The 576,716-nt window shown below is 43.8% G+C and overlaps 2 protein-coding genes and 1 pseudogene across 2 annotated transcripts; all 3 read right to left on the reverse strand.

Moving 5' to 3' along the window:
* Nucleotides 1-3,051: 3,051 nt before the first annotated feature.
* On the reverse strand, nucleotides 3,052-289,090 carry CHRM1 (cholinergic receptor muscarinic 1). The gene is made up of 4 exons (XM_088480140.1): nucleotides 288,981-289,090; nucleotides 110,222-110,506; nucleotides 3,880-5,525; nucleotides 3,052-3,515 (listed from the first exon to the last, which is right to left on the reverse strand). Exon 3 carries the CDS (start codon nucleotides 5,447-5,449, stop codon nucleotides 3,884-3,886), a length of 1,566 nt encoding a protein of 521 aa, XP_088336266.1. The 5' UTR covers nucleotides 5,450-5,525; nucleotides 110,222-110,506; nucleotides 288,981-289,090; the 3' UTR covers nucleotides 3,052-3,515; nucleotides 3,880-3,883.
* Nucleotides 289,091-407,911: 118,821 nt separating this feature from the next.
* LOC148515340 (solute carrier family 22 member 6-B-like) lies at nucleotides 407,912-453,199 on the reverse strand (annotated as a pseudogene).
* A 17,317-nt stretch (nucleotides 453,200-470,516) lies between these two features.
* On the reverse strand, nucleotides 470,517-509,936 carry LOC148515341 (solute carrier family 22 member 6-B-like). The gene is made up of 10 exons (XM_088480141.1): nucleotides 509,487-509,936; nucleotides 497,909-498,012; nucleotides 495,501-495,655; nucleotides 495,116-495,284; nucleotides 489,978-490,101; nucleotides 489,312-489,430; nucleotides 488,467-488,681; nucleotides 485,063-485,171; nucleotides 484,780-484,980; nucleotides 470,517-470,812 (listed from the first exon to the last, which is right to left on the reverse strand). The coding sequence occupies exons 1-10, from the start codon at nucleotides 509,859-509,861 to the stop codon at nucleotides 470,743-470,745; spliced, it is 1,641 nt and encodes a 546-aa protein (XP_088336267.1). The 5' UTR covers nucleotides 509,862-509,936; the 3' UTR covers nucleotides 470,517-470,742.
* Between the last annotated feature and the right edge of the window lie 66,780 nt (nucleotides 509,937-576,716).

A 576,716-nucleotide genomic window follows, 5' to 3' on the forward strand; every position in this document is an offset into this window, starting at 1 on the left:
TATTAGCAGTTGCGATCCTTGCTAAATCAGGCCCACTGTTTGCAGTCCACTGTATATGATATTGATACTGGAGTCAAACAGTAAGTCTCATTGTCATTGTGCTGTAACTCTCTGTGAGAGACAGATATAATTGTTTTTTTATTCTTTTAAAACAATGGTAATATTAAATAATTAGCTGAATAAAGCGGTTGGTGCCATTGTGATACTAGAATGACAGATAGACAGGCCATGATCTATAAATGGACATGGTGAGCCTCAAACCATATGATGTGATAATGTTGTATTAGAGGTGTGCCAAAACACTTGGAGGCAGGTCTAGCACTACAGAAGAGTTCCTCCACTGAAAACACATTGCAACTGCTGCATGCACCAGAAGCAGGTACTGTGCCACCTGTTCTTTACGGTGAACTTGGGCTACTTACCTCCTAACTTAATCTCTGTCAGGACAGACGCACCAATTGTTTGCACAGCAGGACAGCCCCACAAATCAGAACTGGCTAACCTATATTACAAAAATGTTGAGGTATGCTTTCTGCATGCTATGTATTTGGCATATAGTGGGCCTTTAATGGCTTACTCCAGTGTTTCCCAACTCCAGTCCTCGGGGGCCCCTAACAGAACATGTTTTGCAGATCTCCTTTGTATCACAAGTGAAATCATTAGCACCACCTGTGGATCTTTTAAAATGTCAGCCAGTAAGAATACACCTGTCCACCAACTAGGAGATCTGAGAAAAATATGCACTGTAATGCTGGGTACACATTTTCAGATATATTGGCAGTGTGTACCAGCGATGTGTCTGTGAACGACGTCGCGTCAACTGTGCTGCACAGCTGATGCCCAATATATCTGCAGACACATTGGGCCGACCTCCCCCCCGCCTGCGGGACCCGCGGCCAGATGACAGATGATGGTATATACAGTCAGGTGCATAAATATTGGGACATTGACAGAATTTTCATATTTTGGCCTCTATTCACCACCACAATGGCTTTGAAATTAAACAAACAAGATGTGCTTTAACTGCACACTTTCAGATTTAATTTGAGGGTAATTACATCCAAATCAGGTGAACGGTGTAGGAATTACAATGGTTCTCTATGTGCCTCCCACTTTTTAAGGGGCCAAAACTAATGGGACTATCAACTCAAAAGCTATTTCATGGACAGGTGTGGGCTATTCCCTCGTTATTTCATTATCAATTAAGCAGGTAAAAGGTCTGGAGTTGATTCTAGGTGTGACATTTGCATTTGGAATCAGTTGCTGTCGACTCTCTATGATATCCAAAGAGCTGTCACTATCAGTGAAGCTAGCCATCATTAGGCTGAAAAATCAAAACAAACCCATCATAGAGATAGCAAAAACATTAGGTGTGGCCAACTGTTTGGAACATTCTTAAAAAGTAAGAATGCACCGGAGAGCTCAGCAACACCAAAAGACCCGGAACACCACGGAAAACAACTGTGGTGGATGACAGAAGAATTATTTCCCTGGTGAAGAAAAACCCCTTCACAACAGTTGGCCAAATCAAGAAAACACTCCAGGAGGTAGGTGTATATGTGTCAGTCAACAATCAAGAGAAGACTTCACAAGAGTGAATATAGAGGGTTCACCACAAGATGTAAACCATTGGTGAGCCACAAAAACAGGAAGACCAGATTAGAGTTTGCCAAACAACATCTAAAAAAGCCATTACAGTTCTGGAACAACATCCTATGGACAGATGAGACAAAGATCAACTTGTACCAGAGTGATGGGAAGAGAAGGAAAGGAACTGCTCATGATCCAAAACATACCATCTCATCAGTGAAGCATGGTGGTGGTAGTGTCATGGCGTGGGCATGTATGGCTGCCAATGGAACTGGTTCCCTTGTGTGACTATGTGAGACTGATGTTCCCTTGTGTGACTGATGATGTGACTACTGACAGAAGCAGTAGAATGAATTCTGAAGTGTTTCGGGCAATATTATATGCTCATATTCAGTCAAATGCTTCAGAACTCATTGGACGGCACTTCACAGTGCAGATGGACAATGACCCGAAGCATACTGCAAAGCAACCAAAGAGTTTTTTAGGGCTAAAAAGTGGAATGTTATGCAATGGCCAAGTCAATCCCCTGACGTGAATCCGATTGAGCATGCATTTCACTTAATGAAGACAAAACTGAAGGGAAAATGCCCCAAGAACAAGCAGGAACTGAAGACATTTGCAGTAGAGGCATGGCAGAGCATCACCAGGGATGAAACCCAGCGTCTGGTGATGTCTATGCGTTCCAGACTTCAGGCTGTAATTGCCTGCAAAGGATTTGCAACAAAGTATTAAAAAGTGAAAGTTAGAGTTAGGATTGTTTAGTTTGTCCCATTACTTTTGGCCCCTTAAAAAGTGAGAGGCACATATAGAAACCGTTGTCATTCCTACACCGTTCACCTGATTTGGATGTAATTACCCTCAAATTAAATCTGAAAGTCTGCAGTTAAAGCACATCTTGTTTGTTTCATTTCAAAGCCATTGTGGTGGTGAATAGAGGCCAAAATATGAAAATTCTGTCAATGTCCCAATATTTATGCACCTGACTGTATGTTAGGTATGTTCCCAGCGTTAGAGGTCCCTGAAATACTGGCCTACTCTGACAAAAGTTGGTTGTTTTTGTACAGGAATAAATTGTCACTGTGATGTGTGTGTGTGTTATCCTGGAAAGCTGCATGTGTCATTGTAACAAAGAACCAGTATGACCGATAAATGCCTGCACATTTGTAAAGAAAGCAGTGATAGTTGTCTTTCCTACTGCAATAAAATAAGCAACAATGTCAACTGTAATAGAGAAAACAGAATAGCTGTATTTTTACAGTGGTGTTGAATTAGGTGATGACTGTATTTTTATTACAGCAGTAAATGATTTAAGTGACTGCTTTTTCACATCAGTATTCTGACGGTTGTCATATAATGATATAATAAATTATAGCAACTTCAGTGTAGACATTAATAGCAACTTCAGTGTAGACATTCATATGCATTATAGTAGACTGAAGGAATGGCAGAGGCCATCTTGGATTCTTTTGTAATATACACTCTTTATTTATTTGCAGTCAGAATAAATACACAGCCCTTCCCACTTAAAGTCTTTTTGTAAACAATAGAAACCTTGTCATGTTCTTTGGCCTGCCTTTGTTTGGTTTGGCACATCTGGGATACCCCTTCATTATGATTAGGGATTGTCATCCCTAGAAGGGTTAGACCAGCCTTCCTTAAATTCCCTTCCCTACTTTAGTCCGGAATAACATGTACATGACGTGCTAAAGCCCAAGACAGCCATATTTCAGCTAGGAAAATGTCAAATGGATCATTTATAGTGTAGTGTCTCTTAAAAAAGGCCTTACTCCATTGCTCTTCCATTCTTGGTCCCCATTTTTGTTTTTAGGGATAGTGCATTCCTTGTAGTCCCACTCAGCCAGATATGCAGGAGACCCCATGTCATCTTAGGTCCTATTAATAGAACTTGTGTCCTCTTGCGTAATCTGTCCATAGGAAGACAAATGTTGAAAATAATTATAACAATGGCAAAACACATCTCAGAGAATCTTTATTACAGTATAAGAGGGTGTTCCTTTCCTTATGTATGATACTGTATTGTAGGGTATCTTAACCTAATGCAGCATTTACTAACATATTATTCTAACTTCTTTATAAATATATTGAGTCGTTAAACTCGCTCTCTCCTCAAAAAACGACTTGTTATATTAACATTAGCACTTTCCATCAAGAAGACCAAATAATAGGTATATACTGTAGAGTAGACCTACCATGACTTATTCTGTAAGCATAATGTGAGAAGAAACTGGATTATGAAGACTATAGCTTTAATTTTATTAAGTCACCCACCCGATCACTGTGATGGGGTCCTGAAGAAAGCTGCTGGGTGTCGGTGTGTTCTCCATTTGCGTTTGTCCCACCGACAGAGTAGGAGCATTTTGAAGGTACGTCTGAATGAGCGATTGCAGAGTGCATAACACATTGGGTTTACAGTACTGTTTACATAGCATAGCCAGTACCCCAGCTCCCACAGTGTGTCTGGAATACAGTCCTTGCAGAACGTAGACACTAGCACCATGATATTATAAGGAGTCCATGTCAAAATAAATGCAAGCAATATAGCACTTAATGTCCTTGCTGCCTTTTTTTCTTTGATGAGTGAATTGCTTTTCCTCTTCCCATGACGGCTTTTTTCCACCTTAGCTTTAATAACCGTTGATGGTAGAGCTGAGGTTTGGGATTTGGATGATTTCCTGGATACCTCCCGCTTTCCCCCATTGGCTTCATTCTCTACTTCCCCCCGCCCTAGGGTATCATTGGACCCACGAGATCCTGTGGGTGTCCCAACTACAGAGCTAACCATAGGTAATCGTATCACGGCTGAACAAATGCTTTTCATCTCATATGGGTGCTCGTCTCCATCAGAGGAAGAGGAGAGAGAGTCTGCAGAGGCAGCATCTTCCATGGTATTCCAGCTTCCATTGCTTCGATTCTGAGGGTAGCCTCTGAGAGATGGACTGGCAGCAAGTCTACCAGGAAAACAACATGCTTGCTTGGCTCTTGGTACTACAGTTTGTGATTTGGACAATCGCTCCGACTCTCCCATTCCGCAACTGCTGCCACTTCTGACACTCCCCAAGGGGCGTACAATGTTTTCTGTCCCTGAACCCTGCAATCCAGCCAATTCTCTGCTTCTGTTTTCTGTTTCTCTGTAAATCCTCCAATACAGTATAATCATGATGGTGACTGGCAAGTAGAAGGCAGCAATGGCGGTGCCAAATGTGATAATAGGTTGGGATAGGAACTGAATGTAGCATTTATCGGATTCCACCGTCCTCTCACCTACGATATATTGCCAGCACAATATGGCAGGGGCCCACAGGATTAAAGAGATTACCCATGCCAATCCAATCATAATTGCTGCTCTCTTTGGTGTTCTCTTAGCCCTGTATGTCAATGGCCGAGTAATCGAAAAATAGCGATCAAAGCTAATGATGAGCAGGTTCATTACAGAAGCATTGCTTGTGACATAATCTAGTGCCAGCCACAGGTCACATGAAATACTGCCAAGTGCCCAGCGACCCATTACAATGTAAGTGGTATATAAATTCATGGACAATGCACCAATGACAACATCAGCACACGCTAAACTAAGTAGGAAATAGTTGTTGACAGTCTTTAGGTCACTGTTGACTTTGAAGGCCAAAAGAACCAGGATATTTCCAACCACAGTGATTAGAGAAAGAACTCCTGTTGTGAGAACAATAAGCACCACCTCCCACACTGCATGACCTCCAAAGGGGTCACGGTATGGCTGCTGTGTAGCATTAAGGGTCAGCGGATCAATAGTAGTATTGTTCATGATTGGTGGCCAGTTAGTCATCGATTCTTGTCCAGCATTCTGATGCAGGTCTAACATGAAATTTTCAATGGAAGCAGGGAGAAGGTTCTCTTTGTTTCAAGTCTTTAAAGTCTTTATCCACTGCAGCAAAAGCCTGCAAGTACAAAAAAAAAATCAATGTGATATGGAGTACAGGGATTACCAATAAAAATCTAAGCTTGAAAGACCATGGCAGTGGTTAGTAAACTTAAGCTGTTAATAGAAATATGAAATTAAAGGATAATCGTGACATAGTATGTGTGTATATATATATATATATTTCTCCTACACCTCTGCTGTAGTCATGCCAAACAGCCCCTCTTCGCGCCAGGGCCTGTGCGTCTGCCAGCACCGGGCATATTTTTCGCAGAAAATGCGTCTTCGTCGCTATGCGATGAGAACAGGAGACTGTGCTCATTAATTTGATATGCGACAGTTTTATATCTGTGTGCGGCTGAGTCTTAGTCTGGATACAAAATGCTATGATGCAGTGGTTGCTGCTTTTGTCCACGCCAAGTTCCATTGTGCTTTGTATACAGAATCGATCACATAAAGTGTCATATATAAAATTAATCAGTACAGTCTCCTGATGCGTCCTAGTCACATGATCGGACAAAAAAGACACTTGGCGCTAGCATAGGGGAATGGGACCTGGCTACTCATGCCAGTTGCACCGAATGGCATATTGAGGCCATATATATATATATATATATATATATAGTCACATATGTATGTATAGATATATCTGTAACCATCTAGTATCACTATCTATTACACTAGTTAAGTCTATGCAGACATCTGTTTTCACCTGCACTTCTGTCTGACATCCTTTCCCTTTTCTTACTACTGTGCTACTGCTAGATTTCACTCTTGTTCCTCCATTCTGTGTTGCTCACCCGCCTCTCTCTCTCTGCTATGTGTGTATCTGTAATCTGTAGCCAAACAAAGCTGGATTTAAGATCTGTGGTGTTTGATTGTTGGAGGAAGGAGTTGTGTTGGTGAAGGAGGGATTCCCCCCCCCACCCTCATCCCGTGCCAAAAAAGAAGAGAGAAGTGGTTGGACAGGTTTAGTTTTCACATGAAAAATTATTCAAATAAGAAGGAAGTGAAAAGAACAGAGAGAACAAAATGAAGCCGAATTGTAGAAAGTAAGCCATATGTTACCCAAACACCAGCTTGTCCTGTGCTACCACCATTCCTGCAGATATTCCATCATTCCTCATGTGTATCCTGGTATTGCTGTATTTGTCCTCTCCTGTAATTCAGTTCATATCTATATGTTCTTGCTTACTTCCTCTCCTTAACTCCTCCTATCATACTTTCCTCCATTCATCCAATACTTATCTAAAGGCTAAACTTTTCTCGGCCCTATGCTTTTTAAATTCTAAGCAGTTTTCCCTATTGTTGGGTGTCATTGTATAGACATCTAAGTGCTGACTGTGGGTTGTTTGAATTGGCTGTGAGAGATGCTGTCACATCTGGTATAACATATTACTGAAACGCGTGCCAAGGAATGCTTATAAATATTGTGGTTCTGACATCCAGAAACGCGTTGATTGATTCTCTCTACATTCCTTGCCATACCTTTGAGTATATTGTTATATAGACCATGAATCTCATACGTAGCTACTGATACAAACAGTGATTTGAACAAATCCTATAAAAAATTTTATTTATTGTTTTTCAGACATATGTTCTTGTTCACCGTCAGTCTGAGATGGGTGCTAATTATAATTTTTCCTAATGTATCCATTTCAAACAATGCCACTCTTTGTGCGCTGTCTTCTTTGATTTCATATTTACATTGCGCTGTTGAGTGGGTGAGTATTGGCATCCCATACACATTGATATATCTATAGGTTGCTGCCCCACACATCCTCATGTACAAAACATAACTGAAGTGGAATGGGCAGCCTCAGAATTTAGTACCTCCTGGCAACCTTGTTTGTGAGTTTATAGATCTATAATTAATGTTGTTCTCTCTACACATATATTATCATTGTCTAAAGTGCCCCAGTTCTAGTCTGTTTCATGGCTGCCAAACACCTAGACATTTGAGCTGCAGTGTTTCCATTGGACATGTGTTTTGCGTTCATAAGTTTAGTAAGACTTTTAAAAACATCCAAAAAAGCAAATTCACACTATTTATGTACAACCTGTTACACACTGTAATTAGTACTAAAGCAGAGAACTCAAGAGGGTCAGGGGAAGACTAGCTAAATATCACCAGGTGCACAGTTCTAAAAAATGGCGGATACTCTATGCAGCACAAGCAAAAGTCTCTTCTAGAGCCAGAAGAGAAAAGAGACATTCGAATTGTCTACACCAGTGGTTCTCAATCTCGGTCCTCAGGACCACACACAGGTCACGTTTTCCAGGTCACCCAGCAGGAGCACAGGTGCAGGCAGTTATTACTCACTGACACATTTTAAAAGATCCACAGATGGAGCTAATTATTTCACTTGTGGTTCTGTGAGGAGACCTGGAAATTTGGGGTCCTGAGGACCGAGTTTGAGAACGTGTGGTCTACACCACAGGTTCTCAAACTCGGTCCTCAGGACCCCAAACAGTGCATGTTTTGCAGGTCTCTTCACATAATTACTAGTGAAACTGTTAGCTGCACCTGTGGATCTTTTAAAAATGTCAGTGACTAATGAATACACCTGTGCACCTGTTGGGTGATCTGCAAAAAGTGAACTGTGTGGGGTCCTGAGGACCGGTTTGAGAACCACTGGTCTACACCATGATATCAGCATGGTCTGAATCTTGGCATGAACAGAATGTCATCATTCACAATGTTAACACTGTATTAATGTCAACATTGTGATTGCTGACACACTATTTTACAATTAGATTAGGGTTAGGCTGTGGTTACACTCGGTTATAAAGAAAAGATCCCACCATCGGCATGCTGTCTGAAAGAGATCGACAGCCAGATTGAAGGGAATCTATGAGGGAGTGGGAGGAGAGGAAGGAGGTGATGCTACTTATGAACTTTTCAGAACAAATAAGTATATCGAGGACAAGGGGTCATCAGCTGTGAATGGAAGAAAGGAGGTTTCATCACCGTAAGAAATTGGTCTTTATTGTAAGGGTGGTTAAGCTGTGGAACTCCTTCCCATGTGACAGAGGTTCCCAAACACCGCCATTACAGTCCGTGTTTTAAGGATATCCATGCTTGAGCACAGGTGACTTAATTAGTACCTCAGTCAATTTGATTTGGACTCAAGCATGGATATCCTTAAAACCTGGCCTGTAATGGCGGAGTTTGGGCATCTCTGCCATGTGAGGTAGTGATGAGACATATTAAAATTGATTATAAGTATTTCTTACAAAAAATAGTATATGCAGCTTAGTAGATAACATCCTTATTATCTAACTACACAATTTGTACATATTATGTATGACATCGTGATTTTACAAGTTACAGAATAAATATAATAATCAGATTATGTTTATCCCAATATTCTACGGGGAAAAAAAAGCACAATTTGCCTAGAAAAATAAACAAAAATCACTTAAGTAGATTACAAAATAACATAGTTTTTAGTTACCAATATAGGTAGCAAAAAAAAAGGTCTGGTAAAACAAGCTGAAGCTGATGGGGTCCTGAAGGCGTAAAACTAACTGGCTCATACTGCCTGAGAGGCTATAAGACCTGTCTCTCTCTGCAGGAAGTGCTGACATTCGTCCTGTTATTTGGTGATCCCATCCAAACTGTAAAAATATGTCAGCAGTTCCTCTGAAAGACATGTCACCTCTTTCTTCCCTGATGCTGTAATCACCACATATGCGGTGTATAACTGAAAATGCTCTCTATATCCATAATGTATACCATTTGCATAATCCCATTTCAAAGAGGTGAGGTGTCCACTTTAGTGCATAAGCGTTTTGGTCAGGGCTTCCTATTGCTGTGCATAAAGTATCTGCTTCGTATTATTGTTCCGAGTACCTTGCTCAAACAACTCCTCCTCTTCAGGGAAACCAGAGGTTAGTTAAAGTGAGAAAAACGTGTTATGTTCCGAAGGTGCCTGGCAAGGAAGGAGTTACAAAGTGCCTCACAATGTTCTACTCCCCATCCTCCCCCTTCACCACTGTGGGTGAACAGGTGATCTTGGGGCAAACAGCGATAGGAGACAGGTGTACACAAGACAGGCACGCAAACAGCCTGTAACTACAACACTTAAATCCATAGAGCATTTCATCGCTTAACACGTGTTTAGCCACAGGCCTGGTCAGCATCAGTTAACCCTTATTATATCAAAAGACCAACATAGCATTTCATAGCTTATTACTTACAGCAGTTAACTTTGTTTTTCTTAGCTGAATTTCAAACAACCTCCCACAGTTTGACCTATCAATACCTGATCTTATTAAAATAATATCATGTAATACTGGGGTCTATTTATTAAGCAGTGTTAGGAGACAGAGTGAAAAGTGATAAGGTGCCAACCAATCAACTCCCAACTGTCATCTCACAGGCTGTGTTTGAAAAATGAAAGTTGGGAGCTGATTGGCTGGCACCTTATCACTTTCTTATCACTTTTCACTCTGTCTCCTAACACTGCTTAGTAAATAGACCCCACTGTACATTTGCTACAAAAGAACGGCACTAACTGAGCCATCTACTACAGCAGCTTTGCAGCCATAAATTTGTCTCCCTGTTAAATGTGTTTCATGTAACCATTCTCTATGATAGTAAGAAGCTCAGTTTCTGTTTCATATAATTCTGCATTTGTGAGTTGTAAAACCTATTAGAGGCATTGGTAGTTAAATTATTCATTCTTCATCACAGAAACAGGGTCAGTCTTTTAAAGCTAGTTTGGAGGTTTTAAATGACACATTTAAACACAGGGGTTAATGGCAGGCTTACTTGTTGCTGAGAATGGTTTATGTGACAGTTTGCAAATCAATTATAGTCTAGTAAATGGATGCTCTGCAACAAACATATTGAGGGTAAGGATGCCGCGCAGAGGTGTTTAATTAAAGCGGGGGTTCTCAACTTTTTTTTTTTTTTTTTAACTGTGTCCCCTAATTATATTAAATATTTGCCATGTACCCCTTAATATGTATACATTTATACTACATACCTCCTCTTTAAATGCTTAAAAATACCTTTCTTACATCAGTGGAGCACTCGCCACCCAGCGGTTAAGTGCTGTATTACATGCCGTAGCGTATCCTTAGTTGAAGAATACCATGGTACGCCACAAGTCCAGCCTTCACGTAACGTTCCATGGCACGACTCAGAGCCCTGAATGGCGTGGCATGAACAACAAACTAGTTGGGCACATCTGTAGGCGTATTTATATATAGTTTTATACTGATACCAGAAACTGTGCTTTATAAATACAGTAAATGTTCCTGATAAAATTAATAACTTTTATGAGTTAAATTGACAAGTATAAGTACCCCATACGTGGCATTTTGGAATCTGACCGTGCTAACCAGCTCCTTCTTGGACACTGGCAGAATAAGAGCTACTTGGCATTCTGGCCGGCTTTAATAAAAGGTTAGATAAAGAAAAGGGTTAAGTGACGCTCTGTTTCACCAAATGACACAATTCTGCCAGAGCATATCTTGTTTTACATGACGACCCATGTCAGCGCCAATAAGAGATACAAACACGGGAAGAGGGGACAGAAACTGTGTCACACAGCAGCAGGAGGAATATTGCCGTCTCTTCACACCTTACCATTAATATTGAAAGTATGGTCTCTTCTCACTTTTACCTGTATTTCAAGGGACTGACACCGATTAGAGGGATCAACTTTCAATGCTCTCTACTGTCTGTGTTGCCTTGCGGTGGGAATGGTTTTGTCAATTAAACCCTGCCTTGTAACAGACATATTCTTATTCCTGTTCTCTCTAAATGTCATGGTATATCTCTAGTCAACACCAAAAGAGTTAATATATTCCTCTTACCATACAAACCCTATCTATAACTTATTAATGAAGATTTCAGTTCATATCAGCCTTCGCTCAGCTGCACTGTGTAATAACTTCGTACTTTGCAGACGTTGTACGCTAAGCAGGGGCTTAACAGGCTTATCAGCGCTCTCTGAGGCCACTCGGCCATGCAACGGCTAACCCAGCATCCTAATGGTTCTTTCATAATTCAGGGCCAAGCAGCTCACAACAAGGTTTTGCAAATAACTGTACTGAAAATGCACATTTGTCTTACATCTCAACCAAATCTGTGTGTGTAGCTTGTGGAAACAGTGGTTATTTGTACTAAGGTGGATATTCACTACACAATGCAATAGATTGGCCGTTCTTGCAATTTGCAACAGATCACAATAACCATCATATAGTGTGTACCCCCAAATCCACCCATTTGGGTGGTCGCATTCATCTCATTTGATGTTTTGCGCATCAGATGGGACAATGCCACGAACGACATAGTGTTACATTAAGCAGAGCTATATATTGTGTTGTCGTGGTTAAATCGCATCGCTGGATCGGTCTAGTGCGTGACCAGATTTAGATTCTTGGCCTTTGCTATTTTAGGAGATCAACACACAGGTTCTACATCCACATAGAAAATTGATAAAGAACCTCGGACAGAAGAAGGTGATGCATGCACTACTTTCCTATGTACATGGCCGGCTATATAGTTTCTGATGTTTTCCCTTTAGTTATACAACCCTTTCTCCATAGGGATCACAACCTGTATTTTCATTTTTGTTAGGGCGCTTTTTGCTGTGTGGTGATGAACGCAAATTGAGCGATACAGGGATGGAAGTTCTACAGTGTCTAGACCAGTGTTTCCCAACCTCGGTCCTCAAGGCACACTAACAGTCCAGGTTTTAGTGATATCCATGCTTGAACACAGATGTTCGAATCAAAATAACTGCAGTACTGATTAAGACACTTGGGCTCAAGTGTCTTAATCAGTTGGTGTGCCAACCTGGACTGTTGGTGTGCCTTGAGGACTGTGGTTGGGAACCCCTGTTCTAGATAGACAGTGGAAAAATCAAAACCATATGGTCAAATGGTCAATACAGAAAAGGTCAACACATGGTTTTTCCTGATTTTAGGGTTAGGCACTTGGCAGAGGGTTAGGGTGAGGAGTACCCTACTTTTAGTCCAAGTTAACCATTTGACCCTGTCGATCTATTGCCTGTCTAACATGGTGTTGATCTTTAGACGGTCTATCTAAATAGTGTAGATCTTTCAATCCACACCCAAATGGAGCTTTGGTCAGATGCAAAGACTTTGCTGCTCAGATGCCAATGAAAAGCCTATATTATTTCCAATGTAACACTACATTGTTCAAGTATGTAAGATAGTCATACTAATATGTCTTGATTCGATATAATGTCCAAAAAGTTTAATTACTATAGTGATATATTCTTTGCTTGCAAATACTACCTAGAATCAGGCTAGCTATAATTTATTTGTAGCCTGGTTGGAAAACTTTAGCAGTCCTGACAATGGGAAAAATAATGTTAGTCATCATGTGTCAAAAGCATTTCCATGTGTCTCTAATGCATACAGCTGTATACAATTTAATTACCACAATTAAAATAGTCATTTTAACTGCTCAATGGGCCTCTGGACATCATGGGGCCTTTCCTACTCCAGCAGCGATACCTAATATGGAAGTATGTACTATCACCCTTGCCATAGTCCTTTTATACATCTCTGGTTTAGATTTGTGTGGCTTCAGTAAAATATTACAGGTTTTATGAATAAATACAGGTTGAGTCTCCCATATCCGTTATTCCAAAAACCGAAATATTCCAAAAACCGGAATATTTAGGTGTATATGTGACGTCATGACGTCACTAGTATCAGCGGCCAATGACTAGCGGCGTGGGCGTGGTCCACACGCCAAGCCACCCCCCGCATCACCCACCGGACCCCCAGCGGCAGCCGCCGGACCACTCGTTACAGCCGCAGCACCCGCCGGACCCTTCCGCCTTACCTGCCGGACCCTTCCGCCTCAGTCGCCGGACCCCTCACGACACCCGCCGGATCCCTGTAGCACCCACCGGACCACCGCAACAACCCCGCCGGACCCCTGTATCACCCGCTGGACCACCGCAACACATTCCGGACTCACCCACAGCACACGCCGGGGCCTCCAGTGATACCCGCCGGGCCCCCCCCCCAGGTATTCCGAAAACCGGATTAATCCAAAATCCAAAATGCTCGTGGTCCCGAGCATTTCGGATATGGGAGACTCAACCTGTACTCTTTGTAAGATAACCTGACATTGTGAGATAAGTGCTGGGTTCTACAGTTGCAGAAACAATACAAAGAAAATATTACTTCATTTGATTGAATGGGTATTGGAACTCCTCTGCCACGGGCAGGAAATCTGCATCGGAAGACGCATACCCTGGCCTTGGCGATCCTACAAAATGGAGGTGACAGGCCTATGTTTTGGGGAACGGTCCCCGTTGCCAGCCATTTCCACGCCCTCAAACTGCCACATCCCTCAAACAGGCTGCGGTGTCCCGGGCACTGCGTCTGGCATTGCAGCATGTGCACTGTGGCCATGGCGCATGCGCAGTCCATCCACAATCAGACTTGTACACAAACTATCGGGTTTGTGCACAAGTATTAATAAGGCCCTTTGTTAGCAAATTAGACTGCACATCCTTGTAAAAGAATGGACATAGTGTATTCTAATAAGATGTAGAAACAAGAAAGGTTAAGAAAAAGGTCACAGTAAAGGCACTGAAAAAAAAAAAATTACAAGCAGCCAATGTATATTTAATGAAGACTGGAATGGCTAGATCAAGGTAGATGCCTCATCCAATTAGAAAACAATAAATAGACATACTTGGTCATCAGTATGCAGTGGCGTAACTAGGGCAAGGGGAGCGGGACACGTGCCCTGGGCGACGTAGGACAGGCAGCGCGTGGGGGCCACGGTCCGGCCCATCCTAGTTAGGCAGTGTAGCGCCGACCGCAGTGTGTGTGGTCAGTGCTACACATTTACGAAGGACCAGCACTAGGCTTCCCTGCGCCCAGTGCCGGTCCTATGCTGCACAGCCGAGGCCCTTCCCTCCCCCTGAGCGCTTACCCAATAGCACCAGGAGGAGGGTGGGAGGCAGGATCATGTTGTGCAGTTTAGCACATCACCGCCTGCGCGGCGACGATGTGTGTGTGTTAACCAGCAGCCAATGAGAGTCAGACTGACTCTCATTGACTGCTGCAGCGCCCACTGCAAGAGCCGGGCCGGAGCTCACTCATGACCTCCGCCTTCCGGCTCCTGCAGTGGGTAATGGGAGAGACATCATGACTTCTCTCCCATAATGCAGAGCATGCCAGCCCGGGAGGACTGACCTGCGGTGGCGGGAGCAGTGGCTGGAGCTGGAGCGTGGATTCCGGTAAGTGTATCTTTTTTAATTTTTTTTTCAACTTGTGTGTCTGCACTATGGGGGGCTACTACTGGCGGCACCATTACTGGGGGGGGACCTCTACTGGGGGTGGGGCACTACTGGGGACTACAACTGGGGGGGTGCTACTACTAGGGGCACTGCATCGGGGGGGGGAACCTCTACTGGGGACTACTACTGGGGGGGGGACTACTAATGGGGGCACTATATAAGAGGCTTAACACTAGGGGCATAACGGAAACTACTACTGGGGGCACTATATAAGGGGCTTAACACTAGGAGCACAAGGGAAACTACTACTGGGGGCACTATATAAGGGGCTTAACACTAGGAGCACAAGGGAAACTACTACTGGGGACACTATGTAAGGGGCTTACTACTAGGGGACCACTACTAGGGGCACTAAATAGGGAGGACCACTACAGGCACTGTATAAGGACACTGGATAGGGGGGATCACTGCTGGGGGCCTGCATAAGGGGGACCACTACTGGGGGCACTGCATAGGGGGGACTACTTCTGGGGGTACTATATAAAGGGCACTGCATAAGGGGGTACCACTACTGGGGGACTGCATAGGGGGGACCACTACTGGGGGCACTGAATAAGGGGAACTAATGAGGGGCTGCATAAGGGGGACAACTACTGGGGGCCTGCATAAGAGGGACCACAACTGGGGACATTGCATACTGGGGTTAAGGTGCATATGGAAAGGAATGTTCAGAGTGACGATAAAGGGATGTTTGACACACCCCATTTTTAAGTGACCATGCCCATTTTTTGCCACACGCGCACATAAGGGGGGTGGGGGCTCCATTTTTACATTTGCCCTGGGCTCCAAATACCCTAGTTACGCCACTGGTAGTATGATTCCAAAGAAACCGAATCTGACAAAGACATGATCATGAATTGAATAGTGTAAACAGTGAAACGTAGAAATACAGTGTTAAATTAGGTGTGTCTAAGTGAGATAAACAATTCGTTTTAAGCGAGGCCATCACTTCCCTGAGGCGAGACATGAGCCTTCTCTCAGGTAGCATCAGCCTTGGCATGACAGAGATGAGGTTCTGACTTTGGTCATCCCACATACCCCCAGTCCGCTGACTGCAAAATGACTGACACAAGTCTCCTGTACTTCTTCTTGCAGGCACTGTAGAATAATGACTGGCTGCTTGAGAGTAGGCACTGCAGAGTGTCATATTCTTTCTCTCCTGGCCCTACTATTCTTACCAGGCCAGCTACAGAATTTGCATTTAAGTGGCTAGTGATGGAGGAGAGCAATGTGCCAGCATGTTTTCTCTGTTTCAGGCAGCAGAAGGATGTAGAATGAGCCTATTTTAGCTATAAAGGAGGAGTACACAGGGCATTGCTAGTCAATACTTTTCGTTACTTACTGGAGTGCTAGAGTTTCCCTATGGCATGGTGTAGAGTTTAACGTGCAAAAGTATTCACCCCCCCCTTGGCTTTTTACCTTTTTGTTACATTACAACCTGTAATTTATTTATTTATTTTTATCTGAATTTTATGTGATGGATCTGCACAAAATTGTCTAATTTGGTGAAGTGAAATGAGGAAAATATATATAAAAAAGAATCTTTATAAATTCTGAAAATTGGCATGTGCATATGTAATCACCCCCTTTGCTATGAAGCCCCTCAAAAGTCCTGGTGCAACCAATTACCTTCAGAAGTCACTATTAGTGAAATGAAGTCCACCTGTGTGAAATCTAAGTGTCACATGATCTGTCAGTATAAACACACCTTTTCTGAAAGGCCCCAGAGGCTGCAACACCACTAAGCAAGAGGCATCACAGCATGAAGACCAAGGAGCTCTCCAAACAAGTCAGGGACAAAGTTGTTGAGAAGTACAATTCTGGGTTGGGTTATAAAAAAATATCCTTATCTTTGATGATCCCCCGGAGCATCATCAAATCCATCATCATCAAATGGATAGAACATGGTACCACAACAAACCTGCCAAGAGAGGGCCGCCCACCAAACCTCACAGACCGGGCAAGGAGGGCATTAATCAGAGAGGCAGCACAGAAACCAAAGGAACCCTGAAGGAGCTGCAGAGTTCCACAGCAGAGACTGGTGTATCTGTGCATGTGACCACAATAAGCCGTACACTCCATGGAGCTGGGCTTTGTGGAAGAGTGGCCAGAAAAAAGCCATTACTTAGTGATAAAAATAAGAAGACACAATTTGAGTTTGCCAAAAGGCATGTGGGCGACTCCCCAAATGTATGGAAGAAGGTGCTCTGGTCAGATGAGACTAAAATTTAACTTTTCGGCCACCAAGGAAAACGCTATTGTCACGGCTTGGCGTGCGCTTGGACCCGGAGTGGAGTCAGATGAGGAATGAGGACTTGTTTGCTGGTACTTGAAGGCAGCCGGCCTTAGGGGAGTATGACTCATGAAGCAGTGGCACGCGACGGGATCAGAACCAGGCTGCGAGGCACTGGCGGAACTTAGAGACCCGGGGTAGGCTGGGTATAGCAGGTAGACGGGATCAGGAGACCGGTAGTAACAGGAGCAAACTGCACCAAGGCTGAGAGGGGAGTCTGCAAAAACACACTGGTACTGACACTTTAAATGAGCAAAGGAGCACAGAGAACTAGCTCACAGCATACGCTGTGATAGACGTTGCACTGGCAACTAAAGAGCCTCTGGACAGCCCTTTAGTACCCTCAGGTAGTGCAGGATTGGTTGCTAGCCTCCCCAGCCCAGACTGAACCTGATTGGCCAGAAACGACATGTGACCCAAATCCAAGATGGCCGCGCCCAGTGGTCACAGCATGGAAGCTCTGCCAGTCTCAGCCCCTCTCACCTGCCTACCACAGCGCCCGGAGCGGTAAGCGCCGCGATCTCAGCAGCCTGTCACCCCTGGTCGTGACAGTACCCCCTCCTTTAGGAGTGGCCTCTGGACACTTCTTCGGTTTACCAGGATTCTCAGAGTGAAACTTAAGCACTAGGCGAGGAGCGTAGACATCCTCAGCTTTCACCCAGCAACGTTCTTCGGGACCGTAACCTTTCCAATCCAGTAGATATTGGAGTTGCCCACAACGAAAACGAGAGTCCAGGACCTGTTTGATCTCGAACTCTACACCCCTCTCAGTCAAGACTTTGGGGGAGCGTGGCAGAGTCTTGCGAAAGCGATTCAGGATGAGAGGTTTCAGCAGGGAAATATGAAAGGAATTTGGTATTTTGAGGTAGGACGGAAGTTTTAATTTATAGGCTACTGGATTGATCACTTGAACGATGGGAAAAGTACCGATGAAACGAGAAGCAAATTTCATAGACAGCACTTTAAGGCGAAGATTACGAGTGGATAGCCATACTAAGTCACCTGTTTTTAGGTTGGGCACCGCTCTCCTTTTTTTGTCCGCTGTTAATTTATATCGAAGAGAGGCTTTTTGTAAGGAGGAATGGACCTGAGTCCAAATCTGAGAGAATTTCTGTAGGGTGGAGGTCACTGCTGGTACATCGAAGACTGGCAATTCTTGAAACTCTGGTACTCTGGGATACAGTCCAAAAACTATAAAGAATGGGGTTTGCCCCGTAGATGAATGATAGGAGCTGTTATGGGCAAATTCGGCCCAGGGTAAGGTGTCCGCCCAGTTGTCTTGTGATGAAGACATGTGAATTCTTAAGAAAGTCTCAAGGTCTTGATTGACCCTCTCTGTAGACCTGTTAGACTGAGGATGGTAAGCTGTTGAAAAATTCAGTTTGATTTGAAAGATAGAACATATAGCTCTCCAAAATCTGGCTACGAACTGTACCCCTCTATCAGAAACAATCTCAGTTGGAAGTCCATGGAGACGGAAGATGTTGTCGACGAATAACTGAGCCAACTCTGGAGCAGACGGCAACTTCTTGAGGGGAACGAAATGAACCATTTTGGAGAAACGATCCACTACTACCCAGATGGTGGTAAACCCATTAGAAACAGGTAGATCCGTTACAAAGTCCATGGAAAGGTGTGTCCAAGGATGGGTTGGTACTGACAGAGGTAGGAGTGTGCCGGCAGGAACCTGTCTGGATGTTTTATGTTGAGCACACTGTGGACAGGAGGCGATAAAAGCTTCAATTTCCGACTTCATAGCAGGCCACCAGTATGATCGTTGCAGGAATTCCAAGGTCTTGCGTATGCCCGGGTGTCCGGCAAAATGAGAGGTATGAGCCCACTTCAAAAGCTGCTTGCGCATATCTGAGGCCACAAATGTCTTCCCGGGAGGAGGTTGAATGCAAGTGGTAGCGAATACTCTGGAGTCTAGAACTGGAGTTTCCTTATGACTTTTGGAAGATGTGTCGGAGGAGAGTGATCGAGAGAGGGCATCTGCTTTTTGATTTAGTGAGCCTGGGCGAAAAGTTAAAGTAAAATTGAAACGAGAAAAGAATATTGACCATCGAGCCAGGCGGGAACTCAGACACTGAATATTTTTTAGGTATAGGAGATTCCGATGATCTGTATAAACGGTGATGGGATACATCGCGCCCTCAAGAAGTTAACGCCACTCTTCAAAAGCTAGTTTCACAGCCAATAATTCCTGCTCTCCAATGGGATAATTCTTTTCTGCTTGGGAAAATTTCTTTGAGAAGAAGCCACAGGGATGAAACTTGTTATCCTCGAATTTCTGGGATAGTACTGCCCCTACCGCTTCAGAAGAGGCGTCTACCTCAAGAAAGAATGGGTAGTTAATGTTGGGTTGTCTCAGCACGGGGGCGGAAATGAAGGCTTGCTTTAAGAGTTGAAAGGCAGTTTCAGCCTCTGGAGGCCATCCGGATGGATTTGCCCCCTTGCAAGTTAGGGCGGAAATGGGTGCCATGAGAGTGGAAAATCCTTTGATAAACCTTCGATAATAATTTGCGAAGCCCAAAAATCTTTGTACTGCCTTCAAAGAATTCGGACGAGACCAGTCCAATATTGCCTGAACTTTCTGGGGATCCATTTCAAGGCCGGCACCTGAAACGATGTAACCTAAAAAGGGAACTGAGGGAACTTCAAATACGCATTTTTCAGCTTTGCAGTACAGGTGGTTCTTTCGTAGGCGAGTTAACACCTCCTTGACTTGTGATCGATGTCTGACAATGTTGGAGAATATCAGAATATCGTCGAGATATACTACCACAGAGATATATAGTAAGTCCCGAAAGATCTCATTCACAAAGTTTTGGAACACAGCAGGAGCGTTACAGAGACCAAAAGGCATTACCAGGTATTCAAAATGCCCGTCTCGAGTATTGAATGCTGTTTTCCATTCGTCCCCGGCTCGTATCCTAATGAGATTGTAGGCCCCTCTTAAATCCAGCTTGGTAAAAATAGTAGCACCTTTTACTCGATCGAAAAGTTCGGTAATGAGGGGTATCGGGTAGCGATTTTTGATGGTTATATCATTTAAGCCCCTGTAATCGATGCAAGGACGCAGGCCTCCATCCTTCTTAGACACAAAAAAGAATCCTGCCCCTGCCGGTGAGGAGGATGGTCGAATGAACCCCTTTTGCAGGTTCTCCTGGATGTATGCTGACATGGCTTCAGTCTCGGGTAGGGAGAGTGGGTAAGTACGACCTCGCGGAGGAGTTTTGCCAGGAATCAACTCAATAGGACAGTCCCACTCCCAATGAGGAGGCAGAATATCGGCTCCGGTCTTACAGAAGACATCGGAGAAGGAGCGATACTGGTAGGGGATTGGAGTAGTGGTTGCAATGTAACTACCTTTGACGGGTTTGATTTGAGGAAGGCAGGATACTTGACAAGTTTCTCCCCAGGACAAGATCTGCATGGTGCCCCAATCAATATTGGGGGAGTGCTTGCGTAACCAGGGGTATCCAAGGATGACCTCATGGGAGGCTTTGGGAATTACTAGGAATCGGATAGTTTCAGTGTGGAGAGCTCCGATACGAACTGGCACAGGAAGGGTACGTTGAGAGACGATTCCGTTGGTAATCTGAGTGCCATCTACAGCAGATAGAGTGATGGTGTGGTCGAGAGAGGAGACAGGAAGCCGGAGCCTCTGGACAAGTTCAGCGGTGATAAAATTTTCAGCGGCCCCTGAATCGAGGAGAGAAAGAACAGTTTTAGAACCAGTGGAGATCTCAAAAGTAATGGAGAGGGTAGATTCATTTTTTGACGGAGACGGAGACATCACTCCTAACCTGGTGTCTTCGGCACAGATTAGGATCGGGAGTTTCCCGGACGACGTGGGCAGGCTGCAACCATATGACTGGTCTCCCCGCAGTACATGCATAGATTTTCTCGTCGGCGTCTTTGCCGTTCTTCTACCGTGAGGCGGGCCCGGTTAATCTGCATGGGTTCGTCACCCGCAGGTTCAGACGGAGGGAGGGTTGGAGTAGTGGTCGGCCGGAACCTAAAGCGATCTCCCCTAGTTTTTTCACTCTGGCGTTCTCTGTACCGCAAATCCACTTTATTGCAAAGGGAGATAAGATCATTGAGGGTAGCCGGCGGATCACGAGTGGCGAGGTCATCTTTTATGCGATCTGTCAATCCATTCCAAAAGGTGGAAGTCAGGGCTTCTTCATTCCATTTTAGTTCCGAAGCCAGCGTTTGAAATTGAATGATATACTGACTGACTGGTCGGTTCCCGTCAAACTTATTGGGAGTCGGAAGGTGCAAATGAGATGGTGCAGGTGGAACAGGGACAGCTGGAGCTGCTGGCTGGTTGGTGGCGGCAGGCAAATTAACAGTAACCAGGGAAGCTTGCAGCGTATCCTGACGAAGAGACATTTCCTGCAGGAACTGAGCCATTTGGCGCTGAGACGCCTCTAGTCCCTCTAGGCGACTGGCGATACCCTGGAGCAAGTCGGCCCTCAGATCCTGTCCACTGGCCGAATCCATCTGGCCAGTGCAAACTGTCACGGCTTGGCGTGTGCTTGGACCCGGAGTGGAGTCGGATGAGGAATGAGGACTTGTTTGCTGGTACTTGAAGGCAGCCGGCCTTAGGGGAGTATGACTCATGAAGCAGTGGCACGCGACGGGATCAGAACCAGGCTGCGAGACACTGGCGGAACTTAGAGACCCGGGGTAGGCTGGGTATAGCAGGTAGACGGGATCAGGAGACAGGTAGTAACAAGAGCAAACTGCACCAAGGCTGAGAGGGGAGTCTGCAGAAACACACTGGTACTGACACTTTAAATGAGCAAAGGAGCACAGAGAACTAGCTCACAGCATACGCTGTGATAGACGTTGCACTGGCAACTAAAGAGCCTCTGGACAGCCCTTTAGTACCCTCAGGTAGTGCAGGATTGGTTGCTAGCCTCCCCAGACCAGACTGAACCTGATTGGCCAGAAACGACATGTGACCCAAATCCAAGATGGCCGCGCCCAGTGGTCACAGCATGGAAGCTCTGCCAGTCTCAGCCCCTCTCACCTGCCTCCAGATGGAAGCCCTTGGTCTGCGGAGACTCACAGCACCCAGCGCTATTCTCCAGGAACCTGCACCTCTGCTGGAAACACCATGCCACAGCGCCCGGAGCGGTAAGCGCCGCGATCTCAGCAGCCTGTCACCCCTGGTTGTGACAGCTATGTCAGGCTTAAACCCAACACATCCCATCACCCCAAGAACACCATCCCCACAGTGAAACATGGTGGTGGCAGCATCATGCTGTGGGGATGTTTATCAGCAGCAGGGACTGGGAAACTGATTTGAGTTGAGGGAATCATGGATGGTGCTAAATACAGGGATATTCTTGAGCAAAACCTGTTTCTGTCTGCCTGTGATTTGAGACTGGGACGGATGTTCACCTTCCAGAAGGACAATGTCACCCGAAGTATACTGCTAAAGCAACACTCGAGTGGTTTAAGGGGAAACATTTAAATGTGTTGGAATGGCCTAACCTCAGTGTGTTACGAACACAGTTGTCTGAAGGAGCAACAAAAATAATAATATAAAAAATGAATGTAGTACATTACTAAAGGTCAGTACATTGCTAAATTTCTGCAATTACTTAAAGCTGGTTGTGGTATAAATAAATTGTGTACAACGGACAATTGGTAATGTGGCAAATTATATAATGATTGCAAATGGCATTTGAGAATATATGGCAAATAAGTATTATCTACGGCAATATACAGTACATAACCGACAGCGTTACAGCATGTAACATCCCATCTAGACAAACAGAAATAGAATGCAGGGTTTGGAAGATTAGAATCCAAAACAATCCCAACTACATGTGCATCTCTGAGAGATTGTTCTACCAGCCCCATTCATTATTCAGAATTGCATAATCAAATGCTTTTACATCATGCTGCAAAATGTCAGTTGTTTTCTTTGTTATGTTCACCATGCTGCAGCAGTGGATTTAATTGCTACTGACATCCTTCATCGGCTGTGGCTTACATTTATCGAGAAGATTGGGGACCACAAATCATTGTGGACTTGGTGGAATTTAATAGTAATGGGGCGATCATGTGAAATATTGATCACATGTGGAGATCTTCTTTAACTGTACAAACATATGGCACAGTAATGATGATATCAGAAATGTACCACTCCAACCCCGCTACGTGCATTGCAACCACACACCCGCTGCTTCTTAGCTTAGCAGGAGCAAGGTGGGGGCAGGATCCTCTGCTGCTCAGTGGGAGTATGGCACATGGTTGTGATATGCCAACGCCAAATTCCCAGCCCACCCCAGTCCTTGTGGTTGGCAGTTTCATAGGTAAGACGTCCCCTCCAGCTTGTACTCTGTCAGTGCCCGGCACTCCATGTTGGGTCATTCCATTTCTTGGGATTGAAAACACTGTTACTAATTCATTGTTTTAGGTGCCCCTAATTATTGGTGTTTTTAGACCACTGCCTAAGTAAATTGTAATAAATATGGAATTAATTAGAATTTGTACTATTATGCTGTAACTAAAACACCGTAACATGTATTACGAGAAAATAAATGCTATGCTATGTTATTTAGTGTAAGAGTGGAGTGAGGGAAAAATGAAATTATTTATTATTGTTGTCTTTTGTTTATATGGTGTTGTGGAGGGTCTAGTGCTGTTCCATTCAAAATTACAATAATACACAGAATCAAAACAATACAATATAAAAAAGGTAAACTAAACAGGGAAATCATACCACAATATTTTACGACAGCTAAGTGAGTTATAGTTTCCAACAGTGGCACTTAATGACCCAGTGCCCTGGGAAGAGAGCACAGAAAGGATCAGTGTTGCTGACTGTTACTGGGGACACATTGGAGGCCAGTATAATGCAGGGTGAGAGCCAAGATGGTGGCGAGCCCTGCTCAGGAGAGCTTATAGTCTAGGGAAGTAAGGGAGGGATGTAACTGTAAGGTGAACTGAGTAGAGATGAGGAGGATTGGTTGGCTTTACAGGTGTGTCTTCAAGGCACATAGGGAACAATGCAGCCAGGTCGACCGTTTCACATGGTGGAAAAGTGAGTTCCAGAAGGAGGGGGGTAGCACAGGAGAAGTCTTGGATGTGGGAGTGGTAGGAGGTAATCAGCGAGTAGGCAGGGTGACAATCGGAGGAAGTGTGGACTGAGTTGAGGTCGGCGATGTATGAGGGGTAGGATTGATTGTGCTATAAAAGTTAGGCTGAGGAGTTCAAGCATTTAAAATGGGAATAGGTTAAAGCAATGAGATAGGAATATGATATGAGAATCTGCAGTGAGCATAGATAGGAGAGGTGGGAGAAAGGAAGCCCAGAGTGTGGGAGGTTGCTGTAGTCCAGGTATGAATAAAAAAATTGTTAGCCTTCACAGTGAGGATCATGGAGAAGTTGCATATGTGAAACCACCCAGATTGGGAACTAGCAAGAATTTGTAGGGTGAAAGAGAAGGATCAATCTTGGATGACACCCAAGCAGGGAACTTGAGGAACAGAAATGAGGATAGTGTTAGCAGCCAAATTAAAGATTTGGAAAGGAAAAAGGACCCTGGAGGAAGGAAATACAATAAGCTCACCCTTCAACATGTAAGAAAGTGGTGGGATATCCAAGAGAAACAGTTGGAGATATGAGAGAGGGTGGAAGAGGAGAAGTCATGGGGGGGGGGGGGGGGAGGAGAGACAGCGGCAACATCATGTAATATTCTGCTAGGGAGAATTTAAAACTGATGGGAAATTGTCAGTGAATGAGATCCTAGTAAGAATGATCTAAGTTGTGGTGGCCAAGCTTTATTCAGCAATGAGGACTTCCCAGTTCCACCTGCTATCACTTCAGTGCTAACTCTGTTACCTCCCTGCTGATGAATTAAGCTGCAACGCTCATATAACCAGTGTGTGTACTCCACATACTGGTGTAATGCATATTTCAGTTGTTTCACCTATCAGTCCAATTCTTTGCCTACTTGTGTGTTAGGGCTACTATGTCAGACTGCACCTGCCAATGTTGTGACTCTGCTACCATTGCTAGAGATAAAGGACCTGATTCTGAATCGGACGCAAACCTAACGCAATGCCGTTGTTCACTTAGTTGAGTGATTATTTGTTACTGCTCAAAATTCTGAAAACCCAGATGTCACATGTATTACCCTGAGTGTACGTACAAAGGTTCCATTGCCATTGACTCAGATGGTATCAGAGATCGAGCAGCAAAGTGATAGCTCTTCCTGGGCGGTGACTGGGGAGATGGCCTGAAGTGAACACAATACAAGCCTGTTTCGTGGCCATATTATGGGAGTGTCGCAGGCGTGTCAGTGATTGCAGCTGCGTTCTCAGACACACAGCTGCTTTCATAGCAGCCATATTTAAATAGAGAAATTGCACCTGCCATAGGGCTTGTGCAAGTGTCGATGGTGCGCCGATGGTGGCATGTCACGAATCATCGGAGGTGTAAAAGCGAGCAGAGATGCTGAAAGCGGGCATCTCAGTGCTTGCATACACTAGTACACAAAGGGAAGGCTGAAACTAGCATTTGCATATTGTAGCTCCTGCGACTCCGGCAACAGACGCAAAAGCGGACGCAGCAGTGTCCACCTCTGAATCAACCACAAAGTCACAGCAGATTATTGGAGGAGAAGACACAAGTGACTACAAAGATCCAGGAAGCTGTGGGAGATGCCAGTGATGGCTGAAGAAGCTGTGACAGACCCAAACTGAAGGCACCCAGAGCACAGCACTGCATGAAAGAGTCTATCCCAATTAGGCGACAGTGACCAATAATATCATCCAACCATTCAGTAATATCACCACATACAGATTTAGACCAAGTTAAAAATCAGAAGCCCGGCCGTCCGAAGGGTGTGGGGGTTCTACTGCCTAGGGTCTATGGCTCCTATTGGGCTGGACTGTGATTGTGCCGATAACTACAGTATATAATAAAGTGTGTGAACATTACTTCTTTGTGTACCTGCCAATAGCATAAGGACAGTGAAATTGGTCTCTGTCCCATTGAAAGGGGAGTGAAATTATGGGGCTCGGTGGCCGAGACAGTGCTTCAGAAAAACTGATTATTGTCCCTTTAGGGTTAAGTTGTCCAATAGATTTTCTGTGCAGTGAAAACTCTGTCCTGTCTTTATTTAATATGCTTTTACCTGTTTAATTTGTCACTACATATATGTCTACATTCCTGATGAAAATCTTAATTGATTGAAACGTTGACTAAGAAATCAGTCTGCTGATAACATTGGTTTCTGCATGATTTCTTTGGAGGGCACCCATTTATTTGTAAAGGTGGGAGAGTGCCGAGCTAATGCTATTTGCATGCATATATATATTGTGATAGGATCACTGGTAAAGTGGTCTGTGGCAGGTACATTTGTCCCAGATTCCTGTCTTTTGTGTTTTAAACCCCCAGGAGAAAGTCTGCAGTGTAGCAGGCTTGAGTTTCGGCTTTTTGAAAAGCCGGTTTGGGACCTGGGGGTTGTGGGTGAGAGGAGAGGGAGGGCTCCACCCACGGCCACTCCAGGTTTTGGTTCTCGCAGCCTGGTAACAGGCTTGTTAGTTTTCCACCTGAGAGTGGCCAATATAAGCCTAGTTTGGATAAGGCTGAGTGTCTCACCTGGGAGAGCAGACAGGGAGTTTGCTCAGAGACACTTGAAAACCTATCCGTGAGTGTTGTGCTGTGCTGTTGTTGCTGGCGAGGGCATTAGGCCCTGCCAGGTTCTGGTAGTGAGGGAACTACCTGTGAAGTTAGTGCCCCGACAGGCTTGTAGTTACATCCAGACTGGTGTGCTGCTTCCCTGCTGCTGTGTGTGTGTGTAAGGAAGGAGTCCTCTACCCAGGAGAGGGACCCCCTAACCTAACTGTGTCACAATATGGTGGAGAATGCGGGCACCCACACACACTGAAGTTGCAGCGAGAGGAAAACTTTCCATTTAAAAATTAAAGGGACAGACACCCAATTTGTAAGTGTGGAAATAACGCTGTGTCCTTGGAGTCCCATAGAGGAGGCGTCAGCCAATGCTCAGAGAGGCAAGGTTCAGCTTCCAACCTATACCCCAGGACAAAATGGAGGACATAATTAAGGCCTTGCTCCAAGCTACAGCAGCTCAGCAGGAAGCTACCAGGGCTCTGCAGGACTCCACCAGGGTGCAACTGTTGGCCTTGGAGACAGCCCAGGGGCAACAACAGGTTGCCATCGAGGAAACCCGCCAGGCCTTAGCGGAAAACAGCCAGGCCATAAAAGAGGTGGTACAGCACCTGGTCGCCCGGCCCAGAGATGTTATTACTTGTCCTCCCACCACCACTCACTCCGTACGAGCCAGTCACTTCCTCCAAAAGATGACTTCGGGCGATGATGTGGAGGCCTATCTCGCCGCATTTGAAAGAACGGCCGAAAGGGAGAGTTGGCCCAAGGAGCAGTGGGCAAGTCTGGTGGCACCTTTTTTGTCTGGGGAGCCACAAAAGGCCTATTTCGACTTATGCCTGGCTGATGCCAAGGACTATAAAAAACTAAAACAGGAGATCCTAACTCGCTTGGGAGTCACCACCTTTGTTCGTGCCCAACGGGTCCACCGCTGGGAGTTCCATAGGGACAAGCCTCCACGTTCACAGATGCATGACCTTGTCCATCTGTCCTCAAAATGGCTACAGCCCGAGATGCTGACGGGACCACAGATCGTGGAAAGGGTCGTGATGGACCGGTACCTGCGATCGTTACCTGCGACTCTGCGCAAGTGGGTGAGCCATGCAGACCCTAAGTCCACGGACCAGTTGGTCGAGCTGGTGGAGAGGTACATGGCGGCTGAGGAGCTGATGAGTATGCCCCACCGAGCCCCGATGGCAAACCGGCGAACTCCCACAGACACTGGTAAGACTGTTCCAGGGGAGAAGGGTGCTGGGTGGTGGAATGTACATAAGACTAAGGGTGTAGAACCTGGAGACAGGCCTGCCAGGCCGGAAAGGTTCTTGCCCCGGAAAACGACTAGACATTAATATGACTCAGTGTTTCCGATGTGGTGGCTTCGGCCATATTGCCGCTAATTGCTCACTCAACTGAACCTATGCAATGTGATACTGCTCATGTCTACCGCAGGGGGTCTTTCTTTGCACAGATAGCCTGTATGGCTGACCGGCATGCTGAGACTGATAAGCACATGTGTGTACTCATTGTAGATGGCAACCGAGTAGAGGCACTGTTAGACTCTGGTAGCTTGGTGACACTTATAAAAGCTGAGCTGGTGAACCCCTTGCGGCGTGAGGGGAAAACTGTTGGTGTGACCTGCATACATGGGGATACTCAATATTATGTTACTGCCGAGGTGAACATCGAGACACCATGTGGTTCTGCTATAGTTTCTGTGGGTTTGGTGCATGGTCTGATGTACGATGCAATATTGGGGAGAGACTTTGCTCACTTCTGGAAGTTGTGGGAAAGCCGTTTTGTTCCAGAGGTGAACAACCCCGATCCATTTGAGAAGGTTGTCAATGTAGTGGAGGAGGGAGTTTCTTCTGAGTCAGAGTTATTCCCTTTTTCTACTATGATTGGCGAACTAGAGAATGCGGAGCGTGACGGTGGCCGCCAACTGATGTGCCTCCCATTGAGGTGGGAAGTGTTGTTGGGCCAGGTGATCGTCTGCCTGACTTAGAGGTAAGAAAAGAGGGGTCTTTGCCGTGGAGCAGTTGAATGACCCTACTTTGGTAAAAGCCAGGGAGATTGTAAAAGTAGTTGATGGTAAACCTGTAGACCCTGATAGTCCTTTGTCCTATCCCCACATGGCAATGTGGCAGGATTTGTTATATCAGGTGACTAAGAAGGGGGAAGATGTTGTGGAACAACTAATAGTTCCCAAAGCCTACAGAAGAACAGTGTTGGATCTGGCCCATGGTCATATAACGGCAGGCCATCTAGGGGTAGAGAAGACCACTGAGCGAATAATGCAGAGGTTTTTCTGGCCCGGGCTGCATAAAGAGGTATCTGACTTTTGCGCATCCTGCCCTGAGTGTCAGTATCATGCTCCCAGGCCACATTTTAAGGGTCCACTAGTTCCATTGCCAGAGAGCTAGTTCATGTCTTTAGCAGGCTGGGTATACCTAAGGAGATACTAACTGACCAGGGTACACCGTTTATGTCAAAAGTCATGAAAGAGTTATGTCGCCTGTTCAAAATTGAACAGTTAAGAACTTCGGTTTATCACCCCCAAACCGATGGGCTGGTCGAGAGGTTTAACAAGATGTTAAAACACATGCTTAGGAAAGTGGTCGACAAGGATGGTAGGGATTGGGATTACTTATTGCCGTATTTATTGTTGGCCATAAGAGAAGCCCAGTCCTCCACTGGGTTTTCACCCTTCGACTTGTTGTATGGGAGACACCCAAGGGGGTTACTAGACATTGCCAAAGAGACATGGGAGGGGCAGTCTAGTCCTTACAAAACGGTGATTGAGTATGTTTCTCAAATACAGGAGAGAATTGCTGCGGTAGTGCCGATAGTGAGAGAGCACCTGGAACAGGCTCAACAGGCACAGCAGAGGGTATACAACCGCAATGCTCGGTTACGCAGCTTTGCTCCTGGGGACAGAGTGTTAGTATTGGTTCGCACTGTGGAAAATAAACTTTTGGCTAAATGGCAAGGGCCCTTTGAAATCTTAGAAAGAATGGGGCAGATCAATTACAAAGTTTACCAGCTGGGGAAAAGAAAGCCGGAACAGATATACCATATAAATCTGTTACAGCCCTGGAAAGATAGAACGGTACTGTCGGCCGACCGAGCCCCTCCAGTAAATCCAGGGCCCTTAGTTCCCGAAGTGAGCGTGGCAAAAACCCTGTCGGCAATTCAACAACAAGAGGTCAAGGAGTTTCTGATTAGAAATAGGGTGCTGTTCTCTGACGTACCTGGGAAAACCTCGGTCATTAAACATGACATCATCACTGACCCAGGGGTTAAAGTTAATCTAAAGCCCTATAGGTTACCAGAAGCACAAAGAGAAATTAAAAATATGCTAGAGTTAGGGGTTATTGAAGAATCACATAGTGAATGGTCAAGTCCCATTGTGTTGATTCCAAAACCCGACGGGAGTGTGCGTTTCTGCAATGACTTCCGAAAGTTGAACAGCGTTTCAAAATTCGATGCCTACCCGATGCCAAGAGTGGATGAACTGATTGAGAGACTAGGGACGGCAAAGTATTTAACCACTCTTGACCTAACCAAAGGGTATTGGCAAGTACCGTTAACCGAGAGCGCCAAACAAAAGACAGCTTTTTCAGCGCCAGAGGGCTTGTTTCAGTACAAGATGTTGCCCTTCGGGCTACATGGGGCACCTGCTACCTTCCAAAAAAGGATGGACAGGATTCTAAGGCCCCATAGACGGTATGCGGCTGCTTATCTGGATGACGTGGTCATTCATAGTCCTGATTGGCAGTCTCACTTACCCAGGGTACAAGCAGTATTGGACTCCATCTATAAGGCAGGTTTGACAGCCAACCCAAAAAAGTGTTGTCTAGGTATGGAGGAAGTAAAATATCTGGGATACACGATTGGCAGAGGCCTGATAAAGCCTCAGCTCAATAAGGTTGATACCATACAAAACTGGCCACGGCCTCTGAATAAGAAGCAGGTGAGAGCCTTCTTGGGAATTACGGGGTACTACAGGAGGTTTATACCCAACTTTGCCACCATGGCAGTCCCACTGACTGACCTGACCAAAGGCAAACAAAAAGTCATGGTAGAATGGAGTCCTGAGGCAGAGAAAGCTTTTCAGGAGTTGAAAGTAGCGTTGTGTTCCCAACCAGTCCTGATGACTCCTAATTTTGAAAGGGAATTCATAGTACAAACCGATGCATCAGAAGTAGGTATAGGAGCGGTCCTGTCTCAGAACAAGGAAGGTGAGGAACACCCTATTTTCTATCTTAGCAGAAAGTTGAATGTACATGAGAGAAACTATGCCACAGTGGAGAAGGAGGCGTTGGCCATAAAGTGGCGTTAGTGGCTCTCAGGTACTACTTGGTTGGAAGAAAGTTCAAATTGATCACTGACCATGCCCCTCTGAAGTGGATGTCTGAAAATAAGGACAGTAATGCGAGAATTACAAGATGCTTCTTGGCGTTACAAACTTTTAAATTTTCAGTGGAACACAGGCCAGGAAGCCAGCTGGCCAATGCTGACGCGTTGTCACGTGTTCCTTGTTTGGGGGCTTCAGTAGTTCCGCCCCACAGGTCGAAACAAAGGGAGGGGATATGTGAAAGGATCACTGGTAAAGTGGTCTGTGGCAGGTACATTTGTCCCAGATTCCTGTCTTTTGTGTTTTAAACCCCCAGGAGAAAGTCTGCAGTGTAGCAGGCTTGAGTTTCGGCTTTTTGAAAAGCCGGTTTGGGACCTGGGGGTTGTGGGTGAGAGGAGAGGGAGGGCTCCACCCACGGCCACTCCAGGTTTTGGTTCTCGCAGCCTGGTAACAGGCTTGTTAGTTTTCCACCTGAGAGTGGCCAATATAAGCCTAGTGTGTTTAGGTCTGATTGTCTCACCTGGGAGAGCAGACAGGGAGTTTGCTCAGAGACACTTGAAAACCTATCCCTGCCAGGTTCTGGTAGTGAGGGAACTACCTGTGAAGTTAGTGCCCCGACAGGGCTAGGATTTATGTTTATGTTTTCTTTATGTTATTTCTGACATTGTACAATAAAGACTGGTGCCGACCAGCTTGTACTTACATCCAGACTGGTGTGCTGTTTCCCTGCTGCTGTGTGTGTGTGTAAGGAAGGAGTCCTCTACCCAGGAGAGGGACCCCCTAACCTAACTGTGTCACTATATATATATATATATATATATATATATATATTAGCTGGAGTACACGGCGTTGCCAGGGATTTTAAGAATGTTTGTTTACACATCATCCTCCAACTCCAACCTCTCCTTAGGCTGGCCTCACGAAAAGTGTGACAAACTTCCCCATCCACAGTCCTAAAATCTTCGAAGGAAGTAGAACCTGTAACAGTGTAAAGCAAACCTCGGAGATAGAAGCATTCAAAAGTTGTAGGATGTACAGTGTAAACACGACCAAGAGCTTCTGTTGCTCTGATACCAGGATGACCATCTACAGCAACTCCCTGTTTTCTGCGCAGAAAAACTTTGGGAGAAGCATTCCATGTGTAATATTTTGGCAGCTCACAGTACAGGAGGGTCCTTGCAAAGTCATAATTTTGACACAGTTGGAAGAAAGAAGTAAATGTTGCATAATTTGGTATAGTCAGACACCTGAGAATGCTGGCAAAGCCTGATGAAGCTCTCTTCGTTAATCAACATTAAGATCATGACAAAAAATTACAACACAAAACATTTGCTCCAAGGCCCTAACCATATGCCGTGAGGCCCCACAATGAGCGTCCAGAAAAAATTGTGGTTTTAAATGAATTAAAAATTAACAGTAATTCATTTCAATGTAAAAAAATTTTAGTTGCCTCCGCTGTGTTTTAATACGCTGGTATGTAAAATGTCACAATCTTCACTTGTAAACTGTGGATTTGTATAGAAAGACAGAAGTATAGAGGAACAAATTTTCGCTTTGATATAGTAGAGAAGATAGAAAAGAAAAAATAGTAGATAAGCTAAATCCTTTTGTAATTCTGTACCAGACCTTTAGAGGGAGAATGCTATATAAAAATTGTGTTTTTTAATTAAAAAGTAATAGTAATTAATTTCGATTTAGTAGAGAAGATAGAAAATAAAAAATAGTAGATAAGCTAAATCCTTTTGTAATTCCGTACCTGAATGCTAGGTCGAATGCTAGGCAAAAATTGTGGTTTTTCATTTATTAAAAATTAACAGTAATTAATTTTAATTGAAATTGTTTTAGTTGCCTCCGCCATGTTTTAGTACGCTCATATGTAAAATTTCACGATCGTGGCTTGTAAACTGTGGATTTGTATAGAAAGACAGAAGGACAAATGTTTACTGTTATATATATATATATACATATATATATATATATATGTAGAAATAACGCCGGCACTCCACAGTATAGTCAGTACCTGCCTGGGTGCCTTCTAACGGTGTATGAACCAAATGTATAGGGAAAAACAGCGGCACTCTCAGGACTTTAAAAAATAAATGAGACTCACGACTCCAAGGGATCAGCGTCCAACGTTTCAGTCGGTGTGACTTTTATCAAAAACAGTGTGTTCTTGATAAAAGTCACACTGACTGAAACGTTGGACGCTGATCCCTTGGAGTCGTGTCTCATTTATTTTTTAAAGTCCTGAGAGTGCCGCTGTTTTTCCCTATATATATATATATATATATATATATATATATATATAGTACATAGCATATAGGCGGCACTCTGTCTGTAAAAAACGCTGACACAGGTAGTAGTGAATCAATCACCGACGTTTCGGAGCGTTTAATATAGCTCCTTCATCAAGGTACAAACAAATAATATGATCATAATACCAACATTTATACTCACATATCTCCACGTGCAGACCGGACTGTGCGCCAACCAGGGACGGGTCTCCCGCTGATGACGTCATCAACACACGCACCACACCAGCGCTACCGACGCACCGGTCATGTGACTGTGGAGACGCCCACCACACAGGTCTCCGTTACCCTGGAAACACACAACATCACGGACATGCAACAACATTAATAAGTGAAGAAAAACAGCAAAGACATAGACAAAACGACAACTCCATTACTAAATACATATATCTGATATAGACTAATAACCATGAGACTAAAGATGAAGAGGAGCATGAGACCATTGCATATATGTAGACATAGGACATAAAATGGGAGATCTAGTCATTATGCGGTGATCATTATAATCCCATACACATTACATAAATACTCCACACCCATATACAGATGGTATCAACAAAATGACATAAAAAAATGACATAAAAAAAATTACAATAGGATGCACCCACTAGATAATCACACTGCTCTATAAAAAACAATGGAGACCCCGATTTTCATTAAGGCCCCGTGGGGCTAATGCATCAAGTTTATAAATCCAACGTGACTCGCACTGCAGTAGTTTGCGGGATCTATCACCACCTCTAACACATTTGGGTATATGATCAATGATCATGTATCGCAATGCAGCCACATTATGACCATACTGGGCAAAGTGTCGAGCCTCTGGCTGATCACTACCTCCCGCAGTGATAGCCGCCCGGATGGCCGACCGATGAAGAGCCATCCGCTCCCTAAGTGTCCTATCTGTCTTTCCGACATAAATCAAGCCACAAGGGCATGTAATCACATATACAACAAACTTGGTTGTGCACGTTACTCGATGGTAAATCTTATATCTAAAACCACTATAGGGATGGCAAAAACTATTGCCCACCGTCAACAAACGACACGTTAGGCAATCAAGACATCTAAAACATCCCAACTTAGGGCGTAGGAACCCACAAGAGCCAACAGGCTTCATCCTGCTAATATCAGTCTTCACTAACCAGTTACTTAAATTACGCCCCCTGGTATAACAGGGCATTATCTTGGTCATATAAATTAAGGTCAGGATCCGTGCCAACAATTGGCCACAATCTCTTGGAGGAATGACTGATAGTATTACTCTGCGTATGAAAGTGATTAACCCATGGTATCCTCAGCTCATCCTTTTGTTTAATCTTGTCAGACATAAGTAAATCAGACCTGGATATCGACATGGCTCTAATCTTAGCTTGTTCCAAAACATTGGCAGGGTAACCCCTTGTCCGGAATTTAGAACTCATAAGGTCTATTTATTTTAAAGCCAAATTCTCATCACTACATATTCTACGGGCACGTAGAAATTGTGAGAAAGGCAAGCCATATTTTAGTGGTCTAGGATGGCAACTATTAAAGTGCAGGAATGTATTCCTATCTGTAGGTATACTAAACAACTCTGTAATCAATGTGTCACCCTCCAGCCTTAATTTAACATCGAAATAATTCACACTGATCCTATCGATGTTGAATGTGAATTTAATCGGACTAGCCGAGTTATTGTGTTTCTCAATAAATTCAGTAAATTGTAGTTCCGTACCAGTCCAAATTAAAAAGATATCGTCTATGTATCTGGTATAGAGAAAAATATTACCAGACACACAGACGTCCTGAAAAAAAATCCCCTGTTCAGCCAAAAACATAAACGCATTGGCGTAGGATGGGCCACATTCGACCCCATCGCTACGCCAATCAATTGTAAAAATATTACTTCATTGTACATAAAGAAATTTTTAGTCAGGATCATATCCAACAGGTCAATAACTAGATTGACATCAGGACCACAATAAACAGCACTAGCATTGATAAGTTTCCTCACTGCTATTAATCCAGCATCATTGGGAATTACGGTATACAGACTCGTGATATCGATACTACATAAATAGCTGCCCACAGGTATTTTAGGCAGCTCATGTAATTTCCTCAAAAATGTAGTAGTATCCAAAAGAAATCTCGGATGACTCTTGATACACGGCTGTAATAAACCATCCAAGTATACAGAAAGCGCCTGAAACAACGAACCCCTGGCCGATATAATAGGCCAACCAGGGGGGTTGTCCAGGCTCTTGTGTATCTTGGGTAGCGTATATAACAAAGCAACAATGGGAAACTTTGGAATCAAAGACTCAGCTAGACTATCAGAAACGCTCGGAAACGTTGGTGATTGATTCACTACTACCTGTGTCAGCGTTTTTTACAGACAGAGTGCCGCCTATATGCTATGTACTATTATGGTCAGTACCATTGACTGATCTTGGAGGGCACCTGCACGTTACCTTGTTATTGGGAGTGCCACCCTTGTGGACTATCTATATATATATATATATATATATATATATATTTTATAAAATAAAGGTACTTTCTAATTGCTAATTGATTGTCTAAGGCAGGGGTGGCCAAACTCGGTCCTCGAACGCTACCAACAGTTCACGTTTTCCAGGTCACCCAGCAGGTGCACAGGTGTAGTTATTATTCACTGACACATTTTGAAAGATCCACAGGTGGAGCTAATTATTTCACTTATGATTCTGTGAGGAGACCTGGAAAACATGAACTGTTGGTAGCTCTCGAGGACTGAGTTTGGCCACCCCTGGTCTAAGGGATTCTGAACTCACAGAGGTACCAGGTACTCTCACCTAGCACATAATGCTTCCTCTTACCTAAGACAATACACACATAGGACCTGATTCAGACCCACAGTGCGTTTGCGCAAGCCATTCGTTGCGATCTGATTTTGGTTGCTCGAAAGCCACTATCAGGTCGCTGCTTTGAGTGACAGTGCCGTTTGTGGGAGGTAACAGGGGAAGGTGCTTGTGAACGGGGGAGTGAATGTGCAAACGCAGGCGTGCCAAAACGCAGTTTAAAGGGTGTGCATAATTAGCAAAGTAGCGTAATTGTACACGTCACCTGCATGTATTTCAGCCAGCACTAATCACTGTGCTTGTAGCAGGTTAAGGCAACCCCAAGGGCTGCAAGCAGCTCCAATGGCTCACGATGGTCCTGATTAATTCTTCATTTCCCGGAGATGACGTGTGTTGCGAGTGGCAAGGGGCGTCTTCATATACTTGCGAGCGCACTTTGCCGTAGCTCGCTAAAACATAGTGGACGTCCTTACATGACGCAGTGCGAGCACTTCATTTAAATAACTGGCCCCTTTTTGCCAGCGAGCGACCGCAACTTGTGAGTGGGTCTGAATGAGCTCCACAAACCCTCTGGTGTAGCAGCTAGGCTGAGTGGGCAAAAACTGCTAAACACTAGCCCTGTATCCTCAAAGAGATAACCCAAGTTATTCCTATTTTACAAGGGTCTAAGACTAGGTAATGTCTATTTAACACACAGGACTTACTGCTGAGAGGATACATAACAAGCTCATGCTAATTAATACATTGCTTCACCAAATTGTTTTTATATCTGTATTCTGCAAAGGTATATATTGGACATTCAGTTATCCTGTACTGAATTTTGAACTATAACAATAGCTGTTGCTATTAAAGTTACCGATTAGCAGAACTTCATGGGCCTGATACAGAGGTGCATGACAACCTCACGCAACGCTGATCTGTACACAGTTGGCCGATGTTAGAAGTACTGAGCATGAGTTCGAGTTGCATTGCGCATGCTTCCCAATGGTTACCGCACCAAGATGAAGAACAAATGTGGATGCAAGAGCTTTGGATTTCAAGGGGCGTTCCTGGGAGCTGGTGCAAATTTCAATGTTGCGACCGATGGCGTGTCTAAAGACTCATCAAAAGCGTCTCAGTAAGAATATAATCGGTCGCCGCATTAGCATAAAGATGCGGCGGCACCTCTGAATCAGGCCCAACGTGTTGTTTCATCATATTTTTAATTAAGTTCTTTGATCTAACAAATACAGGAAGAATGAATATTTAATTGTTCTGGTAAAGTAAAGCTAAACCTTATTTGTTATAATAGTAAAATTTCAAGATTAATGAGAATACCATTGCAGTAGACTGGTACATTAATTACCTGGCATTACCTGACTTTTTAGTAATTACGTTAAAGCCCAACCACAAGACTGATTGAATTCTGTTAATATTTAATTTTCCCCTACTCTGCCATCTAAACCTTCCCAGAATAATTTTCCTAATAAACACTTTCACTCAGGAATCTTGTCCTACTTCCTTGGGTTCTGTTCTGTCTGGAGACTTGACTAGCTCTGTGTTGGGATTGGTGACTGTCTCTCAGCAAAGAACAGAAGCTGTTATTTATATGGACTTGATACATTTTTACACATACATTAAATTTGAATCAGCCAATTACCTAGGGGAGTGTAAAAATCCTTTTTTGAAAATAAGTTATAAATGTAGGGTCTAATTTCTGTAAAACTAAAATGCAGACAAAACCTGGCATAGTGTAACAAAGAACATCAATCAGTACTTAATGTTCTTTTTCAATTGCTGACGTCCATGCTGCTTTACTATGGGGAGAACATCACATTACAAATTAAAGTGTGTCAAATACTAGTATTATAGTAAAAAGAGAAAAAAAATAAGTTTCAAAAACTGTAATTAAGAAAATAATAAAGTAATAGAGTCGTATAAAATGACATGGTTTATTTTTTTGCAAATGCTGAAGTACATATTTCCTTCGCATAAACACAAATTGGGCCGAATTCAATTCAGTGCGATGTTGAATAGCCGTAGGAGGGAGCTCCCGCAGCTATTCAATACACCGCGCTGTTTAGGCGGCTAAAGAATTTCTTCTCGCACCCCCCTGGGGATGTGAGGAGAAATCCGTCCAAAGTGCCGGGCGCACAGCAGTTTGCCGGCTTAGCGCGGCGCTAACAGCCACGCGCCCGGCACTTTAGTCAGAGAATGCCAGTTACCACTCCTTAACACCCTGGTTAAGTCGCGAGAACCGGCTTTCTCTTGACTTACCCAATTCTCGACAATGCAAACAGCATGGTGTATTGAATAGCTGCTATATTCATCATCGCACTGAATTGAATTTGGCTCATTCTTACATACTGCAAGTCCTGAGACCTTTGTATAAGCACTTTTTTAAATATTTAAACACTGGGTGCAGATGTAATATATCCTGTACATTCGACAAAGAATATGGCCTTTAGGTGGGAGCTTGCATTATAGCTCCAACACAAGTACTGGAGACAAATTTTAGAGATAATTCCCTGAGACGTTATAATAACATATCACAGAAACATATTTTCCTTCTAATTTCTAGATCTTTTTTTCCTTTTAAACTAAGAGAAAAAAAATATACCTGTAATTCATTAATAAAACTAAAATTAGATTTTAAGTTTATCTACAAACCGGCCCATAGATAGCGACAGGTTGGTTGCTGTTTTCAGACAAGTGAAGCCTATTGCTACTCTTATAGACAGTGAAATAGTTAATATCTGTAGCTCTTAATTGTGATTTTCAGATCTCACTATGCAGGAAGAGACCTACACAGATGTCATAGCTATCTATATATGATTGCATTACAGGCACTAAAAGAGCAGACAAGCCTGCTGTAAAATGTTAGATATCGGTGCCTTTCTGTGCAAATATAAAAAAAAGAAGGTGCCAGGCAGCTTGTCACTGTGCCCATTTTCAGAGCAATATTTCCCAGGAAGTGCCAAGCTAGGAATTTCGCTGCCTCTTTCAATAGGTGTTTATCCCTCGAGGCGCCTTACTCAGTATCTCTAAGCCATAAAGTATAGCTACGGACCATTAAGACCCATGCCACACTGGCAACAGTGTAGCTGAGAAAATGAAGTATCTTTGATTTCTGCAAAGCATGTCGCGAGTTACTTTTATCTCCTCCACAGAATGGATACATTTTTATGCCAAAATGTCTCCCAACATTACAGTCACCAAGATAATTTTCGGAAAATGATGCACATGTTCATAAAACACTGTTACAGCACATAGACAATAAGTTAATGTGTTATGTACACTATACTACTGTGTAACCCACATTGTTCTGTTTGCTGTCTTAATAAATTAAAAAAACAAAAACAAAAAAGACCCCTGTGCTCAGAACATGCTCCTAAGCCTTGATACAAATAAAGAGTTCAATACGATTCTCTGGCTCCATTTGTTAGAGGTTTTATACCGTAGAAAATTTACCCCAGACTTTTATCAGACTGCTATGTTTTTTTTCTATCATTCTCCATCTACGTCATTGTTGATTAATGGACTGCGTGGCACGCCCATCAAGGATACCCTCTCTCCCCTCTCCTCTTCAGTTTTGCTATAGACCCTCTTCTCTGTCATCTAGTTTCCGGGGAGTTCTTACGATATATGCAGACGACATCCTTTTATACATTGCAGACCCCCAACACACACTTTGATTGTGCATAAGTTTGGGTAGTTTGGCAACAATTCTGGTCTAAAAATGGATGCTGACAAAACAAGGGCGATGTTTCTCCATCCCACCATTGCCACTCCTTCCTGGTGCTCATCCTTTCCATTTTCCTGGGCTTCTTCACACTTAGGCTGGGTACATATTAGACCATGTGTACCCAGCCTGATATCTGCAGCGTCAGGACCCGGCATCGGATAGTGCATACAAACTTGCTGATGCGGGCAGCGACGGCTGGGGGCTTGCTAACGACATGCCCCCTGCAGGTAGGGCCAATGAAGGATGTCGCTGATGACCTGCGGGAGTGCGCATCGTCAGCAACATAATGGGAACACGCTAGACAATGTGCCCGATATGTCGGTCCGATCCGTCAGACGGCATATCATCTAGTGTGTACCCAGCCTTAGAATATCTAGGTATTTTGTTACCTAAGCGCCCTGCTCTAGCTACACCAGGAAGTGCAGTCTGAGCGAAGAGATGGGAGACGCCCGGCATCCACACCGCAGCACAGCGTGCTAGCTTCTTCCAGACACTGGCCCTGTCGGAAGGCTGTCAGAGCGTGACAACAGTACCGTGAGTCGATGTACATTTAGTCCTCCATTAGACGGACATTGAGGGGACATTTAAATCGCTGAAGGTCCATTCTTTTAGGCTGCCTGGGACGCCGGTTACAGTCTATATTGGACTTTGACGCTAATCAAGAGAGCTACAGTATATCACAGCAACATCTAAAGAGATCTAAGCAGCTATACTGTTTTTCTGCCTGACTTGTCACGCTTCACTGCTATTATCATTTCCAACTACTAACAAATCTATGGATGCTTGAGCATTATAACAACCTGCTATACTTTACTGCTGAACCCTAACAGTGGAACTTTTAAGCCACCATACTGATTTTTTTATTTTTGTAACCTTTTTTCACTGTTACAATCAACTAACAAATATAACACTACTATAGGAGACCAATGTTTATGCTGGTTGCTACTAACAACGACCGGATTGTTTCCCTATTAACACGACCATTCAGCCACTTTTGTGAGTTGGTTTTACGTAATCTGTGTGCAGACAGATTTATTATTAAGAATTTCTGATTGTGTAATTTTTTTAACTGATCCTGGTGTATGCCATTTTTATTATACAGTAACTATCATTGTATTGTTTGGATAATACATTTTCTATGTAATGTTCTTCAGCGCTTCCTTCAGCTAGTCCTTCTATTCTGTTCTATTGTTTGAAATGAATGTATCTCGGATGACTCGAATTATTACTGAGGAGCAAAGGAGCTGAAAACTCTTGACCCTTTCATATCTTGGTAGGGCTGCTCTTATCAAGATAATAACTTTTCCCCGTCTCCTCTAGATGCTTACAGGCACTACCCATTCTCCTCACTACAAAGGATATTCAACTAATTAATAAGATGTTTCGGTCATTTCTATGGCAGGTAGATAGGGCTTGTATTAGCCTTAGGAAACTATATCAACCTAAATCTAATGGGGGGGATAACATTTCCCAATATTTTTGCTTACAACCATGTCTCTTTGATGAGGTTCTTGACCGATTGGTTACAAGACCAAGAAGTTTACGCTACTACACCTCTTGAATCGCAGTTCCTACTCACAATGGCCCTAAAATACTTTCTTCATATCCATGAGCAAGAAGTTCCACTAGAGGTTTGCTGCAACCCTTTACTAATAACAACCAGACACCTCTGGCACATTCTGCTTCACAAATTTTGCCTTAATGCTCATAAATCGATCCACCTCCCATTTTTGCGTAATCTAGACTTCCAAGAGGGAGAGGTGGCGTATCCTTTTACGGTGTGTTTGTGGGTGGGTGGTTCACACTTTAAGTCACCTACTTGACTTTAATGTGAGGCAACCCCTGAAATTGCTCGAGGCAACTGTGAAATTCAAGACTCTGCGGGCTTATCCCCTAGTTTACTTTTGTAAAGGTCTGTGTTTGTTGTGGTCCCGGGGTGGTGACAGGAGCAGACACAAAAGCAGATTTAAATAAAAAGGTGGAGTTTTTAATAAGTGATATAGCAGACATGGAAATGGCAAAAGAAAAAGTCCAGGTTTAGCACTAAAGTGCACTTGATAACTGTGGTGAAGCAAATGGGAGAATGTCCAGATAGTGACGCTCCCAGAGTGGGGAGGCCCAATCCAAAGCTGAGCCAGACAACAAAGACACAATATATGCCACTTTAGTTCTAGCAGTGGTAAAGTTATCAGGCTGTAAGGTAAAGTGTATGTCACACTGATTTAAGAAACCACGGCAGAGTTTAGGATTGCCGTCAGATTTGCTTGGCATAGGTAGGTGTAAACGAGGGGATACCCTGGTCCCTGTATTACCAGGCACAGGAGGAGGTGTAGTTGCTGATACCCCAGGGGTGGTTAACGAGGTTTGCAGATAATCTTGTCGCTTAGACATCTCTTGTAAAAACTGAGCCATTTGATGCTGCATAGTTTCCAGGTTTTCTAAACAACCAGCAATACAGCGAAATAAATCCACTCCATGCTCCTGTTCCGTGGCCGGATCCATGGGGCCAGTGCAAACTGTGAAGATCTGGGTTTGTTGTGGAACCGGGGTGGTGACAGGAGCAGACACAGAAGCAGATTTAAATAAAAAGGTGGAGTTTTTAATAAGTGATTTAGCAGACATGGGAATGGCAAAAGAAACAGTCCAGGTTTAGCACTAAAGTGCACTTGATAACTGTGGTGAAGCAAATGGGAGAATGTCCAGATAGTGACAGGCAGGAAATGTCCAGTATGAAGGTTTGGTGAGCTGTAACGAAGTGCAGGCAGAGGTAATGAAGTCCAGCTGGGAGTTAGAGTGTGAGGCAAGGTGCAGGGAAACAGCAGGTTCAGGTACTCAGGCAGGGGAAAGGTAAATGGAGGGTGCAGGGCGAGTCCAGCAGTTTGGAGCAGGCAAGGTAACAGGCTAGTAGCGCTTCCAGGCAGACAGGTAAGGCACAGGTACTCTCTCTCAGCCGCAGCTGAGAAACACGTTGCACTGGCAATTAATGAAGGCTCTGGACCTTCCTAAATACCAGGTGCCGCGCTGTTACAGGCTGGAAAGAGCACACGACCCACCAGGATTGGACAGCTTGAATCACATGACCTGAGGCAAGATGGCGGCGCCCATGCCAAATGGAACGGAAACACCACCAGGCCTCACTGACAATGTGCCCGCACAGAACCACACGCAGCCAATGCCCCTCGCCAAACACCAGCACCACTGCCAGAGACCCCTCGCCACAATGACCTCACAGGTAACACCCAGTGACCACCATGCCGAGAAACTCTGGCCGTGACAACTTTCAGGCACAACGTTACCTAACCTCTGTGGTGCTGGCATCCTCGGCTATCGATTGGCATAATCCTTTAGACCAACGTCTTTCTGGACCACTATCCTCACGTATGGCCATCTCTATCTAATATAAATTCCTAAGCAGGCTGGAGAACAAACTAAAATGTTTTATTTTTGTTTACACCAGTGTTTTTGGTTTAAATCCCTTTTATTTTTGCATTAACGTTTTAATGAACAAAAAAGTATCCCTGCTTATTATATTAATATTGTGAAACATTGCTATGTATTAGAAACCTTGATCAACCATGTTTTAATGTTTTTTAACCAGGGTTGGAAAAGTTGATTGGTTTTTTTTAAAAACCCTTTTCTTTTCAAACCCTGTTACCAAGTAAGGACTTAGATCTTGATTTGGTCAGTCAGGGGATGCGCCAATGGCTGACACAATTCCCAACTCTTTATTTTAGTGACCTAGTACGAGGGCTGCTGAGGTCACGCACACTGCTGACTGCTCGTACATACAATTCATACAATTAGCTTTTCTTAAATGTGTATCATAGGATTTATTTGTCCCCCCCACCAATGGTATAGAATGGGTTTATCTGATTCTCATACTTTTCCTAGATGTGCCAGGGAGGAGGCCGACCTTTATCACTGCCTTTGGGAGTGTCCAGTCGTCCATGGCTTCTAGAGGTGGGTGTGGTGGGAGGCTTAGACCAGAATGGGTATTAAGTCCTGGCGGTTCACATGCACGAAGGGAGAAGATCCCGACAGGGCAGGTAATACTCTATCCCTACCCCTCTCCCCCCCTAACCCTCCCTTAGTGGTGCCTAACCCTAAGCTCCGCACGGGGGTACCTAACCCTAACTCCCCCTTACCGCTCTCTAAACCCAACCCTCCCGGGGGGGGGGTGCCTCACACAAACCTCCCCCCAGGGGTGCCTCACTGTAACCCCCCCACCCCTAACCCCGCTACGCTTCCTAAACCTTACCCTCACCCCCGTGGCTAGTGCTAAGGGTGTCCCAGACTTACCTCGTTCAAGCTGGTGTCCTTCGGCGTTACGGCATCGGAATTAAGATAGGCGTTGGTATTTCGACACCTATGTTAAGTCCCTTGTCGGGATTCCGATGTCGAACCTGGTCAACTATGTACCTTTTACTCCTGAGTGGGCCGTTATGGTCATTTTTCCGAAGAGCCAGATACTTACCCTGGGTAGTAGGAAATTGTTTCTTAAGTGTTGCGCCAAAAAAGACCATTTTACAAGAGTGGATACACCCAACCCCTATTCATTTTCAACTTTATAGGGAGAAATTAACCTTCATTTTTTGAATGGACTGGGTGAAGACGATGTTTAATAAAGAGCAGAAGACCTCTTCCTTTTTTGATACATGGGAAAGTTAACTTTGCCAACCTCAACGCAATTCCAGATCCACCACGCGGCTGACCCAGTGGTACGAAACTCAAATCCTTCTGGGTGATCCTCCCATTGCGTTCCCCAACAGGTGAGTGCCAGACGCCTTTTTCTTTTACTTTAGTTTGTAAGTGTCTCTCATTTATGTTTATATCCAAGCATTGTGTATATGTCTGTATCAGTGCCATTATTGGCAATAGGAAGGAGGTGATGGTGAAAGTGAGGGAAGGAAAAAACATGAGGGAAGAGGGCCCTGATCCTGAGAGCTTACAATCTAAAGGGGAGGGACAGATACACATCTTACAGTACAAAGCAATGTATAACATGGGACACAAGCTACATAACCATGCAGACATAATACCCACAATAGCAGTGCCGGTTGAACCCAAGGCTTCACACAGGGTGAGACAGTGAGCAAGTTTGCCAAGCTGTTAGTCAACCTGTGTCTGCTGTGTACAGATTCATAAAGAAGCAAATTAGTAAGCATCGATAAATGTCACAAATCTATAACCTCATAAAAAGAACACACAATCCCTCTGCATTAAATCATTTTATTTTTCTATTTTTTAACAATTTGTATCTATTTATTAATCTTTATTGAATCTGCTATTGAAGCCTGAGGCTGGCCTTCCATTGCAGTGTGCATTTATAGCCTCGGAGAGGCGTGCGTATAGGGGACCTGGACTGGCAAGGTTTTTGTTTGTTAAATTTCAGCAATAGATTATGTTTTATTGCTGCAATAAGCGGCAATAGGAACTCTTTTCTATTAGTGCATATTAGTAAATGTACCCTTTCATACTTAGGCAAGACATCTTGATGTCAGTGTATATTTGTATATTTTAGAAGGCATTGCCCAAAACCCACAATTTTTTTTGTTACCATGCATTGACTGATAGAGGGACTGTAAGATGCCAAAAAACAGAGGAGCAAATTTCCGATTTGCACTGGCGAATCATCATTTTTATTTATTAGCCTTTGTTTATATGGCGCTAAAAGGGGTCCATGGCACCTTAAACAAATTCAGTACAAACATAAACAGTACAAACGTTAAAAAAAAATAGTGCAAAACAACTTACAGTTCAAAAACAATGCAGGCCATAGGAGGATACAAGCCACAGGAGACCATAGGAGGATACATGCCACAGGAGGCCATAGGAGGATACAAGCCACAGGAGGCCATAGGAGGATACATGCCACAGGAGGCCATAGGAGGATACATGCCACAGGAGGCCATAGGAGGATACAAGCCACAGGAGGCCATAGGAGGATACAAGCCACAGGAGGCCATAGGAGGATACATGCCACAGGAGGCCATAGGAGGATACAAGCCACAGGAGGCCATATGAGGATACATGCCACAGGAGGCCATAGGAGGATACAAGCCACAGGAGGCCATAGGAGGATACATGCCACAGGAGACCATAGGAGGATACAAGCCACAGGAGGCCATAGGAGGATACAAGCCACAGGAGGCCATAGGAGGATACAAGCCACAGGAGGCCATAGGAGTATACAAACCACAGGAGGCCATAGGAGGATACATGCCACAGGAGGCCATAGGTGGATACAAGCCATAGGAGGCCATAGGAGGATACAAGCCACAGGAGGCCATAGGAGGATACAAGCCATAGGAGGCCATAGGAGGATACAAGCCACAGGAGGCCATAGGAGGATACAAGCCACAGGAGGCCATAGGAGGATACATGCCACAGGAGGCCATAGGAGGATACAAGCCACAGGAGGCCATAGGAGGATACAAGCCACAGGAGGCCATAGGAGGATACAAGCCACAGGAGGCCATAGGAGGATACAAGCCACAGGAGGCCATAGGAGGATACAAGCCATATATATATTACAACATACTGTACAAGTACAGTCATAATACTACAAAAAGCAGTGTCGGCAAACAGGAGGAGATGAGGGTATGAGTGAGGTAGGGAAGAGTACATGAGGGCAGGATTGTCTTAGCAGTGTGGGCCCTGGGCAAAGCAATGCACTCTGGCCCATACCCACCCATTCACGGGAAAAAATGTAAATGGTCAATAAAATGAAACACTCCTGCATGCCCATCAAACCTCCCACACATGCAGAGAGACTCTGGGCCTGATTCAGACCCGGTCGCAAGCGCTGTGCGCTCGCAACCGGGTTGATAGTGGGCCAGTGCGCATGTCGTCGCTCCGGGTCTCGCAACAAAGGGGGCATGCTGTCGATGTTGAGTGACAGCACGCCCCTTTGGTGGGCGGGCCGGGGGAGTGGCTGCCCAAATGGAGGCATTCCCATGTGAATGCCTCCGTCTGGGGACGGCCCCACTGACATCACTTGTCTGTTAGAGCCGAAATCTCTCTGGGGCTTGCGGCAATGAGACCCTACCACAAGGGTCTCGTCGCAAACACCCGATGGTCGCGATGGTCTTGACCATCGCGACCATCTTCCTGGCCGCTCGCTATAGCTGTGGGTGGTCACCCACAGCTATGCGAGCGGCCAGGAGGCTGTTCAAAACAAAAAATAGCCCAGCCCTGAGTCAGAACGAGCAGCTCTGAATCATGGCCTCTGTCTGACTGGTCCGAAGCCGGCGGATGAAATTTAACTGGGAATGAGGTGAGTATCGTCACCGGGAAGGGGGGAGGATGGGTTGGGGGAGGTTGGATCAGAATACAGTGCACCGGCAGCCGGCTTATAAAAATATCACAAATTTACCAACTGGCCGCAGCTGCTGGGGGGTGGGCTGGCGGGCCCCTACAAGCTGAGGGCCCTTGGGCAACTGCCCAACAAGCCCAATGGAAGAGATGGCCCTGCATGAGGGTAGAGGGCCTGCTCGTGAGACCTTACAATTTATAGGAGAGGGGCAGAAAGACAAGGTTTGCACAGAGGGGAGAGACAGTGAGTGATGAACACAGAGTGTTGGGTTAGGATGAAGTCTGACAGACTTTAATAAAGAAATGGGTGTTTAGAACTTGTTTGAAGCATTGGAGAGAAGTGGAGATACTACAAAAATAAAGCATTGGTCTTACAGTGGCTCACATGCATAGAGAGTAAATTTACACCAGTAAAATATAACTTTTATTAATTACACTAAAAGGGCTATTACTGTGATATATTAAAAACAAATAAGGCACACTTGCCAACTCTCCGTGATTGTCAGGGAGACTCCCTGAAATAGTAGCAATCTCCCTGTCTCCCTGAAGAGCCGAGTAATCTCCCTGATTGCAAGTTTCCCCCTTTATGAAGCTGTTATATTAAAAAAAAAACAGAGATATACACATTGGTTATAGGGCACAATGAGTAGATCTTACTAACTCCTTTGGGGCTTGATTACAATTGGATGTAAGTGAATTTTATGACACGCCTCTCAGATGTAGCAGTACACGCCCACTTTACCTCCACACTCATAGGTGCTGCTTTCACAGTCTCCCAGACATACTTTTTTAAAAGTAGGCAAGTATGAAATAAGGTGAGAATCGTGAATGGAAATTATAATTACCAATAATAAAATAATTTGAAAAAGGACATTGCATACACACTATGATACATGTATTTCTTTTTAATATCACTTTTTTGTCACTATTTTTTCTTTAACAATTCTCACCTTATTTGTTTTTAATATTTCACAGTAATAGCCCTTAAGTTATATTTTACTGGTGTATATTTACTCTCTATGCATGTGCGTTACTGTAAGACCAATCCTTTCTTGTTGGAGTATGTTCTAGTTTATATTGGCAACAATACAATTTTTGGCAGCACCCCCAGATGTGATTGAATTCTACGTGATAATAATATGGGGTTCTAAAAACAATATTTCAGGTAGTGACTCGTACAGTAACTTTTTCACATTTTCCCTTTTCCTTTGTATTATGAGAGAGGTGGAGAGCCTGATGGGAAGAGGGAGAGAGTTCCAGCTGTGGGGAGTAACAGGTGTGCAATCTTAGAGCCAGTAGTGGAGAGGTAATCAGTTGGGAAGAATCATACCAAAACTTGGAAAGATAGGTTCTCATTTAGGGTTGGACATAAATTAATTTATGATGGATAAATATATACATTTTCAAACTACATATGCCTAGCAAAATGCTTTCGAATTTAGAGAGGAGCGCATTTCAGACTTGCGGCCCCTTGTATCTGGAGAGGCTGAACAAGAGTAAGTGAGCTTATGATGAGTGCAATAAGTGTATGTTCTTCGTAACTGTAGCACATTCCGTGTAGATGAGAAACCTAGGGGTCTAGATACTAATCTGTGTTAGGAGATAAAGTGAACGGTGATAAGGTACCAGCCAATCAGCTCCTAACTGCCATTTTTCAAACACAGCCTGTGACATGGCAGTTAGGAATTGATTGGCTGGAACCTTATCACTGTTCACTTTATCTCCTAACACAGCTTAGTAAATAGACTCCCTAATAAAAGTTGGATGCATCCTCAGAAACGCTTCTTAGGACGTATATTTTGTGGCACTGAGAGACTGGTGTAAAGTTTCTTTGCTGAAGATAATGATGATGACAAGTGCAACTGCTTCTGACTGACTGTTTGAGTATTAACCCCTCCAACTAAATACTTCATTAGCGTTGCTGCTATATAGTCAAGTTGTAATTGTCTTTTGAGATTTCTTATTTGTATTTTTTTTCTATTTTAGCTAAAGAAGATTCCCATAAGATTTATAAGGCTGTAAACAATGGATGAGGGGGTGTTTCTCTTTTATTGCATTTTATATGGAAAATGTGACTTTCACATTGATTCATAACAATGTTAAGACACTACTCTCTCTAGTGTACACTTCACTACATTGCATTATATTGTGTAGAGTTCCATAAGGTAACATTTGCATTTTTTAACTGTCACATTTAACTGTCACATTTGTACACTTGACGATTACAGATATGTGCCAATCAACATACACATGTAAAGCCTCCGTTATTATGATAGATATTTTACACCTACATTCTCTGTCATTGTCTGTGAGTTTTCTTGGTTATAAAGAATTGATATGAACATTAATGAGGAGTTGAGGAACAAAGATGCAGGGTAATTAGGGAATAATATAATAAACATATTAAAGCAGTTATTTAGGAACTTATATGCTGTCTTTTTTTTAATAAAGGGGGAATTACTCTAAGCCAGAGTACGGACAATTGCTATGCAACTTAAGCCGAGTATATACTAGGTCAATGACGGCCGACTGGCCATCACGCCGACGGAACGGCCGATTTAAGCAAGTCTACAAACTTATCAATTGGCCGCTCGTCAGTCCCTGCAGCAAGTGTACGGGAGGTCGGTGGACCGCCTATACAGCCAGATGCGCCGATATATCTGCAGATATATCCGCCATTGGCTGTGCTGCACAACTGACACGATATGTGTGTGAACGACATGTCGTGGGTACACACCTGCCAACGCGCTCGTGATATATTGGACATTCGATTTGAACGGCCAATGCAGTATATCGCCCAGTGTGTACCCAGCATTAGGCTCTTGCCTAGGGCTCAGTGGGCCCATGTTAACCTAGCTGATTTTTATATTTTAGGAGGCTCCATCTTAATCAGACAATGCTCTGGCTACACCAGGACAAGGCCCAGCATTAAATATCTGGGTTTAAAAGATTTGATTTCAGCACCCTAGGGTCTTATGGAGACCAGAGTATCAAAGGGCAGAGGTTACTCTTTCATGTGAAAAGTAAAGTTACGAAGTTAAAGTAAAAAATTAACCTTATAATTCAAATACCAACACCTACCCTGTCCAAATTCTGAACCTACATCACATTTTAACCTAACCTTAAACTCAATGGGGCTCATGTATAGTTGAAAGGAAACACATTTTGCCTTTTTTGTCTTGCTAATTGCGCTTTTCTTTTTAACTGCACATCCTTACCAAAATTGTGATAAATCCATTCCCCCGCCAACTGAGACACATTTTACATATTCAATCCCTTGAGTTAAAGGAGCTGGCACCGGGTTGTTGGGGGCGCGTCATCATATGGAAGTGTCGCACAGCAGGCATCCCATGCTGATCACAAGGCAGACACATATCTGCCTGTTTTCAGGTGGATTACAGCTGGGTAGTCAGCTGGGTGTACTGATGATTCGGCAGCCCCCTCTGATTGGCTGAATGTACATGATTCCCTCCCTCTTATGATATTGCTTTATTAGTATTGCCTTATTACAGTGACATTTGCTATTTGTCCACTGCAGTAATATATATTTCCATTTGATCTTTTAAAGGGGAAGGTGACAGATTTGTGGATTGATTTTAAATTAATACTTTTATTTTGTCTTTATGTCTTGTTTTAATTTCCTTTTACATAGTGAATGCGACTTTAATAGTTATTAATTACATTACCCACACTTGAACTATATTGTGTACAAATCGTGGGGGGGGACTCATAGCTGTGCGCTGGTTACATCGCTGGTGCATCTTTGGACGCAGTAGCGATATGAAAATTTGACAATGTCGCAGGAGGCATCTGAAGAAAAAAGATGCCTCCTGCCAGCATCGCAGATCCGAGGCTGCATCCGAAGATGCAGCGTCGGATCGCCATCGCAACCATCGGTCATCTGTGTAAGCCTAAGCCAGAGAGCAGAGAGAAAAAAAGGCAGTTTTCTGCTATAGTAACTCTTCATGCAGTTTATTATAGAGTTAATGCTGGAGAAATCAGAGATTTCTGATGATTACGGAGGTTCATATAGACCGCTATGGAGAGCGAAAGATGTTTGCTGCAGATTAATGCCAGCTAAGGATGGCTTTACACATGTTTAACATGGGAAAAACTATATATATCTATATCTATATCTATATATATATATATATATATATATATATATACACTTACATATGGTATTTAGAAAATGAGACACTCAAAAGGAACTTTAAAATAAAACTTATCTTATGGAAAATACATTTGGGCCCAGAACAGTACGTCATATTTAATGAGAGGTTCAGGAACTGAGCTCCTGCTTGTTCCTGCTGAAAAATAGTACTGGATATAGCATAATAAAAATATAGTATAATAAGGATGTGAATGCTCACTTTATGCTATAATTTGCAGCATTAGATTGCCAGTGACAGAAATAATCATTGCAGAGGATGTAGATTTCTGCTGGGTATTGCAGAGCATCGCAGAGCAGTAAAAAGCAGCGGTTCTTCATTATGTAGCGTTGCGATGTGAAGTGATTCACAATTATAGTAACTGCTGCTAATGATACATAGACCATTAACCCTAGAAAGCTAGCCACAGGGTAAATTTACTAAAGGTCGATTTGGCATATAGAGTGATCTGAGGTGCGATTTTCATACGATTTGGATTCGATTTTGCTTTTTGGTATTTACTAAAGGCCAAATCGAATGAAAAATCGGACTTCAAATCAAATTTTGAGTCAAATCGGCCTCAAATTGACCATCGGAAAAACATTGGTACTTTTATATAGCCCAATACACAAAACCCTTATTTACTATCATTCGATTTGAAATCGACCTCAAAATTGGACCTCAAATCGAATTTCAAATCCCCAATACAATAGACCTGCTTCATGCTTTCGATTTCAGCATGAGCTGGTTGGATTGACACCGATACATGCAGACATTAGTGAGATGCCTGCATGTATCTGACTGAATAAATTATTTATACAGTTAAAATTAGGATAAAAATTGACGTGAGGTCCCCCCCCTAATCAGAACCAGCTCCGGACTGCTGAAACCCAGGTGTGGTTGACTAAGTTGAGTACCGGTGCTATATAGAGTTGTCGTGTACAATTAAAACACGGATGTGTGTTCAATTAATATCACATTTATTTCATGACAATAAGATCAATAGTTGGTTATATACTGAATATTACCAATAAATATAACATGTAAAATCCATTGGCGATAGGAGCATGTAAACGAATGTCCAATGAAGTCGCTACTAGGGGATTTATGGATCCAATTTGTAAGACACTGGTTATAGGACAATTGTTATTCCATGTATAGGGGTGATACCAAAAACAGCTCGAGGAGGAGACAGGTATAATAGACTATGCCGACAGGAAGTCTTTTGGACATTACAGTTTGATTCATTATATCCAAATGGGCTAAATGAAACTATCGAATTGAATTCTGTATTATGATATGTTTCATATGTCCATTTATATAAGATCTGTACTAATATCTTCTTCCAGTGTGAATCAGAACATATGATATATTATCAGCTAGGGTAGATACACTAAGACACTATAAGGTCATAGGTATATTGCTATTAATACCATTATCCAATACAAACCTCTGTAGGTAGATTACAATGAACGGCTCCTCCATTTTACTCAATGGTGGGAGCCGCAGATTAAACTTTAGTTACCCTGCGGCTCCCACCATTGAGTACAATGGAGGAGCCGTTCATTGGCTGAGAGGCGGGGCATGACCTCTCTCAGCCAATGAATGCACAGACACGGAGCTTCAAAGGAGGAAGCCGCGTCTGTGCGCTTCATTCGGGAAGGAGTTTTCATTCTGGTTAGAATGATTATTCCTTAATGCGATGGCCGGGTTTTTCATTTTCTTATTTTAACCCATGGATGCCTACTGGACAAGGGGACCACTGGAGGTAATATAGGTGAGTATGTGTGCGTTTGTATGTATTAAACTTATACTGTGTAAGGTGTGTGTGTGTGTGTTTCTTTTAACATTTCTTTACAGGTCCCAGTGGGCTCTTAATGTCCCGCATGCTGGCACTTGTCATTCCAGGGCTGGTTCCATGTCCAGGGCTGGTTCTGTAATTTACAGGGAGATCCTATGCAAATTGTAAATCCAGAACCAGCCCTACTTCCCATAGCCCAGTGCTGGTTGTACTGAATATAGTGGAGAACCACTACGTCATTTTTCCCTGTACTTAGTCAACCAGACCTGGGTTTCAGCAGTCCGGGGCTGGTTCTATTTTGAGGGGTGACCTCACGTTTTTTTTTTATTTTATTTTAACTCTTTAAACACTTTTTCAAGGCAGATACATGCAGGCATCTCACTGATGTATGCATGTATCTGTGTGAGAACGAACTGCTCATGCTGAAAGTGAAAGCATGAAGCAGTTCTAACGTGTCAGGGATTTGCAGTTCGTTTCGAAGGGTGATTTGCCATTCGATTTGGACATGAACATGCTAAAACGAACAGCAAATCACTGTTCAAAACTGACTCAAATCGAATTTGTTTTGCAAATCGCAAAACAAATCGGATAACAGTATATGCAGTGAAAAAACGGTTTTCACTGCATTCGATTTGAGTCGATTTGAGAAAAGGTAAATCACTTCTCAAATCTACCTGCAAATCGACCTTTAGTAAATTTACCCCCATGTGTCTGATGCACCCAGTCATTTCTAACCTTCCAATGAAGAACATAGTAACAATTGGGCAATGATTTGTTTTGATTGTATTTGAATAATAAAAAAAAAAATTGTTGTAATTTTTTGTTTAGAACATATAAGGGGGAGGGGAATCAATTAGCCATGGTAATCGATCCCCTGGGGCTATTCAATTATCCCCTAAAGCAGGCTGCACTTGACGGGGATTTTTTTTTTTCGTGTCTGATCAGACCCGAAAAGAAATCCGCGTTAAAGAGCGTGTTAACGGATAGGTCCATGAACTTATCATGGATTCTATGGGGTAAATTTACTAAGAATCGAGTTTGGTCGAGTTTTTTAGTTTGTAAACTAACTTTGCTTCACCAAAACTCAGGTGAGTTTTTCCTTTAACAACTCGCAAATTTACTAAGAAGTGAGTTTAGGTGAAAGTGAGTTTTTTGATGGTGAAGCAGATCGAGTTTTTTCGTCCAAATTGCGAGTTTAGAGGAGAGTTTAAGGAGAGTTTAGATACTCACCCGAGATTGCTGAGTTTTTGTAAAAAATGGGTTAAATAATATAAAAAACATTGCATCATTGATGTAACCACAAGGTTATTAAACTTGTGGTTACATTAATGATACAATGTAGCGGCTCCCAGCATAGACTTCAATGGAGATTTCTCACCATTGAAGTCTATGGGGAGACACGCTGACCGCATACAGCCAATCAGCGAGCTACTCCGATGGAGATGCCTGCTGATTGGCTGGCGGCTCCTTCAATGACAGGGCACACGTGTGCCCCGGTCATTTGCGTGGAGTAAAGGTATGTGTACACACATATACCTATGCTCAGTCCGCTTGGAATCGGGTACTCATTTTTATTTGAGTCTTTGGATGCCTACTTGGAGAAGAGGACATGACCTACGCATAGGAGAGGCGAGTATGGATTTTTTTTATTGGTACCCCTATGGATTACTTCGGATACTAGGTGAGTATGTGTGATAGTGAGTGTGCATGTATGTTATAATAAAATTTTACTTTCACGGTGTATGTTGTGTTTATTCACGTATTGCTTTGGTTGTGGAACTACAAGTGCCAGCGGGCCCGTAATGCCCTGCATGCTTGTATTTGTGGTTCTCCAAATACCAGCATACGGGGGAGGCTTGCTGGGACGTGTAGTTCCACAACTAAAAACAATATTTAACCATTTATTCTACACACACTAACACTATCAACCCGGCACCCACCGCCCAGGGGTGCTGGTGATAGCCCCAGGCTATCAGCCCAAGACAGGGGTCCCCAACTCCCCAGGGATCCCTGGCCTGGGCTGACTAGCGGTCAGGGCTGATGTTGCAGCTGGGGGACCCGGTGAAAAGGCTCCCCTGGCTGTGGTATCAGTCCCCCGCTAGAAAGGGTCTGGAGCTGGTTTTAAATACAGGGTGAACCTCACGTAATTTTTTTTAACCCTATATTTAAAACCAGGTCTGGCCCTGCTGCCTGGTGCTGGTTCTTAAATTATGGTGGAACCCTATTCATTTTGTTCCCCATAATTTTAGGAACCAGGACTGGCTGGCAAGTCTGGGGCTGGTTATGCTTTAGGGGGGACCCCATGTCATTTTTTTTTTAATAAAAACACTTTATATTCGGTATACAGGCAGAAACATACACAAATCACACTGCTATGTGTATGTTTCTGCCAAACTCGTAGCTCAGGAGGTGAGTGTTTAAAACTTCTATTTCACAGTGAGTTTGCTACAAGCTCACATGAGATTGGAAATTCGAATCTTAGTAAATTTGCGAGTTGCATCCTTTTCATCTAAAGTACTTCCTAGTTTGGCCGATGGTGAGTTTTTTCGAGTTTGCAAACTCACATGAGTTTTAACAGTGAAAAAAGAGAACTCACTTCAAACTCATTCGAGTTTGTCTTTAGTAAATTTGCGAGATTAAAAGAAATGCCTAAACTCACGTGAGTTTACAAATTCACACAAACTCACAAAAACTCGACCCTTAGTAAATTTACCCCTATGTGTTAATGCCTGTTGACACTTTAATTTAATGGGCGTTAAAAAGGGCCTGGGTGAAAAAGGGTCTGGAATTGAATAGCCTCAGGCGTTAAAGCCCAAGGCCACCACCCTTTCTCACCCACGCTAAATTAAAGAGGTTAATTGAATTCGGCCAGTAGTAGCCATGTATTGCACCATTGTTCAATGAACGTTATTTTCTGGATGCTACAATCTTACAGCTATCACAGACCCTGGTTATCGGCTATGACAATTTTTATAGGGTAAGCTTTCTAGGGTTACGTTTACACAATTCAGTTTTATGTATCTCTTCTTTATCATTATGCCATATGAAGAATGGGTCTGAAAGCTAAATCAATTTATTTAAATGTTGGTGTCTGTGACGTTTTATAGGAATACCTGGCCTGTCGCTGGCTTCGAAGGGATGAATTGTTACAACAGTATGTGACAATGCAGAGTTATAACAAGATGTAAAATGATGAGCCAGAGGGTGGGGTTATACGCAGTCAGAAATGAATGATGAAGTAATAGGAAGCTCAGCAAGGCCTTGGAGATCCTCCCTACAGCTCCGCTGTTTATTAACTCTGCTTTGTGAGCAGTGACGTCCTTATAAAGTCAGCACTGGCAGTATCTGTTTTATGAGCCTGCATCGTTCAGTACAGAAGGGAGGTCTTATGGGTATCGGCCAAAATACCACCAGGGTACTAGTAGCGAAGGAAGCCAGTGTCTTTAACCATTTAATTTAGTTTAACAATTGGCAATGTAGACTAACTCTGACAGCTGCTATGCCATGACACATTGTAAAAGATACGCTCATATTTCTTATATAAACTTACTAGCATATTTGTTTATGACTCCATTCTTAAATGACTAATTCATAATAAAAATCAGCACATTTTCCATGAACATTTTTATTGTAGCATTTTATGTATGTCTATAACATGCAAACATTGCTTATTTTAATCATTTATACATGTACAACTCTTTGTATTGTTATTTCATAACAGTGCTACTCAATTGGAGATCAGCACTCAGTTCTCCTTACCTACCCACTCCAGCCTGAAATACCAACGCTGGCAGGCCGGCACATGAAGATCCCGAAAGAGGAAAGTAAGACCCCTAACCCTCCCTTAGGGGTGCCTAACCTCCCCCCTAGTGCCTAAACCTAACCCACCCTCCCCGCACCATAAATCTAACCTTCCCGGGGGGGTGCCTAACCTTAACCTCCCCCCGGGGGTGCCTGACGCTAACCTCCTCCTACCCCTAGCCTGACCCTAAGACCCTCCGGGAGTCTCTAAACCTAATCCCCCCTCCCCCGCGACTATCACCTCCCAACGCCCGGCTTACCTACCGGGCGTCGGTATTTCAGCGTGGGGCTAATGATAGGCTTCGGTATTTAGACGCCTATCATTAGTCACATGCCGGGATTTCACTGGCGGGAAGCCGGCGGGCTGCCTTTCGGCTTCCTGACTACGTCCCCTCCAGCCTTATGTATGGCATTTTGATATGAAATACTATACACATAACTACATAGACAGCATGCTAATTACTAGTTCCAGAATAGCTTACAGTATGTCTCTTTCTCCTTTCCAAGGATGCAAATGAGAGGGGGGAAGAGACAGCCATTGAATGACTATTTAGATGACCGTGTTTTCCACATGTGGAGACTTCCACTAACTGACCACATGTTGGGCCTGATTCAGAGATATATGTTATTCCGATATTTACGCAGTTGAGCGATTACACAGGTCTGCAATGAAAAAGCTTTTGTAACTAATTTACGTGATACTTAAAGAATTTTGGCTTCTGAATATGAAATGACTCCCGATTTTGCAAATCACATCTTGTTTTTCTGCAAAACGTGTATTTATGAAGAAGTTATTTTTTTCATATTCTTTAAAGTAATAAATGTATTCTGCCTACATTTATTATAAAACATTGTCTTAAATTAATTCAGTCGGTTGTATAGAACGTTGCAATTCAGCTTTCATCATAAAACTTCCCCCCGCCCAGTGCCAGATTAAGGTCCACATGGGCCTGGAGCTGAAATTTACAAAGGGCCTAAACCCCATACTGTCTAAAGAAACATTGCACACACACACACACAACAACTACAACTACAAGGTGAGCTGGCGAAGGTGGAACCAAATACAACAGATGCAACACAGTTTTGCCCTGTGCCGGCTCATTTTAACCCCTGCCTACCACCACATACATACATGGGCGCCGAGAGGGGGGGGAGCGGCGGGTACAGTTTACCCAGGCTGGGCTGCAGTGTGAGACTGCTCGCGGTTGCTGCAGCAGCCGGAGCAGTCTCCTATGGCTGTGGGGGGGAGCGATCACACTGATCGCGCCCCCCCCTACTTAGCGCCGGGCTGGAGGGCTCACAGCGCCCCCTCCCTGGCACGCGGCGCTGAAAAGTTATATATATATATATTTTTTTTCAAGAGGGCGTGGCCACACCTCCCACAATTAGGCCACGCCCTCTCCTTTACCTGGGCCCGGCCAGGCTCTCTACGGCCCTGTTTCCCGAATAATCTCTGAGACTACAGTGAAGAATAGGGTGAACGGTTCCACCAAGATGTTACAGATGTAGAAAGAAGATACCAGGGTCATTGGGACGTCAGCATGATGGCTGACTACTGCTGGATGATACACAGAGACGACAGAAAAAGCTTATAAGCGTAAAGCGACAAAAGAAGTTTGAAGACAAAAAAAAACAAGATATTAACGATTTTTTCAATAATTATGGTTTTGTTTCTATTACTGTTTGAATATATTGTTATTTTATTATGTAATTAAGACAAAAACACAGTGATATCATCTACACTTCTTCGTATTTCACAATAAATATGTCAAAAACAATTAAACTTCTTGTGTTTTCTTAAACATGTATGTAACCCCCTTATAGGTAAATGTGATGTGGTCATTTTTTTTTAATAAACTATTTCTTGATGTACACAGGAGTATAATTAAGAATATAAAAGTATTATTAAAAAAGCTTTCAATGCCTTAAATTTCGCAGACCTGTGTTATGAGTCGACTGTGCATGTGTCACGTTCATTTGCATTATGCTTGCGCCAAGCTACCTTTGCGATTGAAAGTCAGGGACTGTTTGGGGGAGGTAACAGGGAGTGGCGGCAAAACATGCTGACATAATCGGGTCAATTTCCGGGCCTGCATCTGTGATCCCGTATGCAGATAGTGATTCTGATGTCTCAGTTCCGGCGGCCATTCTGCGTGACCACAGGGCTACTCAGATGGCCGATATCACATAATCTGTGGCTATATATTTGTACAGACTTGCTTGGATCTGCAAAGCCGCCGGTGGGCGGCTAAATACATTTACAGCAGCTACACCATTAGTATATTATCGCACAGCAGCTACACCATTAGCATATTATCGCACAGCAGCTACACCATTAGTATATTATCGCACAGCAGCTACACCATTAGCATATTATCGCACAGCAGCTACACCATTAGTATATTATCGCACAGCAGCTACACCATCAGCATATTATCGCACAGCAGCTACACCATTAGTATATTATCGCACAGCAGCTACACCATTAGTATATTATCGCACAGCAGCTACACCATTAGCATATTATCGCACAGCAGCTACACCATTAGTATATTATCGCACAGCAGCTACACCATTAGCATATTATCGCACAGCAGCTACACCATTAGCATATTATTGCACAGCAGCTACACCATTAGCATATTATCGTACAGCAGCTACACCATTAGTATATTATCGCACAGCAGCTACACCATTAGCATATTATCGCACAGCAGCTACACCATTAGTATATTATCGCACAGCAGCTACACCATTAAGCATATTATCGCACAGCAGCTACACCATTAGCATATTATCGCACAGCAGCTACACCATTAGCATATTATTGCACAGCAGCTACACCATTAGTATATTATCGCACACAAGGACGGTTCCAGGGGCGGGCTAACCGGGCCGTCGCCCGGAGCGCCAACCCCTGGAGGGCGCCACTGAGTCCCCATATAAATCTAAAAAGAAAAAGAAGAGGTCTCCGTCTTTAGTTATTGCCGGGCAGCGCTGAGGCCTGAGTGCTCAGCTCAGATGCTGCCCGGCGCCGCTGCGTGACATCAGAGGTCGCGCAGTGAAGCCCAACGCCGCCCGTCCTCCTTCAGCCACACCCGCGGCAATTAAGCGGAGGAGGACGGAGTGCAGTAGCGTGGCTGTGGGGGCTAGTGTTGTGACAGGCAGCCAGCCGGGCCCCTGTGGAAATAAGCCTTGCTGCTGCAAGCCTGCACCCCCACACAGAGACTGACAGTCTGGCTGACTGTGCCTGCTGGAGCACCCCTTGCTGCTGGTTGGAGGAGACTGGTCTGCAGTACTGGCCTGGGTGAGTCTCCTCTCTGAGGATGCTGTACATTCTATTTTGGTATGGTGTTGGGGGGGGGCCTTGGCTGAAAGTGATTTTATTCCTGCGGGGGGCTGGGGCCAGGGTTGGCCATAAATGTTTATTGTTTTATGCTGCTGACTGTTGGGGCCCAGCTATGAAAGATTTATTTTTTTCCTGTGGGCCTGTGCTGGGCCATGAATGGTATTTATTTTATAGTACCTGTGGTGTTTGGGGGCTCTGGCTGAGCCCTAGCACCACAGAAATAGAAACACATTCATGGCCCAGCAACAGCCCACAAGAAAAAAATATATTAAATGACCAACTCAATGCCGGGAATCCCGGGATTTAGCATTTTTCAATCCCGAATGCCGGGATTGAAAAAACGGCCGGGAATTGGCATCCCTAGTGGAGGCCATGGCAGCTGGTCTTATCAGCTGCAGCCGCTGCCCCCTACCCCACTGTGGAGGATCATCTTTACAGCTTCCTGGCTGTCTGTCACGGACCTCCGCTGTAATACCAGCACGGGCGCCGTTCTTATCTCTCCTCCCCTGCTCTAAAAGCTAGCTGCCAGGCTGCCTGTGACTGACCTCCGCTGTAATATCAGTGCAGGCGCCTGTTCTCAGCTTTCCTCCCCTGTCCTGTGAGTTTCTCTTTCTGAAACTTGAACTATGGACGGGATATACTAACCTTGCGGAGTACATCCCGCCATGCTTCGCATACCTACTGAGCGCATGTGCATTAACATATACAATCAGTAGCACAAAGGACAGCTCTTCCGAGCTGTCGTTTGCAATCTGCGCTGTGTAGTGGGCTTCCGGGTTTATGACCCAGGAGTCCATCAGCACATGCGCAGAGTGAGGCGGCGGCCACGGGGCATGCTGAGAGAGATCCAATTGGATCCCTCATAGCAGCACGATGCGGTAGAAGCCCAAAGGCTTCCCCTCCGCATTGGAGCCCTGGCGGCTGGGTGATGATACATACGGAAAATGTGGTAAAACCCCGAAAACTTGCTTCTCGGCCTATGTCTATTTGAACAAGCTGCCGGGCTGCCAGTCTATGACCTCCGCTGTGCTACAAGTGCGACCATTCCCAGCTCTCCTCCCCTGCTCTCTCCTCCCGTCCTCTGGGGGCCAGCTGCTGGGCATTCGGAGACTGTGGTATGTTTTTTAATGCAAATGTGTAACTGTATATGAATATATGTATACCTATTGATATGAGTGTATGTGTGTATATATTTAGTTATGTATATGTGTATTTGGTATCTGTATATGAGTATGTGTCTCTGTATGTACCAACAGTATGTATGTGTATCTTGTTTTCGTTTCTAGATATTTGTGTACCTGTGATGAATTGGGGGTGTTCCAAATGGATACACCCCCTCACTGATTGGTCGCGCCCCCTTTCCGGAAGCGCGCATGCATAGGAAGGCCATCTCTAAAAACTTTTTCTTTTGGGGGGGGGGGGGGAGAGAGGAGGCGCAGCTAAGAACTTTCACCCTGGGCTCCACAATGTCTAGAACCGGCCCTGATCGCACAGCAGCTACACCATTAGTATATTATCGCACAGCAGCTACACCATTAGCATATTATCGCAGAGCAGCTACACCATTAGTATATTGTCGCACAGCAGCTACACCATTAATATATTATCGCACAGCAGCTACACCATTAGTATATTATCACACAGCAGCTACACCATTAGCATATTATCGCACAGCAGCTACACCATTAGTATATTATCACACAGCAGCTACACCATTAACATATTATCGCACAGCAGCTACACCATTAGCATATTATCGCACAGCAGCTACACCATTAACATATTATCGTAAAGCAGCTACACCATTAGTATATTATCGCACAGCAGCTACACCATTAGTATATTATCGCACAGCAGCTACACCATTAGCATATTATCGCAGAGCAGCTACACCATTAGTATATTGTCGCACAGCAGCTACACCATTAACATATTATCGCACAGCAGCTACACCATTAGCATATTATCGCACAGCAGCTACACCATTAACATATTATCGTAAAGCAGCTACACCATTAGTATATTATCGCACAGCAGCTACACCATTAGCATATTATCGCACAGCAGCTACACCATTAGTATATTATCACACAGCAGCTACACCATTAACATATTATCGCACAGCAGCTACACCATTAGCATATTATCGCACAGCAGCTACACCATTAACATATTATCGTAAAGCAGCTACACCATTAGTATATTATCGCACAGCAGCTACACCATTAGTATATTATCGCACAGCAGCTACACCATTAGTATATTATCGCACAGCAGCTACACCATTAGTATATTATCGCACAGCAGCTGCGCGCGGGATTGCAGCTGTGAACGCATTAGTAAATATCTCTCTATCAGGCCCGTTGTCCTGGCTGAGGATCTGTATGTACATGCAGCCATTGGCCAACCACAGGGATTGGGACTCATTGGTCATTTGTTTGTAACCAGCTTTACACGTTTAATATAGACATCTCTATCACAGTTAGGGAGGAATACAACCATTATAAATACATTACCTGTTTCTGACCCACAGACCCCTTGGCTATGCCTGTAATCTGTCCCACTTTTAAAGGAACCGTCCCTCTTGGTGGGCTTAAATCCACCCGACCGTCTTTCCTTCCATGTCTGCTTGGTTCATATATTTATACAGTAACACCACTCCTACGTGTTATTATTATATGATTGTGCTTTGTGTCTGCCTCTGTGTTGTGATCATTTACTGATTCAGAGGTGGACACAGTGTACAGAGCAGCTGCGTCTTTGAATGCAGCTATTGAGGGTAAATAGACTCCTACCAGCTTCTGTGATTCGCTACTCTCAGGTGACTCAGGACGGCGGGTGTTTTCACTCTGCTGGGGCAGGAACTCTGTGTTGGAAGACACAGACCCTGGCTCCGGCACACCTTCAAAACGGGGACGTCATGCCCCCATTTTGTAAAATGCTCACCGTTGCCAACCCTGTCCCAACCCTGTTGGGACAGGGTTGCCAACCCTGTTGGGGGCATGGCGGGCAATCGTGCAGGAGACCAGCACATGAGCAGTACTGATCTCACTATCCGTGTTGTACGCAAAGCACCGTGTTTGCGTACAACACTGAATCGGGCCCACAGTTCCCTAAATTTGACAACAACCTGTGCAGATGGATAAACTAAGGGTTCATTTAGGTGAGCATGACAGGTTCACTTTAAAGAAAAGATATACTGTACTTACTTCACAAAAATATACATTAATGTAAGAAAGCATCTGATTGTGTAGATAATCTATATTATATCAATATTTGTAGTTATTATTTATAATATGTTCCCCACACCTTAGATTGCAAGCTCCTTTGGGCAGGACCCACTTTACTTGCTGTTTCGCTGATTTTATAATCTAAAGTAAACAATATTAAACTGATTGCAATCTACCACATGCCTTACTGACATTGGAACGCATGGAGCATGCCTAGTGCTTCTGAAGTGTAAAGCTAGGTACACACTACCAGTGACGGCTGTAACGAAGGGGCTGCAGCGAGGTCTAAAACTAGCAGAGAGTGCAGGATAACTCAAGCCCCTAACTGTACCTGTAAACTCTTATTCATATTCCCAGGAGTCTGCAGGAACAGTAACATCACCAGTGAGGATTAGAGCTGTGTATCACCGGACAGAGCAATCAGCGGTCTCCCTGGTGTTTCTGCCCACTCCCCAGACTCCTATGTCAACTAGCTATTGGGAGTCTTGGGGGCAAGCAGATACACCAGGGAGACTGTTACTGTTCCTGCCGTCTCCTGGTAATATGAAGAAGCTTTTACAGGCAGTTAGTGAGTTATCCTGCTCCCATCTGCTAGTTTTGGATTGCGCTGAAGCCTCGCCGTTACAACCGCCACTGCACTCTACACAATATATTGGACAGTCATCCGATCCTCAACCAACCTGCATGACCATCATATAGTGTGTATACCCAATTAATTGTGTAAACACTGCTCGGGTCGAACCGCCCCATTGGATGTGCTGCTCGTCCTTCACACCCAAACACCCATTCATTGCCACTCGCATCAATGGCAGGTGCGCACAGCAACCGTACACCTATACTGTGCAAAGCAACAGTGAATGGACGTACCTCACAACATTCTGACCAGCAGGACATAGCTTTCCCTGAAATCATGGCCTTCAAGCCTAAATCAGGACTGTTGGGAGTCGTACACATAGCATGCTCTTTGGAACTAAAGTGCCTAATCAACTCAAATAGTGCATGCTATTATTAGTATTGTTCAATTTGAAACAGTCCAGCGCTGACAGTTTATGCATGGCTGTACAATTAGTAAGGCATGAACAGACATTACATATTTTCACAATCTGAAAGAAATTACATTTTATGGTAAAAAAAAGTAAAAGGAGAATGAAAACTGTAAAAAAAAAAAATCATGGGTGTCAAAGTGGTATGGTGCATATACACGGTTAGATTTTGCTTCAGATCCGTAGAATAACGATTTAAAAAATCGTTCATATCTGACATGTTTGTTAGCTGAATGATGCACGTTCCCTCTTGTCAGATAACGATATGTGACATCTGATGTGTTTGCAGTCAGATTTGGACGATTCCATTCATTTAAATTTTAATGCAGTCAGAAATCGTTCAAATCGTTGGTCAAATCGTTCAAATCGTTAGTAAATCGTTCAAATCATTCAATCATTCATCTGACATATCTGACCGTGTGTATGCACCAGTAGGGAGATTACTAAGAAAGCTTATGAAAATATTTATGATCTCCTTATGGATGAAATGCTGGAGGAGAATCAAATGTGACAAGGTAGCGTTCCTGAGAAAAGGCACAGCTCTAGACAGGGATGTTGTTGGCATCCCGGCGTGTGGGACAGGTCGGGATCCCGCCACCAGTATCCCGACCATCGGCATCCCGAAGGTAAGTATTGGGGTGTTAGGGGGGAGGGTATGGTGCGGGGTTAAGGTTAGGCACTAAGGGGAGGGTTAAGGTTAGGCACCGGGGAGGGAGTGTTAGGATTAGGGTGCGGGGAGGGGGAGGGTAGGCTTAGGCACTAAGGTGGGGGGTCAGGGTTAGGGTAGGGGTTAGGAAAACACTTACCCTTCATTCCTATTGGTGTCGGGATTGAGGCTGTCGGGATGCCACTGTTGGTATTCTGATCAGCGGTATCCCGACAGCCGGGATTTCATACCCAACCCCTCTAGAGAAAACCAGGAGGTGTGTGAGTAGCTGTGATAAATTAGAGCTAAGCAGGGCTGGCCCCAGGTCTACTCACACCCTGTGCGAGAAATTGTTTGCCAGACGTTAGTTTATAGGCACTGCGAAGCGTGATACGGTGTAGCCAGTCATCAGTCCTTGGTCCGTCCTAACGGCCACCGTCCGGCCACCTCCATGCGTCCTCTCTACTCACACTGGCCTGGGACTATGTACAATAGGTAGATTTTCTAGTCACTTGGCCACACACGTGATAAACAAATTGGATGTAATACGTTTGCAAGTGGTACATAGATGTCGGCAGTTTCAATTGACATTATGCTACTGATGTTGTTTTGAGCCCACACACACAGCACGTAAGCTACATCAGCCATCCAAATTGCTGCATGGTTGATAAATGGTCAACATGGTTAAGGTCAACAGGGTCAAATGGTTGACACAGAAAAGGTAGACACATGTTTTTATTATTTTTTATTTTAACCCTAATCCTCGTCCTAACACTCTGCCTAGTGCTAACCCTAACCTTAACCCGAGTTTTAGTGCCTAACGCTAACCGTTCCCTCCACAGCCTAACCCTAAATCTCCACCAAGTGCCTACTTTGACCTTGTCGACCACCTAGTGTCGATCTTTTGACTGTCTATCTAGACACTGTAGATCTTCCATCTCTGTACCGTCACCGCTAAGGGAAATGTGGAGACTGAACTGTGGAGCTGCTGCTGGTCATGAGCTACCCTTTGATGGTCTACTATGCAAAGCCCAAAGAACTCTGACTGTCCTTGTCAGAGGTCGCTCATGTGCATTACAGTCATGTCCTGATTTACACATAACGTATCTCGAATCCCGGGATTATGAGATAGCCAGTGGGTTGCTTCCACGCACTTGTAGTGAATTTGGGGGACCAACAGCAATGAGGCTCACCTGAAAATCTTCTACTAAGCTGGGCTGGTGTCACCATAACATGAAAGCCCGCAGAATCATCTTCCCCTGTTGTAATGTCACTCAGCCCTAGCCTATGCGGCACAAGGCTGTATTTCCTAAGGAAATCGGATAAATAAAACAAATGTGTGCCTCCATAAGAGAATAAACAGTGCCGTGCGGAAAACACTTTATTTGGGGGAGCACCAGTCATAGTGTTTTTTTTTATTTATTTTTGTATTATTATTATTTATATATTGCTTTGTTTTAACTATATTAAAATACCAGTTATCGTCATCAAGACGATGCTCATGACTGATGTCTTAGTAGCGTTGCAGGCTTAATAGTACTTAAATGTGGGCCTGATTCATTATGGTACGCAATATAGCGCACGCATGCAGTTCAGTGCGATAGTATGCTAATCTATAGCGATCGCAATGCCACCACGGCACTACATAAGGACGCCCACTTTACTTTACATGCACATCTGTAATGGTTAGCAAGACTGTGAAAACATCGGTACAATCGAGTACCACCGGACCCATACACACAGATAAGGCAGGTCAGACCTCACTCAGGAATTGCTTCTGCCCACGCTATGAAGCCTCTGGCTGTGTATGGTGTAGCAGTGGATAATTTATGCACACCCATGCAACGGCGTTCAAACGCACTGGCACGCCAGCATTCGGCCGACCACCTCCCTGTCACCACCCAAAAACGGCGCTTCCTGTCAATCACTGTACGATGGGTCTGCGTAGTCACTGCAGTCCCGATCGCAGTCCTGATCGCAATGACTGGTTCATGCACGTGCACTGCGATGCATGCGCTGAACGCATCAATCAGCCAAATGCGTGCATATAAACTACTGCGTTCCTTGCTGAATGAGGCCCTGTATATGCTAATTTGCATACATTTTATTTTTAGAGGAGCTATGTCATTGACGAGGACATTAATAATTAACTGCAATAATAATACCTGTGATAGAGCTCTTGATCACATATTTAGAAAAGTCAAAAATGCTATTTTACTAACTTATTTGCCACACAGACAGCCTGAATCTAGGTCACACACAAAAGCACACGCAGCAGCGTCTATTGCTGGTCGCCCGAGTTTATGCAAATGGCCTACCAACTCCGGGTCTGATTCAGACCCGCTCGGGAACGCTGAGCGCTCTCAAGCGGGTCGATGTTGGGCCAGTGCGAATGCGCACGACGGACCCGGCTCCGTCGTGCGCATGTGCGAGACCTGGATAGCAACGGGCAAGCCGTCGCTATGGGTCTTGCTACAAAGGGGGCGTGCTGTCGATGGTGAGTGACAGCACGCCCCCTTTGGTGGGTGTGCCGGGGGCATGGCTGGCCAGACGGAGGCGTTCCCATGGGAACGCCTACCGTCTGGGGCCGGGCCCACTGACATCACAAGTGATGTCAGTGAGAGTGCTTTTGGCTCTGGTAGAGCCAAAAGCACTCCAGGGCTTGCAGCAGGCGAGACCCTATCACAAGGGTCTCATCGCAAGCCCGATCGGTGGTCAAGACCATTGCGACCATCTTTTTGGCCGCTCGCTATAGCTGTGGGTGGTCATCCACAGCTATGCGAGCGGCCATGAGGCCGCTCTAAAAAAGGAGAGGGAGGGCACTAATTCAGAGCGAGCGCTCTGAAAGAGCGTCCGACTCTGAATCAGGGCCTCCTTCCCTTGTGTACATCCGTGCGACAAAATGTGCAAGGACTGAGGTCCTGATTCATTACAGATCGCAATATTGTGTGCGCACGCAGTTCAACTGCAATAGTATGCTAATCCATTGCGATCGCAATGCAGACTCAGCACTACATAAGGACGCTCTCTTTACACTGCAGACACCCGTAATGCTAAGCAGAATAGCGAAACCATTGGTACAATCGAGTACCATGCAAGCCCCATGCACACTTGCACAACTCTGCCCTTACTCAGAAATTGCTAACAACAACGCATGCTATGAGACCTCACACTGCTTATGGCATCGCAGTGGATAATATATGCCATACTTGCCTACTTTTGAAAAAGCATTTCAGGGAGATTGTGAAAGCCACACCTATGAGCGCGTCTTACAGTGGGCGTGTACTGATAAATCTGAGAGGCGTGTCCTAAACCTGACTTACATCCAAATGTAAACCAGCCCAAAAGCAGTTAGTAAGATCTGTTTGTTGATGAAAACACACGAATACTTTTCAGAAATTCATAGGGATCATTGTGCCTTATAATAACCAATGCAAGGAAATGACACTAATGATCCCATTTGAATGTATTTATCTCTATTTTTTTATATAACAGCTTCATAATGGGGGTAAGGATGAAATGAGGGAGATTGCTAGACTCTTCAGGGAGACAGGGAGATTGCTACTATTTCAGGGAGTCTCCCTGACAATGAGGGAGAGTTGGCAAGTATGATATATGCACGCCCCTGCAACGGCGTGTGAACACACTGGCCTGCCTGCGTTCAGCCGACCCCCCCCCCCCTGTTACCACCCACAAATGGCACTTCCTGTCAATCACTCTGTGATGGGTCTGCATAGCCCCTGTGATCGCAGTCCCTATCGCAGCGTCCGGTTCACGCACGTGCACGCAATGTGTATGCATGCACAGTGCTAAGCAATTGGCGGATTGCGTGCGTATTTGCAGTTGCGTACGGTAGTGGATCAGGCCCTGAGACGGCCACTTTAAGCACCCGTGCACGCTGTAATAGGGTGTGGATTGAAAGATCTACAGTAAAAAGGTCGACAATGTCTACATAGACACCAGATGTTAGACAGTCAATAGGTCGACAGGGACAAAATGTTGACATGGACAAAAGGTCGACACACTAACTGTCGGCGTGTAAACATGGTTGACAGAGTCAAAAGGTTGATACAGAAATGGTCGACACGTGTTTTTTTTTCTAACCCTAATCTTCACCCTAACCCTCCCCTTGGTGCCTAACCCTCCCTCCTGGTGCCTAACCCTAACCGTCGGGGTAGGTGCCTGACCCTAACTGTCCCTTCTAGTGCCTAAGCCTAACCCTCCGGTAAGTGCCTAACCCTCCCTCCTGGTGCCAAACCCTAACCTTCTGGGTAAGTGGCTAACCTTAAAAAAACAAAAAACAAAATTGTGTTGACCATTTTTGTGTTGACCATTTTTGTGTCTGCCTTTTGACCATGTTGACCATTTGTACCTGTCGACCTTCTTACATGTCGGCCTTCAGTGTGTCGACATTCCACGTTGGCCTTTAGTGTGGCGACCCTTTGCCCCTGTCGACCTATTGACGGTCAAACATCTGGTGCCTGTCTAGACTTTGTCGACCTTTTTACTGTAGATCTATAAACCGGATCCCGCTGTAATACCGATTGGTGCGTCCTTATACGACACTATCGGTTGCACCATCGAAACTTCGAAACTTGCACCAGCTCAATGGCAGTTTCTATGTGTGACAATGGCCTCCTTTGCCTGCGGCTGTGTGTCTGTGTACGCAGCCACTTGCATTGACACTCCCACAACGCTTACATAATACACTCACTGAACGGACCATTTTTGTGTGCACTACTAGCCACCGCTCAGGAACGCCCATCACTTTTCCATCACCTTTCTGATGCCGTCTGAATCAATCGCCACATCACCTTTGCGCGTACATTCTGTGTAACGCATGCGCCGTATGGGTTTTCCAAAATTTTCGTGCCAGTGCAGCTGCAAAAAAACCCGCTCAACTGCGTGAATATCTGCATTGCGTGTAGATTGTATGAGACTCGGGGGTAAATTTACTAAAGTGAGAATTTTTAGAAGTGGCCATAGCAACCAATCAGAATCTAGCTATTATATTCTAGAAGGTGCTAGATAAATGATGAGTAGAATCTGATTGGTTGCTATGGGCAACATCTCCACTTCTAAAAACTCTCACTTTATTAAATATACCTCTCAGAATCAGGCCAAGAGTACACTATTTCTGTCATTTCATTTTTTGGGGGTGAACCATACCATACCAATGACTGGAATTGAATGAAGCACCCATGATAGGCAGCACACTGCCTGAGCTGGTTACTTTGTGTTGGCTGTGTCCATAGTGGTCACGCCTACGAGAGGACCTTTTTTTAAATGTCTGCTTGTATCACTTTAAGTTTTCATTCCGTCCCTGTCACCCGTTGTCCTCATGCTGTATCAGTGCAGCGTGCGCTGTTTACAAGGCCAAATACCATTATCTATATGCAGTCAGAGCAGTGTTTGCTTGACCAGCGCATGTGAGGACCAGGGCTTTGTTTGGCGATAACATTTTAATGTCAGGGACACAATGGGGCCTCCACAAATGTAAATCCTGCACTGGGAATGCAGAAATGACACAATGGCAGCATGATAAATGACCAGCAACCACTGCTAATGTACATCTGTTTTGAAATATACCTCATAATTGCTAAGTAACCATATTACATGAGGTGGAAAATTCAAACAATAATACTAATATCCTTATAGGTTTTCGGGAAGGCCAAGTCTCACACCTTTTCAAACAACAAGTAGCCAAAAGATATTATATAACAAGTGTTGACTTAGGTTTCTGCTGTTGATATATTTATTGTTACACTCAGCGGGAAATACTATTTGTAAAACTTTTCCTATAAATGCAATTATTATGCACATGATCAGTGATTCACATATTCTTCTGATCTCCTAGTCATATTATGCGTGCGCTCACTTCGTTATCACAGTTACTCCGCTGCCTAAAGCGAATATTGAAATGGCGCCACTTACCCAGACCAAGACAATGAAATGAAATGCTTTTTTGTTAGTGCAGTGCAGGCTGCCAGGAACTAATAATGTTCATGCAAGATTAGGCAGGACAGGAAGCCCAGTTTCAGGATTATCCTATTGGCCCTAAAGCTTACTTTTTTATTTGCAAATTTTGCCCTTACTTATATTGCATAAAGTTCCACTGATGCAAGATGTTGACTTCCCTTTTTTATTATAGGTACTGTAAGTTGGTAGGTACATATCTACAGTAATTGGCTGCAAACAGAATATGCATGCATAGTTCTCTAGCAAAATACCGGTAATCATTGTAATAATGTTTACTTCTTTTAATTGACACAATCACCTTGCTTTGTGACAGAACAGTTTTGGTGTTGTGGTACACCTGGCAATTCATCCTCTATATATTTTGTCCTTTCCTACACATAAAATAGGGGGTAAGGATCAATCAGATTCCATTTGCTGGTATAAGGTCCACTCCATATAAAACACAGGTATACCTTGACAAAGGCTATTGAGCTGAAATGCGTTGGTCATCTGTGGGAGCTACCACAATCTGGAACCTCTGAAGGGACCTGTTGTTTAACAGGGAAGGTGAACTGCTTTTGCGGTAGCAATATCACCCCTAATGCTTTACACTGTGCCTTTCTTAAAAGGTTCAATTTGGTATGCTGCCATATTTACTTGTGATACTTTTATGATATGCACCTTATATGCTGAATGAGAAATAAATCTGACAATACTTCACTGTGGGAAAATCCTTGCTGTAAATTTTTGAGGTGCTGTCTGACACTGAAGGGGTATGCACTAGTGTGTTGAAAAAGGATTATTGTGTATTTGTTTGGAGGAAATTTACTAAGAAAATATTCAACGTAAAGCACGAATATTATCAAGAACTGTGGACTATGGCCCTCATTCAGAGCCGTACGCTCTGAGCAGAGCGCACGCTCTGAATGAGGGCCGGGCTCCATTTTCATGGAGCGTCCTCCTGGACGCTCGTATAGCTGTGGGTCACCACCCACAGGCTATACGAGCGTGCTTTGTGATGGCCGCGATGGTCGAGACCATCGCGACCATCGAAATTGCGAGCCGGAGCCTGCGGTTGAGGTTTTCAACCGCAAGCTCCGGAGTGATTTTGGCTCTATCAGAGCCAAAATCACTCCCACTGACATCACTAGTGATGTCAGTGGGCCGGCTTCTGACGGGAGGCGTTCCCGTGGGAACGCCCCCGTCAGGGAGGCACGCCCCTGGCACGCCCACCAAAGGGGGCGTGCTGTCAATCAACATTGACAGCACGCCCCCTTTGATCGGACACAACGAGCGAAGGACTTTCCTTCGCTCGTCGCGTCTGGCGCATGCGCACGACGGAGCTCCCTCCGTCGTGCGCATGCTCAGTGCATAACATCGACCCACTTGCGAGCGGACAGCCGCTCGCGAGTGGGTCTGAATCAGGCCCAATATTTTAAGTGACTATTTTATTTGCCTCAGAAGAGGGGCGCTCAATTTTGTATTTTGTTTTGATGATTGTCTGGTGACTTGTGTAGGTCACATATTTTTGAGCTGCACTTCTTATTTACTGGAGGGCAGGTGTCATATATATTTATCTTTTTATCCTCTATTGTTAGAAACTAGCTGGGATACCCGTCGATGCCCGGGTTGAAGAATGGACCTTGAAGTACATCTGCAGCTTTAGTTTTTTCATTGCAGACCAGTATTGGAGACTATTGGTGGGTACACACTGGGCGATTTTAATGAAAGATCAAGCGATTACGATATCGTAATCGCTTGATCGTTCATAAATCGTGCAAATATCGTTCAACACAATGTCAGAAACGACCAGCGAGCCGCTGGTCGTTTTCGACATTGATCAACGCAGCTACTTGCAGCACGATTAGGACGATATCGTTATCGTTTAATCGCTCGGCATGTAGTACATGTTTTTTACCAAACGATCAAACGATAACGATAAAGATAACGATTTGGCGCCGTGCGGAAAAGCCAGACACAGCCATTACTGCTAAAGAAGAAGGAAGTTTGCTGCGCATGGTCCTGCCTTAAAAAACGGTAAGTAAAGTCCCCCACTGTCCACCAATGTTTTTGGGGTCATTATTAGAGAGGCATAAGGGGCAGCATAAGTACTGGGGGCATTGCAGCAGCAAAGGGGACTCTGCATAAGGGGCTTCAAAACTTTTGGGGGCATTGCACAGCATGTGGGGTGGGGCAGCATTAGTACTGGGGCCATTGCACAGCATGTGCGGGGGGGGGGCTGCAGTAATACTGGGGGCATTGCACAGCATGTGGGGGGGGCAGCATTACTACTGGGCCATTGCACAACATGTGCTGGGGGGGGACTGCAGTAATACTGGGGCCATTGCACAACATGTGCTGGGGGGGGACTGCAGTAATACTGGGGGCATTGCACAGCAGTGGGGGGGAGGGGGGGCAGCATTACTACTGGGGCCATTGCACAGCATGTGCTGGGGGGGACTGCAGTAATACTGGGGGCATTGCACAGCATGGGAGGGTGGAGGAGGGGGCAGCATTACTACTGGGGCCATTGCACAGCATGTGCTGGGGGGGACTGCAGTAATACTGGGGGCATTGCACAGCATGTGCTGGGGGGGACTGCAGTAATACTGAGGGCATTGCACAGCATGTGCTGGGGGGGGACTGCAGTAATACTGAGGGCATTGCACAGCATGGGAGGGTGGAGGAGGGGGCAGCATTACTACTGGGGCCATCGCACAGCATGTGCTGGGGGGGGACTGCAGTAATACTGGGGGCATTGCACAGCATGTGGGGGGGAGGGGGGGCAGCATTACTATGGGGGCATATCTTTATTTTGTGTTAAAAAAAATAAAATATATTTTTTTTATTCTTATATATTTTCAGATATGCCTTCTTCAAAAGACACAGTTTTTTGGACAGGATTCATTGAGCTATATCAAGCTAATGAGTGCCTCTGGAGACTGAAGAGTAAAGACTACATGAATAGAGTGATGAAAAATTAGGCATTTGAGAAACTACGCCAATACAGTATAGATTATAAGCCTGATGTGACCATTGAATGGGTCAAGAACAGAATCCAGGGTCTGAGAACCGTGTTTTTGAAGGAACACAAAAAATACTTGGAATCGCAAAGATCAGGAGCAGGGGCAGCTGAGGTGCGAAAGCCATCGCTATGGTACTACGACCTGCTGCTGTTTACCTTGGATAAAGAGCCAAGTCAAAGTTCCCGGAGCTCGCTGGTGCCACAGTCACCAGATGTGGTGCCACAGGCCCCCGTGAGTCAGGATGCTGTAAGTTTTTTATTAAAATTTATTTTTTAAAAATGTAAATTTTTTAAATAAATCTAAATTTATTCACATTTTTTAAATAGAAATCAGTTGGGAAGCCTTTCCAATTGTTTAAACCCTGCAGTGGATAAAAGCCAGGCGTCGTAATCCCGATGCCTGACCTACGCATGAGTCCAGACGCATGGTATCCCGGTCACTGCTAAGCCGGACAGGGATAGTTGTGGGGGGGAATGATTGTTTAAGGGTTCCTGGGGGGAGGGGGGTTGGGCTCTTAGAGCACCGCCCTGGGAGGTATAGGGTAAGGCTGGGGAAAGGGGGAGCTTCAGGTTAGGCACCCTAAAGGAATGGTAAGGTGGGGTAATTGTAAAGGGTTTCTTACAACTACAAACATTTGACTTTTTAATCCCTGTTTTTTTGGATTTTTTATTGTTTATGGCACCAGAAATGCGGGAGTGGGTCATTTATGTTTGAATATAATTTAAGCATGTGTTAACCATAACATTAATTATGTAATATTTTTTATTGCCATTTATTCGCGTTTTTTTGGACCAGAAAGTTTTATATTTTGCAGGTTTGTGAGTTTTTATTGGTAAAAAATTTTTTTTTTTTAAATAAACCTTGCCTTTTTATTACAGCTTTTTTTTTTTAATGTTTAAATAGTTGATATAATTTTTTTTTTATCATTTCTTTTAAGTTACTGCTGGCGGTAGAGGATCCTGACCCAGTGTCCTGCGAGCCCCAACAAGTGGAAGTCCCTGTGCGTGTGGCCGAGACGCCATCCAAGGCTCCCGCTAAGAAGCGGAAAGGGACACAAGCATCCACTTCGGGAACGTCAAGGAGTGATAAGTTTCTAAAACATGCGGAGGAGGTTCTTTCCAAACCCCCGGATGAAAATCAAATATTTGGCCTAAATCTCGCCAATGAAATGCTGACCATTCCTCCGGAACAGGTCAAGCCTTTCAAGCGTCTGGTTTACATTTACAAGGCATTGGTACATGCTATTGAGGGGGACTTGAGTATGGCAAGAACCATTATTTTAAATAACAGACAGCCGCCCACCCCAACGGCCACATCAGGCAACCTCACCATCCCAGAAGAAACTTACGTGGATCCACAACATGAAAACCCTTCTCCGTTACAGTCCCACCCCTTTTCTTTGTCGCATACCCCCTCGCCCCCTTCTGCCTTTCCCAGTACTTCATCCAGTGGTGTTCACGCAGCACTGGGCAGTGCTCGCACCACTGTATTTGGCGAAGATGAAGTTTTAAATATGTAAATTGTTATAAATTTGGCAGTTGTTTTTTTCCATTTTTTAAAAACTTATCACTCCTTGTATTGATTTGGGTCTTTGTTTCATGGTGGACTGTAGCATGGTTGTAGTACAATAGCGATGGCTACTCCACCTCATGTGCCCCTGGTTTCTTGTTCTTTGTGATTCTAAAGTATTTTTTGTGTTCCTTCAAAACCGGGGCCCAGATCCTGGATTCTGATCTTAAACCTGTTGCAATGTTCACATCAGGAATATTGGGCCTGATTCAGAGCCGTTCGCTATTTGTGGTCGTTCGTTCAAAAACAAGGGGTGGCTATTCAAATGATCCGTTCGCAAATTGCAGTCTGTTCCCACCTCTAAGTCTGAACGAGCGAGCAAAACATACGCTCGTTTTTTTGTTAAAAACGCCCCCTGGCCGCACGCACCATACGTCATGTCCGCTATTTATTAGATTAATCGAGAACATCGTACAGCGTATGAACTGCTCGCTATTCTTGTGGTTGGTGTTTTCAACCTCTATTTTGCGAGCAGTTCTGAGTTAAAAAAAACCAAGTGACGTGGTCAATGACGCTGCTGTATTAATTATGCACTCCCTTAAAACGCCCGTTTTGACCTTTAAGCACGCCTGCGTTCGGATCTCCACTCCCCGTTTTCAAGCACCTTCCCCTGTTACCACCCACATACGCCTCATTCTGTCACTCAAAATAGCAGGCATTCGCTATATTGCGTACCAACAATTTTCGGCCGCACTGACTGGTTCGCGCATGCGTACTAAAAACCGTACGCATGCGCAGATGTGCGAACATCGCTCGGAACGAGCGTACTGCCGCTAGCGAGTGGCTCTGAATTAGGGGTGAGCGGGTTCGGATTTCTGAAATCCGAACCCCCCCGAGCCCCCCCGATCCGAGTCCGATCCGAATCAGGCTCGACTTTTCCCGCCTGACTCGGATCTGAAATCGAGGCAAAACGTCATCATCCCGCCTTCCGAGTCTCGCGGGTTTTGGATCCTATATAAGGTACCCACGTCGGCGCCATTTTCTCACTCGGCTGTGGACAGTGAAGAGGGAGGGTGGGAGTTAGGGCTGTGTAGTGTAGTGTAGTGTAGTGCTGCTGTTGTCCACTACTTCAAAGTCCATAGGGGCTGGCTGTGTTGTGCTGTGCTGCTGTTGTTAATAGGGGCTGTGTCCACTACTTCAAAGTCCATAGGGGCTGGCTGGACTGTGTTGTGCAGTCAGTTCTCCATAGGGGCTGTGTCCACTCCAAAGTCCTGTGCAGTGTCCCAGTCCTAAAGGAGTGCTGTAGTGTTGTCCAGGGGGTGCTCTGTCCATCAGGGGTGCTCCCCCCAAGTGCTAAAAAAATAATATATTTTCTGTGTTTGTGAATTGTGTGCGCAGTAGCCGCACGTGCATCAACAAAGTAGTGCCAAGCGTGCGCCTGTGTCATAAGTAAAGGGCCGGCTGGCTTGACCGTTAAAGGGTGCTGTAACCCCCGAAAGTACACTCCAGTCCAAACCAAAAAAAAATTATTTTCTGTGTTTGTGAATTGTGTGCGCAGTAGCCGCACGTGCATCAACAAAGTAGTGCCAAGCGTGCGCCTGTGTCATAAGTAAAGGGCCGGCTGGCTTGACCGTTAAGGGTGCTGTAACCCCCGAAAGTACACTCCAGTCCAAACCAAAAAAAAAATTATTTTCTGTGTTTGTGAATTGTGTGCGCAGTAGCCGCACGTGCATCAACAAAGTAGTGCCAAGCGTGCGCCTGTGTCATAAGTAAAGGGCCGGCTGGCTTGACCGTTAAAGGGTGCTGTAACCCCCGAAAGTACACTCCAGTCCAAACCAAAAAAAAATTATTTTCTGTGTTTGTGAATTGTGTGCGCAGTAGCCGCACGTGCATCAACAAAGTAGTGCCAAGCGTGCGCCTGTGTCATAAGTAAAGGGCCGGCTGGCTTGACCGTTAAAGGGTGCTGTAACCCCCAAAGTACACTCCAGTCCAAACCAAAAAAAAAATTATTTTCTGTGTTTGTGAATTGTGTGCGCAGTAGCCGCACGTGCATCAACAAAGTAGTGCCAAGCGTGCGCCTGTGTCATAAGTAAAGGGCCGGCTGGCTTGACCGTTAAAGGGTGCTGTAACCCCCGAAAGTACACTCCAGTCCAAACCAAAAAAAAATTATTTTCTGTGTTTGTGAATTGTGTGCGCAGTAGCCGCACGTGCATCAACAAAGTAGTGCCAAGCGTGCGCCTGTGTCATAAGTAAAGGGCCGGCTGGCTTGACCGTTAAAGGGTGCTGTAACCCCCGAAAGTACACTCCAGTCCAAACCAAAAAAAAAATATTTTCTGTGTTTGTGAATTGTGTGCGCAGTAGCCGCACGTGCATCAACAAAGTAGTGCCAAGCGTGCACCTGTGTCATAAGTAAAGGGCCGGCTGGCTTGACCGTTAAGGGTGCTGTAACCCCCGAAAGTACACTCCAGTCCAAACCAAAAAAAAAAATATTTTCTGTGTTTGTGAATTGTGTGCGCAGTAGCCGCACGTGCATCAACAAAGTAGTGCCAAGCGTGCACCTGTGTCATAAGTAAAGGGCCGGCTGGCTTGACCGTTAAGGGTGCTGTAACCCCCGAAAGTACACTCCAGTCCAAACCAAAAAAAAAATTATTTTCTGTGTTTGTGAATTGTGTGCGCAGTAGCCGCACGTGCATCAACAAAGTAGTGCCAAGCGTGCGCCTGTGTCATAAGTAAAGGGTCGGCTGGCTTGACCGTTAAAGGGTGCTGTAACCCCCGAAAGTACACTCCAGTCCAAACCAAAAAAAAATTATTTTCTGTGTTTGTGAATTGTGTGCGCAGTAGCCGCACGTGCATCAACAAAGTAGTGCCAAGCGTGCGCCTGTGTCATAAGTAAAGGGCCGGCTGGCTTGACCGTTAAAGGGTGCTGTAACCCCCAAAGTACACTCCAGTCCAAACCAAAAAAAAAATTATTTTCTGTGTTTGTGAATTGTGTGCGCAGTAGCCGCACGTGCATCAACAAAGTAGTGCCAAGCGTGCGCCTGTGTCATAAGTAAAGGGCCGGCTGGCTTGACCGTTAAAGGGTGCTGTAACCCCCGAAAGTACACTCCAGTCCAAACCAAAAAAAAATTATTTTCTGTGTTTGTGAATTGTGTGCGCAGTAGCCGCACGTGCATCAACAAAGTAGTGCCAAGCGTGCGCCTGTGTCATAAGTAAAGGGCCGGCTGGCTTGACCGTTAAGGGTGCTGTAACCCCCGAAAGTACACTCCAGTCCAAACCAAAAAAAAAATTATTTTCTGTGTTTGTGAATTGTGTGCGCAGTAGCCGCACGTGCATCAACAAAGTAGTGCCAAGCGTGCGCCTGTGTCATAAGTAAAGGGCCGGCTGGCTTGACCGTTAAAGGGTGCTGTAACCCCCGAAAGTACACTCCAGTCCAAACAAAAAAAAAATTATTTTCTGTGTTTGTGAATTGTGTGCGCAGTAGCCGCACGTGCATCAACAAAGTAGTGCCAAGCGTGCGCCTGTGTCATAAGTAAAGGGCCGGCTGGCTTGACCGTTAAGGGTGCTGTAACCCCCGAAAGTACACTCCAGTCCAAACCAAAAAAAAAATTATTTTCTGTGTTTGTGAATTGTGTGCGCAGTAGCCGCACGTGCATCAACAAAGTAGTGCCAAGCGTGCACCTGTGTCATAAGTAAAGGGCCGGCTGGCTAGACCGTTAAGGGTGCTGTAACCCCCGAAAGTACACTCCAGTCCAAACCAAAAAAAAAATTACTTTCTGTGTTTGTGAATTGTGTGCGCAGTAGCCGCACGTGCATCAACAAAGTAGTGCCAAGCGTGCGCCTGTGTCATAAGTAAAGGGCCGGCTGGCTTGACCGTTAAAGGGTGCTGTAACCCCCAAAGTACACTCCAGTCCAAACCAAAAAAAAAATTATTTTCTGTGTTTGTGAATTGTGTGCGCAGTAGCCGCACGTGCATCAACAAAGTAGTGCCAAGCGTGCGCCTGTGTCATAAGTAAAGGGCCGGCTGGCTAGACCGTTAAAGGGTGCTGTAACCCCCGAAAGTACACTCCAGTCCAAACCAAAAAAAAAAATTATTTTCTGTGTTTGTGAATTGTGTGCGCAGTAGCCGCACGTGCATCAACAAAGTAGTGCCAAGCGTGCGCCTGTGTCATAAGTAAAGGGCCGGCTGGCTTGACCGTTAAAGGGTTCTGTAACCCCCAAAGTACACTCCAAACCAAAAAAATATATATTTTCTGTGTTTGTGACTTGTGTGCACTGTGGCTGCACGTGCATCAACAAAGGAGCAGCGCCAAGCGTGCGCCTGTGTCCCATAAGTAAAGAGCTGGCTGGCTCATTTCTTAAAGGGTGGTGTAACCCACAAAGTGCACTACTCTCCAGCAAAAATAAAAAAATATTTTCTGTGTTTGTGTGCGCTTTAGCCGCACGTATATATATCAATATAACATAAATGGAGGACCAAACTTTCTCCGATAAAAATAAAATAGGGAAAGATCAAGAACCACTTCCTCCTAGTGCTGTTGCTGCTGCTGGGAGTTGTTCATCATCCCAGAGAGGAAGTAGGAACATCACTACTTTTACTAAACAATTGACCCTCCAACAGTCCCTAGCGATGAGGATGAAGTACGACAGCAGTCATCCTGAAGCAAAACGTATAACTGAGGCCTTGACTGCTATGTTGGTGTTAGACGTGCGTCCGGTATCCGCCATTAGTGCAGTGGGATTTAGACAATTGATGGAGGTAGTGTGTCCTCAGTTCCAAATCCCGTCTAGATTCCACCTGCATCCTCAAAGCAGCAGCGACAAGCGTGCGTCTGTCTGTTAAAGGGTGGTGACACCCTCAAAGTGTGCTACACAAACAATTAAAATATTGTTCTTTTTTTTCTGTCTTTGTGAAATGTGTGGGCTGTAGCCGCACCTGCATCCTTAAAGCAGCAGCGACAAGCGTGCGTCTGTCTGTTAAAGGGTGGTGACACCCTTAAAGTGTGCTACACAAACAATTAAAATATTGTTCTTTTTTTTCTGTCTTTGTGAATTGTGTGGGCTGTAGCCGCACTTGCATCCTCAAAGCAGCAGCGACAAGCGTGCGTCTGTCTGTTAAAGGGTGTTGTAACTCTCAAAGTGCTCCAAAAAATAAAAAACTATTTTTTTAATGTGTTTGTGACTTGTGTGCGATGTAGCCGCACTTGCATCCTCAAAGCAGCAGCGACAAGCGTGCATCTGTCTGTTAAAGGGTGGTGACACCCTCAAAGTGTGCTACACAAACAATAAAAATATTCTTCTTTTTTCTGTCTTTGTGAATTGTGTGGGCTGTAGCCGCACCTGCATTCTTAAAGCAGCAGCGACAAGCGTGCGTCTGTCTGTTAAAGGGTGGTGACACCCTCAAAGTGTGCTACACAAACAATTAAAATATTGTTCTTTTTTCTGTCTTTGTGAATTGTGTGGGCTGTAGCCGCACCTGCATCCTTAAAGCAGCAGCGACAAGCGTGCGTCTGTCTGTTAAAGGGTGGTGACACCCTCAAGGTGTGCTACACAAACAATTAAAATATTGTTCTTTTTTTTTCGGTCTTTGTGAAATGTGTGGGCTGTAGCCGCACCTGCATCCTTAAAGCAGCAGCGACAAGCGTGCGTCTGTCTGTTAAAGGGTGGTGACACCCTCAAAGTGTGCTACACAAACAATAAAAATATTCTTCTTTTTTCTGTCTTTGTGAATTGTGTGGGCTGTAGCCGCACTTGCATCCTCAAAGCAGCAGCGACAAGCGTGCGTCTGTCTGTTAAAAGGTGGTGTAACCCTCAAAGTGTGCTCCACAAACAATAAAAATATTCTTTTTTTTTTTCTGTCTTTGTGAATTGTGTGGGCTGTAGCCACACTTGAATCCTCAAAGCAGCAGCGACAAGCGTGCGTCTGTCTGTTAAAGGATTACATCGGTGACAGCATCCAAGTAGGCATGTCAGACAGTCCGTACCTGTACTGGCAGGAAAAAGAAGTAATTTGGAGGTCCCTGTACAAACTGGCTCTATTTTACCTGAGTTGCCCCCCCTCCAGTGTGTACTCCGAAAGAGTGTTTAGTGCAGCCGGGAACCTTGTCAGCGAAAGGCGTAGGAGGTTGCTTCCACAAAATGTGGAGAAGATGATGTTCATAAAATGAATTATCAACTCTTCCAGGGAGACCAGCCTCCAGAACGTACAGAGGGACCCGTGGTTCCAGCAGGGACGAATTAATACTCTGTGAGGATGAGGATGTACACACTGAAGAGGGTGAGGAATCGGTGGATGAGGAGGATGAGGATGACATCTTGCCTCCGTAGAGCCAGTTTGTGCAGGGACAGATTAATTGCCAGCTTGTTTTGTGGGGGCCCAAACGAACCAATCATTTCAGCCACAGTTGTGTGGCAGACCCTGGCGCTGAAATGATTGGTTTGTTAAAGTGTGCATGTCCTGTTTATACAACATAAGGGTGGGTGGGAGGGCCCAAGGACAATTCCATCTTGCACCTCTTTTTTTTCTTTGCATTATGTACAGTTTGGGGCCTAGTTTTTCAATGCCATCCTGTCTGCCACTGCAGTTTCACGCCTAGATGGGTCACGTGTTTGTGCCGCCCACTCGTGTCGCTTAGCATAGTCATCCAGCTACCTCGGTGCAACCTTTTGGACATAAAAACACTATTGTGAGGTGTGAGGTATTCAGAATAGACTGGAAATGAGTGGAAATTAAGGTTATTGAGGTTAATAATAGCATAGGAGCAGAAAAACCTACAAATTCTGTGATTTTAGCTGTTTTTATGCTTTTTTTCAAAAAAATACAGATCCAAAACACAAAACCCAGAACCCAAAACACGGAAGGGTGGTTTTGGCAAAACCAATCCAGATCCAAAACACGAAGAAAGATCCAGATCCAAAACCAAAACACAAAACACGAAAAGTGGCCGGTGCACACCCCTACTCTGAATGAGGGCCATTGTTCTGTACTGTATTGGTCTACTGTTCAAATGCCTTATTTTTTCACACTCTATTTGTGTAATCTTGTCTCCAGAGGCACTTAAAGTCTTGATTACACTCAATGAATCCTGTCCAAAAAGTAAAAAATTTTTTTTTACTAAAGTTAAAAATTTGTGTGGTCTCTTATTTAACGGCTTATTAAAATTGTAATTTAATAATGTGTTATTTAGGGTACTTAGGCTTATTGAACACATAGATATTTTTATATTACCTAAGTGTATGATTAGGTGTATTTTTGGTTTTTCCTTTGACATTTAACAACTGTGTACTCAAGAAGTTAAACCTGCCAGTAGTTTTTTTTATTTTTTACTTGACTGGTAAAGAATTTTAAATTTACATGAATTTTTACACAGACACAATTAGATTACCTATATAATATAATGTAGATTTGTTAGCACCTTACAGTCCCAAATCTCCCATCTACTGTGTAACTCACACCCTTCACTTTATACTTTAATGGGCCCATTTATCAAACTGCTTTTGAGGTAAATTCCCCGAAAGCACCTGTTTTCGGGGGTTTATCTGAAATACCTGCTGCGATCCCTCCATTGCCGCCAGCAGCCGCCTCCTCCATAGGTTTCTATGGGGGATGCGATGCTTCGCATTCCCGATATTGGCACCAGCAGCTACCGCCATCTGAAGATGGCGTTAGCCGCTGTGTCCTATGGGCACTTACCCGCATTTCAGCCGACGGAGGGATCTTCCAGATTCCTCCGCCGGCAATGGGCGCCGCTCATGTGCAGTCCGCGGGACTGCGCATGTGCAGCAGCCTGGAATGCGCTCCGGCCACATCGCAGGGACGGGCTCTTTTCGGAGCCCGTCTCCCTGCACGTGCCGGGTCATACACTCGGGTGGTTTGATCGCATTTAGCAGTGAGATCATGGGCGGTACTGCATGCCCTGATCGCATTCCAAAATGCGATCCTTAATAAATGGGCCCCTATGCCTCTTAATGGAGCTTGATCACACCCGGTCATTAGCTCTACAAAAGGAGCCGGCTCCGTCATGCACATGCCCGTGACCTGGCTAACAACGGGTGATCCGTCGTTAGGGGTCTCCTAGCTGACGGGGCAAGCTGTCGATGTTGAGTGACAGCTTGCTCCGTTTGTTCGGTGGTACGGGGGCGTGCCTGGCCAAACGGCAGCGTTCCTGCCTGAACGCTTGCAGTTTGGGGGCGGCCCCACTGACATCATCAGTAATGTCACTGGGGAGCTTCCTGCTCTGGGGCTTAAGGTTGATGAGACCCTACCTTAGGGTGTTGTCATTAGCCCCAATGGTCGCGATGGTCTTGACCATTGCAACCATCACCAATAGCGGCCGTTACAGCGGTGGGTGTTGACCCACAGCCTAACCGGCGACATGGAGGCAGCCGCTCGGGATGCAAGCGGCCGTCCTGTTTCAGAATGAAAGCTTGCATCCTACGACCGCCTCTGAATTTGGCCCTAAAACTGAATACTTAACTTTCATGATTAAAATTCGGTTTAATGGCCACTATAGTATTTCTTATTCTAAATTTGCAAAAAAGTTATGTTACAAAATTAACACGCAAAAAAAAACACAAGGTGAATTTTTTTTTATTAGTTTTCAGTTTTTAAAAACATCAAGAAACATAATTCCAGATTATATTTAAACCTGCCATGAAACGGCACCTTCTCCACTGAAATAATTCCAGTATTTCTCTCTGACCTCTTTTGCCCGGGCAGAGGCCGCAGCGGGAAATCTTGGGGGATTTAGAGATGTTAGGACAATATTTTCCTCACTATGGTCAATATTTTCAGGCAATGAGTCTGTGGCAGGCGGTTGTCCAATTTTTTTGGCATGAAGCAAATTATGTAGGGCACAACATGCCAAGACAAGCCACTCGATTTTGTCTAGCCTGAAATTTATACAAGTATGGAAAATGCGAAACCTATTCGCCATTATGCCAAAGGCATTCTCAACAGTGTGCCTCGCACGTGATAGTCTGTAGTTAAAAATTCTCTTTTCAGGTGTTAATGTCCTTTGAGGAAATGGCCTCATTAAATTTTCATTAAGGCCAAATGCCTCATCGGCAACGAAAACAAAATTCAAACCATATTTGGTTTGCGACCCAGAAGGTATGTTTAACTGATTGTTCATTAATCTCTCAAAAAAGACGGTCTCTCGGAAAGAGCCACCGTCTGAAGACCTTCCATTTTTGCCAACGTCAACAAAAATTAAAAATTGATAATTGGCATCCACGACCGCCATCATTACCATACTAAAGAATCCTTTGTAATTGAAGTACAAAGATCCAGTGTTTGCTGGTTGTGTTATTCGGATGTGTTTCCCGTCTATGGTGCCGCCACAATTTGGGAAGTTCCACCGGGTCTCAAAATAGTTGGCAATAGCTTGCCATTCCTCGACAGTCGAAGGGAACTAGAAATAGAAAAAAAAAATCATAACATATTTTAAACATTACATTTATACATTTACAGGGGTATTCATTTTGGTGCGAAAAGTTCTCTTATGTTAAAATTTTGAATCGAAGACATCTTTTTCGCTAGTTCTGCTATAACACCGTATTCAGGCCCTGATTCAGAGCCGGACGCTCTGACCAGAGCGCTCGTTCTGAATCAGGGCCGTCCTACCTAAAAATGGAGCGGCCTCTTGGACGCTCGCATAGCTGTGGGTTACCACCCACAGCTTATGCTAGCGTCCATGATGATGGTCGCAATGGTCAAGACCATCGCGACCATCGGGCTTGCGATGAGACCCTTGTGGTAGGGTCTCGTTGCCGCAAGCCCAGGAGTGCTTTTGGCTCTATCAGAGCCAAAATCACTCCCACTGACATCACTACTGATGTCAGTGGGGCCGGCTTCAGACGGTAGGCGTTCCCATTGGAACGCCTCCGTCTGGCAGCCTGGCCCCGGGCACGCCCACCATTGGGGTGTGCTGTCACTCAACATCGACAGCACGCCCCCTTTGGTGCGAGACCCGGAGCGACAGCTTTGCTGTCGCTATCCGGGTCTCGTGCATGCGTACGACGGAGGTCCCTCCGTCGTGCGCATGCGCATTTGGGTACCATCGACCCGCTTGCAAGCGTCCTGCGCTCGCAAGAGGTCTGAATGAGACCCTCAATTCAATAGATTTTTCTCAGGTTACAAAAGTATTTGAAAAAAAACAGGGATAAATTTTCACCATTGAATATGTGATGAAGATTATTTCACAATTTGGGTTAAGGGGTGCAGGTTTAAAAAAATTAGCCTGCACCCTTTTGAATGACCCCTTGAAACCATCTGTGTCAAAAAGAATTAAAAAAAATAGGGATACCACAAACAAATCAGTTTAAATTTGAGGGGACTTAAATAAAACTTTTTGAGGGACAAAATTTCTTAAATTTACTGTGGGGGGGTTCCTAAGTTTGTTTTTTTTCATTGCAGGTGCTTGTGTCAGGTTTTTTTTTTACTAAATTTTTTAAAAGTAGTTTAACATATTTTTATAATATACTCAACTCCATTTTCAAGTAGCCCTAATTTGATGAGCATAGTAGTTTTTGTCTAAAAAGAATTCTAAATGCTCTTGTGCTTGACCTTAGTAAAAGCTGAATTTATGCAGCTGCCGTGGCTATTAGAAACCACAACTTCCTTCAGTAGTTTAAATTTGGGGGTCCCCATAGTGATCCCCTTTGTCTACACGTCTTGACGGGGGTCCCATAGAATATTTACCTCAAATTCACTTTTTTTAAACCTGTTAAATAAAAACTTAAAATATGGTACTAAAAAAATTACTAAGGTCCCCACCCAAAAGACAAACCAGACCCAGGCCTGCCAGCCAGTGGTGGTTTATAAAAATACGGGGAAAAAAATGTGTAGGGTTCCACCGTATTTTTTAAACCACCACCAGGCTGCAGGGACTAGTGCTGATTTTAAATATAGGGGGCAAAAAAGATGTGGGGTACCCCCTATATTTAAGACCAGCACCAGACCCAAACGACTGGGGTTTAATGCCACAGGCCGAAGACCCAATCACCAGAGCTCCAGGTCCAAAACATTACACCCCAAGTCGGTCAGCGCAAGCCGGTGAGCTCGGGGGAGTCGTGGACCCCCCAAAAAAGGGTCCGCCCTCTCAGGGTCCTGGGCAAGTCACACCATGTTGGAACTGTCAGTTGCCGTAGACAATCAGCGGGCGCTCTACAGTCAGCGCTGGCGCTGATTGGCTCACGGGACTGCTATGCCCCGTTAAGTGACAGTAGCTGCCATTTGGGAGGTTTCTGTATGTGTGGCAACTGGCAACACACATACAGATAGCTGTGTTCCGTGGGTCGTGTAAGGTTTTTTTTTTTGTTTTAACAAAACCAAGGGTTACTGCGGAGACCAGCGCTGGATGTAGGTGAGTATGAAATCTTTCTTGCAGGGCCATGGTTTTGGGAAATCCTACGTGGACAAGGGTACCAAACATCTGGTATAGGTAAGTATGTGTGAATGGGTAGGTGTGTGTAATAAAATTTAAGTGTGTTTTTTTACTTTTTTTAACTATTGTACTTGTGTGTTTTTTTACTTTTTTTAACTATTGTACTTTACAGTGAAGTTACAGGTGCCACATGTCTGCTTGCACTTGTAGTTCCACAAGTGCAAAATGGCCGGCATGCTGCACTTGTAGCTCCACTGTAAAGTACAATAGTGTGACATTATTTTGGCCCCCCTATTACCGCCATACCCACCACTCCAGGGGTATGGGGATGAGCCCCAGGCTTCAGCGTAAGCTTGTGGTGCTCGGGAGAGGGGGGACCCTTTTTTGGGGGGTATATAATCGGGATATAATTTGGGAGCAGCAGCAGCAAAGGCAGAGGATGGATAAACAGCTATTTATATAGATTTGGGAGTAGATATAGTCAGGGCCGGATTAACGGGGGGGCGACAGGGGCGGTCGTCCCTGGGCCCCCACACGTAAAGGGCCCCCACACGAGGTTAACGTGCGCCGGAGGAGACCTAACCAGTTCCGCCTCCTCCGGGCCACCTCAGCCCGGCGCCGCAGGGAGGGTCAATTTACCGGGCGCCAGCTGGTAATAAGCGTGCACGCAGCTCTCTCCCCTCAGCAGCAGCCGGAGTCAGAGCTCACTCGAGAGCTCCGACTTCCGGCTCACGCAGTGTGCACTATGGGAGAGACATCATGACGTCTCTCCCATAGTGCGGAGGAGCAGCCGAGCGGACCGGACGGCAGCAGCAGACGTGGGAGCGGGGTTTAAGGTAAGTGCTAGTTGTTTTTTTTTGTGTGTGTGTGCAGGCAGCTTTATTACAATATGCGGGGGACATTAATACAGGGGGCAATGCTCGGGAGCCATTACCACTAGAGGCAATGCTCGGGGGGCATTACTACTGAGGGCAATGCTTGGGGGGTATTACTACTGGGGGCAATACTCAGGGGGACATTACTACTGGGGGAAATACTCAGGGCAGGCATTACTATTGGGGGCTCTACTTGGGTGCGGTGCATTACTACTTGGGCACTACTACAGGGGGCACTATTACAGAAGAGCATTACTATTGGGGGCACTAATACAGGGCCATTACTACTGGGGGTATTTATACAGAGGGCTCCACTATAGGGGGCATTACTATTGGTGGCACTACCACAAGGGGCATTACTATTCGAGGCTCTACTACTGGGGGCATTTATAAAGGGGACATTACTATTTTGGGCTCTACTACTGGGGGCATTTATAAAGGGGGCATTACTATTCGGGGCACTACAATAGGGGGCATAACTACTGGGGACATGACTACAGGTGGCACTACTAATGGGGGTATTGAATAGGCACTGCATAAGGGGCACCACTCCTGGGGGCACTACTACTCTGGGCTCTGCATATAGGACACTACAACTGTGAGCACTGACATTACTGGGGGCACTGCATAAGCGGCACCACTACTGTGGCCTCTGCATAAGGTCCCCATTGTGCATGCCCCTAGTTTGTCCACATTTAATAGGAGCCCCCACATGTTTGTTGCCCAGGGGCCCCCACAGACCTTAATCCGGCCCTGGATATAGTAGGGAGCAGTAGCAGGGATATACGACTGACATGCACCTATTTAAACACATTTTAGAAGACATATAGAAAGAAGTAACAGATTTAGGAGATTTGTGACAGGGTTATTAAAATTTAAATACCTTGAAGTACTTCGGCTTGAGGACGTAAAAAGATGGCTTTGCAGGTCTCCGGAATAATAAGACCCAAAGCCTGCGGTGAGATGAGTGTCCCGAATTTCAGGTCGGCCAAAGATCTCCCTGTAGCCAGGAAACGCAGTGTCGCAATGAGCCTCTCCTCTGCAGGAATGGCTCTACGCAACCTGGTGTCCTGCCTTTGTATGTACAGAGTCACCAAGGCCAGTAATTCTTGAAATGTTGAATCGTCCATTCGCAAGAAGTTCCGGAAGTCATCCGGGTTGTTCTCGCGAATCTGCATGAGCAGCGGCATATGAGAGAACGAATCCCTCTGCTGCAACCACTCCTTCGTCCAGCATGAACGAAGCCTTCTCCTCTTCCCATTCCTCTCCTGGTCACTTATCACCACCACTCCTGCATAAGCAACCATCAATCGATAACGGTACGTATCCATCACGACAGATAGTACAGACAGTTTGTTTAAAGCCAAAACAATAACAAACCACAGCAATTAGCTAAGCAACAGCGTTCAGCAAGGAATACACCAAACCAAACTAGCCACAGAGCATAAATGCAGTGATTTAAAATGGCCGACACAATTTTATCACCTCATGATAGCCCTGCCCACATTTTTTTACATTAAAAATAATAAAGCCTCATAAATACAACCAAAGAGACCATAATATTATTAATCTGAATGATATCGTTGATCGTTTGTAAAATCGTTTGAAAATCGTTTATAAAATCGTTTGAAAATCGTTTGCATAAAGTCGTTTAACGATCAAAGAAAGATCATCCAAATCGTTCAGCGATATCATTCAGGCTGAAAATCGTTCAATGTGTACCCACCTTTAGGCATATGAAAATTAATAACTGTCACTGCAGGTGCAGTGTGACAGTTGATCCTCTGACTCACTGCTCTTCCGTTGGAGCTCTGCCTGGCATCCCTCCCGCCACTGGTACATATCAGCATTTGCCTGCAGATCATGCCAAATTTGGTGGAGCTAGGTACAAAACTGTCCATGCATAAAGGACAAACAGATAAACACACACACAGTTTCTCGCTTATTATATAGATTAACATTTGTAAATGTAGGTACAGTTTAAAAAACAAGGCAAATGTTGCCTTATTATTTGGTATTCCATAGATGAACATTTCTGGGCCTGTGTCAGAGATGGATGCAGATCACACATCAGCTGTATCTTTGTACGCAACGGCTCTGCGATAATATACTAATAACGGTGGAGATGCAACAGTCGCCTCCTGCCGGCTTCTCTGATCTGCTGATGCGTCTGAGAAGGCAACATCAGATCATCTGCATGAACATCGGACATCTGGCCACAGGTTACTCAGGATGGCCCGGAAATCTATGCTGCAGAAGCCAGTGAAGCATGCTGCTGAAGGCAGTGGCTGTGTTCAAGGATGCAGCCACTACCTTCAGCACGACCACAAAACGGGGGTCGACACGCCCCGTTTTCTATAACACTGCCTGTCGTCTCATCAAACGCCAGCATTTGGGGCACTGTGAGCGACATCACAGCCGTGGATTTGCACATGTGCAGATCTAAGAACATCGGAGATGTGCGTACACATACATCTCTGAATTAGGCCCTCTGTGACACATACAACCTGCTGCCAAAGTAAAACAACAAAGAATGTTAAGTTGAACGCTACTTACCCTTGCAGCCCTGTGACCCTGAAGAGGTGTGTGGGGGAGGGGGCATACTAGAGCAAGTTACTTACAGTTGGTGTGTGCCCACTTTAGTGTAGCATGTTAACTAGAGATGTGGCATATTTAAATTAGGCAGAATCTCCAAATACACCTCTTCAGAAGCGTATTTTTGGTGATGGCTAATGGCTAATACTGTATCATGGTTTTGTTCGACTGAGGTGAGCTTGTAGGAACGCTGGACACATGCTAGTGGCTAGTACATGGTGTCCTGCAGAAAAATCTGAAGCATCTACTGCGACAAAATACCATGGATAGGCATTATGATGCTGGATATTAGATGCCGTGGTGAGGACTAGCGCGAGCTGCTGGGCAGTGGCACAAAACAATGCTGTGATGCAGGTGTTGAGTTTAGAAAATATGAATTAACAATAGATGGTAAATGTAATAAATCTATTGCTGCTAAAACGTTCACTGTGTCTGTTTGCAACTTTTGAGGGTTGTGAATATTAAATGTCTATGTCGTAGCCTTGTGCTGTATTTAGACATTACATATAATTACTAATTTCTGCATAAGGTACAGACAGGTGCATAAATATTGGGACATTGACAGAATTTTCATATTTTGGCCTCTATTCTCCACCACAATGGCTTTGAAATGAAACAAACAAGATGTGCTTTAACTGCAGACTTTCAGATTTAATTTGAGGGTAATTACATCCAAATCAGGTGAACGGTGTAGGAATTACAACGGTTTCTATATGTGCCTCCCACTTTTTAAGGGCCCAAAAGTAATGGGACAAACTAAACAATCCTAAATCTAACTTTCACTTTTTAATACTTTGTTGCAAATCCTTTGCAGGCAATTACAGCCTGAAGTCTGGAACACATAGACATCACCAGACGCTGGGTTTCATCCCTGGTGATGCTCTGCCAGGCCTCTACTGCAAATGTCTTCAGTTCCTGCTTGTTCTTGGGGCATTTTCCCTTCAGTTTTGTCTTCATCAAGTGAAATGCATGCTCAATCGGATTCAGTCAATCGGATTCAGGTCAGGGGATTGACTTGGCCATTGCATAACATTCCACATTTTTGCCTTAAAAAAATCTTTGGTTGCTTTTGCAGTATGCTTCGGGTCATTGTCCATCTGCACTGTGAAGCGCCGTCCAATGAGTTCTGAAGCATTTGACTGAATATGAGCATATAATATTGCCCGAAACACTTCAGAATTCATTCTGTTGCTTTTGTCAGCAGTCATATCAGCAATAAATACAAGGGAACCAGTTCCATTGGCAGCCATACATGCCCACACCATGACACTACCACCACCATGCTTCACTGATGAGGTGGTATGTTTTGGATCATGAGCAGTTCCTTTCCTTCTCCATACTCTTCTCTTCCCATCACTCTGGTACAAGTTGATCTTTGTCTCATCTGTCCATAGGATGTTGTTCCAGAACTGTAATGGCTTTTTTAGATGTTGTTTGGCAAACTTTAATCTGGTCTTCCTGTTTTTGTGGCTCACCAATGGTTTACAACTTGTGGTGAACCCTCTATATTCACTCTTGTGAAGTCTTCTCTTGATTGTTGACTTTGACACATATACACCTACCTCCTGGAGAGTGTTCTTAATTTGGCCAACTGTTGTGAAGGGGCTTTTCTTCACCAGGGAAATAATTCTTCTGTCATCCACCACAGTTGTTTTCCATGGTCTTTCGGGTCTGTTGGTGTTGCTGAGCTCTCCGGTGCGTTCTTTCTTTTTAAGAATGTTCCAAACAGTTGATTTGGCCACACCTAATGTTTTTGCTATCTCTCTCGCCATGACACTACCACCACCATGCTTCACTGATGAGGTGGTATGTTTTGGATCATGAGCAGTTCCTTTCCTTCTCCATACTCTTCTCTTCCCATCACTCTGGTACAAGTTGATCTTTGTCTCATCTGTCCATAGGATGTTGTTGTTTTTGCTATCTCTCTGATGGGTTTGTTTTGATTTTTCAGCGTAATGATGGCTTGCTTCACTGACAGTGACAGCTCTTTGGATCTCATACTGAGAGTCGACAGCAACTGATTCCAAATGAAAATGTCACACCTAGAATCTACTCCAGACCTTTTACCTGCTTAATTGATAATGAAATAACGAGGAAGTAGCCCATACCTGTCCATGAAATAGCTTTTGAGTTGATAGTCCCATTACTTTTGGCCCCTTAAAAAGTGGGAGGCACATATAGAAACCGTTGTAAATCCTACACCGTTCACCTGATTTGGATGTAATTACCCTCAAATTAAATCTGAAAGTCTGCAGTTAAAGCACATCTTGTTTGTTTCATTTCAAAGCCATTGTGGTGGTGAATACAGGCCAAAATATGAGAATTCTGTTAAAGTTGCAGTATTTATGCACCTGACTGTATATCATGAAATGTCTATTTTCATCATGAGGCTATATGTGTCTAGTTTAGCAAACAATTTATGCCCTCAAAGTCGCTGTAAAATAGATGCACGTAGGTCTACTGCTTTGAGATGTGTAGAGTAAAATGTGGTTGAGGTGCATGTAATGATCCAGGATTTACCAGATGATTGGATTACAAAGTTTGGAAGACAGTGGGGACATTGGACTAGGTATTCATAGTGTCTGTCTCTGGTTTTGCATACTACTTTCCATTCATTGTCTTGGTAATAGGTCAAATTACAGGAACCACTAAGATCCTACTTGGTGAAGGCATTCAAACCCCTAATATGATCAAATCAATCTGTGATGAAGCAAAATAATATTGATTCTTCACTGTAATCTTTTCTAGTTCTCTATAATCAGACACAAATTTCCATCCTTCTTGCCAGCAAAGAAGAAGCTGGTACCTGCCCATGAGGTAGAAGCTCAAATTAAGCTTTTCTTGTAGTTCCGCTATGATGTACTCTTCTTTCGCTCAGGTCCCTTTAGAGAATAGGCCCTATTGTGATACTGTCCAGAACATAAGCCTGTATCACAATATTAGGGTTTGTTTGCTGGCAACTAATCATTAGACTGTTAGGTGAAGACATCTTAGATATCCAGATAAGAGGAATGTTGGCTAATTGTTAACACAAAGGGTGTATGAAGGTAATGAAAGATTTTTACAGGATTCACTTGTGGACACTACTGTACTTCTCTGTTTTTTTATGGTGATTGAGCCATGATAACCGCAGTGATTAAACTTGAAGGTGAGTAGATCAAATGGAAGGACGTATCTAGTGCACAAACTGGCAAAGCATGGCATCTGGAAGAAGTTAAATAATTCTAGAATCAAACTGAGGTTGAAGAAATAGAAAAAGATTGTGAAGATGGTGGAGCTGTTAGCAGCTCACCTAAGTCAGTCTTCACGAGAACACCTAAGCATTACAATTTTCTAAGATATAGGAGAGGTAATTAGCTCCTTTTCCTCTGCAGTACATGCCTTTGGCGTTTCCTCCAACATGAGATTAGTAACACTCAAGGAGAGTTATAAATATTCCTAGAGAGGGTGTTCTTTCTGGCCTTTCCCTTCTGCTGATCTGGCTAATATCAAAATAGAATTGACTTGAAATAATTATTTTCAGCACAGCACCTCCCTTGAAAAAGAGCAGGGGTGGGCAATTATTTCAGCTGGGTGGCTACTTGGCAGGTCTTGGTGAATGGTCAATGGCCGCAAATAGTGGACCAGTCTTGAATGCCAGGAGGGTCACATTTCTCCACCTATGTATGTATTGACAAGAAGACTGAAAAGAGGATATGAGTGCCTACTGTGATCCTGAGCCTGCAGAACCAGCTTGCCAAGTACGACAGACTAGATGGACTTCTTATTTTGCTGCCAAATTATATGTTTCTATGTAACAACCCCCTTTCCCTAAACTGCTATTGTTTGCTGATACTCTATTGCCATCAGGACTTAAACTCTAAGTAGTGCAGGCTTTAGCTCACAGACACATATATATAAATGGAACAAGACACTCGCTAAATCTACAATTTAACATGATGGCACTAGGAACTAAATGCACTAGCTAAATATGCCGACTAAATAGGAATAACTAGATGATACTAAAACTATATATAGAAAACAGCTAACCATATCTTCAGAACTGGTAATTACACTAAATAATATAATAACATATTTTCCAAATAGCACAGATAATTGCACCACAGGAGAATGCTGGGCAGATCTTTCAAATAGAACAGGTAATTGCACAGTAGAGAAATGCTGGACAGATACTCCAAGTCACACAAGTAATTTCCACAGTAGAGAATTGCTAACAGCAGGTAGAGAAATGTTGACCAGTTCTTCCAAATAGCACAGATGATTTGCACAGTTAGGAGGTGCTGGGCAGATCTTCTGAATAGACCAGATTGGTTGCACTGTAGAGACATACAGAAAGGGCTCCGTGCTCCTAAATAGAATAGATCAGTGGTTCCCAAACTGGGTTCCATGACACCATGGGGTACCTCAGGGCACTTGCAGTGGTGCCTCGGGTTGGTAGTCCAGTACCAAATAAAATAATTTTAGTCATGTGATAGGCAAAACCAGTGCTAGTGACTGCCAATCAAAAAATATGTGGATAAAAAGTGCAGCCCTGTCAACCACCACATAACTCAACCTAAGAATGACATATAAGCTCAGTTTGCTTCATTTAATTATTGCTTATTCTCAATAAGAAACTTATGGCCCAGGGCTGCCATGGAAAAAAATGCTGATTCTCTAGGGTGCCATAATTCAAAAAAGTTTGGGAACCACTGGTATAGATAATTAACCTGTAAGGAGATGCTGGGTAGAACTTCTGAATAACCCAGCTTGATTGCACTGTGAAGAAATGTTTGTAGGTCTTCCAAATAGCAAAGATAAATGAACTCCACTAAGCAGCACAGAGCAGGTATCCAAGTAAATGCCAGGACTGACAGGATCAGACTGATTGCAACCCACAAATGAGTGTCAGAGGGAAATCCCTTAAAAGGCTGAACAGTCAATCATCACAAATCCAGAAACCAACAAGGCTGCAGAAATCAAAATTCAGAACAAAGACCAGCATGATAACTACTGGTCTGCACAGCTGATTGGTTGCCAGGAGACTGGTTAAAGCCACTATAGCTAACCTCATCAGGAGCTGCTGAACTGTGCCTTTTCCGGATTCTAACAAAATGTTGTCAAGGGGAGCTATATGTGCCCCAGGATTTTAGCTGCTGTCTGGTAGCAGCCTTAATTGCCAGGCCACCTGTGAGAGGCTGATAAAGGGTCAGTCTCTCACTTACTTGGTAATAGGTCAGAGGTCTGTTCAAAGACACTGTGATTACTGAATGTAAGAGCTGTTCTAAAGACTTTTGTGAGAAGGATTTTAGATCTAAGAGAGAAAATAATTTTGTTTAGTTAGAGTGGGACAGACCAGGATTGTTTGTTTTTGTGCTGCTAATAAAACTAGCTGCGGTTTCTTGCACCAAGCCCCTAGACTGGTGTACTCCTACTTGGCTGCTGCATCACTTGTACAACTGTTTAATCCAAGGTACGCCACCCTTTTTCTCAGCGTGGACCACTACTTTATGACTTTCACATAAAGACCATCTCGTGCAATGTTCTAAAAAGTGTTGACAGATTACCATTTTCTTATCTCAAAGCCATTAACCTTTGTAACTTGTTGAAAGTAACATTTGTCCTGGCAGTAACTTCTCTGATAAATACCCTATTTTGTCCTGTAAACTAGAATACTAATTTTAATTTGACGTGGCGCTCAATACTTTGTGGATCAGTTCCCAAAAAATTCTACTCCATTATACAGTATTTCAAGTTCTGAATCTGTGCGACACATTGTGAAAAATATGTTGTGTTTGAAAACTTTTTCTAGGGACTGTGAACCTCATTCAAAGTCGGTCGTTGCGGCCGCACGGTCGTACGCCACCGATGTTCACTATACTGCGCATGCGTAAAGTTCGCAATGCGCGTGTGCAAACTAGCCGCTACGATCACAAATTTCTCTCTCCTTGAACACAGCCAGGTCGGTAGTTTGAGTGACAGATGGAGGCGTTTGTGGGTGGTAACAGGGGAAGGTGCTTGAAAACGGGGGAGTGGAGATCCGAATGCAGGCGTGCCTCATTATGCGAACGGCGTTTTATGGGAGTGCATACGGATTATGGGAGTGCATAATTAACAAAGTAGCGTCATGGCACATGTGACATGGGAGGTTTTTACACTGACATGATCGTAGAGCTTAAGAGAGGGTATGGTCAACCTTAAGCTCTACGACCAGTTCCGATGGTTCCCGATGGTCTCGATTAATCCTTATATGCCCGGAGATGACGTGCAATGCGTACGAGAAGGGGGTCTAATTTTTTGTCTTCCGACCGCTTCCTCCCCTTGGTCGGCAAACTACCGATCCGAACTTAGGGACGCAACTTGCGAGGGAATCATTTGAATATCCGTCCCCTTTTCCCGTACGACCGTGCGGCCGCTTCGACCGACTCTGAATGAAGTCCTGTATCTCTTAACTTAAAAAACAGACACAGCTCTGCATACATTGTGTTAGGTAAGGATTTTTACAGCTATATATAGGCAATGAAGATCTCTGCACATCTACTAACAGGTGCATATTTTCTGTGTATATATAGCTTGGGTTCTGCTCTCTGTATTCACTTTCTATGACCCAGTCACAGAGATAACAATCTTAAAAACTCATCTTGTTACAGAGCGTCCGGATAATAATAAGGAGATTATTTCCAGCAGATGGAGACAGATGAAATAGAGATGTAAATCGCTACCGTGCATAGCGCCGATATAAATCACTGCCAATAACAATGAAAGCATTCACTTTCATTGATATGCAGATTCCAGGCTCTCAGAAGATGATAAACAGACATTAGCCTCCAATTGCAAAATAGCGGAGGTCATTTATGAATGAGTTGGGCAACACAAATGCCTCTGTGATGTCAGGAATCAGCGTTTGTTGTGGGATTAGAAAACATTTGCTCATTATGGTAGACAGAAAGGATCAGATGGAGGTGTTACTTATGAGCAGGGGCACAGCGAGGAGAATGGACCAGGTACTATTTACCCGGGTCATTTGGAGGGGCCCAGCTCACCAGGGCCCCATCCAAGCCCCTCCATCTGGTGCAAGGTCAGCTGCTAAGGGGAACATTGGGCCTGATTCCAATGTACACACAACTGCAAATGCATTTGCAATTTCACTCAGTCCACAATTGCGAATATATGCTAATATCTCAGAAGTTTAACTGAGCATAGGGAGGCCCACTGCTGCCTTCTCATATTTGTCTGGCGTCTGGCAATAATGTAAACATCGAAACAGATCTGGCACCCATCAACCTTCTGAGTAAGTCTGACCCTTCTCAAACAGACCATCTTTCCGGACACACATAGGGCTCTCCAGTTGTGAGCAAGATCGCAGTGGCTAATACATGCATGCCCAGAAAACAGTATTTAAACGGGCCCGACAAGCCTGGTTTTCTGTAGCCACTCCCTGTTACCTCCCCCAAATGCCGACTACCTGTCAATCACTTTGCGAGTAAATCATCTTTGTGACTAAAAGCACAATCATTCACTGTGCGTGCGCAGTGCGGCATATACGCATTTGCAATGATGGACAATCGCTCAATCTACGTAAAACATCGACTTTGCGTCCGGATAGGAATCAGGCCCATTCTCCCCTTGTACAGCTCTAAGACAGGGGTGGATCCAGGAGGGGGTAATCGGTGCAATTGCCCCACCTGTAAAACTTCTCTACCCACTACCGCTGGCTGCTGTATAGCTGTGCAGAGGCACAACAGGCAGTGACAGATAGCAGCCTCCCTCCCTCCCCAGCCCAGCATATGCTCTTGTGTCTGCCGCTGCACAGCAATACAGTGGCCAGTGGTAATGGGGGCTATCGCACTTGTCACACCCCCCTTCCCAGTATCTTGGGGCCTCTCTGAGTTCTCGATGGCCCTGCTTATGAGACAGAAAGTAAAAATGTCACTTTAAAACTGAGCCTAGTACTATAACTTTAGATCCAACCACTAGATTAATACTAACTTTCATTGTACTTAGACCACTTGTCGGACTCTATTTTTATGTCATACATAATTAAAGGAGGCAAGGGGACATCATGTCTTTACTGCGTGTGTCTGACAATTGAATGTGGTTTCCAGTATAAAAGGCTCCTGGATGGTTAAGACATGCTCCCAGTGTAAATATAGGCAGATAACCCATCCACTCAGGTTTGGATGATGTATAAAAATGAGTTTGATTAGTGGAAAAAAGAGGTATCCAGGTAGTTTACTATAGTGGAAGCATCCCTAAATGGACAATCTCCACTCCCATCGGGTCTTTATGACAAATGTATCTCGTTTTACAAATAAACTCAAGGTTTTGTATAACCGGCGGACAAAGGAGGGGGAATTGTGATATTGGATAAGATACAATATATAGAAGAATCGTTAATACTACTAGGAGATAGAAAAAACCTATAAAACACTAAAAGGCGACCCCACAAAGGATTTTCAGACACAACTAAATATACTCCTCAAATATGGGTCAGACACTGGCATATTACACAAAAAAGAATTTCACTGGCATATTATACAAAAACCCTATCATACCTGTCTTCTACTACTTGCCAAAAATTCACAAAGATCAGGACGCCCCATAAATTCATTACCAGCAAATCTAGCGCAATATACAGACTAATTTCTCCAAGATTTAGTAAAGAACCAGCTAGCATATATCAAAGACATCATTAACACTCTAAAATTGATTACATGCAAATCGGACTATTGGCTTATTACATCTGATGTCACTTCTCTATACATCATAATAGAACATCAACAAGGACTGGACAGCACTAAACATTTTCTACAAAAAGATACCTCCTTACCTCAAAAACAGATCGACTTTCTTGTTTCCACCATTGAATTCATACTACACCACAATTATGTATGGTTTGAAAACACGTTTTATCTACAGACGACTGGTACTGCCATGAGATCGAGGGTGGCACCGAGTTATGCCAACCTATTCATGTGCAAATGGGAGGAGGAATGCATATGGGGTGGGCATGACTTGGGGCAACACCTCATCCTATGGCGGCGCTTTATAGATGACATCATTTTCATTTGGCAGGGCACGCATGAATCATTGCAAAATTTCATCAAATACTTCACCACAAATGACTGCAACCTCCAATTCACGTTGTACATCAGCCGACAAGCAGTACAATTTTTAGATCTGGAACTCTACATTCAGGATAACACTATCCATACAAAGACATACAGAAAATATGTAGACGTCAATCGTTTTATATTGTCAACAAGCAGACACCATAGAGCATGGTTGGAGAATATACACAAGGGTCAGTTTAGTCTTATCAAAAGTAACTGCTCAAAACATGAGGAATATCTAACACAAAGGGAACTCCTTAAAAAACAGTTCATAGATAAACAATACAAAACACAGTTGGTTGAAAGAGCCTTCACAGGAGTAGCAGGGATAGATAGACAAAAACTACTACAGGGTAAACACAACCCAAAAACAGAGATTGAGGGAAAGGTCCAGTTCATTACACAATACAATGAAGCATCCAAGAACATCCAACAGATCCTCATAAAACACTGGGACCTACTGTTGCAAGATAATGACCTAAAAGGGTCACTCACTGAGATACCAAATGTCTTTTACAGGAAAGCCCCCGACCTAAAGAAAAAACATACAAAAAATCACATTAAACCGAACTCACTGAAACAATCCACTCTGGTTGAAAAACACACAAAAGGTTTCCACTACTGTGGAAAATGCATAGGCTGCAAAACGACGGGATCAAATCAACCATACAAAAAAATAATGACATTCACATCTACCACAAATAATATGACTTATAAGATCAAACAAGACATGACATGTGACACAAAAGGGACAGTATACCTATTAAGATGCAAGTGTGGTTAGAAATACATTGGGAGGATCATCAGACCCCTTAAAAATAGGATTTACGAACATATAAGAAATATAAGGATAGGGTATACTAATCATAGTGTGTCAAATCACTTTAAAGAACACCACAGATCGGACCCATCGGAATTATTCTTTATGGGATTAGGACAACCATCCAAAAACTGGTGAAGAGGCGACCATATCAGCGTGCTAGACAGAACAGAAATGAAATGGGTATTCACACTGAAAACTATGACACCAAGGGGATTAAACATAGAGTTCAATATAAATGCACTGATTCGATGTCTGAGCAGGTAGAAATAGGTGACACTTCGCATAGGACCATTCTAATGTTTCCAGCGAGTTATATCACGGACTAATATACATAATAAAATACACAGTCTACAGCATACTTGAATACCTACAGCAGACTGTATTATCTGAACATTATTTTCATCCTTTTCATACATACGGTACACTTGTACCCACAAGAGGAAATACTTATTAATGCAAAGTACGTCGTATATGAACATATTCCGCACAGGCTACATGTTTCCCCGTTAACTGGTTAATTTAAATTACCAATAATATTTCTACTAAGACAATAGGGTAAGAAATGGTCTGCAGTTACAGACAGCAAGATTTCTGCTCATATTTGTGCATATTCACTAATACCTATCTCATTAGCCTCATGTAGGATAAAAACATATCTATATGATGTATAATTTCAGAGGTCTATACATGACTGACAATAGGTCAAAACACAGGAGTAATTAACTGTTCCATGACAGAAAATTCTTAGTTAACATCACAACGTGGGTTTACAGCCCACTAGCTAACCACACCCAATGTATCCTGATTGGACACAAGCAAAATATAGGACTCCTCCTCAAGCAAATCGTCATCCTTGACAGGCCGAAACATGTGTGATACAGACGTCACCACATAAGATTCACACCAACCAGCAGCCCTGAAATGGAATCCAAAGTCTCCTCGGCAGCAGACCGATTAGAACCACTCCCACGAATGCTGAGCCCGGGCGCTGCGTGATCTTGCGAGATCGCTACACCCGGAAGTCTCGTGGCTAAGCAGTGTGTACTGCACCCCAGTCAGCGCAGCAGAGGAAGCACTGACACGAAAAGAGTACACACTTTATAGCACTTTATCTTAATTTAAAATAGATTTAACCATGTAATAATATCTTTGTCATGGTCCTCAATACACCCTTCCGCCACACACCAATTCTAACTATAGTCAGCAACAGTGTTCGCAGTGGCGGAACTAGAGAGTGGTGGACCCAGTTGCTAGAATATGCTTTGGGCCCCCCTATGTAGTGCCCCCAGTAGTGGTCCCCCTATGCAGTGCCCCCAGTAGTGCCCCTTATACGGTGCCCCCAGAAGTGGTCCCCCTTTCGCATTGCCTCCAGTAGTAGTCCCCCTATGCATTGCCCCCAGTAGTGGTCCCCCTATGCAGTGCCCCCAGTAGTGCCCCTTATATGGTGCCCCCAGAAGTGGTCCCCCTTTCGCATTGCCTCCAGTAGTAGTCCCTCTATGTAGTGCCCCCAGTAGTGGTCCCCCTATGCAGTGCCCCCAGTAGTGCCCCTTATACGGTGCCCCCAGAAGTGGTCCCCCTTTCGCATTGCCCCCAGTAGTAGTCCCCCTATGCATTGTCCCCAGTAGTAGTTCCTCCTAAGCATTGCCTCCAGTAGTAGTCCCCCTGTGCATTAACCCCAGTAGTAGTCCCCCCTATGCATTGCCCCCAGTAGTAGTCCCCCCTATACAGTGCCCTAGTAGTGGCCACCACTTCTATACAGTGCCCCCAGTAGCACGCAGTATGAGTGCCCGTGCCCCTTACACAAAAAAACCCCACACAACTTACCTGAATCCCCGTTCCTGCCGCGACTGCCACTGTCTGCTCCTCCCGGCCCGCTCTGCACTATGGGAGAGATGTCATGACGTCTCTCCCATCACCCGCTGCAGGGGGGAGCTGGAAGGCGGAGCTCATGAGTGAGCTCCAGCCGGATCCCTCCATGGACTCAGCAGCCAATGAGAGTCTGTCTGACTGCCATTGGCTGCTATAACAAACACACAGCCACAGCTGGCGGCATCTGTTTGCTACTGTGTACTGCGGACCACTCTCACTGCGGTCTGCAGTACACTAAATACTGTGGGGCCCCTGCACCACAGCGGGCCCCGGTGCAAGCCACCGGCTGCACTGCCGCTAGTTCCGCCACTGATAATACGTCTTTTTATCCCCATATGGCTGCAAAAGAAAAGGAGGACCTGGGTCTCTCAGTATGCACTTTGCCAAACAGGCTACAGTCACATAGGCTTATTTTGAATTGGACACAAGTATCAGAACGTCTATGCGAGTATCCGTCAGGCTGCCCACTGCTTTTCCGTCAACAGCCATCATCGTTATGGCGCCCGGAACACTCATGTTTATTGGGGCCCCCCATCCCTCCCTGGTCTGTCATTGGCTCATCCTCCTTATGTCAATTTCCAGCCTCATCCTCGCATGTGTCTCTCCTGCCTCTCCCCCATGTCTCATAGCTTCATCCCCTCCCTGTGTCTCTAAGCATCATCCTCCCATGTCTCTCCAGAACATTCTCCTATGCCTATCCAGCCCCGTACCTGCACCACCATCCACCTGCATTTCTCTGCATGCATTTTTTAAATCAATTTATGTATGTTATTCCTTGTAACGTCTAAGATGTTGGGATATAAAGTTGGGTATATTCTTATAACATAGGGGTGCCGTGAAAAAACTGGCCCCTTGGGGAGCCTTGAAGTGAAAAAGTTTGGGGACCACTGCACTAAACAGGTATATCTGCAGATGATGGTTGTTCGTACACATTGAACAACCATCATCTGTGTTCAGTGTGTAGGACGGGGCGGTCCCGCTAGCCTGGAGGGGTTGTCTGCCCCCCTCTCCGCGTCTGCCGCTGCATGTGTACGGCCGGCCTGCAGACCACCCATACACACTTGCCATGGACTCACAGATCTATCCCGGGTACACACTGGCTGATGGGCAGCAGATATATTGGCTGATCAACTGATTGGCTAATATATCTGTCATTGTGTACCCAGTTTTAGAATATGAATATGAAACTGTATACGAAGTGGTACAATGCAGCGGCAGCAGCTTGTTTTCACCCCTATTTATGTTATGCTTCATCTGCAACTTTATACATATTTAAAACTAAATTCTGTGTGGTTCAACCTGGCGTCTCTGGTATAGACCTAGTAGTGTTTTGCTGCTTCTGAGTGCGAGTAAGATGCAAATTTAAAGAAAAAGTCACTACGCTGCTTAGCGCAGGTCACTCTCACGGCGGATGGCGTCTAGGTGTATGAGGACACATCTGTACCTGCAAAAATAGGTGAACTAGCTTAAAAACAGATGCATTATATCACAGGTTTAATTTTCCTGACTGTACTCATCCACAAAATAATAATGTGTCCTTATGGAAAGGAATATTAAATTCAGTAGGAAGAGATAGAGATTGTGCATAGTTGAAGGTAATCCTGTAGAATGCAAATAGACAGATACTGTCAAAGCATTGGAAGTAGAGTGACTCACTGCTTATCCGCTGCTTGCAGTGGGACTCCATTAACTCAGTCAAGGTGCCTTTTCCAATATAAGTAAATTAACTTGCACTGGTAATCTAACAGCTAAAATGCTGGAATCACAGAAAAAGAGCCACAAAAATGATTCCTGATATCTACTCAACTTAATGGTTGGGTAACGGTTAAATAAACATTATTTATGGAGAAGAAGAAAAAAAAGAAAGGTTTGCTTTAATTAATGCACATCTTAGTAGAGGAAATCATCTGCAAATATCTGAGAAATGAACCATGAAATTGCTGAATTGAGGCATGCACCTATGTAAGTCCTATCACATAAAATAGGCATATATTACCCATATACTGATGCAATGTGCATTGAAGGATTTACAGTATGAAAATAACTGATGTCATTCAACTTCAATCCTGTGATCAGGGCTGGTTTATATTTGGGCCTCACAACATTTGGTGCCCAAAACTCAACCCTTCCACCAGACACTGCTACAGTGTGTTGTGTCTACAGTTGCCGAGTCACTGACACTACACTGCAAAATTCATACCTTCCTCAGTTACATCATGTTCCTCAGGTTATGTCAAGACCATTTAATTCATAGGGGGAATGTCCACTTTCCTTTTATTGCTAGTAAATGAGTCAATGGATGTTATGAGTTTTTTCTTAGGAGAGCTCATAAAAACATTTACTATAAACAGCCTGTACAATCACCTACCAAACACACTATTTGCTTTATAATTCCCAGCCAGGCATCAATTTGATATTGAATCCCTCCAAGGCAGTCTGCAATGGATAAGTGCCTGCCCCCATAGCATATGTATTACATACTATCTTTAGGGGAAACATTTATCAAAGCTTCTAAAAAGGCGTAGTGGAGTTGTTGCCCATAGCAACCAATCAGATTGTAGCTATCATTTATCTTGTACATACTATAAAATGAAAACTAGTATATAATTGGTTTCCATTTATTTATTAACAGTTTCTTATATAGCGCAGCATATTCCGTTGTGCTTTACAATTGGAAACATTAACAGAACGAAACTGGGTAATAACAGACAGATATATAGGTAGGAAGGCCCTGCTCGCAAGTTTACAATCTATAGGTTTCCATAGGCAACACCTCCAGGTGCTCTCTTTAGAAAGTTTGATAAATCTCTCTCTTATGGAGCGTACACACGGTCAGATTTGTCAGACTTGTCAGATTTGTCAGATGAACGATTGAACGATTAAACGATCTGAACGATTTGAACGATTTGACCAAAGTTTTGAACGATTTGAACGATTGAACGATTTTTGACTGCATTAAAATGAATGGAATCGTCCAAGTCTGACTGCAAACCCATCAGATGTCAGATATCGTTATCTGACAAACGGGAACGCGCATCGTTGATCGTCCATCGTTCAGGCATGTCAGATATGAACGATTTTCCTTCAGATATGAACGACTGAACGATTTTTAAATCGTTATCGTCCATATCTGAAGAAAAAATCTGATCGTGTGTATGCACCATTAATCCCAGTAAGAAAGTAATAAATTAGGAAGCTTTATTAAAGGCTATTTTAGCCATTTTTCAGTGCATATTGGTGCAGATTCAGTTAGCTGCAAGACTTTTACTATGCCATTTCCAAGTGATGTAAACCCGTGGCTACCGCACATTAACTCATAGCTCCCGGATTAAGTGCCAGAGCAAAGGAATTACCCCACACTGTAAACCCTAGAGGTTGCATTTAGCTCCTGAGGCTGCAAGGAAAAATCTGCGTTAAGTGCTCCCTCTGGGGCTTACCGCACGGGGTACCAGCAGTAATTGATAGCTCAGGGCAGAGCCGCATGGTAAGTCCTGCGGCTAATTGAATTTGCCCCATTGAGTGCATATTTTGGATATCCCTTTCCTTAACTACTTGAATTGTGGAGAAGTTTGGATGTCCTCACATATTGTCCTACAGCTCATCAGAAACATGTTCCCAACTAACATAAGGCTTTGACTGCATGTCCAAGTTATTGTAATAGTCAAGTTCTAAATAAAGCATAGGACACAATTTTTGCTTATTGCTTAATTACCAGGGAAACAAGAAGAACATTGTCTATTGTTGGTTGCCATGGAAGCTGGTTACAATGGACAAAGAAAGTTCAAGATATTTTCCGCAACATTCCCTCATGAGCCACCTCCATTTAGCTAGTGTGAGGAACAAATATAGATTATGTACACAGAGGTATGGAAATTTAATTAAGAGCCTGCGATCAAAATTGGTTTTTACTCTTATTCCTCTTTATGGGACTAATTTAGTGTTGGCCATGTAAGACGCCCTTTTATGTGCACACTTATATGCATACTGGCGTTCTATCTAAGTAAGACACATGTTATGATAAATGCAAGCAAAAGTCTACCATAGTAATTTGGGGGGCAGCTGGTATCATAGCTGGAGGAAGGGGTCTTTTCAAGGCCCCCAATTATATTTGTGTCTTCACACTTGGGCTGTACATGAGGGCCCTAAAACAATGTTGCGATGGGGCCGACAAATGTCGAGTTGCACTCTGACATTCAACCTTAACTTAAGTTCCAAGGCACATACCTTTTTCTTGTCATGTTTGTTAATTACGCATTGTAATTAGGTTTTCCAAACATTATGTAGAAACCGTAACCCGACACAGCTGCAAGGGCATATCTACAGTGATTTTCCACACCCATACTTTACTCCTATAACATGTGAACATCCTTAATCTGCCTCTCGAGTCGCTGGTGTCAGGTCTGAAATTACTGGCGCAAATTGTGCAGCCTGATTAATTTTGCATGAATCCCATGACTACAATGCACGAGAGCACTTGTGTCCAGCACTAAATCAGCCGCTATATCTTTGTCTTCCTCTCTCCTCTGTTTCTCCAAACTCCACTAATACCCTCAGATAATATAAACAAGTCCCATATATTAGTGGCAGGAGTATCACTTCTCTCTCACTGTCTATGGCCTGAAGTGTCTCTTTGAAACCTCTCAGGTCCTGCTCAGAGCTGGGTTCCACTTTCACACTTGTGAGAATTGGATTGGATCCAGAGAAAACAAACAACTTAACACAAACTTACAGCTTAGTGCTGTATAACTTTTGAAGTACACAAGTCTACTTTGCGCACTGTGCTAGAACAAATCATAATATTTCCAAGGCGCTACAATTACAGTGTAGACTCTTAAGGGAATTGTAATATGCTACAGACTTGGATGTAAGCAGTTTCAACGTCATACTGTTAGTGCAATGCTTTTAAGTATATTTACAAGATCTCTCTGAAGATATTCCACACAAGATTTATCTGATACAGCCTCAAGTAAACCAGACATTTTTTGCTACACTAATCTTGATTTAATAATGGCCTTTCCACTATGAGTCTGTTTTGTTCATATTACAGAAGGAAGTAAATCTTTTCTCAACACTGCTGTTTAACTGTACAGATGAAGACAATACAAAGGTAAATGTAAATTTGCTGGAATTGTAGCCTACTCCCAATCTAATACAGTTACAATACATTGAACAGTAATTTAAACATGGCTTATTCTGTGGGAGTAGTCGGGGGTGCGCAATACCTGCACCTTTTTTATGTAACCTTTAAGTCTTATAACTAGTTCCAGATATAGGAAGTAATCACTGAAATCATTATAGCAATGAATACAATAAACATCTGCACAATTATCCAGAGCGAGGTTCTAGAAATCGTCTATCAACTTGTGACTTTTTCCTGAGTAGCGGTAGATTTTTTCTGAGTACCGGTACCTTTTTTCTGAGTACTGGTATCTTTTCTCTGAGCATCGGTACCTTTTCTCTGAGTACGGGTACCCTGTGTCTGAGTACCGGTACCTTTGCTCTGAGTACAGTTACCTTTGAGTACCGGTACCTTTTCTCTGAGCACCGGTACCTTTCTCTGAGTATCGGCACCTTTTTCCATAAGAAAAAAAAAATGAATTTACATATTGGCTACTTTTATCCCTCTGTGCTAAATCCTGTACAGTACCCAGAGCCGTAACTAGGGGTGTGAGCGGTGCTGCAACACATAGCCCTGTGGTCAGCATCGTCGCTGCCCCATGGCCCCTGCATCTGGCTAGACGGGTGCCTGGAACAGCAACCTGCAGCCAGAATCTTTGCTCCAATGCCACCTGATGTCACCGCAGACTATATAGCCCCCTGAGCATACTGAGGATGCTCTGGGCACTGCTGTTCTTCCGGGTGCTGACAGCCCCTCCACCCTCGTGCATGACGTCATGTGCTCAGGGGGCGTGGCTGGCACAGGGCGCCGTAACACACAATTACAATGCTGGCAGTACCAAACAGGCAATAATAGTGAAAATAAACTGTTTGGTTGACAGTTATGGAAATGATCCACTGGGTCTACAGTAGAGCAGGAAAGGACTCATTAGAAACGATGAGTGCCAAGGTAGCAAGTAAGAGTATAGGGAAGATAAACAAGTAACCACTAGGTAGAGAGTAAGGAAAGTGGTTAATCTACATGACTCCTTTCTCTCCCACATTGGAATTAGTGACTGTGTGTTGAGATTCTCGGTTAGTTACTTCCTTCTGTGGTAGTTCTGCCCAGTACAAGTGTCTAGGGCTTTACCAATAAAAATAACTGAAAGCAAACCCAATATTCCATTGTTCTTGGGGTTAGGACATACACTGACCAGGCCCTAACGCACCATGTGAAATTTGGGTATGTAGTCAGCATCCCGGCGTATGGGATACCGACAGTCTAAATACCGGTGGCTCCAGTATCCCGACCACCAGCATCCCAAACGTAAGTATCTGGGGTTAGGGGAGGGTTAGGGTTAGGCTCTAGGGGGAGGGTTAGGCACTAAAGGTGAAGGGTTAGGTTTATGGTGCGGGGTGGGAGAGGTTAGGTTTATGCATTAGGGGGAGGTTAGTTTTGGCACCGGGGAGGGATGGTTAGGGTTAGTGGTTATATACTTACCTATGGGTGTTGGGATTCTGACTGTCGGGATGGCGCTATCGGTATTCTGATTGGTGGTATCCTGACTGCTGGGAACCCGTACCCAACCCGAAATTTGGTACAGTTAAGCATACTTGCCAACAATTTACTATAGCCATCCAGGAGAAGCTGGAGGTGAGAGATCAGGTTGGAAGGTGCAGGGGGACTTGTTACAGCGACTTGCATCACAATGGGTCTACTCAATGTTGCGATTGTGCCACTGATCAGTGGGGGGCAGCGATAATGATGAGGTGATTCAATACAAGTCTCAGTGAGCTCAAGCCCCCTAAGCACCTACCTTACTGAGAAGGTGGGCAGGATCCGGGACGCTGCTCTACGCTTCCGGGAGTCCAGTAATGCTGCCTGATATTCAACAGGCTCCTGGACATTGCCCGGAGAGTAGGCAAATATGCAGTTAAGGGTTGTTAGAAACAGTATGTTTCCTAAAATATGAATCATTAACAAATTGGACAACATATCAGTTCAGTGCTGATTGTTCATGAAAAGTAAATTAGTGCATGATGACCATCTCGTATAACCTTTTCTCCTATCTGATATGCACAAGCTCATTGATGCTAGACCAGGAAAAGTGTGAACCACTACTTTGAGCCGCACTTAATATAAAAAAAACCCTGAACATTTATATAGGTGCATATTCCAATGTTTATTGTCTGACTTTGTCTTCTGCAACAGATATTCACTAGAGGAGATATCTGGCACCCCACCAGAAGCGTTAGGATCCACAATCCAAAGGGAAATAAAGCATGTATTAGTTATACTATGCATTGTATCTATAAAACGGACTTTATCCTACCTAGATGCACATGTTATTTGCCAAGATGGTGTCATAAAACAAGATTCCACTAACTGTTTGGCCAGTTCTAGTTATACAGCGCTGTGTCTGTTTGGACAGCTTTTCATTTACTATAAAAAGTAGGTGCCAGTATGAAAATGCTGCTTGGCACTAGGAAAATGTGCTTCAGTTCAGCTTGTTCTGTATGTTTGCTTGCAGGAATTTTTATATTACATCTTTGTAACCTTCTGCAGAGACCCTAATAAAATAATTGTCATGAAGCTTCATCCTTCTGAGTGCAAATAAGGATGATGTAATAACGTAAAACACCTAGAGGTAAATAATGAAAAAACATATATTAAAGAGCACTAACCTTTTCTGTATATCAGCTTTCTGTCAGGAGACTGTTAATTTCTCTTGTTCCTCTCACTTCATGTTTCCTTTGTAGCTTTGCCCATCAGGTGAGAGCTTGTAGAGGAGAATTTCACAGGGGACATGTTCATCAGTGTTCTGCAAGACTCATGTATGAACCTTTCTTCTATTTGCGGATATGCATTTATTCTCCTAGCACATTTCAAGGTGGACGTCTACTTCTCAGGCCTTGGACATGTCCTTGAGAAACCGATCTGCGTTTAGCTTTGCCAGTTGGAAGGTCCACCTAAAAATAAGCATTGTGGAGAGAGTGAAACAACATTTTAAAGGTCAACCTGTCAACAGTTTAAGACCATACCCCTCTACCTTTATTGCCTTAAATTTATCATGGGCATCATGGGGCATTATAACATTCATTATTAAATGTGTCCCTTGTGTGTATATAAATGTGTCTGTTACATTGGTTGAAGTCTGCTAAGAAAAGCAGATATTGATTAGGGGAAAAGTCCTGTGAGGCACACTGTACCGAGCCAAGTACTAAGCTGTGCTCTATGACCCAATTTTCAGTGAACGCCATATTCTGGTCCTCGCCAAGGCTATCATCAGAATTACCAAGAAATAGAATGAAACTGAAGCCCCAAAGTTGGATTCATGCAGATTTTCTGAGGCTTCCATGAGCTATTAATTACAATTGTGAGTAATGACCCTATCACTCATTATAAAATAGTGAACAATAACAGCCATCCCTTCAGTGTGAGAATTTAACGTGATACCAGTTACAGACAATAGTTGGTGCTGCACCTCCAACACTGGGAGCTGCATGTTCCTTTATCACTTACTCCAATCAGCACATTGCAAAAGGTCAAGCCTGTACGCAGCCTTATAAGGCCCATCCTGCCAATCTTTGCAAGTGCAAGGCTGGTATTTGGTTTCTCTGATGGTGCTTTGAGTCTTGTTTTGTTTGTCTGTTTATCTACGTCATTTTTGTCCCTCGTTGTTCTAAATTTTCCAGCCCATTTGTTTGTCCCTTACAATTCTGCCCTCTCCAACCCATTTACTTCAGCTTTGTACCCCACTACCAATCCTCTGACGAAGAAGTGGCTTGGTTGGTCGTAGTGAGTCTCTGATAGATACCCCAGACAAGTGGATCTCTAATGAGGTTAAACATGACTGTAACAAATAGTAAGTAAGCTTAAATACATAAGAACAAAATAGCAAGGCATTGTCCCAACCACCACTTCCAGAAACACCCATTAAAGACAGCCTATTTATGAAGAATATCCGCAGTACATGTACGCCACTATCCTCTTATTCTTATAGCCATTTCAGGATCGTCATATCAGGGGATGCCACCAGAAAAATATGCTTTATTTATTTAAATATTTTTTTCTGAAAAAATATTATGGGTTTATTTATTTATTCTCTATTATTTAAAGTTGAATTGGAACCTCAAGTCGGGCTTCCAGACCACTGTGCATGTGTTAAAAGGCTAAATTTTGCGTTGATATTGTTTTATATCCGTAGATTATTCAATTGACCCTCAGGAGGTAAAGCTTAGTAGGCAGAAGCAATCGGAAGACATCACCATACCAAGAATAAGGAAAAGGTGAAGGACACTATAAGATACTGTATATGAGAAAAATAATAAATGGATTAATAAAAGGCTGGGGAAGAGGTTATTGCTGCTGGAGAGAAGAGTTTAGGAAATCATAATAATTATTTCGTTTTGCGGGGGCGTGGCCTGGAGTAGCATGGCGTAGGTCGCATTCAGCCAGCTCTCCTGTGGAAAATCCTGCTTTTCATCCTGTTCTCTTGGAAGTTCCTACCTGGGTGTGACTGCTTTGATGGGGTGATCCTCTCCTGTGTCCCTGGAGTCCAGCGTTGGGTCATTTGTTAGCTGTCTCCCCATTGTTTCCTTGTCTGATTGCGTTGCTGGGTCCTCAGCCTCTTTGCTCCCTGAAGTTCCGGCCTCCTCCCCCAGCTCCCGTGGCTGTGTGCTGAAAGTGCTCTTACCTACAGTTCCTGATCGGGTTGCTAATTATAGTCTCCGCTGTCCTGGGCGTGAATTCCGCTACCTGTCTTCTCTTCAACTCCTGCTGGTGGGCTGGGGTGAGCAGTGTGCTAGCCGCCACCATCTTGCTGCTGGGCTCCTGTTACAACTTACCGGCTGAGCTGGATTTCCCGGACTGCGGAGTTCGTCTTGTTACCTCCTGTGGTGATCCTATCAGTGTTGGTATTTGCTGTTAATGAAGGTGACTGTTTTGCTGAGGGGAAGTGCTGTGCATTCCAGCTCTCTGTCCCCTCCGGCTCCTGTGGTGTGCTTCCTGCATTGCCCTTTCACACGCACAGCTTCCCATTCTGTGATCTCTTCGTCCCTGGCTGTTCGTTGCTGTGATGACTCCTCTTCAACAGATCTTTTTGGCTAGTGGTGCCTCTACCCAGAGGCTTGTGAACAGAATCGGAGAGTTGCAGATGGAGTCTTGTCCTCCCTGTTACGTGGAGGAGCCTCTGCTCCCCGAATCCGTAGTCCCTACTTCTCTTTCTCAAGTCCAGTTCTCTGTTTCAGTGGTCCTGGTACAATCCAAGATTGACTACCATTTTGTTTCCAGCTACCGAGATTCTGCTCTAACATGCCTAAATATCCTTTTTCCGTTGCTGACATTTATGGTGAAGCTTTGGCATATTTTTTGCATATGTTTTATACCTTTTTGCTCTAAGCTGGGAAGTGGCGGGATGATTTATTTTGTTTTTTCTCTACAGGAGGTTGAGGCCTGGCCCAACTGAACCTCTGGGGCCTACATATATATTTGTCTCACTGTTATGTTGATTTATATGCAATTTCAGATGTTTTCTAAACTGATGTGATTATTGTATATCCTGTTTCATGTTCACTATGTGTTGGGTTATTATTCCAGATTTGTCTATTGAAAGCTTTATATTTTTATATGGGCGGAGCTCTATATTCCTTTTGAATGGGGGAGCTGGTCTGAGCCATGCTCACTGGTCATTTAGTTGTCAGCCCCAGTCATTTATTCAGTGTTTAGATCCTTTATTTGGGTGGGGGGGTGGGGTTGGGGTTGTTAAATGGGTAGTGTAGTTAGGATTGGGGTAATATGGGGATCTAGACATACCTAAGTTGGGGATAGGCTATACAGGGTGGGGGGTTTAAGGGAGGTTTGTTTTGGGTGTAATTATTATTTCTGTATGTTAGGAATAGGGGATGTAGGTGGGAGATTTGGATATAGGTTTTGATATTATGGCAGATGTGCATTTTTTTCTTGTTTTCCATATTTTCAATTATTGTAGATTATCTATGCCCTTTTCTCCCCTTTTTCTTTAATTCTCTTTTGATGTGCACCCGATTGGCACCTTCGGGTGTTGCATTAGATATCCGTGATAATTGTGGGGTGTTCTATTTCTTTTTCATATCCTTATATTGTCATTTTCATATCTGCCTTTATGTCTATATGTCTGTTTCCCTATGTGGGTATTTTTTTCTTTGAAAAATTCAATAAAAATGACATGATTGAAAAAATAAATAATAAAATATTTATTTTTGCTCATTATTCACAAAAGAAAAATTAGATTGACCACAATTATGTAATATTATTAAATAGGAGATAGATTTATTTACAGAGGGAAATCAGAACATAAGTCTCAAAACTGAAAGAGCCTAAAGGGATGCTTTTAGTACCATTATCAGAATGATTAAACTATTCATTATTAACAATAGACACACATAGGGGACTCTAAAGGAACGACTGTAGACCTGCTGCACACAAGAAAGAGACTAGCATCTACAGTGCGCTGAGTAGTCTTCTTGATATAAGAGAAGCCTTCAACGCTATCCTGCACTGATGACTGCTAAATAAATTGCCATGTGGATTTAAAGATGGCTGAATGCATAAGATATTGGTTGAAGGACACGCAGTACAGAGTTGTAGTAAATACAGTGAACTCAGAGGAGGTTGCCAGTTTAATACCCTGGGAATGGATCTATACTTGTACCTGTGCTTTTAAATATCTTTCTACTTCACTAACAAGTTTGTCTATTTACAGCTGCCATGAGGTAGACACAGCAGGGACATGTAACAAAATGACTGATGATGTAATTAGATGAGAAGAATGGTAACTAGTTTAACGCCCAAAAAGAATTCTTAAGAGACCCAAAGTCTGAGTATATACTGTAATGGCACTAAGGTATCTAGACTCACAATTGAGGTGACTCAAAGATAATTAATCAAGTAAGAAAGTAATAAGGAAGTTCAATAAGGTGCTAGGTTGCACAGTGAGAGGAATTAGTAACAGAAAGAGAAAGTAAGTAATGCCACAATCTAGGTCAATACTTCAACCTCACCCAGAATACAGCTTTGGAGTCCATAGCAAGGACATAAATAGTAGTAGTTATATTGGGCCTTAGTCAGAGATGGACGCAGATTACGCACAGCTGTGACCTCTCACTGATTCACAATTGCGAATACATGCAAATGTCAGCTTCAGCATTTCTCATGTCTACTTCCGTGCAACGGACTGAACACACCCTGCGGCGCCCACTTTGCTTATCTGAGCAATGCTCAACTGTGCTGGTGGATCCAATCACTCCACCATTGATGCACCATCGGTCGCAACATAGCCCCTGCCTGGCACACAGCTTCCCTTATAACATTCTTAATCTATGACCACTGTGGCTGCGGTACTGCGAACGAGAACACAGCTGCATGCTGAAACACACCCTTGATGTTCCCATAACATGCCTACGTGATCACTTTAGGTCACCTCCCACCAGAAATGCTCATGGATCGCAGACGCTGTCTCATTGCACGCATTTTTTCATGTGTGCGCAGTAAGGGTCTTTTAGAGTGCGCACAAGCAGTAGCACACAATCGCTCAACTGCGCAAATATTGGTACTAAGTGCACCTCTGTATCTGGCCTGTTGTGCCAAGAAGACCACTAAAATGCTGCCATGTAGATCACAAATCCTACAGGCGTAAAGCTTGGAGCAGATAAGTTAGACGGGGTATAACAGCTTATCAAATATATAATGGGCTTGTGAAAGTAAGTCCTAGTAGCCACATATTCATGAGCTACAGGGAAATCTGTGCTCTCATAACATTAGCACTTCTTTCTTTTATTTATTTATTTTCAAAACCTTTTTGTTTTATTGAAGAAAAATAGCAAGACAATTGTGGAATGCATTACTTCAAAAGCACAAAGATCGAAGATATTTGACAATCTATGTAGATTCATTTTTTAACATCTATTTATATAGTGCACACATAATACAGAGATTATTCAGTCATTCAAATCAGTCCCTGCCCTATGGAGCTTACAATCTAAATTGGCCACCATATGTATGCACATACATACTAATTTTTTTTCAGAAGCCAATTAACCCACCAGTATGTTTTTGGATTGTAGGAGATAACCAGAGCAGACTGAGAGGGAGTACATAAAAACTCCACATTGACTGGTGGTAATTGAACCCATGACCCCAGTACTGTGAGGCAGCTAAGCTAACAACATTAATAGGAGAGGGCAGACAGGCAGGGTTGGCTCTAGGGGTGTTCGAACATTGCGGTCGAACAGGGGTGCCACCCATAGAGGGCGCACCCCTCCACAACATTCCGATTTCAGCGGGACAGTACTGTCCTACTGTTCCACCCATGGGCCGAAGCGGCTCGCGGGTGGTGAAATCGGGAGGTTGAGGACCCCCACCACCGCAGCTGTGCAGCAGTGCCGGACCCTGGAGTCTGAATGGATGTTGCGCACATGTGTGTGGCATCCATTCAGTGACGGGAGAGGGCTGGGGGAAGCCCAGCTAGTGAGGCTTCCCCCAGCCGGACGTTATTTGGAGGCACGCCTCCAAATAACGTCACATAGAGAGCGTGGCCTATGGTAATTAGGTCACGCCACCATTTTTGGTCGCCGCGCGCGATGTGAGGGCGAACTTTGTAGAGCTGGCACAGGGTGTCGAACCCTGGAGCCGGCCCTGCAGACAGGACTTGGGGGAGAGAGAAAAAATAAATTTTAATTACACAAGACTAAGATGTAGAGTTATTTCTGTAAGATGTATTGTGACACAATAATATTTAGAGAAAATCTAGGTCTATTATACTGAAGATGGTTAAATTAATTTCAACACCTGATACATAAGACATGTGTCATTACTAATAGGAAAGGAATGTGTGGTGATAATAGAACGGTTCATCATATAAGTCTTTGTCTACCATATGTTACAGTTTTATCCTTATTCAATTATTCAATCTATAATTGCAAGTGTAATTCCGCAGGGTGGGGCAGGGGAGCCGAGAGAGTTCCGCACTTGTTGGAGGGGCCTGGATCAGCTGCTGAGGAGGACATTGTCCTCCTTTGCAGCGCGCTGCACATAGTATTTTTTCAAACATTTATTGGAGGGGGTGTGGCCGTGCCTCATGTATTTGGCCAAGCCCCCCTATCAGGGCCCTTGTCAGCTCTCGACTACCCTAGGGTGGAGAGAGTGCCCTGTAATTTGTGTGGTTAATCTAAGATAGTGTGACTACTCTCCTCGCAATCAAGCTGATTTTCAAATAAAAATTACTCTTATCATTCTCACATTATAGAAGCCTATGGATCATTTATGTTGATGCAGATAGCTAGAGATGCTGGGATAAGTAGAGCTGGATTGTTGTTGTGTGTAGCTCTGAGGGCACAAGAGGTAATGGTAGGATATGTATCAAACCTTCAAAAAAGGACAAGTGGAGAAGTTGACAGTAGCAACCAGTCAGCTTCTAGCTATCATTTATGTAGTACATTTTGTAAAACGATAGATAGAGGCTGACTGGTTGCTATGGGAAATTTCTCCATGTGTCCTCGTTAGAAGGTCTGATGCACCTCCCCTATTACCCTCATAGATGAAGTCTAGTGTGTACAACCTCGTTATCAACGGGAACCGGCGGGGGTGCCGGCAGTGACAGAGCGACTGTGGGGGACATGCTGCATTCGGCAGCATGGCCCAAACGAATGATATTGGTTGTCGGACCTGCAGGGCCGATGGAGGATGTCGCTGACGACGCGTGGGAGCACACATTGGCAGCGACATGGCGAGTACACACTAGACAATGTGTCCGATATGTTGCTCCGATCTGCCAAATAGGACAACATATCGTCTAGTGTGTACCCAACTTTAGAACTCTATTGTACTGGCTGAGCTAAATTAATTTAATCTTACTAATGTCAAAGTAATAATTTATTATTTTACTCTTAAATTGTATTACTAGTATGTAATCTCAATGTACTTGTATTGAATACTATTGTTATACACAACACTGTGGTACTATAAAATACAAATAATTACAAATGAGAAGCAAATGATTGGCTGTATGAACTGAGAGAAGACCTTGGCCCTCATTCAGAGCCGGACGCTCTGAGCAGAGCGCACACTCTGAATGAGGGCCGTCCTCCATAAATATGGAGCGTCCTCCTGGACGCTCGTATAGCTGTGGGTCACCACCCACAGTCTATACGAGCGTGCAGGTTGATGGCCGCGATGGTCTTGACCATCACGACCATCGCCACTGCGAGCCGGAGCCTGCGGTTGAGTTTCTCAACCGTAAGGCCTGGAGTGATTTTGGCTCTATCAGAGCCAAAATCACTCCCACTGACATCACTAGTGATGTCAGTGGGCCGGCTTCTGACGGTAGGCGTTCCCTTGGGAACGCCCCCGTCTGGGAGGCACGCCCCCGGCACGCCCACCAAAGGGGGCATGCTGTCAATCAACATCGACAGCACGCCCCCTTTGATCAGACACAACGAGCGAAGGAAAGTCCTTTGCTCGTCACGTCTGGCGCATGCGCACGACGGAGCTCCCGCCGTCGTGCGCATGCGCAGTGCACACCATCGACCCACTTGCGAGCGGACAGCCGCTCGCGAGTGGGTCTGAATCAGGCCCCTTGAACGCTCTCAGTGAAAGAAATGTTCTTCCAGACCAAGGGGTCACCAATTTGGTGCGAATTGTGAGGTGCGAGTTGCTGCTTTCTCTTCAAATTTGCATAGCGAATTCATTTAGCAATCCAATTAGCAACTCACACTGAACCAGTCAGAGTAAATTCCCATTTTTCCAGAGATGGAAAGGAAAATCTTTATTTTATGGTTAAAATGTTGGAAGCTGTGCTGAACCGCTTGGATCAGCCCTAATGATTAATTAGGCAATGGGACGTTTCCAATTAGCTTAATTAGTCCAATAATTACATGTCATTTTTTGGGGGTAAAAAAAAGGCCTCAAATTACCCCAAAATCAACTTTTTCATTAGTTTAGGCAACCCAAATACAATTTCAGTATTTTTTTAATTGAAAAGTGCCCTCAAAGTACCACATTATTTTGCTTTTTTCATTTGATTCGTTTGACATTAAACAAATAAAGTTTGCTTTTTATAATTTTATTTGGATTTTTTTAAAAAAAATCACAAATCAGCCATTTGAAAACTTCAGTACTTTCCTAAGGCCCATAAACTGCCTTCTATACGGTCCTGCTAACAAAATTATCAATTTTGGGGGGTCCAGGAGGGTCTCCCCACTTTTTCATGCACATCTATCACATCGCATTTGGCAGTCATTTCTCAAACCACCACAAATAGGTATTTTCAATTGGATTGGAGAATTATCGGGAGCGCGCATTCATGCACAGTCGACGAGTTTCATGAAATAAACTCGCAATTCGCACCTAATTGGATTGACCCCCGAGTCTTAGAAAAATCTGTGGAACTCCGTGATTTTTACACCCCTAGAAATTTTTTTTTCCTTTATTTAAAAGGATCAAAAAGCACGGATCTCAATTGCGATCAAACGCAATGCAGCAGTGAAAATATGCTAATGCCTGCCACAGCTCAGCCATAGAGACGCCCACTACTGCTCTCTCACATCCAGAATACCTCGCAGTCCTGCATATAAATAGGTAACATCGAAGCACATTGACCCGTCACGCACAATTACAGCAGCTCTGACCCGTCGCAGAAATTGAAAATCTCGTCGCACGCAGAAGGCTCTCAAGCTTCATATGCAATCGCAGTGAATAATTTATGCACGCCATGCAACGGCATTCAAATGGACAGGCACACCTGCGTTTCTGGAACCACTCCCATCACCACCCCCAAACTCTCACAGCCTTTCACTCACTCTGCGATGACTTCCTGTCTGCGCGCATAATCGCAGTGCGATCTCCGTCCACGTGCAGTACGGCGCATGCGCGATGGCTAACAATCGCTCGATCTGCGTACATAGTTGCAATTGCGATCACTGCTGAATCAGGCCCAGTGTTCTTATATCAAGAACCTGTGTTTATTAAGTGCACGAATTTGAAATTGTAGCTGTACTGAAACAATTACACTTATTCTCATTATGCATTTGGTGCAGTATGTGATTATGGGCATTTATCTTTATTAATAATATTTTAATACTATTATTATTTTTTTTATTTCTTTTTTTTAAATGAAGCACTTTTACTGAAGGTTAAACATAATTTCCAAAATATATAACAACTATTATATCAACAATATAAAGATGATTTTTAATTTTTAAGAATTTTAATAGAATATATACATATATATATAATGGATTGTTGATCTGCGTGTCTGCAGTTTATAGCCCACACCTGTCCATGAAATAGCTTTTGAGTTGATAGTCCCATTACTTTTGGCCCCTTAAAAAGTGGGAGGCACATATAGAAACCGTTGTAATTCCTACACCGTTCACCTGATTTGGATGTAATTACCCTCAAATTAAATCTGAAAGTCTGCAGTTAAAGCACATCTTTAACAATAACATCCACAACCTCTCGCCATAACAAACATTCAGACAAAACCAACAAATATATTTATATCTCGCTCCTGTTACTTCTATTAGCTGGTGACATATCTCCAAATCCAGGCCCAACCCACATGCCACACCCACAACGAACTATAAATCCAGCTAACCTCATAAACATTGCATGCCTCCCTTCACCATCCAAGTCACTAAAATGTGCCTTATGGAATGCACGCTCTGTCTGCAACAAACTAACATCCATCCATGATCTCTTTATTTCAACTAACCTCAACCTTCTGGCAATAACAGAAACATGGCTAACACAATCAGACACTGTCTCCCCTGCTGCACTTTCACATGGTAACCTACACTTCTCACACACCTCCAGGCCTAGCAATTGTAAAGGAGGTGGGGTAGGAATATTACTCTCCCAATCTTTCACATTCACAGTTCTCCCACAGGTACCTTCACTCACATTTACATCATTTGAAGTACATTCTATCAGGACTTTCACCCCTTTCTCTCTGCGAGTTGCTGCTATCTATCGCCCGCCTGGGCCACCGCAACAATTTCTGGAACATTTTTCAGCCTGGCTCCCTCACTTCCTATCCTCAGACATCTCCACCATCATTATGGGTGATTTCAATATCCCCATTGACAGTCCACAATCTCCTCATGCCTCCAAACTACTCTCTCTAACCTCCTCTCTTGGCCTCTCCCAATGGACTGACTCCTCTACTCATAAGGAGGGCCACTGCCTTGATCTTGTATTTACCAGACTATGCTCAGTTTCTGATTTCACTAATGCTCCTTTCCCTCTCTCAGATCACAATCTTATCACCTGCACACTCTCCTCCATTACATCAACCTCAATGTCAGTGAAATCAACCAAACCTCCTAAAACCCGCAGAAATATTAATGTGATTAACTTTCAACAACTATCTACCTCTCTACAACAACGACTCTCACCAATTTCTGCACTCACTTCTCCTGAGACTGCTGCATCACACCTAAACCAGATTCTAGTAAAAGCCCTCGATGAAGTAGCTCCAGCTACCCATCACACTCCGCGTAGACTTAGACGTCAACCGTGGCATTCTAACTTAACAAGGCATCTACAAAAACTCTCACGTAAAGTAGAACGTCAGTGGCGAAAGTCTCGCACTCCAAGTGACTTCCTCACATATAAGTCTATCTACAACTCTTATCGTACTGCTCTGGACACTGCCAAGCAAATATATTTCCAATCTCTTATCTCTGCTAAAGCCTCTAACCCCAAACGACTTTTTAATACATTTAAACTGCTTCTTACCCCTCCCTCACCCAAGCCACCTGCTACTATCTGTGCACAAGATCTTGCTTCCTATTTCAAGGACAAGATTGATAATATCCGAAATGAAATGTTATTCTCTTCCTCAGCTAGTGACCTTCTCAATTCCCTACCTGAACCCTCTGGCACATTCTCTTCATTTGACCCCACAAATGAAGATGAAGTATCTACACTCTTCTCATCCTCCTACTCTACTACCTCTCCTCTAGATCCTATACCCTCACAAATCAGTAAAGCTCTGTCTCCTGTGCTCATCCCAACCCTAACTAAAATCTGTAATCTCTCTCTTTCTACTGGCATCTTTCCATCACTGTTCAAGCATGCAGTGATTACTCCCATTCTGAAAAAACAAAATTCTGACCCTAACACTCTCTCTAATTACCGTCCTATCTCCCAGCTCCCATGCCCCTCCAAGCTACTGGAGAGACTTGTCTACACCCGCCTCACACACTTTCTTAACACCCACAACTTATTGGATCCACTTCAGTCTGGCTTCTGTTCCCAGCACTCCACAGAGACAGCACTGACTAAGGTAGTGAATGATTTGGTCACTGCCAAGGCTAAAGGCCATTACTCACTCCTAATTCTTCTAGATCTCTCTGCTGCTTTTGACACTGTTGACCACTCTCTTCTCGTACAAACATTACAATCCCTAGGTCTTAAGGACACAGCTCTTTCTTGGTTCTCTTCCTACCTATCTGATCGCTCTTTTTCTGTTCGTTTTTCTGATTCTGCCTCCTCTTCGCTACCTCTATCAGTTGGAGTACCGCAAGGCTCTGTCTTAGGTCCTTTGCTATTCTCAATCTATACCACCTCTCTTGGTAAACTAATCCGCTCTTTTGGATTTCAGTACCATCTGTATGCGGATGATACTCAAATCTACCTATCCTCTCCAGATTTATCACCATCTGTATTGGTCCGTGTCACTGAATGTATTTCTGCCATTTCATCTTGGATGTCAACTCGCTACCTGAAACTTAATATTTCTAAAACAGAATTAATTATATTTCCACCGGCCAATAACAGTTACCAATCTGATCTCTTTATCACTGTTGATAACTCAACAATCCACCCCACCCCACAAGCTCGCTGCCTTGGTGTCATCCTTGATTCTGAACTGTCCTTTGTTCCCCACATTCAATCTGTCTCAAAATCATGTTACATACATCTAAAAAACATATACAAAATTCGACCATATCTCACACAAGACACTGCAAAAACTCTAATCCATGCACTCATTATTTCCCGCATTGACTATTGCAATAGTCTCCTTACTGGTCTTCCCAAAAACAGGCTATCGCCATTACAATCCATTATGAATGCAGCTGCGAGGCTTATCTTCCTTGCCAAACGTTCATCGTCTGCTGCCCCGCTCTGTCAGTCCCTCCATTGGTTGCCGGTTTTCTACTGTATTCAATACAAAATACTGTTACTTACACATAAGGCCATTAACCGAATTACACCAACATACATCTCTTCACTCATCTCAAAATATCTCCCAACCCGACCTCTCCGCTCAGCACAAGATCTGCGTCTCTCATCCCCGCGCATTACTTGCTCCCATTTACGGTTACAGGACTTTCTTCGGGCTGCACCCACTCTATGGAATGCCTTACCACACACAATAAGACTTACCTCTACTCTTCAATCCTTCAAGCGTTCCCTGAAAACTCACCTCTTCAGACAAGCTTATCAGATTCCAGAACTGACCACATAGCTTCCATGTCTTATTACAGTCCACACATAACCTCATATATTGTCTTTCTTTCAAATACTCCTGACATTTTGCCGACATTCCTGTGTGACTGGATCATGCAGCCAACCAAGGAACTCTGCATTGTGGCCGGACCAAATTGCAATATATATAGCACCTATCATTGTGTATCAATGCCTATTTCCCTATAGATTGTAAGCTTGCAAGCAGGGCCCTCTTACCTCTATGTCTGTCAGTTATTACCCTGTTTTGTTCTATCAATGTTTCCAATTGTAAAGCGCAACGGAATATGCTGCGCTATATAAGAAACTGTTAATAAATAAATAAATAAATCTTGTTTGTTTCATTTCAAAGCCATTGTGATGATGAATAGAGGCCAAAATATGAAAATTCTGTCTATGTCCCAATATTTATGCACCTGACTGTATATATTTATCAACAGTACTAAATATCAACATCAACACCACATAAAAATACCTATAATATAGTGTTATTATCAACAGGAATGTAGTTCAAGGTCAGACCCCTATTATATTTTATTTTAAAGGAACCACATAGTTCCTGCAGCACCATAAAATGAATATATGAAGCAACAGTGTAACTTGACATTAATACAACATACTGTACTAAGGGGGGCGAGGGTCTGGACTGCACACCCTAATATTAAACATAATAAGAGGTGCTGCCATGCTGAGATTTGTAGTGTTATGCAGAAAAAAGAACTGCATAAGTACAACATAGCTTAAATTGACATAGCTAGGAACAACAAAGAAGAGTAAACTGATAGACTAAGTAAGGCAAGGACATGGGGTGAGGGTGAACGCTATCTTGTAGGGCAAGCAGTGGAAAGGAAGGGGAGGCAGTTTGGCACTTGATGAGCCTGTACACAAGATACAGTATTAGAGTCAATGAATGCGCTTGGAGACAACAGGCAGAGTTGGCATGGATAGTGCTAAGGGCAGCGCCAGTATGTGCTGCTATGACATACTTCCAACTGCATTCGAGCATAAGATAACAGATAATGCTGCCTAAGCAGCAAGTAGTCAGTTAACCACCGTACAGCATGTGGGGACGGGTATGGGATGCCGGCGGACAGAATCCAGACGCCGGCATCCCAACAGGGTTATAATAACGACACTTGTTGGTCAGTATTCTAACCCTCCCCCTCTCCCTACCCTGACCCTAATCCTCCCTCTCTGGTGCTTATCCCTAACCTCCTCCCCTAGTACTTAAACCTAACCCTCCCCCTTAGTGCCTAACCCTCCCCCTAGTGCCTAACGCTAACCTCCCCCCCCCAACCCGCTACTTACCATCGGGATTCCGGAGGTCGGGATTCTGGCAAGTGCTGGGATTCTGAAGCCGGAATCCCCGCGGTTGGGATATTTACCATATTCTGTGGCCTTGGATCTCTCTTCCTCTGTATGTCTCCTCTGATCTGTCCCCCGCTGTGCATCTCCTGTAATCTCTCCCCTGCTGTGCATCTCCTGTAATCTCTCCCCTGCTGTGCATATACTGTGATCTCTCCCCCACTGTGTAACTCCTGTGATCTTTGTCCAGATATCAAGGATCTGCAGGGGGATCCGGGCTGTGATGGACGCTGTATCTTCCATCACAGCCCGGATTCCCCCGCTGCTTTGAACAGACAGGCACAGCACACTAGGGGGTTTATTTACTAAAGTGCGGGTTTTTAGAAGTGGAGATGTTGCCCATAGCAACAAATCAGATTCTACTTAACATTTATCTAGCACCTTCTAGAAGATAATAGCTAGAATCTGACTGGTTGCTATGGGCAATATCTCCAAGTATAAAAACCTGCACTTTAGTAAATATACTCCTTGGAGCTCTAAGTTTACTTTCCCAGACTGGACCCACTGTAGTGGGGAATTGAGGGGATCTATAAGGCAGGCAAGAAAGGCTGACAGAGATGGAGCTGGGTGAGTGCTTATTCTACCCCCAGCTATCAATTTCCCGGCTGTACATTATAGACAGAGCTGCAACATATTAGCAGAAGCTCTATACTACCATAAATAGGCTCCTGCACTAGCACAGATTATTTTGGACATCATGTTATACATAGAATCTTAATATGGTTAGTTGGAACAGCACTATCTGGGATACAATTTATATAACACTACTATTGTCTGGATCACAGACCAAAGAGACTTATCAAATGTACTACTTTGATCGACATTCTGGATTTTACATTCATTTATGATTTTTTAATAGTATATTGTGATATTATTTATCATCATTACTAGCGTTTGAAAGTACATGTGTACTACAAGATATGTGTTTTTTAAATGTTATATTCTGAATTCAATTATTTTACCTGATTCTTAGTCCACACACTTTTTTGTTTTACATTTTAGAAATTTAGTGCAAAGTTATCCTATTTTATTAAGCTTTTAGTTTGCTCTCTGTTAAGCTGCTACTGGATTGTCAGCTCTATTTTAGTTTCAGTTCACTGTAATATGGCCATGTACAACCTATTCAATCTATAGAAATATGGATCATGTAAATGCTTGAATACTTTTTTTCACTTTAAAAATATAAGTTTAAAGATGTGGTGTTTAATAGGCTATAGTAATGATTTTGTTGAGAAATTAAAATCTGAGAAGTACATACAAAATTAGTGAGAGGAAAAATAGGAACCGAAGCAGAGGGCAAGGGATGGAGGGAGTGAGATGCAGGAGATAAGAGGTGTAGGTGGGGAGGGAGACAGGGGGCTACCTGTGAGAACTATAGTGGTACATGGGACAGTAAAAGGAAACAGATAAGGGACACATGGAAGACATAAGTAACTGGTGAATAAGCACAGGGGAAACATTAGAGAGATGTGGAAATAAGGGAGACATTAAGGTAACACAGGTGACATAGGGAAGAGGTAAGGGACACATGAGAGGTGTGGATAGCCTTACATCATGTTATAGGTCTCATACTATATGGTGCTAAAAAGCATCCAAAATTAATTCACACTATTGAAATCCCTGAAGCGTTTTATGGCCTAGTCTCTTCAAATTTCTATACCTAAATTTACATCTCGATCACTTGCTAAAGGAGGATGAAGTGGAAAGAGGGCCCTGCCCATGAGAGCGTACTAACTTATGCTGGGTACACACTAGATGACATGTCGTCAGATCAAGCGGATCGGACCAACATATCGGGCACACCGTCTAATGAGTACCTGCTATATCGCTGACGAATCGCACTTCCGCGGGCTGTTAGCGTCATCCTCCATCGGCCCTACATACAGGGTGGACAGGGGATGTAATTAGCGAGGGCCATGCTGCCGAATGCAGCATGGCCCTATGCCGCTGCTCCGTCGCTGCCCGCATCAACAAGTGTGTATGCACTTGCCGATGCCGCCTCCCCCGCCGTGTCTTGTCGCTGCCGAGGTCGGGCTGGGTACACATCGTCTACTGTGTACCCAGCCTATGGTGAGAGGTGAAACTATGGAGGCAGCCTGTGTTCCTCAGTTCAGGTGGGCTACAAATCAAACTTTGTACACATGTTGCTCATCTTCTGGATGTATAACTATTACCTTATGCTGTTACTATTATTAGATGCACTGAACGCCACAGAGCATGTTATGATGTCTCCAAAGGAAATGCCTCAGCTATCTTCACTCCCAAAAATACAGCTCTGTCATGCTTGCCCTGTTGTTTAGGCATATATAATTTGATCTAGGTACGTAGACAGAGAAACAATCCTGTTTATGATTTTTTGTAAATATTCAAATTGTTTTTTTGTCAAAAAAAAAGAAGCCAGCTTATATATAAAATGTATTGGTCTGTTTGTTTGACTGTCCAGTTATGCATTCGAACACCCCTGCACCGATTGAGATGAAACCAATGTGAGGTGGTCCAGTTGAATCGTGGCCAAGATTTAGGGGGTTAGGGTCCCAGTCAGACCTTCCGTTGGTGTAGTGTATGCTGGGCAGAACTTTCACCCGGGAAGCCTATTCTGAGCCTTCCACTGGGTGGATTTGGACGAAAACTTCACAGAGTGGTAACATTGGATGCCAGAAGACATACTAGTGGATTGAGGGCCCGGTCGGACCTCTCATTGGTGTATCCTGGGCAGAACCTTGACCCGGGGAGCCTGTACTGAGCCTGCCACTGGATGGATTTGGATGACAGCTTCACCAAAGGGTGGCAATTGGTCTGGGATGCCTAACTTAATAACTTGAGGATTAGGTCCTGGTTAGACCTCCTGTTGATGTATGCTGGGCAGAACTTTGACCCGACAAGCCTGTTCTGGGCCTTCCACTTGATGGATTTGCATGAAAACTTCACAGAGAGGTGGCAATTGGCCTGGGATGCCTAACTTAATAGCTTTAAGATATAAACCTGGGCAATGCCAGGTACTTTATCTAGTTTTAAATATGTACTTATAATTGTTTTCCTGGTGTTTGGATTGGTTGAAATTTACCCATGTGCAAAAGAAGATGTAGAGTCTGTTAGCAAAACGTTGATTAATGATTATATTCCAAGGTTTGTAGGCACCCACTTTACTTGCCAAGTTACAAAATAAATGTGTAAGGTGTTAGAGATAAGATAGTAAGGGCATTGTGCTTACTATCAACAGGTTACTTATCATGTAGGGGAAAAGAATGCTATTTGAAAAACAACTTTTCTAATCTTTTTGCAGGGTCTTAAATAACCCATTGCACTTACATTTACACTTATGAGCATGAGATTCACCATCAACAGAAAGTTCTGACATGGCCAATATGAAAGGATTAAGGGGCCTATTCATCAACACTAAAATAACGTTTTTAAAGACATTTTCCTTAAATAACGTTATTTTGGTATTCATGTAGCCACTTAGCACAGGAGATATCACAGATATCTCCTTGCTAAGTTCCCCTGCGTTAATTTCCACACTCCTCATACATTAGTATGGGGATGTGGAAATTGTGGTATTCATCAAATTCCGAAAATTATCAATTTTCAGAATTTGATGCAGTTACTATTCGCCACTGTAAGGTGGCGAATAGCAGGTGAAACTTAACTGTATCCGCGTGTGCAGGTCCCCCGACGAGTCCCTCCGGCGCTCTGCTCCGTCCTCAGGCTTCGGAGGCTGGTCGGACATGTGTGCTCCCCAGCAGAGCACAAGAAAGTTTAAACAAAAAAAAAAAAAGTTTTTTTTTTTCTAATCTGTCATGTGGTCTGCTGGGAAACCACATGACAGACCAGCAGGACGGAGCCGGAGGCTGCTGCGCGGACAGGTAAGTCGGGGAGGGGGGAGGTGAGCGGAGGGGGGAGGGGGATGGGGGGGTACACAAACTTAACGCATCTGTAGGCAGTGCTGCGCATGCGCTGGTTTTACAGATGTAACAGCGCATGCGCAGCACTGTTTCCAGATGCGATAAGGTAGTGTAGGCAGGGAAAAGTATCTATTTCCCGAAAAGCTGTCATCGCAAAAATGACAGCTTTTCGGAATAGATACTTATGGAGATGTGGAATGATGAATTCCACCTATAATTAGCTAGAACTCCATGAGAGTTCTAAAGCTAATTATCTCCATTGAATTTTTATGTTTAATGAATAGGCCCCTATATGTATTAAAGTTTTCAATTCACAGCTCCAATCTGTATTGCATAAAATAACTTAACCAACACTTTCATTCGGTCTAGCCAGATGATGAGTTATTTGTTTCCTATAGAAACTGCTTTTTAGTATAGGTAGGATTAAGTATGTGAGAGATATTTCTGAAACTGATATTTTGCTATCTTTTTACCTTGTATGGAGTTAGAAGAACTATCAAAATGTTAGCAATGAAACTGTGAGCACATTACAAAAGTTCAAAGTGGATGTTTGCCATTAGAACTGTGACCCTGCAGAACAGAATGGCACTAAGGTTTATGCTGGCCAACTTTATGCTGGGAGTGTGTGCTGTAATTGGAAAGGAACACTAAGTACAATTCACAAGAGATATTTGATCATGCCGAATACATTAGAACAGAAGACGAAGAAAAACTGCATCAAGATGAATCACAGAGTTTGGTTGTTAGGAGCTCCAGGGACACAACTATTTAATGAGATTTTGATATTTGTGTTTTGTCTTTTCTCAAGTATTTGGTAAAATGCTGATTTATTTCTATGTGTAGAAAAATGATTGAGATTTCTGTACAACTTAATTCCGTGCAAATAAAGCAGGTTAAAACTATTTACTTTTATTTTAAAACATAAGGACAAAGGCAGTGACACATTTTTGGATTGACTCATGAGTATTAGTAATAATGATCAGTTGAGACTGAAAAGGCTCAAAATATGGGAATATGGAAGTAGGTCTTAGTATCCAAACATTCATGACTTAGAGGGATTTCTGCAAATGTGATGTTAACATTGGTACTTGTGTCTGTAAGAAATTATTCAGCTGCCAAAGGGATTATCTTTAATCAGAAATGTTATTTTATATTTGGAAACTAAAGAATAGGTCTACTATATTCCATATGGTTATGTTCAGAATATATGGTTAAGTTCAGTTCAACTCCTGATATATGAGATTTGTATAAAACAAGAAAAAAGTAATGTGTATAATAACAGTTTTCTTAGCAAAATCTTCTTGTATACTGCAAATGTACCATATGTAAAAAAATATTTATTACTGTCATTGTTTCAAGTTTAAATACATGTGTAATTTCATAAGTGAGAGTGTGTACTGTAAATTGTATTGCAAATCTATGCTAGTGTGAATATTCTCTCTGGTGCATACCTGTTTTATAAATACACATGGCTCTGGTCATTCTCACTCTATAGAAGCCTATGGGTATTGGTTTATTCCACAGAGGTAGACAAAGGAATAATTCTACAAGAAAAGTATAAGAAGAAGAGGAGAGTCACGGAAAGTGACATTATATGTTGATAGGTGGAATAGCTTCCCAATAGATGTTGTAGGGACTAATACATTGGGAATTTAAATATGTATTAGATCTAAATCTAAAAAGCAAAGGATCATATAAAGTATGAGGTTATTAGAGATAAAAATGAGGCAGGCTCTAAAATTCTATATTTATTTTATATACAGTCCAGTAAATGTGGTACATTGAGCAAACAACTAGTTTTATTTTTCAGGATGTAGCATCTAGTGTTGTTGGCAATCAATCTATTAACTGACACTGGGGCTGTAAAACTGGGAACCAGCTTTTGTAAAAAGAAAAGATAAAATTTCTTAGAGTTTAGACAAAAAATCTCAGGTAAAAATAAATAAAATAAAATTGCAATTTAGTTCTATTAGCTTAACACTTGGTTGGCTTTAGCCTCATGTCACTACTTTATACTGTTGGGCCAACCCTGCTGTTTCCACTGTATAACATTTAGTCCATGGTTTCCCAGTTATCCTTATATATATGACATTTTATGCAGTCCTGTCCTCACTTATACTCCTTTTCCACTGCCGCAATAACCTGGGTTTTTGCTGGGTTTACCCAGGTAGCGGCTCAGTGTAAAATAAGGCGACGGGTAACGGTCCAGTGTAAATGGCATGACCCGGGTCACTATGACCTGGGTCAGGCCTCAAACCAGCGGACTGGCTTATTTCAGTAGAGCTTGGAGATGATGTCATGTCCAAGCGTCCACTGTAACACCTGAAGACCCAGATCACAGAAGAACGGCTGAACCCTGGAGTAACCCGGGTCCAGCCGCCAGTGTAAAAGGGTTAAAACCCGGCTCTGACCTGTGTTCAGTCCGTAGTCAGTGTCCCAGGTTGCAGACGGCTTTTTGGTGGAAAAGGGGTATTAGACCCAATAACAAGACAATCCTCTCCTGAAATAATCTGGGCTGCTGTGAATATTGTTTGGATACGTATTGCCCTATCCAATTAGATATGAAGGCTGAAAACAAAAAGCTGCTCTCTGTAAAAATTAAATATGGCATGTCATTATAAGGGTGTTAGTTCCATGTTAGGTTAAATTATTATTACCCAATAAACACTTTTTCCTGCTAGAATATTTTGTGTCTGTGCTCATTTTCAGTTCCCTTAGATAAAGTGCAGGGAACAGTCATTTTGGAAACAGGCCTCCTTCCAGGTTGTTAGCTTTTAAATAGTTTCCATGCGTTACTGTATCTGTCATTTATCTTACTATACAATACTTTTACAAGCTTCATAATTTGAGTTCTCAATAAATGTCTGCTTCCAACCACTGTATTCAATTAATTTCCTCAATAAATATCAGAAACTTGTGGTTAGAATCTAAATTTACATTAGTGAAAGTTTTTTAAATAATGAATAATAAGCCATGCTCCATATTTTTATCCAGCCCCAACACTGGAAAGCCTGGGCTGTTTTCATTCAAAGCATGAAGACTTCAAGGGGTAAATTTACTAAGATTCGATTTGGTCCCGATTTGTATTGTTTTTCAACTCGGATAGGATCAATCAAAATCGGCCGTTTTTTTCACTTAAAAAATAAGTTTTGATTGATGGTGTATTTGGTTGATCCTGTCCGTTTTGAACTCCCGATTTAACTGCCCGAATTTCTCTCCCAAACAAGCAGGCTGCACATATGAGTGAAATATGTGTGGACTGTTTTTTTTTTTAGGGTTAATTTTTTGTTAAAAAAATGGCGTGAGGTCCCCCCAAAAAGGCTAACCAGCCCTGGACTTGCCAGACTGTCCTTGCACCTAATATTACGGGGAACGAGTAGGGTTCCACCGTAATCTAGGTCACATCACCAGGCTGCAGGGCCCGGACCCTTTCTAGCGGGGGGCTGATGCCACAGTCAGGGGAGCCCTTTCACCGGTCCCCCAGCCACAGTATCAGTCCTGACCGCTAGTCAGCCCAGGCCAGGGATCCCTGGGGAGTTGGGGACCTCTCCAGGGCACCCCTGGCCTAGGCTGAGAGCCCGGGGCTATCCCCGCCACCCCTGGGCATTGGGTGGCGGGTTGATAGTGTATGTGGTGTGTAAAAATATAATTAACAACATTATCTTTACAGTCGAACTGCAAGTCCCAGCAAGCCTCCCCCACATGCTGGTACTTGGAGAACCACAAGTACCAGCATGCGGGCCATTGAACCTGTCGTTTACCTGTAAAAAAATGTGTAAAAAAGCACAAAACACACACACTGTGAAAGTACAGTTTTATTACATACATACACACACACATACTCACCTACATTACCAGGAGTAGTCCCCTTGTCCAAAGTAGGCATACAAGGTCTTCTTAAAACAAAAAATCGAAAATCGCAATCCACGCAACAGATACCAACCAGGATGGTTGATATCTCCTGAATGAAAGGCTCAGCGCGGCTTCTGCCTTTATAGAGCCGTATCTGAGCGTTCATTGGCTGAGAGAGGTGAGTCAATGGTGGGAACCGCAGAATGAACTTTAGTAACCTGCGGCTCTCCATTGACTTCAATGGAGGAGCCGTTCATTGGCTGAGAGAAGCAGGGGCTTACATCTCTCAGCCAATGAACGCTCAGATACTGTGGAACCCTACTCGTTTTGTTCCCCATAATTTTAGGTACCAGGACTGGCTGGCAAGTCCTGGGCTGGTTAGCCTTTTGGGGGGGGGGGACCTCTCGTCATTTTTTTGTTTAAATTAACCATTACTACACACTTGCCATTCAGAAACATACACAAATCACACTAATTTGTGTATGTTGAATGACAACTCGCATCTCAGGAGGTGGTGCATTTAAAACTTCTATTGAGTCCCCGATTTGAGTGTAAAGCGGGCGACTTTAGCAAAACGAATAATGGTAAATTCCCGATTTGTATGAAATAAGTAAAAAGTACTTCCAAATTGAGCCGATGGTGATAGCATTTCTATTGTTCAAAACGGCCGAATTTGCGGCATTAAACCACCCGATTTCAACCTGAAAAAATAAATAAATCACCCGACTTTAATGATAGTATATTCCCGATTTGCAAAAAAGTGATATTATCACTTGAAAATGCAAATTGGCACCAAAACGGATCTTAGTAAATTTACCCCCAAGTGTGAGGTCGTCTTACTATAGTGAAAACTAGCTCCAGGCTGGCCAGTGCAGGCCTGGTACCCTCTATGACATAGAACAGCATGAACCCCTTCCCAGACATTTGCAAAATTTGCAATGCAGCAGCCACCATATAATAAACATAAGGCTTGATTCAGAAGTGGACAGTGATGAAAGTTACGACTGTGTCTTTATGCTAATGCCACAGCTGATGGGATTGGTACAGAGATGCCCACCCACCGTCTGCAACCCAAATCCGCCACTTTATGTAATAAGTTGCACCATCGGATGCACATCGGTCGCACAATTAGCCCTATGGTTGCTCAGATTGTCTGTTGGAACATGGCCACTGGCGCCAGTGCAACTGCGAAAAAAGCAGTCGCTGGCCACGACACTCCCATGTCTGACTAGCAACTCCCCCTGTTACCACTCAGAAATGCCCACTGAAATTGTCTCTCTCTGTGGCCAAGTTTGTACTGCGTCCCCAGCGGTAACCAGCAGGATGCATGCGTAGTGCGACTCGAATGCAGGTGCAGACTGAAAACATCAGCCGCTTGCGTCTGAAATGGACACTGCGTTCACCTCCGAACCAGGCCCATAATCAGGGAAAAAGAAACACATAACACATATACAGACTTTTTAGATAAACTTTGAATGAATAAACAACATCCCAGAAACCTAATTCACCACTTTACTAAGGACTAGAAACTAATAATATATTTTCTTTTCGTGAGCCTTTGTAGTCCTAATGGGATTGAATATCTAATGTTCTTTTTTATTTTTTTTCTTGCTTGATCCATTATTGTCAAGATGATCAGCTAAAGGTCCACGTAACATTCAAGAAATGACTGAAATGATGGAAGCAAAAACATGACAGCTAATCAGAATCATGATTGGCTGGCAGTGAGGGACAGTCTCAGGTCTCCCATCTTTGGTTACTTTCCTTCGCTCATTCATAGTGGATAAGTCTTTTTTTATGGGATTTTTCAGAATGTATTTTTAAGCTCCCATTTGGACAACGACGGAGAATTAGATACAATTTGATTTTATATTTAATAAAATGGTGAACAAGGGGTTTGAAGATTCCTTTATTCCATTACATTTTATTTGAAAATGGTGCATTTTGGTTTATTTGTTTTACTCTTGGTATAAAGCGCAGTGGTCTTAGGGCACCTGCAATTTCACTATAACAGAGGGAATCCACACTTGTAGCCTCTCTGTCATGGTGAAAAAAAAAACCAGTCCAAGCTGTCAAATACTGTTTGTGGTCTGCCTGTTATAGTGAGACCCAGCCAGGCAATCTAGCCCACCGGATTTGAACAACACAGACAATATCATAAATAGCTTTAAACATATAAAAGTAACTCATGAAATGAAGACATTCCTAACATACTCACATGCTTTATTATGGGATGCCGGTGCTCGGGATCCCGGCGGTCAAAATCCCGACACTGGCATCCCGACAGGCTTAGGATACCACCTGTCGATAGGTATCCTGATTCCCAACCTCCCCCTCTCCCTACCCTAACCCTCCCTCCACGGTGCTCGAACCTAACCTCCCCCCTAGTGCCTAAACCTACCCTCCACCTCCCCGCACCCAACCCCTCCCCCCGCCCCAGTACCTAACCCCCCCCAACCAGCTACTTATCTCTGGGATGCCGGCAGTTGGGATGCTGGCGGTGGTATTCTGGCAGGTGTCGGGATTCTGGTGCTGGTATTCCCCGGGATACTGAACGTATCTCATTTATTATAGTCATATTCCAGTAGGAAAACTGAAAACTTTATTCAGTTGAAATGAGTTATACTAAAGGACACATATATATACTAAAGTTATACATAAAGACACAGTCTCCCCGGAGTCTTGTACTACATACAAATGCTTCCTATTTGAGTCCCTCCATCTTTTTTTAGGGAACTTCAGAAGTTGGTGCAAGGCTTTATTTGGTTTGGCAGGAAACCAAGGTTTCGCCATGAGACTCTCTATAGAACAAAGGTTTAATGGAGGCCTGCAGCTTCCAAATTTCTTGGTATAGTGTGGGAGATCTAGGATACCCTTTTTTCCCCCTCTCCCCCCCTCTTTTCCCACTCCTCATCTGTTTTTGCAGTGTCTTTTGTATTTGTTGTTATTTTTTACAATTATTGATATATTTGTATATGGAGTATTGGTGATTTTATATTTTCACTGTATGGTTAATTAATTTTTTCTGCATCTTTAAATAATAGAATACATAAAAAAAATCAGTCAAATGTGGATACAATTTCTCTGGAGATACGGATCTGCAAATCAAAATTATTATGTAGATTGGTGTCTTGGGATGAATAAATTCACATAAACCATATTTATAAGGCAGTAACAAAAAAATAAAAGTGCTAATATTAACTGTGTTTAACTATGTATAATAAAATATATGCTAAAATCTATTAAAAAAAATATACACATAAAAGTATGCATAATTACCTAAATGTACAGTAGGTTACATACAGGCTAAAGTTATATTGCTTTAGGAAATACAGTTTCCGATTGGCAATATATGTAATTTGTAATTGTGTTAAACAATATTATTCAAATCAATGGTGAGGCTCTCTATTCTCAGCCCTCATTGAGTAGTAAATCTGTACTGAATTAATTATTTCTTTGTGTATAGGAAATATGTCCACTTAATAGGAATATTGTGTGTAAGAGTACTGCAGCTCTAGGAATTTAAGGATGCATTTTGCTGTGGCTGCAGTTTGGTCAGAGGCAACATACATCTCTTCACTTATATCCAGATACCTCCCAACTTGACCCCTTCACTCTGCCCAAAGATCTGCATCTCTCATCTACACACATTACCTGCTCCCAGTCATGGCTACCGGTCTTTGTTCGGGCCGCACCCACTCTGTGGAATTCCCTCCCCTGCACAACAAGACTTCAAGTAATACTTGAAAACTCAGTTCTTCAGGCAAGCTTATCAAATTTCAGAACCACCCACCTCCACAGACTATTTTATCCAACTAGCTCCCCTTTATACAGTCCACATATAACTCTACATACGGTATGTTTTCATTCTACCCTCACCCCAGGCCACCATCGCTGTGTGGCTAGAACATGTATCCCAAAAAGAACCTTTGTAATCTGTCTGGACAATTTGCAATATGTAGCACTTATCCTCTTTGTCTGTCTGCTCTTACCACTCTTGTTTTATTAGTATTTTGTTCCCAATTGTAAAGCACAACAGAATATACTGGTACTATATACATAAATGTTACTAAATAAATAGGGCACTCCTTAGGGAGTAGTATTCAAATCATGATTATCCAATCAAAATGCATAATTAATTAGTCTCCACTTGGCATTAGAAATATCGGGCTTCTTTAGTTTACAGATTTCATTAACATTATTTTGACATGTTCTGCTAATTTTAAATACAGCATAAAACATATTGCATTTCATAAATATATAAGATCACTTTGGCTCAATGTTAAATAAATTGCTGTTAAGTATAAAAAGAAAATAAATGTTTTATATATATATATAGTAAATATATATATATATATATATATATATATATAGTATATACAGTCAGGTGCATAAATATTGGGACATTGACAGAATTTTCATATTTTGGCCTCTATTCACCACCACAATGGCTTGAAAATTAAACAAGCAAGATGTGCTTTAACTGCAGACTTTCAGATTTAATTTGAGGGTAATTACATCCAAATCAGGTGAACGGTGTAGGAATTACAACGGTTTCTATATGTGCCTCCCACTTTTTACGGGGCCAAAAGTAATGGGACTATCAACTCAAAAGCTATTTCATGGACAGGTGTGGGCTATTCCCTCAGTATTTCATTATCATTTAAGCAGGTAAAAAGTCTGGAGTTGATTATAGGTGTGACATTTGCATTTGGAATCAGTTGCTGTCGACTCTCAATATAAGATCCAAAGAGCTGTCACTATCAGTGAAGCAAGCCATCATTAGGCTGAAAAATCAAAACAAACCCATCAGAGAGATAGCAAAAACATTAGGTGTGGCCAAATCAACTGTTTGGAACATTCTTAAAAAGAAAGAACGCACCGGAGAGCTCAGCAACACCAACAGACCCGAAAGACCATGGAAAACAACTGTGGTGGATGACAGAAGAATTATTTCCCTGGTGAAGAAAAGCCCCTTCACAACAGTTGGCCAAATTAAGAACACTCTCCAGGAGGTAGGTGTATATGTGTCAAAGTCAACAATCAAGAGAAGACTTCACAAGAGTGAATATAGAGGGTTCACCACAAGTTGTAAACCATTGGTGAGCCACAAAAACAGGAAGACCAGATTAAAGTTTGCCAAACAACATCTAAAAAAGCCATTACAGTTCTGGAACAACATCCTATGGACAGATGAGACAAAGATCAACTTGTACCAGAGTGATGGGAAGAGAAGAGTATGGAGAAGGAAAGGAACTGCTCATGATCCAAAACATACCACCTCATCAGTGAAGCATGGTGGTGGTAGTGTCATGGTGTGGGCATGTATGGCTGCCAATGGAATGGGTCCCTTGTATTTATTGATGATGTGACTGCTGACAAAAGCAGCAGAATGAATTCTGAAGTGTTTCGGGCAATATTATATGCTCATATTCAGTCAAATGCTTCAGAACTCATTGGACCGCGCTTCACAGTGCCGATGGACAATGACCCGAAGCATACTGCAAAAGCAACCAAAGAGTTTTTTAAGGCTAAAAAGTGGAATGTTATGCAATGGCAAAGCCAATCCCTTGACCTGAATCCGATTGAGCATGCATTTCACTTGATGAAGACAAAACTGAAGGGAAAATGCCCCAAAAACAAGCAGGAACGGAAGACATTTACAGTAGAGGCCTGGCAGAGCATCACCAGGGATGAAACCCAGCGTCTGGTGATGTCTACGCGTTCCAGACTTCAGGCTGTAATTGTCTGCAAAGGATTTGCAACAAAGTATTAAAAAGTGAAAGTTAGATTTAGGATTGTTTAGTTTGTCCCATTACTTTTGGCCCCTTAAAATGTGGGAGGCACATATAGAAACCGTTGTCATTCCTACACCGTTCACCTGATTTTGGATGTAATTACCCTCAAATTTAATCTGAAAGTCTGCAGTTAAAGCACATCTTGTTTGTTTCATTTCAAAGCCATTGTGGTGGTGAATAGAGGCCAAAATATAAAAATTCTGTCAATGTCCCAATATTTATGCACCTGACTGTATATATGCGAGAACTATGTATGGAACAGCGCCAGTTAAGATATACCTCAAGTGTATAAAAAGTGCTAACATTTATACATATACAAAACATTCATTCTCTCTTCAGATTTATAGGTATCAGCTAAACCAATGGGATTATAGCATCAGGTTATATGCTAAATAATTTGATAAGGAAAATAAAACTGGTTCAAGCAACTGGCGTATTTTTATATATAACCATATGTAATCACCTTATCTGTGTGTAAAGTGCAAAAAAATTTGCAAAAGTGCTTAAATAGGAGCAGTAATACAAATTAATCTTTCCAACCTCTATTCATGAAATTAATCACAGTGACTTATGTGTATTACTTCTGTATATTCATACAGGAATTCTCTGTAACCATATGTATAAACCAACGTGTTTCATCCACCTAGGACTTCATCAAGTCTTAGGTGAATGAAACGCGTTGGAAAGCTGCTCCTCTTGCCTCATTAACTATTTGCATTCTACTCAGATAAGCATTTGATTTTATTAATTTTTTAAAAATAAATTTTATATTTTTTGTTCTTTTAAAAGAACGTCTATGTTTTTAGTCTGTTCTTTCTATGAATTGGTTTTTACTCATTATAAGTTTATTGACTACCTGAAAAATACCATTGTATGCGTTATTGCACGGCACATTGCACTTTTATATATTTCAATGGATATCAAAAGGTGACCAATGAAGAGTTAACTGGACATAACTGAAAATTATATATGTATACATACTTTCTTCTTTTTACTTTTGTTTATCATGTGTAGAAATAAATTATTTTAATTTATGGTGGTACATGAATTATTGATTATATGTATATTGATGCACTAAAAGCACTTTACACACACTATATTGGTTTATACATATGATTACAGAGAATTCCTGTATGAATTTATCACTGTGATTAATTTCATGAATAGAGGTTGGAAAGATTAATTTGTATTACTGCTCCTAATTAAGCATTTTTACACAATTTGCACTTTACACACAGATAAGGTGATTACATACAGTTATATATAAAAATACGCCAGCCGCTTCAACTAGTTTTATTTTCCATGTATATATATATATATATATATATATATATATATGCAGCTGAAGGGTATTTGGCTGATTTGCAAACTTTAATAGGAACAATCAGTAATCACACCACCACACTTCTAGTTGTAAAGAAGAAAAATGTAATGAAATTTATGTAGAGAAAAGATTCTGAAGAATTTATTAACATGCTAACCTAGTGTAATGGTCTGGAGCCAGGATTGGACTCCAATGGCTTGATAGACAGTCAGACCAATAAAAGTTTGCTAAAATAAAAAATGACTGAAGACACTGGGGTTCAGTAAACAAGTAAGTAGTCAATGTAAAGTCTTGAGACAGAAGCAAGCTGAAAACAAGTCACTGAGGGTACTCAAGTTGATGCTTTCTGAAAGCAAAAACAAAGCAGCTTCTTGATTACTGGCAGGAGCAAATTATTGGACAAGGAGGAAGTGAAAAGGCCTGGGTTACAAGAAAACAGAGGGTATAGCTAGAACGTATTAGTATTGTCTACCATTGACATACTTGTGAATGTTTTTGATATGTACATGCTCAAATAAAAGAATATATATCAAAAAAGTAAATCAAAAATAGGTGGATGAGCTTAGACAAAGAATAAAGATCAACAGTTTTCCAACAGCCTGAATAACTCACTTTTCAAAGTAGCAGTCTTCTGAAACAGTGGCCCTGAGTTCAAATCCTGACAGAATTCCCTTCCTTTTAGAACATCGCTTAGACAATTCAGGAGCTGGCTTATCAGAAGCCTAAAGTAAAATGCCCTAGTCAATCTAGAGGAATGGGTACGGGATGCCAGCATTTGGAATCCCGGTGGTCAGAATCCTGATGCCAGCACCTTGACAGGGTTACAATATTGACACTTTGTTATTCGGTATCCTAACCCTCTCCCTACCCTAATCCTCCCTGGTGCCTAAACCTAACCTCCCCCTCCCTCACCTTAAACTTAACCCTCCCCACTTAATACCTAACCCTCCTCCTAGTCCCTAACCCTCCCCCTATCCGGTCGGGATGCAGGTGTCAGGATTCTGGTGCCGGCATTCTGACCTCTGGAATCCCCTCTGTCTGTATATTAACCGCATTCATCTGGGAGCATTACTTTTTTTTCCCATTAATTTTCTTCTGAATTGTTTCCTTTCCATTTTACCAGATAATATCTATTTCTGCAGATTCTAGAGTCCATCTTTTTCTCAACAGTTAATTCTCCTTCCACTATAACAATGAGTGATGGTGGAGGCAAATTGCAACCTGGAAAGGTGTCCTTGTGAAATGGTTTAAGTAGAGAAACATGAAAAACCTGGGTATTTTCATGGAGGCTTAAAGTTTTAAGTGGAAAACAATTGTTTAGTTTGAACTAAAAATCTTAAAATGGTCCAATAAAGTTTACCTAGTTTGAGAGAAGCTATTGGCTCTTTGAGGTTTTTAGCAGACAGCCAGCCTTTGAGAGGAATGTATTTATTGGTGATTTGGTGAAGTCGTGTTTTTGGCATGACTTTGTTTCTTTTACAAATGCCATTTTCATACCTGACATACCACAAATCTCCATCCCGGTTTCTTACATGAAAGAAATGTAAAACATGATATTTATTAACCTGTGGTTACATAAACCACAGGAAAATTCACAAAAAAACACATATGATTTATGGGTTTGAAATTGATGTACATCACCGTCCTTTGACGGCAATTTCAATTTTAGTAATCTAAATAAATCCAGCACTTTCAAGCGGAATATCACCAGCTATGGGAAACGTGGTGATCTCAAACTTACCAGAAAGATACAGCATTTTGATAAATTAATTGCCCTGGCTCAAAGAGGATAAGCTCTCAACATGACATCTCTGGGGTAATGAATGCTGCGGGACTGTATAACTGATGCATCCGATTGGCCACTCTATAAGGTTCCCATCTGTCTTTCATTCGGCAGTCTGAATTGGCTGGTTTATCCTTCATTTGCTCAATGGTGTACAGTATATAACTATAATTAGATGCCCAGACAAATTAATTATGAGGAAGTTTTTCATGCAGTCATTAATTAACTGCTTTTTGCAATTGAAAGCAATTGCGGCACTAATTTGGGAAAGCCCTGCATAGGTTATGACCTCTACTGAACTTTGAAGGCACTGGTGGATGTGAGAATTGTGCAGCAGCACTCAGGTTTCCTGCAAATTTAATGTTTGTACTTGATGAGAGTGAAGAAGTTACCTGATCTTATTTTGATAAATGGGAAGGGGGAGGGGCTTGGACTGCACACCTAGGGTCCCATTCAGACCCGCTCGCAAGCACTGATGCGCTCGCAAGCGGGTTGATGTAGAGGCCCTGCGTACGCGCAGCTGCCGCACTGCACGTGCGCAAGCCCCGGAGCGAGAGAGAAATTCTCTCGCTCTGGGGCTTACTACAAAAGGGGCGGCTCGCACCGTTTTGTAGGCCGGGCGGTTGGCTTGCCAAACAGAGGCGTTCCCGATGGAACGCTTGCCGTTTGGGGGCGGCCCCACTGACATCACTCGTGATGTCAGTGGTGAGCTTGCAGCTCTAATAGAGCTGAAAGCTCACTGGGGCTTGCGGCAGACGAGACCCTACCACAAGGGTCTCGTTGCAAGCCCCGAATGTCGCGATGGTCTTGAACATCGCGACCGTCAACCTGGCCACTTGTTAAAGCTGTGGGTGGTCACCCACAACCTAGCGAGTGGCCAGGAGGCCGGGCCAGAAAATAGATGCGGCCGCCCTCAGAGCGAGCGCTCGCATTTTGCGAGCGCCTCTGAATGAGGTCCCTCATTCAGAGGGAGGGGAGAAAGAACAGGGGAGAAAGATGCAGGGGAGAAAGAACAATGCAGGGGATAGGCAAACAGATTTGGACACATTTGTACTAAGAACCTCACTTATACTCCATTTTAATTGTAGAGTTTATCAGGATTATTTGACTATCATTGTTCTTAGTACTCCGAGGGCCTGATTCAGAGCCGCTCGTAAGCGGCCGCTCGTTCGCTCTGAGCAAAGTTCGCACATCTGCGCATGCATACGGGTCGTAATGCGCATGCGCCAACCAGTCAGTGCGATCGGAAATCGAGCTCTCGCCAAATAGCGAGTGCCTGCTAATTTGAGTGACAGGATGAGGCGTTTGTGGGTGGTAACAGGGGAAGGTGCTTGAAAACGGGGAGTGGAGATCCGAACACAGGCGTGCCAAACGGTCAAAACGGGCATTTTAAGGGTGTGCATAATTAACAAAGCAGCGTCATCGACCACGTCACTTGGTTGTCTCTTAGCCTGAACTGCTCGCTTGATTGCGGTAGGAAAATCCTACCACAAGCACTCTATTTATTTGATTATTCGATGTACTCGATTAATCAAATAAATAGCGGAGATGACGTATGATGCGAGCGGCCAGGGAGCGTCTTTACAAAATAGCGAGCGCATGTTTCGTTCGCTCGCTCAGACATAGAGGCGTCAACAGACCGCAAAGAGCGAGCCCTCAATTTAAATAGCCGGCCCCTTTTTCTGAACGAGCGAGCGCAAATAGCGTCCGGCTCTGAATCAGGCCCTGAGTGTGCACCTGTGTTCTTTCTCCTAATTTTTTGATAAGCACAAGCAGACTTCTTCTCGCAGACACCATATAAGGGTCTATTCACTTTGTGCATCCTATTCACATTGCTTTGCGAATAAGATGCATTTGAATGTAAAAAGTTGCACGAATAGATGCTCAGTGTTACCAGGGGCGTGGCCTTACCTGAAGAGGGTGTGGCTTTGCTGCCCAAACCCCCATTCTTATCACTAGGGTCCCAAGGGGGGGAAAGGGGAGTGCCCTGTATGCAGGGCCAGCTCCCTCACTGTTTCAGGAGCCGAGTGCTGCACTTAATGCTACAATGCAGCACCCAGCACCTGTCACTGAGGGGGAGTCGGCACCTTGGTGGCACCCCCCTTGTGATGCCACATCTGTATTATGAGTACCTGTGCAGACAAATTCAACACATATACATATAATCAAATAGCAAGATAGTGGCATCCGGTGGTCAATAAACTGTCCTACGGTTTGCCTTTATTCATGTGTAAGAATAAAATGAAGGTAATACCCTTAATGTTCCGGGGTCCATGCGTTGGGCCTTTTGGGTGAAATATTTATAAATCGATCATAACAGTAGAAATTTGTTTATAATTCCTGTCTATGAAATGTATCACAATAGGTAGCGCCCTTGGGGCCTGATTCAGTAGCTTACGCTAGTGCGATTACGGACGCACATTGTTTATTATCACGCATGCGTATAAGCTGCACTGCACATGCGCAGCAATCGCACTGCAACTACGGACAGACGCACAGAGGAATCCATCACAAATGAGTGACAGGCTGTCAGTGTTTGGGGAGTGGTCGGAAGAACGCAGGCGTGTCTGTCTATTTGAACGCGGTTTCATGGGCGTGCATAAATTAGCCCCTGCATTTGCATAAGCAGCATGAGAGCTCTCTTCATGCGTGTAGACTTGCAGTGTCTGTGGCTGGTCAAACCGGTTGTAAATGCGTGAGTGGCCGATGTGCGTCGATGGTACCAATGTTCAGAGCCGTAACTAGACTCTTGGTGCCCTGTGTCAGAAAGAGCATTGGCGCCCCCCTCATTTTTCAAAGGGACATAATGCACCCAAAAAAGGGTCATGGCTTCAGGTGGAAGGGCCAGGGACGAGATAGGGGAGGCCAGGAGATGCTGGGGATGAAATAAGTGGAAGCTACAAGCAAGAATGAGAATAAACAGAATTTTGACAGGCCCAAACAGCGCCCCCTGACCTGTGGTGCCCTGTGCGATGACACCGGCCGCACTACCCTAGCTACGGCCCTGCTGATGTTTACACAGAAGAGCAGCATTGGACAGATGTGCGAAAGCAGCAGCGGGCATCTTTATACCAGCTGAGCTTTGGCAGGCATTAGCATATTTTCGCAGCTGCATTCCTTGCGAATTCGTAGCTGCGATCGCAATTGAGATCGGTACTGAATCAGGCCCTTGGTTAATTATATAAGCACTGTGGTATCTTATTATATAGGAAAGTTATGAATTGTCACTAATTAAGAGAATGAATTTAGGTATCTGTCTCTTATTTATGTGAATCTGTCTATTTAGGTCGTGCAAGTTCAAAAAATTTTATGTTGCATACATTTGTCTAACATCCAATATTTAGTAGGTAAGCAGTATAATCACATTGAAAGAGAGCAAAAAATGAATACGCAATTTCCACCAAAGGGGAAGTTTTCTCAGTCTGCCAGATTCATAGGGGCATGAGTGTATATATGTTGTATTTTCTGCACAGATACTCATAAAACCTTACTAAACGTAACCCAGTAACATTTGGAAACATCATTAAACTGTTCTCCAGATGAAACATTCTATCTTTTAAATATATTATCTCAAAAATGTATCAGTATATTAAAATCATATAACTTATAGTATTGATTGATTCTTAAGGGAATCGGTTTGAATTACCGCTGGACCCCTGGCCGGCGGTTCAAATCCCAACAGCGGCTGGCCGACAGAGGAGGAAATCCCGATTGTCCCTAGGTAGGTATAAACTAACCTATTTTTCCCTCTAACCCTAACCCACCTTTAGGGTGCCTAACCCTAACCTCCCCCCCTGTGCCTATCCCTAATCCCCCCTCTAAGTACCTAAACCTAATCCCCTTCCCCGCCACCTACCTAAGGGGGGGTACCTAACCCTAACCTCCCCCCGAGGGTGCCTAACCCTCCCCCCCCTAGCCTAACCCTAACCTCACGGCGGGTGCCTGACCCTAAGTCCCCCCCGGGAGCCCTAAACCTAACCCTCCACCCCCCGCGGCTGTCCGCTGCAGCGCCCGGCATCCGCTCGATCGGGATGCCAGGCGCCGGTCTCCCGACATCGGTAAAATGACAGGCGTCTAGATTTAGACGCCTGTCACTCGTCCCTCATCGGGATTAAATTGTCTGGAAGCTGGCGGTCGGCATTCCGTCCGCCGGCTTCGTAAACGTATACCTTCTTAAGGGGCCTATCCATTAGACAACTTTTTGAACGATCCGACCAAAACCAGGAGGTTTTGGTCGGAACGTTCAGAAAGTTGTCTAATGGATAGCCGGCATGGACCAGCGATGCGCGTGCACGCTGGGTCCTTGCCGACCCCGACTATCTGTGGAATATGCTCATCAACCTGACGACGATCGTCAGGTTCCACATGTTCGCAGATAGGAGGTCGGTCTCCTGCACTGGATGACGTTCAGTTAACGCCATTCAGTGCGGGTACCGCATCTAGGCAACCTGAAGGACTGAACGCTAGACGTTCAGTTTTTCAGGTCGCCTAATGGAAAGGCCCCTTAAGAGACTGAATATTGTATAGTACAAACTTAATAAATCTAATCATACCATAATATAGGTAAAACATAATTTAAACTATCTAATGAAATATGACAGTGGGAAAATCCAGCTGGTAATTTCATAGAAATATCAATAAATCAAATGCTAATTTAGGACCTGATTCAATACAGATTACCACTGCGATCACGGCTGCGGCTTACGCACGCTGTCTCCCTGCAGTGATATGCTAATCCATTGCGATTACTATGCCATACACAGCCTAACATAAGGACACTCACCTTACCTTACACACATCCGTAATGTTTACCAAGACTGCAAAACCATTAGTAACATTGAGTATCGCAGCGTCACACACACTTGTACAAGCTCTGACCTTACTCAGGAATTGCTAACCTCATCGCACGCAGTGAGTACACAAGCTGCGTATGGCATTGCAGTGCCTAATTTGTGCACGCCCCAGCGTTGGCGTTGAAACGCACTGGCACGCCTGCGTTTCGCTGACCACTCCCAGTCACCTCCAACAAACGGCACTTATACACATGCGCAGAACGTAACAATCCACCAACTGCGTGTGTAATCGCAGTTGCGATCCTTACTGAATCAGGCCCTTAGATCACTAAGGTCAGCGGTCTCACTGAGGTGCTCTGGAGGAAAGCTCCTAAGTATACTGTATGCATTCAGAAGCCCTCCCAGAGATATGAAGGTCTATGGGCCTGATTCAGCATCGGGCACAGGGCCTGATTCAGAGCCGCTCGAAAGCGGCCGCTCGTTCGTTCCGAGCGATGTTTGCTCCACTGCGCATGAGTACGGATCGTAATACGCATGCGTGAACCAGTCAATGCGGCCTGAAAATCGTTTGTTCACTAATTAGCGAATGCCTGCTATTTTGAGTGACAGGAGGAGGTGTATGTGGGTGGTAACAGGGGAAGGTGCTTGTAAACGGGGAGTGGAGATCAGAACGCAGGCGTGCTTAAAGGTCAAAACGGGCGTTTTATGGGTGTGCATAATTAATACAGCAGCGTCATTGACCAGTCAGAACTGCTCGCAAGATTGTGGTAGGAAAAACCAACCACAAGAATAGCGAGCAGTTCATACGCTGGTCGATGTACTCGATTAATCTAATAAATAGCGGACATGATGTAGGATGCGAGCGGCCAGGGGGCGTAGTTTTCAAAAAAACGACCGCAAGTTTTGTTCGCTCGTTCAGACCTAGAGTGAACAGACCGCAAAGAGCGAACGGTTCATTTGAATAGCCACCCCTATTTTCTGAACGAGCGAGCACAAATAGCGTCCAGCTCTGAATCAGGCCCACAGCACCGATGTTTACGCAATTCAAGCAATTATTTGCCATTGCGCATGCATGTAAGTCAGACTGCGCACAATTCACGATTGCATTGCGATTACGTACACACAGAGGATCCATTCGCAAAGTGAGTGTCATGTGGTCAGTGTTTGTGGGTGGTAACAAGGGGGTGGTTCAGTAAATGCAGGCATGTCTGACCGTTTCAACGCAGTTTCATGGGCGTGCATAAATTAGCCATAGCAATTGCATTTGCGGCATGAGCCATCTCTGCGTGTGAGGAGAGCTGCAGTGTTTGTGGCTGGTCAGAACTGCCGTAAATGCGTGACAGTTTGATGTGCGCTGTTTATGCAGGGGTGCGACATTGGACGGATATGAGAAGACAGCAGTGGGCATCTTATGTCGGCTGTGCTTTGGCAAGCATTAGCATATTTTAGCTACAACGATCCGTAAGTGATTGCATTTGTGTCTGCTGCTGATTTAGGCCCTATATACTAAGCCTTGGAGAGAAATAAAGTGACAGTTAAGAGCTGATTGGTTGGCACTTTATCTCCATCCACTTTATCTCTCTCCAAGGCTAAGTACATAGACCCCTTTATTAGTAGCAGGAGAGATAGGACTTTATTACAGGAGAGACAGAGCAAGACTGTACAGTTTTCTGAACTGGCCTCCACCTCTTGTTGCAGAGAACACGATCCATGTGACCCTAATATCTAATGGATTCCCCTGATGGAAGTGATAAAAGTATACAGGAAGGTTGTGTCACTGAATTTTGTTTGGACTATTCCTCACTTTCAAGGGACATGATTTGCAGGAGGCCATATTTTCAAGGGTGTATGTTTTGTCACTAGCCTGACAGTTAATTAATTTCTAAGGTTTAAAGGTATTTTTATCATTGGATCTAAATTTGTTAGTTTTATGTATAATTTCATATCTCTAGCATTCATATGATTTTGCAGGATGACATATAGGGCTTTATTCAGAGGCGGCCGTACGGTCTACGACCGCACGGCCGCCTCGATGTTTGTCTACTGCGCATGCGCACGAGGGAGCCGGCTCCTTTGTGCGCATGCGTGAGACCCGCTATGACCAACAGCGCCGGTCGTAGCGGGTCTCTTTCCAAAGGGGGCGAGCTGTCGATGTTGATTGACAGCTCGCCCCGTTTGGAAGGCGGGCCGGGGGGTTGGCAGCCCAAACGGAGGCGTTCCCATGGGAACGCCTGCCGTGTGGGGAAGGCCCCACTGACATCACTAGTGATGTCAGTGGAGAGCTTCCGGCTCTGACAGAGCCAGAAGCTCTCCGGAGCTTACGACAAGTGAGACCCTACCCTAGGGTCTCGTCGTAAGCCCCGATGGTCGCGATGGTCAATGACCATCGCGACCATCACCCTAGCGGCCGTTAGAGCTGTGGGTGTTAACCCACAGCCTAACGACCGAAACAGAGGCGGCCGGTAAGGATGCAAGCGGCCACCCAGTTTCTGAGCGACCGCTTGCATCCTCCGACTGCCTCTGAATGAGGGCCAATGGCCCAGAAGCAGACTTACTGTAATTGTTGGACTTTTTTAAGAGCTTGGGGCTAAAATATTCTTTAAATTATTTCCTCTCTTAAAGATAACAGGTCTGTAAAGGATTTATTAATGAGGCAAATGATAATATAGGAAAATTATTATTTTATAATTTGTTCCATATGAGAACATTATATAACAATATTTATAATAAGTATCTATCATATTTTGGTCTCTTCTTCAATTTAGATCTCCATGATGGTAAAGTCGTCTTCTCTAAGGGCTTAAGCATATTTTTTGCTTGTTGATCAAAAGTTCATATACTGTACTAGAATATTTCTTCTAAGCCTACAATGTTGTCTCTTGGTGATATCCCTGCCCCATCTATATGGGCCAAACCCACCTTCGCATACATAGCAGACCATGAATGTAGCCATGCATATATTATTAAAATTAGGAGAAAGCCATCTATCTGTCCATGGATGTACCTGAAGATTCAAAAAAATATTTTTTGGGGTCGAACCAAAATCTTTATATGATGTATATACTGTATTAGTTTACAATGCTTGTATATTACAGGTAAATAAATGATGTGTGTTTCCTTCTTATGTATTTTACTTGATGAGCATCAAAACTAAATTTTTGCATGCTACCCATCCCAAGCTTCCCGTGCTTGCTAAATTTACTTACAAAGTTCCAGCAGCTATCACCACTACTACTAATTTTCAGCCTGCTAGGGCTGATGCTTGAGATTACTTTTGCCATAGAAAAAGAAAACAATTTACATGTACATGTTGCAAAGCTTGCCTCTCTTATGTCCTGGAGACAGAGCATCTCACTCCATCAGTCTCATAGAATCATTGTTTCAAGGTAATGCTTGATTTATATATCAATATAGAATCCTTTCACCCTCAAATCTCTGGTATATGTTTTTCTCATTATTCTATATAAAACCCCATGTTATGCAGCTCATCAATTTTTAACACTAATGTGTTCCCGGCCTCAGCTGTGGGTCTAGTGGATCCTCGGTTCCCTAAGATAAGGTGGATTTGTCATGAATATGAACCCTAGATCTGAATTGAGACCTGGATTTCCTTGACAGTTTGGCTGCTTCCAGAAAGCCTGGAACACAGTGCTTTCCTATTTAGGGACAGCTGAATGGTTTATTAAGTATGTATAATTTAGCCTGGAGGTGGTGAGTAAGGCACATACTCTAGAGAAAAGCAGGATGGTACAAAGAAGATTTTTCCATTTCTGACACTACCAGGGATGTAGCCCATAGTACATACCCCAGAGTTGGCTACAAGATGACTTGTATAAATTGTATCTTACTATTCTTGTGTTCCATATGTGTTATATTGCAATGCTATTGTGTAATTGTTTCAACCTTGTCATAAAAGTGTATAGCTCTATTAGTTGTTTGTGTTAAAATAACAAACATTTTCCTCATTCTCCCCTCTCACGGTGTCTGCCTCCCCCCTCTACACCTTGTTTTAGTATAAAATCCTTACTTCAGTAATAAAGGCCTAAACCCCTCCCACACACACTAACCTCTCTAACCTCATCTCTGTGTACACTTCCCTCCTGCCCTTTCAGCTCATCCTCTGACTGCCATCTCACTTCCACCCTGGTCTCTTCCCTTCACGTTTGCCTACAGAGATCTCACTTAAGGGGCATACACGATATCTCTGAAGGGCCAATTTGGACGATATCGTCAAGAATTGCCTGTTCAGAGATGTGGCAGGATGACTTCACTGAAAGATATCTATAATAGATATCTTTCAGTGTGTACACCCAATATCGTTTGTCCTGCACTACAGAAAGTTCAAGGGATGTCGTTCAGCGATATCATTGATGCAGTACATCGTTCCGTGTGTACCCTGCTTAAGTGTACCCTCACTCAATTGACAAGTCAACTATTCTCCCAAGATTCAAAAGCTCCCTACAAATGCACTTTTATACTAAAGCTTGCAGCCATCCTCATTTCTCATCTCTGCTACCTATCCACCATGTATACTTCTCAGTTTACCCTCCAACTGTTCATCCCTTCCGCTTAGAATGCAAGCTCTTATGGGCAGTGCCTTCTTCCTCTTGTCCTCTCTCTAGTTCTATCTATGTCAACAGTGTTCAGTGTTCCACTTCCTTGTCCCTTACTCCCCTTCAGTGACTCTGACACAGTTTGTTCCACCATAACTTGGGTACCGGTTCAGTGAGTACTGATTTGACACCCCATCCACGACTCACCACTGCACAGCGAGTTGCCCTACCCTACCTCCTGTTACTTATCCTACCCAGTCTGTTATTTTATAGTCATGTTTCTTCTATGCTATTTACTTATGTACAGATCGATCGATTGTTTGCAAATGTTAATGCGTGAAAGTCGCACTGGCCATGCGCAGCAATTGCTTTGTGATTACTCTCACACATAGGAACCACTCACAAAGTGAGTGACAGGTAGTCAGCGTTTCGAGTTGGTAATGGTTGGTTGTTACAATAACGCAGGCGTGTTGGAGCATTTAGATGCCATTTCATATGCGTGCATAAATTAGCCAGTGCGATCGCCTTCGCAGCATGAGAACTCTGTGTGTCAGTACAGCTGCAGTATTTGTGGCTGGTCAGACTTGACTTACATGCTGCGTGACTGCGCGATGTGCGTCAATGTTACCGATGTTTACGCTGTCGTGGAACAGATGTGAGAAGACAGCAGTGGGCGTCGCTATGCTCAGGTATGCTTTAGAAGGCATTAGCATATTTTAGCAACTGTGATCCGCATTAGCATACATCTCTGAATCAGACTGTTCACTCCATGTATGGTGTGGCAGATACTTTGAGGCAGTGTAGGACTGGATCATGAAGAATGTAGTGGTAGGGGCCCAAGCTTAAGTGGTGTGACCACCCTCCAGAGGGGACTTTTCCAGCCACCACAGAGGGACTTGACCAACCATTAGAAAGGACATGCATAGATTTGGGTCCCTTTATAAAGGAGGGGATGGGTATGTCAGGATCACCCTCTTTGATTGGCAGGAGGGCTAATCTTGGTATAGCAACAAACCAAGCACCTAAATTCATCCTTGATCCTGATCCACCAAGCTACTGACTCCTAGAGGAGGGGCTGGGGCTCTCAGGCAGCAGGGCCCACCGGGGATTTCCCCTGTACACCTGTGGGCCAGTCCATCCCTGCTTTAAGGCATCATAAATAAAAGACAAAAATAATATAATAAAATGTTTGCCCCGTGAGTGAAAATATCTTCCCACATTCACAGTACTAGAGACGATTAATAGACTGAAAGTAGCCTGCAAAGTGCTGCCTTGGCATGGGAGTCTTTGCTGTGTAGCATCCTGTGCACTCTCTGGCGGTTGGTGTGGTCAAATAGCCTGTGGATGTCCCACTGTGGTGACAGCATCTGCCTTGTCTGTAGCTGCTGGCTTATGCAGCTTTCAATGTCTTTTATAATGGCACTGTTCTGGGCACATTTCGTAATATGGAAGATACATTTGAGTTGCTGTCATCCATGTTTACTATTTAAGCCAGTTTCTCCTGTTACTCTATTCTTGAACAACAGGTTATCTTAAGCCTTGTTCCTAGTATTGTGGCAAAGACTCCTTTACTATGGATATTTTTTGTTTAAAATAACACAGTCCTTCAGGCACAGGTGAATTTAAATGTCTTCAGTCCTGCTCCTTACCCAAACTGTAAGGAGCAAAGCTTGCAGCACAAAAACAAAATAATAAAACAAAGTCCTGGTTCTTCAAAGTACTAATACATTGTAAACACATTAAACTGTCAGCCTGGCTACTAGGCTGCTGGCCAGCATAAATATGTTGAACACATGGGTTTCTTACCTTATGTTTATCTTGCATCAGAGACCTTACTGATCATTCACAGAGCTCAGTTTCCCTTACAAAGTGTAAGGATGTGAATCTTTCAGGTTTAAATATGAGTTTTTCCATTTCTTATTGATTAGATGAGATACGACTTGGGGGGTCATTTAACAAAAAGCGTTTTTCTTGACAGGTTGAATATCCTGAAAGGGGTCACGCACTACATTTATTATTATAGTAAAGGACACACATTTGTTTTATTACACTAAAGGTGCCATATTTTTTATTTGTTGACCTAGTACCAGCCAGGGATTGGCCTAGGCATTGTGTCCTGTTTTAAAATGGCAGTTTGCATCGATTTTTCAGGACTGTTCTTTGATAAATCTGGTGACTTGTAAATCATCCAAAATGATGACAAACAGCATTGACTAACTGAAATTATAAATGCCTTAATGGGAAGGAGTATTAGCCTACCCTTCACTCCAAATACTCCACCCCAAGGTCTCATAATAGCACTGTTAAATACAATGAATATTAGGAAATCTTTTGCCAACATACTGGGTCTTTTAATAATCAATAATGGTAACTGCTATGCAAGGGAAGAATAGCTATATGCTTACCGGGATTTCTAATGGTGGACCGGATGCCTAATAGGACCACCTGATATATTTGTTTACATATTTTGTCTCTTCCACAATTTTTAACATAAATGTTTTGTATATTTTTCACATCGCGGGAATGTCGCATGGGAGGTCAGCTGCACGGCTCATAGGGATGGACATCGTAAGCTGATGGTTAGCAACCATCTATGTTCCCAATTCAATGGAAGGACTTTTTCCATCGAATTGTGCATATTAGATGGATGCAGCTGAGTGATGCCCATCCAAAGGCTAGCTGCATCTAAGCACCTGAGGGCATCTGGAAATGGTGTCCGCAGCTCAGCTAATGTGCTCATGCGCAAAGGTTTGAAAGCTTTTGTGTATGCGCATAATAAAACCATTGATGGTAATGCCATCAATGGTTGCAATGCGGTTTTGATGTCGGAAGCCCAGCAACCATTCATTTCTACAGGTTCTTTATGTCTGGCCACGATATTACTTGCTGATGGCTTGTCTATCCCCATGGACTTGCCACTTTATTACAGAGAATGCTTCAGTCCTGAGCTGATTCCCCACCCATCTTCAATATGCAACAACCTGACACCATTGGAGAGAACAAGGGAGCGGCTGTTCCGTGAGCTTCTTCTATGCAATGTAACTATATTGACCAGAGAAAAGGAACCTCTGAAGATTAGAAAGGTGAGGACTCTCCAGCTTCAGTCACTGTCCCACATTGGCAGGTAAAGCTAACAGCATCCTGAGACAGCGTTATCTTGTGCCACTTGGTAAACTGATTAAGGTTGCTGCCCCTAGACATACTATGGCGATAGCAGTAAGCGGCAGAAAATGGGGTCTTGTAGATAAATCAGTGATTTCTCAGTGGTTAACTTCTTGTAATGTGTGTGAAGTGGTGACATAGCTGTTCTCTGGCATTCTTAGATTTGGTTTCTCAACACTTCATAACTAGTGGCTGGTAAGTAGCCTAACCCTTCCCCCTATCCCTCCCCCTGTGGTGCCTAACCCTAACTTCCCCCAGTGGTGCCTAACCCTAATACCACCTCCCAGCAGCCTAACCCACCCTGGGAGGTCCCTAAACCTAACCCACCCATCCCTGGCCTACCATTGGGATGCTGGCTCTCGGGATGCCAACGTCGGTATCTTGATCTCTTCGGGATGCTGGCTATCGGGATGCCGACGTTGGTATCTTGATCTCTTCGAGATGCTGGCTATCGGGATGCCGACGTCGGTATCTTGATCTCCACGGGATGCTGGCTATCGGGATGCCGACGTTGGTATATTGATCTCTTCGGGATGGTGGTGTCGGCATTCTCATGGCTGCCGGCATCCTGACTGCATCCCGTGGGGGGGGGGGGGGGGGGGAGAGTGAGATGGTAAGGCAGGGGAAGAGAGATGGGAAGGTAGGGGAAGATAAATGGAAAGGTGGGAAAAGAGAGATGGGAAGTTGTACAAAAGAGATGGGAAGGGTAGAAAAGAGTTGGGGAGGTGAGGAAGAGATGAGAATGTGGGGGAGAGAGTTGCGAAGGTGGGGGAAGAGATATATGAAAGTGGGGAAAAGAGATAGGAAGGTGTATAAAAGAGATGGGAAGGTGGGGAAAGAGAGATGGGAAGGTGGGGAAAGGGAGATGGGAAAGTGAGGAAAAAACCTCCAATACTCCAATAGCTAGCAACTCGGCAAATGATTAGTCCAAAATATATGTGTGTGTGTAATGGTAACAAAAAGACTGCACAGATGGGCAATAAGTTTGCTGTTTAACTCATTAACAGACTAATGCAAAATGTTATACCATAGATGTGACTGTGCATTAAAAATATGCTGCAATCTATTATTTTTTAGCACCTGAAATGACCCCGTCTAACACTCTCCCTTCCACTAGGTTCACGCTATTCATCACACAGCCCATGTAATGAAGCACACATTCCTGAACACAGGAAAAACACACACAATGAAAAACACACACACATACACCCTGTAATGCAGCACACACCCCATGTAATGAAACACACACACACACACACACACACACACACACACACACACACACACACACACACACACACACACACACACACACACACACACACCCTGTAATGCAGCACACATGTGACCTTATACAGTTTACTCTGTCTAGGCATATTGGACCTGATTCAGACCCGCTTGCTAAGGCGCGATCGCTTGCTGTGAGCAATTTTCGCCCATCTGCGCATGCGTATGATTCGCAGTGCGTGTGCGCAAGCCATTCATTGCAATCTGATTTTGGTAGCTGGTAAGCCACTATCAGGTCGCTGCTTTGAGTGATGATAGTGCCGTTTGTGGGTGGTAACAGGGGAAGGTGCTTGTGAACGGGGGAGTGGTTTTGCGAACACAGGTGTGTCAGGCAGGCAAACCGCTGTTTAAAGGGCGTGCATAATTAACAAAGTAGCGTCATTGAACACGTCACCTGCATGTATTTCAGCCCGCACTGATCGCAGTGCTTGTGGCGGGGAAAGGCAACCCCAAGGGCTGCGAGCAGCTCCGATGGCTCACGATGGTCCCGATTAATCCTTAATTTCCCGGAGGTGACGTGTGTTGCGAGTGGTAAGGGGGCGTCTTCAGACACTTGCGAGTGCACTTTGCCGTAGCTTGCTAACACACAGTGGGCGTCCTTACGCGACGCAGTGCGAGCGCTTAATTTACATATCCGTGCCTTTTTGCCAGCGAGCGATCGCATCTTGCGAGCGGGTCTGAATTGAGCTCCCTTATACGGTGATTGAGTGTTTCCTATTTTTTTTTTAATCGTTCCCACTTGAGACCCAGTGGCAAGATCACCAAAATGGTTATTTGCTTCTAGGGAATCGGTATGAAATCGATTCCCGGTAGTAGAAGCCCACAGCAGAGTTCCCGGCAGCAGAAGCCTGACAGCGCTGGAAATCCTGATCGTCGATAGGTAAGTATGTTCTAACCTAACCTAACCCTAACCCTCCTTAGGGGTGCCTAACCCTAACCTCCCCCCAAGTGCCTAACCCTAATCCCCCCTCTAAGTGCCTAACCCTAACCCCCCCTTCCCCGGTGCCTAACCCTAAGTCCCCCCCGGGGTGCCTAACCCTAACCCTCCCTCCCCCTAGCCTAACCCTAACCCTCCTGGGGGGGTGCCTAACCCTAAGTCCCCTAAGGGTGCCCTAAACCTAACCCTCCCCCCCCGCGGCTGTACGCTCGCGACGCCCAGCATCCCTTCGATCGGGATGCCGGGCGCCTGTCTCCCGGCGTCGTGGAAATGTCAGGCGTCTACATCTAGACGCCCGGCATTTCACCCTCGCCGGGATATGACAGTCGGGAAGCCGGCTGCCGGTATTAAGGCAGCCGGCTTCCCGATTGTATACCGCTTCTAGGTGTGACAGACCCGAAATCTGCATGTGCAATATCCAGTGCTGTGTCCAGGTCAAATATACTGAAATAAAATGCTTTGTTCAGCCCTATGTAAAATTGTATGCATTATGTTAACATTAATAATACATAATAATGCATTATGCAGTGGGTTACTAGTTGCACTGAGCTTTTCTACACCATTAGCTGAACCGTGAGTCACCCAAGCTTTCCTACACAGGGTAAAATCATTCTCCACATTTATTCAGATGTCTTGGGAGATTTACACTGTTAAAATTCATTCCAAAAATACTGCACTAGCATAGATAATTTTATGCAAATGTCATTTCGATAGTAGAAAATACAATGTGCTAAATATTTCACAATGTACTGGTAACTTTACTTTAAGCTTTCTTTTCTAATACCATCCAAATAAGAGTCCTATTTAAGCACCTGCGGATTTCTTTAGAATTAAAACGCTCATGTCCTATATAATAACTCTAGTTAGGAAGTCACCTTTATTTTCCATATTAATGTCTTCATTTATCTCTTTTAGTGGAATGTATTATCCCTAATTAACATAGTTTTTCCTATTTGAAACTTTATAAATGTGTTTTATTTTCATTGCTGAGTTCCTATTTCTGATAAAAAGGGCTGTATTGTATTGCATGAGAAAAAAATGTATCATTGTTTTTCCACATCCACAATCTTCATTGTAGTCAGGCGATACAACAATATGATAACCCGTTCCCTGGCAGCAGAATGCAGCCCAAATACTATGTGTTTTTTTCCCAGAATTAGGGGTGTGTAGATCATAGTGCAACATATAACTTATCTCGCCATGTGCGGCATTGTGTTTGCATGTGAAAGTGATCTTTGGGAGTGTGGAACCCCTTCTATTGTAAAAGAAACACATAAAACAACAACAGATAAGTCTTGTGCTTTCCCTGGGAGAGGGACACATGCATTGCATGCAAAGAGCAGTTTGAAACGTCTGCCCTAAATCATCTGAATATGTGTACTAGAGTGTGCCTTATCTGCATGTATGCATTTATTTATCTCCATTCAAGCTTGATAAAAGCTGTCATATTGGGAGCTCAATTTGCTTGTAAAATTCAGAAACATAAAGGAAGGGAACATTTGTAATGCAGCTCTATAATTTGCTTCATTTTATTCATTATAACTGGTAAAGTGGTATTATTTGAAGAGAAAGTGACCATGAGAGTGTTGGTGTTAGCCAAACTTAGACGGTCGCCCAATGTGCAGGGGCTGGTCGGGGAATTTTAGCCTGAGGAGCATATACCCAGCAATTGTGACCCATTTTTAAAAAGTTGGCACCGTATATATAAAATTCATTGGTCTGTTTGTTTGTCTGGTTATTCATTCGGACACCCCTGCACCAATTGGGATGAAACCAAATCGAGGTGGTCCAGTTGCATCCTGGACAAGTTTTACGGGGGGGAAGAGGTTAGGGTCTCGGTCGGACCTCCCGTTAGTGTATGCTGGGCAGAACTTAGACCTGAGGAGCCTGTTCTGAGCCTTCCACTGGATGGATCTGGATAAAAACTTCAGAGTGGTAACATTGGATCCAGAAAACATACTAGTAGGGTTGTTGTCCCGGTCGAACCTCCCATTGGTGTACACTGGGCAGAACTTATATATTGTATATATATATATATATATATATATATATATATATATATATATATGCAATCTTACTTTCTCTGGTTGCTGTCTGTCTGTCTGTCTCTTTCTCTCTCTGTCTCTCTTTCTCTCTGTATATATATTTCTTGGTTTTTGTTTGGTTTATCCTCCTGGTTTTCCTAAGTTTATTTTTGTTGTTGTTCTATGCATCTGTTTTTTTTAATCTATTTCTATCTTTTTTTTTCCATTTTAAACGTTCAGAGTGGTCTTTATTGGGCAGTCATTTACATGCACTGGCAATGACAGCAAACAAAACAGACTTTCTCGCTGCTCAGTATTCGGTACATAGGCTATATCCCAAGACCTTAATGGTGCACTGAGGCAGAAGAGAGTCATAAATATCATTGATTGCCACCTTGGAGTATCTCACATATCTGGGAGGAAGAAAGCGTGGGCTGAGGCATGGCACGGATGAGCCATGGCAGTCACGGTTTTGGTCCCATGGGGCTCCTTTAGCAGGATACGAAAGCTAGTCTGTACAATTAATTCTCTTTCAATCACTGACACAGCTGTGCATCAGTCATGATGAATGTCACTCATTCAGTGCTTTTAATGCCCCTGTGCAACCCCCAATTGGACTGCTAGTTGCTAACATGGAAGATAAGTAGCCAGCAGAATTTTATATGTGAAAGTTCTTCTCCATGTCTGTAATGGTCCGGGAGTGACACACTTGGTATGATGTCACAGCCAAGCGACATACTTCCACTATGAGAACAGAGGATGCCTAACCTTGGGTGGGTATGCAAAGCCCAGAGGGGGATGGGGGTGCCATCCTTTTTGTGTCCTCACAGTTAGATACGGATCTGGTAGCTGTTCATATAAATCAGTTATAATTTAGGATCGCTATGCTGTGGATTTTGGACATGTCTTTTTGGAAATGTATGTGTTATTTAAATACTATATAAAATTATGTAACAGATGCAAGATAAGTATTCGTGATTGTATACCTCATGGTTTTATTACATTTCCACAGTGTTATAGAAGAATCATATTTGTGTGTCTTATTTATTTGTTCTACCCATTAGATATAATGGGGTAAATGTTATTAGACACAAGGGGGTTGAGTTGTCATTGTAACTGCATAGAAATTCCGCCAAGCAGGCCCAATCTTTCCCCAGGTTCAAGGATTTTTGTACGCAGCCCTATGGAGCTGCATTTACTTGCTGTTACAAGTAATTCATGGGTAACTCAATGGACCCTAATCATTTTATTTGTACATGTAACTAGACAGTGAGATATTCCCCAATAGCATCATAAAGATATAGTATAAGTCTGTTTTAAAGGTAAAGAATAATAATTTATTATACTGCAATGGTATTAGTGTATAATATACCATAAATCTAATGGAAGAATCCAACATTCAACATCATTTATCACTGGCCTCAGTCATTGTCTACTCAAGTGTTTTCAACTACTGTGCCGGTTGTCAAGTATGCCACTGTGGTCAGCTCAGTGCACTTGTACTGTAGTGTATTTTATTCCTGAGGATGCCAATGAAGTGAGTTTTATTCCTGTGGAGGCCAATGTCTGCATATTTTTTATGTGGGAGCCAATATGTATGTTTTTTCATTGGTCACGCACACTGCATCACCGGGTGGTGAGCCATGTTAATTTTAAAATCGTGTGTAGTGTGCCTCAAGTTGAAAAAGGTTGAAATTCACTGGTCTACGCACTATTTTTAACAGTCCCTAAGAGATGTGGAATGCCCCTAAGTGATGTGGCCGTGCCCGCAGACTGGCATGACCAAGGGACCTATTTAGATAGTTCTTCGGCCCCAGTAATCAAGCAGTTTATAATTACCACAAAATATTATAATAAGGCTCGGGGGCGATGTAATAGAGAAGGGGGCCCAAGTGCAGACTCCATGCAAGTCCCCTCTCTGCAGTGCCAGAGTCTACTGTGCATGCACAGGTCTCTAGTAACATGGTGTCCACATCACGGTTCTGGAAACTAAACTAATATGCATGTGCAAATCCCGGTGATTTGAGCTGCTGCTGCAGCACTGAAGCAGGACTCAAGATAGGTAAGTATTAAACATGGGTGCAGGGTGTGCAGTGTGGGCCCCCATAAACTCAGGGGACCGTGTACACTGCACATCCTTCACTCATTACAGATATGTCAATGATAAGGCTATTAAGCCTATACCGCAAAGATATCACAGCTATCTCCTGCCTTGCTGTAAAAATCAGAGCACACTGCAGTTCCTGTAGAATGTATAGGAATATTGTGGTTGTGCTATTTATCAAGATTTTAGGTTTTGGAGCTTGACTCCAGTAGCCAATGCCTCTTACCAGGGCCGGATTAAGTTATGTGGGGGGCCCTGGGCAACAAACTTGTGGGAGCCTCTATTAATATAAGGAGAAGGGTGGGCCTCCAGTGCAGAGTGCGCCAGAGTCGAGGTGAAGGGAGCGGCCGGCATCCTCCTTCTGGTGGGAGTACCTCCAAGCAGCGAGCTGCATTGTAACGCACACATCAGTGCAGTGCAGATTTTGGCAGGGAAATTTTGCTGGGTGGACTGCTGAGAAATATAGTGTAGGGAGAAAACTTATATATACTGTATATACATATATATATATATATATATATATATATAATCCAATGCGATACAATACAAAAAATTGCACTCGGGATCACAGGCTATTTATATATGTATAGTCTGCGATCCTGAGGAAAGGGCTAAAGCTCTGAAATGTATTTTTATTTGCATCATGTTAGTCCCCGAGTGCCATTTTTTGCATTGAATTGCATTAGATTTTGTATATTTTATTGCATTTGGGCACTGGGGCCAGTTGTGTATGGTGGAGAAAGTGCAGACAGGTTTTGTACGTATACAACGGATAAAATAAGTATTGAACACATCAACATTTTTCTCAGTAAATATATTTGTAATGGGGCTATTGTAATGACATTTTCATTAAATGTTAGCAACAACTAACGCAATCCACACATGCAAAGAGATCAAACCATAGATGTCCATAAATTAAGTTATGTGTAATAATGTGAAATGACACAGGAAAAAAGTATGTGAAGTTTATTTAATACTTTGCACAAAAGCCTTTGTTGACAGCTTCAAGACGCCTCCTGTATGGAGAAACTAGTCGCATGCATTGCTCAGGTGTGATTTTGGCCCATTCTGCCACAGAAACAGTCTTCAAATCTTGAAGGTTCCGTCGCCTCTTCTATGAACTCTGATCTTTAGTTCTTTCCATAGATTTTCAATTGGATTCAAGTCATGTGATTGGCTGGGTCCTTCTAGCAGCTTTATTTTCTTTCTGTGAAACCAATTGAGAGTGTCCTTGGCTGTGTGTTTGGGATCATTGTCTTGCTGAAATGTCCACCCTTGCTTCATCTTCAGCATCCTGGTAGATGGCAGCAGATTTTTACCAAGAATGTCTCTGCACATTTTTCCATTCATCTTTCCTTCAATCATATGAAGTATGCCAGCACCGTATGCTGATAAACAGCCCCACACCATGATGTTCCCACCTCCAAACTTTACTGTTGGTATGGTGTTTTTGTGATGATGTGCAGTGCCATTTCTCCTCCATACATGGTGAGTATTATGGCATCCAAAGAGTTAAATTTTTGTCTCATCTGACCAGATTATATTTTCCCAGTATTGCACAGGCTTGTCCAAATGTTGTGCAGCAAAGTTTAAACGAGATTCAACATGCTTTTTCTTCAGCAATGGAGTCTTGCGTGGTGAGCGTGCATACTAGTCATTGCGGTTGAGTGCATTACTTATTGTTTCTTTGAAACAATTGTACCTGCCAATTCCAGGTCTTTCTCAAGCTCTCCACAAGTGGTCCTTGGCTCTTTGACAACTCTTCTGATAATTCTTTTCACTCCTCTATCAGACATCTTGCGAGGGACACCTGGTCGTGGCTGGTTTATGATGAAATGATGTTCTTTCACTTCCAGGTTATGGCCCCAACAGTGCTCCCTGGAACATTCAGAAGTTTAGAAATCCTTCTGTAACCAATGCCATCAGTATGTTTTGCAACAATAAGGTTGTGAAGGTCTTGAGAGAGCTCTTTGCTTTTACCCATTATGAGATGTTTCTTGTGTGACACCTTGGTAATGAAACACCTTTTTATAGGCCATCAGTTGGGAATAAACCATTTTATATTAATTTGCACTGACAAGGTATTGCTTTCTAATTACTGATAGATTTCAGCTGGTATCTTGGCTTTCCATGCCTGTTTGCACCTCCCTCTCTTCTATTTCGCATCGCTTTGTGATTAAGACGTATTTTAAGGGAAAAGTTGCATGAAAAGACGCTTGCGCTACCGAGTCACGCCATGCAGAAGGGCAGTTTAACGCGCAAGCCTGCTAGATGTATGTGGCCACATCTGTACAAATAATGATGGGTGTGGCAGCTGGCGTAAAATCAGTAGGCGGCACTGGCTTCCTCTGGCAAGGAGCGCCGAGAGGGGGGAGGAGCGCGTACTAATTATCCGGGTCCAGCAGCGCTCCTCCCTCCATCTCACATCACAGCAGCCCAGCACACACTGCTGTGTGCTGGGCTGCACTGGGAGATTGCTCGAGGCTACTAAGCAGCAACCATAGCAGTCTCCTATGCCTGTGGGGAGGAGCGATCACATTGATAGCGCACCCCACTGGTTATGTGTCGGGCTGAGTGGGCTCATAGCGCCCCCCTCACCAGCACGCGGTGCTGCAAAACGTTTATTTTTATTAATATTTTTACCTAAGGGGGACGTGGCTACGCCTCCCGCAATTAGGTCACGCCCCCTTTTACCCGGGTCCGGCGTGGCTCTTTGTGGGCCTGCCTCTAGCACAGATACGAACTTCAGCATTTGCAGTTATTACCTTAAATATTTAGAATATTGGCTCCAGACCCTAAAGTCAATAAAGGCATGTCAGCTAATAATATAAAATATTACATGCCTATAAATTAACTATCTATATATTTAAGTACATTTTTCCAAACTATAATATATTCTTATGTCATGTAGTTTTATTTGTTGAGCAAAAATACGTCCCATTCACAGACGGAATAGCTAATGATCTGACTGCTGTTTCAATCATTTATTTTTAAGATATGTTACTTATTATTTAGTGGCTAGTTATTTTTTATATGAGAATGAGTGACTCTTACCTATTTCCATGTGTAACATATAATAAAATGAAATGCAGTTGTAGCTGTTAGTGAAGAAAAAGATAAATACAACATCTGAATAAAATTTCTGTAACATTTTTTGTTTACATTTTTGGCCATATGTGATGAAATGTAATTATTATTAGAGACATTATAATTCAACAAATAAAAACATCCAATGCACTTTGCTAATAATTATTCTGCATAAAACAGCAGAAATGAAGTTTCACAAGATATGATAATGGACGCTCCTGCAATTTTTACACAGACCAAGCGATTGTTTGCATAAATTAGCAATCGCAATCTCCTACGCAGCATAAGAGCCCTCTGCGTGTCAGGAGAACTGCAGTGTTTGCAGCTGGTCAGACCTGCCGCAAGGGCAAGATGGCTGCTGGATGTGCGTTGATGTTACCGTTATTTTTGCAGGTTAACGATGTCGTACACAGATGAGAAGGCATTAGTGGGCGTCCTTATGCTCGGGTGATGTTTTGAACTATTAGTATGTTTTTGTAGCTGCGTACTGTGTGAAAATGCAGCTGCGATCGCATTAGCGTCCATCTCTGAATGATGCGAGCAGGGCCCTCCTTCCTTCTATGATTCTATATAACTATGTAATATATGATATATATATATATATATATATATGTATATTTGTAAAGTTATAAACTTGCCTGTAACTGTCCTATGACTAACCATGTACTATGTAATTTTGCAGAATATAGTACTGTGCTACAGAATCCTTCTGGTACCATATACATAAAATATAATAATAATTTTAAAAAATTGCCTAAATAGAATGCAGTCTGCATCAGGTTCACTAAGCAGGAGCATATGACCAGAGCATTACAGAATGGCTTGAAGAGTCTACGTTAGAATAAACTTAGTCTAATTTGATTCTAAAAGGGTTAGTCCACCCCGTGGCCAAAAATGTTATCTGCATTATTTAACACAATTGCCCGGGAGATATTACATGCACTTTGAAGATGCAGCATTTCCTGGACCATAACTTTGTCATTTCAGTAGACTTGAGTTAATCAAGTGAAGCTGACAACCAATCATGTATTGACCTTCTTGGCAAAGAGAGCTCCTCTGCTACCAAAGCTGTAGGTCCCCCTTCTGATCATGAGATTGACTTTTTCATTTTCCATAGACCCGCAGAAGGATAGATGTTTGTATATGAGACATTTGTATACAAATAAAGAATTTTAAAGGTTTTAAAATGATTAGTATTAATCTCTATATACAGTAGCAGCAATATATAACACAATGCTTTGCAGAAAATGTTTAATTATTCTCATCGACATGACAATGCTGACAATGTCACTCTCGGCAGCACATGCCAGCACCATGCTGTCGGCAAGGTTAAAATGCTATTTAAAGCATTTAAACAGTGTCAACAGTCTAGCTTGAATTATGCTTGCCGCGAGTTTCATCATCGCATCCCCATCCCCAGCTGTACAGTGGGGGAGGGTACGACTCGCCAAAAACCGTGCCATCAAGCCCCAGACAGCTCACTTCACTGGGGATCCATGAGGAATCTCTACTCTACCAGGAGTCGGGGAGAATACCCTGAAAGTCTTGGCTTTCCCCTGAAATACAGGGATAGTAGACTTGTGTGCTGCTGTGCTACTCACAGAAATGCTCCACAAGCACCATGAATTTAAACTGCTTTTGAGCAGAAGAACCTCATACCAACTGATTGTGAGGACATTTTGGGCCAAATGTAATAGGACGAGACTTTAGAAAATGTGAGAGTTTTCACACACTTTTTAATTTCGGCGAATGTAATAGAGTACGAGAACATGGAAACTTGAATGCTTTTCAGAATTAAAAAACTCTCATGATTTAAACTCTCATCCAGATGTTTTCCCATTTTGAAGATACAACTCGATCAATGTAATGGTGTGAGAGTTTACTGATGAACTCTCACATTTTCAAAACTCTCACCCTTTTACATTTGGCCCTATATGTCAGGGCTTGGTTGATGCATCACCAAATGGAACAAAAGATGACTGCAACAAGACAATTATACAAAACATTCCAGCAAACCGCAAAAAAAAAAAAAAATGATGGACAATTTGGATGTGGTCACACCCAGGACTAAAGCCAATAAAAGTGCAGTGAGGGAAGGGTTTGCATATGCAAGAAAGCAGTTATCAGTGACACATTTTCCTAACAGACAAGATAAGAGACTGATTCGAGGAACATATACAAAAACCTATCTCTGCCTCTGATGCACTTATGTTATGTTTTTGTTTTGTTTTTTAATCTGGTGCATGTTTTATGAAACTGTTTTATTGATGGTTATGTTTTAAATTTTCCTATGACCATTTAAGGCATGATAATCCCAAGCTATATATAAACTATATTTTGTTTTATTTCATATTTTCAAACTAAAGCTGTGTGAATCATACTGTAGAATATAAATAACACCATTCTTTGTTAAATATCAGAGCTTGCAACTTAAAAAAACAACTTTATCTGATTTTATGCTTCATGATTCATTACAGATATTCCTTAATAAGTGTATTTAAAAGTTTAAAGCTCTAACACTTTTATTTTGCTTTATTTCAATAATGTTCATAAATGTATTAAATTCAGGGTAAACATAAGTAATCCATAGAGTAAATTCAATTTGTTAGATGATCTTAATGGTCAAACTCGCTGTTCACAATTTAACATAAACCAATGTCCACTACACTGAAGGTGTAACACGCAGTTTATATAAATGTATCCTCTGGGTAAAATGCATTGAAAATGGAAAGTATGAATTCAGTGTAATTTTTGGAGAGGATTTTTTTTTTTATTTGGTGAGTGACAATGTAAAATTTACCTCTAGTTTCTCATCTGAAATTGGCCACAACTTTTGGTATTCAGGGATCTAATCTAGTGTGGTACATCAATCCAATGCACCAAGCCATGCCAGAAAAGTTTACGTAAAAGTCTCCAATTCTAGTGTGCAGTCCAATGAAGTGACAAGAGTTCCCAGGCCAAAAATGGTAGTACTGTACTGTAATTTAACTTTTTCAAATAGTTACAAACAAAATAGTTATGAAAAAAGGAACATTTACTTCTTGGGTTTATCTTGTAGTAACACTTGAACAAAACATCTCTACAGACAGTGCTGTAGCTACACAACTCTTGGACAGGAGAAGCTTGTGTCTACATTTCTGTCTCACCATTAATTTAAATATTTTTGCTGCTATAAGTTCACAGCAAATTATACAGCCCAATGTCCAGTGTCCTGCCTAATGCTGTTATATATAATATCTTCATGCCAGTGTATAACACTGGCCCATGCCCAGTATAAAGCATGATCTAAAGTCCAGTATATACGTACTACCACATACCAGTATACAAAATGAACCCATGCTAGTATATCATTTTTAACCCTGGCCAGTATGCAGTACAGAAACCCATACTAATTCACCAACATCTGATTCAAAGAAAGTTGTCTTTATCTGGTGATATTGTCCCAGATTCTTCTATGACTGAGTTAAGTTCTGCAATAATATTAAGTGTTATATGTTTTTTCACTTCTCAAATTACCTTTACACTTTATTGTTGTTTTTTTATTCATATTTTTAATAATTGTTCAGCACAGAGCCCCACAAATCAAAGAACCTTCAAGCTGGGGTGGGCTGGGCCGGGGGGATCTACATGGATTGTGCGGCCACTCGCTCCATGCATAGGGCAGCCGGCTGAGAGGCAGACAGTGAAAGATGCTCCCGGGCTGCTCTGATTGTGAATTACACACAATCAAAGTGGCCACGCAGCATTCTCTACCTGCCTCCCGTCCTGCAGCCACAGAGCCAGAATAAAGGGGAGTGGTCATGGCCCCCCATCTTTCAGGGATCCTCCCCATTATCGCAGCTACAGTGCAGAGCAGAAACTGCACTGCGAGCTGGAGAAGAGGGAGGAGTTGGTAATCCACTCTTTACATCATGTCTTTTTGTGTTTAAACAATGATTTTGTTGAAAGTACCAATACAGCTAAAGGTTTCATTTTATTGACATTTACACATATATTCGTGTGAATGGGTGGGTAGGAGCCCCAGTGCATTGCTTTGCCCAGGACTACAATGCTGTTAAGATGACCCTGTATCAGCGTTGGATATTTCCATTAATTATTTTCAATCTGTTTAGTTTTTTTCTTGGGGGTGAGGAAACACCTGATACAACAACGACATTGACGGCTTTAGACACATCCAGAACCAAATTATTTCTCTCTCTCTTTATTTGTAAGCTCTGTAATAGTCTGTAATTGTTTAGTACTAGCAGTATAACTCCATTTACTCGCTCTACATGTTTTCTTTCTCCTTCTTACAAGAATATGACATGAACACTAACAAGTAAGGTTATTTTAATAACGGTGCAAAAGGGTAATTTGCCCAGTAATTACCACCATCAGACCTCCTAGTAATGGATCCTGGATAGGAAATGTCAGATTGCTTTTATCTCAGCCATCTGTTGTCTCAGGAACACAAGAGACTCCTGTTTAGGAAAAGAGAGTCTATTTCACGTGAGTGGCTTAACCAAGGTGATCCTAATAGTCGCAATTAAAGTAGGAACATTAATCTTATTAGCCTGCTGTAATTATTCTAATCCTAATGCTTAAATCAGTGATGGGCAAAAGGTGGCCCTAGGGCCGCACGTGGCCCTCTGAGACATCATCTGTGGCCACAGGCTCTTATCTGTTTTATTCAAAATGTCAGCTGATATGTTATTACAGACAAGTGTCTCTTTATTTATGTTTTTACTTATTACTGAGATTAAGGACAATGCATGGCCTTTACTGAAGGTTAGAGGGCTACCCTTGGTGTATCAGGTTGCCAATTAGGAGTATATTTACTAAAGTGCTGGTTTTTAGAAGTGGAGATGTTGCCCAAAGCAACCAATCAGATTCTACTTTTCTCTAGCACCTTCTAGAAGATAATAGCTAGAATCTGATTGGTTGCTATGGGCAACATCTCCACTTCTAAAAACCCGCACTTTAGTGAATATGGCCCTGATTCAGAGCCGGACGCTCTGACCAGAGCGCTCGCTCTGAATCAGGACCCACCTCCATTAAAATGGAGCGTCCTCCTGGATGCTCGTATAGCTGTGGGTCACCACCCACAGCATATACGAGCGTCCAACAAGATGGTCGCGATGGTCTTGACCATCGCGACCATCGGACTTGCGAGTGAAACCCTGTGGTCGGGTTTCTCAGCCGCAAGCCCTGGAGTGATTTTGGCTCTATCAGAGCCAAAATCACTCCCACTGACATCACTAGTGATGTCAGTGGGGCCGGCTTCAGACGGTAGGCGTTCCCATAGGAACGCCTCCGTCTGGCAGGCACGCCCCCGGCACGCCCACCAAAGGGGGCGTGCTGTCAATCAACATCGACAGCACGCCCCCTTTGGTGCGAGACCCGGAGCGATGGAAAGTCCTTCGCTCGCCGCGTCTTGCGCATGCACACGACGGAGCTCCCTCCGTCGTGCGCATGCGCAGTGGGGAACATCGACCCACTTGCTAGCGTACTGCCGCTTGCGAGTGGGTCTGAATGACCCCCTATGTTTTATATATAGCTCCATTGCTATGTCTGACCATAGTCAGGGCTTTACTTCTGGATTTAATATTAGAAGTAATAGAGAAACCCCAAAATATAAGAAACCCTGTGTATTTTCAACAAATGAAAACACAATAAAGATATATTGTTTGTCTTGTGCTGTTCCATGGAGTAGACTTAGCAAACAGACCTTTTGGGATAAAGTAAGTTTCATTCGTGTTTTTCAGAGAGGGTGCACTAATTATGTCTTTGCCATACTAGTTTATTACATCCTAGATCACAGGAGCCGAAAATTCTAAAATCATTTGCAAACCTCTGTTTATCAACTAATAGTAGATGAAGGCTGATTACCATTTCCTTCTATTACATAGAACAAATATACAAAGAGATGTCTCTGGGTACTTGGTAATCACTGCATTTGAATTAATTATGAAGTCCCCAGTTTGGTTCTACAAGTTAAGTGAACATATATTTGAAAGAATGATTATTCTTGATCTATGTTAATATATGTCTATATGGGAAGAGTTATAGGGACCTATTTATTAAGCTAATCTCACCCTAAAATAATGTGGAATTGCCAGTTTCTACATGATGTAAGTACAGTAACATGCCTATTTAAAAAGTGCCATATTCAAAATATCTCTTGCATTATGCAAGTTAATGATGCAGTCCGCAGTCCCCATTAATTACAATGGGGACTGGTCTGGCCCAATTTAACAAGGTCTGAAAAGCTTAAGGTGCATACACACAGTACGATATATCATTACGATATGAACGATAATGATATCTCGTTCATATCGTTCCGTGTGCATTCAATGCATGACCAACGATGCGCGCTCCCACTGGACGATAACGATATCGTCCATCGTGCATGCGTGCAGGCCAATTTGGATGATATCATGCATATTCCATAGGGGTTTGCGATCGTTGGTCTCATCGTTGATGATATCTTTGGTGTGTGGATGAACTTTACTATTCATTCAGCACACCAAGAATTTCAAGGGAGATTGTTCAGTGATATCGTTCACTGAACAGATCGTCCTGTGTGTACCTCTCAGAACTTGTCTCCCATGATTAAAGCCATCTCCTATGGAAAGAGCTATTGGAGTGCGATGAGACACCTATCAGATCCCTCCGCCTCTTCTCCGCTATTTTTGTGAGCATGTGTGATCTCCTCTCACTGGCAATGCCAGGAATGCTGCCAGGACAGAACCCAGAAGTTTAGTCTTTTCCTGCTGCGATCAGCTGAGAAGTAACAAGTTTTAGTATGCCTGGGGAAGGCTGTTTATCAGAGCAGTTGTCAGTCACAGCATGAATAAATTGCCGAAACCATATCCCTTTATTTTATTTAAATATACCCCATTAATTCAAATGTGTTTAAATCATTTACTCAATTGCCTAATCCACAGGTACTTGGTCAATTACATTATAGTGCCATATATCCGATTCTGACTGTTGTTTAAGTAGATTTAATGCAAATGTAGCTAAACATTCCATCAGTAGAATTCACATTATTGTTGATAAGCTACAAAATGCTACTTCATTAAATAAACAGACAATAAAGCACATTACAAAATTTGCTGAATCAGAGTATCAAGTCCTAATCTATAAATGTAGTTTTGAGCCAGATTTGACCTTTGGATCACTGTGTCTTTTGCTGGGTATTATACGTATTTGCCATATTTTATACATGCCCAGTCCCCCACTGAAAAATTCACACCATTGTGCAGCAGGGATACGCGAGCTGCATCATCGCAGCCCAGCCCATGTCACTGTGGAAGTGGAGAGGATGGTCGGTTTACCTGGGAGTATGAAATTTGAGAGTCTCCCAGACGTGGCCACACCCCCTCTTCACAATGCCCAGATTAACAGCAACGTGAAGCAGGGGGCAATTCAGGTTTATAATGTAATTGCGGGGGGGGGGGGGGGTCATCAGGGGCCGGGATGCTTGCCTAACTTTCTGGCGGGCTGGGAGCGGCACCCATTTTCGGGAGGCTCACGGCCGAATCAGGAGGGTAGGCAAGGCAAGTATGTCTATTGGTGATGGTGGTAGCATAATAGCAGAGTAATAGTACACACCAGCGGATCCCTGAAAGTCATGGAATAGCCCAGGACCTAACCAGTGGTGTGGTATATTAAGTAGTAATGTGACTGTACAGCCATACTCACAGTTATGCACATACAGGCCCTCAATTAGAGATGGGCGCTAATGCTATCACAGCTGCGATTTTGCACGGAACGCAGCTGCGAAAATATGCTGTTTCCAAAGCTTACCCGAGCTTAGGGCCGTTCACTGCTGCCTTCTCATATTAGTCTGACGACCTCCAACATTGTAAACATCGGTAACATCACTGCAGATCGGCCAGCCACGCAGCTTGTAAGTCAAGTCTGATCTGCCTCAAACACTGCGTTTCTCCTCACATGCTGAGAGCTGTCATGCTGTGAAGGAGATCGCAGTAGCTAATTTATGCACGCCCATGTAACTGTGATTAAATGGTCAGAGACACCTGTGTTCGACTACCCCCCCAGTTACCTTCCCCAAACGCTGACCTGCCACTCACGTTATGAATGAATCCTCTTTCAGAGCGCAATCGCAAAGCAATCACAGCTCGTGCACACTCTGTGTGCTTACACACATGCACAATGGCAAGCAATCGCTCGATCTGCATAAATATCGGCATTGTGTAAATCTCTGAATCAGGCCTACAGGCTGGAGCATTGAGCGGAGCTTGTGCGAAACATACAGGTCACCAGCACGCGACTGTATGTGGATAGCAGTGAGTGTATAACTGGTGACAGTAGGCTTATAATACAGGACATTGCAGGGTCTCTCACGGCAATGTGGGACACATCTCCCTTTTACAGTCACAAGATGATGCCGTGCATACGCAGAAGACCTAATGGTGGCGATCTTGGTTAGGGATTGATGCCTCCTTCAAGGAGTATCATGGAGACTACGCAGTAGAGAACTCCATATTTCAACAAATCCAGGATAGCAGGCAATTATAGCATAATAAAATGTTATACTCCCCTAACTTTCACCTAGGTGAGGAGCTGAATTGAAGAGCATTCAATATGCCAATAAACATATACTGTATGTTCAGCACAATCGCTCCTTTGCTAGCTCTAACCCCTACTGATCAGTACAAAGCCCAGGAAGAACAACAGAACTGCTAACATGTAGAGCCCAAAGCGAGTACTATCCAGTCAGTATAGCACATCTTGCAGTAATCGCTCTGCATGTGCCCAGAAAAGAAGATGTACACATATGTGCAGGGTGTGCGGAAGTGTACCTGGGGGCGAGACTGCAGCTGGATTAGAGTGTCACTGGCCCCCAAGAAGAGTGTGGTCTATGTTGGTGGTGATGGTTGGGTGTTTGGTTAGGGTGAGCAGTCTATGTGTAGTGGGGGAAGGTTAGGGTGAGCAGTCTGTGTAGTGGGGGAAGGTTAGGATGAACAGTCAATGTGTAGTGGGGGAAGGTTAGGGTGAGCAGTCTATGTGTAGTGGGGGAAGGTTAGGGTGAGCAGTCTATGTGTAGTGGGGGAAGGTTAGGGTGAGCAGTCTATGTGTAGTGGGGGAAGGTTAGGGTGAGCAGTCTATGTGTAGTGGGGGAAGGTTAGGGTGAGCAGTCTATGTGTAGTGGGGGAAGGTTAGGGTGAGCAGTCTGTGTGTAGTGGGGGAAGGTTAGGGTGAGCAGTCTGTGTGTAGTGGGGGAAGGGTAGGGTGAGCAGTGTATGTGTAGTGGGGGAAGGTTAGGGTGAGCAGTGTATGTGTAGTGGGGGAAGGTTAGGGTGAGCAGTCTGTGTGTAGTGGGGGAAGGTTAGGGTGAGCAGTCTGTGTGTAGTGGGGGAAGGGTCGGGTGAGCAGTGTATGTGTAGTGGGGGAAGGTTAGGGTGAGCAGTCTATGTGTAGTGGGGGAAGGTTAGAGTGAGCAGTCTATGTGTAGTGGGGGAAGGTTAGGGTGAGCAGTCTATGTGTAGTGGGGGAAGGTTAGGGTGAGCAGTCTATGTGTAGTGGGGGAAGGTTAGGGTGAGCAGTCTGTGTGTAGTGGGGGAAGGTTAGGGTGAGCAGTCTGTGTGTAGTGGGGGAAGGGTAGGGTGAGCAGTGTATGTGTAGTGGGGGAAGGTTAGGGTGAGCAGTGTATGTGTAGTGGGGGAAGGTTAGGGTGAGCAGTCTGTGTGTAGTGGGGGAAGGTTAGGGTGAGCAGTCTGTGTGTAGTGGGGGAAGGGTCGGGTGAGCAGTGTATGTGTAGTGGGGGAAGGTTAGGGTGAGCAGTCTATGTGTAGTGGGGGAAGGTTAGGGTGAGCAGTCTATGTGTAGTGGGGGAAGGTTAGGGTGAGCAGTCTGTGTGTAGTGGGGGAAGGTTAGGGTGAGCAGTCTGTGTGTAGTGGGGGAAGGGTAGGGTGAGCAGTGTATGTGTAGTGGGGGAAGGTTAGGGTGAGCAGTGTATGTGTAGTGGGGGAAGGGTAGGGTGAGCAGTGTATGTGTAGTGGGGGAAGGTTAGGGTGAGCAGTCTATGTGTAGTGGGGGAAGGTTAGGGTGAGCAGTGTATGTGTAGGGGGGAAGGTTAGGGTGAGCAGTGTATGTGTAGTGGGGGAAAGTTAGGGTGAGCAGTCTTATGTGTAGTGGGGGAAGGTTAGGGTGAGCAGTCTGTGTAGTGGGGGAAGGGTAGGGTGAGCAGTCTATGTGTAGTGGGGGAAGGGTAGGGTGAGCAGTCTATGGGCCTAATTTAGATGTGGACACAATGCTGATATTTTCATAGTTGAGCGATTATCGTCCGACTGCACATGTGTCCCAGCCACACTTTGCATGCGATGTGGTTGACATTCAGGGACCATTGGGGGCAGTTATGGGGAGTGGCGGCAAAAACACAGGTGTGTTGTGACTGTTTTCAGGGCATGTACCTGCTTATATCTGTGATCCAGTACGTAGAAAATATGGCACCAGCGTCTCAGTTGAGAAAGCCATGTTATTTGCAGCTGGTTATGAACAGGTGCAAAAAGTGGATGATGATGTCAGTAGGCAGCATGTGATTGGCTGTTTCTGAATGTACCTCTGATACTGATTGGTCTTATCTTTGTGGCTTGGGCATATATTAAGCTTTTGTATGCATGGTAAGCAAATGTTTTTTTTTTCTCATGCGTGGGGCACAGAGATGTTTCTGATATACAGTACTAGAGAAGAATATTAAGTTTTATTGATGCATATTTTGGAAACAAAATAAAATGCTATTAACTGACATATAATTGTAAGACACATGCCTGCCGTAAACTCGGAGCATATGCTACTGATGCTGAGCTGCATGTTTCTTGTTGTAGTTTTGCATATACTCGCCGTTGTGGTTAGTTCACTGAACACAAATTGTGTTTAACAGTGGCGTAACTAGGGGGGGGGGGGTGTCGAGCGGGGCATGTGCCCTGGGCGCAGTGGCCGGCCCAGCAGAGGGGGGCACCGATGGCCAGGGCATCGTACTCGGACGCCCGCCGCCCACCACCATTGCTCCCGGACCAAACACTTGTCTAATAATGTAATGAGCAGGCAACTGTGCCTGCTGGTGCTGACTATAGGGGGAGCTGAAGTGCACAGCCACTCCCTGGCAGTCATTCCCATCCTGAGAGCTGGAAGCTGGCAGAGTTACTCTTCCTTCCCCGGTGCTCTCTGAGCTCCGGAGCACCCAGATATGTCTTAGTTTTTTTGCCATGAGGGGGTTAATTGTTGTGAAAAAGGTGTATCTGTATCAGTGTGTGTATCTGTGTCAGTGTGTGTGTAACTGTGTCAGTGTGTGTATCTGTGTCAATGTGTGTGTATCTGTGTCAGTGTGTGTGTATCTGTGATGGTGTGGCTGAGAGACAAAACAGGGGGGAGGCGATGGTGTGGCTGAGAGACGATGTAGGGGGAGACAATGGTGTGCTAAGAGATGACGCAGGGGGGAGGCGATGGTTGCTGAGAGACGATGCAGTGGGGGAGGTGATGGTTGCTGATAGACAATGCAGGGGGGAGGCAATGGTGTGGCTGAGATATGATACAGGGGGGGAGGTGATGGTGTGTTGAGAGTCGACGTGGGGGGGAGGCAATGGTGTGCTGAGAGACGATGCAGGGGGAGAGAAATGGTGTGACTGAGAGATGATGCAGGGGGGATGTGATGGTGTGCTGAGAGACAACACAGGGGGGAGGCGATGGTGTGGCTGGATGATGCAGGGGGTAGGCAATGGTGTGGTTGAGAAACGATTCAGGGGGAGGCAAAGGCGTGCTGAGAGACAACGCAGGGGAGAGGTGATGGTGTGCTGAGAGATGACGCAGCAGGGGAGGCGTTGGTGTGGCTGAGAGATGACACAGGGGGGGAGGCAATGGTGTGCTGAGGGACAACGCAGGGGGTGATTGTGTGGCTGAGGGATGCAGCGGGAAGGACATTGCACAGGGGGAATGTGTCTGGTTGAACCACTGTTGTATGATGATGACCTTCTTAATATTCCTACACAAACAGGCATCTTCCGGACGATGTGACCTACATTAATATTGAATACCAACTGAAGACGCCTTCTTCCCAGGGAGAATACATTTCTTCACATTGTGAAAAACTACCGTATAGGTAAGGTGCATATAGAAAGGAAAGGAATGTTCCCAGAGTGACGAGAAATGGGTGGCGTGTCATGTTGGCACGCCGCACTTTCAGTGGCCATGCCCCTTTGATATGTGACCACGCCCATATATTTTGCTGTGTGTGTGTGCGTGCGTGCATGTGTGTATGTGTGTGGGGGTGCCGTTCTTCAACTTGCCCTGGGCTCCACAGACCCTAGTTACGCCACTGGTGTTTAATGCTTTGGATGTGAAGGCTGGCAGGTGGTATGTATGCTTTTATAAGAAATTAAGCTTTTTCATACATTTATCCCTGAAAATAAGCTAGATGTATTTGCACTTTGTGCCCTTGATAGTTCATTTGCATTACATGTTATTCACATTTTTTACCTATAGTGGATTTATTTTGCTAATAAGTACTACTTATGAAACCATAATAAAATGTGGTTCTCTATGGTCACTTCTGTTTAACAATGAAAAAGTCTAAGGTATAACAAATACAACAGGTTACCTCTTTGGTGTGCTGTGGTGTGACTTACTTGAACCGTTATCTCCCAACCGTCCTATCATCTCGCCTTCGGCATATTCATCCTGATTTGTGGGACGTATATATCTATACTGCATGAACTGAAGGCACTGTGCGCCACTAAATTGGTGGCCACACCCACTGCAATGAGGGTACGCACCCAGCCTGTCTTGGACAAATTAGTTTTTAATATAGATTCATGCAGGTGCCCTGACGTGGACATATGCAATTTACAAAGTATAATACACATTGGGCCTAAGTCAGAGAGTTACGCTGTGACCGCAGCTGCGTAAATATGCTAATGTTTCCATAGCTTACCCGAGCAGAGCGACGCCCACTGCTGCCTTCTCATATCTGTCTGACGACGTACAACATCGTAGATATCGGTACTATCGATGCACATTGGGCAGTCACGCAGCTTGTAAGTCATGTCTGACCTGTCTCAAACACTGCGACTCTACTGACACGCTGAGAGCTCTCATACTCCGAAGGCGATCGCAATGCATGCCCATATAACGGCATTTAAACGATCAGGCACGCCTGCGTTTTTCTCACCACCCCCCATTACCATCCACAAACACTGACTACCTGTCACCCACTTTGTGGTTCCTGTGTACGAGAGTAATCGCAATGTAATCGTGAGTGGGATTTGCAATTATAGTTTGGAAACATATATTTCACGTCATTTTAATATTATAGTAATGTTCCCTTTAACAGTGGTAAATTTGTACATAAAGTTTAAAAAAAAGTCTCCATTTTGTGCATACATGCTTAAACACAGGTTAGTCAGTTTAGTGACTCATGTTTATACAAGCAGAAATGTTTCCTCTTCCTATTTGCTAGTACAAATTACAACTGTTGGAACAACCTACAGTACAGTATTACTATGCACCCAAAGTTAAATATAAAATGTCTGTGCCATTTTATAAGGCATTAAATGACCTTAAATTGCACTCAGCCTTTGTTGTAACATTGGGGACATCCTGTAACAGAGAGGGTGTCTAAGGACTAGCGGCAGGAAAGGGTTAAGATCCTCTGTGTGTCTTTTTGCCAAGGCTCTAAAGGCCCTGAGGAGCTGAGAATAAACAGAAGCCGCTGTGCTCATTTATCAGCGTATATATACATATATATACACATGGGGAGAAATATCAGTCCTTGTTTCACTGGGCACACATCCTGCCAAAAAAATAACAGAGGGGAGAGAGAACATGGGCGCCAGGGGTACTGCACCCTATGGATGCAGAGAGATAACGACACAGGACCTCCGACTTATAAACATCAAAACATTGCCCATCACAACAGGAAAAACAAAATACTGTCAGTGTTCCTTTGTGTTACTATCATCCTTCGCACACTATGGGTTTATTTGCTTCTCCCTTACACTGTCATACAGTAAATAAGCCTTAAGACTGGACTCTAGAAATTCTGAGTGCCTGGCGCAATGCCATCTCTTACACCCTCAGATCCGAGGCCTCGCACTTCCGGCCATGTTCTCTAAGAATCTGGGACCTCCCAGCCACTGTTTTCCAGCCGAAAGGGATGACTTTTTTCTAAAAGATCTTAACCATTCCGGTGTTTTATGTCACATAATAACACACTGTAAGTAGCATAATACATTTAGATTTCTGTCGGTACATATACAGATGTGTCCACATACATCTATCCTCCATGCGCTACAAGTCGCATTACACATAACATGTGAGCGCCGTGTGACTCAATAGTGCTGAGCGCCTTTTCGTGCAACATTTTTCCTGCAAATGCATCTTATTCGCACAGAGATGTGAATAGGATGCACAAACAGCTTCTGTTGATTAAAATGCAGCGCCCTAACTACAGTTACCGGCGCCTGGTGCAGGCCACGCCCCTCTGCATGACATCACACTGAGGGGACATGGCTACGACCACCGGTATACACAGCAATGCCCGGAGCATCCTCAAGATGCTCCGAGGTGCTGTAAGGGCAGTGTTAGGCAAGTCAGAAGCGTCCTAAGGACGCTCCAGGCGAGGCGGCATTGGTGCATAGATTCTGGCAGCAGGGTGCCATTACAGGCACCCAGCTAGCCAGATGCAGGGACCGTGGGACCTCTGTGCAGCCGCTCCACGCGCACACCCCTAGTTACAGCCCTGCAAAAATGATATGCAGCATGCATATATTCTTTGTGCGACTGCAGGTGTATCTGTATGCGAAATGCTACGTTACAGTGTCAGTGGATGTAAGTACCAGAATCACGCAAATAGCCATAGTTACATGTGTATGTGCCCACTTTTCTGGGCAAATAATCAGGGATTTTACATAAGATATGATGCGCAAACTGGACATAGGACTCATTATGCATCAGCCCCTCTGAATCTATGTGTTATGCACTAGAAGATATGAAATTCATAAAGAGACTTGGAGATGTATCAAGCAGGGGGCGTAATAAGAGAGGAGTGGGCCAATGTGCATACCCCGTCTTGGCCGGTAGCGGACTGACCGCAGCAGTAGACTCTGTGCCCAGAGTCTACAGCGCATGCGCAGATCACATGCGCGGCCACCATTTTCCCGGGGATTTCCCCAATGCGCATGCGCAAAACGCATTTTATACAGGGCTGCGACAGCCGACGCCGGACTTGGGAGAGGTATTAGAAAATATGGGCCCTTGGGTCCAGGGGGGGATGAGGCCACACCGCAGACCCTGCACACATTATAGATATGCCCCTGTTATCAAGCCTTGGAGAGAGAGAAAGTGGACAGAGGGAAATTATAAACCAATCAGATTCTGTCATTTTACCGGCTGCGTTTGAAATACAATGACAGTTATCTCTTTCCACTTTATCTCTCTCCAAAGCTTGATAGATCTCCCCCTGAAGACCAACGATATAAAATGTAGTGGGTCATCTGTGACCGATATACTGGCAGCCGGCTATCCATGAGACAAAATCTGTCAGGGCAATATTTACGTATTAGATTGGTCTAAATAGCATTAGCAGCCATATATCAAAAACTTGATCAAATCATTGAAAACTAACTACAGTATGACATTGTGACCTCTGTTATTTTACGAATTACAATGCAAACACTATTGGACAATGAGTTGTGAGCACTGTAGGACTCTAGAGGCTCCAGTACATTACTTTATATACTTTCCACCTCTATTGTCTATAACCCTACACTTAGCTGAAAGCATACCGCATCAAGCGATGTCCATAGTCAAGCAGAATGAGTCGTGTTGAAGAGATGAGTGACTTTGAACATGGAACTGTCATATGATGCCACCTTTTAAATAAGTCACTTCATCAAATTTCTGCTGCGCCAGAGTTACCCCAATGAACTGTGTTGTGAAGTAGAAACGTCTAGGAGTAACAGCCGCTCAGTCGCCAGGCGGTAATCCTCACAGACTCACAGGGCGGCATTCAATTCTTTATAGCCGCTATCGCGCCCGACCGAGCTATAAATTCTTGCTCCTGTCGGGCACGATGTGCTGCCAGCGCTACATTTCAGCTCGCAGCCCCTGGGGGATGAGAGCTGAAATGTGCGAAAAGTGACATGTTTGGGCGCCCAAACATCACTTTTCGCGATCGTGCCCAGCACTTTGGTCGGGTTTAGCTGCTTTACGCGGCTAAACCTGACCTCTATAGGCGCGATCAGCGCGAACATCTTGGACAATTGTATAGCGCCCTGCGATCTCCTGTCACTTTAGACGGGAGATGCGGGCCGCGAATACAATTGAATTCCGCCCATAGACTGGGACCACTGAGTGCTGAAATGTGTAGCACATAAAAATCATCCGTCTTCGACTGTAGCACTCAGTACCAAGTTCCCAATCGTCTATGGTAGCAGCATGCGCACAAGAACTATTCATTGGGGGCTTCATGGACTGGGTTTTATGGCTGACTATCCACACACAAGTCTCAGATTACTACGTATGGTGCAAAACGTCACCTGGAATGGGGTAAAACCCACTGTCACTGTAATCCTGACCTGTGGAAATGCTTTCTCTGGGCGGGTGTGGTATAAAATGACAACATTCAGAATGTCGACAGTCAGCAAGTCGGCATAATATTTTTTTACTGTGATAGCTTCACCCTAAACCTAAATCTGTAATGTCGACATTCACAGGAATTGACATGCTGACCATGTGGCCATTATGTCCATGTCAACATTGTCAATGTCGACATTATGTCAGTGTCAACATTCAGACCATGTTGAGATTCTGGTGTCAACATTATAACTACATCCCCTCTGGACAGATGAATCACACTTCAGCATGAGTTTGGCAGAGGAATTGGTTTGGCATATTGCCTCCTGGCCCAATATGCTATAGGTGACAGTAGCTATATAGTAAACTATACCTTTTGAATGAGGAGGAATAATATTAATGGTCTTGGGATGGTCTACATTGTTTAGCCTGGGCCCCTTAGTTCTAGTGAAGGGACATCTTAATGCTACAGTATACAATGACTTTCTAGAGAACTGTGTGCCTCCAACTTCATGGCAACAGTTTGGAGAAGACCCTTTCCTGTGTCAGCATGACAGTGCTCCTTAACACAAAGAGAGGTCCATCATAAAATGGTCTGACTGGTTTTGTGTGGAAGAACCTGAGTGCTTTGCACAGAGCCATTAACGCAACCACACTGACCACCAGGGGCGGATTGAGCCGCAGGGACACCGAACCGGTTCCCGCTGGGCCGGTCCCTACAGTGGCTGCCCAGCACTTACCCACACCCGCTGCCATGATCGGAGCTCAGCTCTGATCAGGCAGCTGTACAGCTTCTGCTGCGCATGCGCAAATGCTATTGGTAAAATGAAAGGCTGACGGGGGGAGCCGCTGCACATGCCTATCCGCAGCATCTCCCCTCCCCAAGCCTTTACGGAGCCTGTCAGTCACCACTGAATGGCTCTGCCTCCTATCAACCCCTCTGCGGCCTGGCTAGACCCCACCTCCAGGACAACAGCCTCAGCCTGCACAATGACGCGACAGCCGAGACCAGTAAGTTGCGGCGGCGGCTGCACGTGGGGTTATCGGGTGGCAAGGTTGAGACAAACACTGGGGCTGGTGGGAATGAGTCTTACACACATTGGGGTTGGGAATGAGGCTAACACACACTGAGTCTGGGGCACACAGGCTGAGACACATGGGCTGGTGGAAATGAGGCAGACACACTGGGGCTGACACACACTGGGGCTGGGGGGAATGGGGATGAGACACACACTGGGGCTGGGGGGAATAGGGCTGAGACACACTGGGGCTGGGGAATGGGGTTGAGGCACACACTGGGGCTGGGGAATGGGGTTGAGGCACACACGGGCTGGGGGGAATGAGGCTGACACACACTGGGGCTGGGGAATGGGGGTTGAGACACACACTGGGGCTGGGGGTAATAGGGCTGAGACACACTGGGTCTGGGGGAATGGGTCCAAGAGACACACACTGGGTCTGGGGGAATGAGGCTGAGACACACTGAGGCTGGGGGAATGAGACTGAGACACACTGGGGTTGGGGGAATGAGGCTGAGAGCTACAGGTGGGCCTGGGTATGGAGAGATGCAGGGGGTCCTGGAGAGACATATAGGGTCCAGGAGAGAGACATGGAGGCCTGGAGATGGAGAGACACAGGGAGCCTGGAGAACCACAGGAGGCCTGAGGATGGAGAAACGTATGGGGGTCTGGAGTAACACGGGGGCCTGGAAATACACAGAAATTGTTTGATCAGGGAAATTCACATTTTGCCCTGCACAAACACTGCTGTTACTATACATTATCTGGTTATGATGATGACATTGGTTACATTTCTACGTAAACAGGCATCTTCCAGACAGTGTGATCTACATGAATAACGAATACTGGTTGAAGACGCTGCCCAGTGAGGCTCAAATTCTTCAGAGGTTCCCCCGTTGCAGAGAAACCGCCATATAGGTAAGAAAAAAGACTTCCAAACTGACTGGCCTGTACTTAATGCAGAGCATACATGCCAACATTCAGTTCCCTCGTTCTGGGAGGGAGCTGAATGTCTGTGCACAGTGGGGGGCATGGCCGGGTAATGATGCTGTTTTAGGGGCGGAACCAGGGTAGAGCCACGCAATCGCGTCACTGTGGCTCCGCCCCATCTTCACAATATCGAAAATATTGGCATTGTGAAGCAGGGGGCGGAGCCATGATGACGTTATTCAACGCGAATCGCGTCATCGGGCCCCCCGCTGCGGGGGTTTCTTGAAGTAGTTGGGGGGGGGGGTCAGACGGCAGCCGGGAAGCTTGCCTGCCTTTCCGGGGGGTTGGGAGCTGCACCCGATATTCGGGAGGCTACCGACCAAATCGGGAGGGTAGGCAGGCCTGGTGCAGTAGGATGGGGGACCCCAAAAAGAATGTATCATTCACCAAGATTTCTGTTGCCGGCCCTCCTCCCCTCAGTGGCTTGCAAAAGCCCTTCCAGGCCCTAAGAGGTGGGAGTATCCTGCCCTCCTCCACAGACAGACCCACCCCCTCAACAGACCCGCCCCCATAAGGGTTGCTTCCAGAAATTTCCTGGGCTGGTTTTCCATCCCAATCTGCCCCTGCTGGCCACCTTTGGGAATCATTAGATCACCAACTGCGAGCCAGACCTCACTAATGCTGTGGCTGTATGGTTGGGAATCACCGCAGCCTTAACCAAAATCTGGTGGAAAGCCTTCCTAGACAAGGAGAGGCTGTTGTAGCAGCAAAGGGAGGCTTACTCTATATTGATGCCCATAGAGCTGAAATGAGATGTACAACAAGCACATATGGGTGTGATGTTCGCGTGTCCTCGTTCTTTTGGTCATGTAGGTGCATGTTTCAAAGAACACTGTATAACCCAATAATGGGTAAGTAATTACTTTCTACCTTTTTTTCCTGTTCCCCTGTCCCTCTATAGGATGTTAATTTGTTCCTTGTCCTATCTTACTTTCTGTACCCCTAACATTTTTAGCAGGTTTTTCCATAAAAAAGACCCATTAATTTATGTAAAAGTAAAAGTGAATTTGCTAGGCTTTGCTGAATACTGCGTATTTTATTACATGTTTTCTGTGTAAGAAGTAATTATAGAAAAACAATTACTAACCACAGTTGTGACTGGGTGGTTAGGAAACTGATCTGACTAGGGACAGTCCCCTTCTGTCGCTGAGTGACACTCAGGGACTCTTTGTCCCAAGGATCACAGAGTGACAGACAAGGCAAGACTTAATGGCCTGGTATTTGCTGAGGGTAAACAGCGCAGTTTGCTCACAAAATCCCCTCCTACCTCCTCTCCATGCCCATTAACCACTTTACTGCCAACCTGTTATGCAATATGTTCTAGGACCTGGGGCAGTTACAGTATGAGGTTAAATTATTTTTTCCCATTTACTCATCTGATAATTGCCATCTCACTTTTTTGCACAGACAATTAGTTGTTTTGATTGCTTAATTGTCCCTGGGCTTTTGGGATTACTGAGATTTTTTCTTTATTCTAAAGCATGATCAATCAAGCGGTCAGTGCAAACCAAGGACCTGATTCAGACCCGGTCGCTATGAAGCGTTCGCTCATGGCTGGGTGATTTTCGCTTTCTGAGAATGCGTACGCATAGCAATGCGCATGCGCGAAGTAGTCCGAGCGATCGGGAAGTGTATGCTCACCGAGCATAGACAGCCCAGCTGAATGAGTGACAGGACAAGCCATTTGTAGGTGGTAAATGGGACAGGCCACCAGAATCGGGGGAGTGGAGGTGCGAAAGCAGGGGCGTCTGAGCGTCTTAATGCTGTTGCAGAGGCGTGCATATTAAGACGAAGAATCATAGTACACGTCACCTGACACTGAAGTGCTTGCAGTGTTTGCGGTAGGGTATAATCAACCTCAAGCGATGCTAATGCGTCCGATGGTCCTCGATGTACCGATGGTTGCATACACTTCCTGGAGATGACATGTGTAAGCGGGTGTCATAAGACAGGCTGGTGGGCGTCTACATACACAAAGCAATCCCACGCCAAGACATAGTTGGCGTGCTTATGCCTTGCAGTGCGATCTCCTGCCATGCCGTCACTTAGCCGAATTTGCATACGCTTGGAACGAGCGTACACATCTAGCGAGCGGGTCTGAATCGAGCCCCAAGTCTCTACCTTACATATTATATTATACAAAGTGCAGTTTATGAGATCAATGACATCTGTATATTTAAGCGCTGCAGATCAGTTAGAGTGACCTGTATATTTATTGTACTATAATCACTGTGAAATTGGGCATCAGTGACCATATAATAACTCTGCAGAACAAAGAGTTAATGTATGATAGTAAAAATGCTAATCAAACACAAATTATGAGTACTGTAGATTATTGCGTTTTATGTGCAGGGTAGGACATTTATTTTGTTTATTTAACATTTATTTGTATAGTGTCAGCATCTTATGCCTTACAAATGGGAACAAACATAGTAATAAAACAATACCGAGTATAACAGACAAACAAAGGGGGAACTTTACTAAGGGGCTGTTTTGCATGTGGCTTGCAAACTACCACACATGACCAAACCTAGATTTACTATACTGTGGGAGGATGAAAACTTAGATTGCATTTGATGTGTTGCGCTTTGCAAACCACTTATCTGCATGTACTGTAGTGCATGGAAAACCGCATATGGTTTAGGACAATATGAAATAGATGGTTTTACCCTTTCCATTTTCTACAAGCCCAATCCTACAAAGCATTGAGCCTGCTCCTCTAGGATAAGGCAAAACAATGATCAGACACCGACATCTACAGAGTACTTGTCCAATGCTGATTAACACTGATGCCCTCCCGGTATCTCTGGATGGTGGGAAATTGGAATCAAGGTTGTTCCATAAGAATATAGTGCACACTTTAGTGGCAATACAAGTGCCAGCATGTATACTGTAAGTGTATGTGTGCTTATACAGGGTAATTCCACAAGAGCATGCCCTACACGTACATAAAATAAGTAATAATCACACAGAAATGTTGGTTAGGGGATCAGATAGTTGTTTACTTATGGAAAAACACACATGTAAGTTTTGTGTGAACTGTGTAAAGGGGTGGTAATCGGTTAGAATAGGCTAGGAAGATAATTTGGGTTCAGAATTCAAAAAGCTTGTCTGAAGAGGTGAGCTTTCAGGGAATACTTGCAGGTTTGGAGGCTATAGGAAAGTCTTTTGCATCTGAAGAAAATGTGCAGAGTGGATGCAGCCCAAAAGAAGTCCTAAAACTAGGAACCCGGATGTCACATCACTCGTCTGACTGCAAAATCTGTAATTGCATACCTCCAAACTGTCCCAAATGACACAGGACAGCCCCAGGATAAAATGACTATTCGTGTTGATGTTTCAATGCCACTTAACCATGCCGACAACATGACCTCCGTTTATGGTTACAATCAAGACAATATTGGAAGATAAGCTGATGCAATAAATGAGGGTGTCATTAAAAACATATGGGGCCTGATTCTGAGTCGGACACTGCATTGTCTGTGTGTGTGTCTTTTGTATAGCATCTGAGACTTTATGCTAATACCACTACCAACCCTTCCCAGGTATACAATTGTGCAAGGACTGACACACCCACATAGAGCATCTTTAGATGCTGAAATATCTCTTGATGCGTCTTTAGATGCAGCCATTGGTCGCACTATCAAAACTCACACCAGCCCCATGCTAGGTGCAGATTCTCAGTCAGATTATGGCCTCCAATGCGAGTGTTTAGGTGTCTGAGTTCCCAGCCAGTTCAGTGACACACCTGCAGCACTCCCATAACAGGCACATAACCCGGACCATCTTTGTGCATCTGAATAACCAACTCCCACCAGGAACCAGGAACACCAAGCATATTTCCAATATAGATATGAGACCATGCGTCTCAGTCACTACTGCGCTGCTGTGTGTACAAAATGTGGGATGCATATTCTGTGCGACTTTTTAGCAACCTAGACACATTCACAGTTGAAAAACGTTGACCATTTGCACGAATACCAGCATTACCTGCGACTAAGACTACCTAGCATTAGTCCCATTATGAGCTGTGCATACCAATGAGTCACTAAATATGCTCATTATAAAGATCTACAAGGAAAGTATTACTTTCCTGTGCCTAGTGGCCTAGATGCTTATTCTCTATTACCTGGGTTCATGCAACTTTATTTTTATCACGTACCTTACTAAGGGGCCTATTCATCAACACTAAAATAACGTTTTTAAGGACATTTTCCTTAAATAACATTATTTTGGTATTCATGAACAGACTTAGCACAGGAGATATCACAGATATCTTCTTGCTAAGTTCCCCTGCGTTAATTTCCACACTCCCCATACATTAGTATGGGGATGTGGAAATTGTGGTATTCATCAAATTCCGAAAACTATGAATTTTCGGAATTTGATGCAGTTACTATTCGCCACTGTGAGGTGGCGAATAGCAGAATCGACTTACCTGTATCCGCGTGTGCAGGTCCCCTGACGAGTCCCTCCGGCGCTCTGCTCCGTCCTCAGGCTCCGGAGGCTGGTCGGACATGTGTGCTCCCCAGCAGAGCACAAGAAAGTTTAGAAAAAAAAAAAAAAGTTTTTTTTTTTTCTAATCTGCCATGTGGTCTGCTGGGGAGCACACATGACAGACCAGCAGGACGGAGCCGGAGGATGCTGCGCGGACAGGTAAGTCGGGGGGGTTGGGGGAGGGTGAGCGGAGGGGGGTGGGAGGGTCAGGGGGTACACAAACTTAACGCATCTGTAGGCAGTGCTGCGCATGCGCTGGTTTTACAGATGTAACAGCGCATGTGCAGCACTGTTTCCAGATGCGATAAGGTAGTGTAGGCAGGGAAAAGTATCTATTTCCCGAAAAGCTGTCATCGCAAAAATGACAGCTTTTCGGAATAGATACTTATGGAGAGGTGGAATGATGAATTCCACCTATAATTAGGTAGAACTCCATACGAGTTCTAAACCTAATTATCACTAGAGAATTTTTAGGTTTAATGAATAGGCCCCTAAGAGTGTAAATGGTTACTGCAAACTCCCTATTGTGAGTCGGCGTTGGGATTCTGACCAGCCGGGATCCCGAGCACCGGCATCCAGTACCCAACCTGTTCCAGGACCCTCCTGTAATAGATATACAGTGTTTACTGACCTCTTTCTCTGCTGTCCCTAGTATTAATACTGTACATTTATGAGCACATGCTGACATGTTTCCTAAAACTGAATTATAAGGGACAGACGATTCCACCTTAGAGAGGAAGGGCCTCAGTGTTCTGTACAGAGGAGAATTTGGAGGAGATATACACCAAGCTGAGACTGTGCAGGACAGACCGGAATGCTGGGCATGAACAAGAAAACTATGACAGTATGAGACACAGAAATCATATAGAGGAAAGAGACACAACTTAACATCAACATAGATTAGTGCAGAGAAAAGTGGTGCAAAGCAGATCAAAATATTTTACAGAACTAAAATCCACAATTAAAAAGTTATAGGTAAGTAAGACTGTGAAAACAAAAAATATCAGAGGTATAAGGCATCTAAAAGATTTACTGGAAGACTTACAAAACAGGATTTACAGAAGTAGAGAAGGTTTGCTAGAGTATGGTATTCTCCATAGCAGGGTTTCTCAATCCTCTCATCACACCCTTAGAACTTAGGGGTCTATTTACTAAGCCTTGGGTGGAGGTAAAGTGAATTGAGATGAAGTACCAGCCAATCAGCTCCTAACAGGCTGTGTTTGAAAATTGACAGTTAGGAGCTGGTTGGTACTTTGGGGTCTATTTACTAAGCCTTGGATGGAGATAAAGTGGATAGAGATAAAATACCAGCCAATCTGCTCCTAACTGTTATTTTTCAAACACAGCCTGTGACATGGAAGTCAGGTGCTGATTGGCTGGTACTTTATCTTTATTTCCATTCAAGGCTTAGAAAATAGACCCCTCATTCTCCATCCAAGGCTTAGTAAATATACCCCTCAATCTCCATCCAAGGCTTAGTAAATAGACCCCTCAATCTCCATCCAAGGCTTAGTAAAAAAATTACCCCCTTAGTTACAGACGATAGAACAGAAAAGACTTGATTTTAGGGGATGATCCACCACAGGTGAAATATTCTGCTTGGGGAGTCAGAGATACAGTATAAAGAGAAATGTACAGCTTGTACAGGTATGTACAGGTCATACAGTGACCATATGGAGTCAAACCATTCTTCATGGGCTTATATTTATATATACCTGTAGTGACTAACATTTAGGGAAGATGAACATATACTATATTTTGAACATGATTACATTTTTATTTATAGGGACATATCCAATTAGCCGATTTAACCTGATTTGCGAGTTAACGTGGAAGGTCACAAGGTTTTCGATATCCAATTAGCCACGGAAATTCAGCCATGGCAAGTTGTGAAAAATCGCTATTTTAAGGTAAAAATGTCGGGACTCGCTAGCTCCGGCGGTTCGCTCCCAGCATATGGAAATCCAGCTAAGTGACGTCAAGGCATCCGCTCGCACGACAAAGCATAAGCACGCCCACTATGTTTTGGCGAGCGATCACTTTGTGCTTACAGACGCCACCAGCCTGTCTTTAGCCACCCTCTTGTGTATGTCATCTCCAGGAAGTATATACAACCTTCGGTACATCATGTTCCATCGGTTGAATGTACCCTACCGAAAACACTGCGATCACTTCAGTGTATTATTCAACCAGGTGACGTGTACTATCACGCTGCTTGTTAATTATGCACGCTCCAGAAACGGCGTTGAAACACTCTGGCACGCCTGCGTCCGCAACTCTACTCCCCCATTATTACTGGCCTGCCCCTGTTACCACCCATAAACGGCCTCTCCTGTCACTCATTCCACTGGGCTGTCTTCGCAGGGCGAGTGAGCACATTCTGATCGCTTGTACTGCTTTGCGCACGCGCATTGCGAACTACACGCATGCGCACATTAGCGAACATCATCTACAACGAGCGGCCGCTTCCTAGCGAGCGGGTCTGAATCAGGCCCTTGGTTCAGAACCCCTGGGAAACTGCTAATGATCAATTAGGCAATTACAAGTTAATTAGCTTAATTTGGTCAATAATTACATGTCATTTTTTCGATGATATTCTGCAACTTGCAGAATATTTGGTTAAAAGATGTGGTACAGATATATGGGGGTGTTGTATGGGTGGACCAGGTTTATGCTGCAGTGAGGAAGGGTCAGGTTTAGGGGTAGGAGGAGGGTTAGGATACTTACCGACAGGTGTCGGTATCCCAACCCTGTTGGGATGCCGGCGTTGGGATTCTGATTGCCGAGATCCTGAGCACCAGCATCTCGTGCTGCCCAACCCAAATGAAGAACGTTTATTCTGGGTTAACGTGGCTCTGATTCTCAGACCCTCAATGATGAGGTCATCACACAGCGCCTGCTTCCTATCCCAGCCCCAAAATAAGGACGAGTACTGCACTAACTCTGTAACTTTATGTGGATGGTTGGAAATGTTGCGATCTGCTCTGCCTCTAAATACAATGGGAAAAATGTAATAGCTTGCAAATTTTTATTGAGTTTAAATATTCTGGCGACTTCCACTCAAGGTCGCCAGATGTAATAGAAGGCAATTTTGAGGCATAACATGAAAATCAACGGCGAGGTTCAGCAATTTGTGATATGTAAGAAAAGACAAATTCACCGGAAACTCGCTGAAAACTCCCCAGAAAACGACTCAGAGGGATTGCTCACACTACATGCATTTCCAACTCTCTCTCCAGACAGAACATAATGAAGAGCCACGTTAAACATATTTATTATGTTGTTACTAATTAATACTCAATTAAGTGCCCCCAAAATAATAAAAATATTGATGAGCCAAAATTATGTAAAGACCGTATTATGGAGGCAATTATGTTTAATAACATTTAAAATTATGCGGACAGTAATAGGTAACAGTCTTGAGGTTCTACTCTGTACATTTTCATTCTGAATTTTGTAACTGCCCCCCCCCCCCCCCCGTAAAAACATTACTACACAGATCAGTCCCTCCACATAGAGCAGTGTTGGCTAACCTTGACACTCCAGCTGTTGTGGAACTATATATCCCAGCATGCCCTGCCACAGTTTTAGCATGCCCTAATAGCAAAACTGTAGCAGTGCATGCTGGGTTATGTAGTTCCATAAAAGCTGGAGTGTCAAGGTTAGACAACACTAACATAGAGGCACCAGTCCTGCGCTGACTGGCTTTGGGGCTTATAGCAAAGGGACCAAAACCAGAAACCAGTCTAGGTAGTTAGGCTGGGGGCCTGGATGGTTGGGGAATTGAGGAGGGGACGTGCTGCTATTTTATAATGATTTAGTTTTATAACACAGAGCACCGTGTGGGAGAAATGTTCTGTATCTTTAAAAAATATAGTGTCAGACACCTTCTCTGCCAGTTCTGTGCTGTTATGTGGTGTTAAAAAAGGGCCACGTTCTATATCGTTAGTAGTAGCGGATTTTACCTTGGGGATGCAGCTACCACCAGTGACTCCCAGTGATTGCAGTGGCTTCCAATTGGAAGAACTATATACTAATCACATGCTGGAAGACAGTCTCAGTGGCAAACGCAGGATTTTTAGAGGGGGGTTTCCACATGATTGCTTTTTGAGCAAGTGTGGCCAGTCCATGGAGAGGGCATAATTAGCACTTCACCAGCTTTAATATGTGTCATACAAAGTATATTTTGTGCCATAATTCCAGCATATACAGTATAGGACCAGCGATCACAGTAAGCCACTAGATGCGGCAGTAGGGCCATCCTGCCTGAGCTGAATGTTTTTATTTTACATGTGGGCGCCATTACAGTCCACTGCAGCAATATCGGGAGTCTGAGGGAGCAGCAGAAGAACCTACCACTGCCCTGGACATACATATGTACATATTGGTCTTGCTATGCACTAGATAGTGTATTATTAGATGGTATTAATAATCAGCCCTATTTATGGTCTATAGCAGGGATGGGAACCTCAGGCCTGGGGGCCGTATAAGGCCCCCGGAATCATTTGGTCTGGCCCTCTGAGCTTTTTTTCTGCTAGCCTCATCTGGCTAGCAGGGTGCCTACAATGGCACCCTGCAGCCAGAATATATGCAGCAGTGCCGCCTGGAGCGTCCTTAGAATGCTTTAGACGGTCACACCTCTGTCCTCAGGATGCTCCGGGCATTGATGTAATCATCGGCGATTGTGACCCCACCCCGTGTTACATCACATGGACGGGGCGTGGCCTGCACGGGGCCCGCGAATAATGTTATATATATCAAAATGGCCCTCGGCAGAAAAAAGGTTCCCCAGCCCTGGTCTATAGCATTGCACCCCTAACACTGCATGTTTTCCAGATCTCCTAGTTGGTGCACAGGTGTATTTATTACTAGCTGACTCATGTTAAAAGATCCACGGGTGGTGCTAATTATTTCATTTGCGATACTAAGAAGAACATGCAGCACTAGTTAAATTCTATTATATTACTATTGTGATCATGGAGTGGGCTGGGGAGGGGGGTTTCCAGGCAACCGGAAACCCCCCTGCGTTTGCCTATGAGTCTGGACTACAATCGGCAGATAGTGCTTCCAATAAGAAGCCATTCCAGTGCCTTTCTGCCAGCTCCAATGCTTCTAGGGACTGCGGCAAATGCAGACCCTAGAAGTCGTGGGGGAGAAGGGGATGCATATGTGCCAGCTGGAATGTGCTTATAGGGGCTGCAGCCGATGCAGTCCCTAGAAGCCGGGAGCTTGTACGCATGCGCAAGTCTCAGGTTTTTTTTTTCTTCTTTCCCCTACACTTCATTGGTGCTGCAGCTGGTGCGCAAGCCTCGGTTTTCTTTTTTCTTCCCCTACATCACAGTGCTGCTCATGCGGCAGCGCAGCGGAAACCCCCTCAAGACCACAGGTAGGAGCCGCCACTGTCACAGTATCCATGATAATGCTCCCTCTCCACTGTTTTATTTCATATTTCATATTCTTGCTCCCTAAATTAAAATGAACATTCTGTACCGCGAGTGTGTGAATCTCTGTAATGCTGCAAATGTGTTTGTGCTCTGTAAAGCTATGCACCTACGTGGACATATAATCCCATCTGGGCATACTGAGGTGCACAGTGACTCCAAAGTTGTATTTGTTCTGCAAAGCAGTTGTTTTGCCCTTTTTAAATCACCTCCATGCTAAGCACTATACAGTAAATCAATTCACAGCTGTGTGGTGTGGTATGTCTCGTAGAAAAACCTTTGTTATCTCAGGGAGTTTATATGTTTCTTCCTAACAAGGTGCTGTAGGAGTGGAAAATCAACATTAGGCTGTTGAATGTGAAGGATAAGTTCCTCATCGTCAAATTATCATCGGTGGGTAATTATATCCAGGGGGGTATTCAGTTAGGTTTGAGAATAGCAAATATCCCGCACCTGTGGGGTGTTTCCTGCAGGTGCGAGATTTTTGCTATTCAGTTAGGTGCTGAGTTTTTAGTTTTTGAGTGCCGGGAGGTTTTTTTTTTGCGCACCTCCAGAGCACGACCAATTTTTCATAAAATCCATATTTTTAGGAAATTGGTCGGGAAATGCTCTAGGACCCCGGCGGCACCCCTCCTAATGACTAATCAAGCAATTGGAAGTTTCCAATTAGGTTAATTAGTCCTTAATTACTTACCTTCCGAAGTGGTGTCTTCTTCCTGGGCCTCCGAGCAGCAGCCCCCTCCCCAGTGACAAGATGGACGGGAGGCCACCAGGTCCTGCGGAGATCACCGGAGATCCACCAGGACAATTTTTAAAGCGGATACTGCGGGTATCGGGAGTGCGCATACCCACAGCAATCCAAAATTGGTGCAAGGTTTTTTACATCGCTAAACCTCACCCTCAATTGAATATGCCCCCAAGTGTCTGAAATCTTACTTTCTGTGTGCAAGGAGGTTTATTAGTAATTGTCTAAGCTTACAGAAAGGGTAGAAAGTAGGATAAACTGGTAGAAAATAATTGTTCTATGTGAAAGCAAATATAGATTAAAGAGCAAGACATTTTCCCTCAATCCTACATGTTTTCCTCGGGAAGGTCACTTTCCCCATCAGGAGGCTTGTCAGGAAGAGGAGTATGGCAGGGCAAGCTGCTCTCCTCTGAGGCTGCGGCTGCACTGTTTCTTTACCCAGTTTTGCCAACTCTTCCAAAATGTCAGGTAGAGCTCCCTGAAGAATCTAAAGGATGGTACACACCGAATGACCTACATAAAGATTAGTAAGTGCATACACACTTACCAATCGTTCAGCTGATGTGTCTGTACTAACATAACAACTGGGCGAGCATTTAAACTGACCAATCAGTTGAGATGTCAGTCACCAGCGGGTCCTTGCTGCAAGTGTACGGGGCGGTCAGTTGGTCGCCCGTACACACAGCCAGTTCAATGGAACGGACGATATATCTGTCAGTGTGTAGCCAGCATAACAATTTCCCTGAGGCCAGGCTGGGTGTGTGCAACACAGTAATGATGTCACACATCTGCACACCACGGAGGAAACAATGGTGAGAAGAAAATAAAGGCTGTGGGCTACAAGGAAATCGCCGCTGCTCTCTAGTACATTTACTGGATATATGTGCTCCATACATGGTGTGAGTACTTTATTACATGGGAAGTGTTGCAAATTGCATGAACCTGGTGGAAGGGAGTTAGAGGGGGTTATTTAAAATTCTACAAAATATTAGAGTGCAGCATATTTTTAATGCACAGTCACACCTATGGTATAACATCTTGCATGGTGGGTACATGAGCTAAGGCAGCGATCACAAACTAGGCTATCCATGTTTGAGCACCAATGGTTAAATCAAATTGACTAATTAAGCTAGCTGTTCTCAAGAATGGATGTCCTGAAAACATGGGCTGTTAGGGTGCCTTGAGGCAGGGCTGTAACTAGGGTGGTGCAACATGTGTCATGGCACAGGGCAGGGGGCACTGGGCCTGATTCAGAGCCGGATGCTCTTTCAGAGCGCTCGCTCTGAATCAGTGCCCTCCATCTCTTTTTTTTAGAGCGGCCTCCTGGCCGCTCGCATAGCTGTAGGTGACCACCCACTGCCAAAAAGATGGTCGCGATGGTCAAGACCATCGCGACCATCGGGCCTGCGACGAGACCCTTGTGGTTGGGTCTCGTTGCCGCAATCCCTGGATTGCTGTTGGCTCTATCAGAGCCAAAAGCACTCCCACTGACATTATTTGTGATGTCAGTGGGGCCGGACCCAGACGGTAGGCGTTCCCATGGGAACGCTTCCGTTTGGGCAGCAACGCCCCCGGCACGCCCACCAAAGGTGGCGTGCTGTCACTCAACATCGACGGCACGCCTCCTTTGTAGCGAGATCTATAGCGTCGGCTTGCCCGTCACCATGCGGGTCTCGCACATGCGCACGACAGAGCCGGCTCCCTCGTGCGCATGCGCACTTGGCCAACATTGACCCGCTTGCGAGCGCTCATCGCTCGCGAGCGGGTCTGAATTAGGCCCACTGTTTGGGCCTGTCAATTTTTTGTTTATATTCATTCTCACGTGTAGCTTCCAATTCTTTTAGGCTCGCATGTCCTGGCTGCCCCTATCTCCTCCCGGGCCGACTCTTTCTACATCTGGCCACCTCCCCAAGCACCTTCAGTCACATCCTTCTTTTATGTAACACACACAGCTATCTGCCCCTCAATTTCTGATGGCAGCCCTGAACACAGCCACCGATTCCCGACCCAGGTGTTACCAGCATGCCTCGAGTACCCTTGCCGTTATGTGCACCTGGCAGCATAGGGTACATACACGGATGTGTCCATCGCTGATGTTTGCTGCATATACACTACAAGCAGCACGCTTTCTATACCATAAGGCGGTGTTCTACACTGCCGGCTCCAGGCTTGTGCACGTGTGTTCTGATGGACAGAGCTGGTGAGTTATACAGCATAATTACTGTGTATCTTCACTGCAGTCATTGGATTCACACTGTATTTGGCAGTGTCATCTGGATAACTGTGGTACAACGGGACCGGTACCCCTTCATCATCGTGAGGAACAAATCAGATTTGTCATTGCTCTTACCAATGATAACACACCCCTTTTTAGCGGCGTGTTTTATGTCTCTATTTTCAAAATGGGGGGACGCCAATGTTCTTTCTGGCCCAGGGCACCAAAAAGTCTAGTACGGCTCTGCCTTGAGGACAGAGGGCCTGATTCAGACACGCTTGCGAGCACACAGCGCTCGCAAGTGGGTCGATGGTCCCCCACTGCACATGCGCGAGACCTGGCCAGCGACTTGCGCTCCCTCGCTACGGGTTTCGCACCAAAACGGGGCGGCTGTCGATTGTGTTTGACAGATCGCCCTGTTTTGGAGGCGGGCATGGGGCGTTCCCGAGGCGGGCAGGGGGCGTTCCTGGCCAAACAGAGGCGTTCCCGAAGGAACGCCTGCCGTTTGGGGGCGGCCTCAGTAGTGAGCTTCCGGCTCTATTAGAGTCGGAAGCTCACTGGGGCTTGCAATGGACGAGACCCTACCACAAGGGTCTCGTCGCAAGCCCGATGGTCGCGATGGTCGCGGCCATCACCTGGCCACTCGCAAAAGCTGTGGGTGGTCACCCACAGCTTAGCGAGTGGCCAGGTGGCCGGTTCACAAAAAAAAAAATACCGCCCTGATTCAGAGCGAGCGCTGTGAAAGAGCGTCCGGCTCTGAATCAGGCCCAGAGTTTGGAAACCATTTGGCTAAGGAGCAGGCTTAAGGTGCCCATAAACTGTGCGATATAGCAACTGATCCGACGGATTGGTACGATATCGCTGCTATATCGTACCGTGTATGGGCATGATTTCGGCCAATGCGCGCTCCCACGGGGTCGTACATCGCACCTCCAGATCTTACTGCTTGTTCAGTTGATCTGGGGATGCAATGTATGATCCCATGCAGAGCTATGCGGGTGGGGGAGGGGGGTGCTGGCATATCGGGCGGTCAGTCACCCAATTGATGCGTGTGTGGGGACCACCCGATATGTCGGCCGTCAGATCGCAGGTCGCGTCGCAAGGTGCATATCGCATTGTGTATGGGCGGCTTTACAGGCTCTCTGTATAGGCTCTTTCTGTGACTATTGCTGATTTTTTATTTCTGTGACAAGTGTACATGGTTTATATGTGTCAAATGCTGTAACTGCTTTGGGGCTCATTTGCATTTTAACGACACTTTAAAGTCAATTTTATGACACGGCTCTCAGTTGAACCGTATATGCCACCATCATGCCCATAGGTGTTACTTGTGCAACTCCTTGAAATGCTTTTTCAAATGTAGACAAGTATGCCTTTACCTCCTCCCAGCACTGGCATCCTCCATCTTCTCTGTGGCGGTGGAGGTCACCTCTGCTCTGTTTTGTAGCAGCGCTGCATTAGAGATAATACATAAACATTACATATGCAGGGCCAGTGCAAGGTTTCTCGGCACCCTAGGCATAATGTCAGCCTACAGCAAACCCCCCTGCTGCCCCCTCACCCTCAGTAAAGCTGCCAGCTACAGACTGGTATTGCTTCGTTTTAAAAAGTTGCATAGTTTTTTTTTTTTAAATGTTCTGCAGACTACTGCAGCTGCCAGCATACACCAGTAGACCCCTCTGCTGGTGGTATATAGTGGTTTTGTTGTATGATTGTATAAAAAATTAATTACTTACACTGACTGAATATACAGACAGCCTAAAGCTTGCGGAGTTGATTTGCCACTGGATGTCAGATCTTCTCTACAGGACAGCTCATGCAGCAGCCCGGCAACCTGCTCCTCATCCTCTGCAAAGGAAGAGGAGGAGTTAAGGCAGAGAAGGAGAGAGCAGGTCAGGGGACCGGTGGCCACACTAGTAAACAGCGCAGCAGGTCAGCACTGCCTGCAAGGCTGGCAGCCTGGGCGAGCGTGGCGTGGAGACCTCACACAGTGAGGTCTTGTGTTAGCTGGGATGACTGACAGCGACGGCAGCGGGTCTAGTCTCAGCCTCCGCTAGCACAATGTAAAAGAAGGATATATTGAAGAGACATCCTTGAGTTTTTAGTTCAACTGACTCAGCGGCACCCCCCCAGTGGCTGGCGCCCTTAGGCAGCTGCCTAATGCTAGTGCCGGCCCTGTACATATGGTGCCGCTCTGTGCCCAAAATAGAGCACAGCGTTTTTAAGTATATTAGTGCATAGGACCCAAAGTAATTTGCCTGACGAAAGCTTCATCTGGTAAAACACACTTAATTCTCATCTTGGTATCTTTGATGATTTTAGAAATGTTATACTAGAAAATGAGCAACTCTTACAGTATATACACTAGTGTACTGTTTTTAATTTAGACATCTTTTCTTTATAGGGGCTGTGGTTTGGTTCAATTGTGAAATGCTGTGTAAAAATAGAACGATCCAATATTTGTTCCATATACAAAAACACTGAGCGCTTGTATCCTTTGCAGCCTTAACTCTAAATCAGTCCCTTTGTGTCCATATTGGATATTAGTTCAACCCTTGTACAATGTGCCACAACGGCAGTACTTTATACATCAAAAATGTCAACCTGTGTTTCTTCAGGTTCCACAAAGCTGGTCAGCCACTGGATGCCTGGCCAGTATCCAGCGAACACTGTATAAATATAAATTATATGATAGAATCTGGGGAGAGGGTAACGCAGGCCTTTCTGTATTTATTATTGCTGCTTTTCCTATCTACATACTGTAGGAAGACTTGCTACTTCTTTTAAGACAAGACCAGTATTGGTATAAAAATAAATCAATATTTTTTGGGGGAAAACAGCATATCTCCCTTACATTGGTGTATCATTAATGGGTTCAGGGATTGTAGTGCACACAGGCCCCTGGGTTGCCCACACAGCACACCCTACACCCATAGTTATACTTACCTCTCCAGAGTCTGGCATCATCTGGCGCTTCAGATTAGCAGAAATTTACATGTTCCCAGAGATTTGGGCATGAACAGTAGAGAAATCACCGGGAACGGAGATGTGAGCATGCACAGTAGACTCTGGCACAAAGTGCAAGACTAGTACCACCATTAGAGGAGGGGCGGACTAAAAAATATCACTACTCCCCTTGTGTACATTACCATTCACCCACTGACAGCACTGGAGCTCTTCTCTTCTAGAGTAAGGACAGTAGAGTTCTGAGGTAATGAATGAGTTCAACCCACTTTTTCACCATCTGGTCCATGCATAATGAGCAAGGAGCTCATAAGATCCATACATAAGCTACAAATACAACAACACCCTCAGGTGCAGGCAGTCTCTTATAGGGGCAAACTGTCTTTTACATCTTCCCTCCCCAAAGAAGCACTGATCCTGTGCTGACTAACCTGGGTCTGGTCTTTACTAGCAGAGAGACTCAACACTCTTGTAGTGGAAACGATCCCAGACTGTCTAGTACCGCAGCTGGTTGGGGATTGGAGGGATGCCACCCATTTCATTTATGACTTTATTTTTATATCACACATTGCAGAGTCTGTGGTTTGAGAGCAAGTAACTGTCACCAGTACTGCCAGCCACATGTATTTTCTACAAGTAACTGTCACCAGTACTGCCAGCCACATGTATTTTCTGCAAGTGACTGTCACCAGTACTGCCAGCCACATGTATTTTCTGCAAGTGACTGTCACCAGTACTGCCAGCCACATGTATTTTCTACAAGTGACTGTCACCAGTACTGCCAGCCACACGTATTTTCTACAAGTGACTGTCACCAGTACTGCCAGCCACATGTATTTTCTACAAGTGACTGTCACCAGTACTGCCAGCCACACGTATTTTCTACAAGTGACTGTCACCAGTGCTGCCAGCCACATGTATTTTCTACAAGTGACTGTCACCAGTACTGCCAGCCACACGTATTTTCTACAAGTGACTGTCACCAGTACTGCCAGCCACACGTATTTTCTACAAGTGACTGTCACCAGTGCTGCCAGCCACATGTATTTTCTGCAAGTGACTGTCACCAGTACTGCCAGCCACATGTATTTTCTACAAGTGACTGTCACCAGTACTGCCAGCCACACGTATTTTCTACAAGTGACTGTCACCAGTGCTGCCAGCCACATGTATTTTCTGCAAGTGACTGTCACCAGTACTGCCAGCCACATGTATTTTCTACAAGTGACTGTCACCAGTACTGCCAGCCACACATATTTTCTACAAGTGACTGTCACCAGTACTGCCAGCCACATGTATTTTCTACAAGTGACTGTCACCAGTACTGCCAACCACACGTATTTTCTACAAGTGACTGTCACCAGTACTGCCAGCCACACGTATTTTCTGCAAGTGACTGTCACCAGTACTGCCAGCCACACCTATTTTCTGCAAGTGACTGTCACCAGTACTGCCAGCCACACGTATTTTCTGCAAGTGACTGTCAATTTCCTTCACTCAGACCACAGAGGATAGCAATGAATTAATTAATATAAAATGAATTGCTTTGTTAACAAACACATCACTGTAATCAGAAGCCCTTACCACAACCTCGTATTTACAATGATACAAAAGTAAGCCATGCAGTTAGCCATTGTACAATTCATTATTAGTACTTTTGAGAGAGAGATACAGTGGAGAAGTTGCCCTTATCAATCAAACAGCTCCTGACATTTTCTAAACTTTGCTAAATAATAGATGATTGGTTGCTATGCGCAACGTCTCCACATTATGGGCGGGATGTACTAATCTTGCGGTGGATGTGCTAATCTTTCACACTGCACAGTAACCCGGGTAATTGCTTGCAGTGTGAAAGGGGTATTATGCTTCTTTTTATCAATTATGTGCCATTATTTATTTTTTTGAGTTTTGCTGTTGATGAGATTTTTATCATCTGTTAAAACTGTTAATTTATTGATGCATCAATAGTTTTTTACCGGTACTTTACATTGGGTTTTTTCCTGTGTTTTTTATTTTTTTTTAGCAATTTATCTGCACTCTTGCCTGTATCTGTTTAGATAGTGTGCAAACAGAGGGATTTCAACTCCATTCTTACCCCACTAGGAATAGTTATCCAACAAACATCACTTAAAGAACCAGAAATATATTATTATTATTATTATTATTATTATTAATAAATAAAACTGACAATGTTTTACATGAGCACACACTAGTGTCACATAGTAGCTACATATTTACAGTGTGTAGTTAGCATAATTATATAGGGAAGGTAGAGGGGAGAGGACCCTGCTCACATGAGCTTACACTCTAAAGACTATACAAGATATATAATATTGTAGTCTACTACATTGCACCTGACTTAGGGGGTCATTCAGACCCACTCGCGAGCGGCAGTACGCTCGCAAGTGGGTCGATGGTCCCCACTGCGCATGCGCACGACGGAGTGAGCTCCGTCGTGCGCATGCGCGAGACCCGACGAGCGAAGGACTTTCCATCGCTCCAGGTCTCGCACCAAAGGGGGCGTGCTGTCGATGTTGATTGACAGCACGCCCCCTTTGGTGGGCGTGCCAGGGGCGTGCCTGCCAGACTGAGGCGTTCCTGCCAGATGGAGGCGTCTGAAGCCGGCCCCACTGACATCACTAGTGAGAGCCAAAATTACTCCTGGCCTTGCGGTTGAGAAACCCGACCACAGGGTTTCACTCGCAAGTCCGATGGTCGCGATGGTCAAGACCATCGCGACCATCTTATTGGGTGCTCGTATATGCAGTGGGTGGTGACCCACAGCTATATGAGCGTCCAGGAGGACGCTCCATTTTAATGGAGGTGGGCCCTGATTCAGAGCGAGCGCTCTGGTCAGAGCGTCCGGCTCTGAATCAGGGCCTTAATGCTGCTATGTGCCAGGGGTGACCTGGATCACTGAAAACTTTATTTATAAGCAATAGCCAAATAGCCAAAACAATATTCGGTAATTTTGCACTTTCTGAGGGGACTATTTATCATACCTTAAAAACCGATGGAGGTAATTAGGTTTAGAACTTGCATGGAGTTCTACCTAATTCCCGGAGGAATTCATCATTCCTCCTCCCCATAACTAACTATTCCGAAAAGCTGTCATTTTTGCGATCACAGCTTTTCAGGAAATAGATAGTTATCTCTATCTACACTAACTTACAGCAGCTGAACCCAGCGCATATGCAGCACTGCCTACAGCGGCGGTAAGTGTGTGTGCCCCCCCAACCTCCCCTCCCCCCTCCGCTCACTTCCCCCCCGTCCCGCACTTACCGTCTGACATGTGGTCTCCCAGCACACCACAGTACTGTTTAGAAAAAAATTTTTTTTTTTTTTTCTAAACTTTATTGTGTTCTGCTGGGAGAACACAGTGTGCGAGCAACCACCGGAGCCAGAGGAGGGACCAGAGTGCCAGAGGGAGCTGCAGGGGACTTGTTCACCTGCTATTCGCCACCTCACAGTGGCGGATAGTACCTCCATGAAATTCCGAAAATACATAATTTTCAGAATTTGATGAATAGCATAATTTCCATATCCCCATACTAATGTATGGGGAGTGTGGAGATTAACACAGGGGGACTTAGCAAGGAGATATCAGTGATATCTCCTAGGCTAAGTGTCATCATGAATACTAAAATTACGTTATTTAAGGAAAATGTCCTTAAAAACGTTATTTTAGTTTTGATGAATAGGCCCTGAGTAACATAAAGCCAAAATATTTTACATTTCAGCAAAAAAATATTATGAATCTGAAGAAAGATATTTTGTATTGTCCTGCAATCAGAATTGATTGCTTATGAAAAAGATTATGTTGATTAATTTAATGGGTTTTCTCTTTTTAAAACATAGAACACGGTCAGTGGAACAGTGGAATTGGATCTCTGCGCTGGGTCGCCATCATCATTTTGCCATAAACCCTGTACTCTGTGTGAAAAAAATAGACATTTCATGGCTTCATGAATATAATCAGGGCCGCTGAGAGCTGTAGGGGCAGTCACCATGAGCCTGGGCTTGGGCCTGTTAGGGGACAGTTATCATGTACCAGGAAGGTATAACCACTCCCACAAGATATCCCAGCCACTCCCCTTTTCAGTGTGCAGCTTCTGCAAGGGGCACCCTACAGGGAATGGCAATGCCCCCCATTCTTGACCATGCCCCTAATGCCGAGGCCTAGCCAATCTCCCGGAGGCATTGCATAAAATTCCCAGGATGTAGGACTGTATTGTATTTTCAAAAATTACAACAGTACCTCATTTTTCCTGGCAAATCTAAGTATTGTATATGTATAAATATGATGGCCACATTAAGCTAACTCTAATAGTAATAGTACAATTGAGAACGTGTGAGAACTATAGCAGAAAGTAAGGGGTGATAGCAAATGAAACACTTGTAGTACCGATATTTGCCGGGCAGCACTTTAATAATAAGCATTCTGGATTACTTCCAGGAGCCTGACGTGACTCATGTTGTACATGCCGTACAGTTTTGCTTTAAAAATAAACAAAAAAAGTCTCCATGGCATTGGAAAGAGTTCAGAGTCGTACAACAAAATTAATAAATGGAATGTGTGATAATTTTTTTTAGGAATGAGGAAAGGCTTAGTTTATTTATACAGGAAAAAAATGTGACAACAAGGGGATAAGATAACATTATATAAATATATTCTAGTTCAATACACAGAACTTTCCGGGGAATTGTCATCAACGCAGATGTTCCGATGACATAGGGTCACATCTTGGGGTTAGAGGAAAGGAGATTTTACCTGTAGCAACTGAAAGTGTTTTTTAAGAATAAAGTGGAATTTAATATCAAGGGAGTTTGTGATGGCCAACATAACAGATTGTGCTGAGTAGCTTAGTAGGAAATCAGGATGTAGAGTGTTACAAAAAATTAAATAGAAGATGAAAGATCATCCAGGAAACATTTTAAAATTTGATACATTTTCATTATTTTAAGAAACAATACAAATTCCTTCATTTACATTGTTTCTACTGGATCAATAACAAAGATTGAACATAATAACATAATTCACTTCAACTTAGCGGTTGATGTAACTTTATAATGCTCTACATTGGCTCTAGTGCTTGTATTAGAGCCAGTTTAGTTCATTGAGGTTATAGTTTACACAGAAACTAGCAGACTTGGAAGATAAGTGGATGTTGTACTGTGAAACACGCTAAATATGGGATGAGTGTGGGGATATGATATGGAATCCAACAGAAGGGGGTTTATTGAGAGTGAGCAGAATTCATGACAAGGTTTTATAGAACGTTGGAGCTGCTACAGAATTGTCCAGGAAATGTCTCACATAAAAGAAACAATTTATAAAGGACGTGGAGATTACAGAGAGTACGAATGTGGTGGGATATATAGATAGGATTTACTTGGCCAGTCATGAAACATTCTATTTTTTTCTTTGTAATATGGTGCTATCATTGACCATCTCACCTCCTCCTCCTGCCCCTAATTATAATTAAGTAAAACTAAAGACAATATTCACCAAAAAATCAAAATGCAGAAAAAAGACTGTAGATTTTAGAATTGTAAACATAAAAAGACTGTAGATTTTAGAATTGTAAACATAAGTAATGGGCAAGATTTTTTTTCAATTTTTCTCTTTTTCCTTAATGACTGTTGTGTTGTGGTTCAATGTTAATAAAGCTAAAAAAGCTGAAAAAAAAATCACAAAATAGTTTTAATAGAGTAGATCCCTAGAGAACAGGCCTAATCTATGGTGACAAGAGGAGGGGGGGCAGGTATAAAGTACCTTGGTCTAGAACCATCTGGGAGCCCGCATTTGCCTGCCAGTTGTAACCAAGCCCCCTAAGTGTGGTGCATTGCTTTTTCAGAAGTCCTTGCCTTGGTCATGCCCCCCCCCCAGTGTTAGTACTTGGTGGCGCTAGGCCTAGTGTATCCAATTGGGAATAGTAACACTATAGCACACACTTCAATTATCCAGCAGTTTGGAGGCTGATAACCCAAACCGCATGTGATGTGTGGTGTTTTGCACAACCCTAAACCACATGCATTTTAGGTTAGGTAAAACCTCAAAGTAACAGCAAATGTGGTTTGCTTATGTGTAATGGTTTATATAGATTAGTCCGGAGTGCTGCTAGACTCAGTTGTTTTTGCTCATGTAAGGAATATCAATACCTCACAAATTTCCTGATTTCTGAATGACAGTCTCGATTTTCTAATTCTATGGTTTCTCCTGCCATCCTGAGATGGGGACTTTTGTCCTGATTTGTGTGGGATGGGGCTGTTGGGAGGTATGCCACTGTTGCACACTGTGTTGGCAGGTGTTTCCACGGCATGTGCCTTAGATTGTCATGGTTGCACTGCCACCCAAATTTCCAGCCTCCCAATGTGGAAGGTATGGTTAGGACATAAGGCTTTTGTGTGGTAATTAGCTATGGGACATGTACATGTATGGGATTTAGGGGCATATTTATTGGGACTTGGTCCTGATATATATGATTTCATATTGCCGCTTATCATGGCAATATAGAACAGAATTTAAGGATTGCCAACATTTAACAAAAATCTCATTCAAGGACAGGGGCTCTGATAGGAGTCAATCCTTGTGACTTGTTGATGTAAAGTGATTGCTAATTCAACCACTTTACTTCTGGGTTCAATAAGTTTCCAGGAGAGAGATCCCTAAGATCCTAGCGGCTATTGCCTGTGAGAGATCTTAAGGACCCCTCTCCTGGAAACTTTTTGGAAACTGTAGCCCATAGGCTGAAGATGGCGTTAGCTACTGAGGTCCCTTATTAAAATTGGCAACAAGTACTTTGGTAAGACAACAGTGTTGTACTTTAAGTGCAGAATTTGTTTGATACATGAATGTTTTGATGCAGAATTCGTGCCCAGCCCAGCTTTCCTCCTGTGTTAACTGCATCAACATACTGTACTTAATATCCATATATCAAATGCAGGCATATGATGGCAGAGGTCTTGGAAAAGAAAGGTCAGTCTGACCTGTCCTTAGTTTTGGAGGACGATCCGTGGGATGAGATTAAATTACGTACAGCTAAGGTCTCCATCAGTGTATCAATTAGAGAAACTTGCTACAAAGTTTATTTCCGATGGTATCTAGTACCCACCAAACTCCATGCCATTTTTCCAGCTACATCCAACTTATGTTGGAGGCTCTGTGGAAAAGAAGGCACCTTCCTACACACCTGGTGGTCCTGTCCATCTATACTTCCTTTTTGGGACCAGGTTTGTACATTGATTTGCCATGCTCTTGGGTTTAGGGTAACTTTAGATCCTGTACGGCCCTATTGAATGCTCCTATACCTGGAATTTCAAAGTCTCAAGACAAATTGCCTGTACACATATGCAATGGAGCCAAATCCCTAATTACCAAACATTGGAAAGATCAAAATCCACCTCCGTTGACTGCAAAGACCGCCTCCGTTGTAGCAAAGATTAATTTCATAGCCTCCATGGAATATATTACCAGTTTACAAATTAATGGGGTTGCTAAATTTCAGATGATTTGGTCTCCTTGTTTCCAGTCTCAGTGTCTCATTACTCCAGGTCTCTGCTGACCTTTCTACCTCTCCCCCCCCCTTTTTTTTATATATATTATATTCTTTAATAGTATTCATTTACTCATCTGTTTTCCTTGTTTTTTATTTTTCATTTCCTATCACAATACAATTTTTTTGGAATTATGCTAATATGTATGTTTTCGTATTTGATTATATTATATTCTGTGTTTGGATTTTTTTATTTTTCTCTTATGTATATATAATTAATTTTTGATATGTATTTTGTATGTTTTTCATTTATTTTGTGATCAACAGTGTATTTGATATATGTTTGTTGTACGATTTATTTCAATAAAATGTAAAAATGTCATAAAAAAAGAAAAAGAAGGGTCAACACTGCAAATATTGGCTATTTGCATAAACTTAATGTAATTGTCAATAAAAGCAATTTGACACTTATGAAATGCTTGTAATTTTACTTCAGTAAACCATAGTAACATCTGACAAAAAGGTCTAATAACACTGAAGCAGTAAACTTTGTGACAACCAATACTTGTGTCATTCTCAAAACTTTTGGCCATGGCTGTATATCACCCAGGGCCTGATTCAGAGGTGCACGCAGATCATGCGTGGCTGCGATTTCTTACGGATTCTTAAGTAGGCAAATATGCAAATGTCAGCTTCAGCATTCCCTGTGTACTTTCATGCGACGGACTGAGCACATCCTGTGGCGCCCACTTTGCATATCTGAGCAATGCTCAACTGCGCTGATGGGTCCGACCTCTCCAGAGCCAGATTTAGACCTCATGGGGCCCTAGGCAAGATACCAGTTTAGGGCCTCCCCTCAAACAATCTATAGCACTTTCTTTTTGGTCCTGATTCATGTCCCTTACATTATTGGTTGTGGCAGTAGTGACGCTGGTGTCATTTTTTCACTACGTACATGGTCTCACCTGGAGGCAGCCGCATCTCCTATAGGTTTCTATGGGGGATGCGATGCTGCCAGATTTACCAATATCAGGAATGCAATGCATTCCCAATATTGGCCCCCGCAGCTGACACCATCTAAAGATGGCATTAGCCCCTGTAGCCTATGGCTACACACCACATAATTAGCCGACGGAGGATTCCTCCTGCACCTCCCCGGCAATGACCAGCACGCATGCGCAGCAGCCCCGGCACTGGCCGGCAGCTCTCCGAAGACATCGCAGGGAGCCTTTGTCCCTGCATGTCCCGGATAATTCATCCGGGTGGTATGATCATGGGTGGTAATGTAATGCCCTGATCTCATTGACTCCTTAGAAGAAGTCATACAGGCGTTTACAGTAGCAGACAACGCCACCACCCTTTTTTTTAAGTATACTATAGAATTTTGTTTATTATGGTAGGTGGGAAGTGGATAGGACTGCCTTATATTACAAGTGTATTACAAGTATCTGGGCATGGGCATAATAATATATAAAATTATTGGTAAATTAATCAAACTTATATAGTAATAAATATATGCAGTTAGTTTACCAAGCTGCAGTGCTTCTGCTGCCTTGTCATCTCAACCGTCCTCCTCTGATCCTCAGTCTGTGAGCCTCTCCCCATCCCTCTGTCCCTCTCACTTCACTTACTGCCAGCACGCTGGGGTTCAGCGGCGACTGGGTCCTCAGAGTGCAAACAGTGGATCTCTGGCAGTGCAGGATTGTGGGGCGGGTCCGTGTGACATCACGCGGTGGTCGCTCATTGCTCCTCTGGGAACATGTTTTGCAGAGGCGAAGTAATGGAGCCCAGTGCCGATATTAGCGCTATTAATACTGGTCTGAGCCCCGTTACTGAGCCTCTGTAAAACATTTACCTTTACAACTAGAAGGTAGCCTTTGTGATGGATGGGACAGATTTTGTGGGGCCCGGCCATGGGCCCCTTGAGTCCCACCGGGCCCTAGGCAAGCGTCTAGGTTGCCTTGCGGTAAATCCGGCCCTGGATCTCTCCACCATCGACGCCCCATCAATCGCAACATAGATGCACCAAGCAGCCCGTCTGGCACACTGGCTCCTTTGTAACATCCCCAAAATATGGCCACTGTGGCTGTGATGCTGCGAGAGAGTAAGTAGAGGAATGTCTGCACAGATGTCACATAGCAGTGCTCGGGAAACACATACTTAGGATGGGGAAAGAGGAACGTGCACATACCACGCATAGTGATATTAAGTTACGTGACTAAGAACAATAAAGCAGTAACTCTGTATACTGTAAATGATACATAATATTACATATATTATATAGCCAACAAATCTAACTAATACCCAGGTACCATCAGTTCATCAAACTGAACCTGTCAGTGCCTTTTCCGCATGCTAACGAGAGGCCTTTTGTAAAACACAGTTCGATTCCTTCTTTTCTTCCCTATTTTCACAGCAATCTCAGCAATCAAACCACATCTAAAAAACCTGACCTGTTTCTGGGGGTTTCATGTAGGATTTTACAAACTGCAGCTTGATACATAAGTATTCTTTCCATGTGTACTATAATGACATTTTCAGATTAGGTGCTTTTAAATAATGTGATTTAATAATACGGCCTACTTTTATTCCTCTGCCTCGGGGAGAGAAAGGGAAGACCAGGAGATGCTGGGGATAAAAGAAGAGGAAGCTACAAGTGACAATGATAATAAACAGAAAAACTGACAGGCCCGAACAGCGCCCCCTGCCCTGCGGTGCCCTGTGCCATGGCACAGGTCGTACCACCCTAGTTACGGCCCTGGTCAACACACACCCTGTCCCACCCATTTCAATAGGAAGTGCAAGAGGATTCCCTACTCTTCTGGGAGCCCATGCAGTTTTATCTTTAGTAAATCTCACGGTTTACAAACTGCGCATAAAAACACTGCAAAACAACACTTTACTAATTGGCCCATTAGTCTTAAACAGGGCCGGATTAAGGTCTGTGGGGGCCCCTGGGCTTCAAACATGTGGGGGGTCCCTATTAAATGTGACAAACTGGGGGTATGCACAACAGCGACCCCAGTAGTGTCAGTGCCCACTGTGGTAGTGCCCCGTATGCAGAGCCCACAATAGTGGTGCCCTTTATGCAGCGCACCCAGTAGTAGTGCCCCCAGGAGTGTTGCCCCTTATGCAGTGCCCCCTATGCAATGCTCCCATTAGTAGTGCCCCCAGTAGTTATGCCCCCAGTAGTAATGCCCCCAGTAGTAGTGTCCCCAATAGTAATGCCCCCTGTATAAATACCCCCAGTAGTAATAACCCTCTAGTTGTGCCCCCAATACTAATGCCCCCCAGTAGTCATGCCCCCTGTGTGTGCCCAATAGTAATGCCCCCTGTATAAATGCCCTCAGTAGTAATACCCATGTAGTTGTGCCCCCTGTGGTAGTGGCCCCAGTAGTAATGCCCACTGTAGTAGTACCCTCTGTATAAATGCCCCCAGTAGTAATGCCCATGTATTAGTGTCCCTAATAGTAATGCTCCCTCTGTAGTAGTGCCCCAGTAGTAATGCCCTGTCTTCAAGTAGTAGAGCCCCTAATAGTAATGCCCCCAGAAATGGTGCCCCAAATAGTAATGCCCCTAGTAGTAATGTCACCTGTAGTAATGCCCCCCCGAGTAATGACCCCAGCAGTAATGCCCTCAGTAGTAATGCCCCTCTCTCCCCGAGTAGTGCCCCCAGTAGTAATGCTCCCCCCGAGCAATGCCCCCGGTAGTAATGTCCCCCCCGAGCAATGCCCCCAGTAGTAATGTCCCCCCCGAGCAATGCTTCCAGTAGTAATGTCCCCCCTGATCAATGCCCTCAGTAGAAAAGCTGCTTGCACTAAAAAGAAAAAAAAACTCATACATACCTTAAGTCCCACTCCCGCTGCCTTCTGGTTCGCTTGGCTGCTCCTCTGTACTATGGGAGAGACGTCATGACGTCTCTCCCATAGTGCACTGCGTGAGCCAGAAGCCGGAGCTCATGAGTGAGCTCTAGCCTCCGGCTCTGGCTGCCGCTGCGTGGGGGGAGCCGGGTGCCTGCTGGTTACAATCTCAGCGGGCACCTGGCCAATGGTGTCTCCGTGCGGCGCCGGTGTTAGGTTGGCTGGAGGAGGCGGAACTAGTCCGTCTCCTCCGGTTCACTTTAACCCCGATGGCTGGGTGTGGGGGCCCTTCAGGTGTGGTGGCCCAGGGACGACCGCCCCTGTCGCCCCCCCCTTTAATCCGGCCCTGGTCTTAAATCATTGACCTTAGTCCTCTATAGCTTACCTATGTAATTGATCTGTTTCAAAACCTTACAAGATGTTAAGTAGAAATAAAAAATTTATTGTCAATGGAAACAACAAAGAGTACAGAAACCATCACTGTAAACTATAAATGTTTCTAGGAATGTTTTTCATGGAATCAAAGTTGGGAGAGAATGTGACCCATCTGGGTATGTGTGTCAGATATACAATGATGGACAATTTTGGAATAATTTGGGTACTCACCTTTAAAATAGGAATCTCCGGTGCCGTATATATTATATAAAACTAAGGAGTATCTTGCTCTACTGCTAATAGTAATGTAAACAAAACAAAAAACAAGGGGTGCAAGAGGGGCGTGACCACATTGTACAAACAAAAAGACACAAGTTCCTCTGCACTTATAGCCAGGCTTGGCAACAGAAATCTTGGGGCCCGCTATACTTTTTGTAGGGGGGCCCCTCCCCAAAGCTGGTGTGCAGATCCTCATCCTTTGGCTCCATGGGCAAAAAAAACCCGGCAGCCATTCATCTTGATCTGTATATCTATACTAATATTATATGAACGTTGTGTCTGTCTGTTTTTTCCAATTTGGTCGTAAAAACAGCTGAAACTTCTAGAAATAACCTGCACTTTGGCCCTGATTCAGAGCCGGACGCTCTGACAGAGCGATCGCTCTGAATCAGGGCCGTCCTTCCTGATTTTAGAGCGGCCTCCTGGCCTCTCGCATAGCTGTGGGTGACCACCCACAGATATAGCGAGCGGCCAAAGAGACCATCGCGACCATCGGGCTTGCGACGAGACCCTTGTGGTAGGGTCTCGTTGCCGCAAGCCCTGGAGTGCTTTTGGCTCTATCAGAGCCGAGAGCACTCCCACTGACATCACGTGTGATGTCAGTGGGGCCGGCCCCGGATGGTAGGCGTTCCCATGGGAAGGCCTCCGTCTGGGCAGCAACGCCCCCGGCATGCCCACCAAAGGGGGCGTGTTGTCACTCACCATCGACAGCACGGCCCCTTTGTAGCGAGACCTATAGCGACGGCTTGGCCGTCGCTATCCGGGTCTCGCGCATGTGCACGACGGAGCCGGCTCCCTCGTGCGCATGCCAACAGCGCTCGCGAGCGGGTCTGAATTAGGCCCTTTGTTTCATCTCGATCCGTCAAGGTAAAAATGAGCAATAACAAAAACAATATTTATTGACATCATCAATGCAAGAGATAGGTGTGGCACCATGCACGTGGTCGGTAATGGGTGGGGGGAAAGGTGCTTTGGGCCCGCGTTCACTTGAATAAGAGAGACTACATAGCAGTCTGTGCACAGGGCACACAGTGACATTGGTGTGAGTGGTGGGGGAATAGGATAGGCTACATAGCAGTCTGTGCACAGGGCACACAGTGACATTGGTTTTGAGTGGTGGGTAAAGACGCTGCTGCCACCAATCTGTATAGCGCTTCTGGCCACGTGGGCCACACCCGCGACTGGGCTCCTGTACAAAGCAATACAACTATAACACCTCAAATAGAAAAAATGCATGCAGAAGCGATTTCATTGAATATATATATATATGGCAGTTCTAGCAAATGCAAGAAAGGCCGATGGCCAGATGGGCCGGTCCGGCCATTGGCGCCGAGGGCTCAATGCATACAGCAGTGGCAGCTCTTGAGGAACAGCGACGATGTCATTTTTAATCAGGCGCCGGTTGTGAGCCAATAGGAATCGCGGACCGGCAGCCGCTGCTGATTGGCTGCCGGTCCGCGAGTTCCAATTGGCCTGCGACAGACGTATGATTAAAAATTACATCGGTGCTGCTTCCTCATGAATGAGGCTGCATGCAGGTGCTGGCAGCCCGGCGCCAAATTCAGCAGGGCAGACAGGTGAAAAATAGAGGCTACTGGACAGATACAGGTGGAGGTGAGAGGCTGGAAACACAAGGAGAGTTGCTGGGGGGTGGCATAATATGTAAGGGGCAATACTGTGTCTGGCATTACTGTGGGGCATAATGTGTTATAAGAGCAATTACTGTGTGTGGCATGATGTATAAGGGGCATTACTGTTTGTGGCATAATGTATAAAGGGCACTACTGTGTAGTATAATATATAAGGGCATTACTACTGTGTGGCATAATGTGTTATAAAAGGCACTACTGTGTACTAAATGTTTAGAAGGAGTACAACCTGTGAGGAAAAACGTGAATGGGCTCTGTGTGGCGTAATATGAATAAGTGGCACTACTGTGTGATGTAACGTGAATAAGGGGCACTACTGTGCAATGTAACGTGATGAAGGGGCACTACTGTGTGGTGTAATGTAACGAAGGGACACTACTATGCGAAGTAATGAGACGAAAAGGCACCACTGTGTGGCATCTTTTGAATTGAAGGTACTATTGTGTCGTCATGCCCTTTCCCAGCGAGACCACACCTGTTTTTGTGGCGCGCACTATCCCTGCTTCACTTGTTCATGGCGGCACCAATGCTCTTTATGTACATAGGGCACCAAAATGTGTAGTTATGGCTCTGCTTTGATGTGCACAGATGTGTCATCCTCTATGTTCAGGTGCTGACGTGATGTGGGCCTGTGTGCTTTAAATGCCAGGGCCTCTTTTTAGTCCCAGTCCAGTTGTGTGTATATATATATATACACACACACACAATAGACATTAATGCAAAATACTACTAACTGCACGCACTGGTAATAAACAGTCTAAAAATGTGACCCGGCCCGTCACACAAGTCACAGCTTGCCACCTTTCTCTTAGCCTTTCCCACTCATAGAAAAAGTCCTATGCATATATGGGGATGAACTATGGGACAGCATAGGCTCAATCTCCCCAGCTGTCATAGTGTCCATTGTGTAGGGCTTACTGAAAAAGTGGGTGTAGACACATGCAACAAGGGGCGTGGCCACTGAAAAATGGGGGGGTGTCAACATGACACATCACTGTTTCTCATCACTCTGGGAGCATTCCTTTCCATTCCATATGCACCTTAATGCCCCATATAAAGTGCCCCCTGTTGTAGTGCCCATTATGCAATGCCACTAATAGTAGTGCCCCTCATGCAATTTCCCCAGTAGTAATGTTTCTTATTCAATGTTCCTGTTGAAGTGCACATTATGCAGTGCCCCAGTAGTACCCAATATATAGTGCCCCCAGTAGTGCTCCTTATACAGTGCCCCCTGTAGTGTCCAGTATTTAGTGCCCCCCAGTAGTGCACCTTATACAGTACCCCAGTAGTGCCCCTTATTTAGTGGCCCTAGTAGTGTACTTTATAGAGCCCCCATTAGTGCCCCTTATGCAGTGCCCAATATATAGTGTCCCATATACAGTGCCTGTTATGGCGTGCCCCCTGTAGTGCCCAATATATAGTGCCCCCAGTAGTGCCCCTTATGCAGTGCCCAATATATAGTGCTCCCAGTAGTGCCCCTTGTGCAGTGCCCAATATACAGTGTCCCCAGTAGTGCCCCTAATACAGTGCCTGTTATGCAGTGCCCAATATATAGTGCTCCCAGTAGTGCCCCTTATGCAGTGCCCAATATACAGTGCCCCCAGTGGTGCCCCTTATGCAGTGCCCCAGTAGTTCCTCTTATGCAGTGCCCCATATATAGTGCCCCTTATATAGTGACCCCTATGCAGTGCCCAATATACAGTGTCCCCAGTAGTGCCCCTTACAAAGTGCCCCCAGTAGTGCCCCTTATGCAGTGCCCAATATATAGTGCCCCTTATATAGTGCCCAATATACAGTGCCCTTTACACATAAAACACACAGAGACAGACAAAAAAAGTTACACTTACCTGAATTCTTGCTCCTGCCGCCATGACGTCCCTCCGTTAGTGCGGACCAAGCGGGAGGACGAAGGAGCGGACAGCAGCGGGCGCGGCAGGAGCCAGGATTCAGGTAAGTGTAACTTTGTTTGTCTGGCTCTGCGTGTTTTCACCCAGTGCGGGAGCCGGAAGGTGGAGCTCATGAGTGAGCTCCTGCTCGGCTCCAGCAGCCAATGAGAGTTTGTCTGACTCTCATTGGCTGATAAAACAAACACATCGCCACCGGGCAGTACAAGTGTACTATACGGCACCGGCGGCGTTGTGTTTGTTTTACTGTGTAGTGCGGCAATACACACTGACTAACTGACCCCCTGCGCCACCGGTCCAACGGCGCCCAGGGCACGCACCCTGCCCGACTTCCCTTAGTTACGCCCCTGGACTGCACTAAGCTGCTATTATTATATACCCTATGGATTCCTTTGTAACCCTTGAAGGACCTTTATTGTGACCGGTAATTACATCTGCAACACACAAGCAGTGATATTTACCACCAGTGATGGGACTCCAAAATACCAAACAGCTTTATTTGGCATATCTAAACATAGAAACATAGAATTTGACGGCATATAAGAACCACTTCGCCCATCCAGCTATATGTTTTGAAATATGTAATTTTTTTAGCTATGATTGAGTCTTGCATATTTGTAAAGGTAATTCTCTACGTCTGCATTACACAACCATGCATACTTCATAAATGTGGGATTATGCATACGAATAACTAAATAAATAAATATACTTTTTATACAAAAAATTCACACGGTGCCATAAGTTTGTATTTAAATACTCATCTTTATTAATATAGATATTGTATTGTAACAGTATTTTCTAAACATAACTTGGGGACAGTGGCGTAACTAGGGTATTTGGAGCCCAGGGCAAATTTGAAAAAGGAGGCCTCCCCCTCCCCAATATGTGCGCGCGCAGAAAAAAAATGGGCGTGGTCACTTAAAAATGGGGCATGTCAACATGACACACCCCTTTATTTTCACGCTGAACATTCCTATCCATATGCACCTTAACCCCAGTAGTGCCCCTTATACAGTACCCCCAGTATGCAGTTGTGGTCCCTCTTATGCAGGCCCATAGTGGTGCCCCTTATACAGTATCCACAGTAGTGGTCCCCCTTATACAGCCCCCAATTAGTTCTCCTTATTCAGTGCCCCCAGTAGTGGTCCCCCCAAATGCAGTGCCCCATGTAATGTTCCCCCTTATGCAGTGCCCCCAGTAGCAGTCCCCACAATGCAGTGCTCCCAGTAGTGGTATCCCCTTATGAAGTGCCCTTTATATAGTGACCCCAGCAATAGTCCCCCCCCCCCACATGCAGTGCCCTTTATATAGTGCCCCCAGCAATAGTCCCCCCCATGCAGTTTTCCCAGTAGTGGTCCCCCTTATGCAGGCACCCAGTAGTGATCCCCCCCAATCTAGTGCCCCCTGTAGTGGTCCCCCCAGTGCAGTGCCCCTAGCAGTAAGCCCCTTACATAGTGCCCCCAGCAGTAGTCTCCCCCCCATGCAGTGCCCCCAGTAGTGGTCCCCCTGATGCAGGCCCCCAGTAGTGATCCCCCTAACCTGTGCCCCCTGTAGTGGGCTCAGGGGGAGGGAACGGGCTCAGCTGTGCAGCACAGAACCGGTGCTTGAAGCCTAGCGCCGGTCCTGTGTAAATGTGTAGCGCTGACCGCACTCACTGCGGTCGGTGTTACACTGGCTAACTAGGGCGGGCCGGTACTGTGGCCAGCGGCGCCCCCCCACGCCACCGGTCCCACGGCTCCCAGGGCATGCACCCTGCTCGCCCTGCCCTAGTTACGCCACTTCTTGGGGATCACACACAATTTGCGCTAGTATCCATTATTTTCTATACACTATTTATATATTCTCAATGAATATATTGAAAATACTCCAGCAACCAGTGTGTGATCAGACAGTTGTTTATTGGTAATTATTGTATTTTATTTTACTTTATGTTTCTTTTTACATCATCTAATTTCTTTTGTTTAATACGGTTTTTACACTCTACAAATTCCTGTGACAGCGCGTCTATAATATTATATATTTCTATAATCGTCTACCCAATGTACCGGGCTTGACAGCTCAACTGGACGGGCATTTAAATGCCCGCCCAGTTGAGCTATCAATCACCGCTGGGTCTCTGCAGCATGCGTACAGGCGATCGATGGGTCACCCATACACACCAGCAGATGACTGATAAATCTTTCAAATATATATGCCACCTGCAGATAGGATACATCTGTAAACAACGTCGTTCACAGACCTATCTGCTGGACACCCCCAGTGATGCTCTATAGATATATCGCCCATTCAGTAGAACGGGTGATGCTTTAGACGCCGATTCGTTGTCTTCAGCAGCGTGAATTCCCCGGTCATCCTGAGTAACCTGAGGGTTACTCAGATGATCAATGTTCGCGCAGTTGATCTGATGCTGCGTCTTCGGACACAGTAGCAGGTCAGAGAAAATGTCTTAAGTATTTTCATGCAAATATAAATAAATGCTTGAAGTTAAATCAAGATTTTTTTTCGGAATCTGTTCCTCCAGGTATGGAGTGTATGTTAACAAAAAGGCCTGTCCTACAGGAGTTGCACTCTGGAGGGGAGGCGTCCCGTGCCCTCCAGTCCGACAACTTACCCTTCCTAATGGTATAACTCCTCTCATGGTCCTCCGCTGTCCTGATCCTTGGTTGCTGGTGCCTCTGTTGGAGAACCAACAACTAGTTACACACACACTGTGGTGTCTTCCTACCCCATTGGTGGAATATGATCCTTGTTTAGTTTACAATTAAGATCTGGTGCTTTTCTCAAGATGATATGGGGTCTCATGGGAAGCATTTCTAAAAGTTTTTCATATTGCAATAAGATATGCCAATGTTTATTTAGAATTTATCGAAAAGATTCTGAATATCCAAAAAATACAATCCCAGAGAAATAGAGGACGCCTACAAGAAGGTCCTAGATTCAGACAGAAGCATACTGTTCGAACATAAGCAGAAACCACAAACACTCAATGATACATATAAGAAATGTCTGGTGACACAGTACAGCCGGGATTCAGAATCTTTTCAAAAAATCCTAAAATTTTTTTGCATATTTTATTGCAAGATGTCTTTACAAGGCATGGGGATACTTACCTACTAGGAGGTTAGAACAATAATTTTAGATTGACCACCCAGTTCTTAATTACATATATTACGCACGACTAGTTTATAGCCAATCACAGGCACAAACCCTCCATTTTTAGTATTAAGAGAGGAGATTTGGATTATCTCCTAGTGCCTGCAGCTAGCAATTTCCACACAAGAGTAAGCACAGGTTCATCATCAGCCATATTGTTTTTTTCTTAAAAAAGTACACATCCATTTGGCTTTTGGGCACGACATTTATTTTTAAGGATGATATGTCATTTATATTTATTTATATATGACACATATGTTATTTTATGCCTTAACTGCACAATATACAATGTAAGGATTCAAAAAGAATGCTGGCAGTGTAATTTAAGTGCCTATGGGCTCTATTCATTATGTTAATTACTGATAATTAACATTCCAACTTGACGCAAGCACCAGAGCAATTCATCATTGCTCCAATGCGGAGACAGCTGATCCGACAATCATCTGTCTCCCTGAGTCTAGTTTAGTGCGCCTGCTTGACCTACAGGTCACGAAGGCACACAAATATCTCGATATTCAGCGGACAGAGCCGGACAGGGGCGGAGGGATCTGAAAGGATCCCTCTTAGCAACCCAGGACTACTTCCCATAGGGAAGGAGCGGGTTGCAGGAGCAAACGCCATCTGTAGATGGTGAATGGTCCTGCAGTCAAGCTCTGGAAATATTGTATTTTTGGAGCTTGATGGATTCTGTTCCCATACTAGTGTATGGGGACAGCAGGCCATTCACCGAGAGGAAGGTAAGTAGAAGATATCTATGATATGTCCTGCTTTACCTGTTTTATGAATGGCCCGAAAACTTAAAATATACAATTATATATACCAATGCCAGGTCACCTCGGTCCGCCCGCTGCTCCGCACCCTCCCCGCTTTATATAGTTAACCCTTTCCGGCACATAGTGGTCCCTTATCCAGTTCTGCTGTCGCTCGCTGCAGTGGAATCCATTGGTGGGGCAGAGTGCAGACCCGGTTCCTATTGCATATGTGTGTAGGAGATGAGACAGACCATAGGAGATTATTATATAGATATCTGTAATGTAGTTGTGTGTATTTTTTGACTTAAAGAAATTACTAAACACTGTCATATTGTAGACCAAGGCTGCATTTTATGATGCAATTCATACCAGACAATATCCTTCTTTGGTCTGTTTTCAGTCATTTCATTGATTTGCTAACTACAGTTAAGTAAAAAAAAAAAGGCACCATGTACAATATGAATAAGAGAGGAGTACAGAGTAATGTATTCTGAGACCTATAGACTATTAGACAAAGTGCAGGACAGGCCTGGGGATATTATACATGTATAAGGAAACATGCACAGTATGATAAGAATGTGCAGAGATCACAGTGAAGGGAAATAGGAGACATAGACAGGGTGTTAAAAGGAACTGAATAGAGTCAAAGATGACTAAATTAGTTTAAAACATAAAGGAGTCTACAAATTGTAAGATACTTGGAATATTGCAGTAATATAATAAATGTAAAAGAAATATAATATATACTGTATAATATAATAAATTAGTATAATATATATATTATATATATATATATTATATATATATATAATAGTGTAATATATATTGTAATATATATATAATATTAATAGTTGTGCCATTTTAAGGGCCAAAGTCCATTGTGCGGTTTGTAGCGCCACAATTGCCCGGTGCTTGCTGACAGCCGCAGTATATGTGAAGCTCCAGGAGGTGAGATGACACCACTCGGAGCTTTATGTGTACAAATAACTGAGCACTAATCATACAACCAATGGCCGCCTACTACCTTCCGAGAGGTAAACTGTCAGCTGATTATGATGTTTTTTTGTTCTATCTCTGAGTCACAATCACAAAGAGGCAAGTTACACACTTGATGGAAGGTACATCTATGGGTGCATAGAGGGTCCGGACCTTCCTTGGTTGCCCCACAAGAGAGGACACAATGCACAAAGAAGTCCCAAGCTTAGCACTGTGTTAGCTCTGCCTCTTCATCTTTCCATTGCTTGACTTAAGGCACATACAATTATCACCGGACCCCTGAACTTCATCAACCTTAACTTCCGCCATGATGAGAGCTGGAGGCTAGCCTAGGCCTTGACTTGCGCATTGCTTGAGCATTGGGGCCTCTGTTGAGGGAATCATGGACCCCAACAGCACAGCACATTAAGTAAAGGGAAACAAGAGTCAGGATGATCTTTTCAAATTTCTACTTCAATAAGAATAAGTTTGCTTTTAATGTATTTTAGTGTGAACTGCACTGTATTGTATTGTATCTCTTTGTTGTTGGTACAGATTTGTTTGTAGTATGCTTTAATGTATGTTATACTAGACACCAGTTATTGGAAGTATTTTACTGTTAAAGAATTCCTTTGTCATTGAGCTACATAGGGCTCTATTCGTGGAGAAGTGAAAAACTGATAACAGGGCTATTCAACAATTTTATCTATGGATGGTGCAATGGTGGGATAGAAGCCCCGTGATGGGGGAAGAGCAGGAAAGTTCTACATTTCCCTGCCTCCGCCCTACTCGCTCCGTCTCTTTTGTGCACTTACTTACATGCACCTTCTGAAGTGAGCAGGGTTGCTGGAGGCCATGACTGGGAAGGTAAGTATTCCTGAATGTCTACTTAAAGCTAGTGTATATTGCATCAATTTGATGTAATATAATATGATAATTACCGTCCCCAAGTACTCATTTTTCATGAATAGAGTCCTTAATGACTGAAATATTACAGTGAGACACACTATGGGCCTGATTCCGAGATTTATGCAATGCCGATATTTACGCAGCTCAAATGACTGTTTGCCATTGCGCATGCGCAAATGCTGCACGGCGCACCCGCAGCGATTGTATTGCGCTCGAGCATACACGGAGGATTCACTCGCAAAGTGAGTGACAGGTAGTCAGCGCTTGGGGGAGGTAACGGGGTGGCTAGGCAAATACAGGCATGACGGGACCATTTAAACTACGTTTTATTGGGCGTGCATAAATTAACCATTGCGAATTCCTACACAGTATGAGCGCTCTCAGCGTGTCAGGAGAGACGCTTTGTTTGAGACAGGTCATACTTGATTGCGTAACTGTCCGATGTGCGTCGATGTTACCGATGTTTACGCTGTTGTACGTCATCAGATGCATATGAGAAGGCAGCAGCGGGCGTCTCTATGCTCCGCTAAGCTTTGGAAGGCATTAGCCTATTTTAGCAAATGCGATCCGAAAGAGATTGCAGTTGTGGTTGCATTAGCGTAAAACTGGGAATCAGGCCCTATGTCCGCCCTATCACCTTATTGACATATTGCAGTGAGCTGTGTGTATTTATTTAAATAGGTATGGAACCTCTATTAACATATCTCAAAGTTGTTGAGGAGCTCATAGCAGCATGACTTACCAAGCTGAGGAGGATATCCCAGGGTACGGATCACATTGGCTGGCCCTTCCATCAAATCCTGGGTAGTCATCTTTGGCTAGGTATATACTCAACCTGGTTACTGTCCTGTCTCCTGGCAGCAGGGAAACATTTATCCATACACCTTCTTTCCTACCCTTTTAAACTTCTCTAGTTTCATCATAGACACAGGAACTATGTGGTTCTGCTATTAAAGGGATGAAGGTGTTAGACGGGTTGGATACACACATTAGAAAGTTTAATTGAACGTCGTTCAAAAGAGAATAGATGACTCTAAGTATATTTTCCTGTCCCAGTTTCCCTAATTCACTGCAATAACCTACCAAGATTTAATGGATATAAGGGTTAAAAAAACAACCCTGGACTTACTCATGTGCTTACTGCTGACATGGTTAACACTCCTGTACAAGAGAGGTGACAGGAGCTATATACAAGTACATGGGATAAATGAATGTTCTGTCTATAATCTTGTGAAAATAAGTCATATTTTTACTTGTTAAGTGTTTAGTATACTAGCTGTCCTTTAAAATAATTGAATACAATTAATATTTTCACTAAGTATTACAGATTTGCTGTCCTATGCAATAATTCAACACTGATTTATACATTTCTTCTCATAAATAGAGATTTTCTTCCTACGTACTCTTCTCACAAGTGATGATATTGCTAAAGCTTCTAAGAAGGAGAACTGGAATTTTAGTCAATCTACCCCGGAGTCTACGCCCATTTCACAAGTATAAAAACACCCTATTACCATATAAGAGGTTCACTAACCTAACAATAATTTAGAGTTATGTATTTTTATATACTATGTTTATTTTCCGTTCTATACACATATTACATATTATTTTAGATGGTATTGATTGGTTCCGTTTTAGAAAAGTCCAAGAAATTAGGGCAGTTTGCTTGAAGGCAGACATCCAACAGAGGGCCTGATTCACAAGGATGCAGACGCACGCACCCGACCGTTATGCAAATCAATGCACACGCGCGGTGACCACAGCACAGGAAGCAGACGCCCAGACCCATACTATGCCGAACATCTACCTTTACTCACAGCCTGATTAGCACGCAAGATAGCGTAAACATCGGTAGCATCGAGAACCATCGGATGCATTACCATAATAGTGGTTGACCTGATATGCTGCAGGAATTTGGCCGCTTCCTGTGTACAGCTTACGGTATGGCTGCATATGCCGCCGCACTGCCTTAATTATGCACGCCCCTATAACAGCGTTATAACACCTGAGTTCACCTGACCACCCCCCATCACCATCCACTAATGGCACTTCCTGTCAATCAATTTCGGAAGGGTCTGCGTACACACTGTGTGTTGGCTGCGTACCATAATCCGATCGCACTGGCAAGTTCACGCGATGCATACACATGCGCAGAGCAAAAACATCGACCAAGTGCGTGCGTTCTCTCCTGTGCGTTCCTTGCTGAATCCGGCCCAGAATTGTTTTTATTTGTAAATAAAAAATAGTATGGCAGTGGTTCCCAAACTGGGTGTCATAGCACCCTGGGGTTTCCTGAGGTACCAGCTGGGGTGCCACGGATTGGTGGTCCAGGACCAACTCAAATTAGTCAATTTGATAGGCAAAAGCAGTGCCAATCATAAAATACATGGACAAGCAGAAGCACAACCCTGTCCACCACCACATAACTGAGCCTAAAGTTGACAGATGAGCACAAGTTACTTCATTTAATATTTTGTTCTGAATTTATCAATAAGAAACGTTTGGCCCAGGGGCACTATGAATAAAATGCTAAAACTCTAGGGCGCCGTGATTCAAAAAAGGTTTGGTGACCACTGTAGTATGGTGAACATTGAGAAATAAGCCAATCAGAAAGCAGGTTTTCTATGACTGTGGGCTAAAAGTATAAAACCTTCTAAAGAGTGGAAAAGTGGACATTTGGAGAAGTTGCCAATAGCAGATAAACCGCTGGCACTTAAATTTATCAAGTACATTTTAAAAAGTGATAGGTAGAAGCTGGTTGTTATGGGCAACTTCACTTATCCACTTCTCCAATCTTTAGAAGACTTGATTCCTTTCCCACTGTGCCTATTAGGGGTATACTTACTAAAGGTCGATTTTGACCGATTTTAAATCGATTAAAATCGACCTTTAGTAAATATACCCATCAGCACTTCACTCTATTTTAGCTCATTTGGAAGTGAGGGATTCTTATGTTCGGATACTCTTTGTTGATTTTAGTTCTGCTTTTAATACGGTTATTCCCATCTCACTAACATCTAAGTTGTTTGACTTGGGGTTAAGTGGGTCTATTTGTAACTGGGTTTTAAACTTTTTAACTGATAGACCACAAGTAGTTAGAATTGGAGGTGCTGTGTCGGGGGAAGTGTTGATTAAGACTGGTGTTCCCCAGGGTTGTGTTCTCAGCCCCCTATTATACTCGCTATTTACCCACGACTGCGTGTCGACTTCTGATTCTGTGAAAATCATCAAATTTGCTGATGATATTGCAGTCGTTGGGTTAATTAGCAGGAATGATGAGTCCCATTATAGGAAAGAGATCAAAAATTTGGTTTCTTGGAGTGGTGATAATCACTTGCTCCTAAATGGTGACAAGACAAAAGAACTGGTAATTGATTTTCGTAGGAGATGTTTAGAGCAGAAATTGCCAGTGTCTATTAACAACCAGGATGTTGATATAGTTGAGTCTTTTAAATTTCTGGGTATCCAGGTTGCGGCAGATTTGACATGGTCTTTAAATACACTGTCCCTAATTAAAAAGGCGCAACAGCGTTTGTTTTTCCTAAGACGTTTGAGGGCCTCGGGAGTTAGCAAAGTAACTATGCTAAACTTTTACAGATGCTCAATTGAGAGCATTCTGACGTTTGGTATCATTATCTGGTATGGCAACTGCACAGCGAGTGAAAGAAGTGCACTGGAACGGGTTGTTAGGACCGCCAGCAAAATCATTGGCGTGCAGTTGCCAACTATTCATGATGTTTATGGGCTTAGGGTTCTAAAGAGAACCAAAGGTATCATATCGGATCCAAGCCATCCATTTCATGAATTTTTTGATAAGCTCCCATTTTTAAAGCGGTTTAGAGTACTTCGGGCACGTACGAGTCGCTTGAGGGTTAGTTTTCTTCCATCTGCTGTGCGCATGTTGAATGCTATGATTGTATCTCTTTAGTTAATTTTAATTTTATTATTTTTGTGAAATTGTTTGTGATAACCTTTACCATGGATTGCTATTCACTGTTTTAAAAAAGTGCAATGTAATTTCGTCTGTCAAACTTGTTTTGCTGATGACAACAATAAATACAATACAATACAGTATCCAAATTTACTGGGCACTTCTCTACTCTCCTGGAATGGTCAGGATACTAATGAATTTCAGAGAGTTCTCCCGGACCTTCGAAAGAGCAGCCCCCCGTCCCACCTCCCGGCCACTCAACACAAATGTTCTGTGCATTTGTCAACATCATTATATATCTATGAAATTGTGTCATCAACCAGTGTATTTAAAAAAATTGAACTGCCAGATTATTTCTTTCTGTTCTTGTTATTAGCATTATAGAGTATATAAGTTTACAAATAAAAATATATCTTGTAATCTTAACTGGTGTATTTGCTAATATGCACTGCTTGGTGCAAAAAATAATTTATTGGGATACTGGTTACTTTAGCACTATCAGCTAAATGCCCGAGCAATACCCTGTGATATCAACTGGGGCTTTTGTTTAAACAAACTGACTGGAGCAGAGCACAATTGCTTCCTCTGCTTGCCAGTAGTGACAGTTCGGGGGGGGGGGGGGTGGGGGTGATTGATCAATAAATATGTGGTTAATGTTCCTCCTTAAATAATTCCTAAACTATGTTTTTTTGCCCCATAAAGCTAATTCCAAGACATTTTTGCTGGGCAACATTTTTCTGTGATCAACACAATGTATGTATCAGAAAAGGAGGGGTAACGATAATGGGGCCTGGATCTCTGTGCATGAATGCAAATGGCGAGTATTTGCACATAGCGCATTCGCAGAGGCAAATTCACACATCTTTGCGTATGTCTGTCTTATTCTGAGTTGGACTTGGCCGGATCTGTCTTTCTGTGAAATAGGGCCTTTTGGGGCGGGAGCTGGGTGATGGCAAAGCAACTGCACATAACCACCCTGTCTTGTGGGAGGGTCACGGGCGCGACGTGGGCATGTATCAAAAGCTTTGTGTGATTCTGAGTTGTGCATAGGGGGAAGGGAGGCCTGTCTCTACTGGATCTATTGTACCTAGCATGGACCCAGTACAAGTGCCAATATTAATAATGAATGATGCCGCGGCCATCATAAAACGAACGGGTGACACGGGCCTCTGCTTGCATGTGCACGATCCCCACCATTAGTTGAACATATACTTGCTCCAGCATAAAGTAGTAACTCAGGCTTCCGCGGCTGCCCGTAACTACAGACACATTGCGTGTGACTCATAATCAGCCCCAATATGACTGATACAGTCCACATACATCTTACCTCTGTGCGCTACAAATCACGGTAAAATAAAATATAAATCACATTTTTGTAGTTTTGTGATTCTGGAGAATTACTAAACATATCTCTTCCCCACATCAAAATGATGTTAGTGCATTTCCAGCCATCTTAAGTAGTAAACATTTCTTTCAGCTAATGCCGTATTTGCTTGCACCTGTAATAGTAGGCGCAACTGTGCAGAAAGCCAAAAAGAGAAAAATAACATTACATATCAGCCCCCACATTTTGTCATATTGATAAATGACCCACAACCATAGTCACTGACTTCACAGTATTCCCCTCTGGGTGATCCTGGAGCAGGAAGTCCCATTGGTGACTTCTGGGGGCGTGGTGCTTTGAATCAAGTCATTGTAGCCACATCCTTAGTTCACAGCATTTTGCAAAGGAAGATAGAGCCACTATTATGTTATTCACAAAGAATGACACTGTAAAGACCCCCACCCTGTCCACTTTACTGCAGATATGGACAGGATGCGGGAGTATTTGCCCCCAAATTTCGAGCTAGTATTAGATAGAGACACTGGTATTTATATATTTTTTTCCCACAATTTTTTTTTTAAAACTAACTTTCCATAGAATCTGATTCCCCAAAGATGAACTGGAACAAGAACAATCTGACAAAACGTAATGTCGGGAACTTATTACATAACCACCCTAGTCTTAAAGCATCCTGGACATCAAGTTATGCTTTCACACAGCAAACGGAAAAGCTGCAATATTTTCAACTTTATACTTTAAATTTTTAATTTTATATTCTATTGCCCTGAAATTTGTCTTACAGCAGCCAAATATGTTCCTCTGTGGAAATGCCAAATTTTAGCTCAGAACGTCCAAAAAGTTTTGACATGTAGCCCTCCAAGCACCAGGCGTCCCCTCTCACAAGATTAGCATGGCAGAAAACTGTTTATTTGATTCAGCCTTAATGAAAGGCCATGACTGTGCACTTATATATCTATATATTGTATATAATATATGTAAGGCAGTATATACATATGTATATATACATTGAAATAAGTTGTAACAGTAGCCAGTTCCAGTATCATTTTGCCCCTGACAGGCAGCTGCAGAATTAAACACGATCTAAGATATGTGGCAGAACACCAGTTACATTAATCACACGTTCTAGAGGATACGTGCAGTAGGCTACTGGTGTACTGCAATGTAAACTTTCATAAATATGTTGCATGCTATATGTGTTGTGAATAGAATGAGACATTTTTATAATGTTGACATTATCTAGGCTTTACTGGCTTATGTCAGAACTAATGATGCTTTTGTGAGACTGCTGGAGTTTTTTCACTGACGGAGAGAGATTCAGGAAAAACTGGGGTTAGAAGCCGTTTATGGGTCATTTGTAAAGGTATTTTAAAACTCATCCAGGGATATTACCACCTACTTTAAAAATGTACAGTACTAAATGGGCTCCTCCCTTTAGCCAGGATAAGAAACTGGCAAATCAATACCTTGTGCCACAAAAAAGCAGTGGCGGTAACTTTAAGTTTCTAAACTTGTGGGAAATATTTTTTTAAACACATTGAGCGTTATTTGCCAATATTGCTTAAAAGGATAAATCTGCACTGAGGGCCTGATTCAGAGCCGGACGCAATTAGCGCTCGCTCGTCCAGAAAATAGGGGTGGCTATTCAAATGAACCGTTCGCTCTTTGCGGTCTGTTCACGCCTCTAGGTCTGAACGAGCGAACAAAACTTGAAGTCATGTTTTGGAAAAATACGCCCCCTGGCCGCTCGCATCCTACGTCATGTCCGCTATTTATTAGATTAATCGAGTACATCGACCAGCGTATGAACTGCTCGCTATTCTTGTGGTTGGTTTTTCCTACCGCAATCTTGCGAGCAGTTCTGGTTATAAAATAACCCAGTGACGTGGTCAATGACGCTCCTGTATTAATTATGCACACCCTTAAAACGCCCGTTTTGACCTTTAAGCACGCCTGCGTTCGGATCTCCACTCCCCGTTTTCAAGCACCTTCCCCTGTTACCACCCACATACGCCTCCTCCTGTCACTCAAAATAGCAGGCATTCGCTGTTTAGCGAACAAACGAATTTAGGCCGCACTGACTGGTTCGCGCATGCGTATAATGATCCGTACGCATGCGCAGTTGGGCAAACATCGCTCGGAGCGAACGAGCGGCCGCTTATGAGCGGCTCTGAATCAGGCCCTGAGACCATAACAACATCAGATGTTTGCTGTTACTGAGGCTCATTTATGAAAGTTAAAAGGAAAGAACATATCTGAAGTGTAAATGCTTTTTTGTAACAGCACAATCCTAATTTTGCACAAAGGGGGGGTCTATTCATCATCACTTAGGGGTCTAGTTACTAAGCAGTGTTAGGGGACAGAGTGAAAAGTGATAAGAAAGTGATAAGGTGACAGCCAATCAGCTCCCAACTGTCATCTTAAAGGCTGTGTTTGAAAAATGACAGTTGGGAGCTGATTGGTTGGCACCTTATCACTTTTCTCCTAACACTGCTTAGTAAATAGTCCCCTTAATTTCTACAAAAGCAGGTGAAAATGCACATTTTCACCTGCAATTGTAGAAATTAAGTGATCGGCCCATTCATCAAGAAGATAAAGCAGGAGATATCACAGATATCGCCTGCTCCCCTTCCTCTTGTGGAATGGCCCGCTGTCCCCATACACTAGTATGGGGACAGAATTAATCAAGCTCCAAAAATACAATATTTTCAGAGCATGAATGCGGGAGCATTCGCCTTCTTCACTCGGCACTCACTTCACTTGGTCTCAGGTTACGAAGAGGGATCCTATCGGATACCTCTGCCCCTGCCTGGCTCCATCCGCCGGACGTCGGGGCTCTTGTGCGCATGCGTGACCTGTAGGCTCTTGTGCACATGCGTGACCTGTAGGCTCTTGTGCGCATGCGTGACCTGTAAGTTATGCATGCGCACTTGGCTCACTGCTCGTGAAAAAACTTGTGAAGGCAGCTGAATCTTGGATCAGCTGTCTACGCGCCGGAGCAATGAAGAATTGCTCGACCGCTCGCAGCATGTAGGAATGTTAATTATCAGGTTCTGTTCAGACCCCGATAAATAACATAATGAATAGAGCCCATATTAACTCAGTGTAATGGTGGTGCACATTAATTTAACAGTGACGATGGTGGTGTCTGCAAGGGTCAAAAAACTTTGGTAGGAGCTGTTTTTTTCTTTCAAGCAGAAAACTACATAAACTGAAGAAATACTGCTTATTACAGTGGTGCACACGGAGGTTCTGAGTAGCCAGATATGGAACGATCTGACTCCATCTCTACGCTGGCAGATGTTCTACTAATATTAGGGGTGTGGCAAGCAGGTTCAGTTGATTGGCTCCCCTTAGTACAGGACATATGTGCATCTGCAGTTATATACCCCTGTATTTAAAAATATACACATTGCCCAGCATACCATACCTGTTACTTAACCTCACAATCTCTTACACCACACTCAAGTACCAATTCCGGCCCCGATGATTAAGTATCCATCTTGTTGCAAGTTGCGACAGTATTGCTCTGGTGCAGGGACAGCTACTCCGAAAAGCAGCTGTCCCTGCGATCCCTAAAACTGCTACTTCTATAGCAGTGTCACTTACCGGAGATGTGCTGGCCTTCTGGGCATGTGTGACTTAGGTTCATGTATGCGTACGCCCCCTGGTCTCATAGTGAGGAGGTGGCGGTGGGATCCTGTTTTGCAACCACAGACACATCAAGCCCCTAATGGGGCCATTGCTTAAAACACAAGTAAACAAGCATTTCCGCATGTGTAATAGAATCATTTAGGATGATGAATAGGCCTCTCAGACACCTAGTACATGGAGCTATTCGCATCATGTAATGATACATTGCTCGTGCCATACACACTGCATGATCCGGCGTATCGGCGTATAATGGCAAAGTGTATCATTCCATGCTACATGTAACAGCACCGCATCTTTAATTGCATCGTCCCATCAGCTGTGCAGTACAGCTGATGGAACGATGCAATGAACGACCGCTGGGAACGATGGATGGGGCGTACACACTATACGATGTGTACAATGTATCATTGTGATCTGCGTCAGAAGGATATACCGTACTATACATTGTATAGTGTGCACCCATCTTAAGAGGTTGAGAGTTAGAGTCCCGGGTTTGGCACGCTCAGAGGAATTTATCTGAATGACAAGATGCACATAAATCACATTATTAATGATAGTTCACAAGTTAAGTGTATAAGGGGCCTATTCATCATACCTAAAATTTCTCTGGAGGTAATTAGGTTTAGAACTCGAATGGAGTTACCGGAAGAATTCATCATTCCTCCTCCCCATAACTAACTATTCCGAAAAGCTGTAATTTTTGCGATGACAGCTTTTCAGGAAATAGATAGTTATCCCTGTCTACACTAACTTACCGCAGCTGTAATCCTTGTTGCGCATGCGCTGTTATATTCATAAAACCAGCGCATGCGCAGTGCTACCTACAGCTGCGGTAATTTTGTGTCCCCCCCCAACCACCCCTCCGCTCACCTCCCCCCGTCCTTGCACTTACCTGCCCGCTGCAGCGCCTCAGGCTCCGGAGGCTGGTCTGACACGTGTTCTCCCAGCTGACCACAGTAGTTTAGAAAAAAAAAAAGTTTTATTTTTCTAAACTTTATTGTGTTCTGCTGAGAGAACACTTGTCAGACCAGCCTCTGGAGCCTGAGGCGCTGGTCTGGAGAGACCAAAGCGCTGGAGGGAGATGCCGGGGGACCTGCCCACGCTGACACAGGTAAGTGTTACCTGCTATTCGCCACCTCACAGTGGCGGATAGTAACTCAATCAAATTCCGAAAATACATAATTTTCGGAATTTGATGAATACCATAATTTCCATATCCCCTTACTAATGTATGGGGAGTGTGGAAATTAACGCAGGGGGACTTAACCAGGAGATAAGTCTCTTCATGAATACTAAAATAACGTAAATTAAGGAAAATGGCCTTAAAAACGTTATTTTAGTGTTGATGAATAGGCCCCTAAATATGTTATAAGAGGTTTGGTGTTCAAATCCATTGCTTGGAGTGTTCTGGAAGTGTATATATAGAGAAACCCTCTCCTCTTGCAAATTCTGTGTTTGTTTGTGTAAGTAAGGGTATATTTATCGATGGTGGCTAGCAGGGCCGCCATCAGGAGGGGACTGCCGAGCCTAATGTCCCGGGCCCGGGCACAAAGGGGGCCCGGATGGCAGGCTGGGAGCAGAGTGAATAACCGCCGGTGACATATTTGATTGGCTACTGGCCGGGAGCCAATTGGAGCTCGCGGACCGGCAGCCAATAAATAGCGGCGGCTACCTGATTGGCTGCCTGTCCTCCGATTAACTTGCGGCCGGCACCAAGTTAGAAATGCTGCTGCTCGCCGGGCCCCTCTCACTTGCCGGCCTGCCGGGTGAGTGTAAACGTCAGCGGCGTGCCTGGAACAGGAGCCGCAGTCCAGCAACCGTCAGCAAGAAGGGAGATGCCGGGCAGAGATCAGCCGGGGGAGAGTGAGGAGCCGCATCACCAGGGGGAGAAGCTATAAACATCTGCTGCAGCACGATAGTGAGGAGCTCAGATGTGCAGGAGAGGCTGCGGGGGATCCCACTTCCAATGTGGTGGAGACAGACCAGGTACAGAGATTGCTGCTCTCCCACCCTCACCTTACTTTACTACCCTCTGCCTGCTCTGCCACCCTCACCTTACTCTCCTACCCTCAGCCTGCTCTGCCACCCTCACCTTACTCTCCTACCCTCAGCCTGCTCTGCCACCCTCACCTTACTCTCCTACCCTCAGCCTGCTCTGCCACCCTCACCTTACTCTCCTACCCTCAGCCTGCTCTGCCACCCTCACCTTACTCTCCTACCCTCAGCCTGCTCTGCCACCCTCACCTTACTCTCCTACCCTCAGCCTGCTCTGCCACCCTCACCTTACTCTCCTAGCCTCAGCCTGCTCTGCCACCCTCAACTTACTCTCCTACCTTCAGCCTGCTCTGCCACCCTCACCATACTCTCCTACCCTCAGCCTGCTCTGCCACCCTCAGCCTGCGCTGCCACCCTCACCTTACTCTCCTACCCACAGCCTGCGCTGCCACCCTCACCTTACTCTCCTACCCTCAGCCTGCTCTGCCACCCTCACCTTACTCTCCAACCTTCAGCCTGCTCTGCCACCCTCACCTTACTCTCCTACCCTCAGCCTGCTCTGCCACCCTCACCTTACTCTCCTACCCTCAGCCTGCTCTGCCACCCTCACCTTACTCTCCTACACTCACCTTACTCTCCTACCCTCAGCCTGCTCTGCCACCCTCACCTTACTCTCCTAGCCTCAGCCTGCTCTGCCACCCTCACCTTACTCTCCTACCCACAGCCTGCGCTGCCACCCTTACCTTACTCTCCTACCCTCAGCCTGCTCTGCCACCCTCACCTTACTCTCCTACCCACAGCCTGCGCTGCCACCCTCACCTTACTCTCCTACCCTCAGCCTGCTCTGCCACCCTCACCTTACTCTCCTACCCTCAGCCTGCTCTGCCACCCTCACCTTACTCTCCAACCTTCAGCCTGCTCTGCCACCCTCACCTTACTCTCCTACCCTCAGCCTGCTCTGCCACCCTCACCTTACTCTCCTAGCCTCAGCCTGCTCTGCCACCCTCACCTTACTCTCCTAGCCTCAGCCTGCTCTGCCACCCTCACCTTACTCTCCTACCTTCAGCCTGCTCTGCCACCCTCACCTTACTCTCCTACCTTCAGCCTGCTCTGCCACCCTCACCTTACTCTCCTACCCACAGCCTGCGCTGCCACCCTCACCTTACTCTCCTACCCTCAGCCTGCTCTGCCACCCTCAGCCTGCTCTGCCACCCTCACCTTACTCTCCTACCCTCAGCCTGCTCTGCCACCCTCAGCCTGCTCTGCCACCCTTACCTTACTCTCCAACCTTCAGCCTGCTCTGCCACCCTCACCTTACTCTCCTACCCTAAGCCTGCTCTGCCACCCTCACCTTACTCTCCTACCCTCAGCCTGCTCTGCCACCCTCATCTGCTCTCCCATCCTCACCCTGTTCTCTCTCACCCTCACTTTTATATTACAGATTGACATGTTAGCACCCACCACAGCCCAAACTTTGATAATTTTTTAAAACTGGTTTATGCACCAATTAATGCCCCACCTCTGCTGTAGCTCCACCCACATTATCAACAGCAATTCCCTCTTCTGAAAAACTGCCCCCCCCACCCAAGAGAAGGGGCCCTGCCTATTTTGTGAGTCCCGGGCCCCACAATCTCTGATGGCAGCCTTGGTGGCTAGTGGGGAGCGGTAACTATCTTTCTGCAGTGTATCGCAGCAATGCAAAATGTATTACTGCCACTATTTAATATGCCACGGTTTCTTGGTAATCCCTGGCAAAATCTCTAATACTAAATGATCATAGAGATGTTTACGCTGGCAACCTGACGCTGCAGCAAAAGGAAAAAGTAGAAACACCACTGACAAGCTAAGCTAACGCCATCTTGAGATGAACTGCTCACAACACCCTTCCCCATAGTGGTCTATGGGACAGCAGTGAGCTCCAGTAACTACGGAAACATCGGAGAAGTATCACAGTTCCCCAGTGTTAACTTTTTGGCAAACGGAAACAGCAGTAATAGGGTCTTGTGATGGCATTTCGGCTGGTATTTAGGTTCCTCACAGTTTCTTAAATAGACCCCTTTAGACCCCTCAGCGCAAGAGTGATGTTTGCTGGCATTCCCCATTCCTACCGAAGTGTGTGTACCTTCTGTGCTGTGTTCTGTGCTGCACATGGCTGTTGTGATGAATCTGACACAGGTATTGGCCTCTCTGCGCTGTGCATACAAAACACGTAGGTGGCACACTACTGTGCGTGTTTAATACCAGCAGGAAACATACATTTCCAAGTAATTTCCCCTCTCGTTCTCTCTACTATTCCTGCACTCATCCCCATGGGATCCAACTTAGGAAAGCCTGACCTTGTGTGCACACAGATAGCACTAGAATGGGGGTGGGGACCATTATATTAGCTTTCCGGGTTCCCTCCTAGTATGATGTAACCTGGCACTAGCCAACCACCCAAGGTGCCATGTGCAATATGGAACTCTTAGACCCAAAGAGCATACACTGAGTAAATCCATAATCAAATTCATATCTAATGTAAAGTGTAGGGCAACGACCTGTCTTGTAGAGCTTATATTGTAATATTATTTAGAATTTAGTGACCTTTCACCTGAAATACCCATAATAACCATAATACTGCACAAATACTATTGCAGCAACAAAGCTTCAATAAGAAAACTTTATTAGTGCCCTCAATTTCCCATTTTTATACATTTTATAATCTAGCAAGTATAATGAATGAATTGGCTTGCTAGCCTAAAACGTTTACGCTCCAATATGAATCCCCACTAGAATACACATAGCACACCCTGTATGTGCAGTTCATATAATAGAAACAGAGAACGTCTTGCTCTGTAACTTTCCAGTCTACGGTGTAATAGGGACAGCAGTGCTGGAGATACCACATCGCAGAGGTGAATAATCACATTCACTTACAGCCTACTTGGCGTCTCTTAAATGCACTGACTCTTTGCCCTGCGGAGCTTACTATCTAATAAATATACTACAACATTACATGCCCTGCCGAGCTATAATCTTCTCAAACAGATTACAATGTATCACCAACAATTAAGCCTTTGTCTTTCTAGATAAATATAAACACGCACAGCTCTGTTTGTTATGAATAATAACACTAATTATACTCCTATTAATAACAATATCAAGAAGGGAGCAGTTATTGTCTATTGTTATAATTAGAAACTTCATTATGCACATTGCTTGAGTGAAATCCATAGAACATTTGTTGAAATGTAGCAAATTGATTATTAAATGTTACTAACATAACAGGTACTGCGGCGACAGTTGACAAATAAGCTCCCTCACGGATAAGGCCGCCAGGAAATGATCTGGGCCCCGTACTTGGGGAGTACTTTGCCCATGCCAACCTCTCTGTGACCCTGCCCATGCAAAGTCGTGTGCAAATATTCCCCAGCGAGAGCAGCCCCAAAAGCGAATCTTAGCAATCAGTTGCGGCAGCTTTTAGGTTTTTTTGTGAATAAGTTTAGAATTGTAAAATATAATTTTTTTATGTATGTAAAGAGTGAGATCCACGTGTGTTTGTGCTTGAATCTCACTGTCCTTAGGTCTTTTTGCCACATACACTATTGAAAGCAGAATTAAGCAATACAAATCATTTGCACATTAGTAACAAATATATATATTGTAAAAAAACAACTACCCTTTCACACCCATGCTGTACTTTCTATAGGAAAATAAGATAGACACATTGGCCCTCATTCAGAGGCGGTCGCAAGAAGCAATCGGGCGGCCGCTTAATTTTTTAAGTGCAGCCTCCTGGTCGCTAGCTAAGCTGTGGGTTACCAGCCATAGCTTTAGCGACCGACCAGGGTGATGGTTGCAATGGTCAAGACCATCGCGACCATCAGGGTTTGCGACGAGACCCTAAGGTTGGGTGTCGGCAACCGCAAGCCCCAGGGAGCTTCCTGCTCTGATCGAGCAGGAAGCTTCCCACTGACATCACTGCTGATGTCAGTACAGCCGCCCACAAAACGGCAGGCGTTACGTCAGGAATGCCTTTGTTTGTGTAGCCACCCCCCGCCCCGCCTACAAAATGGGGCGAGCAGTCGAACAACATCGGCAGCCGGCCCTTTTGTAGTGAGCTAAGGAGCGAGACAGTTTCTATCTCGCTCTGGGGCTTGCCCACGTGCAGTGTGGCTACTGCACGTGCGCAGGGCCTTAACATCGACCCGGTTGCGAGCGCTCAGCGCTTGCGACCAGGTCTGAATGAGACCCATTGTTTTTATGAAAATGGAAGACTAGAATGGTCTAGTGAAGCATTATCATGAGCAAAACCAGGGAATTGAATGGGTCATATATTAAATATCCTTAAAGAGTAATAGAGATTCATGTAGAGTTGGATGTAGATGCAAATTGTGTTTTTCTGCTGCACAGGCGCACAAGCTTCTTATGCATATGTCCCCATGGCAACTGGGGGGGCAGTTTGCGCATAGACTACATGTGCTTGGAAAGGTGGAAGTAAGGTTGGGAAGAAGTGGAACTGATGTTGATGGTGACGATCGATGGCAGCTTTTGTTTTGCTGAGAGCATCTTGATCCCTCCCCCTCATATTACTATTGTAGTGATCTATTTGCATACTGCTTGTATCATAATCCTTTACTTGGTAAATGCTACTTTATTATTTATTAGAAACATTGTACAGACATAGATATTTTGAATTGTGCACGTACTTTAACATGTACTACTGCCACTGTCACGCTGCATCTACTGACATAAACCAGCCCATAAATTACTGTGTTCTCCTAGAGTAAACCAAGCACATATGCTACTGTTCGTTCCAGGATTAATGCTGGCGTAAATATACTACCGTTCTCTGGGGGTAGATTTACTAAAGCTACTAAAACAGACAAGCAGTGGTATTGCCCATAGCAACCAATCAGATTCTGTCTGTCATTTCTGTCATTGCATTCTAGAAAATTATATACAGAATCTGATTGGCTTTATGGGATGCATATCAGTGGCATATCTATATAATTAGTGCACACGGGCCTCTGGATCAGGGGGGCCACACCCTGCACTTATTGTTTTACTTACCTCCTGTCGTCCGCATGAGCACATCTCCAGCACCAGCTTTGGAAATATGGTGCCAGCACCAGCTTATACTACTGTTCTCTGATGGAGTAAACCAGGCACTACGGGTTTCTCTAGCAGTGAGATGTATCAAGTACTGTACATCTGCCTCTATTACAGGGGCAGAACTATGGGAGTCAATGGAGGCGCCTGCTGTCGGGTGCCAGCATTGAAGGGGCACCTCCTCCATTGCCCACATATTCACGCCCCTTAGGGCTGTAAATATGTACCCGGAGTGTACCATCATGGCCACCCGATACATGGCACCTCTTCCCGGCACCTGAGAAGCCACCATAACCATATACTAGTGGAGGGCTCCATGTCAGACCATCAGATACCGCTTCTGTCTATCTATAGCCTGTCCCCGCTCATTGATGTCGCTGCTCCTCGTGCCAGTGTGACTCTGATGCCCCCACCAACCACAACTCCCCATCCCATTCCTTCCTGGTGGCAGCTCTAACCACGGACCTGTGCTGTGGGCCTGAGCATAAGCACGTCTGCAGATCTTCCAGGAGCTGGATGTCAACAAGGATGCATCAGATGGTAAGAGGGCATGGGAGGCAGGGAACTGGGGCACCAGCGACTGATTCTGGAGGCAGATCTTTGGTGGAGCAACTTCCCGGCATGTGAAGCAGTCGGCAGTAGACTGGGCATTTTGTGATTTGTAGTTCCACCACAGTAGCAGTCTTACTGTATCTTGCCTCAAACTCAGTCTTCAAAGCCCCCAAATCAGGTGGTTTTCCCCTCTATCTGGGGTATCAGGAGGGCTCCCCACCCACATCAGGTGACTTTCGCCTCCATCAGGAGGACTCTGAGCCTCATGCTAATTGTACTATACAGGTCACTATCTTATCTGTGACTAACGCATAGCTGTATATACCCGAAAAAGGCTGTTTTTGGGGATACCCTGCAAATTTACTTTAGTAAATAGGTCTAATAGAAACAAATTCACATATTCTATTTTTTTTTTTTGTGCAGATAGTTAGATAGATAGATATATATGCACCATATTTATTTTCCCTCTTTTTAAGGGGGGGGCGCAAAAAATTAAAACCTCCCTTCGTGCGTCTGCAGTGGCGGAACTTGTGAGTGGTGGGCCCAGGTGCAAAAATTTGCTTCAGGCTCCCCTCCTCCGCCCTACTCAAAGTTCAAAGTGCAGTGGGTGACAGAGAGAGGCAAGATGTAGACAAAGAGAGGCAAGAAGGTGACAGAGAGAGATAACAGGCAGTGGGTGACAGGGAGAGGGTAATAGGGGGAGGTGACAGGCCATGGTTTACACATAGAAGCAGTGGGCTCCTCCAATCAGAGCTCAGCACATACTCCTCTAAACCCACTGCAGACACTACTGGGATTTTTTACCCAGTAGTGCACTGCAGTGCTGAGTCTGACTACACTGTGCTTCTGTCCCCTGAGTGTAGCTGCCGGCCGTGACTGCCCGGCAAGCAGCTGCACTGCACCTGCCATACAGGCAGTGTGGACCCCTATATTGCGGCGGGCCCCGATGCAGCACCGCCGGTAGTTCCGCCCCTGGGCATCTGGGATGAACTTATGCCACTGCCCTATTCCATAGGCAAACGCAGTGGTGGGGGTCGGGGGTCCGATTGTCTGGAGACCCCCCTCCCCAGCCCACACCATGACCACAATAGAAAGACTATATAATACAATTTTACTAGTGCTGCATGTTCTTCTCAGTATCACAAATGAAATAATCAGCATCACCTGTGGATCTTTTGACATGTGTCAGCCAGTAGTAAATACACCTGTGCACTAACTAGGAGATCTGGGAAACATGAGGTGTACTACTATAGACCATCAATAGGGTTACTTATTAACACCGTATAATAATACACTATCCTATGCATAATGAGGCCTATATATATAAATATATATATATATATATATATATAATATATACAGTGCCTTGCAAAAGTATTCACACATTTGCATTCTTCATGTTTTGTTGCCTCACAACCTGGAATTAAAATGGATTGTTTGAAGGTGTGCATCATTTCATTCACAGAACATGCCTACAACTGTGAAGTTGTATATTTTTTATATTGTGAATCAAACAACATTAAGGACAACATAACAGAAAACTTCAGCGTGCATAACTATTCACCCCCCTAAAGTCAGTACTTTGTCGAGCCACCTTTTGTGGCAATTACAGCTGCAAGTCGCTTTGGATAAGTCTCTATGAGCTTGCCACATCTTGCCCCTGGGATTTTTGCCCATTCCTCAAGACAAAACTGCTCCAGCTCCTTCATGTTGGATGGTTTCCGCTTGTGAACAGCAATCTTCAAGTCTGACCACAGATTCTCAATTGAATTGAGATCTGGGCTTTGACTAGGCCATTCCAACACATTTAAATGTTTCCCCTTAAACCACTCGAGTGTTGCTTTAGCAGTATGCTTCTGGTCATTGTCCTGCTAGAAGATGAACCTCCGTCCCAGTCTCAAATCACAGACAAGACTGAATCAGGTTTTGCTCAAGAATATCCCTGTATTTAGCACCATCCATCTTTTCCTCGACTCAAATCAGTTTCCCAGTCCCTGCTGCTGAAAAACATCCCCACAGCATGATGCTGCTACCACCATGTTTCACTGTGGGGATGGTGTTCTTGGGATAATGGGATGTGTTGGGTTTGCGTCAGATATACTATTTCCTTGGTGGACGAAAAGTTCAATATTAGTCTCATCTGACCAGAGAATGTTCCCCCATACATTTGGGGAGTCGCCCACATGCCTTTTGGCAAACTTAAATCGTGTCTTCTTATTTTTATCACTAGGTAATGGCTTTTTTTCTGGCCACTCTTCCATAAAGCCCAGCTCTATGGAGTGTACGACTTATTGTGGTCAAATGCACTTATACACCAGTCTCTGCTGTGGAACTCTGCAGCTCTTGAGGGTTACCTTTGGTCTCTGTGCTGCCTCTCTGATTAATGCCCTCCTTGCCTGGTCTGTGAGTTTTGGTGGGTGGCCCTCTCTTGGCAGGTTTGTTGTGGTACCATGTTCTTTCCATTTGATGATGATGGATTTGATGGATCATCAAAGATTTGGATTTTTTTATAACCCAACCCAGAATTGTACTTCTCAACAACTTTGTCCCTGACTTGTTTGGAGAGCTCCTTGGTCCTAAAATAAATTAATTATAGGTTGTAATGTAACAAAAAAGGTAAAAAGCCAAGGGGGGGGGGGGGGGAGGGATACTTTTGCAAGGCACTGTATATGCCCAGGGCAGTGCCAGGTTCTTCTGCTGCTCCCAAGGCTCCTGGACTTGCTCCCATGCTCTGGAATGGTGCCCACAGCTGAATAGAAACATTCAACTTAGGCAGGATGGCCCTACTGCCGCATCTAATGGCATACTGTGATCACTGGTCCTGTATATGCTGGAATTATGACACACAATACACTTTGTATGATGCATATTAAAGCTGGTTAAGTGCTAATTATGCCCTTTTCATGGACTGGCCACACTCACCCTAAAATCAAGAATTTGGAAAGTCCCCTCTATAAATCCTGCATTTGCCACTGCATTCTCATACATACTGCCATTTTTTAATGCTGGTATGTATGAGTACCTTGAGAGAATACAGTTGTGTTCCCGCCCTAGTCACTCACTTGTCTTGTATAAGTGGTGATACTGGGATATTTACCGTTATAGTGTATTGGTTATTTATCTATTATACCTTCAAACGGAGGCTGTTATTAAACAGGAGTGCCACTAATGCCCCTTTGTATAGTTGCTTCTAACATAAAAGGAGAAAAATAAAAGGGGTTTGCTTCCTTCGTGCACTTATCCCCTATTAACATACAATTATATTATATCTGTCCACAACCATCAATCAGCTCAATTTAGGCATGACCCAGGTCGGATAACCGGGTTGCGCCGTTTACACTGGACCATTACCCAGGTCCATCCTGGGTCCAACCCTGGTAGCTAACTGGGTTGGATTGCAGGGTCACTTGATCCGGGTTATTTTTCAGGGACCCTTTTACACTGAGCTGTGACCCGGGTAGACCCAGCAATACCCCAGGTTTTAGCTCTGATATAAAAGGGGTATTACATGACCCTATAAGACACCATTATTGGTGGGTACACACTGGGCAATATTACTGAGCGACTGCACGATTACGACATCGTAATCGTGCAATCACTCAGTAATCGTGCACAAATCGTGCACTTTCATGTCGGAAACGACCAGCGATGCTCACTCCCGCTGGTCGTTTCCGACATTGTCCATTGCCTGAACATGCAGCACAATCTGACGATGTCGTCAGGTTGCTGCATGTTCGGGAATGGGGAAGAGAGCCCGGCGCTGAACGATATCGTTAATGATAGCGTTCAGCGGCTGTGCTCAATGTCATGAACGACATCGAGCACAGCCTGCCGGGGACACACTACACGATATCGCTCAGGGAGCATATCGTGTAGTGTGTACGCACCTTAACACTACTGAAATTCCTGCTGTCAGGGAGATTAAAGATACATTGTATCTAAGCAATCAGACACAGTGTATCAAGTCATCAAGATATTTATGCTTGGCATAGCTGACAGACAATTATATAGTGTATGCCCAGCTTAAGTAATAACCACAAACACCGAGGGCCTGATTCAGAGCCGCTCGTAAGCGGCCGCTCGTTTTCTCCGAGCGATGTTCGCATAACTGCGCATGCGTACAGGCCGTAATGCGCATGCGCCAACCAGTCACTGCGGTCGGAAATCGAGCGCTCACAAAATAGCGAGTGCCTGCTAATTTGAGTGACAGGATGAGGCGTTTGTGGGTGGTAACAGGGGAAGGTGCTTGAAAACGGGGAGTGGTGATCCGAACGCAGGCGTGCCAAACGGTCAAAACGGGCGTTTTAAGGGTGTGCATAATTAACAAAGCAGCGTCATCGACCACGTCACTTGGTTGTTTCTTAGCCTGAACTGTTCGCATGATTGCGGTAGGAAAATCCAACCACAAGCACTGCGAGCAGTTCAGACGCCTTTCGATGTACTCGATTAATCTAATAAATAGCGGAGCTGACGCAGTATGCGAGCGGCCAGGGGGCGTCTTTACAAAATAGCGAGCACATGTTTCGTTCGCTCGCTCAGACATAGAGGCGTCAACATACCGCAAAGAGCGAGCGCTCAATTTAAATATCCGGCCCCTTTTTCTGAACGAGCGAGCGCAAATAGCGTCCGGCTCTGAATCAGGCTCTGAGATCAAAGCAGAGAGCCAAAGATAAATTAATTATTCGAACTAAAAATCAGTGACAATTAAACATCAGCAAAATAAATATGAAACAATCATATAGGGAGTAATGTTTAACCCCTTACCAATTAGATCAAGAGAAATAATAAAATATCTCATAGTCATATGTAATTGATTGACTGCAAAAAAACTCTCATAAGGAATATCAATAATTAGGAACGTGAGGGCACTCCTCCTAAGTGGAAGATTTTAAACTGTTTATATTTACTTACACTATTAATATTTCACTGTTATCTGGAGAATTATTTTAAAAGACAACATAAATAAAAGTTGTGTTTTATTTCAAATACGTCAATACATTGGACAGATATAATTGTATGTTAGTAGGGGATAAGTGCACCAAGGAAGCAAACCCCTTTTCTCTTTCTCCTTTTGTGTTAGCTGCATGAATACCTACCTGCCAGGATACCTGTGTCCTGGTGAAAAAGTGACTTTTGGGTCCTAATGCACATGCATCCTCATATTGTTGCGATAAGAAATCCATAGGCTTTTCTAGGCAACGCTATCTATAGATGATGTTGCCTATCAGGCAGAAGTTTCAAAAAGTTATGCTTTTCGGAGCTTGCATCATAAAGCCACATCACAGTTGTGTCGCTGTACAGGAAACATCTGTTTCGGACATTATAAATACATATGGGTTCTATATGTATTGAGGTAACTCTTTTTCTGCATTTGTACGATGGATACATCCCGCAATGAGTGTAAAACAGACGCATATATTGCTCTTCCCTTTTGGAGTACACAAGGTACATATACTACTTTTCCCAGGAGTAACCCAAAAGCAAATACTACTGTTCTCTCCTGGAGTAACCCAGGTGCATTATCATATACTACTGCTCTCTCCAGGAGTGGAGTAACCCAGGCACATATACTACTGTTCTCTCCAGGAGTAACCCAGGCACATACTGTATGTTACTTTTCTCTCCAGGAGTGACCCAGGCACATATACCACTGTTCTCTTCTGGAGTAACCCAGGCACATATACTACTGTTCTCTCCGGGAGTAACCCAGGCATATATACTACTGTTCTCTCCAGGAGTAACCCAGGCATATATGGTACTGTTCTCTACAGCAGTAACCCAGGCACATGTACTACTATTCTCTCCAGGAGTCTCCCAGGTACATATCCTACTTTTCTCTCCAGGCGTAACCCAGGCACATATACTACTTTTCTCTCCAGGAGTAATCCAGGCACATATACTACTTTTCTATGCAGGAGTAACCCAGGCACATATACTACTTTTTTCTCCAGGAGTAACCCAGGCACATATACTACTGTTCTCCCTGGCAGAAACCCAGGCACATATACTACTGTTCTTTCCGGGAGAAACCCAGGCACATATACTACTGTCCTCTCCAGGAGTAAGCCAGGCACATATACTACTGTTCTCTCCGGGAGTAACCGAGGCATATATACTACTTTTATCTCCAGGAGTAACCCAGGCACATATAGTACTTTTCTCTCCAGGAGTAACCCAGGCACATATACTACTGTTCTCTCCAGGAGTAAATCAGGTGCATATACTACTGTTCTACTCCCTCCAGACGAAACCCAGGTGCATATACTACTGTTCTCTATAGGAGTAACCCAGGCGCATATACTACTGTTCTCTCCAGGAGTAAATCAAGTGCATATACTACTGTTCTGTTCCGTCCAGAAGTAACCCAGGCATATATACTACTTTTCTCTCCAGGAGTAACCCAGGCACATATACTACTGTTCTCTCCAGGAGTAGCCCAGGCACATATGCTACTGTTCTCTTCTGGAGTAACCCAGGCATATATACTACTGTTCTCTCAAGGAGTATTTCAGGCACATATTTTACTGTTCTCTCCAGAAGTAATCCAGATGCATATACTACTGTTCTCTCCTTGAATAACCCAGGCACATAAACTACTGTTCTCTCCGGGAGTAACCCAGGCACATATACTGCTGTTCTCTCTGGGAGTAACCCAGGCACATATTCTACTGTTCTCTATGGGAGTAACCCAGGCACATATACTACTTTTCTCTCCAGGAGTAACCCAGGCACATATACTACTTTTCTCTCCAGGAGTAACTGAGGCACATATACTACTGTTCTCTTCTGGAGTAACTCAGGCATATATACTACTGTTCTCTCCAGGAGTATTTCAGGCACATATGCTACCGTACTCTCCAGAAGTAATCCAGATGCATATACTACTGTTCTCTCCTTGAATAACCCAGGCACATAAACTACTGTTCTCTCCGGGAGTAACCCAGGCACATATACTACTGTTCTCTCTGGGAGCAACCCAGGCACATATACTACTTTTCTCTCCAGGAGTAACCCAGGCACATATACTACTTTTCTCTCCAGGAGTAACCCAGGCACATATACTACTTTTCTCTCCTGGAGTAACCCAGGCACATATACTACTGTTCTCTCCGGGAGTAACCTAGGCACATATACTACTGTTCTCTTCTGGAGTAGCCAAGCATATATACTACTGTTCTCTCAAGGAGTAATCCAGGCACATATGCTATTGAAGTAATCCAGACGCATATACTACTGTTCTTTTCTGGGCATATACTACTGTTCTCTCATTGAATAACCCAGGCACATATACTACTGTTCTCTCTGGGAGTAACCCAGGCACATATTCTACTGTTCTCTATGGGAGTAACCCAGGCACATATACTACTTTTCTCTCTGGGAGTAACCCAGGCACATATACTACTTTTATCTCCAGGAGTAACCCAGGCACATATACTACTTTTCTCTCTGGGAGTAACCGAGGCACATATACTACTGTTCTCTTCTGGAGTAACTCAGGCATATATACTACTGTTCTCTCCAGGAGTATTTCAGGCACATATGCTACTGTTCTCTCCAGAAGTAATCCAGATGCATATACTACTGTTCTCTCCTTGAATAACCCAGGCACATAAACTACTGTTCTCTCCGGGAGTAACCCAGGCACATATACTACTGTTCTCTCTGGGAGTAACCCAGGCACATATACTAATTTTCTCTCCAGGAGTAACCCAGGCACATATACTACTGTTCTCTCCGGGAGTAACCTAGGCACATATACTACTGTTCTCTTCTGGAGTAGCCAAGCATATATACTACTGTTCTCTCAAGGAGTAATCCAAGCACATATGCTAGTGAAGTAATCCAGACGCATATACTACTGTTCTTTTCTGGGCATATACTAGTGTTCTCTCATTGAATAACCCAGGCACATATACTACTGTTCTCTCCTTGAATAACCCAGGCACATATACTACTGTCCTCTCCTGGTGTTACCCAGGCACATACACTATTGCTCTCTCCTGGCGTTACCCAGACGCATATGCTACTGTTCTCTCATTGAATAACCCAGGCACATATACTACAGTCGTCTCCTGGCGTTACCCAGGCACATATACTACTGTTCTCTCCTGGCATTACCCAGGCACATATACTACTGTCCTCTCCAGGCGTTACCCAGGCACATATACTACTGTACTCTCCTGCCATTACCCAGGCACATATACTACTGTACTCTCCTGCCGTTACCCAGGCACATATACTACTGTTCTCTCCTGAGTAACCCAGGTGCATATACTACTGTTCTCTCATTGAATAACCCAGGCACATATACTACTGTTCTCTCTGGGAGTAACCCAGGCACATATTCTACTGTTCTCTATGGGAGTAACCCAGGCACATATACTACTTTTCTCTCTGGGAGTAACCCAGGCACATATACTACTTTTATCTCCAGGAGTAACCCAGGCACATATACTACTTTTCTCTCTGGGAGTAACCGAGGCACATATACTACTGTTCTCTTCTGGAGTAACTCAGGCATATATACTACTGTTCTCTCCAGGAGTATTTCAGGCACATATGCTACTGTTCTCTCCAGAAGTAATCCAGATGCATATACTACTGTTCTCTCCTTGAATAACCCAGGCACATAAACTACTGTTCTCTCCGGGAGTAACCCAGGCACATATACTACTGTTCTCTCTGGGAGTAACCCAGGCACATATACTAATTTTCTCTCCAGGAGTAACCCAGGCACATATACTACTGTTCTCTCCGGGAGTAACCTAGGCACATATACTACTGTTCTCTTCTGGAGTAGCCAAGCATATATACTACTGTTCTCTCAAGGAGTAATCCAAGCACATATGCTAGTGAAGTAATCCAGACGCATATACTACTGTTCTTTTCTGGGCATATACTAGTGTTCTCTCATTGAATAACCCAGGCACATATACTACTGTTCTCTCCTTGAATAACCCAGGCACATATACTACTGTCCTCTCCTGGTGTTACCCAGGCACATACACTATTGCTCTCTCCTGGCGTTACCCAGACGCATATGCTACTGTTCTCTCATTGAATAACCCAGGCACATATACTACAGTCGTCTCCTGGCGTTACCCAGGCACATATACTACTGTTCTCTCCTGGCATTACCCAGGCACATATACTACTGTCCTCTCCAGGCGTTACCCAGGCACATATACTACTGTACTCTCCTGCCATTACCCAGGCACATATACTACTGTACTCTCCTGCCGTTACCCAGGCACATATACTACTGTTCTCTCCTGAGTAACCCAGGTGCATATACTACTGTTCTCTCATTGAATAACCCAGGCACATATACTACTGTTCTCTCTGGGAGTAACCCAGGCACATATTCTACTGTTCTCTATGGGAGTAACCCAGGCACATATACTACTTTTCTCTCTGGGAGTAACCCAGGCACATATACTACTTTTATCTCCAGGAGTAACCCAGGCACATATACTACTTTTCTCTCTGGGAGTAACCGAGGCACATATACTACTGTTCTCTTCTGGAGTAACTCAGGCATATATACTACTGTTCTCTCCAGGAGTATTTCAGGCACATATGCTACTGTTCTCTCCAGAAGTAATCCAGATGCATATACTACTGTTCTCTCCTTGAATAACCCAGGCACATAAACTACTGTTCTCTCCGGGAGTAACCCAGGCACATATACTACTGTTCTCTCTGGGAGTAACCCAGGCACATATACAAATTTTTTCTCCAGGAGTAACCCAGGCACATATACTACTGTTCTCTCCGGGAGTAACCTAGGCACATATACTACTGTTCTCTTCTGGAGTAGCCAAGCATATATACTACTGTTCTCTCAAGGAGTAATCCAAGCACATATGCTATTGAAGTAATCCAGACGCATATACTACTGTTCTTTTCTGGGCATATACTAGTGTTCTCTCATTGAATAACCCAGGCACATATACTACTGTTCTCTCCTTGAATAACCCAGGCACATATACTACTGTCCTCTCCTGGTGTTACCCAGGCACATACACTATTGCTCTCTCCTGGCGTTACCCAGACGCATATGCTACTGTTCTCTCATTGAATAACCCAGGCACATATACTACAGTCGTCTCCTGGCGTTACCCAGGCACATATACTACTGTTCTCTCCTGGCATTACCCAGGCACATATACTACTGTCCTCTCCAGGCGTTACCCAGGCACATATACTACTGTACTCTCCTGCCATTACCCAGGCACATATACTACTGTACTCTCCTGCCGTTACCCAGGCACATATACTACTGTTCTCTCCTGAGTAACCCAGGTGCATATACTACTGTTCTCTCCTTGAGTAACCCAGGCGCATATACTACTGTTCTCTCCGGGAGTAACCCAGGCACATATACTACTGTTCTCTTCTGGAGTAGCCAGGCATATTTACTACTGTTCTCTCCAGGAGTAACCCAGGCACATATGCTATTGTTCTCTCCTGAAGTAATCCAGATGCATATACTACTGTTCTTTTCTGGGCATATACTACTGTTCTCTCCTTGAATAACCCAGGCACATATACTACTGTTCTCTCCTTGAATAACCTAGGTGCATATACTACTGTTCTCTCCTTGAATAACCCAGGCACATAAACTACTGTTCTCTCCGGGAGTAACCCAGGCACATATACTACTGTTCTCTCAGGGAGTAACCCAGGCACATATACTACTTTTCTCTCCAGGAGTAACCCAGGCACATATACTACTTTTCTCTCCAGGAGTAACCCAGGCACATATACTACTTTTCTCTCCAGGAGTAACCTAGGCACATATACTACTGTTCTCTTCTGGAGTAGCCAAGCATATATACTACTGTTCTCTCAAGGAGTAATCCAGGCACATATGCTATTGAAGTAATCCAGACGCATATACTACTGTTCTTTTCTGGGCATATACTACTGTTCTCTCATTGAATAACCCATGTTCTCTCTGGGCGTAACCCAGGCACATATTCTACTGTTCTCTATGGGAGTAACCCTGGCACATATACTACTTTTCTCTCCTGAAGTAATCCAGATGCATATACTACTGTTCTTTTCTGGGCATATACTACTGTTCTCTCCTTGAATAACCCAGGCACATATACTACTGTTCTCTCCTTGAATAACCCAGGCACATATACTACTGTTCTCTCCTTGAATAACCCAGGTGCATATACTACTGTTCTCTCCTTGAATAACCCTGGCACATATACTACTGTTCTCTCCTTGAATAACCCAGGCACATATACTACTGTTCTCTCCTTGAATAACCCAGGTGCATATACTACTGTTCTCTCCTTGAATAACCCAGGCACATATACTACTGTTCTCTGCAGCAGTAATCTAGGCACATATACTACTGTTCTCTCCTTGAATAACCCAGGCACATAAACTACTGTTCTCTCCTTGAATAACCCAGGCACATATACTACTGTCCTCTCCTGGTGTTACCCAGGCACATACACTACTGCTCTCTCCTGGCGTTACCCAGACGCATATGCTACTGTTCTCTCATTGAATAACCCAGGCACATATACTACAGTCGTCTCCTGGCGTTACCCAGGCACATATACTACTGTTCTCTCCAGGCGTTACCCAGGCACATATACTACTGTACTCTCCTGCCATTACCCAGGCACATATACTACTGTACTCTCCTGCCGTTACCCAGGCACATATACTACTGTTCTCTCCTGAGTAACCCAGGTGCATATACTACTGTTCTCTCATTGAATAACCCAGGCACATATACTACTGTTCTCTCTGGGAGTAACCCAGGCACATATTCTACTGTTCTCTATGGGAGTAACCCAGGCACATATACTACTTTTCTCTCTGGGAGTAACCCAGGCACATATACTACTTTTATCTCCAGGAGTAACCCAGGCACATATACTACTTTTCTCTCTGGGAGTAACCGAGGCACATATACTACTGTTCTCTTCTGGAGTAACTCAGGCATATATACTACTGTTCTCTCCAGGAGTATTTCAGGCACATATGCTACTGTTCTCTCCAGAAGTAATCCAGATGCATATACTACTGTTCTCTCCTTGAATAACCCAGGCACATAAACTACTGTTCTCTCCGGGAGTAACCCAGGCACATATACTACTGTTCTCTCTGGGAGTAACCCAGGCACATATACAAATTTTTTCTCCAGGAGTAACCCAGGCACATATACTACTGTTCTCTCCGGGAGTAACCTAGGCACATATACTACTGTTCTCTTCTGGAGTAGCCAAGCATATATACTACTGTTCTCTCAAGGAGTAATCCAAGCACATATGCTATTGAAGTAATCCAGACGCATATACTACTGTTCTTTTCTGGGCATATACTAGTGTTCTCTCATTGAATAACCCAGGCACATATACTACTGTTCTCTCCTTGAATAACCCAGGCACATATACTACTGTCCTCTCCTGGTGTTACCCAGGCACATACACTATTGCTCTCTCCTGGCGTTACCCAGACGCATATGCTACTGTTCTCTCATTGAATAACCCAGGCACATATACTACAGTCGTCTCCTGGCGTTACCCAGGCACATATACTACTGTTCTCTCCTGGCATTACCCAGGCACATATACTACTGTCCTCTCCAGGCGTTACCCAGGCACATATACTACTGTACTCTCCTGCCATTACCCAGGCACATATACTACTGTACTCTCCTGCCGTTACCCAGGCACATATACTACTGTTCTCTCCTGAGTAACCCAGGTGCATATACTACTGTTCTCTCCTTGAGTAACCCAGGCGCATATACTACTGTTCTCTCCGGGAGTAACCCAGGCACATATACTACTGTTCTCTTCTGGAGTAGCCAGGCATATTTACTACTGTTCTCTCCAGGAGTAACCCAGGCACATATGCTATTGTTCTCTCCTGAAGTAATCCAGATGCATATACTACTGTTCTTTTCTGGGCATATACTACTGTTCTCTCCTTGAATAACCCAGGCACATATACTACTGTTCTCTCCTTGAATAACCTAGGTGCATATACTACTGTTCTCTCCTTGAATAACCCAGGCACATAAACTACTGTTCTCTCCGGGAGTAACCCAGGCACATATACTACTGTTCTCTCAGGGAGTAACCCAGGCACATATACTACTTTTCTCTCCAGGAGTAACCCAGGCACATATACTACTTTTCTCTCCAGGAGTAACCCAGGCACATATACTACTTTTCTCTCCAGGAGTAACCTAGGCACATATACTACTGTTCTCTTCTGGAGTAGCCAAGCATATATACTACTGTTCTCTCAAGGAGTAATCCAGGCACATATGCTATTGAAGTAATCCAGACGCATATACTACTGTTCTTTTCTGGGCATATACTACTGTTCTCTCATTGAATAACCCATGTTCTCTCTGGGCGTAACCCAGGCACATATTCTACTGTTCTCTATGGGAGTAACCCTGGCACATATACTACTTTTCTCTCCTGAAGTAATCCAGATGCATATACTACTGTTCTTTTCTGGGCATATACTACTGTTCTCTCCTTGAATAACCCAGGCACATATACTACTGTTTTCTCCTTGAATAACCCAGGCACATATACTACTGTTCTCTCCTTGAATAACCCAGGTGCATATACTACTGTTCTCTCATTGAATAACCCAGGCACATATACTACTGTTCTCTCTGGGAGTAACCCAGGCACATATACTACTGTTCTCTCAGGGAGTAACCCAGGCACATATACTACTGTCCTCTCCTGGTGTTACCCAGACGCATATGCTACTGTACTCTCCTTGAATAACCCAGGCACATATACTACTGTCCTCTCCTGGCATTACCAAGGCACATATACTACTGTCCTCTCCTGGCGTTACCCAGGCACATATACAACTGTTTTCTCCTCAGTGACCCAGGCGCATATACTACTGTTCTCTTTTGAAGTAATCCAGACACATATACTACTATTGTTCTTTTCTGGTGCAAACCTGGGACATATGCCACTCTTGTCGAGCTGCATGCATCTTCTCATATGGCCACCTCTGCAAAATAAGCAAAATGCGCCTTTTTTATGGACGCCTTCTAAGCCTGCTAGTTAGATGCAAATTCCACCCAACTCTACATGAGCCCCTTAATGAGGATTGAAGCACCCTAGTCTTGTGTACCTTGGGAAATACAACAATCCTTTACCGAATCAGGGGAGGGAAGGGGGGGGGGGGTGAGATCTGAGATCATCCCCGGTAATCTGTTCCTATTCAGGGAGCCAGTGACACCTCTGCTGCTGATATTTCTGTGACAGAAAACCCTGTTGTATATTCAATGTGATGTGAGAAACATGTTTTTCTGCACTTAGAAGCTCCCGCTGACTCAGATGGGTCTAGCATTCCTGCTAGGCTGTTTTAGCGGGGCTCCCTGCCCTCCAGAAGGAGGGCAAAAAGTGCCCTCAAAGCCTGCGGGTTCCATCTTCACCCGCGGGTCGCAGTGTCCCGTGGGTGGGGAAATGTGCGGTGACCCGGTCACCGCTGGAGAATAGACGCCGGGGCGTATTGCGCCCGGCATCTATTCTCCCTGTCGGCATCGCTCGGGGGTTGCTCGGCGTGTCCGTGAGTGACGAAAAGGGGATGCATCTTATAGACACGCCCCCTTTTCAATGGCAACGCCCCCCTTTCGGGCGCGCGGGCCCCTTCAGCGTGCACACGGAAGTGCCCTCTCTAGCTCCGGCGCCCTACCTGCCGTCGGAGCTAGAATGAACACTACGGGTCCATTATTAATCTGTACATTTGCAAGTTTGTATCTACACGATGTCTAAATGAAGATGCCAACTACACTCATTATCCATCTATAGCTGTATAATATATATATAAATACATTAGGGATGTGCAGGCTCGGATAGGTTCGAGTTTGCACGCCGAGTTCGGATTTTTCCCTCCAAAAAAACGGAACTCAGAAAGAGGCAAAACGTCATCTTGCATGGACAAACATCATCATTCTGGTCCAAGAATGATGATGTTTGTCCATGCAAGATGACGTTTTGCCTCTTTCTGAGTTCCGTTTTTTTGGAGGGAAAAATCCGAACTCGGCGTGCAAACTCGAACTTAACCGAGCCTGCACATCCCTAATATATATATATTAGGGGTGAGCGGGTTCGGATTTCTGAAATCCGAACCCCCCCGAGCCCCCCCGATCCGAGTCCGATCCGAGTCAGGCTCGACTTTTCCCGCCTGACTCGGATCTGAAATCGAGGCAAAACGTCATCATCCCGCCTTCCGAGTCTCGCGGGTTTTGGATCCTATATAAGGTACCCGCGTCGGCGCCATTTTCTCACTCGGCTGTGGACAGTGAAGAGGGAGGGTGGGAGTTAGGGCTGTGTAGTGTAGTGTAGTGTAGTGCTGCTGTTGTCCACTACTTCAAAGTCCATAGGGGCTGGCTGTGTTGTGCTTTGCTGCTGTTGTTAATAGGGGCTGTGTCCACTACTTCAAAGTCCATAGGGGCTGGCTGGACTGTGTTGTGCAGTCAGTTCTCCATAGGGGCTGTGTCCACTCCAAAGTCCTGTGCAGTGTCCCAGTCCTAAAGGGGTGCTGTAGTGTTGTCCAGGGGGTGCTCTGTCCATCAGGGGTGCTCCCCCCAAGTGCTAAAAAAATAATATATTTTCTGTGTTTGTGAATTGTGTGCGCAGTAGCCGCACGTGCATCAACAAAGTAGTGCCAAGCGTGCGCCTGTGTCATAAGTAAAGGGCCGGCTGGCTTGACCGTTAAAGGGTGCTGTAACCCCTGAAAGTACACTCCAGTCCAAACCAAAAAAAAAATTATTTTCTGTGTTTGTGAATTGTGTGCGCAGTAGCCGCACGTGCATCAACAAAGTAGTGCCAAGCGTGCGCCTGTGTCATAAGTAAAGGGCCAGCTGGATTGACCGTTAAAGGGTGCTGTAACCCCCAAAGTACACTCCAGTCCAAACCAAAAAAAAAATTATTTTCTGTGTTTGTGAATTGTGTGCGCAGTAGCCGTACATGCATCAACAAAGTAGTGCCAAGCGTGTGCCTGTGTCATAAGTAAAGGGCCGGCTGGCTTGACCGTTAAAGGGTGCTGTAACCCCTGAAAGTACACTCCAGTCCAAACCAAAAAAAAAATTATTTTCTGTATTTGTGAATTGTGTGCGCAGTAGCCGCACGTGCATCAACAAAGTAGTGCCAAGCGTGCGCCTGTGTCATAAGTAAAGGGCCCGCTGGATTGACCGTTAAGGGTGCTGTAACCCCCGAAAGTACACTCCAGTCCAAACCAAAAAAAAAATATTTTCTGTGTTTGTGAATTGTGTGCGCAGTAGCCGCACGTGCATCAACAAAGTAGTGCCAAGCGTGCGCCTGTGTCATAAGTAAAGGGCCGGCTGGCTTGACCGTTAAAGGGTGCTGTAACCCCCGAAAGTACATTCCAGTCCAAACCAAAAAAAAAATTATTTTCTGTGTTTGTGAATTGTGTGCGCAGTAGCCGCACGTGCATCAACAAAGTAGTGCCAAGCGTGCGCCTGTGTCATAAGTAAAGGGCCGGCTGGCTTGACCGTTAAAGGGTTCTGTAACCCCCAAAGTACACTCCAAAACAAAAAAATGTATATTTTCTGTGTTTGTGACTTGTGTGCACTGTGGCTGCACGTGCATCAACAAAGGAGCAGCGCCAAGCGTGCACCTGTGTCCCATAAGTAAAGAGCCGGCTGGCTCATTTCTTAAAGGGTGGTGTAACCCACAAAGTGCACTACTCTCCAGCAAAAATAAAAAAATATTTTCTGTGTTTGTGTGCGCTTTAGCCGCACGTATATATCAATATAACATAAATGGAGGACCAAACTTTCTCCGATAAAAATAAAATAGGGAAAGATCAAGAACCACTTCCTCCTAGTGCTGTTGCTGCTGCTGGGAGTTGTTCATCATCCCAGAGAGGAAGTAGGAACATCACTACTTTTACTAAACAATTGACCCTCCAACAGTCCCTAGCGATGAGGATGAAGTACGACAGCAGTCATCCTGAAGCAAAACATATAACTGAGGCCTTGACTGCTATGTTGGTGTTAGACGTGCGTCCGGTATCCGCCATTAGTGCAGTGGGATTTAGACAATTGATGGAGGTAGTGTGTCCTCGGTTCCAAATCCCGTCTAGATTCCACCTGCATCCTCAAAGCAGCAGCGACAAGCGTGCGTCTGTCTGTTAAAGGGTGGTGACACCCTCAAAGTGTGCTACACAAACAATTAAAATATTGTTCTTTTTTTTTCTGTCTTTGTGAAATGTGTGGGCTGTAGCCGCACCTGCATCCTTAAAGCAGCAGCGACAAGCGTGCATCTGTCTGTTAAAGGGTGGTGACACCCTCAAAGTGTGCTACACAAACAATTAAAATATTGTTCTTTTTTTTTCTGTCTTTGTGAATTGTGTGGGCTGTAGCCGCACTTGCATCCTCAAAGCAGCAGCGACAAGCGTGCTTCTGTCTGTTAAAGGGTGTTGTAACTCTCAAAGTGCTCCAAAAAATAAAAATTTTTTTTTAATGTGTTTGTGACTTGTGTGCGATGTAGCCGCACTTTCATCCTCAAAGCAGCAGCGACAAGCGTGCGTCTGTCTGTTAAAGGGTGGTGACACCCTCAAAGTGTGCTACACAAACAATAAAAGTTTTCTTCTTCTTTTTTCTGTCTTTGTGAATTGTGTGGGCTGTAACCGCACCTGCATCCTTAAAGCAGCAGCGACAAGCGTGCGTCTGTCTGTTAAAGGGTGGTGACACCCTCAAAGTGTGCTACACAAACAATTAAAATATTGTTCTTTTTTTTTCGGTCTTTGTGAAATGTGTGGGCTGTAGCCGCACCTGCATCCTTAAAGCAGCAGCGACAAGCGTGCGTCTGTCTGTTAAAGGGTGGTGTAACTCTCAAAGTGCTCCAAAAAATAAAAAACTATTTTTTTAATGTGTTTGTGACTTGTGTGCGATGTAGCCGCACTTTCATCCTCAAAGCAGCAGCGACAAGCGTGCGTCTGTCTGTTAAAGGGTGGTGACACCCTCAAAGTGTGCTACACAAACAATAAAAATATTCTTCTTTTTTCTGTCTTTGTGAATTGTGTGGGCAGTAGCCGCACCTGCATCCTTAAAGCAGCAGCGACAAGCGTGCGTCTGTCTGTTAAATGGTGGTGACACCCTCAAAGTGTGCTACACAAACAATTAAAATATTGTTCTTTTTTTTTCGGTCTTTGTAAAATGTGTGGGCTGTAGCTGCACCTGCATCCTTAAAGCAGCAGCGACAAGCGTGCGTCTGTCTGTTAAAGGGTGGTGTAACTCTCAAAGTGCTCCAAAAAATAAAAAACTATTTTTTTAATGTGTTTGTGACTTGTGTGCGATGTAGCCGCACTTGCATCCTCAAAGCAGCAGCGACAAGCGTGCGTCTGTCTGTTAAAGGGTGGTGACACCCTCAAAGTGTGCTACACAAACAATAAAAATATTCTTCTTTTTTCTGTCTTTGTGAATTGTGTGGGCTGTAGCCGCACCTGCATCCTTAAAGCAGCAGCGACAAGCGTGCGTCTGTCTGTTAAAGGGTGGTGACACCCTCAAAGTGTGCTACACAAACAATTAAAATATTGTTCTTTTTTTTTCGGTCTTTGTGAAATGTGTGGGCTGTAGCCGCACCTGCATCCTTAAAGCAGCAGCGACAAGCGTGCGTCTGTCTGTTAAAGGGTGGTGTTACTCTCAAAGTGCTCCAAAAAATAAAAAACTATTTTTTTATGTGTTTGTGACTTGTGTGCGATGTAGCCGCACTTTCATCCTCAAAACAGCAGCGACAAGCGTGCGTCTGTCTGTTAAAGGGTGGTGACACCCTCAAAGTGTGCTACACAAACAATAAAAATGTTCTTCTTCTTTTTTCTGTCTTTGTGAATTGTGTGGGCTGTAGCCGCACTTGCATCCTTTAAGCAGCAGCGACAAGCGTGCGTCTGTCTGTTAAAGGGTGGTGACACCCTCAAAGTGTGCTACACAAACAATTAAAATATTGTTCTTTTTTTTTCGGTCTTTGTGAAATGTGTGGGCTGTAGCCGCACCTGCATCCTTAAAGCAGCAGTGACAAGCGTGCGTCTGTCTGTTAAAGGGTGGTGTAACTCTCAAAGTGCTCCAAAAAATAAAAAACTATTTTTTTAATGTGTTTGTGACTTGTGTGCGATGTAGCCGCACTTTCATCCTCAAAGCAGCAGCGACAAGCGTGCGTCTGTCTGTTAAAGGGTGGTGACACCCTCAAAGTGTGCTACACAAACAATAAAAATATTCTTCTTTTTTCTGTCTTTGTGAATTGTGTGGGCTGTAGCCACACCTGCATCCTTAAAGCAGCAGCGACAAGCGTGCGTCTGTCTGTTAAAGGGTGGTGACACCCTCAAAGTGTGCTACACAAACAATTAAAATATTGTTCTTTTTTTTTCGGTCTTTGTGAAATGTGTGGGCTGTAGCCGCACCTGCATCCTTAAAGCAGCAGCGACAAGCGTGCGTCTGTCTGTTAAAGGGTGGTGTAACTCTTAAAGTGCTCAAAAAAAAACAAAACTATTTTTTTAATGTGTTTGTGACTTGTGTGTGATGTAGCCGCACTTGCATCCTCAAAGCAGCAGCGACAAGCGTGCGTCTGTCTGTTAAAGGGTGGTGACACCCTCAAAGTGTGCTACACAAACAATAAAAATATTCTTCTTTTTTCTGTCTTTGTGAATTGTGTGGGCTGTAGCCACACCTGCATCCTTAAAGCAGCAGCGACAAGCGTGCGTCTGTCTGTTAAAGGGTGGTGACACCCTCAAAGTGTGCTACACAAACAATAAAAATACTGTTCTTTTTTTTTCTGTCTTTGTGAATTGTGTGGGCTGTAGCCGCACTTGCATCCTCAAAGCAGCAGCGACAAGCGTGCTTCTGTCTGTTAAAGGGTGTTGTAACTCTCAAAGTGCTCCAAAAAATAATTTTTTTTTTTAATGTGTTTGTGACGTGTGTGAGATGTAGCCGCACTTTCATCCTCAAAGCAGCAGCGACAAGCGTGTGTCTGTCTGTTAAAGGGTGGTGACACCCTCAAAGTGTGCTACACAAACAATAAAAATTTTCTTCTTCTTTTTTCTGTCTTTGTGAATTGTGTGGGCTGTAGCCGCACCTGCATCCTTAAAGCAGCAGCGACAAGCGTGCGTCTGTCTGTTAAAGGGTGGTGACACCCTCAAAGTGTGCTACACAAACAATTAAAATATTGTTCTTTTTTTTTCGGTCTTTGTGAAATGTGTGGGCTGTAGCCGCACCTGCATCCTTAAAGCAGCAGCGACAAGCGTGCATCTGTCTGTTAAAGGGTGGTGTAACTCTCAAAGTGCTCCAAAAAATAAAAAACTATTTTTTTAATGTGTTTGTGACTTGTGTGCGATGTAGCCACACTTTCATCCTCAAAGCAGCAGCGACAAGCGTGCGTCTGTCTGTCAAAGGGTGGTGACACCCTCAAAGTGTGCTACACAAACAATAAAAATATTCTTCTTTTTTCTGTCTTTGTGAATTGTGTGGGCTGTAGCCGCACCTGCATCCTTAAAGCAGCAGCGACAAGCGTGCGTCTGTCTGTTAAAGGGTGGTGACACCCTCAAAGTGTGCTACACAAACAATTAAAATATTGTTCTTTTTTTTCGGTCTTTGTGAAATGTGTGGGCTGTAGCCGCACCTGCATCCTTAAAGCAGCAGTGACAAGCGTGCGTCTGTCTGTTAAAGGGTGGTGTAACTCTCAAAGTGCTCCAAAAAATAAAAAACTATTTTTTTAATGTGTTTGTGACTTGTGTGCGATGTAGCCACACTTTCATCCTCAAAGCAGCAGCGACAAGCGTGCGTCTGTCTGTTAAAGGATTACATTGGTGACAGCATCCAAGTAGGCATGTCAGACAGTCCGTACCTGTACTGGCAGGAAAAAGAAGCAATTTGGAGGTCCCTGTACAAACTGGCTCTATTTTACCTGAGTTGCCCCCCCTCCAGTGTGTACTCCGAAAGAGTGTTTAGTGCAGCCGGGAACCTTGTCAGCGAAAGGCGTAGGAGGTTGCTTCCACAAAATGTGGAGAAGATGATGTTCATAAAATGAATTATCAACTCTTCCAGGGAGACCAGCCTCCAGAACGTACAGAGGGACCTGTGGTTCCAGCAGGGACGAATTAATACTCTGTGAGGATGAGGATGTACACAACACTGAAGAGGGTGAGGAATCGGTGGATGAGGAGGATGAGTTCGACATCTTGCCTCCGTAGAGCCAGTTTGTGCAGGGACAGATTAATTGCCAGCTTGTTTTGTGGGGGCCCAAACGAACCAATCATTTCAGCCACAGTCGTGTGGCAGACCCTGGCGCTGAAATGATTGCTTTGTTAAAGTGTGCATGTCATGTTTATACAACATATGGGTGGGTGGGAGGGCCCAAGGACAATTCCATCTTGCACCTATTTTTTATTCTTTGCATTATGTACTGTTTGGGGCCTAGTTTTTCAAACTGCCATCCTGTCTGCCACGCAGTGTCACTCCTAGATGGGCCACGTGTTTTTGCCGCCCACTCGTGTCGCTTAGCATAGTCATCCAGCTACCTCGGTGCAACCTTTTGGACATAAAAACACTATTGTGAGGTGTGAGGTGTTCAGAATAGACTGGAAATGAGTGGAAATTAAGGTTATTGAGGTTAATAATAGCATAGGAGCAGAAAACCCCACAAATTCTGTGATTTTAGCTGCTTTTATGCTTTTTTAAAAAAAAATACAGACCCAAAACACAAAACCCAGAACCCAAAACACGGAAGGGTGGCTTTGGCAAAACCAATCCAGATCCAAAACACGAAGAAAGATCCAGATCCAAAACCAAAACACAAAACACGAAAAGTGGCCGGTGCACACCCCTAATATATATATATATATATATATATATATATATATATATATAATACATATAGACCTATATAAATATATATATATATATATATATATATATATATATATATAGCGGGTAAAATAAATAGTGATCACATCAACATTTTTCTCAGTAAATATATTTGTAATGGGGCTATTGTAATGAAATTTTCACCAAAATGTCAGCAATAACCCATGCAATCCACACATGCAAAGAAATCAAGCAATAGACGTCCATAAATTAAGTTATGTGTAATAATGTTAAATGAAACAAGGAAAAAGTATTGAACACACTTACTGAAATGTATTTAATACTCTGTACAAAAGCTTTTGTTGGTAATGACAGCTTCAAGACGCCTCCTGTATGGAAAAAGTAGTCGCATGCATTGCTCAGGTGTGATTTTGGCCCATTTTTCCACACAAACAGTCTTCATATCTTGAAGGTTCCGTTGCCTTTTCTATGAACTCTGATCTTTAGTTCTTTCCATAGATTTTCAATTGGATTCAAGTCAGGTGATTGGCTGGGCAATTCTAGCAGCTTTATTTTCTTTCTCTGAAACCAATTGAGAGTGTCCTTGGCTGTGTGTTTGGGATCATTGTCTTGCTGAAATGTCCACCCTCGTTTCATCTTCAGCATCTTGGTAGATGGCAGCAGGTTTTTATCAAGAATGTCTCGGTACATTTTTCCATTCATCCTTCCTTCAACTATATAAAGTATGCCAGTACCGTATGCTGAAAAACAGACCCACACCATGATGTTCCCACCTCCAAACTTCACTGCTGGTATGGTGTTTTTGTGGTGATGTGCAGTGCAATTTCTCTTACAAACATGGTGTGTATTATGTCATCCAATTTTGGTCTCATCTGACCAGACTATATTCTCCCAGTGTTTCACAGGCTTGTCCAAATGTTGTACAGCAAACTTTAAACAAGCTTCAACATGCTTTTTCTTCATTAATGGAGTCTTGCGCAGTGAGCGTGCATACCGGCCATGCCGGTTAAGTGCATTACTTTTTGTTTTCTTTAAAACAATTGTACCTAATTCCAGATCTTTCTGAAGCTCTCCACAAGTGATCCTTTGCTCTTGGACAACTCTTCTGATAATTAATTTCACTCCTCTGTCAGAAATCTTGAGTGGAGCACCTGGTCGTGGCCGGTTTATGGTGAAATGATGTTCTTTCCACTTCTGGATTATGGCCCCAACAGTGCTCACTGGAACATTCAGAAGTTTAGAAATCCTTCTGTAACCAATACCCTCAGTATGTTTTGCAACAATAAGGTTGCAAATGGCTTGAGAGAGCTCTTTGCTTTTACCCATCATGATATGTTTCTTGTGTGACACATTGGTAATGAGACACCTTTTTATAGGGCATCAGTTGGGACTGAACCAGCTTATATTAATTTGCACTGACAAGGGGCAGGGTTGCTTTCTAATTACTGATAGATTTCAGATGGTGTCTTATCTTTCCATGACTTTTTGCACCTCCCTTTCTTCATGTGTTCAATACTTTTTCCCTGTGTAATTTCACATTATTATATATAACTTAATTTATGGACATCTATGGTTTGATTTCTCTGCTTGTGTGGATTGCATGCGTGGTTGCTGACATTTGGTGAAATTTCATTACACTAGCCCCACTACAAATATATTTACTAAGAAAAATGTTGATATGTTCAATACTTATTTTACCCGCTGTATATACTGTGTATGTATATATATATATATATATATAAAGTCAGAAATCCACTGCACTCGCCACTCCTAGATTTGGGGTGCAGACCTGCACTCGCCATTCCCAGGACTGGGGTGCAAGTGGCCTGTGACCACATTGCTTAAATAAATAAAATCAGAAAACCCAGCACTCACCATGTTTAAACACTCACAATGATGTATAAATAAGTAAATAAATAATGGGGATTTGGTTCATGGATTGATCAATGCATTGAAGCCCGCAGCCCACATCACGGGACCCCACTTTCTGCAGGTCCTACACTATCCGTCACACTGATGGAAACCTGGTAGCTGCTATCACATAGTTTAGACTGAAAAAATGTTACCTGGTTTAAAGCTCACCTGCCAGCTAATGGCTTTTAAAGGTAAGGCAGTCACCTGACATAGCTTCTATCACACTACCAAAAAGACAGCTGACACAGGTTAATATAAACGAGTTTGCACATGGGGTGCATGGGAAAGCTATGATCACAAAAGGTTAATAAAAATTAACCGCATAAACAAAGTCAGAAATCTACTGCACTCGCCACTCCTAGATTTGGGGTGCAGACCTGCACTCGCCATTCCCAGGACTGGGGTGCAAGTGGCCTGTGACCACATTGCTTAAATAAATAAAATCAGAAAACCCAACATGGTGAGTGCTGGGTTTTCTGATTATATATATATATATATATATATATATATATATATACACAGTATATATTGCTGCAGGTGTGCAGCTTCCCCCGCTCTCTCCTATTTGCCTAGCTATGTAATTACTAATTACACATGATCTCAGGCTCCATGTGTCTGTTTGCGGGGGAGGTTGATTACCATTCCCGAGGACCAGTTTCAGAAGGGGCATCTTAAACTGTCACCGACCTTCGAAACCTCCCTAAAAAGCCAAATTTTTGTGCCTGAACACTGAAGGAGTTAAAAGCTTTGTTCACACTTCAAATGCTCCTAATTTTCCCTTGTAACCAACGCAGCCAAGCAGAATGACGATTTCATAAAACATTATGTATAGGAAGGAGGTCTGGTCCATCTGTATATTGCTGCAATATAAATGTATCCCTCAGGAAGTCATTGCTTATAATCTCTGAAGTATTGTGACCTCGTTAAGGGCTGATCCCATAAGTGCTTCCAGCATGTAATTTAATGTGTCGTGTTTCTCTTTGGGATTGAGGATTATTTTTGTGCATAAAACAGAATTGAGTAAAATCCTATAACATAAATAGGATATACAGATTAATCTCCATTCCAAAAACAGAAGGGGACACTTCTAGAAAATAGCACTATCTCTATATATGTAAATTCATCCCTAGCTGGTACCTATTTTATAATATTCTCACATGATAAATGATAATAAACATTTAAATTTTTTATTGGTAGTGAATAGAGAGTATTCGCCCTGATCTTTTTTTTCCTTATTATTCTTTTTAAAAGGTCACTTTTATGTATCTGTCCATTTTCTAATCTGTAATTTAGGATCCACAAAAAGTGCAAGTCCAAAATGCTTTTTTCATGTGCGTAAGTGTGCTGTTTATTCACCTAGATCAGAGGTTCCCAAAATCTGCCATTACAGTCAAGGTTTAAGGATATCCAATACCTGCCTCATTGTCAGGGAGACTCCCTGAAATAGTAGCAATCTCCCCGTCTCCCTGAAGAGTCCAGTAATCTCCCTGATTGCATTTTACACCCATTATGAAGCTGTTTTATATATATATATATATATATATATATATATAAAAATGAGATGTACACATTCAAATGGGATCATTAGAATAATTTCCCTGCATTGATTGTAAGGCACATCGGGCCGAATTCAATTCAATGCGAAAATGAATAGTCGCGGGTGGGAGCTCCCGGAGCTATTCAATACAACGTGCTGTGTGCCTTGTCAAGAATTGGTTAAGTCAGAGAATGCCGGCTCTCGTGACTTAACCTGGGTGTTTAGACGCGAGAACCGGCATTCTCTGACTACAGTGCTGGGAGTGCGGCTGTTAGCGCCGCGCTAATCTGGCAAACAGCTGCGTGCCCGGCACTTTTGTCTGATTTATCCACGCATCCCCAGGGGGGTGCGAGAAGAAATCCTTTAGCCCGCCCAAACAGCGCTTTGTATTGAATAGCTGCGGTAGCTCCCTCCCATGACTATTCATCATCGCATTGAATTGAATTCGGCCCAATGATCCCTATGGCTACATACATTTTTTGAAAAGTATCAGTTTATTTTCATCACCAAGTTGATCTAACTGCTTTGTGGCTCATTTACATTTTGGATGTAAGCAAATTTTATGACACACCCCCATATGTAGCCGTACACGTCCACTTTAATGCCACGCTTATAGGTGTTGCTTTCGCAATCTCCCCGAAAAGCTTTTTCAAAAGTAGGCAAGTATGGGATATCCATGCTTGAGCACAGGTGACTTAGAGCCTGATTCAGCTTAGATTGCAACTGCTAGTACGCACACAATCGGCCGATTGTTGCCTTCTGAGCATGCGTATGCAACGCACGAACCGGCCACTGCGATCGGGTAGTGACTACGCAAACCCATCGCAGAGTGATTGACAGGAAGTGCCATTTGTGGGTGGTGACTTGGGGAAGGGGGGGGTGGTCGGCAAAACTCAGGTGTGCCAGTGCGTTTGAACCCGTTGGAGGACGTGCATAAATTATCCACTGCAAGTATTTCTGAGTAAGGTCAGAGCTTGTGCAAGTGTGCGTGAGGCTGTGATAGTACTCAATGTTTGCAGTCGTGCTAAACATTACAGATGTGTGTAAGGTAAAGTAGGCGTCTTTATGTTTTGCTGTGGCGGCATAGCGATCGCAATGGATTAGCATGCTATCGCAGCATAGACTGCGTGCATAATCGCTATTGCAAACGCAGATGCGATTCGGAATGAATCAGGTCCTTAATTAGCACCTCAGTCAATTTGATTTAACTATCTAGGCTCAAGCATGGATATCCTTAAAACCTGCACTGTAATGACGGAGTTTGGGAACCTCTGACCTAAAACATTTAGGGGCCGAATCAATTGCGGGCAAGCTGCCGCCAGAATGGAACAGCTTCCGGCAACTTCACGAGATGTCTCTCTTGCTCATGTCTCTCCTGTTCACAGCCCATGGAGAAGCTTACGGAAATTGTTTCCGGATTTTGTTTTATAAGTATTAGTAAACGTGCGATTTGTCCACAGAGACACAACATTGATGTTGATCAATTTTCATTTATTTTAAATCAATCAATGACCTTTAGTAAATATACCCCCCGGAGTGAGGAGTATCAGGACATTCTTTTTATATTACACTTCTGTATACTCTTAGAAAATGCCTAAGAACCGCAAATGTAAAGTGCAAAATGTGTCCCATTAAACAAGAAGGTGAGTCCTCCCAAAACACACTGCACATTTGCACTTATGTGGTTAGTAAATTAACTTTTATGTACAGTATGTCACAAGAATTTATGTGTATGGACTTTTAAAAGAGCAGATTCTATACATATTTTACTTGTACTGTGTTAAATGCTTTAAAAAGTGTATGTGATCATAGCAATCACTGATTGAAAATGTACTAAACAACAAAAAGAGAGAGTGTCCTCATACAACTTTCAGAGCAGGAAAGGGCTGTTAAGGGGCAAGAAGGCAATTGTTCCCTTGGATATTCCTGTTTCTATAGAGGGGAGGAGGGCTCTGAAGGATGGATAGGGTGTCTTTCATTCCTATAATTAGTTCTAACTGCAATCCAATTACTGCAAATAGAAATTTCCTGGCATGGCTTCAGGATCATCATAACCTTTATTATAATGTCTGAGAACATGGGGCCTGATTCAGAGCCGTTCGCTATTTGCGGTCGTTCGTTCAAAAACAAGGGGTGGCTATTCAAATGATCCGTTCGCAAATTGCAGTCTGTTCACACCTCTAAGTCTGAACGAGCGAGCAAAACATACGCTCGTTTATTTGTTAAAAACGCCCCCTGGCCGCTCGCACCATACGTCATGTCCGCTATTTATTAGATTAATCGAGTACATCGACCAGCGTATGAACTGCTCGCTATTCTTGTGGTTGGTTTTTGCTACCACAATTTTGCGAACAGTTCTGGCTTAAAAAAAACCCAGTGACGTGGTCAATGACGCTGCTGTTTTAAATATGCACACCCATAAAACGCCCGTTTTGACCTTTAAGCACGCATGCGTTCTGATTTCCACTCCCCGTTTTCAAGCACCTTCCCCTGTTACCACCCACATACGCCTCATCCTGTCACTCAAATTATCAGGCATTCGCTATTTTGCGAGCACATGAATTTCGGCCGCACTGACTGGTTCGCGCATGCGTATAACGATCCGTACGCATGCGCAGATGTGCGAACATCGCTCGGAACGAGCGTACTGCCGCTAGCGAGTGGCTCTGAATGAGGGCCATGGTTCCTTGTTCACAAGTTGTTGAGATGCAGTAAGGAGTGGTTTCAGCAAAATGGGGCTCCAGGTAGAAAACAGAGGCTGGGTACACACACACTACACAATAAATTAGGCAATTTGTAATTTCAAGGCAAATCGGAACGACATATCGCGCAATGTGTATAACCGAATGCGTGTATAACCGGATGCGTGCTCCCGCAGGTCGCCAGGCCGCCACGCACAAGCTGTGGGTGGTCACCCACAGCTATGCGAGTAGCCTGGAGGCGATTTAAAAAAAAATAAAAAATCTGCCCTGATTCAGAGCGAGCACTCGCAAATAGCGAGCGCCTCTGAATCAGGACCATTGTTCCAATCTGCGTCGGAACGATATATCATGCGATATATCGTATAGTGTGTACCCAGCTTTAGGCTCACTAATCCTGCAGACCACAGACCTTATTATTCTCAATGAGGACTGTGACCCAATTTACCAAGCTTGGCCCTGATAGCTAAAGGCATCTCCAGATATTGTTAGCCATTGCGCCCCTGTGGGTAGAGCGTTGCTGAAGTCCCAGCTAATGCTAAATGTTAGTGTGTATGCAATAGTTATCACTTTACTGCAGAGTCATTTCACCGAAACAGGATCCTATCAGAGTTACTATCCCAACAAGAGATTTCTGTTAAATATAAATCTAAAATTATTTCTTATTGCTGTGATATGTGGCAAAAAAAATGGTGCATTCTGGGTTGAGATCAAATCTTATGTTTAAATAGTCCCCATAATCCCCAATGGCAAGAATGCAATTCAGAGCCCATTCAGGTTAGAATGCAAAGCACCATGAGTGTAACCACCATATATGCAAGCGATGCAAATGCTATGGAGCCCAGAGCTTGGATGGGTCCATCTTCATTGTCAATGTTACATGTGTTATATGTATTTTTCGGAATCGGTATCTAATACCGGCGGCTGAACAGCCGCCGGATCAAATTCCGACAGCGGAACCCCGACGGACCTAATTCCCGACTGGGGCTGGTAAGTAACCTAACCCTCCCCTCTCCCCCCCATACCTAACCCTCCCTGAGTGGTGCCTAACCCTAACCTTCCCCCCCAGTGCCTAAATCTAGCCTCCCTCCCTGCACCCTAAACCTAACCCTCTGGGTAGGGGGGGGGGGGGTGGCCTGTGTGATCCAATCAGCTTTATTGATACATTTGCACAGATACATTTATTTATTCATAGCTCTCATGTGTTCAGACTGGTAGAAATGACAGTTTCCATAGGAGAGGGGAAGGAATTCCTCTAGGAAAGTTACGGGTATAGTATTAATGGGCATAAAAGGAATAATGAAATATAGGTTAAACCAGTGGTTCCCAAACTTTTTTGAATCACGGCACCCCTAGTTGAAGTTTGTTATTGAGAGATTCAGGAATTTTTTTAGTAAAGTAGTAAAGTGAAGTAAATTGTCATCATTAGGTTCAGTTATGTGGTGGTGGACAGGTTTACATTTCTGTTTGTCCACATATTTTAATTAAATTGGCCTTAAATAATTTGATTTGGTGCTGGACCACCAACCTGAGGCACCCCTGCAAGTGTCCCGAGGCACCCCAGGGAGCCACGGCGCACAATTTGGGAACCACTGGGGTAAGGAACAACCAGAAGAAGAATGTAGGCAATTTAGTCCAGTAAGTTTTAATTTGTTTTTACTACCAAAATCCACTCTGCATAACTTACAAGTTTGTGGTACATAATATAAATCCAGGCTTTAGACTGCAATGACATAAATAGAGAAACAGAGAACAATCCAACCAACAACCAGTCACTGGCTCACTCAAAGGCTCACTCAAAGGAAATAGAAAGCAGTAGTTTCTTATATGACGGTTACAACCTGACTAAGGTCCATAGCTACTGCTTTGTTGGATCTGGGCACAGAAGAAGGGTTCGGGGAAGAGGAATACAGGTCTAGAACAGAATTATGCAACATGTGTGTAGGCACTCAAAGTGGGTCCTGTTCTTGGAGTGCACTGATTGTCAGAGTTACACTACATTCTATTGGGAAAGAAGTATTTTGTATCCAGACCAATTGCACACTGACACCTGGGGTCCCAGAAAAATGCAATACTGACATTTTTAAGCTGGGAGTGATGTGTACCCTTGATGATATGGTGGCCGACGGGCCGACATATCATATCTGTGGTACACATCAGAATGATATAATGAAGGACGGAATAATCCCTCGTTCTATCATTTATTAATTTGCACACAGGCGATATCGTCCGATTGGCCATGCAGCACGGACGACCGAAAGATAGTGCTAACAACCGTGGGAGCGAGCAGATTGGACATATACACTAAGCGGCCGGAAATTATATATATCGGGCCAATATCACTCCAGTGTGTACCCAGCTGTAGATAATGTAACAGAAAGTTTGTGCACCTCTGATACAGAGCAAGAGATTGCCACTGAGCAAATACATAATGAAATTGTCATAGGATTCTCACCCCCAATTTTCTTGGGTTTTCTTGAAGCTGTGAAAAGCCGATCACCAGATTTCTGCTGACACTCTGATTGGTGGACAGAGCTGTCATTCACTAATCAGAGTGCAAGGGGCTAACTTTTAGGTGGTGTGCTCTGTGCTGTATCATAGCTCCCACACAGCTAAAAAGGGCAGGGACAGCTACTCACAGCTTCTTCTCCACTTATGGTGAAACTACTCCTGCCCATTACCACAGCCTGGACACACAGCTCTACAAACCTGCTCTCAACCCCTACTCACATCGCTACGTGCAAACCAGGTGCCTTTGTTGATCAAACATTAAACAGTAATTTTTTGAAGAGAAAGGCAGGAAGAGGCTTCAGCTGTACAGATTAGAGGGATTGTTTTTGGGATGTCTCACAAGTGTTAGGGGCCATAGAAATGGGCAAATTTACCCCAATAAATGATAAATCTGGATGTAGCCAATATTATTCAAAAAGAAACTGAGCATATATTGAGCCATGTTGTTTTACAGTAAATACATCTAGGAATGACTATTAGTAAATAGCTTCAGTAATAATTTATGGGATAGCCTGGAATATTACTTTGGGGTAACCGCATCTGCGTATGTTCAGCTCATAATAGCTTTGTAATGTAAACAGGTTAGGAACACTGCTGGGCTGCCTCTGCTGCTTCTTACCTTTGGGCCTCACATTCCTAGACCTTTACTAAAAGACTGGACCTCTGAGGCTTATACAGTCCTCTCTGCTGAAAGCGTGGTTTTCATGCATTAGCGAAACAAAAACGGGAGGCGTTAGATTAAAAGCCCCGAATGTTAGATTTAATTTGCTTTCAATAAAATATCCATAGATATGGAAATGACCTTGTACGGTTCCTACAGTATATACAGTAAAGTAAATGAACAATGTTATCAACAGGGAAAAAGGCCTTATAGGAATGAATAGTGAAGTTTATTTTAAATGCATAAGCACATGCAGGGGGGGTTTCTGAGTACCAAGAAACATCCCTGCCCATCAATCAGTGGCGCAGCGTTGTAGTTTTCAGTAAGTGTAGTGCGGATTACAGTGAGTGTGGTCCGCACTATACTGTAACAAACACACCGGCGCTGGGTAGTACACTTTTACTACTTGGCGGCGGTGTGTTTGATTTAGCAGCCAATGAGAGTCAGACAGACTCTACGGAGGGAGCCGGGCTGGAGCTCACTCATGAGCTCCGCCTACCGGCTCTTGCAGTGGGTGATGGGAGAGACGTCATGAGGTCTCTCCCTGAAGTGCCGAGCGGGAGGACGGAGGAGCAGACGGTGGTGGGCACAGGAGCGGGGATTCTGGTAAGTATATTGTGTGTGTCTTGTTTTATATATGTAAGGGGCACTGTCTAGTGCAGACCACTACTGGGGCCACTGTATAAGGGGCACTACTGGGGGAACTGCATAGGGAGGACCGCTACTGCGGACACTGTATAAGGGGCACTGCTGGGGGCACTGCATAGGTGTGACCACTACTGGGGCATTGTATAAAGGGCACTACTTGGGGCACTGCATAGGGCGAACCACTACTGGAGGCACTGCATAGGTAGGACCACTACCAGCGGCACTGTATAAGCGGCACAGGTGGGACCACTTCTGGGGCACTGCATAGGGGGGACCACTACTGGGTGCACTGTATAAGGGGCACTACTTAAGGCACTGTATAAGGGGCACTACTGGGAGCACTGCATAGGGGGGACCACTACTGGGGCACTGTATAAGGGGCACTACTGAGGGCACTGTATAAAGGGCACTACTGGGGCACTGCATAGGGGGAATACTACTGAGGGCACTGTATATTGGGCACTGCATAAGAGGCACTACTGGGGGCACTGCATAAGAGGCACTACTGGGGGCACTGTATAAGTGGCACTACTGGGGGAAGGGGGGTCTTTAATAAATCATGCTGTATTTATTTGCCTGCTGCATTCATGTTTTTTAGTGATAGAGGTGTGTGCCTGTCTGTCTGTCTGTGTGTGCCTGTGTCAGTCAGTGTGTGTGCACCCCATCATAGGCTGAGTGGTATATTTTACTGTAGTGGTCCTAAATCCTGTGTAAGCTGTTTCTCTCTCTCTCGTGGGTGGAGCTGTGGGCGTGACCACACATTTGCATAACTTTGCCCCCGCTACACAATGCCGAAATTACCGCCATTGTGAAGCAGGGGTTGGGGCCAAAATGACGCAATTTAGTGTGAATTGCATCATCGGTTGTACAATTGGAACCGTGAAGGGGGCGGGGGGGTCAGAGGGGTTGGTGGTCGCCTGGAGGTTTGCCTGCCTGCCTTTCCAGGGGGGCCGGGAGCAGCATCCGAAAGTCGGGAGGGTAGACAAGTATGCTTCACCATTGTCCTTAGATTAAGTGCAAACATTGACTTCCATAAAACACAGGCTAATATATTAAGCCACACACTGCGTACAGTAATAAATGCAGAGGAGTGGGGTAGATTGGTAGAAAATATGAAAAAGACAAGTATTTAGGTAGAAGGGAGAGACAGTTGAGAGATATGCGTGTATAAATATAGGATCTATAATAATAGTACTATATAGCTAGGACTTTTCTTATAAATCCATATAATGAGGAAGAAAGCGGTAATGCACAGCAGATGATCTTTTATTTCTAGTGCTAATCTCCTTCAAAATAATCCTTGCTTCTTCCAGCTATGTGCTAAAGCGACTAACGTGCCCTCTGAGTTTTATCTTGTTACTGCCACTACAATAATGGCAGACATTATCAGCAATCAGCTGTTTTCTGAAGAGAAGCTAATACATGCCTGAGCTCTGTGTCTGCCAGAGAGGGACTGATCTTCCAGCCGCAGAGATAATGACAGCCATTGCTCTCTGACACAGCAGCTTCCAGATACCTACGCGTGCCACCAATGGCCCCCAGGGTGAGCTCTGACCTATTAACCACAGTAGTGCTGTGTGGCCAATAGACAGGTAACGCAGTTTCTAGAAGGTTTGTAGAGTAAATTAGATACATGAGTTATCATCTGTACATTACACATATGAGATATCAGTCTATGATATTTCAGGAGTAATAGATTATTATTATGTTTTTTTTAATACATAGAGTAGGCTTTGCTTATACATAATTATTGTTCAGTTTGCACACAAAAAGAGGTATGGGCTTCCAACACTACATAGAAGCCAGGACAGCACACTGCAGTCCCCTTTTCAAGAGGAAGTTCTCATTTTGGAAACAAATCTGAATTACTGACTTTTTAGATCCAGCTCTTTAGTTACTGACTAACTCTATATAAATTATAGGTCCACATTATTGGAGTTTTTTCATTTAATTGAAGTATACCTGAAGAGTCATTGGGGCTGAGGCACAATAATTGAATTTGGACTGCATGTCTGGAACTAAGTCCTGGATTCAGAGTTGGTTTACGTACGATTCTGATGGTTGCTGATCGGTGAATGCGCAGGATCTGTACTGAATATGTGCCGATCTGTGTCTATGGCGACAGTCGCTGTGCCCCCTAAGCTGCAGCACGATTGGCATGTTGTGGGGGAAGGGACAGCAATGGCCAGCTCCCCAGAAATTGGCGGCATGTCGGATGCATTTTGTGGGCATGCCGGGGCCAGTGTCTGCGACTTCCGACGCAGCTTCACATACCCCGTCAGCATGAATTTCACAGCCATCCTGAGAAGCCTGACGCCTCCTGCCGTCTTTTGTGATTCGCTGCTGCTTCCGAGGATGCAGCATCGGATCACTAAGCCTGACCATGGGTCGTCTGAGTAACCTTCAGGTTACTCAGGATGGCCGGTGTTTTTTTCACAGCTGAAGCCAGTGAAGCTACGTACAAGGACGCAGCCACTGGCTTCCGCACACCCAAGGACGCAGCCTCTGGCTTCCGCACACCCAGAAAACGGGCAGACGCCCCCCAGTTTCTGAGACACTGCCTAACGCCGCCCCTGCTCCACCCCCAAATGGCTGCAGCCTGTCAATCAGTCGGTGGTGTCCGGGCACAGCGAGAAGGAAGGAGATCTACACATGCGCATGCGCCGATCTTCAAACATGGGAGTTGTACATAAACCATTGGGTCTGCGTACATCTCTGAATCAGGCCCAACGTTCACTAGAGAGATGATCTTATATCTTGTATCTTTTAGTATAGCTCTTGCTGCTAGCATAATAATACGGTAATAGCCACATAACTATCGGTTGTAGAGCTGATGTACAAAGTCACTTCAATGGCTGCACGAGTGGCACTGTGCAGTATCTTTATATTATACATAAAATATGTATAAAGAGCCGTGATCTTAATAGTGGGACAAACACATGTACTTACTATAGACAATCATGATGGTCATCCAAGTAATCTCAACTAGTAGACCATGGTGAGATGGGTCCCAGAAAGGTCCCAAATTTGAACAAGACATCATATCCTTCCTTTCTGGACAGCTGGACAGGTTTGAATATCCTTACTTTGATATTAATCATAAACATCCAACCCCTGTATCATCCTATGCATAACCGGAAGAACAAATAGTACCCCTTACTAACACATTAGGTAAGGCAACACCTATAATTCAGTTTGGCATACTTCCTTTACAGAATACAGGCAAGGCGGCTAAAGTCTTGCAGTGGCTTACAGAAACTACATTATTGCCTATATATAGGCTTGCCATAATATCCTATTAATCTGGGACAGTTATGATTACACAGGTTCCGAGGCTGATTAGTGAAATCCAGGCTTGAATTTAGCCGGCCACAGAACCTGTGTAATTCATATGTGTCCTGAATTAAAGGGATATTATGGAAAGCCTACCTATATAAAAGCTTATAAAGAAGCAGGACAATTAAACCTTCTTTACATACTTATATAGCTTATATACTCTTGAGTTTTTATATTTAATGTTCTTTTGCGTATAAAAGTCTGTGTATAATTATGTATAGCTGGAATGTAAATAAATATGAGCGTTTGTAAGACTAGAAATGTAGGGGTTGATAAAATGGACAATAAATCTTTTTGTACATCTCATGTAGGAATCGGTATATATATATATATATATATATATATATATATATATATATATATATGCTCCATGGGAAGAAATAAGCACGAGGCACAGGAGTCACAAAGTATCTCTATAGAGCCAATAAATCCATGGTTCATGCTAGTTAGCACAAACACTAATCCCAGTGTAGTAGGTGCAAATGAAGCTCTTTACATAAATATCCCTGACTGCAAGGAACCCACAAAGGCACTGCCATGCCTTCTTAAAGTAAACACGGAATGTTAGGGTGAAATATTTTGGTATAGATAGCCTACTGTTAATACAAAGACTTCTCCATTTGTCAGACGTTTGTAGTTCATACTTATGTTAACAGTGTATACTGCAATCCTCTTCTTCTTTCCCCAGGCAGGGTGGGTGTATGCCCCCTGAATTCCTAGGCACTGGCAGGACTCATGTACCTTAGCAGCAAATAGGGTCAAGTATGTTCAGTATTGTAGGTTGTTTATGGAATCAAATCCCAGCAGTGACACATTGTAACCAAGCCAGCACACTCCTATTCAACGCTAATACAATCTGTGCTAAGCCTCTGTTCTTTATTCTTCTCAATGCTCAGTGACTGCACCTCCAGCAAACGCTACAACATTACTCTCCACAGACATTAGCCAACATTAGCAGCAAACTAAACAAGGAAAAGATTCCCTATAATATAATATAATATTTACAAGGATGGAATCCATTTATAAGTATAGTGAATCTACAAATGTACGCTCTCGATAACAGGCCTCTCCTCACCCTCTTGTATCAGTTTGTGTAAGTGTTTAATGCCACATCTTACAAATTGTACAGTGCTATGTACAAAGATGATGCATTTATGTAGGAGTAGGCACACATTAATATGTTGCTTTTTAGTGAGAGTAAAATAAAAAGTATTACTAAATACCGGCGCCGAAATTCCGAAAGGTCGGGATACCAGCAGCAGTATCCCGACTGTCGGCACCCCGACTTGTAAGTATGGGGGTGCGCGGGGAGGGTAGGGTTAGGTAACGGGATTAGGTTTAGGCATTAGGGGGATGGTTAGGGTTAGTCACCGGGAGGGAGGGTTAGGATTAGGGTTCCGGTAGGGGGAGGTTAGGTTTAGGCACTAGGGGGGAGGTTAGGTGGAGGCACCGGGGAGGGGTCTTAGGTTTAGGGTGCTTGGAGGTGGAGGTTAGGTTTAGACACTAGGACGGGTGGGGTGGGGGGGGGTTAGGTTTAGGCACCTGGGAGGGAGGGTTAGGATTAGGGTAGGGGTTAGGATAGGGAAAAAACTTACCTTGCGCTCCAATGGGTGTCGGTATTCTGGCTGTCAGGATGCCGCTGTCGGTATTCTGAACAGCGGCATCCCGACAGCCGGGATATCATACCCAACCCCTATTTGTGGCTATACAAAAGCAACCAATTAATTTTGTGTTTTCTTATTATACCAACCAATTAATTTAGTGTTTTCTTATTATACCAACCAATTATTTTAGTGTTTTCTTATTATGCCGTTACAAACACTTGTAAACTATTCTACGACAAGCTGAAAGTACAGTGTACTGTTAATTTAGCTTTTGGTATTTATATGTTTGTGTTTATATTACTTTATATGTATTCTAGCAATATATAAAGTGTAACACTGGTCATTTATGTATATTAAGGGATTGCGTGGGGGCAGGGGAGTAGCGAGAGTGATTCCGGTGGAGCATGAACTTCGGGCGCCATCCAGGGTTCTGGAATTCATGGGGCACTGCACAGTATGACGTCCACCTTTTAGTTTTATCTCGGTTTGTTTGCTCTATATCCTAAATAAGTTACGGTTCTGAGATCCGTTTCTACATTTTATGCTCCCTCAAGATGCCCATATTACCGTCTCTCCCTCCTCTGTGATCATCGCCACCCCCTCTCTGATAGACTCTTTGCCCCTCCCCTCTCCTTTTTGATGCCTTCCCTCCTCTCATTCATACATTGTGCTTCAATTGATTTAAAAGTGACACATCTGAGGTAAAGTTCTAAACTTCAATTATTAGGTATGAGATTAAACAAAGTCACTGCTTTGCTATTTAAAGTAATGGTGTTCCCAGGCATGACCGCACAGTGTTGTTTGAAAGGTCTTTTAAAAAATAATAGGAGACCTGAAATAATAATAATAATGGTGGTAGACAGAACATGATTAGTAGTACTCACATTAATATAGGTGCAATGTATATTTGTGAAGTAGGAGCATAGCTGAGAATGGAGCTTCCCTTAGATGTTCCCACTCCAGTGATAGCTGCTTGGGGCAGTAATCGCAGTAATAAGCTGTGCACCCTGTGGAATCTCACTCTAGCACATGTATTCTGTCAATTTAATTTAAATAATCACAATATATAATACAATCTCCTCTATTGACTAATAACAATGATTCAAAGGAGTTAAAAGTCAGATCCTAGGGCTATACATAAATAAAGCAGTGCCAAAGGAGCTACCCCTTAATGTCAGATAGCGCATCACTAAAGCATTCTATTCCCCCAATGGGACCTCCATGCCCCAGCATGATACTGCCACTGTTTGCTGTTTTTCTCTTCACTTCAATATTGCCCCGCAGGCTTGCCATACCCCACTGGTACAGTTCAATACAGGGAGGGGGGGCGCTAAGACATCTACTTTCTCCGGGTGCTATGGTTCCGCGCTACTCCTCTGCGTGGGGGCGATATGCACATATGCAGAGTGGTTAGTAAACTATTAAGTCATAAGATAACACTTCCCAGGCAAACTATTCATACAGGGTTGTGTAATATCTGCAAAGTGGTATTATCCATGCATCTTCACAATGTTACTCAGGGGTATAATCAGTTGGTATTAACAGGTAATCCTGACAAAGCTCCTCTTTATGGTGGCAAGCTTCAGCTGTCTGTATGTACATACTGTATCAACCACTAAGATATGTGCTAGCTTATTTGTTATGGTGCTATACCTTACTTGCTGGCTTCTGGGATATCCCTCCGACAGGTCCAAGTGCAGGGACTGTGGTGATACAATTTGCATCAACATGGCCTACCCCCATGGTATAAAGCTGGGATTTGTGACATTATGCTACATGTGTGTAACAGTCAGTGACATATATTGTACTACCTAAGCGCTTATTTAGCACCGGTGCCACTTACTTGGACAGACTGGCTGGGCAATATGACTCTCAGAGATTATGGCAGAGATTTTCAATGTTTTTCAACTCGAGGCGCACTACACAAGATTTTACAATTGCCAAGATACACCATTCGGCAAAGCAGCGTACGTGACCAATGAAAAAACATACACATTGGCTCCCACATAAAAAAATACACACACATTGGCCTCCACAGGAATAAAACACACTACATTGGCCTCCTCAGGAATAAAACACACAACATTGGCCTCCACAGGAATAAAACACACTACATTGGCCTCCTCAGGAATAAAACACACATTGGCCTCCACAGGAATAAAACACACTACATTGGCCTCCACAGGAATAAAAGACACTACACTGGCCTCCTCAGGAATAAAACACACTACATTGGCCTCCACAGGAATAAAACACACTACATTGGCCTCCTCAGGAATAAAACACACAACATTGGCCTCCACAGGAATAAAACACACTACATTGGCCTCCATGGGAATAAAACACACAACATTGGCCTCCACAGGAATAAAACACACTACATTGGCCTCATCAAGAATAAAACACACTACATTGGCCTCCTCAGGAATAAAACACACAACATTGGCCTCCACAGGAATAAAACACACTACATTGGCCTCCATGGGAATAAAACACACAACATTGGCCTCCACATGAATAAAACACTACATTGGCCTCCTCAGGAATAAAACACACTACATTGGCCTCCTCGGGAATAAAACACACGACATTGGCCTCCACAGGAATAAAACACACTACAGTATAAGTGCGCTGAGATGACCACTGCGGCACACTCGATAATCGCTCACAGTGGTTGAAAAACGCTGGATTATGGAATACTGCTCGTAGGTTAACATAGGTCTCCTTGCATGGTGTAAAAGTATCTTCACTTGTCTATTCATTATGTAAATTATCGGGGTCTGGGTGGACCCCAATAATTAGAATTCCTACTCGCGGCGAGTGCTGGAGTAACTCATTATTGCTAATCCGAAAATCAGATGTCTCCCCGAACATTTTCACTGCTCCTTACCATTGCCGAGTCTGACTCGGCAGTGCTAGTGTGCCTGTGTGAACTAGAGTGCACAAAAGTCCCGGTGTCCTCACCATGTAGTGCCACATCTATGCTTGTGTCCCTGCCATTGGGGTCAGAAAAGAAGATAACAAAATATAGTTGCCTGTGACATGGGGGAAAGTTTTGCACTTTTTAAGTTGGATTTGACTAAGGTCAGAACTTTAATCTCCTGCTTATCTTTACGGGGGTCTATTTGTTAAAGCTATTTTGCGGGAAATCCCCCAAAAACAAATGTTTTGGGGGATCCCCACAAAATCTAAGTATACCTTAGATGTAACAAGGAGGAACTGTAGCAGATATCGAAGAGGGATCCTCTGGACCCCTCAAAATCGCTCCCACTGACACATGCACTGGCTGATGGCTACACATGCGTAGTATGTGCCCCAATGCCGAATCTGGATGCAAAGCGATAGCAGTACAGGCATTCGCTCAGACAGAGCATTTTCATGACCACATTGTGAACTGGAGTGAAATTTTCTTACCAGAACCATTCCAAAAGGGGGCATGGTCTCATGAGGAAGGGGTATGGCCTTGCGACATGCCCCCTTTTTCATCATTTTGGGGGCACACACAGCTCTCACAGCTATCCTGGGATACCCCCAGAGTCTCTACCTGCACTGCCAGCTTCTCCTCAGTGACTAGGAGCCGGGGCTGCACTGTGACGTTATCATGTAGTGCTCTCTCATCTTTGTATTTTGGTGAAAACTACTTGAACGAATGAGGGCAAATGAGACGTGCACCCATAACTCTACCGATGTTACCAGACTACCGATGGCGCCATCTCCCCGGAGATGTCTTTGGAAAGATAAAATCGGCACAGTAGACAGCAAAGATTCTGGCATCATTTCTATTTTCTGCAAATACTCCATATTTTTGTAGACATGGTGCTGCTGAAAGCCAGATATAGAGGAGGGCACTGCACGAGGGGCCTACTACAGGAGATGAAAGGGGGTATATATGTATGCTAGTAGGGACTAGAACTTGTACTGCCTCTGAGGAAGCTGCTAGGGAAACGCGTTAGGACAACACACCAGAGGTTCTTACACCACTGGATTTGCTTATTACAATTGGATTACCATCTGCCACATTTGAAGACCGGACTATTTGATTTCAAGTCCACTCCGGAATACAAACATTGTGGGAATTCGACAACAGCAAAGGGACTTTACCAGCTGCAGGCTATTCTACACCCTGCTGGAACGGCGTTTCCCCTTTCCTAAGGAATTGAGCGGCACCAGTAACTTTGGACAGGATCCATCAAGGGGAGAAATGCGGTCAAACCCCGAAAATGTGGGTTTGACCGCATTTCTTATATGCACCAAGCCCCAGAATGCGATGCACTCTGGGACTTGGTTGCGGTGGGTAACGCCATCTTCCAGATGGCATTACCCATAGAAGCCTATTGGCTTTCCTCCGCAGAGTGCTGATAGAGGGTCCAATCAGATCCGTACTAGCACCCCCGTGGCGTGCGCATTCTTCTGTGCATGTGCGGAAAGACGCCAGAGGGGCTTCTGGGTCATAGACCCGGAAGTCCCTCCATTGCAAAGGGCTGCTCTTACCAACAGAGCATCCTTTGCGGTGATAGTCAAGCATACCAGCGTTACCAACACCAGCATGCATGCGATAATCGGCGGAATGCGTCCCGCCCTATGTGTGCTATTTGGAACTTCATTCCATTTTTCCAGTGACTAAGATTTCCAAGATAATCATTGTCTCCTGGTGGATGTATCATGTCCCACAGATAAAAGCTGTATTAGCATTCTGTAACTAATAGACTAGGTTTTACTATGTCATTATTATTATATTGTTGTTTTTTATTGTGTTTATTAAATTGCTGTTTTATTTAAGTATTCACATGTTTTTCTGTATATCTACCTATATAACCTACATCTCCATTATAAGTTTTATTCTCTTTTACTAAACCAACATACGGACACACACACTGTATGTGCCGTTACCCTATTCTTTGTGTACTTAAAGAAGCATTTTGTAGCATAAATATGGCTCTATTTTTCCTATTCTCACAGCTTCTATTTATTCTATTAACTGGACTTATATCCACCTCAAGTACTAGTTTTAGATTTTTCACAATTATTGTGACTGCTTCTCCTATCAGATTACTGCATTCATCACAGTTTAGGAATCTGTCAGGATGCAGCATTTTCACTATACAGTATATCAGGCCGAGATCCTTGCAAAAAAGTCAAAAGCAAAGAAGTTGGATGTGTGAACTTTGGGCCTGATTCACTACCGATCACAACTGCGATTACGCACGCAATCGACAGATTGTTGCGTACTGTGCATGCATCGTAGTGCGCGTGCGCAAGCCAGCCACTGCGATTGTGACCATGCAGACCCATCGCAGAGTGATTGACAGGAAGTGCCGTTTGTGGGTTTTGACAGGGGGATAGTCGGGGAAACGCAGGCGTGCCAGGGCATTTGAATGCCGTTCCAGGGGTGTGCATAAATTATCTACTGCGATGCCGTACGCAGCCTGAGCACTCATAGCGTGCGATGAGGTTAGCAATTCCTGAGTAAGGTCAGAGCTTGTGCAAGTGTGCATGATGCTGCGATGGTACTCGATTGTACCGATGATTTCGCTCTCTAAGAGGGCGACCTTATGTAGTGCTGCGGCTGCGTAGCGATCGCAATGGATTGGCATACTATCACAGTGAGACTGCGTGCGCAATCGCTATTGCAATCGCAGATGCGACCGGTAGTGAATCGGGCCCTGAATCTTAAAAACTTGGCATCACTACTGTTTTTTGGGTACCTGCTCCTTCCACTATCAAGATCACCTTCTGAAGAGTAAGTAATCACTCTGGTGAGTGCCCTCCATTTTACAGTGTATAATGTTTTGCAGCTTACAATGAATGCTAATTAAGTAAACATATCCCTGGAGGGGTGTAAGTTATGGATGCTCTCCCCTTGGTGTATTTGTAGCTCTGAAGAATGATTCATACACAGCTGGGGATAGGGAAGCCTGCACATATATTTTAAAGTGTTGTCATTAAAAAACAAACAAAAGCCCCAATTCCTATATGTGTTTGCTTCGCTTTGCATTTTACATGCCCCAAACCACTTGGGTACTTATTACCTGCACTATTCGGCCATAAACTCGACCATCCACATTGTGTACAACAATTCTTAGCAGTCTCAGAACTCAAGGTGAAATACACCTCCAGCCGTGCTCCAGCCACATCAGATTCAGATACGTCATGGATGGAGAAGGAGCTGCAGCCAAGGGGAGGAAACCATAACTACAGACTTGCGTATGAGACCAAGAAACTCTGAATAAGTGTCAATGATGTGATTTTTTTGGGATGTATTATACGATTCTGTTTACTTGCAACTGTGAATAAGGCCGCATATGTATCCTATGCATGTTTCTAAATATGAGAAGTAAGCTCCAAAAGTGCAGTATTTGGAGGAACGCCCCAACCCTCTTGGGGCACAGCCTGAGCAGTACTACATAACTTTGATATGCACCCGTCTATCAGAAGTCACTGCAGAGGAGCTGAGAGGGTGCAGCCAATAGGAATGCTAAATTTATGCAGAGCTCATAGGACATACTAAATTACCCTCCTGGAATGGCCGGGAGGCTCCCAAAAATCGGATGGAGCCCTCAGCCACCCAAAAAGGTGGACACTTCTCTGGGGAAGTGGGTGGCATAGGTGGCAGATGACGGAATTCGCATTGAATGGCATTATCGTGGCTCAGCCCCCCGCTCCACAATGCTATTAATCTTGGCATTGCATAGTTGGTGGCGGGGCCACGATGACGTAGTCTCATCATCACACCCCCAGACCCACCCATGTCCACCAAGCCCCACGCAGACCTGCCCAACTTCGTCAAGCCCCGCCCCCACTGTGCCGACCTGGTTGTCTCCTCCCGGAGGAGGCAGCTGAAAAGTCGGCAAGTATGTCATATGATGAAATTTTAAGGCACAGAAGTTAATACTTGAAGTATTGCACTGCATTACTTTGAACAGTGGCCCTGATTCAGAGCCGGACGCTCTTTCAGAGCGCTCGCTCTGAATCAGGGTGTTTTTTTTCTTTAATGGAGCCGGCCTCTTGGCCGCTCGCTAAGCTGTGGGTGACCACCCACAGCTTTTGCGAGCGGCCAGGTGATGGTCGCGTTGGTCGCGACCATCAGGGCTTGCGACGAGACCCTTGTGGTAGGGTCTCGTTCCCGCAAGCCCCAGTGAGCTTCCTGCTCTAAATAGAGCAGGAAGCTCACCACTGATATCACTGGTGATGTCAGTGGTGCCTCCCACAAACGGCAGGCGTTCCTTCGGGAAGGCCTCCGTTTGTGTAGCCACCCCCCCTGCCTCCAAAAAGGGGCGAGCTGTCAATCACAATCGACAGCAGTCCCGTTTTGGTGCGAGACCCGTAGCGACGGAGCGCCCGTCGATGGCCGGGTCTCACGCATGAGCACGCTGGAGGTGGCGCATGCGCACGGGGCAAACATCGACCCACTTGCGAGCGCATAGCGCTTCCGAGCGGGTCTGAATCAGCCCCAGTGTTTTATTTTTGGCAGGGAGGGGAAGAGGGGTTAATATGGTATGGGCTTCATTGTATTGTTGGGTGATGGGACAGTGACTCTCACCTCTATGCAGAGTATCAGGACAATTTTTGAAATCACGCACTGAGACCTACTGCTATGAGTGGTTCAGATAAGATGCAGTGATACAGTCATACTTAGTATACTCCTTTAGACTTTCTACTAACACAGACACTTGGGGTTAGATTTATCAAACCTTGGAGAGAGATAAAGTGGAATGAAATACAGTACCAACCAGTCAGCTCTTAACTGTCATGTTACAGGCTGTGTTTGAAAAATGGTAGGAGCTGATTGGTGGTACTTTATCTCTCTCCAAGCTTTGATTATCTGCCCCTTAGTTATTGTTATACCCTACAGGGCATATCCATTAATAAATATGAAGGGACCATGCAACTAATGGAGCAGTAGCAGATCCATATCTGCTGGAGTAAATCACTATTGCTCTGGTGCCAGGACAGCTGCTCTAAAAAATGGCGCTGTCCTGAAATTCCTAACATATAAGTAGTAGCTGTGACAATTTACACTGCCAAGTTACTCCCAGCATAGTTACTCATATTTGCAGAATTCCTCCAAAACCCTTCGGGGAGAGGGCAACCCTATTAGATGGGTGTGGTGTGTAGCACTGCATACTCGTCACCGCGGCCCCACCTTTCACTGTGTACATGTAATTTGTGTCATCTAAACCCCTAGCTGTCCACTTCAGTCGGGAAGTGGGTGACACAGGGAGACTGGCCAACTGTGTCAGGAGGATGGGTCTTTAAGTTAAAAGACCACACTTACACCTCCTCCTCCCCCCCGTGCGGTGCAGGGAAGCACAGCCCCTGACTGTCCACAACCACTGCTCCTGTCTCAACCCTGGCCGGACATGACGTTGTGTGATGGCGGAATTGCGGTTCCAGCGACACGGCGGGGTTTCATGCCTGCAGAGCTCCAGCGCAACAGGTAAGTTGAGGTTGGGGCGGCGGCAGCAAGGGGAGGAGTGATTTTATGTTGCCCCCCAACATAAAATCATTCCGACGTTCCTGTCAATCCTTGCACATTACCCATTAGGGCTCTATTTATCACAATCTGCATTTTTAATGCGGTTGTGATGTGATATTTTTTTTTTTACTAAACTCGCAAAGTGAAAAATGAAAATTTTCATGAGAATTTAGCACAAATCTCCTGCCTGGACGCAGACTCTGATAACAGCCTATCCTGGCGAAGAGCTGAAAGCAGAGTGATAGCTCTCTGAAAAAATCTGCATTAGATTAGCCCATAGGCTGGGGAAAAAGATCCGGAATACTAAGCTTGGTACATCCTACTGTTTAGCAGCCACCATTGAAACCTTCCTTCTTAAATGCTGGCAGGGGCAAACGCTGGATTTCTGGAGGGGGGGTTCCAAATGCTTAATTAGACAGCAAGTGCGGCCAGTCCGTGATTAGCACCTAACAAGCATCATAGCAAATGCAACATATGTAATACTTCAGTTATATACAGGGCCAACGATCACAGCAAGCAATTAGATGTGACAGTAGGACACAGCTCCGTAACGTCCCTTATTCCTCATGCTGTGCCTGCAGCTCTGGTAAAATTGTATTACTGTATGTACAACTGCTATTATGGTCATGATTTAAGGCATTGGTCAGGCTGGGAAGAGGGGTTTCCAGGCAGCCCCTCCCCCCTGCGTTTGCCTATCACAGGGGATACTTACATTTTGTTTCCAGTGGATTTCCTGCAATTTAACTTTTACAAGTATTTCCCCCAATAATGGTGCCCACTTTAATTTTTACCATTGATAACAGTGGGAAAATGAAAGCCTTACTAATAATAGACTATATTGTACTATCACAGCCCTTCTCCAACATATACAATGATTAGAAAAGAACATTCAATCTATTGCCCATAAGTGGTTAACTTCTGCCCGGAAAGCTTATTCTCCTATTCTATTACTGTTCTCACCCCATTACTTGTAACCAGGGGACCTTTTACCATGCTTCTCTACTAGTACACACTTATCACAACAATTCAGCTTCCAGTTTCCATCCAAATACCCTGGCGGTGTTGATATTTATTTTGGAACTGTAGCTATTAGTCCAGACAAAAGCATGTTTTGATTGAGGATGCCCATGTGGATTAAAGTGTTTGCTTGCTGTTCAACAGAATTGTCATTTAACTGAAAAGAAGGAGCCTCTTCTCTAAATCTTTGGGCACAATTTACTGTATATTTCATAATGCTGTTTGTTTTTATTTACAACTGCTATTGTACTGACATTATCTGTGCCATCTCTGCCATTGTACTGACATTATCTGTGGCATCTCTGCTATTGTACTGACATTATCTGTGCCCTCTCTGCTATTGTACTGACATTATCTATGCCCTCTCTGCTATTGTACTGACATTATCTGTGCCATCTCTGCCATTATACTGACATTATCTGTGCCCTCTCTGCTATTGTACTGACATTATCTGTGCCATCTCTGCCATTATACTGACATTATCTGTGCCATCACTGCTATTGTACTGACATTATCTGTGCCCTCTCTCTGCCATTATACTGACATTATCTGTGCCCTCTCTGCCATTATACTGACATTATCTGTGCCATCTCTGCTATTGTACTGACATTATCTGTGCCCTCTCTGCTATTGTACTGACATTATCTGTGCCCTCTCTGCTATTGTACTGACATTATCTATGCCCTCTCTGCTATTGTACTGACATTATCTGTGCCATCTCTGCCATTATACTGACATTATCTGTGCCCTCTCTGCTATTGTACTGACATTATCTGTGCCATCTCTGCCATTATACTGACATTATCTGTGCCATCACTGCTATTGTACTGACATTATCTGTGCCCTCTCTCTGCCATTATACTGACATTATCTGTGCCATCTCTGCCATTATACTGACATTATCTGTGCCATCTCTGCTATTGTACTGACATTATCTGTGCCCTCTCTGCTATTGTACTGACATTATCTGTGCCCTCTCTGCTATTGTACTGACATTATCTGTGCCCTCTCTGCCATTATACTGACATTATCTGTGCCATCTCTGCCATTATACTGACATTATCTGTGCCCTCTCTGCTATTGTACTGACATTATCTGTGCCATCTCTGCCATTGTACTGACATTATCTGTGCCCTCTCTGCTATTGTACTGACATTATCTGTGCCATCTCTGCCATTATACTGACATTATCTGTGCCCTCTCTGCTATTGTACTGACATTATCTGTGCCATCTCTGCCATTATACTGACATTATCTGTGCCATCACTGCTATTGTACTGACATTATCTGTGCCCTCTCTCTGCCATTATACTAACATTATCTGTGCCATCTCTGCCATTATACTGACATTATCTGTGCCATCTCTGCCATTATACTGACATTATCTGTGCCCTCTCTGCTATTGTACTGACATTATCTGTGCCATCTCTGCCATTGTACTGACATTATCTGTGCCATCTCTGCCATTGTACTAACATTATCTGTGCCCTCTCTGCTATTGTACTGACATTATCTGTGCCATCTCTGCCATTATACTGACATTATCTGTGCCATCTCTGCCATTATACTGACATTATCTGTGCCATCTCTCTGCCATTGTGCTGACATTATCTGAGCCATCTCTGACATTGTACTGACATTATCTGTGCCATCTCTGCCATTATACTGACATTATCTGTGCCATCTCTGCTATTGTACTGACATTATCTGTGCCATCACTGCCATTGTACTGACATTATCTGTGCCATCACTGCCATTGTACTGACATTATTTGTGCCATCTCTGCCATTATACTGACATTATCTGTGCCATCTCTGCTATTGTACTGACATTATCTGTGCCATCTCTGCCATTGTACTGACATTATCTGTGCCATCTCTGCCATTATACTGACATTATCTGTGCCATCACTGCCATTGTACTGACATTATCTGTGCCATCTCTGCCATTATACTGACATTATCTGTGCCATCACTGCCATTGTACTGACATTATCTGTGCCATCTCTGCCATTATACTGACATTATCTGTGCCATCACTGCCATTGTACTGACATTATCTGTGCCATCTCTCTGCCATTGTACTGACATTATCTGTGCCATCTCTGAAGGTGTGTATGCAAGACCATTGCGGGTGCATTAGCCGATAAATGACATAAAATGCTCCTGCACTGGTCGGGATTGGGACGTGGCATCTTATGGGCTTTATAATATTTGTAAGCCCAACCTCCCTCCTATAGAAGCCCATGCACACTGAGCTATGTCTGCACAGTGTGTGTACGGGCCTTGCAGGCAATGACAAGGGTTCAAACTAGGGACGAGTGATCTAATAGGTGTGTATCCAGCTTAAGATAGAGCAACTAACTGTGCATCTTGGTAAAACCATGCTGCACTGCAGGTGGGGGCAGATGTAAAATATGCAGAGAGCTTTAGATGTGGGAGGAGTGTATCCAAACTGTGATATAAAATATATCGACATTGTAATGTAGCATTTCGCATGCAAATGCACCCGCAGTCGCACACAGAATATAAGCATGCCGCATATCATTTTATTCAGCAGATGCATTTCAAGAGAAAAAGTCGCACAAAAAGATGCTCAGTGCTACCAACTCACATGGCGCTCACACATTGGGGGAGATGTAAGAAGCCTAGAAGCGGTATCAGTGCACATTATGTGCGCTGATACCGCTTCTCCCCGATGTATGATCGGGGGTCTGGGCGGTAAATGACAGGGGCACTATGCGCCCCTGTCATTATCGGTGCTGCTATCTACAAGATAGCAGCGCCGAGCGGCAGGGCCATGTATGAACGGTCATACCGCATGACCGTTCGGCCGGCTGTAGCTGTCGTTATCGACAACTACAGCCTGGCGCTAGCCTATCCCCACAGCATGGACAGCTCTGTCCCTGCTGGGGCTGCTGCCGGCTCCAGGGCTGTACGCGGGGATCTTGCGATACTTGCGAGATCCCGTGCATGCTCAGTGGAGCCGGCCGGGACAGAGACACAGCGCATCAGCACTAGGCTGATGTGCTGTGGTCTCTAGCGGGTAGCGTTACCCCTCTCCGGCCGATGAAATGTTCTTACATCTCATCGGTAGTGCTTCCTGCTTCGCCTCGGTAAAGAGGCGAAGCAGAAAGCGGTATAGCGGCACGTTAAGTGCCGCTATCATACGTCTACCCCATTATGTGTGACACGACTTGCAGGGCACGGAGGATAGATGTATGTGGACACATCATGCATATTGCTAGGCATTGCTCTCTCTCTCTTCTTCCATTCCCCTGACCTATGGTGCATATTGGTAGGCATGGATCTCTGTCACTCCCACTCCCCTGACCTATGGTGCAAATTGGTAGGCATGGTTCTCTGTCACTTGCTTCTCCCACTCCCCTGACCTATGGTGCATATTGGTAGGCATGGCTCTCTGTCACTCCCACTCCCCTGACCTATGGTGCATATTGGTAGGCATGGTTCTCTGTCACTCCCACTCCCCTGACCTATGGTGCATATTGGTAGGCATGGATGTCTGTCACTTGCTCATCCCACTCCCCTGAAGGAATATTTTTGGCATACAACATAATCATCTGCAGCATTAATAGCAAGTGTTAATAAAAAAAATAAAACATCCTTCCAGTTGTAAAAATTTTAGAGCAAAATAAATACAGATGGTGAGTTTATTGTATACAATAGTAGTTATAGACTTGCGATACATCTATGCTGTTCATACATACTACATATACTTTTTCATATAAGAGTCATACGTTGTATTATGTCTCTTACTCATGAGATCTCATCCTTATTCCCGTATACAGTAGGTCACTAACCCCAATCTCACACAGCGGCAATACTATATCACTAAGGGGCGCATGTTAATTACTAACATTTGGGGACTGAATATTATTATATGTTTCCTTTTGTTTGAAGACATTATTAATAAAACATTCGTACAACACTATATTTATTGCTTCTGTCAGTTCTGCATACTCTATGGCCTTTTTAACTAAGGATGAATGCTCGGTGAATGTATAATATTGTATAACTATCAGTATGTAAATATTAAAAAGTATGGTTTCACAAAATGCTGTATCTTAACCCTCTGCTATCCATTGTCTGTGACACATTTCAGTTGTTACAATCTATCGGTGTCATGAGGAATAGAGACACTTTTATGTTGGAGAACCCAGAAGTATCAATCTGGTTTCAACATGGCATAACTATCTTTCTTCCTAAACCTTTTTCTCTACATCTTCCATTACTGTGAGCACAAGACTGGGAGGGGTCATCATTAAATGGTCTGAGGGCCTGATTCAGCAAGGATCGCTATTCTGCTAATACGCACGCAACGCAGTTGCTAATATCAGCGGTGATATGTAAATGTTTGCATTCGCATTGCGATCGCAGTGCAACATATGGACGCCCACTTCTCCTTACTCACATCCGTATACTTTGGTAACATAGCAAAATAATCCGTAACATCGAGTAACATCGGACCCTGCAACACCGTTGAAACGCACTGGCATGCCTGCGTTCACCCCAGTGGCATATCTATAATGGGTGCAGTGTGTGCGGGGCACACGGGCCCCCGGGTCCAGGAGGGCCCAGCACCGCACACACTGCACCCATATTATTTTAGACTTACCTGTCCGTGGTCCAACGTCGGGTGTCTGCGCTGCGGAGAACACCGGAAAATGGCCGCCGTGGCCATCTTTCTGTTTTTCTGCGCATGCAGACTCCGGGCACTAGAGTGTTTGCCCGAGTCTACTGCGCATGCGAAGAAAGCCAGAAAAATGGCCGCCGCAGCCATTTTCCGGCGTTCTGCGCATGTGCAGTAGACTCTGGGCACACTCTAGTGCCCGAAGTCTACTAAGGCTCCGGTAGCTGGCTAGCCACGTCAGTCGGCTGCCGGCCACCGGGTGAAGAAGGGGGCCCCACACGCGGAGCGCACACGGCCCCCTCCTCTCTTAAGACGCCCCTGGTTCACCCGACCACCCCCCCGTTACCACCCACAAACAGCACTTTCTATCAATCACTCTGCGATGGGTTTGCGTCACCACTACGATCGCAGCTCTGACCACAGTGTCTGGTTTGCACACGCGCACTGCGATGTGTAGAATCACTTGCCTACAGAAGGTGCTGTAGGCAAGTGATTCTAGAAATGGGACTCCGACTGCAAAATGTACATAGGTGCAACCTATTCTCTAGCTCCATCACTAACATTATACTTACCAACCAATATCTACGTACATACTCTCAAAACAATAATCAACGTCATGTCCTAATAACATCTTTACCAATCTGACATAGGTTCCTGAGTTATATATATTTCTCTTTATACTTAAAAGCTTTGAAATGTTATTGCTGCCTGAATAAATCAATATGCAGCTAGTCTGAGGGGGCTCTTGTTTTCATCCAGAAGCCCTATGCTGCAGGCCCAATGGCAATTACGTAGGTTTCTATGTCCCCGTTGGTTTCTGTCAATGCAGGAGAATATTCAGTTTTATCTATAAATGGAGGATTCCATTTCCCCCCTATGAAAGTGAACTGGTGAACAGCTTCTAGTAGAAAGCAACAGTTGTTGCAGTTGCAAAGTGCAGAAAATCTGCCAGAGGCACAGCCCTTACACCTGCACCTGTTCTGACGACAGGGCACCTAGACCATCTCACTGCTGCTGTTCCTCTGCTAACCCACCCAACAATGCCTGCACGTGAACAGTGTGATGTTATGCATGTCCTCTGCTACTTATGTACTTGCATTCCATGCCATAATGGTGTACAGATCATCTCCTTTTCCTACACTCACATTTTTTTCCCTTAGCCCCATAACATTCCATTACTCACACTTTATACGGTTGCTGTCGCCACCACAAATTTATTAACTCAATTCTACAGGTACTTCTGTATTTCAGTGTTAATAATAGACTCGCAATCCTACACATTTCCTACTATCAATTTACCATTTTTGAAACCACCCCTTTTAGATTGTGCTTTAAACCCGTTATTATTCCCTGTGACACCCACACATTATCCACAAAACACTAACAAAACCACTATTGTTCATTTTGTATCAATTTATATTCTTCTAGTCTCAGAACTCTCTGACACCTCCATTAGATTTGTACAGTATACACTAGTATGTCTGTGCATGTATAGGTGTATGCGTGTATAAATGTATGTAAGTGCCATCTCATAATGTACACAGCACAGTCATTAGGATTAAGAAGGAACCCTGCCTGAAGAACTTGCAATCTAATAACAAGAATGATTTCCATATTTAGACATGTACACAGCAGAAATATCAGACTACAGCAGTCCCTGTCTGATGATCTTATAATGTAATAATACAAGTATGTGTTACATTATTTAGAAATATACACAGAAATAAATATATTATACAGTATTCCCTTTCTGAAGAGCTTACGATATAACTACTATGAATTTCTTCATTTATTCTAATTACTGTGTCACTGCTTCTACATACAACCTACAAATGTTCTCCTTTCATCAGCAGGGACTCATAAAGCTGCATATTTGTTATTGCTGTATTTCTATTATATTTAGAAACAATATTATACCTGTGTACCGCCCCCTCCCAAATATATTCTCACAGACCATACTGTCCATGTACTGTCCCTTACTGCCCAACACTCACCTATCTCACCCCTCAATTATAGATTTACTCACGCCCTGGTAATCATGTACTACACCCCCTACTAGTCACAGTTGTGGAGCCGAATCTTCATATCACCCTCCAGCACCCTCTTCAAATTGTAACCTACCACACCCATGTCACCCCTCCAGCATTACTCCGCTGTAACTCCCTGTCACCCAGCAGATTGCAATAAAACAATGACTTATAACTGTACCTGTCACTCTAGTCAGTATAAAAGATCCAGTGCAAAGAGCACTCAGGTGGATGGGTTACCAACACAACACACCTAGACACTTCCCCAATAAACCATCCATCAAGTTGTTTCTTTCTTTGATGTGTGTTGTATCTCTTTGTCAAGGCAACAAGATCTCAGTGTGTCCTGTGATAAATATTATTCTATGCAACTTTATTAAAAAAAAAACATAATGTAATAAAATAGTTCTATAAAGCAATAAGCACCATGTACCGTATGATAAGGAAATGATAGAACACCTATTACTTAAGTCACAGTGCAAAGTAGCCACAACACATATTACACCAGCCAAGTAATTGGTACTTACCACTTATCCGTGTAATAATCCCTACCTAATGGCAGGAAGGAGCTGCTATAGTTTCATCCCCAAATACTCAACATGTAGCAATAAAAGCAAAGACAATGCTGTAATCTGGAGAAAGAGGGTAAAACACACTCACCTTCCCCAGTAAGGAGGCAGAGTTCTCCAGAGTTATAATCCCATTGCTGCTGCAGGTATTCCAATAGTGCTTGATGCATGCATAGGTATGCAATGTCTATAGCTTGCGTCTGATCGCTGTTCCTGGATGTATACTACTCCTGCTGCATGCCCTATATACACTGACTTTCCAAGACTCGTATGACACCCAGACATGCTCTATATTTTGCCCCCTTGTGGAGTGATGGTAAACTACAGGCTGCTCTATGAAAAGAAGCCTCAGCTTTGGCGATGCTACTGTATTAAAAGACACTTTCGGGATAGCTATGGAGGGACCCGAACGGTCATTTTAAGTCTTTGCATTAGTGTAGCAAGGACGGTAGTTGCAAGAAATTATTGTAGGAAGATCATCCTGTAAGAACTGCAGATCTTTAGTACATAAACTAATACTGGTTTCTGAGGGTAGTAGGAAATCAGAGCTGTGCAGACCAGCACTTTAATAATCTGCAAGTAAATTGGGACATGTAAACTGAATCTGGAGGTGCTGAACATTTGTTGATTTTAGAAATACTGTGTCCTGGATGTGATGAAAAGTGAAATGACAGGAATAGATCATTCTGAATGGCACGTTTCTGTGTCAGCTTTTCCCTACCGCCGTGACATTGTACTCACTTTATTCTAAAGGTGCGTACACACGGTACGATAAAAATGCACAATATGAAGGATAACGATATCAACCATATCGTTATCGTTCATTTTTTGGTACCCAACGATCAGCATTGCACGGGCACGTATGGTTGATAATGATATCGACCATCGCCTGTGCATGCAGGCCAACCTGGTCAATATCAACCAGGTTACATAGGATCACTGGTCGCTGGCCCATCATTGGTGGGTTGGTGGTGTGCTGGATGAACGATAACGATCATCCAGCACACCGGGAAGATGCAGAACGATCAGTCAGCGATATCGTTATTGCTGACTGATCGTACCGTGTGTACGCACCATAATGCGACAATCAGTTGAACAAAAATCTCCAACCTGTGCATCTGAAACTACAAGCCTATCCTGCCCACTGCTCTAGCATCCACTGACACAACCGCTAGGTGCATATGGGGGAGATGTACTAAGCCTTGGAGAATGATAAAGTGGAAAATGATAAAGTGCAAGCCAATCAGCTCTTAAGTGTCATTTTTGAAACACAGCCTGTAAAGTGACAGGAACTGATTGGTTGGTACTTTATCACTCCACTTTATCATTCTCCAAGGCTTAGTGCATATCCCCTATGGGTAGAGCATTCATTGGTTAACAGAGATGAGCATATAGGTTACCTAGCGGTACTCACCATTGAAGTCAAGGTGGAGGCTCACCTTTCTAAGCCAATGAACTAAGTGAAATGCCGCGGCTGAGCCTGTCATTCAGGAAGAACCATCCCTAGAGGACGTTACAGTTCTTAAAACAAGACGGTGAAGACGGTAGATGCCTACATGGAGAAGAGGACTGGTCCAGGTATCGTAGGTGAGTATGTGTGAGTTTGTATGTGTGTAATAAACTTATACTTTCATGGTGTGTGAGTGTTTTCTTTATTTTAACATTTCTTTTACAGGTGAACTAGAGGTACCAGTACTTAATGCCCCATATGCTGGTACTTATGGTTCTCCACGTCATTTTGTTTTTACATTTTAACACTTTAGATGATTTTTACACACAGATGCATGCACGGATCTCACTGATCTGTGTATGCATTTGTGTCAATCAAGTGATAAAGCCAACTTCTAGATATCAGTTATCTAGCGCAGTCTATAAAATGACAGAAGCTGATTGGTTGCTATGGGCAACTTCTCCATTTTATCTCTCTTGCTGAGCTGGTATATGGTGGCAATATGTGTACAGGCTTGAGGTTATAGCAGAGTTTCTGTACACACCAGCAGATGTCTTAAAACTATGAACAGCCCAATTACATAACCAGTGAAGTTGTTTATTGGTATTACACAGTGTACATCCGTACTCACTGTTATACACACTCTTGTAATGGAGCGGAGCGGGATCTCATACAGTTTACCAGCAGGCAAGTGTATGCAGCTTGTGATTAGCAGTGTAGGATGCTAGAAACGCTTTCTGGATGCAGGTCATTCAGGTCTCACCGGAGCTAAGTGAAAGACTACTGTGCTCTAACACGGTGACAAGATGGCCCTGCACATGCGCTGTACTGGTCGGAGGCAAGATTGGAAGAGGGAATGAAGCCTCCCTGGAAGAACATGGAGTCTGTGCAGTAGCGCACTCCACTTTCAACAATATAAGGGAATCTGTGCATGCTGGTTCATGCATGTGGAACTCACATTAGTACAGAGCTGCCCATCTATTACTTGAAAAACACTGTGATGTAAAAACCTTTCCTGTCCTTCCTTGTTAGTCAAAACCTTCACAGTATAATTTTTTATTTAATGTTATTTAATGTTAGATAAATGTTAGCAAACCAAGCTTTTTTAATGAATATACTATATTGATATTAAATAATCTTAACCATGTAAGCATAGATGTTATTGACTTGCAATTATTTTGTTTTGTAGATGTACCTCTTTAAATTTAAAAAGTTTTAAATAAGTATTCCACTTATTCATAGTACAGGCACTTTGTGGCACCATATAAATCAAGGACAATAATGATTATAATAGCACGGCAGTTTAATTGGTCTGGGTATTCCTGCATACCAAAGTCCTTATGAGTTTATTACACTAATAGTCATTGTGATAGTTAGGCATCTATTTATTATATAGATCAGAGGTTCCCAAAGTCCGCCATTACAGTCCGCATTTTAGGGATATCCAAGCTTGAGTCCAGATGGTTAAATCAAATGGATTGAGGCACTAATTAAGTCACCTGCACTCAAGCATGGATATCCCTAAAACGTGGACTGTAATGGCGGACTTTGGGAACCTCTGATGTAGATGAAAGCATTAAATCTATTAAAAAAATTGCGTTTTTGCTGGAGATAGGACTTATTATTATTACAAAACACCAGTCGTCTATGGCTATCTCCAGTGACAGCCTTCACGTGCTCTGTGTAGCCTCCCCATGGGGAAGCCAGTCTGATATGGATTACGGCTGTACATATATTGTGTATTCCTCATCTCTATCTCCAGCGATAGCCTTCACGTGCTCTGTGTAGCCTCCCCATGGGGAAGCCAGTCTGAGATGGATTACGGCTGTACATATATTGTGTATTCCTCATCTCTATCTCCAGCGATAGCCTTCACGTGCTCTGTGTAGCCTCCCCATGGGGAAGCCAGTCTGAGATGGATTACGGCTGTACATATATTGTGTATTCCTCATCTCTATCTCCAGCGATAGCCTTCACGTGCTCTGTGTAGCCTCCCCATGGGGAAGCCAGTCTGAGATGGATAACGGCTGTACAAATATTGTGTATTCCTCATCTCTATCTCCTTTGATACAGTTTATTTTTAAGTTGAATGCGGCTCTGAAAGCCTAACTCTAGGCTGCCAGTCCACAATAAGCTGGGTCACTGATGTGCAGTTGCCTCCCCCTGGCCTGGCGAAGTGGTAAGTTCAGTTTTACTGCTGCCAGGCAAGCATGACCAGGGAGCCAAGCATTGCTCAGATGCCCTGGTATACTTGTTATGATACATTGCTGCAACAGAAGAGTCGCTATTGCCACAATAAACAATGCTATAAGAACTGTAGTGTGTCCAATTTGTGTTAATTAGGCCCCATAATACCACTAATGTCTGAACAATTTTACCAGCTCTCATTGTCTGATATGCATTTAGGTCTGTGCTGTAACAGATCTGTACTTAGGCATGATGATTTTACATTAAGAAAAAGTGAACCTTCAAGCTGATCTTGATTTATGTCAAGCACCCCAGGTCAGGAACCATTGGCCTAGGGCTCCCTTGCTTAATATTTGAAACTTGGTGCCCCCCTCCCACAGCCAATAGCAGTTTCCTGGCTATCTGTCAGACTCTTAAAAATAAAACAGCGTAGCATTATAGCTATGGGCAGACATCTGTGCTCCATCCAGCTCGCTGCCTTATACAGTGCAATTGTTGGAAAATCAAATAATGAATGTTAAAAGAACAATCACCACTAATAATGAAACTTCTGTACCTGCTATAATATAACATCTAAGTAAAGTAGAGTCAGTGTGCAAGTAAAGGGTAAGGAGATGTCTTTACTACATTATATAATATGTTTATGTATTTATCATACCCTGTAAAACTGCACTTGTAAAGCAGTATGTCTATATATAGTTAATTGTGGTTGCTTTTCTGGATTCTAACAATCCCTGCAGATAATATCAAAACATCATTTCCAGTTCAGTGTACCACAGCCAAGGTGCTTCTGCTTCCGTCTGCATGGAAGTTAGTCATAAACTAAATGAAACATGATATAAACAAATAAAGAAAAATAAAACAAAACAGATAACATAAACGTCTTTGTCTAAGCGATTTATAGCTATAAAGAAACAGGCAGGGGGCAATCTCTTACAAGACAGAGGACCTAATTTAGAGTCGGTCGTTGCAGCTGCATGGTCGTAAGGTAAAAGGGGCCGGATATGCAAATGAAGTTAGTTGGACGAGCGAGGGGAGGATGCAGCCGTAAGACTAAAAATACGCCCCCTTCTCGTTCACATTACACATCATCTCCGGGCATATAAGGATTACTCGAGACCATCGGGAACCATCGGAGCTGCTCGTAGAGATTAAGGTTGACCATACCCTCTCTTAAGCACTACGATCAAGTCAGTGTAAAATCCTCCCATGTCACATGTGCCATGACACTACTTAGTTAATTATGCACTCCCATAAAACGCCGTTTGCATAGTCAGGCACGCCTGCGTTCGGATCTCCACTCCCCCGTTCACAAGCACCTTCCCCTGTTACCACCCACAAACGCCTCATCCTGTCACTCAAACTAACGACCTGGCTGTGTTCAAAGAGAGAGCAATTTCTGATCGTAACAGCTAGTTTGCGCACGCGCATTGCGAATTTTATGCATGCGCAGTTTAGCGAACATCAGTGGCGTACGACCGAGTGGCCGCAACGACCGACTCTGAATGAGGTCCAGAATACTAGAAGTTGGGATCACATATTGCTTGTCCATATGACAGGTGAGAAAATTGATGGAGGTTGTAATATATAGTGGGTATTGGTGCCATTCGTTGTCCAGGTGTGAAAATCATGTCATTTCCACAGATGAAAGTATATTGCTGGCGTAATGCGGCACTTTGCAGGTGTAAATATGATATGTATAAGTGATAAATACCATTACCTTGTGGTCTAGTTGTGTCTTAAGGGCCCAGCTATGCTAGACAGCTGTGCCTCTGGTCATCAGTGTACAGCCTAGAGCACACCAGAGGCTCTCTCAGCAGCCACAGAAGTGTTCTAATGTAAAAGGAGAATTGCATCCTGGGAGTTCTAGGACAACACGCACTTTACCATAGCCTGCTGGTTATGCCAGGCTACGCCTCAGGGATCAGTGTCCAAACCTCCAGAATATGGCTCAGAACTTAAACTAGAATTTGGCATAGGAGCCAGCTCTGTGTGTGTTTTTGAGGACCCCCAAATATTTGTGCTGGCGCTATGCATGCCATTTTTGAGCTACTGTATATGAAAGGTAAGCTTAAGCATCCCCAAACACTTTAAGAAGTTGGCTCCTATGCAACCTGGGGACAAGTATTGGATGTAAATCTAACTGGAAGATCTAAAGATTAGCTCTCCCATGCCAGACTAAGAGCCAGCAGTGACAAGCGAGGGGTGAGGTCACATAGGAGAGCAATATCCCCCCACCCCCCATTACTTCAATATGTGGCAAGTGTCACAGTGACACCTGTTTGCAAGTAAGGGGTGTCAGACAGAATTAGCTCAGGGCTGGAAGCTGGTTTTCTCACCAACAAGCCTGTGTTAAAACTAGGGGTGTGCACCGGCCACTTTTCGTGTTTTGGTTTTGGATCTGGATCTTTCTTCGTGTTTTGGATCTGGATTGGTTTTGCCAAAACCACCCTTCCGTGTTTTGGGTTCTGGGTTTTGTGTTTTGGATCTGTATTTTTTTGAAAAAAAGCATAAAAACAGCTAAAATCACAGAATTTGTAGGTTTTTCTGCTCCTATGCTATTATTAACCTCAATAACCTTAATTTCCACTCATTTCCAGTCTATTCTGAACACCTCACACCTCACAATAGTGTTTTTATGTCCAAAAGGTTGCACCGAGGTAGCTGGATGACTATGCTAAGCGACACGAGTGGGCGGCACAAACACGTGACCCATCTAGGAGTGACACTGCAGTGGCAGACAGGATGGCAGTTAGAAAAACTAGGCCCCAAACTGTACATAATGCAAAGAAAAAAAAGAGGTGCAAGATGGAATTGTCCTTGGGCCCTCCCACCCACCCTTATGTTGTATAAACAGGACATGCACACTTTAACAAATCAATCATTTCAGCGCCAGGGTCTGCCACACAACTGTGGCTGAAATGATTGGTTCGTTTGGGCCCCCACAAAACAAGCTGGCAATTAATGTGTCCCTGCACAAACTGGCTCTACAGAGGCAAGATGTCATCCTCATCCTCCTCATCCACCGATTCCTCACCCTCTTCAGTGTGTACATCCTCATCCTCACAAAGTATTAACTCGTCCCCACTTGAATCCACCACCACAGGTCCCTCTGTACCTTCTGGAGGCTGGTCTCCCTGGAAGAGCTGATAATTCATTTTGATGAACATCATCTTCTCCACATTCTGTGGAAGCAACCTCCTACGCCTTTCGCTGACAAGGTTCCCGGCTGCACTAAACACTCTTTCGGAGTACACACTGGAGGGGGGGCAACTCAGGTAAAATAGAGCCAGTTTGTACAGGGGCCTCCAAATTGCCTCTTTTTCCTGCCAGTACAGGTATGGACTGTCTGACATGCCTACTTGGATGCTGTCACCGATGTAATCCTCCACCATTCTGTCAATGGTGACAGTATCATATGCAGTGACAGTAGACATGTCAGAAATTGTTGCCAGGTCCTTCAGTCCGGACCAGATGTCCAAACTTGGTCCTGCCTGCCCTGCATCACCGCCAGCGGGTTGCTTAGGATACCTAAGTTTTTTCCTGGCAGCCCCAGTTGCGGGAGAAAATGAAGAAGGAGCCGTTGACGTGTCACGTTCCGCTTCAGCTGACAGTGTGTTCACCAGCAGGTCTTTGCACCTCTGCAGGCTAGTGTCGGCCGGAAAGAGAGACACCACATAGGCTTTAAACCTAGGATCGAGCACGATGGCCAAAATGTAGTGGTCTGATTTCAACAGATTGACCACCCTGGAATCCTGGCAAAGCGAATGAAGGGCTTCATCCACAAGTCCCACATGCCGAGCGGAATCGCTCCGTCTTAGCTCCTCCTTCACTTTCTCCAGCTGCTTCTGCAAAAGCCTTTTGGTTTGGACTGGAGTGTACTTTCGGGGGTTACAGCACCCTTAACGGTCAAGCCAGCCGGCCCTTTACTTATGACACAGGCGCACGCTTGGCACTACTTTGTTGATGCACGTGCGGCTACTGCGCACACAATTCACAAACACAGAAAATAATATTTTTTTTGGTTTGGACTGGAGTGTACTTTCGGGGGTTACAGCACCCTTAACGGTCAAGCCAGCCGGCCCTTTACTTATGACACAGGCGCACGCTTGGCACTACTTTGTTGATGCACGTGCGGCTACTGCGCACACAATTCACAAACACAGAAAATAATTTTTTTTTTGGTTTGGACTGGAGTGTACTTTGGGGGTTACAGCACCCTTTAACGGTCAAGCCAGCCGGCCCTTTACTTATGACACAGGCGCACGCTTGGCACTACTTTGTTGATGCACGTGCGGCTACTGCGCACACAATTCACAAACACAGAAAATTATTTTTTTTTTGGTTTGGACTGGAGTGTACTTTGGGGGTTACAGCACCCTTTAACGGTCAAGCCAGCCGGCCCTTTACTTATGACACAGGCGCACGCTTGGCACTACTTTGTTGATGCACGTGCGGCTACTGCGCACACAATTCACAAACACAGAAAATAATTTTTTTTTTGGTTTGGACTGGAGTGTACTTTCGGGGGTTACAGCACCCTTAACGGTCAAGCCAGCCGGCCCTTTACTTATGACACAGGCGCACGCTTGGCACTACTTTGTTGATGCACGTGCGGCTACTGCGCACACAATTCACAAACACAGAAAATAATTTTTTTTTTGGTTTGGACTGGAGTGTACTTTCGGGGGTTACAGCACCCTTAACGGTCAAGCCAGCCGGCCCTTTACTTATGACACAGGCGCACGCTTGGCACTACTTTGTTGATGCACGTGCGGCTACTGCGCACACAATTCACAAACACAGAAAATAATTTTTTTTTTGGTTTGGACTGGAGTGTACTTTCGGGGGTTACAGCATCCTTTAACGGTCAAGCCAGCCGGCCCTTTACTTATGACACAGGCGCACGCTTGGCACTACTTTGTTGATGCACGTGCGGCTACTGCGCACACAATTCACAAACACAGAAAATAATTTTTTTTTTGGTTTGGACTGGAGTGTACTTTGGGGGTTACAGCACCCTTTAACGGTCAAGCCAGCCGGCCCTTTACTTATGACACAGGCGCACGCTTGGCACTACTTTGTTGATGCACGTGCGGCTACTGCGCACACAATTCACAAACACAGAAAATAATTTTTTTTTTGGTTTGGACTGGAGTGTACTTTCGGGGGTTACAGCACCCTTAACGGTCAAGCCAGCCGGCCCTTTACTTATGACACAGGCGCATGCTTGGCACTACTTTGTTGATGCACGTGCGGCTACTGCGCACACAATTCACAAACACAGAAAATAATTTTTTTTTTGGTTTGGACTGGAGTGTACTTTCGGGGGTTACAGCACCCTTAACGGTCAAGCCAGCTGGCCCTTTACTTATGACACAGGCGCACGCTTGGCACTACTTTGTTGATGCACGTGCGGCTACTGCGCACACAGTTCACAAACACAGAAAATAATTTTTTTTTTGGTTTGGACTGGAGTGTACTTTCGGGGGTTACAGCACCCTTTAACGGTCAAGCCAGCCGGCCCTTTACTTATGACACAGGCGCACGCTTGGCACTACTTTGTTGATGCACGTGCGGCTACTGCGCACACAATTCACAAACACAGAAAATAATTTTTTTTTTGGTTTGGACTGGAGTGTACTTTGGGGGTTACAGCACCCTTTAACGGTCAAGCCAGCCGGCCCTTTACTTATGACACAGGCGCACGCTTGGCACTACTTTGTTGATGCACGTGCGGCTACTGCGCACACAATTCACAAACACAGAAAATTATTTTTTTTTTGGTTTGGACTGGAGTGTACTTTGGGGGTTACAGCACCCTTTAACGGTCAAGCCAGCCGGCCCTTTACTTATGACACAGGCGCACGCTTGGCACTACTTTGTTGATGCACGTGCGGCTACTGCGCACACAATTCACAAACACAGAAAATAATTTTTTTTTTGGTTTGGACTGGAGTGTACTTTCGGGGGTTACAGCACCCTTAACGGTCAAGCCAGCCGGCCCTTTACTTATGACACAGGCGCACGCTTGGCACTACTTTGTTGATGCACGTGCGGCTACTGCGCACACAATTCACAAACACAGAAAATAATTTTTTTTTTGGTTTGGACTGGAGTGTACTTTGGGGGTTACAGCACCCTTTAACGGTCAAGCCAGCCGGCCCTTTACTTATGACACAGGCGCACGCTTGGCACTACTTTGTTGATGCACGTGCGGCTACTGCGCACACAATTCACAAACACAGAAAATTATTTTTTTTTTGGTTTGGACTGGAGTGTACTTTGGGGGTTACAGCACCCTTTAACGGCCAAGCCAGCCGGCCCTTTACTTATGACACAGGCGCACGCTTGGCACTACTTTGTTGATGCACGTGCGGCTACTGCGCACACAATTCACAAACACAGAAAATAATTTTTTTTTTGGTTTGGACTGGAGTGTACTTTCGGGGGTTACAGCACCCTTTAACGGTCAAGCCAGCCGGCCCTTTACTTATGACACAGGCGCACGCTTGGCACTACTTTGTTGATGCACGTGCGGCTACTGCGCACACAATTCACAAACACAGAAAATAATTTTTTTTTTGGTTTGGACTGGAGTGTACTTTGGGGGTTACAGCACCCTTTAACGGTCAAGCCAGCCGGCCCTTTACTTATGACACAGGCGCACGCTTGTCACTACTTTGTTGATGCACGTGCGGCTACTGCGCACACAATTCACAAACACAGAAAATATATTATTTTTTTAGCACTTGGGGGGAGCACCCCTGATGGACAGTGCACCCCCTGGACAACACTACAGCACCCCTTTAGGACTGGGACACTGCACAGGACTTTGGAGTGGACACTATGGAGAACTGACTGCACAACACCGTCCAGCCAGCCCCTATGGACTTTGAAGTAGTGGACACAGCCCCTATTAACAACAGCAGCACAGCACAACACAGCCAGCCCCTATGGACTTTGAAGTAGTGGACAACAGCAGCACTACACTACACTACACAGCCCAGCCAGCCCTAACTCCCACCCTCCCTCTTCACTGTCCAAAGCCGATTGAGAAAATGGCGCCGACGCGGGTACCTTATATAGGATCCAAAACCCGCGAGACTCAGAAGGCGGGATGATGACGTTTTGCCTCGATTTCAGATCCGAGTCAGGCGGGAAAAGTCGAGCCTGACTCGGATCGGACTCGGATCGGGGGGGCTCGGGGGGGTTCGGATTTCAGAAATCCGAACCCGCTCACCCCTAGTTAAAACTAAAGCCTAGGAGCCCGAGTAAACTACATAAGGCCACATTGTATTGATTTGCACTTAAAGGCACAAATGGAAGAAGCCTCTAAGAGTAAAGTTAACAAAAACAATATTACTATTAAGATCCAGCATGTTTCCGCTTTGTTCATAGGCCAATAGATTGAAATTAACACTATCTCCCAGCTGTTTTGCATTGATCCCAGTAACCTGAATCTGAGCTCTCCTACCAGGATAAGTACAGGATGCCGGCAGTCGAGATCGCGGTGATCGGAATCCTGATGCTGGCATTCTGATAGGTCAGTAACTCTCCCCCCTCTCCCTACTCTAACCCTAACCCTCCCTCCCCATGGCCTGACCGTAACCTCCCCTATGTGCCTAAACCTAAGCTACCCCTTACCACACCCTAAACCTAACCCTACCCCCCTAGTGCCTAACATTAACGCTAACCCTGCCCCCAACACCACTGCTTATCTTTGGGATTCTGGCGGTCGGGATGCCGGTGCCGGGATTCTGACAAGTTTCGGATTTCTACGCCGGCCTGCATCCCTCCTACCTATCCAGCAGTCCTGATACACAGAAAGCCAAAACGACACATTGCCCAAGAAGAGTGAGCTATTCCAGGGGCCAATAAATGAGCCTGGTGATGGCCGAGGTAACACTCCTAACTTCTTATAACTAGGGACACAATGATGTCGAACACCAGACATTCAAAGTTAGCGAGTGGCTCATTTCGCCAAGCAGTGCCAGTAAGAGTAGTCAGTGATGCCTAGTTGCTGGAAACCAGCAAGACACCAACATTTGCAGTGGAGCAGGGTGGCAGAGCAAACCCATCCTGCAACCCAATTTCTGCAAACAATTCTGGCAAATGGAAGAGCTGAAGGAAAATCTGTGGACTCTTTCCCCGGCAGATCAGGGACATGTCAGAGAGATCTATATAGGGTAATGGGTTTGTTTCACGACAGTTCACAGACTCTTGAAGGCTCCACCAGCCCAGAGATAGGCATAATACATTTTATTCTATCCTAATGCCACCTTCTCCAGAATAGATTATAATCTACTCTGGAGTGCATGGCATTAGGATAGAATACAATATAATTATCTTTGTTTGAGCCAGACATTTACTGTACCTATAATACAACAGTCACACATTGGTCAGGCCAAACTCTAGTGCTTCTCTCAAGTTTTATCCCACACTCCACCCAAGTCAGTAGTATTGAAAGCTTAACGAGAACCTACTGAAAGACCATATTGAACAAGCCATTGAAGATTGTGGACAAAGAAAGAAACCCAGGCACTTTAAGAGTTAAATCGCACTGTTCAACAAGGCTGAATGGGATAGTCAGTCCCAATAAAAAAGGAGACCAATATATATGAAAAAGCAGCTTGTGGATCAGGGGGTGAATACAACTGACAGATGCAATTAATACTTAGGTTCGTATCTAAGATAAGTTATTTAATTACTAAAAAGCAAAATAAAATAACACATAATCAATCACATTAAAAGGCACCTATGTCACAGAATGTATACAGTGTAGCACATTTAGAGGAATAATCCTCTAACTTCAGCGTAATGACCTGCACACCTGATTTCTAACAGGAGTCTGATTATTTTATTATGTTCAGTATTAATACCTTTAAAGTTTGATTTATACTTGCCACCAAGGTAAGGAGCTTTACGTAGATATTTCTCCTCGTGATAGCGGGTTTCACAATGTTACTAATTAACCCAGGTAGCCGGCATTGGTAGTATACTGTATGGCCAGGTACACGGTGGTCACGATGTGATAGCTCTACTCACTGCGTGGGGAGCTTGGATCTCCATATAGTGGCTTTTCTGGCAGCAACAGATTATACACAGCTCCAGGCGGCGTTCTCCCTTAATTAGGTGTTTTTTTTGTTCAGCAGGCAATGAAGGTGAGTGTCTTGGAGTGCAAAATCCCAATGAAACAGCTGTACCCGTGGTGAGGGGAGCCTGGTTCTCTCCTTAGCATCTTAGCCCAACAGTTAATGTCTGCTCTGTTAAGGGCTCTTAACCAGATGGGAAAGAAGTAAAACTTCTATTCACTTAGATGGTAAGCGTTGCAGCAATTGGCGTCCAGGTAGTACAGCAGGTGTCTGGTCAGTGAGGAGTAACATTAGGAGTCACCTACGCGTTTCAATGCTTCTCCAGCGTCTTTGTCAAGGTGACCTTGGAGAAGCGTTGAAACGCATAGCTGACCTCCTAATATTACTCCTCACTGACCAGACACCTGCTGCACTACCTGGACGCCAATTGCTGCAACGCTTACCATCTAATCCAGGTGTGGGGAACCTTTTTTCTGCCGAGGGCCATTTTGATATATATAACATTATCTGCGGGCCCAGTGCAGGCCACGCCCCCTCCATGTGATGTCTTAAGGGGTGAGGCCACAATCGCTGGTGATTACAGCAATGCCCAGAGCATCCGAGGATGCTCCGGGGAGCTGTAAGGGCAGCAGTGTGACCGTCTAAAGCGTTCTAAGGACACTCCAGGCGGCACTGCTGCATAGATTCTGGCTGCAGTGTGCCATTCTAGGCACCCTGCTAGCCAGATGAGGCTAGCATATAAATGCTCCGTGTGCCAGACCAAATGATTCCGGGGGCCTTGTACGGACCCCGGGCCTGAGGTTCCCCATCCCCGATCTAAGCAAATAGAAGTTTTCCTTCTTTCCCATCTGGTTAAGAGCCCTTAACACAGCAGACATTAACTGTTGGGCTAAGCCGCTACGGAGAGAACCAGGCTCCCCTCACCACGGGTACAGCTGTTTCATTGGGATTTTGCGCTCCAAGACACTCACCTTCATTGCCCGCTGAACAAGCGCAACCATTGTGGCATCATAAAAAACAATTAACAATTAAGGGACAACGCCGCCTGGAGCTGTGTACAATCTGTTGCTGCCAGAAAAGTCACACTGCAGACACTGCTGGAACTCCCACACTGAGGACACCACCGGCACCCCTGCACTGCCGACACTGTCAGCACACATGCACTGAGGACACCGCTGGCACCCCTGCTTTGCCGACACCACCAGCACCCTGCACTAAGGATACTGCCAGAAATCCCGTGCTACTGCTCCACATATTGAGGACTCCGTCAACAACCCCGCTCTGTCAGCACTCCTGCACTCAGGACACTGCCAGGGCCCCCACTCTGCCAACACCGCCACACTGCCAACACTGACGGCACTTCCACATTGAGAACACCACTGGCACTCTCGCATTGAGGACACCGACAGCACCCCGCACTGTCGACACTGCTGTCACAGTAAGTGCACTATTGGTGTATCCAACCCACTGTATAACCCACTGTATCCGTGTTGGAACTTGGAAGCTGAACTGCCACATTTTAGTGCCGCCCACTGTGTGGCTTAGCTTAGTCAGCCAGCTAGCTGGATGCAACCTTTTGGCCTTAACTAGATGAAAAAAATAATATTGTGAGGTGGTCAAAATTGATTGGAAATGACTGGAAATAAATGTTATTGAGGTTAATAATACTGTAGGAACAAAAACAGGCCCAAATTATGTGATTTTAGCTGTTTTTATTATATTTTAAGAAAAAATCCAGATCCCAAACCAAAACTGAAAAACAAAACACGGAGGTGAGGTTTTGGCAAAACTAATCCAGATCCAAAACCGAGGGAGGCCCAGATCCAAAACCACAACCAAAACCAAAACACGAGGGTCGGCACACATCTCTAATTATAATTAAGGGCCTGATTCAGAGCCGGTCGCTATTTGCGCTCGCTCGTCCAGAAAATAGGGGTGGCTATTCAAATGAACCGTTCGCTGTTTGCAGTCTGTTCACGCCTCTAGGTCTGAACGAGCGAACAAAACTTGCGGTCGTTTTTAGGGAAACTACGCCCCCTGTCCGCTCGCATCCTACGTCATGTCCGCTATTTATTAGATTAATCGAGTACATTGAACAGGGTATGAGCTGCTCGCTATTCTTGTGGTTGGTTTTTGCTACCACAATTTTGCGAGCAGTTCTGAGTTAAAAAAAACCAAGTGACGTGGTCAATGACGCTGCTGTATTAATTATGCACTCCCTTAAAACGCCCGTTTTGACCTTTAAGCACGCCTGCGATCGGATCTCCACTCCCTGTTTTCAAGCACCTTCCCCTGTTACCACCCACATACGCCTCATTCTGTCACTCAAATTAGCAGGCATTCGCTATTTTGCAAGCACATGAATTTCGGCCGCACTGACTGGTTCGCGCATGCGTATAACGATCCGTACGCATGCGCAGTTGGGCAAACATCGCTCGGAGCGAACGAGCTGCCACTTACGAGTGGCTCTGAATCAGGCCCTAAGTCTCTACCAATAGAATGGTGTTTAGAAGTTAAAATATTTTGGTATTTTTCTGCCGATTTTTAGTCGATTTTCAATCCGACTGTAAGTAAATGAGAGAATCCTGTAGTGGTTTATGTGAAAGCATCGATGTTTGGTCGATGGTCGATTTAGGTTGGGATTTGGGCCCTGATTCAGACCCACTCGCGAGCGGCTGTCCGCTCGCAAGTGGGTCGATGTTCCGCACTGAGCATGCGCACGACGGAGGGAGCTCCGTCGTGCGCATGCGCCAGACGCGACGAGCGAAGGAAAGTCCTTCGCTCGTTGTGTCTGATCAAAGGGGGCGTGCTGTCGATGTTGCTTGACAGCACGCCCCCTTTAGTGGGCGTGCCGGGGGCGTGCCTCCCTGACGGGGGCGCTCCCACGGGAACGCCTCCCGTCAGAAGCCGGCCCACTGACATCACTAGTGATGTCAGTGGGAGTGATTTTGGATCTGATAGAGCCAAAATCACTCCGGAGCTTGCGGTTGAAAACCTCAACCGCAGGCTCCGGCTCGCAGTTTCGATGGTCGCGATGGTCAAGACCATCGCGGCCATCAAACTGCACGCTCGTATAGCCTGTGGGTGGTGACCCACAGCTATACGAGCGTCCAGGAGGACGCTCCATTTTTATGGAGGGCGGCCCTCATTCAGAGCGTGCGCTCTGCTCAGAGCGTACGGCTCTGAATGAGGGCCTTGTGGTTTTGTAGCCGATTTTGTGGTTGATTTGCAAATCACATTAAAAAAAAAATCACCTACTGTATAAATACACCAAATAGCCAAAATAGACCTTTAGTAAATATACCCCTTAATCTCAGTAATACATACATTAATACATTTCATCCATGAGATAGACACCATTAGTCATAACATATCACCAGGCCTTATAAGAAGCATTACAGGCTGAAACAAACAAATACAGCAACAATGCTGGCAGCTGCAAGTAGAGGCTTGGAGGGCCACATGCGTCTCCATGGCCGTCACTAGACTAGATTAGGGGTGAGCGGGTTCGGATTTCTGAAATCCGAACCCCCCCGAGCCCCCCCGATCCGAGTCCGATCCGAATCAGGCTCGACTTTTCCCGCCTGACTCGGATCTGAAATCGAGGCAAAACGTCATCATCCCGCCTTCCGAGTCTCGCGGGTTTTGGATCCTATATAAGGTACCCACGTCGGCGCCATTTTCTCATTCGGCTGTGGACAGTGAAGAGGGAGGGTGGGAGTTAGGGCTGTGTAGTGTAGTGTAGTGTAGTGCTGCTGTTGTCCACTACTTCAAAGTCCATAGGGGCTGGCTGTGTTGTGCTGTGCTGCTGTTGTTAATAGGGGCTGTGTCCACTACTTCAAAGTCCATAGGGGCTGGCTGGACTGTGTTGTGCAGTCAGTTCTCCATTGGGGCTGTGTCCACTCCAAAGTCCTGTGCAGTGTCCCAGTCCTAAAGGAGTGCTGCAGTGTTGTCCAGGGGGTGCTCTGTCCATCAGGGGTGCTCCCCCCAAGTGCTAAAAAAATAATATATTTTCTGTGTTTGTGAATTGTGTGCGCAGTAGCCGCACGTGCATCAACAAAGTAGTGCCAAGCGTGCGCCTGTGTCATAAGTAAAGGGCCGGCTGGCTTGACCGTTAAGGGTGCTGTAACCCCCGAAAGTACACTCCAGTCCAAACCAAAAAAAAAATTATTTTCTGTGTTTGTGAATTGTGTGCGCAGTAGCCGCACGTGCATCAACAAAGTAGTGCCAAGCGTGCGCCTGTGTCATAAGTAAAGGGCCGGCTGGCTTGACCGTTAAGGGTGCTGTAACCCCCGAAAGTACACTCCAGTCCAAACCAAAAAAAAAAATATTTTCTGTGTTTGTGAATTGTGTGCGCAGTAGCCGCACGTGCATCAACAAAGTAGTGCCAAGCGTGCGCCTGTGTCATAAGTAAAGGGCCGGCTGGCTTGACCGTTAAGGGTGCTGTAACCCCCGAAAGTACACTCCAGTCCAAACCAAAAAAAAAATTATTTTCTGTGTTTGTGAATTGTGTGCGCAGTAGCCGCACGTGCATCAACAAAGTAGTGCCAAGCGTGCGCCTGTGTCATAAGTAAAGGGCCGGCTGGCTTGACCGTTAAGGGTGCTGTAACCCCCGAAAGTACACTCCAGTCCAAACCAAAAAAAATATTATTTTCTGTGTTTGTGAATTGTGTGCGCAGTAGCCGCAGGTGCATCAACAAAGTAGTGCCAAGCGTGCGCCTGTGTCATAAGTAAAGGGCCGGCTGGCTTGACCGTTAAGGGTGCTGTAACCCCCGAAAGTACACTCCAGTCCAAACCAAAAAAAAAATTATTTTCTGTGTTTGTGAATTGTGTGCGCAGTAGCCGCACGTGCATCAACAAAGTAGTGCCAAGCGTGCGCCTGTGTCATAAGTAAAGGGCCGGCTGGCTTGACCGTTAAGGGTGCTGTAACCCCCGAAAGTACACTCCAGTCCAAACCAAAAAAAAAATTATTTTCTGTGTTTGTGAATTGTGTGCGCAGTAGCCGCACGTGCATCAACAAAGTAGTGCCAAGCGTGCACCTGTGTCATAAGTAAAGGGCCGGCTGGCTTGACCGTTAAGGGTGCTGTAACCCCCGAAAGTACACTCCAGTCCAAACCAAAAAAAAAATTATTTTCTGTGTTTGTGAATTGTGTGCGCAGTAGCCGCACGTGCATCAACAAAGTAGTGCCAAGCGTGCGCCTGTGTCATAAGTAAAGGGCCGGCTGGCTTGACCGTTAAAGGGTGCTGTAAGCCCCGAAAGTACACTCCAGTCCAAACCAAAAAAAAAATTATTTTCTGTGTTTGTGAATTGTGTGCGCAGTAGCCGCACGTGCATCAACAAAGTAGTGCCAAGCGTGCGCCTGTGTCATAAGTAAAGGGCCGGCTGGCTTGACCGTTAAAGGGTGCTGTAACCCCCAAAGTACACTCCAGTCCAAACCGAAAAAAAATTATTTTCTGTGTTTGTGAATTGTGTGCGCAGTAGCCGCACGTGCATCAACAAAGTAGTGCCAAGTGTGCGCCTGTGTCATAAGTAAAGGGCCGGCTGGCTTGCCCGTTAAAGGGTGCTGTAACCCCCGAAAGTACACTCCAGTCCAAACCCCCAAAAAAATTATTTTCTGTGTTTGTGAATTGTGTGCGCAGTAGCCGCACGTGCATCAACAAAGTAGTGCCAAGCGTGCGCCTGTGTCATAAGTAAAGGGCCGGCTGGCTTGACCGTTAAAGGGTTCTGTAACCCCCAAAGTACACTCCAAACCAAAAAAATATATATTTTCTGTGTTTGTGACTTGTGTGCACTGTGGCTGCACGTGCATCAACAAAGGAGCAGCGCCAAGCGTGCGCCTGTGTCCCATAAGTAAAGAGCCGGCTGGCTCATTTCTTAAAGGGTGGTGTAACCCACAAAGTGCACTACTCTCCAGCAAAAATAAAAAAATATTTTCTGTGTTTGTGTGCGCTTTAGCCGCACGTATATATATCAATATAACATAAATGGAGGACCAAACTTTCTCTGATAAAAATAAAATAGGGAAAGATCAAGAACCACTTCCTACTAGTGCTGTTGCTGCTGCTGGGAGTTGTTCATCATCCCAGAGAGGAAGTAGGAACATCACTACTTTTACTAAACAATTGACCCTCCAACAGTCCCTAGCGATGAGGATGAAGTACGACAGCAGTCATCCTGAAGCAAAACGTATAACTGAGGCCTTGACTGCTATGTTGGTGTTAGACGTGCGTCCGGTATCCGACATTAGTGCAGTGGGATTTAGACAATTGATGGAGGTAGTGTGTCCTCGGTTCCAAATCCCGTCTAGATTCCACCTGCATCCTCAAAGCAGCAGCGACAAGCGTGCGTCTGTCTGTTAAAGGGTGGTGACACCCTCAAAGTGTGCTACACAAACAATTAAAATATTGTTCTTTTTTTTTCTGTCTTTGTGAAATGTGTGGGCTGTAGCCGCACCTGCATCCTTAAAGCAGCAGCGACAAGCGTGCGTCTGTCTGTTAAAGGGTGGTGACACCCTCAAAGTGTGCTACACAAACAATTAAAATATTGTTCTTTTTTTTTCTGTCTTTGTGAATTGTGTGGGCTGTAGCCGCACTTGCATCCTCAAAGCAGCAGCGACAAGCGTGCGTCTGTCTGTTAAAGGGTGTTGTAACTCTCAAAGTGCTCCAAAAAATCAAAAATTTTTTTTTAATGTGTTTGTGACTTGTGTGCGATGTAGCCACACTTGCATCCTCAAAGCAGCAGCGACAAGCGTGCGTCTGTCTGTTAAAGGGTGGTGACACCCTCAAAGTGTGCTACACAAACAATAAAAATATTCTTCTTCTTTTTTCTGTCTTTGTGAATTGTGTGGGCTGTAGCCGCACCTGCATCCTTAAAGCAGCAGCGACAAGCGTCTGTCTGTCTGTTAAAGGGTGGTGTAACTCACGAAGTGCTCCAAAAAATAAAAAACTATTTTTTTAATGTGTTTGTGACTTGTGTGCGATGTAGCCGCACCTGCATCCTCAAAGCAGCAGCGACAAGCGTGCGTCTGTCTGTTAAAGGGTGGTGACACCCTCAAAGTGTGCTACACAAACAATAAAAATATTCTTCTTTTTTCTGTCGTTGTGAATTGTGTGGGCTGTAGCCGCACCTGCATCCTTAAAGCAGCAGCGACAAGCGTGCATCTGTCTGTTAAAGGGTGGTGACACCCTCAAAGTGTGCTACACAAACAATTAAAATATTGTTCTTTTTTCTGTCTTTGTGAATTGTGTGGGCTGTAGCCGCACCTGCATCCTTAAAGCAGCTGCGACAAGCGTGCGTCTGTCTGTTAAAGGGTGGTGACACCCTCAAAGTGTGCTACACAAACAATTAAAATATTGTTCTTTTTTTTTCGGTCTTTGTGAAATGTGTGGGCTGTAGCCGCACCTGCATCCTTAAAGCAGCAGCGACAAGCGTGCGTCTGTCTGTTAAAGGGTGGTGTAACTCTCAAAGTGCTCCAAAAAATAAAAAACTATTTTTTTTATGTGTTTGTGACTTGTGTGCGATGTAGCCGCACTTGCATCCTCAAAGCAGCAGCGACAAGCGTGCGTCTGTCTGTTAAAGGGTGGTGACACCCTCAAAGTGTGCTACACAAACAATAAAAATATTCTTCTTTTTTCTGTCTTTGTGAATTGTGTGGGCTGTAGCCGCACCTGCATCCTTAAAGCAGCAGCGACAAGCGTGCGTCTGTCTGTTAAAGGGTGGTGACACCCTCAAAGTGTGCTACACAAACAATTAAAATATTGTTCTTTTTTTTTCGGTCTTTGTGAAATGTGTGGGCTGTAGCCGCACCTGCATCCTTAAAGCAGCAGCGACAAGCGTGCGTCTGTCTGTTAAAGGGTGGTGACACCCTCAAAGTGTGCTACACAAAGAATAAAAATATTCTTCTTCTTTTTTCTGTCTTTGTGAATTGTGTGGGCTGTAGCCGCACTTGCATCCTCAAAGCAGCAGCGACAAGCGTGCGTCTGTCTGTTAGAGGGTGGTGTAACCCTCAAAGTGTGCTCCACAAACAATAAAAATATTCTTTTTTTTTTTCTGTCTTTGTGAATTGTGTGGGCTGTAGCCGCACTTGAATCCTCAAAGCAGCAGCGACAAGCGTGCGTCTGTCTGTTAAAGGATTACATCGGTGACAGCATCCAAGTAGGCATGTCAGACAGTCCATACCTGTACTGGCAGGAAAAAGAAGCAATTTGGAGGTCCCTGTACAAACTGGCTCTATTTTACCTGAGTTGCCCCCCCTCCAGTGTGTACTCCGAAAGAGTGTTTAGTGCAGCCGGGAACCTTGTTAGCGAAAGGCGTAGGAGGTTGCTTCCACAAAATGTGGAGAAGATGATGTTCATAAAATGAATGATCAACTCTTCCAGGGAGACCAGCCTCCAGAACGTACAGAGGGACCTGTGGTTCCAGCAGGGACGAATTAATATTCTGTGAGGATGAGGATGTACATAACACTGAAGAGGGTGAGGAATCTGTGGATGAGGAGGATGAGGACGACTTCTTGCCTCCGTAGAGCCAGTTTGTGCAGGGACAGATTAATTGCCAGCTTGTTTTGTGGGGGCCCAAACGAACCAATCATTTCAGCCACAGTTGTGTGGCAGACCCTGGCGCTGAAATGATTGGTTTGTTAAAGTGTGCATGTCCTGTTTATACAACATAAGGGTGGGTGGGAGGGCCCAAGGACAATTCCATCTTGCACCTCTTTTTTTTCTTTGCATTATGTACAGTTTGGGGCCTAGTTTTTCAATGCCATCCTGTCTGCCACTGCAGTTTCACGCCTAGATGGGTCACGTGTTTGTGCCGCCCACTCGTGTCGCTTAGCATAGTCATCCAGCTACCTCGGTGCAACCTTTTGGACATAAAAACACTATTGTGAGGTGTGAGGTATTCAGAATAGACTGGAAATGAGTGGAAATTAAGGTTATTGAGGTTAATAATAGCATAGGAGCAGAAAAACCTACAAATTCTGTGATTTTAGCTGTTTTTATGCTTTTTTTCAAAAAAATACAGATCCAAAACACAAAACCCAGAACCCAAAACACGGAAGGGTGGTTTTGGCAAAACCAATCCAGATCCAAAACACGAAGAAAGATCCAGATCCAAAACCAAAACACAAAACACGAAAAGTGGCCGGTGCACACCCCTAGACTAGATAATAGTTCACATCATTATGTTGTCTGTATTCTTCAGCTAAGTATTCCTCAACATCTCGGATGAACAAACAACCACCAGTTTGGTTTAAAATGGTTATACTGTATGTGCTTTTTATGGCTCAGTCTCTGGTCTGATTCATCAATAAATATTAGTACCCCATGTATAGCATTATTTTTAAAATCCTCATAGACAAGATACCTACATCTAACATCTGCTCTTGCAAACCACACAGAGGGCCTTATTCAGACCCGCTCGCGAGCGCTGAGCACTCGCAAGCGGGTCATTGTTGGCCCAGTGCGCATGCACACAAGGGAGCTGCCTCCGTCGTGCGCAGCGCGAGACCCGGATAGCGATGGCCAAGCCGTCGCTCCGGGTCTCGCTACAAAGGGGGCGTGCTGTCGATGGCGAGTGACAGCACGCCCCTTTTGGTGGGCGTGCCGGGGCGTGGCTGCCCAGACGGAGGCGTTCCCATAGGAACGCCTACCGTCTGGGGCCGGCCCTACTGACATCACAAGTGTTGTCAGTGGGAGTGCTCCCGGCTCTGATAGAGCCGAAAGCACTCCAGGGCTTGTGGCAACGAGACCCTACCTCAAGGATCTCGTCGCAAACCATCTTTTTGGCCGCTCGCTATAGCTGTGGGTGGTCACCCACAGCTATGCGAGCGGCCAGGAGGCCGCTCTAAAAATAGAGAAGGACGGCCCTGATTCAGAGCGAGCGTTCTGTCAGATCGTCCGGCTCTGAATCAGGGCCAGAAATCCTTATTTTTTCTGGAATTTACTGATTCAGGGATGTCACAGGAATCCACATTGAAATCCTTGGTTGTTGCATCCAAATTCGTTCTGCATCTTTTGCGGTAACCCTCGGGGCGCACGCACAGTGTGAATCGGACACATGCACAGTACTACCAACATCGGCCAGCTGAGTGCATATTGTCATAGCGTTTAGTTTAGGGCCTGATTCTCAGTTGGATGCAAGTGGATTTGCAGATATCTGCCTACTGCACATTCGCTGCAGAAACAAATTGCTGACTGTGAATGCGCCGGACAATGCACAGATGGTGATTGCAAGTGCAGACTAATTCTTCTGTGAGATGGGCATTTTCGACATTGACTATGCGGACCCACCAGGGGTGTATCTATAATGGGTGCACCCATATTATCTAAAACTTACCTCTCTGAGGTCCCGCGTTGGGTGTCTCAGAGCTGCTCAAAACGCTCATGTGCAGTGAGGAAGTCGGCGGGAAAATGGTGGCCACACCATTTCCCCGGCGATCTACGCATGTGCAGTAGACTCTGGGCAGCGGTGGCCGGCCAGCCAAGTCAGTCCCGCTGCCAACCGCCGGGGAGAGAAGAGGGAGCCATGGATAGGGAATGCACACTTAAGACGCTCCTGGGACCCACAAAACGTTTCCGTCAAGTGGGAGTGTCGTGGGTGTGTAAGCCGACGTCTGTAGCCTGCGGAAGGATATGGGACTTCTGTTTCAGTTGGATCTTTTGCACCCACCATGGAGTGAGGGCAAGTGCTGATACTAAGGGCGGGATGTAATAGAGATCGAGTCTGCAGGATGTGCGGGATACAGACTGATCTCAACCGTTTTTTTAAAGTTGCAGTCACTTACACGGCAAATACTCGATCTCTATTATATCCCGTCCTGTATTACTAATAATGAACGTTGTGGCTGCAGACAGAAATACAGTAGGCAGGATGGTATTACATGTGTAGACTCATGTCTGGCCTACGCGGGAGGACTCTTGCATTAGCGTAAGCTTATAATTAGCCCCTATCTGTTCTATGTCTATTCTCAAATTGTCATTCCCATTTAATTTGTCATTCAACTAAGTTTTATATGTATATTGTAAGGAGTATTTCCTCATGTGATCTTCGGTATCTGCTCTTATATAATTAATGACCTCTTGACTCTGATAACCAGTTTTGTATGAACACATTCACCCCTTTCGAAATAACTATAAATACATCTAAATTTAGGCCTGATGTTTGCCGTTATTTGCTACTGTGCATGCGCGAAAAGTCTAGAAAACCCTTACTGCGCACTAATGAACCAATGTGCGTGATGGTGTACGCATTTGCGTACAACATCGCTATGACTCGAGATGGCGTCTGCGATTCATGGGCGTTTATGGGTGGAGACTGGGAAGTGACCTAAAGTAATCACAAAAAGAGGTGATGGCGTGGGCGCGTTATGGGATTGTCAGGGGTGTTTTTCAGCATGCGATGTAGTGACCGTTGGTGCATCGATGATGGAGTGATCGGAAACCACCAGCGCAGTTGAGCATTGCTCAGATACACAAAGTAGGTGTTGCAGGGTTTGCTGAAGCTGACATTTGTATATTTTCACACTTGCGAACCCATGAGAAATCTCAGCAGCACATGAACTGCGTGTATCTCTGACTAAGCCCTTTGTTCCATCTTGATATTAATATTGATACACTAGGCGGCCATACACTATGCACTTATCAGCCCTAACATATACATGCCTACTCTCCCGATTTGGCCGAGAGCCTCCCAAAAATCGGGTGCCGCTCCCGGCCTGCCGGAAAAGCAGGTATGCCTCCCGGTCCCTCCAGTCCCCCCTGCAATGTAGCCCCAAACAGCCACAGCGGGGGGGCTGATTACGCGATTCTCGCTGAATCGCATCATCATGAGCCCGCTCCCTGCTCCACAATGCCAGAAATCTCGGCATTGTGTAGCAGGGGCGGGGCCAAAATTATGTGAATACTTGGCTCCGCCCTTAAATGGGCTGTAATGTATTCAGCCACGCCTCTTTTGCCGCCCCCGCTCCCATGCTAAGCTGATCTGGCTGCTCCCTCCCGGAAGGGGCAGCCAGGATATCGGCAAGTATGCCCTAACAGTCAATTATCTGCTAACCAGGCTTAGAATTGCGCAGTGTAAGACCGCGACCGTACAATTATTGCTCTGTTTGGGCATGAGAAATTTCTCCGACAAATGCAATAATTTGTGTTTGGATCTGACAGTGGATAGACGCACCATCAGACAGAACGACCGATTATCTGTCACTGGGGGATATGTACTAAACTCTGGAAAGTGATAAATTGGAAAGTGATAATCTACCAGCCACTCAGCTCCTAACTGTCATGTTACAGGCGGTGTTTGAAAAATGACAGGAACTGATTGGTTGGTTCTTTATCTCTCTCCACTTTATCACTTTATTGCTTTTGAGCATAATGATAAGTGGGAACAATGGTAATTGTTTAATTTGATATTTCTTGTTCTCCGTCTATTGTTCCATAATTTGTTTTTATATTGTGGGCTTGCAAACCTATTGAGGAAGCTGGGCTTGCAAACCTATTGAGGAAGCTGGGTTTGTGTATGATTTTAGGAGGAAACCCAGTGACATCCTAAGCGCCTGTGATAATTTGTTGATATTTTTGCCATTAGGAGGCTCAGATCTCTACACTGGGGGAAGTGCTATAATTTATTAGCTCCCTCTGTGCACAGGACACTGTGCAGACAGTTACTGTCATTACACCTACAAACTGTCCAGATTTAGACCCATCAAAGGCAACACTGCAGGCAGATATTACATTCCACAGCAGAGTTTTCACAACCTGAGCGCTCTATGGGGGAATGAATTAAAAAGTGTGTTTTTCAGTGGGTTTGTAATCACCGCATATCACAGCGCATCACTGGCAATTTTGCATTCCTATCAACACATTAATCATCCACCAGTTTGGATGGTTAAAAAGCAAAATGCTATATTGATGGCCACGTGAAAAAAAAAATTCTGCTTAAACATGTGAATAATGCTGCAAGGGCAGTCTTGCCAGTCCCCTGGTGCTCTCATATCCTACCTTTGCCGTGGTATTAGTGTCATTTGGAGTTCATGACGACGTGGTTTAATTGAATGGCTTTTAAAAACTCACAATCATACTTATCTCTCATGTCCATACTTGCACAATATTGCACTCTCTCCTCCGGGAGAAGCCCATAGGAGATATGCAGCTGACTCAGGGATGGCCATCGACCAATGGTTCTCCACCATTGATGGCACAGAGCCACGCAATGTTTTATTCCCCCATGTGCTGGGACACAGAATCTAGCTCCGCCTCCTGACATAAAATACAAAGCCCATGCCCCACTCTCTGATTGTCCCACTGTCTGACAAGTATTAAAGCAGGGATGACCAACTGTTGATTAAACTATGAATGGTTCCCAGCCAATGGTTTCATATCTTCAAGGTCAAACACAAATGATACCATCGATGGTTAACCCACCGATGGCCATCCCTATACTGACTAGACATGGGGACGGGACATGGCTCTACTCATCACTATGCCCCACCCCCTTGTGGTAAATGCAGCGAAAATCGGGTTTTCAAAGAAACACATCATAATGACCCTGCCCCTTCCCCATTTACCTGCGATTTGTGGCATTATCCTCCCATACTTCCCACATCCCTAGGAAGTGGGCAAGATGCGGGAGGGCCGGCTGCTCTTCTGGGGGTCCGGCAGACTGCCTGCAAATTCGGGAGTCTCCTATAACTTCCGGGAGAGTAGTATGCTCATATCCAATGTCTAAAATTTTTTTTACTAATCCAGGGGCCCGCCTTCCTCCTCAGATGTAGTACTGGGCCACAGCTTTCTCTCCAGCCCCCTTATCATATTGTTGCTCTCTCTTGGATCACATGGTTGCCCTATTTATCCCTCCCCTTCATTTTTACTCTCTTGCTTTTCCCTACATCTGTCCCCTTTCCATTGTGTTTCTTGGCTGGCAAGGTCCTGGCACCTGTACCACCTTATGGATAATCCGGTCCTGAAGGCATCAAGTGGACGCTGGGCCATACTGGACCACTGGTCCCGGGCTGCCCGCCTATATCGCCTTGCTGGTAATCCGCCTCTGACAGACAATATAGGTGAAGATGGGAGACACAAACGTTGTTAGTACAGGGGTTATATTATACAACAGATAAAGGGCCTGATTTAGGGGTGGATGAAGTGTTGATATCACGTTTTCAGTCTGCGGATACATCCGATTGCACTGTGCATGCGTCCTGATGGTTACCGCTGACAGCTGCAGAATGAATTTATAACCAAGATCTGGGGTTTTCAGTGGGCGTTCTTAGGAGGTAACATGGGGGTGGCCAGCCAGACGCAGGCATGTCACGCTCAGGGACTGCGTCTAAAGATGCAGTTGCATTGACACAGGCGGCCATGTTCACACTGAGATTGTGCGCCTCATTAAGACTGGTGCAATCTCTGATGGTGCGGCCGATGGTGCGTCTTAACATGCACAGCGGCGGGTTAGTGACACAATCTGTGGGGGTCTTAGTATGAACACAATCGGCTTGGGCGATAGCATAAACACCAGTTGCACTGCAGCAAAAGATGGAGTCACGGCTGCAATAGGGTGTAAATCTGAATCAGGCTGGAAAGTTCCTATGATCATAAAGTGTAGGACGCACAATAATATCTGCAGCCCAGATCATGAATAAGTGTGGTACCCCAGAACCTGGAAATACCACCTGTGTAAAAGTGCCCTAAGAAACATATATCTAGGTGTAAAAAGGGTACATAAGCAGATTCCAATGTATGGAAACATTGCCTGTCTGTTGCTCTTGCCATACTTACAGCATTTCTCCTGTATGATATTTAGCACCCTGTGTAAGCATTTGTATATAATTTTACTCAATATTATGGACAAAAAGATGTTTATTCTCTGTACCAAGGGAGAGAACCAATGGACTGGAGAGAGGTTATAAAAAGCCCAGCTGCCGAACCAATGGTGAGTCAGCCACAGGTCACATGACTCAGAACCTGCTGGAACCAGCTGCAGGGATCTGGGTTGGTCAGTGACGGCAGTTACAGGGCGTCCTGAGGGAGCCTGGATACAGGGGGGATCTGTGCTGGGGCATCCCCCGTCCTCTGAATGTAATCAGTGACCTTCGGTGCTATATATTGGTAGGCAGCTTTGGAGCTGTGTCCCTCTGAGAGCTGCGGACCTCCCCGGTGGGCGGCACAGTAAGCAACGGGCCAGCTGAGGGAACCAGACGGAGGGAGAACAGCACTCCCTGCAAAGGCAGACACCTGCTATAGGGCACCCGGAGCCAGCGAGAGAGGTCTGTAATAACTACATTGCCCAACACAACCCTGCACTACAGTCCCACCGCCCCACTGCAGTACTAAATGCCTAGGTCCACTCAGCAGCAGCTACTGTTCTTCATAAGTCAGCCATAGGGACAGCCAGCAGCCAGGATCCTCCTTAGCTCAGGGATGACTGCCAATGTATAAGCCCTCAGCCAGTAACCAAAGTTCTAGACTCTTCTATAAGAAAGGCATAATTGGTAAAAAGGAGATCTGCTAGAAAGAGAGACACTAGTAATTGCAACTAAAATCTCCCTCTATTGCTACAAAAGGTGACTATATTGCTGGTCCTTCAAACACTTATAATTAACGTCAGCATTGACAAAGGAGAAAGGCTACTTAGGGGTCTATTTACTAAGCAGTGTTAGGAGACAGAGTGAAAAGTGACAAGGAAGTGATAAGGTGCCAGCCAATCAGCTCCCAACTGTCATCTCACAGGCTGTATTTGAAAAATGACAGTTGGGAGCTGATTGGATGGCACCTTATCACTTCCTTGTCACTTTTCACTCTGCCTCCTAACACTGCTTTGTAAATAGACCCCTTAGTAACTTACAGGGATCCAGCAAGCTACTCATATAAAGCAAAGTGATTATAGTATTTGTGAACTGCAGTTCCCACTGGAGTGTTCCACACAGTTAGCACAACAATAAAAATAAACAAAGGGCAATTTCTTTAATGTGCACCATCTCTACAGACAGCGCTAGACTTTATTATTGGTACAAGGTTACATGCATGCGTTAGGATTAGGTAGATAGTTAGAGACAGGGAGTTTGAGATTACGTAGATCCAGGAATATTTTGTGAAGTTAATTTACACAATATTGTTGTAATATCCTTGTGATTTTTACATTGTTACACTAATCCATTAAAATCCCACAGTTTCTCCAGTTTCCTGAGGAAAAGGGTATCCAACCCTTCCACAGTTCCCGTTTAATAAAACGGTATGCAATCGGGAAGCCGTCTGCCTAAATACCGGCAGCCGGCTTCCCGACTGTCATATCCCGGCAAGGGTGAAATGCCGGGCGTCTAGATGTAGACGCCCGCATTTCCCCGACGCCGGGAGACCGGCGCCCGGCATCCCGATCATAGTGATGCCGGGCACCGCGAGCGGACAGCCGCGCGCGGGGGGGGTAGGTTTAGGGCTCCCGGGGGGGACTTAGGGTTAGGCACCCACCCGGGAGGGTTAGGGTTAGGCTAGGGGGAGGGAGGGTTAGGCACCCCCGGGGGGGACTTAGGATTAGACACCCCCCCGGGGGACTTAAGTTTAGGCAGCGGGGAAGGGGGTGGTTAGGGTTAGGCACTTAGAGGGGGGATTAGGGTTAGGCACTTGGGGGGGAAGTTAGGGTTAGGCACCCCTAAGGAGGGCTAGGGTTAGGGGGGGTTAGGTTAGTAGATACTCACCTATCCACGATTGGGATTTCCAGCGCTGTCGGGCTTCCGCTGCTTCGAACTCTGCTCATGTCGTGCGGCCAGCGGTATTTCATACCCATTCCAATAAAACCTTCATTGTAGTTTAAGTTTGGTTTTCTAGTAGATGTGAAGGAAGAATATTGTAACTTGTGATTTGCTGATTCTGAGCCATCTCGCTTGCTAGTGGCATCTCTTTTGTTGACATAATTGTCAGCGGGTTTGTAATTTGGAACATGGTTGTGTTTGAAATTGGTGGCTTTTTGGCAAGTTTCCATGAGTTTTGGGTTTGATAAATGTAACTTGCAGAAAAACAGGCAGAAAACAACAGTTGATTTCACCAAATTGTTGCTTGATAAATTCACCTCCATGCTTACAGGTGCAAATTCTCCAGGTGCAGGTTGCTTTGAGAACAAATTGAATGGAGCTGTGCTGAGGGTGAGAAACTGGAGTTTACTAGCTTTCGGTGTTTGAGAAAAGTATTTGCTAGGCCAATGGAGCGTATCCAGACTTTTTTAAACAGAACACCTGTATGGATTGTGCTTTGTCCATGTCCAAATTTGTGGGCAGGTGTCATAGCAGAAGCAGAGTAGAAGGCTGTCATATTGCTCATTTAAAAAAAAAAAAAAAAAGTGTATAAGGTATAATTATTTACAAAACATGCTCAATTAACCTGTAACATCCCTTTCAGTGTATGTAAGAGTGTGCTTTGTCCTGTGGGGCTTCTTACTATTATTCTCGTGTCTCTTCTGAGTCTTGAGGTGATGGTCTATGATAAATCCTTCTCCAATATCTAAACTGTGACCTCCTTTGACCCTAATTCCTTTGAATGATGCTGAATGACCCCAAATTGTTTAGAAGTCTGCTTGAGTAAATGCTGCCAAGTGCTTGAGCACTTGTAACTGAGGGCCTGATTCAGCAAGGATCGCTTGCTAATATGCACGCTATGCAGTTGCTAATATCAGCGGTGATATGTAAATGTGTGCATTCGCATTGCGATCACAGCCTAACATAAGAGGACTCCCACTTCCCCTTACTCACATCTGTATACTTAGGCAACACAGCGAATTAATTGCTAACATGGAGTAACATCGGAGCCATATGCACAGTTAAGGCAGGTCAGACCTCACTCAGGAATTGCTAACTTCAGCACGCGCTATGAGGCCTCAGGCTGTGTCTGGTATCGCAGTGGTTAATTTATGCATACCCATGCAACGATGTTGAGACGTACTGGCACACCTGCGTTCTCCCAACCACCCCCCGTCACCACCCACAAACGGCACTTCCTGTCAATCAGTCTGCTCTGGGTCTGCATAGCCTCTGCAGAGGCAGTTTCCATCGCAATTGCTAGTTTGCACACTGTGATGCAAGCGCAGTGCGGATTAATCGTCTGATTGCGTGCGTATTAGCCACTGTGCCTTGCTGAATCAGGCCCTGAGTTCCAAACGGAGAACTCTGCAACACATTAGGGGAATTGCCAGTGATACTGATGATGTCACATTTGCAGGATCTCATCTGGAGTCTGTGGATTGTGTGGTGTGAGTGTTTACTCTCAGCGGAATGCAGGGGGTAAGGAATTGCACTTGCTTGCTATAACCCCAAGTGTAAATAGAGGTGGCTGCAACAGAGAAGAGGGGTGGTAGTAAACTAGTGTGGCTGCAACAGAGATGAAGCACATTTGTAAGACAGAGTCACTGTTCCACAACATGAGAATGTCAGCTCTTGAGTCAAGAGTTCTTACTGCTGCTTAGCTAAATGAACTTTGCTTTAGTGTAATGAGATATGTAAATAAAGGCTACAGTATGTTGTTTATTTTCATTAAAGGGATGGTATGACACACATTATTTAAACAACGGAGAACTGTAAACTGCTGACCTTGCTGCAACTTCAGTACACACACTTTATATTTATCAAACCTGTATGTTCAGGGGCTCCTATTTGCTGTGCTTTCCCATGGAGACTTCAAGTGTGAGAAGCTGAACTAGTGCCCTGTGTCAGAACAAAGTACACTTCAGTGGTGGTTGCTACCGACTGTACCGCACCTACAGTGCATCACCCTCCAGATAAGAACGGAGGCTACACCTTCCATATGGGTGTCCCTGCTACCACGTCTACTTTCCCTCTTCTCATCCTCGCCCGACTTCCTCTCTATTGGTGGGGCCCATTTCTGTACACAGCAAAGTCTAGGAAGAAGGCAATATGAGCAGCCCATCCACCAGCCTTGATTTCTCCTTTCCTTCCTGCCCAACTTTGAATTTTTGAATAACCACTATATAAGCCTAATATTAGCTCACAGAAGCCCTTTCTCTAGTGTCCTGGTATATCGGAACCTTAATTCAGCTCTGGGCACTGTTGAGCCCTGGGAAAGATATAAAGTAATCATCTGACGAGGAGAGGGAGAGCCCACCTCCACCCCTCCCATGCAAATGACCATCCCAACCCTCCCACACAGGTGATAGTGGAATTCTTTTGATAATGACTTGTTGTCACCCTCATGTCTTCCACCATCATCTCAACAGGATAGTTAGTGACAGTTGGGGGTGGGGACTCCGTCTGTGATAACTAGCAGGCTGATGGAATGTGGGTGATCTGATGGGCACTGAAGAGTAATAATAATGTTATTTTATTTAATAAAAATGTTATTTGTATAGCACTATTCTCCTAAAGGACTTCAAGTGTTGTACATTTGCCTTTACAGCACAAGATTCAAAACAAGCTTAACAAGGGACATTAGTGAAATGCTTGGGTGAATAGGTGAGTCTTGAGTTTATCTTTGTGGAGGCTTTGAGGAGAACTGTGCGGGGAAGCGAGTTCCATAGAGTCGGAGCCACAAGGCTGAAAGCTCCTTCCCCAGATGAATTCCGGGAAATTCTAGGTACTATTAAAAGTCCTTCATCAATACCTTGGGCGCTGGTCATGTAGGGCTTTGAAAGTCAGTTAGCTAATCTTGAAAACAATTTGCTATCTGACAACCAGCCAGTGAAGGGACTAGAGAATGGGTGTTATGTGGCTGGAATGGGGCTAATTGGTTAATATCCTGGCAGCTGCATTTTGTACCATCTTCAAGCGGTGCAATTCTTTTGCTGGGAAACCAAGGTAGAGGGTGTTGCCACTGGGGTGCGGGCTGCACTGGGTGACACCATCCGAGGGGGTGACACCAAAATTGCAGAGCTGCTCTGCTATTTTGGTGTCACCCCATTGGATGGTCACCTAGAAGCCAGAACACAGAGAGAGGCAGGGGAGAGACCGTGGGCTGCCCCAGCAGCTGCTAGAGCGCTGGGTAAGCCCACTGTGTGCCTAGAATGGGGGCGGTAATGCCCCGATTGGCACATAAGGGACATGGTTTCGTAGGTCGAGGCCACGCCCCCTTCCACAAAGTCACACCCTTTTCACGCACACGCCTACTGTGTGGAAGGACTCCACTGAGTGTCATCCAGGTAAGTGACTCCTCTGGGTGTTGCTGTAGTCTAGACGTGATGCAGTGACGTGCTGTGAGGTAAATGGCTGGGGAGGCACTGGCTAGTATCAGAGCCAGATTTACCAGAGGGTTCATGACGGCATTATAAAAAGGTGCAGCAGTATATACTGCTGTAAATTTGGTGCATTTTGATCAGGGATGTGCGGAAAGGTAGACGGGAGTACATGTGTCGCACAATACCACTGCATCCACCAGCCTGACCCTGTATTTTTCATTAGTACTGGGTTTCACCATTTCTAATGGTAGCCCTGAGTGTACACAGATAGAGGGGTACAGTGGCAGTATAGTCTTTTGGTCTGCTTCTGAACTACATGTAATGCAAACGCAATTCCATCCGCCCTCTGTGAACGGAATGCTAAACAGTCCAGTGCTGGAATTTACAGGGGAACCCTACGCATTTTTTCCCCTGTATTTCCAGAGTCAGGACCGGATCAGAACCCAGTGCTGGTTGCACTTAATACAGGGGACCCCTACGCCTTTTGACCCCTGTATTTTGCCAACCAGGGTTGGTTCTGTATAGCCTGGTGCTGGTTGTGCTTAATACGGAGGACCCCTACGCAGGGCTGCCGACAGCTATTCTGGGCCCAGGTACAGGGAGGGGGCGTAGCCAACCGGGGTGGCATGGCCAGTCCCACTTCTTCCGGAAAAATAAAAAATTATATGTTCGCGTCCGCAACACATTGGGGATGTAGATGTCAGGGGGTTGGGGCGCAATCGCTCCCCCCTTCTGAATATAATGCAGGGAAAGAGGTCTGACTGCTGCTGCAGCTGCCTCTCTCCCTAGCTCGGCACACAGCGTGACAGCAGGGTGTGTGGTGGGCTGGGGAGAGAGGCTGCTGCAGCAGCAGCCAGTCCTCTCTCCCTGCTGCTCGAACTTGACGGTATTGGTGGTGGCTGGGTTGGAGTGGGGGGCGGGCAGCAGGATCAAGGCCCCTTCAACAGGCCCGCGTACATAGTACCCACTGCCACCCCCTCGGCGCCCCTGCTCCGACGTCGTTTGTCCCCTGTATTTAGCACAACCAGTACTGGGGCTCCAACGCCCAGTGCTGGTTGTTCTTTTGGAGAGGGGGCCACGCAGTTTTTTTTCCTCTAATTTGAAAAATTTTTAAACTCTGGGTACTTACAGATGTGTCCACACATATCTGTCCTCCGCTCGCTACAAGCTACGCTACACATAAGGCGGGAATTCCGTGTGTCTTGGTTGCACCAAATGTCTTTGTGTGATTTTTTTTACCTTCAAATGTGTTTTTTTTCGCACTGTGATGCAAATAGGTAGCACGAGCAGCTTCTGCTGTTTAAAATAATATGCAGCATGCCTATATTCTGTATCGCTCACAGAATATAGGCATGCTGCATATCACTTTAATCAGCAGAAGCTGCTTGTGCTACCTATTACGCATTTGAAGGTAAAAAGTCGCACAAAAAGACGCTCAGCACTACCGAGTCACGCCACGGCATGTATGACTTCGCCACGGCCAATGCTGACTATGCTCAGTTTTATGACCCTGGATTCTTCCAGTCTGGTGGCAGAGCCAGGGCCGCCGACAGCCGCACCGGGCCCATGTGACAGGTGGCGTGGCCTAATCGGGGAGGCATGTCCACGCCCTCTTAGAATAAAAATCAGTTTTGCAGTGCCGGGGGGCGCTGTGTGCCCCTTAGCCCAGCGCACAGCCAATGGGGGGCGCGATCAGTGCGATCGCTCTCCTCTAAGGCGTAGGAGACTGCTCCAGCTGCTGCTTTAGCAGCCATGAGCAGTCTCCCAGTGCAGCCCAGCACACAGCAGCGTGTGCTGGGCTGCTGTGACGTAAGAGGGAGGGGAATGGTGCCGGACCCGGGACCCGCCGGGACCCTCCAGCAAGCCCTGGCCCAGGCAATTAGTACCCGCACCCCCCCCCCCCCTCTCTGCACCCCTGGGCAGAGCCTCAGGTATCTCACGGCCCCCACAACATCTCCATCCAGCACAGAAAACTCTGCCATGCTTTGTTTCCCTTTGTAACAGGAAAGAAGTGTCTGCATATGCTTAACCCCCTTTTAGTGGCCACAGATTTGAGGTGTCAGTGATGGCTAAGTAAGTTCAGATGTCAAACTCGAATTGAAAAAGAGGTCCTATTTGAGATTTCTATTTGGGTTAGTTTTAGCGTCTTTTGCAGATGATTTGCACTATATTTCAGCCACGATGACAAATTAGAATCCTTAGTAAATTTCCAGGTCCTATTGCTTTCTATAGCAAAGTGCTGCCAAGTTGTTCCGATGGTCTAGGTGTCTAAAAACATGTTACCGTCCGAGTTGCAGGTATTGTCGGCAGAGTTTTAGACATCGAATGGAGCAAAGTCGGCAGAGTTTAGCCTTTAGTAAATTCTGAATATGCATTTAACATGCGATTTAGACACATTCAAATTAATTTGAGCTTAGCAAATTTATCCCTAAATTATCATTGAATTAATAGGTTGCATAATGTCTGCTGCCACTGTGTAGGCAAAACGTATACTTGCCCAGAGGCAACACGTATACTTTTGTGGAGTCAGTGTTTTATAAAGGAAACAGGTAGACAAACTAACACCATTAATAGATTGAAATCCATTTGAGTAATAATAATATATAGTTTTCTGTTACAATGAAATGGAAAGTTGCAGGAGATTTCCCCTTCCATATGACTTTAATTTTTTGGATTGTGCAAGTAATGTATTTAAACATTGCAGGAGGGTATGTACAGGCCAATACAATTTTCAGTGAAAATTTTTTATTTGAAACCTCTGTAAAAGTAAAATATGGGTGACAAGAACATGCAGGGCAGTCATAGCACCCTGCAAAGCCAGAGATTACCTGCATTAGTATTTATGAACCTGCTTTGTTTCTGGATGTATGTGTCAAGATTTTGACTCAACAAAGATTGCATCTTTACAAGCACGCTAAAAATTCAGCCAGGCTACGGGCAGATCTATGCAGCTCATGAGCATTACAAGCTAGTTGCATAATTTGCCCCAGGTCAGATGAAAACCTCTAACTCTAAATAGTGGTTGTGCAATCCTGACATTTAAATTAACAAGAAATGGGGCTGAATGGGTGCACCTAAATTTATGCCTTTCACATGCACTGAGAAGGACAGCGTAAGGCAGGTGCAATCTGACTGAGCTAGTTTAAACCCTGTGGTTGTGTGAGCAGTATACCTGTAAGAATTATGATGTAAGTGTCAGTCATTAGTGTTAGCCTATAGGGATCTTTGGGGGTTTGGCCTTGCTGTATATTGGGTCTGTGAGCCAAAGGCTCAACTCAACCTCTTTGTTTCTCTAAATTCCAGCTGAAGGAGTCGGGCAGTGGTCTGTGTGTTGATATTAAATCACTGCATATTGCTGTCTTTCCTATCCTTTCTTTCTATTTTCTACTCTTGTTAGTTCTTTCTTTCCCCTTTTGTCTCCTACTTTGAGGGGTATTCAAATTGAAATGTAAACTTCGCCGTCTATGCGTGTCGAAGTTTTCACCGCACATCGGAGCTTTTGCCGGCGAGAAAGTATCGCGTGCCCCCGCTTATACCCGTATTCAATTTGAAATCGTCCAAAACGGCACCTGGCAAAAGTGAAATCAGAGAAAATTTAGCTGTTTTTGGGGGAAATGACCCTAACACCCCCAAAAAGATGCTCTGACATGGGGGATCACTCTGGATACCCCCGATTGGCCCTGCTGAAGGTTTTTGGGGTCTTTAAACGGGCTCGATAGCTGGTATTTTGGGGATTTGGGAAGGTGGTGAAGAATAGTATTTAGAAGGTTTTTTTGCAGTAAATAAGTAGTCCCAGCAAATTCTGGGTACTTGAAAATGGGGGTGAGCATATTTAAAAGTTGCTAAAGTGAAGTTTTAAAAAATGTGAAAAATCCACCTGCCGCAAACACCTGCAATGAAAAAAACACTTGGGGCATACTTGGGGACCCCACTAGATTGTAGTTCGCTAGTTTTTAACTTTATACCCCCCAAATTTTTTTTTCGCCCCCAAAATGAAAGTGCTTTTTTTGGGGTCTTCTGAGGTATTTTTTTTTTTTTTTTGACACAGTATACCTTTGGGGGACTGTCTGAAGGTTGCAGGGTGGTTTCCGAAATGTTGCACCCAAAACCCCAATTCTGCACTTTTTTTCGCCACCCATTCCTTGGTGAAACTTTTTCGAAGGGTCGAATGCAATATACTTTTCGTACCGGCGAAAAGTTTTCAAATTGAATACGGTGTAAAAGTAAAAATGGCAAACATGACGTCATCCGAGCGAAAACATCGCTGAAACTGAGTTTTCGCTCCATATTGAATACCCCAATTTGTCTATTTTCTTCACAAAATTTTCTGAACTTAATTTCCTCTCTTTCTCTCCTCGTGCTAGTGTATAAGTGCTGCCATGCCCCGCCGCCCCCTTAAGAGGTCTTCCCGCTCTGCTTCTAGTGGAGCGGGGTCAGACAGGAGCCGCGAGGCCAGCGGTCATGTGGCCAGCGGACTCCGGGTCGCGGCGCGGATCACTGCTTGTAATAACAATGCCGGGGCTGGAGGCTGCTACAGCAGCCCCTGCTACCGTGGGCTTAGCTCAGTTCCGGTGGGCCCCGTCACGGCGCATAGTGTTGAGAGACGCGGCCCGCGCGGCTGCTGCGGGCGCGTCTCTAGGCTTCCCTAATATGGCGGCAGTGGGATTAGCGGTGCCTTCGCTTCCCCCCACTGACGGTGCGGGGATACTGACTGGGCTGGTTAGTCGCTACTAGTCGGGGGGCGGGGCTTCCGTGCACTGCCGCTCTGGCGGCCAAGGTTGCTAGGCCATCTAGAGGGAGTACGTTTCCTTTGCCCCCACCTGTGAATCTGCTTGCCGTTCAGGTGTCGGCCCCTAATGTATTGTCACTCCTACCTCCTGCTGCTACAGCAGGGCATAGTGCTGGGTCCATGGTCGCTGCTGTCCCCGGTGGGGGTCAGCGGTGTTCCGGCCAGGGGGCGCAGCCAACGGCCATTGCTGGCAGATGCTCAGGGGCCCTAGGCCTGGGAGAGGAGGGGAGCTGCTTTGAATGTCCCTGTAGATCAGGTGCAGCAGCGCGTGGCTGCTGTACAGGGGATATGATGCCCAATACAATAGAATATAGTAATACCGGGCGTTTGCTAGTATCACATGTTCTTCTCAGTGTCACGGATTACATAGCACCACCTTTTGACATGTGTCAGCCAGTGATGGGTGACCTGTGCACCAACAGGGAGATCTGGAAACCATGCACTGTTGGGGATGTGCTGCTATAGAGCTCAATATGTACATATATGTCCAGGGCAGTGCTAGGTTCCTCTGCTGCCCCCCCAGAACCCCGGACTTGCTCCAATGAACTGGAATGGTGCCCACATCTGAAATAAAAGCATTTAGCTCAGGCGGATGGCCTTACTGACAACTCTAATGGCTTATTGAGATTGCTGGTCCTGTACAATATATGCTGGAGTTAATGCACACTGAAAATATTTTGTATGACACATATTAAAGCTGGACAACGTGTGCGGTGGGCGCGCTTAAGCAATTCATGTGTTTCTTCCCCGGCCGCTTTGCTAGGTGATGCTGCACCTGTAGTGCTTCAGGTTCCATTACCTCACAACTATAGTAAATAGGGGCGCTTGTAAACGGCTGTTGGTTTGAGTAATATTATAATTTATTGCACATTTCACAATTAAGACCTATTAATTTACTCAAAATACCTGGATAGAATAATTCATAGGACTTATTGCCACTATATGGACCTCATTCAGAGTCGATCGAAGCGGCCGCACGGTCGTGCGGGAAAAGGGGCCGGATATGTAAATGATTCCCTCGCAAGTTGCGTCCCTAAGTTCGGATCGGTAGCTGGCCGACCAAGGGGAGGAAGCGGCCGGAATTCAAAAAAATATGCCCCCTTCTCGTACGCATTGCACGTCATCTCCGGGCATATAAGGATTAATCGAGACAATCAGGAACCATCGGAACTGGTCGTAGAGCTTAAGGTTGACCATACCCTCTCTTAAGCTCTACGATCATGTCAGTGTAAAAACCTCCCATGTCACATGTGCCATGACGCTACTTTGTTAATTATGCACTCCCATAAACCGTATGCACTCCCATAAAACGCCGTTCGCATAATTAGGCACGCCTGCATTCAGATCTCCACTCCCCCGTTTTCAAGCACCTTCCCCTGTTACCACCCACAAACCCCTCATTCTGTCACTCAAACTACCGACCTGGCTGTGTTCAAGGAGAGGGAAATTTCTGATCGTAGCGGCTAGTTTGCGCACGCACATTGCGAACTTTACGCATGCGCAGTATAGCGAACATCGGTGGCGTACGACCGTGCGGCCGCTTTGACCGACTCTGAATGAGGTCCTATATCTGTAAAGCACGGATCCGGCTCTGAGTACACAAAAACATTACAAAAATACGTATAAAAATCTATGTCACGTCATATATAAAAATGAAATTTTTAAAAATCAAACGCCTTATTAGCAGGGGTATAAGCAGCAGAACATGAGGCATAACTATTCCATCACAGCTAGTAAGCAGGCGAATGAAAAATGTAATTTGTTGGCAGCGCAGTTCACGTCCACCTCCCCAGCGTCGGCGCATTAATCTACACACTTGCAGAACTCTTTGGCCCCCCTCCCCGATGGGTCAGCTTTTGTACATTTTTGGTTTGAAGGGGGTTTTAAGTCCTGGTGCTGCGCCCTTGGTCTCTCCTATGTCTGCGAATGTGGCTATGGATTTAATGGCCTATTCTCCCTCCTCTGCAGGTGTTGCTGCGGCTGTGACCTCTGCTGACCAGATTGATGGCGCGGTGGTTTGCTGAATAGATTGGTTGCGTTGCTAAAATGTGTAACGTTAGCTGGGTGGACCAATTTCAATTTCATTTGCTCAAATTAGCATTTGCAATGGCGTTTCATGGCGTATTTCGTGTTTCGGCGGCTGCGCTGCTTTATTGGGGTATTCAATATGGGAGCGAAAACATCGTTTTTGCGTTAATATCGCACTTTTGACGTCATTATCGCAGGTTTGACTTTTACACTGTATTCAATTTCAAAGAATTATCGCAGGTTTGAAAAGTCTTTGATTAAAAACGGGGATAAGTTTTCACCATTGAATAGGTGTCGAAAAAAAGTGCAGAATTGGGGTTTAGGGGTGCAGGCTTAAAAAAAATAGCCTGCACCCCTGGGAATGACATTTAAAAAAGAACTGTGTCAAAAAAAGTTTTAAAAAAAAATAGGGACACCCCAAAAAATGTATTTAAAAATTGGGGTGAAAAAAAAATGGGAAAAAATTGTTAAACAATAGGGAAATAGGTTCAGGGCTATTCTGCAAGTATGCGGCAGATGTTTTCTAGAATAGAATTATAGCGGCAGGTGCACAATTGCAGAATTTTTAAAAACTTACTTTAGGGACATCAAAATATGCTAGTACCCATTTTCATGTACCCCAAATTTGATGGGACCACTTAAAAAAACGAAAAAAAAAAACCTAAGTGCTCTTCTGCATCACTTCTTCAATGTCGGGAAAAAACACCTGCTGCGGCTATTTAAATCCCCGACTTTCAATTACAGGCTAAAACAGGGGTACCCATAGTGATCCCCCATGTTTTTACAACATAAGGGGGGTCCTACAATTTTTTTAAGGAACAATTCGTAACTTTACGCAAATCCAACTTCGGAGTCTCCCGTTTTCGTTAATTTCATATTGAATACGGGGATAAGCGGGCGCGCGCCCGATATTTTAACGCAGGTAAAAACTCCAATATAAAATGTAAACTTCGACAGCGAAGTTTAAGTTTCATATTGAATACCCCTCTTAGTGGGATGCATTGTGCGGTGAGGATTCTCTGTTGAGCAGGATGCGCTTTAGCACTGACCAGATTGGGCGGGGTCGCTGTCTAGCTTTGCAGTAATGTTAGGACGCTGGAACCTACCCGGTGTTTTTGGCACATGTATATTGCGACAGTGCCCAGAGTGTGGAGAAGCGTGGTTGGTGCGTCAGGATGGGGTTCTAGTTAGTAAATACCAATTTGGTCAGTTTTTTGCATCGATGTATTGCGGCTCTAGGTCTCCCTGCACACGAATATGGCACTCATTCGTTCCGAAATTGGGACTGCCATGTCTGCTGCCACTTTCGGTTTTCCAACGTCAGAGATTCAGGCTCTGGGTAAGTGGAAATCCGGAGCATACCGTCTTTATGTGTGTTCGGACAGGGTGCTTGCTAGCGCTTCTTCGGCATGCTAACCAAGGGTTTAGACTACTCGCTTTCAGTGGTTTGGAGGGATTTTTATTTTTCCTACGGAGGCAACAAAAAGTTCCCCATATAAGTAGAAAAGATCCTAGTAGGTTTTGTTTTTACCTCCAGCCTGGTTAGCATGCTTGTGTTTGTCACTAACATCGTTATTGTTGTTTTATGTTGTCTTGTCTGTGGATGGGTAGAGGAATGCTGTGGCGTGAATTGAAGGGGCGTCTGATGTATACATTGCGAATGTTTAGTTGGCCTAAAGATGTTGATCGTGCACTTGGACGGGCATGATGGCGGAGTTGTTGGTTTATCATGCACTCATTATATAATACGTGCATTTGTTACTGTAGGTCTGATGGGGACCATTTTGTCACTCATGATACTCATGATATAATACGTGCATTTGTTAGGTCTGATGGGGACCTTTTTGTCACTCATGATATAATACGTGCATTTGTTAGGTCTGATGGGGACCTTTTTGTCACTCATGATATAATACGTGCATTTGTTAGGTCTGATGGGGACCTTTTTGTCTGGGGCAGTTTTGCTTCTGTTTTGTGGAGGCGTTGTTTAAGGTGATGGTGGAGTTGAGTTCAGTTTGTTTGGTGGCGGGCTGCGGCTGAGTTGCCTCGCTTTGGCGGAAAGAACGGTAGTATGCTTTTAGTTATACAAATTAGATGGGTGCGCTCTCCTGGTTCAATGATAGGCCAAACCCGTCCCTTCCGGGAATGACACAGCCCCTCCAGGCGTGCTTTTTGGGGAGAGTTGAACACCAACGAGTGATGTGTTTGGTCTGCATGTGTCTGTGGGAGTGTCCGTTCTTTGTTGTCCCCCACCATACTAATTTTAAGCTCACAATTAATTTCAATTGGCAACATCTAATTATTTAATTAGATAACCCAAATTTAGTATGACTAATTATTAATTAATTATTAATAATCTGATGTCAAATAAATTTGACCTTCAATTTTAAATCCAACTCCTGTTGCCTGTGTGTTTATTTTTAGATAAGTTTTAGTTGTGTTAAGTCGGTAAGTATAGTGCGCATATTAACCATAGGGAGTTTAGGACAGCGTAAGGCAGGTGCAATGTGACTGAGCCAGTTTAAACCCCGTGGTTGTGGGAGCAGTATACCTGTAAGACTTTTGATGTTAGTGTCAGTCATTAGTGTTAGCCTATAGGGATCTTTGGGAGTTTGGCCTGGCTGGTATATTAGCTCTGTTAGCCAAAAGCTCAGCCTCTTTGTTTCTGGAAATCCCACCCTCCCTCCCTGTTTGTTGTGTGTTTGTATGTTTTGAGTGTTGTGGCGGAATGAACGGTAGTGTGCTTTTACTTATACAAATTAGATGGGTGGGCTCTCCTGGTTCAATGATAGGCCAAACCCGTCCCTTCCGGGAATGACACAGCTCGTCCAGGCGTGCTTTTTGGGGAGAGCTGAACACCAACGAGTGATGTGTTTGGTCTGCATGTGTCTGTGGGAGTGTCCATTCCTTGTTGTCCCCCACCATACTAACTTTAAGCTCACAATTATTTTCAATTGGCAACATCTAATTATTTAATTAGATAACCCAAATTTAGTATGACTAATTATTAATTAATTATTAATAATCTGATGTCAAATAAATTTGACCTTTAATTTTAAATCCAACTCCTGTTGTCTGTGTGTTTATTTTTAGATAAGTTTTAGTTATGTTAAGTCGGTAAGGTATAGTGCGCATATCAACCATAGGGAGTTTACTACAGATTTTACTGATTTCAGTACGGTAGATTTTACATTCTTGGGGGAGATGCCTTGGAGAGAGATAAAGCTTCTAACTAATTTATCTAGCACAGTCTAGTCAGGCTTGAAACATCTCCCCATGGATCTGAGATGGTTTGTACATGTAGTTGCACACTTACAGATGTGTCCTCAAATAACACCAAAAAGCCCTGTTTGATGTGCTGCGGCCTTTGTGACTAAGCTATGATATGCTTACAGCCACACAGTATTGTGAGAAATGTGCATCTGAGGAGCATACAGTATACAATTGGAGTAATGTTTTCTCTGCAAAAAATCACACGAACCTCTGGCCCAATTGTGGAATACTGCGGGTATGTGTATGGGCGCCGAGAGGGGGGGAGTGGGTACAATTTCCCCAGGCCAGGGCTTCCAGAGGGGCCCGGGTCTGGCATCCCCCCTTCTCTTTCCCACATAGCAGCCCAGCGCCAGTGGCGGAACTCCCGGACACAATGGAGTCATTTGCCGCCGGGCGTCAGCCCTGAAGGGGGCATCAGGCTCCATTGTCCCCGGGAGCTGCAGGGAGAAGGAGCGCCGCTGATTGGCGCTCCACCTCCATTGGCGTAACTACGGAGGGTGCAAGGGGTGCAGTCGCACCCCCTGCACCCTCCATTTGCTGGGCGTCCGCTGAGTGTGTTACCAGCGGGCGTTCGGCCCCTATTCAAACCCCCGGCGGTAGCCGGAGGACGGAGCTCCCTCCGTCTTCCGGGTCCCGCAGTGTACTATGGGAGTGACGTCATAACGTCACTCCCATAGTGCCGAGGAGCGGACGCCGGGGACGGAGCTCAGGAGTGAGCTCCGTCTTCCGGGTCCTGCAGTGCACTATGGGAGTGACGTCACTCCCATAGTGCCGAGGAGCGGACGCCGGGGATGGACGGCAGCAGCACTGGTGCGGGGATAAAGGTAAGTGTTTGTTTGTTTTTTTGTGTGTGCACGCGCGCGGTGGGGCCATCACTACTGGGGGCAACTACAGGGGCTCACTACTGGGGGCAACTACAGGGGCCTCACTACAGGGGCCTCACTACTGGGGGTAACTACAGGGGCCTACTACTGGGGGCAACTACAGGGGCTCACTACTGGGGGCAACTACAGGGTGCTCACTACTGGGGGCAACTACAGGGTGCTCACTACTGGGGGCAACTACAGGGGCCTCCCTACTGGGGGTAACTACAGGGGGCAGCACTACTGGGGGCAACTACAGGGGCTCACTACTGGGGGCAACTACAGGAGCCTCCCTACTGGGGGTAACTACAGGGGCCTACTACTGGGGGCTACTACAGGGGCTCACTACTGGGGGCAACTACAGGGTGCTCACTACTGGGGGTAACTACAGGGGCCTACTACTGGGGGCTACTACAGGGGCTCACTACTGGGGGCAACTACAGGGTGCTCACTACTGGGGGTAACTACAGGGGCCTCACTACTGGGGGCAACTACAGGGGCCTCACTACTGGGGATAACTACTGGGGCCTACTACTGGGGGTAACTACAGGGGCCTACTACTGGGGGCAACTTCAGGGGCTCACTACTGGGGGCAACTACAGGGGCCTCACTACTGGGGGCAACTACAGGGTGCTCACTACTAGGGCAATTACAGGGGCCTCACTACTGGGAGCAACTACAGGGGGCTCACTACTGGGGGCAACTACAGGGTCTCACTACTGGGGGCAACTACAGGGGCTCACTACTGGGGGCAACTACAGGGTGCTCACTACTAGGGCAATTACAGGGGCCTCACTACTGGGGGCAACTACAGGGGGCTCACTACTGGGGGCAACTACAGGGGTCTCACTACTGGGGGCTACTACAGGGGGCTCACTACTGGGGGCAACTACAGGGGCCTCACTACTGGGGGCAACTACAGGGGCCTCACTACTGGGGGAAACTACAGGGGGCTCACTATTGGGGGCAACTACATGGGGCTCACTACTGGGGGCAACTACAAGGGGCTCACTACTGGATGTACTGCATAGGGGGACCATTACTGGGGACCACTACATAGGCGGACCACTACTGGGGGCATTATATAAAAGGAACTGCATAGGGGGGGCGGCGGCAGCTGGGGCTGGCATAGGAGCTGGGAGGTGGTACATTTTAGTTTGGGGGGGCACCAACATTTATCTTGCCTCCGGGCACCTGGGATGAAGTTACGCCACTGCCCAGCGCTGTGTTCTGGGCTGCGGTGGGAGATTGCTCGCGGCTGCTAAGCAGCAGCCACAGCAATCTCCTATGCCTGAAGGGGGCAGCGAGCACACTGATTGCCCCCCCCCGGCTTTGCGCCGGGCTGAGGGGCTCGCAGCACCCCTCCCCACCTCCCCAGCCGCTACGCGGCACTGCAAAAGTGTGTTTTTTTTTTTTTTTTTCTCAAGGTGGCATGGTCACGCCTCCAAATAATAGGCCATACCCCCTCTTTACCGGGGCCCCGCTGCGCTCTCTACGGCCCTGTGTATGTGCACTCCCGATACCTGCAGTATTCAATTAAAAAAACTGCTCACGGAGTTTCAGCACTGAAAACCCCGCAGTGTGAGAAAGAAAAAAACTACTTACCGGTCCAGTGGTCTCCATGGCTCACGGTCATCTCCCCTCCATCTTTGCACTGGGGAGGGGGCTGCTGGAAATCCAGACGGCTGTTGGGAGGGGAGGTGGCTGCTGGGAGATGTAGTTCTCCCTGCATCTTTCTTCGGGGGGGTGCTCACACAAATATGGGGGTCGCACTCACGCACAGTCACTCACATACACTCACACATACCATTCACACTCACAGAACATACTAACACACCGCTGCTGTAGGAGACCGGATCCCGATGCTGGAGGGAGAAGACAGCTCTTCAGAAGGTGAGTATTTTGAGCAATTGAGCTAATTGGAAACTTCCAATTGCTTAATTAGTCATTAGGAGGCGTGCAGCCGGGGTCCCAGAGCATTTCCTGGCCATTTTTCCTAAAAAATATGGATTTTATGAAAAATTGGTCGTGCTCTGGAGGTGCTCAAATAAAAAACCTCCCGGAACTGAAAAAATTAAATACCCCGCACCTAATTAAATAGAAAAAAACCTGCACATCCCGGAAAAACCGAGCAGGTGCGGGATTTTCTCTATTCTTGCTCCTAATTCAATACCCCCCCTTAGTCACATCATTAAAGCAACAAAAGTACACTGCAGTAGTACCCTGGAAACTGGCGCTGGCATTGCATGCTGCAGCGGCATGCGACTCGGATTCTAACCTGTGTTACGAGTTAAAAGACTGATGACTGATAAGCGGACTGATATGAGTGAGCTGCACCATGCAGCATTATGCTTAATCTGTGACTCTATACCAATTTCATTGAAACACAAAGGACTGATCCGATATGCCCAGTACACTGTAAGCAACTTTGGATGCAGCTATAATGCAACACAGATGCTAAATTCAATATGAATGTCCGGGAATCACTATCTGTGCCGGAGTGTCTAATACCGCTTTTATACCTAAATTCCTGGTCTGACACGGAGGCTGGAACAGGGTTCCAAACTGGATAAGACCCGGAATTTAGCCGGCGCTGACCCAGAATATTCCCGAGTCGGTGCTGTTCACAGTCTGCAGTGACCCGGCTCTTCCGGCGTGGAAGTGGACGCTTTGAGATAATGTCATCTCCAAGCGCCACTGAAGTCGGGACCCGGGAATCCAATCCTGTCCCCTTTTATACCAATGAGCTTCCCGGGTTAACCCTGCAATAACCTGGGTTTTAGCTCTGGAGTAAAAGGGGTATAAGTTGCACCATGCGTCTCACGCCATAGGGGCGCATCTGTAGGATTAGGATCACTTTTATTTAAACTTTAAGGAATTTATGTAGAACACTGAAAATCATACAGGGCTAAAATCTTATAGTGTTTGTTCTGGGTTTGAAATCGCTACACATGGCCAACAGTTTACATCTCCAACCTGCTGGACACCATTCATCGGTTTGGACGGTCATTCTCAAACAATCAGTGATTATCGGCAATATACAAATGGAAAAACAGCCCGATGTTTGATCAAAACCCCTGGAAAAAAAACACCCTGGAAAATATGCCACAAAAATATTGTAAAGCTGCTCAATTTATTTGGCTAATCAGAAGGGGAGTAATCACAATACACCCAAAGACAATCTATGTGTTGAATAAGAAGACAAATAACATTAAAAATTTGTCTACGTTAGAAATATATTTTTTTAATAAATTAGGTGCAAAATAAATGTTTAATTTAGTAAGAGAGCATATTATTTATTAATTATATTAAAGAGACAATATTAATTAATTGTTAATTGGTGTAAAACATTTTTTATGACAGGTGCAGCATTTAAATGGTGCCGACATAAACTAATAAATATTGTATGTCATAAAAAATAAAAACATTTAAACCAATTATCATATATCATATGATTGGGGTTGCCATGGTTTAGCATGACATTTAGCAAACTGTGGGGTCTATTTACTAAGCTGTGTTAGGAGATAAAGTGAACGGTGATAAGGTACCGGCCAATCAGCTCCTAACTGTCATTTTTCAAACACAGCCTGTGACATGGCAGTTAGGAGCTGATTGACTGGTTGTACCTTATCACTGTTCAGTTTATCTCCTAACACAGATTAGTAAATAGACCCCTGTAAGACATTAATGGAAGCTTAAATAAAAACTAAGAAGAAAATAAACAACTTCATGGCCTGAATATCTGTAAAACCATTGCTTTTCATTAGCTGTTTTTTTGATTTAGTTAAGACCAAGCTGTAGAGAAAACACAGTAAATCTGCAATTATTACAAAGTGCCATTGGTTCTGCTTTTTGTGTAAAGAAAACAAATTGTGAGATTTCACAAATGGCAAGAAATTCTGCCAGAAAATTGTTGGTTCTGAGAGGGTAGATGGCTCAAATTGCAGTCAACTGACCTATGATTGTGTATGATGCATAGTAAATTGTCTTATACTGTGACTGCTACTGTGGATAGTGCAAATTGGGGTTTACTGGAAATATTGTGTTTAGTGCTATAGAAATATAGTTTTTTTGTATAGAAGTATTCCGGCGCTCCCAAGATCAGTGTTATTTTGGTGAAAAAAAGAGAATGGAAAAAAATATAGTGTAAATCTGTGATAAAAAACAAAAAAGAAAGTATATAGACATATACTCACCCTTTACAGGTGAGATCAGTACAATGGACACAAATCAGCACCGTGGTCCAACATATTTTTGATATTTGGTGCCTTTCTAAAATTCACTTTTGGTTTCTTTGGAAGGTGTGTACCAAAATAGGATCGCAACACAGTATAGGCCAGTGTTTTTCAGTAATGGTTTTAATAGCATTTGATTGATCATTATAACCCGTGATGAAGGGTAAAATAATGTCATTTTGGCTATTGTCAGTAATATTCTTCTTTAACAATTCATCTTGGTTAAATGTTCCATATTCAGTATATCATTTTTCCAAAAGGGGAGCTGAATAACCTCTGCGCTGATGACGGCTTATAGACCATAGCGCTTAAATTATTATTTTATTATTTTTATATATATATATATATATATATATATATATATATATACAGTCAGGTGCATAAATATTGGGACATTGACAGAATTTTCATATTTTGGCCTCTATTCACCACCACAATGGCTTTGAAATGAAACAAACAAGATGTGCTTTAACTGCAGACTTTCAGATTTAATTTGAGGGTAATTACATCCAAATCAGATGAACGGTGTAGGAATTACAACGGTTTCTATATGTGCCTCCCACTTTTTAAGGGGCCAAAAGTAATGGGACAAACTAAACAATCCTAAATCTAACTTTCACTTTTTAATACTTTGTTGCAAATCCTTTGCAGGCAATTACAGCCTGGTCTGGAACGCATAGACAACACCAGACGCTGGGTTTCATCCCTGGTGCTGCTCTGCCAGGCCTCTACTGCAAATGTCTTCAGTTCCTGCTTGTTCTTGGGGCATTTTCCCTTCAGTTTTGTCTTCATCAAGTGAAATGCATGCTCAATCGGATACAGGTCAGGGGATTGACTTGGCCATTGCATAACATTCCTCTTTTTAGACTTAAAAAACTCTTTGGTTGCTTTTGCAGTATGCTTCGGGTCATTGTCCATCTGCACTGTGAAGCGCCGTCCAATGAGTTCTGAAGCATTTGACTGAATATGAGCATATAATATTGGCCAAAACACTTCAGAATTCATTCTGCTGCTTTTGTCAGCAGTCACATCATCAATAAATACAAGGGAACCAGTTCCATTGGCAGCCATACATGCCCTGATGAGGTGGTATGTTTTGGATCATGAGCAGTTCCTTTCCTTCTCCATATTCTTCTCTTCCCATCACTCTGGTACAAGTTGATCTTTGTCTCATCTGTCCATAGGATGTTGTTCCAGAACTGTAATGGCTTTTTTAGATGTTGTTTGGCAAACTGTAATCTGGTCTTCCTGTTTTTGTGGCTCACCAATGGTTTACATCTTGTGGTGAACCCTCTATATTCACTCTTGTGAAGTCTTCTCTTGATTGTTGACTTTGACACATATACACCTACCTCCTGGAGAGTGTTCTTGATTTGGCCAACTGTTGTGAAGGGGTTTTTCTTCACCAGGGAAATAATTCTTCTGTCATCCAACACAGTTGTTTTCCGTGGTCTTCCGGGTATTTTGGTGTTGCTGAGCTCTCCGATGCATTCTTACTTTTTAAGAATGTTCCAAACAGTTGATTTGGCCACACCTAATGTTTTTGCTATCTCTCTGATGGGTTTGTTTTGAATTTTCAGCCTAATGATGGCTTGCTTCACTGATAGTGACAGCTCTTTAGATCTCATATTGAGAGTCAACAGCAACTGATTCCAAATGCAAATGTCACACCTAGAATTAACTCCAGACCTTTTACCTGCTTAATGAATAATGAGGGAATAGCCCACACCTGTCCATGAAATAGCTTTTGAGTTGATAGTCCCATTACTTTTGGACCCTTAAAAAGTGGGAGGCACATATAGAAACCGTTGTAATTCCTACACCGTTCACCTGATTTGGATGTAATTACCCTCAAATTAAATCTGAAAGTCTGCAGTTAAAGCACATCTTGTTTGTTTCATTTCAAAGCCATTGTGGTGGCAAATAGAGGCCAAAATATGAAAATCCTGTCAATGTCCCAATATTTATGCACCTGACTGTATATATATTTATTTTTTATTTCTTTTTTTTTTTTTTTTACATATGTATGAGGTCACCTGTCTATTATGTCCCTGTCTACCAATCGTGCTGATGGTTTACAGACCACAGTACTGATCGGAGTGTTTAAAACGGGTTCAGTTTCACAAAATCAGGAGGGCTATTCATGCAGTTATCTTCGTATGTGTCTTTGCATGAATCTTACCATGCTGATTGCTCTCTCTGCTGTTAATTATCTAATTTGCTGCTCAGCTCCTCCCATTTTCTTATGAACTTTTGGGATTCATTTTAAACATTGTTTAAAACACTTATATGTTGTTCTTTGATATGCAGTATGTCTTATATTATTTTTTTCTATGTATTTTGATGTATATTTTACGTTAATTAACCATATGTCAATCATCATTTGTCTGAACCTCAGTCCCCTATTTAAGGGCTGGAAGGTTCATTTCCATGTTGTCAGCCTGTGGAAGCAGACACAGGGTCTGTGAAACGCGTTGCTGCTATTGGTGCCTTCACATTTTTTACATTACGGTTTGGCACTATTTATGGTTATTTTATAATTTATAATTATATTATATTTTTATTGATTTTTTTTTTGTATGGCCATATATGAAATTATTTTAATGGAAGTTAAATAAAACTGTTTTTAAGAGATATATATTTTTTCATTACCGACAGACATCGGGATTTAAAGTGAATGTCTAAGGCGCTTATGCAATTGGAATAAGGTGAGCAGGATATTATTTACTATTATTCTGACTTAATGACAACCGATTTGCACTATGGAGGCATGTTTTATTTTCTTCACATAACGACTACTGTCAGGATTTGAGACCCATCCAGATCGATTCATCGTTGCTATTGCAACCACCGTAGGACCACGGTGTTGATTTGTGTCCATTGTACTGATCTCACCTGTAAAGGGTGAGTATATGTCTATATACTTTCTTTTTTGTTTTTTATTACATATTTACATTATATTTTATTCCATTCTCTTTTTTTCCCCAAAGTAATACTGATCCTTGGGAGCACCGGAATACTTCTATACAAAAAAACTATCTTTATCCGGATCTCTGTTGAAAGTTCCGATTATTCCAGGCTGCACCTTCTTTCGGTTCATTTATAAGACCACATAAGGATAGTAGCGCCAATCATCCAAACCTATTTTTATGCTATACAAATGTACTTAGGTTATTGTACCATGGTTCATCCAAGAGTAGGCTTCCGGAGGAGGGGAAAAAGGAAGATATTAGTGGAATGTAAGGTATTCCTACTTGTATCTTGCAGATAGGGTGATATGTGATGACTGTACGGATTATCTTTGTAGGGAATAAGGTGTTTCCCTATGTTTGTGTTTCAGTGGGGGAAAGAGTCTGGTTAGCTGGGGAATAATAGGGGAGAGTTACCCCCTCCCCCCCACACTATTTCCAGCCCTTTACCCTCCACAGGATCCCAATCCTGAACCCAAGACCGGAATTCCACCAATCACCAAAAGACAGTAGCACATGCTATAGCCCTGACATCCCGAGAGCATACGGTCTATAGACAAACTCGTATACAAATGTACGCTATGTGCTGTGTGGACTTTGGAGCAGGGAAAGAGCACCAGTGCCAGGACAGACAATAGAAATCCACAAAGAAATAAAATGTAGTCTTGTCCGGTTACAGTGGACAAAGAGCACTGACATATGGGGAGGGATTCCTATTACAGAATTGCACAGTCTTAGTGGTACATGACTGACATACACATCTTTTATGTTCACATAACAGCTAAGAATAACAATATTTAATGGATTAAAGAGTACACCCACATAGAAACCAAATAACACACAGTTATTATCATCTTTCCCAATGTAATGTAAGATCACTTCTCACTTATTATTATCACTGACTTGTTTGCAGTCTTATAATCTCAGATGTACATAGTAACAATGTCAGTTAATGGTAGTCACACACTTAAAGGATTAGAGTGTGACTCCTAAAGAATGCTCACGGCAAGGAGGCCTAATAATAGTAATCTGATGATCAATACATATTGGGTTTTAGGCTCAGAAGGTCAAGATAGAACTTATATAATAGGATCCTCTATGTTCTTCTTCAGGACTGCAATGAGCTTAAAGAGTTTTACAGGGAAAATTTACAGAAGTGCAGTTTTGCAAAGGTTTTTGGTGCTCTGTTGTGGGTTACTAACCGCACATAACTCAAACCCACCAGTCCCAGAACCCCAATCTCAATTTATAGACCTGGCAGGTATATAAGCCACCCCACAGGTTATAATTGATGACATTGTACTCACATGGAGTTGTGGAAGGTAAGGCTACTGTTGGGACTGGGGAATAATACTGCGCTTTGCTGCCGGAGTAAGACCACAATGACGCAATTCACATTAAATTGCATGATCAAACCCCAGCACCATCCAGTTCTCTGGGGAAGTTGGTGGACCTGGGAGTCTCCTCTACTCTCTTGGGAGTCAATGAGAGTTACCTGAAATTTGAGAATCTCCCGGAGATTATGTACAGTGTGAGCAATCGTTCCTGCCAGAATGTCAAAAAAAAGATACAAATATATAACCCTCAGGTTTGATAAAATTCAGTCTAGTCAGCATGTGACCCGGTCCTCACGGCGCAGATTCAAAACAATGACCTGGCATCCACACCTCGAAATTTTGGGCTAAATGCTGAGTAACAATTGGTTCCCTCTTGGTACCTTGGCTATTGGGCATCAGGAGACCACCAAGGAACAAATGTATAAAATGTTGCAAGCACTTGTAGCACTACAAGTAGCAGCATGCAGTCACAGCCCATGACTGTTATTGCTTGCTGGTTCTTGTAGAAATTCAGCCTAGAGACTGCTCCTGATTAGCTGCCTGGCACGCGCATTAGGCAAGTGGGTATAAACTGGCAGTGAAGTGATAGCCAAATTCCCAGCAAGAGATTCTTCATAAGCGGCCATGAAAAATCATTTTTATTGCCCTTATATGAGGAAATAATAGTTATTGGGACAATATTGCTGGGTATCATAAATCAGAACCTTAGTGTCAGAAAACAATATTCTGCACATGGATTGGTAATTAACAATGCTGTGATTTACTTTAAAAGATATTAACTCCAGTTTTCCTTAATTCATTATACATGTGAAGCTGACGGGATGCAGTCAGGATACCGGCCGATGCTATCCCGCCCGACGATATCCCAACACTGACATCCCGACATGGGACTAAAGATAGGCATCGGGATTAGCCCCACTACAAAATCCTGACACCCAGCGTACCAAACGAGGGTAAGCCGGTTGTCTTAGCGTTTACCCGCAGGGGGGAGGGTTAGATTTAAGGACCCCCGGGGGGACATAAGGTTAGACACCCCCAGGAGGGTTAGGGTTGGGAAAGGGGGGTTAAGGTTAGGCACCACTGGAGGGGGGCTAGGGTTAGGCAACCACCCAGGAGGGTTAGGTTTAGGGTGCAGGGAGGGGGGTTAGGTTTAGGCACTACGGGGGGGAGGTTAGTGTTAGGTTCTAGGGGGGAAGGTTAGGGTTAGGCACCACTAAGGGAGGGTTAGGGTAGGGAGAGGGTTAGGGTACTTACCTGCTGCAGTCGGGATTTAGATCTGTCGGACTGCGCTGTTTGTATTTGAGCCGGCGACTAAACAGCCACCGGCATTACATACCGATTCCGAAGCTGACGTGTTCAGTCACCATGAAACTACCACCAGCAATAGCTTCCCCATGCAAAGTATAAGAAATCCAATTTACAAGCACTGCTGACCTATCGCTACTTTCACTGCAGGATGGCGATTCCTTTGTCAATTATATTATTACTAGCAAAGGGATCCGGGTCACTTTGTTTTGTAATGAATAAGTTAAAGAGCAGGCAGAATGTTAATTCTGTTTGGGAGACTAGTGTGATTAGACAGATCATAATCAGATGATGATTTTGGGGTCTATGTACTAATAATCACGGTACTGCCGTGATTATTATGTATCCTGCCAGCAGGGGATATTTTTTTTATTATTAATTTACCAAGGGGAACTCTCAGGGACAATGAGTTATATCCCCTGCATTTAGGAGTAGTCTTTCACAGAAGTGAAAGACTTCCCGGGGGGGAAGCTGACACTGGGCATAATAATGGGGACTCTGATGATCTGCAGCACTAAATAGTACTTTGCCGGAGAATTCTGTAAATTCTCCTACATTGTGCTTTTAGTACATAGGTTCACTACATTGAAATGGCTTGATATATAGGCCCCACTGCATAATTTTATGTAAAAACAGCTTGATACATAGGCCCCACTGCATAATTTTATGTAAAAACAGCTTGATACATAGGCCCCACTGCATAGTGAGATGTAAAAACGGCTTGATACATAGACCCCACTGCATAATTTGATGTAAGAAACTGCTTGATTCATAGACCCCACTGCATAATTTTATGTAAAAATGGCTTCATACATAGGCCCCACTGCATAATTTTATGTAAGAAACGGGTTGATACAAAGGCCCCACTGCATAATTTTATGTAAAAAATGGCTTGATACATAGGCCCCATTTCAGAATTTTATGTAAAAACGGCTTGATACACAGGCCCCACTGCATAATTTAATGTAAAAACGGCTTTATACATAGGCCCCACTGCATAATTTTCTGTAAAAAACGGCTTGATACATAGGCCCCACTGCATATTTTATATAAAAACGGCTTGATACATAGGCCCCACTGCATAATTTTATGTAAAAACAGCTTGATACACAGGTCCCATTGCATAATTTTATATAAAAATGGCTTGATTCATAGGCCTCACTGCATAATTTTATGTAAAAACGGCTTGATACATAGGCCTCACTGCATAATTTTAAGTAAAAATGGCTTGAAACATAGGCCCCACTGCATAATTTGATGTAAAAACGGCTTGATACATAGGCCCCACTACATAATTTTATGTAAAAACGGCTTGATACACAGGCCCCACTGCATAATTTTACGTAAAAAAAACAGCTTGATACATAGGCCCCACTGCATAATTTTAAGTAAAAATGGCTTGAAACATAGGCCCCACTGCATAATTTGATGTAAAAATGGCTTGATACATAGACCCCACTGCATAATTTTATGTAAAAATGGCTTTATACACAGGCCCCACTGCATCATTTTCTGTAAAAAACGGCTTGATACATAGGCCCCACTGCATAGTTTATATAAAAACGGCTTTATGCATAGGCCCCACTGCATAATTTTATGTAAAAACGGCTTAATAGACAGGCTCCACTGCATAATTTTACGTAAAAACGGCTTGATACATTGGCCCCACTGCATAATTTTATGTAAAAACAGCTTGATACATAGACCCCACTGCATAATTTTATGTAAAAACAGCTTGATACACAGGTCCCATTGCATAATTTTATATAAAAATGGCTTGATTCATAAGCCTCACTGCATAATTTTATGTAAAAACGGTTTGATAGATAGGCCTCACTGCATAATTTTAAGTAAAAATGGCTTGAAACAAAGGCCCCACTGCATAATTTGATGTAAAAACGGCTTGATACATAGGCCCCACTACATAATTTTATGTAAAAACGGCTTGATACACAGGCCCCACTGCATAATTTTACGTAAAAAAAACAGCTTGATACATAGGCCCCACTGCATAATTTTAAGTAAAAATGGCTTGAAACATAGGCCCCACTGCATAATTTGATGTAAAAATGGCTTGATACATAGACCCCACTGCATAATTTTATGTAAAAATGGCTTCATACATAGGCCCCACTGCATAATTTTATGTAAGAAACGGGTTGATACAAAGGCCCCACTGCTTAATTTTATGTAAAAAATGGCTTGATACATAGGCCCCATTTCAGAATTTTATGTAAAAACGGCTTGATACACAGGCCCCACTGCATAATTTAATGTAAAAACGGCTTATACACAGGCCCCACTGCATCATTTTCTGTAAAAAACGGCTTGATACATAGGCCCCACTGCATAGTTTATATAAAAACGGCTTGATGCATAGGCCCCACTGCATAATTTTATGTAAAAACGGCTTAATAGACAGGCTCCACTGCATAATTTTACGTAAAAACGGCTTGATACATTGGCCCCACTGCATAAATTATGTAAAAACAGCTTGATACATAGACCCCACTGCATAATTTTATGTAAAAACAGCTTGATACACAGGTCCCATTGCATAATTTTATATAAAAATGGCTTGATTCATAAGCCTCACTGCATAATTTTATGTAAAAACGGTTTGATAGATAGGCCTCACTGCATAATTTTAAGTAAAAATGGCTTGAAACAAAGGCCCCACTGCATAATTTGATGTAAAAACGGCTTGATACATAGGCCCCACTGCATAATTTTATGTAAAAACGGCTTGATACATAGGCCCCACTGCATAATTTTACGTAAAAAAAACAGCTTGATACATAGGCCCCACTGCATAATTTTATGTAAAAACGACTTGATACATAGGCCCCACTGCATAATTTTATGTAAAAACAGCTTGATACATAGGCCCCACTACATAATTTTAAGTAAAAATGGCTTGAAACATAGGCCCCACTGCATAATTTGATGTAAAAACGGCTTGATACATAGGCCCCACTGCATAATTCTATGTAAAAACATCTTGATACATAGGCCCCACTGCATAATTTTATGTAAAAACGACTTGATACATAGGCCCCACTGCATAATTTTATGTAAAAACAGCTTGATACACAGGCCACAATGCATAATTTTACGTAAAAAAAACGGCTTGATACATAGGCCCCACTGCATAATTCTATGTAAAAACAGCTTGATACATAGGCCCCACTGCATAATTTTATGTCAAAGTGGCTTGATACATAGGCCACACTGCATAATTTTATGTAAAAACAGCTTGATACATTGCGTTTACCCGCAGGGGGGTAGGGTTAGGTTTAAGGACCCCTGGGGGACATAAGGTTAGACACCCCCAGGAGGGTTAGGGTTGGGAAAGGGGGGGTTAAGGTTAGGCACCACTGGAGGGGGGGTTAGGGTTAGGCAACCACCCAGGAGGGTTAGGTTTAGAGTGCAGGGAGGGGGGTTAGGTTTAGGCACTACGGTGGGAGGTTAGTGTTAGGTACTGGGGGAGAGGTTAGGGTTAGGTACTAGGGGGGAAGGTTAGGGTTAGGCACCACTAAGGGAGGGTTAGGGTAGGGAGAGGGTTAGGGTACTTAACTGCTGCAGTCGGGATTTAGATCTGTCGGGCTGCGCTGTTTGTATTTGACCCGGCGGTTAAAAAGCCACCGGCATTACATACCGATTCCGAAGTTGACGTGTTCAGTCACCATGAAACTACCACCAGCAATAGCTTCCCCATGCAAAGTATAAGAAATCCAATTTACAAGCACTGCTGACCTATCGCTACTTTCACTGCAGGATGGCGATTCCTTTGTCAATTATATTATTACTAGCAAAGGGATCCGGGTCACTTTGTTTTGTAATGAATAAGTTAAAGTGCAGGCAGAATGTTAATTCTGTTTGGGAGACAAGTGTGATTAGACAGATCATAATCAGATGATGATTTTGGGGTCTATGTACTAATAATCACGGTACTGCCGTGATTATTATATATCCTGCTCACAGGGTATATTTTTTTTATTATTCATTTACCAAGGGGAACTCTCAGGGACAATGAGTTATATCCCCTGCATTTAGGAGAAGTCCAAGACTTCCCCGGGGGGGAAGCTGACACTGCGCATAATAATGGGGACTCTGATCTGCAGCACTAAATAGTACTTTGACGGAGATTTCTGTAAAATCTCCTGCATTGTGCTTTTAGTACATAGGTTCACTACAAAAAAAATATGCAGAAACTGCAGTTTATGCATAATTTTATGTAAGAAACGGCTTGATACACAGGCCCCACTGCATAATTTTATGTTAAAACGGCTTAATACATAGGCATCACTGCATAATTTTACGTAAGAAATGGCTTGATACATAGGCCCCACTGCATAATTTTATGTAAAAACGGCTTGATACATAGGCCCCACTGCATAATTTTATGTAAAAACGGCTTGATACACAGGCCCCACTTCATAATTTTATGTAAAAACGGCTTGATACATAGGCCTCAGTGCATTATTTTATGTAAGAAACAGCTTGATACATAGACCCCACTGCATAATTTTATGTAAAAACGGCTTGATACATAGGCCCCACTGCATAATTTTATGTAAAAACGGCTTGATACACAGGCCCCACTTCATAATTTTTATGTAAAAACGGCTTGATACACAGGCCCCACTTCATAATTTTTATGTAAAAACGGCTTGATACACAGGCCTCAGTGCATAATTTTATGTAAAAATAACTTGATACATAGGCCCCACTGCATTATTTTATGTAAGAAACGGCTTGATACACAGGCTCCACTGCATAATTTTACGTAAAAACGGCTTTATACATTGCGTTTACCCGCAGGGGGGTAGGGTTAGGTTTAAGGAAGCCTGGTGGGGCATAAGGTTAGACACCCCCAGGAGGGTTAGGGTTGGGAAAGGGGCGGTTAAGGTTAGGCACCACTGGAGGGGGGCTAGGGTTAGGCAACCACCCAGGAGGGTTAGGTTTAGGGTGCAGGGAGGGGGGTTAGGTTTAGGCACTACGGGGGGAGGTTAGTGTTAGGTACTAGGGGGAGAGGTTATGGTTAGGCACCACTAAGGGAGGGTTATGGTAGGGAGAGGGTTAGGGTACTTACCTGCTGCAGTCGGGATTTAGATCTGTCAGGCTGCGCTGTTTGTATTTGACCCGGCGGCTAAACAGCCACCGGCATTTTATACCGATTCCGAAGCTGACGTGTTCAGTCACCATGAAACTACCACCAGCAATAGCTTCAGCACTGCATAATTTTATGTAAAAAACGGCTTGATACATAGGCCTCACTGCATAATTTTATTTAAAAACAGCTTGATACACAGGCCCCACTGCATAATTTTAGGTAAGAAACGGCTTGATACATAGGCCCCACTGCATAATTTTATTTAAAAACAGCTTGATACATAGGCCCCACTGCATAATTTTATGTAAAAACAGCTTGATACATAGGCCCCACTGCATAATTTTATGTACAAACAGCTTGATACAAAGGCCCCACTGCATAATTTTATGTTAAAACGGCTTGATACATAGGCCCCACTGCATAATTTTATGTTAAAACGGCTTAATACATAGGCCTCACTGCATAATTTTACGTAAGAAATGGCTTGATACATATGCCCCCCTGCATAATTTTACATAAAAACAGCTTGATACACAGGCCCCACTGCATAATTTAATGTAAAAACGGCTTGATACATAGGCCTCACTGCATAATTTTACGTAGGAAACGGCTTGATACATAGACCCCACTGCATAATTTTATGTAAAAACTGCTTGATCCATAAGCCCCACTGCATAATTCTATGTAAAAACGGCTTGATGCATAGGCCTCACTGAATAATTTTATGTAAAAACGGCTTGATACATAGGCCTCACTGCATAATTTTACGTAGGAAACGGCTTGATACATAGACCCTACTGCATAATTTTATGTAAAAACGGCTTGATCCATAAGCACCACTGCATAATTCTATGTAAAAACGGCTTGATGCATAGGCCCCACTGCATAATTTTATGTAAAAACGGCTTGATACATAGGCATCACTGCATAATTTTACGTAGGAAACGGCTTGATACATAGACCCCACTGCATAATTTTATGTAAAAACGGCTTGATCCATAAGCCCCACTGCATAATTCTATGTAAAAACGGCTTGATGCATAGGCCCCACTGCATAATTTTATGTAAAAACAGCTTGATACACAGGCCCCACTTCATAATTTTTATGTAAAAACGGCTTGATACATAGGCCTCAGTGCATAATTTTAAGTAAAAATAACTTGATACATACGCCTCACTGCATAATTTTATGTAAAAACGGCTTGATGCTTGATGCATAGGCCCCACTGCATAATTTTATGTAAAAACAGCTTGATAGTTGATACACAGGCCCCACTGCATAATTTTTATGTAAAAACGGCTTGATACACAGCCCTCACTGCATAATTTTAAGTAAAAAACATATTGATACATAGGCACCACTGCATAATTTTATGTAAGAAATGGCTTGATACATAGGCCCCACTGCATAATTTTATGTAAAAAACATATTGATACATAGGCACCACTGCATAATTTTATGTCAGAAACGGCTTGATACATAGGCCCCACTTCATAACTTTATGTAAAAACGGCTTAATAGACAGGCTCCACTGCATAATTTTACGTTAAAATGGCTTGATACATAGGCCCCACTGCATAATTTTATGTAAAAACAGCTTGATGCATAGACCTCACTGCATAATTTTATGTAAAAATGTCTTGATGCATAAGCCCCACTGCATAATTTTATGTAAAAACGGCTTGATACATATGCCCCACTGGATAATTTCATGTAAAAACGGCTTGATACATAGGCCTCACTGCATAATTTTACGTAGGAAACGGCTTGATACATAGACCCCACTGCATAATTTTATGTAAAAACGGCTTGATCCATAAGCACCACTGCATAATTCTATGTAAAAACGGCTTGATGCATAGGCCCCACTGCATAATTTTATGTAAAAACGGCTTGATACATAGGCCTCACTGCATAATTTTACGTAGGAAACGGCTTGATACATAGACCCCACTGCATAATTTTATGTAAAAACGGCTTGATCCATAAGCCCCACTGCATAATTCTATGTAAAAACGGCTTGATGCATAGGCCCCACTGCATAATTTTATGTAAAAACAGCTTGATACACAGGCCCCACTTCATAATTTTTATGTAAAAACGGCTTGATACATAGGCCTCAGTGCATAATTTTAAGTAAAAATAACTTGATACATACGCCTCACTGCATAATTTTATGTAAAAACGGCTTGATGCTTGATGCATAGGCCCCACTGCATAATTTTATGTAAAAACAGCTTGATACACAGGCCCCACTGCATAATTTTTATGTAAAAACGGCTTGATACACAGCCCTCACTGCATAATTTTAAGTAAAAATAACTTGATACATAGGCCCCACTGCATTATTTTATGTAAGAAATGGCTTGATACATAGGCCCCACTGCATAATTTTATGTAAAAAACATATTGATACATAGGCACCACTGCATAATTTTATGTCAGAAACGGCTTGATACATAGGCCCCACTTCATAACTTTATGTAAAAACGGCTTAATAGACAGGCTCCACTGCATAATTTTACGTTAAAATGGCTTGATACATAGGCCCCACTGCATAATTTTATGTAAAAACTGCTTAATAGACAGGCTCCACTGCATAATTTTATGTAAAAACGGCTTGATGCATATGCCCCACTGCATAATTTTATGTAAAAACAGCTTGATGCATAGACCTCACTGCATAATTTTATGTAAAAATGTCTTGATGCATACGCCCCACTGCATAATTTTATGTAAAAACGGCTTGATACATATGCCCCACTGGATAATTTCATGTAAAAACGGCTTGATACATAGGCCCCACTGCAAAATTTTATGGAAAAACGGCTTGATGCATAGGCCTCACTGCATAATTTTATGTAAAAACGGATTGATGCATATGCCCCACTGCATAATTTTATGTAAAAACAGCTTGATGCATAGACCTCACTGCATAATTTTATGTAAAAATGTCTTGATGCATACGCCCCACTGCATAATTTTATGTAAAAACGGCTTGATACATATGCCCCACTGGATAATTTCATGTAAAAATGGCTTGATACATAGGCCCCACTGCAAAATTTTATGGAAAAACGGCTTGATGCATAGGCCTCACTGCATAATTTTATGTAAAAACGACATGATACATAGGCCCCACTGGATAATTTTATGTAAAAACGGCTTGATAGATAGGCCCCACTGCAAAATTTTATGCAAAAATGGCTTGATATATAGGCCCCACTGCATAATTTTATGTAAGAAACGGCTTGATACATAGGCCCCACTGCATAATTTTGTGTAAGAAACGGTTTGATACAAAGGCCACACTGCATTACTTTATGTATAAAACGGCTTGATACATAGGCCTCACTGCATAATTTTAAGTAAAAACGGCTTGATATATACTGAATAATTTATATACAAACTTGCTTGATGCATAGGCCCTCTTGAACTGCAAATGTGGGCACCCTTAGGAACTAGAAGGAGTTCAATAACATTCCAGAGTTTTGCGTTTATCTGGAATTTCAAGCAGGAAAGTAAACGTGTTAAAAAAAATAATGCAAGGGAAGGTAAATAACAATATTTGCTAATCTGTTATAGAAAATAAATTACTACAGATTTATTGGAAATACACTTTTAAGGTTTGGGGTCAGGTAAAGCCACGTTTTACAGACCCTGATTATTTATAGGTTGTAGGGCTATCTTTACTGAGCTGGCACAGTAAGAATTGCCAGGAAATTCAATTATTGCTGAAGGAAATGCTATTCACTGCAAGCCTGTGACAGGAATGAATGGACTCGAGGTGCACTCAGTGCAGTACACGAAAATTAGTTATTTTACAATATTATGAATAGCCTTTTTTATTGTGTTGATGCTATCAACACGTCAAGGTTGGCATTGCAGCTACTGTACTTTGCATTCCATTGTCTATAGTGCACAGTGGTCTGAGCATCAGGGCCAGACTAGTGTGATTAGACAGATCATAATCAGATGATGATTTTGGGGTCTATGTACTAATAATCGCAGTACAAGTTGAGTCTCCCATATCCACATATTCCGAAAATACGGAATATTCCGAAATACAGACTTTTTTTTTGGCATGACTGAGATAATAAAACCTTTTGATTTTTGATGGCTCAATGTACACAAGCTTTGTCTAAGGCACAAATTATTAAAAATATTATATAAAATTACCTTCAGGCTTTGTGTATAAGGTGTACATGAAACATAAATTAGTTTCATTTCTGTACACAAACTGTGTTTGAGCCACAAAATTATTGAATATATTGTATAAATAAAATTACCTGCAGGCTGTGTGTATAAGGTGTATATAACACATAAATGCATTGTGTGTGTATATTTGGGTCCTATTCCCAAGATATTTCATTATGATATGCAAATATTCCAAAATACGGAATATTCCGTTATCCAAAATACCCCTGGTTCCAAGCATTTTGGATATGGGAGACTCAACCTGTACTGCTGTGATTATTATGTATCCTGCTAGCAGGGAATATTTTTTTTTTTAATGAATGTACCAAGGGGAACTCTCAGGGACAGCGAATTGTATTTTATCAGTTTTGCATTTATTTTGTTTTGCAAACTTTATTGTAAGTTTTTCATCATTTATTATTTGCACTAGAGAAAAATTTTATGGAATTGGTTTATCCAGACAGCACTTGTATGTTTTTTATGCCATTTACAATTATACTTAGTCACTCTCTTATGGTCATTCCTCCTTTAAAATATAGCTCACGGTGGGTGGGATGCATCATACATCGCAGACGGGATGCGATGCATCCTGTCGCTCTTCGCATGCATACTGGCATTGGTAACGCTGGTCTGCATGACGAACACTGCTCTTTCGGTAGGAGCAACCCTTTGCGATGGAGGGACTTCCGGGTCCATGACCCAGGAGCCTCTCTGGCGTCCTTCTGTACGTGCCGCGGGAGGTGCTAGGATCGGATCCCTCTCTCAGCACTGTCCCAATAGAAGCCCATAGGCTTCTATAGGGTAACGCCATCAGGAAGATGGCTTTACCCACCGCAACCAAGTCCCGGAGTGCATCACATTCTGGGGCTTGGTGCATATGAGAAATGCAGATAAATTCGCATTTTCAGGGTTTAATCGCATTTCTACCTTTCCTGTGAGTAAAAATTGGTTGAAGCTGAGACAATCAGGACAGTGCCAGAAAACTGTATAGGCCTCATTTTAGTAGAGTAAGGGACAGTCTAGTTACAGCAGTGTGTCACAGACACATATGATCAGGTTATGACCAAGATTGTTGCTAGACCCTTCTCCAGTGCCGGAGATATTCCTTTATTTCCTGCTATTCTATGGGGTTGGATGGGAATGCCCTTTCTCTCCTTAGGCTGCAGGAGTAAGGGCGTTCTAATGGACATCCCCCATTCCATAACTATTGGGGAACCTACTTGTAGTGAGATACAGGGACATTTCACTGTGAATCACGATTTAAACTACAAAGGGGTAAGATTACTTTATCTTGCTGCATAAACCACAAGTAGCCACTTTAGTAGGAAAATTCATAGGCGCACCAAGTTTTGGCGGGAAAATGGTATGAAGTGCGGCCCTGAATACTGTTCTCCTAATATGACAGCAGGCCAGGGGCAGATGTACTAAGCTCTGGAAAGTGATAAACTGGAGAGTGATAAACTACCAACCAATCAGCTCTTAACTGTCATTTTTCAAACACAGCTTTAACATGACAGTTAGGAGCTGAGTGGCTGGTAGTTTATCACTTTCCAGAGCTTAGTACATCTCCCCCCATGTCTGTGTAAGGGCTTGGGCTTAGTGCCCAATTTATTGGTTGCAAACTGGGGTCTACAATACAACCCTTTACTCATCTTTTTGGCTCACTCCCTTGTGGTTTTGTGGGATGCTAAAAGGTGTAAGCTAGGGCATACTGCCAGGGGAGGCTTAGAGTCCTTAGTGACCTGGGGCTGGGTCTTTATAGGCCGCACTTTGACTGCCCTTCATTAGCCAGACGCTGTTGTCAAGCCACGCACTGGACTGGCAACCTAGAGCTTAAAGTAATACAGTTCTTCCCTTTGTGGTTCCTCATCGTCCTCTCCTGAGCTTCATCGCGACAATCTAGCACTTTGAGCGCGTCACCATCTGTCTTAACTCTCAACATCCTTAGCTCTGCCTTTTCTGGAAGGATCAGCTTAAAAAATAGGCATCTATGAGGTATAGTGCATAAAGGGAGAAGTTAATCTGAATGTTGCATGCAAAATAGGAGAGATTATTTGATGTTATGTATAAAGGGAGAATCAAGTAATGCTGTACATTGATGATTAGATTGGCTATGCAATGCTCTGCGTGAGATAATATGCCTACGCATTGCATCGCTTAACTGGTTCCCTCATGTTATGCATGCAAACAAATACTCTGTAATGCTCTGCACAGGGAGAGAAGTGATAAGAATGATGTGAATAAGGGAGAGGAGCGGCTATGTAATGCTCTGAACAAAGGAAGACGCTAGGTCATTCTCTGCATATATGTGAGAAGAGAGGAGATGCACTGCATGAGGAAAACTGCAAAGGTGCCCACACACATACCGACTCTTCATCCAATTTGGCCGATTTCGACAAATCGTGACGACAGATCATGAAAAAAATGGCCAAATCGTGAGTTTCTACTCTTGATCACGATGCCGATGCTTGTCCCCGCTCGTCGTACATCGCATCTTCAGATCTGCCGTGCTGTAGGGCAGATTAGCCAATCTGGGATACAATACATTGGCTGCAAGATAGATCTTAGGTCAGATTGGACATTTTTAACTCCAAATCGTGGCCATGACTGCCTGGGGAGAGTTCAGGGAGAGTTCAGGGGAAATCGCGAACATCGGCTGATTGGGAGCAAGTCGGTATGTGTGTGGGCACCTTAAAGCTACAGTATGCTCTGCATGCGTGAAGATAAGCCGTGATCTCCAGAGGCTTTGGGGTAAATGTTCTAACGTGAGAGGTTTTTTTGAGTGAATTTTAGAAGAGATGTTGCCCATAGCAACCAATCAGATTCTACTTAACATTTAACTAGCACCTTCTCTAGAAAATAATAGCTAGAATCTGATTGGTTGCTATGGGCAACATCTCTTCTAAAACTCACTTAAAAAAAACTCTCACTTTAGTAAATTTACCCCTATATGTAATGTTCTGTACAAGGAGAGATGCTGCTATTTCATGCTCTGTACATGAGAGAAGGGAGACCATGTGATGCCTTGCTTAAAGAAAGATGAGATGTGATGCTCTACATATGTGAGAAGAGAGACTATGTAATGCTCTGCATGACTGAGATGAGAGGTTATGAGTTGTTTATCGGCTTTCTCACTGAGCACTTCCTTTTCCTGCTCCTGTTAACACCTTAACAATTAACCAGCCTCTAAGGACTCACCATGAATCAGCACTAGAGGCAGCGGGTCAAAAGTCTGCATCTCCCTTTTTCTGGCAATTAACTTTTCTGACTCTTGACTTAAAGTAACTTCTAGCTTTAAAGAGCTATTGTTTATTACACATGTAATATGTTTTGTGTGTCTGTCAACACATAAAGTTGCTCAGTGCCATAACAATGCTTAACCAGTACAGCATTATAGAAAATTATTATTGTTATCCTTCATTTACACAGCGCCACAAGGGGTCGGTAGCGCCTTACAAAGTGCATAAATAGAAACAGAATAAACAAATCAAGACAGAACATTGCAGGACATTGATATGGTATAAACATTGCTGCATCCAGGGGCAAATCTATTATTTTGTAATACTTACCTCTCCGAAGTCCCATGTCGGTTGTCGCAGCCCTGCACAATGGTGGGCGCTGCCATTTTCCTGGTGTTCTGCGCATGCACAGTGGGAAAATCGCTGGGAATATGGAAGCTGCGCCATTTTCCCGGTGATCTGCGCATGCACAGTAAGCTCTGGGCACACAAGTCTACTGCTGCGCTCAGTGCACTGCCGGACGCCAGGGAGAGAGGAGGGGGCCCTAGACTGGGAATGCACATGGGCCCACTCCTCTCTTAATATGCCCCTGGCTGCATCAACAGTCATAATATTGAAACAAGAAGCAGGGCGATAGAACCCAGGCGTTGGGTCCCGTTGTAGGCAATTTGGAGTAGAGATATACGCCGACCACCGTGTTTTGGTTTTGGTTTTGGATCTGGATCTCCCCTGGTTTTGGACCTGGATTGGTTTTGCCAAAACCTCACCTCCGTGTTTTGTTTTCGTGTTTTGGTTTTGGATTTGGATTTTCTCTTAAAAAATAAAAAAACAGCTAAAATCACATAAAATGGGCCTTTTTTGTTCCTACAGTATTAATAACCTCAATAACATTTATTTCCACTCGCTTCCAGTCAATTTTGACCACCTCACAGCTCACAATATTGATTTGTTCATCTTGTTTAGGCCCAAAATTTGCACCAAGATAGCTAGCTGACTAAGCTAAGCTGCAGCAGTGGGCGGCACAAACACATGGCAGTTCAACTTCAAACATGGCACATCAGGAAACACTTTTATTATTCAAGAGAGGCCTGAGGGAGTTGGAGTATGTATGTAGTTGAAGGTAGGACAGGGACAGGAAGGGTTGATTGGTAGTAAATTTAATTTTGTTTTTTGATTCAAAAGAAAATTTATGAGGGAGAAGGGGAGAGGAGGAGGCATTTACAAAAAAAATGTGATACAGTACATTTACATCAGTCCTTGCCCTAGAGGAATCCTTGAGCATGGCTGCTGCTGCTGGTAGTTTATTTTCTCATCCCAGAAGGGGGCCAGGAAGAATGCTTTCCAAAAAAAATAAACAATTGACTTAAATAATGCTTTGCAAACCTTCTATAAAGGTATTTCCCAACCTGTACAGGGACATAAAAAAAACAGTTAATGGCTTCAAAGTGCCAATTAACAAGCACAGATATGTGGACAAGTATAAGATCTATGATTTAAGGGCAGGGGTAGCCAACCCTGGTCTTCGAAAGCTACCAACAGTGCGTGTTTTCCAGGTCTCCTCACAGAATCAAAACTATAATAATGAACTCCACCTGTGGATCTTTCTAAATGTTTTAGTGAGTAATGAATAGACCTGTGCTGTGCACCAGCTAGGTCATCTGGAAAACGTGAGCTCTCGAGGACCAAGGTTCGCTACCCCTGTTTTAAGGCCTTACGTTGTGTCTTTCTTGATAATCCTGTGCCTGCTTCTGCGGCTAGGAGTGGATTTTCATCCCAGAAGAGGACCATGAAGAGTGCTTCCAAAAAAAATTGACTTAAATAATCCTTTGCAAACCTTCTGTTCTGTAAAGGCATTTTGCAACCTGTACAGGGACATAAAAAAAAAACAGAGTTAGTTAGTGGCCTTCAAATTGCCATTGTTCCCACTGTCCACTTCTTAGATATGTGAATATGTTAGAATGTAGAAGGCCAAAAATTGGGTGGACCACACATGGCTGATTGATCAACCAAGGATTAGTGTCATAAGGAAGAGGAGGCTGGAAACTGGGTGTCATGTTATGAGTTGGCCATATAGGGGTATGTTGCTGTTAAGGGATCAGGCTGGTTATCATTATCAGTGGACACATTATTATTATTATAGTTGTTGTTATTTTGGGTTGCCATCTCCTGAAGGGTGTTTACCAGCAGACAGAGACTACCTATCAGCTCAGGCATAGACACTTCCTGAGGAACAGAGCTCTGCTCTCTGGAGGGAAGCCAAATAGGTGGGAGCCCCTGTTCCAACATCTGAAGCTCTTATCTCTCCACATCATCTATTATAGATGAAAAAAAATGTCATCGGGGACATCTAGCTCCTCTTTCTGTACTCTGCTCACCCTTTTTGGACAGGAAGTCCAGGATGGATGGTTTGGAAGAAGGCCTAGCAACAGATGAGGATGGTCATTATCAAGACCTGGTCCCCCCAGTGGGTGTAGTCTGGGAGGTATTGGTTGGCATGCAGGCAGCGGAATAACAAAGGCCTCCATGTTGTCTTTGCTTACTATTCCATATTTCAGTTTGCGATTCAGGAAGGAATAAAGTTGGGTACAGAACACAGTGACAAAATCACTGGATGTCTTAGTGCATTCAGGCCAAATACGATCCATGAATTCCCAGACAGATTCCGAACAGATGAATCTTTTGCTTGTAATAATCTTTGGTAATTCCTGGCAAACGTGGGTGTTATAGCCAGACACTTTGAAGGCTATAACTTTGAACTGCTTTATAGAAAACATGTGAATGAAACCTTTCCACACTGCAGAACATGATGGAGAAATCCCCTGAAGTTCAGCACCTAGAGCATCTTTTTTCATGTTCTCTGAGGTCTCTCCTGACTGTGAAGAAAGATTCTCCACACTGTAGTCTTCCATTGTCACTTTTTATTGGTGATTTCAATGTTGTCCACTGGCTGAGATCCATCTCATCTGAGGGTTGGGTTTTCCCCATGCAAATGAGACAATTCACATCCAGAAGGTGACTCTTATGTTTAGCCATGGTGTCAGTCTCTCTTTTGGCAGAATTTGCACAATCTTGGTCTTGGAAGCACCATGATGAATCAAGATATATATGGCTATATCATCTACTTCAAAATGGATCTCTATTTGGAATAGTGAGCGCAATTAGTAACTCCTCCTCTCTTTTCTTTTGAAAGGGTTTTTAGATTGCGATCCGTAGTGAATCAGGCCCACAGGCAGCTAATCTTACCTTTAAGCAGAAGCAATGGGATATATTTACTAATGTTCGATCATGCGTTTTTGGTGTATTTGTAGTCTATTTTCATTCAATTTTGCAGCTTGGAGATTTACTAAAGTCAAAATTGACTGTAAAATCGACTATAAAACCGAATCAAGACCAAAAACGAAAATCGACCAACCATCGGTACTTCACATAGACGGCTACAGAATCATCTCAATTAGTAACAGTCAGATTGAAAATCAAATATAAATCAACCTCAAAACTGACTTTCAAAGCATCCAAACAATACACCTGCCAGAGGCAGTCGCGTTTGGGTGAAGCATGCACAAGTCGCAATGATAGTGGGGTCCCCCAAGAAACCCACAACCAGCCCTGGACCTTTTAACATGGTCTGTTAATGGAAAATTGGGGGGAAAACTCAGCGAGGGGTTCCCTCTATTTTCAATTAACAAGCACCAGGCTGAACCACATGGGGGGGCTTACAGTATGGAGACACACAGCGTGAGATCCCCTGCCATAATCTTAACAGCCCCAAACTGGTCAGGCCAGGGCTCGCAATCCTCGGAATGTGGTGACCCCAAAACTGAAATGCTTCTTTATTCAATGTGTTTAATTTCGTTTTTTAGGTTCTATTTGCATTCGATTTTGAACAGAAAATTAAAAGCCAAAGGCATTTACACCAGCCAAAAAGGACTAACATCAAGTCGATCCTTAGTAAATATGCTCCCAAATCTCTAATGAACATTAGGATTTCATTTGTCTTTATATTATATATTAGCTCATTATTATTTTAGATACTGTATATAAGCACCAATTTTTATTTTAATGTTGTGGGACAGCAATGGGGATGGAATGTAATCCAAGTTACTCTAATTTGTTTATTGGTATATGGAATAAAAATTATGTTTATGAAAACAAATTATTTTGTAAACACAGTAGGCTGTTTAGGCATCATATTGATAATGTTATGGTTTGACAGTACAAGAAAGAGGGGCTTTTTAAATTCTGCTAATATATTGGACATCATGATTTTATCCTTTAATTTACGGTATGGAAACAGCAATAAGCTTCCACGGAGAGCAACAAAGAGCAAAACATATCAATGAAGTTGATGCTTAAAGCTATCTACATTTCACTAGTTGTCATCTGGAGAGATGGAAAAGAAACATTCCTTTCTCACAGTTGACAAGTGTGAAGCAAAGCTGTCGTAATATATTTCGTTTTGAGAAATAAAATAAAATGTACTGTGGCAACTTTAGTGAAAGAGGCTATCTGAAAGCTCTATTGAAAGAGGCAGTCTGCAAAGCTGGAACACAAAACAGATGAGAACTCAAATTACACAAAGGATTGAAATCACAAAATACAGATTCAGCAAATTGAGTAAAAATAAGCGGTTTACTGTGCTGTAATACCATAAGTATGTGCCGCAGTACATCCCACTAGGCTCTTATAGGACCTTGTGTTTAATTGAATTTACCCTGGGCTGGATTAAGGTCTGTGGGGTACCCCTATTAAATATGGATGAAATGGGGGTATGCGTAATGGGGACCATATCACTCGTAAGTGGTACATTGACAAACAGCGATAAGCTAAGCTTAGCACTATTTGCTAAATACTGAACGGAGAACATAACCCCTTTAGAAAGTGCTAAAGGAGCTATGTCTCATTGTGAAATGGGGCCCATTAGCTCCACATGAAAAAAAAACCACAGGCACACACATGAAAAACACCACACAATATTGTTAAATCGTAAATAAACCTTTTAATATATTCCTTCCTATAAACCTCTAAGATTCACCTGCCTAGAACCTCTAAGACAAAACCCTGCCTAAAAACCTCTAAGACAAAACCCTGCCTAAAAACCTCTAAGACAACGCTAATTGCGTACACAGTATGACCGCAAATAAAGACAGGAGTGGAATCTTGTGGTTCCAACGCACAAGTATTATTCAGGTAAAAGTACAGTCAGTTACACGCAATCTATACATACATAATTTAGGCGTAAAAGGAAATAATACAGACCAAGTACGGTTATACATACGCTGCGCCTCTGGATCCAGAGATAGACTTCTCACTAGATATCCTCAGCTCACCCAAAATTCAGCATGAACTACCAAACCAGTGTTTGGACACATGTATTTATCCCCCCCCCCAGACTGAAACAGGACAAAGGGGAAACTTCCTGCTGATCTCATTGGTTCCCAGAGGAGGAGCATATGTAACGACACATTTAACAGGTTGTTTCAAATAGACTTTTCCTGCCTCTAACAGCCGGGGTCTTTCTGGTAACGCCTCCTGTAACATTCCATCAACTAAAACATTTTGTTGCTTATAAGTTCTGCGATCCATAACTTGAGTTTGCATGATGCGATCTCTCCACCGATAACACCGGGATTCTGTAAAAAGCGTAGGCATCAGAACGAGATCAAACATACCTTGCTTATCATATATAATACCTTAGATATCAAAAACCTCAATTTCTTAGCATTTAAACTAACTTAACCAACTTGAATCATACATTTTGATGCTTATGGAACCTTATGTGCGAATATGTAGTGTGTGGGTATTTGGGGTTTGATATAAGGATGCTAGTTATTAATGGGTGAGATTTAAGTGCATAATCTCTCATACACGAAGTGAACCTCCAGCAGTGTGGATGGCTGAGGGTTGTAATTCGACATGCCCTCTGTCAGCAGGCCCCCACCTGCTGTGTTCAAAGGAAAACAAAACCTCTTTTGTTCTCACAGACACTTGTGTGAAGTGCAAATGTATTATCACCTCAAACTATGGGATTAGGAGACATCTTGTCTAGTATTCAGGCAAATCCAATTGTGTAGATATTATATTACAATTGCCACAGCTATACTTTATCTGCATCCCGGGATTCCCAATTTGTATGTAAAAATACCCATTGTCTCTCCTTATCTACTTAGAAAGCTGGTTTTTCCCGTTGCCCTTGGTGTTAACAAAAACATTGCCATCTGTTCTTAGTTAATGGGTTATAACTTGAATTAATGCTGACCACACAAAATGGTGTCTTGTGATCTCATTTCCAAAATGGCGTCGCTGCGATTAAATTTTAAACTGAACTTGTCTCACTCAATTATTCAGCTTTGACAATATACACCCACAGGAAAGACAAAACACATATAGGCACCCACTCACCATTTGTGCAATCTTATCCAATTTACACTGCACACAGTGTCCCTGATTCACATTACACCATATAGTAGTTTCCCTTATTCATGTTATGGCACAGAGTAGTGACCCTTTTACACAATGCCCACAGTAGTGCCCCTTATGCACAATGCCCACAGTAGTAGTGCCCCTAATACACATAATGCCCACAGTAGTAGTGCATTTTATACAATGTCTACAGCAGTAGTGCCCCTTATGCAATGACCCCAGTAGTGGTGCTTATTATGCAGTGCACATGCTAATTCCAGAGAGTGTGGGGGATGGGTGTGCTGAAGCTCTTTAAACACTTGCCTGGTGTGGTCACATTAGATGTGACCATGCCAGACTGGGATTTCCCTAACATGGTCGCATCTGATGCAACCAGTCAGAAATGCCCATTGGGTGGCTGCCGGCAGATAACCTTCCAGTAGCTGCCCATCTTACATGGACCCCCAACCCATCTGCACCTCCAGATCCCGCCCTATTGTGTGCCGATTAGTGCTAGGCGTAGTGATTGGCAGCCGGCGACACCCCACTGCCTGGCCCCACTCTGACACAACTGGTGGTTGCAGAGAGGAGCAGCCGCCAGGGAGATCCAGCAGGGAGATCCAGCACTGTCTGTGCACCTACTGTGATTGTACACCATGTGGCTGCAGATGAGTGGCTGCCGGGGAAATATAAACGTAGTAGTCTTTGGTAGCTCCGATTATCTATATATATTTTTCAATATATTGGTAAAATCGACATATATTTTTTAAGTTTGCTATTTATATTTATTTAATTTTTTTAATATCGGTATTGTTGTGAAAGGTTCGATGGCAAGTGTGTTTTTTTTTTACAAGCGATGGCAGCCCAGATGTCAAGGAAACATCATCGGCCCCTGGTCCGACAGCTAATCATTGATGGTTTTCTGATGATGGTTTACAATCATAGACCGTCGATGGTAGAGGCATTGATGGCCATCACTACAGTATACCATTAAAATTGCTGTATTTATGGTATACGGTGCTTCAACAAAAACAAATTTCAAATAAAACAGTGTTGGATCAGTGTATGTACGTATTCCGCTCTGGAATATAGCAGTGTGCCATCTTGATACTAGCTGGCTCCTGGACTTGTTTACAGCAGCGTAGAGAGCCGGCCCGGGCCTGGGGAAAGGGGAGTGGTGTATTCGCAGGAGGCGTGGCTGCGCCCATTTCGGGGAAAAAAAAAACATTTTTCTCTCAGGGGAGGGGGCGCTGTAAGCCCCTCAGCCTTGCACAAATCCAGGGGGGGTGAAATGAGTGTGATCGCTTCCCCCTCCCCTCAGGCAGAGGAGACTGCTGCTGCTCAGCAGCAGCGATTAGTCTCCCACTGCAGCACAGCACATAGCAGCGTGTGCTGGACTGCTGAGAGGTAAGAGGGAGGGGGGCCGGCATCGGACCGCGGCCCCTCCAGCAAGTAATTAGTACCTGCTCCCCCCTTTCTCGGTGCCCCTGTTTGTTAACACCAGAGATCGTGGTTGTGCTAGAGCTCTATAGTGGGATTTGGGCATTCACTGTGGATTGGTCAGTGGTTGGAGTTTGGGGGTTGTTTAGTGACATCACACAGGTAATTAACATATTGTCTGGCTACTGGACTTGCTACTGGACTCCCAGTGAGTCTGTTGGAGCACTATAGGAAGGTCAGGGTATGTACTGTGGTCTGGCAGGTAATAATGTAAGGACCTGCTTGGCTTTAGGACCCGCTGAAACCAGAGATCCTGGTGTGTGGATGTGCTGGTTTGGGGCAAACATTACAGTCTGACAGGTCATGATATGCCCAGTGTCGTACCAGGGCTCTTCTGCACCCTGCCAGCCCCCGCCCCCAGAGCACCTGCTGTCATGATGTCACAGAGGAGGAGGCCAAGTGTAGGAAGTTCAGGTACATGACAATTAACAAGATGTTGTCCATAGCAGTGTTTTATAGTCCAACTAATCAATTAGCATTTATCATATTAGCTATAAACAGTAAGTTTTAGCATCCAAAAAAATAGTTTAGCACCACTAAAATAACAATTAAAATAGATTAGCACCACTAATGATGGTCAAACTGACAATCATAAGTGCTTAAATTTATACGGAACACATAACAAATTCTATCTACAATGCCTCATGTTAATTGATACAAGTTACTTAGAAAATGCTATTCTTAATCACACAATGTTGCAATGTTACAATGCAATCCATAGAGCCACTAATTACTTAGAAACTAAAAAGATATAGGGCAAGTATGATCATGTCTGATAAAGCTTTTTATAAACACTGGAGATGCTTTAGGGTTTGTCTTTAGCCTCCATTAAATGTTTTATATTTAACAATAGTTATCCTTGGAGTGGCATTATGCAAATGTTTACATTTGCTAATTTCACTTTATAAAATATGAGGAAACTAGAGGAATTAAGTCACCCATAGTTTTATTATTTTACACAACACTCATAGGGCTCTGTTTACTACAATCCGCATATTGAATGCAGATTGTAGTGTGATATTATCGACTGAATTCAGGCAATATCACAGGGATTTACTACAAATCCCTTGCAGGGACAGAGCTTGCTATAAAACTCTGTCCCTGCGAATCCCCTCCACACACTAGTCCCTGTACTTTTGCAAAAAATACTGTGACAAAGTGCCCACGCCTGCGCCGACCGGCCGCCGCTGCTACCCCCCAGCGCTGAGCTCCGCCCCACCGGCGCTAAGCCCTGCCCCACGATCGCGACCCCCCTCCCTTAATTACACTTACCTGCATGATCCGGGCCTCCGATGATGTCCTCCATGCCTCCGATCAGGTGATCTCCCATACTGCACTGGGACCCGATCACCTGATGACCGGGCCGCAGTGCACTATGGGAGACCAGCTGATCGGAGGGGAGACATCACCGGAGGCCCGATCACCGGTCCCTGGAGTCAGGTAAGTAAAAACATTTTTTGACATTTTTTTTCTTTTTTTAACAGGAATCAGCTTGCGGTCTGTTTAGACCACACAGCTGATTACTGGGACCGACTCCCGGCTCTTTATGCTCGTTAGAGCAGAGTAGGAGGCCGGTAACTGGGGAGAGACCCTGGATAATGCCACCTCCAGATGGCATTATTATCACAGGGCTTTCCCCGATATTTTTTTACAATTTATTTTTAGTAACTTTAGTCAGATCACATTTATTATTATTATTAACAGTTTCTTATATAGCGCAGCAAATTCCATTGTGCTTTACAATTTGAATCAAGATTAACATTATACTGGGTTGTAAAAGACATACATACATGACATACATAAGGGTAAGAGGGCCCTGCTCGCAAGCTTACAATCTATAGGGAAATAGGTGTTGATACACAAGGAGAGATGCTATTGCAAATTGGTCCAGCTCAATTGCAGATATTCTTGGTGGGCTGTATAATCCAATCACACTGGAAATTTGGCCTAGGAGGATGTTCAATTGAAGAAAGAGAAGGTGTGATAGGTGTTTACTATAAGAAGAGAGTTCGATAGGCAGCTATAAAAGGTTAGGTGGGCGGTCCTGGAATCTGATAAGCTTGTCTAAAGAGGTGAGTTTTCAGAGAACGCTTGAATGTTTGGAAACTAGTGGAAAGTCTTATTGTGCGTGGGAGGGCATTCCACAGGGTGGGTGCAGCCCGAAAAAAGTCCTGTAACCGTGCATGGGAACAAGTAATGCGCGGGGATGAGAGACGCAGATCTTGTGCAGAACGGAGATGTCGGGTTGGAAGATATTTTGAGATAAGTGAAGAGATGTATGTTGGTGTGGTTTGGTTAATAGCTTTATGTGTGAGTGTAAGTATTTTAAATTGAATACGGTAGAAGACCGGCAGCCAATGGAGGGAATGACAGAGTGGATCAGCAGACACTGAACGTTTGGTGAGAAAGATCAACCTCGCAGCTGCATTCAAAATGGATTGTAGTGGGGAGAGCCTGTTTTTGGGAAGACCAATAAGGAGACTATTGCAATAGTCAATGCGGGAAATTATGAGTGCGTGCATAAGAGTTTTTGCAGTGTCTTGCGTAAGATATGGTCGAATTTTGGCTATGTTTCTTAGATGTATGTAACAGGATTTAGAGACAGATTGAATGTGGGGAACAAAAGACAGTTCAGAGTCAAGGATCACACCTAGGCAGCGAGCTTGTGGGGTGGGGTTACTATTATGGGAAATGCGATCTGCTAACTAAAAAAAAGTGATACTTAGGGGTTGGAGTAGAATTTTACGAATTCTACTCCAATTGCCCTTTAGTAACTGTAGGTGATACTAAAATAATGTGAAAAGGGTGTGAAAACACCCTTTCTCACTTTATTTTAGTAAAAATAATGTTAATAAATAGAGCCCTTAAGCTTTAACTTAACTAATAAATAAGACACAGACAACTGTATAGAATTGGTAAAAGAGGTCACAGCCAAATTTATTATATCAAATTAGAATTGTTAATTAGTCCTGGTGGCGAAAAAGCAGTGCTATCTCGGTCCACAGCTCATAATTAATTGATCGCTTTACCAAAATGGGGTGGAGTTTTCTCCACCCCCTGCGCAAGCTATCCTGGATAAAACCACCTCCCCTTAACTAGCATAGTGCTGGCCCCTCCCTAGGATGAAGACCTAGTTTTCCCTTAAGGTAGCAACCGACTTGCCTTTCTCAAAGGGGGAATGCTAGCCAAGCTCTGCTGCGCTAAATTGAGCCGCCGAGGAGCACTGCTTTCCGCCTGCTGCACCTTACCTGTTGGAACAAGAAACATAGCATATTCCAACGAGAAACGTTGTCCAGGAATGATGATGTTTGTCCATGCAAGATGACGTTTTGCCTCTTCCTGAGTCTCGTTTTTTGGAGGGAAAAATCCGAACCCGGCGTGCAAATTCGAACCTATCCGAGCCTGCACATCCCTAGTACAAACCAGTTCCTCAATGTGCCGGGTGGGTGGGAGGGATCTCAAAATGGAAAGAGGCAGTTGACTCCTCCTCCAGCCTTAAAATACAAGTGCTAAACCCCGCCTCGACGGGGCAGCTAATAGGCTAACCAGATAATGATTGGCAACTGACCTCAACCAGTTATAAACTATCAACAAAACCAGCTCTAACTAGTACTGTACCAAAATGAAAAACAGTGTGCTTATATCTTCTCAAGCTTATTCAAGCATTCGAATATTTTTAGTACAGGTGAAACAGGGCACGGGGCTGGGTGGGAAGAAGTGTAAGTGGGATGGGGACACCAAGTCCCCGGAACATGCTGCATAAAAGGGCACGATTCCTGCACAGACAGGCGATGATACGTGAAAAAAAGCCACCCTGAGAGCTCTGAACCCGCCTGATGATGATTATATGAGCAGCTTATCTGGGGCTGCTGCAAGTAATTGTGTTCCAAGGATGAAATGGAATCGGTATGTATGACCGCATGACCTCAGCCCGGTGGATCAAATCCCGACGCCGTAATGCCAGCAGATGAAGATCCTGACTAAGGTAAGTAACTACCCTAACCCTCCCTTAGGGGTGCCTAACCCTGACCTCCATAGGCAAACGCAGGGGGGGGGGGTTCATCTGCCTGGAAACCCCCGTCCCCAGCTCAAACCATGACCACAGTAGAAATAGTAATATAATAGAATGTTACTAGTGCTGCATGTTCTTCTCAGTATCATAAATGAAATGATTAGCATCACTTGTGGATCTTTTAAAATGTGTCAGCTAGTAATAAATATACCTGTGCACCAACTAGGACATGCGGAAAACATACACTGTTAGGGGTGCACCGCTATAGACCATCAATAGGGTTAATTATTAATACTGTATAATAATACGCTATCCAGGACATAAGGAGACCAATATGTACATATATATGTCCAGGGCAATGCTAGGTTCTTCTGCTGCTCCTCCAGACTCTCGGACTTGCACCAATACTCTGAAATGATGCCCACATCTGAAATAGAAACATTCTGCTCAGACAGGATGGGCAAACTGCCACATCTAATGGCTTACTGTGATCGCTGGTCCTGTATATGCTAGAATTATGCAACACAATATACTTTGTATGATGCATATTAAAGCTGGATAAGTGAATTATACCCTCTTCATGGACTGGCCACACTCACTCTAAAATCAAGCATTTGGAAACCCCACTCTAGAAATCCTGCATTTGCCACTGACCTCCCCCCTAGTGCCTAACCCTAACCTCCCCCCAGGGGTGCCTAAACCTAACCTCCCACTCCCTGCACCCTAAACCTAACCCTCCCGGGGCGGTGCCTAACCCTAATCTCTCTCCCCGGGGGTGCCTAACCCTAACCCCCCCCTTCCCCTAGCCTAAACCTCCCGGAGGGGTGCCTAACCCTAAGTCGCCCCAGGAGTCCCTAAACCTAACCCTCCCCCTCCGCGACTATGAGATCCCAATGCCCGGCTTACCTATGTTTGGTATGCCGGGCGTCAGGATTTTGCCATGGGGCTAATGATAGGCATCGGTATTTAGACGCCTATCATTAGTTCCATACCGGGATTTCAGTGTCGGGAAGCCGGCGTTTGGCATTTCGACTGCTGGCTTCCTAACTGCATCCCGGTGAAATACTTATACACTATCTACATGCATCTAGTGACTCCAGTTTCCCAGATCTTCTGTACCCTCAGTAATGTGCTTATATGCGTCATTAGCACACTGTGGGGCTGATTTAGAGATGTACGCTATTCCGTTGTTTACGTAGTTGATCAATTATCGGCAATCTGTGCATGCATCTATATTACACTGCGCATGCATCAAGGTTCATTACCATAATCGCTCGCAGTGACTCTTTACTCGCAGTGTGATTGACAGTCAGGGAGTATTTGGAGGAGATAGTGGGGGTGGTGGCAAAAACGCATCCCTTACACAGTAACAGTGGCTCCAGCAAATCAGTACACTCAGCCATTCTGCGCGACCATAGTGCTACACAGAAGTCAGATTATGGAAGGATCTGCGACCGATGCTACGTCTTTGTAAAGCTGCAGGTAGGTGTCTCAATACACTCCTCAGCATCTGCAACATTTGCATATTTCGCACAGCAGCTGCGTACGGGATTGCAGATCCGATGGCATTAGCGTACATCTCCGAATCAGCACTGACCGGGCATTCTCAGGATGCCCGATCAGCTGCAGTGTGCCCGTCTGGAGCATCCACAGGACACTCCGTGGGTGCTGCAGCAGCAATCCAGGCTGTAGGGTGCCATTGCCTGGAATGGCACCCTGCTAGCCAGAAGCAGGGACTGTGATTTGGCGATGATGCCGCTCACAGAGCCTCTGTGCACTGGCACTGGTCGCCCATAGCTAGTTATGGCCCTGGTGACAAATGTCTTCACTACACACCAACCCTTTCTTCTCATCAGGAAGCCATTACAGGGATTACTCACGGACTTCTTCCAGCAGCTAATCAGACGTAACCCAGGCTCCATCTCCCAGCTCAGAATTAGGAAATAGAACTTTGTGTACTTCCTCCTCAGCACTGGACACAGGGTGAACCCGACCCCACTCCCAGTGACGGGATTGGAGGAGGTGAGCTATCTCCAGTCCAAGTGATGTTTGGGATGTGTCAGTAAGAGTTCCGGGAGCGGCAGCGGGAGAAAGCATGTGCCCCCTGCTGTACCCCCACTGCGGGCTGCGTCAGCGGGAGCAGGTGGGCGGTGAGCCGGCTCTAGGCAGCACAGCCTGAGTTGTGTGGTTGACATGGTGATCTGAGCTGCTGGCAGAGCTTCCCATGTAATCCCCAGACACACATGTGGGTTCAATTCATGTTCTGTGGATTCCATGCATGCTTTATTTAAGCAGCATGTATGTTCCATGTACAATGTAACACATATGTTCTGTGTGTGTGTTTTATGTACAATGTAGCACATGTATTTTCTCTATGCAACAGGTGTGTTCTATGTATGTTCTTTGTGGGAACTATGGCCCTCATTCAGAGCCGCTCGTTAACAGCAGTACGCTCGTTGCGTTCCGATGTTGAGAAACCGCGCATGCGTCGGTGTAACACTGCGCATGTGCGTACGGCAGATTGCGAGCTTTTTGTCACTCGTTCGGCAAATTGCGAACAGGAAGTGACATGTCAAATGTGATTGACAGAACAGGCCGTTTTTGGGCGTTGACGGGGTGGAGATGAAAAAACGCAGGCGTGGCGAGGCGTTTTTGGGGCGTACACAAATTAGCTCATGCGAACGTCAAATGTGTTCGTACCAAGTCATACGTCACTGGCTGATCCTCTTTCCGTTCAAACTGCTCGCACAGCTTGGGGTCTGGATTACTCGACCACAATGGCGATGGCCTTGTCTTTTGGCCCGGGCCTCCTCGATGTTTCATCGATTTATCACGGCTTGTCAGAAAAACAATCAACTTTGTATTGAAAACCAGCTTGTAATGTGTTTTTTTTTTTTTCTTTGGAATAGCACAAAACTGTACGCAGCTGAAAATCTCGGCTGCTAATTTCAGGATTACACAGTCAATTAGCGTTTTTTTTGTAGGAATGTATTTTACAATTTTGTTAGTGTTTTTGGATATTGTAACAATATTGTCATCATGTTTGTGTGTATTGTAACCTTTTGCATTGGGCTTGAGTTTTTTGGGTTTTCTAACCAAAGCGTTCCTTAAAGTAACATTTCTTTTTAACCCTTGATTTTTTGGAACTCCAAAGCTAAGATTTCGTTTTTTCCTTGTGGTACAGGATTAACTAGAAACCAAATTGAAATTAATGTCACAATACAGTTGAGAACCATTTGTAGGTTTTATTTTCAAAACACATTTTAAAACAAATCATGTGCATTTTCACGTACAAGTTTGACGTCATTGTTACCCACTAATCTTTGGTACATTTGTCTTTTTTAAATGATATTTTTGGTACAGAAAATACAAAAATAAAAAAAACAATTCACAAGAAAGGAGAGGGAAGTTTTGGCCAGAAAGGAATATGGGGCAAGCACAGAAGGAGTGTGGGAAAAGTAGCCAGTGCTGTCATCGTTTCTTTCCCCATTTGGCTGGGGTAGGGTGGGCGCCAGACCGGGTCCGGGATGTCCTCTGGCTGGCCTGTCCAGAGGCAGATGTTGTGGCCTCTGGACTAGGCACAGGGCTAGGCACATTTGGAGGAATGGCTGTTGTTGTGCCAGAGGTGGAGGATCCTGATGTTCCGGCAGGAAGGGAGGTCGGCTCCACCATGTGCTGGCGAACGAGCTGCTCCATGGCATTGGCGATTCGGATGTTGGCCCTGGTATTTTCAGCCAGGGCCTGACCAATGGTCACGTTGGCCGCAGCATTTTGCTCCAGGGCCTCAGCCACCCGTAGCAGACTGGTGTCCATCCTCTGCAGAATCTCTGTATGGGAATCCAATTTAAAATTGAGTTCTGTGAGGAGTGCCACTGCCTGTGAGGGGGATTGCCCAGGACTGGCTTCTGCAGGGTCCTCAGCCGGATGTACTGGTTCCTCCCCTGCAGAGCCAGCAGAAATTCTGCTGCCAAGGCTCCCCTCTGGAGCAGACTCATCCGCCTGTGTCTCTGTGAGAAAAAAGAGAAAAGAGGAACATTATCTACATATTGTCACAATAACATTTCAGAGTTGGTTACATCACAACATTTACCTGGGACAACATGAGGAGCCGCAAAGTCTGGCATGTCCGTATCCATGTTGGACACGCCAAACACCTCCACATCCTGCACACACCCCTGTGCCAGCTCTTCCAAATCATTAAACTCCAATGACACAGGGGTGGGACCCCCACCTGTCCCCCTTGCATGCCTAGCCCTGTCAGCCATTTTTTGCTTCAGGCAATATTTGAAGTCTTGCCATCTGTGGGTGAAAAAGTAGGCATTATTTGACCCTTTTTATTTTGGGTGGTCAGGTTACTTACCGCCTTTTGACATCCCGGGCTAGACGGACATAATCACCCACCCTATTGACAGCACTGGCTATCTCCTCCCACATTCTCCACTTCTGGCTTACACCCATATTCCTGTCTGCCTGTGGCAGGATGTCCACACACTTCTGAACCAAAACCTCCATCTCCTTTCTTGTGAATTGTGGCTGCCTTTTCTTTTTCCCAGCTTTGGCCGGAATACTGGGCCCACTTTCACTATATTCTGGCTCAAAATAATCCTTGATTAGAAATGCCAGAAATACTTACCGGCCGCCTCTTGGCCATTGTTTGGCTGGTCTGTAGCCATTTTTCTAGTCCAAACAAGAAATACACCAGACCGTTTTTTTTTGGTCGTGACGTATTTATACATGCGTCCTTATTATTCGGCCGCATCATTGATTGTAAATTCCTATGATCCGTCCTTAATTTGAGCGGGAAAAGAAACACTATTTATGGCTTTGGCCGACTCGAGTCTAGGTGGCGGGTGTTGTCTGTTGGAGGTTACGTTGGTCGGAGTGGATTGTTGGCGGGAGTTGTATTTGGCGGTGTTTGGTGATTTGTTCTGTGTGGTTTTTTTTGGGTTTAACTTTCCGTTCGCTTTTTTTGGTGTGGTTCTTTTAGTTGTGGTGTATTTTTTTGGTAAGTTTTTGACCGTCTTCCTTTTGTAAAATTTGGCTATCCTTTTTTGTTTTTTTGGTACCAACAATTATTTTTTTTTCTCCTTTTGAAGGTTTCTTTGGCTCTGCCCCAAAGACCTTTTTGTTCTGTGACTTCTATATTGTGTATTGGTAAGTTTGGATTTTCACTTGTTTGTTAAATGTTCATGACTTGTTTTACGCATCTTTTGTGGACATTACTGTTTTTTCTGTGTTTTTGTGGATCATAAATGTGCGAACTAATTAGCGCATTTTTGTCGGCTTGATTTCTCTAGTTAAATTGGGAGATATTTACCGTTCACAATCTGGGTTGTTGTTTGGGGCCCAAATTGTGGAAGTCGGCGCAATGTCGGTTTGCTCTTTGTAGAAATGTGTGTTTATCCCCTTTTATGTTTTGTCTTTTACAAAATTAAGCTTACAAAATGGGCAACACAAATTTTGTCCTTGTTCTGGTCTGTTGAATTTTAGGTTTGGGAAATCATGACAATCCCCCGGCATGTAAGCATCTTTGGATTGTATCGTAAAGATAAGTATTTTTCTGTCTTTTTTGGGGGAAACAAACCTTAACTTCAATTCTTGCCATTTCAGGTTGATCTTGGTCGGATTGTTGTGGGCATGCTCCCGGAAGCCGACCAACCTCAATCTCGTCCCAGGCATAGGCATCATAGGCGTGCAAGGCCCCAGATATATAGAACACGTGTTACCCTTTTTGGAATGCCCGATGATGAGGTGTTAAGGCGCTACCGTCTTCCGCCCCAAATCATCAAAGACACTCTCTCATTAATAGAGAGTGATCTGGAGCAGCAAATTGACAGTCCTACAGCAATACCACCACTTACGCAATTTATGGCGGTGTTACATTTCTGTGCCTCAGGATCCTTTCAAACCACGGTGGGAATAGTTGCCGGAATCTCCCAATCCTCCTTTTCAAGGATCCTGAGGGCAGTGATGGAGGCCCTTTTCAAGCACCTCCATCATTTTATTAAAATGCCTTTGGATATGGGTTCCCTTAGTGTGGCCAAGGCCAATTTTTACCAAATAGCTGGCTTCCCACACATCATAGGGGTTGTGGATGGTACTCACATACCACTTCAGCCTCCAGCACGGCTGGAGGCCATTTTTAGGAACCGAAAACACTATCACTCACTGAATGTAATGGTGGTATGTGATGCCTCCCTCCAGATCCTGTCCCTGAATGCAAAATTACCCGGGAGTGCACATGACTCATTCGTCATCCGGCAATCAGGGATATGGCAAAAATTAAACAACCTACAAGCTGGTGAAACGTAGCTTCTGGGTAAGTGGAGACCTTTAGTAGATACCAATGCAAAGCTTGATACACAGTGTTCCTGATGTTGACACTTCTTTTTCACAGGAGAGAGTGGCTACCCTTGCACGCCCTGGCTGCTCACTCCTTATTTGGCTCCCACACCAGGCCCACAAAGTGATTTTAATTCCGCACTTACAGCCACAAGGCAAGTGGTGGAGCGCTGTATCGGTCTTTTAAAAGGTCGATTCAGATGCCTCCACCGCTCTGGTGGCGAACTCATGTATTTGCCGGATATGGTTTCGAAAATTGTGGTCCTGTGTGGGATATTTCACAACATCGCCATAAGGAGTGGTGTCCCAATGCAGCCAGAGGATGCCTTGCCTGAGGATGGCCCCCCCGAGGTTGGTTGGAGGTCAGTATGTGAGGGGGCCATACGCGATGATGTAGTGGCCAGATTCTTTAGGTAATTATTGGCACAAAATAAGTTATTTGACACAATGTCGAAAGGAAATTTTTTATCAATCAAATTTATCGTTTTTTTATTTCTCATCTTGTGTTTTATTTCATAATATTTTGGAATGAAACGATGACTACTTCCTGCTCCCAAAAAATGACTTCATGGGGCCACATTGGATATATATTCTGGACCCAATTTTGAAACGCAACATTTGAGGAATCATGTTGGCATGCTCATTCGTCAACCAGTTCTTGATTTTTAGCTTATTTTGGATTATGGTGTTTGCTGGTTTTTACTGTTTGTTATCACTGTGTGTATTGTTTGTGACCCAACACTTTGTGTTTTTATTTTGTGGTGAATAAATTTTTGGTTATTTGAATCAAAACAATTCTTTTCGACATTACAAGCAAGTGTAAGCAGGTTCACCCAAGGAAAAGTTGCTTAATGGCTAATCCTGTAATGTGTCAATTTGCTCATTATTTAACTATGCTTTGTGTGTAAAAACCAACACCAAAAGGTATTATGTAGAATCAGTATGTTTTTGAATCTCGGCCTAAGCAGGTTTACCTAAAATATTTTACATGTAAGTTAAAAAAAAAACCCCAAAAAATCTGGTAACTCTCCAAACCTATTGTTAGTGTTAGGTGTTTCATGTGCCAGCTTTAAAAAAACAGCATAACACAATCTTAGTTACATTAGTTTCAAATACTTGCTGCAAGAGTCTACTTATGTAAGTTTAAACAATCTAAGATTTTCAGACAAGGAATGAGACTGTATTCAAAATGTAACTTTTTAGTTTAGAAAAATAATTCTCTTGAAAACAAAAAAAATTAGGGGCGCAGGATCCCCGCCATCCTATCCAGGACCACCAGCAGGCCGATCACGTGCCCCTGCATCAGTTGGACACACCCGGCTAGGTCCGCCAAACGCCTCTGTGGGTTAGAAAATTGTGGTGCTTACTAAAATGAATCCATGATTTAGGAATCTAAAAAAATACTAAAGCAAAATAGACTTAGCAAAAAGTGACAATAGTGTTGCAAAAACCACATTAAAAAAAAAAACCTTGAACAATAAAAAAAAAAAAAAAAAAAAATCTAGCAACCGTAAACCAGAGATACAAGTTTGACTGTTTTGACATGTGGGATATGTGTATGGGGAAATCAGCTGTGAAATGTAAATACAAACAGATATATAACCAACCTTTAACAAAAAAATAAAAAGGAAAAGGCACAGACAAAGGATTACATCAACACATTTTCCTTACAAAAAAGGATAAAAGGGAAACATACCGTTGTGAATGACGGCTGGCCCCGAAACCACTCCATCGTCCTCCTCGGAGGTGGTCACATTTCCCAAGGAGGTGGGAGGGGTTATAACTGACTCGGGAGATGGGGTGGTCAAGAGAGGGGTGTGTTGAGGGGAGGGGGAATTGGGATGGAGGGGAAATCGCCAAGAGGGATGGTCGACAGGGTCTGGGCAGGCTGGGGTGGAGGGGGAATTTTGGGAATTTTGGGGAGAGGAGGTTTGGCTGGGGGTTGGGGAGAGGGGACGAGAGCGACGTCTTTGACGGCGATGACGCTGTAGTCTTCGCTCGGCCCCTAAATGATGGGAAACAAATTGAGCTTAGTTTAGAACATCACCTTGCTAAACGCTAATTGTTTAACAAATAAAAAAGGAAAACATGCACACGCAGATATGAGTGAAATCAATAAACAGGCCAAACAAGAAAACATGCACACGCAGATATGAGTGAAAAAAAGAAACAGGCCAAACAAGAAAACATGCACACGCAGATATGAGTGAAAACAATAAACAGGCCAAACAAGAAAACATGCACACGCAGATATGAGTGAAAAAAAGAAACAGCCCAAACAAGAAAACATGCACACGCAGATAGGGCCACAAAGATAAACAGGAAAACCAAACAAAACATAACTTACTTTCCGCTATACGCATGCGAAAACATGCCAGCAAGCGGGGCGTCCGCTGTTGAAGGTCGGACCACCTGCGCTCCAGCTGGCCAATCTGTCGGCGCGAGCTGATGGAACGCAGGCGGCCGCGAACCTCCACATAGGCGGCACGCTTCTCCCGATTGCTGATGGGGGGAGGCTGGCTGGTGATACGCCTGTCCATCACCTCTGTAAGAACCAGAAGCTCTCGCTTGGTGAATGCAGAGGCTCTCATGATGGCAATGGTGTATTTTTAATAAAACAGTTTTAATAAAGACCAGAAAATAATTTTGATTGGCTAATGTAGTTGGGAAATTAACAGGAACCATTCTATTGGTTAGTGTATGAGTCATGTGTTCTACAGGCCAAAAAATCTATTGTGAGTTATGATAGGCTTGATGCAGTGACATGCGTAAGCTAATTTAAATAAAGAAATGAACCCAGTAAAATATGCGTGGGTAAAAACACGGAAAACAAATGGAAAATTGGCTCAAACATGTATTTTGGCAAAAGAAAACCATTGTTTAAACCGTACGTATTCTGCGGGTAAACAAAAACACGGACAAGAGTAAAGTTTATTGAAAAACCAAAAAAAAATCTGAACACATGTGAAGAGCAATTAAGCTAATTGATATATTGATTGGCATGATACGATTGAAGGAGGTAGGCAGAATGAATGAGCAGGTAATCGGAATCTGACAGGCCCACTTCCGGTTTGTACTTGTGCGTGCGTTCCCTGCAAGCCACATTGGGGATGTACGCTCGCTATTTGGCTCGCTCGTTAGCTAGAGGAGGGGTCAGTAGACTTTGGGGAGGAAGTTTAGCTGCGTTCGAAATTACGTGCGAGCGCTTAAATTAACATATTTCGGCACGTACGCCGAACGTACGAACGGCCACTTGCATCCGGGTCTGAATCAGGGCCTATGTTACTGTATTCTCTGAGTTCTCTGTATGTTCTGCGTGTGTAGCAGGTGTGTTCTGTTCATGTATGATGACTGCTGGTTCTATGTATGTATGTCTCCTGTATGTTTTGTGTAGGACCCATGTATGTTTTCTGCGGGTTCTAAGTTTGCTGTATGTTTTGCGCAGGGCTGGATTAAGGCATGTAGGAGCCCCGGGGCAACTAAATTGTGGGGGCCCCATCAATAAAAATTGCCACTGCCTCCTGCAGAGTACAAGATAGAGGAAGTTAGAGGGGGAGAGAGACAGACAGAGGGAGGGAACAGAGGAGGGGGAGAGGGAGAGAGAAGGGGAGAGAAAAAGTGTGCGCACAATACATGTTTTACCTGCAGCATCAGCTTTTTGAAGGATGGGGCAGGCACTGCACTGCATTAGGCCCCGCCCCCTACCCATGTACCCGCGAATCACGGCATTATGACAGCAAGGGTCAGGGCTTCCATAGTCGGCCATGTTCGGGTCCATCGGTGTCAGTGAGTGTGTGTGCTGTGGGCCTGATTCAGAGCCGGACGCTATTTGCGCTCGCTCGTTCAGAAAAAAGGGCCGGCTATTTAAATTGAGCGCTCGCTGTTTGCGGTCTGTTGACGCCTCTATGTCTGAGCGAGCGAACTAAACATGCGCTCGCTATTTTGTAAAGACGCCCCCTGGCCGCTTGCATCTTACGTCATCTCCGCTATTTATTAGATTAATCGAGTATATCGAAAGGCGTCTGAACTGCTCGCAGTGCTTGTGGTTGGATTTTCCTACTGCGATCATGCGAACAGTTCAGAGACAACCAAGTGACGTGGTCGATGACGCTGCTTTGTTAATTATGCACACCCTTAAAACGCCTGTTTTGACCGTTTGGCACGCCTGCGTTCAGATCACCACTCCCCGTTTTCAAGCACCTTCCCCTGTTACCACCCACAAACGCTCATCCTGTCACTCAAATTAGCAGGCACTCGCTATTTTGCGAGCGCTCGAATTCCGACCGCACTGACTGTTTGGCGTATGCGCATTACGACCCATACGCATGCGCAGATGTGCGAACATCGCTCGGAGCGAACGAGCGGCCGCTTACGAGCGGCTCTGAATCAGGCCCTGTGTTTTATACTGCTGGGCACTGGCCAGGGACAGTCCAAAGTGGCAAGGTTCAGGTCAGTATTTGTGGCTGTGTGGAGGCCCCCGAGGTGTGGGGACCCTGGGTGACCGCCCCGTTCACCCCTCCTATTGTCCAGCCCTGGTTTTGTGTGTGCAGCAGGTGAGTTCAGTGTGTTATCCATGTACAAAGTGGGATTCAGGAAAACATGTTGTGACTCCTGCTGTGTTACCTTGATATGTGAGAATGACATACGTTACATGGTTTTAGTACTAATGACTTGTGCATGTGAACTAATTATGGTGCACCTATGTAACGTGGTTTACTTTCTATTATTATTACTTATATTTATTATACAGGTCCAGCGCATTACATTTTTATAGTAATCGCTGGCTGGACGGAAGGCTTGCCTGCCTTTCCGGGGGGGCCGGGAGCGGCACCTGATTTTTGGGAAGGTAGGCCAGTATGGTGCATTACACAGTACTCCACATACAGATGGGACAAAAAGCTTTAGAAATGTCCCTATGAGGGTACCCCGAGACCATCTAAGTCATAATGTCCACGAGTGCCATGATTGTTGGATGAAATTGCTTTCGGGGTGGATGCAATCATTGTCCTCCACGTACCTGGTGAGCCCAGATGGGAGCAACCTGCCTCCATAGTTATCAGCTCTACTTGTCATGTGATCCCATATGTTTGCAATTCTCACCCTCCCTTTTCTCTCCATATGCCTGGTGATCAAAAATAGAAGCAATCTCCTTGTCATTGAATAAATTCATAATCACTCGGCATCATTGAATAAAATTAATAATCACCTCCCTTGACAGATAGAGAAGTGAGAGATGCCATCAAATCCTTGAAACGCTATAAAGCGCCTGGACCTGATGGCTTCTCTAACAATTTTTATATAGCTTTTCAAGCGGACCTTATTCCGGCGCTGGTGCAGGTGTTTGAGGCGGGGACCTCTCTAGGCTCATTCCCCACTGAAATGCTCGAGGCTCAAATTATTGCCATCCTAAAACTGGACAAGGATCCAGCATATGCCCAAAATTATAGACCCATAGCCCTACTGAACACTGATATTAAATTATATGCCAAATTGGTAGCTAATAGATTAAACCCGTTGCTACCTGACTTGATTAAAACAGATCAGGTGGCCTTTGTGCTGGGTCGACAAGCTCCCGACAATATACGTAGAGCCCTTAATATTATTGAGCATTTTACGCAGGTTGGAGACCCGCTGCTGGCACTTTCATTAGATGCTGAAAAGGCCTTTGATAGGTTACACTGGGGATATATGAAGACTGTTCTCCTCAAATTTGGTTTCACAGGACGGTTCCTAGATGCCATTTTTGCACTTTACAGTACACCAGGTGCCTGTGTATTTAGCAATGGCTTCCTGTATTCTATGTTTCCTATTAGCAATGGTACCATGCAGGGTTATCCCCTATCTCCCTTAATTTTTATCCTAGAAATAGAACCCCTAGCAGAACATATCCATACTTCCTCTCTTCTTCATGGTCCCCTTATTAATGGGTCGCAACATATAATTTGCCTTTTTGTAGACGACTTGGTTTTATTTGTTACACATCTGGAAACCTCTCTTCCAAATATACAACTGCTTCATGACTATTCTGCGGCCTTATATTATTAATGGAACACATCTAAAACAGATTCTGTTCTGGCATTAAATGTTCCACCTAAGCTTCTGTTCTCTCTTAAATCACACCATAATTATAACTGGCAACCACTTTCTCTTCGTTATTTGGGCATTGCTTTGTCAGCTACAGAGGAAACGCTTCTTGAATATAACTATGGTCCCCTGTTAAAACAATTTATTACCTTCACAAAAGATTGGATGAATCACAAGGTTTCCTGGCTGGGCAGAATGGCGGCTGTCAAAATGACACTTCTTCCCAAACTCCTGTATTTATTTAGATCTATCCCTAGGATCCTCCCCTCCTCCTGGTTAAATAGATTTCATGCAGTACTGAATACATATATATGGAACAATAACAGAGCCAGACTTGCTAAAAAATATCTTATGATGTCTAGATCGTTGGGGGGTTTAGCCTACCCAAATCTAGCACTTTATCAAACTGCGTGCTTGGTTGATCAAATTAGTGATTAGTCTGCAGTCCCTAGCCCTAAACCTTGAGTCAAGCTGGAGAGTGACATGTTGGGCAAATTTCCCCTTTATAACTTGCTGTGGATCCCTTCTAGCTCTAGAATCTTTTTAAAATCAATGTCCAGGGCGACACTCGCTTCCCTTAAAGCGTGAGACGGCCTATCTGTTCTCTTACAGTTTCAACTGCCATCTGTTAACCTCTCTATCCAAGGTCTGTCATATTTAATTCCAAATTTGAATCTGTATTCTTGGCACTTCAATGGTAGTCACACTCTTTGTGATTTGTTTATAAATAATACTCTTTTGTCATTCATCCAACTACAAGCTAGTTTCTCCTTACCCTCCAGAGATATCTATACATTTCTTCAAATCAGACACTGGATCCAATCCTTTCCAACCATGAGAGGCTCGACTGGTATTGTCCCCCTTCATGTTCTCTCCCACGTAACCTCGACATCTCGCAAAGGAGGAATATCTTTTTGGTATTCTCTTTTATTGACAGCAGGAGAACCGGATAAATCACAAGCCATTTTAAAATCGGAACAAAACCTAAATATATGTTTAGACTGTCATGTATGGTTCCAATTATTTCTTTCGATTTTTTAAATGTCTAGATGTATTTTGCATATTGAAATGTATATGAAATTGTTCAATCGCATTTATTTGACTGCTGACAGACTACACAAAATATGGCCCTGCCAATCTAGATTGTGTTGTGTTGGCGTGCATGTGTTCAAGTAGGAGAGATTTTTCATGTTTTTTTGGAATTGCCCTGTTATACACCCCCTTTGGTTAGAGGTAGAAGATTTAATTTTGAAGGTTACTGGTCTATGGTTGACCCTGTCCCCCTCCACTGCACTCCTACATATATTCCACGATGATGTTCCAGCTTACCACTTATATTTTATGTCATGTCTTTATGTGCTCACTGGAATAGACACATGCAGCCTATGCACCTGAAGGTCTCAGCAGCTATAAAGCACAAATTATAGGCCCGCCTTCCACGCTTTTCTGTCTCATCAGTGCCACTGTCTCACCACCATTTGTGCCACTCTGTACCCCATATCTGCGACACAAAGAATTGTCCCCTATCTGTGCAACGCTGTCTCTCCCTAATCCGCACCGCTCTCTTTCCCCCTTATCCATGCCCCTCTGGCCCATACCACCCATGCGGCTCTTCCCCCCCTTATGTGCTACTGTCCCCCCAACATGCATGCTACAGTGTCTCCCTCATGCTCGCCGCTCTGTCTGTCCCTTATCCATGCCACACTGTACTGCGCCGCTCCCTACCATTGTGTCTCTCTGTCTCCCCTCTCCATTCGTGACATTCTGTCTACCATGCAACACTTTGCAACTAATGTTTCAATTAAAGTGGGGAATGAGTCTGACAATGGTAATGGTAATGCAGTAGGAGAGGAGGTAATATGGGACAGATTGGGAAACAAGGACTAAATGTGAGATGGGACTGATTGGGATGTGGGGAGTTAGTGAGCTGTAGGGTGATGAGTGTGAGATGGAGAGTTAGTAAGATGTGGAAACTAGGTAGGTTTTTTGACAGCTGAATGCAATGTTGGTATTTGTTGAGGATGTTAGGACTGAGGTTGGGCTTTGGTAATAAGATGGAAAATAAGAGTGCATAAGATGGGCAAGATGTTTGTGGGATCTAAATGTGGATACTGAATGAGATGGATGTAGGCAGTGAGAAGGATGTTGAAACCCAGTGGAATGGTTGTGGTAACTCGGTGGGAGTGACAGAATGGGATGATTGTTGGTTCTGAGTGGGATGAGCCACATGCTCAGTTGCATAGACTGCATGTGTGTTCCAGTGAGCATACAAATCTGTGAATTAACAGCTCCACCATTTTGTGAGTGACAGCAATCTCACTCCATGAGAGTGCTGTATCTGCAGTTAACCACAGGGTGTGATGGCATACCATATCTGTATTTCATAAGAAACTAAAGATGAGCGGGTCCGGTTCTCAGAGAACCGGACCCACCCAAACATAAGGGAACTATTAGGTTGCGGCATAGGATCGGCCGTTACTCACCACAGCGCCGGCTTCCCCTGATCCCTTGGGTGATCAGATGTCAGGTGCGCCGGCAAGTGCCAACTCCTCATGCAACAGTGCATCCAAACATCTTGCCTGTGTGCAATACAATTACCAACTCTTTGTGCAACAGTGTGTCAGAACATCTCGCCTGTGTGTGACATAGGTACCACCTTCTGATGCAACTGAGCATCAAATACCCTTTCTCCAGTATATAGTTACGAGTGCCACTCTCTGGCCCTACAGTGCCTCAAGCACTTGCCTTCATACCCATATGAGTATCAGTTCTAAGGTGCTTCTGGTAGAAGTATATCTCTTGGGCCATTGTTTATTTGTCTCTATTCCCACGGTATCAGACACCTGTCCAAAGGTCCACGACCTGCCTGCTGGGTGCGGCTTAAACCCATATCCCACTTGGAGGGGTTACTGGTGAACACCTCACAGCTGCTTCGACTCCGCACCTTTGGACAGGTCTCATCAACGTTTGATATACGTGGAAGAGGAGATCATATATACAGGCCCCACACCTCCAGTTTCTCTCTCCTCCAGGGACCTCAGCTTCCATCCCCTCAGTAGGGGATTCCTTTAAGCCAAACGTGACAGGAACCGAGTAGGAACCTACGAAGTCAGGCTCAGGTTTTACCGCCTGACTCAGAATCCAAAAAAAGTCAAAATGTCATCCTCCCGCTGTTAGATAAGTCCCACCCCACTGTGTTCGGTGCCATTTCCTTGCTGAGTCCCAGGATGTCGGACTGTGTTGTGCTTCATCCAAAGGGGGCTGTGTGGCAAGGGGGCTTTTGTTCAATCATGGACTGTGTGTCCAATCCAGGGGTGTGCTGTCACTGTGCTCTGGCAGCGCTGTTATCCAAAACATTGGTATGCTGTCACTGTGCTCTGTCCAGGGGCCTGTTAAATAGGGGTGTGCTGTGCTCTGCCCAGGGGGGTTCTTCAATCAGGGGCTGTGTGTCCAATCCAGGGGTGTGCTGTCACTGTGCTCTGGCAGCGCTGTTGTCCAAAACAGGGGTGTGCTGTCACTGTGCTCTGTCCAGGGGGTGGTTAAACAGGGGTGTGCTGTGCTCTGCTTGGGGGGGCTTTTCAATCAAGGGCTGTGTGTCCAATACAGGGGAGTGCTGTCACTGTGCTCTGTCAGCCAATCAGCAGCCGCTCTACAGTTAGCGGCTGCTCATTGGCTCTGGCTCCTGACGGTTCCCATGTGGACTGGTCAGTGTGTTAGGAGCCAATCACTGATCAGATGGGAGCGGTTAGTGGTGTATGTGGTCGCTAATGGTAAGTATATGGATCGCGTACTCGGTTTGTTTGTTTTCAAAGATCCCCCTGGATTCTACGGAGACCAGTGCAAGGATGGAGGTGAGTATAGGATCTTTTTTCCAGATACTCCAATCGGGTTCTATGGGACAAGTGGACACGAACATCTGGCAGCAGGTAAGTATGTGTGAGTGAGGTATGTGTGTTTTAAACTTTTACAGTATACGGTGTGTGTGTACTGTCTTTATTTAACTATTTATTTTGCAGTCGAGGTACGGGTGCCGGCCGCCTGCTGGCACTTGTAGTTCCACAAGTGCCAAAGTGCACTTGCAGTCGAGGTACTGGGATTTCGGGAGAGGGGGGACCCACCTCCCGAGATCCCCGGCTTGGCCTGACCGGCTTGGGGTAAGAATGATTTGGCCATAGAGTCTCCTGGCTGTGGCATTACACCCTGGTTGGTTTGGTCCAGTGCTGGTTTTAAATATAGGGGTACCCTTATGCAATTTTTCCCCCCTATATTTAAAACCAGGACTGGCCCTGCATGCTGATGCTGGTTCCTAAATTATGGTGGAACCCTACTCGTTTTGTTCCCCGTCATTTTTGGAACCAGGACTCGCTGATAAGTCCGGGGCTGGTTATGGCTTTTGGGGGGGACCCTATGTAATTTTCTTTTTAATACAAACACTTTACATTAGGTATACAGGCAGAAACATACACAATCACACTTATCTGTGTATGTTTCTGGCAAACTCGCAGCTCAGGAGGTCTATTTGAAACTTCAATTTATCAGTGAGTTTGCTACAATCTCACATGAGATTGTAAACTCGAATCTTAGTAAATTCCCAAGTTGCATCTTTTTCATGAAAAGTACTTCCTAGTTTGGCCAATTGTGAGTTTTGTCGAGTTTGCAATCTCACACGAGTTTTAACAGTGAAAAGATAGAACTCACTTCCAAACTCACTTGAGTTTGTCTTTACTAACTTTGCGAGATTAAAAACATGCCTAAATTCACATGAGATTGCAATCTCACCCAAACTTGATTCTTAGTAAATATACCCCCATGTGTGTCAGCGGGAGCCATGTGTGAGCCTGACCTCTCCAATACTATAGTCAAAGAGGAGCCTCCTTCTACCATTTGTCCATCCTCTGCAAATGTGGGGATGAGCAGCCCAAGTCAACATGCTGACATAGAAATTGAGGATGCATCTGTCGAAGTGCATCAGGATGAGGAGGATATCTGTGTAGCTGACGCTAATAAGGATTTTGATGATGAGGATGTTGTTGTTGAGGATGTTGTTTGTGTAAATCAAACACCAGTGAAAACAGTTGTTGCCCATGATAAGGAAAAGCCCATTGTCATGCCTGGGTGAAAGACAAAAAATACACTTCTTATGTGTGGAATTATTTCTCCCCAAATCCAGACAACAATTGTCAAGCCATCTGTACCCTTTGTAAACCCAAAGTAAGTAGAAGTAGGGACCTTCACCATCTAGGAACCTCCTCCCTGTTACATAATCTGCAGCGCATCCATCCAAAGTTTTTGCCAAATTCAGAAACTTTGGCTAAAAAAGTAACAACAAGCAGTCCAGCTTCAGGTAGCTCCATTCTCTCTGCTAGATCCAAGCACCTGCCATCTTCACCACCAACACCTTCCTCAACAATATCCTCAATCATGAAGCAGTTGGTTTGTTTGGGCCCCCACAAAACAAGCTACCAATGGGCAGCTGACTTTGCTGGCAATGATCTCTATGTGCACAAACTAGGAGGCAAGATGTTGTCGCCATCATCATCTGATTCCTCACCCTCATAAGTGTGTACATCATCTTTACACAGTATTAATTCGTCCCCACTGGAATCCACCATTACTGGTTCCTCTGTCATTTTTGGATGTAATTAGCGGTAAAGGTCTTCCTCTTAGAACTTGTAGTTCATTTTGAAGGACATCATCTTTTCCACATTTTGAGGAAGTAGCCTCCTATGCCGATCACTGACAAGGTTCCTGGCTGTGCTGAAAACACACTGGAGGGTGGGCAGCTCAAGCAAAGCCAGTTTGAGCAAGGGCCTCCAAATTGCCTTTTTTTTCTTGCCAGTAGAAAAACGAATTGTCTGACATGCCTATTTGGATGCTATCATTAAAATAGCCCTCAACCATTCTTTGCATGGTGACCGTATCAGATGGAGTCACAGCAGAGGTCTCGTTAATTGTAGGCAATTTTTTTAGACTCATCCAGATGTCAAAACTTAGTTGTGTAACTCATCTGCATCACCAGTGGGTCTTTTGGGAATGTTTAGTTTTCTTGGCAGCCGCACTTGCTGGAGCAACTGAAGGAGGAGCCATCACTGCATCACGTGCCACTTGAGCTGACAATTTGCTTACCAACAGCTCTTTGCATCTCTACAGATCTGTGTCCATTAGGAAGAAAGACATGACATAGGACTTAAACCTAGGATCGAGCACGGTCACCAAAATGTATTGATCCGATTGGAAGGTTCTGACAACCCTTGGATCCTGGCGAAGCGAATAAAGAACTTGATCTACAATTCCAAAATACTTAGCGGAATCGCTTCGTTTCAGCTCCTCCTTCAGTATTTCAAGCTGCTTTCCAACAGTCTAATTAGGGAAATTACCTGACTCAAGCTTGCAGTGTTTGAACTTACTTCACAGATGACTACTTTGAAGGGATTCAGCACTTTGTACAACATGGAAAGTATTTTCCACTGAGCTTTAGTAAGGTACATTTCACCTCCTCTTCCTATGTCATAGTTCACGTGTAGCTTTGGATGACTTTTTGCTGCTCCTCCATCTGCTGAAGCATGTAAAGGGTGGAGTTCCACCTTGTAACTACCTCTTGCTTCAGCTGGTAGCAGGGCAATTTCAACATTTCTTGCAGGTGCTACAATCTTTTACATGCGCCTGCTGAATGGTGAAAATGTCCAGAAATTTTTCAGGCCACAGAGAGCTTCTCCTGCACAGCCCTGTCATTTTTTTTTATTTGCACCACCAAATTGAATGTGAGAGCAAAACATGGGACTTGTTGGAATTCACCCAGCTAATATACTCTCACAATATTGGTGGCGTTGTCAGAAATCACAAATCCCGAGGAGAGTACAAATGGGGTAAGCCATTTTGCAATGACTTCCCTGAGTTTTTCTAAAAGGTTGTCAGCAGTATGCCTCTTAGTGAAACCGGTGATACACAAAATAGCCTGCCTCTGAATGAGCTGCTGTTTCTTAGATGCTGCTGGTGCCACTGAAGGCAATACACCCACCCAGGGGGCTGTTACAGTCATGTAATCTTGCGTTTATTTTGTTACGCATGTCCACGTATCTGTGATTAAGTGGACAGTGGGTACAACAGAATTTTGGAGGACACTAATTAAGTTTTTTTAACGTCCCTGTACAGACTGGGTATTGATTTTTTAGTGAAGCGGAATCTAGATGGGATTTGGTAGCGGGGACACAGGTCCTCAATTAACTTTCTAAAACCCACTGCATTATTGGCGGATATTGGATGCAAATCTAATACCAACATAGATGTTATGGCGTCAGTGATCCGCTGTGCAACTGGGTGACTGCTGTCATACTTGCCTCCCCTTGCAAATGATTGTTTAACAGGCAATTGTTTTTTAAACTACTACTAGTTGTCTTCCTGGTCCCCTTCTGGGATGAAGATCCACTCCCAGGAGCAGCAGCAGCAGGTGTAGCGTTCAAGGATTCTTATGAGGAATTCAGGATAGGGGAGGACTGAGTTAGCCTTATCAAATTGGATGCAGGACTACTTCCAATCAGAGTAGTAAGTAGAGGTAGGGACCTTAACCATCTAGTAACCTGAAGTGATTGGTTTGTTAAACTGTGCATGACCTGTTTAATATATACAACATAAGGGTGGGTGTAAGAGCCCAAGGACAATTCCATCTTGCATCACTGTTCTTTGCATTATGTGCTGTTTGGGGCATTGCTGCCTGACATTTTTAATTTTATAGTTTATTAAACTACCATCCTGTCTGCCACTGCTGTGTGGCAAATGTTCATAGATGTCCTATATTTTTTTAAACTGCCGTGCTTTTGTGCCACTACTCTGACGCTTACTTTTTTATTTTTTATTTTCATACTGTATTTATGTCAACTAAAATCACAAATATGTATACTTGCAAAATATTCTTATACCATTTTCAACCTTGATTTGTAGATACCAGCCTGGTGGTCTTTGCTTTCCTTGATCATGATAGCCATGTTTGGTGAGATGCAATATAAACACCAAATGGAGAGGCTATTTTGTGATGGTATCTGGAGACGTTCTCCCTCCTCCTCTCCCAGCTTTCCTGTACATAATCCCAGAAGCACAATCAAGATGTGTTTAGTGCCAGACTTTTAAATCCCTCTGTCCCCTTCCAGTTCAGAGCTTTTGTTTTGTGTGCTGCTACAGACAGCATCTCCCACATGCCTCTTTCATTTAAAAAATAATAAAAAATGCAGAACCACCAAAAAGCTCAACTGGGGCAAGGACTGATGTGAATGTGTCATTTTTCTTTGTAAATGACTCTCCTCCTCCCTCATAAAATTGCTTCTGAATCCAAAACTTAAATTATATTTACTAAGAATCAACCCTTCCTTTCTCTGTCTTCACCTATATACATACTCCATCTCCCTCAGGCCTCTTGATTAATAAAAACATTTGTTTCCTGATGTGCCATGTTAGAAGTCGCACTGCCACAGCCTCTAATATCTTCTACATGCAGTTGACTCATTCCAAAAATGGGCAGAAATTGTTGTGGCCACAGACAGCATCTTCTGTATGCCTCTTTCATTTAAAAAAAAAAATTCTAAACCACCAAGTTGATGGGATGGGAAAACATGGTAGATTTTCAAATGTACCCAGTTCTTTTAGTTGCTCCCCCCCAACCATAACCGGTAGCCCCAGGATCCTTGTGAATTGATTATAAATAACGGTTCAGCTCAATAAACACCTGCCTCCTTATTATGTAAGCAGAATAACTGGATAAAGTAGGTGGTGGGTGTCATCCGAGAGACCAAAAATATGAGCAGCAGCACAAAGCATCTTCCTGCAAGGATGTGTGCAATAAAGTGCAAATACGTTTAATACAAAAATTAGTTGTGTATATTGGCCACAGGAAGCAATCGGGAAGCCGACTGCCTATATACCGGCAGCCGGCTTCCCGACTGTCTTATCCCGGCAAGGGTGAAATTCCCCAACGCCGGGAGACCGGCGCCCGGCATCACGATCGTAGTGATGCCGGACGCCGCGAGCGGACAGCCACGCGGGGGGGGGAGGGTTAGGTTTAGGGCTCCCGGGGGGGACTTAGGGTTAGGCACCCCCTCGGGAGGATTAGGGTTAGGCTAGGGGGAGGGAGGGTTAGGGTTAGGCACCCCCGGGGGGACTTAGGGTTAGCCACCCCCCCAGGGGATTTAGGTTTAGGCAGCGGGGAAGGGGGTGGTTAGGGTTAGGCACTTAGAGGGGGGATTAGGGTTAGGCACTTGGGTGGGAAGTTAGGGTTAGGCACCCCTAAGGAGGGTTAGGGGGGTTAGGTTAGGGGGGTTAGGTTAGTGGATACTTACCTATCCACGATCGGGATTTCCAGCGCTGTCAGGCTTCCGCTGCGTTGCACTCTGCTCCTGTCGGGCTGCCACTGACGGGAATCGAACCATGCGGCTGGCGGTATATCATACCCATTCCATTGGCCACATACATACATATTTACATGTTACATACAGTGCGTAAAGCAGGCTGAGGTAACCTGAGGTATGCTACCTGTTGTTGACAAACAACTTCCTGTAGGCCTGGCAAATAGCACGGATGCTGAGAATTGTAGTTCAGCTGTAGAGCTACAGGCTGATTTCCTCTGATGTAAACAGCAAGTCTTGGTCCCATTATCCCAAATTACCTCCCTGAGCACAAAGTAAACGTCTGTTTACAGACTGTACCATTTAGTAGCATCTGCACAAGCAAGGCTACCGCATTTTTATTAAATGTATGAAAAACCTCCTCCAGATCAAAGATGTCTTTCAGGAACTGAAGAAATTGATCCAACATTGATCCTCCCTCATAAATTTTCTTAAGAATCAAAACATTAAAATAAATAAATTAAAAAACTAATCAATCCTTCTGTCCTTCCCTGTCTTCAGTCCATAAACATATTCCAACTCCCTCTGGCCTCTTACCTAGTTCTTGATTAATGAAAACATTCTTGGTTTTTAAACTTTCTATGGGGTCATATAGTTAGTAAACTGCAATCCTGTCTACCACTGCAGTGCCACTCTGTACCATGTGGAATGCTGAACTGTCACATGTAAGTGCCGCACACTGCTGTCTCTTAGCTTAGTTAGCCAGCTAACTCGATGCAACCTTTTGGCCTAAACTGGATGAAATCAATATTGTGGGCTGTGAGGTGGTCAACATTTACTAGAAATTACTGGAAATAAATGTTATTGAGGTTAATAATACGGTAGTGATTTTAGCTGTTTTTATGATTTTTTATATAAAATACAGAACCAAAACCAAAACACGCAAACAGGGGTGTATCTAAGGGTCTGAGCGCCCCTGGCAATGTAATGGACTGGCGCCCTTCTCCCCCCATAATTTCTGAATAATTACAGTATCCAATAAATAATTACTTATAATGTCTTCCCAGCTAGTCCCCCTTCTGTTTCCACAGCCAGCCCACATGTTTCATCAGCAAGCACCTCTGTCTGTCTCCCCAGCCATCCTCCTTCTGTCTCACCAGCTACACCTCTTCTGTCTCCCCAGCCATCCTCCTTCTGTCTCACCAGCTACCCCTCTTCTGTCTCCCCAGCCATCCTCCTTCTGTCTCACCAGCTCCTCCTCTTCTTTCTCCTCAGCCATCCTCCTTGTGTCTCACCAGCTCCTCCTCTTCTGTCTCCCCAGCCATCCTCCTTCTGCCTCCCCAGCCATCCTGCTTCTGTCTCCCCAGCCATCCTCCTTCTGTCTTCCCAGCCATCCTGCTTCTGTCTCCTCAGCTACCCCGCTTCTATCTCCCCAGCTACCCCCCTTCTGTCTCCCCAGCTACCCTCCTGTCTCCCAAGCCAGCCACCTTTTGTCTCTCCAGCCCCTGGCCACTCGCATACAGCCCCCGCAGCCCACACACATACTTACCAGGCATATCTTCTGGGTTGTGTATAGATCCCCTTCAGTCTGCGGCCGGCTCCTCAGTGAAGCAATGCAACGCGTGTGACATGGTGACGTCACTCGCGCAGGTAGCCACTGGAAAGTGCTAATGGCTACCAAGTCCTGGGCAACTGGTTTAGGTAGGAACCAGGGGAATACCTAGGACTACAGTCCTGGTAGTGCTGGCATGATTCTACCCCTTGGCCGCGGGTGGCACCACCTTATGGCAACCCTCCTTGGCTGGTGCCCCTGGTATATGATGGTGCGGGATCCTGTGTCTTTACGTGCCCGGGATGGTTTTCCTTGGGAAGGAGCTGGGGTACTGGTGCAGTGTAAAGGACCTCTGGACTTGACTTTCTCTCACCGGGGATCAGATGCCTGGCAGTGCGTCTGTTGCCAGATGCCCCCTGGGGTCTGCGTCGAAGCAGAATCCTGTTATCGAGACTCTGGACAACAGGACTATTAATAGGACCATCAGCGGCACATGTATCCACACAGAATACAATCACTGGCAGAGTGCAGTACCTACTAAATATGTGTTACTTTTCTATAGGCCAGGTCACCTATTAAGTACAGCAGCATGACCACCTATCATTACCATTCGCTCAGTGCGCAGGTTTGGTACTTACTATACCCCATCAGCACTGTGTTTATTGTCTGAATTCTCAACTGTATGTAATTTCACATGTAGTGGTGACATAAGGACTCCTCCCTCCTTCGCCTCTATTTTTGTTCATGCTGCACTTGAATCCAAGTGTGAGCTCCCTGTAGACATACTTACTCTAAGCAATGTCCACTGACAAGAAGCAACCAACGCATTTCACAAATCATCAGCTTTTTCAGACCTTTGAACTTATCTCCAAAAGTATTGGGAGCCAAATCTGGATATCCACAGAGATTCCGATAATTCAGAAACAAATTGATATTATTTGTGCAGTTATAATAACCTGTATTAAAGTGTTCCTTTGAAAGATGACTACACTAAGTTATGCAAGCCAACTTTCTATTGCTTTATTCCTTTTAAGGGCTTGGCATTATGAAGACCTTCACGACCAGAAAAAGCTCCATCAGATAAGCTTATTATATTTTTCCTTTTGCTATGCTTTATCATTGCGCTTTGTCTTTATTTTCATTAATAGTCGCTGCGAGGGCCGACGGTAATGTACCTTGATGCATGCAGCATGCGCAGATTGCTGATAATCACTCAACTGCGTAACCATTGGAATAGCGTACATCTCTGAATTAGGCTCTGTAATATTTAAAATAATGGAAAATCAATTTATCTTAAAAAAAAGACTCAATTGTTGCGTATAGAAGATACTGCACCTCTAATAAGTGTGCCCATAATTACAATGCTAACCTTTAGAATGGAATTAAATTAAACACAATCTAACAATAATGTAAAAGATTATATTGATAAGAAAAAATATAAAAAAAGCTATAAACTTAAGGAAATGCCTTTATGTCCCACCACTATGGAATTACAAATTGAACACATTGTGCAGTAAGAAAATAAGCAATCAGGATTTTATTTTTATGATATTCAATTCAGTTTCTTTTAAAGACATTTCATCACTGGAGCTGGAGATCTCCTTCCCATGTCTAGTTCTGTAAAGATATACTGTAAGAGGTATACATGGTCAGCCATTGCTGACATTACAAAGCAGATACTGTAGGTGTTATACAACAGGCAGACATGGAAGAAGAAAGGGGTAGAAATTAAGGGCCTGATTCATACCCGTTCGCTAGCAAGCGTATGCTCGTTGCTGGCGATGTTTTCTAATGTGCACATGCGTATGCATCACAGTGCGCGTGCGCAAACTACTCCGAGTGGTCTGGAAGGGCTCACCCGCCCAGCAAAGACAGCCCAGTGGAATGAGTGACAGGAGAGGCCATTGGTGGGTGGTAACAGGGGCAGGCCAACAGTAACGGGGGAGTGGAGGTGCGAACGCAGGCGTGCCTGAGTGTTTCAACGCCATTTCAGAGGCGTGCATAATTAATAGGGAGCGTCATAGTACACGTCACCTTCTGGTTTTTACACTGAACTGCTCGCAGTGCTTGCGGTAGGGTAAAGGTAACCACAAGCGATACGAATGCTCCCGATGGTACCTGATGTACCGATGATTGTATACACTTCCTGGAGATGATGTGCGCAAGTGGGCGTCTTAAGACAGGCTGGTTGGCGTCTACATACACAAAGCGATCGCACGCCAAGACATAGTGGGTGTGCTTATACCTTGCCGTGCGATCGCCTGCCTTGCTGGGTGTGTTCCGAATTTGCATATGCTGGGAGTGAGCGTACGAATCTAGCGACCGGGTCTGAATCAGGCTCTATGTGTTTGCAGTGATCATTAGGCCTCCTATGATTGTTAGATCTAATTTTGTGGATCAACATTATTCAGGCTTGCCTACCCTCCCGATTTTGCCGGGAGCATCCCGAAAATCAGGTGCAGCTCCCAGCCCCCTGGAAAGGCAGGCAAGCCTCCCGGCAGCTGCCGATCCCCCTGACCCCCCGCGATTAATAGTTAAACCCCCACAGCAGGGGGGGCCGGTGACACGTTTCACACTGAATCACATCATTTTGGCCCTGCCCCGTGCCCCACAATGCCTGTATTATCGGCATTGTGTAGCGGGGCGGGGCCAAAATGACATGATTGCGTGGCCCCCGCCCCCACATGCTCACAAATGCCCATTACTCACCTGGCCACTACCCCTTGTCCCGGCCACGCCCCCTCTCCTGCCGATCTGGCTGCTCCCTCCCGGAAGGAGCAGCCAGAAAGTCGACAAGTATGCATTATTATATTTTTTTTGTTAATTTTTAGGGTTAGGTTTAGGGTTATGCTTAGGGTAGGATTTAGGGTTAGGAGTTAGCTTAAGGGTTAGGCTAAAATAAGCAAAAAAATTTCAACATTCTGGTGTTGACATTTTGGTGTCAACATGTTAAATGTTGACATTCTGAATGTGTCAACATTTAACCATGATAAAATGTCGACACATCCTAATTGTATTTTGAAATGCTGGTTGTCGGCCCAACGTTCATGTCAACATTTTAAATGTCGACTAGTCATGCCATACCCCACTCTTTCCCAACTCTACAGGGCATATTCATTTAGGTGCGAAAAGCCATTTTCGGTGAAAAAGTTTCGCCGGTGACGTCATTTTGCCAGGCGAAAATTTATCCCGGTATTCAATTGTGGAAAGTTTTCGCAGGTGCGGAAAGTCAATGCATTGGAATCGGTGGAAAAGATTCGCCTATGAAAGCAGGCGAAAATAAGTGCAGAATTGGGGTTTAAAGGTGCAAACTTGCGGAAACCACACAGCACCCTTGGGTCAGCCCCCCAAAACAAAACTGTGTAAAAAAAAAAATACTTAAGAACACCCCAAAAAAGTACTTTCAATTTGGAAAAAAAGACCAAAGCTGGGGGACAAACATAAAAACTAGCGAAAAAGACTCCAGGGGGGTCCCCAATTATGCCCCAGGTGTTTTTAAGATTGTAGGTGCTTGCGGCAGGTGGATTTTTTACGTTATTTAAATCTTCACATTAGCAACTTTTAAATATGCTAGCACCCATTTTCATGTACCCAAATTTGCTGGGACTAGTTATTTTGTTGAAAAAATATTGCATAATGCCATACTTCACCACTTTGATGTATGTACACAAACTATGTTTGATGAACAAAATTATTAAAAAATGTATAAAATTACCTTCAGGCTGTGTGTATAAGGTGTATATAAAACATAAATGCATTCGGTGCTTAAATTTGGGTCCCATTCCCTAGAAATTTCATTATGGTATACAAATATTCCAAAATATGGAAAAATCAGATATCCAAAATACGCTTACTCTCACAGCATTTTGGATACGGGAGACTCAACCTATATATAAATTATGTATACTATAAGTAAAATGACAATGGCGGGAGTTGGTGGAGATAAGGGACAATTTGCTGTCTCCTAGATCCCCACCTTTAAGCTGACTGAAGTCAATTTAATTTAATTTAAGGACTTCAGTCAGCTTAAAGGTGGGGATCTAGGGGACAGCAAATTGTCCCTTATGACAGATGCGGTCATGCGGAAAAGCTGCAGTCAGTGCTAATCTGTATCGGACACTGTAAGGGCCTATCTCTATATAAAGTGCACCATTACTGCTGGGCAGGGTTGACACGAAGAGCTGAAAGGCAAATCAGGCAGAGGTGCTGCCATTCAGTCTCGGGCATTGCTTTATGCCATTTGAGGACAATTGCACAGCTTTTGAAGAAATTTAAACTCTAACCTCACCATATCCATTCCTATAAGGAGGGGGTTTCTCAGCAAAGGGAAACCGCCAGTGCCAAATAATAGAGGAAGGTAGGTGCACACCTCACTACTGTATGGCACATTGGGGCAAAACTAAATTACTGTACATCCCATTGAAAGTATAGGCAGCAGTCCAATACCGATGTTCAACAGGCATAATGTTAGGCGTATATATATATATATATATATATATATATATGTGCTCCTTATCTGCATGCTGTAAGGAACATCCACATATCTCCTCGTACCAGAAGATGCAATGCTCTGACTATCACAGATGGCTCTGAAGTGTGGGATACCAGCCATTACACATAAAGGCTGCCGGGGCCTTTGGCCAATTCAGTTTTCCAAAAGCTTAATTATAATGTAAATAATTTCAGTCGATGGGGCTCAATCATGACCTGGTCCCATCCAGTGGTGACTCCAGAGGTGGGGCTGCAGCACAGTCAAATCAAATAGGGTAGCCACACCAACTGCCACCCCAAACACTGCCAAACATTGTTGATCTGGACTCACTGGCAGTTGGTGTGGCTCCCCTATTTGAATTTTGGACTGTGCTGAAGCCCCACCTTTGAGGCCACCACTGGTCCCATCCATGGAATAAACGTTTAGTGAAAGTTACTCTATTGGCTGACCAGATATGTATGTTTGGGTAATGTTACCAAACAGCTGTTGGTGCTATTGGGAATGGAACTCTCTGATAGTTTCTGTCTAGTGTTGTGCCAGTGGCGGATCCAGGGGGGTGGGGTGATCAAGGGCTATCGCCCCCCGTAACACAACTGCAAAAATTATTCTTTTTCTTCATAAGGGGGCATGACCATGGATTCCAATTAGGCCACGCCCTCTTGACTCAGCCGGCTATCTACAGGGACAAATTGTTACCACGTGTCAAGTGCTCGGGAAGATGAAGAGTCTAAGAGCCTGAGGAGCAGGCAGCATACAAGAAGCTGGCTGCCGTGGCTGGAGCAGCAGGAAGCCGAACTGAAAGAAAAAAGAGCAGTCCGGCTGCCGAAATGAAGGTAAATTGGAGGGGGCCGGGGAGCGGGTTGGCTATTGAGGTTACTCAGGGGGCTGGAGGCTGGAATGACAGGGGACTGAAGGGGACACAGAGGGGTGGAAGCTGGAATGACAGGTGGCTGGAGAGGACACAGAGGGCTGAAAGCTGGAATGATGAGTGGCTGGAGAAGACAAGAAGCTGGAAAAACATGTGGCTGGAGGGGACAGAGGGGCGAAGGCTGGAAGGATGAGGGGCTAGAGGGGACAGGAAGCTGGAATGACAGGTGGCTGGAGGGGACACCGAGGTCTGAAGGCTGGAATGATGAGGGGCTGGAGGGGACATGCGGCTGGAATGACAATGGATTGGTGGCTGGAATGATGGGGGGCTGGAGGGTACACAGAGGACTGGAAGCTGGAATGACAGAAGACTGGAGGGGACATAGAGGGGTGGAAGCCAGAATGACAGGGGGATGGAGGGGACACATAGGGCTGAAGGCTGGAATGACAGGAGTCTGGAGGCTGGAATAATGTGGGGCTGGAGGGGACAGAGGGGGCTGGAATGATGGGGCTGGAGGGTACACAGAGGGCTGTAGGCTGAAATGACAGGGGTTGGAGGGGACACAGAGGGCTGGAAGCTGGAATTACGGGGCTGGAGGGAACACAGGGGCAGGAGGCTGGAGGGGACACAGGGGGCACATTTCTGGTTGAACTTCTGTTATATGACGATGACATTGGTTTTGTTCCTACACAAACAGGAATCTTCTGAACCATGTGATCTTCAACGTGAATAGTGATTATTGATTGAGGACACTGTCTGCCCACAGAGGATCAATTTCTTCAGACGTGCCCCATTGCCGAGAAACCACCATATAGGTAAGGTGAGTTTTTATTTAGTAAACATAAAAACAGTATAGTTTTATTGTTTTTTCCTTTTAAGTGGGGCACCTAACGATACTGAATTTAAACCTCTATACGCTCCTGCCTATAACTTCTAAATCCTGCCTATACCTTCTAGAATTGCCGCTATTTGCGTATGCAGTCATACAGTAAATAAATGCCTTCAGACCTTGAAATGTGTTTCCAACGCACAAAGGTTATTATTCAACATAAAAACAGTAGGTTACACTCTGTGATCTAAAGACAATTTAGCGCAAAGAAATCATACAGACCCAAGGTACAGTTATACATACACACGCACTCTGAGACCAGTTACCGGCATCTACAAGAAACCTCCATCAACAGCATCAGCAAGAAGACTCCAGATTGGGGTCTGAACACACATATATACCCTTACAGGGATAAGCAATACAATAGGCAAGTTTGGCATGATTCCATTGGTCCTACGTCACGGTGCTTCTGTTACAGGACATTTAACAGGTTGATTCAAATGGACACAGGTCAGCCTCCAACAGTCTTTTGTTTCTTTTTTCCCGCTGCATGCAAATCTAAGCTGCTAACATTACATAGTACATTTTAGTGTTTTAACTCTCTACAGTCCATAAGTTGCGAACATATGTTGCGATCTTCTCACCGATGACACCGGAAAGCTGTTGAGACAGAGTAGATCAGTACAACACTAAACACGGTTTACTTATCATATACTAAACCTTAGATATCAAATAGTCTTTATTTCACAACATTAGTAATAAATGAATAAACCTTGAATATTACACTTTGAAGCTATGGAACCTTTTATGTGAGTGTGCAGTGTGTAAGTATTAGGGGTTTGGGAAAAGATGCTAGTTAGATTTATGTAGTGAGGACTTTTAACTTAGGGAAGATGCGTACGCATGAAGCTAATAAACAGCATCCGTATACGGGATATTATGCATTCACTAATATGTGTATTTTTAATGTGTGTATGGTGAAATATGCGATCGCATGATGCTAATAACAGCAACGCCATATGTACTTAAGTGTGAGTTTCTCTAAAGTGGTGCTAGGCGGCCATTCGCAAAATGGTGTCGTGCAGATCTCATTTTTAAGATGGTGTCTTGTGGCCATTCGCAAGATGGCGTCGTTCCAATCTAATTTTAAATTATCCAGCTTTGACAGTCCACCCTTTGATAGCAACCAACATGCTATCATACACTGATCTTAGATTTAATTTTTAGGCTTACATTTTGACATATTATTTAATGTTGTTATGGGATGGCACAAGGTGGTTCTTAATCCATCCATAATGGGTCTCTAAGAGGGGACATAAAACTACCATTATACACACACCGCGGATCTTGGAAGATCATGGGAAAGATGTGGGGAAACACCTATCCTATAAAGGAAGTCTTGTGGGGGAGATGGGGACTTACATTATTTGAGGTGTTTTAGAATAACATTTTAACAATACATTTTGTGCAAGTCTAAATATAATACATTATATGATGGTATTTCCTAGTTCAGGGTTGTAATGCAGTTCTACATTTACCTCAGTATTCATATTCACTACTGACCACCATCATAATTTCGTTCTTCCGGTTTACCTTATCTTTAAATTTTCCACACTTCAACACAGTAGGAACACACCTGACACATGCCAATTACTATGATGACAACCAGTATAAGGATCAGGAGTTTACCTATGCTTGCGATAATTTCCTGGACCCACTATCCTAGGCCTGAGAACCATTTCACTGGGTTCAACCATGAAACCCATTCCTCTACCTTCTCCTCTACTTCAGCCACTGAAGCATTATGGTTTTTTCGAAATTCTCATTTTAGCTGCAGAATTTCATCCATCTTCCGGTCTATCACCTCCTTGGGATCGCTGGTATCATTTGTGACATAAGTGCAACACTTCACTCCAAATTGGGTGGCCAAAGTTACACAGTACCCCCCAGTGACAGCTGTTAAGTAATTTAACACTAGTCTGTGTTGCACAAGTTCTCTTGTACGCTTGCAATTCCCTACCTGTATACCTGAAGGTGTCATCATACATTTCGGTGATATAATCTATCAATTTTGCAAGATCTTGGATATGTCTAAAATTTTGTGTACTCCGAGCGATCCTGGTGGGATCCAATGCTACTAAAAGTTGAAAGCCAGTTGTCTCACTAATTAACTGTGTGGCTTTATGCACATCACCAGGTATCATATTCCTTTTGCCTCGGTGTTCATACTGCGTGTGAAGATATGGTGATGGTGTGTTTTTATGAATACCAAGCATTCCAACATGTGTGAGGGTCATAACCTCTGGGATCACTCTTCCCAGGTAACACAAACCTTCGGAACTTGGGGAGAGCCACTTATACGCTTTCCTTCCACATATAAAATATACATAATCAGAGAGAACATAAGGAATAGTATGCATCATTATCATTAAACACATTTCCCTTGCAAATAATCCTATCTCAGGTTCTCCCATCTGGTACATGCAAGTTTCTGGTTGTATTATCTTAGCACAATATCTGTCTGGTACCTTACCAATCATTTCTTTGGTGGAACTTAGTGTATACCGATACCTAAAGTGTCTCCCATTAAATCTAATTGAGCATAACAGATCATAAATCATAGGCTCATTATCAGCTCTCAGTGAGAAGGTCATCGTCTGGTTATTCCCCGTCACTTCCCAACTCCATGGTTTTTTGGGGTTGGTTATGTTTAAACAAAAAAGTGATCTATCTACTTGGAATTGATGGACTTTGAAATGAGGCGGTTTGGATGAGAGGAATTTTCCATCTAACGTTTTCCCTTTTTGCAATTCTAACATTTCTATAATATTCAGTGGAGATGGCACCAACCCTACATTATGCTGTCCCTGTGGCACGTGTGAGCACACCCAACAATCAGTCTGATTTAAAACTTTGCCTACCATGCTATGATAATCCTCTAAAGGATACCCACCCCAGTACGGGTTATATTTAGGCTGGCACCGTTGAATACATTTGTCATCAACTAGGGACCCACAAACTTCACAAATCCAGGAATCTTCAGACGATAAACCCCCACACTGTCCCCATGTATCCAGAATAGCAGATCTCTTAACAATTACAGTACTAAGATTGGTCAGACACTCCCCTGATTGGCATAGCACTCCTCCTCTTGACTCCACTCCATCAGCACTGCCATCAGCTCCCATCTCCTCTATCGGTCCCGTCACAGAAACCAGATATCCCTGAACAAATCAGGATGATGGAAACTCTGGAAGAGAATATGAAAATGAACACAGCAGACCAGTCCATCGCCGCAGCAAGGACCTGCAAATTTCTTTAGCTCAGGTATCTCACTACAACCTTTTAATCCTCCCGAAACAAGCTCGCAATCGACAGATCCACGTTATCAGCCTTGTCTCCGCCTAGTTTCTCCACCAATTGGTTGACCTTTTTGCAGTGAGTGGAATGGACCCAGGTATCTCTCTCAGCCACCTTCAAAGATGTGGTTCTTGTCAGCAACACCTGATACGGACCTTCCCAACGATCAGTCAAACAACCTGGGGGACAGATGTAGAGGGGGTCTAGAAGTGGTCCTTATGCTATGTAGGACCAATGGTAATGCTTCTGGCCATCCTAGTCCAGTCTCTGCCATGATTTTACTTAGTTTGTTTTTAATAGTTCCGTTTATCCTCTCCACCTTGGCACTGGCTTGCGGTCGGTAGTGGGTGTGAAGTCGACTATTAATACGCATCAGTTTACACATATTTTGAAAAACATCACCTTTGAAATGAGTACCCCTGTCACTCTCGATAATTTTAGGGATGCCGTATCTGCATACAAACTCCTGTACAATTTTCTTGGCAGTGAACGCAGCAGTATTAGTGGCCACTGGGTATGCCTCAACTAATTGGAAAACACGTCAGTGCACACTAATGCATACTTGAGATTCCTGCAAGGCGGTAATTGGATGAAATCAATTTGTATTACCTGGAAAGGTCTGTCAGTCGGTGGAATGTGGGATGGTTCCGTAGGGATCGTTTTCCCAATGTTTTTCCTCAAGCAGGTCAGACAGGACATTGCTCTCTTTTCCGCTTGAGAAGAATACCCCGGTGCGCACCAGTATGCTCTCACCAATTTGCACATACCGTGCTTTCCCAAATGAGTCAGACTGTGCGCTGCCTCAGCCAGGCTTGGGTAGTATGCCTTGGGAGCTACTGGCTTACCTTGTCTGTCCCTCCAGAGTCCAGAAGACTTTTGCCCACATCCCTTGGACTTCCAGATTGACTTTTCCTAGATAGAACACAAATTTTGCATCTCAATTAATTTCAGCATATCAATTGTTTGAAAAGACATTATTTGTTCTGTTGGTATATTCATTTTTAACCCTGCTGCCCATTTTGCAGCTTCATCTGCTCTGTTGTTGTCCAGTGACACCGGATCATCCTCACATGTATGGGCTTTACACTTAATTACTGCCACCGTTTTGGGCAGTTGAATTGCTTTTAAGAATTGTTTTATATGTCTGGAATGCGCAACTGGTGTGCCTGCTGCTGTCATAACATTTCTCAGAAGCCATAGAGCTCCAAAATCGTGTACCACTCTGAACGCATTCCTAGAGTCAGTGTAAATGTTAGCAGATTTGCCTGCTGCCAATTCACATGCTCTTTTTAGTGCTACTAACTCTGCCACCTGGGCTGAGTGAGGAGGACTAAGGGGTTCAGCTTCTATGATGTCTGTGTCATTTACAACAGCATCACCTGTACATAATTCACCTGTGTCTGTTTGTCTATGACAACTCCCATCCATGTAAAATGTCACATCCACATTCTCTAAAGGTGTATCACGTATGTCAGGTCGTGCAGTAAAGGTCTGGTTCAGATATTCCATACAATCATGTGCATCACTATGTCCGCTGAACTCACTTCTCGCCAGCAACCTGTCTCCCTCCACCCTTTGTGCATCATGTTGCACATATGGTAAATACATTGCTGGGTTTAATGTACTGCATCATTTAACAGTGATGTTTCAGGGGCTATTAAAGCTAGTTCCCATTGGTAAACCTAGCCAAAGAGACGTGTCTGGTTTGGGCAGAGTTCAGCAGAGCAGACACAGCATGGGGAGTATAGACAATCATATCATGGCATAGTACCACATCCTCACTCTTGGTGACCAATAGAGCGGATGCTGCTACACTTCTTAAACATGTTGGGAGTGATCTTGCCACAGTGTCCAATTGTGCACTGTAGTATGCTACGGGCCTACTGGCATCACCATGTTTTTGTGTGAGGACACCTGCTGCGCAACCATCGGCTTCCGTACAATACAAATCAAAAGGTTTTTCATAATCAGGTATTCCCAATGCAGGTGCTTTTGTCAGACTATCCTTAAGATTAAGGAAAGCCTGCTCTGATTCCTCTGTGTGTATGACACGGTCGGGCTTTGAGGAAGAGACTAAGTCCTGTAATGGCAAGGCCAAAATAGAAAAACCTGGGATCCACATTCTACAGTATCCACACATTCCCAAGAAGGTACGAATTTGCTGTTGGTTTTGCAGCAGTGTCATGTTCTGTATGGCCTGGAGTCAATCAGTAGTTAGATGTCGTAACCCCTGGGTTAGGCAGTGTCCCAAGTATTTTACTCTGGATTGGCATGGCTGTAATTTGTCCTTAGGAACCTTGTGTCCTGTTTGCGAGAAATGAAGCAACAAAAGTTTAGTATGATTTAAACATGACATAAACGAGTCAGAACATAGCAATAAATCGTCTACATATTGAATTAGAACATACCCATTGGCAGGTTGAAAAGATTGTAAACAGTCATGCAAGGCCTGGGAAAAGATACTGGGGCTGTCTATGAAACCTTGGGGAAATCGTGTCCATGTGTATTGTACACCCTTGTATGTGAAAGCATATAGGTACTGACAGTCAGGATGAAGAGGCACAGTGAAGAAAGCAGGACAGAGGTCAATGACAGTGAAATGGGTTGCATTTGGTGGGATCTGCATGAGAATGACAGCTGGATTTGGCACTACGGGAAATTGGCTCTCTACCACCTTATTAACACCTCTAAGGTCTTGTACAAGCCTATAACCCCTCCCACCACTCTTCTTTACCGGGAAGATGGGACTGTTGGCTACACTAGCTGTACAAACAAAAATTCCCTGCTGTAACAATCGCTCAATTATGGGATAAACCCCTAATTCTACCTCCTGTTTTAGTGGGTACTGAGGAATTTTTGGAGCTTGCCTACTGCCTTTTAAATTTACCATTACGGGGCTTACATTTGCCATTAATCCAGTGTCCTGTCCATCCTTGGTCCAAAGTGAATCTGGAATTTGGGATAACATTTGATCTACCTGAGATGGATTTTCACTTAAACTGGTAGAGTGATACATTATCCTTTGGGGAGTGTCCAACATATCCCTCACCTCGTGCGCAACTCTCTCTGGGATATCTAAAAATACACCATCAGGGGTACAATATATGACACATCCCATCTTACATAACAAATCCCTTCCCAGTAGGTTAGTAGGGGCTGTTGCTGCCAGGAGGAAAGAATGCCTGGTATGAAACGGCCCAATAGTAACCTCTGTGGATTTTGTTATAGGATAATGTTGCACTTTACCTGTTACGCCCATTGCTGGTACTGTCTCGTTGGTTACCTGTAAATAAATGGGAGATTTTATCACTGACCTGGTCGCCCCTGTGTCTACAAGAAAAGGATATTTAGTACCAGCTACATCAACCATCATGACTGGCTCTTCCCTAGTACTTCCCGTTAACCTGACTATCTGTAGACTACAGGTATGACCTGACCCCTAGGGTTGGCTCCCACTCTCCAATAAAGCATTAACGGCAACAATTGGAGCTGGTGCCTGTTGGACATTTACTGGTCTCTGTGTATATCCTTTATGGGGATATCCAAGTACTCCCTGGTTAGGGAGTCCTACCCTCTTTGCCGTACAGTTGTTACTTAGATGTCCTGGCTGGTTACAATTAAAACACTTTTGTGGGTTGGGTGGATGAAAGGATTGTTGTGTGGGTTGAGCAAGAGGGTAAGGTGGTGGGTATGGGTAAGGATATTGAGGGAGAGGATATTGTGGGAGATATGGGGTTTGTGGATAGTATGAAAATTGTGGCTGTGTTTGATAAGTGGGGTAGGGCTGCATTTGCAGTGGTGTGGGATTAGTGAGGACATGTAACTGTTCAGGTGCGGGTGCAGGTGTGGGTGCAGGTGTGTCTGCTGGCTGTGATGTTACCGTCATTCCTTCTAGAGCTTGAATACTCATTGCCATTAGTTTCTAGCTCTGGGTCTCTCTCTTTTTAGAGATGTTCTTGTCATGTTCAATTGCGGATTCTATGAGGGTGTCTATTGTGACTCCCGTCCAGCCAGGCTGAGAGGTCTGAACCCGGGTCTTTAGGTTCTCTTTAAGACCATCCATGAGTACAGTGACAATCATTCCCCTGTGGTGAGTGCTATCTTTAATATCTTCTAACCCAGTGTACTGGGTGATAGCCTGCAGAGCCCGGTCACAATAATCTTCTGCAGATTCACTCTCTTTTTGTTTTATGGTGAAGATTTTGTTCCAGTTAACTACTACTGGAAAATATACACCCAATTGAGTTACAATGCGGGAAATGTCACCTTGATTAATTTCGTCTGTTAAAGGAACATCTCCATCCAATACACAATCTGTGAAAAATTTTGTCACATCGATATTGCGTGGTAGACAGGCCCTTAAACAACACTAGCCAATCTTTGTTGATTGGCTCGTGAGAACTACCCAAATTTCTTAGAAATCTTTGACATTTGGCTAATTCCTTTTTGGGATCGGGGAAATCATTCATTATGGAATTTAGCTCTGCTCTTGTCCAAGGACAATGCATTACTACTTCCCTTGTGGGCACTACTCCATTCGCATCCGGCTTCCCATTCAGAACAGTTATTGTCCGAACGGGATGCAGACCGGCCGCACTGCTACTTTTGACCTTATTACCTGGCTGGGGGTTTAGTCTGTTACTGCAACGTATAGGGTTAACAACTTCCTCTACTGGTGCAGTGGATGTTAACACTTCCTGTACTATCCACTGATGGAGATGGCGGCACCACTTGTGATTGTCGTGGTGGAGCATCTAACATGTGTACAGCATGGGAAATGGCAGCCATAACAATAGGCTCATCATCCACATCATAAACATTTTCTTATGGTTACTTAAGAGGGGGTACAAATTACTTGTTACATTTTTATGGGTTTTTTCAACAACTGTACCTGCACCACCATCAACATAGGGTGGCGGTGGTGCGCGTGAACCACTGGCAATACCTTCCACAATGCTACCTTGCTGCACATGCGTGCTATTTCGTGGCTCGCACGCATTGCAATTTAGCGCTGCAGGTGTACTCTCTGGTAATGCGTTCGCAACGCTGGTTGGCGTCGCTTGCACACTTTTAAGCCACGCATCCCCTTCATGCTGCCACAATTTTAAACATTCATTATATTTTACCTTTTTCACTCGAGAACACACCAGACTGATGTAATCTCGGACATTGTTCAATACATCCTTATCAAAACTACCAATTCTGGGAAACGGCCTTACACTCTTTATCATCATCATCTTAAACCATATATCACAGTACCTAATTGAATAAGCACCATACTTAGTATGCATAAAACGACGTGCCGATCCAAGCGGCGCTTCCAATAGCAGAACATCATTGTCTAACATCTCTACTGTTTATGTGGCTCCCATCCTGGGACAAATCCTACGTTTTTCAATAAAGATTTAAACTGGTGAAAGAAAGTCAAGATACTTTCACTTACCTGCGGATGTCTTGGAAAAAGGGTGTATCCATGAACCCTATGGAAGACCTCTAGACGCCTCCACTCACCTATGGAAGAAAAGCTGCTCCCACGCAGAAATACCTTTTTGACTACGTTTCAACTGCTAGGGGGCAATATATACCCTTTGTTTTCCAGTTGATTTCATCCACCCTCTCACCAGTTCACGATCACAGTTTAGCCCAAAACTATGCGGTTCAATTATAGTGCTCAAATAAGCCTAACCGATTACTGAACGCTATAATCACACTGGGAGCCGAACCCTAACAAAAATAACAACCCATACACCTGCTTTGTGTAAAGTAAATGGTAAGCTGCTACCGAGTCACTAGGCCGTTTGTTATGCCTAGCACTTAAGGGTCCTACGATACCCTTAACATTTAGGTCCCGTGTTACACCCTAAACAAATACTCACAGTTACACACTTTTTTCCTGAGCGGAAAAATACACGTTAACCCAGTTATTGGCAACAATTGATAATGTAATGTCAATGGCTTTGTTTAAAACATGTGGCAGCAAGACCGGAAATACGTATACGCTATTGTGTGACTAGTCGCATACACAATAATGCGACTATTACACAACCGTATTATGACTCTTACACTTAGCTGCGTATGCAAAAATGCGTCTCAGCTGCATACGCAAAAATGCAACCCTGCCGTGTACGCAAAAATGAAACAGTAACCTGTAGTGCACTCTCAGCAACAACGGTAGTAACAGATTCCAAAAGCACAATGCGTTCTCCTGCCAGGCGCCTCCACCCTTTTGCTGAGAATTCGATACCGAGTGTTACCGACCGGTGCGAGATTAGCACTGCGAGCCCCCAACTAACGATACTGAATTTAAACCTCTATACGCTCCTGCCTATACCTTCTAAATCATGCTTATACCTTCTAAATCCTGCCTATACCTTCTAGAATTGTTGCTATTTGCGTACGCAGTCATACAGTAAATAACTGCCTTCAGACCTTGAAATGTGTTTCCAACGCACAAAGGTTATTATTCAACATAAAAACAGTAGGTTACACTCTGTGATCTAAAGACAATTTAGCGCAAAGAAATCATACAGACCCAAGGTACAGTTATACATATGCACGCGCTCTGGGACCAGTTACCGGCATCTACAAGAAACCTCCATCAACAGCATCAGCAAGAAGACTCCAGATTGGGGTCTGAACACACATATATACCCTTACAGGGATAAGCAATACAATAGGCAAGTTTGGCATGATTCCATTGGTCCTCCGTCACGGTGCTTCTGTTACAGGACATTTAACAGGTTGATTCAAATGGACACAGGTCAGCCTCCAACAGCCTTTTGTTTCTTTTTTCCCGCTGCATGCAAATCTAAGCTGCTAACATTACATAGTACATTTTAGTGTTTTAACTCTCTACAGTCCATAAGTTGCGAACGCATGTTGCGATCTTCTCACCGATGACACCGGAAAGCTGTTGAGACAGAGTAGATCAGTACAACACTAAACACGGTTTACTTATCATATACTAAACCTTAGATATCAAATAGTCTTTATTTCACAACATTAGTAATAAATGAATAAACCTTGAATATTACACTTTGAAGCTATGGAACCTTTTATGTGAGTGTGCAGTGTGTAAGTATTAGGGGTTTGGGAAAAGATGCTAGTTAGATTTATGTAGTGAGGACTTTTAACTTAGGGAAGATGCGTACACATGAAGCTAATAAACAGCATCCGTATACGGGATATTATGCATCCGCTAATGTGTGTATTTTTAATGTGTGTATGGGGTATGGTGAAATATGCGATCACATGATGCTAATAATAGCAACGCCATATGTACTTAAGTGTGAGTTTCTCTAAAATGGCGCTGGGTGGCCATTTGCAAAATGGCGTCGTGCAGATCTCATTTTTAAGATGGTGTCTTGTGGCCATTCGCAAGATGGCGTCGTTCCAATCTAATTTTAAACTGATTCTGTCTCAGCCAATTATCCAGCTTCGACACACCAAACAGAATTTTTGCCCTGGGCTCTACTTGGTCTAGAACTGGCCCTGATATGACACACAAGGTTCCCCTCCTACAGGTGACTAAAACCAGATTAATGAGGAGTCTGAGGACCCAGGAGACACGTACCTTACTCCCAGGGCTCCCATTGGGATCAATAATGATGTTTGGATCACCGACGCGGTGGCAAGCACATCCTTGCCACTACTGCACATACACACACACCGTCACCCCTAAAGCAAGTGTCTAGATCTGACCCTGTGTTGTGCACAGTATTCTTAATAGTTCTGTGTCTGTTGCAATGTTATTGTTTTCTGCACTGTTCATGGTTTCACAGCATTTAAATATGTATAAAAAAGTTATTATATTTAATTACAACATAAGCTGATTCTCGCCTGGACTTTCTTCCCTTCATGAAAAGGTGCAATGCATATTTTGTGCAGAGCACCACTGGAATGGGAATAACTTGATTAACTTCTACAGAACACTGAGTAATGAGCAGATGTGGAACTACAATTCCCACTGTATAATGGTGTATAGTGGAAAGTAGCAGAATAACATTACACCAACCTCTCCACATCCTGTATGGTCTCAGGGAGCGCCATACCAAGCGTCTCTGGAAGGAAAGAGGCGGCAAAGCCAGAATCTATAGGAAAGCAGCCATAAATATTGAGGGGAAGATGGATGTAATAATCTGCTGTGATCTGAATGCTACTATTCCTCCAAGCCGCGCCATCATGGTACCCAGTTCCATGCCAGACTGCCTGCAATGGAAGCCTTAAGTCATCAGTCAAATAAGATCTATGGATCTGGTCTCTTCTGCACATCACACTGAGTATTTCTCACCTCATCATAGTTGGGTACAATTCACCAGTGTACAGGTACACACAACTGAACGATGCTGCCAGGCAGCCCTTCCCGAAGACAGTTACTGATGTACGTATGATGTGAAGCTCTAGGACACACAAAGCATTGGTGGACACCTACAGTATGTTGTTCTGCAGATGACATTTGCATTTTATTTAGTTCACCTCAAGACTTCTAACTAATAGGAGTGCAAAGAATCCAGAATAAGGTTATACTACTTGTTAATAAAATTAGGGTTTGGTAAAATCCTTAGACTTTGAGCAACCAAATTAAATACAGAGTCCCTTGAGTTTTAGTGTTTAGGAAACAGGATCCAGGAAAACGTACACATAGGACTTGTGCTTGATGCTGACTAATAAAATGTAAATTAGGTATAGGATTCAGATAGATATTCATAACCTTTTGTTATATGGTTCCATATTCAGCCTAATCCTATGAATTTGGTACAAGCCTGTTATCTTTAAAGTCTGACATCATTGTGTTTTGCGCTGTGATTTAATGCAATTCTTCCCCTTCAGTACTTGGGGCCTGATTTATTACGGATCACTACTGCGATCACAGCTGCGATTATGCACACAAAATATTCTAATGACTGAAATAGTAATGCCGCCGCACAGCCAGCATAGAGACACTCACTACCGCCCACTACCATTATCTCACATCCGTAATACCTTGCAGTCCAGCGTACCCATTGGGAACATCAAGTAACATCGGTCCCTCATGCACAATTACAACAGGTCTGACCTTATTAAGAAATTGCTGACCTTGTCGCACGCAGCTGTGTATGCTATCGCAGTGGTTAATTTACGCATGCCCATGAAACGGCATTCAAACGGACTGGCACGTCTGCATTTTTCTGACCACTCCCCTGTCACCCCCCCAAATGCTGACCTCCCATCACTCACTCTGTGACGGCTTTCTTTCTGCGTGCGTGATCGAAGAGCGATCGCAATGCTACCTCACACACACGCACTGCGATGCATATGCATCAGCGACCGACCTACGTACTCTGTTGTAGTTGTGATCCATTATGAATCAGGCCCTTGCTCTACAGAATATCAGCTCCCCTTTAAAAAGAAACCTGGAATAGACTAGATGCTGGAGACCCGTGATATTGTGCACCTGATGAAACACTGAGGCCTCCTAATGTAATCTGTTTAAAAATAGATCTTACAATTTTGTGGCACATCTCATAATCAGTCATATTAGAGAGTTTTAACATAGTATTATATTAGTTGTATCAATCTGTAGAAAACTGTAGATGAAATGTTGGAGAAAATTGCCAAATGAATCTAACCAACATGAAGTATCAAGAAACTATTTACCTTCAGGAACAAAGATATTCACTAGATGGCAGCACCAGCTAAGAGCAAACTACCAGCTTGCAGCACATGGCACTCCAAATAAGTCATAACAAAGTAAGATATAATCTTATCTGGGATATCAACTGTACCAAAGATGTAGATGCTGACCCCAAATTTCTGAAGGTCCATGGCCAGACCATAGTAGGTAAAACTGGTGGAGAACCTGAGAGAGCAAGACCAAAGAGAAGAGACAATGACAGATCTGAGGACGTCTCCCAATGACTAAGGGAGATTTACTATGGTTTGTTCCTGCACTACCTTTATGATAACTTTTATTTGGTTGGGTGGCAAATCTATAAAGAGGATGAAAACGAACAGCCCCATAGTACATTGTATTTGTCTCTAATCACACATTGACATGTACAAATGGAAAGGGAGAACTGGAATAACATATTTTCTTCCCCTTTTGAATAACAAGTAACACTGAAATTACCCATTTATTTATGAATTTTGGTTAAAAAAATGAACAAGGCCTCTTTAAAGAACACTCAGGATGTGTTATTAAAATTATAGAATATAAAGTGGGATAAGGATTGATATTTAGTAAGTGCTGATGTCAGCACTTTATACATGATTATTGAGACTGAAAGAGGACTTCAAACTGTCTCTCATGTTTTAGGTCAAACTGATTATTCTGTAGATTTGAAGAATTTTATTCTAGAGAGCATACATTTTAAATTAGTAACTATTTTTATTTGAATGGACCATACTACCTTCAACAATTAGGAACTGCGATGGGTACCAGGTTCATCCCTAGCTATGCCAACCTCTTCATGGCATTCTGGGAGGGGCAGAAGATTTTGCATGAGGAGTAGCTGAAGAGGACCTGGTATCCTGGTAAAGGTATATAGACAATGTTCTTATTATTCGGAAGAGATCAGAGGAGGATTTGACTCAGGGATCCCTTTCAGTCAGTTCCTGAGGGTCAAAAGGTATTGCACTGAAAAAGATATCTGTGATTCTCAAATAACAGAGATGTCGACACACTTTTTGGAAAAGGGTTATGATCCGAATAACATTCGGCAAGAGCACAAGAAAGAGTTGCGGCTTGTGAGAGGTCTGAGCTTTTAAAAAATAACTAAGCAGGACCGGAACAATGGGAAAATAAGTTTGATTGGGCTTTTTTGAGCCAATTCAACCCTAATTTTAAAGAAATATATATTGAAGAAGGATCCAGTGATAGGTAACAAGATACCAGATTTCCCAAATTTCATATACCAAAAGGCATTATCATTGAAGAATAGTCTTATAAGGAGTAGTGTGGAGGAGACTAAAAAGACTAGTGTACGTTCCTGTGGTTCCACTGGTGTGGACTATGGGCCTGATTCAGACCCACTCGCGAGCGGCTGTCTGCTCGCATGTGGGTCGATGGTCTGCACTGAGCATGCACACGACCCACAGCTATACGAGTGTCCAGGAGGACGCTCCATAATTATGGAGGGCGGCCCTCATTCAGAGCGTGCGCTCTGCTCAGAGCGTACGGCTCTGAATGAGGGCCTATGTCTGATGTGCAGAACGGTGAAAGAGGAAGTAAGATACAGGAATTCCAGGTTAATGGACTTAGCTATCCCATTAAGGAATTTATCACTTGTAATACACAGAATGTAATCTATGTCCTGTAGTGTAAATGTGGCTTGTATTATGTTGGTAAGACCAGTAGGAGTCTAAAAGTCTAACTAGAGGAAAACATTTATAATATAAGAAAGGGAATGGATATGCACACAGGGGAAAATTTACTAAACTGAGAGTTTATCTTCTAGAAGGTGCTAGTTAAATGTTAAGTAGAATTTGATAGGTTGCTATGGGCAACATCTCTACTTCTAAAATCTCACTTTAGTAAATATACCCCACAGTGTCATCTCATTTTAAAACTAAACACAATTCAAAAGAATGTTACATTAAATATTTTTGGGGGATACAGGCAGTCTCACCATCTTGGAGATCTAAAGATTTAGAATTGAGACTTGCTGAAACAGAAATGAGATGGATATATAAGTTAAACACACTTGTCCCCAATGGACTTAATGAAGAATTTTAAATCAAGTGTTTTTTTTAAAGTTTATTCATATCTTTTTTCTTTGGCTATGCACCCCCACCATGTATTTTAACTGATGATTTATTTTTATGGAACAATTATATTTTTTCCTCTCTGATTTTTAACACTATATGTTATATTATATTTATATTATATTTATGTGCCTTTAAGATTGCTGCAAAATGTATTTATATACTGCTTGTTGATGATGAGCTTGTGATGAGAGATGTTTGGAGGTCTTGCTGGATTTGTGTCATTCCATGCCCCCTAGGATTTCTGGTTTCTAGGACCCTTGAAATTCCTTTTACCATCTGGATGGGTAAGTGTTGTACACTATCAAGCTGGCTGTATATGCAGGGGTACTACCACATGTGGTTTTACTGCACATGCTTTTATTCTTTTATGAAATATGAGTGTATTATATGAATAAATTGTTATATCTTACATCAATGGTTGCACTACTACTCTCTTTTTTTGAGTTAAGTACATAAGGGAAATTACGGAGTGAATGCATATACAGCACCTGATCATTCCATTCTGATCCTATACTGGATTACATTTTTGCTCTTGGATGGAATAAAGTTATTATACATGACATTTAACCATAGAATAAGAAATTTACCTTCTATTTTTGGATCCTTATGGTGTATTCTGGTGGACATTTTTATATCCCATTGCAAGTAGCGCCACACCCTAACCTTGTATTTATGTTTATTGTACAGTATGTGATTGGGAAGTGATAAAATTCCCTTGGTTTTTTGGAAGCTGCTTCTTGATATTTATGTGCATCCTTGTGAGTTATTGTTTGGCTTATATTTGAAAAAATACCTACCAAGTACAAGATATACAAAAGGATATCTGATGAATCACTGGTGTCTTAACCATATCTGACACGGAATAATTAGTCTTACGAGCTGCATTTATTTCCTTTTGCATGTCATATTTAATTGTCTGCAGGGAGAAAGAGGATAAAATGTATAAATCAATGATAGAAAGTCATATTTTTAGGAACAAATAGTACAAATATAATGAGCTTGGCAAAGGATTGTTAGCAAAGACGTGCCAATACAGACAGCTGTGTGGGTGAGCTACGGACATCATGGAAGAAGATGGGTACACAACAGTCTTAGTGCACTAACACTCCTACATGCACACTTTCTTATACTGAACACTTCATACATTCCACATACGGAGGCAAAACTCTTTCCAGGTCTCCTTCTACATCCATAATTTATTCTCTCATTCTCCATTATTTGTCTTTGTTGTTTTCCTCCCCCTAAGAATATGGATTACTTAATCAGTTTATTATCTCTCATGGATGAGGCATACAAGGAAATAAGAATTACGTCCTTTTTTTTTTGTATTGCTTTACTCTACTTTCAGGAATGCGGACAATGGATTTTTTTACTTTGCCAGATGGAATCTGGCCAGTATTGTTACATAGTTGCATTGGTGATTGCTCATTTCTTAACACTACATATTTCCCTCCCGTATATCCCCTGACCGAGATGAAGTCAGCATCCCGGCGTGCGGGATGTCGACGGTCTAAATACCAGCGCCGAAATCCCGACAGGTTGGTATCCCGGCACCAGTATCCCAACTGTCAACATCCCGAAGGTAAGTATTGGGGTGTTAGGGGGAGGTTAGAGTTAGGGTGCGGAGTTATGCTAAGGCACTAGGTGGAGGGTTAGGCCACGGGGAGGGAAGGTTAGGATTAGGGTGCGGGGAGGGGGAGGTTAGGTTTAGGCACTAGGGGGGAGGTTAGGTTTAGGCACGGGGAAGGGGTTGTTTGGTTTAGGGTGCGGGAGCTTAGGCACTAGGGGGGGAGATTAGGGTTAGGAACCAGGAAGGGAGGGTTAGGGTAGGGGTTAGGAAATCACTTACCATTAGTTGCTATAGGTGTCGGGATTCTGGCTGTCGGGACGCCGCTGTCATTATTCTGACCAGCGCCATCACGACAGCCGGGATTTTATGCCCAACCCTGGTCTATATTGCATGTCCTGATACATTATTGTACTCTGTGGTGGTTTCCTCTGTACTAGCAGAACATCAGGGATGATGTAAGATGCAGACAAGCTTTTTACCTCCACAGTGAGTTTTTCCACCTCCTCTGACTTCCCATTAATCCTGTCCACATTCTTCAGGTCTTTTTGCTTGCTCATATTATTTACCAGTAAGAATAAGTCAGGAGCTGAAGCACATTCAGAGACAACCAGGGAGCACAATCAGAGACAACATCACATTTCTTAAGAATGTGCCATGGAGAGGTACTGTACATTAATGGTTAGGTTTGGATAGCTTTGGGTTAGTAACAAGTGATATTAAGTCATAGCTTTTAGATAGTTTTATGTAGTACAAACTGACTAACAAATGGACTATGGAAATGAGCATTCTGATTATTGTTGTAAATGTGATCATGTATTCTATTGTATTTACTTACAATGTTTCTAGGTAGTCCTTCTGTCCTAATCTGGGATTGGTTTTTTGATAAAATTTTGCTCTGTTTATTGGATGAATTACTGGAGTTTTCCAAGAGTTTGTTGTTATCAGTTATTTTCATTTTAAAATAAATATGTGTTTCAAAGGTGGGAGGTCGCACCTCTGAAGAAGTCACTTTGATTAAACACATTAGGTGGCCTCCCTCATTTGTGTTCTTTATATTCTGCCTACCTGGTGAACTGCCTCTATGGAATCCTTGGAAAGGGACTTCTGAAACCTCCAACCAGACCTGGAATTTAGAAGATAAATGCCTCTCATCCTTGAAATTGTGGGCAGTTGTTAAGCTGTTTTTGTAATATATATATATATATATATATATATATATATAAACACTGCTAACATGGAACTAGCTACTGTATTGAAGACGATCTTTTTTGCTCCACCTTGGTTGTGGATCTGAAGACTGAAGTCAAAACATATTTATCATCTTCTCAGAACTTAGAAGCAGGACAGTTGGTTCCATGCCCTCGGATTACCTGGTACTACCCACTTTGGGCATCCTGATCTTCACAAACAGCCCATGCTCCATCCCTTCCACCACATTGCAGACATGGGAGATTTGGTTCATCCGACTTTCAGGACATACTGTAGGGACTGATTCTGTGTTGCACTCAAAGTGGCTGTAGTTGTAGGCAGCTGCAGAGGCCAGATTTACTACCTTATGCTGGGTATACATTATTCAATTATCTGGGCCATCTGCCTGATATCGGCAGATCACCCAGATAATTGTACTGTGTATTTGTGTGACCGATTGCAAAACATTGATCAAATTATCCAGCATGTCCATCCAATGCAATATTTTTGGAGTTGCAAGTCAGCCGCAATGGGCAGTATATGCACTGCCGCAGCCGACTGACAGACATTTCCCCTGTTGCTTATAAGGAAGAAAAAGAGAAATGTCTGCTCCCTAGGAGAGGAAGCCAGATATTGTGTGGCCATACACTGTGACATATCTCTCAGTGTATGGCAATGATATCTGCTGTGTGTCTGGCTGTCACATAAAGTGTCTGTTGCTCTGACAGGCATTTTATCTGCCAGTTTATGCCCAGCATTATGCTAATCTGTTCAATTAATGCAGGGGGTCGTGCGTGTGCAATCAGGAACTCGTGCCGCCCATTGATTTTACACCATCATCATTAGTATCTGCACTTACGCCAGCCACATGCTAGGTGCAAGAGACTGATCAGAATTAGGTTTCCTTTCCCCATAGGTACAACTTGCATGGAACTCGACACTTCCACCACACTCCCATGACACGCCCACAACACACTACCATGGCATGTCCACAACACTCCCATGACACAACCACCACATTCCCAAAACACGGCACACTCTCCATGCTCCCATGACATGACACACCCTCCACACTCCCATCACCTGACATGCCCACCACACTCCCATGACACACCCACCACAATCCCATGACACGCCCAACACTCACCCATCACATGTCAAGCCCACCACACTCCCATGACACACCCACCACAATACCATGACACGCCACCACATTCCCATGACTTGCCCACCACACTCCCATGACATGCCCACCACAATCCCATCACATCTCATGCTCACCACACTCCTATGACATGCCCATCACAATCCCATGACATGACACCACACTACCATGACATGCCCACCACTCACCCATCACATGTCATGCCCAACACACTCCCATGACACACCCACCACAATCCCATGACATGCCACCACACTCCCATGACATGACACGCCACCACACTCCCATCACATGACATGCCCACCACAATCACATGATATACCCACCACACTCCCATGACACACCCACCACAATCCCATGACACACCACCACACTCCCATGACATGCACACCACTCACCCATCACATGACACGCCCTCCACACTCCCATGACATACCCACCACTCCCATCACATGACACTCCCTCAACATCCCATCACATGACATGCCCACCACAATCACATGACATGCCCACCACACTCCCATGACACACCCACCACAATCCCTTGACACGCCACCACATTCCCATGACATGCACACCACTCACCCATCACATGACACGCCCTCCACACTCCCATGACATGACATGCCCACCACAATCACATGACATGCCCACCACACTCCCATGACACACCCACCACACTCCCATGACATGCCCACCACACTCCCATCACATGACACGCCCTCCATACTCCCATCACATGACATGCCCACCACAATCACATGACATGCCCAACACAATCACATGACATGCCCACCACACTCCCATGACACACCCACCACAATCCCATCGCATGACACGCCCTCCACACTCCCATCACATGACATACCCACCACACTCCCATGACACACCCACCACAATCCCATCACATGACACGCCCTCCACACTCCCATGAGGGGGGGTTAGGTTTAAGCACCCCTGGGAGGTTAGGGTTAGGCACTAGGGGGGAGGCTAGGGTTAGGCACCCCTAAGGGAGGGTTAGAGTTAGGGGGGGAGGGTTAGGGATAGTAAAAATACTTACCCTGTCGGGATCTTCAGTCTTCTGCCTTCCGGCATCGGTATTACATCCACCGGGCTTATGTCCAGCGGTATGTCATACCGATACCTTCTGGCAGTGGTCACGACTTCCTTTCTTCCGGGGAGATCTGGTCCTTCTTCCCCATCAACGCTGTTCACCCACATCACTCCTAGTTTGGCAAATCCAATCTGTTTCTTGTGCTCAGACACTTTGTCAAGGATACTGCTAGGTGCTGGTGATCCCTTTTTATTCAGACATTTTTCAAAAACTTTATTTGTATAAGTTGTAACAAACGGAAGTCCTTGGGCAGATCTTGTATGTTAAAAGGTGGTAAGCACATGTTTTGTGCTCATATTGTTCAGCATTGCTAAAACAATAAAAAATTATGTATAAAACTAGTGTTCATGTTAAAATGTGTTTAGGGCATTCTCATCTGGTATTGCCTCCACCCGATTGGCTACACGAACCACGTCGGTATGGAAGAAGGACCGGATCTCCCTGGGGGAATGAAAGATGTGACCACTGCCAGAAGACTAAAGGTGAGCATAGGGACAGTATAGTCAGCCGCCACCAGTGTCTTTTCAACATCGTGCACACAGCACCGATCTCCAGCTCTCATCCGGAACCCCGCTGCCCGGCTCCCTTACCTACTCTTGAAAGAGCTTTTTAAACATTACTGTGCAAAACATTTATTATGTTTTATGTTCTTTGCACTCACTGTGACTTTTAATCTTTTAAGTGTATCAGCATTGTTCTAACTCATTACTCTTTTAATTTTTGCTTTACTGTTTTTAATCTTATGTTTTTATTCACCACATGTTTTACAAGTGCTCCTTTTTGTCCACATAAAATGTTATATGCTGTGTATTAATATGATATGTGATAGTGCCTAATAATATACAGAATATCATTGCATATATTAATGTTACTGAGACATTATAGAGCAATGCAGTAATATAAATATTAGTGCAAAAGATTTACAATACCATGTATATACAAAGTAGATGAAGAAGGGAAAATGCTGCCAACTGTAGCATGCATCAGTCCTGGATCAGATAAGCCAGTCCCACCAAGACTAGTTGACCAATTGTGTAACAGAATCTGATGAAGGCCAGACATTGTGTGGGGATCCATTCCACAACTACGGAGAAACCATACTGTTAAAGAGCAATTAAAGCCACTTTGACACATTAACATGTATAAAAGCTATGATCAAAGTTGTGCCTGCTCAAGTGGTAGTGGGAGGAAGTCCATTGAGAGGGACCAAAATATGATGTGAGGGAGAGAAGTTTTGGAGCCAAGGGTTCAACGGAACATCAATAGGAATATTGTTAACTAAGATAAGGGATGGAAATAAGGAAAAATAAGAAGAGAGGAAGTGTAGAAGCTAGATGGCAAAGTTATCAATGAATTTGGAGATTGGACCCGGTGGGTCATAGATAACAGCTCCATGAAGGTGAACAGGGTGGAAGGGGCGAATAGCATGAACTTTTAAGGAAGTGAAAGACAGAGAGGGTTCTGGGGGGGGGATCATCAGGGTGAAAGAAGAAGCCCCACACCACCATATTGCTAACAAAGGACATGAGAAAATCAGGGGCCAACAGAGGAAAGGGCAGTGGGAAAAGTGCTTTCAGAAGGAGCGATAGAAGATTTTGTGATGGCTAAGAGGTTCAGGGACTTGGAGAAACAAATAATCGTGTGTGGGAGTTAGTTTGTTACAAGCAGATGTGGTATTCCAGAGGGCACAGGAGAGAGGAACAGAGTGGAAGAGGGAGATGTAAATGAGATGATCAGAGATGCAGGAACACAGCAGTGAGATGTATTTAAAGCAGGGTGATGGGGAGAGCATCAGGATGGGGTGGGAGCCTGAGCAAGGAGAGAAACTCCAGTGGATGGTTAGAAGGGGGTTCTGCAAAAGGTATGAAGAGATGGGGAATGGTGAGAGAAGAGAGAGAAAGGAAAATATGGGGCTTAGTGAGGGGAGGGGAGCAGGACCACAGGGGAAGTGAAGAGATATGAATGAAAGTGAATGGAGAAACAGGAAGGCGAGAGTATTAAAAGGGAGAAAGAAAGACAGGGGAGAGGAGACTAGGGCAGAAGGAAGGAGAGCAGACTGGTGGGTAGGTGGCAGGTGGGATCAGGTGGTGGAAGATGAGAGTGTTAAGCTGATAATTGAGAGGAAAGTTGAAAAGTGGGGGGACATGAGGGAGTATGTTTGTGATATATCCCCCAAAAATGTATATGTATTTAAGTATCCCCAAAATGTAACAAGAAGGGACTGCAGCAGATATCTCCTATATCTGCCGTGCTCCCTCCATATCTGACAGGACAGCAATAGCAGCACCCATAGGTTTCTATGGGGGATGAGGTGCTGCCGGATTTAGCTAGTTCTGGAATGCGAAGCAATGTTTTTTGGGAAAGGGATCCAAAGGATCTCTCCCCAGTTATTCTGGCTTGCCAACGTCCGTCTGCACATGCGCAGTACCTGAGCGTGCATGGCAGGAAGTAATGTGATCACAATGAGATCACATTACGGCTCACCGATTGAGACCTGGGGGTTTATTTACAAATTTTGGGTTGTAAAACCCGGCACTTCTGTCTGTATTTCTCCTTGATAATTAACAGGGCAGTGCTTTTACTAGCAAGATACGGATAGTACACTGGTCTTTTAATTATCGGGTATAAGCATGAACAGAAATGTCGGGTTTTACAACCTAACATTTCGCAATTAAACCCCCTGGTCCCAATGATTCAGAATTTTTATTGCCGTGATTTGCTGCAATAAGGAATCTTTATTTTCTGGTGATAGTCACATATAATAATAATAATAATAATAATAATAAATATGCCCATATTGTGATGAGGGGAATAAAGGAAGGATAATCTATCCATTCAAATATAATTTCATCTTTATATAACAGTATGATGGATTTTACACTTACTCAGAGAGTAGGTATTGAGAACAATGCCAGAAAGAGCTACCCCAGTCAGGAAACGGAACACACAGTACAGGATGTAGTAAAGAGCAAATGCCGCACAAAGTCCAGATACAAACATCTGAAGATTAGACCAGATATTCAATGGTCTGCTGCGTCCAAACCTGTTGGGTGGAATCGGTAAAGATAATGTATATTAAAGTATCAGCATGTAACTGATTTTGGGGTCTATTTACTAAGCCTTAGATGGAAATAAAGGGCCTGATTAAGCAGTGCACACTAGTGCAATACTGAACGCAGATTCCCGAAGGTTGGGAATCTGTGCAGGCGTCTGACTCATGCTGAGCATGTGCAGTACGGGTCCTGGGTGTTCTCATGCAAACTGGCAGCAGACTGGCAGTGATTGACAGTCTGCTGCCTGCTGCCATTTGTACGGGCGCAGCAAAGGTGGTTCCGGTGGAGCATATGCTCCAGGCGTAAGAGTGCACAGGGGGCGCCATCCAGGGTGCTGGAATTTGTGGGGCGCTGCGCAGAATGGCGGCCGCCTGTTAGTTTAATGGTTTGCTCTATCGCCTACACATCCGTTTCTTTCTATCTTCCAGGCTCCTTCTTCCCTCTGGCCCTCCCTCCTCTGTGATCATCTCCTGTCACCTCCCCTATCCTCTCGGATTGGAAGAAATACAATGACATAGTATAATGGGTTAATATTACGAGACAGATAATTTTGGGTTTAAAACTGTAAGGGGTAAATTTACTAAGATTTCAGTATGGTCAAGTTTGCATTCTCTGAAGAGTATGGGCATTTTTTCGCCTCGCAAATTTACTAATGTCAAACTCGGGAGAGAAATCTCCTTTGCTACGGGAAAATACTGGACAGTTAGCAAACTCTCTCTTCACTTCACCATCGGGTTACTCGAGTAACTTTTCACTAGCGAAGATAGGATTCGGGAATTTACCAAGATGAGAGTTTCTCATGAGAATGGACAAAACTGTAAAAATTTGTGAAATCAATTCACCTGCCTGTGAGCTGCTAGTTCAGCAGAAACATGCACAGATCAGTGTGATCCATGTATTTTTCTCCCTGTAAATAGTAAATGATAGGTAATTTTTTTTTTTTTTTATTATTATTATGTAGGGTCCCCCCCAAAAAGACATAACCAACCCCGGACTGCTTAGCCAGTCCTGGTTCCTAAAATGACTGGGAAAAAAACATATAGGGTTTCCCCGTAATTTAGGAAGCAGCACCTGGCTGCAGGGCCAGTCCTGGTTTTAAAAATACTGGGAAAAAATGCGTAGGGGTCCCCTTATATTTAAAACCACAACTGGACCAAAACCAACCGGGGTGTAATGCCACAGCCGGAAGACCCTATCACATAGTTGCCGACATTCAGCTCCCTCCCTCCTTCCGGGAGGGAGCTGAATGCCTGCACACAGCAGGGGGCGTGGCTGGGCACTGACTCTGTATGGGGGCAGGGCCAGGGGCGTGACAGTGCAATCGCGTCATCGTGGCCCCACCCCCTCTTCACATTGCCAAAAATAAAGGCATTGTGAAGTGGGGGGAGGAGCCATGATGACACGATTTAGCGTGAATCGCATCTCGGGCCTCCCTCCGTGGGGGGTTTCTAGTTGTAGCCGGGGGGGCAGGCAGCAGCCGGAAGGCTTGCCTGCCTTTCCGGGGGGTCGGGAGCAGCACCCGATATTCGGGAGGCTCCCGACCAAATCGGGAGGGTAGGCAAGCCTGCCCTATCACCAGGTCTCCACGGCCAAAGCATTAACGCCCCAAGCCGGTCAGCCCAAGCAGAGGATCTCAGGGAAGGTGTGGACCCTTCCAAGAAGGGGACCCCCTCTCCCAAAACCCCAGGCTTAGTCTGAAGCCCAGGGCTCTTCCTCGCACCCCTGGGCTGTGGGTATAGTGGTGATAATGGGGGAAATAGTTAAAAACTATTGTATTTTACAGTGGAGCTACAGGTGCCAGCATGCCTGCCCTTTTGCACTTGTGGAACTGCAAGTGGGAACAGGAGGCTGGCACCCGTATGCCCACTGTAAAAAAATAGTTAAATAACCACAGTACACACACACTGTATACAGTATAACTTTAATACAAACATCTATCCCACTCACACATACTTACCTGCTGCCAGATGTTCACGTCTACTTGTCCTGTAGAATCCACTGGGAGTACCTGAAAAAAAACAAAAAACAATACTCACCTACATCTTGGCGACAGTCTCCGTAGCATCCCCGGGTCTTGCCAAGATACAGTTGTGGCAGAAGCCTTATTTAATCTATATACTTTTTAACGGTTATTTTTTTAGTGCACACATATTCTGCAGCGCTTTCCAGAGAATAGGTCGTCATTCACATCAGTCTCTGCCCTAAGGGACAATCTATGGGGGAGATGTATCATCCCTTCCAAAGAGGACAATTGAAGATGTTGCCCATAGCAACCAATATGCTTGTAGCTATTATTTAGCAAGTACATTTGGTTTACTCCAGTCTGTCTTCCCTAGTATTGTTCCAAATCTTATTGGCCTGATTAATCTATCAACCCATGCACCTGGACTGTATCTTTGGAAAAATAGACACTTGAACCTACACCGAACCTACAACCATGGGGACGGAGCCACTCATGATTATGCTTATTTTAGAACTACAGTATTTTACGAATTTAGCTATTTTTTCTTTTGCCAAGAAACATTACACATGATATAAATTTGAATCATATATTAGAACTTACTTGCCTCCATGAGACTCCCAAACCTCAGGTGACTCCCAGACCCAGTTTTTCAGCACAAAAAATGTGCTGAAAAAGTACCCCCTCGGCTTATACTCGAGTCAAGTGTAGCGCTGACCGGACGGAGTTCGGTCAGCGCTACACATTGCCAAACACACAGCCGCCGAAGCCGGCAGCTGCATGTTTGGTGTAATCAGCAGCCGCTGAGAGTCTGTCAGACTCTCAGCGGCTGCTGCTGCTCCCACTGCGGGAGCCATCTTTCAGCTCCCGCAGTGGGTGATGGGAGACACGTCGTCATGACGATGTCTCTCCCATGCAAAGCGGCCGGAGGAGCGGACAGCGGCGGGACCAGGAGCGTGAGTTCAGGTGATTTTTTTTTTTTATTCTTGTCACGTCTCTCTCTACTGGGGGGGACTACAAGGGGCACTACCAGGGGGCGATTACTACAGGGGGCACTACCAGGGGGCGATTACTACAGGGGGCATTATCAGGGGGCGATTACTACAGGGGGCACTAAAAGGGGGAATTACCACTGGGGGAACTACCAGGGGGGGATTACTACTGGAGGCACTGAAAGGGGGGATTACCACTGGGGGTACTACCAGGGGGGGATTACTACTGGAGGCACTGAAAGGGGGGATTACCACTGGGGGCACTACCAGGAGGGATTACTACTGGGGGCACAACCAGGGGGAATTACTACTGGGGGCACTACCAGCTGCTGCCATTTCCCACACTAGGCTTATACTCGAGTCAATAAGTTTTCCCAGTTTTTTGTGGTAAAAGTAGGTACCTCGGCTTATATTCAGGTCGGCTTATACTCGAGTATATACGGTAAGCAAGTATTCTGGAATCTCTGCCCCAATGGCTGCCATTGTCCACTTCCCAAGGGAAGTGGGCTATATGAGCAGCTGGCTGACATGACTTGTATCATCATGGCTCTGCCAATCACTTTACATGGCCGAGAACGGCCACGCCCCCTGCAGATCTCAACTGGCTGGCCCTCCAAGAGGGTGCAGTCAGCAAGTTGGCAAGTATGTATTACAAGCTCATAAGCCAACCATGAGATTTTTGTCCTATAAGTCAATGCCATCTCCTCATGAAAATGAAGGAAACAACATAATACAATGATGCCTGCCCTTTTACAACACTTCATAAAAACACTCAGGATTCCATCTAACAGAGCCATAACCTCTTTAGAGATCTTTAGCAAAAAGCTGTAAGCTTAGCTTACAACTGTTTGTCACAGTACCGCTTATACCATCTACAGATGGCATTGGCAGTATGGTCCCCATTACAGGCAATGGGAACTCAGCAAAGCTTTCCAGGCTTTACTGAGTCTCCGCAGGGTGAAAGTGCTGTGTGCAAGTGCAGATGGCCAACGCTCCTATGCATTACGCACAGAGGCGTATCTATAATGGGTGTGCGGGGCACATGTGTAACACCCTTACTTTACTGTTATTGTGTTAATGTCTACTGGGTGTCTTACCAATATGACCAGGAGGGTCCCGGGTCGGTATAATTCTTTAGACGACTCTCTTTTCTAGCAGGTTACCGCAAGTTTCTCAGCCCCTCACACAAGATTTCAACCAATTGGTGCCAAACAGTGTTACCGTTTATTGCAATAACAGGGTTAAGAAAGATTATGCAGAAGACTGGTAACAAAAGCTTGCTATATATATTTCACACATAACATGCATATAACAATTTGTTCACTACAGTAAAAGGACACAGGTCCACAGGTGATTTATTTAACTGGAAACAGGAAGCCTCCACAGCCGCTCCCCTGAAAAGTAAGCTAGTTAATTCAGTGCATTGGACAATTGATAACCCACATGCAAAAACGTGTTAATTAGGCAAATAGACAATAACAATGTATTTAATAAGTGCTTAAACCCTATACTTTATAAATGGCTGATCAGCTTAACAGTACCGGTCGTGCACAGTTGCCGCTGCAGGTATCCTAAAGCCCTCTTTATGGCTTTTTCATGCAAATGAAGAGCCTGATGAGACTGAGTTGTATTATCCTGGTCCTGTGCTGATAACTATAACAGAGGGCTCTGTAACATATCTTAACGCAGTATTTAAGAGTTTTAGGGCTCTATTTACTACAATCCGCATATTGAATGCAGATTGTAGTGTGATATTACCGAGTGAATTCGCATTGCGAATTCAGGCAATATCACAGGGATTTACTATAAATCCCTTGCAGGGACAGAGCTTGCGATAAAGCTCTGTCCCAGTGCAGATCCCATCCGCACTCTAGTCGCGGTATTTTCGGAAAAAATACCGCGACTAAGAGCCCGCGCATGCCCCGACCCACCATCGCTGCTACCCCCCACCGACGCTAAGCCCCGCCCCCCACAATCGCGGACCCCCGCGACCCCCCCCTCCCTTCATTACACTTACCTGCATCCTCCTGGCCTCCGGTGATCTTCTCCGGGCTTCCCGATCAGGTGATCTCCCATACTGCACTGGGACCCGATCACCTGATGACCGGGCCGCAGGGCACTATGGGAGACCAGCTGACCGGAGAGGAGCCATAACCGGAGGCCCGATCACCGGTCCCAGGAATCAGGTAAGTAATAAAAAAATTTTTCAATTTTTTTTTTCTTTTTTTTACAGCAATCAGCTTGCGGTCTATTTAGACCACACAGCTGATTACTGGTACCGGCTCCCGCCTCTGCTCTCCCCGTTAGAGCAGAGTGGGAGCCCGGTAACCAGGGGAGACCCTGGATAATGCCACCTCCAGGTGGCGTTATTATCACAGGGATTCCCCGGTATTTTTTTACAATTTATTTTTAGTAACTCTGGTCGGATCACATTTCTCATTACAATTATGGGAAATGCGATCTGCTTTACTAAAAATAAGTGATACTTAGGGGTTGGAGTAGAATTTTACTAATTCTACTCCAATTGCCCTGTAATAACTACAGGTGAAACTAAAATAATGTGAAAAGGGTGTGAAAACACCCTTTTTCACTTTATTTTAGTAAAAATAATGTTAATAAATAGAGCCCTTAGAGTGATTGAACGAGTCCCTACTGGCTTTTTAATCAATGCTGTCTGTAATCCAGAGTATAAGGGCTGAGGCTAGCGCTGCTGGGTGGAGAGTGCTGCTGTCAGCCTATAAATCACTTGTAACACTAGCTTAAGTAGTCCTGGCTACTATGTGACTAAGTATGCTGCTGCAATTAATTGAAGACAGTAGAATTCCTACATACAGATGGTATTTTGTATCAACATTATCCCCATCCTGCTTTCACGAAATTAGCCTGCTTGCTGACTGTCTCACTTTATGTCTGTAGGTTATAACACAGTAAGAGGTGTAAGAGCAGGTCTCAGTCAATTAACTTAATGAGATTAAGGCCCTCATTCAGAGCCGCTCGTTAGCGGCAGTACGCTCGTTCCGAGCGATGTTTGCACATCTGCGCATGCGTACGCTTTTTAGTACGCATGCGCGAACCAGTCAGTGCGGCCGAAAATCCTTTGTACGCTATATAGCGAGTGCCTGCTATTTTGAGTGACAGAATGAGGCGTATGTGGGTGGTAACAGGGGAAGGTGCTTGAAAATGGGGAGTGGAGATCCGAACGCAGGCGTGCTTAAAGGTCAAAACGGGCGTTTTATGGGTGTGTATATTTAAAACAGCAGCGTCATTGACCACGTTACTGGGTTATTTTATAGCCAGAACTGCACGCAAATTTGTGGTAGCAAACACCAACCACAAGAATAGCGAGCAGTTCATACGCTGGTCGATGTACTCGATTAATCTAATAAATAGCGGACATGACGTAGGATGCGTGCGGCCAGGGGGCGTTTTTAACAAATAAACGAGCGTATGTTTTGCTCGTTCGTTCAGACTTAGAGGTGTGAACACACTGCAATGTGCGTACGGATCATTTAAATAGCCACCCCTTGATTTTAAACGAACGACCGCAAATAGCGTGCGGCTCTGAATGAGGGCCTAAGTTATTATCCTGCCTCTGAGTCTCCCTATAGTGTGCTGCAGCTACACTTGGGAGTTAATAGACACTAAGGTAATTGTGTGGGGAGCTGTAGGATCCCTTGTCTTCTGTAACTAGCTACTGTAGGTGCTGTGTTTATAATGCAGATGGCAGGGTAACACTGGAGTAATGCAGAGGTGGTGCTTAGTGTAATTATAGATATCCCCCGTGAGCACTCAGCTGGAGATGGGAGTCAGTTTTCATGGAAGGATGGCCCCACTCGTACGCTCCTCCATCCTCTGGTCCCACCTCCGGACCTCGTCACTGCCGGAAGCCCGCCTCTCTCCCCAGACTCTCCGGCAACAAGAGGGAAGCTGCACTCCATCACGGCTCAGTCACCTTCGTGATCAGCCCCCACCGCTCCCGCGGGCCGTCTAACTTTTTTTCAGGTCTAACTTTTACACCAGTACCTCAGGACTGCTCAACGGTCAGCTGAGCAGCCCTTTTTATATCTTTCATCCGGGGTTCCAGCACACACTAGTCCTCTTCCCACCGGAGCCGCGTGCCACTGCTCATAGCTTTAACAGTAGCCAGCCATCCCCACTGTAACATGCAGGGCTCCCCTCTATAGTTCCATAAGGGAGTCCTGCCTTGTGCCCTTCTCTGACCATAACAGTGCCAGTCAAGGGGATGTACCATCTCTCTGGGGGAAGGGGGCACAGTATCTTTTCAGCAAATAAGGCAGGATAAGGCCAGCCCAAGTACAAGTATTAACCACAAACACTGTAAAACATTACCAAGGCATATACAATATACCATGACCATCACTCTTCACAAGACAGGGTCATTTTAACACCAGGGATCTTGCAAAAGCGATACTCCCACAGCTTGGGAGTACCACATTCCTCCCCTCTAAAGTAACCTCACGCATGGTTGCATACAACAATTATTATGTTTTTTAATGCTCAGATTTATCATCTGTGAAGGTAATTGGCACCATTTGCGATATCACTGTTGGTATCGTTGGGGTAATCTTCCCCTAGTGCTCCTCACTGAGCGCCTGAGTCCTGAGGAGGTCAGATCGGTTGCAGGATGACTTGCAGACTTCTCTTTATTATTATTTCTGTGGTTATTTCATCAGGGGAGATCAGAACATCTTGACCCCTTGAAAGTTAATTTGAGCTACAATGGACGGACCAATACATGCTCATCAGTAGGTCCATATAATCAACTGGTTTTTCGATTTGAGGAGCTTCTGACATTTCTTGTTCTGATTCATACATGTCCGTACAACTAGCAGTTGGGTGATGATATTCTTTAAGTTATGAACTAGATGTCTGCGGCTGCCATGCTTTCTCTGGATAAGATACAAAGCTACACCCTCTCTAGGTTTCTCAATTATGGTGTAGGGGATAACTTCCCATTGATGATCTAATTTGCTGGTTCATTGATTCTTCTTCTTCCAGACTTGACTTCCAATAGGTAATGGTTCAGCATGAGCATTAAGACTGTAATTTCGTTCTTGTTTATCTCTAGCTCGTTGACCTTGACGATTGAGCAGTTCATAGGCTGTTTTTAATCGAGACTGATGTTCAGCTACCCATTGTCCTTGATGATGGGAGTTTTGCAGTTTTTCCAGAGATACTTCTAGTTGTATGTCTGCCGGTAACTGGCCTTGTCGCCCAAATAGCAGGTAGTACGGGGTATATCCAGTGGTCTGATGTATGGTATTATTGTAGATATAGACCAATTCAGTCAGTAGAGTAGGCCACTCATTTCGTTGTGGAAGGGGAATGGCTCTGAGGAGACTGATGAGAGTCTGATTCATTCTTTCATAGACACCATTCCCTTGTGGGTGGTAAGCAGTGGTTTGTAGTTTGTCGCATCTGTATAATTTGCATAGTTCTTGGAACAGGTGCGATTCGAAGGCAGATCCTTGGTCTGTCAGGATTTTCTCGGGATAGCCATATGGTCAAACAATGGCTCTCCAGAACATTTCAGCCGTGGTTTTTGCAGAGATGTCCCGTACCGGTAAGATAACAGCATATTTGGTGTAATGGTCCACCATAGTAAGGGCATATTGATAGCCTGTTCGGCTTCTTTCCAATTTGACATGGTCAAGGGTGACAATCTCCAGGGGACGACAAGTTATAATAGGATGCAAAGGAGACTTCTGTGAGGTTGGTGCTTTCTTTTTTAAGACACATGGGATGCATTCTTGGCACCAGATTTCGATATTTTCCCGCATATTAGTCCAGTAGAACTGTTTTCTGATGGTGGTTTCAGTTTTCTGATGACCGAAGTGGCCAGAATCATCATGATAGGTCTTCAGAATGGTCTCTGCCTCCGCACTAGGTACTACTGTCTGGGTTATTGGGAGATGTGTTTTAGGGTCAATGCTTTTCCGAACTAATAAGCCGTGTTGCACTGTCATTCTTTCCCGTTGCCTCCATAGTTTCAAGACTTCCAATGGAGCATTTTGCCTTTCCTGTTTGGACAATTGCCTGTGATTTTGAATTAAGGTGATGATTTGCTGAATAATGGGGCTACCCTTCTGCTTTTGTAGCCACAGTCCTCCTGGGTCGTCACTCAGGGGAGGACTATCGGAACGATTGTCAGACATGATGGCATTTTGGATGGGAGCACTCGGAACTCGTCGAAAGGTAGGCATTTCAATTGCTTCTTCCAGGTCATTTCCATTTGTTCTTTTTGGTGGGATATCCTGGATAGAGCATCAGTGTTGATATTTACTTGACCACTTCGATACTGGATGTCGACTTGGAAATTAGCTAATTGGGAAACCCACCGTTGCTCAAGGGCCCCTAATTGTGCGGTTTGTAGATGAACCAATGGGTTACAATCAGTATAGGCGATAACTGGAGTGGCCAAGAGGTAATTTTTAAATTTTTCAGTAACCGCCCACACTAGTGCTAACAATTCTAATTTAAAGGCGCTGTAATTGGCGTCATTTCTCTCAGTTCTTTTCAAACTTCTGCTGGCATATGTGATGACACGTACCCGCCCCTCCTGCTCTTGTGACAGGACTGCTCCCAGACCTTGATTGCTGGCATCTGTATATAGGCAGTAGGGGTGTCCGTAGTTGGGATAGGCTAATAAGGGTGCTTTAGTCAAGACGATTCTCAGTTGATCAAAGGCTTCCTGGCACTTTGATGTCCACTCTATCAGGAGATTCCTGGTGTGTCTGGAGTTGGGGACTCACCTTAGGAGTTCTTGGATCGGGGCTGCAATCTTTGCGAAATGTTCAACAAAGCGTCATAATACCCGATGAAGCCTAGGAATCATCGTACATCTCTGATGGTGCACGGAATAGGCCATTCCCGTACTGCTTGAATCTTGTCGGGGTCAGGCGAAATCCCATCAGCTGCCACTATATGCCCCAAATATGATACCTTCGGCTTGAGGAGATGACACTTGGATGGTTTTAATTTGAGTCCATACTTAACAAGCTGTCCAAACACTTCCCTCAGGTGCTGAAGATGGTCTTGGTAAGTTCGGGAAAATACAATCACATCGTCCAAATATAACAGGACCATTTTAAAGTTTCTATGGCTGAGACAATGCTACATCAGCCGTTGAAATGTCCCGGGAGCATTACAGAGCCCGAAGGGCATACTTAGAAACTCAAATAGTCCCATTGGAGTCGTAAAGGCGGTCTTTTCCCTATCCTGAGGAGCCACCTGCACCTGCCAATAGCCGCTGGTCAGATCGAGAGTTGAAAAATACTTTGCTGTCTTCAAGGCTGCCAATAATTCCTCAATCCTTGGGAGGGGATATGCATCTTTATGAGTAACGTTGTTAAGTTTTCGGTAATCGATACAAAATCGTAACTGTCCATCTTTTTTTTTAACAAGGACCATCGGGGCTGCCCATGGGCTATGACTCTCTTTGATGACTCCTGAATTCTTCATGTCCTGCAACATCTTCCTTACTGGTTGGTATAAAGCTGGGGCGAGGGGACGGTGTCTTTCTTTAATCGGGGTAGCATTTCCGGTTGGAATGTGGTGCATGATAAAGTCAACCTTCCCAAAGTCGGAGGGATCCGCACTGAAGGCCTCTGAATACTCTTGAACCACTCGGAGAACCCCTTCCTTCTTGTCGACTGTTGTCTCCTCATCCCCAATTTGAATAGCAGTCCACCAGGTTTCTTCCTCTGATTTCTGATCAGTTTTTGTTGTCATACTGTGTTGTTTTGCAATGAACCTTGGGTCAATAACGTCCTGAAAAGTGACCTGAGACAATTTAGCTATAGGATGATGCCTGAAAAGTCGGATATGATGGTTATGAGGATTTAGGATACGCAGTGGCACGCGCCCATCCTGGATTTTTACTAAGGATTTTGCCACTACGAAATCTTCTCGACCTTGAGTCTCATTCGGTTCAACCATTGCCTCATAACTAGTCTCTCGGGGCCCGCAACGTGCTTTGGCCCAAATCACAGTGTCCGCATTGGGTTGATTGGGTTGTAGAATTATAGGTTGACGATCAGCCACTCTGACTTTTCCTATCTCCCCTTCTGAATTGGCCAACATCTGGTGGCCTTTGATAACCTTGATAGTATGCTGCAGAACTTGGCGTTCTGCCGTTCTCTTCTGATAAAGTTCGGTCTTTAAGGCCATAATGAGCTCCTCAGGGCAGTTCTGAAGGATGTTCACCCCAATGATGACAGCTAAAGCGTTATTGTCTTCCACATTGGTAATGATACACCCTTGTTTAGGTAGAATCGCCTTTCTCACTTGAATGTCTGTTTCCCAATACCCCTGGCAAGAGATTCCCAGGCCGTTACTGGCAATCAGCTGTAGCCACGTGGGTGGTGGAAGAAGGATCGGTTCAGTTTTCCAATATTTCTGGTAGGCTTTTGACTGTATGGTGGTAACTTGGGACCCAGTATCAAGCATAGCGGGAATTTCTGTTCCATTCAAACGAACAGGAACAACTGGACAATGCCCCACATACTGTGGCCACCACCTCTCCAGAGTTGGATCTATTCAGCTTGAGACCCTCAAGGATTGTTCTCCATCCTTGGGGCATTGGAGTTTAAAGAATCCGTTGGGGTGCAATTCCTCTCGATGTGTCCACTGCGATTACATTTGCGGCAAATTGGACATCCCATTGAATCAAATTGATCTGTTAGTCATCGCCCGCTGGAGTGGGGTGGAACCCACCAATCAGAAGTTACTCTTCTTCTCTCCCGGCGCCAATTTTCTTCTCTAGGCTCCACTGTGTGTTTCGTGTGTTTCGCAATTTTTTTAATCTCCTGACATATGTCAGTTAGTCCAGCCGCTAACTTTTCCACCTGACTTGTCAAAGTCTGCAACGGATCCACAGTGGTTGACTGAACACTTTGGGCCAAGTTCCCCTTCATCTTATTTGGACCCCCTGTAGATGGATCTTGAGCTATTTCTTGAAAGCCTGGCATCTCTGGGAAGATGACATCATCGCTCCTGGTAGACCACACCATTTTAACAGAGGCTTCTTTCAAATCAATAAAAGTGCTTCGTGGCATTTGCATTCGCAGCAGCTATAATTGTGCTCTAGTGCTCTCTCCTCGAGACCCCTCAACAAATTGATACACTAAGGTCTCATCGATGTTTCGCACCTCGGTGGCATCTACAGCTTGGATTCGATGTAGCACTTCTTGAAGGCTCAGTGCAAAGCTGCGGAGGGATTCCCCAAACTGCTGCTTTTGGGCATAAAATTTCATCTTTAATTCTGACACAGTACGAATGTCGAAGGTATCAGCCAACCTTTGTAGAATTTGGTCAATATTTAGCTTTTCCTCTCGTGGCCAGGATGTAACTTCTCTTAAGGCGGACCCTTTTAATTGTCCAATTAGTATTTCAACTTGCTGACGGTCCGTCAAAGGATATTTTGGATAATTGGAACATGCTCCTCATTTTATTTTTAAACTCTCTTAAGGAATTACCTTCCGACTCTAAATCTTCCTCATCCCCTGTATATGTTGGGAGCCATGGGGCCCCAAAATAATATGGCATTGTTATAGGATTTAATTGTGCCATCGCGGACCTTGCTGGGATGAATCTCCTGCTGAACGTTCCTGTGACATCTTGTTCTGTTACAAGTTCAAGTTCTGGATCCTGTTCTGGGACGCCAAATGTAACACCTTTACTGTCTACTGGGTGTCTTACTAATATGACCAGGAGGGTCCCGGTACGGTATAATTCTTCAGGCGACTCTCTTTTCTAGCAGGTTACCGCAAGTTTCTCAGCCCCTCACACAAGATATCAACCAATTGGTGCCAAACAGTGTTACCGTTTATTGCAATAACAGGGTTAAGAAAGATTATGCAGAAGACTGGTAACAAAAGCTTGCTATATATATTTCACACATAACATGCATATAACAATTTGTTCACTACAGTAAAAGGACACAGGTCCACAGGTGATTTATTTAACTGGAAACAGGAAGCCTCCACAGCCGCTCCCCTGAAAAGTAAGCTAGTTAATTCAGTGCATTGGACAATTGATAACCCACATGCAAAAACGTGTTAATTAGGCAAATCGACAATAACAATGTAAACCCTATACTTTATAAATGGCTGATCAGCTTAACAGTACCGGTGGTGCACAGTTGCCCCTGCAGGTATCCTAAAGCCCTCCGTCACGGCTCAGTCACCTCCGCGATCAGCACCCGCCGCTCCCGCGGGCCGTCCGCCAGCGCTGGAAGGTAAGAGCGCAGGTCTAACTTTTACACCAGTACCTCAGGACTGCTCAATGGTCAGCTGAGCAGCCCTTTTTATATCTTTCATCTGGGGTTCCAGCACGCGCTAGTTCTCTTCCCACCGGAGCCGCGTGCCACCGCTCATAGCTTTAACGGTAGCCAGCCATCCCCACTGTAATATGCAGGGCTCCCCTCTATAGTTCCATAAGGGAGTCCTGCCTCGTGCCCTTCTCTGACCATAACAGTGCCAGTCAAGGGGATGTACCATCTCTCCGGGGGAAGGGGGCACAGTATCTTTTCAGCAAATAAGGCAGGATAAGGCCAGCCAAAGTACAAGTATTAACTACAAACACTGTAAAACATTACCAAGGCATATACAATATACCATGACCATCACTCTTCACAAGACAGGGTCATTTTAACACCAGGGATCTTGCGAAAGCGCTACTCCCACAGCTTGGGGGTACCACACATGGGCCCCTGTGTCCGGGAGGGCCCATCCCACACACCCTGCACCCATACTTCCTAATACTTACCTTTTCAAAGTCCCACATCGGATGGAGAGGTGCTACACAGAAGGCCTGAAAAATGGCCGCAGCTGCCACTTTCCCGGTGCTCTGCGCATGCGCAGGATGGAAATCGCTAGGAAAATAGCTGGCGCATAATTTTCCCGGTAAACTCCGGGCACAGACTAGTGCCCAGAGACTACTGGACCTGTCAGGACGCCTTCGCGGCCGCTGGAGAGAAAGGATGGGCCCCGGATGGTAAGTGAACACGGGCCCCCTCCTCTCTAAATACACCCTTGATTACACAGCAGCCCTACGCTGGCAGCAGTAGGCTGCCAGCAACACAGCAGAGGATTCCGATAAGGATGGGGGCATCACCGGACCTAGCAAGGGGTAATTATAATTAATGTTAAATACCGACGGCATATTCATTAGTATCACTGTGATACTAAACGTAATATGAAGCTGGTAATATTACTCTGGTAATAAGTATCATTGCTAAATGGAGCCCATAATCTGAAACACGTTTGAATTTATGGTACACACAAGATGGGGACAAACAACATACTTGCAGAAAGGACTAAGGGGGTCATTCAGACCTGCTCGCGAGTGCAGGATGCTTGCAAGCGGGTCGATGTTGCCCCACTGCGCATGCGCACGACGGAGGGAGCTCCGTCGTGCGCATGCGCGAGACCCGGCTAGCGACGGGCTCTCTGTCGCTCCGGGTCTCGCACCAAAGGGGGCGTGCTGTCGATGTTGATTGACAGCACGCCCCCTTTGGTGGGCGTGCTGGGGGCGTGGCTGCCAGACAGAGGCGTTCCCATGGGAACGCTTACCATCTGAAGCCGGCCCCACTGACATCACTAGTGACATCACTAGTGATGTCAGTGGGAGTGATTTTGGCTCTGATAGAGCCAAAATCACTCCAGGGCTTGCGGCAGCGAGACCCTACCGCAGGGTCTCCGTCGCAAGCCCGATGGTCGCGATGGTCTTGACCATCGCGACCATCATCATGGACGCTCGCATAAGCTGTGGGTGGTAACCCACAGCTATGCAAGCGTCCATAAGGCCACTCCATTTTCACGTAGGAGGGCCCTGATTCAGAGCGAGCGCTATGGTCAGAGCGTCCGGCTCTGAATCATGCCCTAAGGCTTTGCTTAGTACAAAGCGCATGTTGGCTGTTTTTTAATAAACCTAAAAAAATATACAGCAGGAGCCATCCAAGCTGTAAAATCCCCCTCAGAGACTCATTTATAAAGACAATTTCTAGTGTAACTGTCATTCTATTCCAGTGTCAGTTCAAAATGTTGTATTTGTAGCTGGTGAGCACCTGAATAAATGTGTTTACGGAGCTTATCCACAAACCATTCAGCAGTGATTGATAAGCTCATAGCTGTGACTGAGGTTAGAATGGTGATCAAATCTCTTAGAGTTATTAGGTCCCCTGGGCCAGTAGATTTGCCGGGAGATATCACAACATTTCCAGCTAAACTTGTCCCACTTCTTGTTAAAATGCTCTATGGGATTTTAGATGATGATTGCAAATTGCATTCCTCAAGGTATGGTCTCAACAATTATAACTTCTATACATAAAAAAAGCAAAGAACCCACTGAGTGTGTTAGCTATAGGCCTTACTGTATGTATAATCATTGCAGGTTTACTGACTATTACATTAAAAAGATTACTACCACAGTTTTTTAAATTAGACCACTTATGTTTTGTTCCCAAAGATGGGCTGAAGACACTATGGAGTCTATATACAGTACTAAGCCTTGGATGGAGACAAAGTCAACGGAGATAAGGTACTAGCCAATCAGCTCCTAACTGCCATGTCACAGGCTGTGTTTGAAAAATGACAGTAAGGAGCTGATTGGCTGGCACCTTATCTCCGTTGACTTTATCTCCATCTAAGGCTTAGTAAATAGACCCCTACATACAGAAATGAACGTATCTATATATGAAGTAAACATCTCTAAAATCCCCCCACAAGAACTGGATGCCGCTAATGCTGCAACAATTGAACATTGGCCTATATTGCTGTCAATGGAGCGCTGCCATTTTAGTCTCCCCCACAGAGATTATTAAAATCTTTGGCAAACATTTCTCTACTTTTCCACAGCCGCTGTTTGTTTCTCATTCTATGGAACCATAGCTATGCACATAAGCCAAACGCCTACAGTTTCAGTTATCAAAATTGTCCTCTAAACCTGGAGCGCTTAAAATGACTCCCACCCTACAACTTAACTTCACATGAAATTGTAGACGAAAATACCCTGGAGATCATTTACTTACTCTTGTATAATGCTCTATGCAGCAAATTACCCATTCACTATTAAGAGCCACAGGTATGCTCTCTTATGGAGTAATAGACTGCACTGTAGAAAGATTACTTTCCTACCTTGCATATTCTGACACCTTGTCAGTACTTGTCCTTAATAAAGGAAAGGCGAATGTACAGTGGTGTCCGTGGCTCCCAGTGGCTTCCCCTCTCTCTTCTTACTGGAGAGGGGGCTGCTGGGAGTCCCAGGGACTTCTGGGAGGCTCCAGGGGCTGGTGGGAGGGGCAAGGACTGCTGGGAGATGTAGTTCTCCCAATGACCATTCCGGAGGGCCACACAAACACTGCGGGGGCACACTGACAGTGGGCCACACACACACATATACACACTTACATACACCACACACACTGACATACTCACCGCTGCTGCAGAAGATCCGGCTCCCGACGCAGGATGAAGAAGACAGCACTGCAGAAGGTAAGTAATTAAGGACTAATTAAGCTAATTGGATACTTCCAATTGCTTAATTAATCCTCAGGGGGTTTTTAGGAAAATTCACGCTTGCTCAGGAGGTGCGTGAAAAAAAACCTCCGGGTGTGTGTTTAAAAAGAAACCACGCACCTAAAAGAATAGCAAAAAACCCGCACCTGCAGGAAAAGCCTCGCAGGTGCGGGTTTCTTGCTATTCTCGCAGCCTATTGAACATGCCCCCTAGAGTCTCAGAACTAGAGATATGTTTGTTTTGGTTCTAATTCATCATCGTGTTTTGGATTTGAAAAAAACACCCTCAAAGGTTTTGGTTTGGTTTTGGTTTTGGATTTCTTTCAAAATTGATAAAAACAGCTAAAGTCATGTAACTTGGATCTGTTTTTTGTTTATAGTACGATTATCATCAATAACTTTCGCACAAACGCGTCTTAAAACTGATAATTCAATCCGGTCCTTAATCTATTCCAATTTTTTCTGCTTTCAGTAATGTATGATAATATACCCACTGTAATAAATGCAAGCATCAATACGTATGTTACCATTCTCCCATTGGCAATTTACTGCTTTCCTTTTTTATTTATATTGTCTAGTCATTTATTAAAAGTTTTACTTTCATATGTGTCTAGATTGCTTTATTTGCCATACTAAACATTAATTTTTTTTTGTGAGCGCAGTGTCTTAATTTAGTGTCTATTGTGCACCAGTGCCTATAATCTAGTGATTTGTTCCTACCTTCTGTGTAACAAACCTAGATAGACAGATCTTCCTTACGTCCTGGATCTGCATGGCTGGCTTCTCAGACTTCTTATTCTGGGTTGACCATCTGGCTTGTGTCCCTGACCATTTCTTTGTTTCGTCCAGCCATTGGGATCCTCCTCTCTTCACCTTCTTCCCTCCCCCCCGCACCCTGCAGTAAAGTTTTACACTAGAAAAGCACAATTACATTTTTTTCTACATAACATATTTTTTTTTGTTTGTTACACTTTTCCTTTCAAGAGACAATAACCCCTGCTAACAAATACACTTTGGCAGCTTTAAGTGTGCATTTGTGCATAGACATGTGGCGATCAAACAATATTGATAGCTTAAATCCTTGCATTGTCAAAATTTTACTTGTCTGAGAGACCTCCAGACACAATGGACCCAACCAGCACTCCTGCCATGTAAATGGACTGAGCCAGATGCCTCATTCTGCGATGACTGCAAGATAATATGGAGGGATGAGAGGAGAATTTGGAATAAATCTTGGAATAAGCAGTGGCGTAGCTAGGGCAGGGCTGCAGAGCTCATGCCCTGAGTGCAGTGGGACCAGCGGCGTGGTGGGGGGGCCGCTGGGTGCAGTATAGGCCCGCTCTTGTCAGTGTAGTGCAGACCGCAGTTCCACACGCATCGCCGCTGGCGCTGGGTAGTACACTCATACTACGGCGGCGATGTGTATGTTTCAGCAGCCAATGAGAGTCAGACAGACTCTCATTGGCTGCTCCGCCCACTGCCAGAGCCGGGCTGGAGTTCACTCATGAGCTCCGCCTTCCGGCTCCTGCAGTGGGTGATGGGAGAGATTTTGCTGCACAAAATTCTGTTCATAAGTGGATTGGGAAACTAAAACTGCTCTGTAAAATATTCTGAAATCGGCATATCAGGGGTCTGGTTAAAATATTAGTAGGTGGAGTCAAATTGTCAGTAAATGGGGTCAAATTATAAGAAGGTGGGTAATGTATGCAGGTGTGTATCATGGGTGGAACAGGAGTACTTTGGACATGTGGCGGGTCAGCTGTGTTTTTGTTTGTCTTCTTTAAAAGTTTTAAATAGACCTCCCTGGAGGAACTGCACAAAACTGACCAGTGCACTTTTGGTGCAGCCTGTCCTGTACACATTCTGCTCCTCTCCATCATGTCTGCTCTTCTCTGTTTTCCTCACTGCGATAGCTAGGAAGCATCAGCAATCAGAAAATGGACCCACACTGCCTAATATGTATACCTCATAAAGTAACTTTGTATTTTTCCAATCTGCAATGATATTCAACGTCCCAGGGCTTAACCTCGTTCCAGATCTTGTTACATCTCAGGGCTCGACCCTGTTCCAGACCTTCATCATGCTACAGGGCTCAACCCTGTTATTGACCACCATTCTATCCTGCGTCCCTAGCCTCGTGTCCGACTCGGGGTTTCACCCCACACCAGTTCAGTGTGTACTTTGAACTTTGTTTCTCACAAGGGCACACCCCTGCATCTGTTAGTGCATGTCATGAACTTAGTGTTATTGAGATTTAATGTGGAACTTTGCCATATAGTTTTTGTTCTTGAATAAATTCTACTTACTTTTATTTTGTGCTAGTGATATTTCATGAAAAAGTAATTCCTAAAACCACCTCAGTTCATACTACCTAGTAAGCCTGACTCTTATTAGGAGTCTCAAGTATCTGTAGCCGTGACAAGGTGCCAATTAGCAGCCATCTTTAGAGGGGTATAAAAATGCCATCCAGGACACCTTTGAAAAAGCTGCACCTTGATGCAGCGAAACGCGTCAAGGACTACCAGGTATCATCACCCTCACCCTATTTTCATTGCCACTTGGAGAACTGCCTTTATCTCCGGATTATTACAGATCAGCCTGAACCAGCCCTTGGGAGTTAATAAGGACTAAGCGAACTGGGAGCCAGTTAACATCATCTCTTATTTTGGACATCACCACGTAAGGACACCGTATGATTTGAGGACCCACCATTCTGAAATATTGATCAATAACATAAAGGGACATCCCTCTAATGGTAACCAGTATATCCAGTGGACAGTCCTAGTCTACTTCTCTTGGCACTCCCAGTATCCATCCCAAAAGGTGCTATATGAGAACAGGCAGACACTGGGCTCTAGGGTTGTGGGTGAGATCAACTTTGTTTTATTACAGTATGTCACAATAGTATTGTGGATTTTTAATAGTATCAATAAAACATTCTGAATGTATTCAAATGCTATAAATGCATATTGTTGTTAGTGTATACAGACCACCTCAATATTCAGCGCTACTACCCCCCATATTTTTGTGAGCATCTGAGCTTAATACATGACCAGCAACAGGAAGCGGATACTGCAAAGACAGGTAGGAGAGAGAAGTTTGCCAACTACTTCTAGTGGGACTCACTCAGGACTTTGGGCCTGATTCAGCACAGATCGCTATTGCGATCACAGCTGCAATTACGCACGCAGTCCCGCTGCAAAAATATGCTAATGTTTGCAATCGCAATGCAATCTCAGCACTACATAAGGATGCCCACTTCCCCTTACTCACATCCGTAATACTTTGCAAGTCTGCGAAAGCATCGATAACATCGAGTAACATCGGAGCCTCACGCACATTTACAACAGGTCTGACCTTACTCAGAATTTGCTAACCTCATTGCATGGACTGAAAGCTCAAGCTGCATGCTCCTGTAATGGCGTTCAAACGCACTGGCACGCCTATATTTCGCCAACCACCCCTCCGTCACCAGCCCCAAACGGTCACTTCCCGTCAATCACACTGCAATGGGTCTGCGTAGTGACTGCGATGGGAGTATGATCGCAGTGAAGAGTTTGCGCATGTGCACTGCGCAGAACACAACAATCGCCCAATTGCGTGTGTAATCGCTGCTGCGATCCTTGCTGAATCAGACCCTTTGTCATAACTTCAAGGACAGTTGGGAAATATAAACCACTTAATACATTCTATTATTATTATTATTAATATATTTTGTAGGAAGGGGTGCAGATCCTAGGTAAGCTAAGGTTGACTGAAACCCTTACTAGGACTCTGCAGCCTTTCTCCTTTAACTCCTAGGTGAGGCGCACAACTTCTAATCTTTCCTTCAGGTGACTAGACTTAAAAAATCACTTATCTGTGTATAAAGCACAACCAGATACTACACTATTGGTATTATTGTTTACGGGTAACCCTCGGTTATTAGGTTTATTATATTGTGCCTCCACCCAAGCTTAATGCAATAGCAATATGGATAATAGGCTAGCTTGGGAAAGCCTATAGTTTTTCACCTTAGGTCCAGAATGAACAGGATAACGGGATACGCCGCAGGTAAGTAACGTTTTTACACAATTTAACTTTCTCATATCATTTATGTATAGAGAATACATGTAACTTTACAAGGTAAAATTTTACGATATCAGCGTTTATCATCTGAATTATTACACTATGTAGTTATCTAGAAATATAAATAATATGACCTTTTAAATTTTACTCTCCTGTATACATAACACAGTAGCACATATTCCAAATAACAGTGTGAGTGTAATGTCCAAACCCTCCCTTCACTTCCTATGACACATCGATGCTGAAGTAGATGGATTAGTCGATGTGTAAATTATACTCAACATGCACTAGATCCTTAGTTTCTTTAACAATCCTGAGTATATAATAATGGATTCCTGGAACACAGTAAGTTAATCCCTGTAAAACACTGAACTTTACGTTAGTCCGTAATTAGCTACCTTTGGTTATGAATCCAGTTAACAGTCCTGACAGCTTAAAACTATCTCCATAAGATGAAATATATATATACAGTCCACTGAAATGTAAACTAAGCAGAGTTCAATGCAGTGGTGAAATGTTCCTAAAGTAATAGCTACTTTCCCTTATTATCAGTTTAGTTGACATTGGACCCTTTGTATTATTGAGGTAACTAAATGCATCCGAATACTTGAATAAGTTTGAGGATAGATAAGCACCCTGTTTGATATGTAATTTTGTTAGTCAAGTTAAGGGTTAAAAGATGGGGGGGTGCGGTTAGTTATAGGTCACTTGAGGGGTATAAGCCTATTGTAGGAATTAAGGGAGGGCTTAGAGATCCCATATAAATAGCTTGGTGAGAGGAGCCATTGTTCTCTTTCCAGTTTAGGCTGGCTAAGTGTTACACAAAGCTTACATTACTCCTTTATCTGCTGTTATTTTTCACTACTTTTCCTTTCATCACAAAATTTATATTTCACCCTATCCCCTTCTTCTTATCCCCTTCTTCTTCTTATATCTTCTTCTTCTATCCCCTTCTTCTTATCACCTTTCACTTATTTTCCTTACAACGCACTGACTATATTCCCACCTTGTCCCCTTCTTTCTATCACCTTTCCTTGTTCTGTGTATAGTATTTCTATTGCCTCAGCCCTCCCTCCTGTCACCCATTTTCTCTTAACCTCCTCCACCCCCTTTCGCATTACCAGCATCCCCCTCCCCCCTTTTTTTTATTCAGCTCCAGGCCTTAATCCACATGAGGTATCGCCCCCTTCCATCCCGCCGCTTTTTGCAAGAAACCAGGCCTCTCACTCAGTGGCGTCATCCCCCCTCAGGTGCGGCTCGAGGTCTGCAGCAGGCCGCGATGTCGCGCCTGCTCTCACCTCCCGCACGCACCGAGGGCACGTGTTCACCCCAGCGATTGGCACCGCCTGGCCCTCCGGCAGCGGCACGAGCGGCACAGGAGGCGCCCGCTCCCCACCTCTGCTTCTGCTCACCAGGCCAGCCCGCACCCTGCATCGGTGGTTGCCCCGCCCACAGGGTCGCTGTGGCCATTTTAGGTGCTTCCCCCAAAGTTACAGCAGCCTTTGCAGGCCCGCCGTCCCCCCATCACTTTCTCCAGAGTGGGGGGGCACACTCCCCAGCGTAGGCCTGCCCAGCCCAAGGGACCCCCTCCCCCTTTCTTTTTTTAGTTCAGCCCCTGCTGGGGGGGGTTTCTTTACTCCGAGCACCCCCCACCATCCCCCGTACTGCAGCCCCTTACCCGGCAAACAGGGGGTACACCCCTTTTGCCGCCGGGGGTTCCAGACACGCAGCCCAGCACCCGTTAAGCCACCATCCCCCCCTGTTTCACCAGCCACCACCCCCAGTACACCCCCCTTTTAGAGCATTTACCCCCCCTTTTTTCCCAGGTTAGCGCCTTACTACCGGTGCAACTGCTCCCCCCCCGTGTTACACCTCCACACCTGCTCCTGAGGGTTTTTCTATTTCACTGGACTCACCAAAATGTTTCAAGCCCCCAGGTCACAGTCTGAAAGTTCCAGGCACGTTGTCATGGTCCCGAGGATGGATGGTGCTGTGCTGACAATTGGCTAACTCACAGGAGGCAGTGGCTGTTCCTTCGGCATCAGGATCCGGTGAGCATGGTGTTAACCCATCACGCAGCACACATTCACCATGCACTGATTCTAGCGATTCTTCTAGTTCATATTAGAAGTCACGCAAGCTCATGCATCACTTAGCGCACAAATTTAAAGTGAAGCGCAGTGTCGGCAACTAAGGTGACTGGTGCAGTGTGGGATATGGTTCACTGTGCGATTATGGCCATCCTTAGAGGTTTAAGATCTAAGTAGAGAGCGGATAAGGAAGGGATAGTTTGTGTATAGGTTGCAAAGTTTTTAGATCAGGCTGAGTCAGAGGGAGTAGCGGCGGAGGAAACCCTTCATACCGGCAGGTAGGTATGTTTTTACGGCATGGGGAGTGCATGAATGTGCTAACATAGACGGGTAGCGTACACGGCATGCATTTGTCAGCTTAAGGTACTTCTTGGCATCAATATGATGGAGCATTTAGGGCACAATAGGGCAGGCAGTGTTTTTAATTGGGTTTCCAGGACGTCGAGGTTTGGCTTGCTTGATCAATCTACCTAGTTCATCTGCGGATTTCATGGCTGCCGCAGATCTGCGGGCATCAGCCACGGGTAGCGCTACATGTTTAATATCGTGCAGTATCATGAGGGGCAGGCTGTGGATACAGACATATCTGCATGCTCTGCGGGAGCGGTCACCCAGCCAAGGAGTGCCCGCTGGTCTACGGCGCAGGGGCAGGTCAAGGAGAATAATGCAATGAGCAGCGCGGAGATGTTTAGAAAAGCACTGTCGCTGATTCATTTGGGTCGTTATCCCCCTTGGGGAGGAAGCAGCCTTTTTTGGTTGCAAGGTTTTGGCGTTTGCATTTACCTTTGACTCGGACGAGATCCGAGGTTTCTAAGAGGATTCCGAAATCGGCGTGTGACCATCCAGATGTTGAAAGGTTTAAGGTGGAGACGGTAGACAGGTTGGGGTGCATGTGCGGTCCCCTTTTGCTCCCCCCCCTTTTTTTCAGAAAGTTTATGTGCACCGCCTTTAAGGCGGCGCTGTAGAGGGAGCCGAGTAAATTTGGGTTGATACAGAATCTCTCTTGCCCAGGTAGAAGGGTTGGGCACCCACACATTATATCCATCAGATTGTTGTGCCGTTTACCAATCTGTCAAACACGCACGGGAGATAGTACAAGGTTTCAGGGGGAGGGCTCTTCTAGCTAAGGTAGATATTGAATCCGCTTTCCGGCTGCTGCCCATTCGCCCCGAGTCCTTTTGATATGTGGGATTTTCAAATAGCAGGGCTCTATTACGTAGACAGATGTCTGCAGATCAGCTGTTTCATTTTGTGTGCCTTTTTATAGCATTTTAGTTACTTTTTGCAGTGGTGCGTCCAGGCAGGTATAGGAGGATTTACTTTTTCCTTGCAGGCCTTGTTCGTCATTATGAGCGCCCCGGACAAGTCGGAGGGTCTAGTTATGCGCATATCTTATTTGCTAGAAGCATTAGTTTCTGCAAAGACGGTTTCGCTAATACAGTTGAAAACGCAGTTGGGTCTCCTCAGTTTCGCGTTAGAGCATACCTAAGGGTTGGATATTCAGTAGAAGGCTTGGGAGAGCCACAGCGGGGGTTAGGAATCCTCATCACCTCATTCTGCATCTCTTTGTTTGGTTGTTTTTTTTATGCCCGAATTCAATGGCGTACAGATATGGCCTCCAGCACCCGTACCCAATTCCGAACTTCAACTGTTTACAGATTTGTCTGGCTCCTTGATTTTTGGTGCAATTTGTAAGAGAGTGATGCACCGAGCCTGGGCTGGATACTTATGGGGTTCAGGGCCTAACTAGAACATCCTTCTTTTAGATATTTTCCCAATTGTAAGGGTGGTTGAGCTGTGGGATAGCAAGATTTGCAATAGGCAAATCCTTTTTTGGTTAACTTAGGCGTGGTACAGGCCAGCGTTAATCAGGGATGGACTTTGATCCGGCCTTACGGTTGTTTGGGAATTTGACACTGCTAGGTGGGAAAGGAATATTGAGTTTAGGACACGGCATGTTTCGGGCGGTGCGTGCATGATGGCTAACGCATAAAGTAGTTTTTAGTGGGACAAGTTTCGTCTGCTCATGCCTCCCGCTAGTTTACATGGTTTAACCTTCCCCTTCCATGCCCAGCGGTTCATCAGGCAGGCATCAAGGGCCTCACACTGAAGTCATTGGTGCCTAGCACCTTCAAGACCTACACGGCAGTTTTGTACAACGCTTTCAAGAGTGGGTGAGGTAGGACAGTTGGATGATTGTATAGCAGAGTTTGTCTGGAGCTGCCATGAAGGGGGTCATTCCAAGGCTTCAGCGTTATCAGGTATCTCTAATTTTTCCAGGTTGTGCCTTTGGCAGATCCGGCCAAATAAGTCATACAGTACTATCTAAGGCATTAACAGGTTGGACAAGGGAGCGTCCTCACACAGGCATTACATGGAAGCCCATCAACCCGGCCCTATGACAGGATTTGATTAGGTCAATAAAGTGGTTTGCTTTGGGCAAGTGCTAACTGCCACACCCATTTTAGTTTAGCATTTTCCTTAGCTTACTTTAGAGCTTATAGAATGGGCGAGCTAGTTGCTGCTAATAAGATTTCTGCGCTTAATGTTAAATAAGGTGGTTGTTAAGTCAGTATTGATCTTATGCTAAATACATAAGTTTAAGACAGATTAGCTGCCCAGGGGGTGTTGGATTTCTATGTAGGCACATGCAGATCTCCTGATCTGTCCAGTTGCTCAGGTAGGGTGCTTTGATAAGGTTTGCCCTCCAGGTGGCGAGAACTGGTTTATCCATGCTAATCTAACCCCTTTGTCCAGGTAGCAGTTTACGAGGGTGTTTCACAATTGTCTTATTGCTTTAGGTTTACCTAAGGAGCATTTCTGGACACATTAGATTAGGATAGGGGCAGCAACTTGCGCAGAGGTTGCCGGTGCTTCGGTCAAAAAGTTAAAGCAGTTGGGTCAGTGGAAGTCATCAGCTTATAGTGCTTAACTAAGGGGAGATCAGCTGCATAAGTATCTGCGCTACTTGCGAGTTTGTTGGGAAACCCAGGGGCCTTATGCCTACTGCTGCTAGGGATTCTGAAAGGATTTTCAGCTTTTGCCCTCAAAGAGGTTTTGCTGTTTTTCATCTTCAGATGGGTCACCCAACTATTTGTTTCCCATTCCTTGGGGTTAGATTGTTGTTATATAAATACCAATTTCTGTCTGTATAAATGCCAATTACTGTCTGGGTGAACTTTTGGACAGGGTTGTCTGGGAGTGCTAACTGTCGGGTGTGGTTTATGGGGTATTCCTATATTTACTGGGCTAGCCAGCACCCCCTGGCATTACAGACCCAAGTTGGCCCAAGTTTTGTTGTGAGCAAATGATTTACATTGGTTAGGATTCTGAGAAATGCAGTAGAAGCGCCTGAGGGAGGCCCTATGGGCGGCAGGGGAGAAGTTTGGGGCTAGGTGGTCATTCACTTGGGATGCAATGAATTTGGCTCGTGTGTGGGTATTTGAGCTGAAATGGCCATGGCAAGTTTTTGTCATTTACCGTTGACGGGCTCATCATACAGCACCCAATTTTATGTTATGGGGCAGAGAGAGCCTTTACAGGTACGAAGAGTAGCTCCCTCTAGGGCTCAGGGCTAGAGCTGTTCATCAGCGACCTCTGCAGTTTCCTTTATTTTCAGGAGGGTCACAGTTTGGTGGCGGGCCTGGTTCTGCGTACCTGGCTTTGGCGGGAAGCAGTGCTCCTGGGCACTATTATTAGCACAGGAGTGCCTGTGGCAGCATCTTTCCTTTGAGAACGGAAAGTTTTGTCACCGAGTAAAGGGGGAACATGGTCTTCGTCCAAGGGAGGGGCTGAGGCTGTGCCAGTTAAGGGAGGATGGTACTGCCCCAGGTCAGTCTACGCAGGGTGGGGATCCGCCCATATCATTTAGTATTTGGTATCCATAGGGCCGTGGCCTCGGAGCACTGCTTTCTTCTTGCCACCTATTCTAATATTTAAATTTGATCAATAAATTCTGGCTGTGACCTCTTTTAATTCCATATACATGTGTCAGTGTGCTTATTTCTAGGTTTAGGATTAAGTTAAGTTAACAAAAGGGAATAATAAAACAAATGGGTGACTTAATGCATCCGAATACTTGAATAAGTTTGAGGATAGATAAGCACCCTGTTTGATATGTAATTTTGTTAGACAAGTTAAGGGTTAAAAGATGGGGGGGTGCGGTTAGTTATTGGTCACTTGAGGGGTATAAGCCTATTGTAGGAATTAAGGGAGGGCTTAGAGATCCCATACAAATAACTTGGTGAGTGGAGCCATTGTCCTCTTTCCAGTTTATTCAACCCCACCCACCCGTGTAAGCTGTTTATTGTAATTTTTCTGTTGTTGGATTGTACATTTGTCTGTGGTTTCTTCCAACAGGTAGAGGTGCAGCCTGGCGGGAAGCAGTGCTCCTAGGCGGCCTATTATTAGCACAGGAGTGCCTGTGGTAGCATCCTTCCTTTGAGAGTGGCAAGTTTTGTCACCGCCTAAAGGGGGGACATGGTCTTCGTCCAAGGGAGGGGCCGAGGCTGTGCCAATTAAGGGAGGATGGTACTGCCCCAGGTCAGTCTGCGCAGGGCGGGGATCCGCCCCTATCATTTAGTATTTGGTATCCATCGGGCTGTGGCCTCAGAGCACTGATTTCTTCTTGCCACCTATTCTAAGATTTCAATTTGATCAATAAATTCTGGCTATGACCTCTTTTAATTCCATATACATGTGTCAGTGTGCTTATTTCTAAGTTTAGGATTAAGTTAAGTTAACACAAGGGAATAATAAAGCAAATGGGTGACTTAATAGAGTAGTCTGTTCTATTCCTCCAGAGTTTACACTATGTAACTAAATTAAAGTAATTTGTATCCTTAAGAGCTCAGGGATTTTTAGAAACATTCCTCCTCTCTCAGTAAATTAGTTTCACCAGGTGAGGTCTCTTACTGCAGTTACTTGCAGATACTTAACTTTCCAATAAATGATATATGCATAATATGTATGCACTAATAGGCTGAAGTACTCGGATCTCCTGTATTTATATTTCCACAGGCTAGTTAGGTTTCTTAATAAATAGTATATGCCAGTGTCTAGTATGCCTGGGTAACTGAAATTATCCCTGTACTGACAGAGCATATAGTGATGTGGTGAAGGGGTAATGTGGTTAACACTACTCATAAGAGGTAACAACGCTGCTGCTGTTACCCAATGGCTGGACTCAGTGATATCAAATTGGCCACACCCCTCATCTAGTAGCGGCCTTTGTCTGAAACAGCGGCTGGCTCTAGTTTCCCCGGCAATACAATGCCCCGAAGGTTCAATATAACCAGGCACTTCCTTGGCACCCAGCAGAAACCACTTTTGATACCCGATGCTAGATGGACACCACTTCCTCTGATTCACTGGCACGTCCTGATCAGCACTGCCTTAGCCCTGATGGAGCACACTGGTACTGCTACAAACCCCGCTGCTGATTACACCTCTCCCTAAGCAGTGCCAGCAAGTCAGGTTGGTGTGCTTTTAAGGGGGAACCTCTCACTGGCTGTTCAACTGACAACCCTGGCTTATATAACCCTTGATTGCTGCATGCCTTCCTCCTACAGTTTAACCCCTACATTACCCTACATGCTCCAGCCCCCTGTATTAACATCTGCCCAGCCATTACAATACCTCATTTCAATCTTTATATTAGCACATTTTTAACACATAAACCTCATATACTCCTTACATTGAGATATTTGTTAAATATCTATTAATTACAAAGTAACCATAATCTTTCCTCTTTTATCTAACTATATTAGCCCATATTTTTCTAGGGATACACTCTCCCCCTGGGGATCTAACTTAATTTTTTTCATTTAGTGAAATTAAGTACATCACCTCCTCAGCTAGCAGTAACTGTAACTTATCACTATTCACCCGCCTTTATCAGTAAAACCAAATAAATGCCAAAAATACACATTAGGATTAATAATTCTAGGAGTTTTGGTAGGTATTCCCAACTGGTCATAGGTGAGTATATGAGGGGGTCCACATAGCCTCTTTGGCCTGGTAATGGGAGTTATGTACCTCAGTTCCTCATTTTCATTCAAAGCTACAGCTACAGCTAGTTTGTTGCTCCATACAGCCATGTAGTGCGCCATGCATCTCGCACCACACAGTAGCCTTGAGTCATACCACACAGAATGTTCTGTAACAGAACATAGCATAGCACTGGGAAAAAGTCATATCGTGTAATACAACTTTTTATCCACCAGGTTACACTTTACCTAAACTACACAGCGTGTGCATCAGATTTCCAATGCATTTTCTGTATCACCGCCAGATGATTGACAGTAGATGTGATTCGGTACACTATAGTACAGCATTTTGGTCATGGAATCAGGGCTGTAGAAGAATGTGTAACAAAGTATTAAATAATTATAGTACAGTATGTGTGTGAGTCCTGTAATTTAAAAAAATAATAATAATTATATTTTTCTCTCAAGGGCTCAGACAGGGGTCACAGGCATGCACACCTTTCACTGAGATGTGATGAATGTGTTTACATGTACTGTACCAATATGGCGTGACTCGGTAGCGTGAGCATCTTTCATGCAACGTTTTACCTTCAAATGCATCTGAAGCTCACAGCGATGTGAATTGATAGCACAAGCAGCTTCTGCTGATTAAAATGATATGCAGAATGCCTATGTTCTGTGAGCGAGTGTGGGTGTATCTGCACGTGAAACACTACATTACAATATCAATGACTGTAACACCGCCCACTATTGACACAGTACACATTGCCTGCTTTAATTCACACACATCACATACACGACAGGTGCAGCTCTCAACATGGATGGTGTGTGTGGGCTAGTTGTTAAGGTGTGCACCTTACACCTTGGGTATCCTGGGTTCGAGTCATGGAAAGGGATATATATATATTTTTTTAGTTTATAAATCTTCACTTATACATATACAGATGGGTCCTCATACATCCAGCCTCCTTGCACGTTAAACAGGCCTTATAGTCGCACCATGCCATGGTGTGACTCGGTAGTGCATCTTTTTAGGTGACTTTTTACCTTCAAATACATCTGAATCATACAGCGAATTGAACTGATAGCACAAGCAGCTTCTGTTGATTAAAATGATATGCAGCATGCCTATGTTCTGTGAGCCAGTGCGGGTGTATCTGAATGCGAAACACTACATTATAGTATCAGCGACTGTAACACTGTAACGTAGTAATTTGCTTGCAGATACACCCGCACTCGCTCACAGAACATAGGCATGCTGCATATCATTTTAATCAGCAGAAGCTGCTTGTGCCAATAAGACGTATTTGAGGGTAAAAAAGATGCACAAAAAGACGCTCGGTGCTACCAAGTCACACAGCACTCCTGCGCTATGTGTGGAGCAACTTGTAGTGCACGGAGGATAGATGTATGTGGACTCATCTCTTTTACTGTACTGCAATGTCCCTGTCCCTAAAAGTGACCCTAGATGCATATTACTGTACCGAGTCCAAATAAAGCATCTGTAGCTTACATTGACCAGAAGACGCACACTAAGCATTACTTAAAGACAGAGCAACTGAAGTTCAGTTATTTTAAGGAACTCTACTGAACTCAAAATATTTCTCTCAACATCCCAGAACTTGGCATTTCTGCTATACAGTAGACATTGTATTGTACACATAACAGGGGGGGGGAGTTTTTATAAAGAGAGATCATGTCAGGTTCAACATTTTTAAAATACACTACTTTGCACTTCCCTCCTCCCTTCCTCTGTGTGTATGGCCACCCAAGTTCCTTCACCATCTCCCCCGACCATCACACATCACTATTAAACTCCACTGAACTCATTGTACGGCTCACCACCACCCCCACCATCATTCGCTTCTATTCAATGCCACCGCACGCTGAGCCTGCTATTGACATTGTGCACATTGCCTGCTTTAATTTGCACACTTCACATCACATACACAACAGGTACACTCCTCAACATGGCTTGTGTGTGGGGTAGTGGTTAAGGTGTGCACATTGCACCTTGGGTGTCCCGGGTTTGAGTCATGGAAAGGGATAATTTTTTTTATTATTTATTTATTTTTTAAAATCTTCACTACAGGATTAAAAATAAATCACTTGCTGGTGAGTGAATTCTGTTATTTATACAAATACATATACAAATGGGTCCTCATACATCCAGCCTCCTTGCACATTAAACAGGCCTTCTAGTCGTGCCATGATATGGCGTGACTCGGTAGTGTGTCTTTTTATGCAACTTTTTACCTTCAAATGTGTCTGAATCATACAGTGACTCGAACTGATAGCACAAGCAGCTTCTGTTGAATTCAATGATATGCAGCATGCCTATGTTCTGTGAGCCAGTGCGGGTGTATCTGCTCGCAAAACACTACATTATAGTATCAGCGACTGTACCGTAGTGATTTGTTTGCAGATACACCCGCACTCCCTCACAGAACATAGGCATGCTGCATATCATTTTAATCATCAGAAGCTACTTGTACCAATAAGATGCAATTGAAAGTAAAAAAGACGCACAAAAAGATGCTCAGTGCTACCGAGTCACACAGCACTCCTGTGACCCTAGACTCAAAACATTTCTCTTGACATCCCATCACTTGGCATTTCTGCTATACAGTAGACATTGTATTGTACACATTACAGGGCCATCCACTTTAACAATGTGCTTTTCAGTAGTACAGATTTCATCAGTGGAGCACTCGCCACCCAGAGGTTAAGCAGTGTATTACATCCATGGCTTAATTTCATTGTAGAATACCACGGCACGCCACAGTACAGCCCTCTCGTAACGTTCCATGATGCAACACAGAGGCCCGGAATGGCGCACTATAAGCACCAAACTAGCTGGGCCCATCTGTACATCAAGTGAGTCTACAATCCCCTGTGTATCTACAGACCAATTATGTGGGAGATATAAGTTAGACACCTCAGGAGAGGTCAGAAGCCCCTCATCTCCAGGGATACTTTCAAAAGGAACATTCTCTTCCTCACAGCTATTTACATCATTTGTCTCACTATTAACACTATCTGGATAAAAATATCCTTCATACACTATACTTTCATCATCCTGCTTTGCTCCATCATAGTTGTCAGAAGGGATATCTGTAGATCTAGTAGATGGGGATGTACTGTTAAATCTATTTGAATTTGCTGTCTTAACAGATGGAATTGGAGAGACATCTTTGTTACGAATTCTAACATCTTGATTTATGTGTAACAAATGTTGCCTATGATAGGTTAACACAGGTCCCATTTGGTTTTCTGAGATTAATTGATAAATAGAGAGATTAGCTAGTTGTTTTACTACTATATAGAGTGTTTCCCGCCATCTGTTTTGGAATTCTCAATTGCCTAATTAACACCCTATAGCCAGGAGCTAGAATATGTTCTTTCACTTTTATATCATGTAATTTCTTATTTTTCTTCCCCAATTTCTGAGCAGTTCTCTGCACAAGATCATAGGCTTCCCTCAATTCGTGTCGCAGTTGACCAATATACTTAGTATAAAGGCAGTTGAGAGCTTCTTCCACCTTGGGAACTGTATACTGATCAGGGATGGTACGGTTACTTAGTGTTCTATAATCAATGCACAACCGTATGTCTCCGTTTTTCTTTCGAGCCACCACGATGGGAGAAGTATATGGACTTTCCGAGTCAGCTATCACATGATTTTCCAGTAATTTACGTAAATGCTGTCTTACATCCTCAAAATCTGCTGGAGCTAATCTTTGTGATCTTTCCCAACAAGAGGTGTTATCTACTAATCTGTTATTGTGTTCTACCCCAACGGCGGTTCCTAATTCCCAATCTCCCAGGGAGAAGGCATTTTGTCTTTTCTTTACTTCATGTAACAACCAAGTCTTGTTACTAGGGTCAATATTACTTCCCTGAAAACAGTGTTGAATATCTGTAATTGACAATTCTCCTGTCTTCTGATCTCTATCCAATAACTCAAGGGGTTTTTCCCATCCGGTGATGGTAGTACATAGGCCACTTATATCTTAGCATTATATCTTAGCATTCATTCACTTGCGCCTTTAATTGCTTTTTATCTTGTTCACTGCACCATTGAGCCAGAGTTTTGAATAAACGTGTATTGGTTCCTATTATAACTGGCACATCCCCCTTATCTCCCGGGGCATTAGGCCACACCAATGCAAGCAAGGTTAAGGATTCCTTTGTTCCAGTGGATGTGTCTGAAAAGCTGATGTTAGTTACTACATATCCCAAGTAAGGATACTTTTGTTCGCTCAATCCCCATATGATGAGTCCACTAAGGGGCTGTATAGGTATATCAGATAATTGAGCCTGATACCACTTTTCAAAAATAATAGATACTTGCGACCCACTATCTAAAAGTACAGTACCTTCATGGCCGTTAATTTTGGTTTTTACTATTGGAGCCAGTCCCATAAGTCCTTTGGGTATGGTACTAACCCACTGGACACTCCCCATTGTACATACATTTATTGTTTGGGAGTCTGTGAGGGGTTCACAGTCCTCCCTTTGGCGTTTTCCAACTGAGCGGCATTCCTTCATCCAATATAGCTAGACATCCTATATGAATCCCCCCTATGAGAGCACTGAAATGATCAATGTCCTAGTTGCCCACATTGATAACAAGTTATAGGTACCCTCTGCTATCCTCTTCGATTTACTCCTCTACCCAATCCAAAATGTTGAGTCATAGAAGGGTTGCTGATAGTGTTAGTCTGTAGAGCGATTAACTGATCCAGTTTATTATTTTGTTCTTCAATCAATTTCACTATCCTGTTATCTAGTTTAATGGTATCAGTGGCAGGTATCACCATTTTTGCTTTCTTTAATGTTTTCTCCCTATTCTCTATCTGGACTTCTCTAATTTAACATCTTTAATGAGCTCATTCAAAGTGGGAGGAGAGGTCTTATCGATACTACATCTTAATCTTTGCGCCATAGGATCTGTAGTTAATGCTCCCCGTAATTCCTGCCTCATTCTACATTTGTAAACATCCTTTTTTTCTATACCCTCTTTCTCAACAATTTTGTAAATCAATCGATCTATTTCTTAAATATACTTTGTTAATAATTCTCTCCTCTTGATAAGTGCTATTTAATCTAGCGAGCAAATCACCAACGTCTTCAAGCGTACAATAAGAATAATCCAAAACTTCAAAATAAACATTCAAATTCGCACTGGGGTTACATCTACGAGTAACCTGAATTACTCTCATGGCAGGGCCCCTTAAACTTTCCACTATCCGTTGTTTTTTAATATGCTCAGGGCATTGCCACTCCTCAGAATGGTGTATTGCGCTTCTCTCCATGTCTCATAATTCTCCTCTCCTGCTGGTACAGGAACTATTCCAGAGAATATTCTCAAACTACAATATCGACCTTCATAATACCACCTTTAGAAATTATTAACCACTTTATCTACGACTGCTGCTACCTGGGGCCCTAATTTTTCATCAATACCACTCAGGGCCGGATTTACCATAAGGGAACCTAGGCGCCCGCCTAGGGCCCATCAGGTTCCAAGGGGCCCGTGGCAGGGCCCCCACCTCTCAAAATCTGTCCCTGAAGTGAACTGCTGCTGCTGGCACCGGGCTGCTGTACTCCAGCTCCGTCCTCTTGTCAGACCCCTCTCTGCAGTATGGCAATCAGACTCCTCTGCATTCGACCACCTCCCCCACAGTCCTAATCCGGCTCCGTCTATTTGTCTTCCCCCCCTCCCCCCTCCGCAGTATGGCAAGCAGCCTCCTTCGGCTCCAAGCATCTGCCCCCCCCTCAAAAGAGCAACATCCCCCGACTCCTACCACCAGTGTTCTGCCAGGTGCAGCAACATGATGGCCCAGCTAAGACACAGAGATGACACTGGGTAAGTGAAAAATTATTTTTATAGTGTATATCTATGTCTACATATATATATATATATATATATATATTATATATATATATACTGTATGTGTGTATGTATATATATATATATATATATGTATATATTCGCTGAGTCTACCTCTGTTAGTCCCCCTGTCCTTCTCCATGTTCTTCCTCTTTCCTCCCTTCTCCCTCTGTTTGTCCTCCATTTCTCCCATCTACCTATGTTTGTCCTCCTTTACACCCGTCTACCTCTGTTTATGCCCCGCATAACACGATATCGACCAGGTTACTATAGGGACCCGCGGGTTGCTGGCCTGTCGTTAATGGGTTGATGGTGTGCTGGATGATCGATAGCGATCATCCAGCACATCGGGAAGGTGCAGGGAGATTGATCAGCGATATCATTATCGCTGACGATTGTCCTGTGTATATGCACCATTAGTAGTATTAATTTATGTCATATTTGATGTTTTGCCTTGCTCACATGTTTTTTAAATTAGTGTTTCCAGTGTGTATTTGATTACACCTACTGTAAGAACTGCATATGTTACAGTAATGTCAATGGAGCAAGTTAAACATATCTATATGTATGTATGCATATATATATAAAATGCAAATTAATGGACGGCACTCAGAGTCTGAGCAACCCCAACAATAATAAGTAGAGACAGTCTTATTCACCTATTGTTGTGGTTGCTCATACTTGGAGTATCGTCCATTAATTTGAATTGTATACACATCATGGGACTGGCACCGGAGCAGGCTGTTTTCTTTTGTTCTGAGTGCCGGTAATTTCGATTTGGTATGTGTGTGTATGTATGTATATATATATATTAATAGTGTGCACCGGCCACTTTTTGTGTTTTGTGTTTTGGTTTTGGATCTGGATCTTTCTTCGTGTTTTGGATCTGGATTGGTTTTGCCAAAACCACCCTTCCGTGTTTTGGGTTCTGGGTTTTGTGTTTTGGATCTGTATTTTTTTTTAAAAAAAGCATAAAAACAGCTAAAATCACAGAATTTGTTGGTTTTTCTGCTCCTATGCTATTATTAACCTCAATAACCTTAATTTCCACTCATTTCCAGTCTATTCTGAACACCTCACAATAATCTTTTTATGTCCAAAAGGTTGCACCGAGGTAGCTGGATGACTATGCCAAGCGACACACGTGGGCGGCACAAACACGTGGTCCATCTAGGAGTGACACTGCAGTGGCAGACAGGATGGCAGTTTGAAAAACTAGGCCCCAAACAGTACATAAAGAAAAAAAAGAGGTGCAAGATGGAATTGTCCTAGGGCCCTCCCACCCACCCTTATGTTGTATAAACAGGACATGCACACTTTAACAAACCAATCATTTCGGCGCCAGGGTCTGCCACACGACTGTGGCTGAAATGATTGGTTCGTTTGGGCCCCCACAAAACAAGCTGGCAATTAATCTGTCCCTACACAAACTGGCTCTACGGAGGCAACATATCGTCCTCATCCTCATCCACCGATTCCTCACCCTCTTCAGTGTTGTGTACATCCTCATCCTCACAGAGTATTAATTCATCCCCGCTGGAATCCACAGCCACAGGTCCCTCTGTACGTTCTGGAGGCTGGTCTCCCTGGAAGAGTTGATAATTCATTTTTATGAACATCATCTTCTCCACATTTTGTGGAATCAAACTCCTACGCCTTTCGCTGACAAGGTTCCCGGCTGCACTAAACACTCTTTCGGAGTACACACTGGAGGGGAGGCAACTCAGGTAAAATAGAGCCAGTTTGTACAGGGGCCTCCAAATTGCCTCTTTTTCCTGCCAGTACAGGTACGGACTGTCTGACATGTCTACTTGGATGCTGTCACCGATGTAATCCTTTAACAGACAGACGCATGCTTGTCGCTGCTGCTTTGAGGATGCAGGTGCGGCTACAGCCCACACAATTCACAAAGACAGAAGAAAAAAGAAGAATTTTTTTATTGTTTGTGGAGCGCACTTTGAGGGCTACACCACCCTTTAACAGTTAGACGCACGCTTGTCGCTGCTGCTTTGAGGATGCAGGTGCGGCTACTGCACATACATTTCACACACAACGACGGAAAAAAAGATTATTTTATTTTGTTTGGAGCGCACTTTGGGGGTAACACCACCCTTTAACAGACAGACGCACGCTTGTCGCTGCTGCTTTGAGGACAGTATCATATGCAGTGACAGTAGAGTTGTCAGAAATTGTTGGCACGTCCTTCAGTCCGGACCAGATGTCCAAACCGGCCCTTGACTTATGACACAGGTGCACGCTTGGCGCTGCTACTGTGTTGATGCACGTGCGGCTACATCGCACACAAGTCACAAACACAGGAAAAAAATTGTTTTTTATTTTTTGGAGCACTTTGGGGGTTACACCACTCTTTAACAGACTTATGGGACACAGGCGCACGCTTGGTGCTGCTCCTTTGTTGATGCAGGTGCAGCTACAGTGCACACAATTCACAAAGACAGAAAAAAAAATATTTTTTATTTTTTGTGGAGCGCACTTTGAGGGTTACACCACCCTTTAACAGACAGACGCACACTTGTCGCTGCTGCTTTGAGGATGTAGGTGCGGCTACTGCGCCTACATTTCACACACAAAGACAGAAAAAATGAAGATTATTTTATTTTGGTTGGAGCGCACTTTGGGGGTTATACCACTCTTTAACAGACAGACGCATGCTTGTCGCTGCTGCTTTGAGGATGCAGGTGCAGCTACAGCCCACACAATTCACAAAGACAGGAAAAAAAAGAAGAATTTTTTTATTGTTTGTGGAGCGCACTTTGAGGGTTACACCACCCTTTAACAGACAGACGCACGCTTGTCTCTGCTGCTTTGAGGATGCAGGTGCGGCTACAGCCCACATAATTCACAAAGACAGAAAAAAAAGAATTTTTTATTTTGTTTGGAGTGCACTTTGGGGGTTACAGCACCCTTTAATGGACAAGCCAGCCGGCCCTTTACTTATGACACAGGTGCACGCAGTCGCTGAATGGCAAAAGTGGCCAGAAATTTTTCGGGCCATCCAAAGCGTCTCCTGCAAGCCCCTGTCGCTTTTCAGAAAATTCTGCACCACCAAGTTTATTGTGTGAGCAAAACATGGGACGTGCTGGAATGTGCCCAGATGTAATGCCCGCACAATATTGGTGGCGTTGTCAGATATCACAAATCCCCAGGAGAGTCTAAGTGGGGTAAGCCACTGGGCGATGATTTCCCTCAGTTTCTCTAAGAGGTTGTCGGTGGTGTGCCTCTTACTGAAACCGGTGATACACAGCGTAGCCTGCCTTGGAACGAGCTGGCATTTCTGAGATGCTACTACTGGTGACGCTGCTGTTGTTGCTGCGTAAGGTGATACATCTACCCAGTGGGCTGTCACAGTCATATAGTCCTTAGTTTGCCCTGTTCCACTTGTCCACATGTCCGTGGTTAAGTGGACATTGGGTACAACTGCATTTTTCAGGACACTGAGGACACTTTTTCTGACGTTTCTGTAGTCTCGGTATCGCCTGCCTAGTGAAGTGGAATCTAGACGGGATTTGGAACCGGGGACACACTACTTCCATCAATTGTCTAAATCTCACTGTACTAATGGCGGATACCGGACGCACGTCTAACACCAACATAGCAGTCAAGGCCTCAGTTATATGTTTTGCTTCAGGATGACTGCTGTCGTACTTCATCCTCCTCGCTAAGGACTGTTGGAGGGTCAATTGTTTAGTAAAAGTAGTGGTGTTCCTACTTCCTCTGGGATGATGAACAACTCCCAGAAGCAGCAACAGCACTAGGAGGAAATGGTTCTTGATCTTTCCCTATTTTATTTTTATCGGAGAAAGTTTGGTCCTCCATTTATGTTATATTGATATATATGTGGGGCTAAGACGCACACAAACACAGAAAATAATTTTTTATTTTTGTTGGAGACTAGTGCACTTTGTGGGTTACACCTCCCTTTAAGAAATGAGCCAGCCAGCCCTTTACTTATGGGACACAGGCGCACGCTTGGTGCTGCTCCTTTGTTGATGCACGTGCAGCCACAGTGCACAGAATTCACAAACACAGAAAATATTTTTTTATTTGGTTTGGAGTGCACTTTGGGGTTTACAGCACCCTTTAACGGTCAAGCCAGCCGGCCCTTTACTTATGACACAGGCGCCCGCTTGGCGCTACTTTGTTGATGCGCGTGCGGCTAATGCGCACACAATTCACAAACACAAAAATATATATTTTTTTTGGAGTGCAATTTGGGGGTTACAGCACCCTTTAATGGACAAGCCAGCCGGCCCTTTACTTATGGGACACAGGCGCACGCTTGGAGCTGCTCCTTTGTTGATGCACGTGCAGCCACAGTGCACACAATTCACAAACACAGAAAATAATTTTTATTTGCTTTGGAGTGCGCTTTGGGGGTTACAGCACCCTTTAACGGTCAAGCCAGCCAGCCCTTTACTTATGACACAGACGCACGCTTGGCGCTGCTTTGTTGATGCATGTGCGGCTACTGCGCACACAATTCACAAACACAGAAATTTTTTTTATTTTTTTTGCACTTGGGGGGAGCACCCCTGATGGACAGAACACCCCCTGGACAACACTACAACACCCCTTTAGGACTGGGACACTGCACAGGACTTTGGAGTGGACACAGCCCCTATGGACAACTGACTGCACAACACAGTCCAGCCAGCCCCTATGGACTTTGGAGGAGTGGACACAGCCCCCATGGACAACAGCAGCACAGCACAGCGCAGCACTGCACTACACTACACTACACTACACTACACAGCCCAGCCAGCCCTAACTCCCACCCTCCCTCTTCACTATCCACAGCCGAGTGAGAAAATGGCGCCGACGCGGGTACCTTATATAGAATCCAAAACCCGCGAGGCCCGGAAGGCGGGATGATGACGTTTTGCCTCGATTTCAGATCCATGTCAGACGGGAAAAATCGAGCTTGACTCGGATCGGCCTTGGATCGGGGAGGCTCGGGGGGGGGTTCGGATTTCAGAAATCCGAACCCACTCACCCCTAATATATATATATATGTGTGTGTAAAAAACAATGTTGTGTGTATAGTATATAACTTGATGTGTTTATCTTGCTCCAGCGAAACGTGCTGTAAAATATGCACAGGATTGTTTGAGGGTGGTGGGCCCCAAACCGGTATCTTGCCTAGGGCCCCATGAGGTCTAAATCTGGCTCTGATACCACATACTTGTGTAGTTTCTGAAGTGATATTATTATCACCCCCGCAGTCGGCAATTCATCATTATTGCTAATAATATCCTTTCCACTAAAAACTTCCATTTTACTCAGATACTGTATTACCCCGAATACTACTATACGTCCTATTCCTGATCTCAGCAGATGCCTCCAAATGTAAACCTCGTTTATTCAGTTTAATATATTGTGCCTCCACCCAAGCTTAATGAAATAGCAATATGGATAATAGGCTAGCTTGGGAAAGCCTATAGTTTTTTACCTTAGGTCCAGAATGAACAGGATAACGGGATACGCCGCAGGTAAGTAACGTTTTTACACAATTTAACTTTCTGATATCATTTATGAATACAGAACATGTAACTTTACAAGGTAAAATTTTACAATATCAGCGTTTATCATCTGAATTATTGTTATTACACTTACAATTATTACGCTTACAATTATGTAGTTATCTAGAAATATAAATAACATGTCCTTTTAAAATTTACTCTCCTGTATACATAACACGGTAGCACATATTCCAAATAACAGTGTGAGTGTAATGTCCAAACCCTCCCTTCACTTCTTATGACACATCGATGCTAAAGTAGATGGATTAGTCGATGTGTAAATTATACTCAACATGCACTAGATCCTTAGTTTCTTTAACAATCCTGAGTATATAATAATGGATTCCTGGAACACAGTAAGTTAATCCCTGTAAAACACTGAACTTTACGTTAGTCCGTAATTAGCTACCTTTGGTTATGAATCCAGTTAACACTCCTGACAGCTTAAAACTATCTCCATAAGATGAAATATATATATACAGTCCACTGAAATGTTAACTAAGCAGAGTTCAATGCAGTGGTGAAATGTTCCTCAAGTAATAGCTACTTTCCCTTATTATCAGGTTAGGTGACATTGGACCCTTTGTATTATTGAGGTAACTAGAGTAGTCTGTTCTATTCCTCCAGAGTTTATACTATGTAACTAATTTAAAGTACTTTGTGCTCTATTTATTATCATTATTTTTACAAAAATAAAGTGAAAAAGGGTGTTTTCACACCCTTTTCACATTATTTTAGTTTCACATAAGTTACTAAAGGTCAATTGGAGTAGAATTCGTAAAATTCTACTCCAAGCCCTAATTATCACATATTTTTAGTAATCAGATCGCATTTCCCATAATTGTAATGGGAAATGCGTTCTGTCTGCAAGTTACTAAAAATAAATTGTGAAAAAATACCGGGGAAAGCCCTGTGATAATAATGCAACCAGGAGGTGGTGTTATCCAGGGTCTCCCCTGGTTACCGGACTCCTGCTCCGCTTTAACAGGCAGAGCAGAGCCCAGAGCCGGCCCCAGTGATCAACTGTATGGTCTAAACAAACCATAAGCTGATCACTGCTAAAAAAAAGAAAAAACATAGTAAAAAAAAAATAACTTACCTGAGTCCAGGGACCAGAGATCGGGGCTCTGGTGATGTCCTCCCTCAGATGGTCTCCCATCCTGCACTGGGACCCGGTCATCAGCTGGACATCACCAGTGCCCGATCACCGAAGGTAAGTGTAATTAAGGGGGGGTCGCAATCGCGGGAGGACGGGGCTTAGCAGCAGCCGATCGGCGCATGCACGGGCACTTGTTTTTTAGCTAAAATACCGTGATAAGTGTGCAGAGGGGTTTTGCAGGGACAGTGCTTTATCACAAGCTCTGTCCCTGCAAGGGATTTTTAGTAAATCCCTGAGATATTGGCTGAATTCGCAATGCAAATTCATTTGGTAATATCACACTACAATCTGCATTCTAAATACGGATTGTAGTAAATAGAGCCCTTTGTATCCTTAGGAGCTCAGGGATTTTTTGAAACTTTCCTCCTCCCTCAGTAAATTAGTTTCACCAGGTGAGGTCTCTTACTGTAGTCACTTGCAGACAACTTTCCAATAAATTATATACGCATAATATGTATACACTAATAGGTAGGGGTGAGCGGGTTCGGATTTCTGAAATCCGAACCCCCCCGAGCCCCCCCGATCCGAGTCCGATCCGAGTCAGGCTCGACTTTTCCCGCCTGACTCGGATCTGACATCGAGGCAAAACGTCATCATCCCGCCTTCCGAGTCTCGCGGGTTTTGGATCCTATATAAGGTACCCGCGTCGGCGCCATTTTCTCACTCGGCTGTGGACAGTGAAGAGGGAGGGTGGGAGTTAGTGCTGTGTAGTGTAGTGTAGTGTAGTGCTGCTGTTGTCCACTACTTCAAAGTCCATAGGGGCTGGCTGTGTTGTGCTGTGCTGCTGTTGTTAATAGGGGCTGTGTCCACTACTTCAAAGTCCATAGGGGCTGGCTGGACTGTGTTGTGCAGTCAGTTCCAAAGTCCTGTGCAGTGTCCCAGTCCTAAAGGGGTGCTGTAGTGTTGTCCAGGGGGTGCTCTGTCCATCAGGGGTGCTCCCCCCAAGTGCTAAAAAAATAATATATTTTCTGTGTTTGTGAATTGTGTGCGCAGTAGCCGCACGTGCATCAACAAAGTAGTGCCAAGCGTGCGCCTGTGTCATAAGTAAAGGGCCGGCTGGCTTGACCGTTAAGGGTGCTGTAACCCCCGAAAGTACACTCCAGTCCAAACCAAAAAAAAAATTATTTTCTGTGTTTGTGAATTGTGTGCGCAGTAGCCGCACGTGCATCAACAAAGTAGTGCCAAGCGTGCGCCTGTGTCATAAGTAAAGGGCCGGCTGGCTTGACCATTAAGGGTGCTGTAACCCCCGAAAGTACACTCCAGTCCAAACCTAAAAAAAAATTATTTTCTGTGTTTGTGAATTGTGTGCGCAGTAGCCGCACGTGCATCAACAAAGTAGTGCCAAGCGTGCGCCTGTGTCATAAGTAAAGGGCCGGCTGGCTTGACCGTTAAAGGGTGCTGTAACCCCCGAAAGTACACTCCAGTCCAAACCAAAAAAAAATTATTTTCTGTGTTTGTTAATTGTGTGCGCAGTAGCCGCACGTGCATCAACAAAGTAGTGCCAAGCGTGCGCCTGTGTCATAAGTAAAGGGCCGGCTGGCTTGACCGTTAAGGGTGCTGTAACCCCCGAAAGTACACTCCAGTCCAAACCTAAAAAAAAATTATTTTCTGTGTTTGTGAATTGTGTGCGCAGTAGCCGCACGTGCATCAACAAAGTAGTGCCAAGAGTGCCCCTGTGTCATAAGTAAAGGGCCGGCTGGCTTGACCGTTAAAGGGTGCTGTAACCCCCGAAAGTACACTCCAGTCCAAACCAAAAAAAAATTATTTTCTGTGTTTGTGAATTGTGTGCGCAGTAGCCGCACGTGCATCAACAAAGTAGTGCCAAGCGTGCGCCTGTGTCATAAGTAAAGGGCCGGCTGGCTTGACCGTTAAAGGGTGCTGTAACCCCTGAAAGTACACTCCAGTCCAAACCAAAAAAAAATTATTTTCTGTGTTTGTGAATTGTGTGCGCAGTAGCCGCACGTGCATCAACAAAGTAGTGTCAAGCGTTCGCCTGTGTCATAAGTAAAGGGCCGGCTGGCTTGACCGTTAAGGGTGCTGTAACCCCCGAAAGTACACTCCAGTCCAAACCAAAAAAAAAATTATTTTCTGTGTTTGTGAATTGTGTGCGCAGTAGCCGCACGTGCATCAACAAAGTAGTGCCAAGCGTGCGCCTGTGTCATAAGTAAAGGGCCGGCTGGCTTGACCGTTAAAGGGTGCTGTAACCCCTGAAAGTACACTCCAGTCCAAACCAAAAAAAAATTATTTTCTGTGTTTGTGAATTGTGTGCGCAGTAGCCGCACGTGCATCAACAAAGTAGTGCCAAGCGTGCGCCTGTGTCATAAGTAAAGGGCCGGCTGGCTTGACCATTAAGGGTGCTGTAACTCCCGAAAGTACACTCCAGTCCAAACCAAAAAAAAAATTATTTTCTGTGTTTGTGAATTGTGTGCGCAGTAGCCGCACGTGCATCAACAAAGTAGTGCCAAGCGTGCGCCTGTGTCATAAGTAAAGGGCCGGCTGGCTTGACCGTTAAAGGGTGCTGTAACCCCCGAAAGTACACTCCAGTCCAAACCAAAAAAAAATTATTTTCTGTGTTTGTGAATTGTGTGCGCAGTAGCCGCACGTGCATCAACAAAGTAGTGCCAAGCGTGCGCCTGTGTCATAAGTAAAGGGCCGGCTGGCTTGACCGTTAAAGGGTGCTGTAACCCCCAAAGTACACTCCAGTCCAAACCAAAAAAAAATTATTTTCTGTGTTTGTGAATTGTGTGCGCAGTAGCCGCACGTGCATCAACAAAGTAGTGCCAAGAGTGCGCCTGTGTCATAAGTAAAGGGCCGGCTGGCTTGACCGTTAAAGGGTGCTGTAACCCACAAAGTACACTCCAGTCCGAACCAAAAAAAAATTTATTTTCTGTGTTTAGCCGCACGTATATATCAAATCGATATAACATAAATGGAGGACCAAACTTTCTCCGATAAAAATAAAATAGAGAAAGATCAAGAACCACTTCCTCCTAGTGCTGAAGCTGCTGCCACTAGTCATGACATAGACGATAACATGCCATCAACGTCGTCTGCCAAGGCCGATGCCCAATGTCATAGTAGAGGGCACATACAATCCCAAATGGCAAAGTTCAGGAAAATGACCTTGAAAAAGACATTTAAATCAGCTGAAGAGAAACGTAAACTTGCCAATATGCCATTTACGACACGGAGTGGCAAGGAACGGCTAAGGTCGATCCCTAGTATGTTCATGACTAGTGGTTCAGCTTCACATGACGATGGAAGCACTCCTCCCACTAAAAAAATCAAAAGAGTTAAGCTGGCAAAAGCACAGCGAAGAACTGTGCTTTCTAAGAAGATATCACAAATCCCCAAAGAGAGTCCAAGTGTGGTGGTGGTTGCGATGCCTGACCTTCCCAGCACTGGACGGGAAGAGGTGGCTCTTTCCACCATTTGCACGCCCCCTGCAAGTGCTGAAAGGAGCACCCACAGTCCACTTGCTGATATGCAAATTGAAGATGTCACTGTTGAAGTACAACAGGATGAGGATACTGGTGTAGCTGGCGCTGAGGAGGAAGTTGGCGAGGAGGATTCTGATGGTGATGTGGTTTGTTTAAATCAGGCTCCGGGGGAGACAGTTGTTGTCCGTGGGATGAAAAAGCCCATCACGGTCATGCCTGGGCAGAAGACCAAACATTCCACCTCTTTGGTCTGGCAATATTTCTATCCAAATCCGGACAACAACTGTCTTGCCATATGTACCATATGTAAAGGTGAAATAAGTAGGGGTAGGGACGTCAACCACCTAGGAACATCCTCCCTTATACGGCACCTGCAGCGCGTTCATAAAAAGTTACTGTCAAGTTCAGAAACTTTGGCTCAGACCGTAAGCAGTCCAGGGACACCTAAATCCCGTTGTCCTGTTGTATCCAAGCGCCTGCAAACCACACCGTCAACTCCCTCCTCGTCAATTTCCTCCTTAGTCAGGATCGGAAGTAGTCCTGCAGGCCATATCACTGGCATGACTGACTCTCCTATCCGGGATTCCTCCGGAGGATCCTGCATTGCTACGCCTACTGCTGCCGCTGCTGCTGTTGCTGCTGCTGCTGGGAGTCGTTCATCATCCCAGAGAGGAAGTAGGAACACCACTACTTTTACTAAACAATTGACCCTCCAACAGTCCTTAGCGAGGAGGATGAAGTACGACAGCAGTCATCCTGAAGCAAAACGTATAACTGAGGCCTTGACTGCTATGTTGGTGTTAGACGTGCGTCCGGTATCCGCCATTAGTGCAGTGGGATTTAGACAATTGATGGAGGTAGTGTGTCCCCGGTTCCAAATCCCGTCTAGATTCCACTTCACTAGGCAGGCGATACCGAGACTGTACAGAAACGTCAGAAAAAGTGTCCTCAGTGTCCTGAAAAATGCCGTTGTACACAATGTCCACTTAACCACGGACATGTGGACAAGTGGAACAGGGCAGACTAAGGACTATATGACTGTGACAGCCCACTGGGTAGATGTATCACCTTACGCAGCAACAGCAGCAGCGTCACCAGTAGCAGCATCTCAGAAACGCCAGCTCGTTACAAGGCAGGCTACGCTGTGTATCACCGGTTTCAGTAAGAGGCACACCGCCGACAACCTCTTAGAGAAACTGAGGGAAATCATCGCCCAGTGGCTTACCCCACTTAGACTCTCCTGGGGATTTGTGATATCTGACAACGCCACCAATATTGTGCGGGCATTACATCTGGGCAAATTCCAGCACGTCCCATGTTTTGCTCACACAATAAACTTGGTGGTGCAGAATTTTCTGAAAAGCGACAGGGGCGTGCAGGAGACGCTTTGGGTGGCCCGAAAAATTTCTGGCCACTTTCGCCATTCAGCGACTGCGTGCCGAAGACTGGAGCGCCAGCAAACACTCTTGAACCTGCCCCGCCATCACCTGAAGCAAGAGGTTGTGACGCGGTGGAACTCAACCCTCTATATGCTTCAGAGGATGGAGGAGCAGCAAAAGGCCATACAAGCCTATACATCCACCTATGACATAGGCAAAGGAGGGGGTATGCACCTGACTCAAGCGCAGTGGAGAATGATTTCCGTGTTGTGCAAGGTTCTTCAGCCCTTCGAACTTGCCACACGTGAAGTCAGTTCAGACACTGCCAGCTTGAGTCAGGTCATTCCCCTCATCAGGCTTTTGCAGAAGCAGCTGGAGAAAGTGAAGGAGGAGCTAAGACGGAGCGATTCCGCTTGGCATGTGGGACTTGTGGATGAAGCCCTTCATTCGCTTTGCCAGGATTCCAGGGTGGTCAATCTGTTGAAATCAGACCACTACATTTTGGCCACCGTGCTCGATCCTAGGTTTAAAGCCTATGTGGTGTCTCTCTTTCCGGCCGACACAAGCCTGCAGAGGTGCAAAGACCTGCTGGTGAACACACTGTCAGCTGAAGCGGAACGTGACACGTCAACGGCTCCTTCTTCATTTTCTCCCGCAACTGGGGCTGCCAGGAAAAAACTTAGGTATCCTAAGCAACCCGCTGGCGGTGATGCAGGGCAGGCAGGACCAAGTTTGGACATCTGGTCCGGACTGAAGGACCTGGCAACAATTTCTGACATGTCTACTGTCACTGCATATGATACTGTCACCATTGACAGAATGGTGGAGGATTACATCGGTGACAGCATCCAAGTAGGCATGTCAGACAGTCCATACCTGTACTGGCAGGAAAAAGAGGCAATTTGGAGGCCCCTGTACAAACTGGCTCTATTTTACCTGAGTTGCCCCCCCTCCAGTGTGTACTCCGAAAGAGTGTTTAGTGCAGCCGGGAACCTTGTCAGCGAAAGGCGTAGGAGGTTGCTTCCACAGAATGTGGAGAAGATGATGTTCATCAAAATGAATTATCAGCTCTTCCAGGGAGACCAGCCTCCAGAAGGTACAGAGGGACCTGTGGTGGTGGATTCAAGTGGGGACGAGTTAATACTTTGTGAGGATGAGGATGTACACACTGAAGAGGGTGAGGAATCGGTGGATGAGGAGGATGAGGATGACATCTTGCCTCCGTAGAGCCAGTTTGTGCAGGGACACATTAATTGCCAGCTTGTTTTGTGGGGGCCCAAACGAACCAATCATTTCAGCCACAGTTGTGTGGCAGACCCTGGCGCTGAAATGATTGATTTGTTAAAGTGTGCATGTCCTGTTTATACAACATAAGGGTGGGTGGGAGGGCCCAAGGACAATTCCATCTTGCACCTCTTTTTTTCTTTGCATTATGTACAGTTTGGGGCCTAGTTTTTCTAACTGCCATCCTGCCTGCCACTGCAGTGTCACTCCTAGATGGGTCACGTGTTTGTGCCGCCCACTCATAGTCATCCAGCTACCTCGGTGCAACCTTTTGGACATAAAAACACTATTGTGAGGTGTGAGGTGTTCAGAATAGACTGGAAATGAGTGGAAATTAAGGTTATTGAGGTTAATAATAGCATAGGAGCAGAAAAACCTACAAATTCTGTGATTTTAGCTGTTTTTATGCTTTTTTTCAAAAAAATACAGATCCAAAACACAAAACCCAGAACCCAAAACACGGAAGGGTGGTTTTGGCAAAACCAATCCAGATCCAAAACACGAAGAAAGATCCAGATCCAAAACCAAAACACAAAACACGAAAAGTGGCCGGTGCACACCCCTACTAATAGGCTGACGTACTCAGATCTCCTGTATTTATGTTTCCACAGGCTAGGTAGGTTTCTTAATAAATAGTATATGCCAGTGTCTAGTATGCCACCACTGGCACCGCTGATTACACCTCTACCTAAGCAGCGCCAGCAAGTCAGGTTGGTGTGCTTTTAAGGGGGGAACCACTCACTGGCTGTTCAACTGACAACCCTGGCTTATATAATCCTTGATTGCTGCATGCCTCCCTCCTACAGTTTAACCCCTACATTACCCTGCATGCTCCAGCCCCCTGTATTAACATCTGCCCAGCCATTACAATACCTCTTCAATTTCTATATTAGCACATTTTTAACACATATATGTTACTTCATATACTCCTTACATTGAGATATATATTAAATATCTGTTAATTACAAAATAACCATAAACTTCCCTCTTTTATCTAACTTTATTAGCCCATATTATACTAGGGCTACATATGTAGTGCTTCAATATGCCCCACATGGTGCTGTACTCAACAATATAGCTAACAAGCACTCTTTTTAATATTATTAACCTTGCTCTGGACTTGAGCAATTATTCTCTTCACGTCTGCCCCTCTGGTAGCCACAACCCCTCAGTCAGCTGGCCACACCTCTTCAGCTTTGCGCCGCCTTTCTTCAGTGGGCCACTAACATTTCATTCCCCCTGTAGACCCTTCATGCTCCAGTCTGATGCTGTAGACATCCATCACCAAAAGTGATACAGCTGACAACGGTAGACATGGGGTATGTGATAGAGGGAATGAAGGGGTTGAGAGGGAATTTGATCAAGAAGGTAGTAATAAGGAGGAGTGGATGAGATAAACGCCCCAGTGGTGGTGGGGAAGTAGGACACGGCAGACAAGCAGTTGGAGATGGGTTGGGGTGAAGCCAAAGGAATCTGAAGGAAGGAGATGTACAGTACTGATGGGTTTCTAAGCATCAATTTTGGATGTGAAATGGATGGCAAGGTTGAGGATCCAGGTATAGGAGAGTACGGGAGAAGGCAGAAGAGGGTGTTAAAGGTAACGATGAGGCAGTGGGAATTGAATGACTGAGGAAACCTCTCTAAAGGTGGGTATACACCTGAAAGATATATCTGCAGATCACTCGATGATGAATCTATAGATGATTGTTGTTCATAGTCATACACACTGAATGGCCATCATCTATCTGGCAGCCGAGTGTCCCGCTGGCAGGGAGGCAAGTCGTGGGTGGGGCCGCCCCCCTCCCTGCAGCTGCTGATGTGTGTGTACGAGTGGTATATAGACCGCCTGTACACACTTGCCAATGGACAGATATATCTGCAGACATATCTGTCTAGCGGCTGTGCAGCACAGCCAATGCTATATGTTTGTGAATAACGCGGTTCACAGACATATCGCCTGTACACACTGGCCGCCGGGCAGCAGATATATTTGCTGATCAATTGATCGGCCAATATATTGGCCAATGTGTACCCAGCATAACTTTGCCATTAACTCACTCTTATCTTGCCAGGGTTGGGGGTTTCTCTATTTAGCTACATCCTACTGCCTCTATGATAAGCTCCTTGATAAGATTTGATTCTGAAACAGGCAAAAGGGGAACATTCTCCCTTTGGCTCCTCTCTGTGAAATCGATTTTGAACATCTCAATTTAGACATTCCACTAGCTGTAATGGAACAGGAGGGTAACTGTCCAAATAGGGAAGACAGTAATGCAGCCATTGTCTTAAGTATCAAAAGTGAATTACTGTACAACTAAGTGCTACCACTGTGATAATTAAATCACTTTACATGTTTTACTGAACAATGTATTTTTTATGACAATATAGGTTAGATATTCTATCCTTAGATCTTTGACTGCATTTCCAGTGACTACAAAACAAATACAATTTGTTATTTTTAGCACCTATTTAAGATCTACAGCATAGCTATGTATGGGGTTTATTTAATAAGCTCCTCCGTAGTGATACATAAATGTGTAACGTTGAAGTTAACATGCACATGTACGAAAATTCTGCTAATGATTTTGTCATTCTCATATTCAGCTTAATGTTTTTGGTGAAGTGTTAAAGTGATAAGTGCATGAATGGATAATGTCTCACATGTGCATATGCAATTAACCTGGCAGGATTTAGCAACGATTCTTCTGGAATCGCTGATCCCTATTGCCGTGTATGGAAGGAGCATGGTTCTTTAATAGCATGGAGTAGTTATGCAAGAAAGATATTGGAGTCAAATGCATCTCTATATAAAACATAATTAATGTATTCAACCAGATAGGCAGATAGTTTATAAAACCAAGTTATTTAGAGAAAGAAAGATTTGTCTTGATGTATGGCGCATACATCAAGTCAAATCTTTCTTTCTCTAAGTAACTTAGTAACTGTCAACATTTGTCAGATGGCAGCACCCCCAATTTGAATATAAATTATATACATTAATTATAGGGGTCTTTCTATAGCTACATGTAATGTGTGCAGATGTATCTTTTCTTCTGTTTTTTAGTTTATAAAACCAGAAATAAAAACAAATGGGGAAATAATTACTGCGGTTTTGTGATCCTTTCATACAAACAGACATGTTCACTGAGCGTGGTCGCCTATAGTGCCATGAAGAACACTAATGCACAATGTAATTACGAGGGCAGCTCCCAGTACAGAATAGCATAGCATGGCTTTTGTTCCAAATAACGGAAAAATGCTTAATCTTAAAAAAAAGAGCCAAATGTTGTGCATAGTAGATCCAGCGCTTCTAAAAAGTGTACCTATATTTATCACGCTAATCTTTACAATGGAATTAAATGTAACCTAATCTAACATTAACATAAAAATTATTAGCAAGAAATATAGAATCAATAATTCAAGTAAATGCTTTTATTTCCCTCCCCTTTGGAACTTAAAATCAAACATATTCTATTATATGCAGTTAGGCAATTCATCAGGTACTGTGCACAGGAATGCCTAAACTGCACTGTATAATAGGTTTTAATCTAAAAATGAATAGTGACAACAGACTTCTGAGTTCCAGTTTCTTGTGCGCATATACCATTTCCAAACAATATGAAGTTAATGGTTGGTGGAAAATATAACAATATTAATAATTAGTTTTTCTAAGATGTGATTGTTTCTTTTAAAGACATCTCTTCGCTGTGTCTAGGGTTCTCCTTCCCATAACTTTTTCTGTAAAGATGTAAGAGAGGTACATGGTCAGTCATCTCTGGCATTCCAAAGCACTTACAGTAGATGTAATACAACAGACAGGTATGCAGAGCTCCCGAAGCTATTCAATTCAGCGCGATGTTTGGCCCACCTAAAGAATTTTTTTCGCACCCCCCCGAGGGTGCGAAGAGAAATCCGACAAAAGTGCAGTCCGCGTGGCTCTTTCGGCATTGTGCCAGGCACTTTAGTCTGAGAATGTTGGTTCTCGCGACTAAACACCCATGTTAAGTTGCAAGAACCACCATTCTCCGACGTAACAGCGCAGTGAAATGAATCGCGGCCAATGTGCATATGACTGAAACGTTGACATTAGCATTAGGGTTAGGTTTAGCTACAGAGAGAGGTATACAGTACCTGAAAACTGGACTGTCGACATTGTGACTATGTCTACATTTCAATAGTGTTGATATGCTGAATGTCGACATGATAAATAAGTTGACGTGTTCTCTGTAAACATTAAGACCGTGTCAACATTCCCATATCTGCATGGATGTCGGCATGGTCACTGTTGACTTAAAATACAGAACCCAACAGACAGACATGGAAGGAGAAAGGCGTAAAAAGCTGTATGTTTGCTGTGATCTCCATATTTGGGTGTGTAATATACAATATAATCTATACAATAACTGTTGCACATTCAATTATGGGCAAAATGAGAGGGAGTGTCCCTCCCACTCTTACTGGCACCCTCTACCGCCCCCTTTAATTAAAAGTGATAGGGGGCACTGATCCTATTAGAGCAATGCCCGGCCCGCTACCCCCCCACACCGCACAATAAAAGTGAGTGACAGGGGTGCCAGCCACTCTGCCTCCTACCAACGTACCGTCTCCGAATGCCGCAAGTGTGCAATAAAGAGATTTTTTGTGAGCTAGCGCACTTGACTTCATGACGTCACGGCGCTGAAGGTAAGAGGAACTGCGGCACACTGAGGACGGAGCACTGCAGCCAGAAAAGAATAAGGAGGTAAAGGACTACCATGTGGATGCGGGGGCTGGCTGGAGATTGGAGACGAGAGGCAAAGCGGGGCTGGAGAGACAGAAGATGACTGGCTGGGGATAGGGTGACACAGCAGGGCTAAAGAGATTTGTCTAAAAACTGTTTGTGTAGGAAAAAAGTGGGGTGAGGTGCCTATTGTCAGTCCCGGGCCCCACAATTTCTGATGGCAGCCCTGAGGAGCAGGGTTACATTATAGTTAGGGGTTAGGGTTAGGCACTAGGGGGAATGTTAGGGATAAAAGAGAAAAATCGGCTGTGCTATTTCTCAATACTAATAATAAAACACAGTTTGTGAAGAATTTATTAGATACTGAAAAGATGTAATTTATATAAATAAGCAGTTACACAGTAAGAAATATTGAGATTTGAGTGTTACATAAAAAATCCATAAAAATCTGGGACAGAAGCAATTGTAATGTTCATGCATGTCAAATGTATTGTTTGTAATTCAGACAAACAAAAATAAAATAAAAATTCCCTGTATGGGAAAAAGTTCGATTTCTCCTCACTAATTTGGTAAAAAAAACCTATTGTTTAGAGGTAGTGTTCGTTATTTGAAAGAATAACTGTGTTTGATAACACTATAAAAGTGGCAATACAGCAGCTGAAAAGATCTTTTTTTTTTTTGCCGGCATAAATTTAAACAGTTTATATATAGTTGGAAAGTTATATATAGTGTTAGGGTTAGGCTGCGAGGGGGGGAGGGTTAAGCTGCGGGAAAGGCGGGTTAGGGGGAGGGTTAGGCTAGGGACAGTTACCTAATTGGGTCGGTATTTTGACTGTCGGGATGCCGCTATCGGCATTGTGACCGCCAGCACCCCGTCCGCCGGGATCCCGAACCAACCCATATATATTAGACGTGACGTAGTCAGTATCCCGGCTGAATGGATGCCAACGGTCTAAATACCTGCACCAGAATCCCGGTCATCCCAAGGTAAGTATTGTGTGTTATGGGGAGGGTTAGGCACTAAGGGGGGAGGGTTAGGCACTAGGGGGAGGGTTAAGTTTAGGGTGCGGGGAGGGGGGCTAGTTTCAGGCAGTAGGGGGGGAGGTTAGGGTTAGGCACCACGAAAGGAGGGTTAGGGTAGGGAGTGGGGGAGGGTTAGCATACCGACCAACATGTTGGTATGTTAACCCTGTCGTGATCCCGGCATCCGGATTCTGACCGCCGGAATCCTGACTGCCGGCAACTCATACCCAACCCTATTATACTGTACATACTCAGTTTGTTGCTATCTGTACATTACATATATCTTCTCCATTGCTAATTCTGACATTCTTCTGCTCTCCCGAGCTTTTATGTTCCCTGAAGACACACCTTTCAGTAATGTTGATGTTTATAATGTTGACATCATAGTGTCAACACTTATTATGTTAACATTGTTGAAATGTCGACATTGACCATGACGGCACCTGCAGAATGTCAGTATATTCACAAAGTCCACATATGAAATGTCGACATTCTGCACAGGCCGGCAGTAACATAGGCAAATGCAGGGGGTGTTTCCGTCTGCCTGGAAACCCCCCTCCCCAGCCCACACCATGACCACAATAGAAATAGTAATATAATAGAATGTTACTAGTGCTGCATGTTCTTCTCAATATCACAAATGAAATAATTAGCACCACCTGTGGATCTTTTAAAATGTGTCAGCCAGTAATAAATACAGCTCTGCACCAACTAGGAGATGTGGAAAACATGCACTTTTAGGGGTGCACTGCTATAGACCATCTATAGGGCTAATTCTTAATACTGTATAATAATACACTATCCAGTACATAAGGAGACCAATATGTACATATATATGTCCAGGGCAGCGCTAGGTTCTTCTGCTGCTCCCTCAGACTCCCGGACTTGCGCCAATGCTCTGGAATGATGCCCACATCTGAAAAAAGACATTTATCTCAGGCAGGATGGCCCTACTGCCGCATCTAATGGCTTACTGTGATCACTGATCCTGTATATGCTGGAATTATGCAACACAATATATTAAAGCTGGATAAGTGCTAATTATGCCCTCTTCATGGATGGCCACACTCACTCTAAAATCAAGCATTTGGAAACCCCCCTCTAGAAATCATGTGTTTGCCACCGAGTAAAGGGTTAGGGCTAGGCTGCGGGAGGGTCTTTTATTTCTTCTGTGCTAAAGGAGAATGCTCTGCGCTGTCTCCTCTTCTGTGCTCCCGGGACACATAGTGCCGGAGTCGTGTCACAAAGTGACCAGCCTGAATGAACTACTTCGCATGTGTGGCGTCTCTTGTGTCTTCAGCTCCATCTTCTATAGAGGAAGGATGTGCCCCTGAGAGTCACCTAACAGAGACTGCTTCTATTACAGAAGAGAGACCACCACTTTGTCACCACTGCCATATGTATATGAGGGCGCAACCTCCACCTCCACCACTGTTTGTATGTACATAGGTGTATGCTCCCATATACACACACCACCTGCATAACCCCAGCACGTTCCTGGCTGGATCTACTGAACCCTCTGTATTGTGTACCTACTGTGTTAATGCTGTGCTATGTGGCAACCCATTCTACCTGGTTAATAAATTGCAACCTGGTTAAGTTATTCATCCTATGGACTGACCTCCATCACACATCGCTGGCACCTATATTAACACCTAGAGGATCTGCCAATATCCTTCTCTCCTCCAATGACTCTAACACTGTCTGCTCGCCCATACATTAGGTCAGGGTTTCCAGAACTTGGTTCTCAAGGCACCCTAACAGTCCAGGTTTTAAGAATATCTATGCTTGTGCACAGATGGTAAATCAAACTGACTGAGGTACTAATTAGGTTACCTGTGCTTAATCATGGATATCGTTGGAACCTGGACTGTCAGAGTGCTACAAGGACCTAGTTTGGGAACAACTGCTTTAGGTAGAGGATCATCACAGCTCTTGGGCGGTATGTACTAAGCATCACATCCGCGATGCAGTACATCCTGCCTCTCTTTGGGTACATACCATGGTTGATTACTGCGGTATGCATCTAGAATATCACAAGGAACAGCTCTCCTGATAAGAGCTGTCCTTTGCGATCCCCCGGCTAGAGGAACTTCCGTGTTTAATACCCAGAAGTCCCTCTGCCGTTCTTCTGCGCATACACAGAAGGTCGCCAGCCGTGGGGGGTGATGGAAGGAGGTGGGGAGGGGGAGCGTCCTGTAAACTAGTCCATAAGCTTTTATTGGGTAACACCACCTGAATGTGGCGTTACCCACCTGGACAAAGCACCAGAATGCATTGCTTTCTGTACATATGGGGTATGTGGTAAAACCCCCGAAAACTGGTTTTTTTCCCTCTTTAGCACATCCCACCCCTTGTGTCTTCACCTGCAACTCCCTACTGCCTGCTGACTCTAAGGCCTGATCCAGAGATATACGCTAAAGTCATCACAGCAGGAGGTGTAGGAAGAGTGGGACACTAGCATATATAAAGCATTCTCATTGGATGTTTCATTCATGGTGGCTCAATTAACACTATGGCAGCATTAAGTGGTCCTTCCTGTATACTAAATATAGACTTTTAAATGTCTCTACAGAGACAGCTCTGAGGTTCCTATCATTGCACTCATTCTGCTTTTGCAGGCAAAACAATAAGGGCAGGGTTGGGTGGAGTTAAGAGAAAATGGGGGAGATGTATCAAGCAATGTAGAAAAAAATTGGAACCATGGAGAAGTTGCCCATAGCAACCCATCAGCTTCTATCTGTCATTTTATAGAATGTACTTGATAAATGCTGCTTTGAAGCTGATGGGTTGCTATGGGCAACTTCTTCACTGGTCCACTTCTCCATGCTTTTCACTGCTTGATACAACAAATCCAATATTCTGTCAGCTTCAGGGTGGGATGTACTAAATGTAAATGCAATAAAAACCCTGTTTTTGGGGTTTTACCGCAATTTCCATATGTACAGTCAGGTGCATAAATATTGGGACATTGACAAAATTTTCATATTTTGGCCTCTATTCACCACCACAATGGCTTTGAAATGAAACAAACAAGATGTGCTTTAACTGCAGACTTTCAGATTTAATTTGAGAGTAATTACATCCAAATCAGGTGAACGGTGTAGGAATTACAACGGTTTCTATATGTGCCTCCCACTTTTTAAGGGGCCAAAAGTAATGGGACTATCAACTCAAAAGCTATTTCATGGACAGGTGTGGGCTATTCCCTTGTTATTTCATTATCAATTAAGCAGGTAGAAGGTCTGGAGTTGATTCTAGGTGTGACATTTGCATTTGGAATCAGTTGCTGTCGACTCTCAATATGAGATCCAAAGAGCTGTCACTATCAGTGAAGCAAGCCATCATTAGGCTGAAAAATCAAAACAAACCCATCAGAGAGATAGCAAAAACATTAGGTGTGGCCAAATCAGCTGTTTGGAACATTCTTAAAAAGAAAGAACGCACCGGAGGGCTCAGCAACACCAAAAGACCCGGAAGACCACGGAAAACAACTGTGGTGGATGACAGAAGAATTTTTTCCCTGGTGAAGAAAATCCCCTTCACAACAGTTGGCCAAATCAAGTACACTCTCCAGGAGGTAGGTGTATATAAGTCAAAGTCAACAATCAAGAGAAGACTTCACAAGAGTGAATATAGAGGGTTCACCACAAGATGTAAACCATTGGTGAGCCACAAAAACAGGAAGACCAGATTAGAGTTTGCCAAACAACATCTAAAAAAGCCATTACAGTTCTGGAACAACATCCTATGGACAGATGAGACAAAGATCAACTTGTACCAGAGTGATGGGAAGAGAAGAGTATGGAGAAGGAAAGGAACTGCTCATGATCCAAAACATACCACCTCATCAGTGAAGCATGGTGGTGGTAGTGTCATGGCGTGGGCATGTATGGCTGGGCTGCCAATGGAACTGGTTCCCTTGTATTTATTGATGATGTGACTGCTAACAAAAGCAGCAGAATGAATTCTGAAGTGTTTTGGGCAATATTATATGCTCATATTCAGTCAAATGCTTCAGAACTCATTGGACGGCGCTTCACAGTGCAGATGGACAATGACCCGAAGCATACTGCAAAAGCAACCTAAGAGTTTTTAAGGCTAAAAAGTGGAATGTTATGCAATGGCCAAGTCAATCCCCTGACGTGAATCCGATTGAGCATGCATTTCACTTGATGAAGACAAAACTGAAGGGAAAATGCCCCAAGAACAAGCAGGAACTGAAGACATTTGCAGTAGAGGCCTGGCAGAGCATCACCAGGGATGAAACCCAGCGTCTGGTGATGTCTATGCATTCCAGACTTCAGGCAAAGGATTTGCAACAAAGTGTTAAAAAGTGAAAGTTAGATTTAGGATTGTTTAGTTTGTCCCATTACTTTTGGCCCCTTAAAAAGTGGGAGGCACATATAGAAACCATTGTAATTCCTACACTGTTCACCTGATTTGGATGTAATTACTCTCAAATTAAATCTGAAAGTCTGTAGTTAAAGCACATCTTGTTTGTTTCATTTCAAAGCCATTGTGGTGGTGAATAGAGGCCAAAATATAAAAATTCTGTCAATGTCCCAATATTTATGCACCTGACTGTATGTTCTATTGGGTGGCCTATGGGCTTCTACCCATACTAGAAACCCGGAGAGGAGAAGCAGGTGGGAGGTGTTGGGGGCGGGACCGGATGGATCGCGTCAGTAAGCGCTGCCCCCTCATGGCAATTTGCCGTGAACGGCGGATATTTAAAAAAGGGGTCGGGGCCAAATGACGCAATTCTCATAGAATCACGTCATTAGGTCACACCTCCCATCCACGGACCCACCAGTCCGCAAGAAAATTCTCCTTATTCTACCCACTTCACTAGGAAGTGGACAGAATGCAGGATAAGTGCCTACCCTTCCGGTGGTAGAGGGGGTTACCGGAAAAATTGTGAGCCTCCCGCAACTTCCGGGAGGATAGGCATGTATGCTTCTACCGCATCACTCTGGTATGAGGGATCTGATCAGATCCCTCCCAGCATGCCCCGCGGCTGCCGCGCCACTCTGGGCATGCGCAGATGGACTCCCGGGTCATAAATCTGGAAGTCCATGGGGCTGCGCGGATCGCAAAGGACAGCTCTTATCGGAAGAGCTGTCCTTTGCAGTACTGATCGCATATGTTAGTACATATGCGACCAGTAAGGATGCGATGTCTGGAGGTAATGTTAGTACATCCCGCTCTCAGTCTGATTGTTGTCCTTGATATCACAGATGTGGACTCAGAATCTAGCTTCAGGCAGTGCTAATCTGTAATGCACAATGTGGGGACATATCTTTGTATAATGAGCACCACTACTGTTGGGCAGGGTCAGTGTTGGTAAACTTAATCAGTCAGGATTGGTAAACTTAATCAGTCTGGTAGGTGTTGTAATTCAGTCTTTGGGCACTGCTTTAGGGCCATTTCATCTGGATGCATGTACAATTGTACAGCATTTAGCGAAATATTGTAAACTGTCTACTTCTCAGGAACAGGGACTCCCAGAGTGTACGCCTTAGTGAGAGCAGAGAGTAGGTGCACAGCTTACTATGCACTGGGCTGAGCAACGGGGCTCACCAGGGCAAAACTAATGCAAGTATAGACAACAGTCCAATCATTACCACCTCCAAGAATGTGCAAAAGTTCTTTTGCTGGGAGAAAAAGGTAACTATCAATATCTTGTCTGCAATACCAGACCTAATTTTTGCTAGTAGGCGTAATGTCAGGTGTATATGTGCACCCAGCTTCTCCCATCAGAAGATGCAACACTGTCTCTGACTATCACAGATGGCTCTACAGTATGGTATACCAGTGATCACACATACAGGCTGATGAGGCCATTGGCCAATTCAGTTTTCCAATAGCTTATATAACAATATAATTTGATTGGGTTCAATTATAACCTGGACCAATCCATGAAATAAAGCTTTTGGTCACTAAATTGGCTGACCAGATCTGCCTGTGTTACCAAACAGCTGTTGGTACTGTTGGGAGTGGAATTATGATTCTTTTTGTCTTATGTAGTGATGAACATTTCCCCACTATAAAAGCTAATTGTTCTGCATCTGTTGTAATTAGGGGTGTGCACCGGCCACTTTTCGTGTTTTGTGTTTTGGTTTTGGATCTAGATCTTTCTTCGTGTTTTGGATCTGGATTGGTTTTGCCAAAACCACCCTTCCGTGTTTTGGGTTCTGGGTTTTGTGTTTTGGATCTGTATTTTTTTTAAAAAAAGCATAAAAACAGCTAAAATCACAGAATTTGTTGGTTTCTCTGCTCCTATGCTATTATTAACCTCAATAACCTTAATTTCCACTCATTTCCAGTCTATTCTGAACACCTCACACCTCACAATAGTGTTTTCATGTCCAAAAGGTTGCACCGAGGTAGCTGGATGACTATGCTAAGCGACACGAGTGGGCGGCACAAACACGTGACCCATCTAGGAGTGACACTGCAGTGGCAGACAGGATGGCAGTTAGAAAAACTAGGCCCCAAACTGTACATAATGCAAAGAAAAAAAAGAAGTGCAAGATGGAATTGTCCTTGGGCCCTCCCACCCACCCTTATGTTGTATAAACAGGACATGCACACTTTAACAAATCAATCATTTCAGCGCCAGGGTCTGCCACACAACTGTGGCTGAAATGATTGGTTCGTTTGGGCCCCCACAAAACAAGCTGGCAATTAATGTGTCCCTGCACAAACTGGCTCTACGGAGGCAAGATGTCATCCTCATCCTCCTCATCCACCGATTCCTCACCCTCTTCAGTGTGTACATCCTCATCCTCACAGAGTATTAATTCGTCCCTGCTGGAACCACAGGTCCCTCTGTACGTTCTGGAGGCTGGTCGCCCTGGAAGAGTTGATAATTCATTTTATGAACATCATCTTCTCCACATTTTGTGGACGCAACCTCCTACGCCTTTCGCTGACAAGGTTCCCGGCTGCACTAAACACTCTTTCGGAGTACACACTGGAGGGGGGGCAACTCAGGTAAAATAGAGCCAGTTTGTACAGGGACCTCCAAATTGCTTCTTTTTCCTGCCAGTACAGGTACGGACTGTCTGACATGCCTACTTGGATGCTGTCACCGATGTAATCCTTTAACAGACAGACGCACGCTTGTCGCTGCTGCTTTGAGGATTCAAGTGCGGCTACAGCCCACACAATTCACAAAGACAGAAAAAAAAAAAGAATATTTTTATTGTTTGTGGAGCACACTTTGAGGGTTACACCACCCTTTAACAGACAGACGCACGCTTGTCGCTGCTGCTTTGAGGATGCAAGTGCGGCTACAGCCCACACAATTCACAAAGACAGAAAAAAGAAGAAGAATATTTTAATTGTTTGTGTAGAACACTTTGAGGTGTCACCACCCTTTAACAGACAGACGCACGCTTGTCGCTGCTGCTTTAAGGATGCAGGTGCGGCTACAGCCCACACATTTCACAAAGACCGAAAAAAAAAAGAACAATATTTTAATTGTTTGTGTAGAACACTTTGAGGTGTCATCACCCTTTAACAGACAGACGCACGCTTGTCGCTGCTGCTTTAAGGATGCAGGTGCGGCTACAGCCCACACAATTCACATAGACAGAAAAAAAAATAACAATATTTTAATTGTTTCTGTAGCACACTTTGAGGGTGTCACCACCCTTTAACAGACAGACGCACGCTTGTCGCTGCTGCTTTGAGGATGCAAGTGTGGCTACATCGCACACAAGTCACAAACACATTAAAAAAATAGTTTTTTATTTTTTGGAACACTTTGAGAGTTACACCACCCTTTAACAGACAGACGCACGCTTGTCGCTGCTGCTTTAAGGATGCAGGTGCGGCTACAGCCCACACATTTCACAAAGACCGAAAAAAAAAGAACAATATTTTAATTGTTTGTGTAGAACACTTTGAGGGTGTCACCACCCTTTAACAGACAGACGCACGCTTGTCGCTGCTGCTTTAAGGATGCAGGTGCGGCTACAGCCCACACATTTCACAAAGACCAAAAAAAAAAGAACAATATTTTAATTGTTTGTGTAGCACACTTTGAGGGTGTCACCACCCTTTAACAGACAGACGCACGCTTGTCGCTGCTGCTTTAAGGATGCAGGTGTGGCTACAGCCCACACAATTCACAAAGACAGAAAAAAGAACAATATTTTAATTGTTTGTGTAGCACACTTTGAGGGTGTCACCACCCTTTAACAGACAGACGCACGCTTGTCGCTGCTGCTTTAAGGATGCAGGTGCGGCTACAGCCCACACAATTCACAAAGACAGAAAAAAGAACAATATTTTAATTGTTTGTGTAGCACACTTTGAGGGTGTCACCACCCTTTAACAGACAGACGCACGCTTGTCGCTGCTGCTTTAAGGATGCAGGTGTGGCTACAGCCCACACATTTCACAAAGACCAAAAAAAAAAGAACAATATTTTAATTGTTTGTGTAGCACACTTTGAGGGTGTCACCACCCTTTAACAGACAGACGCATGCTTGTCGCTGCTGCTTTGAGGATGCAAGTGTGGCTACATCGCACACAAGTCAAAAACACATTAAAAAAATAGTTTTTTATTTTTTGGAACACTTTGAGAGTTACACCACCCTTTAACAGACAGACGCACGCTTGTCGCTGCTGCTTTAAGGATGCAGGTGAGGCTACAGCCCACACATTTCACAAAGACCGAAAAAAAAAGAACAATATTTTAATTGTTTGTGTAGAACACTTTGAGGGTGTCACCACCCTTTAACAGACAGACGCACGCTTGTCGCTGCTGCTTTGAGGATGCAGGTGGAATCTAGACGGGATTTGGAACCGAGGACACACTACCTCCATCAATTGTCTAAATCCCACTGCACTAATGTCGGATACCGGACGCACGTCTAACACCAACATAGCAGTCAAGGCCTCAGTTATACGTTTTGCTTCAGGATGACTGCTGTCGTACTTCATCCTCATCGCTAGGGACTGTTGGAGGGTCAATTGTTTAGTAAAAGTAGTGATGTTCCTACTTCCTCTCTGGGATGATGAACAACTCCCAGCAGCAGCAACAGCACTAGGAGGAAGAGGTTCTTGATCTTTCCCTATTTTATTTTTATTGGAGAAAGTTTGGTCCTCCATTTATGTTATATTGATATATATATACGTGCGGCTAAAGCGCACACAAACACAGAAAATATTATTTTATTTTTGCTGGAGAGTAGTGAACTTTATGGGTTACACCACCCTTTAAGAAATGAGCCAGCCGGCTCTTTACTTATGGGACACAGGCGCACGCTTGGCGCTGCTCCTTTGTTGATGCACGTGCAGCCACAGTGCACACAATTCACAAACACAGAAAATAATTTTTTTTTTGGTTTGGACTGGAGTGTACTTTCGGGGGTTACAGCACCCTTAACGGGCAAGCCAGCCGGCCCTTTACTTATGACACAGGCGCACGCTTGGCACTACTTTGTTGATGCACGTGCGGCTACTGCGCACACAATTCACAAACACAGAAAATAATTTTTTTTTAGGTTTGGACTGGAGTGTACTTTCGGGGGTTACAGCACCCTTAACGGTCAAGCCAGCCGGCCCTTTACTTATGACACAGGCGCACGCTTGGCACTACTTTGTTGATGCACGTGCGGCTACTGCGCACACAATTCACAAACACAGAAAATAATTTTTTTTTGGTTTGGACTGGAGTGTACTTTCGGGGGTTACAGCACCCTTTAACGGTCAAGCCAGCCGGCCCTTTACTTATGACACAGGCGCACGCTTGGCACTACTTTGTTGATGCACGTGCGGCTACTGCGCACACAATTCACAAACACAGAAAATAATTTTTTTTTAGGTTTGGACTGGAGTGTACTTTCGGGGGTTACAGCACCCTTAACGGTCAAGCCAGCCGGCCCTTTACTTATGACACAGGCGCACGCTTGGCACTACTTTGTTGATGCACGTGCGGCTACTGCGCACACAATTCACAAACACAGAAAATAATTTTTTTTTGGTTTGGACTGGAGTGTACTTTCGGGGGTTACAGCATCCTTAACGGTCAAGCCAGCCGGCCCTTTACTTATGACACAGGCGCACACTTGGCACTACTTTGTTGATGCACGTGCGGCTACTGCGCACACAATTCACAAACACAGAAAATAATTTTTTTTTTGGTTTGGACTGGAGTGTACTTTCGGGGGTTACAGCACCCTTAACGGTCAAGCCAGCCGGCCCTTTACTTATGACACAGGCGCACGCTTGGCACTACTTTGTTGATGCACGTGCGGCTACTGCGCACACAATTCACAAACACAGAAAATAATTTTTTTTTTGGTTTGGACTGGAGTGTACTTTCGGGGGTTACAGCACCCTTAACGGTCAAGCCAGCCGGCCCTTTACTTATGACACAGGCGCACGCTTGGCACTACTTTGTTGATGCACGTGCGGCTACTGCGCACACAATTCACAAACACAGAAAATAATTTTTTTTTTGTTTGGACTGGAGTGTACTTTCGGGGGTTACAGCACCCTTTAACGGTCAAGCCAGCCGGCCCTTTACTTATGACACAGGCGCACGCTTGGCACTACTTTGTTGATGCACGTGCGGCTACTGCGCACACAATTCACAAACACAGAAAATATATTATTTTTTTAGCACTTGGGGGGAGCACCCCTGATGGACAGAGCACCCCCTGGACAACACTACAGCACTCCTTTAGGACTGGGACACTGCACAGGACTTTGGAGTGGACACAGCCCCTATGGAGAACTGACTGCACAACACAGTCCAGCCAGCCCCTATGGACTTTGAAGTAGTGGACACAGCCCCTATTAACAACAGCAGCACAGCACAACACAGCCAGCCCCTATGGACTTTGAAGTAGTGGACAACAGCAGCACTACACTACACTACACTACACTACACTACACTACACAGCCCTAACTCCCACCCTCCCTCTTCACTGTCCACAGCCGAGTGAGAAAATGGCGCCGACGCGGGTACCTTATATAGGATCCAAAACCCGCGAGACTCGGAAGGCGGGATGATGACGTTTTGCCTCGATTTCAGATCCGAGTCAGGCGGGAAAAGTCGAGCCTGATTCGGATCGGACTCGGATCGGGGGGGCTCGGGGGGGTTCGGATTTCAGAAATCCGAACCCGCTCACCCCTAGTTGTAATGTTATTGATTTCTGCACTGTCATTGGCTTCACAGCATTGAAATATGACTAAAAAAGTAATCTACCACAACCCAAGCTGATTCTTGCCTGGACTATCTTCCCATGGAAAGATGCAATGTATATTTTGTGCAGAGCACCACTGAAATGGGAATAATGTAATTAGCTTCTACTGAACACTGAGGGCCTGACTCAGCAAGGAACATAGTTGCTAATACGCACGCAATTGTCCGATTGTTGTGTACTGTGCATGTGTATGCATCGCAGTGTGCGAATTAGCCATTGCGATTGGGATTGCAATCGCAGTGACTTTGCAGACCCATTGCAGAGTGATTGACAGGAAGTGCCATTTGTGGGTGGTGATGGGGGGTGGGTGGGGAAACGCAGGCGTACCAGTGCATTTCAACGCCGTTGCATGCATAAATAAGCCACTAAGATGCCCTATGCAGCCTGAGGCCTCATAGCGTGTGATGAAGTTAGCAATTCCTGAATAAGGTCAGAGCTTGTGCAAGTGTGCTTGAGGATGCGATGGTACTCGATTGTACCGATGGTTTCACAGTCGTGCTAAACATTACAGATGTGTGTAAGGTAAGGTGGGGCGTCCCTGTGTAGTGCTGCTACGGCATAGTGATCGCAATGGATTAGCATACTATCGCAGTTGAACTGTGTGCATAATCGCTATTGCATTCACAGTTGCGATCTGTAAAGAATCAGGCCCTGAGTAATGAGCAGATGTGGAACTATAATTCCCACTGTATAATGGTGTATACTGGAAAGTAGCAGAATAATATTACACCAACCTCTCCACATCCTGTATGGTCTCAGGGAGTGGTATGCCAAGCGTCTCTGGAAGGAAACAGGCGGCAAAGCCAGAAACTATAGGAAAGCAGCCATAAATAATGAGGGGAAGATGGATGTAATAATCTGCGGTGATCTGAATGAGTGGAGCTACTATTCCTCCAACCCGTGCCATCATGGTACCCAGTCCCATGCCAGACTGCCTGCAATGGAAACAATAAGTCATCAGTCAGATAAGGTCTATGGATCCGGTCTATTCTGCACATCACACTGAGTGTTTCTCACCTGATCACAGTTGGGTACAATTCACCAGTGTACAGGTACACACAACTGAACGATGCTGCCAGACAGCCCTTGCCGAAGACAGTTACTGACGTACGTACGATGGGAAGCTCTAGGAAACACAAATTCACATTTCTTTGATTTTTAATATGCAGGACACAGGGGACCAGGGACTAAATGACAGGGGCCTATTCATCAACACTAAAATACCGTTTTTAAGGACATTTTCCTTAAATACCGTTATTTTAGTATTCATGAAGAGACTTTACACAGGAGATATCACTGATATCTCCTGGTTAAGTCCTCCTGCCTTCATTTCCACACTCCCCAAACATTAGTATGGGGATATGGAAATTATGGTATTCATCAAATTCCAAAAATTATGTATATCCGGAATTTGATGGAGTTACTATCCGCCACTGTGAGGTGGCGAATAGCAGGTGAGACTTACCTGCTTCCAGCTGGTGAGGTCCCCCGACGTCTTCCTCCGGCACTCTGGTCCGTCCTCTGGCTCCGGTGGCTGCTCGAACACTGTGTTCTCCCAGCAGTACACAATGAAGTTTAGAAAAAAAAAGTAGAGTGTTGTGCTGGGAGCACACTTGTCTGAACAGCCACTGGAGCCGGAGGCAGCTGCAGCAGGCAGGTAAGTGCGGGACAGGGGGGAGGTTTTCGGAGGGGGGAGTGGGGGGGTTGGGGGAGACACACAAAATTACCGCAGCTGTAGGCAGTGCTGTGCATGCACTGGTTTTACTAATGTAACAGCGCATGCACAGCACTGATTCCAGCTGCGGTAAGGTAGAGTAGAGAGGGATAACTATCTATTTCCCGGAAAGCTGTCATCGCAAAATTACAGCTTTTCGGAATAGATAATTATGGAGAGGAGGAATGATGAATTCCTCAGGTAATTAGCTAGAACTCCATGTGAGTTCTAAACCTAATTTCCTCCAGAGAGTTTTAAGTTATGATGAATAGGCCCCTTAGTCATTGATGCTGACTTATACAATATAATAATCTTTTGTAATAAGGTTCCATATTCAGCTTATTCCTTAGATTTGGTACATACCTGGTATGTTGAAAGTCTGCAACATAATTGTGTTTTCTGCTGTGAATTAATACAAAGGGCTCTATTTACTACAATCCGCATATTGAATGCGGATTGTAGTGTGATATTACCGAGTGAATTCGCATTGCGAATTCAGGCAATATCACAGGGATTTACTATAAATCCCTTGCAGGGACAGAGCTTGCGATAAAGCTCTGTCCCTGCGGATCCCATCTGCACTCTAGTCGCGGTATTTTTGGAAAAAATACCGCGACTAAGAGCCCGCGCATGCGCCGACCGACCACCGCTACTACCCCCCCACCAACGCTAAGCCCTGCCCCCGGCGCTAAGCCCCGCCCCCACGATCGCGGGGCCCCGCGACCCCCCCCTCCCCCCCGCGACCCCCCCTCCCTTCATTACACTTACCTGCATCCTCCTGGCCTCCGGTGATCTTCTCCGGGCTTCCCGATCAGGTGATCTCCCATACTGCACTGGGACCCGATCACCTGATGACCGGGCCCCAGTGCACTGTGGGAGACCAGCTGACCGGAGAGGAGCCATCACCGGAGGCCCGATCACCGGTCCCTGGATTCAGGTAAGGAAAAAAAAAAATGTTTAATTTTTTTTTTTTTTTTTTTACAGTAATCAGCTTGCGGTCTACTTAGACCACATAGCTGATTACTGGTACCGGCTCCCGCCTCTGCTCTCTCCGTTAGAGCAGAGTGGGAGCCCGGTAACCGGGGGAGACCCTGGATAACGCCACCTCCAGGTGGCGTTATTATCACAGGGCTTCCCCCGGTATTTTTTTACAATTTATTTTTAGTAACTTGCACACAGATCACATTTCCCATTACAATTATGGGAAATGCGATCTGCTTTACTAAAAATAAGTGATACTGGGGGTTGGAGTAGAATTTTACTAATTCTACTCCAATTGCCCTGTAATAACTACAGGTGAAACTAAAATAATGTGAAAAGGGTGTGAAAACACCCTTTTTCACTTTATTTTAGTAAAAATAATGTTAATAAATAGAGCCCAAAGCATTTCCTTCTTCATAGATAAACCTTGGACTATTAGTGGCATAAATCAAAGCTATTTGCGGCAATAAGAAATGATTGTTTGCCTAAATTTATAAACAAACCCATGGAAGCCTGTTTTTTTGGTTGAAAATAGAGGACATTTAGTATTTGCAGGTACCCCACAAAAAACGTGTGTTCGGGAGATATCCTGAAATTATTAATTGATAAATAGGTCCCTCAATGTTGGTGCCTTGTGATATTGTGCATTGATTGAAACTCTGATGTAAACTAATGTAATTTGTTTGAAGAAAAGACCTTACAAATTGGATGCACGTCTAATCAGTCAAATTAGTGAGTTTTAACATAAAGGGGCATATTCCATTAGCCGCGAAATGTTGGAATCTGCCAAAAAGTATCGCGGATGATGTAATTTTGCTAGGTGGAAACTTTTTGCCTTATTCAATTGCAAAGACTTTTCGCATACGCGGAAAGTCAATGCAATGTAATAGGCGGAAAAGATTTGCCTCTGATAGCAGGCGGAAAAAAGTGCAGAATTGTGGTTTTGGGATACAAAGGTGGGGAAACCACTCAGCACCCTTGGGACAGCCCCCCAAAGGATAACCCCCCAAAAAGTGAGATGCACCCCAAAAAAGAACTTTGAAAAAGGGGGCAAAAAAGTACAAAGTGGGGGTAAAAACTTAGAAAACTAGCGAAATAGACTTTTGGGGGTCTGCAAGTATGAGTGAGCTGTTTTTTTTGATTGCAGGTGCTTGCTGAGGGTGCATTTTTTAAGTTTTTATAAACTTCACTTTAGCGACTTTTAAATATGCTTGCATCCATTTTCATGTACCCCAAATTTGACAGGACTACTTATTTTCACAAAAAAAACAGCTTAATGCTATTCTCCACCACTTGTGCACAGACGCTAATTAGCAGCTATTGACAGCACTTAAGTACCCCAAATAACTTCAGTAGGGCTATTCAGGGACATCTATATTGATCCCCAATGTTAGGGCATCTTTTGGGGGGTGTCTGGCTGATTTCCCCATTTCTGACAACACTTTTCGCCTGTTTGTGTTTCGCTTGGACATGTTTTCGCGTCCTTTGGAATTGAATACAACAAATAGCGGGGGCGTGCCCGATAAGTTTCTGCGACCAAAACACGTGAAGTCGGCGAAAAGTGTGGCATGCAAAAAAGTATTGCGGACCTCAGCTTTTCGTAGCTAATTGAATATGACCCAAAGTGTTTATCTCAGTAGTATCAATCTGTAGAGAACTGTAGATGGGTTGTGTAGAAATTTACCAAATTATCTTAAGCAACATGAAGTATCAAGAAACTATTTACCTTCAGGAACAAAGATATTCACTAAGATGGCAGCACCAGCTAAGAGCAAACTACCAGCTTGCAGCACACGGCGCCCCAAATAAGTAATCACCAAGTAGGATATAAACTTAGCTGGGATATCAACTGTACCAAAGATGATCTGAATGATGTAGATGCTGACCCCAAATTTCTGAAGGTCCATGGCCAGACCATAGTATGCAAAACTGGTGGAGAACCTGAGAGAGCAAGGCCAAAGAGAAGAAACAATGACAGATCTGAAGACATCTTCCAATGACTAAGGGAGATTTATTATGTTCCTACACTACCTTTATGATAACTTTTATTGGTATTGTGGCAAACCTATAAAATAGATGAAAAAGAACAGCACCATAGTACATTGTATTTGTCTCTAAAAACTAGAGATGTGCAGTTCAGTTCTCCAGAAACCCGAATTCATCTGAATTTTTTGAATCCGGACAGATCCGAGTCGCGGTTCTAATCTCCTGAAGAGATTTGGATAAATCTGAATCGTGGTTCTTATCTTCCAGTGTTTCGGAATTAGGATTTTAAATCCAAATTTCGGGTTTTGGATTGCAAAAATTACATGATTTTTGCTGTTTTTAAAAAGTTTTCATTTTTTTTTAAAAGTTCTAGAACCAAAAACCAAAACACTTGAGGGTCGGTTTGCAAAACCAAAACACTAAGATTAATCCAGATCCAAAACCAAAACACGGGGGTCAGCGCACATCTCTACTTAAATGAACATATACAAATGAAAATGGAGAACGGGAATATAATTTTGGAGTTTTAAGTAACAATGAAACAAACACATTTATTTATGTGTATTGGGTCAAAATTATACCTACCATGAACAACATATACATAAGGATGTCCGACGAATCACAGGTGTCCTAACCAGATCTAACACGGAATAATTAGTTTTCTGGGCTGCATTTATTTCCTTTTGCATTTCATATTTAATTGTCTGCAGGGAGAAAGAGGACAAAAATTAGAATGCAACGGTAGAAACTAGAAAGTCATATTTTTAAGAAGAAATGTTATAGTACAATATTTGATGAGCTTGGCAAAGTATTGTTAGAAGAGACATGCCAATATAGACAGCTGTGTGGGTGAGGTACGGACTTGCATCTTGGTTTATTTACCTATCCTGGCATCTTCAGTCCCAGAGCTGGATCTACATCATGGAAGAAGATGGGTACACAAAAACTGATGTGGATTACTCAGCCAGTTTATTATCTCTGATCGGATGAGGCATACAATGATATAAGTGCCCTTTATTTGCTTTACTCCACTTTCAGGAATATAGACAATGGACTTTTTGACTTTACATGTTTGAATGTGGTCAGTATTGCTGCATAGCTGCATTGGCGGATGCCCATTTTTATACACAAACTGCTTATTTTGATAACCTGACCGTACTGCATGTCCTGGTACATTATTGTACTCTGTGATTGTTTCCTCTGTACTAGCAGAACATCATGGATGATGTAAAATGCAGACAAGCTTCTTACCTCCACAGTGAGTTTTTCCACCTCCTCTGACCTCCCATTAATCCTGGCCACTTTCTTCAGGTCTTTTATTGCTTGATCATATTTACCAGTAAGAATAAGCCAGCGGCTGGACTCAGGGAGAAACCTGGGAGCCACAAACAGTGACATCATCACTGACATTTCTTGAGAATGTGCCATGGAGAGTTACACTTTTGCACAGGATTACATCACAAATAAATAAAAGATTAATATGAGAAAATGAAGGACGGCCCTATGTTAAACTATTAGGATTATTACAAACAGCCAAAGAGTGGACCCACAAAATTTGTCTACGTGTGCAAGGTTACTTTATCTGCTTGGGGCATTTCAAGGTTCTTGCACAAGAAGGTCCTTGGAACTAGGGGTGTGCACCGGCCACTTTTCGTGTTTTGCATTTTGGTTTTGGATCTGGATCTTTCTTCGTGTTTTGGATCTGGATTGGTTTTGCCAAAGCCACCCTTCCGTGTTTTGTGTTTTGTTGTGTTTTGGATCTGTATTTTTTTGGAAAAAAGCATAAAAACAGCTAAAATCACAGATTTTTTTTTTATTCCTACGCTATTATTAAACTCAATAACATTAATTTCCACTTATTTCCAGTCTATTCTGAACACCTCACACCTCACAATATTGTTTTTAGGCCAAAAGGTTGCTCCGAGGTAGCTGGATGACTATGCTAAGCAACACAAGTGGGCGGCACAAACACGTGGCCCATCTAGGAGTGGCATTGCAGTGGCAGACAGGATGGCAGATTGAAAAGCTAGGCCCCAAAGAGTACAGTGTCTTTGGGCCCTCCCACCGACCCTTATGTTGAATAAACAGGACATTCACACTTTAACAAACCAATCATTTCAGCGCCAGGGTCTGCCACATGACTGTGGCTGAAATGATTGGTTTGTTTGGGCTCCCACAAAACAAGCTGTCAATTAATCTGTCCCTGCACAAACTGGCTCTACAGAGGCAAGATGTTGTCCTCATCCTCCTCATCCACCGATTCCTCACCCTCTTCAGTGTTGTGTACATCCTCATCCTCACAGAGTATTAATTCGTCCCCGCTGGAATCCACCACCACAGGTCCCTCTGAACTTTCTGGAGGCTGGTCTTCCTGGTAGAATTGATAATTCATTTTGATGAACATCATCTTCTCCACATTTTGTGGAAGGAACCTCCTATGCCTTTCGCTGACAAGGTTCCCGGCTGCACTAAAAACTCTTTCGGGGTACACACTGGAGGGGGGGGGGGCAAATTAGGTAAAATAGAGCCAGTTTGTACATGGGCCTCCAAGTTGCCTCTTTTTCCTGCCAGTACGGGTACGGACTGTCTGAGATGCCTACTTGGATACTGTCACCCCACCATTCTGTCAATGGTGACAGCATCATATGCAGTGACAGTAGACATGTCAGAAATTGTTGGCAGGTCCTTCAGTCCAGACCAGATGTCCAAACTTGGTCCTGCCTGCCTGCATCACCGCCAGTGGGTAGGTTAGGATATCTAAGCTGTTTCCTGGCAGCTCCAGTTGCTGAAGAAAATGAAGAAGGAGCTGTTGACGTGTCACGTTCCGCTTCAGCTGACAGTGTTTTCACCAGAATGTCTTTGCACCTCTGCAGGCTTGTGTCTGCCAGAGAGAGAGACACCACGTAGGCTTTAAACCTACTGTAGGATCGAGCACGGTGGCCAAAATTTTGTGGTCTGATTGCAACAGATTGACCACCCTCGAATCCTGGGAAAGCGAATTAAGGGCTTCATCCACAAGTCCCACATACCAAGCGGAATCGCTCTGTCTTAGATCCTCCTTCAATTTCTCCAGCTGCTTCTGCAAAAGTCTGATGAGGGGAATGACCTGACTCAAGCTGGCAGTGTCTGAACTGACTTCACGTGTGGCAAGTTCGAAGGGCTGGAGAACCTTACACAACACGGAAATCATTCTCTACTGCCCTTGAGTCAGGTGCATACCCCCTCCTTTTCCTATGTCATAGGTGGATGTATAAGCTTGAATGGCCTTTTGCTGCTCCTCCATCCTCTGAAGCATATAGAGGGTTAAGTTCCACTGCGTTACAACCTCTTGCTTCAGGTGATGGCAGGACAGAGTGTTTGCTGGCGCTCCAGTCTTCGGCACACAGTCGCTGAATGGCGAAAGTGGCCCGAAATTTTTCGGGCCATCCAAAGCGTCTCCTGCACGCCCCTGCCGTTTTTCAGAAAATTCTGCACCACCAAATTTATTGTGTGAGCAAAACATGGGACGTGCTGGAATTTGCCCAGATGTAATGCCTGCAAAATATTGGTGGCATTGTCAGATATCACAAATCCCCAGGAGAGTCTAAGTGGGGTAAGCCATTGGGCGATGATTTCCCTCAGTTTCTCTAAGAAGTTGTCGGCGGTGTGCCTCTTACTGAAACCAGTGATAAACAGCGTAGCCTGCCTTGGAATGAGCTGGCGTTTCTGAGATGCTGCTACTGGTGACGCTGCTGTTGTTGCTGCGTAAGGCTATACATCTACCCAGTGGGATATCACAGTCATATAGTCCTTAGTCTGCCCTTAGTCTGCCCTGTTCCACTTGTCCACATGTCCATGTTTAAGTGGACATTGGGTGCAACCGCATTTTTTAGGGCACTGAGGACACTTTTTCTGATGTTTCTGTACATTCTCGGTATCACCTGCCTAGTGAAGTGGAATCTAGATGGGATTTGGTAGACGTAGCAATGCAGGATCCTCCGGAGGATTCCCGGATAGGAGAGGAGTCAGTTATGCCAGTGACATGGCCTGCAGGACTACTTCCGATCCTGATTGAGGAGGAAATTGACGAGGAGGGAGTTGACGGTGTGGTTTGCAGGTGCTTGGATACAACAGGACAAAGGGATTTAGGTGTCCCTGGACTGCTTATGGTCTTAGCCACAGTTTCTGAACTTGGCAGTAACTTTTTATGAACGTGCTGCAGGTGACATATAAGGGAGGAGTTCCTAGGTGGTTAACGTCCTTACCCCTACTTATTTCACCTTTACATAAGGTACATACAGTATGGCAAGACAGTTGTTGTCCGGATTTGGATGGCCGTGATGGGCTTTTTCATCCCAAGGACAGCAACTCTTTCCCTTGGTACCTGATTTAAACAAACCACCTCACCATCAGAATACTCCTCGTCAACTACCTCCTCAGCGCCAGCTACACCAATATCCTCATCCTGTTGTACTTCAACAGTGACATCTTCATTTTGAATATAAGCAACTGCCCTGTGGGTGCTCCTTCCAGCACTTGCAGAGGGCGTGCAAATGGTGGAAGGAGCCACCTCTTCCCGTCCAGTGCTGGGAAGGTCAGGCATCGCAACCGCCGGCACCGACACACTTGGACTCTCCTTGGGGATTTATGATATCTTCTTAGAATTAGAACGCATAGTATTTTGCTGTGTTTTGCCAACTTAACTCGTTTCAGTTTTCTAGTGGGAGGAGGGCTTCCATTGTCATGTGAAGCTGAACATAGGGAAGGACCTTAGCTGTTCCTTGCCACTCCATGTCGTAAATGGCATATTGGCAAGTTTACGTTTCTCCTCAGACGATTTCAATTTATTTTTTAAGGTCATTTTACTGAACTTTGGCTTTTGGATTTTACATGCTCTCTACTATGACATTGGGCATCAGCCTTGGCACACGTCGTTGATGGCATTTTATCGTTTAGGTCATGACTAGTGGCAGCAGCTTCAGCACTAGGAGGAAGTGGTTCTTGATCTTTCCATATTTTATTCTCCAAATTTTTGTCCTCCATTACTTTTATGGAGTGAATCACCCCTGTAAAAATATATTTTTTTCAGGGGCAGCAGCCCTCCTTGACAGACAGCAGCACAGGACCTCTGCACAGCTATGCCGATGACAGTGACAGTGACAGTGACAGCTACACTGATGACAGTGACAGGTGTTTTTTCTTATGACAGCGACAGCTACACCGATGACAGTGACAGCTACACTGATGACAGTGACTGGTGTTTTTTTTATGACAGTGACAGCGACAGCTACACCAATGAAAGTGACAGTGACAACTATGCCGATGACAGTGACAGTAACACCGATGACAGTGACAGTTGTTTTTTGTATGACAGTGACAGCTACACCGATGACAGTGACAGGTGTTTTTTTTATGCTAGTGACAGGTACGCCAGTGACAGTGACAGCGACAGCTACACCAATGACAGTGACAGAGATAGACATACTGATGACAGAGACAGGTGTTTTGTTTTAATGACAGTGACAGCGACAGCTACAGCGGTGAAAGTGACAGCTACACCGAGGACAGTGACAGGTGTTTTTTTTTTATGACAGTGACAGCGACAGCTACACCCCGATGACCATGACAGCTACACCGATGACGGTGACAGGTGTTTTTTTTATGACAGTGACAGTGACAGCTACAGTAACAGCAACAGCGACAGCAGAGATACAGAGGGCAGCCACTGAACCACTGATAATAATTAGAGCCCTCAAAGTCCACTGGTTATATGCTACCATGGCTATTACCCAGAGATGAGTTGCTGAATTTGCTTTGCCAATCAGCAAAATGGTCCAGTATTTGTACTCTAGAAATAGAGCTGGGACAGCATTACAGCATATATTACTGCTTTGTGATGTGCTTGGGATACTATAAAGGAGAAGTGAAGGTGAACAAAAATAATTGAGGAGAGCTGGATGGAATGTACTGTATATGATAGGTGGAACCCTTACGGAAAAATTCTTCTGGAAAAACTGTGCAATTCTGTGTCTAAGAGAATCAAAATGTCAATATAAAATATCATATTTTTGTATTATTACCATATGAGGAGTCTTCTTATATCCAATAGAAATGGGCTTGAATTGTAATGCTCTAATAATTTACAGAATATAATCTCATATATTGATGTTAATTATGTATTTGATGGGGAGATTTAATAAAGCTTGGAGAGAGATAAAATTGGAGATAAATAGCACCAACCAATCAGCTCCTAACTGTCACTTTACTGGCTGTGTTTGAAAAATGACAGTTGGGAGCTGATTGGTTGATGCTATTTATCTCCAATTTTATCTCTCTCCAAGCTTTATTAAATCTCCCCCTTAGAGAGATGCTGTATTACAAACAATAGTGAAAAAAAAGATATACAATACCATGTATAGAGAAAATAGATGAAGAAGGGAATAGATGCTGCCAACTGTAGCATGCGCCAGTCCCGGATCAGATAAGCCAGTAACACCAATACCAATTGACCAATTGTGTAACAGTACCCAGTGGCTGTAATGGTCAGGGCCCGAGCTTGCATGGGGATCCATTCCACAACTACAAAGAAACCATATGGATAAAAAGCCACTAAATAAATGTTTGTTTTATTTCACTAAACTAACCCTTTCTCGCTGTTGTCTGTTCTGTCCCTTAGGGGAAGATACTGTTTACAAGCAAAGGTAACATGGTGAGCTCATCCATAAAGAACAGATATTCTACCTATACAAACAACCATTTGCCTTGATACAATAGTATGATGGATTTTACACTTACTCAGAGAGTAGGAATTGAGAACAATGCCAGAAAGAGCTACCCCAGTCAGGAAACGGAACACACAGTACATGATGTAGTTAGGAGCAAATGCCGCAATTAATCCACATACAGACAACTGAAGATTCGACCAGATATTCAATGGTCTGCGTCCAAACCTGTGGGCATAAGTAAGGAAAATATTTGTTATCTTACCAGCTTTAGAACTGATCATATTTTATTGCATAGGAGGATGCATGTATTCAGTGATGTACCTTGCTATATTTATGGAAAAGGCCACCTTATATTCATAGTCATTGACTTTTATTCATACATACATGACTCTGCTAACAGCAATATATGTTACATGGTTTTAGGATTTCTTTCTGTTTATCAATATCACTATAATATAAAGTTAAGGGTCTGCCTGTTCGTTTGGGCTAATCTCTTGAACCACTAGAAGGATTTTGATGGGGTTTTAATTTTCACTATTCTATACAGCATTAGTCGAGGTAGGTATAGGTGTATAAAGCATTCACTTGTGACAAAAGGGAGCCGAGCAGTGACGATTTTTCTGAAGTAGTCACAGGAAAAACTGTTGTGCTGTATGAGTGACTGCTGCTGTTGCTGCAGGGGTGAGGGCTTGGCTCTCTGAGACAGTGAGAGCCAATCAGAACTAGCAATGTGACCTGTTGCTTAGCAGCAGCCTAGAGAGGGGAGGGAGTCAGGGACTGAGCAGGGTCACATCTGAGGCAGACAGAGAGTGAAAGACAGCCTCCAACAAACCCATGAAGATGCCCTGATGCAGACACAGTAGCCAGGAAAGAGCCAGGAGAGGCATAGCTACCAGGAATAAAAAAACAAACAAACAAACAGCCATCAGAACACCATCGAATGACAAAAAGGTAAAAACACTACCATTGGAACAAAAACATCAATGGTTAGTAACCATCCTATGCTGAACCTGCAGGTGGACTCCCACAACTCCTCCACCATGAAGTGCTCCCTCTCTAGCATGATATCTACGCTCAGCCACACGCCCTTGCTGAACAAGAGGCACCTTTAGGATTTTTCGAAAAGATTCTGAATCCCGGCTGTACTGTGTCACCAGACATGTCTTATATGCATCATTGAGTGTTTGTGGTTTCTGCTTATGTTCGAACAGTATGCTTCTGTCTGAATCTAGGACCTTCTTGTAGGCGTCCTCTATTTCTCTATTTCTCTGGGATTGTATTTTCTGGATATTCAGAATCTTTTCGATAATCCTAATTAAACATTGGCATATCTTATTGCAATATGAAAAACTTTTAGAAATGCTTCCCATGAGACCCCACATCATCTTGAGAAAAGCACCAGATCTTAATTGTAAACTAAACAAGAATAATATTCTACCAATGTGGTAGGAAGACGCCACAGTGAGTGTGTAACTAGGAACATACTCTGGCCAGTTCTATTATACTCTGGTGTATCAGTTTATATGGAGAACTACAGCTCCCATCAAATTCCGCATTCCTTCCCTTTAGACTCCCCCCTTCCCTTTAGACCCCCCCACTTCCCTTTAGACTGTAAGCTCCATGACCAGGGCCCTCCTCCCTCCTCTTCTCATTACCTACTTCTCTTGCACACTAGCTACACTCTACACCACCTCCTCAGGCTAGTTTCACACGTGCCCTGTTTTGACCGGGCAGTAAAAAGTCGCCCTTTTTTTTGCCAGGTGTGAAAAAAAGATAAACAGGGAAGCAGTTGGATCCTTTCACACGGCCCGGGCACGGCACGGTTGCTGTGTAACAGCCGTGAGTATCCACTAGCAGGACGGCTGACGTGCCGTGCCTGTGCCGTCCCTGCACGCCAGTGGTGTATAGGAAACAATGTTTCCTTTCACACACACTGGCTTGTGCTGGCCGGGTCTGTGCAGCAGCTGCGCATGCCCAATAGATAAAAAAAAACAAAAACATTAAAAGCGGCTCAAAGCCGCTGCTTGTAAAAGGCACTGAGTGCCTGAACAAACCTGTCCGGCTACCGCCTGTTTTTTGCCTGGCCGGGCAAAACCGGCAGGTGTGTAACTGGCCTCAGGCTCTATGTCCCCGGACTTCGCACCTTTGATTTTTTGTTTCTTCAGATAACCCATACCCACACTAATAGCTACAGGTTTCAACAAATGCTGAATATTTCCATTGCACCCCTTGCATCAGGGGCTGTGTTGAGATTTGTAGTGCTATTTGTTACTTTTTTACTGTATTGTACTCTACTGTTGTACTCTGTTTTGTCTTATTGTTTTGACCTCTGTACTGAGGATCACTTGTGGCATCTTATAAGATAATAATAATAATTGTGACAGTAACATAACCTGCTGTCACCACCTTCTCTGCTAATAAATCAAACACTAATGGTTAAACCTAACTTTGAATAATCAAATCACAATATTGTCTTACTTGTCTGACAGACCCCCAAACACAATGGACCCAACCAGCACTCCTGACATGAAAATGGATTGAGCCAGCTGCATCATTCTGTAACGACTACAGACCAGATCCCACTGCAAGAAAGTACAGAGGGATGAGAGAAGAATTTGGGGCAGCTATACAGACAAGGGGAATGAAATGCAGGACAATTTGAAACTGTAACATTAAACAGTGGGTAACAGAAATATGATCTACTAGTGTTTGCCTGCAGATTTGCTCGCGTGGATGTCTGTTATTGCTCAGCGGACCTAATTTTACAAAGACAATTGGGGCATCTAATATTGTGATTTATATTTTATATTGTAGACATTGATCACAAAATGTCTTAGTAAACAATATTTGCAGTTTTTCCTTCAGGGTTTAACACAGAAAGATGGTTGGGGCTGCCAACTCGTGAACAAGCCACTTAACCTATAGTAACACTGAAAGGTTGCAAGTAAATGAACACTACATTTTTCAATTAAATTTGCAATGCATTTCACAACAGAGATTGGGCACCAATTGGCGCCGCCACTTCATTAATTTCTAAAATGTAATGGCTACCAGGGTATGCTGTCACTAGGAGATATGCAAGTCTACCAGTTCCTAGTAACCATGGTCTGCTGGAACCTGTAGTCCCCCTGTAAAAAAGCACCGTAAAAATAGACAGAAATGCATTAGAAAAAAATATTAAAATAAAAACGCCAACATAATCCCACTTTTACCCATTTATTGCTCACCTATTTACAAGTTGGGTGGTCCTCTTTGGTTCATGTAGCAATCCCAAACCTGGCTAGGTTGGTATGACAGCTTCTCAGTGGCATCACTAGGGGGGGTGACACCAAAGTGCAGGCTCCTCCTCAGTGACCAGGAGCTGTACGCTGCAATGTGATGTTAGTGCGCAGCGCCCGACTACTGGTCACTGAGGAGGAGCCGGCAATGCAGTGAGAGTCTCTGGGGCAACCCGGTATCTCAGGGAGTGCTTGGTACATCCCCATAATGAAGAAACCGGGGAGTTGTACCACAAGGCCATGCCCATCCACTGATGCAATGCTCCTTTTTGCCTGCAGGGGGATTGCTTGCCGCACTGGGTGTCATTGACCCCAGTGACGCCACTGCAACTTCTAATACAGTCTTTGTTTACAAACAGAGTGGCCTTGCTCTTATTGGTCAGAAAAGCCACTCTGATTGGTTAGTACCCTATGTGAGCTGGTTGCTTCTAACCAATCAGAGTGACTTTTCTCATGCTGTGATCAATTAGAATGAAGCCACTCTGTTGATTGGAATGACAGGCACTAATTTGGCGAATACATAAGGACTGTATTGAGACAATTCACCATTCTCCTGATGCCAGGGTCAAGGGATTGGCAAAATGTTGGGCAATCTCATTTTATACATTCTGACCCAAAAATTATTGAAATTGGTGAATTTGGGATTTCTAAAATGCTGCATTTTGCCAACCCCATGACAAATTGATGATTATCGGAGTTTGCCAATAGGCAGAACAGATTGCCAATTGGATAGGATCGGCATAATAAATCAGGGAATTGGTCTGTAGATGTATGGCCTGCATAAGTCAGTCTTCAGTGACAGGGATGCTCATAGAGCAAGTTTAATGTTGTTCCACGTGTTGTGCTATGCTATATGAAACAAAGGAGACTAATTAAATTGCTCTATCATTCTATCAAACTGAGTGGCTTCACTTTAATTACACAGAGCCATTCTGATTGGTTAGAAGTATGTAGTCCACGTGGCATTCTAACCAATCAGAGTGATTTTTCTCATACTCTGAACAATCAGAGTGAAGATGCTGTTTGATAGAAATTATATTGGGGCCTATTTATCAATCATCTTTTACTGATGTTTTCACACCATTTTCATATCATTTTTAGGGGTGTGCACCGGCCACTTTTCGTGTTTTGTGTTTTGGTTTTGGATTTGGATCTTTCTTCGTGTTTTGGATCTGGATTGGTTTTGCCAAAACCACCCTTCCGTGTTTTGGGTTCTGGGTTTTGTGTTTTTAAAAAGCATAAAAACAGCTAAAGTCACAGAATTTGTGGGTTTTTCTGCTCCTATGCTATTATTAACCTCAATAACCTTAATTTCCACTCATTTCCAGTCTATTCTGAACACCTCACAATAGTGTTTTTATATCCAAAAGGTTGTACCGAGGTAGCTGGATGACTATGCTAAGAGATACGAGTGGGCGGCACAAACATGTGGTCCATCTAGGAGTGACACTGCAGTGGCAGACAGGATGGCAGTTTGAAAAACTAGGCCCCAAACAGTACATAATTCAAAGAAAAAAAAGAGGTGCAAGATGGAATTGTTTTGGGCCCTCCCACCCACCCTTATGTTGTATAAACAGGACATGCACACTTTAACAAACCAAACATTTCAGTGCCGGGGTCTGCCACACAACTGTGGCTGAAATGATTGGTTCATTTGGGCCCCCACAAAACAAGCTGGCAATTAATCTGTCCCTGCACAAACTGGCTCTACGGAGGCAAGATGTCGTCCTCATCCTCCTCATCCACCGATTCCTCACCCTCTTCAGTGTTGTGTACATCCTCATCCTCACAGAGTATTAATTCGTCCCCGCTGGAATCCACAACCACAGGTCCCTCTGTACGTTCTGGAGGCTGGTCTCCCTGGAAGAGTTGATAATTCATTTTATGAACATCATCTTCTCCACATTTTGTGGAAGCAACCTCCTACGCCTTTCGCTGACAAGGTTCCCGGCTGCACTAAACACTGTTTCGGAGTACACACTGGAGGGGGGGCAACTCAGGTAAAATAGAGCCAGTTTGTACAGGGACCTCCAAATTGCTTCTTTTTCCTGCCAGTACAGGTACGGACTGTCTGACATGCCTACTTGGATGCTGTCACCGATGTAATCCTTTAACAGACAGACACACGCTTGTCGCTGCTGCTTTAAGGATGCAGGTGCGGCTACAGCCCACACATTTCACAAAGACAGAAAAAAAAAGAAGAATTTTTTTATTGTTTGTGGAGTGCACTTTGAGGGTTAGTCCACCCTTTAACAGACAGACGCATGCTTGTCGCTGCTGCTTTGAGGATGCAAGTGCGGCTACAGCCCACACAATTCACAAAGACAGAAAAAAAAGAAGAATATTTTTATTGTTTGTGGAGCACACTTTGAGGGTGTCACCACCCTTTAACAGACAGGCACACGCTTGTCGCTGCTGCTTTAAGGATGCAGGTGCGGCTACAGCCCACACATTTCACAAAGACAGAAAAAAAAAGAAGAATATTTTTATTGTTTGTGGAGCGCACTTTGAGGGTTACACCACCCTTTAACAGACAGACGCACGCTTGTCGCTGCTGCTTTGAGGACAGTATCATATGCAGTGACAGTATACTTGTCAGAAATTGTTGGCACGTCCTTCAGTCCAGACCAGATGTCCAAACCGGCCCTTGACTTATGACACAGGCGCACGCTTGGCGCTGCTACTGTGTTGATGCACGTGTGGCTACATCGCACACAAGTCACAAACACATTAAAAAAATAGTTTTTTATTTTTTGGAGCACTTTGAGGGTTACACCACCCTTTAACAGACAGATGCACGCTTGTCGCTGCTGCTTTGAGGATGCAAGTGCGGTTACAGCCCACACAATTCACAAAGACAGAAAAAAAAAGAAGAATTTTTTTATTGTTTGTGGAGCGCACTTTGAGGGTTACACCACCCTTTAACAGACAGAAGCACACTTGTCACTGCTGCTTTGAGGATGCAAGTGCGGCTACAGCCCACACAATTCACAAAGACAGAAAAAAAAAGAATTTTTTTATTGTTTGTGGAGCGCACTTTGAGGGTTACACCACCTTTTAACAGACAGACGCACGCTTGTCGCTGCTGTTTTGAGGATGCAGGTGGAATCTAGACGGGATTTGGAACCGGGGACACACTACCTCCATCAATTGTCTAAATCCCACTGCACTAATGGCGGATACCGGACGCACGTCTAACACCAACATAGCAGTCAAGGCCTCAGTTATACGTTTTGCTTCAGGATGACTGCTGTCGCACTTCATCCTCATCGCTAGGGACTGTTGGAGGGTCAATTGTTTAGTAAAAGTAGTGGTGTTCCTTCTTCCTCTCTGGGATGATGAACAACTCCCAGCAGCAGCAACAGCACTAGGAGGAAGTGATTCTTGATCTTTCCCTATTTTATTTTTATCGGAGAAAGTTTGGTCCTCCATTTATGTTATATTGATATATACGTGCGGCTAAGGCGCACACAAACACAGAAAATATTTTTTTATTTTTGCTGGAGAGTAGTGCTCTTTGTGGGTTACACCACCCTTTAAGAAATGAGCCAGCCGGCTCTTTACTTATGGGACACAGGCGCACGCTTGGCGCTGCTCCTTTGTTGATGCACGTGCAGCCACAGTGCACACAATTCACAAACACAGAAAATATTTTTTTATTTGGTTTGGAGTGTACTTTGGGGGTTACAGCACCCTTTAACGGTCAAGCCAGCTGGCCCTTTACTTATGACACAGGCGCACGCTTGGTACTACTTTGTTGATGCACGTGCGGCTACTGCGCACACAATTCACAAACACAGAAAATATTTTTATATTTGGTTTGGAGTGTACTTTGGGGGTTACAGCACCCTTTAACGGTCAAGCCAGCCGGCCCTTTACTTATGACACAGGCGCATGCTTGGCACTACTTTGTTGATGCACGTGCGGCTACTGCGCACACAATTCACAAACACAGAAAATATTTTTTTACTTGGTTTGGAGTGTACTTTGGGGGTTACAGCACCCTTCAACGGTCAAGCTAGCCGGCCCATTACTTATGACACAGGCGCACACATGGCACTACTTTGTTGATGCACGTGCGGCTACTGCGCACACAATTCGCAAACACAGAAAATATTTTTTTATTTGGTTTGGAGTGTACTTTGGGGGTTACAGCACCCTTTAACGGTCAAGCCAGCCGGCCCTTTACTTATGACACAGGCGCACGCTTGGCACTACTTTGTTGATGCACGTGCGGCTACTGTGCACACAATTCACAAACACAGAAAATATTTTTTTATTTGGTTTGGAGTGTACTTTGGGGGTTACAGCACCCTTTAACGGTCAAGCCAGCCGGCCCTTTACTTATGACACAGGCGCACGCTTGGCACTACTTTGTTGATGCACGTGCGGCTACTGCGCACACAATTCACAAACACAGAAAATATTTTTTTATTTGGTTTGGAGTATACTTTGGGGGTTACAGCACCCTTTAACGGTCAAGCCAGCCGGCCCTTTACTTATGACACAGGCGCACGCTTGGCACTACTTTGTTGATGCACGTGCGGCTACTGCGCACACAATTCACAAACACAGAAAATATTTTTTTATTTGGTTTGGAGTGTACTTTGGGGGTTACAGCACCCTTTAACGGTCAAGCCAGCCGGCCCTTTACTTATGACACAGGCGCACGCTTGGCACTACTTTGTTGATGCACGTGCGGCTACTGCGCACACAATTCACAAACACAGAATTTTTTTTTTATTTGGCTTGGAGTATACTTTGGGGGTTACAGCACCCTTTAACGGTCAAGCCAGCCGGCCCTTTACTTATGACACAGGCGCACGCTTGGCACTACTTTGTTGATGCACGTGCGGCTACTGCGCACACAATTCACAAACACAGAAAATATTTTTTTATTTGGTTTGGAGTGTACTTTGGTGGTTACAGCACCCTTCAACGGTCAAGCCAGCCGGCCCATTACTTATGACACAGGCGCACGCATGGCACTACTTTGTTGATGCACGTGCGGCTACTGCGCACACAATTCACAAACACAGAAAATATTTTTTTATTTGGTTTGGAGTGTACTTTGGGGGTTACAGCACCCTTTAACGGTCAAGCCAGCCGGCCCTTTACTTATGACACAGGCGCACGCTTGGTACTACTTTGTTGATGCACGTGCGGCTACTGCGCACACAATTCACAAACACAGAAAATATTTTTTTATTTGGTTTGGAGTGTACTTTGGGGGTTACAGCACCCTTTAACGGTCAAGCCAGCCGGCCCTTTACTTATGACACAGGCGCACGCTTGGTACTACTTTGTTGATGCACGTGCGGCTACTGCGCACACAATTCACAAACACAGAAATTTTTTTTTTTTTTTTTAGCACTTGGGGGGAGCACCCCTGACGGACAGAGCACCCCCTGGACAACACTACAGCACCCCTTTTCGGACTGGGACACTGCACAGGACTTTGGAGTGGACACAGCCCCTATGGACAACTGACTGCACAACACAGTCCAGCCAGCCCCTATGGACTTTGAAGTAGTGGACACAGCCCCTATGGACAACAGCAGCACAGCGCAGCACAGCACAGCACAACACTACTCTGCACTACACTACACTACACTACACAGCCCAGCCAGCCCTAACTCCCACCCTCCCTCTTCACTGTCCACAGCCGAGTGAGAAAATGGCGCCGACGTGGGTACCTTATATAGGATCCAAAACCCACGAGACCCGGAAGGCGGGATGATGACGTTTTGCCTCGATTTCAGATCCGAGTCAGGCGGGAAAAGTCGAGCCTGACTCGGATCGGCCTCGGATTTGGGGGGCTCGGGGGGGTTCGGATTTCAGAAATCCGAACCCGCTCACCCCTAATAATTTTAGTTTCACATAAATTTATCACAGGGATTTTGCAAAAATCTCCTCCATGCCTTAAAATGTGCATCCATTCTGCATGTTGATTGCGATCAGCCCAGATTTTTCAAGCTTCAATTGTTAAATATTTCCTTGTTCAGCTGCTCTACCCTATTCACACAGTTACAGTAATCCAGGATTTGATGTCTTCCTATGATCAACTGTGCTGAACTGAACGAATAGAATGACTAGGTGCTGCCTTGCTGCTGAGAGATAATACAATACAAAGGGATAGTGTGACTTCTGCACCAGTGTAATTTATTGATTACCATATATTACTAAACCCCCATATAATTATTTTCTTTGTTTCTTAATTTCTCTTTCAGGGTGTGAAGCCTTATGACAACCAATACAGGGAATGGGATTGAAATACTGGCGGCTCAACAGCCGCCAGTTCAAATCCTGACAGTGACAGTCCGACAGATCGAGATCTCGACGTGCTTTTGTAAGTACCCTAACCCTCCTCTCTCCCCCACCCTAACCCTAACCATCCCTTAGGGGTGCCTAGCGTTAACCTCCCCTCCTAATGCCTAAACCCTAACCTTCCCCCAGGGGTGCCTAAAATTAACCCTCCCTCCCCTTCCCCTAAACCTAACCCTCCCGGGGGGTGTCTAACCCTAACCTTCCCCCTAATGCCTAACCCTAACCCCCCTTCCCCTAGCCTAACCCTAACCTTCCCCGGAATAGGTGCCTAACCCTAAGTCCCACCGGGGTTCCCTAACCTAACCTCCCAATACCCGGGCTAAGTGTTATACTTACCCGACAGAGGACGATCGGGATGACGGGGGTTGGTCAGGATTAAGATAGGCATCGGCATTTTGACGCCTATCTTGTCGGGCAGGTCATGTCAGGATTTAGACCGGTGGCATTGCGTCCGCCGGTCTATTGACTACATCCCCAATACAGATAATACAGAACCAAAAAAGAGAGATGGGGTTGTTTTTTGTTCTGGCACACTGAATTAAAACATACCTTTTATTTTGTATAAGTAAAATACTTTTAGGTAATATAAAATCAGCGAAATATTATGAAGATAAAATGGATAACAGATAGTATATCCTGTGCTATGAAAAATAAAGAAATGTGTTTAAAACAAAAATCGTGTCACTGTGTGTTTATTTATAATTCTCAAGTTTTATACTGTTTTATTTCACTAGTATATTCATTATTGTGAGTGATTCAAAAATATATGAGCATTGGTAGGCACAAGATGAAGTGTTATCTGTAAAGCAGATGTCTTGTACTCTTCCAATTAATAGTAAGAGATCAAGGGGTAAATTTACTAAGATGGGAGTTCTATTAAGAAGTGATGTTGCCCATAGCAACCAATCAGATTCCAAGTATTATCGTCTAGAAGATGCTAGATAAATGAGAAGTAGCATCTGATTGGTTGCTATGGGCAACATCACTTCTTAAATAGAACTCCCATCTTAGTAAATGTACCCCCAAATATTAATATGTAATATGCAGTACAGTATATATCCATTAAATCCAAATATTATCTAGAATGGTATATAGTATATAGTTCAACTGTGCACATCTCTTTTAGCTTAAGTAGAACAAGAGGAATTACGTGATATTTATGATAATTATCTGGACAATCTAGTTCTACCTCAATTTTCCATCGATGTCTTTCATATCCTCACAAATTAGACACAGTAAATGTTGATATCCATTTTTCTATTCACAGGCAAATTTGATGACACGAACTGAGTAGTATAATGTGTCAGTACATCAGGATCTTGATTCCCATATACTGTTTCTCCTATATTAACAGGTATTAGGTAGTATTGAATAATGTAAAAAGTATGTATGATAAGACCTCACATACAATATTTTTTAGGGTATGTCTACATCTAACTATTTAATAACGTAATCCAAGTATTGCACCCGTAATTAGCCTGTTTTAGGCACTTATAATTGTCTGGACTTTATTACATTATATACACTATGCAGGCAAAAGTGACTGGACACTGAAAGCACATAGATCAACGTGATTTTGTCAGTACTTCCACTATTGCCCATGATTGCTGGGCGGCTGTGGGTTATTCTCCACTGGTGTGCCTCCTGGGACCCGCATGTTACTGCCGGCCCTGGTGTTCTGGATGTCCCTCTGCCACTTGCTGTTGTCACCTGTGCTGCAGACACCTACTCCTGATCTGAGGGTCCTGGCTCTATCCACAGGTTCCAGTCCCCCTGCCCTGAGGCAGAATCTGCATGTTTTCTGGACTGGGTGAGTGATATTAATACATTTGCGTGATATTTTACCATATCGTATTGGGAACACGTGCAAAATTTTAGGGTCACAACTGCATTTTATATGCGGATTTTGCAAATGAGCCCCATAGATAGATAAATGATTGCGCAAGTCTAGAATCGTTCCAGGAGTTGTTTTTTTTATTTTTGTTTCTTGTCAAACCGGGATTGGTAATGCTACATGGACCAAAGAGTACCTCTAAAGCTAACCATACACCAGACCAACTTTCCTCCAACTAGTTTTTTGGTTGGAATGAAAATCCGGTACTGCATGGGAGCAAATGACAATACTGTATTTTCTAACGTGTCTTTATAGCAGTTTGTTTTACAGATGGGCACAGGCTCCAGAAGGCTTTAGATGCTAGGGCATTCTGCCACTTGTGGTTCTCCAAGTGCCATCTTGCCCTGTCATGACAGGGCTTCCTGGGAACTGTATTTCTTTTTTATTCTATTATTTATTATTATTTAATAGCTGTATGACCTTGCTCTCACCACTGTATGGAAGGTATGCAAGTGTTTTTAGAACATTGCTGTTTTTCCATCTACAGCAGTAGGGGGGTCAGCATGTGTTTTGAGATTTGAGAACTTGATCTTCATAGGGAATACAGCTCTGTGCTGACCAGTCTATGGCTGGTTTATCACTATGGTGGGGTTACCACCTCAATGCGGGTTTATGCACTATAGTGCCACCAGCCCTGGCTGGCAAAGCCTAATGCTAGTTGTTGGTTTGCATATTTTGCTGTAAAAGATGCAGCATTACCCACATGCTTGGCTGTGCAAATAAACTGAGATAATTGCTATTACTATTATTATATTGTTATTATGTAATATTATGTTAATACATAGTTGTCATCACAATGAAAATATAGAGGTAGTTAGATAAAGGTATCATGATGGTGTAGTGGTTAGCATTATTGCACCAAGGTCATGAGTTTAATTCCTTACCAAGGCTTATCTATTTAGAGTTTGTATGTTATCAATGTGTTTGTGTGGGTTTCCTCTGGGTGACCCCCCAAAAAACCCATAATGGTAGGTTTATTGGCTTCTGGCAAAAGTTAACCATAGTGTATATGTGTGTCCGTGTGGTAGGGAATATAGGGCCTAATTCAGAACCGCTCGCGAGCATAGGACGCTCGCAAGCGGGTCGATGGTGCCCTAATGCGCATGCGCACGATGGAGGGAGCTCCGTCGTGCGCATGCGCGAGACCTGCATAGCGACAGCCATGCTGTCGCTCCGGGTCTCGCACCAAAGGGGGCGTGCTGTCGATGGTGAGTGACAGCACGCCCACTTTGGTGGGCGTGCCGGAGGCGTGGCTGCCAGACGGAGGCGTTCCCATGGGAACGCCTACCGTCTGGGTCCGGCCCCACTGACATCACTAGTGATGTCAGTGGCAGTGATTTTGGCTCTGATAGAGCCAAAATCACTCCAGAGCTTGCGGCAACGAGACCCTACTGCAGGGTCTCGTCGCAAGCCCGATGGTCACGATGGTCTTGACCATCGCGACCATCATCATGGATGCTCGCATAAGCTGTGGGTAACCCACAGCTATGCGAGCATCCAAGAGGCCGCTCCATTTTTAGGTAGGAGGGCCCTGATTCAGAGCGAGCGCTCTGGTCAGAGCGTCCGGCTCTGAATCAAGCCCATAGATTGTTCTGTGTAATATGTGTCCACTATATAAATAACTTAATAATAAAATAATTAGTACAAGAGATAGACAGGACAAGAGATAAACAAGGGTATTCAATTTGGAGCGAAAAGTCCGTGCTGGACTTTTCGCTCCAGATTGCTGATTTTTCTGGGATAAAGTATCAGGTGCGCGCCCGCTTTATCCCCGTATTCAATTAAAAAGCTACGAAAACGAGAACCGGCGAAATAGGATCGGCGAAAAAAAACGGATTTACCTTGAATAAATTGTAGGACCCCCTAAAGCTGTCAAAACATGGGGGATCACTATGGGTACCCCCGTTTTAGCCTGCAAATGAAAGTCGGGGTTTTAAATAGCCGCAGCAGGTGTTTTTTTTTACGACATTGAAGTGATGCAGAAAAGCACTTAGGTTATTTTTTTCATTTTTTTAAGTGGTCCCATCAAATTTGGGGTACATGAAAATGGGTACTAGCCTATTTTGATGTCCCTAAAGTCATTTTTAAAAAATTCTGCAAAAATGCACCTGCCGCTAATAATCTATTCTAGAAAACACCTGCCGCATACTTGCAGAATAGCCCTGAACCTATTTCCCTATTTTTAAACACATTTTTCCATTTTTTTTTCCACCCCAATTTTTAAATATTTTTTTTTGGGGTGTCCCTAATTTTTTTAAAACTTTTTTTGACACAGTTTATTTTTAAATGACATTCCCAGGGTTGCAGGCTATTTTTTTTAAACCTGCACCCCTAAACCCCAATTCTGCACTTTTTTTCGCCACCTATTCAGTGGTGAAAAGTTATCCCCATTTTTTTTCAAAGACTTTTCGAACCTGCGAAAAGTCTTTGAAATTGAATACGGGGATAATTGAAATCGCCGAAAATTAAGTCATCGGTGATACTTTATCGCCGATTACGAAATTTTCGCTCCAAATTGAATACCCCTGATAGAATAATACATTTCAAAAATTCCCACCTGGTTTATGATAGTTGCAGAAAACTCGCTGTCATCGTAGATCCAGCCGTCTACACACCTCTCTGTCTCTGTGTCACTTGTGTTGCCTGTAGAACTGTTATGGAGCAAATTAAATTGAGCATTTGTATACCTCAAGCAGCTAGAGAGCTTCCCATTAGACCCCACTGGAACAAAGGCATGTAGGAAATGTGATGTAAAGTTGCCATCCTCCTGTGAGTCGTTGAGCCGGCAGCGATGTTTGGGAACAGCTGCTGTAAAGTTCTGTATGAGGTTGTGGCTTGCCATCATGAAGACCGGCAGGGACAGCAGGATGACATGTATGATCTGATAACGTCCCATGCCCCCTATTCTGTCCAGGATCTCCTGAAACGCCATGTTGCTTCTCAGAGTCTCCACACACTAGGATCATTGGACTTTTGTTGCAAACCTCATAGTTGTTATTAAACCCACCTTTAGCTCTGGAGTGGCACTCAGGGACACGATGCTATAGTTTTATAGAAGGGTACAGAGTACAGTATTGTGGTTTGGACCCATCAACAACTGGGATTGTGTTAAACTTTTACTGGTATACTGAAGCATTAACTTTTGAAAAAAAAGGTTAAAGTGAATAAAGGTAAAGGGTATGAGAATGTAGGGCAAGTTCTACTACATAACATAAAAGTAACCAACAGGCTCATGTGATATGTTTCTCTCACTTCAGGTGAAACACTGTGTAATTAGATCATAAAGATATAGGATTTCAGCAAATAAATCTTTTTGCTTGTATTGTATGGCTTATCCTAGATTTTGAAACTATGATATGCAAATTAACTGGGATAAAGCTTGTTTAATGCTGTAAATAATTATTTACATATTATTAATAATTAATATGACTGTGCTTAGCTGCAATAGCATTTTTTATATGATAGGACATTGACATAACATTTTTTTTTAAATATACAGTACTTCTAGTTTCACCATCACAAAATCCCACTTTCCTTATCCTAGACATGAACGTCTCCTTGGTTGCTCTATATTCCCTGGAATGAGTATAAAAGACATTTCTTTGTCACAATTGAACACTTCAATATACATAGTAATTATTTATTACATATTTGTGTGGTTGCAACACTTTAACATCAGTGTGGAAGTTATACAATTTCAACAAGCTATAATTGCAGAAATGTTATTATTTTGTAGACCGCATGTTTCCTAGAAGAGGATAATTAGTTTATCAAGTTTAATTGAAGTTGTTATGCTTCTGATGAGTGGATAATTATTAGATCGATTACACATGAAATGTGATATTATAATATAAAAAATGTTTTATTCAATTAAAGATTACATAAGTATTACGGTTCCTACCTTATTTTAGCGTTGTGTCATCTCTGTATACATTTGTGTAGTGGGCTGGCAACCCTTCACAACTGTTTTAATTGGGTAGTAAAGGCACACATCCACTAGACGATTAGATAGAGCCATTGAACAATAACGATATCGTTATCATTCGATTGTTCAATAATCATTCGATAATCGTTTGAAAATCGTTTGCAGATTGTTTAAAAAAATGTCTAAAACGACCAGCGATGAACGCTCCCGCTGGTCGTTTAGATATCTAGCATCGTACAAATATGCTGTACAACCTGACGATATCGTCACGTTCAACATGTTTGCAGATGATTGATGTGCCTTCACTGAACGACTGCTGGGTCAGTGAAGGAACATCACAGACTGACAAACGACTGCGTGATTACAATGTCGTAATTGTGCAGTCTTTTGCCTGTCTTCTAGTGGATGGGCACGTTTAGAGTGAGTTATCTTTCTCAGCGCCGGGCTATTTAATATCTGTTTTATCTTCAGATAGCATTAGCCAATTACCTTCATAGCTCTGCAACCATTATAAAACAGGTGGGATTTTTTAAAATGTATTATTATTTATCTTTTACCCTGTCTATCTCTAATCCTAATTATTTTATTGTTATTTATATAATGGACACATATTACACAGAACTTTATATAGAATATTTAGTCATTCATATCAGTCCCTGCCCCAGTGGAGCTTATAATCTATATACCCTACCACCTTGTCACACACACACATGCTATGCTTAATTTTTGCTATAAGGCAATTAACCTACCAGTTTGTTTTTGGGCTATGGAAGGGAACAGGATCACTTAGAGACAACCCATGAAAACACAGGGAGAACATCAAAGCTCTACATAGATAGGGCATTGGTTGAGAATTAAAATTATGACCTTGGGTCTGCGAGGCAGTAATTGTTGGAATCTGTGTGTTCTTTTGCAGATGGTATGGCAGGGCAAATATACACACCAGCAGATCCCCAGAAGTCACTGAACAGCCTAGTAGACAACCAATGGAGTGGTTATTTAGTAGTAATTTGAATGTACAGTTATGGATGCAACAAACTCTCAGCATGAAGTGGAGCATACAGACCACCATCCGGTGACTGTATGCAGGGCTGCCAAGAGCCAAGGCGGGGCCCGGTAATAGGGGGCATGGCCTAATCTCAGGAGGCGTGGCCACACCCCCTTGCCGAAAAAAAATACAATAAAAAAGATTTGCACGGCACTGCGCGCCGGGGAGGGAGGCGCTCTGAGCCCCCTCAGCCCGGCGCAAAGCCAGGGGGGGCGCGATCAGTGTGATCGCTCCCCCGCACAGGCATAGGAGACTGCTGTGGCTGCTGCTCAGCAGCCACGAGCAGTCTCCAACTGCAGCTCAGCACACGCTGTGTGCTGGGCTGCTGTGAGGGAGGGGGGGTGGCATCGGACCCGGGCCCCCGCCGGGCCCCTCAGGAAGCCCGGGCCCGGGTAATCTGTACCCGCTCCCCCCCCTCTCAGCGCCCCTGACTGTATGTTGGAAGCTGTGCTGGATGTAAGTGATAATCACTGTGGATGCTGTATATTGCAGGTTCTCACTGAGCTACAGTAAGTGGAACACAGCCAGTTTCCACTGGCGGTCGGAATACCGATGCCGGCATCCCGATAGGGTAAGGAAACCAACAACTATCAGTCAGAATCCTAACCCTACCCCTCACACTACCCCTAAACAGGGCCAGTTCTTGGGGTGTTCGACCAGAGCGGTCGAACAGGGGCGCCACCCCATAGAGGGCGCACCCCCTCCCAAAATCCCGATTTCAGCGGGACAGCACTGTCCCGCTGTTCCACTCATGGGCCGAAGTGTCCTGCGGGTGGTCAAATTGGGAGGTTTGGCACCCCCACCGCCGCAAGCGGTGCCGGACCACGGAGTAGCTGAATGGATGCTGCGCGCATGCCTGATGTTAGACGGGAGGCGTGCCATCCGGGCACGCCTCCAAGTAACGTCATTTAGGGGGCGTGACCTATGGTTATTAGGCCACACCCCAATTTTCGCATGACACAGGACGAAGACTTTTGGAGGATGGCCTATTGTCAATAAGGGAAGCAAAGAAGCCACTTCTCTCCAGGAAAAACATCAGGGAAAGAATGATATTCTGCAAAAAGTACAGGGATTCCTGCTGTCCTGTCCTGCTGAGGACTGGAGTAAAGTTATTTTCTCTGATGAATCCCCTTTCAGATTGTTTGGGTCATCTGGAAAAATGCTTCTCCAGAGATTGAAAGGTGAGCGCTACCATCAGTCCTGTGTGATGCCATCAGTAAAGCTTCCTGAGACCATTCATGTGTGGGATTGCTTCTCAGCCAAGGGAGTGGGCTCACTCACAATTTTGCCTAAGTACACAGCCATGAATAAAGAATGCTATCAATACATCCTCCAAGAGCAACTTCTCCCAACCATCCAAGAACAGTTTGGTGACGAACAATGTATTTTTCAGCATGATGGAGCACCTTGCCATAAAGCAAAAGTGATAACTAAGTGGCTCGGGAAACAAAACATCAAAATACTGGGTTCATTACCAGGAAACTCCCCAGATCTTAATCCCATTGAGAACTTGTGGTCAAACCTCTAGAGGTGTGTGGACAAACTAAAAAACACACAAATTCTGACAAACTCCAAGCATTGATTAGGCAAGAATGGGCGGCCATAAGTCAGTATGTGGCCCAGAAGTTGATTGACAGCATGCCAGGGCGACTTGCAGAGGTCTTGAAAACGAAGGGTCAACACTGAAAATATTGACTCTTTGCATACACTTAATGTAATTGTCAATAAAAAACTTTGACACTTATGAAATGCTTGTAATTTTACTTCAGTATACCATAGTAACATCTGACAAAAAGGTCTAAAAACACTGAAGCAGCAACTTTGTGAAAACCAATACTTGTGTCATTCTCAAAACTTTTGTCCATGGCTGTATTGCACCTCTGTTGTCACAGGCAATGTTGATGATGTCATCTAAACTACCTAGATCTCACATGGGACCTCATTCAGAGTCAGTCATAAGCGGCCACTCAGTCGTACGCCTTAAGCTCGAGAATTTGAAAAAAAAACAATCGCACGGCCGGGCGATCGCAACCAAAGTGACGTCCATACATCAACAAAGCACCTCCTCTAGCTAACGAGTGATAGCAGCTAGCGATCGAGTCGATCGTTGTCAGTCGTTGTCTGTCGCTGTATGTTAATTTTCTTCTGATGGTTGCGGCCGCTTGATGCACACATGTCATGTTTTCATGCGCTATCGATCAGCTTGTTACTAGCTTGTTGACAATTATGTAATTAGTGTTCGAAAGTGTTGTTTTTTTTTTTAAACTCCCTTTCCATTGGTTTTAAAATTTATTGTTCAAATGTCATTCCGTTCATGCTGATGTCTTTCTGAAAGTGCGTTTGTTTAAATAAAATATTTTAAACCTGGTTTTTGGATTACAAATGTTGTGTTGTTGTTAAATGCATGTTTATGATAACATTATGAATGTTAGTTTGTGTAATTTAGCATATTTTAATTTCCAATAGAAATTAGTTTTTGAAAATGATGGTGTTTTTTTTAGCCAATCATTTTTCATGTTAGCCATTTATAATTGTGGTTTAATGTAAAACAGCTGCCATTGCCATCATGAGAGCCGCAGCATTCACATGTGCGGAACTGTTAGTGCTGGTTGAAGGGATGGACAGGCGCCTGGGCCATTTTGTACCCCCTATCAGAAATTCCTTAAAAAGGCAGGCTTATGCAGTGGTCCGCCGCCGGCTGCGTGCGCTTGGATATCAGCGCAATATTGCTCAACTCGAGCGCCGGTGGTTGATCCTCCGGCAGCGTTCGCCACAGGTCTTGCTGAGTCTGCGGGTGCAAATACGCCGGAGTAAATATGCATTTCCGTTTTTTGGTTATTATATTTGTTCCATGTTTTTTTTAAAGTGTTTTTTTAAAACAAGCTGTAGTGTATGTTGTACCTATTGTTCAGTTTGTGGTAACTACTTTCCATAACTGGTTTTTTTTGGATATTGTTTAAATTAAATTTGGACTTGTCATTTTCCTATTCTTAGGACAGCAGCGTAGATGGAGACAGACAATGCGTAGTGGATGCAATGCTGTGGAAAATTCACCTCCTAACCCCTCTCCTTTCCAACCCATCTCTCCCTCCCCGCCCCCATACTCCCCAAGTAACCCTCCCTCCCTGGGCCAAAACTCTGAAAATGGCCCTCCCTCCCCTGCCCACTCATCCCAAAATTCCCCTCCTGACCAAGGCTCTTCAGGGCAAATCACTCCCCCCGAAGATTTAAATGTCCACCCACCCCTGATGGAAAAGCAGCCATGTTCGCCTCAACATATTTATGGTAATTTTTTTTAAAATTAATTATGTAGAATACAATTGTCTTCATATTTACAGGATATTTGTGTGTCCTTGTACATGTTTTTTTTTTTTTTAAATCTAAAATTTTTGGTGTTTTTTTAAAAGGCCTTGTTGCGTGTTGTGGGTTTTTTGTCCAATAAGTTTTTTTGGTGTCTATTCTAGGTAACATTTCTTGTTCAAAAATGTCTACATAGTTGGCTTTAAGGCTACTTAGCCATTAACCCTTATTTCCTTTTGTAAATTTTTTTTAACATTTCTTAATTTCCAAAACAAAAAACAAAACATCATATGTTCAACATTAATCCCTGTGGTCTCCTCTAAATAGTAGTCTGTCCTTTATGCTGTTCAGAAATTTACAACTCCAAAAAATTTTTTGTTTTTTTTCTAAAGTTTGGTCAATGTGTATTTTTTTCCCCTTTTTTTTTTAGGCCAAACAAATACAAATTAAATTTGGTTTATGTATTTGTTGGTTGTCCAAAAAAAACATTAATACATTATCACAAAATACATGACCTTATTTTTTGTATTTGCTAGGCCTACAAATGAGCCTGCCTTTTTTTATAAAATTTTTGGTGTATACATCACTTTATTGTGTCCGACACACTTTGTAGGGCATAAAATATACTGAAATTGTTCAATGTTTGTTACTCATATTTTGACCAATAATTAATTTTTACAATTTTCTACTGTACATATCCACAAATGCTTTTCGCATTTCTGCGGGAGGAGCTGGGTAATCTGGTGGAAACATTAGCCAATGCTCAAAATAGCATTGGCGAAATATTACAGGCATTGAACCTTGCCGAGGTTTAATTTTTTTTATATATTTTGTGTGTGCTTTCTAATAAATTTTTGAGAATTAACATATTTCGTCATCCTTTTTTTTAGTCGACCTGTCTAATCCAGGCGTATAAATGGGTTTTGCCCTTAATAGTTATTAAATGGGTTTTTTTTAAATGGTAACATTGATTTGATATGTATTTTTGTTAACAAAATATTGATGGAGCATTTTCTAAAATATCATACTTTAGCCAACATTGTAAGGCATACACAATAATAGTGCAAAGTATAAATATATGGACATCAGTTACTCATTTTAAGAAAGCTTGTTTAATGTATTGTATTGTTTTTATATTTTAAAATGAAAAAAATAAATATGGATCACAAAATACAATAGGGTACAAAAAAACAAATAAATCTCATTCCACAGAAATGTTTCCAGAACATGCTGAATGTGTTAGGGTTAATATTGGCTTATCCAAAATTAAAAAATTGCTAATATTTTAAAAAAAAAATTCCTTTATTTTTCCAAAATACAGCAAGAAACATGATAACAAGGTTACATTAAAAAACAAACACTTGGTGTTCACAATGAAAAACTTTTGAGAAAACAAAATCAAGAACTGTACAAAAAGGAGAAACACATCGTTGTTCAAGCCAGCAAAAGGGTTGTCGTTTATCCAAGCTTAGACAAGGGCATTCACAATGTGTTATTTATGTTTGTTCATTGTTGTAATTGTGGTAGGGTATAGGGAAATAAAAAGAAAAGAACAAAATGAATAACATGTTGAAAATTAAAAACTCCCTAAAGTCAAAACAGAGAAACAATGACGAATATGACAGTTAGTTAATATTTTAAACAAAATTACAATACATACCTAAAAAAATGAGCAACAACATCATTGCATCTGGCCCCCCTGGACAGTCTCACACCACCTACCTCCTGGGGGCCATCCTTATGGCGATGTTATGAAAAATCCCACATAGGACCACGATACGTGAAACCATAACCGGCGAATACATTAGAGCACCACCAGAGTTGTGGAGACATCTGACCCGACCATTCAATAGACCAATACAGTGCTCCACCACCTGCCTGGTGGCAGTAAATGCAGCATTATATTGGGTTTGTGGCCCTGGTGTGGGGGCCAAAAAAGGAGTCAGCAGTCAGGGCGTGCAAGGATATCCACTGTTGCTTGTAGGGAAGGAGAATATTTTTAGTAATATATGTGTTTTAAAATTTAATTTAAAAAAAAAATAAAATGTTTTGAAAACTAAAAAAAAGAAGTGTAACTTACCCAGAAGCCACACATCACCAGCTTGCAGTGTTGTTAATTTTGGCCAAATCCCGGAATGTTGGATCACATATGCATCATGAGAGCTGCCAGGAAATTTTGTATTCAGGGAGAGGATCTGGAGGGAGGCATCACATAGCACCATCACATTCATGGAATGGTAATGTTTACGGTTGCGATAGATGTGTTCCTTTCAAGCTGGAAGCTGAAGTGCTATGTGAGTGCCATCCACTACCCCTATGACATGTGGAAAGCCAGCAATCTCAAAAAACTGCTTCTTTACCATGACAAGGGTTTCCTGATCCAAATTCATACTAATATATTGTGTAATATTTTTAAAAAAGCATTCATCTCACGCCTCAGGATCCTGGAGAATGATGGCTGTGATATGCCACTCGCCAGACCCACAGTGGTCTGGAAAGGACCCTGAGGTGCAGAAATGTAGCACCACCAGCAACTGTGCCAGTGGTGATATTGATGTAGGAATGTGTATTTGACTTTCTGGATCATTCTTTATTATTGAAAGAGTATCTAGGATAATGGTGGGTGGTAGCCGGTAAGTAGTTAACACCTCATCATCAGGCATTCCAAAAAGGGTGACCCGTGTTCGAAATATCTGGGGCCTTGCACGCCTCCTATGCCTACGACGAGGAAGACCAGGTCGGTTAGGTGGTTGAAGCATGGTGAGGATTAACTCACCCACGTCTCTCTGAAATGTGGGTTCATAGAAATTAGTAGGACTGATGAGATAAACAAACAAACACATAAATAACTTAACTTTGTCAGAATCAATCAGAATCTTACAGGGTTGGGTAGGGCCATCTTTCCAAAAACCTACATGTTTTTTTTTTAGTTAAAAAAAAAATATTTTCTGTGAATGCATTAAATGATGTCAGTGCACTAAATATTATGTAAATTTTAAGTTACAAATTTTCATTTTTAAAAAAAATTTTTTTTAACGACTTTAGAACCCAAAAAATTAAACACCAAAAAAAAAATTACCTCAGACCACAATAAAGTGGCCTGGAACAATCCTCAAAATACCAAAAAACACACTCCAAAACTACATTAAGGAAATAAAGATTAAAAATCTATTTAAAAAGAAATTAAAAATTAAAAATAAAAACACTAATGGCAGCAGGACTCAAATACCCTTACCTCCGACCACACTAAAGTGGGCAGGAATATTCCTAAAAAATAAAAAAATAAAATGAAAGAACAAGATAAAAAACTTTAAAAACAAAAAAAAATTCATGCCTCTTATACACTTACCTGACTCGCAAGCCAATGATGTTTTGTACAAATAACCCAAGACACTCCAACAAACTCCAACAACCAGCACCCACCAACAATGCACAAGTAATGGACCATTTAGGTGGCCCTTAAATAGGGACGTAACACAGCAGAAAACTGAACAATGTAGGTTAGGTGTGCAATTTGCTCAGGGAAACAGGGATCTATGCAACATGGATGAATGCACAACCAATCCAATGATGCTCTCACATCTCATTAAAGCCCACAATTAAGGTTAGGTGTGCAATTTCCGCAGGGAAACAGGGATGTAGGCAACATGGATGCACGCACAACCAATCTAATGATGCGCTCACATCTAATTAAAGCCCACAATTAAGGTTAGGTGTGCAATTTGCGCAGGGAAACAGGGATGTAGGCAACATGGATGAGTGCACAACCAAACCAATGATGCGCTCACATCTCTTAAAACCCACAATTAAGGTTAGGTGTGCAATTTGCGCAGGGAAACAGGGATGGACACAACATGGATGCACGCACAACCAATCCAAAGTTGCGCTCACATGTATAAAAATGTCACAAAATCACACTAGTACTCATGCTTTCTCAAAATTGACAATGGAGACAGAGGAGCATGGAAGCCAGAGTCAGCCATTAGAAAGTAAGTTTTTTGACCAATAATGACCAATTCCTTAAAATTTGTATTTTAAAAAAAGGCAAACTTTAAAAAAAAAAGTTACATGTAGGTGGCCAACAGCAAGAAAGGAGGAGTGAGGAGGAGCCAGGCCCAAGCAGGAGAAGGGCCAGAAACCCTCCCTTTTCGAGGGCAGAGATGGAGGCCTTGGTGACTATGTGCATGGACAATATTGTCCATGCACCCAGAAATATGGGGGCTGGACAAAAAGACAGGATCTGGGAGGAGATAGCCAGGGCTGTTAATCATGTTGGGACGACGCACAGAACCAATATTGTTGTGCATAAAAGGTACATATTTGCTAGTGTGAATGTTGGCTTATAAATGTTTTTAGAAATGTTGATGGAAATACATGACTAAATTAACACTAAACATTGCCAGATGGACAGACTTCAAATATTGGCTGAAGAGGAAGATAGGAAGTAGGGCGGACCATGCCAGAGGGACAGGTGGTGGTCCCATCCCTGAGGAGCTGACCTTAACAGCTTTGGAGGAGCAGGCTCAGGGATGTATAGAGGAAGAGGAGTTAGTCGGCGTCTCCAATATGGACACTGAAATGGCCGACTTTAATGCTCCACATGGCAGAGAAGGTAAATAATTATGAAAAAAATAAAAAAGATTAAAAAAAATCCAAAATCTCAGATACATTTGACTAACAAATCTCTTTCTTTACAGACCCCAAGGAGGAAGTGCCTGCTCCTGAGGTGATGGCTGGGTCCAGCACATATAAAGGCTCTGCAGGGGATGATCCAATATTTCCATCTGGGGACTCTGTGGAGCCCACTCCAGGGTCCCCACCCGCCCCAGCAGTGTCTCTTCTCACCGAGTTGGTCGACCAAACTCAGGAGAATAATTCAGTTCTCCTGAGGATGGAGACCACTCTGGTGAGGATAGATGGCAGATTGCTGAGGGTGGCAGAGGCCCTGGAGACATGTGCTGGGGCCCTTGTTCGATCGGCAGATGCCCATGAGTAGGCAAACCGAATTGCCATGATGGAGCTAGGCTCCCTTCCTCCAAGGACCACTACCTCTGGCAGCCCAACAGCCCACCCCCAAAGTATGGCGAGCCCTATGCCTAGGCAAGAGCCAATTCCATCCGGCTCTGGCCAGGCCAGTCGGCGTGTTACACGCCATTCGGCTGTCCCGAAAAAGCCTCTTCAGCCCAGCCGTCCCAAACTAAGAAAATAGCCATGGCTATCTTATCCTTCCCCTGTTGATGTCCAGTCCCCATATTTCTAGTCACCAATGCCTCCATCTCCATATTTTTTTTGTTGTTTCTTATTTTTTTTAAAGTTTTTTTTTTTGTATTTTTTAATATTAAAATTTTTCAAATTTGTGCATGCTGACAAATGCGTTTTAAAAAAAATAAAAATTCTTGTTAAAAAAAAAAAATACAAAAAAAAAAAAATAATAACTCGTGTCTGTTTTAATTTTGAAAAATATAAATTTTTAATACAGGTATTGACAAAGCAGAGGATTTGCAAAGACTGGTGCAGGCTTAAAAATGCAAGAAACCCCGAAATTTTGGGAAAAACAACATATAATAAGGCATTACCATGACATTAATTTAATCTTCTTATTCGCTAATGCAAACGCAGCTGAATCAATTACAAGCCAATTAGCAGTGTTAATAGCAACAACAAATGATTAATAGCTGCTTGCATTGTGTTGCAGAAATTAGAAACATCAAACATAACATCAGTCAAATTCGATAGCATCGATAGTACTCTGGGGCTTGAGAGAGCACATACCCAACCTCAAGCTGAACGATCAGCCAGGCCTCAAACCTGCTCGCAGAGTGACGTTTTACTACTTCCGGCCTTCTATGTCGGTCATAGAAGATAATTTATGTACGCCCCTAAAACGCCCTGCGTTTTTAGACCACCACCCCCGTCAACACCCACAAACAGCCTGTCATGTCAATCAACTCTCGGAAGCCACTTCCTGCTCGTAAGCCGTATGATCGACAGCATTTTGGATCGCAAGGTCTCGTACGCACATGCAAACAACTAACCGTACGCATGCGTGGTTTAAAAACATCGGATGCATACGACCGAGTGGCCGCTTACGACCGACTCTGAATGAGGTCCATAGTCTCTTTCAACCATATTGCTTCCTTGACTGTTTCTGATGAAAGTGGATAAGGCAACAGTTGATTGTTTTCTACAGTACTTGGTTTGATTGCAAATGGCTTACACGGCTGACAGCGTGGGTGATGTTTGGTGGTATACCAATGTTTGCTTATATTAAAGTTTCAATTGAATTCTGATTGTCTGCATCTGTTGTTGGACACATATCTTTTGAGATTTTCATGCTTTTTTCAATTGGTGAGCTGACTGCTTTGGCATCTGCCATTCCAAACATAGGACCTCATTGAGAGCCGGACGCTATCAGCCGTTCGCTCGTACGCATTCGATTGTTTTAAACCACGCATGCGTCCGGATCTCATTGCGCATGTACGGCCGAATCATTGTGGTCATTTCTCGATCGCTCGTATACACAGCGAACAGGAAGTGACCTATGTCATTTGATTGACAGAATGTTCCGTTTATGGGTGGTAACGGGGGTGGAGATGAGAAAACGCAGGCATGGCAAGGCGTTTTTTGGGCGTACATGTATTATCTTGTGCGAACGTCCAATGTGGACGCTATTTTGTACACGTCACTGTGTGATCCATTTTCCATTAAGCATGCTCGCTCAGCTTTGGGTCTGGTATAGACGATGGTCTCCTCGTACATCCCCGGACTCATCGATGGTGTTGCGATTAATCAAGTGAGGCAACAAAAACAATAAACTTTTAATTGCTAAACAGCTTGTAAGGTGTTTAGCAAATAGACCTTTTTTAGTAGCTAAAAACCGAACGCAGGTGAACTACTCAGCTGCTAATTTCTGGGGCATACAATCAATTAGCTAACAAATGTTTGGGTTTTTTGAGTGCTTTTTACATATTTGTAAGTGTTTAATTTGTAGGCAAACAATATTGTACACATGTTTGTTTTTTTTCTATTTTATTTTTTGACCAAGAAACCAATCGTCCTTTTGTTTTTTGATAATTGTTAATTAAAACTCATAAATTGATTTTAACCCTTGTTTTTAGGCAAAATATGAAATGTTTCTATTTCCGTTGTACTGCTTGTAAGTTTGTTAGAGGGATTACCTTTTAACCAGTTTGAATAAATCAACTATAGAATTTTGCCATTTTGTTTCCAAAGTTTATTAATATTTTGTTTCAAGTTTTTTTAAAAGTAAACATTTTTTTTTTATGGGCCAAAATCTAGAAATCATTTTGCCCACACACCAACAAAATAAGTGGCATTTGAACACAAATAAAACAAATAAAAACAATTCACAAGAAAGGAGAGGGAAGTTTTTGCCATGCAGGAATATGGGGCAAACACAGAGATGGATTGTGGGGAAATTAGCCAGTGCTGTCATCGCCTTTTAGGCCGTTTGGCCGGGGGTTGGAGGGAGCCTGAACTGGTATGGGAAGTCCTTCGGCTGGCCTGGCCAGAGGCAGATGTTGTGGCCTCTGGACTAGGCATAGGGCTAGGCACATTTGGAGGGATGGCTGTTGTTGTGCCAGAGGGGGAGGGTCCTGATGTTCCAGCAGGAAGGGAGGCAGGCTCCAACATGTGTTGGCGAACGAGCTGCTCCAGGGCATTTGCTATTCGCATGTTGGCCCCAGTATTTTCCGCAAGGGCCTTAGCAATGGTCACGTTGGCCGCAGCACTTTGCTCCAGGGCGTCCGCCACCCGTAGCAGATTGGCGTCCATCCTCTGCAGAATCTCGGTCTGCTGATCCATTTTACCATTGAGATCAGTGAGGAGGGCCACTGCCTGCGAGGGGGAATGCCCTGGACTGTCTGCCACAGGGTCCCCAGCCGGATCTACTGCTTCCTCCCCTGCAGAGCCAGAAGAAATTCTGCGGCCAAAGCTCACCTCTGGAGCAGACTCATCCGCCTGTGTCTCTATGAGAAAAAAGAGAAAAGAGTAAAATTATAATCTAGATATTGTCAAAAACATATTTCTGAGTTGGTAACCTTACAACATTTACCTGGGGCAACATGAGGAGCCGCAAAGTCTGGCATGTCGGTATCCATGTTCGACACGCCAAACACCTCCTCATCCTGCACACACCCCTGGGCCAGCTCCTCCAAATCTGTGCACTCAAGTGACACAGGGGTGGGACCCCCACCTGTCCCCCCTGCATGCCTAGCCCTATCAGCCAGTTTTTGTTTAAGCTGATATTTGAAGTCGCTCCATATGTTGGTTTAAAATTTGGTATTATTCCTGCAGTATTTTGACCTGTAAACACTTTTTACTAAAATGTAGTTTTTACGTACCGGCGTTTGACCTCCCGGGTTGAACGTTCAAACTCACCCACACCATTGACACCACTGGCTATGTCGTCCCACAGTTTCCATCTCTGGGTTGCACCCATATTCCTTGGTGCCTGTGCCAGGTTGTCATTGCACATTTGCACCAAAACCTTCATCTCGTTCCTTGTGAATTGTGGCTGCCTTTTTTTTGGCCCTAGTTTGCCAACTAGGGCCAGCAGCCTCTTCCATGGCATCCTCCACACCTTTTTTTTAAAATGTTAAAAATGTTTTTTATTAAAATGTTTTAAAATGTAATGTTAAACATACGCATTTTCCCATAAAAAAAAAAACTTACATGGTGCCTGTTGGCTAGTACTTTGCTGCTCTGTACTCATTTCTTTCGGTCAATGTAGCAGAGCAATTTTGGCCTTCCGTGACGTTTTTATACATGCGTCAGCATTATTCAGCCGCATCATTCCTTGTGCGCTCCTATTGTCCGTCCTTAATTTGAGCGGGAAAATAAAGCCTATTTATGGCTTGGTGTGACTCGAGTCGAGGTGGCATGTTTTGATTGTTGGCGGTTTAGCGCTGGAGTTGATTGTTGGTGATTGGTTTGGAGAAGGAGGACTGGTTTATTTTGATCTTTTGGCTTTTTTTCTTCGTTATTTTCCGTTCGCATTTTTTGATCTTTTTCAGCTTTTTGGATTTGCATTTTTGAGTAAGTATTTAAAAAATCCACCGTAAAAAATAATAGTAAATAGTTTACATTTGTTTATAATTTTTTTTTCTTTTACAGTTATTTTGGCAGTGACCAAGTGAAGTTTTTGAACTTTGGGATATTTGTCTGTTTTTGGTAAGTGTTTTTGGTTTCATGATTTTACAAATTCGATGTGTTGGTCTTAGCATATGTTTCGCTAAGTAATATTGTTTTTTTTCTTTGAACAATCATGTCTTACCACTCAATGTAGCGTACTATTTAGCGAACTAATGTATCCTTATTTAACTGTAAAAGTACCGTACTATTTAGCGAACTAATGTATCCTTATTTAACTATAAAAGTAGCGTACTATTTAGCGAACTAATGTATCCTTATTTAACTGTAAAAGTAGCGTACTATTTAGCGAACTAATGTATCCTTATTCAACTGTAAAAGTACCATACTATTTTGCAAACTAATGTTTTTTCAATTTTTCTGTGTAAAATCGTGTCTTCCCACTAAATGTAGCGTACTATTTTGAGAACTAATGTGTGCTCCCTTCTCTATTTTTTAGAATACGTCCCAGGCCTGTAAGCATCTTTGGTTTTCTTGGAAAACATAAGTATATTTTTCTTAACACATTTGTCTAAACCTATAACTACCTTGCTTAACATTTCAGGTTGATGTTGGTCGTATTATATTGGCCATGGTTCCAGAACCCGACCAACCTCAACTGCGTCCCAGGCGTAGGCCTCGTAGGCATGCAAGGCCCCAGATATATAGAACACGTGTCACCCTTTTTGGAATGCCAGATGATGAGGTGTTAAGGCGCTACCGTCTTCCGCCACAACTCATCATAGACACTCTCTCATTAATAGAGAGTGATCTTGAACGGCAAATTGACAGTCCTACAGCAATACCACCACTTACGCAATTAATGTCGGTGTTACATTTTTGTGCCTCAGGATCCTTTCAAACCACTGTGGGAATAGTCACTGGAATTTCCCAATCCTCCTTTTCAAGGATCCTGAGGGCAGTGATGGAGGCCCTTTTCAAACACCTCCATCATTTTATTAAAATGCCATTGGATATGGGTTCCCCTAATGTGGTGAAGGCTAATTTTTATCAAATAGCTGGCTTCCCACACATCAAAGGGGTTGTGGATGGCACTCACATACCACTTCAGCCTCCAGCAAGGCTGGAGGCTATATTTAGGAACCGCAAACACTTTCACTCGATGAATGTAATGGTGGTATGTGATGCCTCCCTCCAGATCCTGTCCCTGAATGCCAAATTCCCACATGATTCCTTCATCATCCGGCAATCAGGGATTTGGCACAAATTAAACAAACTACAAGCTGGTGATGAGTGGCTTCTAGGTAAGTTGACACCTTCTGTTGAAACCAAAGCAAAGCTTGCTACACAATGGTCCTGATGTTTTTTTATCTGTTTTCACAGGAGACAGTGGTTACCCTTGCACGCCCTGGCTGCTCACTCCTTATTTGGCTCCCACACAAGGGCCACAAAGTGAGTATAATTCCGCACTTACAGCCACCAGGCAGGTGGTGGAGCACTGTATCGGCCTTTTAAAAGGCCGATTCAGATGCCTCCACCGCTCTGGTGGCGACCTCATGTATTTGCCGGCTATGGTTTCGAAAATTGTGGTCCTGTGTGGGATATTTCATAACATCACCATAAGGAGTGGTGTCCCAATGCAGCCAGAGGATGCCTTGCCTGAGGACGGCCCCCCCGAGGTTGGTCGGAGGTCAATATGTGGGGGGGCCATACGCGATGAAGTTGTGGACAGATTTTTTAGGTAATTATTTCCTCATAATGTTTAAAAATGTCACAATGTAGACATGTAATATTTTAAAGTACACTTTTAACTGATTTTGTTTTTGTTTTGTTTTTAATCCCTAAAATGACCATAAAAAACCATACCTACTACCTGATCAACACAAATGACTTTATGTGGACACATTGGATATAACTTCGGGAACAATGATTTCTTCTCCTTATTTGTGGATTCATGTTGGCATGCTCCTTCTTCAAACAGTTCCTGATTTTGTTTTTTTGGGGGTTTTGGTGTGTTTTTGACGTGTGTGTGTGTTTTGAATTTTGTATTTATTGTGTGTATTCACTTGGTGTTTATTATTTGTGTGTATTAAAATTTTATTTTACGTTCACCAACGATTTCCATCATAAATTACAACCAAGTGTAACCTGTTTCTAAAAATGCAAAGTTGCTTAATGCCTAATACTGTAAGTTCTTATTTGTAAAAGTTTAGTACCCTGCTTTGTTGCTAACAACAAACACCAAAGGTATTATGGTGAATCAGTATGTTTGCAATTGTAGGCCTAAGCAGGTACCTTTAAATTTAACATTACCCACACCAAAAAAAAACACATTTTGAGGTTACTTCTCCAAACCTATTGGTATTGTTATGTGTTTAATGTGCAAGCTTACATACTTACTTGAGCTTTTGACACACACATTTACATTTCTTAAAAAATCATGGACAAATAGTAGACTTATGTAAGGTTTAACAATCTAAGATTTACACACAAGGAATGAGTCTTAAATAAATCAAAATAAATTTTATTTTTTTAGACATTTTTGGAGTGAAACAAAATAATTAGTGGCGCAGGCGCGCCAAAATGTGATCCAAGGCCACAAGCATGGCAACTACATGGCCCCTCAAATTCAGCAAGCCTGCATAAATTTCAGCGTTACGCCTCTGGTCCTCTGTGGGTAATAAAAATGGGCGGATTACTAAAATGGCACCTTAATTTATATGTGAAAAAACAAAAAAAAAATCATACTATACAAAAAAAGGTGACAAGAAAAACCTACAAAACAAAAGGAATGCCAAACGAAAAGATTGTCAAAAAACAAAGCCAATAAATCTATGGCAAAAATAACATAAAAGAGAGTTACAACTACGCAAAAATACAAAATTTTTTGGTACCGTAAACAAGAAGGACACAAGTATGAGTGTTTGGACATGTGTCATATGTGTAAGGGGAAAACATCCTAGACATTGTTTCACAAAGATATATATCAGAAACATTAGAAATACTTTACAATTTTGAAATGCACAGGCAAAAGGACAACATCAACCAAAATCAAAATAATGAAAAAACAGCCATAGTTTCAAAGCGAAACATACCGGTCCTAATGGTGCCTGGTCCTGGAGTCCCAAAATCATCCTCATCAGAGGTGGGCCAGTGCAGCAGGGATGGAGGAGGGGTGATTTGGGATGAAGTTGAGGGTGAGGAAAAGAGAAGGGGGGTTGAGGTGTGTGTTGGGAGGGATGGGAATGTGAGGAGAGGGAGGGGCCTCACGGTCGGCCAGGTCTGGGTTGGAAGGGGAATTTGGGGAAGAATGGGCAGAGGAGGTTTGGGTGGGAGTGGGGGATAGGGGACGTGCCCGATGTCGCTGACGTTGGCGACGTTGTAGTCTGCGCTCAGCCCCTAAATGATGTTGAAAAATTTCGATTATTACATATTTCATTTTTTGTTTCAACAATTTACACACCAAAAAAAAACAAAAAAACAGGGCTATACAGTAAACATGCACATGCAGGTTTGTCCAAAATAAAGAAACAGGGCTATACAGTAAACATGCACACGCAGGTATGTCCAAAATAAAGAAACAGGGCTATACAGTAAACATGCACATGCAGGTATGGCCAAAATAAAGAAACAGGGCTATACAGTAAACATGCACACGCAGGTATGTCCAAAATAAAGAAACAGGGCTATACAGTAAACATGCACATGCAGGTAGGGCCAAAATAAAGAAACAGGGCTATACAGTAAACATGCACACGCAGGTATGTCCAAAATAAAGAAACAGGGCTATACAGTAAACATGCACATGCAGGTATGGCCAAAATAAAGAAACAGGGATATACAGTAAACATGCACATGCAGGTATGGCCAAAATAAAGAAACAGGGCTATACAGTAAACATGCACACGCAGGTATGGCCAAAATAAAGAAACAGGGCTATACAGTAAACATGCACACGCAGGTATGCTTACATTTGAAATATAATTTTAAAAAAAACTTACTTTCCACTATTTGCTGACGCAAATTGGCCAACAGGCGTGGGGATCTGCGCCCCAGATCGGACCACCTCCTTTCCAGTTGGCCGATATTCCTGCGGTAGCCGATCATACGCAGGCGGCGCCGCACCTACGCGTAGGCCAGCCGCTTGCGGAGGTTAGTGATGGAGTGCGGCTGGTGTGTGATTCTCCAGTCCATCACATCAGTGAGGACCAGGAGCTCACGTCTACAAAAAGCTGCGGCTCTCATGATGGCAATGATTTTTTTTACACAAAACAGTTTTAATAAAGGTCCTAGAAATATTTTGATTGGCTAATGTACTTTGTAAATTAACAAAAAGCATTCTATTGGTTATTGTATGAGTCATGTGACCTACACCCTCACAAATATAATGTGAGTTATGATAGGCTTGATGCAGTGACATGCGTATGCTAATTTAAATATTAATAAAAAAGATGAAAAATGTTGAAAAACCATTCCCTTGGTCCAACCGTACGTATTCTGCGGAAGCAATGATACACACTAACAATAATAAAGTTTATTGACACTGAAAAAAAAAAAAGGATTGCAAACATGTGAATAACAATTTAGCTAATTAATGTAGTGATTGCTATTAATCGATTCAAGTATGTTTGCTGAATGAAATAGCAGGCAATCGAAAACTGACAGGGCCACTTCTGGATTTGACTTGTGCGAGCATTCCCTGCAACTAAAGAGGAGACGTACGGTCGCTATTTCGAATGTTCGCTAGCTAGAGGAGGGGTTGTGAGAATATGAGGCGGAAGATTAGCTGTGAGCGAACATACGAGCGAGCGCTTGAATTTACATTTTTTCGCTCGTACGGCAGACGAGCGAACGCCCACTTGCGTCCGGCTCTGAATCAGGCCCATAGCTCCAAGCATAGATTCAATGTAGTCTTGTTGGTCTATAGTAACAGTCCCATCACTTAGGTTTCGGGTGATCCTCAGACCAAGCAATTGGTGGGCTGGCTCAAGCAAATGACCTACAAAGTCCTTCCTTTATGTACATCTGTGCAGCTGAATGTGCTCATGGCAATGGATTTAGATCTACCATGGGAGGGAGGGACGAGGCCAGAGTCTGCGAGGGTGCATGCAGACTTCCTGGCATCGTAAGCTGGCAACAATCGCGACCAATGGCCCCAGGCTGCAAACTTGGTAGCAGTATTGGGATCATGCAAATGCAGCAAGAAGGTGTCTGACACCTCCTTCTGCATTTGCATTTTAAATGGACGGAATTGCACAGCCGCTTGTGTGTGGCTGTGCAAGTTCGTCCATCTCTGAATCAGGCCCTCAGTGCGGTGATACAAAGGAGTTCCCACAGCGTGATACCACAAGCGCTCAGCTGGCTTTTCTAATGTCGGTCTTTCCCACATCCAAATAGAAGGAGCAGGCAAATTAATTCCTTAACCCAGTGGTTCCAAAACTTTTTTGAATCACGGCGCCCTAGAGCATCAGCATTGTTTTCATGGTACCCCTAAGCCAAAAGTTTCTTATAGAGAAATTCAGAAAGAAATGTAGTAAAGTGAAGTAAATTGTGCTTACCTCTTATGTGGTGGTGGACAGGTTTGTGCTTCTGTTTGTCCACATATTTACATTACATTGATCATAAATAATTTGATTTGGTGTAGGACCACCAACTTGAGGCACCCCTGCAAGTGTCCCAAGGCACCCCAGGGTGCCACGGCGCACAGTTTGGGAACCACTGCTTAACCCATCATTTGAATAACCTGATTAATGTTCCTGACTTTAAAGGAGAGACTTAAGATGGCCACACATCTAAAGATTATCTGTCCAACCAGCCAACTAGTTGATTGGTTGGAATGAAAATCTGGTAAGGTATGAAAGCAAATGACAATCAGCAATTTGCTCACAAGCGCTGGAAAATGGACAAAAACTGTTGTTTGTTAACTGTTTGATCTAAACAATTTGTTCAAACTTGTCTGACGACCATTTTCATCTGTTTTTTGGCATTTAGGAGCAAATTGCTGATCATCAGTTACTACCATACGTTACCAGATTTTCATTCCAACCAATCAACTAGTTGGCTGGTTGGACAGATAATCTTTAGATGTGTACCCAGCTTTATTCACCTGCTATTTAATTGTGCATGTAAGCATTAATATGGTCACTGTTATTAATTGGAAATATTATATCTGGGAGTGACAACTGCTGTTATTTTTTGATGCCATGTTGTGACTGGCAGTGACATGCTCATTTATCCTTTGGTCAAAATGTATGTTGCTAAACCCTAAGCTCTTTGAATATTGATATCCGCAAACTATTTAATATGTTGCTAAGGATTGCAGACTTTTATACATTTTTAATAAATTAACAAGGCCGCTTCAGTATTCACCTCAGTGGGTGTATTATTGCTGGGACACTACTTTTAATATTTAAATGCACAGAGACTCTTTATCAAGCTATATGGTTAAATTATAAGATGAATAATGTGTTATTTATGCCCATTATGATATTCTTTTTGCTAATATTGTGTTGCCTAATATCCATATGAAGTATGTTTTTTTTGCTAAATATAATTTATTGTTTAGTGATTGAGCTAGTAATAAATATGTGTATCCATTCTAATGTTAATTTTAATTAGATGAATTGTTACAAATAAATGAGGTTCCTTTACCATCAAATTTGTTTCAATAGTGTATTCATATTTTGGAAAACCAGCGCAGTTATTCTTTATTTTTTCTGCTAGTTTGTTGAAGGATTTGCAATTTTTCCCTGGTTTTACCTGCAGCAGGTGTTCCTTCCCTAGGTGTGACCGAGGCACTGAGAAAACTAGTAGTAGACTTTTGTATGAGTCAGTTTCCGAGCTACAATAATACGGGAGGGGGTTGAATCAGAGTTGAAAATCCTCCTTTCAATTAAAAAAAAAAAATACTGTTTAATTCACAAAATAACACTTGCTAAACAATCTCACACAAGACAGAAAAAAGTATCAATAAATATAATGTATTTATATATATATATATATATATATAAAACCTTATTTTAACTATAAAGATAAATTCGTATTTACAGTCAGTATTTGTTTCTGCTCTGTTCAGATTCTTTTTACTCACAATCCCACTAAGGGACGTGTTTTAGGCCATCTGGCTACACATCAGACAGATGGGATAATCTGCGGTGCATTACTATGTATTTTCCTGGAAACAGTAAATTATAATAACCTGTATAATCTAATCCTAACAATAGAGGACTCTTCATATGAGTAGCTTTCCATGGTCTTCTTTTATTATTCACTAAGACAGCCTTCAATTGGATTAAAGATTTACAAATTATAATACCCAATATTTTGCCATTATTTTTAACATCTGTAAAAAAGAATTTCAATTATTTTAGGATTCAGAAAATAATCCATATCAAAACATTTAAATTGAATGCCAAGATGACTATGGTGATAGCCCTTTCATCAAGCGACATCAAAGTCACAAGCTTCCCCTCTTCACAGTCACCCTTGCCCACCATGTAAGTGAGTGTTGAGTGACTGCAAATTATTTCAATATAAATAAGTCTCTGAGCTCTCAGGTGGGGTTGGGTATGAAATCCCGGCAGTCGGGATGCCTGCTGTCAAAATCCTAAAAAAATAAATAAATAAATAAATAAAAAAATAAAAAGTGTTGAAGCCAGGCAGCAAGGAATTGGTAGATACCGTATGACAGAGGGAATGTAGAAGACTGCAACTGTGCAGCTGGGCAATATGGAAGAATAGGAAAAAATAGATTCCTGGGGCAAAAACGTGTGGAATGCATTAAAACACTAAACTGACCCTAGTTAAGGACAGTTGGTAACTAATCATATTTTGGAATGTGTAGATCTAGGTCCACACTAAACAACGTGTACACCCAGAGATGTGACTAAACGAGCCGGTGCCCACCCGATATGTCGGCCACTGCCGCCCGCATCCCGTTGCATGGGCTCGTCAGCCGCATCGTCAGGTTGGGCTGTATGTAGGGCCGACCTGACGACGAGGCTGACGACCCCACGGGAGCATAGTAGATACACAATTAACGATTTTAATGATTTGTCGTTCTGGTTCGTCGGAATCGAGCAAATCATTTAATAAATCACTATGTGTGTACTCAGCTTCAGTTTAAATTGGTACATTTTTGCTTTGCCTCTATACATATTCCCATAAGCTATGTAGCACCAAAAATTGGTCTTCATTAGGAGAAGTTAAAATGCAAAAAATACCTGAATCTCTGAGGAAGACTATGACAAAACACATAGCCGTCATTGAAGTTCTTACAATGCACATACACATCTGCAAAGACTGGCCCAGTAAAGCAGTATTGTACGTTAACCCTTACCATTTCAGGATGGTATCACTGGGGCAGTGAGTATCAGTGGAGTACTGTATATCAAGGTGTAGGTACAACTCTCCACTTCTCGGAGATACTACTGATATCTAGAAGTGCCTCAACAAGTCGGGAAAAGCAGAAAAATCTCAAAAGAAGGACTGCGCAAAACTGTAAATGTTACATCACTATTACTGTAGTTTGCTGGATATCTAGGTTTCCCCTGTACATATCAAGACACAAAGCACCACCAAAGTGGATTTTGCGCTGTCTTAGTTGTTTCATGCTTTGTTAAGGAGCCCTTCTGTGTTTTCATATGTGTAAAGATTATCTGTCCACCCATCCAACTAGTTGATTGGTTGGAATGAAAATCTGGTAAGGTATGAAAGCAAATGACAATCAGCAATTTGGTCCCAAATGCCGGAAAGTGGACAAAAACTGTTGTTTGAACAAATTGTTTAGATCAAACATTTAACAAACTTGTCTGACGACCATTTTCATCTGTTTTCTGGCATTTAGGAGCAAATTGCTGATCATCAGTTACTCTCATACGTTACCAGATTTTCATTCCAACCAATCAACTAGTTGGATGGTGGGACAGAAAATCTTTACGTGTGTACCCAGCTTTATTCACCTGCTATTTAATTGTGCATGTAAGCATTAATATGGTCACTGTTATTAATTGGAAATATTATATCTGGGAGTGACAACTGCTGTTATTTTTTGATGCCATGTTGTGACTGGCAGTGACATGCTCATTTATCCTTTGGTCAAAATGTATGTTGCTAAACCCTAAGCTCTTTGAATATTGATATCCGCAAACTATTTTATATGTTGCTAAGGATTGCAGACTTTTATACATTTTTAATAAATTAACAAGGCCGCTTCAGCGGCTCTGTTTTGGCAATTTAGCTCATAAATATCGAAAGATTGTAAATTTGTACATCAAAACTATGACTGCAGAATAAATATATTTTTAAAACGATAATTATGTTTAATCTATTCTTGGGGTATTATTCCCTTTTAATGAACCAGGCTTGGTTCCCATGAGTAAGTATGCTAATGGTGTTTATTTTCAATAAGTGAGTCAACCATCTAATTAGTGGGGCTTTATTATACTACAGTCTGAAACTGAATACCTAGCTGAGCTGATATGTTGCTTATGAAAAGCAGATCGACACAACCGCAAAAAGTCACAATACTTTGGAATATAAAGAAGGATATAACATCCATATTTATAGTGATATGTTTAAAACATAAGGTACGGTTAAAGTTGCAGTCTTTTTGTAAATTAGCTAAAAACTTCTAGTGTTAAAAACTCATAGTGTTTTAAAATGTGTGACTTTTAGAACTATTATTTTATATTATTACTGTTTAACCTTTCATATCCACTTCTACTCTAATTTAAATGATACTGTTAAATCCGTCATTTGTTTTAAAAAATTTATTTGTAGAATTGCACTAAACAGAAGACTTTAAAATCAGCCCTTCTGAATACAGCAGTTATAAAGCTGGCCACACACTAGAACAACTTACATCCAACCAGCCAACTTGTTGATTGGTTGGAATGAAAATCTGGTAAGGAGTGGGAGTAAATGATGATGAGTTTACTCAAATGTACTCCTAAATGCCAGAAAACAGATGAAAATGGTCGTCAGACAAGTTTGTTAAATGTTTGATTTAAACTATTTGTTTATACAACAGTTTTGGTCCATTTTTCAGCGTCTGGGAGCAAGTTGCTAATCTGGTATTCCTTACCAGATTTTCATTCCAACCAATCTACTAGTTGGCTGGTTGGACAGATAATCTTTAGATGTGTGGCCAGCTTTAGATTCAAGGCTACATTCACTTTTGAAGAAAAAAATTAATAAAAACAAAATCTCGGGGTCATATTTTTTTCATCTGAGATGATTATTTGCATAGACACACTCTCTAATACCCCTTTTACACCGGAGCTAAAACCCGGATTATTGCAGGGTTAACCCAGGCAGCTCCCTGGTGTAAAGGGTAGAGGGTTGGATCGCCGGGTCGAGAGACCCGGCAATCCAACCCAGGTAAATAGCAGGGTTTAACACGGGTGTAGCCTGTGAAACCCTGCTGTGAGAAGAGCGCACTCCGGGTCACGATGACCTGGAGTGCGCTGCAATCTGGCCGATTGGTCCAGCTTTAGTGGTGCTTGGAGATGACGTCATCTCCAAGCGTCCACTTTCATGCCGGGAAAGCCGGGTCTATGCAGACCCGACTGCGGTGTGAGCGGCGCCGACTCGGGAATATCCCAAGTCGGCGCCGGCTAAATTCTGGGTCTGATCCGGATAGGAACTCTGTTCCAACTCCGGATCAGACCCGGAATTTTGGTGGAAAAGGGATGTAAGTGAATATATCCAGTGTTCTTTCCCCTGTATAACATATGATTTCCATAGATTCCACTACACAATGAATTAAAGGACATAGGTGGCCACCCCCTGCTGCATGGTTCTCCTGGCAGTGCTGGGGTCATCTATCACCCAGTGGGAAAGTGAACTTGGATGTCAAGCATATACTTTAACACTTTTATTTCTAGGTAGCTCAACTTGGTCCTACTGCTAGCACCAATACTGAACCCAAAATATATATAAAATGTTTACTGTTTGACTGCAAGAGTATAGATGGAAAGAGAACAGGGAGTTGCTCCCAACATCCGTCATCTCACGCAGCCTAACCATAACCTCCCCCCGCAACCTAACCCTAACCTCCCCCCGCAGCCTAACCCTGACCTCCCATATACCTAACCATCGGCATTCTGATAATGTCAACATTTTACATGAAGGCATATCACAATCTGTAGATGTCGACATGGTGTCTTTCGGCATGTTGAACCATGTTGACATTCTAGCGTTGATATTGTTGTTTCAACATATGAATGTGGACATCGTAACTGTTGACCATGTGACTGGATCCCAGACGTTCTAGTCTGTTTTACGCAGACTAATTACAGTAAATGACATGGCACGAGAGACAAAGGCTTTCTTAATTTTGTTGTTATTATCATTAGATATAAAATTTTAAAAAGAATATTCTATACTGAAAAACCTGTATAAATAAATCTGTCTGTAGAGATAAATCTGGTGAGATATACTTGGGTTATGTGAGTCTATTTAAAACTTTGCCATTTTCTCACTATAACTAACATCTCAAAATTGTCGCAATTCGCAGTGATGAGATTTATTATAATTGTAATTTAACAATCTTCTCATGCTGGGCCAGCTGCTGCTAAAAGCATCAGCAAAATATTACTGATCCTACCTCTGACCAAACCTTCATCCAACTTAACAGGTCTGATATATTTTGAAAATATTCACAAGGACACTGACAGTCTAGTTGTGACCTGGTATGATGGGTCCGGTGGCTCCAGAGCTGTCTACAAGGTCCGGCGATAACATCAGGATGACTTCCTGGGAGATCCTACGCGGCTTCCGGTCGTGAGTATCACTAACCCTAGCCCCTAACCCTCCCCCTAATGCCTAACCCTATCCTCCTCACCTGTGGCCTAGCCCTAACCCTCCCCCTAGTGTCTAATCCTAACCTCCCCTCCCATTACCAAATCCTACACTTAGGACCTCATTCAGAGGCGCTCGCAAAATGCGAGCGCTCGCTCTGAATGAGGGCGGCCACATCTATTTTCTGAGCGAGCCTCCTGGCCGCTCGCTATGCTGTGGGTGACCACCCACAGCTTTAGTGAGCGGCCAGGTTGATGGTCGCGATGGTCAAGACCATCATGACCATCGGGGCTTACGACGAGACCCTTGTGGAAGGGTCTCGTCTACTGCAAGCCCCAGTGAGCTTTCGGCTTTGTTAGAGCCAGAAGCTCATCACTGACATCACGAGTGATGTCAGTGGGGCCGCCCCCAAACAGCAGGCGTTCCATCGGAAACGCCTCCGTTTGTCTAGCCACACCCCCGCCCTGCCTACAAAACGGGGTGAGCTGTCGATCACCATCGACAGCCGTCCCTTTTGTAGTGAGTCCCGGAGCGAGAGAATTTCACTCTCACTCCGAGGCTTACGCACACACAGTGCGGCTGCTGCGTGTGCGCAGAGACCAACATCGACCCGCTTGCGAGCACTCAAGCACTTGCGAGCGGGTCTGAATTAGACCCTCAGTGTCTAACCCTAACCCTCCTGTCCAGCACCCCATCTCTAACCCTCCCATACCCTAATCCTAACTCTCCCCTCCTGTAACCTAACCCTCCCCTCCAGCAGCTTAACCCTAACCCTTCCCTCCACAGACTAATCCTAACCCTCCTCTCCCGCAGACTAACCCTAATCCTTCCCACCCACAAACTAACACTAACCCTTCCCTCCAACAGCCTGCCCTAACCCTAACCCTTCCCTACTGCAGCCTATACCTAACCCACCTCTCCCACAGCCTAAACCTCCCACCCACCCACAGACTAATCATACCCCCCTCTCACAGCCTAATCCTAGCCCTCCTCCTCACTGCCTAACCCTAACCCTCCCCTCCCATAGCCTAACCCTAACCCTTCCCTTCCACAGCCTAACCCTAACTGTCCCCTCAGACAGCCTATCCCTAACCCTCCCATCCTGCAACCTCTCTAACCCTCCCCTCCTGCAATCTAACCCTTCCCTCCCACAGCCTAACCATAACACTCCCCTCAGAAGGCCTAACACAACCCTCCCATCCTGCAGCCTCTCTCACCCTCCCCTCCCACTACCTACCCCTACCCTCCCACAGCCTAACTGTAACCCTTCCCTCCCGCAGCCTAACCCTCCCCTCAGACAGCCTAACCCTAACCCTCCCATCCTGCAGCCTCTCTAACCCTCCCCTCCCACAACCTAACCCTTCCCTTCCACAGCCTAACCCTAACCCTCCCTTCCCGCAGCCTAACCATAACCCTTCCCTCCCACAGCCTAACTCTAATCCTCCAGTACTACAGCCTAACCCTCCTCCTAACCCTAACTCTCCCCTCTCATGTCGACATTCTGCACATGCCAACATCTTCGAAGTTGACATTTTAACATTGTGATGTTAATATTGTAAATGTCAACATTATTACTACATCAACAGATTAACCCATGGGGCTACGCATAAGCAGAGTAGAGGGTGCTGGAAAGGGATCTGAAAATATCTCTCTGGGGAAATGTAGCCTATAAACTGCAGTGATTAATGCCATATCAGAGATGGTGTTAGCTATTGTGGACAAGTTGATCCCCTTGTTAAATAGCTCCATATTGCCGTCCCTATAGAGAACTAATGAACTGTTCTTTAGAGTAGTCTGAGATACTTAAGTAAATGTAATCACATTAGAATTCACAGCCCATGACAATATATCATGCAGATATATTGCTAAATCTGCATGTGTGTACGGGCGACCCACAAATCACCCGTACACTTGGCGCAGGACCTGCCGACACTCACATCACAACTTGGCGGGCAAATATAAATGTCTGCCGAGTTCTGTTCTCTTGCCAGACATATTGAGCGACTGACTGGCAAATGTGTATAGCTTATCAACTCGTCTGTATGGTCGGTGCGACGGCTAGTCGTATGCTGGGTCGGGTAAATGTGTGCCCAGCTTTAGCCTTATATATTTTGGAGTCTATGAAACTGCTCTGTATCTATAAGCATAACTGTCATTTTGTTGGTAATTTGATTTCTATTATCTATTGTAGAGGTAGTCTGTGTAAGTAAGTAGTTGATAAGTATAAGAAATCCTTAATATCAGCTACTGGTTTTACAAGTGAGTGTATTATATGGTTGTTTATAAAAAAAATAAAAAAAACTTTAACCAATTTCCAAATGTAATGCCTATTTTTTTCATTATATGCATTAATCAGCAATTACTTGTGTTGCATTATTGACAACCAGCACTTTCTGTTCTATCTTCATTGTAATGATCAATACAGTACCAATTGTTTAAATCATGTGTACATGTATATGAACTATTTGATACACATAGTGGCATACATATGTTAATTGTGTGCAAAGATAGAGATGGCTCATTTAGGTTGAAGAGAAACTGATTACTCTACAGTCTTAACTTTCTTGAATATATGCATTGAACCCTTAGGGCAGGGGTGGGGAACCTTTTTTCTGCCAAGGGCCATTTTGACATATATAACATTATTCGCAGGCCTGGTGCAGACCACGCCCCCTGTGTGATGTCATACAGGGGTGGGGCCACAATCTCCGGTGATTACAGTTATGCCCGGAGCATCCTGAGGATGATCCGGGGAGCTGTAAGCGCAAGGGTGTGACCGTCTGAAGCATCCTATGGATACTCCAGGCGGCCCTGCTGCATAGAATCTGGCTGCAGGGTGCACCTTGCAAGCCAAATGAGGCTAGCAGAAAAAAAGCTCTGAGGGCCAGACCAAATGATTCCGGGGGCCTTATACGGCCCCCGGGCCTGAGGTTCCCCATTCTTGCCTTAGGACCTCCTTGCGGTCACCACGGATTGGCGGTACCCACACACTGGCAGCTACAGTACAGCAACATTTTCCCTGAGAACCACTTTAATGGAGCGTACACACGGTCAGATTTGTCAGACTTGTCAGATTTGTCAGATGAACGACTGAACGATTGAACGATTTGAACGATTGAACGATTTTTGACTACATTAAAATGAATGGAATCGTCCAAGTCTGACTGCAAACCCATCAGATGTCAGATATCGTTATCTGACAAACGGGAACGCGCATCGTTGATCGTCCATTGTTCAGGCATGTCAGATATGTCAGATTTTCCTTCAGATATGAACGACTGAACGATTTTTAAATCGTTATCGTTCAAATCTGAAGGAAAAATCTGACCGTGTGTATGCACCATAAGAGTTTTTCAGGAAAAAGAGATGCCACAATAAGCCATCTATTTTTAAATGCAAGTGTGTGTGACTAATGACTTTGTACTGATTGCGAGATCTGTAACTGTTTTCAATGAAGCATGATATATGCAAAGTTTTAGTCACATTGTAGCGCGATTGTCAGACTATCACAATGTGCTGCCATTTAATCTGAATGACTCCACTAATGTACTATTAATTGCATCCATTCACATTACTGGCAATTGCATGAATTAAAACAGAATAAGCAAAACACAACTGACAAACGATAGGAAATATATAGTTGCAACTCAAAATTGTTTTAGTCTTTCTTGGGTTAGGAAACATTTTTATTATTTTTAAAGCTTCCAAGATGCAATAAATAAAATAATCACAAAGACAACGGGAACACACAAAGTAATATGCAGAGTCACAAAACGGATCTAAAGGCTTATATACAGCAATACACATATATTTCTTTCTACATTGCCAAAGGGGATCATAGGACTCAGATCTCATAGAAATTCGGATCCTGATTATGGGCAACAATTTCTTTGGAAAAAAAAATGTACTTGTGACCGGAAAATATGGGTAAGAGCATTTTTAGTCAAACTGGTTGGCCCTTTAACCTTCAAAGCGTACACACTGTACTCTGAGTTTTATTAATATAGTAAATCAGTAAAAGTAATAAATAAAAGAGACACCTGTCTGTAATGAGTGAAGTAAAATTTTAATCTATTTCCCACTGCATCATGTAGGAACAAGGCCATAACTAGGACGGTACAACTGGGGCCACCACCCATGGCGCAAGGGGTGCGCTACTTTGCCTGCCCGCCATTACCCTGTTGAACCTGTTTCTTCCAGGTGCCTGACTATAACACTACAAGGGTAAACCAATTAGCATACAGTATGTGTATCAATATACAGTATATATATATATATATGTCCTTGATCCCCTTGATGAAGTCTGATCTACAGAATACAGAAATGCATTTGATGGCCCCGAATGCCTTGACCCTTTATTGGACAGATAAGCATTTTTTTTATTTCACTTTATTGTACGTACGATACTTACCGGAGGCCTTTATATGTTTTTATGTCCTATCTCTGTTTTACTAAATGTGTCTATTTACCATTAAAATATGGTTGGGTTTTAATAATCTTTTTGAGACTATTATTTCCTACTCTAAACTCTCAATGTGACACAGTATATTACAAAGTTATCAGAGTATTATGTGGACACAAAGTTTTCCAACAGTACACACAATGTTATGATTATTGTCTCCTTTAGCTCACATTTTCGAATGTGATTGAAATTCCAGTGGCTGTTTAGCCGCCGGTTTAAATACCGACTTTGGCATCTCGACATGGGGAACCTCCAGATGCCAGCTGGTAAATACCCGGGATAAGTATTATTACACAGCTTTGACGTTTGGGATGGGCTTCCGGAGTCGGGATTAAGAAGGGTGTCAGTATTTCGACGCCTATCTTAAGTCCCAAGTCAAGCATGTACAGTTCGGCATCGCGTCCGCCGGTCTATTGGGCAGGATGTACTTCATGTGGATCTACTAACAAAGGGTATATCATACTGCCACACATGTGTCAGTTTTCCCATATATTCCTTGGGTCCTTGTATGGTTTATCACCCACAGTGCAATCTTCGTAGTCCGCCCATCATGGCTGCCTCACCTGGTACACTCGTGGATGGGATGAAAAATACATGGACCTGACTATTATATTGGGACCCTACTCCTAGCATCAGGATTTTGCAACTACCCATTTTGTGTCATCTCTTCTAGGCGTAACCTATTCCACCCAGGGTAACCCTACGTAGTGCGCCCAAGACGGCTGCCTCATTTGGTACCTTTGTGGGTGGAATATATAACCCATGGAAGTTATTTCCCAAAATGTCTGCACCAACCCTGCAATATGCTTATTGTGCTCTCTAGGTTTCGGTTAATTTTAATTCTCGTGTGGTTTTCTATTTTTTTGCAACACCAAATCCTTGTACAATGTACCATGTTTTCTGATGTCTGTAAAGCGGCTTTGAGTCCTATGGGAGAAAAGCGCTATATAAATAAAATTATTATTATTATTAATAACATCCCCTCATTTTATTTACATATACATTTTATTGTACGTTTGGACCTACGAAGTATGCAAGAATTGAAAGATAGCAAGAGAAGCGATTTTATATATTTTTAAAAATGCACAATATTTTGCACATTGATGTACACCTATATATGCACTTTAAGGTGCCTTTTATTTCCCACATTCATACATCACTTAGCATTGTGGCTGACTACCACACAACACTGGAATTTAGCAGGTAGGGAGTGTTCACTACATCATTTATGCTACTGAATAGATCTGTAGTGGTGTTGTCAGCACCAAGTTTCTCTCTCTCTCTCTCTCTCTCTCTCTCTCTCTCTCTCTCTCTCTCTCTCTCTCTCTCTCCTCATTTATTGAAAGGCCATGTATCTTAGAAGTCTGACATTTAGGAGTTTTAGCAATATATGGTAACAGTTTAAACAAGTGATCTTTGATGCACAAGGCAATTTGATTAGCAACAGTAATTATTGTGAATTTGCAGGTTCATGACTACTGTAGAAGAAAAACATCAAATGACTGTAAAAAATGGAATTTACTATATTCACTATGTTTTAAGCATTCGGAATGTGACTATGTATCATTATTACCATATTAAAAGTTACAGACCTCGCCAAGAGCTAAAGTGGCTTTAAAGTGGGTGTACTCTTATTCAGGCGTATACCCAGGGACGCCAAGAGGAGGGGGCGGGTACAAATTACCTGGGCCTGGGCTTGCTGGAGGGGCACGGTGGGGGCTCTGGTCCGGTACCGCTCCCCCCCTTCTTTCATCACAGCAGCCAGCACACTCTACAGTGTGTTGGGCTGCACTGAAAGACTGCTTGCAGCTGCTAAGAAGCAGCCACAGCAGTCTCCTATGCCTGTGGGGGGAGCGATAAAGCTGATGGGGCTCCGAGCGCCCCCTGCGCCAGCGCACAGCGCTGCAAAATGTTTCATTTATCCGCAAAGAGATAAGCTTTACAGGAGTGACACTTTTGTTAGGGAGGCATGATGAATGCATCCAAAAAATTTTTTAAACTTGCAGCGACTTTAAAACATAATTATCACTAGTGATAATTATGTCATGATGAATAGGCCCCCAAGGCTTGTTACATCTCTCCTTGCATGAAATGAGGGATTAATATATAGAAAACAATTAGGGGGATATTGTACCCAGTACAAGTAACAGCTGCATTTGCATTGAACACATAAATAAGTAAGAGCAAATAAGTGCAATAGGAAAGGGGCAAAGCAGGGGTGCGGATTGAAAATTCCACAGTGTCTCACTGGACAGTCAATAGGCCGACACCAGAATGTCAACAGGTAATAGATAGACAGGGTCAAATAGTCGATTGTTAAATGGTCAACGTGGACTTAGGTCGACGGGTCCAGAGAGATGTTAAATGATATTATGTCTCACTGCAGATTGTATTCATTTTCCCTATGGCCACCATCTAAATATTTCAGAAAAGATACACTGTTGCTCCTTTTAACTATTATTATTATTATTATCCTTTATTTATATGGCGCCACAAGTGTTCCGCAGCGCCTTACATAGTACATAGAACTAATAAGTGAACAAGAAACAAGTAACTTACAGTACATTACAGTGCAGGACAGGGACACAACTTATATACATTGCTGAAATAGTGATTAAAGCACTCACAATAAGCTGCCGGGAGTTGGCGGTCCCGTGTTAGGTGCCCTAATGGGGAGTAGAGAGTAGAAGAAAATGTAAAGAGAAGCACATGAGGTAAGAGGTCCCTGCTCATGAGAGCTTACATTCTAAGGGGAGGGGCAGACAGACAGGCGTGACACAGAAGGGGAAGATAGGAAGGAAAGAGCATGAGGTGGGTTAGGAGGAGTGCTGGAAGGCCTTGATGAAGTAGTGGGTCTTGAGAGCCCGTTTGAAGATTTGTAGAGAGGTGGAGAGTCTGATAGGGAGAGGGAGAGCATTCCAAAGGTAGGGAGCAGCACGGGCAGAATCTCGGATGCGGGAGTGGGAGGAAGTAATCAGTTGGCAAGAGAGGCGGCATGCATTAGTTGAGCGAAGTGGGCGGGTGGGAGTGTGAAGGGAGAGAAGGTCAGAAATGTATGCTGGAGAGGATTTGGTGAGGGCTTTGTAGGTGAATGTAAGAACCTTGAATTGGCATCTGAAGGGGAAGGGGAGCCAGTGTAGGGCTTGAAGGAGAGGGGAAGCAGATATAGAACGTCTGGAGAGGAAGATGAGCCGAGCAGCAGCATTGAGAACAGATTGTAGTGGAGAGAGGTGAGAGACTGGGAGGCCAGCTAGGAGAAGGTTACAGTAGTCCAATCTGGATATGACCAGTGAGTGGATGAGGGTTTTAGTGGCATCCTGGGTGAGGAAGGGTCTAATCCTGGAGATATTTTTTAGGTGAAAACGGCAGGACTGCGAGATGTGCTGAATGTGCGGTTTAAAGGAGAGGGAGGAGTCTAGGATAACTCCAAGACAGCGCACTTTGGGGCTAGAGGAGATAGTTGTGCCATCAATAGATAACGAAATTGTGGAAAGTGATGTAGTGGAAGAGGGTGGGAAGATGATCAGCTCAGTCTTAGACATGTTAAGTTTAAGAAAGCGCTGGGACATCCACGAAGAGACAGCAGAGAGACAGTTGGAGATACGGGTAAGGAGCTCAGGGGTGAGCTCAGGGGTGGAAAGGTAAATTTGAGTATCATCTGCATAGAGATGATATTGGAGGTCAAAGGAGTTAATGAGTTCACCTAAAGAGGATGTATATAGGGAGAAAAGGAGAGGTCCAAGAACAGAACCTTGGGGAACTCCTACCTTTAGTGGAAGTGGAGGGGAAGAGGAGTCATGAGAGGACACAGCGAAGGAACGATCAGAGAGGTAGGAGGAAAGCCAGGAGAGGGCAGTTTCACGTAAACCGAGAGAGTAAAGGATTTGCAGGAGGAGAGGGTGGTCTACAGTGTCAAATGCAGCAGAGAGGTCAAGGAGAATGAGCAGAGAGTAGTGACCCTTGGATTTGGCAGCAAGGAGGTCGTTGCTGACTTTCGTGAGGGCAGTTTCCGTGGAGTGGAGAGATCGGAAGCCAGATTGAAATGAGTCAAGGAGGGAGTGGGAGGAAAGAAAGGTGGTAAGGCGGTTGTAGACAATACGCTCAAGGAGTTTGGAAGCAAAAGGGAGAAGAGAGATGGGTCGATAGTTTGAAAGTATGTTAGGATCAAGGGTAGGTTTTTTAAGAATGGGGGAGACAAGAGCATGTTTGAATGCAGAAGGGACAGTGCCAGATGATAGGGAAAGATTAAGGAGGTGAGCCAGATGGGAACAGGCAGAAGGAGACAAGTGGGAGAGGAGACGGGAAGGGATAGGGTCAAGAGGGGAGGTGGAAGGAGGGGAGGACCGGATGAGGGCCAAGACTTCCTCTCCAGAAGCAGGGGAGAAGGATGTCAGAGTTGGTGAGACAGAAGGGGAGGGGTGGTAAGGGCAAGGAGGGAGAGGAGTGCTAAGGGTCTGATGGGATATGATGTCCTCACGTATGGAGTCAATTTTAGATGTAAAGTAGGTGGCAAAGTCGAGGGCAGAGAGCGAGGAGGGAAGGCGAGGAGGGGAAGGGCAGAGTAGGGAGTTGAAAGTGGCAAAGAGACGCCGGGGGTTTGAGGACTGGGAGGAGATGAGGTTCTTGAAATATGTTTGTTTGGAGAGAGACAGGGAAGCACTGTAGGAGGAGAGAATAAATTTGAAATGGAGGAAGTCAGCCTTAGAGCGTGACTTTCTCCACTGACGCTCCGCAATTCTTGAACACTTTTGTAGGTATCTGGTGCATTTGGAATGCCAGGGTTGTGGTGTGGATCTGCGAGGGTGAGTGGTTATTGCTGGAGCAACAGAATCAAGAGCAGAAGCAAGGGAGGAATTGTACAGGGAAGTAGCTTGTTCAGGACAGGAGAGAGAAATGATAGGGGAGAGAAGAGAGTCCAGCAGGGAGGAAAAAGCAACAGTGTCAATAGCCTCAATATTACGCTTAGTAATGGTAGCTTAGGAGTTAGAGGAGGGCAAGGAGAGAGGGATAGGTTAAAAGAGAGAAGGTGATGGTCAGAGAGGGGGAATGGGCAATTGGAGTAATCAGAAATATCACAACGGTGCGTAAAGACCAGGTCAAGTGAGTGCCCACTCACATGGGAGGGTGAGGAGGTCCATTGGGCGAGACCAAATGAAGAGGTGAGGGTAAGGAGTTTAGCTGCAGAGGATTCTGTGGGAATGTCAATAGGAATATTAAAATCACCTAGGATAATGGAGGGAAGATCTGAGGAGAGAAAGTGAGGGAGCCAGGAAGCGAAGTTGTCAAGGAATTTGGAGGGAGAGCCAGGGGGACGGTAAATGACAGCTACTCTGAGGTTTACTGGTTGGAAGAGTCGTATAGCATGAACCTCAAATGTGGGGAATGTAAGGGATGGTTCAGAGGGTATTAGCTGGTATGAGTAACTGGTGGATAGAAGGACCCCAACTCCACCACCATGGCGACCCCCAGGCCGGGGGGTGTGGGAGAAGGCAAAGCCCCCAGAGGATAGAGCAGCAGGAGAAGTGGTGTCAGAGGGTGAGATCCAAGTTTCAGTGATGGCTAGGAGATTCAGAGAGTTGGAGATAAAAAGGTCATGGGTGGGGACCAGTTTATTACAGACTGACCTGGCGTTCCAGAGGGCACAGGATAGAGAGATAGCATTTGTGGGGGAGATGTGAATGAGATTGTCCGGGTTGCTGTAACGTGGAGGTGAGATTAATTTGGGGGACCGATATGAATAGAGTTTAGTGATGGTGCGGGCACCTGAGCTGGAAAGGGAACCAATAGGAGGTGGGCAGGGAGGGAGATGTGGATGGCAGTGGGGTGAAGTGACAGGGAGAGGAGTGTAGGAGGAGGGTTTGGTGGTGGGGTAGTAGGACAGAGGGGGGGTAGAACAGGAAGAAAGTGGAGTAATGGGTGAGGAGTGAAGAGTAGGCAGACAGAGGAGGGGGGAGAAGGGGAGGAGGAGGTGGAAGAGATAAGGGGGAAAGGATAAAGGTGGAAGCAGGGGGCAGAACAGAGGATTAGGTAGAGACAGAGGGAAGGAGGGAGTTGGCGAAAACCTTGTCATGGTGTTTATAAGTAAACAAGAGGAAAGAAATTTGGAAATTTAAATGAGATATGAGTGCAAGAGATTTGTAGGAATGCAAGTAAGAAAACAGTGACGTATCAAAGAACAGTGTATCAATATGTATGCAGATTAACAAGATTGTTATAGGGAGAAATAAAAGTGGGGTTCTAAAGTGTGCAGAATGTGAAAAATAACGCAGATTGTAAGCAGACAGAGGATGTGAGGCTAGGCAAGAGAGCTGAGATAAAGGACAGTGTTTCAAAGTTGATAGATATAAACTGACATGGGGAAAAGTACGATAAGCATTGAATTGTATGCTAGAATCAGAAGGCCAGCATTATTAATAGCATTAGAAGTGTTCTTGCCGTGATTGTACAGGGAGTCCAGTTGAAGTCTGAGTCTTTAGATTGTTGGGGTTTGTTGCGTGATGGACCTTTTTTCTCCTTCTGTTTTTCCTCGGTTTAACGCAGGTCTAACGCTAGTTATGCACTTAAAAAACTGCACTTAGAAAAAAAGCTGCACCCAGCAAAGGCTTCCCCAGCCAAACTACTGACACTTATACAGGGAAGCAGGCAAGTGTGGACACTAATTAATGAAAACCCCCAATTGGCCAGCCAGAGAAAGCTAGCAATAAAAATGGCTTAAGTCAACAATGACCACATACCATACATCTAAGGCTACAAATAAATCAAGCATTCACTTTAGTCAATAAACTGAGAGAATCCTTAAAACAATGTAACTATTACAAATCATAAGGCATTAGAAACAAAAGCATAAGGATTCAGTAAAGAATAAGCTAGTTACCTATGATTATAATTAATAAAGGAGGCACAGGAGGTGAAACACTTTGCAGTCACAGTCAACTTCAGTTACCTATGATTATAATTAATAAAGGAGGCACAGGAGGTGAAACACTTTGCAGTCACAGTCAACTTCAGTTACCTATGATTATAATTAATAAAGGAGGCACAGGAGGTGAAACACTTTGCAGTCACAGTCAACTTCAGTTACCTGTAGATTGGGAGAGAGGCGGTGTCAATTCATTCAGGATCAGCAGAAGAATTAACTAATAAAAAATAACGCAGGTCTAACGCTAGTTATGCACTTAAAAAACTGCACTTAGAAAAAAAGCTGCACCCAGCCAAGGCTTCCCCAGCCAAACTACTGACACTTATACAGGGAAGCAGGCAAGTGTGGACACTAATTAATGAAAACCCCCAATTGGCCAGCCAGAGAAAGCTAGCAATAAAAATGGCTTAAGTCAACAATGACCACATACCATACATCTAAGGCTACAAATAAATCAAGCATTCACTTTAGTCAATAAACTGAGAGAATCCTTAAAACAATGTAACTATTACAAATCATAAGGCATTAGAAACAAAAGCATAAGGATTCAGTAAAGAATAAGCTAGTTACCTATGATTATAATTAATAAAGGAGGCACAGGAGGTGAAACACTTTGCAGTCACAGTCAACTTCAGTTACCTATGATTATAATTAATAAAGGAGGCACAGGAGGTGAAACACTTTGCAGTCACAGTCAACTTCAGTTACCTATGATTATAATTAATAAAGGAGGCACAGGAGGTGAAACACTTTGCAGTCACAGTCAACTTCAGTTACCTGTAGATTGGGAGAGAGGCGGTGTCAATTCATTCAGGATCAGCAGAAGAATTAACTAATAAAAAATAACGCAGGTCTAACGCTAGTTATGCACTTAAAAAACTGCACTTAGAAAAAAAGCTGCACCCAGCCAAGGCTTCCCCAGCCAAACTACTGACACTTATACAGGGAAGCAGGCAAGTGTGGACACTAATTAATGAAAACCCCCAATTGGCCAGCCAGAGAAAGCTAGCAATAAAAATGGCTTAAGTCAACAATGACCACATACCATACATCTAAGGCTACAAATAAATCAAGCATTCACTTTAGTCAATAAACTGAGAGAATCCTTAAAACAATGTAACTATTACAAATCATAAGGCATTAGAAACAAAAGCATAAGGATTCAGTAAAGAATAAGCTAGTTACCTATGATTATAATTAATAAAGGAGGCACAGGAGGTGAAACACTTTGCAGTCACAGTCAACTTCAGTTACCTATGATTATAATTAATAAAGGAGGCACAGGAGGTGAAACACTTTGCAGTCACAGTCAACTTCAGTTACCTGTAGATTGGGAGAGAGGCGGTGTCAATTCATTCAGGATCAGCAGAAGAATTAACTAATAAAAAATAACGCAGGTCTAACGCTAGTTATGCACTTAAAAAACTGCACTTAGAAAAAAAGCTGCACCCAGCCAAGGCTTCCCCAGCCAAACTACTGACACTTATACAGGGAAGCAGGCAAGTGTGGACACTAATTAATGAAAACCCCCAATTGGCCAGCCAGAGAAAGCTAGCAATAAAAATGGCTTAAGTCAACAATGACCACATACCATACATCTAAGGCTACAAATAAATCAAGCATTCACTTTAGTCAATAAACTGAGAGAATCCTTAAAACAATGTAACTATTACAAATCATAAGGCATTAGAAACAAAAGCATAAGGATTCAGTAAAGAATAAGCTAGTTACCTATGATTATAATTAATAAAGGAGGCACAGGAGGTGAAACACTTTGCAGTCACAGTCAACTTCAGTTACCTATGATTATAATTAATAAAGGAGGCACAGGAGGTGAAACACTTTGCAGTCACAGTCAACTTCAGTTACCTATGATTATAATTAATAAAGGAGGCACAGGAGGTGAAACACTTTGCAGTCACAGTCAACTTCAGTTACCTGTAGATTGGGAGAGAGGCGGTGTCAATTCATTCAGGATCAGCAGAAGAATTAACTAATAAAAAATAACGCAGGTCTAACGCTAGTTATGCACTTAAAAAACTGCACTTAGAAAAAAAGCTGCACCCAGCAAAGGCTTCCCCAGCCAAACTACTGACACTTATACAGGGAAGCAGGCAAGTGTGGACACTAATTAATGAAAACCCCCAATTGGCCAGCCAGAGAAAGCTAGCAATAAAAATGGCTTAAGTCAACAATGACCACATACCATACATCTAAGGCTACAAATAAATCAAGCATTCACTTTAGTCAATAAACTGAGAGAATCCTTAAAACAATGTAACTATTACAAATCATAAGGCATTAGAAACAAAAGCATAAGGATTCAGTAAAGAATAAGCTAGTTACCTATGATTATAATTAATAAAGGAGGCACAGGAGGTGAAACACTTTGCAGTCACAGTCAACTTCAGTTACCTATGATTATAATTAATAAAGGAGGCACAGGAGGTGAAACACTTTGCAGTCACAGTCAACTTCAGTTACCTATGATTATAATTAATAAAGGAGGCACAGGAGGTGAAACACTTTGCAGTCACAGTCAACTTCAGTTACCTGTAGATTGGGAGAGAGGTGGTGTCAATTCATTCAGGATCAGCAGAAGAATTAACTAATAAAAAATAACGCAGGTCTAACGCTAGTTATGCACTTAAAAAACTGCACTTAGAAAAAAAGCTGCACCCAGCCAAGGCTTCCCCAGCCAAACTACTGACACTTATACAGGGAAGCAGGCAAGTGTGGACACTAATTAATGAAAACCCCCAATTGGCCAGCCAGAGAAAGCTAGCAATAAAAATGGCTTAAGTCAACAATGACCACATACCATACATCTAAGGCTACAAATAAATCAAGCATTCACTTTAGTCAATAAACTGAGAGAATCCTTAAAACAATGTAACTATTACAAATCATAAGGCATTAGAAACAAAAGCATAAGGATTCAGTAAAGAATAAGCTAGTTACCTATGATTATAATTAATAAAGGAGGCACAGGAGGTGAAACACTTTGCAGTCACAGTCAACTTCAGTTACCTATGATTATAATTAATAAAGGAGGCACAGGAGGTGAAACACTTTGCAGTCACAGTCAACTTCAGTTACCTATGATTATAATTAATAAAGGAGGCACAGGAGGTGAAACACTTTGCAGTCACAGTCAACTTCAGTTACCTGTAGATTGGGAGAGAGGCGGTGTCAATTCATTCAGGATCAGCAGAAGAATTAACTAATAAAAAATAACGCAGGTCTAACGCTAGTTATGCACTTAAAAAACTGCACTTAGAAAAAAAGCTGCACCCAGCCAAGGCTTCCCCAGCCAAACTACTGACACTTATACAGGGAAGCAGGCAAGTGTGGACACTAATTAATGAAAACCCCCAATTGGCCAGCCAGAGAAAGCTAGCAATAAAAATGGCTTAAGTCAACAATGACCACATACCATACATCTAAGGCTACAAATAAATCAAGCATTCACTTTAGTCAATAAACTGAGAGAATCCTTAAAACAATGTAACTATTACAAATCATAAGGCATTAGAAACAAAAGCATAAGGATTCAGTAAAGAATAAGCTAGTTACCTATGATTATAATTAATAAAGGAGGCACAGGAGGTGAAACACTTTGCAGTCACAGTCAACTTCAGTTACCTATGATTATAATTAATAAAGGAGGCACAGGAGGTGAAACACTTTGCAGTCACAGTCAACTTCAGTTACCTATGATTATAATTAATAAAGGAGGCACAGGAGGTGAAACACTTTGCAGTCACAGTCAACTTCAGTTACCTGTAGATTGGGAGAGAGGCGGTGTCAATTCATTCAGGATCAGCAGAAGAATTAACTAATAAAAAATAACGCAGGTCTAACGCTAGTTATGCACTTAAAAAACTGCACTTAGAAAAAAAGCTGCACCCAGCCAAGGCTTCCCCAGCCAAACTACTGACACTTATACAGGGAAGCAGGCAAGTGTGGACACTAATTAATGAAAACCCCCAATTGGCCAGCCAGAGAAAGCTAGCAATAAAAATGGCTTAAGTCAACAATGACCACATACCATACATCTAAGGCTACAAATAAATCAAGCATTCACTTTAGTCAATAAACTGAGAGAATCCTTAAAACAATGTAACTATTACAAATCATAAGGCATTAGAAACAAAAGCATAAGGATTCAGTAAAGAATAAGCTAGTTACCTATGATTATAATTAATAAAGGAGGCACAGGAGGTGAAACACTTTGCAGTCACAGTCAACTTCAGTTACCTATGATTATAATTAATAAAGGAGGCACAGGAGGTGAAACACTTTGCAGTCACAGTCAACTTCAGTTACCTGTAGATTGGGAGAGAGGCGGTGTCAATTCATTCAGGATCAGCAGAAGAATTAACTAATAAAAAATAACGCAGGTCTAACGCTAGTTATGCACTTAAAAAACTGCACTTAGAAAAAAAGCTGCACCCAGCCAAGGCTTCCCCAGCCAAACTACTGACACTTATACAGGGAAGCAGGCAAGTGTGGACACTAATTAATGAAAACCCCCAATTGGCCAGCCAGAGAAAGCTAGCAATAAAAATGGCTTAAGTCAACAATGACCACATACCATACATCTAAGGCTACAAATAAATCAAGCATTCACTTTAGTCAATAAACTGAGAGAATCCTTAAAACAATGTAACTATTACAAATCATAAGGCATTAGAAACAAAAGCATAAGGATTCAGTAAAGAATAAGCTAGTTACCTATGATTATAATTAATAAAGGAGGCACAGGAGGTGAAACACTTTGCAGTCACAGTCAACTTCAGTTACCTATGATTATAATTAATAAAGGAGGCACAGGAGGTGAAACACTTTGCAGTCACAGTCAACTTCAGTTACCTATGATTATAATTAATAAAGGAGGCACAGGAGGTGAAACACTTTGCAGTCACAGTCAACTTCAGTTACCTGTAGATTGGGAGAGAGGCGGTGTCAATTCATTCAGGATCAGCAGAAGAATTAACTAATAAAAAATAACGCAGGTCTAACGCTAGTTATGCACTTAAAAAACTGCACTTAGAAAAAAAGCTGCACCCAGCCAAGGCTTCCCCAGCCAAACTACTGACACTTATACAGGGAAGCAGGCAAGTGTGGACACTAATTAATGAAAACCCCCAATTGGCCAGCCAGAGAAAGCTAGCAATAAAAATGGCTTAAGTCAACAATGACCACATACCATACATCTAAGGCTACAAATAAATCAAGCATTCACTTTAGTCAATAAACTGAGAGAATCCTTAAAACAATGTAACTATTACAAATCATAAGGCATTAGAAACAAAAGCATAAGGATTCAGTAAAGAATAAGCTAGTTACCTATGATTATAATTAATAAAGGAGGCACAGGAGGTGAAACACTTTGCAGTCACAGTCAACTTCAGTTACCTATGATTATAATTAATAAAGGAGGCACAGGAGGTGAAACACTTTGCAGTCACAGTCAACTTCAGTTACCTATGATTATAATTAATAAAGGAGGCACAGGAGGTGAAACACTTTGCAGTCACAGTCAACTTCAGTTACCTGTAGATTGGGAGAGAGGCGGTGTCAATTCATTCAGGATCAGCAGAAGAATTAACTAATAAAAAATAACGCAGGTCTAACGCTAGTTATGCACTTAAAAAACTGCAATTAGAAAAAAAGCTGCACCCAGCCAAGGCTTCCCCAGCCAAACTACTGACACTTATACAGGGAAGCAGGCAAGTGTGGACACTAATTAATGAAAACCCCCAATTGGCCAGCCAGAGAAAGCTAGCAATAAAAATGGCTTAAGTCAACAATGACCACATACCATACATCTAAGGCTACAAATAAATCAAGCATTCACTTTAGTCAATAAACTGAGAGAATCCTTAAAACAATGTAACTATTACAAATCATAAGGCATTAGAAACAAAAGCATAAGGATTCAGTAAAGAATAAGCTAGTTACCTATGATTATAATTAATAAAGGAGGCACAGGAGGTGAAACACTTTGCAGTCACAGTCAACTTCAGTTACCTATGATTATAATTAATAAAGGAGGCACAGGAGGTGAAACACTTTGCAGTCACAGTCAACTTCAGTTACCTATGATTATAATTAATAAAGGAGGCACAGGAGGTGAAACACTTTGCAGTCACAGTCAACTTCAGTTACCTGTAGATTGGGAGAGAGGCGGTGTCAATTCATTCAGGATCAGCAGAAGAATTAACTAATAAAAAATAACGCAGGTCTAACGCTAGTTATGCACTTAAAAAACTGCACTTAGAAAAAAAGCTGCACCCAGCCAAGGCTTCCCCAGCCAAACTACTGACACTTATACAGGGAAGCAGGCAAGTGTGGACACTAATTAATGAAAACCCCCAATTGGCCAGCCAGAGAAAGCTAGCAATAAAAATGGCTTAAGTCAACAATGACCACATACCATACATCTAAGGCTACAAATAAATCAAGCATTCACTTTAGTCAATAAACTGAGAGAATCCTTAAAACAATGTAACTATTACAAATCATAAGGCATTAGAAACAAAAGCATAAGGATTCAGTAAAGAATAAGCTAGTTACCTATGATTATAATTAATAAAGGAGGCACAGGAGGTGAAACACTTTGCAGTCACAGTCAACTTCAGTTACCTATGATTATAATTAATAAAGGAGGCACAGGAGGTGAAACACTTTGCAGTCACAGTCAACTTCAGTTACCTATGATTATAATTAATAAAGGAGGCACAGGAGGTGAAACACTTTGCAGTCACAGTCAACTTCAGTTACCTGTAGATTGGGAGAGAGGCGGTGTCAATTCATTCAGGATCAGCAGAAGAATTAACTAATAAAAAATAACGCAGGTCTAACGCTAGTTATGCACTTAAAAAACTGCACTTAGAAAAAAAGCTGCACCCAGCCAAGGCTTCCCCAGCCAAACTACTGACACTTATACAGGGAAGCAGGCAAGTGTGGACACTAATTAATGAAAACCCCCAATTGGCCAGCCAGAGAAAGCTAGCAATAAAAATGGCTTAAGTCAACAATGACCACATACCATACATCTAAGGCTACAAATAAATCAAGCATTCACTTTAGTCAATAAACTGAGAGAATCCTTAAAACAATGTAACTATTACAAATCATAAGGCATTAGAAACAAAAGCATAAGGATTCAGTAAAGAATAAGCTAGTTACCTATGATTATAATTAATAAAGGAGGCACAGGAGGTGAAACACTTTGCAGTCACAGTCAACTTCAGTTACCTATGATTATAATTAATAAAGGAGGCACAGGAGGTGAAACACTTTGCAGTCACAGTCAACTTCAGTTACCTATGATTATAATTAATAAAGGAGGCACAGGAGGTGAAACACTTTGCAGTCACAGTCAACTTCAGTTACCTGTAGATTGGGAGAGAGGCGGTGTCAATTCATTCAGGATCAGCAGAAGAATTAACTAATAAAAAATAACGCAGGTCTAACGCTAGTTATGCACTTAAAAAACTGCACTTAGAAAAAAAGCTGCACCCAGCCAAGGCTTCCCCAGCCAAACTACTGACACTTATACAGGGAAGCAGGCAAGTGTGGACACTAATTAATGAAAACCCCCAATTGGCCAGCCAGAGAAAGCTAGCAATAAAAATGGCTTAAGTCAACAATGACCACATACCATACATCTAAGGCTACAAATAAATCAAGCATTCACTTTAGTCAATAAACTGAGAGAATCCTTAAAACAATGTAACTATTACAAATCATAAGGCATTAGAAACAAAAGCATAAGGATTCAGTAAAGAATAAGCTAGTTACCTATGATTATAATTAATAAAGGAGGCACAGGAGGTGAAACACTTTGCAGTCACAGTCAACTTCAGTTACCTATGATTATAATTAATAAAGGAGGCACAGGAGGTGAAACACTTTGCAGTCACAGTCAACTTCAGTTACCTATGATTATAATTAATAAAGGAGGCACAGGAGGTGAAACACTTTGCAGTCACAGTCAACTTCAGTTACCTGTAGATTGGGAGAGAGGCGGTGTCAATTCATTCAGGATCAGCAGAAGAATTAACTAATAAAAAATAACGCAGGTCTAACGCTAGTTATGCACTTAAAAAACTGCACTTAGAAAAAAAGCTGCACCCAGCCAAGGCTTCCCCAGCCAAACTACTGACACTTATACAGGGAAGCAGGCAAGTGTGGACACTAATTAATGAAAACCCCCAATTGGCCAGCCAGAGAAAGCTAGCAATAAAAATGGCTTAAGTCAACAATGACCACATACCATACATCTAAGGCTACAAATAAATCAAGCATTCACTTTAGTCAATAAACTGAGAGAATCCTTAAAACAATGTAACTATTACAAATCATAAGGCATTAGAAACAAAAGCATAAGGATTCAGTAAAGAATAAGCTAGTTACCTATGATTATAATTAATAAAGGAGGCACAGGAGGTGAAACACTTTGCAGTCACAGTCAACTTCAGTTACCTATGATTATAATTAATAAAGGAGGCACAGGAGGTGAAACACTTTGCAGTCACAGTCAACTTCAGTTACCTATGATTATAATTAATAAAGGAGGCACAGGAGGTGAAACACTTTGCAGTCACAGTCAACTTCAGTTACCTGTAGATTGGGAGAGAGGCGGTGTCAATTCATTCAGGATCAGCAGAAGAATTAACTAATAAAAAATAACGCAGGTCTAACGCTAGTTATGCACTTAAAAAACTGCACTTAGAAAAAAAGCTGCACCCAGCCAAGGCTTCCCCAGCCAAACTACTGACACTTATACAGGGAAGCAGGCAAGTGTGGACACTAATTAATGAAAACCCCCAATTGGCCAGCCAGAGAAAGCTAGCAATAAAAATGGCTTAAGTCAACAATGACCACATACCATACATCTAAGGCTACAAATAAATCAAGCATTCACTTTAGTCAATAAACTGAGAGAATCCTTAAAACAATGTAACTATTACAAATCATAAGGCATTAGAAACAAAAGCATAAGGATTCAGTAAAGAATAAGCTAGTTACCTATGATTATAATTAATAAAGGAGGCACAGGAGGTGAAACACTTTGCAGTCACAGTCAACTTCAGTTACCTATGATTATAATTAATAAAGGAGGCACAGGAGGTGAAACACTTTGCAGTCACAGTCAACTTCAGTTACCTATGATTATAATTAATAAAGGAGGCACAGGAGGTGAAACACTTTGCAGTCACAGTCAACTTCAGTTACCTGTAGATTGGGAGAGAGGCGGTGTCAATTCATTCAGGATCAGCAGAAGAATTAACTAATAAAAAATAACGCAGGTCTAACGCTAGTTATGCACTTAAAAAACTGCACTTAGAAAAAAAGCTGCACCCAGCCAAGGCTTCCCCAGCCAAACTACTGACACTTATACAGGGAAGCAGGCAAGTGTGGACACTAATTAATGAAAACCCCCAATTGGCCAGCCAGAGAAAGCTAGCAATAAAAATGGCTTAAGTCAACAATGACCACATACCATACATCTAAGGCTACAAATAAATCAAGCATTCACTTTAGTCAATAAACTGAGAGAATCCTTAAAACAATGTAACTATTACAAATCATAAGGCATTAGAAACAAAAGCATAAGGATTCAGTAAAGAATAAGCTAGTTACCTATGATTATAATTAATAAAGGAGGCACAGGAGGTGAAACACTTTGCAGTCACAGTCAACTTCAGTTACCTATGATTATAATTAATAAAGGAGGCACAGGAGGTGAAACACTTTGCAGTCACAGTCAACTTCAGTTACCTATGATTATAATTAATAAAGGAGGCACAGGAGGTGAAACACTTTGCAGTCACAGTCAACTTCAGTTACCTGTAGATTGGGAGAGAGGCGGTGTCAATTCATTCAGGATCAGCAGAAGAATTAACTAATAAAAAATAACGCAGGTCTAACGCTAGTTATGCACTTAAAAAACTGCACTTAGAAAAAAAGCTGCACCCAGCCAAGGCTTCCCCAGCCAAACTACTGACACTTATACAGGGAAGCAGGCAAGTGTGGACACTAATTAATGAAAACCCCCAATTGGCCAGCCAGAGAAAGCTAGCAATAAAAATGGCTTAAGTCAACAATGACCACATACCATACATCTAAGGCTACAAATAAATCAAGCATTCACTTTAGTCAATAAACTGAGAGAATCCTTAAAACAATGTAACTATTACAAATCATAAGGCATTAGAAACAAAAGCATAAGGATTCAGTAAAGAATAAGCTAGTTACCTATGATTATAATTAATAAAGGAGGCACAGGAGGTGAAACACTTTGCAGTCACAGTCAACTTCAGTTACCTATGATTATAATTAATAAAGGAGGCACAGGAGGTGAAACACTTTGCAGTCACAGTCAACTTCAGTTACCTATGATTATAATTAATAAAGGAGGCACAGGAGGTGAAACACTTTGCAGTCACAGTCAACTTCAGTTACCTGTAGATTGGGAGAGAGGCGGTGTCAATTCATTCAGGATCAGCAGAAGAATTAACTAATAAAAAATAACGCAGGTCTAACGCTAGTTATGCACTTAAAAAACTGCACTTAGAAAAAAAGCTGCACCCAGCCAAGGCTTCCCCAGCCAAACTACTGACACTTATACAGGGAAGCAGGCAAGTGTGGACACTAATTAATGAAAACCCCCAATTGGCCAGCCAGAGAAAGCTAGCAATAAAAATGGCTTAAGTCAACAATGACCACATACCATACATCTAAGGCTACAAATAAATCAAGCATTCACTTTAGTCAATAAACTGAGAGAATCCTTAAAACAATGTAACTATTACAAATCATAAGGCATTAGAAACAAAAGCATAAGGATTCAGTAAAGAATAAGCTAGTTACCTATGATTATAATTAATAAAGGAGGCACAGGAGGTGAAACACTTTGCAGTCACAGTCAACTTCAGTTACCTATGATTATAATTAATAAAGGAGGCACAGGAGGTGAAACACTTTGCAGTCACAGTCAACTTCAGTTACCTATGATTATAATTAATAAAGGAGGCACAGGAGGTGAAACACTTTGCAGTCACAGTCAACTTCAGTTACCTGTAGATTGGGAGAGAGGCGGTGTCAATTCATTCAGGATCAGCAGAAGAATTAACTAATAAAAAATAACGCAGGTCTAACGCTAGTTATGCACTTAAAAAACTGCACTTAGAAAAAAAGCTGCACCCAGCCAAGGCTTCCCCAGCCAAACTACTGACACTTATACAGGGAAGCAGGCAAGTGTGGACACTAATTAATGAAAACCCCCAATTGGCCAGCCAGAGAAAGCTAGCAATAAAAATGGCTTAAGTCAACAATGACCACATACCATACATCTAAGGCTACAAATAAATCAAGCATTCACTTTAGTCAATAAACTGAGAGAATCCTTAAAACAATGTAACTATTACAAATCATAAGGCATTAGAAACAAAAGCATAAGGATTCAGTAAAGAATAAGCTAGTTACCTATGATTATAATTAATAAAGGAGGCACAGGAGGTGAAACACTTTGCAGTCACAGTCAACTTCAGTTACCTATGATTATAATTAATAAAGGAGGCACAGGAGGTGAAACACTTTGCAGTCACAGTCAACTTCAGTTACCTATGATTATAATTAATAAAGGAGGCACAGGAGGTGAAACACTTTGCAGTCACAGTCAACTTCAGTTACCTGTAGATTGGGAGAGAGGCGGTGTCAATTCATTCAGGATCAGCAGAAGAATTAACTAATAAAAAATAACGCAGGTCTAACGCTAGTTATGCACTTAAAAAACTGCACTTAGAAAAAAAGCTGCACCCAGCCAAGGCTTCCCCAGCCAAACTACTGACACTTATACAGGGAAGCAGGCAAGTGTGGACACTAATTAATGAAAACCCCCAATTGGCCAGCCAGAGAAAGCTAGCAATAAAAATGGCTTAAGTCAACAATGACCACATACCATACATCTAAGGCTACAAATAAATCAAGCATTCACTTTAGTCAATAAACTGAGAGAATCCTTAAAACAATGTAACTATTACAAATCATAAGGCATTAGAAACAAAAGCATAAGGATTCAGTAAAGAATAAGCTAGTTACCTATGATTATAATTAATAAAGGAGGCACAGGAGGTGAAACACTTTGCAGTCACAGTCAACTTCAGTTACCTATGATTATAATTAATAAAGGAGGCACAGGAGGTGAAACACTTTGCAGTCACAGTCAACTTCAGTTACCTATGATTATAATTAATAAAGGAGGCACAGGAGGTGAAACACTTTGCAGTCACAGTCAACTTCAGTTACCTGTAGATTGGGAGAGAGGCGGTGTCAATTCATTCAGGATCAGCAGAAGAATTAACTAATAAAAAATAACGCAGGTCTAACGCTAGTTATGCACTTAAAAAACTGCACTTAGAAAAAAAGCTGCACCCAGCCAAGGCTTCCCCAGCCAAACTACTGACACTTATACAGGGAAGCAGGCAAGTGTGGACACTAATTAATGAAAACCCCCAATTGGCCAGCCAGAGAAAGCTAGCAATAAAAATGGCTTAAGTCAACAATGACCACATACCATACATCTAAGGCTACAAATAAATCAAGCATTCACTTTAGTCAATAAACTGAGAGAATCCTTAAAACAATGTAACTATTACAAATCATAAGGCATTAGAAACAAAAGCATAAGGATTCAGTAAAGAATAAGCTAGTTACCTATGATTATAATTAATAAAGGAGGCACAGGAGGTGAAACACTTTGCAGTCACAGTCAACTTCAGTTACCTATGATTATAATTAATAAAGGAGGCACAGGAGGTGAAACACTTTGCAGTCACAGTCAACTTCAGTTACCTATGATTATAATTAATAAAGGAGGCACAGGAGGTGAAACACTTTGCAGTCACAGTCAACTTCAGTTACCTGTAGATTGGGAGAGAGGCGGTGTCAATTCATTCAGGATCAGCAGAAGAATTAACTAATAAAAAATAACGCAGGTCTAACGCTAGTTATGCACTTAAAAAACTGCACTTAGAAAAAAAGCTGCACCCAGCCAAGGCTTCCCCAGCCAAACTACTGACACTTATACAGGGAAGCAGGCAAGTGTGGACACTAATTAATGAAAACCCCCAATTGGCCAGCCAGAGAAAGCTAGCAATAAAAATGGCTTAAGTCAACAATGACCACATACCATACATCTAAGGCTACAAATAAATCAAGCATTCACTTTAGTCAATAAACTGAGAGAATCCTTAAAACAATGTAACTATTACAAATCATAAGGCATTAGAAACAAAAGCATAAGGATTCAGTAAAGAATAAGCTAGTTACCTATGATTATAATTAATAAAGGAGGCACAGGAGGTGAAACACTTTGCAGTCACAGTCAACTTCAGTTACCTATGATTATAATTAATAAAGGAGGCACAGGAGGTGAAACACTTTGCAGTCACAGTCAACTTCAGTTACCTGTAGATTGGGAGAGAGGCGGTGTCAATTCATTCAGGATCAGCAGAAGAATTAACTAATAAAAAATAACGCAGGTCTAACGCTAGTTATGCACTTAAAAAACTGCACTTAGAAAAAAAGCTGCACCCAGCCAAGGCTTCCCCAGCCAAACTACTGACACTTATACAGGGAAGCAGGCAAGTGTGGACACTAATTAATGAAAACCCCCAATTGGCCAGCCAGAGAAAGCTAGCAATAAAAATGGCTTAAGTCAACAATGACCACATACCATACATCTAAGGCTACAAATAAATCAAGCATTCACTTTAGTCAATAAACTGAGAGAATCCTTAAAACAATGTAACTATTACAAATCATAAGGCATTAGAAACAAAAGCATAAGGATTCAGTAAAGAATAAGCTAGTTACCTATGATTATAATTAATAAAGGAGGCACAGGAGGTGAAACACTTTGCAGTCACAGTCAACTTCAGTTACCTATGATTATAATTAATAAAGGAGGCACAGGAGGTGAAACACTTTGCAGTCACAGTCAACTTCAGTTACCTATGATTATAATTAATAAAGGAGGCACAGGAGGTGAAACACTTTGCAGTCACAGTCAACTTCAGTTACCTGTAGATTGGGAGAGAGGCGGTGTCAATTCATTCAGGATCAGCAGAAGAATTAACTAATAAAAAATAACGCAGGTCTAACGCTAGTTATGCACTTAAAAAACTGCACTTAGAAAAAAAGCTGCACCCAGCCAAGGCTTCCCCAGCCAAACTACTGACACTTATACAGGGAAGCAGGCAAGTGTGGACACTAATTAATGAAAACCCCCAATTGGCCAGCCAGAGAAAGCTAGCAATAAAAATGGCTTAAGTCAACAATGACCACATACCATACATCTAAGGCTACAAATAAATCAAGCATTCACTTTAGTCAATAAACTGAGAGAATCCTTAAAACAATGTAACTATTACAAATCATAAGGCATTAGAAACAAAAGCATAAGGATTCAGTAAAGAATAAGCTAGTTACCTATGATTATAATTAATAAAGGAGGCACAGGAGGTGAAACACTTTGCAGTCACAGTCAACTTCAGTTACCTATGATTATAATTAATAAAGGAGGCACAGGAGGTGAAACACTTTGCAGTCACAGTCAACTTCAGTTACCTATGATTATAATTAATAAAGGAGGCACAGGAGGTGAAACACTTTGCAGTCACAGTCAACTTCAGTTACCTGTAGATTGGGAGAGAGGCGGTGTCAATTCATTCAGGATCAGCAGAAGAATTAACTAATAAAAAATAACGCAGGTCTAACGCTAGTTATGCACTTAAAAAACTGCACTTAGAAAAAAAGCTGCACCCAGCCAAGGCTTCCCCAGCCAAACTACTGACACTTATACAGGGAAGCAGGCAAGTGTGGACACTAATTAATGAAAACCCCCAATTGGCCAGCCAGAGAAAGCTAGCAATAAAAATGGCTTAAGTCAACAATGACCACATACCATACATCTAAGGCTACAAATAAATCAAGCATTCACTTTAGTCAATAAACTGAGAGAATCCTTAAAACAATGTAACTATTACAAATCATAAGGCATTAGAAACAAAAGCATAAGGATTCAGTAAAGAATAAGCTAGTTACCTATGATTATAATTAATAAAGGAGGCACAGGAGGTGAAACACTTTGCAGTCACAGTCAACTTCAGTTACCTATGATTATAATTAATAAAGGAGGCACAGGAGGTGAAACACTTTGCAGTCACAGTCAACTTCAGTTACCTATGATTATAATTAATAAAGGAGGCACAGGAGGTGAAACACTTTGCAGTCACAGTCAACTTCAGTTACCTGTAGATTGGGAGAGAGGCGGTGTCAATTCATTCAGGATCAGCAGAAGAATTAACTAATAAAAAATAACGCAGGTCTAACGCTAGTTATGCACTTAAAAAACTGCACTTAGAAAAAAAGCTGCACCCAGCCAAGGCTTCCCCAGCCAAACTACTGACACTTATACAGGGAAGCAGGCAAGTGTGGACACTAATTAATGAAAACCCCCAATTGGCCAGCCAGAGAAAGCTAGCAATAAAAATGGCTTAAGTCAACAATGACCACATACCATACATCTAAGGCTACAAATAAATCAAGCATTCACTTTAGTCAATAAACTGAGAGAATCCTTAAAACAATGTAACTATTACAAATCATAAGGCATTAGAAACAAAAGCATAAGGATTCAGTAAAGAATAAGCTAGTTACCTATGATTATAATTAATAAAGGAGGCACAGGAGGTGAAACACTTTGCAGTCACAGTCAACTTCAGTTACCTATGATTATAATTAATAAAGGAGGCACAGGAGGTGAAACACTTTGCAGTCACAGTCAACTTCAGTTACCTATGATTATAATTAATAAAGGAGGCACAGGAGGTGAAACACTTTGCAGTCACAGTCAACTTCAGTTACCTGTAGATTGGGAGAGAGGCGGTGTCAATTCATTCAGGATCAGCAGAAGAATTAACTAATAAAAAATAACGCAGGTCTAACGCTAGTTATGCACTTAAAAAACTGCACTTAGAAAAAAAGCTGCACCCAGCCAAGGCTTCCCCAGCCAAACTACTGACACTTATACAGGGAAGCAGGCAAGTGTGGACACTAATTAATGAAAACCCCCAATTGGCCAGCCAGAGAAAGCTAGCAATAAAAATGGCTTAAGTCAACAATGACCACATACCATACATCTAAGGCTACAAATAAATCAAGCATTCACTTTAGTCAATAAACTGAGAGAATCCTTAAAACAATGTAACTATTACAAATCATAAGGCATTAGAAACAAAAGCATAAGGATTCAGTAAAGAATAAGCTAGTTACCTATGATTATAATTAATAAAGGAGGCACAGGAGGTGAAACACTTTGCAGTCACAGTCAACTTCAGTTACCTATGATTATAATTAATAAAGGAGGCACAGGAGGTGAAACACTTTGCAGTCACAGTCAACTTCAGTTACCTATGATTATAATTAATAAAGGAGGCACAGGAGGTGAAACACTTTGCAGTCACAGTCAACTTCAGTTACCTGTAGATTGGGAGAGAGGCGGTGTCAATTCATTCAGGATCAGCAGAAGAATTAACTAATAAAAAATAACGCAGGTCTAACGCTAGTTATGCACTTAAAAAACTGCACTTAGAAAAAAAGCTGCACCCAGCCAAGGCTTCCCCAGCCAAACTACTGACACTTATACAGGGAAGCAGGCAAGTGTGGACACTAATTAATGAAAACCCCCAATTGGCCAGCCAGAGAAAGCTAGCAATAAAAATGGCTTAAGTCAACAATGACCACATACCATACATCTAAGGCTACAAATAAATCAAGCATTCACTTTAGTCAATAAACTGAGAGAATCCTTAAAACAATGTAACTATTACAAATCATAAGGCATTAGAAACAAAAGCATAAGGATTCAGTAAAGAATAAGCTAGTTACCTATGATTATAATTAATAAAGGAGGCACAGGAGGTGAAACACTTTGCAGTCACAGTCAACTTCAGTTACCTATGATTATAATTAATAAAGGAGGCACAGGAGGTGAAACACTTTGCAGTCACAGTCAACTTCAGTTACCTATGATTATAATTAATAAAGGAGGCACAGGAGGTGAAACACTTTGCAGTCACAGTCAACTTCAGTTACCTGTAGATTGGGAGAGAGGCGGTGTCAATTCATTCAGGATCAGCAGAAGAATTAACTAATAAAAAAAAACGCAGGTCTAACGCTAGTTATGCACTTAAAAAACTGCACTTAGAAAAAAAGCTGCACCCAGCCAAGGCTTCCCCAGCCAAACTACTGACACTTATACAGGGAAGCAGGCAAGTGTGGACACTAATTAATGAAAACCCCCAATTGGCCAGCCAGAGAAAGCTAGCAATAAAAATGGCTTAAGTCAACAATGACCACATACCATACATCTAAGGCTACAAATAAATCAAGCATTCACTTTAGTCAATAAACTGAGAGAATCCTTAAAACAATGTAACTATTACAAATCATAAGGCATTAGAAACAAAAGCATAAGGATTCAGTAAAGAATAAGCTAGTTACCTATGATTATAATTAATAAAGGAGGCACAGGAGGTGAAACACTTTGCAGTCACAGTCAACTTCAGTTACCTATGATTATAATTAATAAAGGAGGCACAGGAGGTGAAACACTTTGCAGTCACAGTCAACTTCAGTTACCTATGATTATAATTAATAAAGGAGGCACAGGAGGTGAAACACTTTGCAGTCACAGTCAACTTCAGTTACCTGTAGATTGGGAGAGAGGCGGTGTCAATTCATTCAGGATCAGCAGAAGAATTAACTAATAAAAAATAACGCAGGTCTAACGCTAGTTATGCACTTAAAAAACTGCACTTAGAAAAAAAGCTGCACCCAGCCAAGGCTTCCCCAGCCAAACTACTGACACTTATACAGGGAAGCAGGCAAGTGTGGACACTAATTAATGAAAACCCCCAATTGGCCAGCCAGAGAAAGCTAGCAATAAAAATGGCTTAAGTCAACAATGACCACATACCATACATCTAAGGCTACAAATAAATCAAGCATTCACTTTAGTCAATAAACTGAGAGAATCCTTAAAACAATGTAACTATTACAAATCATAAGGCATTAGAAACAAAAGCATAAGGATTCAGTAAAGAATAAGCTAGTTACCTATGATTATAATTAATAAAGGAGGCACAGGAGGTGAAACACTTTGCAGTCACAGTCAACTTCAGTTACCTATGATTATAATTAATAAAGGAGGCACAGGAGGTGAAACACTTTGCAGTCACAGTCAACTTCAGTTACCTATGATTATAATTAATAAAGGAGGCACAGGAGGTGAAACACTTTGCAGTCACAGTCAACTTCAGTTACCTGTAGATTGGGAGAGAGGCGGTGTCAATTCATTCAGGATCAGCAGAAGAATTAACTAATAAAAAATAACGCAGGTCTAACGCTAGTTATGCACTTAAAAAACTGCACTTAGAAAAAAAGCTGCACCCAGCCAAGGCTTCCCCAGCCAAACTACTGACACTTATACAGGGAAGCAGGCAAGTGTGGACACTAATTAATGAAAACCCCCAATTGGCCAGCCAGAGAAAGCTAGCAATAAAAATGGCTTAAGTCAACAATGACCACATACCATACATCTAAGGCTACAAATAAATCAAGCATTCACTTTAGTCAATAAACTGAGAGAATCCTTAAAACAATGTAACTATTACAAATCATAAGGCATTAGAAACAAAAGCATAAGGATTCAGTAAAGAATAAGCTAGTTACCTATGATTATAATTAATAAAGGAGGCACAGGAGGTGAAACACTTTGCAGTCACAGTCAACTTCAGTTACCTATGATTATAATTAATAAAGGAGGCACAGGAGGTGAAACACTTTGCAGTCACAGTCAACTTCAGTTACCTATGATTATAATTAATAAAGGAGGCACAGGAGGTGAAACACTTTGCAGTCACAGTCAACTTCAGTTACCTGTAGATTGGGAGAGAGGCGGTGTCAATTCATTCAGGATCAGCAGAAGAATTAACTAATAAAAAATAACGCAGGTCTAACGCTAGTTATGCACTTAAAAAACTGCACTTAGAAAAAAAGCTGCACCCAGCCAAGGCTTCCCCAGCCAAACTACTGACACTTATACAGGGAAGCAGGCAAGTGTGGACACTAATTAATGAAAACCCCCAATTGGCCAGCCAGAGAAAGCTAGCAATAAAAATGGCTTAAGTCAACAATGACCACATACCATACATCTAAGGCTACAAATAAATCAAGCATTCACTTTAGTCAATAAACTGAGAGAATCCTTAAAACAATGTAACTATTACAAATCATAAGGCATTAGAAACAAAAGCATAAGGATTCAGTAAAGAATAAGCTAGTTACCTATGATTATAATTAATAAAGGAGGCACAGGAGGTGAAACACTTTGCAGTCACAGTCAACTTCAGTTACCTATGATTATAATTAATAAAGGAGGCACAGGAGGTGAAACACTTTGCAGTCACAGTCAACTTCAGTTACCTATGATTATAATTAATAAAGGAGGCACAGGAGGTGAAACACTTTGCAGTCACAGTCAACTTCAGTTACCTGTAGATTGGGAGAGAGGCGGTGTCAATTCATTCAGGATCAGCAGAAGAATTAACTAATAAAAAATAACGCAGGTCTAACGCTAGTTATGCACTTAAAAAACTGCACTTAGAAAAAAAGCTGCACCCAGCCAAGGCTTCCCCAGCCAAACTACTGACACTTATACAGGGAAGCAGGCAAGTGTGGACACTAATTAATGAAAACCCCCAATTGGCCAGCCAGAGAAAGCTAGCAATAAAAATGGCTTAAGTCAACAATGACCACATACCATACATCTAAGGCTACAAATAAATCAAGCATTCACTTTAGTCAATAAACTGAGAGAATCCTTAAAACAATGTAACTATTACAAATCATAAGGCATTAGAAACAAAAGCATAAGGATTCAGTAAAGAATAAGCTAGTTACCTATGATTATAATTAATAAAGGAGGCACAGGAGGTGAAACACTTTGCAGTCACAGTCAACTTCAGTTACCTATGATTATAATTAATAAAGGAGGCACAGGAGGTGAAACACTTTGCAGTCACAGTCAACTTCAGTTACCTATGATTATAATTAATAAAGGAGGCACAGGAGGTGAAACACTTTGCAGTCACAGTCAACTTCAGTTACCTGTAGATTGGGAGAGAGGCGGTGTCAATTCATTCAGGATCAGCAGAAGAATTAACTAATAAAAAATAACGCAGGTCTAACGCTAGTTATGCACTTAAAAAACTGCACTTAGAAAAAAAGCTGCACCCAGCCAAGGCTTCCCCAGCCAAACTACTGACACTTATACAGGGAAGCAGGCAAGTGTGGACACTAATTAATGAAAACCCCCAATTGGCCAGCCAGAGAAAGCTAGCAATAAAAATGGCTTAAGTCAACAATGACCACATACCATACATCTAAGGCTACAAATAAATCAAGCATTCACTTTAGTCAATAAACTGAGAGAATCCTTAAAACAATGTAACTATTACAAATCATAAGGCATTAGAAACAAAAGCATAAGGATTCAGTAAAGAATAAGCTAGTTACCTATGATTATAATTAATAAAGGAGGCACAGGAGGTGAAACACTTTGCAGTCACAGTCAACTTCAGTTACCTATGATTATAATTAATAAAGGAGGCACAGGAGGTGAAACACTTTGCAGTCACAGTCAACTTCAGTTACCTATGATTATAATTAATAAAGGAGGCACAGGAGGTGAAACACTTTGCAGTCACAGTCAACTTCAGTTACCTGTAGATTGGGAGAGAGGCGGTGTCAATTCATTCAGGATCAGCAGAAGAATTAACTAATAAAAAATAACGCAGGTCTAACGCTAGTTATGCACTTAAAAAACTGCACTTAGAAAAAAAGCTGCACCCAGCCAAGGCTTCCCCAGCCAAACTACTGACACTTATACAGGGAAGCAGGCAAGTGTGGACACTAATTAATGAAAACCCCCAATTGGCCAGCCAGAGAAAGCTAGCAATAAAAATGGCTTAAGTCAACAATGACCACATACCATACATCTAAGGCTACAAATAAATCAAGCATTCACTTTAGTCAATAAACTGAGAGAATCCTTAAAACAATGTAACTATTACAAATCATAAGGCATTAGAAACAAAAGCATAAGGATTCAGTAAAGAATAAGCTAGTTACCTATGATTATAATTAATAAAGGAGGCACAGGAGGTGAAACACTTTGCAGTCACAGTCAACTTCAGTTACCTATGATTATAATTAATAAAGGAGGCACAGGAGGTGAAACACTTTGCAGTCACAGTCAACTTCAGTTACCTATGATTATAATTAATAAAGGAGGCACAGGAGGTGAAACACTTTGCAGTCACAGTCAACTTCAGTTACCTGTAGATTGGGAGAGAGGCGGTGTCAATTCATTCAGGATCAGCAGAAGAATTAACTAATAAAAAATAACGCAGGTCTAACGCTAGTTATGCACTTAAAAAACTGCACTTAGAAAAAAAGCTGCACCCAGCCAAGGCTTCCCCAGCCAAACTACTGACACTTATACAGGGAAGCAGGCAAGTGTGGACACTAATTAATGAAAACCCCCAATTGGCCAGCCAGAGAAAGCTAGCAATAAAAATGGCTTAAGTCAACAATGACCACATACCATACATCTAAGGCTACAAATAAATCAAGCATTCACTTTAGTCAATAAACTGAGAGAATCCTTAAAACAATGTAACTATTACAAATCATAAGGCATTAGAAACAAAAGCATAAGGATTCAGTAAAGAATAAGCTAGTTACCTATGATTATAATTAATAAAGGAGGCACAGGAGGTGAAACACTTTGCAGTCACAGTCAACTTCAGTTACCTATGATTATAATTAATAAAGGAGGCACAGGAGGTGAAACACTTTGCAGTCACAGTCAACTTCAGTTACCTATGATTATAATTAATAAAGGAGGCACAGGAGGTGAAACACTTTGCAGTCACAGTCAACTTCAGTTACCTGTAGATTGGGAGAGAGGCGGTGTCAATTCATTCAGGATCAGCAGAAGAATTAACTAATAAAAAATAACGCAGGTCTAACGCTAGTTATGCACTTAAAAAACTGCACTTAGAAAAAAAGCTGCACCCAGCCAAGGCTTCCCCAGCCAAACTACTGACACTTATACAGGGAAGCAGGCAAGTGTGGACACTAATTAATGAAAACCCCCAATTGGCCAGCCAGAGAAAGCTAGCAATAAAAATGGCTTAAGTCAACAATGACCACATACCATACATCTAAGGCTACAAATAAATCAAGCATTCACTTTAGTCAATAAACTGAGAGAATCCTTAAAACAATGTAACTATTACAAATCATAAGGCATTAGAAACAAAAGCATAAGGATTCAGTAAAGAATAAGCTAGTTACCTATGATTATAATTAATAAAGGAGGCACAGGAGGTGAAACACTTTGCAGTCACAGTCAACTTCAGTTACCTATGATTATAATTAATAAAGGAGGCACAGGAGGTGAAACACTTTGCAGTCACAGTCAACTTCAGTTACCTATGATTATAATTAATAAAGGAGGCACAGGAGGTGAAACACTTTGCAGTCACAGTCAACTTCAGTTACCTGTAGATTGGGAGAGAGGCGGTGTCAATTCATTCAGGATCAGCAGAAGAATTAACTAATAAAAAATAACGCAGGTCTAACGCTAGTTATGCACTTAAAAAACTGCACTTAGAAAAAAAGCTGCACCCAGCCAAGGCTTCCCCAGCCAAACTACTGACACTTATACAGGGAAGCAGGCAAGTGTGGACACTAATTAATGAAAACCCCCAATTGGCCAGCCAGAGAAAGCTAGCAATAAAAATGGCTTAAGTCAACAATGACCACATACCATACATCTAAGGCTACAAATAAATCAAGCATTCACTTTAGTCAATAAACTGAGAGAATCCTTAAAACAATGTCACTATTACAAATCATAAGGCATTAGAAACAAAAGCATAAGGATTCAGTAAAGAATAAGCTAGTTACCTATGATTATAATTAATAAAGGAGGCACAGGAGGTGAAACACTTTGCAGTCACAGTCAACTTCAGTTACCTATGATTATAATTAATAAAGGAGGCACAGGAGGTGAAACACTTTGCAGTCACAGTCAACTTCAGTTACCTATGATTATAATTAATAAAGGAGGCACAGGAGGTGAAACACTTTGCAGTCACAGTCAACTTCAGTTACCTGTAGATTGGGAGAGAGGCGGTGTCAATTCATTCAGGATCAGCAGAAGAATTAACTAATAAAAAATAACGCAGGTCTAACGCTAGTTATGCACTTAAAAAACTGCACTTAGAAAAAAAGCTGCACCCAGCCAAGGCTTCCCCAGCCAAACTACTGACACTTATACAGGGAAGCAGGCAAGTGTGGACACTAATTAATGAAAACCCCCAATTGGCCAGCCAGAGAAAGCTAGCAATAAAAATGGCTTAAGTCAACAATGACCACATACCATACATCTAAGGCTACAAATAAATCAAGCATTCACTTTAGTCAATAAACTGAGAGAATCCTTAAAACAATGTAACTATTACAAATCATAAGGCATTAGAAACAAAAGCATAAGGATTCAGTAAAGAATAAGCTAGTTACCTATGATTATAATTAATAAAGGAGGCACAGGAGGTGAAACACTTTGCAGTCACAGTCAACTTCAGTTACCTATGATTATAATTAATAAAGGAGGCACAGGAGGTGAAACACTTTGCAGTCACAGTCAACTTCAGTTACCTATGATTATAATTAATAAAGGAGGCACAGGAGGTGAAACACTTTGCAGTCACAGTCAACTTCAGTTACCTGTAGATTGGGAGAGAGGCGGTGTCAATTCATTCAGGATCAGCAGAAGAATTAACTAATAAAAAATAACGCAGGTCTAACGCTAGTTATGCACTTAAAAAACTGCACTTAGAAAAAAAGCTGCACCCAGCCAAGGCTTCCCCAGCCAAACTACTGACACTTATACAGGGAAGCAGGCAAGTGTGGACACTAATTAATGAAAACCCCCAATTGGCCAGCCAGAGAAAGCTAGCAATAAAAATGGCTTAAGTCAACAATGACCACATACCATACATCTAAGGCTACAAATAAATCAAGCATTCACTTTAGTCAATAAACTGAGAGAATCCTTAAAACAATGTAACTATTACAAATCATAAGGCATTAGAAACAAAAGCATAAGGATTCAGTAAAGAATAAGCTAGTTACCTATGATTATAATTAATAAAGGAGGCACAGGAGGTGAAACACTTTGCAGTCACAGTCAACTTCAGTTACCTATGATTATAATTAATAAAGGAGGCACAGGAGGTGAAACACTTTGCAGTCACAGTCAACTTCAGTTACCTATGATTATAATTAATAAAGGAGGCACAGGAGGTGAAACACTTTGCAGTCACAGTCAACTTCAGTTACCTGTAGATTGGGAGAGAGGCGGTGTCAATTCATTCAGGATCAGCAGAAGAATTAACTAATAAAAAATAACGCAGGTCTAACGCTAGTTATGCACTTAAAAAACTGCACTTAGAAAAAAAGCTGCACCCAGCCAAGGCTTCCCCAGCCAAACTACTGACACTTATACAGGGAAGCAGGCAAGTGTGGACACTAATTAATGAAAACCCCCAATTGGCCAGCCAGAGAAAGCTAGCAATAAAAATGGCTTAAGTCAACAATGACCACATACCATACATCTAAGGCTACAAATAAATCAAGCATTCACTTTAGTCAATAAACTGAGAGAATCCTTAAAACAATGTAACTATTACAAATCATAAGGCATTAGAAACAAAAGCATAAGGATTCAGTAAAGAATAAGCTAGTTACCTATGATTATAATTAATAAAGGAGGCACAGGAGGTGAAACACTTTGCAGTCACAGTCAACTTCAGTTACCTATGATTATAATTAATAAAGGAGGCACAGGAGGTGAAACACTTTGCAGTCACAGTCAACTTCAGTTACCTATGATTATAATTAATAAAGGAGGCACAGGAGGTGAAACACTTTGCAGTCACAGTCAACTTCAGTTACCTGTAGATTGGGAGAGAGGCGGTGTCAATTCATTCAGGATCAGCAGAAGAATTAACTAATAAAAAATAACGCAGGTCTAACGCTAGTTATGCACTTAAAAAACTGCACTTAGAAAAAAAGCTGCACCCAGCCAAGGCTTCCCCAGCCAAACTACTGACACTTATACAGGGAAGCAGGCAAGTGTGGACACTAATTAATGAAAACCCCCAATTGGCCAGCCAGAGAAAGCTAGCAATAAAAATGGCTTAAGTCAACAATGACCACATACCATACATCTAAGGCTACAAATAAATCAAGCATTCACTTTAGTCAATAAACTGAGAGAATCCTTAAAACAATGTCACTATTACAAATCATAAGGCATTAGAAACAAAAGCATAAGGATTCAGTAAAGAATAAGCTAGTTACCTATGATTATAATTAATAAAGGAGGCACAGGAGGTGAAACACTTTGCAGTCACAGTCAACTTCAGTTACCTATGATTATAATTAATAAAGGAGGCACAGGAGGTGAAACACTTTGCAGTCACAGTCAACTTCAGTTACCTATGATTATAATTAATAAAGGAGGCACAGGAGGTGAAACACTTTGCAGTCACAGTCAACTTCAGTTACCTGTAGATTGGGAGAGAGGCGGTGTCAATTCATTCAGGATCAGCAGAAGAATTAACTAATAAAAAATAACGCAGGTCTAACGCTAGTTATGCACTTAAAAAACTGCACTTAGAAAAAAAGCTGCACCCAGCCAAGGCTTCCCCAGCCAAACTACTGACACTTATACAGGGAAGCAGGCAAGTGTGGACACTAATTAATGAAAACCCCCAATTGGCCAGCCAGAGAAAGCTAGCAATAAAAATGGCTTAAGTCAACAATGACCACATACCATACATCTAAGGCTACAAATAAATCAAGCATTCACTTTAGTCAATAAACTGAGAGAATCCTTAAAACAATGTAACTATTACAAATCATAAGGCATTAGAAACAAAAGCATAAGGATTCAGTAAAGAATAAGCTAGTTACCTATGATTATAATTAATAAAGGAGGCACAGGAGGTGAAACACTTTGCAGTCACAGTCAACTTCAGTTACCTATGATTATAATTAATAAAGGAGGCACAGGAGGTGAAACACTTTGCAGTCACAGTCAACTTCAGTTACCTATGATTATAATTAATAAAGGAGGCACAGGAGGTGAAACACTTTGCAGTCACAGTCAACTTCAGTTACCTGTAGATTGGGAGAGAGGCGGTGTCAATTCATTCAGGATCAGCAGAAGAATTAACTAATAAAAAATAACGCAGGTCTAACGCTAGTTATGCACTTAAAAAACTGCACTTAGAAAAAAAGCTGCACCCAGCCAAGGCTTCCCCAGCCAAACTACTGACACTTATACAGGGAAGCAGGCAAGTGTGGACACTAATTAATGAAAACCCCCAATTGGCCAGCCAGAGAAAGCTAGCAATAAAAATGGCTTAAGTCAACAATGACCACATACCATACATCTAAGGCTACAAATAAATCAAGCATTCACTTTAGTCAATAAACTGAGAGAATCCTTAAAACAATGTAACTATTACAAATCATAAGGCATTAGAAACAAAAGCATAAGGATTCAGTAAAGAATAAGCTAGTTACCTATGATTATAATTAATAAAGGAGGCACAGGAGGTGAAACACTTTGCAGTCACAGTCAACTTCAGTTACCTATGATTATAATTAATAAAGGAGGCACAGGAGGTGAAACACTTTGCAGTCACAGTCAACTTCAGTTACCTATGATTATAATTAATAAAGGAGGCACAGGAGGTGAAACACTTTGCAGTCACAGTCAACTTCAGTTACCTGTAGATTGGGAGAGAGGCGGTGTCAATTCATTCAGGATCAGCAGAAGAATTAACTAATAAAAAATAACGCAGGTCTAACGCTAGTTATGCACTTAAAAAACTGCACTTAGAAAAAAAGCTGCACCCAGCCAAGGCTTCCCCAGCCAAACTACTGACACTTATACAGGGAAGCAGGCAAGTGTGGACACTAATTAATGAAAACCCCCAATTGGCCAGCCAGAGAAAGCGAGCAATAAAAATGGCTTAAGTCAACAATGACCACATACCATACATCTAAGGCTACAAATAAATCAAGCATTCACTTTAGTCAATAAACTGAGAGAATCCTTAAAACAATGTAACTATTACAAATCATAAGGCATTAGAAACAAAAGCATAAGGATTCAGTAAAGAATAAGCTAGTTACCTATGATTATAATTAATAAAGGAGGCACAGGAGGTGAAACACTTTGCAGTCACAGTCAACTTCAGTTACCTATGATTATAATTAATAAAGGAGGCACAGGAGGTGAAACACTTTGCAGTCACAGTCAACTTCAGTTACCTATGATTATAATTAATAAAGGAGGCACAGGAGGTGAAACACTTTGCAGTCACAGTCAACTTCAGTTACCTGTAGATTGGGAGAGAGGCGGTGTCAATTCATTCAGGATCAGCAGAAGAATTAACTAATAAAAAATAACGCAGGTCTAACGCTAGTTATGCACTTAAAAAACTGCACTTAGAAAAAAAGCTGCACCCAGCCAAGGCTTCCCCAGCCAAACTACTGACACTTATACAGGGAAGCAGGCAAGTGTGGACACTAATTAATGAAAACCCCCAATTGGCCAGCCAGAGAAAGCTAGCAATAAAAATGGCTTAAGTCAACAATGACCACATACCATACATCTAAGGCTACAAATAAATCAAGCATTCACTTTAGTCAATAAACTGAGAGAATCCTTAAAACAATGTAACTATTACAAATCATAAGGCATTAGAAACAAAAGCATAAGGATTCAGTAAAGAATAAGCTAGTTACCTATGATTATAATTAATAAAGGAGGCACAGGAGGTGAAACACTTTGCAGTCACAGTCAACTTCAGTTACCTATGATTATAATTAATAAAGGAGGCACAGGAGGTGAAACACTTTGCAGTCACAGTCAACTTCAGTTACCTATGATTATAATTAATAAAGGAGGCACAGGAGGTGAAACACTTTGCAGTCACAGTCAACTTCAGTTACCTGTAGATTGGGAGAGAGGCGGTGTCAATTCATTCAGGATCAGCAGAAGAATTAACTAATAAAAAATAACGCAGGTCTAACGCTAGTTATGCACTTAAAAAACTGCACTTAGAAAAAAAGCTGCACCCAGCCAAGGCTTCCCCAGCCAAACTACTGACACTTATACAGGGAAGCAGGCAAGTGTGGACACTAATTAATGAAAACCCCCAATTGGCCAGCCAGAGAAAGCTAGCAATAAAAATGGCTTAAGTCAACAATGACCACATACCATACATCTAAGGCTACAAATAAATCAAGCATTCACTTTAGTCAATAAACTGAGAGAATCCTTAAAACAATGTAACTATTACAAATCATAAGGCATTAGAAACAAAAGCATAAGGATTCAGTAAAGAATAAGCTAGTTACCTATGATTATAATTAATAAAGGAGGCACAGGAGGTGAAACACTTTGCAGTCACAGTCAACTTCAGTTACCTATGATTATAATTAATAAAGGAGGCACAGGAGGTGAAACACTTTGCAGTCACAGTCAACTTCAGTTACCTATGATTATAATTAATAAAGGAGGCACAGGAGGTGAAACACTTTGCAGTCACAGTCAACTTCAGTTACCTGTAGATTGGGAGAGAGGCGGTGTCAATTCATTCAGGATCAGCAGAAGAATTAACTAATAAAAAATAACGCAGGTCTAACGCTAGTTATGCACTTAAAAAACTGCACTTAGAAAAAAAGCTGCACCCAGCCAAGGCTTCCCCAGCCAAACTACTGACACTTATACAGGGAAGCAGGCAAGTGTGGACACTAATTAATGAAAACCCCCAATTGGCCAGCCAGAGAAAGCTAGCAATAAAAATGGCTTAAGTCAACAATGACCACATACCATACATCTAAGGCTACAAATAAATCAAGCATTCACTTTAGTCAATAAACTGAGAGAATCCTTAAAACAATGTAACTATTACAAATCATAAG

The sequence above is a fragment of the Taudactylus pleione genome, unplaced genomic scaffold, assembly GCF_031769625.1.
Source record: "Taudactylus pleione unplaced genomic scaffold, aTauple2 ptg000250l, whole genome shotgun sequence".
Classification (NCBI taxonomy): Eukaryota; Metazoa; Chordata; class Amphibia; order Anura; family Myobatrachidae; genus Taudactylus; species Taudactylus pleione.

Excerpts from the sequence above, each read along its gene's own strand:
- CHRM1 (XM_088480140.1), bottom strand. The coding sequence starts at position 5,449 with ATGTTAGACCTGCATCAGAATGCTGGACAAGAATCGATGACTAACTGG.
- LOC148515341 (XM_088480141.1), bottom strand. The coding sequence starts at position 509,861 with ATGGCGTTTCAGGAGATCCTGGACAGAATAGGGGGCATGGGACGTTAT. Across the intron at positions 490,102-495,115 it reads ATCTATTTTCTCTATACATG|GTTTCTCCCTGAGTCCAGCC; the intron begins GTATTGTATATC and ends TGTGGCTCCCAG. Across the intron at positions 488,682-489,311 it reads TTATGTATATGTTGTTCATG|GTTCTCCACCAGTTTTGCAT; the intron begins GTAGGTATAATT and ends TTGCTCTCTCAG.